The sequence below is a fragment of the Hemicordylus capensis genome, chromosome 6 (genome assembly GCF_027244095.1).
Source record: "Hemicordylus capensis ecotype Gifberg chromosome 6, rHemCap1.1.pri, whole genome shotgun sequence".
NCBI classification, from domain to species: domain Eukaryota; kingdom Metazoa; phylum Chordata; class Lepidosauria; order Squamata; family Cordylidae; genus Hemicordylus; species Hemicordylus capensis.
Genome location: NC_069662.1, coordinates 113005188 through 113497290, shown reverse-complemented (window position 1 = coordinate 113497290; position 492103 = coordinate 113005188). Strand labels below are relative to the sequence as shown.

Below are 492103 nucleotides of genomic sequence, written 5' to 3'. Positions count from 1 at the left end.
TGGGCTCGTAGAAGTTCAGTTAAGCCCAGGGTTAGTTGCCTACGGCTTTAATCCTGCTAACTGGGCAAAGAGGCACCTTGTAAAGTGGGTTAGCATCAGAGGAGAGCAACTGTCCCTAGTCAGGCAGCATAGCATCTCTGCAGTAACTCTTGCTGGAGCATCTTTTGGGTTGTTTTTTAAGACTGTGATTTGTTTTGGGAGAGGGTATGAATTTTTCATACCTTTTGCTATGTAAACTGCTTTAAGAACATTTCATTTACAATGACATTTAAATGTTAATAAAATAAAATATGATGATGATGATGATGATGATGATGATGATGCATAATTACCTGGGAGTAATTCTTTTTGAATATAGTGGGACATCTGAGTAAATATGCATTGGATTGAGCTGTAAGTATACAGATGAAAGTGAATGTATTAATGTTGATTGTGTGTGTGACTCTTTGAATACAAATAGCACACTTCAGGGCAATTTCCCAGCAAGTCTCAGTGTAATACACTCTTTTTCAAAATAGAATAATGCAGTTGACACAGAGTTGGCAACCAATTTAAGTCAAAATCAAATTAGAGTCCATTTAGCTTTAGGACAGCATGAACTACAAGTGGGTAGGCAGAAACTGCTCCCCCCCACAATTATATGTCATAACTAATACTGTTTATATTCCATAATGATGTAATTCAGGTAATCAGTCTCATGTACAATAAAAGGCCATTTATCTTTATTGTTTGCCAGGCATGGTGTACAACACATTCACAATTAATTCAAAACGTTTTAGAGACTAAAATCAAGAAATTAAAATAACCTTAGCAGTGTCCATTAGCACAATTAGATGCTCAAGTAGTCAAGTGGCAAAAGCCTGACTTCACTTTCCGTAGAGTTGCCATGAGGCTGGATTTTGCTTACTCAAATGTCATCTATTGATGACAGGGGTGCAGCTATAATTGAGTGGATGGGTTCAAAAAACCCTGAGGGCCCCAGCTCCTGAGAGCCCCCCCCCAACCACCCCTCCCTATTTTCTTCATCATCTCCCTCGCTCCAAGGGGCTGCTGGGAAGAGGGGCTAACACTGGCCCCCTCTCCCCTAGCTACACTCCTGGTTGATGATATAGCCATTCCACCCATTTTGCATTAAGGAAAAGATACAGTGGCCACATTCACATGTAATATGGAACTTGTTTCAAGGGGCAGAGGTTTGCTCACCTATTTGTGCAATGCTGGTTCTGCATGGCGACTGACTCGATGTTCTGTGTTTCTTTAAACTCCAGTCTGAACCCTCGGATTGTAGTGAGTTTTCTAGCTGCAACCCCAGATCAGATGCAGCCTGCGTTACCTCTGAATTTGGAACTGCAGGCTGTGTTTTCTTCAGGGAAGGGGAGGGAAGAAGCTGAGGGAAGAAGCTCCTCCCTTAACCTTGACTGTAATTGGTTGTGCAGGCTGTCCTTCATGCAAGAAGGAAGCCCGCACAGCCAGTCCCCCCCTCCTCTCTGCAGTTTTGCAATTCTGAATACATTCAGTCTCGCAAAACGTCCAAATTCAGACAGGATAGTGAGGGGAGGGGAGCGGAACTGTGGGTCTATTGGACCCGCGGTTCCACGTTACGTATGAATGCGTCCAGTGAGCTCTGTCCCTACAACTTAACTCTGATCAATTGCAATGTGGCTTTTCTCCTTCCAGTACTGTCTTCCACAGTGGTCATTTCACCTGGCTATTAGGTAAAAATGGGGACCTAAATTTGCTTATTTTCCTCTTCCTGCTTCATCCCCTCTCTTTTTTGTATCATGTCTATTAGAATAAAATTCAATCACCACCTAAGCGATAACTATTAGACCGCAAACTGCTATGACTACTATTATGATAAATATTTATATCCTGCTTTTCAACAAAGTTCCCAAAGTGGTTTACGTAGATATACATACATACATACATACAATAAAATGGCTCACTGTCCCCAAAGGGCTCACAATCTAAAAAAGAAACATGATAGGTACCAGCAACAGCTACTAGAGGGATGATATGCTGGGAGTGGAAAGGGCCATTTGCTTTCTCCCTGCTGAATATAATATAAGATAATCACTATTTTTAAAAGGTGCCTCTTTGCTCAGTTTGCAGGGGACCACTATTTTAAACTGTAAACTACCCTGAGTACTTTGGCAGAAAGACAGTATATAAATGTAGTATATAGCTAGAAATAGAGCATCTTCCTTACTTTATGTACTTTGTATCTGCCCTATACTTCAGACTATGAGTAGGTAAACATTTAAACAAACAAAAATGCAAAGTTAATAAAGCAAATAAAATATACCATTAAACAGATAAAATTATTTTTAATAAGGCAATCTTATATCGCTTCCAGAACATGTAAGCAAAACATTTTGAAAGCACAAATGATAGAAGCCAGGTCCAAATCCATTACAGCTCATGCCAGATACTGATGTATTTATTTAAAAACTTCTAGACCTTTTTAATATGGAAAATTCACAAAGCAGCAGCAATCATTTAAAAAACAAACAAGTTGCAATGCAATAAACCAGACTTTCCTGCACCCCCCCCTCTTTAATACCTGCTCAACCTGTCCCTTTGTAAACAGACTATTGCCAAAGACTCCATCAGACTCCAGAGGAAATATACTCTCTAAGGGCTGCCCTGCCCATTCCTCCCCCACCGCAACTGAACTGAAGGCAGTGGGAGTAGGAAACAGTCTCATGAGACAGATGCGACTCTTTTCCAGAAAGCAGCTCTTATCTCTTTTCAGTCAACAATGAGTCCACGTGGTTACAATAAAAGGCATCCCTCTGTTTGTTATGGAGCCCGCTGTGAAGAAGCACAAATGCTAACGCTGTACAATTAGGTGATAATATATATAGCCTTCAACTTTGTGCTTTCCTATTGGTATCCTGCTGATAGACTAAGAGCAAACAAAAGCTCATGTTCTATTAGCATTAATGCTGAAGTACAAATATGAACAAAAAGCCATTCTTCAAAAAGGAGCTGCTTGTATTTCCCATCTCTCATTCCAGGACAGCACTTCTGAGACTCAGATGATACATCACACACAGTGATGTGATTCTTTCCTCTGCCCTTTTTATTTGAACTTAAAGCAGCCTAAAGCAGACTGCATCTGAGCAGAAGGGGTGGGTGGGTGGGTGTAGAAAGGGTTGGCTTCAGCCTGGGGCGGGGTTCCAATTTGAACCACCAGGTGTTGTTGAATCACAGCTCCACTCATCCCCAGTCACAATAACCTTTGACCACTGTGGCTGAGGATGATGGGAGTTGTAGTCCAACATAATCTGGGGATCTGTTTTATAGCTGTTTCTCTCACAAACATAAAGTAAACTTATATAGATTTAAGAGTTTATTCTGAGACAACTCCATGTTCTCCTTCTCCCTTCCCTCCCTTTTCCTTTCTGACTCCAGTCTCCAACACTCTCTACATGATCCCTGCTGGGACAAACGTCTACACAACAAAACATAAACGAAACTGGCTAGAATACAACAGGATCCAAGTTTGAGAGTTCCTGGAGTCATCCCTTTTTCTACTGCCATGTTCAGCTATGGATTCTCCGGGTTTTTCTGCCACTGGTGAAAACGGAGCTTAGCAAGGGTTCTGTGGCACAGAAAAGCTACAAGAAAGTAAAGGGTTAAGTAGCTTCTCCCCACCTAACCTTCTTCAGACACAAGTCTGGCTCAGGAACTTCGCTGAATGTATCATTTCAGCTTTCATTACCTTACTATACAGGGCCGGATAGGTTTTGCTTCTCATCTACTCTTGCCCTATAGAGCCCTCCTCCCCCTGCCCCCGCCGCCTCTCTTTTTATAAGAAGACTATAAAATACAAAACATATGCATTGTAAAGGACAATATAAGTTAGGTTGTAAGTGCCGACCTTTTGAATGAATGAAAAAAACTGCTTAGAAAGATTTTTTACTTAATTTGACAGCTAAACCACGTCTTTGGCAGAGAGCATTGCCTAATAGTTTCTTCAGTTTCATCTTCCTTTTTCTACAAGAAAGAAAAGAGAACAAGAAACTTAACATGTTCAATAAGCAGATATTTCTCTAGAAAGGTTTCTCTCATCCTAATTAAAAGATCTGTTGGAAAGTATTTGAGGAGTTTAATTGTTATTCAAAAAGTGCACACTGCAGCTTACACACAGATCAATTTTCCCGTTACCCTAGCGGCTGGTTTGGCTGCTGCATCCTCTGGCCCCTGGAATCATGTGGGGGAAGGACCATGTACACTCAGCCTTTCCTCTCACCCATGTGCTGTCATTCCATTGCAGGGGCGTAGCAAGGTTGGAGGGGGCCCAGAGACAAGATTTTGATATAGGCCCCTCGCTGATATATATACACACAAACACACTTCACAATATATAGTGCACTCACACTCACATCCCCAATATGAATAGGGTGATTATCTAGTTCACAGGGAAATCCAGCAGGAAATTACAGGGGGTGCAACAAGAATTTCCCCCATAAAAGACTCCACTCCCATATAAATATTGGGGCTTGGATTTTCTCTCTCTTGCAAATGCACTATGCCAGCGGATGTCAAACTAAAATTTGGTGGTGAGCCAGATTAGATTCTGATGCACCTCTGGTGAGCCACACATTGCCTTATGCCCATCTCACACCACCTATCTTCCTCCTCCTCTCTGCTCTTTCTCTCATTCCTTTTCCTTTTCTCCCCCCTCCCCTTAAATTAGCTGAATTCACGACTTTTTACACTAAAATACACTCTGGGAAAGATTGTTTTTTTTAATTTTTAGAAGAAATTCAGAACATACCTGCTAATACCAGCTTTTTGCATGGAAAATCCAATCACTCTTCCTCTCTCCCTTACAAAGGTGTAGCTAGGTACTTAAAAGATCCAGGGGGTGCAACACAGGCGGGTGAGGAGTCATGTGATGTGCCTCTGGGGGGCCCCTTGAGGCAGTGGGGCCCCGAGACAACTGTCTCCCCTTGCCTAATGGTAGTTACACCCTTGTTCCATTGCATACCTCTGTGGGAACTGGCTTAAACTACTTTCAAGGCAGCTTCAATCGGGGGCAAGCACTCCCCCAGCCAGGGCATAGCAAGGTTGGAGTGGGCCCAGAGACAAGATTTTAAAATGGCCCCCCCTCACTGAAGCTCAGCTCATGAAGTAAAGAAATCTTAAATAAGGCTGAATAGTGGTAATAAAAAGCATAGTAAATCTATCTATCTATCTATCTATCTATCTATCTATCTATCTATCTATTTATCATCTCTATCTCTATCTCTATCTCTATCTCTATCTCTATCTCTATCTGAAAATATAGATAACCTATGTGCCACAACAGAACATCATCCTAAATTATTTTTTTAAAGGTTTTGTAAATTGTGGATGATGCAAGACATTTAATGGTACTAGAGAAAGACTTGCTCTTCTGGTAGCTCCAGGTCTTAACGCTAACATCAATTTCGGAGGATGAACACAACTGAAGGAAGCCCGGGCGGGTGCGCGGCTGGGGGAGTCAGTCATGTGACTTGCCTGTGGGGGGGCCCCCAAGGCAGTGGGCCCCCAGACAACTGTCTCCCCCTGCCCTATTATAGTTACGCCCCTGCCCCCAGCCTAGTAGTGTCCCCCCCCACATTTCATTTTCAGAAATCTAACATGAGGGACACAGCCCATACACCCATAAATGCAGTTTGCTCCTTCTGTGCCCTCCCTAATTTTTTAATGGTGCCACCACTGTTTAAAGTAATGTTTAAATTGCATGATGAAGGGTGATTCAGACATTCTCCCCCCACCCCCAGCCACAATTATGCAGTGTGTGTGGGGGGGAGACATACATGCTCACACCCCTCATTGTGCAGTTTGATGGGGCTGGCAGATGCTGTTGCCTGAACTGATCCATCCACATTTGCCCAACAACCAACTGAGCAGATCTCCCCAAATCCCCAACCATGGTGGCTGTTGCCCATTCTCTCTCCAGTTGGCAGCTAAAAATGAATGGCTAGGCTAAAAACATAACAGCATTTTTTTTTTTTTAACACCAGCAGAAATTAGGAACTTTGGCACTTCTGCAAAACTTAATATCTTAATGTCTCGTGAACTGTAGAGGTATAAACAAAAAGGTCTGTTCTGAACTCCCCTCTTCTTCAACATGTAAGAAATGCCAGAGCTGCCTTTTCACAGGGCCAGCTGCTTGTGTGGAGGAAGAACCAAAGGCTTAACTGCCCAATCCAGCCAGGGAGACTGGCACAGGAAAGCAACCTTTGATCACCACTGCTGCTGCAGGTGAAGACGCACATTCCTCTGATATCGCAATACTCATGTCAGCCTCGTGGAACTGGGTGGGTGAATGTTGTGGTGTACTGTGAAAGTGAAACACCTCCCTATCTCGGCCTGAGTTGTTTCCTGCCGCTAGAGCTGGATTGGGGCCAGGATGTTTTTCTAGTATCTATTTGTTATTTTGCAAGTTGAGCAGAGACATAGGTGTTGTAACTGAACTCCCAGTTCCCCTAACCTTCACAGCTACTTTTTTCAGAGATGAAGTTATCAGAGTTTATTTAATAGGCTAAAGAATTAGGTTTTATTTTTTCATGTTTACCTCATAGTAAACGGGTAAACTACCATGGTTTATTGCCATCAGTAGTTTTAGCCCTCACCCCGGCTGGTAGGTCCAAAGTGAAGCTACAATGTCTGACAGAATCTTCTCCAGGCTCTTTATTATAGGTAAAGTGCACCATCGAGTCAGTGTCAACTCCTGGTGACCACAGAGCCCTGTGGTTGTCTTTGGTAGCATACAGGAGGGGCTTACCATTGCATCCTCCCGCACAGTGTGAGATGATGCCTTTCAGCATCTTCCTATATCGCTGCTGCCCAATATAGGTGTTTCCCATAGTTTGGGAAACATACCAGCGGGGATTCGAACCAGCAACCTCTGGCTTCATAGTCAAGCCATTTCTCCACTGTGCCATTAGGTGGCTAGGCTGTTTATTACAGAGAGCCAAACTAGAGATTTGATTGCATTTTTGAATCTAATGCTTGGGGCTGGACCTTTTTTTTTTTTTTTTTAAAGGAGTCACAGAAATGGCAAGACATCTGGACTTGGACTGCAGCACCGGAGCAGGGTGTTAAAATCCTTTTTTCCAATTCTCCTCTGCTGAAAATCTCTCGCTCAGCTATTTGCCCTGGTTGTTAAAATTACGTTGTTTTTAAAAATGGAAAAATTATATAAAATGGTAGCTCAGAGAGGGCTTTTCTTCAGGAAAATGGTGTGGGAAGAAAAGGTCATCATCCTCTTGCAAACCATGGTCCCAACTCAATCCATGCCTCTGCCCTACATGGTTGCTTTACATAAATGAAGAGTCATGACCTGTTCCAAGGATGGGACTGAAAAATAAGACTAGTTTCACATTTAGCTTGGCCATTCAAAGTCATTATGAGGCATATGTATTGCTACTTCTTGGCTTTTCTTGGTCATGAACAACAAATGCTGATTGATGGACAATGGGGAGGACTCTGCTCCCAGCTTGATCACCAGAGTGGACATGTGGGAAGCCGAAGTGGGAGCGTGTTCCCCATCCCCGCTCCTATTGTGAGCTACACCTGGTTTCACACTCTGAATGTGCTCAGTGGGGAAGAGGCAAAGTCATATCATACATAAAACTGCATTAGTTCTTGGAGATGGTGACCATGTGGGATCTGGGTCCGCAAACAGAGACAGAGGCAGAAAGTTCAATGGGTTTATTATAGAAAGTTGCTCATCAGGATAAAATTCAAACAGGCCATCCAAATTAAACATGTTTCAAAGTGTAGTGCAGTGTGCCTAGCTACCAAATGTATGTGCAATCAGTAATTACAGCTGTCTAACAAATCCTAATAAAACATTTAGAGAGAAACAGAGAGAAGAAAGAAGGGAGGGCTTAGGAATGGGATGGCAGTGATTAGGGAGGACGGAAGGGGGAACAGGCTGAGCTGCTCACTGAATAGGCATCTCACCAGTTTCACGAAGAAGGCTTCAAAAGGATTTGTTCTTCGCTTAGGGCACGAGGCTTGGGAACGATGCAGGCTTCAGGCCGTCCAGCAAGCAAGTAGTAGATGCTCAGAGCAAGGCAGAGAGAGAGAGAGAGAGAGAGAGCCATGGCTGGGTAGTCTTGACTTCTCACTACGCGGCAGAAGTCACAGGCAGTCCCTATCCATGGACAGAATTATTGCTTTAGCCCGGCGACTTGAGCAGCTAACTCTGGGCAGGGGCATAACTACTATTAGGCAAGGGGAGGCGGCTGCCTGGGGGCCCCCACGCCTCAAGGGGCCCCCCAGAGGCAAGTCACCTGTGAAGTGTGTGTGTATCAGCAAGGGGCCCGTTTTAAAATGTTGTCTCTGTGTCCACTCCAGCCTTGCTACGCCCCTGACTCTGGGGTTCGCTCCTGAGCAAAGGTCTGTTGGTTAAGCAAAGCTTGCTAACTGGCCATGTCTGAGGTGGCCCCTTTTATACAAGCTGGTCCTTTTGATCTGTCATGAATCTCAAAAGGGTCAGCCATTCTTCTCTTGACAAAACTGTGGGGTTTTTTGGTTGTTGTTGTTGTTGGACTTCAGTTCCTCTGCATACTGTCTTTTTGTTGTCAGGAAGCAATTTGTTCCTGTTCTCAAAACATCTGCATTTCTTAAGCTGTTGGTCTGTCTTTGCTTAAGAGGCAGATGCTTGGCGCCTCTTGGTTAGATGTCAGAAAGGTGTGAGGAGGAAGAGATCTAAACTCTATGTGAGATAGAAGTTAAATTACTTGTCTCTGTAAATCTACCTAACATGTATCTGTAAAGGCATTCCACAGTGATAGCATTTGAATATATGTGAGACAGGAACTAAATCACTTCTTGTGTACATCTACCTAGTGTGTAATTCTAAAAACATTCCAAAGTAACAGCAAGAGGGCATATGTTTGAGACTAGTTAATCAATGCATTTGATTAAGGCAAAACAATATAGGTGCCATCGGCATGGTAAACCGTTCTGTCAGAGAAAGTATAGGATTAGCTTCCAGCTTGTCTCCTAGGTATTAATCATTTCATTCAGAGTTCAGAGATTCTTTGCAACAGGGAATCTCTCAGTGGAATTGCTGGCAGAGACACAGGCCTTAGCCTGACCCACTGGGCTATGAGTTCTGGTCCAGTATGAGTGACCAGGACCACCTATGTGTTAATTTGGAGGTCTGAATAAAGCCTACATGGATAAAGATTTTAAGTGCATGGACTTTTTCCACATAACTGGAAACTCTGCAAAGGCAGTGTCCAGTGCCATGCATAGTTGTACATATATAGCTCTCTGTTCAGATAAATATGTGGACATCAGGTACAAGGACAGACCAGAACCATCCTGATTTCCTTCCTCTCAACATTTTCACTGCATGCGCAAAATGGGCTCACATTTGCCCACTAAACAGCATTCATGATTAGTGACCAAGCCAATAAAGCAGAACCACATGAGGTTCATAACCACACCACACAGATTCCATATCAGGTTGAGTCTTCAGACTCTTTCTGACTGATAGAGCTTCAGGCTGGACTAATCATCACTCCAGAGAAATCTGTCTAGCCCTGCATGAGAAGGAACTGCTCTCTATAAAAAGACCCAGACATGAAAGGAACATTATTAGCACTCAACTACTTAAGCGTGCTTATATACAAATCACTAAAAACTCCCCCGTTCTACTGAAGATTTTCTGCCCTGTATGGTAAATATCACGGTACTTGGCTTTATTCATAAAAGAAAAGAAAACCATGAGTCTCTGACTTCTTGCAAAAGAGATGAGATTTTAAAATGCTGGAGTGGGCTTTGTCAGATACTGCTGAAAAGCTTTCCCCCTTATCTTCTCATGCCTTTCTTCTAACAAAGGGGGCTTGCAAGGCACTCCATGGGGTTCTCTCCTCTTTCTGTATCTTCAGCAGACGACAAAGCCTCGAGCGTTGGGGGAAAATATATTCTTCTTTGCAGGCTTGTGATCTAATGATGACCTAATGCCGGCAGTTATTATTATGGTACCCAATGGTCTCTGAACAATTTTTCTGACCTTTTGAAATGGTCATGACTCAGAGGCATTCTAGAAGCCAAATGATCAACCAGGACAATTGTGTCTTGGATAATGTACCTTTCCAGACCCATGTCTAGGCGCCGGAAGGCCACAATCACCAACAGGCTGAAATCCTACACATTTTCTTGGGAGATAAAAAGACATGTGGAAGGTGCAGAAAGTTCATTTAGGGGCTTTTAGTGCTGCTGAGGCATTGAGCTGAAAGCAATATTAAAACTATTGTGCCATGCAGCACTTAATATGATGCAATACTCCCCATACAACCTCACAATGCTTGTCCCAAGTACAGGGGCATAGCTATAATTGAGTGGATGGGTTCAAAGAACCCGGGCCCCTGAGGGCTCCCCAGCTCCACCCCTCCCGATTTTCTTCATTATTTCCCTCACTCTGAGAGGCTGCCGGAGAGAGGGGTGAACACGGGCACTTTCCCCCCAGCTATGCCTCTGCCCCAGTGGTAAGATTCTAAGTAGGTTTACTCAGAAGTAAGTCCCATTATTTAATGTTGGGGATTTCTAAATATTTATTTGTGCAATTGCACATTCATGAAAAGTGTAATATTTTAAAAACAGTAATTGTGTGCTTGTGCTTTAGCACAGAATCAAGCAGCGTTCCGACTATGGGGCAAGGGACCACATAGCAGGGCATGGTAACGGCAGTGCAACCAGGAAGTGTAAGAAAGACATGCAGAAAACTGAGGGAACACCAACCACATCAACAGTCCCCTCACAGCTTGCTCCACCCATCAGGAGCTGCAATTGTGCTTTGTCAGTCTACACTGGACAGGATAGCACTGGAATTTGGTTCAATGGCAGAAAGAAATGCCACAAAAACAGGTATTTAACAAGTTGGAAGGATACAGAAATCTCTAGAATGTAAGAACTGGGGTGGTGAAAATGGGACTTGTTTGGCAATTCCTTGGTCTGCATGTGAAATTCTCACACAGTTTTGGGTTTACTGCTGGTTGGTGGTGGCAGAAGTGGGTGCCTTCTTTTTTTTCTTTTCAAAAACATTTTTCACATCTCTGTGAGTGTTGGAATGAAAGTGACTCCCCCTGCCCCATCCTTATCAGAAGGTCCTTCAAAATGATGCTATGTAGTTATATAGCCTCACTGGGGCACTCTTGGGGGAAATGGCAGCCAGCAGGAACTGGTAGCCAAGAAGATCATTAGTGCCTCTGTAATGCTTCCACTAGAGCCCTTGCAAATGTGGCAGTAAAAATGCAGAGCAGCCTGTTTGGAACACCACTCCTTGTACAGTATAACATTGGGTTTAATATGCACAAGAAGACAATAATGAATCTGATTTGGTACACTTTGCACCTGCAATCCATTCTGGGAGTAAAATTCCTTGCAGACCACTGACACTTAAGTTGGAAGACCAGCTAGATCAGGGTGAGTTCCGGGAGCGACTGTTTTGTTGTTCTTTTCTTTTCTTTTCTTTTCTTTTCTTTTCGTCAGAGCCTTGAGACTTACCAGCATGAGTGGCTTGAGGAGGTGGAATCAGTCACAAAATGGCAGCTTGAAGAGGGTAAGCCAGTTACAAAATAGCAGTTTGTACCAAGATGGGTTTTTATTTTTATTTTTAAGGTATATCAACAGAATATGGAAATTTAATGTTACCCACCCACCCACCCACCGTCCCCGCCTGTATTTCCAAGAATTTTGCTGCAGGACAAGAGGGGAGCAAGAAAGGCTGCTTTGTAGAAGAAACTGGAGAGAAATTAATAGGAGAGAAAATAAAAGCAACATGATCCCTTGAAGAGTGAAATATTTAAAAATTGTGTGCAGAGGCGTAACTAGGGAAAACGGCGCCTGGGGCAAGCACTGAAATGGCACCCCCCCACACCGTGCCCCCCCCACTGCCCCCCCATACTACATTATACTTAGGTTTTTCCTCACAAGCGCCCACCGCCGCCGCCAAGCCAGGCCACTGACTGGCCGCCAGGCGCCAGCAAAGCAATGGGGGGACGGCAGGCGGTGTGGAAGGGACCGCTTGTAGGGAAGGGGGCACCGACGTGCTCCCTTGACTGCTGCAGCGCTGCTGCACTGAGTAGGAAACATTTGTATTAACAAAAAATTAATTTTTTTAAAAAAAAAATTTGGTCATGGCGGCGCCCCCCACATGACCAGAAAAGATGGCGCCCGGGGCACGTGCCCCCCCTGCCCCCCCTATAGTTACGCCTCTGATTGTGTGGCCAAGTTTCCACGCAACCAGCTGGATTTGCAGTAATGGCTGAAACGACAGGTGGTAGAAGCAAGCTCAAACACCTGGAGAGCTATTTCAGCTAGGCCGGGACTAGGGCCTGTTCAGGCCTTTGACTATGTCAGGCTTAAAAAGCCACATAGTAGTAGTAGTAGTTGTTGTTGTAGTTGTAGTAGTGTGTGTTTCTATCTATCTATCTATCTATCTATCTAGCTAGCTAGCTAGCTAGCTAGCTATCTCTCCTAACAAAAAGGACAACGAAAATTGAAATAATAAAGCTTTATCTAGCAAAAACAATTATCTTGCAAAAGGCCTATCCACATTAGAAATACCTTTAAATGAAGATACACAGGGGCGTAGCAAGGTTGTAGTGGGCCCAGAGACAAGATATAAAAATGCACCCCCTCAATGAGGCTCAGCTCATGAAGTAAAGAAATCTTAAATGAGGCTGAATAGTGGTAACAAAAAGCATAGTAAAATTTATATATATAAAAATTATTTTATATAATTATTTTTAAAAAGGTTTTGTAAATTGTGGATGATGCAAGTAATTTAATAGTACTAGAGAAAGACATGCTGTTCTGAATTCCTCTGGGTCTTAACACTGACATCAGTTTCGGAGGATGAATACAACTGAAGGAAGCCCGGGCGGGGTGCGCAGCTGGGGGAGTCAGTCATGTGACTTCCCTCTGGGGGCCCCCCAAGGCAGTGGGCCCCCAGACAACTGTCTCCCCTTGCCCTATTATAGTTACGCCCTTGAAAACACATTATGTAAAACTTGAAATTTAGTCTTTTTAAATTATTCAGAGGCCCTTCATACTGTGAGCCACTAAGCTGTAACTTGCTTAATTTGTTCCTAAATCGGGCACTACCCAGGAACTACCATTAGGTTGTGAGCTACCTAGTGCTCCCCACTAAACCAGATTACCTACATCAGGCCAGATGTCCCAATCTAGAAGAGTTACCAGTACAACCCCCACCATGCTAACAGGTGCCTCTGTACTTCTTTCTGTTAGTACTATAGCTTTAAATCACCAGAAGGAGAAACTGATGTCTGGACAAACGTCTCCAGTGTTCTTAGCTATTTTCTGTTTGAATACTTTGAGGCCAAGGAAGAGGTTGTCTCTCATTGGTTCACCAACAACAGAACTTTTCATTTCGAGTTTTACAAATGCTCTCGATAATTACTGCAATTACGCTAGCTGCTAAACAGCAAGAGGCATATATAAATACTCTTAACAATTCCAAGTGCCAGTTTGCTTATTGCTACCTCTGTTTGTTTTCATTAACAAAGATTTAGCTGCCTTGGTAACCAGCAATTCTGGCTATATTTGTAGTCTGACTGAGGTCAGGACAACATGTGAATATTTCTTTTCAGGGCTGAAACTCTGTGATTTGTGTCAAGCTCTTAATTCATTATTACGCATTGTCTGTCACTGTTGGACCAAAAAAGGGAAAGGGGGTGGGGGAGGATCGACCAGTTAGCCCTTAAAAAAAAAATTAGGAAAAATAATAGAAAATTCCAGCTTAAAATGTAACTGCTGCGGAACTAAAACAAATGAGAGGAGGGGATATTAAGAAAAACAAAGCTCTTGCTCAGCTGTAGAAACTTATTTTGAAAATGGTAAAGATACAAAACAAAGCATTCCAGCATTCCTTGTGTGGCGTTGGCACACAAATGGAGTTGGCGCATGCAGCGATGCCATTTGTGGGCAACTTACAGATGGGAGGGATGTCCTCATCTAAATGAGATAACAGTGAAGCACCCTTGAGAATACACAGAGAAAGTGGCACATCTCCCCAACCCATTCTGAATTAACAGATTTGCTGGCAAGGACTCAGTGGAGAGGCCCATAAAAACTATAGATGTGTAATCTTTTCCACACCTGGTCTTAAGATAGTCAACCAAGCACAGCTCTATTCACCACATATACTACATTTGCATAGTTTCTTCTTGTCCTTGTTGGGCAAGCTACTCTTAAAGTGATTAAGTTCAAGAGGGAGGCAATAGATTTCTTTTGTCTTTCGTGGAATCCGCCACCCTCTGGGTAAGCAGAATGGCTTGGAAACTGCCTCTGGGCACTTTTCAATTTATATCTACCTCCAGCCAAAGCACATGGCCTTGGAATCTGTTTGGATCACTATCCTACGGACTCTCATACCTGCAAGTTGTAGCCCTTCACTCCTTGCTTCTCTTCTTCACTTTCCTGCCTATTCCCTGAGATGAAGCCTCACTGCCAACATGCTACAAATGTACCAACTTACCTGGGACAGATAGACAAACTAACCTCTTGCCTTTCTAAGTCTCCTCACTACTTCTCTCCCTTATCTACTTCCTTCCCACTTCCCAAGAACCTTTCATGGCAAGCCTTAAGTCAGGCTCTGGTCTAAGAGCCTTAACCAACCTAATTTACTCTTAATTAGGATTAGTTAAATTCTTTCCAGTAAGACTCATAGTTATAATATCAGCCATGATTGATTGCATTGCCTAACTAAACTTTTGCCTTCCGTATCCCCATTTTACTCTTAATAAAGCCTTTGAACTATATTCCTGTCTCCTCATTTTTCCAATATGCCAAAACTTGCTCAATTTGATACTGGAACCGAACTGCTCCCCAAGCCAAACTAATTTTCCCAAGTCAAGCCAAAAGCATCATTAAGATGTCTAGACAGTACCTTGGGGCAGGGCAGTTCTGGTAACAGACCGGGGAGCTGAAGGATCACCTACATTAACCTGCCCACACACCTTGTCCATTTTCAGAGGCCCTCTTCTGGGTCTCCCCATTATTTAAATCAGATGGAAGGTGAATGGGACGGGGTGGTACTGGTAATCAGACGTGGTGCTTGATCTGGCGCAGATATTGGCCATGGTTTTTTACTTTTATTGTAAGCAATGGTAGATTTTCTAAAAAGTGGCATAAAGAGCTTTTAAATAAATAAAACTACTTCCTGCTTCTTCTGGTGGTATAGCAGCAAAACACTGCTGAATATAAGGTTAGCTTCTTTAGGAATTTAATAGTGGCAAAGAGGCAAAAGTCAACAGATTGGGAAAATTTTCATTTGTTCATTTCTAACTGTTATGAAATCTGCTTAACGTATTTCTGTAGAGAGAGAAAAGGTGCCCAACTTGCTTCTTCATACACAGGACACAGTCTGAGCCAAGGATGAGTCCTAAGCATGTGGGCTTTCTTCTTTGTCATCTTTAATACTAACCCTTCAAGCATGTCACACAGAAAATAACATGAATTTCAGAATACTCTGAATAACCATCATATGCGGCCCCACCCATCTGGAAATAGGGGCAGGACTTTCTTAGAAAAGCCTGCTGTTCAAGCCTGCTCTTTTTAGAAGTCAACCATTTATCCCTCCACCCCACTCCATTTATACTACTTAAGAACATAAGAACAGCCCTGCTGGATCAGGCCCAAAGCCCATCTAGTCCAGCATCCTGTTTCACACAGTGGCCCACCAGAAGCCGCTGGAAGCCTACAGGCAGGAGTTGAGGGCATGCCCTGCCTCCTGCTGTTACTCCCCTGCAACTGGTACTCAGAGGCATCCTGCCTTTGAGGCTGGAGGTGGCCTATAGCTCTCTGACTAGTAGTCATTGATAGACCTCTGCTCCATGAAGTCATCCAAACCCCTCTTAAAGCCATCCAGGTTGTTGGCTGTCATCACATCTTGTGGCAGAGAATTCCACAAGTTGATTATGCGTTATATGAAAAAGTAATTCTGTTTGTTGGTCCTACATTTCCTGGCAATCAATTTCATGGGATGACCCCAGGTTCTAGTATGTGAGATGGAGAAAAATTTCTCTCTATACACTTTCTCCACACCATGCATAATTTTATATACCTCTATCATGTCTCCTCACAGTCATCTTTTTTCTAAACTAAAAAGCCCCAGGTGTTGTAGCCTTGCCTCATATGGAAGGTGCTCTAGGCCCCTGATAATCTTTGTTGACCTCTTCTGCACCTTTTCCAGTTTTACAGTGTCCTTCTTTAGATGTGGTGACCAGAATTGTATGCGGTACTCCAAGTGTGGCTGCACCATACTTTTGTATAAGGGCATTATAATATTAGCAGTTTTATTTTCAACTCCCTTTCTAATTATCCTTAGCATGGAATTGGCCTTTTTCACAGCTGCCACACACTGAGTTGACACTTTCAACGAGCTGTCCCCCACGACCCCAAGATCCTTCTCCTGGTCAGTCACCGACAGCTCAGATCCCATCAGTGTATATGTGAATTTGGGTTTTTTTGTCCCAATGTGCATCACTTTACACTTGCCAAATCTTTCTGAATCACAGAGGGAAGCAAAGATTAAATATGAGCCTGCCAGGAATTTAAGCTCAGCAATAAATACCCTCCTTTCTGTCCTGTCAGTGTGTGTCATAATATGTCTGGGAACAAGAGACAGGACCTTTTCAGTGGTGGTTCAAGACTTTTTCATGACTTCCCTGGGGAGATCTGCCAGGCTCCCTTCGTTTGTATATTCTGGCATCTTTTAAAATTTAAAGTAAAGTAAATTTTAATCTTTAATGGAACTACTGTTTTAAGAAAATACAAAATCATAGATAGTTGTGTTGGTATATGGGAGCGGGAAGATCCACAAGCCAAAGTAGGGCAATACTTTAAAGAGTCACACAGCAATCAGCAATGAGTTTCCAAGTTCCCTTTCAAGCTTTTGAGTGCTGTTTTAAGGAAGCTGATGATCTCCTGAATGGTTGAATGGTTATTTCCATGCTGTAGTACATCCATTTAATGTCTTAATTTGTTTTTATTTTAATTTGATTACGTTTGGGATATGTGCAAGCTGCTTTGAATATTCTTATAGAGAAGAAAGATAAAAGTAAAACAACACACAAATACAAAAAAACAACAATATTAACTGGCCTTCCAGGAACCATCATGTATTACTGCTTTCAAAAGCAGAATAAAAAACCGGGGGAAGAGGAAAAGGAGAAAGAAAAGTGAGGTTGGACTAGGGTCAAAGCTGACGTCAGTGTTCCTAAAAGAGATCCCAGTAGGTTTCAAAATAAATTACAAACTCCAAGTTCAGTTTGGGTCAATAGCTACAGTTGAGGCATGGAGCACTTTGCTTTGGGCATGCTAAGGAATTAGCTCTGATCATCATGAACAGTAATTTGTTCAGGGGACTGTAAACAGCTCAGTCTCTCATGAGCAATTTGAGATGCACTAAACTCTCAGAACTTTGTTTCACCAAATACTGGCTGCTGTAAGAAGAAAATGAAATCAAACAAATGGCCCAATGCTTTGAGCAGACTAATGCAATGTCTTTGCTGCTGATTAACAAACTGATCTGTCTAAAAGATCACATGCAACACTGAATAGTTGAAGGACCACTCAGGCAATCTACTACAAATGAAAACCACCATGTAAAAATAGGAGCCCTAACCATGACACTGAAACTGTTATGGGCCAAACTAGGCATGAGACAGAATTCCATATCTCTTTCCCCCAGCTTAAAGAAAAGAAAAGAAAAACATGTGATCAGGAGCCAGTCCAGTTGAATATGCTACAATAGTGCCCTGTTGGTGCACCTCTTGCCAATGTGAGCACAGGTAGCATGAGGGGCATTGTGGAGAACAGAAGGTCCATGCTCATTTCTTATATCCTCATCCAGTCCTCCTTCCATGTGGCAGTCAAATTATTCAGACTCCAAGCCATGAGAAACTTGTGGAATGGGTCTGTGTGTCTAGAGAAACTTGTGGAATGGGTCTGTGTGTCTAGTGGAAATACAGGTATCAAGCACAGGTCTTCGATTCCTGAAATGCCCATTTCACATGCCTGTAAGATTGCGCTGTTTGAGGGATGAGGAAAACAAGGGTTCTGTTGAACCTCTTGGTTATCTTGCATTTTATGTGACTCGATAGGACATATTTATATGTATTATAATTCAGTATTTTGCATTTTGTTTCAAGCTAATTGTACAAACTATCCACAACATAGGCTAAATGTATTCATATAACTAATTCTTATTAGGGATGTGCAAGCCAACTTGCTTCGAGCTGGTCTTGACATCAAGCTGGCCCAGTTTGGGCAGTCCGTGTTCGAACTGGACCACCCTCGTTTGAAGAATCGGCTTGGAGGCCGGTTTGGGGGTAATACTTGTAAAGGGGGATATGGCTCAAATTCCCCTTTACAAGTAAAGGGTGTTCCCTAGCCTAATGGGGGCGGGCATGGTGAAAAGGAAATCTTTACTGTTAGTTTCCTGGCGGTGGGAATGGTGGAGGCAGAGGCGTATCTAGGGAAAATAGCGCCTAGGGCAAACACTGAAATTGCGCCCCCCTGTCCAAACATCTGACATCCATCTTTCAGATAACTTTACCATAATATCAGCTCAAAAATACAAGTCAAGCTCTTTAATCTTTTAATATTTCAAAAACTATTTAGCAGTGGACGTAGCCAGACAAAAAAATGCTGGAAAACCACAAATTCCAATATGCTGGGGCTCATGAAATACCCAAATACTAAAACTAAATGGAAGTGCCTGTCTAATTCTCTACTATGCATTGTAGCATCACTATTACATAAGTTTTAAAAATAATTGGAAAATTTGGCTTTTCCCAGATACTCTGAAAATAATTAAAGGATATGCAGAGTAAACTGTGTCACTGCTTGGAATATATTCTAGTATTTCAGAAAGCCAGTTAAAATAAGAGCAAGAGAAGAAACTCCCAGGGGCCTTAATACTAAGGATTTCACACTTATTCAAAGACAAACTCGCCATTAATAGCCATATTATTAAGAAATCACATTTAACACATTTAATTTATCACAAGAAGCAAAGTAAGAGCAATTGAATACAATCCTAGCTCATAAGCTTCAGCTCAGTATTCACAAGCCCTGATTCTCTGTACATAGTGCCAAACTGAATTTGTGTACAGTGACTTATATTAAATTTTTTAAAAATTACCTGTAGCCGGCCTCTTAATTCACTGTCGCAGCCCATCCTGGGCTGATTTTTGGGCCTGTTTGGGCCTGCAAAGATCAGCGTGGTGGCCATTTTGGAGGCTGCCCCGCATGCTCAAATGGCCTCTGCGAGGCCTGGCAAGGCCTAGGGCCTCGCAGGGACCATTTGAGCATGTGTGGTGGCCATTTTTAAAAATAGATATATTTTTTAAAATGGCTGCCAAAAACAAAATGGCCACCGCACATGCTCAAATGGCCTCTGTGAGGCCTGGCATGGCCTAGGGCCTTGCAGAGGCCATTTGAGCATGTTTGGTGGCCATTTTGTTTTTGGTGGCCATTTAAATTTTTTTTTTCATTTTTAATAATGGCGCCCCCTTCAAGTGGCCCCCCGGGGCACGTGCCCTGCCTGCCTCACCCTAGATACCACCCTGCGTGGAGGTGGCGGTGACAACATCGGAGACGGTGGCTCCTCCAACCCGCCCCCCCATCAGCCTCCCAAATGACAGGGTGGGCCAGCTATGGCCTAGTTTAGGCCCCTGCGCATGCAGAGTCCATTAGAGTGGCCTCTGTGCGTGCACTGAAGCCCAAACCAGGCTGCAGCCAGCCTGGCCTGTTATTTGGGATGCCAGGGGCGGGGGGGGGGGGGTTTGGAGGAACCTCCAGTGTTGCCACTGGCAGGAAACAAATGGTAAAGATCCCCTTTTTGCTGCTCTCCCCAGCCCCATTAGTTTGATGAAACAGTTTCTGAATGGAAAGAACATGGGTGCAATAGTTCATGTAAATCAAATAAAGTTGATTTTTCCTGTTGGGAAACAAGGTGAGAAGTTGTTTAGTAACAACTTTCCCAGCTCAGTATTTGTGCAACTGTTAGCAGTTCATCATAATTAGTCCTTTGTAGCTTTTGAGTCTGCTTTTTAGGATCAGGAGCTCTCGGGTTCAAACTTCCCTGTCTAGTGTTACCAGGTGGTCCTTCTGCTTGCTGAACACCATGGCCTGAAATTGCAACTGTAATCCCCCAGCCCACTTCAAACTGGGTATTCCTGTTTGAAGATTAGCTTATCATTACTGATGCTCATGCAAAGAATCCCAGAAAGGAGGCAAATGATACCTGCCAATATAAAACTGAAGTTCTTTCTACTCCTCCTAGATTCTGTCACCTCTTGGGTAGGCCACGTTTTGCCCAGAATTCTGGGCAAAGTTCAAGAACTCCACAGTGCACCTGCCTCATGGTAGTTCCCTGGGCCTTCTGCTCCTCCAACTCTCACCCATCTCCATTCCTTCTCTCTTGCTGCTCTTTAATGCAAGGAATTCCCCTCCCCTGACATGCTTTTGCTTGGTTCCCATCTTATTTTAAAAGCTTCTGAAAACATCACTCCTATATTTGCTTTCATGATTTCTTAAACCATATTTGACTATTATCCTGCTTTTAACTTCACACTTAGTTTGGAGTATTTTCTCTTTCTTTCTCTCAGGTGTTATCCATTTAGATGGTAGGCCTGAGGTACCCAGTCATTAGCTGGAACCTTGCACAGAGCTCAGCTTATAAACTGAACTAATGTGGATGGGAATCCACAATGGAGCCTAATGCTGTCAGAGAGGCAGCATGCCAAATTTGGAAGCACATTCAGATTTATCCGCAACACGGCAAACTACACCCAGTGTTTTCTCTCATAAGTTGGCATGACTGAAGATCTATGTAGCCGTATATATTTTTGTCAGGATTTGCAATAAAATCATTTACTATATGTAAATATGATATGCAGATCACCTAGGTACTATGGTGACAGTTGTTAGAGAAAACTCTTTAAAAAGGGTTTTATTTGTATTGCTACCAGGAGAGGAACATTTAATTTCCTGCTCCATAATTTCGCAGGATTTTTTCCAGTCAGCCCTTCCCACTATCCAGTGAATGGTATGTCAAATACACTATATGGAAGATTTGCCGAGGATTACATATTGATGGAACACCGTTCCCAGCAACTCAATATTGTATTATAGTATCGTATTACAGGAAGCCACCTTAAAGCACAGCAGGGAAGAAACTTGCCTAGGGAGCAAGAGGTTGCTGGTTTGAATCCCCACTGGAATGCTTTCCAGACTATGGGGAACACCTGCATTGAGCAGCAGTGATATAGGAAAATACTGAAAGGCACCATCTCATACTGTGCAGGAGGTGGCAATGGTAAAACCCTCCTGTATTTTACCAAAGAAAACCCACCTGGCTCTGTGGTTGCCAGGAATTGACACTGACTCGATGACACAACTTCATTATACTTTACTGTATTAAACAATCTATTACAATAGATTCTTGACTTCTTTTATCACAATTTATTTCACCTCTTCACCAAAAAGAGAGTCATTTTTAGATTGGGCAACTGCAGTGTAAGTGGTTGGAGCGTTGGCCTTAGTCTGGGACCTGGGTTCAAATGCTTGCTCAGCTGCAGGCTCACTGGATAACTCTGAGTCAGTCATTTGCAACAACTCTGTGGTATAGGTTAGGCTGAGAGCAGAGGGAATGGTATGTATGTATGCCACCATTATCTCAGGAAAGATAGGCTAATCATTTTATTTATTTATTTATTCATCACATTTACATATCATTCAAACTTTCGTCTCTGGGCAGTTAACATAAAACTCTCTGGGCGGTTAACATAAAACACAACATAACATAAATCATTTAATGGATAGATTTACCTCACAGATCAATGCAAACCTTATCCATGAAAATGCCTTACATTCTTTCATGTTTTGCAGCTCTGTTTATTTAATCACACAATCCCGTTTCTGTATGGATTGCTGCTACATTTATCCTACATCTCCTAGCAATTTCTTTTTCAAGTTAAGTCCTCTCCATGTACATGGGATGAAGTCTGAGAACATTTTTTTAAAAAAAATATCCAGGTCAGATTTGACTTCTGTCAATAGACTTGGACAGGTTGAGCTGTTCTCATGAATGGTTACAGCTGTGATCAAAGCCCCATCATAATTCAAGTCACTTTTATGATGAGTGTCACCTCAATATCATCTTACTATTTTGACTACAAATATTTATGTATCACTTTCCAACTTAAAACGTTCACAAAGCACTTTACATAGCAAAAAGTATTAGAACATGGATTGTTGTCTCAAAGGAGCGTAGACATAATCAATAACCACTGGAGGGGTGCTGGGCTGGAGTTGGATAGTGCCAATTACTCTCCTCATAATGAATAGCAAGCCACAACTTCAAATGCATCTTTGTCCACTTAGAATGGAAAATTTTATTTTATTATTTATATTATTTATTTAATGTATATACTGCCTGACTCCAGAGGCTACAGGTGGTTCACAAGAACAAAAACAAAGAACAGCTATTAAAACAAGAATTAAAAATCTAACACATTCAAAAATTACAGCAATTAAAAATCTAAACAACAATTAAAAACTAAAAACTCAGAAATGACTAAAAGCCTGGCTTTAAAAATGTGTCTTAAGGGCTCTTTTGAAGGCTGGTAAAGATGTTAAACTATGAATGTTTATAGGGAGCACATTCCACAGCCTAGGAGCGACTACAGAGAAGGCCCACTCCTAAATCACTGCCAGACGAGCTGGTGGTATATGGAGACAGAGCTCTCTCGATGATCTTAATGTGCAGTTGGGATCATGGAGAAGGAGGTGCTCTCCCAGTTAACCCGTTCCTAAGCTGTTTAGGCCTTTTAAAGTAGTTACCAGCACTTTGTATTTTGCCCAGAAATCTATTGGCAGCCAATGCAACTGCTTTAAAACAGGCATAATATGGTTTCTCTGAGACAACCTGGAGACCAGTCTAGCCACTGCATTTTGAACCAATGGAAGTTTCCGAACCACGTAGAGAGGCATCCCCACGTAGAATGAATTGCAGTAGTCACGCCTAGAGATTACCAGAGAGTGCACCAACAATTCTGAGATCATTATCCTCAAGGAACGGATGCAGCTGTTGTATCAACCAAAGCACTCTTTGGTATGCAACTGTCGTATCAACCAAAGCACACTTTGGTATCAACCAAAGCACTTCTGGCTATAGCTTCAACCGGAGTGAGACCTGGGTCCAGAAGCACTCCCAAGCTATGTATCTGTTTCTTGGGGGTGGGGGTGGTATTGAAGTGCATTCCCACCCAGAACAGGAAGATCTATCATGTCTCTCAAAGTATGACCCCTCACCATGAGTACCTCTGTCTTGCTTGGATTCAGCTTCAATTTATTATCCTTCATTCAGTCCATTACTGCCTGTAGGTAGGTATTTAGGGGTCTATGCCATTTCTTGATAATGATGTCATGGAGAAATAGATTTGGGTGTCATCAGCATATAGATAACATCCAGCTCCAAATCGCCTGATGATCTTGCTCATCAGTTTAATGTAGATGTTAAAAAGCACTGGAGACAGGATGCAGCCCTGAGGAATGCCATACAATAGCTCTCGTTTCAGAGAGCAGCTATCTCCGAGCGACACCATCTGAAATCTACCAGAGAGACAGGAACAGAACCACTGCAAAGCAGTGCCACCTATTTCCAAATCTCCCAAGCGATTCAGAAGGATACCATGGTTGATAATATTGCAAGCCGCAAAAAGGTCTAAAAGAACCAACAGGGTCACACTCCCTCTGTCCATTCCTTGGTAGAGATCATGCATCAGGCCGACCAAGGCTGTCTCCATCCCATAGCTTGCCCTAAAGCCAGTTTGAAATGGATCTAGAAAATAAGTATCATCAAAAACTGCCTGGAGTTGATCAGCCACCATCCTCTCAATTACCTTGCCCACTCAAAAGAGGTTGGTGACTAGCCTATAATTATCTATTAATGATGGCTCTAGGACAGGCTTCTTAAGTAAAGGTCTCACAATTGCCTCTGGAGGCATCCTGCCCTCCCTCAGTGAGGCATTTATGATGTCAACTAGGCCATCTCTAACGAGCTCCCTGCTAGATGTTATAAGCCAGTTAGCAATTCCAACACCAACTCCACAACAAGCTCAGTTAGGGACTCCATTGGGCAACAGGGTGCTCAGTACACCAATCTATCCCGAGTCCCCAGGCCAAAATACACATTCATTTGTCTCACAGGGATTCTGGTAAGGGAGATGTTATTCAATGGATCACAGTCACTCCACCCCCACCCCCTTCCCCATACCTGCTCCATCAGTGAGTACCCAGTAGGGAGGAGCTGAGCCCATACTGGGCCACTAGCCTCCCCCAACCAGGTCTCATCATACAAGCCAACTCGGCTCCCTCATCCATGATCAAATCATGGATGATTTCGATCTTATTTTGGACTGACCTGGCATTACAAAGGAGCAAGGTCACGCTCTGAGGGTGGATGGAACTGAGCTGACAGGACAACTGGAAGCAGAAACAACTATTAAATTTCTATTTTCCCTTCCCCGGTAACAATCTGCTGACCTGCCAATGCCAAATTTTCGATTCCCCACCACTAATGTAAATAGCCGCTCCAGAACTCCCAGAAGCGACCCAATTATCTCATCTATACCAGAGCCCTGACACATAGCTGCAAATAGCCAGACAGTACAGAGAAGCTGGCACTATAAGGAAGGAGTCCAACAGGGTAAATTAATAGGCCTCAGCCCCACCCCCAAAGGCTGGACCCTTTGGCGGCTGGCTTCTGTGGCCTGCACCAGTGGCTGCACCACAAGGACATCCTTCCTTTTTTTTAAAGGCCCAAGAGAAAAGCCCCATCAGCTGTCTCACTCAGCCAACAGGGACAGATTGGTCCACCTGCTCGGTGTTAGAGCAATTAGGAAGGACCAGCAACCGAGGAGCAAGATGGTGAGGCCCTGGCAGAGCCAAGTTCTAGCCTGCTCACCCACCCAACATGAAATATGTAATCACTATACATATATCTACATGTACCAAATGGTTGTGAAAAGGTACAGCTCAGTTCATGCTCCCCATCTAACTGTGCCCCAGGAGCAGATATGTTAACCCCCCAGCATTTGAGCACATAGTGGTGATGATTGTATGAACCAATATCTCCCCATAGTCCTCACAATTCATTTGATCAGAGTGGCAATATATAGGTCCATCTGGAGGCACCAGTTCTTTCAATCAGCACCTCCATGTGATCTCTGCGAGTTTGTGGGCCTGAGGACTACTTCCTCCCTGACCATTGGTGCTATGGTTGAGACCACACGCTGTCAGGCTGAGTATGAGATTGCAAGCCTTTACCCCTCTTATAGGAGCAGCACCCTGGACACAGGTTCTATACTGAAACACCCAAACAGCAAAATAATGTGTTTTACACGGAGCTATCAAGTAACAGTTACTAATCATGAAATGCCAATAGGCACTCAGAAACCCTTTGATTTTGATCCACCTTTGGCAGCACCATCACTTTGGCACAGACCACCATACCTGCTGAGAGAAGCATGTGATCTCTAGTTCGGCTGCTGCCCACAGTAGGTGGAAGCAGGAGGCATCTTTGCTTTTTTTTTGTTTGCATGAGGATCAAGGCTTAGTGTGTAACTATCATGTTACAGCTGGAGCCACTGCAAGTATATTACACATACCAGGCAGTCTGGTATGGACAAATCCTAAAAATACTGCTTGAAGGGCAGTATAAAAATACAAATAATAAATAAAACAAACTTCTATGCCCTGATCAGTGCAGGAAATTGCTACAGCATCCCTGACAGATCCCAACCTTTGCCTGAAAACCTTCAGAGAATGAGATCTCATCACTGCACAAAGCAGACTGTTTCAGACAGCTCTTGCAGTTAGGTGATGCCTCCTAATGTCTCACCTAAATCTACGTCTTTGTAATTTCAACTCATTGGTTTTAGTTAGGGACGTGCACAAAACCGGTTTGCCTGGTTCGGCTCAAATCTGAACTGGATTCGAACTGGCCTGGGCATGTTCGGTTTTCCCCGCCAACCAGATGACATTAAATTTAGTTTTTTAAAAGTTAGACTTACCACCATTGAGGGCTTCAGCAGCCTTGAGGGTGCTGCTGTGGCAGGGTCTCTGGTGGCTCCATCTCCACTGCTGGCTTTCCCTCGTGTCTCCAAGGGCCTGTTTCAGGGTGATTCCGCCTTTGTTTGCACGTGTGGTGGCCATTTCTGGGCTGCCGTGTATGCATGTGGTGGGCTATTTACATGACTCAGGTCATGATCTGGTCATGCAAATGTCCTGTGAGAATGCATGGCAGGCCAAAAATGGCCAACATGCAAACGCAGAGGGCCCAAATGCCCCCCAAATGGCCCTAACAGGACTTTGGAGACTCGTAGAGAGGCCAGCAGGCAGAGGGGGCACTGTAAGTGATGCTGCAGAAGCACCCCGAGGCCACCAAAGCCCTCAGCGGAGGTAAGTCTAATGGAGTAGAACAATCACTTCTTGTGATCTGGACACTATTCTTCTGTTAATGCAGCTTAAGGTTCTGTTAGCAGGGGCGTAACTATAATAGGGCAAGGAGAGACAGTTGTCTGGGGGCCCAGTGCCTTGGGGGCCCCCCCAGAGGCAAGTCACATGACTGACTCCCCTAGCTGCGCACCCACCCAGGCTTCCTTCAGTTGTATTCATCCTCAGAAGTTGATGTGAATGTTAAGACCTGGAGCTGCCACAACAGCATGCCTTTCTCTAGTACCATTAAATGACTTGCATCATCCACAATTTACAAAACCTTGTAAAAAATAATTTAGGATGATGTTCTATTGTGGCACATAGGTGTTTCACACACACACATATTTTTGCTATGCTTTTTGTTACCACTATACAGCCTCATTTAAGATTTCTTTACTTCATGAGCTGAGCTTCAGTGAACGGGGGGGGGGGGGCGCATTTTAAAATCTTGTCTCTGGGCCCATTCCAACCTTGCTACGCCCCTGGCTGTTAGCTAGTTTAATAGCTGTGCCACATTTTTTGTTCATGTTCCACTTGTTGTCCACTAGGTCCCTTTCACATACGCTGCTCTAAGTCAGGTCTCCCCTTTCCTGTATTTGTACCTTTAATTTTTCTTACTCCAATGCAGGACATTTGTCTCTGCTGAGCCTCTGAGTCTCTGCTGAGCTTGAATATTGTGGCCCAATATTCAAGCCTGTCCAAATCAGATTGAATCTCAGTTCTGTCTACTGCCCTGCCAGTTTCCCAGTCAAAATAATCTCCTGGCTCCTGTTTACCTTGAATGGGAAAATACAGATATTTGTGAAGGAAACAGCAACCAGGGGAAATGATTTTGATCAGGAAAGAGGGGATAGGTTCAACACTCCTCTTCTCCCATCACTGTTCTAAAAAACCCAATGGCTGTTCACAGCTGCATTTCAGGTTATTTTTTTTAAAAGACAATGCAATCCATTTAGTGATACGTGGAGTTTAGGCCTAATTTTAGCTAGCAAGAACAATAAGAGCGTTAACAGTGCTGATGATTTTCCTCTGGAGAACAGCATACTGAGCAGGCAGGATGATTACTATCCTGCTCTGAGACAGGTTTGGTTTACCAAATTACACCTTGTATGTTTAATCACTGTCATAGGTATACACTTGAGACTCCCACATGGAACAAGAACAGTGGAAGAAGCATTAAACATTCAACCGGCAAAAGCCACGAAACTGACCAACATTTTGGCAGCCCCACAGTTGTTTAGGAGAGACAATTTTTTAAAACCAATAGCTATTTGTACCAAAAGTTGAAAGTAGCTCCTGAAAAGAGAAGCTTAAATGGAAATGCGATTTAGGCTTCAACTTTGAAGTTATTCAAAAGCTTTAACTCTGAGTTCATATGTTGAATGCTAGTTCAAGTAGTTTGTGATGTGCAATGCCAAGCATGTTACATCACATTCTGGCATTCTCCATTAATCAATCTGGACAGATTAGAATCTGTTCTTCACCCATATGCTTGCATAGATGAGATCTCTAAGAGGATCCCTTCCAAGGCTGGTACAGAGATAATGTCCTCTGTCTCCCAACTGTGTTTAGCAGATTGAAAATATGCTGTGGGAATACAGTCCCACCCCTCCCTTCCCTCTGTCAACCACACTCCCCATGTCTTACTTGCATCTGCTTTAACCATTGGGTGGGTTCTCACAATCACAGGAATCATGGGTGAATGCTGGTTACCCACACTGGCTTGATTGTGTGAACCTGCACCACACTGGAAATCTCTGTCTCTATCTCTTCCTGAAAACCAGCATCGGTCATCTAGGATCTGAAGTAGGGTGGCTGATTAACTAATCTAACCCGCTGTAGGTCCTTGCCTAGTAGTGAAGCCAGAGTGACCTTTCTTAGTTCCCTGGATCCTACTTTTTGAAGGCTGAGATGATATTAGTCCATTTACAGTCTTGTGGTACCTTACTGGTTTTCCAGAGGTAATAGACAGAGGTTCTGAGAGTACACCAGCTAGTTCTTTTAGTACTCTAGGATGCAATTTATTTGGCCTGAAGACTTGAATTTATTTAAAGTAGGTATTTCCTGACCAGCTCCTTATTCATCTTGAATGCAGTCCTGATCCCTCACCATTTGTACTGCTTTTGTGAAGTTTTACACAGTTGCCTTTTAGGGAGAAGATGGAGGCCAAATAGGAGTCAACAGTTCTGACTTCTCTTTGTCACTTATTAACAGTTCACATTCCTGACATTATTTCAGTCACAGCCCACTGGAACCAATGAAAGTCTTCTTACAGCCCACCACAGTTCCCATCGAGTCCACCTACATGTGGCATGCATAAAAGAAAAAAGCAAGCACACTAGAGTTGATGATGTGATTAGTCACATCTCACCTCTAGTTTGGTCCAAAGAAAAGTCAATTCTATATCATATGTATCCCAGAGTAAGGTTACTCCCATTAGGAAGAGAGCAGTTGCTCCTTCTCAGTATTTGACTAATGGCAAAACTGTTATGGTTGGTTCTGCTAGCTGCATTCCCTAGTTTCCTGTCTTGGAGATATTATTACTTGGTTACATATTTGCTTCAAATATGCCTTTGTTTGCTAGCTTGCATATAATATTTTTTCCTTCTTTGCTGCCCTTATGAGAAAATGCTAAATCTAATTTTTCTGATCCTTCAAAACAACACCTTGAGGATTCACATTTGATCCACAGTGTGAGCTCAGAGGTGTTGTATTTTTTTATCCCACTTTATTGTACATGGGTATTTGTATAATGTTCTTTTTATGTGACACAAATCTATACAAATTGCTGATTCAGAAGAACTCTGTTTTATAGCTGCTTTTCTCACAAACACAAATTTTTATAGATTTAACAAAGAGTTTATTCAGAAACAACTCCATTTTCTCCTTCTCCTTTCTGACTCCACCCCCAAACACTCTCTACTGGATCCCCAATGGGATAAACATCTAAACAACAAAACATAAAATATACTAGATAGAATACACAAACTCATTATACACTGCTTTCCTGGGGTGCCATAATTACTACCTCACATCTTGTTCAAATTTAATTTTCCCACCTTTCCCCAATTTTCTCAGGACCAAATTCTGAGGAAGTGGGGAAGGGGGAAGAATTGCATAGGATGAGAGGAATATAGAATAATTTTCATTTTTGCAAGAAAACACACAATGGACAACTCAAACAGTTTGCATGTTAATTCTTTCTTTAATAAAGTAGGCTAGATATTCTTCTAGAGGAAAGATACAAATTTCCACAGTTAAATCAATACACCCAGTCAATATATGGTAATCACCATTCTGCAGTAACGTGATTGACATTACATGCAAAAGCCTTGGAACAGTCATATGGTAAAGATGCAAGCAAATCAGTTGAGTCTGTAATACGCTGAAAAAAGGTTCTAGAGTCTTGCATGTTAGCCCTAATCAGAGATGTATACCACATATTATTTTCTATAAGAGTACCCTTATCTATGAACAATATGAGCAGGTTATCTTTAAAAGGCTGAATAATCTGGTGTTTTAAAGTGGGAATTGCGCTCTTAGAATAAATGTAATGTAAGGCAATATGGGATTATTGTGACCGAACATGCTAATCTTTTGGGGTTAATGTGTATACAAAAACCAAATACTTCCAGCATTATCAAACAGTAGAGTCCATTATATAATTGAGATACACTGGGACATGATATTACCAGTTAGCTCCCTTAATGGAGTTAGTTTCTCAGGTTTCATCTGTCTCTATCAGTTTAGCCCTGTTTATTTTCCGAAATCAAAGATTATTGCAGGCATGAAGGAACTAAAGATATACTAACTAAAGCAAACGTGTTAAAAAAAAATCACACACACAAAAATCAGCTGTATTGCAAAATAACGGTTTCATGGCACTGAGACTGCTTTGACAACAAAACACGATCCCTGAAATCAGTAGACAGCAAATGTAGAGTCAATAATTTAAAAAGTTACAAAACACTCAGGCTTCCCCCCACATGGTGACATATGATCTATCATTCTCCAGTTTCCCTCTTGCTAGGTTTCCCACTCTTAAATAGCAGTTCACTCGTAATGGCACTTGCCCCGTGTCATAACAGCTACACATCTAGGCAGAAAGGAGTAGGTTAGTGATGTTTAGAGGACTAAAATTAATCACCAGCAATGTAATCCTCTCTTGGCATCCTTACATATCCAAGGAAATGAAATAAACCTGTACGCAGACCATAAGGCTGAGTCTTGAGGTGGCTTACTGTGAATGTTTAAATGAAAAGGAGTGCTAATTTAAGCCGGCACAGACGCCTTGCATAACCACAAGATGCTTTTCAATCATTCATCCAGATTAGCAGTCACTGGACTGTTCTGTACATCACCCTGCAACTGTACATACTGTTATGCTTTGTGCACAGCCTCTCGGGATTACTTCCACATTTACAAGGCACAGGGACCTCTTTTTGCGAAGAATTTATTGATTGTTTTGGAATATATAGTTGTGATCAGGCCACCATGTAACAGTGGTCACATGCTAATGTTTGCCTTTTGCGAAAGACACTAATAGACACAAAAGTGTACTATTGCATTGCAAACCCAACTGAATTCTGGGAGAGTCGAGTGGATTCTTGGAGATCCAACTTACTGAACAAATCACTCCACTCACTTCTGGCCAAGGTGTTGTGAATATTCCTTTGCCCAAGACCCCAAATGTCAATTTGATCGGCACTGACCACAGAGTGACTGAACTAAAGTTATCACGAGAACTATATGTGGCAAGATATTCTGAGGCCCTGGGGTCAGACTGAGGTTTGGTTCAGCACGACTGGTTCTGTGGATGAGGAGAAGTATTCTTAATGAGAGTTACAACGGCTTTTAATCATTAACATCTTCATGACCTATCACTGTGGCATGGTTGTGGTCATTCTGTGAATGTCTAGTAAAAATGAAGTGCAGGAGCACTGCAATTTACTTGTTAACACAGCTTTGGAAAATATCCTTTACAAGCATCATCCTACAAAACGGGGGAAACGTAGACTGCGTACATATAAGCAACTTGTTTTTGATACCAGCAAAGGACCTAGAGATAATGAAGTGAAAAATCCTTAATAAAAACATGATCCTTCCTAATGGTTAAACTTTTAATGGGTAAGATATTTTCATTTCCTAGTGTAGCAGCAAACCGTGTGTGTGTGTGAGAGAGAGAGAATTAGATATTTTTTAGAGCTGATACCATTGAACTATTGCCCCCTCTCATCGAACCAGTGCCCCTAGAGAAATCTCATCATGGCATATTTCCACACAAAAATGCATGGGTGGGTATAGCTGGACACCAAAGTGTTTCTTGGTTAGATGCGCCCACTGTAGATTTACAGTGTTCAAAGTAATAGCTAGAAACTGTTTTAAGTTTAAATCTGTCCAACCCTAATGCCAGGATAAGGTGAAAGATCCCTAACAGGTCAATGACTTGCACCTATTAGTCTCATTATGTCCAAATTCTTCCATTGGGGGAGTGAAATTAGTCAGTGTAATCTAGGGCAATGCTGTATACACAGTTTAGCCTGGCTACCTGTGAAGAGAAAGCTATTTAAAAGTGAGGATGTCTCAGTAAGGCCTAGATTTTCAGCTCTACCATGAAGTTACCATCTGCTTATTCTCACATTGACAGTGTTGGTGAGATTCAGAGCAAGAACTACTTTGAATTTAGACTCTAGAAGCTAGAAAGCAACATTAGCACTAATCCATTAGCATTATTCACTGTGAATTAGTTCTAGGCACTGAAATATTAATTCTTCTTTGCATTCTTCTTTTATTGTGCTAACAGCTTAAGCTGCTTCCAGACATACTTCAGCCTCCTCCAATATTGTGAGAGAAATTTGCTCTTCAGTGAAACATGACATCACTGGGATTAAAAGAACCAGGAATCTTATTGCCCTTTATGGAAACAGTGTTATGAAGTAGACTGTGTGCATTCAAAATAAGAAAAAGAACAACAGGGAACTGTTTCAGCAAGGAATTCTGCGGCATTATGACCCTCAATGGGCTTTGTTCCTGGGCCTGAGGAGATTGTGGAGGTCCTGAAATAGCTATAAAAATACATTCCAGACAATACTGTACAATACAACTTGAGGAGTTTTTGTTAAGGAACATGTTTGAGACTTAAAGCTTCAGTGTATCCAAGAGTCAAATTTGTAATACCTTACAATGTTTTTCTCATTTTACATGATAGGAACTGTAGTCGTTTCTGTCATGTGTAAATCCATCGTACTTAAAAAAAAAAAAATCAGAGAGATGTTTAGGAGGCCAGCCATTGTCCCTGTGCCTGACAGATGGCCAGAATATAACCCTTAATCTTTTTATTTTTAACATTTATTTCTCTTATTTTCTAGCTGCCATATTTTAGAAGGCATGTCCTACTTTTCCCCTGGTCCAAATAATCTTTCAGGATCTGAATTGGTAAAATATAGATTTGCTTTCCCCACATTTGGGCAGGATGCTTTCCTCTTAATCCTTTAGACTATAAATTGTGTGTTGTTCTACATGACTACAAGTTACTATTTCAATATACAAGCAGCAGCTAACAAAGTAAATCTACATGTACCTTTCATCATACATTAGATTTGATATTAACATGTGCATGTCGAAAGGCAATCATTACACATTTGCTATTTTTATTTTCATGTGAAATGCTGACATGGATTGCCTTTGCTACACCTGTGCTCTGACTGAATATTTAGGCTTTATTACTTCCCCTCACAATCAAAGAGATCCCCAGTCCCATGGGGCACCAGAACACATGCAGATGTGCAATACCCAGCCTCACAGCATACTTTCTGAACAGTGTACTTAGATCTCCAAGGGGCTAACGATAGTAAAGTCAGAATCCTTGCTGTTGTTGCTACTGTCATCATCAGGGCTGGAACTGAGGTTACTAGAAGAGGCAGACATGGAACCCATTAGTGGGTCAGAAAAGACTAAAGAAGAGTGGCACGTGGCGTCATTCTTTGTGGTCAGCTCCTTGCACGTTGGCATAGTCTGCCCATGTTCCAGGGCAGCACTAACATTTCCTTCCTCTTCTTTGGAAACTAGGATAAAGTCACTGGTGTGTTTGATGTCAGAAGTTCCACTTGTATCATCAACAGCCTAGGAAACAAAAAGAACATCAAAGCGTTTAGAATAAGCAAGAAAGTCAGGAACCCCATTGGTTGTATCAGGTCTTTTGCATCCATCATCACAGCTGGCACATACCTCTACAGGTGTGGTTGCCGCGGTCTCCACAATCGCTCCCATGTAAAGGTATAGGCCAGTAAAGGTACATATAAAGGGGATCCTAGTTGGGAACTCTTTAAGCAGGGCCTCTCCTATAGATCATAAAGGATGAGTGGGTTTATATGCTTGGAGGTGTTCCCTAATATAAAGACAAACAGGACTTAAGCTGTGTAGGGCATTTCTAATTTCCCCTTCTCCCCAGCATCCTGAGTACTGCCTTTCCAGCATCTGAAAATTTGCACATTGTATCCTTTCCCCCTACATGGAAACTATTTCTGTGTAGGAAAAATGTCATATGTGAAGCAGCCTCAGTGACTTATAATGAGAAAAACGTTAATGAAGTTTGATGCTAACCCTAGCATCGCAAAGGATATATTTTAAAATAACCCATTTTCACAGTTTAAATAAGAAATCGAAGTTTATATGTAATCATTTTCCCAATCCATTTTCATATAAAATATAAGCTCTCCTTGGAAAATCCTAAGCTTTTTCTGATGATGATATTTCCAGCGGTGAAACATCCCACTCTTTTCTCTGCCAGTTTCTGTTTAGCAAAACTCATACTGACATGAAGCATGTTTTATCCCATCTGCCACCACGACTGAATAAATGGAAAATGACAGAATTACACTTCCAGTAGCTTTGAAAGTTAACAACCTTACACCCAGTACCATATGGCTCCTTGGAACATTTTTCCTGATGAGTATGTGCAAGTAGGGTGTTACTTATTTGTATCACCTACAGAAAAGTAAGCTACCCTCCTCAAAAGAACGTGTGCTAAATAGGACTGCAGCCTTGACGGACAGATGGCTCTGTGTCCTTTTCGCCATTCACGGAAGTGTGAGAGGTGAAGCAGCTGGGAGGCATTGGTGCTACATCTAGGGAGCAGTAGAGCAGCTCCATTTCCACCTCTGTTTTGTTTTTATTTTAAGAAGGAAAAAAGTCTATGCCCAGAGAGAGGGGAAGAATCCAAAGAGGATTCACTTGTACTCTTAACTAACTTGCAATGCAAGTGGGAGAAGAGGGATGCTGGTGCTACTGTTGAAAAGTGGTGGTCATGAGGGGGGAGGAAGAGTCCCTTTAATCAAGTTAATGAAAAGATAAAGTAGCTACCCTTATCTCAATTTGAAGAGCAGCGGTACTCTTCCCCTTTGCATCCAACTCCGCCTCTTCCATACACATGTCATAGAAGAGATAATTCCACTAATAAGTGCACCTTTTCCCGCTACTGTACTGCTATGATTGCAAAAGCCACATCGGATGTCATTACCAATACATACATACAGTACATGCATTGATAGATTGATAATAAAACCCAGTGGTGGCCCAGCAGCCACCAGAATCACTGCAGCCATGAAACAAAACACTGTGGGTGGAAAAGAACTAAGGGCAAATTTTGGGAGAGCCCCCCCCCACATTTCAAGCCAAAAATTCTTTTATGAAAACGTTTAGTTTGGCCCCTAGCCAAAATGAATGTATGTGCACAGCAGGCATGACACAAAGCGGTGAGGGAACTTCTGGGTAAAAAAAAAAAAGAAGACGCTGCCAGCAGATGCTGGGCAGAATGGTGTCCAGAGTGGTAAGTTTGCTGGCTTATGCACCCCCGAGAATTCAGTCTTAGGTTTCACACGATAATGTGCATTTGGAAGCCATGATGCACAGTGGTTTCCAAACATATGCAATCATGGCAAACCAAACAATATGGATGAAACAACCTAAGTTAAATTGTAAAAAAGAAAAGGAAAGGAAAGAAGATGAGACACTGGAGAAGACAACATAATTTCTATAGAGTAGAGAAAACAGACTATATTTTGGTGATAATACAGGACAGAAACTTAATCACTATGATGTTCCAACGAATTAATGACAAGATTTTAAAATCTTATGCTGCACTCAGGGTATGCTTCTAGCCTGACCTAAAGACATCACTGTACTACACTTTATCTCATTTAAACTAAAAGATTGCTCTGCTCTGCTCTTCTTTTCTTTTTTTTTTGTGTGTGTGGGGGAATTAATAATTGCATTGCATAGGCTATTTAAAGTAGCAATTTTTAATCTTCCAAAATTTCATTATGAAGGGTCAAAGTTTCAAGTTTCTTTTTATATCGTACATTAATGCTAAACTTAGCAAGACAAGACATGAAAAACAAACATAAAGGAATTATAACTTTCACTTCTAGGAGCCAATTTACAGGATTATTTTTTAAAGTGGCTACAATCGCTTTCTAGGTATAAATCCCACTAAGATAATGAAAGGGGGTTGGGTGAGGAACACCCAAGCAAGCACCCACAGGCTTTTCTTTAGGATAGCCAGTCCTGGTCTGAGGGGAAAGGTTTATTAGGAGAGGTAAGCCTAAGCCTCAGCCTGTCTGCTCAGAATATCTGCTCAGGATACCATCAAGATATCTGCTCAACTGCTGAATCTTTTCTAATCCTGATTATACAAGCTTACCATGGACCCTGATAGGAGAAGGAGGCAGGACTTAAAGATTATCTCTCTGCTTTATCATCTAGAAAGTATTCTAGGTAAATCTGAGCCACTGTCTATTGAATTATTTTCTTTTAATGTGAGGAAGAATATAAATTATTTCTCTGTGGCAGACATCAACCAATCAAGTTAAAGAAAAACAAAGTACTACTAATGCACCATATTTTCAAGCTTAGCTGGACATTCTATTCTTAAAACTTATAAGATCTAGAGGAGTAGATTTACCACTGAATAAGCCTGTTGCATAATTAGGTTTGGGGCTGGAGCCTGCTTCTAGCCCCAAATGTGGTTTCAGCAACATTCAATGGCTGGACAGCTCCAAGCAGAAAATGTAGGCCATGCATACAAATCTTGAGTTTTATAGACAAACTAAAGTGGGTTGATGTGCAGAATCAGGGGGACAATACAGGATCCCTTGGGGGGAATCAGCCAATCCTTCAAGTTTTTTTCTGACTGGTTAACTCTCTTAGGTGTGCTAAGCATCTGACCAATTATTTGAAGTGCTCCCTAGGGTAACTTTGCTGAATTAAGATGCATACTCAAGGGGAAAGTGAGAAAGTTGTTTCAGGGTATTGAAAAAGGAATTTTCTCTAAACTAGGTAGCTAAGAAATTTCATACTTGCCCCCCCCACTCCCAAATCACTGATAGATCAAAGAAAGGGTTTTTAAAAGGCTCAGAGTCTTTAATTAGAATGTCCTGGTGCATCATACTCAGCCATGTTTAATGCCTATAACTGAGAAACAGACAGAAATAGATAATTCTGATGCACAGCAACACAAAACTGATATAAAAATGCCATACAATTTAGGGGCCCCTTTATCACATGTACAGTCTATTGGAAACTTCTATTGTTCTAGACTTGAAATGACTGGGAGATGCTCAGAGAACACAGCTATGCCACAGATTTCCCAAGATAATTGGTACAAATATTATTGCTGGTATTTGGCAGATATACTGCTGTCTACTCTAAAGCAGAATTACCTGCAATATATTTGTACCAGTGGCTATAGTGAAGCCACACAGAGTTATTTCTCTTCATAATGGCACACAAACTTTTATTTTAAAAAGGAGGTCACGATATTGATTTGATGAGAAAGCACAGGCAGCCAAAAAGGAGAGGTTCAAAGATTCTGGCAGCTGAGGATGGAGACAGTGGTGCAATGTGGTCTGACTAGGTATAAGGCAGCTTCCTAAGTCCCTAATATAGACAATCAATTGCTATCATGTAATGATATCCTAGAGGATGGCCAAGGGTCTCCTTCATGGAGGAGCGCTGGAGGAGAACTGATCCATGGGAGGAGAGCGGGTAGCAAGCATGAATTATCCCCCTTGCTAAGCAGAGTCTGCCTGGTTTGCATTTGAATGGGAGACATGTGTGAGCACTGGGGCCGCCCTGGGAAGAGCATCTGCATGCTTGCATGCAGAAGGTTCCAAGTTCTCTCTCTGGCAGCATCTCCAAGATAGGGCTGAGAGAGAGTCCTGCCTCCAGCCTTGAAGAAGTCACAGCCAGTCTTTGTAGACAGTACTGAGATACATGGACCAAGGGTCTGAACACGGTATAAGGTAGCTTCCTTTGTTCCTCTGGAAGAAAGAGGAAACAAAGGAAACAATCTTCAAAGGAAACAATCCTAGAGGACCAGCCATAGCTCAGTGGTAGAGCATGTGCCTTGTATGCAGAAAATCTCAGGTTCAATAGCCAGCATCAGCAGCTAAAGCAGTGATCTTCATTATTTTTCAAGTGGGGATTACTTTGGCAAAAAACCTTCAGTGTGAGAACCATGCCTCACTATGTTGACCTCTGCCCAGTACTGCACTTTTCTCAGTGTGGGAGGACTCCTTAAGAGAGATGGAGCCCTCACTTAAGAGCTCTAAAGGGAAAGCACTGGGAAGGGCTATACTTCCCAGCATTCTGTGCAGGCCTTCCAAGAGAGTGCACGGGCTCAAGAGGACTGTTTTCCTTCAAGAAGCCTGCTAGTGCTGGTCAAAGTGCAGCCCTGCAGAGTGGGACTGGCTGTCTCCACATGGTCCCAGCGGGCATGTGCAGAGTATTCAGCTTTGGCTGGTGTTTCACGCAGGCCCAGTAAACAGTTAGCCAGGGAGTTGATGCTACTGGCCTCAGGCCTTACAATGAAGAACACCAAGAGGATCCTATGACAACTGGTGGGCAAGACCAGGGCTGGTCTTAAGCTTGGGTGAGCTGGGTAGTTGCCCAGTGTGCCTACTTGAAGGGGGTGCCAAGGTGAGCTGGGTGACTTGTTGCTTCTTGAGTGTTCTGTCTGCAATGAGCCGGGCAGAAAACGAGCAGAACCAGGTAAGAGCTTTCCTGGCCTAATTTCTTTCTTATGTGTGTGAGAGAGGAAGGATTGAGAGAAAGACCTGGAGTGAGGGAAGACGACCCAAGAAACAGCAGCAGAAGGCCTGTTAAACTCCAGGGTGATTCCTAAACTGGAGCAAGAGAACCAGCAACTTATGGAGAGGTAGCCTGGGCCCTTTTTGTGGGCACTGCTGGGAACAGGAGGGTTCCTCCTTACAGTACTAGGGTTTTGTAGTCCTGCAAAGCCACACAACTTGGCAACACTGATTAGCCGTTGGAAGGCTGGCACTTCTCGCCCAGGGCACTATTTATCCCATGGCAAGACTACTGGGCTAGATGGTCTGACTGAGCATAAGGCAGCTTCACAGTTTCAGTAGCATATTTACTTCTCTGGAATATCAAAATGTTCAAGTTTCAACACACATTGTATAGTCATGAAAACTTGGAAGCAACACAGATATCCATTTCATTTCAAAGTCCATGGATTCTTTTGCAGTTAGAATAGGGTTGCTGGGTCAGATACAACCCAAAGATACTAGCCCAAAAAATGGCTTAATGAGGGACGTGAAACTTTAAGAGCTCTGAGGAAGATTTGCCAGAGAGAGAGACTTAAGTTGTATTGGCAGCTTTAATTCCACCCGCCCCAGCAAATATATATTGATTAGAAAATCATTCTAAGGTGGCAATCCATTGCAAAATTACATGGTCACACTGAATGCTATGGAGGTTGCTTGCAAGGAAACATGCACAGGTTGTCCCTTATGCTCTCTTTTGAGCTCTGATACCACAAAACCCTTGAGGACCTTCTCTGCAATGCCTTCACTTTACCTGCTGCGTTGGAGGGAAGTGCTGCTCTGTGACTGAAGGCCCTTTGGTGGTCTCACTAGCTCCCTTGCTCTGATTGTTGGAACAGTAGTGATCATCTTCTATTGTGATTTGCTCATTCTCCTCTGCCTCTAACTGGCTCTGATTGAAACGGAGGGAACCTTTCAGAATATCTTTGATCTGTTTGACAGGCAAAAAATGAAAACAAAACCAAAAAAGAACGTTAGCTGCATTTTAACACTTGCCAGTTAAAAGGCAAGCCCTCTTCACAATCTTCTTACAGACGGATTGCCTGAATTGTTCAAGAAGTTTACCAAAATGAAAGCTGTGCTTCTAGATAAAAACATTAGAACATCGTGGAACCTTCTAGCAAACATAATGATGTGTATGGAATGTGTTTTAAAGTACAAAGGTACACCAAATTCCCCATATGCAGTCAAAACACTGACACATGCCACTGTGTACTGATAAAAGCCTCTGCAAGGGCCAGTTCTATACAGTACTGAAAAACTGTAAGAGAACAGACATAGCTGAAAACTGAAACTCTAACTTCAAGCATTCACAGCACATGATTTTCCAGCTACAGATGGATTTGATTACCAGGGAGAAAGGTGATGTGTATTTAGAAGACCCTCCTTCCATCCTTCAGTGGCAGGATGTGGAGTAGGTTGCCTCACAGTGGGGAAAAGGAGGCTCAGTTGCCCCAAACTCTACAATAAATTGCAAAGTTTGGGGCTTGCCATGGCTCAGGGAAAAGGTAGTGATATCTGAGACCCTGCAGGATCCTACAAGCTCAGAGTTCAAGGGAGGTTATATAACCCAACTTCAACCCTACCGTCTGGTTTGCAATCCATCCACCTGTTCTGCTGAAACCATAGATATTTGCCCTTATCTGGAGGAACAGAATGGAATTTTCATACGCCAACAGGATTGTCTGTGGGCTGATGCAATTTTTTTTTGCAATTTCCTGAGTGCCTGAAGGCACAATTAGGTCTGATTAAGCTTTTTTTGGTTACACTTCAGTTCAGTTCATTACGATCTTTGATCAGATAATTTTGGTTACAGGAAAACCTTGGTATTCACGAGGGTTCAGTTCTCGACTAGTACCATGGATACCGGTACCACAGATACTGCGGCACTGAGGCAATGGGAATCCATTGAGACAAAGGGGTTAAGTTCCAAAGGGCAGGGAAATGGCTAAAAAGGGGCAAATACACGCAAAATGCCAAATAAAGTGCCCTACTGTGTTCAGCGGATCCCTCACATTCCAGCAATGCACTCCACCATTTTTTGGCAGAAAATCATGATTTTTCAAGCTGTGTTTCCCCCCCAAAAAATGGCTCCTGCGGTCAAAATGGCAGCTGGAAATGACCTCAGACATCATTGCCAGCCACCCTCGATCTGCGGATACGCGGATTTACCACCCCCCCCCCCCGATTTTTTTTCTCATATATACCGAGATCGAGTGCTTATTACCTGACCGCAGATACGCAAAACCACAGATGCCGGATCCGTGAGTAACGATATCCTCCTGTATTGCTAATTTGGAGTGAAGTACCTAGTGAAGGGTTTTGTTTTTTAAAAAAATCTTTTGGTTCATTTGAATGCTTTTAATCTTATTTGGCATAACTTTGATGGAATGGCCAGTACTAGCCCTCCAGTGGCTATTGCTGGTGTCTGCCTTATGTTTCTTTTTATAGTGTGAGCCCTTTGGGGACAGGGAACAATCTTGCTTATTTGATTTTTCTGTGTGAACCATTTTGAGAACTTCTGCTGAAAAGTGGTACCTAAGAAGCAGTAGTAGTTGTCGTAGCAGCAGTAGTAGTATATACTTGGAATAACATCATATGTATGGGAGTACTGTTGGCAAAAATAGCACTCAGGAAGGATATCTTATTGGAGATGGCAGAACTATCACATTTGTGACAAGGTCAAGATGGTATTGCTGAACCTGGTTATGAGACATGGGGGGAACCAACATGATTGCTGGTATCTCACTGGACTCCCCATATTATGTGAAAAAATAGGAGGGTTTCTTTGCAGCCAGGACCTTTCCCTGGGGTTCAACTGGGGTTCTATGGGCAGATCCATGGAGAGGTAGATTTAGAGATTTTTCTTTGTGCTAACCATAGACAGCTAAGTTTGGTTTCCATTCTTCAAGGAGTTGTGGCCTTCTAAATCTCAGTTTTTGTTCTGCCTCTTACTTTACATCATATCAGCAAGAAAGCCAGATCTGTTTAATTCCAACACATTCTAACAGTGAATGAGCAATTCTAGTTTGGATTAATGCAAAGTTAAAATAAAAGTGCTCCTGAAATAAAAGGTCTATAAAACAAGGAAATTCAAAACCAGCTCATCAGTGAATGAGCTAGGATCATCACCTTATGCCAACTCTGCAATCTCAGATACAAAAAATGCATAATAACTCTACAATAACCCCCAAACACTTTCTAAAAATCAGGAAGTTTTCAATGGTGTTCCATCTTAATATTGCATACTTTTCTATTTTCATACCTGTCCTACAAGGCAGAATTAAAACTATTCATTTGTTTAGGGTTTTAGTCTAGACTCTTTCCCATGTCTCATGCCAGATTACAGGATTACACAGACGCTTGTATATGTAGAACACATATACAAACCAAGCTGACAGAGCCAGCGTGGTGTAGTGGTCAGAGTGCTGGACTAGGACCAGGGAGACCCAAGTTCAAATCCCCATTCAGCAATGAGACTTGCTGGGTGACTCTGGGCCAGTCGCTTCTCACTCAGCCTAACCTACTTCACAGGGTTGTTGTGAGGAGAAACCTAAGTATGTAGTACACCGCTCTGGGCTCCTTGGCGGAAGAGCCGGATATAAAATGTAATAAAATAAAATAAAATAAAAATAAACATACTATTTAAAAGGAGATACATTTTCCTTTCTCTCAATTGGCTGTTAGATCTCTTGGGAAACTAAGCCAAGCTAAACAGAAGGGTCCAGCACCACTTTCAAAGGTAATTGCACTCTGATAAAATCTCCAGTGGGAAGGACTTCCACAGTTGTAGGAGTGTCACTAAGGAGGCCTTTATGCACTCCCTTTCTTGTCACATGGAGCTGGCACAGTAACAAAATGGGTACTAAAGTTGATGTTGACGATAAAGTTGATGTTGATGATAAAGTACCAGTTTCTTAAGGTAAACAGAAACTATGCTGACAACTTTAAATCAGAGGCTAGCTAATCTTTGCATTTTCTCAGCTCCCAGTGTTTGGTTTGAGGAGTATCTTTGCCTTAACTGTGATTATGATTTTGAGCCATTTATTTGTTTTAGCTGCAAGTTATGTTTTGGAAGACGCCAGAATGAGGTCCAGGATTCCTTTTTCCAACCTTCAGGCATAAAATTAGAGAGAATACCAGATCGCTTCCATAGCTTTAGGATGGAGAAAGAGATACTGAATGACATATTAAAACATTATTTGATTGGCAATTTAAATTAACAAAAATGGGACAAAAATACAATCCTTAGAATGTTACTATTAGATAAATCATCTTCATTTTGCTCAACACCATACCTGCTTCAACCCAGCCAAAGAAACCAGAATTTCATCTTCTTTCTCCAAGTGCTCCTGCAGGATGACTTCTTGAATGTTTCCTGAAACATCAAATGCAATATTTTGTAAAAGACCACCAGGTTAACCTTACTTTCAAAATGATGATCATGTAGACGAACTCTTAAACTTTGCCATGTTTATTAAATCTAGCTTAAAAATGAGGAGCCTGAAAGTCATGATGCGTCATGAGAAGCTTTGGAAGGTTCCAGAATGATCAACTGTGCATACATTAGGATCTGATGGTGAAGAGAAGAGAAAATGTCACTCCTTATTTTGTGTAGAACAAGTCCTGAGTCACAGGAACTTGTTGAAACTACTACTCTGGGGGTACCAGTGACATGCAGTGCACATCTTTCTAACCCTAGTCCTCATTCACAATTGAAGCCTTTCACAGAGGCAGAATGTGAAAAAAGCTTCTGCTTTGGCCCAAAGGAAATTTTTTTCCATGCCCCTGATCCTTTAAACATGCTTCACTTTTCAGACCCATGGTTTCACAAGGCAGCTTACAACCAGGGAAAATTTTTTTTACAATGATAAAAGATAGTACAAAAGGTCTAAAAAAGCAATAAAGAACAAGCCAAAACAGCATCGGACATGGGACTAGACAAAAGCAAATAAATCAATGCCTTATGGAGGAAATTGTTAATGCCTTCTTAAATATCTTTAAATCTTGAATCTCTCCAGGGATAGTGTGCCACAATTGTGATGACACCACAGAAAATGCATGTATCTGTCCCTGGTCGCCACCAATGAAGATAGCAGTAAGCCATAGAACAGGGCTTGTGAGGCAGATCTTAAAACCAGGTAGGTTCATATGGGCATAGGAGGCAAGGAATGCGCAGGACATTTAAACGGTGGAACGTTTTGACTTGAAACAGGCCATTTCAAGTGTTTTGAGCTCCAAACAAAACATCCTTTAAATAAAGGGCCTGTTTCAAGCTCGGAGCAAAACAACCCTGTTTCGATTGAAATGTTTCAATGTTTCGAGCGCTATTTTGGAGGCCTGTTTTTCTCTTGCTGATTGGTTTTCTGACACTGGGTTCTGATTGGCTTTTGATCTCCTTGCTTCTTGGTTGGCTTGTTATCATACATATCAAGTGTTGTTATGGGCAACTGTGCCCTCTTTGGCTGGGGTGAGGGAGGAGGGGATATACTTTTGGAGGGAATTTCAAAAGGTATTCAAAGGGACTGGAAGGCAGAGAGAGCCCTTATAGTGTGCCTCTCTTGAAGAAGAGGATAAGAACATAAGAACAGCCCTGCTGGATCAGGCCCAAGGCCCATCTAGTCCAGCATGCTGTTTTGCACAGTGGCCCACCAGATGCCACTGGAAGCCACAGACAGGAGTTGAGGGCATGCCCTCTCACCTGCCATTACTCCCCTGCAACTGGTACTCAGAGGCATCCTGCCTTTGAGGCTGGAGGTGGCCCACAGCCCTCCGACTAGTAGCCATTGATAGACCTCTCCTCCATGAAGTCATCCAAACCCCTCTTAAAGCCATCCAGGTTGTTGGCTGTCACCACATCCTGTGGCAGAGATTTCCACAAGTGGATCATGCGTTGTGTGAAAAAGTACTTACGTTTGTTGGTCCTAGACCTCCTGGCAATCAATTTCATGGAGTGACCCCTGGTTCTAGTGTTGTGTGAGAGGGAAAAGAATTTGGGAGGGACAAATTTCCTTTTACTATGTACTTCTGCAGTGTTTTTCAAGGTAGGATTGTAAAACATATTGCAATTTTCAATGCAAAACTTGTGTGCCCTCTGTGAGTGCAGCTTGTTCCAGTCATAGGGAACAATGGGGAAACTCCAAACACCCCATTGATCTCCATGGGTAGCTCCTAGGAACAGCAATGTGGGCTGTGTGGTAGGGTTATGTGATTGCATAATGGGTGCAATCTATCACTTAACCCACAAAAGGAATGGGCAAGCGGGCAATTTTAAGCAAATTCTTAACCCTTTCCCCAGATCATAGGGGGTTTGGGGGAAAGTTTAAAAATTTGTTAAAAATCATCCACGTGCCCATTTCTTTTGTGGATTTGGTGGTTAGTAGCACCCATCATGTCCTACAACACAACCCACTTTGGTGTCCCTAGGAGCTACCCAGGGGAACAATGGGGGTATTTTGAGTTTCCCCATTGTTCCCCATGGCTGAAACACTTCAAATGTTCCAAGTTTGTTCTGTTGAAACAACCTGTCGGTTGGACAGGTTATTTCAATAAACCATTTTGGCCATTTGCGTTCTGTTTCAAGCTCGGACAGAATGCAAAATCTGTTTCATACACATCCCTACAGGAGGCCCCCATTTCAAACTCAGACCAAATAATCAGTGATGATCATGTTTGTTTTGGAATTTGATGGAATGCACATGTTTGTTTGTAGCACATGAGCCAAAAACTCTCTCTCTCTACAGCTTAAAAAAAAAAATGACCACAGCTGCTGCTGCTGCTACTACTACTACTACTACTACAGATTTTTATATACCGCTTTTCAACAGAAGTTCTCAAAGTGGTTTACATAGAAAAATAAGCAATACATAAATAAGATGGTCCTCTGTCCCCAAAGGGCTCATAATCTAAAGGAAAGTAAGGTAGACACCAGCAACAGCCACTGGAGGGATGCTGTGCTGGGGTCGGATAGGAACAGTTGCTCTCCCCCTGCTAAACAGAAGAGAACCACCATTTAAAAGGTGCCTCTTTGCTCAGTTAGCAGGCTTGTCCTGAGCTCAGGGGTGATATGGGTTACTCTTCTCTCTGAATTCTGCATCAAACTTCCTTAGATACACTAGTTCACATTAACTTATGTCTCCATTTAAAGAGGAAGACCATAACACTTTCTTATCCAAGTGCTTGACAATATTGTGCCGATTATGCCTGAATAAATGCAGGTTATTGCATTTGCAATCAAGTTTCCTTACCACTTGAGTTAATTAAACATATGAGTGAATGGCAAGAACCAATTTTGTCCAATTAAATCATGGAGGCATAAAAACCCTGAACACCTGGAGCAGCAGCAGATGGAACGTTTAAATTCAGCAATGCAGGCAAGAATTGTATTGTTTTGTCCTAGTTTGAGGCTGTATTTGTATTGAAAAGCTTGTTATTACATATATGACAAAATGCCCATCTGGTAACATTTTTGCTTTGACGCATTCATCCAACTGGATGTTGCTGTTATCCAAATGTAATACTTGAAATATATATCTTTGAAACAGTAAAACTTTCATGAACTACACTAAAACAGAGAGATGTATTGAAACATCTTTTCTCGAATGATGAACACTGATATCCCACAACTGAATTATGAAAATAACTAAATAAATATTTGCAAGGAAAACAAAATCTATTTCTGTACTCAAACTGCTGTCTTGATTTATAGCTCATGTAGTTGAAAAGTAGATGAAACCTATGAATCTTTCAGGAAATCTGCAATTAATATACACTCTTCAGAATTTGTCAGCTTTTATAAAAGCTGGCTTTGTGTCCAATAAATGCCTAGCAATTGATGATATATGCCAAGTAATTCTTTGTACACAGGTTAGGATTTAATCACAGACACTGGCTGTAAAAATGAATGACATCAACAATTCAAAAAGCATTTCAAGGAGACGATGCAATTTAAAGCCCACGCTGTTCAGCAAATAGTAATGATGTGAGCCTCATTCACAATGGAGAGGTTTAACTTCCAGGGACAGAGAACCATATTAGTTTATTATGTAACAAACAAAATAAGCAGCCTACTAAATGAAAAAGCTAAGCAGAAATGGTGTAGTTCAGGGAAGCAACTAATTTGACACAAAAAAGTACTGTGGGGGCGCGTGGGGGGGAGATGAGGTTGAAGAACTATGGCAAATCTGAACATAATTAGCAGAATTTGTACTAATGAATATTGTGGAAACAAGACACTGAAATAGAAAAATATCCTTGCCATCATCTGATTCTTCTACCTACTCCATAGCTAAGAAATACTACCCCCCACAAATTCAAAAGCACATTTAGGTCCTTTTAATTATGATACAGACTTGAAATCTTGAGCTTTTACAATGGTTAACCATGCACCCACATGCTAGGAAAATGTGTCCCCACTACTGAGAGCTTCCAGAGCTCCACAGTGTTTATCACATGCACTGTCTCTGTGTGTGTGTGTGTACACGTAAACGGTGGGATTTTTGTAGTTCTCTCCTTCCCCCAGAAGTGCTTTGCATCATCCAGAAATATGTCCCTGAAGGTTGTATTGCCCTCAAATGTATTTTCAGGTGGTGCAGGGCACATCTGGGGGAAGAATAAATTGGCAAAAATTGTCCCCTTCTTGACGGTTAACTTCTTTAGAGCTCCAGAAGCTATCTGCAGCAGGGGCATGGTTAGTGAGGATGTCATCCAATTTGTCTTTCACATGTTATTAAATAAACAAACACATCACCAAATCCAAGCTAGGATGAAAGCTGTGATTTTCCAAGGTGACATGTGAGCCTATGGGCAATTTAAAGATTCTCCAAAGAATAATTTAGTGTAGGGACCATCTCTTTACCTCCCCTGGATCAAGTAAATTAATTTCAGAATCAAAATGAATTATAGCACTCTCCCTCCACCAGGACTTATAGACAGTAGCACATGCACACACATATAGTGATATATTTCTTGACAGAATTTCAAAGATTTCAATATCTAGCCCAGTTTCTGATGGGAAGATGAAATCTCTATGTCCATATCGGCATTGTCCCATTGTTTAAGACTGTTTAAGACCTATTGTTTAAGACAGATTCAAGAGAACCAGGAAATCTACATATATAATCTTTTGTGTTTACAATCCAAATTTACACATCAAATTTACAGCACATGGGAGGGGGTATCAGGGGACCTCAACAGGATTATTTATTTCCCTACCTATCATCTTATTTCACTTAAGAGTATAAGCACTACTCCTTTAGAACTCAGGTGTTGACAGTCTGATACAAATCTAATTCACAAAATATGAGAGAGGGGTTTGATAGGGTTATTTTTGTCCATCCACTATCATGTTTCAAGATGGCAGTCAAAGTTGATTATATGCAACAACCCTTTAGAACTCATGTGTTGACAGTTGGAATATTCACAGCACATGGAAGAGAGTCCTGGGGCCTGTTGATGGGGTCCATCATCTTGGAACAAGATTGTGGCCAATCAAAATATAAGCAATGACTCTCAAGAACTCATGTGTTGACAGTCCAATACAAACCAAATTCATAGCATATAGGTGAAGGGCCTAAGGTATTCTATCAGGAATCTTTTGGGGACAATTCATCATCTTGAAAACAGGTTGCGCTTATGTACATTATAAGCACCTCCCCTTTAAAACTGTATTCAAAAACAAGTTGCTCTGGTAAGAAGTAATCTGCCAACTTTCTTTTCACTATAATCTTAATTGATAATTACCAACTTCACAAATTAGCCCACTTCTGCCTGAAACATTCACATCTCCACCATTTTGAACTGGGGTCAATGACATCATCACAAACTATGCCATTGAGGTGTGCCTGTGTGTCACTGTCATGGCTCAGACCTCTGAGTCAGAAGTGTCAGAGGAGGAACGGGAGGACTTGGTTGGGAGAACAGGCTCAGAAGCACTGCAGGAGGATTTGGCTGTGAGAACAAACACTGAAGTTGGCAACAGACAGGGGAATCTGGACAGCTGACAGAGATGAGGGCTGAGGAGTCTGATCAGGAGGAAGCTGGAATTTCACCTAAGAAGACATCTCAAGAGAAAGGCTCAGTGGGAGACACGCAGGCGCAAGATCTCACAGGAGAGGCAATAGAAATGCTGAGTCAGGAAAGCCTTATCTCGAGCCCTATATCAAGCCGATGCGGTTTCTAAGTCAGCATTGTCAGCAACTCTGCCTTTTTTTGCAGACAGTGTTCTTGTATTTTTACTTTCTCAATCTTCCCTGTTTCAGCCTGTCCTTGTTCTGTTCTTCCTTGCTCCGTTATTTCAGTTATTACTCATTTATTGTACAGCGGGGTACCTAGTTTAGTTTCAAGGGACTTTCTTTTGTTTATAATACTTTATCTTGAGAGTCATTCTTTGCTTTCGTTCGTGCAGCTAAGCTGCTTCTCTTAGCCACAGAACTTTGTTTTGACTCACACAAATAGAGCTGAAGGGATCGTAAATCCTGTCGGGTCAGCCATGCCAACAGATTTACAACAGTCACTCACTACAACTGTAGCAAATTTGGTTCAAATCAGTTAGGCAGTTCAAAAATTAGCCCACTTGTGTCTCAAATGTCCATGTGTCCACCATCTTGAATTAGGGTGGATTGCATTATCACAAACTATGTCTTTGAGGTGTCCCTATGTGTCACACGCTACAACTGCACCAAATTTGGTTCAAATTGGTTATGCAGTTCACAAATTAGCTCATTTGTGCCTCAAACATTTACACCATCTTGAACTGTGGTGGATGACATCATCACAAACTACACCGAGGTGTCCTTATGTGTTACTCACCTCAACTGTATCAAACTTGGTTCAAATTGGTTAGGTGGTCCACAAGTTAGCCCGTTTGTGCCTCAAATGTTCATGCCATCTTGAACTGGGGTGGAGGACATCATTACAAACTGTGTTGTTGAGGTGTCCCTATGTGTCCCTACAAATGTACCTAATTTATATTGGTTTATATTGGTTCAGGCACTGCGAAGTTGATAGTGGGACACACACACAGAGAGAATGCCGGGTGATATCATAAGCTTACTTTTCTTAAGGAAAATAGGCTAAAAAATATTGGACAAACTAGCCCAGATTCTAAGAATGGCAATCAAATACTTTCTAATGGATTTCACTTTAAACCCTTAATGTGACTTCTATGTTGAAAAAAGTTGAAGTTAGGTTCCAGTAGTTCTATGTAAAAGTACTTGTTTCTTCAAATAAACACTAAGTTCTAGAACTTAAACTGAAGTCATTTCTTCCTTTGCAGCAGCCAGATTCAAGGGGAAAACAACCAGCAGGTTACAGGAGGAAGATTTGAAAAGTCTCTTTGATCACATCACAGGATGACGTACTAAGATAATATATTGATACAGAATTCCCTACACAGAGACTTCTAAGATAAATGCTTTGGGTATAAAACATGGGAAATGATGGCATAGTCAGGCTTGATTAATCTGAACATCCTTCTGAAGTTCTGATATGCCTGAATTAACACACACATTTCACCATCCAGGTTAAGTTCTACCTTTACCAAAAAAGAGTTGATGGGAGAAAGAAGAGAAGCCACTATGCAATGTATTGTTTAAAGATAGATTTCAAGAGAATCAGGAAATCCACATATGTAATCTTTATGCTAGAAAATTAAATACTTCCCCAAGTCAAGGATAAGTAACCTAAACCATGTATACTGAATGGACATTTTTGACTGTTTGTGCTCTAAGATTCTATTGGATACCCATAAAGGAGCAGCATCCTTATGGGCATCAGTGAATTGAAGCGGACTGGAATAGGACACTTTCAGTCAGAAAATTAATTTTTAATTGTAAACCACCCAGAGATGCAGGTTTTGGTCGGTACTGAAATTTTTAAAACTAGCTGGGATGGGTGCAGAGCATCTGCACCTCTAGTTTGGCCCAGCCGTTTTCCCCCACTCACCGCTGCCACTGTTGTTTTCTCACTGGCCGCCTGCCGGCACCTAACTTCCCACCCGCCTGCCTGCCAGCCGCCTCCAGCCAGCCCGCCACCACCTCCTGCAGTCGGCAGGCTGCCTCCTCGGCACTTCCCGCTGGCCTGCTTCCTCCTCCCGCCAGCGCGGCTTTGCCCACCAGTGCAGCTCCACTGGCGCAGCTTTGCCCGCCAGCGCGGCTTCACCGGCCAGCTGCCTCCTCTGTCAGCCACCATGGCTGTTTTCTCCCCCCATCCCCGTCGCTTATCCTCCGGCAGCTGCTCGCAAACTCTCACGAGATCTGCTACGCATGGGATTAGCGATGGGTACATTTAAGAGAATTATATATAAAGAAGATAAATAAATAAAGAAATGATAAATAAAATCATACTGTCTACTATTCAGGATAGGAAAAATAAAGAAGGAAAGGTGTTGCTTTCCTAGTCAGGGAGGATATAACAATGACAGTACTTGGGTACAATGAGGTAGTGACCGACTAATCTCAATTAGATTTTGTGGGCAACCCTTTAACATGACAGTTCTTCAAGTCAATGCCCCAACAACTGATGCAGAAGAGGAAGTTGATGAGTTTTATGCTCATGTTCAGTCTGAAATTGACAGATCATGCAAGCAAGATGTGCTGGTAGTGGTTGGAGGCTGGAATGCCAAAGTTGGAAATGGTAAGGAGGAAAACACCGTCAGACTGATTGGCCTAGGAAACAGAAATGAAGCAGGAGAATGACTTATTAGTTTCTGCCAAGCGAATGGTCTCCTTATTGCTAATATATTCTTCATCCAACCAAAGCGGTGCCTATACACATGGACTTCACCAGATGGAGTACACAGAAATCAAATTGATTATGTTATTGGTGAAAGGAGGTGGAAGAGCTCAGTTATAACAGCAAAAACATGGCCGCGGGACGATTGTGGAACAGATCGCGAACTGCTCATGTGCAAGATCCAAGTTAAGTTAAAGCAGAAAAACAAAGCTATCCAGCTTCTACGATACGTTCTTGAGAATGTTCCCACCATTTTCAAGGAGAACATCAGGAACTGCTTTGAAGTTCTGAACCTCATTGATAGGGAACCAGAGGAACTGTGGAATGAAATCAAAGAAGTTGTTAAGGATGAATGTGAAAAGAGACTGCCAAAGACCAAGAAACAGAAGAAAGCAAAATGCTCCATTGAGGTCATCCGGATAGATCCGTCTCCAGTTGCTGCTCGGCTGGGCTGGTGGCCACACGGGGTCAGGCTTTCTCGGTTGCTGCCCCGAGACTGTGGAATGCGCTCCCTACTGACAGGCTCGAGAGTGAACCCGGTGGCTTCATGGCAGCAAGCCCACTTGTGTAGCCACCCTCTTAAACGATTTAGATGCCGTGACATGCCTATACCTACAATGATCAGAATATTTCAGACAATGGTTTTCCCTGTGAGACTCTATGGATGCGAAAGCTGGACTTTGAAGAAGCAAAATAGAAAAAGTATTGACGCTTTTGAACTTTGGTGCTGGAGAAGACTTTTGAAGATACCATAGACAGCCAGGAAACAAACAAATGGATCATAGAACAAATCAATCCAGGATTTTAACTCGAGGCACAAGTGACCAGGCTGCAAGCAGCCGCGGCAGACACATGACCAAAAAACCGAGCACTCGCTCCATTAACCTTGTTTAAGAAGGTGGCTACACAATTGGGCTTGCCGCCGGGGAGCCACTGGGCTCACTCTCGAGCCTGTTGGTTCTCACGAGCTGCAGAAACTGGGCTTGGCTCCCTTAGCATGGCTTCTTCTGGTCATGAGAATAGTTTCATTATGTTGCATGAGTGCACAGATGTCTGTATCTGCATTCATTTTAGAAGTGAAACTGGGTACTGGCCCTTTGAATGCATGGTACACAGACATTAAGTGTACTGCTATTCCTGTGTTCAACATATTGTCTGAATAAGGCTATGGTCTGATGAAGTGCGTTAATGAATTTGAAGTGAACACAAGAATCCCAAAGTAAATTTTAACTACTATCCATTCTTCAGGTCGGAGAGATGCACACTTAGATTGTGCTTCACAAGTAGCACAGAGGAGTGCCTCCGCTATTATATCCTACTATCATACTAAAGGAGGGTAATATTTCCCTGAGGTCTTGAAATTATTTGAGGCAAAAGTAGTGGCGCAGCTACTATACGGGGCACAGTTGGGCCCTTACTTTAACCTTGCCTGGATAGAGACAGTACAATCTAAGTGGTGTCGTGGTTAGAGTGCTGGACTAGGACCAGGGAGACCCGAGTTCAAATCCCCATTCAGCCATGATACTAGCTGGGTGACTCTGGGCCAGTCACTTCTGTCTCAGCCTAACCTACTTCACAGGGTTGTTGTGAGGAGAAACTTAAGTATGTAGTACACTGCTCTGGGCTCCTTGGAGGAGGAGTGGGATATAAAATGTAAAATAAAATAATAATAATAATAATAATAATGCAAGCCCCTAAATGCGTCTCTAATACAGCATTAAGATTGGAATTGGGAGTCATGCGAGTGGAAACTTAAGTGTGGATTACTATCCTTAACTATTGGCTAAAGGTGGAATTCTCACCAATGAGTCTGGCCCCACTGATGCTTGAAGATAGTTTCCAATCATGTCAGTTGTTAAAGAAAAGCTCACTTTTTATGGCTTTTCCCTTGAAGTGCTGCAATCCATGGGTTACGAACAAGCAAAAAAGGCTGCAAAGCAACAAATATTGGATATGGAATGGCAACAGGAGATAAGTAAGGCCCCAAAATGATTTAAATCATGGAGACATGCTTTTAGCACCAAGCCAGCTGATTATTGTCAAGCCCTAATTAACTCCCAAATATTGTAGAGCAGGGTTTTTCGTAACCTTGGGCCCCCAGATGTTGTTGGATTACAACTCCCATCATCCCCAGACATGGCCTTTGTGGCTGAGGATGATGGGAATTGTAGTCCAACAACATCTGGGGGCCCAAAGTTAAGAAACCTTGTCGTAGAACATATGCGCTGGCCCGCTTTGACGTATTGCCTTCAGCAGTTTTATATGGTAGATATAGCGGGATTTCTTATTCTGAACGTTACTATCCATGTAGTACACAGGCCACAGAGGATGTGGGTCATGTTTTTATACTGTAATTTTTATAGGGATTTGCATGAATCATTAATTTTACCCCTGATAAAGGACCTACCAGGCAGAGGAGATGAAACATGGCTAGGTTTTGTGTAATAGCAATGAATATATGATGGCATCTAATGAGTAACCTAATGAAGTAATCTACTATACTACTGTATATCTGTAAAGTTATTGTTGTATGGATCTAATTTTGTGCTCTCCCAACCCTTCTTGCTTCTGTACTGGTCAAAGACTGTAATAAAGTTTATCTACCTACCTACCTACTATGGTGGCTCCTTAAATTTAGAGAGCTGTTAAGGAATCTCAGACTTCAAAGCAGTTTCAAAAAGTATTCATTTTCCTCCTAGTTACTTTTGTAAAAAGAAAATAAAGGCTACTTTTTCTTCTGACTACTGAAACTAAGCTTTTCCATCGCAAGACTACACAAAGAAATTGGGTGGGGGGGGGGAGAGTACCAAAATTTGATTTTTAAAAAATGCTCTGAAAATTGCATTAATTCTGTACTGGTGTTAAAAACAGAAAGCCAGGAATTTCTAATTGTTCGATATTGCAATATTTTTGCATTAGATGTGTAACACTCCCCATGTCCTCCTAACCATAATACATATTTTATAATATTAACTTAATATATTTCTGTCCGGTTCTAGGAATACTAGGTAGCTAAACACATTTAACCACTCCCCACCAGAAATCTTATGTTTTTTAAAGCCATGAGCATAATATATTGGTGCTGTATGCTCTCTAGTAATCTTTAATGTTTTGTTATTTTAGAAGTTTGTCCCAGGGGAGATCCTTTAGAGAGTGTGGGAGGTAGATTCAGAAAGAAAAGGGGAGGAAAGGAGAAGGAGAACATGGAGTTGTTTTTGAATAAGATACTTCATGTTTACAAGGAAGCAGCTATAAAACAATTGGTTAAACGGAAACCAAGTGGAAGATTTGTTTTGGTGCTGTAATTAAAAATAAATTACAATGCCATAAAATAGCTTTTTAAAGTCTCTTTGGAATTTCATCACATGAATAGATAGATCTATGAATACATTTTATCAGCATAAATTAGGCTATATAATGCAATTTATACACATAATATATGACATATTGCTTTACACCAGTGAATACAACACAATCTCAATAACATGTAATTTGTACCAGCAATTCAGTATAGTTTCACACATAATTCTGAGTTCTTTTGCACAGATACATTTATGAAGTATTTGACTTACTAGTTGTTGCCATATTGTCAATCTAACTGATATGTTGGGCAACCATTTTCCAGCATTTCAGTGAATATTTTAGCAGTTTCCAGCCTTGTGTCCTCAGATGTGAGACTTCCATCACCACTAGCCACAATGGCCTTTGGCCTTTATTTGATGCACCCGAAATCTTCCACATCTAAGAGGAGTTTCCATTGTCTCTTTCCTGTCTATTCCTGCCTTCTCCTCTCTCCTATCTCACTCACTAACTCCAGCAATACTTGGATTTGTGCTGTACTATAATCGCATTCTAAACTTATAAAGTTTAACCCCTTTGCTCCTTATTTGGGTTTTTATGTGGATCCTTTGCTTTTTAACCATTAAAACATGTTTGCCATTTCTTAACTCTCTCGAAACTAAAGACAAATTCTGAAATATGAAATGGACAAATTCTAATGACAAATTCTGAAATATGAATAGAAATTTGGGAATTACACACAAGTGCACGCACGTGCACGCACGCACACACACACACACACAGAAAATGGTAGAAGCCACAAGTAAAGCACATACCAGCAACAAAAGGCTGCTTCTGTGGAGAATACATGCATTCTGAAGTCATCAGGGCAGCTCTGTCTGCCTGAGTATGTAAAAAATGATTACTACTACTAACAAATAAAAACAAGAAAGAACTCTGAGCCAGAGTGGTACAATGGTTAGTGTGCTGGACTAGACTGGGGAGATTCAAGTTCAAATTCCCTTTCAGCCATGAAACTCACTGGGTGTCTCTGGGACAGTCACTTATCTTTCAGCATAACTTTCCTAATAAGGCTGTTGGGAGGATATATGTAACCATATGCACCACTCCAGGCTTCTTGGAGGAAGCACAGGCTATACATGTAAAAGCAACAGAATCTATATAAGCCACAGGTAAAGCAGAGACCAGCAACAAAAGTGGAGAATAAATCTGTTCTGAAGTTACAAGGGCAGCTCTGCCTGCCTGCCTGCTGATTTCAAAAATGCATATATAGATAATAGAAAAATCACAGGTTTTTCAATGATGCTTGCTGCAGCTATGAACCATCTCTTGTTACTTAGAGGACACCACGGGAAGCAAAGATGCACGGGGATACCCTCTCTCTACTCCACACCTACTGAAGAGCTGGGTGCCACCCTCTGCCTGCCTTGGGTGTCCACCACTGAGCCTGGGTGTCCATCCTAGCAAGCAACAAGCTTTTTAAATATAGAGATCACTTCCTTAATCCTTGCCCAATGAACCATAACCACCAATGGACATATTAATGTTACAGATGCTACAGAACGTGATGTACTGCCAAATACAGGATCATACTGGCTAACAGGGGAGGTGAAATCTGACAAGGCTAGGCTGTAACTCTTGAACTATTCCCAGTGATGTCTTGCTGAACTTACAAGTATAAATTTAGAAGATGCCATGAGAGTCTTCAGGTGCTTCTCTCAGGACTGAAATGGCCCTATTAATATAGGGAAAGAAACAGCACTGATGAGGCATCATGAACTACTGTTAACAACTTTTGTTAACAACTGACTCATAAGATCTGAAACATGCACTGTATAGATTAGGGATACAATGGGAGTGTTGGCAACTCACGTGTCCATTGTGTGTATGGTGCTGTCGATGTAAGATAATTTTAAAACTGCATTTAAAAAAAAAAGTGATATAGTACCATGAAGACCATACCATCCTCTCATGAGAACTCAGAAGAAAGACAAAAAGACTATGGGTAGAAGAACAATACAGACTAAAACCTTTTAACCAACTATGTTAACACAATAAGTGTAATTGCTCTAGTCTTCAGTCTGTTTGCTTCTATGACTTCTAGGGCTCAATGTGGCATCCTTATTATAATCACTCAAGTGGCACAATGCCCTCGTGTTATACTGAATATTTACAAAAATAAACAGAGTCCAGAAGCTACTATTTGACATAATTCTGCTGGAAAAGATCCTTCTTGCAGACCAGTATACAGCAATTAGTTGGGGTAGCAAGATTCTGTGCCACAGCATGCAAATTGAGATGGGAGTAGTTGATTACCGTATTTTACGGACTATAAGACGCTACGGACTATAAGACGCACCTTAATTTTAATCAAGTTTTTCAGAGTTTTAACATAGTAAACTGTTAAAACATATAAGACGCTCCTGAATTTTGGCGGATATTTTTCGAGGAAAAAAGTGAGTCTTATAGTCCATAAAATACGGTAGTTGTAATTGAGACCTCGGTATGTATATGTTTTGATACTCTATTCCCAGTCCTGTTTTTGATTTTATTTTACTTTAATTTTATTTTCCATTTTATTTTTTGATTGCTGGTCACTGACTGTAATAATAAATTCATGCATATTAATCTATTGTCCTGGAATACAGCCAACATAGCAAGCACAACATCATCAATCTGCCAATGCAGCATCTTATTCTATCTTTACCCCACTTCTTTTCTTGGTTTTGCTCTGAACATCTAATCTGGATAAGAGCTCAGTGAGTGATCAAAAGTTTGCTTCCAAACTTAAAATGCAGTTGTTTAACACATGTTTCTTGTTATGTGGGACCAATATGGTTACTAAAGGTAAATTTAAGCAACAGTTTACTAATTGGTACTTGCCACAGTACGAGTATCTCATCATTCCATAAGTCAGTTGATTGAACTATACAGATAACCAATTACCCCGGGTGAGCTCTCATTCACCCAAGGGTCACTTAGTAGTCTCTCTCTTCCTTCTGGGTGGCTTCACATGACACATGACAATTGTGTTTGCCATAAACTGCCAGTTCCCAGCGAGTGCACAAGTCCCACCCTAGCATACTCTGGTCCCGGCATAGCCACACTTCCCTCCACCACCCAGCTTCTGTAACTAAGATTTGAAGTTGGTTAGTGAATGGCAAGTGGCAGAGGGAAGGGCAGTTTGGCAACCCATCACTGGTGGGTTCTCATGACATGCTGAGGCTGAACTTGTTCCTTGTGCTGGGAGTGTGTGCTCACCAGGAACTGGCTGTTCACAACAGCCATACTTGCTGTGTGTTGTGTGAAGCTGCCCATCCTGCCAAATGGTGTTGAAAACTTCCAGAGAAGCATACATCTGCAGGTGAAGGAGGAAGAATACAATTATCCTATCCACTTCGCGGGACAATACAGATAACCAGCTGTACACTATTGTAAGTTATCACTTGCTGACGGGTAGCATATATTAACTAAAAGTCATGTGAACTTATGAAGTTGTTTTATACTGAATCAGACCATTGGTCCATCTAGGTCAGTATTGTCTACAGTGATTGGGGTCTTTCCTCAGCCCCACCTGGAGATGCCAGGGATTGAACCTGCATGCAAAATATGTACTCTACTGTGTTACAGCAGCTCCTCACTCAATTCTTGCACTTAATACTGAAATGAAGTCTTCAAAGTCCCTGAGGCTATTCACATGTGCAAGCAAAACCGGGCTAAGAGATCCCAGCCCGGTTTTGGATGCACGTGTGAACCACAGGGATTGGCTGATACTGGCGGCAAAACGGCGGCAAATCTGTCTAAGTAGCCACACTTTAAAATGAGGTTAAGGGAGTAGGAACTCCCTTAATTATTATTTTTTTGCTTCAGCTGTGGGCTGGCTGCTTGCAGCCGTGGCTGGCATACTTGGGGAGGAGAGGGGGCATTCCCATAATGCATCATCGGAGCTCTGGGGGGCAGGCGACACGTGGCAGTGTGTCCCGGCACTCTGTCCCTTGGAGCTGCTGGGAGAAGCCACTGCTCATCTGACTGGGTGATCCAGCTGCCCAGGGAAGGGGAGACGATTGTCTGCGGGGGAACTAGGTTTAACCCACCTTCCCCGCAGCCCACCCACAAGCCCTTCTCACTGCTTGTGAGAAGAGGCTTCCTATGTTTTAATCAAAGCTTGACGTTTGATCTGAGTCATTAGATCTGCTCAGCAGGTAGAGAAGTCATCCTCTGTTGAAGAGTTAATAGGCAATAAAGTACCTCCAATATTACACTGAATAAATGTGGTCTCCAAGTTTTTTGCTCCTAACATAATCGATTCACAACAAAATCTAAAATCTATTCCCATTTATCAATCTTCACCACAAGGACCAATTTATCATTCTTAAACATGCTGTATTTATATTATTCAAGGGAAAGCATTCATTTCCATAGTAACATAAGAGGCAGGCCCAAATATATAATTATGTTGTCATTGTGTGGTGCAGCAAAAGAAGTGGATGAACGCTTAATGAGAAAGCTTTTGTATAAACACACAAACAAAAATTACCACTCTAACTCATCTTTTCCTCCTTCACATTCCAGGGAATACAATTACAATTTTGGCAGCTTCTGGGTCAAACCCATGGCAACAAATTGGCATATTTGAGTAGAAGTATGACGATATCACCATACAGAGATATGGGGAAAATGTGCATATGCATTTTTAACAAATTACTTTTCTAACTGTGGGAGATTATCTAGAAGAAAAATACATCTGAAGCTTGGATAATTATGATGAAGTTATTGAACTTGAGATTGGAAAAGAGAGTTCCAGCTGCTTAACAACCTTGAGAAGTTTGTGCCAGCTTTGAATTACAATTTAAATATATTCAGCATCATTACTTAACAGTCCATATAACTTATTATAGCTGCCATATAACCCAAATAGCTGCCAGATTTATACACTGTTTCAATGTTAGTTCCAAGAAACACTCTACAATTTATTTATTACGTTTATAGTCTGTCTAGCTTCAGTAGATTTCAAGGTAGTGTCTATTAGCTTAATAATTAGGAGACTTCCCTCCAGGCACTGACCAGACTTGCTTAGCTTCAGCAAAGTTACTGCACAGATGCCTTCAGACTGAACTGTCCAGTTGAAAATAGGAATGTAGAAACATAGGAGTCTGCCTTATACTGAGTCAGTCCATCAAGCTCACTACACTGACTGGCGGTAGCTCTCCAAGGTTTCTGGCAGGAGTCTCTCTCCACCCAACCTGGAGATGCCAGGGAGTGAACCTGGGACCTTCTGCATGAAAGCATGCAGATGCTCTTCCACTGAGTTATGACCCCATCCTGTAAGGGCAGAACAAGCAACGACATGTAGTCAGCACTAGCACTCATGTCACTGGGTTGTATCCAAAGGTTCTTCTCTATGGAGGAGGACTCATTGCTTCGGAGGAGGGTGGCCTTTCAGTGCATCCCATTGTAACATTTGACTCCTGTCCATCTGATGTGATTAAACGACAAGACAATTGGTCTGAATGGTGAAAGTGGTGCAGTGGTGTAAGCAGTACACAACACAATCCTCCAAGTAGTGCCTAATGCATTTCCTAAATTCTGCTCTAGGTCACAAAAATATCACCCCAAGCTTTCTGCTTATTAGTAGCCTAAGAGCATGTTTGCATGAAAAAGCCATTAGAAATACCCGAATATATAGTGCAAAGCAATATTGATCCAAAGTCCAAGAGCTGATAAAAGCTCTCACACCAAGTAAATCAGCACAACTCTCAAATAGTTTCAGCTGTTTTCTGGATATAAAATCTTCACAGAGCTTTCAGTGGCAAAAAGTTCTGAATAGGTGTGAAGACAGAACATTGCAAGGACTAAAACATCATACTGTGTTTTTAAACACAAATGCTGTTTTTTTATTTATTCTTGAGTATTCTGCCTTCTTGAGTGGATAGGACAACCATTAAGATACCTAAAATATAAAACTGATGAGCTGGTATGATAATTCTGAATAGCTAAACCTGGAGCACATTTTGACATTAAATAATGTATTATAATTCTCTAATTATAAAGCGCTTCTTCCACTTAAATAACAACCTCAGTCCATGGTGCGTAATACATTGAGATATACATTTTAGGGGGGAGAAAGGGAGGTCTTTTTACAAGTAATGTCTGCTTCACAGAGCCACTTCTTTCTTTGACTTTCAGCTGTACAATTGGAGCAATTGCTTCACCTCTTCCCATCAAGCTACAGCCTGTTTCTTCTGTTCTGTAATGGGGGTGTATTATAATCATTACCTAGTGTTTACATGGGCAGGGATGCATTCAGCAACTAAGTGATCAGCAAATTAATTGATTAATTAAGGTGAGGTGACTGATGGCAGGTGAGGCAATTGAGGATTATTTGCAATAAAGAATTTTTACAAGCAATAATTCTAGAATAGAATTCAGAAAGCAATAAAAACAGCACTCCCAACAGTTTTCACAGTATTTTCTTCTGTGATCAATTCCACATTTCTGCCCCTCTAAATTCCATTCGGATTTAGCAGTTACAATTAATTTTGTTCTGATTGTGCAGTCATTCTTCTGGTATGCATTTCCAGAATCTGTAGAGACTGCTGTAATGGAAGTATGCATGCATGGTTTAATTATTTAAAAACCAAACCAAACCTCCTCACTTCAAAATTCAAATGAATTTGCATATGAAAAGTGCTTTTTCTGAAAATGTGTTGCAGAAACTTTTAGAAATTAAAACTGAAGTATTGCATCCATGGTCTTTTGAACAAAAAATGCCCTTTATCTTCGTCTGACTGTGGAAGGGAGGTGAGTAACTTACATAGGAAGCTGCCTTCCTATGCTATCTGTAGTCAGACCATTCAGCCATCTAGCTCACTATTGTCTACACAAACTGGGTTTGCCAAGGTTACAGGCAAGAGTCTCTCTCAGCCCTACCTGGAAAGGCCAGGGAAGGAACTTGGAACCCACCTGCATACAGATGCTCTTCCCAGGGCAGCCCACAGTGCTCACATGTAGTCTCCCATTTGAACGCAAAGCAGGGCAGACCCTGCTTAGCAAAGGGGACAATTCATGCTTGCCACCACAAGACCAGCTCTCCTTCCTGTCTGCTTGCCTGGATAATTGGGTTTCCTCTAGTGAAACTGACAAGAGACGAAAAGTTTGGGTGGTATACAAGTTACATAAATAAATAAGTTTGGGAAAGCCTTGGCAGTTTCACTGTTGTGGTTCTTCCCTCCTCCAACTAATGTATTACTACGTGCACCAATTCTGCTGTGAAGAAGGGGAGAAAAAGCCTGGAGCTGACCAAATAGTTAGATGACTGAGGTCTTCCTGAGAGTGAGAGTCATCCCCCACTGTGCTGAACTCAAGCGCTGGGCTTTCTCAGCACTAGGTGGTGGTGGGTGGAACTTCAAGAGAAAGAGAACCTAGGTGAAAGAGAACGTAGGTGTGGGCTGTGGTGCCATCAATATGCTGATGACACCCAGCTCTATCTATCTTTTAAGTCAGCAGACATCAAGGAGGCAGTGGATGCTCTGAACCGGGGCTTGGAGGCTGTTCTGGACTGGACGGGGGCAAACAAGCTGAAACTCAATCCAGATAACACGGAAGTGCTCTGGGTTGGTAGAACTGATCATCCAAGTAATGAGGTAAATCTGGTCTTGGAAAGGGTCATGCTCCCTCTGAAAGACAAAGTCCATAGCTTGGGGGTGCTTCTGAACCCAACACTGTCCTTGGAGGCACAGGTGGCGGAGGTTTGCAGAAGCTAAGGCTGGTATGCCAGCTGCGACCCTACTTGGAGAAGTCGGACCTGACCTCAGTCATGCATGCATTGGTAATATCCAGATTGGACTACTGCAATGCGCTCTATGTGGGGCTGCCTTGTTCAGAAGCTTCAGCTGGTTCAGAATGCTGCCGTAAGGATGCTCGTGGGTGCAAGGTACTGGTATTGACCTTTAAAGCCCTACACGCCTTGGGGCAGGGAACCTGTCGGACCGCATTTGTCCATATGACTCTTCCAGGGCCCTCCGCTCATCTTCTCAGGCCCTGCTCATGACCCTGCCACTATCAGAGATCCAGTTGGTGGGGACTAGACAGAGGGCCTTTTCGGTCGTGGTTCCTTGGCTTTGGAACGCCCTCCCTGAAGAACTTCACCATGCTCCCTCCCTCAATGTTTTTAAAAAGCATCTTTAAACACCCCCTTTTTAAAGAGGCTTTATAATGCTCCATTATTATTATTTTTGGCATATCTGGTAGGTTATTTAGCTTCTTTAGCTTTTTAATTTGAACCTAATGATTGTGGTTTTTAATCTGACAACTTTCTTCTTTTTTCTGTTTAATTTAGTTAATTTTATTACTTTTATTGTATCTTCTGTCTATCTTATTGTTGTGAGCTGCCCCGAGCAGTAGTGCACTGGAGGGGTGGGGTATAAATATTTCAAATAAATAAATAAATAAATAAATAAATAAATAAATAAATAAATAAATAACCCTGACCAGCCCCAGCAGCATCTTTGAAGGTGTGCATGGACCTTCTCAGTGCTCTATGGAAAAGAATTACACTCCCCAGCGCTCCATGTGCAAGTTCCAAGGTAGTGCTGAGGCTTGAGAGGGCTCTGCTTTCCTTAAAGCAGGTCTGCACAGCTTCAGCCCTCCAACGGTCTTTGGTCTACAGCTTCCATAAATCCCAACCGCAGTGGCTAGTATTCAGGGATGATGGGAGTTGTAGTCCAATATTTGTAGGAGGGCTGGAGTGGTGCAACCTCACCAGTGCTGGGGAAAGTGCAGCACTGTGTGGTGGGCATGGTTTCCTCTGCACAGAGCTAGGAAGCTGTGCAGAGTATTTGGCTTCAGCTGAAGCTTTGCACAGGCCTAATCGACAATGTCAGGGAGTTGTACTTTGGGTTGACAGGAGCTACCACTGGCTCCCAGACCTTGCAGTGAAGAACACCGATACATGTGGACTCTTGTTTTTGCACTGGTGTGCACACGTGTTTTTTGAAAAAAGAAGAAATCCTCTATCACAGGCTTAGGGAGAGTTGAGTGCTTCTCTTCTTCTTCACCATGTCTCTCTTTGTATGTACTCTGAATAATATCAAGTAAAGCGTCATGCCAAGGAGACAGGACAATTGTCTCAAGGTCAGGTACACTTTCCATTTCAATGGAGCAGGGAGGAAGCCTGACTCTCCATAACGTTATAAAATGCAGCAGCACTCCTTTCATATGCTTGAATTTGCAAAGGCCGTAACACTGTGCTAAATGCACAACTTTAGATGCAGTGACCAGTATGTAAACATGGGAAGCATTAGCCAGAAGGTGTACAACATACTAAATAAAGTCTCGAGGATTAAAATCCCCTTACCAAGATGTGTATTCATCATCTTTGCACAGTATTTGCACATGGCTTCCAGCTCATTCAGTTGTCCTTGGAGAAATGAAATTTGAGCTTCTAGTTCTTCTTCCTAGAATTAAAGAAGCAAACATTTTAAAACCTCACTAAACAATACGATTGTTACAACCTCACAAGGGTTTCTTTATTTATTGCATTTATATTCACAGAGTTCCTGACAGCATTCATGCACCTCCTAATAAAGCTGTGTTTATAACAACTCTTCTAAAATTATTCCATATAAAGCAGAGCAAGACACAAATCTTAAACAATACAAGCTAGTTTAGAGTGCTTCTGTCTTACATAGAACCAGACCAACTACTCTTAATTCAGTTTTCTTTTACCCATTTAGACCTTTGTATTCAACTTAAGCCCAATTAATTCTACTGTGACGTAGACCAGATACTTATAAATATTAGTTTCCACAATAATTTTAACATTTACAGTCTGACTTTACATGACATCACTTGCATTGATCATTACAGTCAATCCAAACATGTATACAGACAGACAACTAGTTGGGGGTTCATGCCTATATAGTTTCTCCTTCTTTCACATTACTTAAAGATAATTGTCATCTTCTAGTTTGATGGAAGCATACAGTTTTCATCAGAAAAGTTCAAGAATTTCCACCAGATCTCTATACTGCTTTCCTCCCCCAACCCCAATCGCCTTAGCTAACAAGAAAGACAGTTTCTCTAAAGCAATGCCTCCCAGAATGTCTGAAACCATTAACTGATCTAATCACAATAACTTTCCTGTAGCTCACGCATAGGCAATCCTGGCTTTCCAACTACAACTCCCATCATTCCCATCCATAATAAATAAATAAATAGATAGATAGATAGATAAATTTATTTATTTATTTACATTTATATCCTGATCTTCCTCCAAGGAGCCCAGTGTACATGGTTATGTTTATCCTCACAACAACCCTGTGAGGTAGGTTAGAGTGAGCGATATGTGACTGGCCCAGAGTCACCCACTGAGCTTCATGGCTGAATGGGGATTTGAACTTGGGTCTTCCCAGTCCTCTAACCACTATGTCATGCTGGCTGGAGAGCCAAGGTTGCCCACCCCTGTTCTAGCGTCTCATAACCCCCACAGGAGCATAGAAAGCTGCCATATACTGAGTCAGACCCTTGGTCTATCTAGCTCAGTATTGTCTACACAGACTGGCAGTAGTTTCTCCAAGGTTGCAGGCAGCAGCCTCTCTTAGCCCTAGGTTAGTAAACCTGTATTTCATTTATGCAATGCTCCTGCACAGGAACAGGGAGGGAAGACGTGACCAAGAGGTAAATGTGTATAAGACAGTAAATTTCTTCTGGAAAAGACTGTATGGTTATGTGCAGAAATACAAGTGTCTCTTTTCTAAACAGCAATGGGACAAATTGTGGAAATGGACATTGGACGTAAATCCCCCGATTACCTGAGGTGCCTTGAAATTCCACCCCCCCTCCTGCGAGTTACAGTATACTTTATAACCTTGTTGGTTATACAGATACAGGATATTAATTATTAATTTGTTACAGTTTTATATCCACCTTTTAAGGAAGGCTTGCCTGGAACATTTTCAATAGCATGCTTTGGGGGGGTTTCTGCAGCCCTTTTAAGAGGTATGATACATGTTAGCTTACAGATTCTCATTTTGAGATGTCCACAAGGCTGCCCCACCATTAGGCAGGTTACGATGACCCATCTGAAGTGATAGCTTCAGATACCATTAAAGAGCAGCAAATGGTACATTATTTAGTTTATTATTATTTTTACTAGCATAGAAGATGCTATTTTGATTTTCTGCCTCAGGCACCAAAATATCTTCTGCTGCCTCTGAGGATCTGCATTCATTTCATACACCAAACTATAAGGTCATCGCATATTTATTTCAGTCTATTATGATTATACTCTTTGTCTGATTAGTCAAACAATGCAACTGTGCTTTGTTACAGTGTACGGATGGGGTAGATTGCAAAATATGTTATATTTGGTAGCCATGATACAGAGGCATTAAATTAACTGCAGCTTTCTTAGCTACATACCTCTAATGCCATTCTAGTGGTCTCACAAAATTCTTCATGTGTAAATAGAGCAGAAGAATATTTGCGGTACATTTCAGACATGCTTTCATAGCCAGACTTTTAGAAGAATAAAACAATCAAACTTCAGATAGGTTCACGTGGAATCCTAAATTTAGATGGGCCCAAAAACATGGAAAGAAGATTCTGGTTTCTAACCTCAGTAGAAAGAAGTGGAAAGTAAAAGGGCCTTTCTTAATAGCAGCTGCCCTATGCTATACTGGAAGCTGTTTTTGAAATCCATAAGGTGACCAGACCTGCTTCCATTCTGGTAAAGGGAGCTTCTGTTGAGAAAAGAATGCTACAAGCAATTCTTAAACCACTATTTGGGGGCCGCAATTTGAGGGAGCCAATTGTTGAGGACTATTTGTCACAACCTCAGTAGATCTGTAGTGTAGGAATGATTCTTGATTGAGTTACTAGATAGATCAGCAGTAGCAGCTGCAACAAAAAGGTACTTCGTAACAGCTGGATTCTTTTATGGAGATCAGGGATCTGGCAGCAATCATAGCAAGGGAACCAATGAGGGCGATTATGAATTCAGAAAAATTATGATAGTCATTAAACTGCTGAAAACACAGAACGTTCCAAGGTCTCTCCCAGCCCTGGTATCTCCAAGACTGGGCTAAGAGAAACTCCTGCCTGCAACCTTGGAGCAGCTGCTGCCAGTCTGTGTAGACAATACTGAGCTAGATGGACTAACGGTCTGCTCAGTATATGGCAGCTTCCTGTGTTCCCATTTGGAATCTAAGTGAGTCAGTATCACCTGGGCAAAACTGATCAGCTGCAAGTTTAACAAAAACAATTTAACTATTGAATAGCTACTACACAGGGACCTAAGCATTGCACTTCTGCTGCAGCTAGCATTACTGTTCAGTAATGCTAGCAGAAGAAAGTAATACCACGAGTGAAAAAAGTTGTTCCACTTTGAAAGCAACTAAAAACGAGCAAATTCAATCATGAGAACTTTCTACCGAGGAAAAAAACTGTCATCAGTTCTGGGAAGTTCATTTCTAGGAAACTGCAGCAAGGGCCTCCCACACATTTACAGCTCTAGACCACTATAATCTAAAGATGTTCTGCAACCCCTTGAATTAAATCCCAAAGCAAGCTACACACTGTACTTCAGAGACAGTAATAAGCAAAACTATCTCTTTAAGAGCATAATTTGAGATGCATTTCTACTCATTACAGACTATGTCCATTTGTATTTTTACTATGATCACATACCATGCTACTTACAATTGTACTTTTAAGACAGACAATACATTTTTCATATCTTTTGCTATGTTAACCTCTTCGAGAACATTTTTTTGGTTGAAAACCTGTTCATGTGTGTATTCTAAAAAAATAAATAAAATCTAAAAATAGAGTTGCTTGCTTATGTTAGAAAGTGTGGCAAAAAAATCTATATTCATGTATACAGAGTTGTATTCAGAGAAAGTTAGTCATGATGAAGTCCCACTGAAATGAATGGGACTTAACTTAGTCACAACTCAGTTGTCTCATTGATTTCGACATATAAAGCTCATATCATTTACTTTGCTATTAAATATAAAAAAGCTTTAAGTTTAAAATGAGAGTTAAGATGCTTAGAATTTTCACTTGTGTTCTAAAAATGTGTGAAAATTACAAGTTTGGTGGTTATCTTAGCTTCTGTGCCATTTAAGCAGTAAGACTTTGAACGGTCTCTATATAAGCTGGCCTTATAAATTAGGGTTCATGTACCTACATGTTGCCCTGGTTTTCAGCTCACCATTGGGCTAGAGAAGAACATGACCAGGCAGAAATTCAGCATGCCTAAATTCTCCCTATATTCCTTCTCTCAGAAGGAAAAACAGATTAGCAATTCAAATGTACAGTTATTATGCAAAGAGACACAGAATTCTTGCTGCTTTTATATAGGAATGATGAATTCTACAGTCAGGGCCAGCTCCAGGTTTCTGGGGGCCCTTGGTAAGCAACCCTCTTTGGTCCCCTCCTGCCTTTGTGGGTCCAACTCCTCCTGTACCACCACATGAATGCAATGGGGACAGAAGAGGTTGTAGGGATAATCAGGGGGCCCTTCTGAAGGCTCTGGGCAGCTCCTCAGTGATGCTTGCCTGCCTTTAATGCTAGCCCTGTCTATTGCAATATTTTTAACTGCACAAATACAATAGAGTTGCTCAACTTGGAAAGCATATTTCCTATTAATGTCTTTGAAAAATAGTGTTGTCATATTCGTTCAATTTAGTCCTCTTATAACCTGCCAAAATGGAAGGACACAGAATGGGTTCAACCATTTCAGAAATCACATACAGCGTACATCTTCCCATAGTTAGCAGCAATTACTAGACAACATTGTTATAAGCTGTCAAATGCATAGAAGACTGGTGAATACGTCATGCTAATTTCCCCCTCTCACATCATTCCAGACCTATTATGGGTAAGAATGTGGTGTCTAATATTTCCATTCTTTTGCAATATTGTGTTCTGGCACCATGATAATTTCATAATGTCATTTAAGAAATTTTTATGTCCTCTGTGGCAGTAGCATCTTCACTCATTACATATGCTGCTTTAAATGTAACAAATGCTGACATATATAATTAAAAATATTGCACGAGTTATTGGACTAGCACACACACTCTGCCAAAGTACACATTTGTACTCTAGGAATAGACACATGATCATTTATATCTTGTTTAACTTAAAGTTCAAAACATACATAAAATGTATATGTGGGGAAAATAAGTGCAGAATCTGAGGGACTGGTAGAGATGATGGAAGATCTGTGACCGAGTCTCCCATGATTTTTTTAAAAAATGGCAAATGTAGGTGTGGGCCCTAGGGAAGTGCATGCATCCACGGAGGTGCGGTCCGCCGCCAGCGGGAGTCTCCCTTTAAGGGTGGGGGTGTTTGCACTTACCCCTGCCGTCGCTCCCCCCGCCCTGCCGGTGCTCTGTTTTAGCAAAATGTTTTTGGGGCAGCAGCATTCCCCCTCCCCCTCTGGAAGTAACAAGTGTGCGTGTGCCCGCCGCTGTGCGCCTGCCGCACACATCAAACACTGCGTGTGGGTGCACGCGACTCGTTACTTCTGGTATTTCCAGACAATAATGGGGGCAGAGGCGGCAGGGAGGAACACTGCCACCCTGAAAACTTTTCGCTAAAACAGAGTGCCAGCAGGGGGAAAGTGGCGGGAAGGGTAAATGCACCCCCCCTTAAAGGGAGACACATCCCCCCTGCCACCGGACTGGCCCAAGTTCGAACAGGTTTGGAGGCCTCTATAAATGGCCTCTGGGCCGGTCCGTGCACATCCCTAGTGGACCCCTTAGCTCTCAAATGGGGAGAGGGGCTTTTCTGCTGTGCTCTTTTCCCAGTTGAAGTCTCTCTCTCTCTCTCTCACACACACACACTCTGCCCAAAGCTACTATTTTTCCTGCAGCAGCATTTGCCACTTAAATAAAGCCACTGGCAATCCAGTCATGGATCTGAATCATTTTAGTACATTGGTTCACCTTCAGAGCCCCTGGTGGCGCAGTGGTAAAACTGCTGCCCTGTAACCAGAAGGTTACAAGTTCGATCCTGACCAGGGGCTCAAGGTTGACTCAGCCTTCCATCCTTCCGAGGTCGGTAAAATGAGTACCCAGAATGTTGGGGGGCAATATGCTAAATCATTGTAAACCGCTTAGAGAGCTTCCAGCTATAGAGCGGTATATAAATGTAAGTGCTATTGCTATTACTATTACTATTCACATGTTACTGAAGCGGCACACAAGCTGCTTACCCGTTGTTCCTTCTCATGTGGCTATAACACTATTTAGAATCCAGAATCACATGTATTGCTTGCTCCACACTACAATTTCAGGGCAAAAACTGGCAATTGGCTTCTGAAACCTCTACTGGGACCACTACTGCTCAATTTCACACCTATACCTTTTTGCAGTTTGTCTCTACATTAGGCTTGCCACATTCATCTGAGAGGATTCCTGGGTGCAAGTGTCAAAACAGGGGTGTCTGTTTTACTTATTACCTACTTATTTTTTTTACTGAGTTGGAAAGAGGATTCAAGAGTGGAGCTTGGCAGCTATTTTGCACATTTCCTCCTCTAGTGTTCTTTGCAAAGGAGAAAGTTACGAGCTTTTCACCTCAATAAACACAATCAAATATGAAAAAGAAATATAATTGCAGTAATATAAATGCAGAAGGGAAATTAAAGAAACCTCTATTAAGTGTTTTTACTTTATTTACTCACAGTTTATAAAATGGCAGTTTAAACATGGTTGGACTTGGAACGTTTTGATTTTTTAATTCTTTACTTGGTGTCCCCTATTCTGCCTTCAGCAGATCTTTTGATGCATGGCCTCCTAGAAAGACAGCAAATTCTGAACATGTAACTGAAGGCCAGTCTTTCTGACTTGGCCAAATCTACAGTTATTCTGCTCTTTCCTTCAACCATAAGCATCAGGCAATGAGTGTTTTAGAGAAAAGTGGAAAAAGGAGACTCTCTCTACCCATATAATTCACAGCTAAAACCAGAGGCCTCTACCATCCTGGCTGACCATAGATGATCCAATAAGGAGGGGAAGGCTTACTAGCCAACCCAGCTAGTCAGCAGCACTGGTGCCAATGAAAGGGTAAGAATATGGGGCTTTTAAACATTGTCACCATGTCGTTACAATGTCTAGAGAAAAGCACCAGAAAAATTGGGCTATTAAAGCATATCTTCCAGCTCAAATACCTGGACATTTCAGATCCAGGGTGACACCTTCCCTAAATCCTGGACAGGACGTCCAATTCCTGGACTGGATGTCCAATTCCTGCACTGTCCAGCAGGGACGTTCACAGAACTGGGCGGGCCTGTTCAAAGGTGGGGGTGTCTGCCTTTAAGGGCGGGGGAGGGTGTACTTACCCCTCCATCTGTTTCCCCCCCTCTGGTGCTCGGTTTTCTCAAAGTCCCTTGGGGTGGCGGCTTACCTCCATGCCACCCCGTCACCCCCTTCACCAGAAGTACCCGGAAGTACTCAATGTGTGTCGAATACTTCCGGTTACTTCCAGTAAAGGGGACAACGGGGTGGCAGGGAGGTAAGCCGCTGTCCCAATGGACTTTGAGAAAATCGAGCGTCGGCGGGAGGAAAGAGGAAGGAGGGCTAAGTGCACCCTCCCCTGCCTTTGAACTGGCCCATGTTTGAACCTGTTCGGAGGCCCGTAAAAGGTTGTATATCCCTACTGTCCAGATCAGTCCTGGACATGTGGCAGCCCAAGTAACTGGCTTTGCAGAAATCAGCAGCAAAATTATGAGATTTTGCCAAGCTGAAAGGAATAGGTTTTTTGCTTAACAGTCACCTCAATATACAGTATTTGTATTCAAATAAGGCCTAAGCTTGGAAATAATGTCATGATGTCATGCGGTTCCTGCTTTTCATATAACTGACATTGTGCCACTGAGAAGGCTGGTGCAATACTATGGACACTGGTAGAGATACAGAAATTGTGTAAACAGGACTGCGACTTTACATGACACATCTGTCATGTACCTGATACCTCAAAAATGTCTGTTTTTGAAATGTCTGAATTAGCAACTTCCAAGCTATGTTTATCAGCACTGCACATTGGCCGTTTGTTCATTGATAATGGATTTCTGTTGGTGAGAAGCTGGCAGTGCTATACATACTAGACTAGATAAGCTCCATTAAAAGGGAATTGGGGATAATGTGAAAAAGATTCATATGTGAAATTAAGCCTATCTAAAGCCACAAAAGTTGCCTTTTCTCAGCCACCATAAGATGTTTCAAATTTGTATATCATTAAATTTCAGTTTGTGATGGAGCATATGAAGATAATATCTGCTGTCATGGAGTTTATAGGACTGGGTTTTCACCTAAGGTTTTCTTAAGAGCTATAATTAATATGTTCAGAACTTAGAAGAAATACATGTATAGTAATTATGTGTAGGGAAATGTTTACAAATAATAGCACTGCTATTAAGATGTTTGGGGAAAAAATAGTGCTCTTTTGTTTGCTTTGGAGGAAAATAATAGAACCTTCCCATTGTAGGGCTGGTCACAGGATTAATTTTACCAAGGCATTCCATGATGATCTAACTTATTTGTGTTTCCCATTTATACCTTCATGGCTTTGGGGTGGGGGCGGGTTAAATGATTTTAAATGATTTTTGAAGTTTACGAGTTTTTAAGCTTTTCCCCATAGGGCATAATGGGGATTATAACAGCAGCCTTAGTTATAACTCCCTGGGGTGGGGGTGGTTGGCACCAGGATGGCCCAGAGCAGGTTGTGGTGGGTGATAGTGCCCAATGGGTGCAAGGAAGCTACCACTCAGTTTCCAAAGGAATTGGACAAAGGGGTGATTTTTAAATGATCTTTGAAGTTGGCATGTCTTTGGGGCACATTTGGGGCAGAAAGGGAGTTTTGGGGGCAGAAGAGTATGTCAGCTGGTAGATCCTCAATGAGTGCCTGCTACCATCCAGATTTCAAATAAATTGGTGAAAGGGGTGATTTTTAAAGAATTTCTGAATTTTGCGCGTCTTTAAGTTTTGTTGTTTCTGAGGTGTGCTGATGGGTTCAATACCTTTGGAGCCTTGACCTAAAGGACTTTGGAGGCCGCCCCCTGCAAGTTAAGCATCATTCCCCCCCCACCACACACACACACTCTGTGACACAGGTAGTATTTACTTCAACCAAAACTTGAGTCATGTGAAAACTGTCCAATTTTTTTAAAGGTGCTGCTTGCTCCTAGCTCACTGATATAATCTGCTCTGTTATTTTATTTATTTATTTATTTATTTATTTACTTACTTACTCAATTTCTATACCACCCTTCCAAAAATAACTCAGGGTGGTTTACACAGAGAAATAATAAATACATAAGATGGATCCTTGTCCCGAAAGGGCTGACAATATAAAAAGAAACATAAGATAGACACCAGCAACAGTCATTGGAAGTACTGTGCTGGGGGTGGATAGGGCCAGTTACTCTCCCCCTGCTAAATAAAGAGAATCACCACGGTAAAAGGTGCCTCTTTGCCCAGTTAGCAGGGTGTTACTATACAGAGGGAGAGTAATGTGTAGCAATATGTTATGTTCAGTACATAGATTCCAACAGAGTAAATTAGCTGAGTTATCTTTTTAGCTGGAAAAGCCGAATACTAACTGTAAATATCTCTAATGCCTTTCCAGCAATCTCACCAATATGCTCTCTGAGGAAACACAGTACATAAATGATAGTGTGTGACCTGCACTTGCACTCATCTTCAGTATGTTTTGAGCTATAGCTCTTAAAATATATGGCAGATCAGCTTATGGAAGCTGTTAGGGTTAGAGACAAATCTATCTGACAGTTTCCCCTACAGATATTTTGTGTAGATTGACAACAGATTAAATAGTTGCTTCCCAATATTTCCTGTAACAAGAAAAACAATGTGTTTCTTCATTCTATTAACTGATGGCGGTGAGAGACAATGGAGTAATTTGCTGCTTTTCAAAGGGGGGGCTTCTTCCTCACAAAGGGGGCCTCGATTGCAGGGAATCTTACAGCTGTGTACTTTTTAAAAAAGTAATATGCCGTAGGGATGTGCACGGACTGGTTCAGCGTTCCTTTCTGGACCACCGAAATGGTTTGGAGGTCCGGAGTTCAGACCGGTTCAGCGGCAAGGGGTAGTGGGGGTTGTTAACTTTATGGAACAAAGAGGGTGCTCATCCCCTCCGCTGCGTTTCCCCTTCCGGCGCTGTCTCAAAAACTGCTGGCACGGGGCGACAGCGTACCTCCTTGCTGCCCCAATCAATGTCGGACTGGAAGTGGCTGGTGCATGTGCGCATGTCACGCACATGCACCGGCCACTTACAGTCCAACGCTGACTGGGGTGGCAAGGAAGTATGTTGCTGCCCTGAGCCAGTGGTTTTTGAGACAGCGCCAGTGGGGGGAAATGCGGCAGGGGGGATAAGCAACCTCCCTGCTCCTTAAAGGTAACCCCACTGCCGCCGAACCAGCCAAGTGCCAGTTCATGCACATCCCTAATACCCCCTAGCCCTCTAAACCTTAGCAAGAGTGAGGTCTAAAACCAATTCATCATTATTTCTATGTAGTTACATGGAGAAGTCTTAGTGCATCTCTCTCTTAACATGGGAATATCCTGGACTGGAACTGAAGTGAGGTTCCATTAATTGCTCAACCAAGAACTCTCATTTTGGCCATGGGCAAGTTGTGCTTTGTCAGAAAATATTAACAAACAGTCCCATGGAGTTTTGCTGCATGCTAAGAAGTGCCACAAAATGCTTAGCACACAACAAATAGCATGCGAAAGGCTTGCTTTAACAAGTGTGAGAACATCTGGTTCCAGTCATTTGATACTGATGAAAAATTCTTTGCTTGATTAGAATTCATAAACATTCCATTTTAATACAATGACAGGGCTGTTATTTAAAAGGATGTGTAATGGATATGAACTGTACAATTGTTGTTCACATATTCCCCCCCTTCCAAAAAATGCCTCAAGTGCTCTCTGATCACCTAAGTTCCGATGTTTCCTTTGTCCATGAAAACATGTGTTCTAGAAGGCCAGGATTGCCCCTCCGTGAAAAAGACAAATTGTACAAAATAGTCGTATCTGACTGATTTCAATGGGATCTAACCACGTAACTAGATAAAGACTGTAGTTATCCATGTCCTACATCCTCTGAATTGGATTATTGTAACATTTTCTATGTGGGTTGCCCTGGAAGACCCTTTGGAAACTTCAGTTGGTCCTGAATGTAATGGCCACATTCTTACCGGGGGCAAGGCTCTTGGAAGAACTGGTACCTCTAAGACTACCACCTCCAATGTTAATCTGCCCACTCCATATGATCATGTAGAGAGGGCTTCTTGTTGTAATGCCTCTGTGGTGGCCTCTTTCCCTCTGGAACTCCCTCATCTAGGTCTCTGGGACCCAGGCCCCTCCCTATTTTGTTTCCAATAGTTCTTAAAACACATATGTTTGGGGCTACCTGACCTCAGTATGTGTGAAGCTTTTTTCTCTTCTCTTATCACATTCTGTTTTAGTAACTGTTATTTACAATGGTTTTTATCTTCATCTGTTTGCTTTCTCTGGTTGGCTCCTAAGAGCACGAGACATTGGGGTAGGTTTTTATTTTAAAATAACTAAATTTTAAAAAAATACAACCCCCAATGTAATTTTGATCGGCTCTCTCTCTCTCCCCCCACCCCCAGAAACAGGACTTAAACATTACAGTTTGTTACCACCACTCCTCTCTCCCTTCTCCTAAAAAAATCCCCAAAGCATTTGTGCTGGAAAAATATAAGAAGTTGGCTTATTTAAAAATGAAACAACTCAAAAATAATTACTTAGAAAATGTATTATAGGATTGTCAAGGAATCTAAGTGTGAGTGATATCACCGAATTACAGAAAACTCTTATACTTCCTAATATTACAGGATAAGAGAAGTATTAGACTTAAACTCTAGTTACACAAAAGAGATTATGGATCATATCCATGTAAAAGCAGAGTATTATTTGGCTCATAAGTTACTTTTAGTGAGGAAAGCTGATTGATTTCTTTGTAAAAGATGAAATATGTTTATTTCCACTGGTGGTCTGGCGTACTTTATAAAGGAATTTTTCAAGGTCATTTATTTAAGCGACTTTCTTCATTTAAGCAACACATTTCCCCCACACATTTAAGCAACACATTTTAATAGACATTACTGACCACAATTTTTTCTCTTTAGATCATGGGAAACAGTGCATGCCTCAGTCTCCATGGAGCAAGTGGGAGGTACAACCCGTGAGATGATACCCTCTTCCACTGTGTGGGAACTAATTCCTCCCCTGTCCCTGCCCCCCCACTTGCAGAACACATAAGCACCACACAAGCACAATTAATTGGGATCAAATTAGAAACCAGGAGTGGAATCAGACCTGCCCTGCCCTTATACTTCCACACATGCTTCTTCCTCCTCATCAATGCCTACTGCCAAGCCATGTAAAAGAGAGTCTTAACTCACTTTAAGAACCTGGTTACCGTTCCATAAAACAAACGTTTCAGAAAAATGTCAACTTTTGTTACAAGAAGTTGAATACTAATTCCATTTTTATTACACAAATTCAGGTCTGAAATGCACTGAAGAAACAAGGTGCATCTCTCATGAAAAAGAGACTTCGATAATAATACCACCACCATCACCACCACTACCACCAGGATTGAGATAACAGGGGAAATTCTCCTCTCTAAAACTGATGGGCAAATTTCTCCTATGTTTCTGTTTCATCAAGAGACGCATTCCTGAGTAGGTATATCAGTATGTGAATGACAAAAAAGAACCAGTGCAAATATTCTATTATGTGGTAAATTTGAATTTATCCCTAACACGTAGCAGTAGTGATACTTACAGACTCTTTTTTGTTTACACTTCTGCTGTGAGAGCGAGAATGAGAAATACTACTGAAAAAGGATTCTTTCTTGCTTGCAGACAAAGGTGGAGACCCTGTGTATTCACGCCCTCCAGACAAACTTTCAATGCTTGGAGAAGAGCTGACATTTTTTGGACTCTGCCCTGTAAAGCAAACAGAAGGGAGCAAAACCTGTAAGTGGAAAACATGACTATCAAAGAGCTCCCTATCTGAAGTGTCACTCAGCAGCTTTCATAAACAAATCAACACAGAGTGATATTTTGTTACATCAAAGCACATCTATGCACACACACATCAGGAGATATGAAGTGCTACTGTAAGACAGACCTGTATGGAGCCAGAGTATGCAGTGCATACTCTGCTCCAAAGAATCACAGCATCAAACACACAAATTCTATGCAAGACAGCTTTCTGCACTATGAAAAACTTATACTCAGTTCTTGATTTATTAACAGCACTGTTAAAAACAAATCAATATGTTTTGTTTTCACATCAAGAGTTTTCATGTTTGCTGGATTAGGGATTTGGAGGCAAGAAGTGAAGTACTGGAAGGAACAATATTTGTAGAGTAAAGAGCAAAGTAGATCAATACGGGCACAGCTGGCCCTGGTTATCTGCGATTTTGGCACTCGTGGTTTTGCATATCTGTGATTGGGCAATATATACCCGGCCTCGTTATCTGCGGCATGCGGCTTCGCATATCTGCAGCTTTTGGCAGAGCATTTTAGTCCTTACATGGTTGTGATCTTGCTGCACGTGCTCATGGGTTGTGAGAGGAATTTGGAGGAGGAGAGTGGAGTACTTTGGCTGGGTACTTCCTTTAACTTCCAGTCGAGGAGGACACCAGGGCAGTGGGGAAATACACTGCCACCCTGACGGGGGCTTATTCAATGGAGCATCGGCGGGGGAAATGCAGCGGGAGGAGTAAGGGCACTTTCTTCTGCCCTTAAAGGTATGCCCTCTGCCTTCAAACCACCCCCGCTGGTTCCGTGCACATCCCTAGAAGAAGTACCTGCCAGATCCTCCTGCCTCAAATGAGGCAATATGTAACAGTCATACAACAAAAGGAACATAGGAAGCTGCCATATACTGAGTCAGACCATAGGTCCATCTCGCACAATATTGTCTACCCAGATTGGCAGTGGCTTCTCCAAGGTTGCAGACAGGAATCTCTCTCAGCCCTATCTTGGAGATGCCAGGGAGGGAACTTGGATCCTATATGTTCTTCCCAGAGTGGCTCTGACCCCTAAGGGGAATATCTTACAGTACTCACACATCAAGTCAGCCATTCATATGCAACCAGGGCAGACCCTGCTTAGCTAAGGGGACAGTTCATGCTTGCAACCACAAGAGCAGCTCTCTTCTCCCAAGGGGACTTGACCGAGGTGTATCTAAAAGGGAAGGGACAGAGGCAAAGGGAGGGAAGAAAGCTCAGCCTCCCCCTTCTGCCTCACTCTCACCACTAACTATGAGTATTTGTGGGGTTCCCATTATACTTAATGTGTTACTGGTAAAAATATTACAAACAGATGATGTGCCCCCTCAACCTATTGTAACAAAATGACTTTCATTTGTCCGATTAAAAGATGGAAAATTTAATCCATTTTTTCTCCTGCATCCTTTTATTCTGCTACAGATTACAGTCCACATGTCCAGAAATTTAATAACTGTATCCTGCAATTCCATTGTTTCAATCTTATGACACAGCAGTATATGAGTATGAATCCTTACTCTTGAATCGGCACTCTTTGGCAATAGAGTGCTGGATCGTAGAATCAGGCCATAAACGTAACAGCTTGTTGCAGACTTTATTGAACTATAAATGTCGTGGTTCTCCATAGCCAGGAGGTTTATCATCAAGTTTATTGTTGACATAAGAATTTTTAATTTACATTTCCCAGGGCTGGCTCCAGGATTGCTTTTTAGCAGGAGACATTCAAGGGGCCCACTTCCAAGTGGAGGAAGCAATGACAGTGGTGTCAGAGAGTGACTCGCTCACGTCCTCTCGGCCCTGTGAGCACCAGCCTTCTCAAAAGCCATTCAAATGGGCTATAAAAGAGGAACCTTCCTGTATCTTACACGTAGAAGTGTTTTATTCTGGTAGGCCAATGAAATGGCATGCCTGGCATTAGCAAGCAGCATGTTTGGGCACTTCCTAAGGCAGAGCCCTTGGGGCAATTGCTATTCCTTGAATGGGGAGATGCCCAGTGGCAGAGTGGAGAGCAAAGCACGATGCTTTTACATTCCTTTTGGCCCCACCAGCTTCAAAGGAACATAGGAAGCTGCCATATACCAAGTCAGAGCATTGGTCCATCTAGATCAGTATTGTCTACACAGACTGGCAGCGGCTTCTCCAAGGTTACAGGCAGGAGTCTCTCTCAGCCCTATCTTGGAGATGCCAGGGAGGGAACATGGAACCTTCTGCATACAAGCATGCAGATGCTCTTCCCAGAGCACCCCCCCATCCCATAAGGGGAATATCTTACAGTGCTCACAGATGTAGTCTCACATTCAAATGCAAACCAGAGTGGACCTTGCTCAGCAAAGGGGTCAATTTATGCTTTCTACCTTAAGACCACTTCTCCTCCCATCAAGGTAGGAGGCAAAAAGGTGTATGGCTTAGTTGAGTGACATTTGTGGACATGTTTATATTTTTTAAGTATTTCCTGGGTTCTTGTAACCTGTTGTAACGTAGCAAAATATTATAGGTAGCATGGAACAGGAGATAAAAAGTAACACTTGACTCTAGGAAATCCAGGTTCAAATCCCCATTCATCTATGAAACTCAGGGGTTGACCTTGACCCAGTCTCAGACTCTCATCTTAACCTACCTCACAGGTCAATTGTTATCAAATAAAAATGTTGGTGATGGGGTAAACTGGCTTAAGCTCCGTGGAAAAAGAATGGGATGGAATTGGTATTAAAAATAATATCTTGAGAAGAAGCATATCTGCTAGCTGTGCAAAATCTATACAATCTTTAATTGCACATACACTAATTTAACAAGGCAGGAAGCAAACTCATCTACACTGCTGCACATTTGCACAATGACCTTCAACAGTATAAAATACAGTAAGTGCTGATCTCTGTAGTGCCTAACACCTGCTTTCCAAGTAGAACTGCAAACTTGCACAGTTGGTTGTTTCTACATTTAGTTTTTCAAGCTTGGTAAAATAATATCTGTAAGTATATCACAATGTATTATTAGGTCTTTTGGTCAATTGTTAGGTTAGTTCCATTTAATGGAACATTTAGCTGCTACTTCGGAACAGTGTTTTGAGTCTAACGAGTATGAACATTTGCAATATTGACACAATGAACTTAAGTATTTTATTAAGTCCACACCATTTTGTACATTAAACCACCCCCACAAAGGTGGTGGTGGGGAATAAAGGCAGAAAATGCCTCTGAGTACCAGTTGCAGGGCGAGTAACAGCAGGAAAGATGGCATGCCCTCAACTCATCCCTGAAGGCTTCCAGCGGCATCTGGTGGGCCACTGTGTGAAATAGGATGCTGGACTAGATGGGCCTTGAGCCTGATCCAGAAGGTTTGTTCTTATGTTCTTAAATTGCATAGGAAGGGGTGGTTTTTGGCAATGAGAAGCAGCATGACATGGTAACGGATCAAGCGTGGGATGAAAACAGAGAGAAACCCCTAAGTTTAAAACATTATGCCTTACCCCCACAATTGTTAATGGCTTAATCTAGAAGCCATTTTTATGGTTTTTAATTTTTAAAAGTTTTTTTCAGACTCAGTGTTACCCAACAAGTATATTTTTGGAGTTTCAAAATATGGTTGGATTTAACATACAAATTGGAAAAACTAGGGAAAAGGTGAGTAAATCAATATATGCTCTAAGCTCACTCCAGTAGGCAAAGTATATGAGTTTGTGCCTGTGGGGAGAAAATCAGTCTGTATGGGAAGAGCAAAACAGCTCTCCACTCTCCTATAACTCCACTGAACTTGGAACTTTCATCATGCCGAACAGCCATTGATAGAGTTATTCTCCATACATTTACTTAATCTTTTTGAAAGTATTAGTGCTTAGGGAATTTGTGCAGAGAATAAAAGTATTACAGAAGTACTCAACTTCTGGCTGAAAATTCATCATATGGAAGAACCATCATATCATTTATAAACGATAGAACAAAATATCTATTTAAAGGATCTTAGTAGTGCAGAACAAAATCCTTAATAATGAAAATTAGTCTATCCCAAACAAGTTTAATAACAGGAAGTCAACTGGCAGCTAAAGAGCTAATTAAACAGGGACTGAAGATATTTCACTTTTACACAAATATTTCAGACAACATAGACAGGTATACTGGATGGACGTTTTCAAATTGTTTGCATATATATTTGCAAGTCAAATATGGATCTTTCCTTTGATATTATATGCAGAACTGCACTTAAACACTGCTTGATAGGGTTACCTTCTAGTCAATTTTTCACAATCTGGCTCTTAAACTTTGGGATAAATTATTTCAAGGTTTGTTGTGTTATTTGCCTAGCTGTTTAAAAACTGTAGCAGCAAGATTATCTGTAAAAAGTTTGAATGTCCTGCCCTTGGAGAATATCTATATGTTTGAAGAATATCTACTGTATATGTTTGTGTGTTGTATTCTATTTAGCAAATGTTTTGTTAATTAGAAGTATGTCCCCTGTGGGGATCCTGTAGAGTGTGTGTGGGGGTGGGGGTGGGGGGGTGGAGTCAGAAAGGAAAGAGAGGGAAAGGAGAAGGAGAAAAATGGAGTTGTTTCTGAATAAAGCTTAGTTAAACATAAGATTGCTTTGTGTTTGCAAGGAAAGCAGCTATAACACATTGTGCAATTACGTCTGCATGATCTTTATGTTGCGAAGGCCAACGGCTAGTGCAAATCTACATATATATAAAACATGGCAAAGTGGTCTATCATGCATTTCTCCCCAAAGCAAGGCAGACCGGCAGACAGAATAAAAACAAAATCTGAAAAACAATTCAGATCAGCTCTAAATTTTCACCTTTACTTAAAGCATAAAAAACCCTGAAAACTGCACAATCAATAAAACTTGCTTGCCTTTGCCACTGCTCTAAGTGGACAAATCTGTGCCCAGATTCTGGTTCTGCGCTCATGGAAACAAAGAACTGAGTCATATATTCAGCAAAGTCACAAAATATCCCTTCTCCAAATAAAACTCCCTATGTTTATAAAGCTAGCATACCAGTAAGCTGGCTCTCTGGTTCAGAAATGCTGGTTTACTACATGGGAATTTGTGACATGCAGGAAATTATTTTACGTGGAGGTGCATCCAATAATTTAATTTCCCACTTACAGTCTCAAATGGTACACATTACAAGGTCTTTGACACACATTTTGCTACAAATGCAGTTGTCTTAAACCCCTACTTAAACAGGGAGTTAGCCAAGCAGAAGAAGTAAAGAGGTGAAGTGAACAATACATTCATGTATTCTGTTATTATTAGCATTATAGGGTGGGTTGAGAACTGTAGAATGCCCCAAAAGGTTGGACAGGATCCAGATTAGCTAGCTAGTCATGATTAAGCACCACTGAAATAAATGAGACAAGTTAGTCATGATTAACTTAAGTCCCATTAATTGCAATGGGACTTCATTATGATAACTTAGTCTCGATCCTGTCCATTGTCACTGAACACTAACAGTGTGGTCAGCATTGTCCAATGTCAAGAATAAAAGAAATAAGATAGTTTTAAAAAGAGAGTGGAGACATACTGTAGGTTGCATGTTGATGCGCAGGTGATTTCATGGCTAGCAGCTAAAAAGATAACTCAGCTAATTTACTCTGTTGGAATCTATGTACTGAACATAACATATTGCTACACATTACTCTCCCTCTGCATAGTAACACCCTGCTAACTTGGCAAAGAGGCACCTTTTACCATGGTGATTCTCTTTATTTAGCAGGGGGAGAGTAACTGGCCCTGTCCACCCCCAGCACAGTACCTCCAGTGACTGTTGCTGGTGTCTATCTTGTGTTTCATTTTAGATTGTGAGCCCTTTGGGGACAGGGAGCCATCTTATTTGTTTTATTTCTCTTTGTAAACCGCCCTGAGCCATTTTTGGAAGGGCGGTATAGAAATTGAATTAATAATAATAATAATAATAAATAATATTACCAATCGCATGGCTGGGGAGAAAGTTCATAGAGATTACATGAAGGAGCTTGGGTTTTGGGGGGAGTTTCCCCCTAGTGAGACTGTACATGCTCAGGAACTTTTCCAGGTTCCACATATGCCATGTGGTAGCCCACAGTTAGTGGTTGGGGACTTCAGAGTTGTATGCATACTTCAAAACCAGGCTTTAGTAATTTGTCTACTTTGTCCATGTCTTGGGTGAAAACCAGATATGGAGGCAGTCCAAAGGACAGTGACAACAATGGAACTGGTTTTCAAAGTAATAAAAACCATAATGAAACTAAAAGGTCTTTCAGTTTTGCTGTAATAAGTTAAAAGCTGATCACCTGAAGAAATGCTGTTGTGTTACAGAAAAAAGACATCACATACGCAGAGAATATGATGAAAGAATGATCTGCGGAATAGTATTGATTTTGCTAAATAGAATTAACTGGAACCATCAACTGACATTCACTGCTTCAGGCAAAGATGTGTTTTTAAAAAATGCATTCTGGGCTAGTCAGAGAAGATATCCTGTCCAGAAATCCTAAAGCAAGATTCCTACAGCGTACCTGAATGGTTGACTAAATGAAGCAACTAAATACTACATACAGGAGGAAAATAATAAAAAAGTATTACACTGTTTTCTATTTTAGTAGTGAAGAAAGCTGGGACACAAGTATAAGAACCAAAGTGAGCATGTCTCAGATGAAGTGAAATAACATTTCTTTTTTCTAAACAACAGTGCCACTTAGTGGATAAATGATGTATGACAAGCACTGAAAAGGAGAACACCACATATGAAACCACTGTGTGTCTGGGATCCCCAATGACAAAGTTATAGGCAAAAACATACCATGAGTTGCTGTAGCAACTGTACCTTGGAGGGCACTTAAATTCTGGACAGGAACCGAAACTTGAGTATCACTGCCTGTAATTACATCTCCTAGTAAATCAAATTAAAAACAAAACAAAACAAAAGTGTTTACAGTAACATAAATAAAGCCATATCTTCCAACTTTTGTAACACACACAGAACATGAACAATCAAACAATGATTGAAGATTGTGAATGGTCTCTTTGGTAAGAAAAGGGCAATACCTTACTATTAGGAAGCATTCAAGCAATTTTACAGAACAAGCTGATTTAGTCTTCAGTACTTGAAAATTTGATTTAGCTACTAATTTGTAGGGACACCCAATTCTATTTGCACATGAATGGATTCACGCCAAAATTGGGGGCAATTTGCAAGTTCGACCATGAATCAAATCACCCTTTAAATGAAGGGACTGATTCGAAATCAAATCGAACCAGCCCCAATTTGGCACAAATCGATTTCCGCAATTCAAGTGGCCATTTTGGCAGGGTTTCCTGCCTTGCTGATTGGTTTTCTGTCACCGGCTTCTATAAATCAAGTGTTGGCATGGGCAACTGTGCCTCCATTGGCTGGGGGGAAGGAGAAGAGAACACGTTTGGAGGGAATTTCAAAATGTATATTCAAAGGGATTGGGAGGCAGAGAAAGAGCCCTTATAAAGAAGAGGATACATTTTGTGGTTTTCTTTCCTCAGAACTGAGTTTGTTTGTTTGTTTGTTTATTTAATACATTTCTATACCGCCCAAAACACAAGTTCTTTGGGTGGTTTTACAAAACAATAAAAGATTAAAACATTTCAACAATTAAAATTAAAAAGTTAAAAATATTAACACACAATTACAACAATTAAAAAAGTATCTAATTAAAAGCCTGTGTGAACAAATGTGTCTTGACTGCCCTTTTAAAAGTTGTAAGAGATGGGGAGGCTCTTATTTCAGCAGGAAGTGTGTTTCAAAGCATCGGGGTAGCAATGGAGTAGGCCCATCCCTGAGTAGCCACCAGACGAGCCAGTGGCAACTGCAGACGAACCTCTCCAGATGATCTCAATAGGTGGTGTGGTTCATAGTGAAGAAGACGTTCTCTTAAATACCCAGGGCCCAGGCTGTTTAGGGCTTTATAGGTTATAACCAACACATAGTATTTTGCCCAGAAACATATTGGCAGCCAGTGTAGCTCCTTCAGTACAGGAGTTATATGGTCTCTCCGAGATGACCCAGAGACAAACCTGGCTGCCACATTCTGGACCAACTGTAGTTTCTGGACTACATACAAGGGTAGCCCCACATAGAGCGCATTGCAGTAATCCAGTCTGGAGGTTACCAGCAGATGTACCACAGTTTTGAGGTCATTCACCTCAAGAAACGGACACAGCTGTCTTATCAGCCGAAGCTGATAGAAGGCACTTCCGGCCACTGCCTCAACCTGGGAGACCAGGGAGAGGCTTGGACCCAGAAGCACCCTTAGACTGCGTACCTGTTCCTTCTGGGGAAGTGTGACCCCATCCAGAACAGGCAGATCAAAATAATCTCCCGAGTTCCAACCTCTCACAATAAGTACCTCTGTCTTATCTGGATTCAGTCTCAGCTTGTTACCTCTCATCCAGCCCATCACTGCCTCCAGGCAGGCATTTAGGGAGGCTATGCCTTCTCCTGATGACACTGACATGGGGAAATAGATTTGGGTGTCATCAGCATACTGATAGCACCCTGCACCAAATCTCCTGATGATCTCTCCTAGCGGTTTCATGCAGATGTTAAACAACATCGGAGACAATATGGAGCCTTGAGGGACACCATACCAAAGTTCAGTTTTTAAAGAACAACAGTCCCCGAGAGACACCATCTGGAATCTGCTTGAGAGGTAAGAGTGGAACCATCACAAAGCAGTGCCTCCCACCCCCAATCTCCTCAGACGCTCCAGAAGGATACTATGGTCGATAGTATCAAAAGCTGCCGAGAGGTCCAAAAGGACCAACAGAGTCACACTTCCTCTGTCAATTCCCAATTGGAGATCATCCATCAGGCCGACCAAGGCAGTCTCCACCCCATAACCCCATATGCCGTGCTATTGCTGCTATAACTGTTTTGCTGGATCTCAGATTGTCATAGGGGGAATAAAAAAAAGGAGGGAATTTCAAAATGTATTCAAAGGGACTGGGAAGCAGAGAGAGCCCTTACTTATATCAGGAGAGGAGGAAAAAATCAAGGAAGGTTTGATTCTGTGGTTTTCTTTTCTCAGCACTGAGTATAATGCTGTGTTATTTCTTGCTGCTAGAACTATCTGGTTTTGCTGGATCTCAGACAAAGGCAGAACTAGGGCACCTGCCTTCCTTGAGTTGTGGTTTTGGTTTGGTCTGTTTGTAAGATGGTGTTCTGGTGAGAAATGGATAGTAGCAGCTCAGCTCTCTGTATGTGTAATATTTCTTGGTGACTGCTGTGATGAACTCCATGTCTGGCTTTGGACTAACTTATGCTTCACTTACTGCTCTGTAATCTGCATTGTAAGGTGTACTCAGTCAAAATGTGGCTGAAGACGTTGCTGTAGTTTATGTAGTTTATGGCTATGCTTGCTGGCTGCTAAGGGTGCTGCTGAGCTATGGCAGTGGTTGCAAGTGAGGATGGGCTCATAATTGGGTGTGAGAGAGCAACTTGTGCCAGTGCTGTTACTGCAGCACAGCCACTGTGGCTGGCAGTGGATTCTGGGTCAGTGATTCTTTTTTGACCATCTTTGGACTGTGTGTTTGGCAGAATGTGGTGTTTTGTGTTAGGAGGGACTGTGTGTGCTTCTGTTCTGCAGTGTTGTTTTTTTGCAAGGCAGGCTTGCAAAATGTGTATACTCTGTTTTGCCCATAATGAACAATGGAGAACTTGAATCACCCCATTGTTCCCCATGGGTAGGTTTTAGGGACACCAAAGTGGGTTAGGTGTTAGGACATGACCCAACCTCCCTACCATCCAACCAATCCACAAAATGATTAGGCAATCAGGCAATTTTAAATAATTTTTAAAATTATCATCTGAGTTAATAGGTCAATGAATTGGGGACAAAATTTGTGCACAACTCTACTAATTTGGGATTCTATGGTGAATGGTTGACTTTATGTACTCTGTTCCGATGCTGGAACACATGGTACAGCCAAATATTTTTGCGAACATTTCTGTTCAAACTTTATTTCGAATTACCCATCTAATGATACTAGTCTGGCTTAAAATAAAATAATCTACCTTTGTCTTTTAATTTTACCAAATATTTTGAATACTTATTTCTTGTTTTCATTTTCTGCAGTATACTTTTCCTAGTGTTCTTTATCTAGTGGTACCTTTTATTTTTCTTATGTTTTTGTACTTTTTATTCATTAAAGTTCTCACATAAAAGACCTAGATTGTGAAAGTGGTACAAGAATCTAGCCCCATGAATGCTTCCTCCTGAAGGAAATGCCCTTATAAATTCAACAAGACTGGGGACTTGTTCTGTTGTCTCTAATTGTGGCTGTTTGTTATACAATCTTATTATAGCCCTGCTTTCCAATGTGATAAGCTGAAAGAAAGTCAAAGCCTGAATACCCATCTAGTAATTACCTACATATAAAAGTGCCTAGCATGCCATTGTCATAGAATGGGCCTATAATTGCCTTGATAACTAAGGTCTGGCCAGCTTCCATTTTATAAAACGTCATTTTTATGTCAGCAAGCTAGCCAACCCAGTTCAAGCTAGTTACATGTGTTATGCTCCATTACTTTCTCTGAAATCCTGTTTCTTGCACCTTCTCCCATTATACCTTTCTCTATACCTATGTCAGGAAGTATTTTGTAGCATTTGCTTGCCTGCTTTCCTTTCACAAATTCCTTGATCTGAAGTGCTTTTTTCTAAAGATGGGAGTCAGGAGATTCAAGAAAGATTTTCAAGTCCAAATTTGGGGTAAACTTGTGCCTGGTTTTTTTTTGGGGGGGGGGTATTCTCTTTAAAAACATGTAATGGTACCAAATGGGGATGGCCAGTCTTCTAGGTCCTGACTATGGCTTTCGAAAATGGACTTGCACACCTAGAAACCTGCAACTATGCAAATATAAGCCTAGAAACTTGCAACTATGCATTTATCAACCCAAGACATAGGAAATCTGATTCTTAGCCAGATCTTGAGTCCTTTCACACAACTGAGGAGAAAGGTTGCTTGCACTTACCTCTCCGCAGCTGACCAAGCAGGCTGTCACAGGGGCAGCCCTGGAGCTGCAGGGAGCAGGCCAGACAGATCCAGGGTGGGGACATTGTTCTGGACTCCAGGCATCCCACAATGCAATGCACGGCACACATGTTGCACTGGGGATTCCCCCTACAGACAGGTGCTCTATGCACCTGTCTCTGTGTCTCCTCAGGCTGAATTCAGCCCAAGAAGATATATGATGCCTAGTAGCCGGGGGAAGGGTGCGAGTGCACCCTTAGCCTTGGCTAACAGCCAGGATAGTTAAGAGGGTTAGACTGGCGATTCGCGAGGATACCACCACTTCTCATGACCCGCCTAACCCTGCCAGGGTTCATCATCATCAATTTTATTACAGCCACTGGCCAGCAAGAATAGAGCTAGCAAATACGTCCACCCTGCCTGGGTTGCTTCAGGCAGGGCGAGTCTGGCTGTGAGAACAGCCTCTTAGTATGTCAAAATATTTTATACCATCTTTTTACCTAAAGTAGCTGCTAACTAAATAAAAATAATACAATAAAATAACTAACACAAAATAAAACAATAGACAGTAGAAATAAAAACAACAGAGTCTAAGCTACCAGTCAAATCAGCAAACAGAGTGGGGCCCCACCTCAACAACCCCCAAAGCCAATAAAAGAGCCACGTTTTGAATGGATATCTGGAGGACAATAGGCTCATAGGTTATACAGGCCTCAAAGGGGATGTGGGTGGGAATTCTAAGGAGTTAGGACTACCACTGAATAGGCCCTACTCCTGGTGAATAGCTGCATCAATTCAAAAAGCAAAGGCAATGGAGCAGGGAGTCAGAGATCAGAGTGTGCACACATATGGGTGATGGTGGTCCAAGAGATACCAGACCCTAAATTGTTTAGGGCTTGAAATGCTTTATTTTTCCTTATGTGAAAATGCCTTTTGATTTCCATAAAATGTCTCATTTTATGTTACTACATTACTGTGCCTCTGAATTTAATCCCCCTATGGCCAACCACATTCAAATGCTATGTTGTGCTTGTTACTGCCGAACAATACAATATGGATTCTCTCTCTCTCTCTCTCTCTCCCGCAGCTGAATACTGTATTTACCTGAACGGAAGTCAACCCTGAGTTTAAAATGACCCCCTTAAAAACGGGGGTGGAGTTAAATATAGTTTATACTATTTATCCAAAAGGAAAGTGATCCTGAATTTAAGATGACTTCCCAAATTCTAACATCAAAAAACCTGGGGGGAAAGTAGTATTGGATTTAGGTAAATACAGTATTAATTTTTGTAAGCTTTTGGATTTTTATGGGAACAGGCTAATGGTGGAAGATGAGGTCTTTTAGGTCTTTCACAAGACCAACAATATGTTAGAATGAAACCAAAGCGAAGTCCAAGTATGTTTTGCAGTGAATCAATTTGCTTTTAAAAGTTGAAGTTATTTTTAAAAGTCAAGGTATTAAAAATACCTTGTTTTTAAAACAAACAAACAAACAAACAAACAAACAAACAAACAAACGGATGTATGCTTGATGGCAAACACTTTAAAGCCTTGGTCAAAAAGTCTGTTGCAAAGACATGAAGAATTAGTGTTAGCGTCTTAATTATATTTGTTGTACTAATACAGAACTCCAAGTTATAGACCACCCCACCCCCGCAAATCAGGAAACCAACATTTTTCAAGCTCACTGGAAAAAGAGTAAGTTTGATTGTGCTAAAATATATTTTCATCTTGGCAGAAGCTGTGAAGAAAACAAATTTAACACAACATCTATAAATTGCAAACAGAACCTAAACAAAATTATATGAACATAATTTGTATTGCACTCCATTAGTGAGCAGAAAATAAAGTTGCTTTCCTCCAAAGCTAATATAGAGAAGGCAATACAGCCTAAAATGCAAGTGTAATACAAAGTTTCTTCTTAAAGAAACTTTCCAATTTCTTCTTAAATTTTAGTGTGATTACTCTAATTCTCTCCTACTGGACCTCAGGGGTGTAGCAGGTTTCCTGGCGACTGGGGGACAAAGTTTAGCCAGGGGGTCTCCATTGCATGCCCAAAGCAAGCGCACACCCCAGAGCCCCAAGCCATGCCCCCTGCGTCTGATGTCAGACACAAGGGGGCAGGGCAACCTAATCTCCTTAAGCCTTCTCCTCCCCATTTTTTGAGCTCACCATTTGGTGAGCCTTTCAATGCAGGAGGGTGGCTGCCACCATGGCCAGCAGCAGCACCAGCTCAACAGTGCAGAGCCGGGCTGGGCGCTGGGCAGTTGAGGGCCGTTGTCCTTTGGTGGGGGTGGTGGCGGATCAGGGATGGGCATCCACTCCTATGGTGGCTCCTGCATGGCAGCCAAGGGGTGGAACAGCAGTGAGAGGTGGTCTGCTGGGAGGAGGACGGAGGAAGCATGGTGGGAGGAGAAAGGAAGCCCCAGTGTGCTTCTTGACATCACTCGGGTGCAAAGTGCCGCGCACCCCAGCTGCAGGGCACCAGCTGCCGGCATGGAAAGGGCGGCGGCAGGGCACACCCCAAGCCTTGTGGGGCCCCTTACCCTCCAGGACTGGGGACATTTGTCCCCCCTTGTCCAATGGACGCTAAGTCCATGCTGGCCCTGTTGATTACACAAAAAATATGGTATTATCATGGACATTAGGAATAAAATCCCTATCTATCTATCTATCTATCTATCTAATTCTCTAAGGCATAGCCATGGCTAATTTTGTGTGTGGCAGCTCTCGTGAGAGTTCACAAGCAGAAGCACAGTGATTGGGCAGTGGAGATTCCATATGCAGATAGGGAGGAGGAGTCTGTGATGGTTAAGGTCAGTGTTGGAATGCAACAGTTACTGGCCAGAAGATGTTCTAGATTGTAGAGGAGAGGAATATATATATATATATATATATATAGATAGATAGATAGATAGATAGAGAGAGAGAGAGAGAGAGAGAGAGAGAGAGAGAGAGAGATGGTGGGCAGGGGTCTGCAAAGAGAGGGGTCATGAGGGAGGAAAGAGCCCCTTCAGGAGATGGAGGTTGTCGTTGTGTGAATTAGATGAAGAGACAAGATGAACAAGATCTGTTAACTCAGGGAGGAAGCGAGAGAGAGGAAGAGAAAGAGAGAGAAGGAAAAAAAGAAGGGAAGGAAAGAAAGAGGGGAAGAGCGAGTGGAGGAAAGAGAAAGAGAGAAAAAGAGGGGGGAAGATGAGAGAAAGAAGCAAAGGTGATGGACTGGCCTGAGCTTGTCAGCGGCCTGAGGGGAATGAGCGGTTGTGGTGGCAGTGACAGCAAGGAAGGGCCCAGTTACCCACTGCTGCTGCTTTTGTGGGAAGGAGCAGGAGTGGGGCTTGGGTGGGGAGGTCTCTGGGAATAGGAGGTTGCAGCTTGGCCAATAGGTGCCAGCAACGCTGCAGCCGCAACCAAGAGGGGTGAGGGAGATGGAGTAAAGAGATAGAGGAGTGACAAAGAGGGGTGAGTGGGGTGGAAGCAACTGGATGGAGAAGGAGGAGCAGGAGTGAGGCTCAGGTGAGGGTGGAGACATCTCTGAGGTGAGGGGGGCTGTGGCAGGGAGTGAGGAGAGCAATCAAGTACTAGCATGCAGATGCTCTACATGGGGTAAAATAGTTTTAAATAAAAGCTCATTTTATTTTATTATATTCAGGTTGGTCTAGAGATGACGACATGCCTGTAACCTTTGTACCTATAATGTTTGCTCCTGAGTTTGCTCAGTTGTGTTTCAGGATGTGTTTTTAGGACCTATCTAAATTTGTTCTTGCTTCCCAAACATAAGGATTAGAGAACAGGTTAATCATATACTTCAGTTAAAGGAACAATACATCATAGAAGAAGCAGTAAATTTGTATGTGACAATAAGTTTTCTATTAAGAGAGAACTAGAATGTTGATGTATTTCACTAAGTTATAGTTTTGAATAGACATGGAAAATTTTAGGATTAAAAAAAAGAGGCATCCCAATCCAGATTAGGGTTGCCTTCCAGCTTTCTCACTTGACTCTTGCTTTACTTTACAGTTTGTAAGAGAGTACAATGCCCCTTGAAACTATCTTTCATGTGGTCATGTGGTCTTAAGCTTTGAATGTATTTGTGCCAATCTATGCTGTACTAGAAGTGGTATCAGTAAACTAGTATTTTTACAAAAACTTTCTATTTCAAGTTCTTATGTCATATTATTGCCATTACAATACCCACGTGAGCATGAACGCACATGTGGTGAAATTTCTGGATTGCAGCCTTGCCCACAACTATTTCCCAATAGACCTTTACAGCTAATCTAAATACAAAGATGTGAGAAGTAATATACCAAAGGCAATCCGCTACATTATATTCACACATTCAAACTAGTTAGTCATGTCAAAGCACCACTGAAATCAATTAGACATGTTAGTTATGACTAACGCAAGCCCCATTAACTTCAGTGGGGCTAACCTAGTCCAAATATTGTCCAACAATGCTACAAAATTATTATTATTATTATTACATTTATATCCCACTCTTCCTCCAAGGAGCCCAGAGCGGTGTACTACATACTTGAGTTTCTCTTTCACAACAACCCTGTGAAGTAGGTTAGGCTGAAAGAGAAGTGACTGGCCCAGAGTCACCCAGCTAGTTTCATGGCTGAATGGGGATTTGAACTCGTGTCTCCCCAGACCTAGTCCAGCACTCTAACCACTACACCACACTGGCTCTCAAATCCAAATTACATTTGGCAGTGCTGCAATATTTTTTTCACTTGAAAGTATGTAGGATACTTTCAAATAGGACAGACAAAATAAATGAATATAGATAAAATACCCCTTTGCAATCCTATATTTTAATATAGAGAATCTATATTACAGTGTGCTATGGGATTTTGCTGGGAAAATGCTGGGAAAAGTTGAAGAAGAGAAGAAGAAGACAACCAGCAGCTAGGTGGATGGACTCGATTATGACAGCAATGAGTGCACCACTGAGAGACCTTAAAAGCCAAGTTGAAGACAGATCATCCTGGACAGCATCTATCTATGTGGTCGCTAAGAGTCAATACGGACTTGACTGCACTTAATAAGTCAATCAATCAATGGGATGATGTGGAGGTTGTGATAAAGCATTTGGCAGTGATTGGTTGTTTCCTCAGGTCACAAAACACATTTGCACGTATCCTAGGCATCAACAGAGTAGGCAAAAGGCAAGGAAGAAAGAAGGAGGCAGAGGGTATAAGACAGCAAAGGAAGCCAGCAAGCAGGCTGGGAGTAAACCCAGGTAATGAGGGAAGTCAGAGGCAGAAATAGAGAGGGGAAGCAAAAGTGAAGAAGGAATTAGTTTAGAAGAGAGATGTACATGACCAGGAGCTGCTGCTGCTGCTAACTTATTATTAAGAATACCTATATACAACTTTTCATCAAAAAAAGTTCTCAATGCAGTTTATATAGAAAAAAGAATAAGAGAGTCACACTTGGGTTTGAAATAATCACTCAAATATTTGTCAGAGGACTTTTCAGATGTGTTTACCGCAAGATTCAATATCAGAAACGAGCTACTCAGAAGTCTCAGAAATGTGTAACCTGTCTGTGTACTGAGGTCTTAATTGGAAACCCTCTTCCAGGTGCCCCCACCATCTGAAAGGAGGTGGGTGGGGAATGGGAAAAAGTCTTTTGTTGTTGTTGTTGTGTCCTGGCTGTGGAATTCTCTGAAGGGACTCACCTGTTGCCTATAGCCCTGTTCATGTGATATGACAGTGCAAACACTGTCCACGGTTACAGCACTCCTGAGAGTGCATCAAGAAGCCCCAACCCTGTCATGAGACATGCTAAAAGCCTGCCCTTCCTTCTCTTCATAATTATAGCATATGCCTGAACGGATAAACACTGTGCTCATGGAGAGATTCTTCCTGTGATTAGAATGCTAGTATTTGAACCAAGGGGGGGGATCTTTGCATGAGTACAGCATTTAAGCCCTCAGACAAATGCTGCAATTGTTTGTCGGGGGAGAGCTGGATGGCCTTAAAGTGTGGATCTGTATGGGGGCTGTCTTACCAATGCAATCTTGTGGACACTGCATACAGGTACAGCATCCATGAATAGAAGAACGCATGAACATGGATTAAGTAGCTGTCTTTTTGGGACCAGGAAAAGATCTTTTTATTTCCCCAGGCTTTTGAAGTTGCTTTAACTGCTATTTTTAACAGCCTTTTAAATCATTGTTTTGAATTGTATCATAAAAATATCATAAAATGATGTTTCATTTTATTGGGTTTTTTTTAATGTCCTGTTTTATAAACCACTCTGAAAACAATGAAGGTAAAAACCTTATAAGCAGCATATCAAAAATTATATATAAATGTTATAAATCAGCAAATCAAATATCCTATATTTACCTTTGCTTAGTTGAACAGGCATACTTTCAGATTTCATCATTCTTTGTTGTTGTTGTTGTTGCTGCTGCTGCTGCTGAGGAAGCTCCACTGTGCTCCTAATGGGCACTGCAGAAGAAGAAAAGCTACCGCTGCTACCTACAACAGGCCCAGAGGCACTGCCTGAAGTTATAGCTGGGGAAATTAGCTTTCGGCCAAAGTTCAATAAGCTATTGGAAACTTTATTGATGTTCAGTGGAGCAACCTTAGCACTGACACTGCAAAATAAAACAAAACACACAGAATAGCCATTATTGCCATTAATAATTTATATAACGTATCAAAAAATGCCAGTACTAAGAGAGAGAGAGAGAGAGAGAGAGAGTATGTATGTATAGGTGTGTGTATATCTATACACACACACACACACACACACACACACACACACACGATGTTGTGAATATATAAGAACACAATAGGATCAAGCATGTTTTCCCTGCACATTCTAATTGCCAATGGGCCTGGTCAAGAGCTGTGCTCAGTAGATTGTGTGCTGCATTTTGTACATGGTCACAATGCCCTCAGAGATCACAGTTTAAGAATAATGTGGAGTATCCCAGCATTACTCTGTAGCAAACTCTATGAGAACCCAGAGTTTCCCATTCTGGTTGGTGAAGTGCCTTTACCCCTTACAAATTCTTTTCCTTCTTCCCCACTTGGTGTACCCTTATTTGTATGTACATGTTGCCAAATGTATATCCATCAATCTGTTAAGGATTGGTAAAATAAATATTGCACACTTTTCAGAAACATTGATATAGTTATGGATAACAAAACATCAAAGAAAAAGGAAGGATGTAGGGTACTGTTCAGATTAGTTGGTCATGACTAAGCACTGTTGAAGTAAGGGAGAGATGTTAGTCATGATTAACTAAAGTCTCATTAATTTCAATGAGACTGAGTCATGACTAACTTAGGCTGTCCACTCAATATATCGGAGAACAGAAAGCTGCCTAATACCAAGTCAGACCACTGGTCCATCTAGTTCAGTATTGTCTTCACGGACTGGCAGCAACCTCTCCAGGGTTTCAGGCAGGAGTCTCTTCTCGCCCTTCTCAGAGATGCTAGGGAGTGAACCTAGAACCTTCCCACACGCAAGCAGATGCTCTACCACTGACCTACAGCCCCAACCTCTAAGGGGAATGTTTTACAGCAGTCAGTGCTCACATGTAGTCAACCATCCAGATGCAAACCACAACAGACCCTGCTTATCAAAGGGGACAATTCATGCTTGCGCCCTCAAGACCAGCTCTTCTCCCCATATATTTTTATGTAAATAAGTAAGATAGGTTCATAAATGGTCCCTGGCTCTTTTTATGAACGGAATGTGCACTAGCAATGATCTACAGTAAAGTGAAAATATGAGCCCTACCCCACTCTTTCCTAAACAATAATGTTGGTACTATATTAGCTTTTCAGTACACATACATTCCCCCTGCAATGTCCTTGACATATACAACGACCTTCTTAAGTTTCAGTTATTGCAACCAAGGATAGAACATGAAGCTAGATCTAGAGGAGATAGACAAATTAAGCCTTGTATATATCTCTGCAAGCTCTGAACATTTTGATATATGGATGCAAGAGATGATTACAGCCATCAAACCAGGATCAATATCTACGTCTTCACCATCAAGATGTACAAAAATGAACAACAATCACCAGAAAAATGAGGATTGATTATGTTACAGAGTCATTAAGAGATACATTTAAAAGCGAGGTATTAGTTTAAAAACATGAATGTCAAGGAGATGTGAATCTAGTCTCTGGGGAAACAATTTTGCTTCATCACAATAAGCATCATTGACCTTGGATATCAATGGTATATTTTTAAAACAAGCTGTGCAATAATTCAGTCTCTGCAGTTTTTGCAAAGATGAAAATTCTTTGTTTAAGAAAGCTGATTCAAAGACATTTCTTCTCATTATGTAGCCACTGGGAAAGCAAAATTGCTATAAATACTGCACATTTATGTGTTGGTTTAAAAAAAAACCTGCTACACACATTTTTGAAAACCTATAAAGTTTAAATTTGAACCACATGAATAAAATATGTTAGTTCCTCTTTGTGTTCAATTTCTCTTCACAGGATCATTTCCTGTGGTAGACAGCCTAGTAACTTGTTCTGTTAAATGATTAGTCCATAATCTAGAAAGGCCAGGCACATCATATATATGCCTCTCAGCTTACCTGAGAAATTCAAACTCCGCAGCTGCTACACAGAACCATGAACTCCCTCTCTTAATTTACACTTACTGTTAGCCTTTTACCACATATGCTCTCACTCTAGTCTTGGGACTCACCTGCTCTGCCTCAAAGAGGCATGCTAATATTTTGGGCTTGCCCACAATTTTTTTAAAAAAGTCAGCTATCTAGATTAGTGGGAAACTTGTAGCCTTTTTTACACCATGGGGGCAGGTTTTGCCCTTAACTCTTAATTTAATGCTTAATTAATTTAATGTATTAAATCAACACACCCATCTCTGATTTTAATGCACATTAACTTAATTCCCGAACCAAGTCAGTGTACCCTGCTGTTATGTACATATGCCTCTTTTAAAACTGATTACTGTTAACAGACATCTTTCCTTCAGGTTGATTTTTCCTTCAGAAAAAAAAATTGGTTTGCCATTCCTACCTCCACTGCTATTACTGGAATGGCATATACTGAAAAGTTTCCCTCAACATTGACTTGTACAGGAAGAGGACCTTGGTTGTCACTGATAACTAGCGTTATCAGGATTCCTATTTTGAATTAAGCAATGGCTGAAAGAGGGAAACACTACATATGTCACTCTGAGCTAACTGGAGGATACAAATGTTAAACAAACATTGACGCCCCACTCACTTCTGTGTGAGCAGTCAGGTGTCCCATTTACTTCACTATCAGTAAAAGCTCTGTATGTTCCACTGAGGTGCATAAGCAATTCTTTTCTCAACTCTGTCCCTACACACACACACACACACACACACACACACACACACACATGACATTAAGCCCGTTACATTAACAGGCACTAGAAGAGTTGTGTAGAAATGTTTGCAGGTTTAACGGGTTGCTACGCGGACCTACGACGCAGAGATGGTAACTACGTGCGCACGCAGTTGTGTGCGTAGTTTCCATTGCTGCGTCTGCGCGCGCCACGCATGCGCAGAACACCTGCCAGAGACACGGACGCAGGTACCTTAGGGTTTTATTATATAGGATAATACACACACACACACACGCACTCTCTCTCTCTCTCTCTCTCTCTCTACTATCTTTATATATAATTATCTTAAACATACCCATTGCTAATCCCATGTGTGGCAGCTCTCATGAGAGTTTGTGAGCAGCTGCCAGGGGGTTAGCGACAGGGATGGGGGAGATAACAGTGATGTTGGCTGATGGCAAGCTCACCAGCTGACCAGAGAGAAAAAACACAGCTGGCTGGCAGGAGGAAGCGGTGGGACCACCAGCTGGATGGCGAAAGAAAGAGCAGCCGGGTGGGTGAGAAGACACGGCCGCCGGTGGGTGGTGCTGGGCCAGCCAGCCAGTGGAGGTAGCGGGTTGGCGAACTGAAGTGACCGGGTGGCTGGTTGGCCAGCCGTCAGGAAAATAAGCGGGGGTGGAGGAGAGAAAATGGGTACGGCAACTATAGGCGCAGATGCTCTGCGCCCGGCCCAGCTAGTTCATATTAATGTTTTACAGGAGCATACTGCCCAGAATGGAAGATAAGCTACGCAATGGTGTAGAAAGGACAAGGGTGGCCCGTGCTCTCATGGGCAGCACAGGCTCCCTATCCCAGTGGTGGCTTCCTCCCTGCGGTGATGATGGCAATTGTGGCGGTGGCCTCCCCTCATCTCCCAGTCATGGTGGAGGCATGTTCCTATTGCCCATATTTTAACCAGCATCTCACATTTAGTTCTATTCTTCAAGATACATTTTATACTCCAGCTGGCTGACCCTGAGGCAGCTAGGAATGAAGACTGTGTGTGAGCCGTCATTCCCAGCCAATCAGAACCTCAAGTGGCTGGGAAACAGCAGCAGGTTGCAGGAGTGTGGCATGTTGCCTGGGATGAGCAGCATGCTGCAACGTGGGGAGGAGGAAGGCAGCAACGGGAGTGGCAGGCAGGCTGGCCAGCGGGGCAAGTGGTGTTAAGTGAGGTGGCCCCTGAGGCAAGGTGAGGAAGCCCTGGAGGCAGGAAGGGGCTTGTTCTTTGGATGTGTCTTGCCAATTATAGCTCCACCCTTGAATCTATGAGTCATATAAGATATGTATGTCAAAAGGCATTAAGTAGGTTACGGACTAGTTAAAGTGGCCCACAAAACACAACTTAGTATGGCATCTTCATAATTTTGTATTTTGGTTATCAGCCTTCCAAGAGGAGTAGGAACTGTTCTGGTAAGCATGTCTCTAAGAAGGATATTTGTAGAATTGGAAATGTTATTGAAAGAAGATGCATGCAACCCTTTTGCAGAGGGGGAAATCTGCCAGCTGAAATTCCCTTTACAAAGGAACATAGGAAGTTGCCATATACTGAGTCAGATCATAGGTCCCTCCAGCTCAGTATTGTCTACACAAACTGGCAGCGACTTCTACAACGTTGCAGGCAGGGATCTGTCTCAGCCCTATCTTGGAGAAGCCAGAGGGGCAACTTGAAACCTTCTGCTCTTCCCACAGCAGCTCCATCCCCTGAGGGGAAGATCTTACAGGGCTCACATGTAGTCTCCCATTCAAATGCAACCAGGGTGGACCCTGCTTAGCTAGGGGGACAAGTCAAGCTTGCTGCCACAAGACCAGCTCTGACACTTATGTGGATGGGAAATGTCAAGGTATTTTTGTGGGCAGCCAGTGATTTTCCCTGCAAAATACACAGAAGAATAATGGACTGAATGACAGTTGTCATGTCATTCTCTGGTAAGAAGGAATGGGGGCTCCTCGTGAAAGTAATTAGTTCTTGGCCATTCTTGAACACCTCACAGGACTTGAATAGACATCAGATATATTATTTGGTGGAAACTGGGTCATTACTAAAATCTGTAATCTGCAGTTGGTTCAGAGGTTTGACTTGCAGTGATTATGAAGAGGCCAATAGGAACGATTAACTATAGGGTGAGACAGTTACTGAACTGAGATGGAGAGGAGAAAAGTAAGGGTTGTTCAGGCAATATTAAGGCTAGATGGTAAAGTAATATGCAAGATTCATGGTCTGTTAAATAAATATATTTTGTTCAAAAGTATAGTGAACAAACGTGAAGGGTTTGTCATAGTATGTTCAAGCATATGAAATAGTTTCCAGGTGAGCAGCTGTCAAAAATATCATCACCTTTTAGAACACAGAAAGGATCCCAAGTCAACCATGTGGCCAATTTTTTTCTGGGGTCAGAGAATGTTCTCTGCTAACACTGCTTCACATGTTGGGCATTACTCAACATTGAACAGAGCAGGACAGACTACAGAGCCAGCGAGTAGACAATTCCATACAGGCATCAAAGATTTGCACTTCTAGATTGAGTCAATTATGTTTAAGGAAGAGGTAAAAATTAGTGTTAACAATATTTTGGACATAAACTGGTATGGTTGCATGAGCTTTTGTGGGCTTTGTGATTCTAGGCAATTCTGCTAAGGAGCAAGCCTCTGAAATCCATGGAACTTGTTTCCAAGTGTGTGTAGGAATTATTCTACATAGGTTTCTGTACTGTATTTTTGGGTAAAATATAAAAAAGGCTTACCGTGTTTTATTCATCAAGTCTGCTCCACGTGCTTTGTAATAATCTAAATTTTGTTGAAACTGGTAAGTCACAGGTCTTGGATTTCTCTACACAAAAAGAATGGTAACAGTGTATAAGTACACGTGTTTCAAAATGAAGATAACTAGCTGTATTAAATGAAATTTTAAGTTAGATTTAAATTGTTTACAAGAGATTACAGTAAACTTTAATCCTTTACAGGGAGACATAAGGCCTAGATTTCATATTATTCAGTTAAGAGTAACAAATCCATACTCCAGCATACTGGAGGAAAATATGACAAAGTTTCTGTTTAATTATTTTCCTGATTGAATCTCATACAGCCACTAGATGGAGCATACAACCTTCTCTCCAACTATTAAAAAAACCTATAAAACTGTAAAAAATACAGGATAGAATGTTAGCCCTGAATTAAAAAAAAAAAAAAATAGAGAAGAAGCTACAATTCTGCTACAAACTAGTAAGGTAGCTTTTCCTTCAAAAAAATATTCTCCCTTTTTTCCCCAAAGGCAAAAAAATATATTGTAATATACAACTTTAAATTATATTACACATTACTTTGAATTAAATAGATTGGGTGTAATGGTACATACATTACACCACAGGACTTACAAGGAAAATATGTGGACAGCATAATGCAGAAATGAAACAATATAGGTGACATTAAAAATTATCTGATATTTTAACCAGCATCTTACATTCAGCTCTATTCTTCAAGATACATTTTATTTTAAACATGCGGAAGACTGAGAAACAAGAAGACTGAGAAACATGCAAGTTTGCAGGAGCTGCATCTCTTCCTGAAATTCACTTGAACTGTTCAACAGAAAGGGGAAATGTAGCCCTTGCCTGACTGAAATCCAAGAGGCATAAACCTCTGTAGGTTCTTTGAAGAGCAGGACTGTTACTCGGTACTTAAAAGAACTGTTACGAGGTACTTAAAAGCCCAGGCCCACAGGGGAGGAGTGCCTTTCCTCCCGTTTTCTCCTCCATTCCCAGAGAAGAGGAGGAAATGGGGAGAAGGTGCTTCATCTGTCCTTTCCCCCGTTTCATTACAGCATGGACTTGGAGGGTGGATAGGACATGGATGCAGAGGTGTACCTAGGTAATTTTGGAGCCTGGACCTAAAGGCCTTTGGAGGCCCATCCACCCCACCCCCCTGCTGGAAGTTAAGCATCGTTTTTTAACACATAAATTATTGAAGGCATACACCACACCACCCAGGACAGACTAAAGATGATTTGGGGGACCCCTTGGGGTGTGGAGGCTGTGGACTTCAGACCCAAAGTCCAAGGGTAAGAGCGCCTCTGCATGAATGTAGAAGGTGTTGACAGGGGATTTCCTGCTTTCCCCAGGCATCACTGCCTCCATACTCAAAACAAAGTCTGAGGAGTTGGTGGGGGTGTTGGAGAGCCAAGGCATCCAGAAAAAACATTTGGGGCATCTGCCCCAGAGGCCCAAGACCAACAAAGCTCATTCTGAAGAGTTCAAAACAAGCAGAGGGAGGAACCTAGGCCCATTTGACACAAATAGAAGCAAACACGGGTTTGAAACTAAGAGACCACTCACCAGGCAGACACAGTGATTCATAGCTCATTCTTACATGTGCACACTTTCAATGCAAAATGCTGATCAACACATGGCGGTAAAGCCAGTAGGTGTGATGCCATCGTTTACCATCCATGAATTTATTATCTCCACATTCAGTGATCTTCACAGGACTTAGGTGTATATCCAAAACTATGTAATAAGTACCCCCTAGAATCCACTGTATTTTCATTACTTACAATTCAGTAATTAATACAGTGCAATAACCACAAAATGATACTTCCTAGTGCAGTTTGATTTCCTGGAACTAGGGAAATCCTAGAACCTAGTATTTTCCTAGTATTACTACTAGGAAGTGGTAATTTCCTAGCATTACTATACTAGGTCCTAGTATTCTCCTAGGACCTAGGCAGCACCAGGAGAGAGGGCAAGCACCCAGACAAGTAGCTTGTCTGGGTTTGGGGTGCTTATAAGGACGGAGGGAACGCCGGCAGTAGGTGGCTGACCTGTAGGAGGCTGCCAAAGCCGGCCACCAAAGGGGGCCAGCCTTTGGTGCCGGGCCTTCGGTGTGGGACTGGGGTTTAGTGGGGAAGTTATATTAAGGTGGGGTTGGAGGTCTGGGTTGAACATTGTTAGTCCTCCTTTTATTGGGTTGTGCCAGGCCTTTTGTTATAATGTGTTTGGGTTCTCTTAGGCAGGGTGAAGCGGAGGGTGCGTACAGCAGCTGTGGGGCAGCTATTTCTGTTGCGGTGGGGAATAGAAGAACTGGCACTGGCAAAGCAGGTGGCTGTTACAGGGGTAGGGAAACCAGTAATTTAGTAACCAGGAAATTACCACTTCTGGCTTCCCTGGCAGCTCTCTGGCTTCAGGAAGCAGTTCCACTACCCACAGAACCTAGCCTTGCTCCTCTGCTATGTCAGGTCAATTCAGAATAAGACCAAAATCATCCCTGACTTGATCATGGATGAGGGAGCCAAACTGGCTTGTATAACTGAGACCTGGATGGGGGAGGCTAGCGGCACAGTTTGGGTCTATCTTCTCCAACCAGGCTACTCTGCTGTGGAGCAGGCAAGGGAAATTGGGCAGGGGTGTGTGTGGAGTGGCTGTGGTCCATAAGAATATAATTTCCCTTACAAGAGTCCCTGTGCGACAGCTGTCTTATACTTATTTATTTATTTTTTATTTTACATATTTTTATACTGCCCAAAACTTACGGCTCTGGGCAGTTTAAAAGAATATATAAAAACATTAAAACATTAGTTAAAAACAAAAACAAGAAATTTAACACAACTTCTTCAATAAATGAGTAATATGGTCTCTCCTAGATGACCCAGAGGCCAGCCTGGCTGCTGCATTCTGAACCAACTGTAGTTTCCGGACTACATACAAGGGCAGCCCCACATAGAGCGCCTTATAGTAATCCAGTCTGGAGGTTACTAGCAAATGTACCACTGTTTTGAGGTCATCTATCTCAAGAAACAGTCACAGCTAGCATATCAGCCAAAGCTGACAGAAGGCTCCTCTGGTCACTGCCTCAACCTGGGACACCACAGAGAGACTTGGATCCAGAAGCAGCCCCAGACTGCATACCTGTTCCTTTTGGGGAAGTGTGACCCCATCCAGAACAGGCAGATCAAAATCGTCTCCCAAGTTTCAACCCACACAATGAGTACCTGTCTTATCTGGATCCAGTCTCAGTTTGTTATCCCTCATCCAGCCCCTTACCGAATCCACAATACAAAAGGGAGAACACGTGAAATAAAGAAATCTCAATCAGAATACCATGTTAATGGAACACACAAATGCAGTGGAAAAATAAATACTAAATAAATGGTATAATCAATCCATATATTCATATATTGCTGTCAAACATAATGTGCACAAAGGAGGAGCCAAGCTCCTATATGGACCCAGAGAATATAGTTTCTAATGTTTCTTTGATGTATCCTTAATGTCTTTGATAATAAACCTCATGGGTCACTGTAGTTACTCAGCTCTGAGGGATCCAAGGTAGGCTTCTTCAGAAGCAGTCTAATAATTGCCTCCTTAAGACTAGGAGACATCCTACCTTCCCTCAGAAACGCATTTATAATCTCTACCAGGCCTTCAACAACAACCGCCCTGCCAGACAGTATAAGCCATGTCGGGCAAGGGTCAAGAGGACAGGTGGTGGGCCACACTGTTCCAATCAGCTTGTCCACATCCTCAGGAGTCACAAACTGGAACTGATCCAACCTAACCACACAAGAGGAGTCGCTGGATACCTCCACATCAGACACTGAAGTAATTATTGAGTGTATATTAAGTTTATATTCCTGAGTTTGGCAACTAGAGATAGATGGAGGATTCTGTTGGTGTACCATCCACCCCAACAGGAGAGGAGAGCTGGTCTTGTGGTAGCAAGCATAACTTGTCCCTTTAGCTAAGCAGGGTCTGCCCTGGTTGCATTTGAATGGGAGACTACCTGTGAGCACTGTAAGATATTCCCCTTAGGGGTCAGAGCCGCTCTGGGAAGAACATATAGGTTCCAAGTTCCCTCCCTGGCATCTCCAAGATAGGGCTGAGAGAGACTCCTGCCTGCAACCTTGGGGAAGCCACTGCCAGTCTGTGTAGACAATATTGAGCTAGATGGACCAATGGTCTGACTTGGTATAAGACAGCTTCCTATGTTCCTAAAAGCATGCCCAATGTGTATGTCTGATGAAAAAAGATCTTTATTTTAAAGTGAACATTTGATTTTCAGTGTTGGGGGAACACCCAACACCCATATATGGCAGCTGCCTAAGTTCCTATGTTCCACCCTAGTGCCCAACTAACTCCCTAACTGAGCTGGTCTCGGAGTTGGTGTTGAAGTCACCCAGACTTTTAGTGCTGGAGACTTCAATATCCATTGAAAGGCTGACTTGTCTGGTGCGGCTCCGGAGTCCAGAGCAGCCATGACAACTATGGGCCTATCCCAACTAGTTTTAGGACCAACTCATGTTGCTGGCCACACACTTGATTTGGTCTTTTGTTCAGATCAGTGGGATGTTCCATGGGTGGGGGATCCTGTGGTTTCCCCATTGTCATGGATGGACCACTACCTGGTAAAGGTTGGTTTCACAGCCACAACCCAGCCCTGCAGGGGTGGGGGGCCTGAGACGGCTGCTGGACCCCGTAGGATTCCAAAAAGCCTTGGAAAATTTTTATGTTGGTTATGCCAGTGATTCTGTCAATGCCCTGGTGTGAACCTGGAATAGGTTCACACCATCAGGGCAGTAGACATGATCGCTCCTAAGATTCTGACCTCCTTTAAAAGTGGCCCCTTGGTATACAGAGGAGTTGCAGGGTCTGAAGCAGCAAGGTAGGTGACTGGAGCACAAGTGGAGAAGAACTCAGCTTGAAATTGACAGGACACAACATACAGCCCATTGGAAGGTTTATGTGGAAGTGGTCCACACAATTCTGGTCTGCACAAATTGCTTCTGCAGGTTTATGTTCAGCAGAGATGTCCCAGGTTGTGAGGAGTTTGATTCAGGTGCCTTCCATTTCAAACCAGTCCCTGGAGACTTTATTCTGCCGTGATGCTTTTAATGGGTACTTTTGCAGACCAAATCTCTTGTATTCAAGTCAACCTGGACTCCACTGTTTTTGCAGAGTCTATTAAGGTGGTGTCCAGCAATCACTCTTGCAGTATTAGATTGGATCAGTTTCAATCTGGACAAGCTGCTTGGGCTGTGTGGCCTACCACTTGTTCTCTGGATCCTTGCCTGACTTGGCTGCTTCTATCTAGCAGGGAAATTGTTGGAGATGGCCTAGTTAATATCATTAACTCATTGCTGAGGGAGGGTAGGGTGCTTCCTTGTTTGAAGGAGGCAATGATTAGACCACTTCTTAAAAAGTCTTTCCTAGATCCCTCAGTGATGGATAGTTATAGGGCAGTCTCTGGTTGGGCAAGGACAAGGTGATTGAGAGACTGGTGGCTAACCAGCTCCAGACGGTTTTGGAGGAAACTGATTATCTAGACCAATTTCAAACTGCCTTTAGAGCCAGGCTATGGGATTGAGTCTGCCTTGGTTGGCCTGATGGATGACCTTTACCAGGGAATCGACAGAGTGAGTGTGACTCTGCTGTTTCTTTTGGATCTCTTGGCAGCGTTTGATACCATCGACCATGGTATCCTTCTTGATCACCTGGGGGAGCTGGGGATAGGAGGCACTACTTTGCAATGGTTCTGCTCCTATCTCTCAGGCAGATTCCACATGGTGGAGCTTTGTGACGGTTGCTCTTCAAAACAGGAGCTATTATATGGACTCCCTCAGGCTCCATTTTGTCACCAATGCTTTTTAGCATCTACAGGAAACCGCTGGGTGAGGTCATCAGGGGAGTTGGTGCAGGGTGTTATTTGTATGCTGATGACACCCAAATCTATTTATCAATCATCATCATCATCATCAAATGGCATTCACTCCCTAAATGCCTGCCTACGGGAAGTAATGGACTGGATGAGGGATAACAAATCTAAGCTGAACAAGCAAGATGGCCATATTATGCCTGTTTTGAAACAGTTGCTGGCTCCCAATATGTTTCTGGGCAAAACTGGTTATTACCTTTAAAGCCCTGAACAACTTGGGTCTGGGCTACCTTAGAGAGTGCCTTCTTCTGTATGATCCCCATCATATGTTGAGGTCACCTGAAGAGGTCAGTTACCACCCGTACATTTGGTGGCGACTCAGAACCAGGCCTTCTCTGTAGCTGCTCCTGGCCTATGGAATGCACTCCCTGCAGATATCCACAGTTTAGGCTCACTGCTGGCCTTTAAGGGAGCCCTGAAAACTTACTTGTTTGGCCTGGCCTTCCAAGGTTTTTATATTGTTTGGGGAAATTTTAATTGGTTTTAAATGGTTTCAAACTGTTTTAACATTGTTTTTATATTGATTTAAGCAATGTGTTTTAGATAGGGTTTGTTTTATGTCTTTTAAAACTTGTGTACTGTCCAGAGTCTTTGGATGGGTCTTTGGATAACATACAAATGTTACTAACTAACCAGGGGCACAACAAGGTTGGAGTGGGCCCAGGGACAAGATTTTAAAATGGGCCCCTCGCTGATATATGCAAATACACTTCACAATATATAGTGCACTCACACTCACATCCACATTATGAATAAGGTGTATATCTAGTTCACAATGAATCTAGTTCACAGGGGCTGATCCAGCAGGAAATTACAGGGGGTGCAAAAAGATTTCCCCCCATATAAATATTGGGGCTTGGATTTTCTCTCTTGCAAATGCACTATGCCAAGAGGTGTGAAACTAAAATTTGGTGGTGGGCTAGATTAGATTCTGATGCACCTCTGGTGAGCCACACATACATAGCCTTGAGCCCACCTCACACCACCTCCTTCCTTCTGCTCTTTCTCTCATTCCTTTTCTCCCCCCCCCCCCCGCTTAAATTAGCTGAATTCACTACTTTTTACACTAAAATGTACTCAGGGAAAGATTGATTTTTTTGTTTTTAGAAGAAATTCAGAACATATCTGCTAATACCAGCTTTTGCATGGAAAATCCTTTCATTCTTCCTCTCTCCCTTACAAAGCTGTTGCTAGGTACTTAAAAGATCCAGGGCTTGGGCTCACAGCCTCCCCACATTTTGATAATGAAACCCTTTCATGCTCTCTTAAAGGTATTCATTAAAGGTACTCTCCTCCCCACTAGCTTGTTTCACAGTTAAAAATGAATCTCCCTTTTCTCCTGTATCCTACGCACACAGCTGAGAACCAGTGTGGTGTAGTGATTAGAGTGCCAAGACTACGACTGGGGGGCTTGTGTCCCCGTTCAGTCATGAAACTCACTGTGGGACTTTAGCTGAGACACTCTCTCTCACCTCCAAACCTGCCTCACAGGATTGTTGTGAAGATAAAAGTGGGGAGGAAGAACATGCACACGACCCTGACCTCTTTGGAGGAAGAGCAGGATGTGTGTCATTCGTATATATATTACTTTTAGCCACATGGACTCCAATCCTGAGTGTGTACTCAGAAGCAATTCAAATAGCATTTTTTACACCAATCACAGCAGCATGCAATTCAGTTTGATCTTTTATTTGGTACATTTCATTTAAGCAAGAAAATCATAAGCAACTATAGTGTTTGTCTATATACCACACTATATATACACACAATGTATAGTGTGTCTATACACTATAGAAAGAAAAGCCACCATTTTGATTTCAAATAGGACAGCAGAATGTCATATATGGAGTTACCCCAATTTTGCAGAATTTAAAGATAACCAATCATTTCATGTGCAATTTAAAAAAGAGTTTCTTGTGAACTGATTTGCAAAGCCTTATTTTGATTGGTGTACACAGTACAAAAATAGACTTTTGGTGGGGGAGCATGCTACAAGCACAAAGCAAAATAAAATAAAATAGTAATATTTAAAAGGGGAAACATGTTAAGAGAACCATTTTCTCATATATTGTAATTTAAGCCACTGTGAGAACTCTGTTGCTAAAAAAGCAGCATATAAATATTTTTAATACGGGAGAGAAAGCAACACACAGAGAGACCAGATTAGAGCTATAAGCAGTGTAACTTCAGGAATAAAAAAACAAAAACAAAAACATCCATTATGTCAGAGCATCCCCCTGCCCATTCTTTTCAAAGCTTTTAATACTTTTGCACGAACTAATTTCCTCCTCACAACAAGGTATACTATTAGGATGGGGAAGGTTTTTCTTACAAGTTTGCACTAGAATAGTTCTGGCATACTTTGAAAATGTTTTTTTATTTTTAAAAAGCTTAAGTATTCTCTCTCTCTCTCTCTCTCTCTCTCACACACACACACACTCACACACACACTCACACACACACAGTGGGACTTCTCTCACATGTACAACACACACACACACACACACACACACACACACACACACACACGGTTCATGGGGGTAGGGGGAGAGAGAGTGAGCAACATGGTAGCTTGACCAAGGGGGACAAACCACACACAAACCAACTAAACAAACAAACAAACAGCAAAGGGTTGATTTTTACAAAAAGTCTTCTTACTTTCGTTCTTGGAGATAGACCAACAAGCCAACAGCCACAGCTTCCTGGGCTCTGCAGTTCCATACAAATGCCAAGAGGGGGAGGAGCACAAGACTCCAGGAGAACCAATAGGACTGGGAGAAAATTTAACCCTTTCTTGACTCTCTGCAACTGCCGAAGTGCTGATCTCCAAGAAACTCAATATTAATTCATAGGGGGTGTAAAAGGGGTGGGTGGGGAGTCATGTGACGTGCCTCTGGGGGGCCCTTGAGGAAGTGGGGGCCCCCAGACAACGGTCTCCCCTTGTTTAATGCTAGCGACGCCTCTGTAACTAACTAACTAAATATAAGGATTGGAATAAGACAGGAAGAACGACACCAGCATAGCAACAGCCTGAAGGTATGGCCAGCGGCACCATAAGACTGAATGCTGATTTAGATTGATAAGCATATCAGTTCCGACTGTCACCAGAGCAAAAAACTCCACCCAATTCAGTAATGTGTGAGAATCACTGTTCATTAGTAACAAAAATAACACAAATCAGTATGCCTATCTTTTGTCCCCCCAAGCACCTCAATAGAGAAAGGGGAGCATTTGCGAGTGCCAAACCAATCAAGTCTTTGTGTTTGAGTCATTTAGGGTAGTTCCCAGCATGGATACCTATCTAACCCTTCCCTGAGGGTGGAATCATCTATAAGAAGGGCTCCCTGCTTTTCTCCCCAGTGTGCATGAATCCCATGTGTATGCTCAAACCCTGCCTGTGATCCTTGTGAGCTCAGGTGTGCTTTCCCACCCCCTTTGAATTCCTTCATGCTCCTCAGGTTTTAGCAGGCTCTGTTCAAAGCAGCCTTTCCACCTGCAGCAGAAGCCTTGCTGACTTGTTGGTCCCTCCCAATAATACTATCGCTGAGGCTCTTCTGAAGTGGGCCTGTATGAGTTTACACATGCGCCTCTGGACTGCCCAGACCTCCCAGCCCCTTCTATAACCTGAAGGAAAAGCCTATCTTTCCACCCAGAGAAGGATGACAACCTTACAATCCACACCCACCAGCTGCACAGACAACTGGGAAAGGTCTATTGAATGTGATGCTATTCTCTTTGATTTATCCATTTATTTATTTATTTATTTATTTATACATACATTTATATCCTGCTTTTCCTCCGAGGAGCTCAGAGCGGTATACATGGTTATGTTTATCCTCACAACAACCCTGTAAGGTAAGTTAGGCTGAGAGATACATGACTGGCCCAGAGTCACCCAGTGAGGTTCATGGTTGAATGGGGATTCGAACTTGGGTCTTCCCGGTTCTAGTCCAACACTCTAACCACTATGCTATGCTGGCTCTCCTTAATCTCCTCCCACCCCTTTGCCATCTCTCTCTGCTAAGATCCTCTCTAGCTTACGCTAGTCAGAAAATAGATGCTCTGCCTAAGCTTTAGCATCTTGTAGTCAGCCACCTCTGCCCGGTTCACTGAGAGGTTGCCATCTACTGTTTTAATCTTGTGTGCTTCTGTTCTTGTCATTTCTTCTATTTTTCAAAGAAACCTATCTTGATTCCAATACTCCCCTTGAGTACTCTAACTCTGACCCAGCCTTTACCTGTGACTAGCTTTCCAGCTACCTTACAAAACAACATTATTGTATGTACGTTTGCATCTAATTTGAGCTAAATTCCCCCCACATAACCAGAACTAGGCACAGAATGTGACAACCACCACATATCTGAGCAAATGTGGTAACATTTACCATAAAGAGGATTGCAATTTAAGCAGTCAGCCATGATATAAACTGCTTGTGTGAACTGGAGCTTTGACTCAGGGCTCTAGTTGGCATTGGCAATGGAATTTTGAGGAGTTAAATTATAGGGTATCATCAGGGTGAAATAACTGATATTACACACTCACTTGTACCTATACCAGGTACTGAGCATTACAGAAATAGTTGTCCAGGGCATCAGGTTCAATCTTTGTGGAACAACATTTACTTATTATATGGATTTCTGTTTGCTTGGTGCTACAACTGTGATGCACTTAATAGAATTATTCAGGTCCAATTTTTCCAGTGATTGGCAATTACAGTTCAGTTGCATTTGATAGTGCTGTGTGGTCAAAGTCAGATGCAAACAGATGTGGAAAATCCTTGGATGTACCCTTCTTTTTAGATTAAGAAGTCTCTTATTAGTAGGACTGCCTGTATGTTTTGGAAGATGTAAAGGAAAATTTACATCTACATTACATGTAAAGGATAATTTATAAAACAATTGTCTTCTTACCAAACAAATACAGAATGTCTAATATTACATGTTTATTGCTGAAAACAAGGTGCAAGTGATATTAGGAAATGTGCACAAGAACATGTATGTTTTCTTCTACATTTCAATTTAAGATTTGAAGAGACAAACACTTTCAGAAGAAAAAACAGCATTGTAAAAGGAGGTAGCAAGCATGAATTGTCCCCTTTGCTAAGCAGAGTCCACCCTGGTTTGCAGTTGAATGGGAAACTACATGTGAACACTTTAAGAAATTCCCCTAAGGGGATGGGGCCGCATTGGGAAGAGCACCGGCATGCTTGCATGCCAAAGGTTCCAAGTTCCCTCCCTGGCATCTCCAAGATAGGGCTGAGAGAGACTCCTGCCTGCAACCTTGGGGAAGCCACTGCCAGTCTGTGTAGACAATATTGAGCTAGATGGACCAATGGTCTGACTTGGTATAAGACAGCTTCCTATGTTCCTAAAAGCATGCCCAATGTGCATGTCTGATGAAAAAAGATCTTTATTTTAAAGTGAACATTTGATTTTCAGTGTTGGGGGAACACCCATCATCAAAGAAATACATTGATAAGCGGTTTCTCATATGGAGAAACCTCTAAAGGGATTCTTCCAGGTCCCAAAGACAATGCATTACAGGGTTATACAAACATATGCTGCAAGTGTCTCAAGAGAGACAGGGGAACAGTCTTTAACAATGCAAAGCATTGAGCTTCATAAAATGTAACTGAAGCCAGATAACCTTTATTCAATTTTAAAAAGAAATGTGGCATCACAGTGTTCAGTATATGCAAGGATGGTGTAACTATTTCACTCAGATCATAACACATATTTTCACCCACTAAATGATTTTACAGAAAATCAATTGAAATATTATACACTTAACAAATATTTGTTGTGGTGATGGTAGTATTTTCACCTTAGTTAACAAGACAACATTAATAACAGTCTAAAGTCTAACACATTTCTATGTTAGGACATTTTTCATTTAGTTAGCTAGGATTCTGTATTCATTGCTGTATAGAGACCAAGAGTCTATTCCATCTTGAACTTTCTGGTTAGAAATCAATATTTTAAAAAAGCAACAGTGAATTGGAAAAATATTGAGACTATCAACTGTAACGTGCAGAGGTGCACCTAGGTAATTTTGGAGCCTGGACCTAAAGGCCTTTGGAGGCCACTCCCACCCCCCATCATTTTTTAACACATTGGTTCTTTGAGAGCACACAATTAGGAATGTGCATAGTTCGGTCTGGAGGCCATTGACAAGGCCTCCGGACCGGTCCGGAATCCCTGCGGTTCAGTTCAGAAGGGCGGGGGGGAGTTTATCTTTAAGGGGGGGTAGTACTTACCCCCCCGCCACTCTTCCCCCCCGGCGCTGGCGGTTTCCAAAACGTTCTTGTGGCGGCAGAGTTCCTCCCTGCCGCTCCTGCCCCCATCGTTGTCCTTGCTAGCATAAAAGTAGACAGAGCTGGTGGCGCGCATGTGCCCTTTGCGGCGTATGTGCTCGTCCCCGCCACTGGCGCGCGTGCGCTGCATACGTTTCTGCTAGCAAGGACAACGACGGGGGCAGGGGCGACAGGGAGGAACTCTGCCGCCCCAAGAACATTTTGGAAACTGCCAGCGCTGGAGGGAGAAGAGTGGCGGGGAGGTAAGTACTACCACCACCCCTTAAAGAGAAACTCCCCCCCATGCCGGACCGCGGGCACACCCCTACACACAATACACCACCCAGGACAGACTAAAGAGGATTTGGGGGTCCCCAGGAGGTGTGGAGGCCCTGGACATTGGCCTCAAAGTCCAGGGGTAAGAGTGCCTCTGGTAAGATGAAATACAAAATAAAGTTTTCAGTTTTGCAGTTGCAAGTTTTCCTAATGTATACCAATAATTATGTTTATCTATATTACTGACAAAGATCTTGGAAGGGAAGAATAACCCTTTTTTGCCTACATCACCCATTTAGGAAGCTTTCATTTCACTGTATAACTAGACGGGAGGGGGGGAAACACACCAATGTAACATTTTAAATGTATTTTTGGTCACAATGTATTACTGTATTTTCCTGAATCCAAGACTAGGTCCCCTCCGCCACCCAGTTCTTTAGTGTAGAAACTGGGGAGATCATCTTAAATACAGAGTCCTCTTACTTTTGGGTAAATACAGATATAATCTGGATTTAAGCTGTATTTTTTAAAGAGGTCATCAAATTTGAATTGAATGAATCTAATCGAATGAATGAATGAAATTCATAGTCTTCTTCTATTTGTGTAAATACAGTAGTAGGCTTCAGATAGAATGACGGTCAGGTTCCTTTAATACTAGTGATTTATAAACAGCAGGTTCTTCTGGTTCTTCTTCGACTATGTATGCAATTTTAGACTCTGGCTCTAGCCATTAGGTAGCTGAGTTGGACACTAAACTCTGGTATGTCTAAGCATTAAACTTTCACAGGAACAGAGGCAGCTGCCTTATGCTGACCATCGGTCAAGCCCTTGGTCCATCTTGCTCACTACTGTCTACATTGACTGGCAGCAGCTCTCCAAGGTATGGTCTTATTCATTCAATTTCCTTATTCATTCAAGTCCTATCTTGAGATGTCAGGGACTGAACCTGCATGCAAGCAGATGCTCTAGCTGTGGCTTCATCTCCTATAAGAATAGGTACATAGGAAGCTGCCTAATACTAAGACAGACCAGTGGTCAATCTAGCTCAGTATTGTATACACTGGCTGGCAGTGTAGGATTTCAGATAGGAATCTTTCTCAGCCCTACCTAGAGATGCCAGGGATTGAACCTGGGACCTTCTGCATGCAAAGCAGATGCTCTACAGTCCCATTCCCAAAAGGCAAATCTCAATTTCTTTCTGTGCCACTTTCCTGCCCTTCAACCATACAAACATACTTATTCTCTGCCAAAATTGTACTTCCTAAACTACAATTAAATATAATCCACTTAGTTCAACTAGTCAATCATTTGAAAATTACTTGTTTCTTTCTATTCTGAACTACTTAGACAAATAAATTAAATTAAAGCAGTTGGTTTTAAGAGAGACACCCTATTTATTACAAACCTTTCAACATAAATGCATAATATTATACAGGTACAAAAAAAATCAAAATTCTATGTCTGTTGCACAGGGGTAGCACCAGAAAAAGGGGTGGGGCACAGAAGGGAAAATGTGCATTTATGGGTAGGAGATCTGTGTTCCACATATTAGATTTCTGAAAAAGAAAGGGAGGGGCAGTGGGGGGGGGAACAAGTTTTAAGTGGGGGGCACTTGCCACCCCTCTGAAGACAACCTTGCTTGTTGCATACTCAAATACAAATGAATCAGCTATCCTAAATGAATAAGAATAAAAAAGTAGAAAGCAAAATTACTTATGAAATCAACCCAGACCAATTCAGAAGACGGCCATAGCAAGTTAGCTCACTTTCAGAGGCTCTTCCAAACCAGATGGTGCTATTTTTCAACTTCAGAACAAATTACAATAAACAAAATGAGAAAGCCACACAACGTACAGGGACATCACATAATATTCTTAGCACCATCACATAATACTCTTAGCACCATCACATAATACTCTTAGCACCATCACACAATATTCTTAGCACCATCGTAATCCATGAGTAAACTGTTCTATTTTTACCCGATATAACGCAGTTTATTCACGGATTGCCACAGAGTGCCAGCAGGTGGTGCTAAGAATATTATGTGACATCCTTGTATGTTGTATGGATTTCTTGTTTTATCGTAATTTGCCCTGAAGTTAGAATATATGATAGTATGGGATAAAAATGTGACAGCAAACAATGTATATGCTATTATTTTAGAATTTCAATCAAATATCTGCTTGCAAGTATCCAGTATCATGAAGAAGACTATAACTATCCAAATATAACAGCCAATCTTCGCATGGCTCTGATACAAAGATGGAGTGGAGCTCTAATGGTTATCCAGATCTGCCACATGTTCAGCCTATGCCTTCATTCCAATGTCAGAAATGGTTCTGTAGACACAGAGTGATGTGTCTGCAGATCACAAACACGCTCAACCAACATGGAATGAATGGGGGAAACCTGGTGGGCATAGGGCACTCACAGACACTGATGCACTGACTCAGATTGAATGGTTGGATACACAAGATTGCTTATTTTTATCGTGTTATTCACTCATTAATGAAAAATACTGCGATCCGATCCTACTTAGTGTAAATGTAACACTCCCAGTGTCTTAACTGCAACTGGAGTTCCTTGGGCTGGGATCCAAAGAACCCTGTGTGTGTGCGCACCAAAGCGACTTTGTCATTTAAAAACAACAACTGAATTTGGGTGCCACTATAGGGGTTGGGGAGGTTCAAGGAACTTCCATGTAAGAGGACTCTGCAGAAACATCCTAGTGGCATTGATGTTGGCACAGTTCTTTGTATCTTGGCACTTTTCCCCCTGAAATTCTACCCCAATGTCCTTAAAACTATAATGGCTTCAGAATAATTGGGAGAGACTAAAACTTTTTGTTCTTCTTTATGATAATTTCACGTGTTGTTTCTTCTGAGGCTCAGTGTTAGTATTGAAATAAACTGCCTTATTTCTAGATCACTTTATCTACATTACCATCACGGCTAGAAGATTCGTTTAAGTTTGTTTTTTTTTTGGCAGAAATACTTGGGACAAATACTGTAAGCTCTCAAAGAAAAGATAGTTGGCAAGTTCTTTGTACATCATCTAAAATGGTAATGTTCTATATAACAGTTTAGCTTCATAATAAGTCATAGTGATAAGGTTAGCATAACCACATACAAATAAGAACACCCAAAGATGAAAATTACTTTGCTTATGTTGCTGTATTAGAATTTTATTTGCTATAGGGTAAAACAGATTTGCAAAATTCACAGTTAACTTAAAACAATAGTTTAAAACCTTTTATTCCTAGGCTTGACTGCCTTCAGGAAGAAAAGAACATCTGGTTATTTAAGGAACACAATATGCTCACTTTTTCTATGACTTTTGTTTCTAATTGAGTTTTTAATTTTTCTTTATTTGAACAACTCTAGTTAGAACTGTTTTTTAATCGCTTTATATTTTTGAGATTGCCATCCCCTATGTATCTATTTTCCATCTGAAAGCGTCTGCTTTGAAAATTAACGGCACTTCTCATTGGTGGTTATACAGGAAAAAAGTTAGATAACTGCAGGATATTAAAACGACACCAAACACCTACACTAGGTGCTTTTGGAAATTTTTCAGTTCCAGTCTCACAAAATGCATGCATGCATTCAGCACACCGTTCTTCCTAAGATAATTTGAAGAGGTATATTTTCATTCTAAAGAAGGGTGGTATTTAGTAAGTGCATTTGAAACATATTTCTGTTAAGTGGCTGAAAATTTGGGGACTGCCTTCCTGCCTTAATTTGTTGTATAATCTTCTACAGCAAGTTTATACTAATAAGAGCACAGAGGCCAGAATAGTTTGGGGAAACCTCAACATGGCTCTTCCAGTATGTCTATTACTAAGGTACTTTTGAAACGTTGCAAATGAAAATAATGGGTTTGTCACACATTTTAGAAGATCAAAAAGGATGTCAAGTTATGCAGAGGAGCTTTACTAAAATTATTGGATTAAGTCAGAAAATATAGAACAATCAAATGAGACATTTTGCAACTGATATATTTGAGACACCCACCCACGCACACCATCACAGAAGGAAAGTCCAATTCTGTGATTTATTTACATAGTTTATATTCCAGGGTTCAAAGTTTATCTATTTCACTTATACTCTGCTGCTCCATGAGGAATCAAGGTAATTTACATATGACTTCCAGATGGTCTCCCACCCAGGGTTTTATAGCTGTACTTTTAAAAAAAGTCATTTTTAGAAAAAAATACAAATTATTCATAGAAAATGGAAAAAACCATGCAAATCTGCATAGTGGCAACTATGGATTTGACAACAATGCTGATGTGACCAATACTCTGATAGGCATAGCTACGCTAAGACTTATTGGCCAACATCCTTACTAACAAAACACAGACAGACCAAGGCTGTGTTGGTACAGAATGTGTGGGGGGAATGATCTCCCCTTCTTTCTGCAGCTGCCTATGCCAGCCTAAAGTATATCCCTCCCCCCCCCAACCCTAGGGATACTTTGACAACATTTCTAAGAATATACTAAGGCAGTTTACTCCAGAAAGCATAGTTTTGGTTCAGTTGTAATAACAAGAAAAACATGATTATTTTCCAAATATTTATTGATTCTAGCAAACAATTTTTTAATTGCATGAGTGATCGTTCAGATATAAACTATATAAACTGTTATGTGAACTATATAAATTGTCCATAAATTGACCCGGGGGATCGGGTCCGCCTTTCACCTGACTGCCAGCAGGGGATTGGCTCTGTGGAAGCCAGGTGAGTGGCAGAGCCGATCCCCCACCACAGGGAGTGCTGGGTGGTGCACTGCAGCTCAGAGCAGCTTGCAGGTGAGGCCGGAGCGGAGGTAAGCACCTTCTAATTCATGCTTAAAGGTGCTTCTTGCCGACACCTGCACTGACGGCTATTGTTTTGTAGTAGTGTCTGTCTCCTTTTGTCCTCAATCATATGATTAGATTATGGACTGAAATTCCTGTACTAAACACTGAGCAAATTACTGCTTTAAATACAGGATGAGAAATCTCTTGAAGAACACTTCTGAGGTGGAAAATGGGTGGAGTGTATCATTTAGTTAAAAAGTGCAGACTAATCATATTTATTTATTTATATACTGCCCTTTCAAAAATGGGTCAGGGAGGTTTACATTCATAAAATAAAAGAAATTTAGAGTTTCTTAGGTAGCATATTATTTCTTTTCTTGTCCAGCCTCTACAGGTAATGAGGCTCACACAATGGGCAAAGGAAGGAAAATCAGCCCTTATTTCACAGAATGCGTAGCCATAAAACCAGTGCACAAACCTTTTTCTCTAAAGAATAATATCCTATTCCTAAAATGTATCATCCTGAATGGTTTATGCTTTAGTGCATGCAGTGCAAAACCTGCATATCTTTAAGAGACCAAAATACCTTCAGTTTCAGGGAGAAGATGGATATTGCTTCTCACCAAAAAAGAAACTTTAATGCAGAAGAAGAATGAGAAGCTGTTAGTGTAAACAGTTGTAGTGAAAACCAATATTAAAGATAAGGAAAAGAAACCCCAATAAATAACAACTGTACATATTTAATGAAATTTTTGCACAGGATAATCACTAACCAAGAATATTGTAGACAGTACACATTCTAAAGATGTAAGAATAAGCATTTGAAGTATACACTGATTGTTGATTCACTAATGTTAAACAATTGTAAAATGCCTAGGGCCAGTGTGCGATGCTTGCTGCCCACCTCACATATTTGAACATATAAGCCATCTTCTAACGTTTATTTTATGACAAAACTTCAATGAGTCACAACTGGTGTCACAACTTTGTTTGTGTTTGGCTTCAATTTGTATGACATGAGGACAAGAGCAGTTTTTTAAGGAAGAGGTTTTTTTATTCTGGATTTGGCTGTCAGAGTTTATTTATCTATCCTATTTACACAATCCGGGGTGATCAATTTTGTTCCCAAGACAAAGAGCATCCTGCGGTCATTGGGACTTTGCAAGATGGGATTAGTGATCACCACCTTTTGGAAGGTCTTTTCTCTGTCCTGACCTTGCCAGTTTTGTGTTTGTGCCTCACTCTCTGGGGAGGAGAACTATCACTTGGTTTCTTCATCCACCTCCCTGGCCTTTTATTCATCATGCCTAGGGATGCACCTGAATTGTTTTGGTGCCTGATTAGCAAGGCACCGAAATGGTTCGGGTGGCTCCCTCCAAAACGTTTCAGTGGGGGGCACGTGGGGGGAGAACGGTAGCTTTAAGAATGAGGCACACAGGTCTCTGCTGTCTTGCCGCCATTCCAGCCAGTGGATAGCACCATGGCCGGAACAGTGGTGGGTTAGCGGAGGAGGAAGAGGTAAGGACCTGCATGCTTAAACCTCATTACCATTCTCATTCTTAAAGCTACCACTCTCCCTGTCCCCACGGCAGCTGCCCAAAATGATTTGTGCACATTCCTGTGCCGCTGGAAAGGTTCACGGAAGTCCTCCCTGGCCCCTACCCTGTTGGCTTAAATAGCTACTGGTAGGCCCTGAGGCTGTTCTGCTCTTAAATCTGATGTGGATCCTGGACATCCTTTCAAATATATCACATTCAAACATACTAGAGTCAAAGTCTAAAACACTAGCAGAGTTGTTAACAGTTGTCTAAAGAAAAGCAATTTTGAGACTGAAGTTATGCAAATCTAGTTATGCCAATCTATTTGTGTTTGCTTCTAGGCTTCTTAATACTTGACCAATCTGTAAATTTGTACAAAAGAACACCATACATCTCCAATGTTTTATTCTCCAAAAGAAAACAGACTGTACAAGGCTATCCTAAACTTTCAAAAGCTTTATTAAAAAAATGTTATTCAAATTCTCCTATTCTGCATCCCAGTCAAATATTCTTGAGGAAGCTAACTGCATATTTTAAAACAGTGGCTGACATCCTGACTAACAAAACTTTTGTATTACTAGCACAGTTGTGCTAGTGCAAGAAGATCATATAGTTGCACTGAAAAAAAATCCTAGGATTTGTACAACTGTGCAATAATTCCATCTAAAAAAATGAAATGTGGCACAGTTGTATGCTGTTGTGCAAGCGTACATGTTTGCAGAAGCGCAATACTAGTTCAGATTTTGTGCAAGTAGCTTGCGCAACAGTTTTGCAAGAGCGTCCTTCTGCAAGAGCTGTGTTAGGGTGTCAGCCAATCACTCTAGTAGAAACAACATACAAGTTTAACATATTAAAAGACATTTAACACTTAAGGACAGGGGTTCCCAATCTGTGGTATTCCCCAGATGTTGCTGAAACTACAACTTCTATTATCCCCAGCTACAATAAATTGTAACTGGGGATGATGGGAGTTGTAGTTCAGCACTATTTGGAGTACTGCAGGTTGGGAACCCCTGTTTTAGGACACGGAACATATTGTTTATTATTTATTTATTTATTCGATTTCTATACCACCCTTCCAAAAATGGCTCAGGGTGGTTTATACAGAGAAATAATAAATAAATAAGATGGATCCCGGTCTCCAAAGGGCTCACAATCTAAAAAGAAACATAAGATAGACACCAGCAACAGTCACTGGAGGTACTGTGCTGGGGGTGGATAGGGTCAATTACTCTCCTCCTGCTAAATAAAGAGAATCTCCATGTTAAAAGGTTCCTCTTTGCCAAGTTAGCAGGGGTAAGTTTATTGTTGCTGTCACAGGAAAGTGGTGCTGTTGAGGTTTCATCTGATTTTGTTTTACTCTTTTAAAAAAATGTTGGAAACACACACTGGAACATATGCCTCCAAATTAAAAGACAAACAGCAATAAATAAGAGAAAGTTTCCTCTGTTTCCCAGGCATCCAAAATTATACAGCTTGGTGGAAGCTGACTAGCAACATATGAGGGAGTGATGTTACCTGCTGCAAGCCAATAAGGGACCTGTGCAAAGCCCACAGAGGACGGCTGTGCTTTACAAACTCACCACTTCCTTTCCCCAACAACTTCAGTAAGTGCTGCTGAGAATTATTGACTTGTTAGTAACGGCAATGGCAACAAAGTATGTCATGTTAGAGATTAGAAACAGTTATGCACCCATCCGTCACAGCGTTTGGAAAGGCTCTGAGCAATCTACACCCACCACTACTGCCCACATCTCGGAAGTACAGGGTTCCAGGTTTAAAGGTACAACTCCTAGGCAAGCCTGAACCATGACACCTCTTACTGCAGAAATGTAAGCACTAGCACACTTTATACTTAAATGACAATTTCTCCCATTATTGACTTTATTATTTTCTCCCATTATTGACTCCCATCCTGACTCTCATCCATTAATGAGAAATATGACAGTCCATTCCTTTTTAAAGAGATGTTGATATTTTCCACCATTACAAAGATTTCCAAGTCTGACATTTGACAAAATTTAGCATGCCTTACCTTTGGATCTCTAAGAAAAAGAGCTCTCAAGATCAGTGAATGGACATCTCCAATAGGTGGATAATGCATCAGAAGTCCCAAACAGGTCTGATAATTACTTGAGATCACTAAAATAATAAAAAATATTATTGATATTTCTTCACTTGCCAGTTAAACATCAAAGTAATATTTCTGTCTATGAAAGCATTTTACTTGTGCTGCTCTTGAAATACAATTATCATCACCAGATGATAGTATTTTTCTAGAGCTCATTTTCAAGAGCTAACAGATTGTTTTAAAAAGTGAATGCATCTTCTGACGTCCCTGAGTTTTGAGTTGAAAACTTCATGCAATACAAAACCTAATATAACTCAGAAACTGGCTAGGGTTTATTTACAAATCTTTTTTCCTTTTTCCTCTACATGAATCTTAAAAATAGCAACAGATACATGGAAGATTCATGCTGTACTTCTCTAAAGCTCAATACAGATTTTAATAGACTGTCTTAGATTCCTATTCTCTAACCTCAGTCTAGTTAGTGTATGACTGTCCTTTTGGAAAAAAACCACAAACCTAATTATGAGTGAAATTAAACACATCTTTTCAGGCAGGACTATGTAAACTACTTCATTTCTTTAGCATCATCAAAATCCTGGCAATCCATCTGCCAGAGCTGTCAAAGCAGTGCTTATTAATTATTCTTATACTATTCACCATACAGACACTGTCTACATTGGTACTAATTGTAAATACATTTTAGAATAACTTTACTGTTTTGAGAACTTCAGTTTTAGAAATATAATCTTTTGATTAATTAAAAGTCTCTGTGAGAAATGTCCTTGGAGCACATACAAACATCATTCTGATTAAATGAAACCCCAAATATATGGACTCTTTTATGGCCTTAGAGACTTACTAGACTGATTTCCCCCTCCTTTCATGTGAGTCAACCTCATCTTCTTCGGTACCTTCCCATCTCTCCCCGCAGAGGTTTATGAGGAAAAGATGCAGGACTGGGCAAAATGAATAATTATAATCTGTGTAGGGAGCCACTTTATCATCTTCATTTCCGTTGCTGATCCGACAGCTTGTAATTTTATACATCTGCTTTCATTTGTAAAGCACTCACTTATCCTACTCATTCTTTATCGGTTCTGCCTGTTTCTTTTTCTTTCCTTTTGGTTTTTTTTGTTCATGTTCAGATACCTGCTTTTTTCCCTTTTACTTGAAGTTAGCATAATGAACGCAATACAATGGGCTCAGTCAAGAGTTCTTTCTGTCGACTATAATAAATGGGCCACACATTATATAGAACCAATCAAATCAAATGTAACATACTAAGGCAGTTATTATTATACCTTTATACTTCCTTTTAAAAAACCCAAAACCAACCATGCTGAAAGTAGTTGGTGAGTATTAAATGGATTTTGTGAAATCACATTTGATATATTTACTTCAGACATGTCTTTATCTTTCTGACTGAAACCAGATGTTACTTATTTTTTTCATTCTTGGAAATAAAATAGTGAACTATATGCTTCTTAAGGTAACTTTGGTGAGCTCAATTGATTTGACGATTAAAGCATTTCAAATGAAGATTAAACTATTAATAGGTATTTCTAATTACAAATGTTATTTATTGATAAAAATGCAGTAAGGGAGCACCATGCACATTTTCTGTCATGTGACCAAAAATAAATGATACATTTAAAGGGGCAGGGGGATGGCAGCTGACATCCTGACTAAATTACTTGACAGAAGTGCTACTGAAATTAAGTAGTTCTTTAGAGTAACTCCTGAGTAGTACAATTGAATAAGTTCGTCTAGATGGCAGCCAGTATTTTATCATTAGCAAATGTGGTAATTGTGGAATGCAAATATTAATAAAAAGTATTAGGATCAAGGATATTCTGTACCTTACACCACATAACTTACGCCACAATCTTATACACTTTTACTTGGAAATAAGTTTCACTTGTTCACTGGCATTTAACCCTAGGTAAGTGTGCATAGGACTGTAAGCTTAAAAGAGGATTAGTTCAATAAAGTGAATTCATACAGCAATTAACATTCAAAGAGTAATATGAACAAATTATATAAGGTCCATATCTTAGTTGTTTAGTGAAGTAGTGCAGCAAGCAGCAACAGTAAAACTCTTTGATCACATGATCAAAAATCCAGTAAAACAAAAATGGAAAACTGGCAAAACATAGAATGCCTTAGCTAAAAAACAGAAAATGTTATTGGAATGGTAATGAATATTACTCCTGATATTTTGTGTCTGGATTAAGCAATAAGGTCAGGTATATACAGTTTGCATCTAATTTATAGCAATTTAGGTCCTAATATTAGTTTATTTCTATAAAGTTATGTCTAAGTGTTTGTGAAAAAGCTAAATTTCCATTGGAAATTTGAAAGGCCTGTAGTTTTCAGTTTTTAGATACTACTTACCAGTGATATTTCAAAGCTCATACTGCATAGAGTATGCAATAAAATGAGCAAATCTTCCAGAAAAGAAATAATGCAACTAAAAATAATGCATATAAATAATGCATATAATGCATATAATAATGCATATAATAATGCAATATAAGCACTGTTTGCTAGATTCCCTAGCAGAGACTAACAGGCACGAACATGTCCTTGATATACATGGGAAGTGGGAACCTTGTTGCAAGTATTTACGACCAGAAACAACTGGTTCCTTCCTCATCAGAATCCTGAGTTGTTGTTCTGATGATAAGCAGGTGGCATACACTTACTCAGGAGAGCCGTATAATACCAAAGCTACACATGTGCATGCAAGACTTATCTGTCTGTCTATCGATCTATCTATCTATTTGATTTATATACCGCCCTTCCAAAAATGGCTCAGGGCAGTTTACACAGAGAAACAACAAACAAATAAGATGGATCCCTGTCCCCAAAGGGCTCACAATCTAAAAAGAAACTTAAGAAAGACACCAGAAACAATTACTGGAGGCACTGTGCTGGGGGCGGATAGGGCCAGTTACTCTCCCCCTGCTAAATAAAGAGAATCACCACTTTAAGAGGTGCCTCTTTGCCAAGTTAGCAGGGGTTCCCCTTTCACAGGGGTTCTCTGTGAAAAGAAAAATCAAAAGTTGGGATAACAAGTGGTGGTCCTTCATGGGTTTGTCACTCTGGCATGACGTTGCTCACATATAGATTATCTGCATGATCTCAAGTCAGCTTAGCTACAGGTGTATTGTTGGAATCAACCCTGATTACCAATAGAAAGATACCTCTCAAAAGGAGGAACTGATTGTACCTTAAAGCCAAACTAGATGTGGAAGTGGCAGACCCATATCGGGTCAGCTGCCAAACTTCTTAAAACAGAAGAGTGGGTGATTTAAAAGCATTGCATGGGTGGCTGGGAATTAACCCTCTCCCTTTACCTGAACTTGTCCCTGGAACAGCTATTTAGCAGTTTTTTTCCTGGTGGAGGTTTATAATTCTTTTTTTGTTATTTGCATTTCAGTGCTGTCCTTTGTTCTAAGATCTTAGAGTGGTGAACAAGAAGTTAAAAACAATCATTAAACAGAAACCTCCTCAAAATAAAACAGAAACAGCTGCAACCACTAGACGGAGATCTCAGGGCTACTCATTGGCCAAAAGTCAGGCAGTCTTCAATCTCCTCTTAAGGACTGGGAGAGAGGGTGCCGTGCAAATCTCAACTAAAAGAGTTCCATAGACTGGAAGCAATCGCTGAGAAGATTCTGTCTTGTCCACGCAACAAACTAGCTTCAGCAGATGTTGGCACACATAACAGCCTTCCCAGCTGACCTAATTAGGTTGGTTCTGTGACCATAGGCCAACATGGAAAAACTATGGGGAGAGATCAGCTCAATCCCATACCCACTGCTTTATTAAAAACCTAAGTTGCACCTTCAGACCATTTTGACTGTAAATCATTCTAGGACATAGTATGAAGGAGGAAATTATTTAGAAATATGTATGAAGGTAAAGGAAGGGAGATTGAAATGACAAGAAAGGCAGCTTTTGGCCACTTGCCATGAACTTGTACAGGCCGAGCTCGTTAGTTGCGGCACTGCTATTCATGTTTCCGTGTATCCGCGGTCACCTAATTGCCACCCAACCTCAATACCTGCAGATACAGAATGGTTAAAACCCACATATCCATGCTTTTGGGATGGCTAGAAATGACCTCTGAGGTAATTTCAGGTCGCCATTTTGTGAAAAGGAGCCATTTTGTAACTGATTTTGTAAAAAACAAACAGGAATGTGATGGGGGATAGGAGGCTGCTAAGCACCACTGCTGCTGCCATTTTTTGAGTTGTGCAAAACATAGCCAAAGTCCCCCTGCCCCGACTATCAATATATCTCCCATACAATATCCTCCTACCAACACCCCCTGCACCCTGCTCCAGCGGTGTATCTAGGGTAGGGCAGGCAGGGCACATGCCCTGGGCGCCACTAGAAGGGGGGTGCCATTTCTAAAAATAAAAAAATGGATGACTGCTGAAAACAAAATGGCCACCATGCATGCTCAAATGGCCTCTGTGAGGCTCTAGACCATTCCAGGCCTCGCAGAGGCCATTTGAGCATGTGCGGCAGCCATTTTGTTTTCAGTGGCCATTAAAAAAAAAAAATATATGGCCACTGCACATGCTCAAATGGTCCCTGTGAGGCCCTAGGCCATGCCAGGCCATGCAGAGGCCATTTGAGCATGTGTGGTGGCCTCCAAAATGGCCACCATGCCAATCTTTGCAGGTCCAAACAGGCCCAGAAATCAGCCTAGAACGGGATGTGGCAGTGAATTAAGAGGCTGGCGGGGGGAGGGGGAACCATTTGCAGGGCCCCCCCAGCCTTTTGGAAGCCCCCCAAAGGGGCTACAGGTAATTTTTTTTAATGAGCCCCAGCATACTGAAATTTGTAATTTTCCAGCATTTTTGGGTCTGGCTACATCCACTGCTAAATAGTTTTTTAAATATTAAAAGATTAAAGAACTTGAATTGTATTTTTGAGCTGATGATATGGTAAAATTATCTGAAAGATGGGTGTCATATGTTTGGACAGGGGGCGCAATTTCAGTGCTTGCCCTAGGTGCTATTTTCCCTAGATACGCCTCTGCCCTGCTCTCTCTCTCCCATCTCCTTCCACCTCCTGTATCCTGCTCTCTCCCAACCCACAGCCCACCAAATAATCTCCATATGTATGTGCGCACACACACCCCATTCCATCCTGTTGCATCCCTGCTTATCTCACCCAGTAGTGTGTGAGCTGGAGCTGCCCTTACTTTTCTCTGCCTTCCTCCTTTGCTCTTGGCCTGAGTTTTGAAAAGCCACGGAAGGGAATGGAAGGATGGAGTGTTTTGAGACAGAAAGTTCAGTGCTGGCCTAGACCGTGTCCATGGAGATGGAATGCATGGATTCTATTGCCCCAGTAAACTACCTACTGTTCCCTTCACTGTCTTCTGCCTTCCTGCAGAGCAGGAAAAGAGGAGGAGGGCATATTCCTTTGCCAAGTGGTGTGGCACCGCTCAGCAATTCAATTCAATTCCTTTATTACCATCACAGACCAGCACAATTTACAAACAGAAGCCCAACAACAACAACAAAACCTACATAACCTACAGGTCACACGGTAGTTAAGCACATAGTTAAAGATCAATTAACAATGATTCTTAATAAACTCCTGGCAGATTTTACTGGCTATTAAACAGAACTTAGCCACATTATAAGATCTCATCATTCAGGTCAGTTAAAAAATAATCAAGATTAAAAAAAATCTGTACAGCCTGGATGGAAGCTAATAAAAAGGGTTATATGTTTACGCTGTATATCTCGGTAAAACTGACAATAAAGGAGCACATGAGCCGTTGTTTCAATATCTCCCAATCTGCAGAGACAGGTATGTTCTTTGTAGGGGATTTTTTAATATTTCCCTTTCAGGACTGCTGATTGCAAAGCATTGCATGTCAGAGCTCTGCGATATTTTGGCACGGTTATCTGGTTTAGGTATCTGGCAGGGTTGAAACTCAGAACTTGGTTGCCCAAATGGACACCAACAGGAAAATAGCCCTGATTAATATCCTATCATATATTCTTTGTCTGAGTTTGACCCTCACATTTTCATACCCCAGGGTTATCACTGCAAAAGGGGACAAACCATAATGATGTAGCCCTTCCTCCAGCTCTGTTTTCCATCTGGAGTGATAGATATCCTTTAGCACAAGTGGAGCTAGACCTGCAGGGTTGAAAACCAGCTTCAGCCAGAATTCGAAGATATTAATCCATGCTCTGGCCTCTACTTTAAGCAGTCCTGCTTTCAGACGAAGGACAGCACTGGGCACACACCAGGATACCTGAAACATGTTCCTCAGGAACTTAGATTGCATGTCTTCTACCTTAGAGAAGTTAGAGTACATGCCAAATTGTGCTCCATACAGGAGCTGTGTTTGTACTCTAGCCGAGAAGAGTTTTATTGTGGAAGGGATAAATTGGGCATCCTTGGAGTGATGGAAAGATTGAATTGCTTGTGTACTCTTGCGTGCATTCTGCCTTACATATTTTCTGTGTGCACCCCTTCTGCCTGAAGACTGGAATATTACGCCATGGTATTTGACTTAATACTTAATTTGTTCTAATTTGTGCCCATTTAGTGACCTGTTCCAAATCTTTGGTCTCTTCACAAACACCAGGATCTTAGTTTTGTTATAATTAATTTCTAAAAGCTGTCCTTTGAAATAGGTAGCAAGAGAGCGCAAAGCTATTCTTAGACCTGTTGGAGTTTGCGAGAGAATGACAGCATCATCTGCATATAGAAGTATCGCAAGATGTCTGTCTGCTAATTTTGATGGATGATGGTCTAGATTATCTAAATGGGAGACAAGAGAGTTAATATAAAAGTTAAATAGCAGCGGAGCCAAAATACATCCCTGTCTGACTCTCCTGAATGTTGGTATTTCCTTGGTGAGGTGTCCCTGAGCACTGCAACACACCTTACAGATGAGTTTTTGTATAACTTGAACTTCAAAAGAAGTAAATGGCAGTCCACTGATGATCTCAGTAGCTTACACCAAAGTTTCTTTCTGGGGATCAGGTCAAAAGCAGATCTAAAGTCAACAAATCTTTCATATAGAGCAGAGTTGGATTTGGAAGTATATTTTTCTACTAGGTGTTGTAGTATTAGAGCAGGGTCCATAACGGAACAGTCTGCGTGAACTGCTCAGCAAAGAACTGTTCATGGCAGTGGAAGGTTTTGTGAACAATGGAGAGCATTTTGACATCTTGGGCACTCCAAAGATCTGCTGCTATAGCGAGTTTCTTCATTTTGTCAATTCCTGTTGTTTTTATCTATGAGTTCTTAGCAACTGAATGCCTTCTCTAGATAATATTTGTTCTATAAATGAATTAGCCAGAACACCACATTCTGGAGGGTAGCTGTATAATATTATTTAGAATGAAATAGTGTGCAATCATCCACTTTAAATAGAAAATTGTAGTTTTCATTTGCCAAATTTGGCAACTGCAAAATATCTTTTGATCTGTTCATGAAAAAAACATTTTGTCTATCTTACAACATTTCAAGGCATACTGCAAATACAAGTCTATTTCTTCTAAAAGAACAAAACATGAGCTACAGTCTGTATTATAAAGACTAAACAAGCACAGAAGGAACTGTTCTTTCACCAATCAATCTTTTATCACCATATCTTAAGGAAATTGTAGAACTAGAAAAGGCAGAGGCGTATCTAGGGAAAATAGTTCCTAGCATTGAAAATAGCACTGAAATTGTGCCCCCTGTCCAAACATCTGACATTCATCTTTCAGATAACTCTACCATAACATCAGCTGAAAAATACAAGTCTGAAGGTCACATACAAGTCACATATCTAAATATGTGTACAATGACATATTATATTAATTTTTAAAAAAAATTACCGGTAGCCCCTTCGGGGGGCTTCCTAAAGGCTGTGGGGGGGTGTCTGCAGAGGTTCCCCCTCCCCCTGCTGGCCTGTAGAGCCTCACAGGGACCATTTGAGCATGTGTGGTGGCCATTTCTTAAAATATATATATTTTTAAAATGGCAGCTGAAAACAAAATGGCCACCACACATGCTCAAATGGCCTCTGTGAGGCCTGGTATGGCCTAGGGCAGGGGAACCTTGGTCCTCCAGCTGTTTTTGAACTACAACTCCCACCATCTCCAGCCACAATAACTGGGGATGATGGGAGTTGTAGTTCAAAAACAGCTGGAGGGCCAAGGTTCCACACCCCTGGCCTAGGGCCTCACAGAGGCCATTTGAGCATGTGTGGTGGCCATTTTGTTTTTGGAAGCCTTTTTAATTTTTTTTATTTTAAGAAGTGGTGCCCCCCTTCAAGTGGCTCTCGGGGCACGTGCCCTGCCTGCCCCACCCTAGATACGCCCCTGAGAAAAGGTGCAGAAGAGGCAACCAAGATGATCAGGGTCCAGGACCACATTCTTTATGAGGCAAAGCTATAGCATCTGGGGCTTTTTAGTTTGGAAAAGAGGCAACTACGGGAAGACATGATAGAGGTGTATAAAATTATGCACAGGGTAGAAAGAGTGGACAGAGAGAAATTTTTCTCCCTCTCTCACAACACTAGAACCAGGGGTCATTCAATGAAACTGAAGGGCAGGAAATTTAGGACCAACAAAAGGAAGTACTTTTTCACATCGAGCATAATCAATCTATGGAATTCTCTGCCATGGGATGTGGTGATGGCCAATAGCTTGGATGGCTTTAAAAGGGAGTTAGACAAATTCATGGAGTACAGGCCTATCAATGGCTACTAGTCTGGTGGCTATAGGTCACCTCCAGCCCCAGGGGCAAGATACTTCTAAATGCCAGTTGCAGGGGAGCAACAGCAAGAGAGAGGGCATGCCCTTAGCTTTTGCCTGTGGGCTTCTTAGAGGCATCTGGTGGGCCACTGTGTGAAACAGGATGCTGAACTAGATAGGCCTTGGGCCAATCCAATCCAATATCTGAAAAGAAAGCAAAAAGAGAAGACTGCCATGTGATGTTAAGCCTTCTTTTGGGATTAAAAAACAAACAATTGGTAATATTAAAGCTTCAGAGATGGTTTTTGTTGAGTGGTTTATAGCTTCTGGAAATCCCCTTCCCCAGAGAACACAGTAGTTTGTAGTCTCTGTCTTTATGAAAACTCCCCCCACCTTTTGAATGACAGCAATTTTCCTCACGAAGATGAAGACCATTCACATCTTTATATAGCACCTTGTTCTATTTCTATCTCACCTTGAAGGTGAGAAAAGGGAACCTTCATGAATTCAAATTGGTAGATATGTTGTGTTTGTAATATCAGAATAAATAGAAGTTGAAAAATCAAGATAGAAGAGTCATTTCCAATTTATAGAAGTTCTTTTAAATAAATATAGGCAAATGTTACCCATAATGGACTTTTTTTTTTTTAAAAAAAGCCCTGTCTACATATCTGAAGAACTCTATGTCTGAGGAGAAAAAGACACCTAGACCATGAGGTATCTATTACATTTTCTGACAATCCAAAATGTCCTGACAGAAGTAGTGGCAGGGAAATAGAGATTATCTATATATTTAATTCTCTTACAGCTGACCCGGTAGAGAACTCCGTGGGGATGTTGAGACGCGTCTGGATGCCTGCTGAAACTCTTGCGAGGTCCTGCGAGAGTTCCAACCATTGCCTTGAGAAGGAACAGGAAGGAGCAGGAACATTGCTTGGGGCAGAGCGTAAAGAGTGGCAAGGCGCCCGTTGAAGGCCGGGTCAGGAATGGAGAGCTGCGTGCCCACTTTGGTAGCCTTTGCTACCATATGTGCCTAATGGGCAGATTTTGGGGTTCCTCCCTTCCCCTCAGATTGCCCTGTAATTGGTAGAAATATGTCCATGATGGCCATTCAACTCTCATGAAAACACTTCTCTGTGTTGTGGAGCATTTCCAGGGGAAGGAGTGATGAGGGGGTTGAATATTACCATTCACTCTTTCACTTAGAAGCACTCTGTTACATACAAAAGTATGTCCTTGAGGGCTGCAGGAAACTCAGGGACATATTTCAACCAGTTGTAGGGCAATCTGAGGGGAAGGTAGGAACCCTGAAATTAGGAGTGTGCATGGATCCGGGAGCTGCGGTTCGACACTGGGGTGAGGGGGTTCCATTAAGGGTGGGGGGGCTTTACTTACCCCTCCCGCACTTTCCACCTTTTGAACCGTAAATATTGAAGAAATCCGGGCGGCAGGATCCCTCGCCGCCCGCTTCAATTCAAGACGATGGCGCCTCCCTGTTAAAGAAATCGGGCAGCAGAATACTTCCCTGCCACCCCCTTGAAGCCCCCTGCTGCTGCCGCCCCCTTTCGCCCCCTTAAATCTCGCCCGGACCCGACCGCGCTCTCTACAAACGGGCGGGCGGCAGCGGGATGTACTCCCGCTTGCCCGCCCCCTTCCCTGCTGTCTGCGGAAGTGTTTAGGAAGCTTTCTGCGTGTTTATGCACAGAAGGCTTCCCGGAGACTTGCAGGATGGACGCCAGACAAGGAGAAGGGGGTGGGCGAGCGGGAGTACATCCCACTGCCGCCCGCCCATTTGTAGAGAGCGCGGTTGGGTCCAGGCGAGATTTAAGGGGGCGAAAGGGGAAGTATCCTGCCGCCCGATTTCTTTAACAGGGAGGCGCCATCATCTTGAATTGAAGCGGGCGGCGAGGGATCCTGCTGCTCGGATTTCTTCAATATTTACAGTTCAAAAGGTGGAAAGCGCGGGAGGGGTAAGTAAATCCCCCACCACCACCCTTAATGGAACCCCCTCACCCCAGTGCCGAACCAAAACCACCCCATGTCCGGACCGGTTCGGAGGCCAGTAGAATGGCCTCCGAACTGGTCCGTGCACATTCCTACCTGAAATTTGCCCTTCTCACCATGTGCTGGTTGCGACACAACTAGTTCTAGTCTTCCGAAGTGGGCATGCAGCTCACATTATGGATCCGCTTTAGTAGTCCAGATCTCAGCCACACTAAAAACAATATAAATGCATCCAGGGTTGGGTGTACCATGAAGCAGAGTGAAGCAGGCTGCTTCAGTTGGCAGATCCTGGGCCAGTTCTCAGAGGAAGTGCAACAGCCCACTCAATACCCTTCACCTGGATGACCGGCAGAGGAAGGAAGGCAAAACGGTGCCATGCTGCTTTCCTCATCTGCTTCCTTCTTTTTCTATAAAGAAGGGGGAGATATTTAAAAGAAAGGAAATAATTTGGATGTATGTGATTTCAACAAGAAAAAAGAGAAAGGGGAGGCGAGAGGATGATCGTTTAGGGCTTGGAGCATATTTTCCCCTGTGGAAAAAGGCACCTGGCTCTTCGCAGTAAGAAAGGCAGTCCACCGAGACCCAGAGCTACTGACACCACAATATCTGCTTTTCCTTTCCCCAAAGTAAGGTTCTTGAAGGCCCTGAGATATAGAAAACAGGAGTGGTGGTGGACGTTTGTTCAAATCAGTATGCTCAAATCCAATCCTTGATATCTTTTTGGGGTGAACAAAGGGGTGTATGTGCATCCCTTCTGAAAATCCCTGTAGAAGCTGCTATTTGATCCCAAGGGGAAATGTACAGGTATGAATTGCATCTTTGGAGATGCAAAAATAGCAACTTTGGAACTGAAACTGCTTTGGTCACCCTAGGGGATAACCTATGCCGCAAAGTGGGTGGAAGAGTATATTCCTGTTGTTTCTGCTGGACCTTTCAGCAATGTTTGTTACTATTGACCATGGCATCTTCTGAGTCTCCTTTCAGGGCTAGGATTAGGAAGTACAGTTTTTGACAGGTTCTGATTCTACTTTGGAGAAGGATCCACAAGCTTTTGCTTCGAGGGCTTCTGCTCAGCTCCTTGGCCTCTGGGGTCAAGGTTAAATTCTGTCTTCCCACTTCCCACATTCAAAGGTCTCAAGAACCTTACCTACATTCAAAGGTCTCAAGAACCTTACCTACATTCAAAGCTCTCAAGAAACCTACCTTGGGGGAAAGGGAAGGCAAAGATTGTGGTGAATGCCAGGAGCTCTAGACCTTGGTGGAGTGTTTTTTCTAGTGACTGTTGCTAGTGTCTATCCAGTGTAGACTCCAGTGACTGTTGCTGATGTCTATCTTGTGTTTCCTTTTAGATTGTGAGCCCTTTGGGAACAGGGATCCATCTTATTTTTGTTTATTATTTTTCTGTGTAAACTGCCCTGAGCCATTTTTGGAAAGGCAGTATAGAAATCAAATAAATAAATAAATAAATAAATACATACATACATACATACATACTGGACCTTGATGTAGTAGGGCAGTTCACACGATGATTACTGGGGTAGGAGATGCTTTCTATCCTGATGCAGGAGCTGTGCACCCTCCCAATATGTGATATTCTGGAAGGACGCATAACGTCCACTGAGTCCACCCATTGTGATATCCTCCACAGACATCCCGATGCACACCCAGTGTGACCCTTTATTGCACTGGGGACTGCTCATCTGAATGCCCAGTCTACATGTGCTACAAAACGTGCACAGTTCTAGTTTGATGTTTTCCCTGTCTTTTAAACAGCCTTTACTTATTTCTTGTTTTAATTGTTTTGATGGCATGGTCTGCAAATTCTAAAACAGCATCCTACTGGCAGGTTGGGAACAATCCTGCAACTTTGTACTACTTTCTTTTAAATACTCCCAAACTCCCTTGCAATAACGATCTGTTAACATTAATGTTTCAGTACTGCTGAGGAAGGGGAGAAAGAAATATGTATATCAAGCAGTATATTAAAGGCTGCAATTATGTTATCCTTACATTTTTCTTATATCTGCCAGTCAGTCAATCTTTATTACAGTCTCGGACCAGCACAAGGTAAAAGGAGCATGTAACAGGTGATATTAAAAGCAATTAAAAGCAGATAAAAGAGTCTGTGCCTCAGTAATTGTGATGGAAACCTGGGTAATAAATACTTAATAAACATTAGATAGATAGATAGATAGATAGATAGATAGATAGATAGATAGATAGATAGATATTCAGATGGGCTTTACATGCTACTACAAAGAACTTCCATTGTCCTCCCTGCCCTTCACGAAGTCCTTTGTACATTGCAACTGCCCAACATGCTGGATCAGACCCAGGGCCAATCTAGTTCAGGATCCTGTTTCACACAGTGGCCCACCAGATGACTCTGGGAAGCCTACAGGGAAGAGGTGAGCGCATGCCCTCTCTCCTGCTGTTGCTCCCCTGAATCTGGTACTCAGAGGCATCCTGCCTTTGAGGCTGGTGTTGGCCTATAGCCCTCAGACTAGTAGCCATTGATAGACCTGCCCTCCATGAATTTATCTAAACTTCTCTTAAAGCCATCCAGGTTGACAATTCCATAGGTTAATTATGCTTTGTGTGAAAAAGTACTTCCTTTTGTTAGTCCTGAACTTCTTAGCAATCAGCTTCATGGGATGACTCCTGGTTCTGGAGTTATGTGAGAGGGAAATTTTTTCTCTCTCTATCAACTTTCTCCACACCATGCATGATTTTATAGACTTCTATCATGTTTCCGCTCAGTCGTCTTTTTTCTAAGCTAAGAAGCCCCAGATGTTGTAGCCTTGCCTCTTCTGCACCTTTTCCAGTTCTACAATGTACTTCTTAAGAAATGGTGACTAGAACTGTACGCAGTACTCCAAATGTGGCCGCATCATCATTTTGTTTAAGGCCATTAATATTAGCAGATTTATTTCCAATCCCCTTCCTAATGATTCCAAGCATGGAATTGGCCTTTTCCCACAAATACCGCACATTGAGTTGACACTTTCAAGGACCCCAAGATCTCTTTCTTGGTGAGTCACTGACAGCTCAGACCCATAAACATATATGTAAAGTTGGCGTGTTTTTGGCCCAATATGCATCACTTTACACTTGCTAACACTGAACTGCATCTGCCATTTTGTTGCCCATTTCCCCAGTTTGTAGAGATCCTTTTGGAGGTCCTCACAATATCTTTTGGATTTCACTATCCTAAATAGTTTGGTGTCATCTGCAAATCTGGCCACCTCGCTGCTTACTCTAACGTTTAGTTCATTTATGAATAAATTAAAAAGCACCAGTCCCACTACAGATCCCTGCAGGACCCCACTTCTTACTTCCCTCCATTGTGAAAACTCTCCATTTATCCCTACCCTCTGTTTCCTGTCCTTCAACCAGTTATTAATCCACACATGAACCTGTCCCTTATCCCATGACTACTAAGTTTTCTCGAGAGTCTTTGATGAGGAACTTTGTCTTAAGCTTTTTGGAAGTCCAAGTATACTGTGTAATTTTTGCAAATGATGGATGCCATTAGCCCAGTGCATGTGTGTAGGGGGAGATAAGGGTCAGTTTCCAAATACTTCTTCTAATAATAGTGATTAGACCTTATCACCAGATCCTATGCTTTGCTGCTGTTCTGGAGGGAAGTATAGGTCTGGGCTGTAAAAGGAGGGGGGCGGGGAAGCAAGTTTCTAAACTCAGCTATCTTAGAAAAATTAGCATCAATTCAGTATGTTTTAGAAATAACAATAAAACAAAAGAACAAACTGGAAAAATCCCATTTTTAAATGGTCTTATGAATTTTAGTCCAAATGTGCTTTTGGAACCAGCTTCAAGGTTTTTGAGTATTGGGAACAGAGCATCTGAGGCAACTGAGTCTATCAAAAAATCAAGTGTGAATAATTGTTTGCAAGATTTGGCTCTGAAAGAGCATCCACAGGTGTGCTGGATACTATTGTATCCAGCAATTCAGCTAATGCACAGAAATTCTGTACAGACAGATCCACACACATATGTTACCAGATTAAAAGATATTGCCAAAAAAAAAGGGCTGATTTTAAAATACTGGAATGACTAGTTAATAAAATCACTTATTTTATCTCCTTGTGCCTTTCAACATGTCTTTCAACTAATTACCATAAATTAGAAGTATTTTAAAAATGTATACATTCATCTCAGTTACTCTTTACTTTCCCAGGTATGATCTTTAATAAAGCTTTTTCTGTAGGGCAATTCTCCACACAGTGTACTATATAGATTAAAAATCAAAGTTAATCCAAATACCATGAACTGATGTGTTTAATCTGCAGTTTTTGGGCCTCTAATAAGTATCTACATTCTACAGTGTGAATGTTCATGACACATTCTAGGAGGTAAATAGTTTAATAAATATCATAGAAAGAAATTTATTTTCTTAAAAGGATTATTTTTAAAATGTTTTCTCAATATTTCAAAAGTCCACAAAATACAATAGTGAATGTATAGTTGTACTCAGTACTCCATCTCTGACAGAAGGTGGAGCTCTATACTTGTCTTGGTCTCTTTGCCTTATGTAAAGCAATTTACAATTCTGTGCATCAAAAGAGGCATACTAGGAGTAAGAAGTTCCATAAAAACCCCAAATTATGGGTTTAAGTATTAATGCTACTTATTTCTTATATGTTGCAAATAGGTTACTACCTACCACACCTATCAACCCATCTTTTAATATATTTCAATTAGAATGTAATGCACATTTTTAAAACTCTGATCACCTGCATTTCTTAAGGATAATGGATACTCACAGGCATCTCTAATGTATAGCAACATAGCTAAGAAAACGTAGTCGACTAAATTGAGAGTAATGCTGTCAGCAAATAAAGCATCCCAGACAACAAGAAGGTCCTGGAGTGGAAATTCTCGTCCAAACAGAAGTCTTACCCATCGCCTAAAGAAAGAAGGAAAGAAATAACAGTTTAGAAGTCACAGCAAACAGATCAAGGACCAACAGTACATATATACAGGATCACGTAAGAGGAATTAATATATTTTTTGCTAATATATTTATCTGAGGAAATGCTACATTACATCTTAACCTGGTTGCAGAAGGAAAGGTATTAAGGTATTTAAAAGCTTCAATTCTTTAGACAGGCTTTATTAGAAAGGTTGAATTTTCAAACATTTATATATCCTTTAATCTACTTATAACATGTATCTAAAGAAACAGCTGCAATGAGCTCAAACACCGATAACAAATTTCAGTGGTATTGACCAGACGTTTACAAGCACTAACCCAACCAAGTGGGCATGTAGCTTGTAAATGTTCTTTTACGAACTTGGGTTATAACTTCAGTTTTTATGAACATTACATCAAAATTATATATGGAATTTCACTATTTTTTCCTGCTTCCTATAAATATATACTTACAAAATTTGAAGACATGTTTTAACAAAAGGGATGCATGTATGCGCGTACACACAGACAAAAATGTATGTGTTTGTATGCAGAGCAAAACTAATTTTGTGCAATTAAATCTGACGTTCTACACAAGGTGTTTTACCCAGTACTGGAAAGCTCCTAAGAGTCTAGCCTACAGGAAACGATTACTTTTCAGTGTCGCAAACATTGCTCAGACTTTGCTGGAAGCTCTCACGTTATGTAGCAGTTGCTCTCACCCTTAAAACCACCCACCTTTCAATGTTTTACAAATAGTTAGGAGTCAGGGCTCAGCAGCACTCAAAGCATTTGAGCTTACTTTGTTCGCAACTTCCTAATGCAATTCAGGAGGATGGATAAAACTAATACACTTAAAGGGAAAATTACACCATGGCATAATGGGATTTGTTATTAGTCTTTTTATCAGAAATTTCCTTTTCTTCTTTACCACTTCATTATGCAACGTTAATAGTTTGTAGATGTAGGTTTATTCTGCTTAAGCCAAAAGCCAGCCCCACCTCCCCCTTCTTCTTCTGCTTTTAGATTCTCTCTTGGGAATATTAACTCTTACTCCCTAGAGGTATTGTGTTTCACAGATGTAGCGAGCTGAAGAACCGGACTGCTTTAGTAACCATAATGCTATCATTAATGATCTGAACCTCTCGTCTCAATGGGTGTAAGCAATTCACACAATTGTAAATGGATATATATACTAACTGCTCCCTGTTCTTTTTCAGCAGCATTTTCCTTGTAGCATCCATAAACCAAGGACCCTATTGTCTTTGAACTATGTTACCATATGGCTTGACTTCAGCAACTTTTGCCTCCATAAAAAGAGATGGTTTAAGGAATTAAGTTTTAAGTTGGAGTGTGTTAACTTCCTAATTAACACATTTTTATTGCTTTTTCAAATATTCAGAGACAGTCTAAGTTCCTTTTAACAATACCATTGGACAAGAAGAGTCCCTTTCTTTTCAGATGGCTGTCTATAGTTTAATTACAGCTTTGTCCCGTTAATTTTGGCTTCACATCTGCCACACCTGCAGACTACAGTACTTAGAATAGTGTACCCTTTTATCATATTTGGTAACACAATAATTCATAGTTTTACCACACCAACATAGCAATTGCAACCAACCAAAAATACAGAAGGTAAATTTAAAAGCAATAACAAACCATAAAAAAAGGTACTATAGTCTCCTTGCTGAAATGCATACCCCTATGTTTTACACTTGATTTCTATGTAATTAAACCATAATCCCCAAACAATCCATAATTACTACCCACAGACACTGGTTTAATAATGACCTGCAACAGAATGAAACTAATGCTCTGGAAACTTCAAATGACAAGAATGAGGTCTTTTTAAACCAAATTAAATTTTTTAAAAAGACAACCTTTTTTTAATTAAGGATTACGGGAAAAGACTTCCCAAAATCTCAGAGAGCTGCTTCCAGTCAGAATAGAAAATATTGGGCTACATGGGCCAGTGATCTGACTCATTATAAAGAGATTATTGTCTCCAAATATAAATATTTTTGGTTTTGGCAGCCTTCTGGATTTTGTCTATACCACTTCTACCCAGACTGAGCATAGTGAAGATTTCATGAACAGATAACATTTTAATTATGGTAGTACAGGATAACCTCGTTATTTGCAGTTCTGCATATCCATGAGGTGTCTTATTGACACCTGTTTCCAGTATCAGTGGATACTAATGTGTTAAAATCCATGTATCCATGGTTCCTAGAGGGCGAGAAGTGACTGTGGAGGTCACTTCCGACTGCCATTTTGTCTCTTGGAATTCAGGAAGAGACAGGAGGAACCATTTTGTGGTTCATTTCCATCATGATTTTTCACAGTTTTGGGGGGCATTCCGTCCTTTGGAGGGGAATTCCTGGGCACATAGGAGGCCCGTGGAACACACCAGAGTAAATTCTGGCCCATTTGGGGGCTTTAATGTTTTTCCCCTCCACCCTGGAACCAACCCCCTTTTCCCTATAGACCTAATGCCTCATTACTCGTAGTTCAGTTACTTGTGGTAGTAGGCGAGGAACAGAACCCCTGTGAGCAATGAGATTCTCCTGTAATGGAGTTCAGAATGATAAGACAAGCACACACGAGGATAACCATTGCATAAAAGCATTTTCCTTTGTATTTTCCAGAACACAATGGGCAATTTTCAGACAAGGTTAGTAATAGGGATGTGCGAATCGATTCGGGTAAAAATCAACTGGTACCTGAATCTAGCTGATTTGGGTGATTTGGAGACAGAACAAATCACCCCTGTGGTCCACTGGCTAGATTCGGGTCCAAATCTAATAGCGTCAGATTCAACTCAAATTGATTTGAAATTTGGATTCCTCCTATGAATTTCCCCAGATTCCCAGCTTTCATTTAAAAAAAAAAAAGCTAAGCTCTAGCCCTTGTAGAAATGGGGTTATGAAGCAAAATGTATCGTCACTATTTTTCAAGTGTTTGGATTCTTTGGTGTGTAATAACTTTTCCTCAATGAATCCCAAAGGGATTCATTACACACCTTAATATCTTCTATTACTAACTAGGAATGTGCATGATTTGGTTTTTTTATTTGATTAGTGCCCAAATCGAATCACTCCTGATTCTTTTTGTGTACAAATCTGTCCCCCTGAATCACCCCAGGTTCGATTTGGATTCAATTCAGATTTGGCTTGATTTGAACCACTTATAAGGGTTCTAGGGGCACCAAATTTGAATGGTGGGTAGGTCCCCATGGGTGCCATTTACCATCCAAATTTCAAGGTAGTGGGGCATTTGGTTGATTTTTAATGAATTCTTTAGTTTTTACTGATTTTGTATATTTCTGCCATAGGAAATAACGGAGATTCGAAGTTGCCCATTCCTAACCATAACATGGACCCCAAACTTTATTATTTTTTAAAAGCTAAGCTCTAGCCCTTGTAGAAGTGGAGTTATGGAGCAAAATGTGTGGTCACTATTTTTCAAGTGTTTGGATTCTTTGGTGTATAATAACATTTCCTCATAATGAATCCCTATGAGGATTCATTGCACACCTTCATTTCTTCTGTTCATTTTGACAGTTATTGGACAGTGCCAACTGTCAACTGCCATGTGCCAACTACACCCACCTCCCACCCACAAGGCAGTAGGATACGTTTCAGTTTATGTTTTAGGAATTTTTTTCAAGTGTTTAGACTCTTTGGTGTATAATAACATTTCCTCATGATGAATCCTTATGAAGATTCATTACACACCAGAGTCTAAACACTTCAAAAATTCCTAAAATATAAACTGAATACCCAGTGGCTTGCGGGTTGCTTGAGGGTAGTTGGCACATGGGATGCCACTAATTCTCCACCCCCACATGCAAAGCAGTGGGGTCAAAATGAACAGAAGAAATGAAGGTGTGTAATGAAGACACCAAAGAATCTAAATACTTCAAAAATTCCTAAAAAAAATAATAAACTGAGTACCCGTGTGTGTGTGTGTGTGTGTGTGTGTGTGTGTGTGTAGGCAGGTGTGTGTGTGTTGTAGTTTGCACAAGGCAGTTGACACTGTCCAATGACTGTCAAAATGAACAGAAGAAATGAAGGTGTGCAATGAATCATCATAGGGATTCATTGTGAGGAATGAATTTAATTATTATTATTTTAATTAAGCTGGGGTCCACATTAGGGTTAGGAATAGGCAACTTCGAATCCCCACTATTTCCTATGGCAGAAATATACAAAATCAGTAAAAGCTAAAAAAATTCATTAAAAATCAACCAAATGCCCTACTGCCTTGAAATTTAGGTGGTAGGTGGCACTCATGCGGACCGACCTACAACCCAAATCTGGTGCCCCTGGGACCCTCATAAGTGGTCCAAATCAAGCCAAATCTGAATCAAATCAAATCAAAATCGAATCTGGGGTGATTCAGGGGGACAGATTTGTACACAAAACAAATCGGGGTGATTTGATTTGAGTACAAATCAAATTAAAAAACCGATTCATGCCCATTCCTAGTTAGTAATGACTACGTCCCACTGAAATTAATGAGACTTAATTAAAATGACTACTGCGTCACATTACAACTTACTTGCTTCATTGGTATCAATGTTACTTAATCATGACTAACTAGTCTAGATGCAGTGCAATGAATTAAGAGATATAGAAGATTTCAAGTGATATCATTTGTGAAAGCAGAAACTATAAACCATTTTGAGAATGCTGAGAATGCTGACTAGGCATATGGACATTATTTGCATGTGGGTCAATTTATGTACAGTCTTCAAGAGGTTCCTAAATTTGATGGAAAAGAACATTTTGGGGATTTTATTGGCATACTGATGACACCTCAGTCCAGATGATTAGAAGATCTCTCCTAACAGCTGCACATAAATATTAAACAGGTGTGAGGGCAAGATGCAAACATGCAGTGTCCCTAAGTTAATTCCAATTCCCAGGAGCTAACACAGCAGCCTTCCAAAACAGTCTTCTAAAACCATTGTTCAGATAGAAGCAGAAACACTTCTTATGCTATTTCTGCAGAATTTAACAGAATTGGAGTCCCAGGCGATTCATCTGGTCAAGATATATACATTACTGATTCAATTAATATAGTATGCTCTTGCCTCTTTATTTCCTGAACAGAATACTCAGGATACTCAGGCATTACATTTGGACATGCATGGCTTTATCTACTTTCTGAACGACTACAGAGTTGGGCGATGGTTGACCTATACTCTGAAGGAATTTGCACAAACACCCTCCCATATACGAAACACAAACCTTTTGAAGTAATCAGGGAGGCCCTCATAACTAAAGGGATCTTGGCTCCAGGGGACTAAACTAAAAGACAGTGGATCTAGGAATTGGCAATCAAAAGAGGAGTTCCATCCTACAAATAGATCACTGAGGTAATGGGGAGACAAAACAGTTGCATTCTGGAGAGAAAACAGTTATTTGTCTGAGGTGATTCTGCAGTTAATTCTGAGAGAGCGCTTGGCTTTTCTGAGAGAAACCAGCAGTGTCTGGGAGGAGCCTTAAGTCTGTTACATTAGTGTTGGTCTTTAACTATAATCCCTGCTGTGTGAAAGAGACGCAGGCCGCATTCACGCGTGAAATGAAACCTGAGGTAAATGGGGCAGAGATTGGAACTCCATTATGACCAAATGCATGCAACCACATTTTCACAGCAAAAGTGACCTGTGGTTTGCCTCACCAAACTCCAATTTGAACTTTTGGTTTGTAGTGAGTTTTGTCTCTATAACCTGAGGTTTTTCGGCAGCAGTGTTATGTCCAAACACAGATGGCGCTATAACTGTGGTTTCATTCACTTTCTGGAGGCATAATCATAGAGATGGCGGTGGAGATCCACCGGGGATTGCTCCCACTCCATGCCTGCAGCTCTTCTCTTCGGCTGCCTCTCCAAGTACTCACTAAGTACTAAGGTTTATTGTTTGTACAATGATGTTGGGGAATGGGGGCCCAGCCCCTTCCCCTTGGGTGTATCTGTATGGTCCCTAGGCTTACTTATGAGAAGGGCTGGGCAGCAGGATCAGCATTGTCCCAGTGGGAGGAACAATTCTTCATATGTGATGAGAAGGGATGCTGTTCCTGAGCGGACTGCTCACTCATGCGAGTATAAGGCCATGGGGATACCCCTTCACAACTCATGAAAAGAACTGTGAGGACAGGGGTGTCAGGCAGAATCACTAATAAGGTGTGATGACAATCCATACTACCATGGACTGCTCTCTCACAAGATTGCCAGGACATGGGGGCCAGATGGCAGATGTTGCCTGGCCAGGTTGCTCTATACAAGCAAGCCACAGGAACAGGTACCCCAGCAACAGCTCTCCCTGTCTTAATTGCTGTGAAAAAGCAGTCAAAGTGTGCCCTTTGCCAGCCTGTCTACCCATTTGAACACGTCCATCTGTGTTTTTGCCCAGAATATCAAAGCCACTCTCCTGGGGTTGCTGGAAATCATGGCTTCTCTCTCCTGCAATCTGCATATGGTGCAATGCTGGTTGGAACCCAGGAAATCTGAATGAGTGTAAAGATCCGTCCCTGGTGTTTCCCCAGTCTGCCCACCCAGCTATGCCTAGACACATGGAGTGTCAAAATCTCCTTTGGGTGCATGAAAGGCTTCCCTGGAGAGGAGGGGGTCACTGTGCAAAAGATCTATCATTAGCCAGAGTGGGGACCCCATACAAGCAGGGGGCCCTTTGTTGGGTGAACTCAACTCATGAGCATGCAGTCCAATTGAAGACCAAAGGTTTTTGTGAGCCTAAGCTCCTCCCCAGTAGACTCGCCCTCTCATGAGTGCTAGCCCTCTGGTGGAAAGCCACTACAAGGACACAAGTGTGGTTTGGTCTCCATGGACTGTTTTGCTGGAGTGAGCCCTCGCAAGAGCATCCTTGGTGACAGCAGGCCAGACCCTCCTAGGAAGTCATCGTGTTCCCTTACCTTTCCTGAGTAACATGAAAATAGTGCCACACAAGATCTCCCCCCCCCCCCCGAAATTGTCCTAGTGTGAGACAGTTTTGTTTCAGGGTTCTTATGAGGGCAGAGGTGCAAGCCTTGTCAGAAGAAGGATTTGCATGGAATGGCATTTAAAGGGATTTAAATGCCCTTTCCCTGCCGAGGGCACAATCACATTCAGCACGCCTGCTTCAAGATCGTGGCCAATGGCTGCCGCTCTTGTAACATGCTGATGCCTTGCCCACAGTCTGGCGGTGTGGGTGCTACAGAGCTTGTTGGGATGTGGCCTCGGCAGACCAGGAAGCAGGAGGGGCTCCCCTGTCCTGAAAACAGAGGTTGCTGGACCATGGATAGACGAATGTCTGCGATGCAATTCATAGTTTGAAAAATTAACCGTGGGTCTGGTAATTTCCCTTTTCACATTACGCGTGAATGAGGCTTCTGAGTTAGGTTATAAATGAAAGTTAAGTTTGTTGGGTTGGTCTGCTCTTTATGGTCATAAGTATTCTTCTTTACTTTACCTTGTAACCTTTCAGTTTCTGAATAAACTCAGGGCCTTCACTGATGATCTTAAAAGAAGTATGCATGTTTCACAGATCAGGAAGTATTCCTTTAGATATGCTGGATTCAGGCCATGTAGGACTTGAAAGCTATCTGAAATTGTACTTGGAAGTTGACCAGAAACCAGAATTTAAAATAATTGCCATCTCCTTTCTTCTACTCTAAGCTAACTCTTTTCTAGTCTAGAAAATGACATCTGGAAAGCCACTCTCTCCTTCTACAGCTAACATGCTTTCCTTTTGCCCTCCCCCAGTTTCTACATTTGTAGTTCCCCTTCATGGGGTCTAAAAAAAGGCTGCTATTTTTGTCAAACAGTGGGGATAGGCAGTAACCAAAGGGCAAGTCCAGGGGCAGTCCTTTTATGAGGCAGCAAAGTCACTGCCTCAGCAGGCAGGTATTGCCATCCTTTCCCCAAAGGTTCCACTTCTACAGCCTGCCCCTACCTACTGCCCTCCCATCCCCTTGCCTCCTGACCAATTGTAGCTTTTCTCTCTTCCATCCACCTACTGGGGTGTGCTCCATGCAGGCACTACTCACTGGCTCCAGAAGCTCCTTCATTTTCACTCTCTCACCTCTGACTTTTAGAAAAAGGAGAGTTGAGCTGAGGGTTACAGCAACAGCAGTGGACAGACACTTCTTCCTGCCTCAGGTCTTGATCCTAGTGCTGCACACAAGCAGCCATACCCAGGAAGGGCAGCCCTAACTTGGGTAGGGCTCCTCGTGTGCTGGTTTGACACACTCCTCAGAATGTGGCTGGTTTGACAGAGAAGCTAGAATTTGACAAAAGTTTGACAAAGAAGTTTTGCCATTCCTCTGACATCAGGAGGGGCAGCCAGCTAGTAGATTCTATTGCATGACGAAATGCCTATTCCTTTAGTGATGGAAAGTGAACACTCAGAGAAGCAGGGGCCGGGAAAGCGGGGAAAGTCAGGTGGTTTGTTAGCAGCACTGTTGGGTGGGGAAATGGTGGTTTGTGTGTGTGGGGTATATGGAAAGATTTTGAAAATGCACCCAAACTCACACAGAAACACAAACACACGCACAAACACATACAAATAGAAAAGCAAACAGACATACGTAGAACACAACACCAACATGTGAGCAGACATGCAACACAAGCACACAACACAAAAAATGTGCAAACACTCGCACAAATGCATGCAACAGAAATGCATGCACACACAAGCACAACACATAAACATGCAAAAGCACAGATAAATGTCCCCAAACTCGCACAAATGCACAAGCACACATATGCAACACAAATGCACAAAAGCATGGACACAACACACCCAGAATGTACAAATGCATAAAACATAAACAGGCATTCAATGCAAAATATGCATGCCATATAAATGCACGCATGCAAAACACAAAATACACACAACACATGCACAGAAAACAAACACACAAATGAATGCATACAACACACTCAATGCACACAGCAAAACTAATGTACATGACAAACACAACAATATACATGACAAACAACACAGAAATACAATCATATGCACACAAGGACACACAAGCTTAGAACAACATATACGCCACATAAACAAAAACACTTGTATGCAACATAGAAACATGCACACATGCACAACACAAACACATGAAAAACATTCTATAGGAGATTATAGAATGTAAGCAAACACACAAGCACACAAACATATGCAACACACACAAATGTTAAACATACATAAATGTGCTAAACATGCAACACATACAATCATAACAACATGCAAGACACAAATAAGCATGCAATACAAACAGATGCACACAAACATGTGGATATGCAACAAGAACAAGGAAGGAAGCACTTCCATTGACAAGAACAGGTTACACAGAAATGCAAACACACAGAAATTTCCTTTTCACAAACCATGAAAATTCAATGGTCAAAAAACTTGCCCATTTAAGACCACAGTTAAGGCTATCTTAATCTGTCTCAAGAACCACAAAGCCAGGAAATTGGAACCTAAGGCTGATGCCTTAACAGACGTGACACATGATCAGTTAGGATGTTGTGCAATGGCACAAACTGTGCTCGCTTACAACCCTTCATGCACTGACACTTTCCCTTGGTCTCTGAGGACCAAATCAAGATGGGGAGGATGGAGTGCCTGGCGCACCAGCACACATGCCCCTTGTTGGCCTGCTCCTGTACTGCCTTATGAAGCATCCGTATTGCTAGAGGAATTTTTGTGTGAGTTGAACCATAACTGTTTGCTGTTTACAACCTTAGCTTGCAGGATGGATTCAGCTATTGGAAGGGAGCCCCCCATCATCATCCTTATTCTGACTCAATAGAAAGGGGTTTTTATGGTACACTTCAGCAAAGGCTGGATGACAGCAACATCCTAAGCTTGTCCCAAGCTCAGGGAGAAAGAAGATCATTTGATAACCCATCACTGACGCCTCTCTTCTGTTGGGGACAATAGACTTAGAAGAAGCTAAAAATTGTAGCATTGTCTATAGTCTTTGGTCCCAAAGACTATACAAGATGCTAGAGTTATGAATAAATTCTATGACCCCTTCTGTTTTTAAAGCAAGCACAGTTTGTGACATTGCACAGAATCATTACTGATCATGTGGCATGCCTATTAAGGCATCATCTTTAGGTTCCAATTGCCCAGCTTTGTGGTGCTTCAGAAAGATTGAGCTAGCCTTAACTCTGATTTTAAACTGGCAGGTTTTCCTGCCAGTTTATATCCATTGAACAACATAGGAATCTAAATGTGGCCGCAAGTTAGCCACTTGCTGCCCCTCTAGGCAGCGCGGCTTGTTTGCACCAGCCCCCACCTAGGAGGAGCACGTGACACCAGGAGCCAGCTCCCATTGGCTGCTGCGTACCACCGGGGCAGGCGAGCCGGCAGCGTGCCTGCGCTGGTTCAGTCTGTCTCTCAACAGTGCACCCTCCCTCCCACCCCTCAGATATAGACTGGGCTTGGGTGGTCGCATACTGGGGCTGGGCAGGCATTTTTTGGGTCCACACCTAATTGGCAGTTGGTGTGCAACTTTTTTCACCTGCCTCAGGCTATATCTGTTTTCCCATTAGTTAACTTGCAAGGTAATTTTGTGGTCACTTTGGTCATGGGTTTGGCAGGTACAGTGTGGTGGTAAACAGCTGAAAATCGGTGCAGCACCTTAGGTAAGCCTCCTCCAAGGAGGAGGGGCAGATCCCTTGAGGCTTGACAGATTGGGGATGAGGCTCAATTCCTACATCTCAGCAAACAACATCCTTCCGTATGGCTAGACAGCATCGGAGGGGTGGCGTTGATGCCAGAGACCTGACCTGAAGTCGGTGAAGAAGGGCACCCCCGCTTTATAGCGGTGGAGCTGCCTGGAGCCAAGGTGCTAGTGCCACGGGCATGTAGGCCAGGGCGGCCACGGTCTTGGCCGACCTGCTAGGGACCGCACTGTGGTGGGTGGAGCGCCAATCCCAGCTGAGTGCCTTGCAGGCACAGTACGAATTAAAGCTCAATAAAAGTGGCCAATTTCACCGAAGTACCATGTGTCCATGTCTCCTTGGAGCTGGACGCAAAGGACACAACTGATTTCCAAAAACTAGATGGAAGACACAATTTAGGGGCACACTTGCTTTTTTGAAAACATCTATACGTTCAGACAGGAAACCTTAAACCTATTATTACATTCAACATTAAAGGCAAGAAACATGCAGAAAAAACATTCTTGTGTGTCAAATATTTAAATTGTTCCAATGCAGCCATCTTTTACCTGATATCATATGGATGGACAGCTCTCTGTGTTTCCATCCTGTACAAGTGAGTACATTGAGTTCCAGTTTACTCTTTCACTAAAAATCCCCAGATTATTTCTATCTTTGGGGGAGGGGGAGTTTTAGATGTAATTTTTTAAAAAATTCTATCAAATGCAACAAGTGTAAACACATGTTTTAAGGCAGACATATGGAAAGCACAGAATCTGTAGACATGTATTATAAAATTGAATCTGAAATTTGGAAGGCTTAGACATCCAAGATAACTTACACATCAGATTTTAAAAATATGTGAAATTTCATCATCCTTCTTCAGGTATATAAATGAATGTGTGAAGAGGAGAGATGACAGAGATGGCTATTGTCACTGAGGGGCTATTTTCAGTCCAGCATTTTATTCAAGTACTAACTCTAATTTAAAATATACTTTTATAAATGAACAGTTGATGAACTTCAATCAAAACTAGGTTGTGACTTTGGTAGCTCAGGCCAATTTGTAATGGACTGTAGAACATTTCAGAATATATTCATTCTGCAAGTTCTCAATCAAGGAAAAGCTAACTTGTAAAAAAGAAGAAACAGGAAAGATTTATGCCATCACAGTATTTCATCTTATGTCTATTGTAAGCTCTAAAACTAAATTAAGCCACCCTTCAAAGGCCATAGACAGCAGTCCATTTCAATCCATTAGTTTGGCTAAATGCCTTCATACATTCATGAAGAGAATCATTATCATCAATCTTCCAGTTATACCGACCAGTTGACTAATTGTTTATGCATGTACCCAGGAAATACTGGTGTTTCCTCACTGAGAACACAGGTCCTAAGAGAGCCCAGTAAACAACTAGTCCAGTTGGAAATGCACAAAGATGATGATTTAGCTACTCAGCTAAGGAAAAGTGCTAAATTGCTGCTTTATTTACATCCTTAGTTCAGAGGTAAAGTATAATTTTGGACTACTTGAGATATCATAGTACAAAACCTCTTTGATAGGTTGCATTTTGGAACTCTAAAAATATATTCAGTGTAAAGATTTTAAATTTCATTAGCAAGGAATGGTTTTTTCCTTTAATGCTTTGCATGTGTTACTACACGAATTCAAATGTAGGTTTAGAGTGTGCTAATTTAACTGCACAATTTGGTATGTCTGCAGTTGTTTCTATTTTATTTGTAAAATGGCAAAGAATGATTGAACCATAAAGCACTTTTATTCTATTTTGCATAAAAACAAGTTTTACAAACTAACACACAAAGGCAAGTATGCCTAACTTTTCAAAAGTATTGCCTATAAATGGCAGAGATTGGTGCAACGTAGTTTGGAAATTAGCCTCTTCGGGCAAAAAAGGATGATCACATTTAGTTACTTACATACATTTTGCACAGAAATTCTGTTGGCAATGGAAGGCTCAGGTGATAAACAGCTAATTCATTAATTAACTACCGTATTTGCTTGAAAACATGCACTAAATAATGCAATACAGAAATTGTGGATCTTCCAGGTCCCCGTCTGCAGTGTGTACGATTGTGTGTGTAGCACAGAGGCAAGCAATGCCTATGCTGCTTCTAATTATTCCAATTATCATGGCACACTATGAAAACTTGATTAATAACACTGAAGATATTGTTGTGGCAATTAGCCATATGGTTGTGGGACTTTATTCTGTCACGATTTAGCCATTAGCATCTACTTATGTTTGTCAGAACAGTGCATCCGTGACAAGTTGAAGTTCCGCTCACCTTGCTGATTCCCTTGTGAGCAACACTAGAGAACTGTTTATTCCTGGGAGCCCTTTCCCAGAGTAAATTTTTCATGTGGCATCCGGTCTGACTGGGGACAAATGTCAAGTAGCTTATGCGACGACCCATCAAGCCAGGCTCTTTCTGCAAAGGTACTTAAATTGCTTGTCAGGCAGACTGCTTTCAAAAAATGATTTGACCAGGAAAATTAGTGTCAAGTGTCTTGTACTGAATGTTTCGAATGGTTAGTAATTCAAACAATATGCACCTTCCATTATTTAGTCATGACGAAATGTACCATTATGATTTTATACAACTGTGTGGCATGCATTACAGTACACATGAAATGTATACCTACAAGCCCTGGGACTCTGGGCCACTGCTATCATGATTCTCTGACCAGTGCAATTTGCACATGGGCTTTACCTGACTTTGCTATCCAAGTCAGCAGTGCTACAGTGAGCTCTCTCTCTCTCACACACACTCACACACACACACACACACACACACACACACACTCACTCACTCACTCCCCTTTGACAAGTCGTGTGTGCAAGACTGTGCTGTGTGCATAGGAAAATCAGGAGACTCAGAAAAGTAGTCTACTAAATTACAAGAACTTATTGCGCCCAGTCCACTAGGACAGCATTTCCCAATCAAGGCCAGCGATTGTGGCTGGGGATGATGGAGTTTTAGTCCAACAACAACTGGGGACCCAAGGCTGGAAAACCCTGCGCACCAGTACACTGCTTCCAGAAGCATCATGTGATCAGGCTGTGGAAGTGGCTGGGTGGGGGACAAGGCTATGTATAATTGCTATGTAAGAAGAAGTTCTTCTGTAAAAATAGTCTTCAGCCAGGGAGAATTTCTTGCTCTAGTTACAAAGGGCTGATGTCTTAGTTTAATGCATCAGAGAAGACAACAGCTTATTATCTAGCTCAGACCTGCTGAACTTTGGCCTCCCAGCTGCTGAACTTTGGCCCCCTACAGCTCCCATAATCGCCAGCTACAGTGGCCAATAGCCAGGGATTATGGGAGTTGCAGGCCAACATCTTCAGGAGGGCCTGATCTAGCTCCTGGTGGTTCCAGCTGAAGTGCCTCCTCCTCCAATTACTTAATAACTTGAGAGAAGGAAAAGAAGACGGAACAGCTGTAGGTAACTCAAATGAAGAATACCTGCAAGTACTGTCAGTCACCTGCAAGAAGCATGGAAGGCAGCTACTGCAAACAAAATGTATGCAGGCTTGTATGTATGTAAGAGGGATGCCAGTGTGGTGACCAGATTCCCAATCCAGTGCAACCCAGTTATCAAAAAGAGAGAGACAGAAAATCTTTTGGATAAGTATCATACCATCTTGGCTACTTTTACTAGACTTCCTTAATTAATCAAAACAAACCTTCAAAAAAACTAGTAGGGTTGGTAAACTAAAACCACTTGCAGGGCATTTAGTTTACCAACCCTACTAGTTTTTTTGAAGGTTTGTTTTGATTAATTAAGGAAGTCTAGTAAAAGTAGCCAAGATGGTATGATACTTATCCAAAAGATTTTCTGTCTCTCTCTTTTTGATAACTGGGAAGCACTGGATTGGGAATCTGGTCACCACACTGGCATCCCTCTTACATACATACAAGCCTACAAACATTTTGTTTGCAGTAGCTGCCTTCCATGCTTCTTGCAGGTGACTGACAGTACTTGCAGGTACTCTTCATTTGAGCTGTTAGATAGGCGTTTGGCCTGTCACAAGAACATATGAACATAAGAAGAGCCCTGCTGGATCAGGCCAAACGCCTATCTAATCCAGCATCCTGTTACACACAGTGGCCCCACCAGATACCTTTGAGAAGCCCACAACCAAGAGGTGAGGGCATGCCCTCTCTCCTGTTGTTGCTTCCCTGCAATAAGTATTCAGAGGCAACTTGCCTCAGAGGCTGGAGGTGACCTATAGCCACCAGAATAGTAGCCATTGATAGACTGGTGCTCCATGAATTTGTCTAAGCCCCCTTTAAAGCCATCCAAGCTAGTGGCCATCACCACATCCCGTGGCACATAATTCCATAGATTATTTATGCACAGTGTGAAAAAGTCCTTCCTTTTGTCAGTCCTAAATTTCCTGTGCAGTTTCATGGGACAACCCCTGGTTCTAGTGTTGTAAGAGAGGGAGAAAAATTTCTCTTTGTTCACTCTCTCTACTTCATGCATAATTTTATAGACTTCTCTATCATGTCTCCCTGTAGTTGCCTCTTTTCCAAACTAAGAAGCCCTGGTTTAGTGCCATCAGCAAATATGGCCACTTTGCTGCTTACCCCAACTTCTAGAAAATTTATGAAGTTAAAAAGCACTGATCCCAGTACAGATCCCTGGGGGACCCCACTACTTACTTCCCTGCATTGTGAAAACTGTCCATTTATTCCTACCTTCCATTTTCTGTCCTTCAGCTAGTTACCAATCCATACATGAACTTGCCCCCTTATTCCATAACTGCTAAGTTTGCTCAAGAGCCTTTAGTGGGTAACTCTGTCAAAGCTTTTTGGAAGTCGAAATATACTATATCAACCAGATCACCTTTATCCACATGCCTGGACACCCTCAAAGAACTCCGAAAGGTTAGTAAGGCAAGACTTGTTCTTGCAGAAGCCATGCTGGTTCTCTTTCAGCAAAGCCTGTTCTCCTATAAGTTTAATAATTTTGTCCTTAAGTATGCTTTCCATCAATTCACCAGCACATAAGTTAAGCTAACCAGCCTGTAGTTTCCCGGATCCCCCCTGGATCCCTTTTTGAAAATATTAACTACTTTCCAGTCCTCTGGTACAGAGCCTGATTGTAGGAACAAGTTACATATTTTTGCTAGGAGATCAGCAATTTCACATTTGAAATTGGGCGGATGCCATTTGTTTGTTAATTTGTATTTTGTTAATTTGTTACAAATTAACTATTTGTTAATTTGTAGTTTTAAAGATAGTTTAGAATATTTTCTCTCATCAACTCAAATTGGCCCAGTTTTTCAGCCTCCAAGACTGAGAAGCTCAGTTCCGGAGCGGGTATATGGTCAGTATCCTCCACCGTAAGACGGATGCAAAGACGGATGCAAAGACGGATGCAAAGAACTCATTCAGCTTCTTTGCAATCTTATCCTCCTTAACGATCCCTTTCACACCCTTATCATCTATCCACCTCCCTGTTAGGTTCTCTGCTTCTGATATATTTAAAGAAGTTTTTGTTATTCTCCTTGACACTTCTAATTAAATGCTCCTCGAACTCTCTTTTTGCATCCCTTATTGTTTCTCTGCATTTCTTTTGCCAGAGTTGATCTTCCCTGACTCTACTTATTAGCCATGCTGATGTCCTCCTGAACTTGGTGGTACCTTTCCTCTTCTTGGTATACATTTCAATTGAGCTTCTATTATTGTGATTTTAGCCACTGTTTTAGCTTCTTGCTTTAGTGCTTTTCATCTGTTGCAGCTAATTTTGTTGTAATCTTAACTATTATGTGTTTACTGTATACTACTTTGAACATTTTTGTAAAATAAAAAGTGAACTAAATACATTTTTATATATATTATATTTTACTATTTTTAATAGTAGTGTATTCTTCTATATTGCATTCAGAGGAATAGCTTACACACTTTGTTAAAAATAAAATGAAAAATATCAAGTCAAAAGGCAAAGCACAGTACCGATACGTCAAAAAGAACCATTGTCAGTGCAGCTGAATATCGTCTAAATCAGAATTTCATAAATTGGAGAGGAGACCTGGTAGACCATGTAGTCTAATCTCCTGCTTAGCGCAATTGGTTGTCCAGACACAATTTAAAGACCTCCCATTGAGGGAGAGTCCCAGCCCCAGCTAATTGGTTCCATTGCCAAACTTCAGAAATTCCTCCAAATGCGTAACTAAAATCTACCTTCCTATAATTCAAGCCTATTAGATTTTGTCTTACCCTCTGGAGCAGCGGAGAATAAGTCTTAGTCCTCTGTATGTGACCATCTTTCAGGTATTTGAAGATAATTAGAAGGTTGCCCCCCACCCCAGTCTTCTCTGCTCAAGGCTAACATACGCAGTTCCTTCAAAGTTTCTTCATAGGCCTCCCCCACCCCGACCCCTGACCATCTCATAAGAACATAAGAACAGCCCTGCTGGATCAAACCCAAGGCCCATCTAGTCCAGCATCCCGTTTCGCATAGTGGCCCACCAGATGCTGCTGGAAGCCACAGGCAGGAGTTGAGGGCATGCCCTCTCTCCTGCTGTTAATCCTCTGCAACTGGTACTCAGAGGCACCCCGCCCCCGAGGCTGGAGGTGGCCTACAGCCCTCCGACTAGTAACCATCAATAGACCTCTCCTCCATGAAGTTATCCAAACCCCTCTTAAAGCCATCCAGGTTGCTGGCTGTCACGACATCTTGTGGCAGAGAATTCCACAAGTTGATTATGCGTTGTGTGAAAAAGTACTTCCGTTTGCTGGTCCTAGATTTCCTGGCAATCAATTTCATGGGATGACCCCTGGTTCTAGTGTTATGGGAGAGGGAGAAGAATTTCTCTCTATCCACTTTCTCCACACCACACATGATTTTATAGACCTCTATCATGTCTCCTCGCAGTCGACTTTTTTCTAAACTAAATAGCCCCAGGTGTTGTAGCCTAGCCTCATAAGGAATGTGCTCTAGGCACTTAATCATCTTGGTTGCCCTCTTCTGCACCTTTTCCATTTCTACAATGTCCTTTTTTAGATGTGGCGACCAGAATTGTACGCAGTACTCCAGGTGTGGCCGCACCATAGTTTTGTATAAGGGCATTATAATATTATCAGTTTTATTTTCAATCCCCTTCCTAATGATCCCTAGCATGGAATTGGCCTTTTTCACAGCTGCCACACATTGAGTCAACACTTTCAATGAGCTGTCCACCACGACCCCAAGATCCCTCTCCTGGTCATTCACCAACAGCTGAGATCCCATCAGCATATACTTGAAGTTGGGGTTCTTCGTCCCAATGTGCATCACTTTACATTTGCCAACATTGAACCGCATTTGCCACTTTGTTGCCCACTCACCCAGTCTGGAGAGATCCTTTTGGAGCTCTTCACAATCCGTTTTGGATTTCACTACCCGAAAGAGTTTGGTATCATCTGCAAATTTGGCCACATCGCTGCTTACCCCTGCTTCTAGATCATTTATGAATAAATTAAAAAGCACCGGTCCCAGTACAGATCCCTGGGGGACCCCACTTCTTACTTCTCAATTATCTCAATTTTCCTCTTCTGAATCAGTTCCAATTTGTGTACACCCTTCTTAAAGGGTAGTAGCCACAACTTGACACAGTACTCCAGATGAGGTCTGGCTGTGGTTAGAGCGTTTGACTAGGACTGGAGAGACCAAATCCCCATTCATCCATGATATTGAGTGACTCTGTCACTCAACACTTCTCTGTCAGCCTAACCTAACTCACAGTGTTGTAAAGAGAACATAACTATGTATACTGTTCTGGACTCTTTGGAGGAAGAGTGGGATATATATGTTAAAAGAAGATAATCACTGCATTGTCATAAAAATGCTTTCAAATAGCCTGTTGTATAATCTCCTCTAGTATCATCCCTGGTACTGAAGTCAGAATGACCAATGTGTAGTTTCCTGGATCCTCCTCCTTCCCCACTTTTGATGACTGGGACAACATTAAACAAATAAAAATTGGAGAATGAAATATTATTAGTAAAAGGAAACAAAAGGTCATCGTGTTATGGCTCTTTTCCTTCTTCAGTACATATTTAACATGATATGTATAACCTGTAAGTAATAGGATTCAGAATTTCCCACTGGAGATATTACAATGCTTAGCCTATTTCTTTCATTTCAGTTCTTACTGAAATATTTTCATTTCAGCAAATTACAAGAGATGAAAAAAAATCAATAATTGTGAAAGAAAACAATAAGGACAAAGATTCTCCTACAGGTGGGTACTGTGAATAGATATTAGCTCTGCCTATTATAGTTTTATATTATTTTTCATCTCAGTTAGTTGCATTGTCTTGTGGAAACTTGTTATCAGATAGAACAAGAATAAGGTATGCCATCAAGGGCCAATAAGTGGTCTGCAGGTAATTTTAGCACTTGAAAATACTATATTTGGCTCCTGGATTGTCTAAAAATTTTAACCGAGTGGTGAAAAGTTTGTTAACTTTTCAGTACTGGCGGAAAAGATGTCTAGAGATTTCAGTGTTTGGATCCTTTTGTGCTTAGGTCAACTTTAGATAAACTCTGGGAAAGGCTTAGCTAAAAAGCAAAAATTGTAATTAAAAGTATGTTGCAACTATATAAAATGCAGAGCAAATATTGTGACATATTCAGTATCCACAAATAAGATATTTTGTGTTAAAACATGGATAGGCTTGGACTTGAAATTAAATTTGAGCAATTAAATGATATGGGTTAGATTGGATTTGAAGCCTACTTTGGGAAGGGCACAAGCAGCTTCAGGAGATAGAGAGATATTTTATTTACAGCCAATGGCCAAAACAAAACAACACCACAAACAATAGACATTATTCCAGCACTCAGCATTAACTTAATCATTAACTTCAGCATCAATCAATGAACTACAAATTCTATTTGCGATGTAACAAAATTTTGCTACAACATGAGAGATGCATAGTGCATTATCTTCAAGTAAAAATTTCAGGAGGTGAGCAAGCTTTTCTAAACAGAACATCAAGCCTTTTCCCCTTTCAAACTAACTATTAGGAGGAGGGGATATTTTGAGGGGCTGGTTTCTCTTTAAGGGATAAGTCCTAGTGTGGTGGGCACCCTGGGATTGGGACTACCAGCAGCTCTTCAGGCCCCAAAGGCAAAACTCAGGCCTATGTCTAAAATTGCTGGTCTGCAGGAAACTAGGATGTGAGCTTTTGATTTTGCCAAACTATGGTAACCGAATGGAATTGTTTATTCTGTAGTCAAGGCCTGAGGAGAAGGGAAATTTACCCCGTCCTGCCTTGGAGTTGTTTTTGCATTGTGCTGTGCTAATGTCAATCATGAGGACCAGCTTGAAACTTGCTATGGTAATCATATTCAGAAGGTCTTAGAAAACCACATTTTAGGTATCAGTACATATATGCATTTGGAATTCATACTTTCACACAGTAACTGCTGAATTGCTTTTATAAGATATCTCCTGATAACATTTCTTATATGCTGATTCCTAATAACAATTCTTTGCATGCCATCTCTAAACAACATTTCTTGGAATTGAAGGTGTCAATGAAACTTGGAGAGCTGACCACAGACTGGTCCAGCTAGGCATAAACAGGATTGTTGCCATCTAAATTCAGTAAACATGTTAGACGGACCCCGACTGAGGGAAGGGTGGGAGACCAAATAATGGTTACTTTAGAATGGTGACACTTGTTGATGTGACTGCCTTTGATGGGAGCTATGACAAACAGGAGGCTGAGGAGAGTTTATAAAAGGGACATACACACCCCTCCCAGAGGCAAGTGGAAACAGCAGGGGAACAAGCAGGGAAGGGAAGCAACTCAGGACCCCAGGGAGGCACATCCTCTGGCCCCTGGGCTAATATGTGAGCCTTAGCTTGTGAAGGCAAATCTGTGCCTCGCAGATTGCCATAGCATTTGGCTTCCTAAGCTGCCTGGACAGTTTCCAGCCCTTCCGGCGTTTTTGCCCATGGCATCCTGAAGGTACAGACGGCTTGGAGCGGTAAATATTATCAACAACAATGCCTTCCTTACAAGACTAACTTACCTCTCTCATCTTATTTCCCCTCCATGCAATCTTTCTGCTTCCCATAGCCTCTGTTAGCTGGGCTAACAGACTTCCTTCCTGGCTTCCTATCTGCGTCACCATTTCTTCCTCCCCCTTCATTTCCTCAGCCTCTCATTCCCTTGCTTTCGGCTCATCGAATATGTAACCAGTCTTTCTCCCACTCCCATCTCTCAGTTCTGTCCATCACACTCTATAGATGATAAGCTGGGCTCTGGCTCTCTCTCCTTCTTCCCTCTTCCTGTGCTTATTCTGTGAACCAGCAGGAATGTTTTCATTGTTTGGGAACAAATAACAAACAGTCTGGTTAAGAAGACAAGCCTTTCTTTAACTGGCTTGAATGAGTAGAACTTGCTTTTAAAACTAATCAGCATCTGGTAGAGTGCCTGCCTAAAACGTTAGAAGGGATGCCTTCTCACAGTTAAGATTTGGAATTGACTTGCATTATATTCTTAGTAAGACGAAATCATTGTATTAGTTAAGGGAATGTTTTGCTGCAACTAGAGATGTGGGGATTGTTTTGATTTGTTGCTAAACAGTAGTAGAGATAAGGTGGAGCTGGCTGCTAGCTAGCCCAGACTAGATGTTTACAATATACTCAGAGCAGGACTGTCTTTCAGCTATTAACTGTTTCCAGTGAGGCTGAATGATTTTAATGCTGTTGAGAACTTACATTGCAATGAATAAGTAATTTGTTTAAATGTTCGAGTGCTGACTTGCTGTATGTAATCATAGTTTCAATAAAGCCCTTTTAGATTATAGTCTGTTTGGGATGCTTTTTACCTCCCTTTCCCCCCAGTGCATGTTATCTCATGGGTAAAGAATCTGAGGCAGTCTGATTGGCTGCAGTGTGTCTGTGACAGCCAGGCTGTTCACAACACTAGCTTGTTTGTTTGTTATTTGCCAGGGCTAGCAAACTCCTGTGGTATCCAGATTTTTGTTTGTCCCTGCCTGGAGGGAGTGGAGTCAGCTAGGGCTGTGGGAGGCCCCACATTCCTTTGAGCTACATCCTGTGTCTCAGTTTGAAGCCTACTCTCTACATAAGAGGTGAAGGCCCAAGAGCATAGCCAACAGAGACAGCAAACAGGGCATTGGAGTTTTGTGGGAGTTTAGCAGGAAGTGTGCGGGGGAGCCTGGAACAAGTCCCTGTGATCACAAGGAGACCGGCAGAGAAGAGAAGGTAAGTACAAATCATTTCCTCATATAAGTACTGATCCCTCCCTCATATTTCTGAGAAAGGCTGTTTGGACAGTTAAATAGCTGACTAATACAGCCGAGACATATCCTTCTAATAGACGATCTCTAAATACTGTAAACAGCTAACAAAACCAGATAGGAAGACAGAAAGTTATTGCACAGAGTGTCACATGTATGACTATTTGCTCCATGGGCAGAAGTCATGAGTGTGTGCTTGGTGCAAGGAACTCCTGGCTCTCAGCGAACAAGTTCATGCCCTCAAGACCAAGATGGCGGATCTGGAGAAGCTCAGAGAGACAGAGAGGCATGCGGACGAGACCTTCAGGGACGTTGTAGAAGCATCCCACTCCAGGGCTGATAGCTCCTCTGCTGACAGGGAGAATGAAGGTCTCGGGGAAGGAGGACATCGGTCTGAGGAAGAGGAAATGCTCCTCTAGAAGGGACCCCTTCTGTGGAAGATGAGCCCATATCCTCTCGCACAGGGGATACTCTTCTGTGACCTGCGTGTTGACCGCATGGTGATTTGCCAGCCTGGTGCGAACGTTGTGGACATCACACAGGCAGTGCTGAGGAGAAGACAGGTGTTGTGGTGCACGTCGGCACCAATGGTGTGGAGAAATGTAGTCAGGAGGTCCTGAATGCCAGATTTCGGCAGATAGGTAGCGCATTGAAGTCCAGGACCACCAAGGTAGCATTCTCAGAAATGCTACCTGTTCCATGTGCAGATACAGTGAGAGCTGAGGGGTTTCAATGTGTGGATGAGACACTGGTGCTGGGAGCAGGGGTTTAGATTTGTTAGCCACTGGGATACATTCTGGGGCAAGCAAGGCCTGTACAAAAGGGATGGGCTGCACTTGAATCAAGATGGAACCAGACTGCTGGCACTTAAAATAAAGAAAGGTTGCAGAGCAGCTTTTAAAATGACACCTGGACAACAGGAGCTGGGCAGTATCCAGTTCAGCAAATGCAATCCTTTAAAGTGTGAGGGTGCAAAGGATTAAGATAAAACAGAAGGGGACATAGCAGAACCACATAAAGAGCACACAGAAGGCTGTGCCAGCTGGTCAAAGAGTCAAAAGAAAGATAGCATAGACCAGGTAAGAGATTCAGCGTATAGGTGCATATATGCCAATGCCAGAAGCCTCTGAGCCAAGATGGGCGAGCTAGAGTGCTTGGTTGCTAACACAGAAATAGATATAGTGGGCATAACAGAAACATGGTGGAACAGTGAGAACTAGTGGGACACTGTTATCCCTGGATATAAACTCTATAGAAAGAACAGGGTGGGGCGTCTTGGAGGTGGAGTAGCACTGTATGTTAAAGTGCACTGAATCTAATCAGGCAGAAAACGTAGGAGAACAGGAGTCCTCCACAGAAACCCTGTGGGTGACAATACAAGGCCTGAAAGGAAATGTGCTACTGGGGAGATGCTATCGCCTCCAGATCAAAACGCTGATAGTGACTGGGAGTTGCAGGAGGAAAGCAGGAAGGCGTCAAGGACAGGCAGGGCAGTAATAATGGGTGACTTCAATTACCCACAGATAGACTAGGTAAATTCACAGTCAGGTAATGACAGAGGTCAAATTTCTAGGTATGCTAAATGACTGTGCCCTAGAACAGTTGGTCTTGGAACCAACCAGAGAGAAGGCGACCTTGGACTTGATCCTGAGTGGCACTCAGGACCTGGTGTGTGATGATGATGATAATAAAATTAATAATAATAATAATAATAATAATAATAATAATAATAATTCGATTTCTATACCGTCCTTCCAAAAATGGCTCAGGGCGGTTTACAAAGAGAAATAACAAATAAGATGGCTCCCTGTCCCCAAAAGGCTCACATTCTAAAAAGAAACATAAGACACACACCAGCAACAGTCACTGGAAGTACTGTGCTGGGGGTGGATAGGGCCAGTTACTCTCCCCCTGCTAAATAAAGAGAATCACCACAGTAAAAGGTGCCTCTTTGCCCAGTTAGCAGGTGATGTCAGTGTCATCGACCCTTAGGGAACAGTGACCATAATGCGATCAAATTCAGCATACATGCAGGGAGAGAATCACCAAGGAAGTCTAACACAGACATATTGAATTTCAGAAGAGGAAACTTCTCCAAAATGAGGAGCATGGTTAAAAGAAAGCTGAAAGGGAAATTCAGGAGAGTCACTTCACTCCAGAATGCATGGTTTACTCAAAACCACAATACTAGAAGCCCAATTTGATTGTATACCCCAAAGGAGAAAAGGTACCACTAAGCCCAGGAGGATGCCAGCATGGCTAACAGGTAACGTCAAGGAAGCCATAAAAGGGAAGAAGATTTCCTTCCGAAATTGGAAGGCCTGCCCAAATGAAGAGAACAGAAAGGAACACAAACTCTAGCAAAAGAAATGCAAGGTGACAATAAGGGAGGCGAAAAGAGAATTTGAGGAACATTTAGCTAAAAGCATCAAGGGGAAAAACAAAAACTTCTTTAAATACATCAGATGCAGGAAACCTGCCAGGGAGGCGATTGGACCATTAGACAATGAGGGAATGAAAGGGATTATTATGGAGGTTGCAGAGAAGCTAAATGATTTCGTTGTGTCCATCTTCACGGCAGAGGATACTGAGCATATATCTGTTCCTGAACGAGGCTTTTTAGGGATGGAGGCTAAAGAACTGAGTCAGAGAGAAGTGACAAGAGATGATGTTCTAAACTTTCTGGAAAAACTGAAAACTAGCAAATCGCCAGGGCTGGATGGCATCCATCCAAGAGTCCTCAAAGAACTCAAATGTGAAATTGCTGACCTCCTTGCTAAAATATATAATTTATCCCTGCAATCAGGCTCTGTACCAGAGGATTGGAAAGTAGCCAATGTAACACCGATTTTCAAAAAGGGATCTGGGGTTATCTGGGAAATTACAGGCTGGTTAGCTTAATGTCCGTTCCATGCAAATTGATGGAAAGCATCTTCAAGGATAAAACTGTAAAGCACATAGAAGAGGCCCTGTTGAGAGAGAACCAGCATGGCTTCCGCAAAGGTAAATCTTGCCTCACCAACCTTTTGGAGTTCTTTGAGAGTGTCAACAAGTGTGTGGATCAAGGTGATCCAGTTGACATAGTATACCTGGACTTCCAAAAAGCTTTTGACAAAGTTCCTCAAAGTTCCTGAGAAAACATAGCAGTCATGAGATAAGGGGACAAGTACATGTGGGAATTCGTAACTAGTTGAAAAACAGGAAACAGAGGGTAGGTATAAATGGAGTTTTCACAATGGAGAGAAGTAAGAAGTGGGATCTCTCAGGAATCTGTAGTGGGACTGGTGCTTTTTAATTTATTCATAAATGATCTAGAAGTAGGGATAAGCAGCGAGGTGGCCAAATTTGCAGATGATACCAAACTCTTTTGGGTAATGAAATCCATAACTGATTGTGCGGAGCACCAAAAGGATCTCTCCAAAGTGGGAGAGTCGGCAACAAAATGGCAAAAGCAGTTCAGTGTTGGCAAGTGTAAAGTGATGCACACTGGGATAAAAAACACCAACTTCAAGTATACGCTGATGGGAACTGAGCTGTTGGTGACTGACCAGGAGAGGGATCTTGGGGTCGTGGTGGACAGCTCATTGAAAGTGTTGACTCAATGTGTGGCAGCTGTGAAAAAGGCCAATTCCATGCTAGGGATCATTAGGAAGGGGATTGAAAATAAAACTGATAATATTATAATGCCCTTATACAAAACTATGGTGCGGCCTCACCTGGAGTACTGCGTACAATTCTGGTCGCCACATCTAAAAAAGGACATTGTAGAACTGGAAAAAAATTGCAGAGTTAATCACTTGTACCTTACTCGGCTGAGCAAGAACACTCAGACACAGGTATATTTCAAACTGAAGATTATATTGAAGTAGAGGTAAAACTTACATGATATAGCAGCTCAGTAAGTCCTTTTACACGCAGGCATACATATACATCAGGCACAAGGATATAGCATAGACATAGCAGCCAGGTGGACCACAGTGGTGCAGCCTTTACCACTGTGGACAGTTAGCTATTCTTTGAGCCTTGTTCTTATACTGGCTTTGGCCAATCACTCTAGGTCAGTACTTGAGCCCTCATCACCTGTCGATTTCCTTATGAGGCTAGGCTACAACACCTGGGGCTATTTAGTTTAGAAAAAAGACGGCTGCGGGGAGACATGATAGAGGTCTATAAAATAATGCGTGGTGTGGAGAAAGTGGATAGAGAGAAATTATTCTCCCTCTCCCATAACACTAGAACCAGGGGTCATCCCATGAAATTGATTGCCAGGAAATCTAGGACCAGCAAACAGAAGTACTTTTTCACACAAAGCATAATCAACTTGTGGAATTCTCTGCCACAAGATGTCGTGACAGCCAGCAACCTAGATGGCTTTAAGAGGGGTTTGGATAACTTCATGGAGGAGAGGTCTATTGATGGTTACTAGTCGGAGGGCTGTAGGCCATCTCCAGCCTCGGGGGCGGGGTGCCTCTGAGTACCAGTTGCAGAGGATTAACAGCAGGAGAGAGGGCATGCCCTCAACTCCTGCCTGTGGCTTCCAGCAGCATCTGGTGGGCCACTAAGTGAAATGGGATGCTGGACTAGATGGGCCTTGGGCTTGATCCAGCAGGGCTGTTCTTATGTTCTTATGAGATGGTCAGGGGTCGGGGAGGCCTATGAAGAAACTTTGAAGGACTGTTCTTATGTTCTTATTTTCAGCAGATTTGTTTAAAAAACTATAACATTCTAATCATATGCATGTTTAATTGGAAGCAAGTTTTGTTGAAAATGTATTGGACCATGTTCTTACTTAAATAAAAGTGGCCAACTGAAGTGTCTTTCTCAGAGCCCATTATGAACTGAACTCAAATGACACTAACTTTGGGGTTCAGTCTGTAATGGGCTTAATTGGCACATTCCGTCCATCTCTCCCTGAGCTTCAGTCATCCCCTTCTCACTCAAACTTACTTGACAGTAAAATCTCCATTAGGCCATCAGTGCTGCTGCAACACTGCCCTGGGCATAAGGAACCATGGGAACTGTAATTCTCATGGCTCCAGACATCTTACTAAGGATGTCAGAATCCACGGGAAATATACTTCCCATATTTCCTAATGTTTATGATAACCGATGTGCATGCTTGCAATAGCATGAACTTCTGTATCTCTCTAGATGCTCACCATCATTGCTTCTTCTTCTAGCTGAATGGATTAAAAAGTGGGGAAAGGAGCCTGTGGACCTCCTTACATTCTTGTTGATATTATTGTGTAAAAGGGCTCAAATATAATAATGGTTTTGGGGGGAAATACTTTTTTTTTTTTTAAAGAAGACTTCCCCCATTTGTTTTACCCTGAGCCCATTCTAAACCCGGGGAGGCGGGGGGGGGGAGCACTTGCCCATCACTAGAAAAAAGCAGTGCACGGAAGTACTAAGTATTGTGGCATCTCCAAATCTTGAGCAGTTTAGCCTCTTCTTGTTGAAAATTAACTATTATTATTTACATAATATGCTACTTTTCAACTATACAATTCCTGAAACAAGTGTACAACAGAATTAAAATAAGATGGCACCAACATGAATAGTGGAGCTTATTACTCAATTCTTCTGGCACAACAATAATAAACCAGGAGATAGAGCATGCTGTGTTTTTGCACATGATCAACAGTAACAATAAATTGGAGATACAATATAGCAGGGAGCTGCAAAACATTTCGAGCTTGAAACTTGTGCTTTCAAATGTTTTGAGCTTGAAACAAAATGCTCTTCAAATAAAGGGCCTGTTTCAAGCTCAAAATGGAACAACCCCATTTTGACTCGACATGCTTCAGGTGTTTCGAGCACCATTTTGGCGGACTGTTTTTGCCTTGCTGACTGGTTTTCTGGCACTGGCTTCCGACTGATTTGTGGTCTCTTTTCTACTTGGTTGGCTTGTTAGCATCCAAATCAAGTTTTGTCATGGGTAACTGCCCCCATTTGGAGGGAGGGAGGAACACTTTTGGAGGGAAATTAAAAATTGATTCAAAGGGACTGGGAGGCAGAGAGAGAGCAAGAGAGAGAGAGAGCGAGCGAGCGCCCTTATGCCTCTCTTGAAGAAGGAAGGAACAGGACAGGAAGAAGGAAAGTTTGATTTTCTGGTTTTCTTTTCTCAGCACTGAGTATAATATGCTTGCCGTGCTATTGCTGCTATAACTATCTGGTTTTGTTGGGTCTCAGATTGACAAAGGCAGAACCTGGATGCCTATCTGCCCTTCTTGAGTTGTGGTTTGTTCTTTTGCTTATGAGATAGTGTTGTGATGAGAAATTGACAGAGTGTGTGTTAGTGAGATATTTCTTGGTGACTGATGTGATGAGCACTATGTCTGGCTTTGAGACTAACTTGTGCTTCACTTACTGCTCTGGCCTGCTCTGTAATCTGCACTGCAAGGTGTACTCAATCAAAATACTCAGTCAAAACATGTTAATAAATTTTAAACCTTTCCCCATAGGATCCTATGGGGGTTTGGGGAAAAGGATAAAACTTTGTTTGAAATCACCCGCTTGGCCATTTCTTTTGTGGGTTGGGTAGTATGTGGCACTCATCATGCCCTACCACCCAACCCAAGTTAGTGTCCCTAGGAGCTACCCATGAGGAACAATGGGGTGTTTTGAGTTTTATGGCCCAAACACTTGAAATGTTTTCACTCTGTTTCATTGAAACAGCCAGCTCAGCTACTGTTTTGACAAACCGTTTGAACATCTTGCATTTTGTTTCGAGCTCAAAACAAAATGCAAAATCTGTTTCGTACACATCCCTATATATTTAACATGAATTTTGAAATTATTTATTTTGTATACATTTATATCCCACTCTTTATCCAAGGGGGCCAGAGCAGGATACATGGTTATTTTTATCGTCACAACAACCCTGTGAGATAGGTTAGGTTGAGAATTAAGTGACTGCCTCAGAGTCACCCAGTGAGTTCCACAGCTGAATGGGGATTTGAACTCAGGTCTTCCCGTTCCTAATCCAGCACTCAAGCAAAATGAGCCCTGAAAGTGTCAGAGTTCAATGAGGCTGGGACTCTGCTTACTACTGTCCCTTGTGGTGACTTACTTTACTGCAGCAATATTTGAGTCCTCAGGCCCTATGCTGACCCTGCCCTGTGAGGCCTGTTATTGGCTTCCCTTCAGGAAAGAAAAGTAGAAGAGGCTTTCTGTTTGACAATGCTTCCGTTTCAAAGTCTCTTTATTTGTTCTTCCTTGCTCTGTCTGCTTGTTTTAACCTCTGGTGTTTTCCCAGTTCTTGACTACTGGGTTGATCTTCTGGCTCCTGACCGTCTGCTTGGTGTGACTTCTGGTGTACTCCTGACCCCTAATTATTAGTTTGACCCACTGGCTCTTGACTGTCTACTCGCCATGACCGCTAGTCTTTTGGCCCCTGTTTTGACTCCTTGGCTACCAGCTTGAATCCTGCTGCCTGGCTCTCCCAGTCCTGGCCCTGGACAGGATAACTATATCTGACACTGGTTTTTAGCATGACTCCTTTCCACACTTCCATAAGATGCTGGACCTGGCTGTCCAGCAAGATTCTACTTTTATAATGGATGTTTGTGTAATGCTGGCTGGTTAACTAATCAGGAGCAGGCAGCGTGTAATGACCCCCACCTTGGGTAGTGACAGAGTCTGACCCTGAGTTAGGAGGACCAGCACTAGATTCAGTTCCAGGCCCTAACACCAGTTCAGTGTTTCGAGCCCTCACTTAAAAAGCAGCCGCTGAGTCTACGCCCACAAAATGGCATCCTTTGAATTCAAGCCCCTTGAAGAGCTGGCCACTCCCATTGTAACATTTTACACACCTTATCTACATGCTAGCACTGGAAACAGGTTAGGCAGAAACAGATAGAGAAAAGGCTGCCCCTTTGATGTTTCCACTCTCCAAGCAGGGAAGTGAAGGCTGTGTCAGTCTATGTCTCACTAAGTCTATTTCTCACTATTGTCTACTATTGGAGCAACTTGTCTCTTGGGGCTATCTATGGTGTTGCAACTCTACTTACCTTGCCAGCTTCCAGTCCTCGCTGACTCTTTCCTGTGGGATGGGAAAGGGCATACAGGATCATACTTCCCTGCTGCTACCCTTCCTTTCATTCTAGACTGCAAATTTCTGCCATGCAGAAAGTGGTTAATATTAGTCAACATTAACTATGATTAAGGCTAAGCAGGATCTTCACTTTACAAGGACACAAAACCAATTTCAAATTCTGGTTTAAAATTTAGGTTAAGCAGGAACTATTGTAGCCTTAGCTATTGCTAATGTCAGTGGTAGTGTAAACTTGACAGGGGAAGGGGCGTTTGTAGTCCGAGTCAAGGAAGTTGGGAGCAGGGAAAGGTGCATGAAATCCTACGGTTCACTTCCAGTTGCTTACCATGAATATTTTCAGAAGCTGGTGATCAGCTGAACATGTGTTCGCTACTCTGAGTCCTCTGGGCCTCTGGAATGTAGGCATATCCATTTTATCCTTACTGCTAGAGTCTAGCAGTCATTCTAGGACTAACAAAATGCCCAGATATTTGCAACTTGCTGAGACCACATTAGACCTGGGCAAGGGTAGCCACTGCTATAGTTCAGAGTCTGAAGTTGGGATCAGGAGGGCCGAGCAGACAAACCAGTCTTTACTTTAAGGGCAGAATTGTTGAAAGTATGAGAGTTCAGGTAAGGCTGTTGCAATTCAGTGGTCAACCACACAGGGCAGCTGTATAAAGATTCTATAGCTCTCAGCCTCAATCCAGGCAGCTTGTGACAACTGCCTTGTACAGATCATTTGTTTTTCAGTAGTAAAACCCAAGAATGCCTTCAGTACAGTACAGTACAGTACAGTACAGTACAGTACAGTACAGTACAGTAGACATGGTATCCAGGAACTATATAAACTCAAGTAAAAACCTTCCTGGCTGAAAGCCCAGTCTCCGGGATGGTATTCACACCATATGAGGCGGCCATTCGGATGTCATAATCATTACTGCTGACTCCCCAAAGGTAAAAAGTTCTTACTGTAAAGCTCTTTGGCAAATGCATAATATGTATCTGACAGGACTTGAATAAAATGTCTATCTTATCCTACATTCAAGTAATGGTTATTTTTTGGCTGGAGGCAGGAGAAATCCTTTGCCCACCTTAGCTTGGAGGTTCTGAAAACCTGGATGCTTCCAGGGATATTCAAGAATTGTATTCTATTTGAGTGTAGTTCTTGAGACTGAGCACTACTAGGATCTTAGAGACTGAGTACAGCTAGGAAATTAGCTGAAGCTTTCCATGCACTGACTGCAGGAACGGTGGAGAATGGAAACCCTCACTACGCACAATGACTTTCCCTCTGACATGGAACCATAGGAAGGGAAAGAGTTGTGCCTTGTAGGGTGCCCTTGAGGCTTGCTCTTGAACTATGCCTTGGCACCTGACTCTTGACTATGAGAACTGTTTCCTTTCCTTCCTATTTGGCTTATGAGTTTCATGTTGACAAGGCTAAAGAGGACAGAACGAAATAGCAAGCTGAGAAATGCTCCATAATGAAAATAATTACTTTGTCCTTTCCAGAAATTTCTTAATGCCTTCAGCTGCAGAATGCTGATCCCTGGCATTTCCCGGGTTCTCTTGTGAGGTTCATTGTGACTTTATGAGTTAATCACGTCAGGAATAGTCATTTTAGCTTGCATGCCTTTAGGAGTAATTACACATTTAAATGATTAAACAAATCAGGAAAAAATATCTACTGCCTAACGAAAGCAGTTAGCGCTGAAATCCTTTTTTTATATATTAGTATCACAAGTCGTTTGTAAATAACATGTTCATTTTAGAGATGTAAAGAGTTCTGTCATGCCCTATGAAATAAATTATATTTTATTGGTGCCCGGGTGTTTCATAATTTCTATTTATTTGCTGCAAGAGTGGAGAATTAAGATAGAGTAGTTTATTTCACCAAAAGACTGACAAATGGCTCATTAGATACTTATGGAACTGAAGCTAATTGTATGATTTTTTTTTTATTATTAATTGTCACTGCCTGCTTAACTAACTAATGCTGGTCACAATTATCCTGCCCTCACCCTGCACTCTCATTCAGGTTAAAAGACTTTTCATGTTAAAAGAAAAAGGACAATATTTTTTGCTAATATAAACCAAAACACTACTATTTGGATTGGAAGAGCATGTGGGAGGAGTAACAGAGGATTAATGGTTCCCATTGGAGACACCAATGACAGCCACATACAAATTGCAGTCACCTCACATCATATAACAGCTTGAATCACAGATATTCCAAGATTCTCCTTCTCCCCCTCCAACTACAAATTAAATATAATTTACATTACTTAGGGGTTTTTTTTTTATTTCATCGGAGACATAAGGTCAGAATTGATTGAATATGTACTACCTGCATATAATGATTTCCAGTTTTTTACAATCATGTGCTAATGCTCCACAGTAATGGCCTATGGATGAAGAGACAGATGTACTACCAGTCATTCGCTACACATTTGCATTAACAAATCATCATTTAATTGAAGCCCATCCAACAAGTTTATGCTACTTAAATAAAGTTCCTTTCAATAAAAGATGCCACGATGACACATGGTGGCTAACAGCAATGAAAGTTGGGGAGGGAGGTGTTAAAGATTTATTTTGAGATCATAGATGTAGATGTATATTAAAACATTATTTATTAATTTGTATTTTGCTGAGAAATAAAGCACCTGACATCTAACACAGTGTTCCAAGCGAGTTCCAGTCTGAAATGAGATCATTTACTCTTCAAAATAATTATTTTGTAACACTACAATTTCATGCCTTGCAGATTTTATTTCCTACACAAATATATAATAGGGCATAGCTTATATAAAAGCTATACATGAATTGTGTGCTAATATTTTAGGCAAGCTCTAATAACAAGACTCATACCCTGCTGTTACCAACATGAGCTATTTTTTCCCCCCTTTAGAAGTCTCATTGTAAGCAACCAACATTGGCATCACAGTTAGAAATCTAGTTGCCTTTCTGACAATCTGATATTACTGTTTGTTTTTAAAATATGGTCTGGGGAAACAATTCAGGCAGCTTTTCATGGTCCTGTGTATTTCAGATACAGCAAAGCACTAGCTGTTCATTTCTTTACAACATATTGTGAAAAAGAATAAATATGTGAAGAAAGCATAATCCACAACAGTTGTGAAACTAAGTTGTGGATCTTGTAAAGAAGGGCTTAATTTAGTGTATTCAAGAGATTTTTTTATCTTGAATATTACCAAGTGCCTATTAAATTTACTATTTAGGAAAAGGAAGCAAAATTATAATTTAATTTTTGGTTCAATCTATATGATCTAAATACTAGCAAGGTTTCAGAATTCATTGCCTGGAATCCAGCACACATTTAGGTTGCTTAAACCTGGTTCACTCAATCAGATTTAAGTAGTCAAACTATAGTACTCCAGCATCATTGTCCACAGTTAGTGTGTTAAAAATTATAGTTTTATATCCTAAATAAGTTGATGTAGCTTAAATCTAAAGTTATGCATCCTTTTAAACAACAAAACAATGAATGGTTGCTGTTGATAAAATATAGATAAAAATGTTATGATTAAAGAATTTTCTGAATATAAAATTAATCTTCAAAAAGCAGTATGTACAAAACTTAACAGTGAGTTTAAAAGGTTTTGGGGTCTCCCTCCTCCAAGAATTGCACCTTTCAATTAAATTTTCCTCTCCTTATTTGTAATTAACTTAGAATTCTCAAGTTTGATTTTTACTTGTTGATTCAAGGAAAAAAATCACCTTTCTATACGAATCAAGCTACACTTTGAAATTCCAGAATACAGAATGAATGTGTGTGTGTGTGTGTGTGTGTGTGTGTGTGTGTGTATATATATATATATATATATATATATATATATATATACACACATACACACACACACACACACTCACTGTGATGCTTAGAAATATAGCAACACAAGAATTTTTTTCTGATTGTAGACAAGTGAATACATGTAACACAATAACACACATACAAAATACCCTACTGTGCCTTGTCTGTATATTCTCCATGCTCTTTTTATATGCTAACTCAGAACAGTAATTACAGATCTTGTAAGTTGACTTCTGTTTTCTAGAACTATGAATTGTACATAAAACATGCCTTTTCATCACAACAATTACCATTAATCAAAACACTGAGAGCTAATACCACTCAAGTCCAACCTACCGCTGTGCCTAGCAATATATCAAACTGTCTGTTGTCAAACACTCTATACAAACTTAAACAGTCTATCACTGCAAATAACAAAAAAGATGCTTGCTAAGTAATTTTTTTTACTCAAACTGCAGTCTCAGTAGTCCATTCTGTCACTGGATTTAATATTAAGTATACCGTCCTAGACATAGCTACATACATTCATAACTCCTATTTTGTTTTTGACGGGGGATGGGTGGGTGGGGACGGGGCGGGGGGGGAATAACCATCACTGATAAATGATAATACCTGTACACTTACTAGGTTTAACACAAATATTGGCAATATCTATCCCATTTATGTTTTTAATTATGAAGTATCAGTTGGGAAACCATCTATATCAATGCATGAAATACACAGAGTAGCATTATGGGTTCTTGTTATCAGATATACCCCTAAACAACCAATACTGCTCAGGGGTTGTAATTTGATTTAAATTGTGTCTGGCATTCTTCTAAGAACTCATTATGGAATTGATGTTATAAGAAAACTGCACATATTCAAATAGAAAATAAGTTCAGAAAAATACTTTAACACAGTAAAATCTGTACTAAAGCATAAACTTCATTTGATGTGACATGTAGGGCAATAAGCTAATACTTATAAGAGTTTGGTTACATGTCTTGCTTTCCCCGCCTAGTAAATCATGCTGTTTTTCTTATAAAGAGTTCATCATCTGGATCTGACTTTGGGAAAGCACATTGTGCTAGACTTAATTAGCCCTTTTTAGCAATCAGCAGGCAATGAGAAAACTCAAGATTTGTACGAAGAAAGAGATACAAGTTAGGTAAGACACAGCAGAATTTAACAAACAGATCAGGGCTTTATTACCAGCAAGCTCTATTATGGATTTGTGAGCTTTGTAAGCCAAGCTCCCCCAAGTATAATTAAATTTTTATTTATGTGTTTGTGACTGTTAACTTCATGTTGCCTCTGCCTGTTCCCCACCATGCAGACACACACCCCAGTATGAAATGGCATTCAGTGTTGCAGAGTACACAATGTGACATTTATTTCTAAATAGAATTAAAAATAATGAACAAAACATGAATATACAGTATCTACCAAAAGTCTTTGCACACAGCTAAGCCTAAATATGATTTTTTTGGGGAGGGGAGTATAGAGGTATATGGTAGTCAAAAGGGCAACATATACTAAACGGACATGTTTTCCACTAGCTAGAAAACAATTTATTACATGCTTATATTATGCAGCCAAAAAAGCTTCAGCAACTGAGAAAGATGTAGCTCTACCGTGTATAATACAGCTTCTATTGAAATCTATTAATGTAAATCTAGCAGGAAAGGGTTTGCACCTTCAACAAGACATTTTTAAAAAAAATCCTTTCTGTAAAAAACATTATCTAAAAACCACCCCTATATCTTGCATTGTTTGTATTAACCCTTCTTGCACTAAGTCAGGTAACCTTTATATACTCAATACCTTTTTGGAAAACCTTAATTTAAGTAACCGTAGGGGGATCTCTTCTCCCCTTGAAAAACTGCAAATAAAGATGTCAGCTATTGAGTATATTTGTGGCGTCTCCAGCAGCTGCTGTTAAATACCAGCTGGTCTAGCTGATTAAAATTACCTCCGAGTTGGTATTATAAAGATGCCTGGGCAGCATTGCTGTATTAATGGATTATTGAATGAGCGATGAAAACCTTGGCCAGCTGATGCGTTTTATTACAGATAGGCTTTATGATGTGTAATCACTGTAATTTTTACAACTGGAGAAAATAGGAAGGGGGAAAAGATGAGAAAACTCACAGAAACCAGTTTGACTAAATATTTTTGCTATTCTGCTACCTAGCTGTTGAGTTGTTATTTCCCTTCTTAAAAACAAAATTCTGTAGATTTGAGAATTTAACACACATGAATGAATACAGTGAAATCCCATATTATTCCTGATGTACATGGAGAGAGAGAGTAACCTAACTGTGCATGGCTTTCAATCTTGTGTTACTAGAGTCCAACTGGCTGCTTTTCAGTCATGTGATAACTGAATTTCCTTTTATTATTCATGAGCTGGGATACATAAAAAAAGCAAACAAATATACCCCTTACTCATCCAAGCCGGCTGCATTTTTTAAGCCAAGATGTATGGCCTCTTATCTCTCTCTCTCCTTTCCTCTTTCCATTTCCATCTGCATCGCTGCCCTGCAGTTTGTTTGTAGTGATAATTATACAGTCGAAAAAAACCTGTTGACTTTTGCAATGTATGAACATGGGGGTTAAGCAGTGTAGTAAAAATGTGGCTTACCCTGGACACAGCATGTTAGCCAGGAGATTGTGAGAGACTCAATCTTATAAATGTCAGCTTGGTATGAATATTTACACTGGACCCACAGGAGTTGTTTACACACATGTAAGGGACTCATGTATGTAAGCTTTTTTCACTATTCTTTTGCTGCCAATAGGGTGCCAATAGGCCAAGCCTCTTTTAAAATAATGTGCTTGGCTTGCCCACTGTGGCACCTGCAATTGCACAAAAATGGCTGGAAAAAGCCAACTGCATATGCAGTTTCCTTGCATGTTCTTTGGATCACAATCCTAAATACAAGGTGTTTGAAAAACTTAATTGATACTTCCAAACTGGACAAATTCCAAAGCATATAAAATGTTGTCTGAGACTGCAACCTTACTTGGGAATAAGTCCATTGAACTAAATGGAATTTACTTCTGAGTAAGATTGCACTATTATCAGGGTTTTAAATTAGTTTTAATTGTTTTAATGTTAACCTGGTTTTCAGGGTTTTAATTGTTTTGATAGTTTAATTGTTTTTAAAGATGTTTTTAAATGGGTGTTTATATTTGTATTTCTGTTTTAATTGTTTTTAATGATTTCTGTTTTTTAATTGTAAACCGCCCTGAGCCAGCTCGGAAGGGCGGTATAAAAATTGAATAAAATAAAATAAAATAATAAATAAATAAATAAATATTACACTCATCTTTTAGTCCATTGTAATACAAATGTTATATTTCTGAGGCTTAGGATTTCTTATAAAGTTTGATCGTGATGGGTAACTTTAATAAATAGTTCCAGGCACATTTCTTTTTCAGAAAGGAGAACTGCAGAACTCAGTGTATTAGACATATATATAGAAAGAAGAGAAAAATTAATCAGATGATCAACCTATGTTGTTGCCTCTCGTTAAGCTGTACTGCTGCTCTACATAATTGCTTCTAGCAGTACAGTCTTTATAGACAATGAAATAAAAATAAGGAACACCTAATCAGAAATGTGATACATCATTGCACCTAGTCTAATCTTATGCACTGGGCAAACCCACCAGCAACAACTTATGTTGTCTTCTAGCAACAGAAGAAATCTTGCTGGGTACCACTTACAAAATACTCTGTACCTTAAAAACTTCACTTTTTTCTGAAGTTGTGAATAGGAACAAATTCTGTGCAGGGGGCTTTGAGGAATGAAGCCCTTTGGGTAAAGGGCTTTTATGCTTGTTATGCACTTCTGTATTTAATTATTTCAAAACAATCTTTGCTAAATGGGCCTTTATGAAAAGTCAGCATGCTTTGTATGGCTCTACTAGGAAGCAGAGTTACCCTTGAGAGGGAAGCCATACCACAGACATTTGCTGCATTATATTTGATAACACTCTCATATGAATGAATGATACACAGCCAGAGAGGGATCACACAGCAGGGGGCAATCTGACTAACCTGTGGGGGGCTACAAAGAAGTTGACATGTAGTGGTATCTCAGTGACTCAGTCATTGTTGGAAGTGAAGGACAGACAATGGAGGACAGACTAGTGAGTCAGAGGGCTAGAGGGTCAAGACACTGGTCATCCCTTCTCTACTCCTCTAACACTATCCTTTTGGAATGTAGATTGCTACTCTCAGGGACTAAATTCCTTCCTTCCTGCTTTGCACTTCCTCTCCCCCTTCTCTTCCTGTTCCTTCTACCTTGCAACATGCAAGCTCCTCTCCCTGCAAAATGTGTGCAGAGATGCAGCATCCATCTGCATCCAGCTAGCTAGCTAGATTAGAGATCCTAACTCTTCACTTTCCTGTCTAGAATGGAGTTCTCTAATTAATACAATTTATATTGATTTGAAACTATGAACTGCCTCCAAGCTACTTTACTCTTAGCATACATGCATGCCTAACTAAATTCTGCTGTGTTGTGCCTCTGTGCACTCTGCTATAATGAAAAAGGGTTTCTCCTACCAGAGAGAATTCCCAACAGTCATGAACTCCGAATCTGACACGGAAGAGACCCAGGATGAAGGAATCATGACCCCTGAGCTGGACACCAGGAACTCTTGAGATGAAGTGGTTGTGATCCCTGAGCGTGACTCTGACTGAGAGGACTCACAGGATGAGGCATGTTTGAGAGACCCTCACCTCTACCAATGGAAATGCCAGCACTTGCTGACCTTCTCAACACACCCTTGCCTGTGTCCTATGAGTTGGAGGATGAACCAGAAGCACCCCAGTCCCCACCAGCAGCCACCCAGCTATGCTGCAGCCAGCACTTAAGAAATAGGGCACAACCCCTTTAAGACATTCCAGGCTGGGGTGGGCCTGCAGTGCTGGCTCTGTATTTAAGGTCTCAGTTTGTTTCCATTTGGTGATGCAGCTTTGTTGTGGACGTGTCCTAACTTGATCCTGCTCCTGCTTCCTGTTCTTGGTTTCCCTGGCTTCTTACCCTTTGCTTGTTTTTGGACTTTGACCCTGTCTGCTTTTAATGGATTGATCTTTGGCTCCGGACCTCCTGCTTGTTTGACTTTGCCTTGCCTGCTCCCACAGTGTACTTCCTGCGACAGCCGACTCAGGGCACAGGAGAATGTGACTAAAAAGTAAATACAATAGGCTAGAACCTGAAACTGTAAATACAATAGGCTAGAACCTGAACCTGAAAAAGTAAATACAATAGGCTAGAACCTGAAACTAGAACCTGAAACAATATAATAAAGTTTAGTGGAGAACAATGTGAATAAGAATGAGTTAGCAACTAGATCAATTAATAACATTCCACTTCCATACATACAATAAAACCCTCTTGTAAAAAACAGCCACAAGAGCTTGGGGCACCAAACTTACCCTTCAGTGAAAACATCTGGTAAACACTTTCTGTGTTCCCAGCCTCAACGAGTCACAATATCAAGGCCCCACGTTCTAGAACCAACTCTCGGTTGTGCTACACATGTATAGCAGCATTCCTGGTTCCTGCACATCCTGTTTCAGAGCTCTTCCTCGGTAGCTGGTCAAGCCACACCATATCTTCTAGCTTTCCACTTCCCCATCTCCCCGTTTGGCCACGTAGAAGCTGCTGTTTCACTAGTTCGTGTAGGTGCCTCCTTACACAATTGCAGGTCTGCCCCGCACCCCACCCCGCAATCTATTTTGTTGGTTCTCGTATCTGCTTAATAGGAAAACCTCAACTCCTGTCATTTGTCAGCCAATTTTTGGTTCACTCTTTTATAGTGACAGAGGTTGAATACTGTCGGTGTTAATGATTTGAAAGTTCCTGGGAGCCATGAGGGGCTTGGTAATCCTGTTTAAAATCTTGTGCTAGTATCCTATACATATGATACATATATTACAATGTATGTTGTGCTATACATCAAGAAGAAAGTGGCAGAAATTTGAACTATTACATTCAGAATAAAGAATCTAAAAGCCCATGTTTGGATCAAATGGATTGGAAATGTCATAAATACCTATGCTGTATTTTATAGTGCATTAAATACATGATTTTAAAACAACATTCAGTAACAATTTACAATTAAAATGTATTGGAAAACTGGGAATACTGCCATTTGTTTTTGTTTCTTCTGATGTGTATAGTGCCTGTTACTCAAACTGTATGGTTGTTACCTAGGAAACTGCCTGGAAGCAATATAATTGGATGAGTTTTCAGAATGATTGTCAGAATTGTGGGCAGAGTTTCAGGTGGAAGATACATGGTGGTATCATGGCCTGAGTTCAAATTTGTCCTGTAAAAAATTACAGCATTAAAATCTCTCTCTAAGCGGCTTCGATGAGAGGCTTTGGAAAAGTCACTAAGTAGGCAGGAATTTGCTTATTTATATACTGTAGTGGAAGGTTACTAAAATATCCATTAAGAAAATCTTGCAATGTGTGTAAAATGAACCATTTGTGGTTAAAAGGAAATGCTATATTAATTGCATTTTAAAGGTATAAATGTGTATACACCCATTTGTGACTTGCTCATTCCATTCACCTTGATACCAAAAATATTTAATTGCATTTCCTTTACATACTTTCTTTCTTTTCATGTAAAAACTGTCTTTATAATATTGGTGTTTGCACACTTACAGCAACAACAGTCCCTATTTATTCATATTTCTTGAAATTATCCAGATTTAGTAAAATACCACCATCACCTCAGCTGCACATTCCACCGAATGTCGGGCTGAATAAAGTTCCTGTTTTGCCACCTGAATGGCCTCACAGAAAAATGCTTTTGCCAGATCTCTCTTGTCCTGTGGAAGTAGCTCCAGAAAGGGACCCATCTTTCCCCACAAAAAGTGGTTATATCGGGTGTCACAAGCCTGATAATTGGCTACACTTAAAGGGAGGGCCAAGGCCGAATAAAGCCTCCTCTCGAAGGAGTCCAAGTTCCTGTCTTCTTTGTCGATCGGTGCCAACTGGCTGTGGCCTCTGGTCCTTTGCAAGGATGCCTCCACGATAACAGAATTTGGTGTGGGATGATTTTTCAAAAAGGTTGTATCATCCTGTAGTTGCACCCGGTAGAAATTCTCCAAATGCCTGTTTGGCTGAGAAAGCATCGCTGGCTTCTTCCAGTGATCCCGCATTACCTTTAAAAATGCTGAGTTCAGGGGCAAAGAGGCCAGTACCTTGGCCTCCGAATCGATAAGGCTGAACAACAGGCCCAGTTCTCCCTTCTGCTGGTTACCAAGGCTCACGCCCAAGGCCGAAGCCATCTGGGATACATAAGCAGTATATAGCTTGAGGTCCTCCGATGGGGAGACAGGTTTTGAGTCAGACTGTATGTCAAGCAGGGACGAGCCCAGGGAAATGACTTCAGAGTCCTGGGAGCTAGCATCACTCTCATATTCGGGCTCCTGGGGAACCAAAGAGTCTTGAGTCAAGGGCGTCGAACCCGAAGGGCAGCCTGGTTTACTGCCCGGATTGTCCCGTATTGAAACAGACATTTCTTGGACAGGCATAGTAGCCTGATGTACCACTGGAACCACAATTCGCGATGCTCGTATCAAGCCCTAGAGGAGCGTTGCAGCGAATCAGAATGGGGCCTCCCTTCCGAGTGTGAGGGGGTTTCACACCAACCCCTTATCATTATGGGTTTTCCATATGTGGGACCGTCTGAGAAATTGGACTCATAGAGGGGTTGAGCATATTCTGAATAATCAGACCAATAGTCCACTCAGTACCGATCGCACGATCCAGAGTCCCAGCGGCACGCGCCGTAAGAAGGCTCAATGTCAACCTAGGGAGAGCGATATTCCACCACCTGGTATCGATCTGGATACAATTGATCATGACAGTCCCAGGACCGATCCTGTCCTTAAGTCGAAGATTCTCCCGAGCCCAAACGGGCACTACAGTCTCTAAGAGGGACACTCTCTTGGTGCTTTTGAGGGGGTGACCTGCGCCTAGGCTGCCACGATGCATCTTCTGTGGGCTTGGTTGGAGAATAGGCCTCTTCTTCTGATGAAGCATAACCCAGTTCATTTGATGCCACCAAAATTTCAATACTCAATCTAACTCAATCATGGGCCAAGTCCAATGACTCAGCAGCCACAGGCGAAATATGCCTTGTTGACACCGACGACTTCTATACAGGACTATCCGAGGCCACTTTAGTCTTCTTGGCCACAGGGGCCTCTGACACGGGAGCCTCCGCTCTCCCCTTCTTCTTGGGTATAGGAGGGAGGTGTTGACCTGGCAGCAAGTCCCGATGCAACTTCAGCTTCTTTTTTATCTTCAGTACTGAGCCTGAAGAATTCAGGGAGGTACCATGGGCTCCTGATGTTGAGGGAGGTCTTCTGAGCACACCGGCTCACTCAACGCCATCGAAGGCTGAGTGGTAGAGGACGCCGATACTGGTACCGGGGTCAGGTTTTCGGCCTTCACAGGAACAGACAGCACACACTCCGACTGTATTGATGAAGCCATTTTTATGGACCGCTTCAGTGATAAGGCTTCCGAGGAACGGAGAGCCAGGTCCCATAGGGCTGCGTGCAGGTGAGAAGCCCTATTTTTGTGAGCCTGCTTCGTGAACTTCTGGCAGTGAAGACAGGTCTTGACAATGTGGGATTCCCCCAAGCACAAGAGACACTCGGTATGAGTATCGGGGGAAGAGATCTTAGATCTGCATCGAATACAATTTTTAAAGTTTGTCGTGCCCGGCATAAAAGACCGAAGGCCAGTCGGCCTCCACACTCCATCCTGGCCGGGATCGGAGCTCCGAGAAAGGGAAAAAACCCGCAAGAAACAAAACACCAAGGGAAAATGCTACTACGCGAAAGAAATAAAGAAATAAAGGAAGAAACCGAATTTTGTAAAGAAGCAGGGAGAAAACAACAAGGGGACAACAAGATCCTACTCGTTGCCAAGCTGTAGACTCCACAATGTTTACTGAAGCGTGGACAAAGAAAGACTGAGGGGATGAGGAGTGGCGCAGCCACATACAGCGGCTGGGGGCAGGGTTCCTGCCCAAAGCAGGAGAATTGAGCTTGTTAGGTTCCGACAAGGTCTCTGTGCAGGCACATAGCTCATTTGCGTAGAAGGCAGAGATCATGTCGAAGAAGTACTTTTACAGATGGGCAAAGGTTCTAGGTGTAATTATGTTAGTCAGAACAGACTAAACATGAGTCAGAACATATAACAATCAGATGATTTCGAAACATCTGCGACAGCTTTCTGGTTCTTTACACTACAGAATTGTCACAACCAATCAAAACACATTTAAAAAATTTAAGACAGACATAGAATGGTAAGTACCACATCTCGGAGATGTGAGATTTGGGCGGTATACAAATATGCTAATAACATTAAAAAAATATTACAGGTGCACAAATGCACACAAGTCAATGAGGTTAGACAGACACAAACACTTTTACTCATGGTTTTCTATCTGAAAATTTTGCTTTTTAAGTGAAAAATATAGTTAATGGCTGATATTCATGGCACCCTAATGCAGGTGGCTCTGAACTGACTGTACAGCTGACGTGTCTAAAACAATACACGCTGTGTTGCAGAACAGGGCTGTTTTGCTGCTACTTAAACTATCTCAGTTGTGTGACACCATATCCATTGGAAATAATGGACATAACATCGTGCAACTGCAACTGCACAAGTCCAAGTAGTAGCAGAACAACCCTGTTCTACAACATCATGGGCATTATTGTAGACACCAGCAGCACATGGGAAGTTCAGAACCGCCCATGTTAGCCTACACTGAATGTCAGTCATTAAGTTTTGTGTTTTTAGAGACAATGCTTTTGCTTTTAATGAATGGGATATACACTAAATAAAACAAAGATATTAACCATTGCAAGCAATATCAGCAATTTAAAGAAATGATTCATTTTAAAATAATTATGCTTTAATTGTTAGCATTAAGTCATTTTTCACTAAATATTTCAATCATTATATTGATGGCCTGTATTTTCTTCCCATAGTGTATCTCAAGTAAATATTTTCTTACATACTGTTAAATTAGTTGCACATTGTACGCATCAGAGTTGAAAGATAATGCAGACGGTTAAGTTTTGCAAAGTTTATTTATTGATCTGTGAGAACAATCCCAGTTAAATTACCATAAACCTCAACATCACAACAACTGCTAATCCAGCTAATAGGAATTAAGGGACATAGAAGATACATAATAAGCATCTGGGGGATATAGAATGTATCCCATGAGTGCAGTAAAGGAATAATAATTTAAGTGTGCTGAAGCCCTAGTGCATCATGAAGGTCTTTCCTCACAAGTGACATTAATTGCATAGCCCACAGATGCTTATGATGCATTCTATTTCACTGCAAAGAAAAATATTCATTTAAAATGTAAAGGTTTAGTGCTATTTTAAGTATAGTGTAACACAGCTGCTTGGTGATGTCACAGGCAAGGCTGAATCTCACATTTCTGAGGCACAATTCATAAGCTCACCATAGACACAAAAGGTATATAAAAACACACCTCAGATGTTTAGCAGTACGTCAAGTCTATCTTCATGGGAAGATTGCCACTATGGTGATCCCAGCATGCCTCAATTGCACTCACTGGCCCAGTAGATTAACCACAATGGATAGGCCATGCTATTACACAAAACTAAAAACAGCTTTATTAATTTTAGCATTCAGATTGTATTCCAGTGATACCTGTATGTAATGTATATTTTTAGAAACTCACAATACAGTATATTATATATGCAACGCTTCCACTGGTAGGTTTCAGAAAGAAATCATAGCCTAACAGATTGCTTTAACCACACCTTGCACTGATGTACCTTGAACGATATTGGATCAAATCATTGGTCCAATGATTAGGGCTACTGCAGAATTCCTATGTGCTGAATACTGTCAGCAACTTGAGTATGCAGGTTTTCTGATGTAGATAGGGTGGAGAGGAGACACAGTACTTTATGGTTTTATTTATTTGTTGCATCTATATACCACCCTATATAAAATCTCAAGGTGGTTTACAATCTAATCAAACAACCAAAATCTAAAAGTCATATAAACAGATTACAATTACCACAACTAAAACTTTAAAATATCATAAACTAAAAGCTTGATAAAACAAGTGTGTTTTCAAAAGTCGTTTTAAAACGAACAGAGATGGGTAGATTCTAATTTCATTTAGGAATGTGTTCCAGAGACTCAGGGCAACCCTGGAGAAGGCCCAGTTTGGGGTTGCAATGAAGTGAGGCAGAGGCAACTGCAATCAGGCCTCCCTCGATGATCGTAACAGGTGGCATGAGTCATGAAGAAGGCATTCTCTTAAATACCATGGGCTCAAGCTGTTCAGGCTTTATAGGTAATAACCAGCACTTTGTATATGGTCTGGAAACTAATTAGCAGTCACTGTAGTTGTTTTAAAATAGGAGTAATGTGGTCTCTATGGGTGGCCCCAGAGACCAACTGGGCTGCTGCATTCTGCACCAGTTATAATTTCTGAACTACATATAAAGGCAGCCAGCATTCCTGGCCATTGCCTCAACCTGAGATATCAGGGAGAGGTTTGGATCCAGAAGTACTCCCAATCTACGTACCTGATCTTTCAGGGCGAGTGTAACCCTAGCCAGAACAGGTAATTCTAAACCACTTCCTAAATTCTGGCCTCCCACAGTGAGTACCTCCATCTTCTTTGGATTCAACTTCAGTTTGTTCTCCCTCATCCAGTCCATTATAAATTCCAAGCAAATATTTAGAGAGATTAAGCCATCTCCTGACAAAGCTGATATGGAGAAATAGATCTGAGGGTCATAACACCCAGCACCAAATTTCCCGATGGTCTCTCCCAGTGGTTTTATGTAGATGTTAAAGAACATTGGAGAAAGAATGGAGCCCTGTGGAACTTCATGCAGTTGCTCTCACTTGGAAGAGCAACAATTTCCAAGTGACACCATCTGAATCTACCTGAGTTAGGAATGTAACCATTGTAAAGCAGTGCCTCCCACCCCCAACCCATCAGGCGGTCCAGAAGGAGACCATGGTCAATAGTATCGAAAGCTGCCGAGAGATCCAAGAGGACCAACAGGGTCACACTCCCCCAGTCGCAAGGTTGGAGTGGGCCCAGAGACTGGTAGCTCCAGGTCTTAACACTCACATCAATTTTGGAGGATGGATACAACTGAAGGAAGCTCGGGTGGGTGCGCAGTTGGGGAAGTCAGTCATGTGACTTGCCTCTGCCCCCCCCAGGCAGTTGGCCCCCAGACAACTGTCTCCCCTTGCCCTATTATAGTTACGCCCCTGCCCAGTCAATTCCTAACTGGAGATCATCCATCAGACCAACTAAGGCAGTCTCAACTCCCGAAAACCAGTTTGAAATGCATCCAGATAATCTGCTTCTTCCAACTGGAGTTGAGAAGCCACCATCTTCTCAATCACCTTGCCCAACCATGGAAGATTTGAGACAGGCCTATAATTGCCTAGCTCTGAGGGATTCAATGCAGGTTTCTTCAAAAGTAGTCTAATTGCCTCCTTAAGATGAGGCATCTTCCCTTCCTCAGAGAGGCACTGATGATACTAAAGACCTTCTCCAATAATTTCCCTGCTAGATTGTATGAGCCATGCAGGGCAAGGGTCAAGAGAACAGGTGGTAAGGCAAACTTCTCCGAACAGTCATAGACTAAAACTGATTCAACCTAACCATACAAGAGGAGTTGCTGGAGAGGAGAGATGGTCTAGTGGTAGCAAGCATGACTTGTCCCCTTAGCTAAGCAGGGTCTACCCTGGTTGCATATGAATGGGAGACTAGAAGTATGAGCACTGTAAGATATTCCCCTCAGGGGATGGAGCCACTCTGGGAAGAGCAAAGGGTTCCAAGTTATCTCTCTGGCTTCTCCAAGATAGGGCTGAGAGAGATTCCCACCTGCAACCTTGGAGAAGCTGCTGCCAGTTTGTGTAGACAATATTGAGCAATATAGACCAATGGTCTGGCTCAGTATATGGCAGCTTCCTATGTCCCTAAGTCCTATGTCCCACCTCCACAATAGAGGTGTTTTCTGTCAGAATGATCATATTAATTCAGCTAAATCATCAAAATTTAATCACTAAATAACAGTGATAAAAACATGAAAAGATTTCAATCTGTCTACTTATAAATCAGACATAATCATGTCAACACACTCCAAAGTTGCTGACATATCTGCATCTGATTCCATAGGAGACATGGGTACATTTCCTTCCCACATGCAATTTTTGTAGGGTTTTTGTGTGGTTTTTTTTGGAGGGGTTGGGTTTTGCTGAAATGGTTTTGTTTCTTGCTACTTATCTCACCTAAACCAGGTAGCACATAAGTTTATGTTAGGGTTATTTGATGGTCATAGGCTGGTGTTTTCAACTGATAATACCTTCCCACATACAGCCAATAGCAGTCGTTACAACATACAGTTGCATGTCCTGCATGTCAATGAAGATGGAAGGATTCCTAGTCATCCCCAAATTGACTCAAACTAATTTGGAAACCAAGGCTTGTGTACACTTATAGCAGGCCCTTGAACTTGCCAGCTGGTCGGAAATACAGCTTATTTTCCATTCAAGATAATGCCATGGCTATACTTACACAACACCTTCCCATAACAGCAAATTCCATTATGACTTGTCCTACTACTTCTTTGGGCTAGATGCAGGGGTTGGTACTCTTGGTAACTGGCTAGGTTTCCTGTTTGTGCAGTATTGGTCTTAAATAAGTCTTGATCTAACACAAAGGAGATAGTTAATGGAACAGTGCTAGCAACAAGTTACTGGAGGTGTAAATACTTTAGCTCTTAGTTTGACTAAAGCAGGCTTCTCATTAAAGTTTCTATCATTCTGACAGATGTGGAAAAGGGATCCCCCAGCAAGATTAATGAAAACCATTGTGTAACTCACCCATTCTAAATGGTAGCACAATTTACGATACTGCTTTCACAGAGCAGGGTTTTTTCCATTACATATGTTCTTTGTTTACACTGACGTGTGATTATTCAAACCCAACAATACATGCTGCAAAAAATGAACTGACGACAATCGTACAGATCTCCATTCCTAATTCTATAAAAGGACTGGAATGTATTTCCCAGTTTATAAACCTTAAAATTATTATCTTATTTACTTCATAAACACAATTTTAAATAAGAGTAAACGTATGTATAAAATTGCTATTCTTTATTAGCACTCATTTTATACATCATTCACATTCTAAATGTGAACTCCTTCTACTATACATCTCACTGTGTTTTACCAAGCTTATTCTTAAATGAGGAAAATGACAAGGTTGCAGTATTTTTCCTTGGAGACTAACTATTGTAAATCCTTATAAACCTTTCATCTGGGAAATGTATGCTTGCTGATTTTAACTTTATAAAATAATTGTGGATGGAAATCTAGCTCATGTGGAAGCTGATGGTGTAACTCATAACTGATTTATAAGGTGTGTTCCCCCTGCTCGACCAGATTCCTTCAGTTTACGGAAGTGTATAGACAAACCTCTGTGTCCTAGATTGTGAAGAGAAACCAGGCTGTATGCTAGACACCTTGAGGTGCCGAGCAGCTATTTCCATGAATATGACAGATAAACATTGCCTCCATGTAGTCTATTTTGTGTGGAAGCTTTGTCATACAATCCCATATATGGGAGCAATTCGGGGTGTGTGTGTGTGTGTGTGTGTGTACATATACATATACAAATGTGTGACTGTTCTGTACATGTGAAGTGACACTCAGATTATATGATTCCAGACCTGAAGACTGAAATGCTTCACTCCCCTCCCCTTCAGGGTGCTAAATTCACAGTGCCAAACAATACAGTATCCTAATCACATTCTCCCACTTTCTTTGTACATAGTGCAGTTAAGGTAATGGCCCTATTAAGTGTGCAATTACTTTTTTCATTTCCCAAGATCCTTCTAATTCATTGTTCCTACACATTGCAGAATATATTGCTATTTATCAGAATATCCTTAGCACCGCTCATCTGAACGTGCACTCAGGAGCAGGATCTCCTGGCCCTGCCTCAGTTCCCATGTGCATTAGGTACAAAGTCTACATACAGACTATATATCCACAAGCTCTTTTTGCACAGTCTCCTATTCAAGGGTCAAAGGCTGTGCAGATAGTTTGAGTGTTCATAGGTTTTTACAGACATTCTGCCAAATGTGTGTTAGGATTGGGCCAGGAGGCATGAGGTGGTGTGCTTTTACTACTGTCTTTAAGGAGACAGGAGCAGATGTTCAGACAAACATCTGAATACGTACTCTTCTGGTACGTTAAACCAGGTCCCCTATCGATCTGCCCCTTAGACTGGGTTAAAAGAAAAGAAAAACAAATGGAGCTTACTTAGCTTTAACTGTAGCTTATCTAGGCTGGTCCATTTCCCCCCCATATAATGTGTTCAGTTTGAGCTTACCCAGTTACCAAACTGCACACTGATCACTAGCTATTTAAACAAGCCTAAGAATATGTTTCTGAAATCTTTTAAACATATGCCGTTGCCAGAATTAACTGCCTAAACAGCTTAGCTTCTCTTGTGGCTTGAAGGTTTGACAGAACTGAAGCTTCTTCAACTTTGTGAAGATTGGGAGAAACATTCACTCAATCATCCTATCTGTATGCATAACATTTAAGTACAGTATTCTTGTACTTTGGAATGTGTAAAGCACCTAACAGTAAGTGTTAATATGGTTGTGGCAAACATCTTAACTAAATCATACCATTATGGCTTACAGATCTGAATGATATGAAAGTTTAGATTAATATAAGCCTATTTTTTTTCTGCTTCCAAAACAGAACTAAGTGTTGGCTGATAAGGTTTTTAACCAGAGAATTCAATGTAACTGGATTAAAGTAGTATGTTTTAAGGAACATACTGCCTTATTTGCCCCTTTGTGTACTATGTCCCACAAATCTCATGGAACTCCTTTGTGGTCCATCTGTTTTGTTACTTTAAAAATACAAGATTGACTCTTTTCTTATATTGTAATACCAGTAGTCATACAACTTTAATCCTGGGCAGCTTAGTGATAGGATCCATTCGTTTTATCAACAGTACTGGTAAATTATCATGGAACCTTTTCCAATTGTTTGCACAATAATAATTCAAACAATAACAAAAGTGGCCCTCAGGGGTAGAGCCATCATTGAGTGAATGGGTTCAAAGAACCCAGGCTGCCAATGAAAAGAGCCGCTGGAGCCCCTGTTGTGCGTGATGTCATGTGTAAAGGGGGCGTGGCCCAAATGCCAGATGGCCCACCCCAATCCTCCCCCTCTCATTTCTAGGCAGCATTTGTTGCCTGACAGTGTTTATTTCCCTTCCTCTCCCTCCAGGGAAGGGAAATATATGCTGTCAGGCAGAAAATCCTGCCTGAAATGAGAGGGGCATCACACACAAAGGGGGTGTGGCCTGGGGTTGGGATAGCTCAAGCAAGCTCTCTCCCTCTCATTTCAGGCAGCAAATGGTGCCTGAAATGAGAGGGGGAAAGCTTGCTCAGGGCTCTCTGGTGCTGAACCATGCCCCCGTGTGCGTCACGTGCACAGGCAGTCACTGGCAGTCACTGGAAGGGTGGAACATTGGTTCCACTACTGGTGGCCCTCAAACTATCTTCGAATGTATTCCTAGAATTACATGAATTATGAATGTATTCATTAAACAAACCCATGTTGCAACAAGTTATTAATCCAGCTCAGATGTACACTTCAATTTCTGGTTTAGTAAGGTTTCAGGTGGTAGTTCTTTTCAGGACATTTTAACAAGGGTGACATCAACTTTTTCCTGCAACGCATCTACCTTGACTATATATTACTCCCAGCACTTGAGATTGAAAGCACTTGCATCTAGGAATAACATGACAGATCTGTATTGTACCCTCACAGCTACTCAGTTCTACTCATTAACATCTCAGCACATAATTAAGTGGCAAGAGAATAGAACTCGAATGGATACTTTCCATTTCTCAACCAATCTTTCATCCTACTTCTATTCCAATCTCTTTTGACATCATATACACATGATAGCAAATTCTTGAACAAAGTCTAAATCTATATTTAAGCTCAAGTGGAACAAAAATATCAATTACGCTACTCCTTTTTATCAACAGCAACCCCCCCAAAAAAGAGTAGGGAAGTGTTAGAATTTTTTCTAGAGGGTGTTACAATCACCTGGAAAGCATTATCTTATCAATATAAATCTTCTGAGAAAGTGTTTTAATTGCTTGAATTTATTTAACAGCAGCTTAATGGAACCTCCACATCCAGAGGCAATTCAAGATTTTGGGCACAAACAGGGGAGGACTGTTAACTTCATTCGCTGCTTGTACATTTCCCAGAAGCATCTGGCTAGTCACTGTTAGAAGCATTGGTCTAGAATTCCCTTTCCAGCAGGAGTCTTCTTAATGTTTCTTCACAAATAGATCATGGATATCTTTTAGGAACATAGGAAGCTGCCCTATACCGTGTCAGACCATTGGTCCATCTAGCTCAGTATTGTCTACATGGATTGGCAGTTGTACCACAAGGCCATGGACTGACATTAAATGAAGCAGTGCAAGTACAATGCTGCAACTGAAGTGCCCCAAAGTCCTGGATGCTAGGCAGAGCATGCTTCTTGGGAAACCCATATCCTTGCTTCTTATTTCCTACATCTCATAGAAAAAAGGAAGCTGCCTTATACCAAGTCAGACCTCTGGTCCATCTCTCTCAGTATTGTCATCTATAGTGACTGGCAGTGGCCTCTCCAAGGGTCCAGGCAGGAATCTTTTCCCAGCCCTACCTGGAGATGCCAGGGACTGAACCTGGGACCTTGACCTTCTGCATGCAAAGCAGATGCTCTATCACTGAGCGATGGTCCCATCTTCCTCAGCTCTGCCCTGGTCTGTTGATTACATGGGAGAAACCTCTTCACCACAAAAAAAAATTTAGTATTGTCTCATTTCTTCTGTTCTGCCTGAAAGGTTATTGGACTTTGCATGGTCTCAAAGGCAGCTGCTGCACCAACATGAAAGGTCAATTTGTCTGTGTGAACCAGTGATTGCTTACTGAATTAGGCAAGCCACCTCAATGCAGGTTTCCCAGTGGGATGAGTATTCATTCCCATTGTACCTCCTTGGAAAAGATAAGAGGCCTGAAAGGGAACTGGCTTTTTCTCTCTGGCTCATTTCTAGTGTGCTCACTTTCCTCACTCATCTGAGGAAAGAATAGGCTTGACACTCAGAAACAACAAGCAAAATTATATAGGGGATCTATGGAGCAGTTCACTTAACATTTTCCCAGTATAAAGTGAACTTTTATTCTGTATGATCCCCACTGCATGTCCATCAGGTCATCTGGAGAGGCCTGTCTCCAGCTGCCACCAGTATGTCTCGTGGCAACTTGGGACCGGACTTTCTGTGTAGCTGGCTCCTGGGTTGTGGAATGCACTCCCCGCAGAAATCCATGGTTTAGAAACATTACTGGCCTTTAAAAGAACTTTTTTGTTTGGTCTGGTCTTCCAGGGCTTTAAAATTGTTTGAACTATTTTAAATGGTTTAAATTTTATGGTTTTAAGTTTGATTTTTGAATGATATTTTTCTTCTTTTAGTTTTGTAAACCTCCCAGAGTTGTTGGATGGGGAGGTATAGAAATGTAATTAATTAATTAATTTAATTAATTGAATGAATGAATGAAAAAAATGTCATGAATGTGGCCATGCTGCAGCACACTACCACCAGGGCTTCATTGGATGCGTGCAGCTGCCAACTGGAAATGCGCATCACGTCCAGCGGTGAGCAAAGGACACAATGACTTGCTGCTGTTCCAGGAATTCTTGTTCAAGCGTTTCCAAAAGACCTTCTTCAAGTGCAGAGTCACAATGGATCATGGTTGCATTACAGTACGAAAAACATGGTGAACAACAAAAACAGCCTGTGTGGTGTAGTGGTTAGAGTGCTGGACTAGGACCGGGGAGACCCGAGTACAAATCCTCAATCAGCCATGATACTTGCTGGGTGACTCTGGGCCAGTCACTTCTCTCTCATCCTAACCTATTTCACAGGGGTGTTGTGAGGAGAAGCTTATGTAGTACACAGCTCTGGGCTCCTTGGAGGAAGAGCGGGATATAAAATGTAAAATAAATAAATAAATAAATAAATAAATAAATAAATAAATAAATAAAAATAAAAAATACAGTGTGTCGCATATAAATGGTACAGCAGGAATCTCCAAGCTTAGTTCCCCAGATGTTGCTGGACTACAACTCCCATCACTCCCAGCCACAATGACTTTAGAGGCACATAAAAAAAGTTTGAAAAGAGTTTAAGCAAAGTCTTATACAACAGCTTGTGCAAAATCTGAAGAATGCTTGTGGATTTGGGGTCATTTTACTCACAAAACACTCTTCCACTAAGTTAGAAAAAGACCTTCCAAAAACAGAGACTTTCCACTAGTAGGAGATTACCTTGGGATTCAAACTACTATTGCACTCAGTTCTTAAATTAACAAATTAAACTCTATGAAGCATACAATAGCATCACACAAATACCATAATCTGATACGCTTAGTAGTGCTCTTCAAACTTTTCTTGAAACAATGGACAATAGCTGCTCTTAAGTTTGCTCCAGTACAAGGAGCAAAGGGACTTGCAATAATGATTTTGCACTATAATGTATTAGATTTAAGGGTCAGAAAAATTAACACTTAAATACTATTTAATCTAGGACATTAATCATTGTTAGCCTGTACAACTGTACAATCACATTGAATATTCAATCTATCAACATTTTATAAGATTTACTATTTTAATTGAGATCTTTAAGAAAATTAGTGGATATTTTATTGTCTGGAAATATGATATCTTACTGTCAAACTAATTCATTTTATACATAATATTTTACAAACACAAAGAGAGCAAAATGGAATGCTAACAAAATGGTTTCACAAATATTGTAATTATAATAAGTCTGGCATCTTCTACCTACCTACCTACCATCTTCAGTTGTCGTCTTGTTCTGCATGCACCCACCATCTGATGTTAGGTGAATAGAAAAGGGGATTTTCAACCACTGCACCTACCCTATTTTGGAGCACTATGCTGGAGGTGACCAGATGCTCACCTCCTGGTCCCTCACTTCTGCCAACAACTTTCTATTGTTGTTTCAGATAATTTTTGGGGATAGGATTACTTGAAAGGTTTTGCTCCTTGCATAGTCTGCTGAATTTATTTTTATTTTCCTCTTTTGTTTAATTATTCTTTTATGATAGCTTTTATTAGCTTGGAATGAAAGACACCTTTCTATTAGATGCAAATCTCTTCCACTTGTGAAAACTCCATGTCTGACTTAGTATGAGAATATCACATAGGGAACGTGACCCCAGATCTAGAAAAGTTCTTGTTCTTCCACAAGGCTGTATACAAGTTTTCTTTTAGCATGCTAGTTTATATACTGCAGCCTATATCTTATTTACCAGATTTTTTGTACTGAATTTCAATCCCTAACACTGTGGCTCTGCAGTGTGAAACATCTTCCACAAGAATGGCATTAATATTGTTTTGTGCTTCTGTTCATAGATATTTGGATCTAAAGACATTTGGTTGGTTTTTATGTGTATTGATATTTATTCCACTTAGCATATTGCTGAAACAAATGCATAATCAGTGTTTTAGAAATAAATAGGCTGTTGTATTAATTCAGCACCCTAATACCCAACCACCTGTTTTAACCAAAGTGGATGGCTAGAGCCCCAGCAATCCTCACAGCTTCTTTTGGCCAATAACCTTCCCCGCTAACTGAGCAAAGAGGCAATTTTTTAAAGTGGCGATTCTCTATATTTAGCAGGGGAGAGCAACTGGCCCTATCCATCTCCAGCACAGGATCCCTCCAGTGGCTGTTGCTGGTGTCTATCTTATGTTTCTTTTTTAGATTGTGAATCCTTTGGAGACAAGGACATTTTATTCATTCATATCTATGTAAACTGTTTCGGGAACTTTTGTTGAAAAGTGGTATATAAACATTTGTCGTATTTGTATTTATCAGCCTTGGCACAATGAAGGATACCCAAGAGTCTGGTAGCCTGCATTTCCAACCATACCACTCCAGTTTTCTTGTACTTCCTCCCTCATATGGTAGATCTGCAGGGATGCCTTTGTTTGCATTGGTCATCAATGGTAGGGAAGTGGAATTCCTGCACAAGTGTTGGCCAAAGTAAATGACAAGTAAACTAGTAAGAGCAGTTTGCCAATGGAACTATTTAGCTATAGGGGTGAGAAGTCTGCTTGGAATTGTTTTGAATCTGCTTTGAACAGATTCAGGCAGAGGCTGTTTGAATCTGTTCAAAGATTCAAGTGTCTGTTGTAGATCTTCTAGCTCTGGATTTCCAGCACTGAGCAGAGGGTTGGATATAAATACAAACATTTATATATCACTTCTTAATAAGAAGTTCTTTGAGAACTTCTAGTAAAAGAAAATAGAACATGGTTCCCTGTCCCAAAGGGGCTCACAGTCTTAAAACAATTGCTTTTCTCTTGCTATATATAAGAGAACCATCACTTAAAAGTGACTCTTTGCCCAGTTATCAGGTAAATATATGGCCTATGAGGCTCCCTTCAGTCCTATGATTCTATTATTCAAAATGCCATAGCAGCAAAGCTCTATTCTGACATTATGTTGTATGATTGTACAGATGTCTTAACACTCGTACATATTTTGTTGTACCAGCGTTCAACATAATATGTGAATAACTATACCTAGGTGCACTGTATACTCCCATTTGTCTGCATGTACCCATCTGTAGGTTGGATATGGTTGGTGAAAGGAAAGCTGGGCTTAAGGGCAAACAGGTGCCTGCCCCCTCAATATGTTTGTGGCATAGTACCATGATTTTCATTACACTATACTATAACAACAGAAGCAATCTTTAGGCCATATGGCCTTTATAAGAAGACACCCATCTGTCAACATTATTAATTTAAAAACAGCCTAAAAGGGTAGAGACTGCAAAAGTTATTCATTGTGGATTGATAAGCCTGTAATATACTGAGTGAACACTTTCATATTAAATCTATTTCAGCAATTTGATAGGAAGGGAACGAGACTCGTAGCAGAAACCTTATCTTCTCAAGGTTAGGAGTGTATGTGTCACTACTGAAACAACATTACATTGTGAAATGCTAATAGGCCAACCAGAGTTATAGACACATTTGGTCAAATCTAATCTCAAGTAGCAAACTTCACAGAAACTCTACATCACTGAATGTATTTGGAAAGAAAGGAAAATGGATCAGAGGTTTTATTGCCAGCCTGTGCAAATATTTGGCTCTGAATAACTGAAGCCAAATAATGGGCACAGTTGCACTGGCAAACATTCCCAACATGCATTTCTGCACTTGCATGCACATGCATCTTCCTACCAGTTCTGTGGGATCTTAAGGAGAATGGAGTCCTGCTCCATCCCAGCAACATCTTGGAATGCGCATGAGTACTGGGATGTTCTTTCCAATGCATTCCCCATTTGGAAAGGACTCCACTTTCCAGTATTCTTCATGTGACTTTCAAGATGGCCCTTGGAACTAGTAGGAAGTCTGTTAGGAATCTGGATGTCACATGGAGGCCTGTGTTGGGAATGTTTGCCTCCATGTGATGCAGTGGAGCTGTGCTCATTATTAGGCTTCAGGTATTTGAAGCTAAATACAGGTGAATCTCATTATCCACGGATGGAAAAAAAGACACCTGACCTCGACATATGCGGGGGGGGGGGGGGAGACATGCCGACCTTGTGTATCCATGGGTCGGAGGTGGCTGGAAATGACTGCAAAGATAATTACTGACTGCAATTTTCTTCAACACAGCCACAAAATGGTTCCCATCTTTGTTAAAAATAGGGGTGGAAACATTGGTTTTTGGCCAACCTGGTGGCACAGCACGACTCAGGGGGAGCTGCAGAGAACAGTAAGACGCTCCCTCCCATGAAAATTGTCTGGTTTTTGGCCATTTTGACCAACTGGGAACCTAACCCCCACAATCCCATCACCTCCAATAACTCAATCACCACGAATACTGAGGTTCTCCTCTATTTGCACAGGCCTAATAACTTGCAGTCCTCCAACTAAGCAACATAATTACTTCAGGGAATCCTGAGAATGTCAATCCTGAGATCACAAACCATGAAGGACTACAGAAGAAGCTGTCAGAATCAATTGAATACAGTTTCCCATACTGCCAAAAGTTTCACACCTAAAAGAAAAAGCAGGCAGGGAAGGTTGGAACTTTCCTACGCTGTAGTTTTGCCAAGCATGACATTTAAAGCAAATGACTATCTGAAAAGATCTAACTATTATTTCAAAAAAGTGTTGTAAGCCTCTCTGAGCATGCAGGATAAAAATCAAATAAATAAATTAAAAATGTGATGCAGTAGCACAAGTGGCCATTTCTATTCTTCTGTTATATTAACAGAAGTGTCTTATCATACCCACAACACTGGGAGCTCCAGTCCTGTTCTTGCCAGCACTGGTCAAGACAATTTTTGGAGTAATGATTTCCACCAATGAAGATGCGTGTTCAGAGATTAGAAAAGATACATATGAGAGCAGGAATGCCATTATGAGGAAGGGCTGAAGGAGCAGAGTAGCCTAGATAAAACAAGTAGGCAGAGGAAAATACATTTTATCAAATTTAAATGGATGGCAGAAAGAGAAGGATGTCAATTGGTCACCTTATTACTAAGGATAAGACATAAAGGTATACATGTGTTTGAGATCAGGAAATTTTATTTAACATTCAGCTCAGAGATCAATATAACTTGAGAGATGGATCAGTATAGCTGTATCCAGGCATTAGTCCTCTGCAAAGGTCCAACAGGTGGAAAGGGCAAATGGAAGCACATGGGCAGCTGCACTCCCACATTAATGAACTCTCTGTCTATACCCCCACATTCAGTACTTGTCTGTGGAAACAGGGACTGAACATGAAAAGAACTCTCCCCACATTTTAGTGCTTGACCCACACAGCTGAATGTGGAGAAGTCCCAGGGTGTGGACAGAAAGTGCCTTAATATGGGGGAGTGTGGTAAGCCAGCACACTTGTTTGTTCTCTCTATGCATTATTTCTTCATAGAGGACTAATTTTATTTATCATATTTATATACCATCTAGCATGTGCATCTTTAGATGGTATACACAATTTAAAACACAACAAATTGCCACCTCCAGCTTCAGAAGCAAGATATCTCTCAATACCAGTTGCAAGGGAGCAACAGCAGGAGAGAGGGCATGCCCTCAGCAATTGCCTGTTGGCTTCCCAGAGGCATCTGGTGGGCCACTATGTGAAACAGGATGCTGGACTAGATAGGTCTTGGGCCTGATCCAGCAGGGCTGTTCTTATGTTCTTAAATATAAAACAGAGTCAAAACAATTATAGCAATGTCACAAAATAAAAAAGTTAAAACAATTCCATGGAATTAAAACAATTAAACAATTGAAGATTACAATGCCTGAACAGGACTTATGCATGATTTGTATGTTGGATATTCTGTGCCAAGTTGATTTAGATTAAATAATCATAGTGACTGGATCCTTTTAAATGCTAGGAAAATGTTTGATTCCACACCCTACTCTATGATTTCTATTCCAATTGAATACAGAAGTATGAAGCCCTTCAAAACAAAATCTTCCTCCTTTAATCTTTAAGAGGAGATGTCCCAGGTGATTAGCAATTTTCCCCCCTTAGACTGAATCAAACTGAGGTATCTTTCTTCATGAGCATTATTAAGGAGGATAACACAAGGCACTCAACCTACTTGCTACTGCTAATCTTCATTCAAGAAAGATTGCCAACAGCATTAGAGGCAGCATTAGAGGCAAAAATCATTACAAAATGCTGACTTTAGAAATCCTCTTCTTTCAGATTCTAGCACATAGCCAGATATTAGGAACAGAAACAAAACAAAAGACCTAGACAACCTATTAATACCGATGTCATGAGAACTGATATATAATGTATTATGAAATATCTCTGTTTTACCAAACTAGTAATTACTAGTAAGCTGTTCCAAATGCAAAGGAACAGAAGCTGTTAAGGAAATTAATCTCAAGTAAATGAGTGATTTTTCAGTTCTTAAATTTTTCAGTTCTTTGCACAGCCCCCTGTTACCTGGAGATAACTGTCTCCACTGCACAATGCTGTTTTGCTCAGCTTTGGCTCAGTGCCAGATGGGCTCCTTTAAGAGAAACTGAACCCTCTTGAGCCCCAGCGCCACCCTAGAAGGTGCACATGGAGCACTGGGCAGTGTAGCCCTTGGGAACACTTTCCTCACAGAGGTCTGTGGGGACCAAGAGGCTTGTTCCAGGATTTTCCAGGATTAGATCTGAATTGAGTTTACATGTTGTGCATTTAGTTTATCAAACTGTGACAATTTGCCAGTACTCGTGTTCATATGATGAGCATTCTACCTTAGCCTAAATACTCTGGCACAAATAGTTTCCACTCTGTATATCTGGAGCACTACACAATTGCCAGAAAGTTTGAATCAGATAGGTTATAATACCTCCAGCAACTTATTCAACATTGCCAAGGTTGTGTTTGCTATAGAATGTCCTTTCCCTGAATCTTATTGCTACTAAATTCCCTCTGTACAGAAAAGCTGCTGCACACTGTTTATAGTATTTACAATACGATATTTTACTTTTAAATAACACGATAAAACTCTGATATTTGTGAGAAAAATACATTATTTTATACTAAACAAGATAAACATTACTAGCCATTAACCACTCATAAGGGATGCAATCTATGTTCATTTATATTTGTTAGGGTGCTTTATTTGCAAAATTTTGAATATGAACACTATCTAATAGTTAATGCAGCCATCTGTACTCCTTTGCCGGGGGATAGGCAATGAGCAAGGTGAATTTGTATGCTTCAAAGAACACAGCTGGCTTATGTTAGAATTCCTTCCCTATACCCTACCAGCAATTTCCTCCCCCACTTAAGAAATAATAACTAAGGAGAATACCCCAAAAATGTTTCACAGACTTAAGACCAATAAGTATAAATTTTGGGAAAACATCTTGTGACCCGCTTGGTTCAAAACAATCTTTTTAATGATGTTGCTGAATCATTAGTGCCTATTGGACCTTTTTGTAATAGATCATCTTATTTAGATATTTTCACATTTTTAAATTATTCTAATTATAACAACCCAAGTTCATGCAATAAAATATATATTCTTATCTACAAAGAACCTGTTAAACAGTCAGAACTGCTTCTATAGTCACCTATCACTTGTTTCACCATAGTTCTATCAAGAATCACATGTTGCTTACCATAATTGAAAAGCCTGTTCAAGTGCTGATTCATACAAGAAAAACAGAAAAGTCAATGCAAGGGTGACTCTGCTTCTGTTCCCCTGCTTCTGATGTACTGTCAGAAGTGGTCTCGTTGACCTCTCTTGTGAGCAGATTCATGAACTCCAGAAAACATCCAGAAATCTCACAAAAGGAGAGGATCCACAAATAGCAAGATCCTCCATTTTGTGGTAGAAGCAGAAGTCACTTGTGCTTCTTGTCTCATTGCTTCTTTGTAGAACATGAAGTAGTTCTAAGAAGCATGCAGTATTGTATAAGCGAAGCGGCAGGGGTCATTATTTTATTATTTGTTATTATTATTTAATTAGCTCATTTATATACCACCCTATATAAAATCTCATGGCAGTCTACAATCTAAACAAACAGCAGCTAAAACCCACAAATCATATAAAACAGATTAAAATAACTGAAAATAAAACTTTAAAACTTCATAAACTAAAAGCCTGATGAAACAGGTGTGTTTTCAAAAGCCATTTAAAAACAACCAGAGATGGGAAGATTCTACTGTCATTTGGGAGTGTGTTCCAGAGCCTTGGGGCAACTCTAGAGAAGGCCCGGTTTTGGGTCGCCACCAAGTGAGCCGGTGGCAACCGCAACTGGATCTCCCTTGATAATCTTAATAGGCGGCAAGCTTCATGAAAAAGAAGGCACTCTCCTAAATACCCTGGGCCCAAGCTGTTCAGGGCTTTATAGATAATAAATAACTAGCACTTTGTATTTTGCCTGGAAACAAATTGGCAGCCGGTGTAGTTCTTTTAAAATATGAGTAATGTAGTCTCTACGGATGACTCCGGAGACCAACCTGGCTGCTGCATTCTGCACCAGTTGTAGTTTCTGAACTACATACAAAGGCAGCCCAATGTAGAACACATTGCAGTAGTCATACCTGGATGTTACAAGCATATGCACCACTGTTTGAAGTTTGTTTGTCTCGAGAAATGGATGTAGCTGGTGTATCAGCTGAAGCTGATAAAAAGCATTCCTGGCCATTCCTCAATCTGAGATATAAAGGAGAGGTTTGGGTCCAGAAATATTCCCAAGCTACGTACCTGATCTTACAAGGGAAGTGTAACCCCAGCCAGAAGAGGCAGATCTAAACCACTTCCTGCCTCCCACAGTGAGTACCTCCATCTTATTGGGATTCAACTTCAGTTGGTTATCTCTCATCCAGCCCATTGCCAATTCCAAGCAGGCATTTAGAGAGGTTAAGCCTGATGAAGTTGATATGGAGAAACAGATTTGGGTGTCATCAGCATATTGATAGCAACTAGCACCAAATCTCATGATGTTTTCTTCCAGTGGTTTCATGTAGATGTTAAAAAGCATTAGAGATAAAATGGATCCCTGTGGGACTCCATGTAATAGCTTTTGTTTTAAGGAGCAACAATCCCCATTGGGAATCGACCCGAGTGTAATTACAGCAAGGCAGTACCTTCCACCACCAACCTCCTCAGGCTATGGTATCCAGAAGGATACCATGGTTGATGGTACTGAAAGCTCCTGAGGGATCCAAGAGGACTAACAGAGTCATACTCCCTCTGTTGTTTCCTAATTGGAGATCCAGTATCCACCCCATAGCCTGCCCGAAAGCCAGTTTGAAATGGTCCAAATAATCTGCTTCTTCCTAACTAACTGGGGTTGAGAAGCCACCACTTTCTCACACCTTGCCCAACCATGGAAGATTGGAGACAGGCCTATAATTGCCTAGCCCTGAGGGATTCAATGCAGGTTTCTTCAAAAATTGTCTAACAATTGCCTCCTTGAGAAAAGGAATCATCCTGCCCTCCCTCAGAGAGGCATTGATGATACTAACAAGACCCTCTCCAATAATTTCCCTGCTTGATTGTATGAGACACATAGGGAAAGAGTCAAGAGAACAGGTGGTAAGGCAAACCTCCAAGCAGCTTGTTCTCATCCTCACAGTCACAAGCTGAAACTGATCCTAGCTAACCATACAAAAGAAGTTCGACACCTCTATAATAGACTCTAAAATAACCACGGAATCCAGTTTGGTTAAAATCTGAGAGATTTTATCCACAAAAAAACCAATAAAAGTGTCACAGCGAAACATCAATGGCTCTAAATTCTTATTCAGGCGAGGAGGGGCATGTACCAACCCCCTCACAATCCTAGAATACTCTGCTGGCCGTGAGCTTGAGGATGCATTGCGTGCAGAAAAGAACGGTTTCTTTGCTGGATGTATTTGCCTGAACACTCTTCATATGTGCTCTGTGCTAACAAAAATAAATAAATGAAAGCTTGAGAATTTCTCAGATTTGAGTCAAGTCTTTCTCCACTTGAGCTCTAACTGCCTGCCTTGCCATTTCAGCTCCTGTAATTCTTCTGCATATCAAGGGGCTAGTTTAGAAGCACCTTTAGTTTAGAAGGGAGGGGCACAAGAGCAATCGTGTCTACCGCCCTAGCTAGTTCATTATTCCAAGTCTGAGAACCAGGGCATCAACATGGCATATGTATGCATACAATGGTAGCTGTTGCCGTATTCTGTCTCTCTCTATATGAATTAATTTCCAGTATTTAAAAATTAAATTCAGCACTTACAGTCCATAAATCTGCGGAGCAATCTCTAGCCTGTTCAAATGCATGTAGAGTTCAATATCATGTTTCTTTAGCAAATGATCTTGAATTTGGTTTACTTTTGCTACAATAGCAATTGATGGACCTAAATCTTGTGGTCGTGCAAAAGGGATAGGCGTCATCATTGCATCTTTTTCCTAAAGTCAGGACAAAACATAAAACAAAAAACAAACCCAGAAATGTATAATTGAAGAAAATATTGCAATATAGATACCCGCTAAAGGTAATAATGTCTAATTACTGAAGTGTAAATATTATTATAATAATTATTATATGCTGCAAACATGTTATGAGATGCCACAATATCCAGTTTCCAAGCTACAATAAGATAAGGTAGGCAAGAAGAACACACAACCTATTGCAGGCTTAACTGCAGCTTATGCAAACACCACCAGTGTATTTGCACCATCCCTCTGATTCTTTTGCTATGAAAGGCTAACTTGGCTACTGTTCTGGTATGATATAATATGATAAATAGTAGTAATAGTTATAGTAGCCAGCAGGGCTGTGGAACTATTCAGTTCTGAAGTGCCAAAGCCGAATCATTTGCACATTGACATGGCTCTGCAGAAAGGTGGTGTTCCAGCATCAACTTGAGTGGATGCGTCCCCTGAGACTATGCAACTACACCCTTGGCATCATTGCCAGGGGTGATGCTAGTCTCACCTGCCTTGTGGACAGAAATGTGGGCTGCTTGACTTTCTGGGCAGTTGGTTGTTGTTGTTGTTATTATTATTCTATACCGCCCTTCCAAAAATGGCTCAGGGCGGTTTACAAAGAGAAATAATAAATAAATAAGATGGATCCCTGTGCCCAAAGGGCTCACATTCTGGTTGTTAAAACTGCAACATGCAAGATGCCCATGCTCCCTGCTCCAGGGTGGTGGGGTCATTGCCTCATTAATGAGCCACCCCTGGGTGACTCCCAGTGCTCACCTCTGGACAAAGTGGTGCTGTGTGTAGCCCCACAGAGGGCCTTCAAAGGTATTTGGAGATGTGAAAATCCTGTGACACCTTGGAAGATGTGCAAGTGACGTAATATAAAGCTTTATGAGTTCCAATGGCTCTGAATCCCTCTAATGTCCCTCCCTGGTGTAGCGGACAGGATCATTTTGCCTGGAGATAAGTGCTAAGAGCCACCACCTCCCCGCAGTGTCAGGGGCTGATGACTTGGCCTTGATGCTTCAAAGCCAAATCTTCGCAGAGCCACGAAAAAACTGTAAAGTAAAACGAATTATGACTGAAACATTGTGCTATTCACACAGTTCAACTTGACAGGTTTTAAGGTTGAAGTGAGGGTGAACCTTCAAAGAGTTTGCTTAAACTTTAGAACTAAGGACCAGTATCCAGACTAAGTAAGTCACAAGTAAGCCCCATTTAAATTAATAGTTATTGGTCTTATTGATTTCCAATGGTGCTTAGTCATGACTAAATAGTCTGGACGTTCCCAATTAACTCAAACCTCACTTCTTATTAAATAACTATTTAATAAACATAATTAATTAAAAATACAGTGAGGCTGTTCAAACAAGTATCACTACTCAGAATTGGGCAGCCCTAACTGGTTAGGGCTGCTCGAGTGAAGTGTTGGGATCCAAGCCGATTCCAGCACTGCCTCCTTAGGCAGCATGGAAATTTTCCCCAGGGTTTTATCTGGGTAAAAGAACGCAAGCAGGCCCTTTGATCCAGGTCCGGGATCATATGTGTGCTCCAGATGCAGGCAGTTTGAGCAGACACATAACCGGGCGCCTACAGCACCTGGTTTGAGGGGAAATCCCTCTATGTACTGCATACTGCATGGGAGATGGCAATGGTAAACCTCTCCTGTATTCTACCAAAGACAATCACAGGGCTCTGTGGCTGCCAGAACTTTATCTTTACCTCACTTTACCTTTACTGCACTCCTCGCACAGTGCATTTAGGGATATCTGGAAGCCAAACTTCATTTTCCCGGGCTCCATATCTCCATGCTACTAAGAGCAGCGTGGATCGTGCAGGTGTGCAAGCCACACAGAAGACTAATGATCATCTTGGGGGTAAGGTAGGTTCGACCTTGCCTCTTCCCCTGCCCTCCCTCCCACTAACAGTAGTGTAAACGATCTTAGTATGTTAATGGATTTCATCAGCACTTACCTTTTGACTGTCATGCTCACAGGTTGAAAACCAGTGTTCAGCTGTTTTCATAAGATGGGTGAACATTGCACTAAAGAGAAATAAAGTTTTATAAGAACAATGCTGCTGTTGCTATTAGCAGAAAATATAAGAAGAAAAGAAAGCCATTGAAACTTACTAGGCATCATGTTCCAGGTATTCAGGATTCAATAGAACTTTCATTTCCTCACTGTTTTAAAATAAAATGAAAGTTTATTTCCAGTAAATTTCTTATGTACACTTTGTATAGAAGTTAGCTAAGTAAAACTAGCCTTTTATAATTAAAAAGAGTAACTCCAGCGAAGACAGATGAAGTCCTTACTCTTTCTAAAGATCAAAAACAAATTAGCTGCCTTGACTGCACTACAATGAAGTAACCATCTAATTATTCCAAATAACAAATTACTGAATGCCACAATGTATTATTTGAATAAGCTTGATCCAGAATAATTGATCACTCCACAATCTATCACTGTTTGCTGAAAACAAAAAATATGGTTATTGGTCAAATACACAGTATCAAAACAGTAATTTATTTTAATAGAATCTATTTTTATAGCATTTTAGCAGCAATTAATCAGTGACAACACCTCTTACCCATTTCTTCTCTGGCTAGAGCTCTAGTGGAAAAGAAGAGGGATAATTATGTACGTGTGTTTACTTGGAGATATCTGACACTTTCTTCTTAATATATATCCCAGCTTGACTGACTGGGTTCAAAATAAATGAATATGGGATGCCATACCATCGTTTTTCAAAGAGGAAGCAGGGTTTGAAGGTCCTTACCTTCATGCCCTACTTCCTCTTTGAAAAACAATTAATGAAGCCTGATGGAACCTCTGGAGAGTGGCATGTGATGCAGGGAGAGCGGATGAGATATAGCAATATACTAGATGTATTTGGGAGCATCTTCTGCTTGGGCAAGGAGTTGTTTGGATCCCAAATATTACCATGTTTTCAAATAGATATGGCCCAGAGAACGTTTCATGCAGCAACAACCTACCGATCCTAGCCATGAGGATCTTCCCCTTTCTGATCGCAGAATAAGTGATTGATAACATCAGTAATGATCCTGTTGTTTACAACAGGGGGAGAAAGGGGGTTGCCCGGATTCATTCTTTCTAATACCAAGTGGTGTTCATCACTGTCAAAACTGATAGGACCAATCATCTATTTGGCAGTATAGGGTATCTGCCGGTCCCCAATTATTCCTCATAAGGCTCTTACTCAAAAAAAGAAAAGAAAAAGATTTAATTCTGAACATAAATGCAGATGTGGATTATTCTAGCTATATAAATGCTATTGCATAAGAATGTAGCCGTATTTCATTTGTACAACTAAAGTACTGAAGAATATTATTAAGATAAATCATGGAGCAATCAAATGAGATAGTAATGCTTCTATGAGCTAAGAGTGAATTTAACTGGACTAGTACAGAACTAGCACTGGTCGTGGAGTAGAAGGAAGCTCCCAACTTGTTTCTAGACAAGGCCGATCATTTATATCCCTCCCAGTCTGCTTTCAACCTGGATTCAGGATGGAGACTGCTTTGTTCCCCTGGTAGATGACCATCATTGGGAGGCAAACAAAGAGAGCATGAGCATGTTGGCTCTTCTGGACCTTTCAGTACCATCAACCATGGCATCCTTCTTGCCTGTCTTGCGTGGATGGGACTAAAAGACACTGTGTTATGGTGGCTCTGGTTCTTCTTTGTGGGGCGGTCTCCCAAAGTGGTGCTCAGGGATTCATGCCCTTGACCAATGGCCTATGGGGTTCTTCAGGGATCCATTCATATAGATTGTAAAGATCCCCATGATCTTTAACATCTACATGATACCCGGGGAGACCTGAGTTCAAATCCCCATTCAGCCATGATACTTACTAGGTGACTCTGAGCCAGTCACTTCTCTCTCAGCCTAACCTACTTCACAGGGTTGTTGTGAGCAGAAACCTAAGTATGTAGTACACTGCTCTTGGCTCCTTGGAAGAGCGGGATAGAAAATGTAATAAATAAATAATAAATATTTATGTTTTTTTATTATTCTTTCCAACAACCTGTCGGAAATTCTGATACAGTGTTTGGAGGACGTTCTGGGACAGATGAAAGCCAACAAGCTGAAATTTAATCCAGATAAGATAAGAGATGCTGTTGGTGGGAAATCCTACCTTGTTAGATGGAAGTATTTGACCTGCCTAGAAGGAAAGGCCTGGGGGCGCTCCTTGATTCAGCATTGTCCCTGAATGCTGAGGCAACTGCTGTGACTAGGAGCATATTTACCATCTATACCTGGTACAGCAACTGTGATCCTATCTAGAGAGTGCAGTCGTGACCTCAAGTCATCCATGCAGGAAGATTCAGCCCTCTCTCTTTAACCATCTTTAGAAAGAAGTTGGACATTCTTTATTCCAGGATGCACTGGGGTCTGTGGTGATAATGTGAGTTTATTGTATTTATCTGTCGCTATTTTTATTACTGTGATTTTAATTTGTTGTTTATGGTATTCATGGGGATTTCTCTCTCTCTTGTAAGTCACTTTGTAGTTGAACTAAAATATTCAAATAAAATAAAGTAAAAACATGCTGAGCAAAAAAACCATCTGATTTCAATTCAAAATAAAATTAAATGTTATTTGCAGAATAATAAGTACATTTAAATGCAATGTACATCTAAACATTTATTGGCATATTTAAGTAGTCATTATTTGTGATAAATGAAAGATCTATGCTTTGGACATACGATTTATATTATCAGACACATTCAGCAATCAAATTATAGCTGCATAATGTGCAGCTGAACAGCAATATTGTCTTCAGATGCCATATGAATGAGTTGTATTTTATTACTCAGCATGTGAGCAGAGTTGGTGCTGCCAAGATAATCTGGTCCCTCCCCTGCAAGAAGAACTGTGTCCTCAGCCATTTGCACCAAGTTATAGGAGGACTCCAGTGGTCATTCATGCATTCGTTGATGGCCCTGGGCCTTCGGCTAGTGCCTAAATTGGCTGACCTCTGATGCTGGCCCTGAGTCACTATCATAGTACACGGACCATTTTGTATGGTTCGGTCTGAATTCGAACCATATTTGGACAGAAATGCAGGCCCGTGAACCGGTTCAGTCGAATCAACCGACTGGACTGATCCATTCGATCAAACCAGCTCAAACCAGTTCAGTGGTTCATGCTTTAAAGGGCTTGCTGCATGGGGTATGTGTGCAATGAGAGGCACCTGTAAAAGTAAATGCTAAGGTGCTTACCGGTAGCAGTAGTGAGCAGTGGCGCTCCTCCCAGCCAGCAGCCCACACAGCTCTGCATTCACCTGGCTTCCACACATTCATGGCCACGCAAATACCCTCCACACATGTGTGGAGGCTAGGTGAGTGCAGAGCCGTGTTACTGCATGGGCTGCTGGCTGGGGCGAGCTCTGCTCCTTGGCACCGCTGCCATTAGGCACCTTAGCATTTACTGTTACAGGTGCCTCTTGATGCCCACCCCACCTCCCCCATGTCACCCTAACTGGCAAGTCCTTTTAAAAGAATTCCCCTTTACAAGCAAAGGGGAATCCTCACTGGATTCCCCTTAACATAGCTGCATGAACTGCCCAACTGGTTAACCTCAAACTGGGCTTGATTAGGTCTGATCATGGAACAGCCCCCTTTCCTGAAGGCCGGTCCGGTTTATGATCAGGCCAATCAAAACAGCCAGTTTATGCTGAACCAGTTTGCTTCGAACTGCTCATGCACACCCCTACACTACCAGTCTGATTGGGGTCTCAGATCAGAGCAATGATGGGAACAAGGCAGGGTTTAATCCAATCCCCCATCATATCCCAATCAATGAGAGACACTTCTCCAGCTCCCAATTACCCCAGAAAAAAACTCAAATGTTGCTAATCTGCAGGAGCATCATCTTGGGGTTGTGGTGGACAGCTCATTGAAAGTGTCATCTCAGTGCATGGCAGCTGTGAAACAGGCTAATTCCATGCTAGGAATCATTAGGAAGGGGATTGGAAATAAAAATTCTAAAATGATAATGCCTATATACAAATCTATGGTGTGGCCAGATCTTGAGTATTGTGTACAGCTTTAAGAACATAAGAACATAAGAACAGCCCTGCTGGATCAGGCCCAAGGCCCATCTAGTCCAGCAGCCTGTTTCGCACAGTGCCCACCAGATGCCGCTGGAAGCCACAGACAGGAGTTGAGGGCGTGCCCTCTCTCCTGCCATTGCTCTCCTGCAACTGGTACTCAGAGGCACACCCTTGAGGCTGGAGGTGGCCCACAGCCCTCCGACTAGTAGCCATGGATAGACCTCTCCTCCATGAAGTCATCCAACCCCCTCTTAAAGCCATCCAGGTTGTTGGCTCTCACCACATCCTGTGGCAGAGAGTTCCACAAGTGGATCACTCATTGTGTGAAAAAGTACTTCCGTTTGTTGGTCCTAGACCTCCTGGCAATCAATTTCATGGAGTGACCCCTGGTTCTAGTGTTGTATGAGAGGGAAAAGAATTTCTCTCTCTCCACTTTCTCCACACCATGCATGATTTTATAGACCTCTATCATGTCACCCTGCAGTCGTCTTTTTTTCTAAACTAAAAAGCCCCAGGTGATGTAGTCTTGCCTCATAAGAAAGGTGCTCTAGGCCCCTGATCATCTTGGTTGCCCTCTTCTGTACCTTCTCCAGTTCTACAATGTCCTTTATAAGATGTGGTGACCAGAATTGTACGTAGTACTCCAAGTGTGGTCGCACCATAGTTTTGTATAAGGGCATTATAATGTTAGCCGTTTTATTTTCAATCCCCTTTCTAATGATCCCTAGCATGGAATTGCCCTTTTTCACAGCTGCCGCACATTGAGTCGACACTTTCAACAAGCTGTCCACCACAACCCCAAGATCCCTCTCCTGGTCCGTCACCGACAGCTCGGATCCCATCAGCATATACTTGAAGTTGGGGGTTTTCATCTCAATGTGCATCACTTTACACTTGCTAACATTGAACCGCATTTGCCATTTTGTCGCCCACTCCCCCAGTTTGGAGAGATCCTTTTGGAGCTGCTCACAATCCGTTTTGGATTTCACTACCCGGAAGAGTTTGGTATCATATGCAAATTTGGCCACATTGCTGCTTACCCCTGCTTCTAGATCATTTATGAATAAATTAAAAAGCACCAGTCCCAGTACAGATCCCTGGGGGACCGCACTTCTTACTTCCCTCCATTGTGAAAACTCTCCATTGATACCTACCCTCTGTTCCCTGTCTTTCAACCAGTTAGCAATCCACACATGCACTTGTCCCTTTATCCCATGACAGCTAAGTTTCCTCAGGAGTCTTTGATGAGGAACTGTGTCAAAAGCTTTTTGGAAGTCCAGGTAGACTATGTCAACTGGATCACCTTGAGTCACACACTCGTTGACACTCTCAAAGAAGTCCAAAAGGTTGGTGAGGCAAGATTTACCTTTGCGGAAGCCATGCTGGCTCACTCCCAGCAGGGCCTGTTCTTCTAGGTGCTCTACAATTTTATCCTTGAGGATGCTTTCCATCAATTTGCCTGGAACGGACGTTAGGCTAACCGGCCTGTAATTTCCCGGATTGCCCCTGGATCCCTTTTTGAAAATCGGTGTTACATTGGCTACTCTCCAGTCCTCTGGTACAGAGCCCGATTTCAGGGATAAGTTAAATATTTTAGCAAGGAGGTCAGCAATTTCACATTTGAGTTCTTTGAGGACTCTTGGATGGATGCCATCCAGCCCTGGTGATTTGTTAGTTTTCAGTTTTTCCAGACAGTTTAGAACATCATCCCTTGTCACTTCTATCTGACTCAGCTCTCTAGCCTCCATCCCTAAAAAGCCTGGTTCAGGAACAGGTATATGCTCAGTATCCTCTGCCGTGAAGACAGATGCAAAGAACTCATTCAGCTTCTCTGCAACTTCCATATCCTCCTTAATAATCCCTTTCACTCCCTCATTGTCTAATGGTCCAACTGCCTCCCTGGCAGGTTTCCTGCTTCTGATGTACTTAAAGAAGTTTTTGTCATTCCCTTTGATACTTTTGGCTAAATGTTCCTCAAATTCTCTTTTTGCCTCCCTTATTGTCACCTTGCATTTCTTTTGCCAGAGTTTGTGTTCCTTTATGTTCTCTTCATTTGGGCAGGCCTTCCAATTTCGGAAGGTAGTCTTCTTCCCTTTTATGGCTTTCTTGACGGTACCCGTTAGCCATGCTGGCATCCTCCTGGACTTAGTGGTACCTTTCCTCCTTTTGGGTATACAATCTAACTGGGCTTCTAGTATTGTGGTTTTGAGTAAACTCCATGCACTCTGGAGCGAAGTGACTCTCCTGATTTCCCCCCTCAGCTTTCTTTTCACCATACTCCTCATTTTGGAGAAGTTTCCTCTTCTGAAATTCAAAATGTCTGTGTTAGACATCCTTGGTGATTCTCTCCCCGCATGTATGCTGAATTTGATGGCACTGTGGTCACTGTTCCCTAAAGGGTCGATGACACTGACATCACGCACCAGGTCCTGGGTGTCACTCAGAATTAGATCCAAGGTTGCCTTCTCTCTGGTTGGTTCCATGACCAACTGTTCTAGGGCACAGTCATTTAGCGTATCTAGAAATCTGACCTCTTTGTCCTGACTTGAATGTGAATTTACTCAGTATATGTGTGGGTAGTTGAAATCACCCATAATTACAGCCCTGCCTCTCCTTGATGCCTCCCTGATTTCCTCCTGCAACTCCCAGTCACTGTCGGCATTTTGATCCAGAGGGCGATAGCACTTCCCCAGTAGCACGTTCCCTTTCCAGCCTTGTATAGTCACCCACAGGGTTTCTGTGGAGGAATCCAGTCCACCTAGGTTTTCTAGCTTTGGTCACTGTATCTTAAGAAGGATATTGTAGAACTGAAAAAGGTGCAGAAGAGGGCAACCAAAACGATCAGAGGCCTGGAGCATCTTCCTTATGAGAATAGGCTACAGCATCTGGGGTTCTTTACCTTGGAAAAGAGGCGACTAAGGGGAGACATGATCAAAGTGTATAAAATTATGCATGGAGTGGAGAGGGTGGACAGAGAGAAATTTCTCTCTCTCACATACAACACTAGAACCAGGGGTTCACCCCAGGAAACTGAAGGTTGGGAAATTTAGGACCAACAAGTGGAAGTATGTTTTCATACAGTACTTGATTAATCTGTGGAATTCTTTGCCATGGGATGTGGTGATGGCCACCAGCTTGGATGGCTTTAAAAGGGGCTTAGACAGATTCATGGAGGACAGGTCTATCAATGGCTACCAGTCTGGTGGCTTGGGCCATCTCCAGCCTCAGTGGCACGAAGCCTCAATACCAGTTGCAAGGAGCAACAGCAGGAGAGAGGGCATGCACATACCTCTTGCCTGTGGGCTCCCCATAGGCATCTGGTGGGCCACTATGTGAAACAGAATGCTGGACTCGATGGCCTTGTGCCTGATCTAGCAGGGCTGTTCTTATGTACTCTGGATTAGGACTGTAGATTAGGACGTTAGGGTTAAAGCCCCATGACCATCTCACAACCTGGATGGTACTGATGAAAGAAACACTAGCCCACTAGGGCTAATAACACTTTCAATGCCACTTGTAGTTTGGCAGTGACAGTAGGGATGGAAATGTACAGTGCAAGGGCTGAAAGGTCTCAGGGACTTGTAAACAATCCTTACATTTGAATCAGTTGCAATATCATTATGTCATTGTGACTATGACACTCTGAATGTACAACAGTCACTACATGAGCCATTAGTTGATGCACAAATTGCTTTTAGATCTTTACTCTAGTTTATACTGTGTGAAGAAATAAAAGGCACCTACCTTGGTTGTGCAGCTTCACTTGCATGCAGAAAAGCTTGGTGGTCACAATGCAAAATAAACACAATAGGTGCTAAGAGTTCGTGCATTCCCTACAATTTTAGAAAGACACAACAAGATTTTATTTAATGTGCCAGGAATTTCCCACCTCTGCACTTAATGAGCCAGTAAAAGTCATTGTAGCATAAAAATGATGAATATCCAATGGTTTTACTGTAAATTACAGTACTCTGCTATGAAGTATAGACAGGAAATTAATCCCATTTTTTAAATAGAAAGATGTCAATAGATCACAAATCACCACTCAGCAGTTATGCCAAGATCTATATAAAGAATTATGTTATAAGAATTGCACTTATGAGCCATCGTGTAAAGACATGCATAAAGGACAAGTAAGAAGTATAGCCAGCTAAAAAGTTATCTCATTGGTTTTCCAAAAAGGAAATATCTGTAAATTGATATTAAGTGAAGAGTTATTTATATAATTCTAGAACATAGGGTTGGGAGGAACTTGAAAGGCATCTAGCCTAATTCACTCTGCTAAGATGAGAATTACACCTCTACCACTCTTATCAGATGTTCTCCTCTTATCCAATTTATATTTGGGCCACAAGAAAGAGCAGATTTTGCTATGTCAGATACAGCTGTATGATTCATTTAGTGAAATCCATTTTTAAAATGTGATTTAATAGGAAAGTAGGGCCCTGTAGCAAGTTAGGGTCCAACTCCTTCTGGCCCCAATTAGGCTGATCAACTAAATATCAAGCAAACCACTTAAAAATCTGATCAACTAAATATCAAGCAAAACCACTTAAAAACCACTTAAAAATGATCAACTAAATATCAAGCAAACCACTTAAAAATCTAAAAATGAAGAAAATCCTTCATTTTCTACAGGTTCAGCCACACAATATCACACTTTTAGTTCTGACCTTCTACAATGCTTCAAAGGATAAGTTTGTGACTGCTCTGTACACACAAATGTACGATGTCTATTCTATTGTATGCTAAACATGATCAAGTGTTTTAGAAAGGGCTTTGTACAATCTCTTCTTTCCTTCCTGATTTTGTATTACTTTTGATATTTATCCTAGATCATACACATGGGGGAAACTGACTCCTGTCTTCAATATAAAAGAATTGGCTAGCAACAAAGTAGTTCAATTTCTTGCCATTTTAAACTGTCACTGGTGTGTTGTTTTAAATGCTTTCTTTTGAGTACAACACAGTAGTTTAAACCTTCCCCAAATATTGCTCATGCTTGTAACTTGCAGGCTCAGTCATAAAACAATGCCTTGAGGTCATATTGGAAAGACTTCTTACAAACAGATACGCTGAGTATGTCGGATAAGACTTCCAAAAGAAAATCAATAACTATTGGCCATCTAGCTCCTATAATCCCCTTGAGAATCCCTGTGCTGTTAATAAAACAGATCTTAAAGTCTGCAGAAACTGATGGGGCACCATTCACTACTGGTTTACTCAAACAAATGGGGAGACTTTCAGCTTTGATTACTATTCACTCAAAATCCTTCATGACTATTTTGCTACATAGAACACGTAGGAAATAAATTATCTTCCATAAACAGCACAAATTCTTTGCTAATTCTGGCATATAATATTTATTTTTGTGTGCCAACAAAAGGATATACGACCACATAGGCTCAGAATGATCCTGCCTGAACATAATGATCCATGAATAATCCTGCTACTACTCGAATTCCAAGTAGGGGGCAATGTGTGGCATGTCTGTATCCTCTGATTCAGAGCATGTGCAGAAAATTATCTGCCACCATGCCATGCTACGCCTGGCTTACAGGGATGATCCTTCACTTGGGCATCCAGTAACCGAAGCCTTCAGGCACAGGCTACTTCTATTGTGGCTCTTATTAATCCAGAGAGTGTGTGGGGCGGACATGGGTTGGTAGACGAAGGCAATAGACCAGCAGTGACCCCAGCCACTAGGCATTGTTTGTAAGGGCCTCCATCCTGACATCTGTCTATCACATTCTAAATAGAGGAACACATTATTGCCTGGGGATTTTTATTTTATTTTATTTTATTTTTACATTTTTATACCACCTTTCGTTAAAAGAAAACCCCAAGGCGGTTTACAAAAATTAAAAACATACAGTAAAAAGCAGTAAAAACATCAAGCTAAAAACAGGCATTAAAACAAGACAACAAACAAAAACACACAAGAACAGCAGTAAAAGACAATTATGTAAAAGCCTGGGTAAAAAGCCAAGTCTTTAAAAGCTTTCTAAAAGCTGTGATGGGGTCCGAGGAACGAATGGCCACCGGGAGAGCATTCCAGAGTCTAGGGGCAGCAACAGAGAAGGCCCTGTCCCGAGTGCACGACAGCCGGGCCTCCCTCATTGTCGGCACCCGGAGCAGGGCCCCCCCAGATGTCCTAGTCAAGCGGGCAGCAACCCTTGGGAGCAGGCGGTCCCTCAAATACCCCGGGCCCAAACTGTTTAGGGCTTTAAAGGTCAAAACCAGCACCTTGAATTGGACCCGGAAACAAACCGGCAGCCAGTGCAGCTCTTTCAAAATGGGGGTGATATGTTCCCAACGGGCAGCTCCGGATAGAACCCTCGCTGCCGCGTTTTGCACTAGCTGTAGTTTCCGGATATTCTTCAAGGGCAGCCCCACGTAGAGCGCGTTACAGTAATCCAGCCACGACGTGACTAAGGCGTGGGTAACCGTGGCCAGATCTGCCTTCTCGAGAAAGGGACGCAACTGGCGCACCAGCCAAAGCCGTGCAAAGGCACCCCTGGCCACCGCCTCCACCTGAGCCTCCAAAAGCAGAGCCGGGTCCAGTAGTACCCCCAAGCTGTGTACTTGCTCCTTCAAGGGGAGTGCAACCCCATCCAGAACCTGTAAAATCTCCTCATCCCGATTGGCTCTCCTACTGACCAACAGTACCTCCGTCTTATCCGGATTCAATTTCAGTCTGTTAGCCCACATCCAACCTATCACGGCCTCCAGCCCCCGATTCAGGACATCCACCACCTCCCTAGGATCAGATGACAAGGAGAGATAGAGCTCTCATCCGCATATTGCTGACAACTCAGTCCAGATCCCCGGATGACCTCTCCCAGCGGCTTCATGTAGATGTTAAACAGCATGGGGGACAAGACCGAACCCTGCGGGACCCCACAGGCCAACGGCCACGGGGCCGAGCAGTAGTCCTCCAGCACCACCTTCTGGACCCTCCCCTCAAGAAAGGACTGGAACCACTGCAACGCAGTGCCTCCGATTCCCATACTCGAGAGGCGGCCCAGAAGGATACCATGGTCGATGGTATCGAACGCCGCCGAGAGGTCCAGCAGAACCAACAGGGACGCACTCCCCCTGTCTAGTTCCCGGCGTAGGTCATCCACTAGAGCGACCAAGGCAGTCTCAGTCCCATACCCGGGGCGGAAGCCAGATTGAAAAGGGTCCAGATAATCCGTATCATCCAAGACCCTCTGCAGCTGGGACGCCACCACACGCTCCATCACCTTGCCCAAGAAGGGAAGGTTAGACACAGGTCTATAATTGTCCAGGTTGGAGGGATCAAGGGAGGGCTTTTTTAATAGAGGTCTTACCACCGCCTCCTTAAGGCACGATGGCATCCTGCCCTCCCTTAACGAAGCATTAACGATTACCTCCAGCCATCTGCCTGTCCCCTCCCTGGCAGCTTTTATTAGCCATGAAGGGCAAGGGTCAAGAGCGCACGAAGTCGCCCGCACACTGCCCAGGATCTTGTCCACATCCTCAGGCCACACCAACTGAAAAGAATCCAAAACAACGGGACCAGATGGTACCAGAGGCACGTCTGCCGGAACTGCCAAAACTCTGGAGTCCAGGTCAGCACGGATGCAAGCGACTTTATCTGCAAAGCGACAGGCAAACCGATCACAAAGAGCCGTAGATGACTCCTCTCCCATTGTCCGGGGGGATGTGTGGAGCAATGTTTTCACCACACGAAACAGCTCTGTTTGCCTGCACTGAGCAGACGCAATGGAGGCGGAGAAAAAGCATTTCTTCGCCGCCCCCACCGCCACGGCGTACTCCCTAAAATGGGCTCTAGCCCGTGTTCGATCGGATTCGTGACGACTCTTCCTACAGTGTCGCTCCAGCCGTCGTCCGAGTTGCTTCATCACCCTAAGCTCCGAGGAAAACCAAGGAGCAGAACGGGCTCCACCAAGCCGGAGAGGGCGCTTGGGGGCAACCGTGTCAACAGCCCGGGCCATCTCTCCATTCCAGAGATCAACCAAGGCCTCGACAGGGTCACCAGCTCTGGACACTGGAAACTCCCCGAGGGCCGTCTGAAATCCAAGCGGATCCATAAGCCTCCGGGGGCGGACCATCTTAATCGGCCCACCACCCCTGCAGAGGGCAGACGGAGCAGTCGAACTAAACCCCACCAGGTGATGATCTGTCCATGACAAGGGAGTGATCTCAAATTCCACCACCTCAAGATCATTTATTTCCCGGTCGGCAAAAACCAGATCCAGAGTGTGTCCCGCCACGTGGGTAGGGCCCGATACCAATTGAGATAGGCCCATGGTTGCCATGGAGGCCATGAAATCCTGAGCTGCACCCACTAGGGGGGCCTCGGCGTGGACATTGAAATCCCCCAAAACAATAAGCCTGGGGGAACCCAAAGCCACCTCCGAGACCACCCCCGCCAGCTCAGGTAGGGAGACTGAAGTGCAGCGGGGTGGTCGGTACACCAGCAGAATCCCCAGCCTATCTCGGAGGCCCACCCTCAAGGACAAACACTCGAAATTCTGAGATTGCCTGACTGGGCACCTGGAAACGGGGAGGGTCTCTCGAAAGATGACTGCAACGCCTCCTCCCCGGCCCTTGAGGCGGGGCTGCTGCATGATCTGGAAACCTGGAGGACAAAGCTGAGAGAGACCAACCCCGCCCAGCGCATCCAACCAGGTCTCCGTCACGCATACCAGGTCAGCATGCTCATCCACAATCAGATCGTGGATGAGAGATAAGAACATAAGAACATAAGAACAGCCCTGCTGGATCAGGCCCAAGGCCCATCTAGTTCAGCATCCTGTTTCACACAGTGGCCCACCAGATGCCATTGGGAGCCTACAGTCAGGAGTTGAGGGCATGCCCTCTCACCTGCCATTACGCCCCTGCAACTGGTACTCAGAGGCACCCTGCCCTTGAGGCAGGAGGTGGCCTACAGCCCTCCGACTAGTAGCCATTGATAGACCTCTGCTCCATGAAGTCATCCAAACCCCTCTTAAAGCCATCCAGGTTGTTGGCTGTCACCACATCCTGAGGCAGAGCGTTCCACAAGTGGATCACAGTGGATGTTTTTGCGTTAACTGACCTGGCATTCAGCAGCAGCACCCTAATCCTCGAAGGAGTGTTCTCAGAGCTCCCTAGGGTCAGTGGGTTGGGAGAGGGGCCGGAAAAAGGAACAGGCCTCAATTGCCTGGGATGTGAGATTTCAGCGGCTGGCATAAAAGCCAGAGATGGACTGAAAAAGTGTGCCATGATACTACCTGCTGGAGTGCACCCAGCTCCCACAATTGTTACTTATTACTGCTTTTATCATCACAACAATCTTGTGAGGTAGGGTGGGAGAGAAAATGGCTGGCCCAAGCTTATTCAGTACAACGACAACTTCTGCTTTTGCTAACCAATAAGATTCATGGCTGTGTGAGGGTTTGCACCTGGGTCTCAGATGACCAATACTGGTCGTTAAGCAATAGTGGTCATTCTTGAGGGTAGTCATTTTGCTGCAGTGTCAAATATGTTGAGGTAGGTGAGCTTATTTAATAATACGTAGGCAGAACATTCTGGATGCCAAGAGAGGGCAATTAAACTGAACTCACTAGCACTTAGCATCATTAATAATTGCATAAAGAATGCTGAGTATTAGGTAGAAATGCTGCTCCATTAGTCTTCCTGCAGGATACACGTACAAGCTGGGAATACAGATGCTTTGGAATAAGCATCAACAGGCATTCCAGAAGCCTGACGGTATTACCAGCACACTAGTTATAAGGTATTTCTTGAAGCAGGAAGTTATTATTAGAACTAATTAAGAATATCAATCTATATAAAACAATATATAAACAATGTGTATTCACAAATAAAGACAATGCAGTTAACATCCCTGGTATCTCCAGGCTGGACTGAAAAAACTCAGTATGAAAGCCTGGAGAGCCACTGCCAGCCAGTGTTGACAATACTGAGCTAGATGGACCAATGGTCTGACTCAGTATAATGGAGTATCATACATTCATATATTCAACTGTGGGGACTGTAGTTGATATGGATAAAATAGTAGTATAAAATATAAAAATTGAGTTCATGTTAAAACAATTCATCACCACTCTGTAAATCCTTGCTATTGAAAGTAAATATTCATCAGTTATCAAATATAAATATTCAGTCACTGAAATGTCTCATATTTTCTTCGGCCTTTTTAGCTCCAGATCAACCATCTTCTAAATCACTGCACTGTGGAAATGCTACTGTTCAAAAACAGAGGTGAAAAGGTTTTCTTTGTTAATAGCCTGTAGGCTCACAAAATTGAACCTGTTCTTTTATCTGCCTATGTTCATTTAGCCCACCAAGCAGTCTTTATTAAAGCAGAGGCACCAGGCAGTCAAAGTTCATTAATACCATTTATATAATCTCTGCAGTTTCAATTAACTCAGCAAGACATTCTACTACATGATAACAGTCTCATTAATTCAATAAAATCCCATAACTATTAACAATATGGTCTATGTTAAACGGGGTGTCACCTAGTACAAAATAATAGCTTTAACAGCTTGTGAAGAAACTCAAAAGTTGTTTTTTTAAAAACTTGATCTGTCTAAATACTCAGTCCTTATGCATTAAGGTATTATTTCCTCATAAGGAATCTATAAGATTTTCTGTATAAACGGGATAGTTAAGCTACAGCAAAGATAAAAATATTACTTGCTAGTTAAATAAATCCCCCAGACTGCTATTCTTCTTATAATCTGTCTGTTCCTTTCAACACAGGTATAGGGCTGTGAAAACCTCCAGGGGTATTCAAGTTTGGCCTACTTCAATCCCTTTTGACTTGAAGCCAAGCATTGTCTGGGGGCTGAAGTGCAGTTGAAATTTTTTATTTGTAAAACCAAACTGGGCTGAGCCCTCTGACCTTTCACTTTGACCCTCCCACACACCTCTAACTACTTACCTGGACTGGCAGGGGTAAGGAGAAATGGCTCTAGTCTTTCTCCTTGCTCCCTGCCACAAGAGCACAAGTATCTGCATTCTGTCAGTTGACTTTTAGAGAGACACTTTTTTAAAAAAACACCTTTCCCATTAAGTAGCAGAACTTAATGGAATAGCAGAAGCACTCCTGGGCTTTGTAATAGTTTCTGAGGCTGAAGCAATGGCCACAGCCTCAGAAAAGATTACAGATAACAAGAACACTGTGCCATTTCCTTGGACTCCATGGAAAAAAGTTTATTTAACCACCCCCCCAAAGCCCCCACAAACCCTCAAGCTGCGGGACACAGGTGCTTGCGTTCTTGTGGCAGGGAGCAAAGAGAATGTTTCGAGCCTTTTCTCCTTACCCCTGCTCATCCTCTAGCCTGCCCTGCCTCTGCTGCCCTCATGCAATCAAGCACGTGATGCGCCTAGTCATCGGGACATGCTGAGGCCCTGTCCCCAGGCAAACATGGCTGCCACCTCTGAACTGAACTGAAGCAGGTGCGAGGTTGGCGAGTGGCAAGGCAGGCTGCTCACTGCTCACTTGGTGTACGCCGCCACTGGCTGCCACCACAGGGCCCGTCCAGGCACGGGGCACAGGGTGATGGCCCCAGCTGCCACGCCCTAAGGATGGGCCTGCTCCTGCCATTCCTGGATCCCTGATTTATATTGCTAACCAGACATGGCAAAATGGCCATTATGCCTGGACTGAAAACTATTCTTTGCACAGTATTCCTTGTTCCTGGGATCTAGTTTAAGTTCTTCAGTGCATTCCGGAGCTTAGAGGCCACATCTATTTTCTCACCTTGGGGCTGGTAAGTTCTATCAGCAGCACTGACTTCCACTGTCACTGGGATATCAGTGTCCCTGATTATTACAGTGCTTGTCCCTTCCTCCTGCAGCCAGTCTGCTGCTGTGCTTTGCTGTGCTGTACTGTGCTGCGATGACTCCTCCTGCCTGTGCATAGGAAATACCAGTAGAAACTCTGGGATATCACAATACTCTCCATCTCTTTCACTACAAGTCCTATATCTTCCTGTTCAAGCATAAGTTCATTATCTCTCCCTCCCCATTCTAGAGGTAGTCTTCCATTGGTAGTTCATTGTTCAGAACATTGCTTGTTTATAACACTGCTTCTAATTAGCGACAGCAAATTTCATATTACAGAATCTGGACACCCCATAAAGATACAGGGAAATAGATGTGCACAGATATTCTTAATCTTAATCTACAATCACTTCAATTTTCCCTTCATAATAATGGGCGTGCAGCCCAGATGAGATCCCCCAGTCCTCTGGGCCTGGGGAAAGCATAAACTCTGGACATTACTGGTGTTTGCCTTTAATTACCATATACCATATATTCCTGCGCAGAAACCAGTGCACAGCCTACAAATTGAAGGCTGGCTACTGCACAGGAGATAATTATTTAAAAAGATAGACTTTTCTAAGAGTAAAACAATGTGGAATGTTTTACTTTATGCATGATACAGAGGAACTACCAAAAAGACACCCACATGATGAGTGCTTCACCACCTCCCCACTCCAGTAATATGCAGGATCACTTAAGCAATGCCATGACATAATCAAGTTGTGTGTTTTTCTGATCTCACTCCACATCATTTATTGCTACTAGTTGTGATAATACACAGCTATTGTATTAACTTTTGTAAACCACCTTGAGATGTATTATGAAAAGCGGTATAAAAATTGAGCAATAAATAAAAATAAAATAAAATAAAATAGGGTAGGTGTTATTATTATGATCATTTATACAGGCAAACCTCTTTACTCACAAATTTTTTTATCTGTGGTTTTGCTTATCTGCAGTTGGGAAAATGACACCCAACCTCAGCATACGCAGGGGGAAAAAGGGGGGAGGATATCCTGACCTTGCATATCCGTGGGATGGGAGTGGCCAGAAATGACAGGGGAGGTCATTTCTGGCTGCCATTTTAGGGATCAGAGCCACAAAATGGCTCCTGGAAAAACAAACACACAAACAAACCCCATGATTTTCGGCTGTTTTGGGGGCACAAGCAGCAGCACAAGGTAAGAAGCTCCCCCAATGAAAATCTGCCATATTTTGGCTTTTGGGGGGCTTTTTTCTGCAAATATCAAGGTCTACCTTTATACCACTTTTCAACTTGAAAAGGTCTCAAAGTGGTTTACATAGAAAAAAGAATAATAAAGAGAAGATGGATCCTTCTTCTCAAAGGGCTTACAGTCCAAAAAGAAACACAAGGTAAACACCAGCATTGAATGCTGTGTTGGAGTCGTAAAGCACCTGTTTCTCCCTCTGCTTAACCCCGTAACCACCACAGTAAAGCCACAATGCCAGCCCTGCATAACAAATAGTTTTTTCTACATAAAAACATGTAAAACATAGGTAGGTTGTGAAGAATGTACCTGAGTATCGTAGAATGGCTGCTAACAGATATGCTACCTTTATGCATTTCAAGCAAAATGACTTTTGTTGATAAACCATTCTACTCCCTGTACTGTTTGTCTTTATCAATGAATATAATTTTCTTTGTTTGTCATAAAATTATCTATTACTAGATAAATTCAGACACAGACTTTTCAAGCAACTTCTTTTGGAAGCAGCACCTCAAGGCTGATTACATTCCCCTTGAGTGGATGCATGGCTTGAACACTTCTATAAATTCAGCAATATAAGATACTTTAATAAGAAGTATCATTTATTTTTGTATCTTTGCAGACATCACATACACACCACTGAAAAGCCCTTTTTTCTTTTTTACTAGTGGGTTTCAATATAATTCTGTAAGGACATGGCACTCATAATGGTATATCTATTGATAAAATTATTTAACTGGCTTGCACCATTTTGCACTGTGTTGTCTTGCTACAAGTACAGATAAAATGCCATTAATTACTGTTTCACTTGGTTTGATTACCAAAGACTAGGTAAATAACATATTTGCACTATTCCCACACAATAAATATTTGTTTATTTGGTACAAATATTTGCAATTTATGAAGAAGAACACAAAAATATTTCATTAGTTTTAAGTAGTAATACAAAGTTTTTTTTTAACTTGCTAAGAAGTTAGAAAATAAGATTTAGCAGAACTAAAGAAAACAATTTGTGGAAAAGTCTTATCTTGAGTGGGTAGCATATGTGCCTGAATAGCTTTCTTTCTTTACCACAGAGCTAACAAGCAGTTCTTTGATTGCCTAAGCCTTAGCATACAACTTTGGAGATAATAAAAACCTACGTTATTGTTCAATCAATTGTCAAACGTGGAAGAAAAAAATAGCAAGGCAATAGATACCACCTGTACGATAGTTTCATTACCTGTTTATAAAGTAACTGCTCATTTTCCCGAGCATAACAGAAAAGAACATCTGTAAGAATCTTTCTCACATTTTCTCCCTGGAAATACTGCATTTCAGGAAACCTGAAAAGAAAAGAAAAATCATTGATGTAGACCACAAAGCTCTCAGATTTGGCTTTGGTTTCTTGATTTATGATTTACAAATAGGCTTCTCTAGCAATGAAGCTGATATTTCCATGTATTCCTTCTTCCTTCACACATTACTGCGGCATTATTGGTGCTATATTTATCTTTCAAACACAGTGCTAATAACTGCATTATTTAGAATACTCTGCCATCTAAGGCGCAGTTCACATAAGAACATTTCTGAGCCTGATATCACCTGGGTAGGAAAACCACATCATTTGATTTGCATGAGATAAAAGTAAGCAGTAGTAATAAAGAAGAAATGTTAGGTTAGGCATTCCGCTTTCTAAGAATTTGCTTAAACTTAGATAGAAGTCTATTAAGATTTATACAGAAGTTCAACTGAAATTAATGATATTCGCTAGCAGGTAAACTCTTTTTAGAACGGGGGTATTGCAGAAGGTACAGATTCCATAGCACCACACATACACAGCAGGTTTGAGGGAAGAAATTACTCTACAAGTTCCTTCATTTATGTCCATAAAACTAATCACAGTCACAGATAATGAACTCTGTGGTGTGTGGTCAACATGTTGCACAGTATTATGGTGGTGGAAACCAGGAATTTGTACAAACGTAACAATATTGTAGCTGTGTCATGTCCAAATGTGCAAGCAGCACAATTGCACAATGTAACGGGCGTGAGCACAATCTAGACTGCTAAATGCTCTTGCACGAGCTCACAGGTTGCACAGCATGTTAGCACTGGCTTAGGTCTTAGCTATCACAATTGCATATGTGGAAACACTAGTCAGCAACACAAGCTCCTGATGCAGTGAATCTCTCTTGTGTATGAATACTGCATTTTCACAACACCCTTCCATGACCATAATGTTGCGCAACAAGTAGGCCAATGTTTTCTTTAGTAATGACATGGTGAATGCTAGGAGGAGAGCAGTCAAAGACTTCAAAAGGGAACTGAAGACTGTTAATACATCAGTTCCCTTTTGGATTTCCTACTGGATTTTAGTTACCACAAATTGGAGAGCTACAGAAAGCACAATGCTAAATAGAAACACAAACGTATAACTGCTGAAACTAGTCAATCATTTTAGAAAGCTGTACATGAGAATTTTCTATTTACTAACACTAATTAAAAAAGAGGAACACACACATCCTAAATGTCTCTTTTCTATAAATTTTCTATTTACTAACACTAATTAAAAAAGAGGAACACACACATCCTAAATGTCTCTTTCCTTTGCCCAAGTGCAAGCTGCTTGAAGTCTACATTCTTTTTACAATGAATCCATAAGTGGCGTAACTATCACTATCCAAAGTTTAATTCCTCAATTATGACTTAGATATTTATATAATCTTAAACATCCTGAACTGTTCCCATTTAAAAACAAAAAATACCATCTGTGAGAATTTACATGAAAGCATACTCAGATTTTAATTATACATCTAACAGCATAAATGCATTTGAACATACATCTAGGGCAGAGGCATACAAAATAAAGTAATAAGGGGTGTCAATATTTCCTGCGCATTGTTTTGTTCTTTGCATATCAATTCTCTAACTAGAAAAGGTATTTGATTGAACTCTGAATTTAAAATCCATGAGATTCAATTTCTTCATTTCAAATTTCAGTGCTATCCACAGAGTAGTAACAAGTAATTGAGTTTAATTGGAGTTACTCAGTGCAATCAGTGTTCTAACTCTGACAAAATATTTTCCGGAACTAAGTTCTAGCTTTGATAAGTTCCTTAACAGGAATGACCTAAGGGCTAAAGAGATGAAAGAATATTCACAACGATAAGAAGGAAAAAAAATAATCAGGCATCTCTGACAGTAGGAGAGTAATACACAAAAATAGAAATGCTAAATTCCTCTAGATGAATGACATTTCTCACTAATTACACATCACTTTTTATTGATTAAGTGTTAAGAATTACAGAAAATCATCTGTTCAATCTTGTATTATAAACATAATTTAGTCACAAGATCTGTCAGTTCCTCTTCTTCTTTTTTCTTTTACTGAAACTGTGTTTTTAATAAAATCATAATGTAAGATCTCAACATATTAGTTTACAATAAACCTCACTTCAATCATTCAGATTTAAACCAAGAAAGACAACTTAAAACCTCCTTCATAAATCTTGATCGTTGTGCGTTATGACCCTATTAAAAAATCACTTCTAATTATTGGGCCAGCATCATGCCCATACTCTACTATACTCAGGACTTTCAATACCTTGAAGGCCTGATTTGTGCAAGGGGTAGGTTAAAAAACTAAAAATAAGTAAATGTACGGCCCTGTGTGCTATATCTGGTTCCCTATAGCAATGCTCTGCAACAGATGTGCTAATTCATATTTGGCTGTTATGGGGGTGAGTGGGGGGGGGAGGAACAAAGCACAAGGCTGTGGTGGGCTGGTTGCGACCTCTGGGCCAAAAGTTGCCTGTCCCTAAAGTAGAACAACTAGTTTCTGGAATTTTATAAAAGTTTTAAAGATACATACGTTCTTGTCACATCTTGTTCAATCATTCCACGAAGTTCTTTGTCCTGAAAAAATTTATTCCAAAGACTCTGAAAAGGACAGAAAATTATGTAAAACATGAGATAATATTGATGATTTGCAAGCATTTGGCTGCTTAAAAGTAGGCTTTATCCATGAAGATCAGGTGTGGAGAAGGTTAGACTTAACTTACAAGATTTGAACAAAAAGGGTAGTACTGAATAGTGTTCATGTATTAGGCTTAGGCTGCAATCCAGAGAGCATCAAGTGTACTTAACTTACAGGTTTTGAAGAAAAAAGGGTAAAACTGAATAGTGTTCAAGTATTACCTGTAGGCTGCAATCCAGAGAGTACCAAGTGTACTAAGTTCCATTGAAAGAAGAAGGAATTCACTTTCTGGGGCATATCTTTCTTTGAACTGAACCCAGTGTCTACCAACTTACAAATGAACCAACATGCCTTACAAATAGGATATTCAATGATGAGATAAAAACATAATTGAAGATTTTTGCAGTGCATTAATGTTATGAGGTTTGGAAATAGCCACTGAACAATGGAATATTCCATGGGAACAGTAGCTAATTGTAAAAAGAATTGGGTAATTTTTGATTTCATGATATAAGGCATAGCAGTTTATCTTGCACAGTCTCGGAAACTAAGCATACTTAATGTAGCAAGATAAGTAGGTAATATATTATAATATCTTGACATACTGTGTTTGATTTACTGTACTTCCTGTGCACTGTGTTCCTGTTCTTGACCTCTCTTCTTCCTGCTCAGAGACATCTCATATTTTGATGCTGTGTGGGCCTTAAAACTGTGGTTTTAATCCTATTTTAAAATCTATTGTTGAGGGTTAACCCTAGGTCATGATCTTGAGACTAGACTCAGTCAACTGGACCCTAATACTATTGTAGCTAGCTCCTTTTCTTTCTGTTTCTAGCTTGCATAATGCACAGTAAAGCTTATTTTTATCTCTTTTTTAATTTCTATACTGCTCTTTATCCAAAGACTTCAGCACTAAGGGTGTGCATGGAACTGGTTTGGCCAGTATAGTTCAAATTTGGGCTGAATTCAAACTGACCTGGTTCCAGCCAAACCGGGATCACTCCTGCCTGGCCACTGAACCAGACCGAACCAGTTTGTGGGCTGGTTTGGGGATATACTTGTAAAAGGGAATCTGGCAAGGATTCCCCTTTATATGTACAGAGGGGCTGGTGTACGTAAGTAAGGCTGGTGGGGTGGGGAAGAGAGAAAATATACTTTGTACTTTATATGTGGTGGTGGAGACATTGGAGGTGGCAGTTGGAGATGGCAGGGGCTCCTCCAAACCCATTGCCAGTCTCCTAAAGGACAGCAGGGGCTCTTCCAAACTCATTGCCAGTCACCTGAAGGACAGCCCAGGCCAGCTGCAGCCTGGTTTGGACTTCCGCACCAGTTTGGGCCTCCAGCAGTCCGGGCTGTCCTTCAGAAGACCAACTGTGGAGGGTGAAGGAGCCCCTGCTGCCAACCTCCAACGCCTCAGATGTCTGTGCCACAACAGATATGAAGTATCTCTGGGTCATTTCAGAGAGACCACATCACTCCTTTGCTGATGGAGTTACACTGGCTGCCGATAGGTTTCCGGGCAAAATACAAAGCTCTAGTTATAACTTATAAAGCGCTAAACAGCTTAGGTCCTAGGTATTTAAGAGAGCATCTTCTTCACTATGAACCCCACTGCCCATTGAGGTCATCTGAAGAGGTCCGTCTCCAGTTACAACCAACTCATTTGGTGGTCACACAGAGATGGGCCTTCTTGTTTGCTGCCCTGAGATTGTGGAATGCGCTCCCTGGTGAGTTACGATCCCCCCCATCTCTGTCAATTTTTAAAAAACATTTGAAAACCCATTTTTTAACCCAAGCTTTCTCAGGTTTTAAAAAAATAAATACTGTTTGTTTAGTTTTATGGTTTTTAAATTATTGTTTTAACTTTTATATGTGTTGTTATATGTTGAACTGTTTTAACTTTTATTTGTATTTTAATTGTTGTTAGCCACTCAGAGACGTAAGTTTGGGTGGGGTATAAATTTGATAAATAATAAATAAGTAGCCTTTCTCTTCCTCCTACTCACTCCTGGCCTTACTATAGGGACTTCCCCTTCTTTACTTTTAAAGGGGAATCCTTGCCAGATTCCCCTTTACAAGTATATCCCCAAACTTTAGAACGGAGGCTGGTCAATTCAAACTTAGACCGGCCGAACTGAGATGGTTTGATTTGAACCATGGTTTGAATTGAGCCAGCTCACACATCCCTTCTCAGGACAAAGTTGTAATGATTTTTTTAAAAAAATGTGTTCAGTTCTGAACCAATTATCCACTTATGAATATGGTGGAATGGGGGGGGGGGGCTCAAGAAATTGTGGTACCTGAGCAAGGTGCCACATGCTGCCTTGCTCCATGACCCTGGCGGGGCCCAGCTCCCTTTCAAAGCCAACTCTGCAAGCTTTTAAAGTGGCACAGAGGAAGGTAGGTTGCCAGCAGTATCCTTTTCTCTCCATGTTTCTTGCAAGGATGATGATGGGAGGTGCTCCTTGAAAGGTTGAAAGGGTCAGGTTGGTCATGAAGAATTGCTCTGATTGTATTAATGTGGGGTGTGTGTGTGGGGGTGGATCTCACTGCCCTGCTGGTGCCCCAATAATCTGCAGCCTGAAGTGACCACCTCACCTTGCCTCATGAAAGGGCTCCTTAGGCTAGAACTTTATGGAATGTGTTGCTGCTGCCAGAACTAGCAAAACTGTGTCTCCTTTTCCTCTTTCCCTTAGTAACACTTAGTAATACAGTATTTTTAATGAGGCCTCACCATGCTCCAACTCCCCCCACTCCCCATTTCAATCTACTGGCTGTTTGTGAGGTGGGGAAATGTACAATGTGGTGACGTCACATACCACATTCTGTATTCCTAGACATTATTAGGGAAGAGAGGAAGAGGAGATGCAAGGCTGATGCACATCTCCAACGTCTAATTCCAGCCAAACTGTTATGATAAATCTACAACAAAACATTTACAGAACCGCTCAATAACCTCATTGTCCAATTAAAGCCAACAGCTAGTCCTGAGATATTTTTACAATTCTACAGCTGCAGACATTTGCAGGAGCCCCTGATCAGTATGCATACAAAGCTCAAACAACATGGTTTGGTTCACTGGAAAGTAACAGAAAACAAGAATCTTCCCAAAATGTTTCTGAGTACGAGGTCACTAGACAGTCCAATATTTCCCCTAAGCACTGTATATTGCTTCAAAATAATAAGCCATATTAGTTCAGCAGGCAATATATCAACAATATTGGTTCCACTTGATATTCACTGGAAGAATTAATCATGGTATATTCAGCTGTTTTTAAAATTGCAGAAATGCTTAAGTAAAAGAGCTGATGACTAACATTTATTTTAAATGAATAAGAACAGGTGGCAACTCTCTGAGAGAATGAAACCAAGTCCCAGCTCTGATCTCTGCTCATCAAGATGGCATCAGCTGAGAGTGATAAATGCACAGCATGCTCCACTTCTGGAAAAGAGCATCTTCAACCCATTTTGTCAGTTTAGAGAAGATGCATCAAGTGAAATATTCTCATGGCTACTTGAATACTGGACCTCAAGGTGAATCTGAACCAAAAAACCACAACCACTCACCCACGAGATGCAAGTCAGAGTATTTATAGTTTGTATAAAACTTGGCCCTGACAAAATGCTGACTTGGGAATGATGGAGAGTACAGCACCAGGCACAAAGCTCACAGCAACAGTGTCCCCCTATCAGTGTTCCCTCTAAGGCGTGCTAAATGTTTTGTTTTTTTAATGTTGCTCAATAAATTTTAGATCCCACTCAGGTTGAATCAGGAAGGCCCCATTCTGAATACATGTGTGCACACACTGCCTTGATACTGCCGCCCAGAACAAAATTCATTCCGCACACAGATGCAAAAAATGAGAGAGAACACTGATCCCTATGCAGCTACTGGGTAATCATGCAAGATATTCCCCTCAGGGGACGAAGCCGTTCTGGGAAGAGCAGAAGGTTTCAAGTTCCCTCCCTGGCTTCTCCAAGATAGGGCTGAGAGAGATTCCTGCCTGCAACCTTGGAGAAGCCGCTACCAGTCTGTGAAGACAATACTGAGCTAGATAGACCAATGGTCTGACTCAGTATATGGCAGCTTCCTATGTTCCTATGTAACAAGAGACCATCAAAGATAAATATGTCTCTGTCTGTCTGTCTCTCTTTTACACACACACACACACACACACACACACACACACACACACACACACACACACACACACAAACACTCTCTCTCTCTCTCTCTCTCTCTCTCTCTCTCAAACTTTGATTGTATTGTCTGATACCAGTACATTGGGCTAGGTAGGCAACCTTAACTGGGGTCTCAGAAAATCTGTTAGGGATGTTGTGAAAATGGTTCATGGAGGTTGAATTTCTTACTGTTACTAATGGAATATATGCTGCTATTTAAGTTATGAGGTTTAAAAAAAAAATCCCATTCTAGTTTTTCTAATGTTTAAGTTATATATTTTAATTGTTAATTTTCTCACTTTTTTAGATATTCTAATGTATTTTGTAAAGTCTTGTAATTGCCCAGGGAGTTCAAAGGATAGAAAATAAGAATATATTTAATTTATAATAAAATGAATTTTGTATGAGGAGAGAAAACAAAAGAAAAATATGTTTATTTTCATTAAAATCATGTGAATTATATTCACTCCGCAAACCACCCACTGTTTCAGGTTACTGACTAGCCAAGGTATGTAAGACCATAAGAACAGCTCTGCTGGCTCAGGCCCAAGGCACATCTAAGTCCAGCTTCCTGTTTCACACAGTGGCTCACCAGATGCCGTTTGAAGCCTACAGGCAGGAGTTGAGGGCATGTCCTCTCTCCTGCTGTTACTTCCTGGCAACTGGTATTCAGAGGCATTCTGCCTCTGAGGCTGGAGGTGGCCTATAGCCCTCAGACTAGATGCTGGACTTGGCTTATTAAGACCAAGGTTCAAATGTTAGGTGAGCTATAAACTCACTGGAATAAGTGACTCTCACTCAAACTTAATTGCTCATCTGTAAAATAGTAATGGATATCTTTCACAAATATCCATTATGAGGATTATTTATATATGCAGTGATTGTTTCCTCCCATATGTGCCTGCCCAGTGACTGAGATTTTCTGGGAGGTACTTGCTTGGAGTCCCACCCCTCTCTGAGGTGACTCAATGTGACCTCAGACAGGGGCTTCTTAGTGATGGCACCTATACTTTTGAATCCCCTGCCCTTTAGATTCACCAGGCCTCCTTTCTCAGACAAGTTAAGATTTTGCTATTCCGTCTAGCATTTTTTGATCTGTGGTCTTGGACCTCTTGTCTGCTGGGAGTATTTTCTGTTGTAGTTGTTCAGTGTATTGGTTTTAAATGGTTGGTTATGTTTATTGTATTTTATTGCCATTTGCTATTTTAAACTGTGTGTGTGTGTACACACACACACACACACACATATACTGTACTGCCTTATAGTTCTAATTTGTTGAAGAAAGGCAGTATCTAAATATAAAATAAAATAAAATTAAAAAATAAAACATTTCTGCAGAAACATATTCATATTTAAGTAATAACTATCCTATCAGCATGCATACTTACTTATTTTCTATTGGTGCTAATCTTGTGATCTTGAAAACCCACCAATATGCACCTTTGGTTATAGAATTTAGAACAAATATGTGAGGGATGACATGTATGCTGATGAACAGCTATGTCCAGAGATAATTGTTGGGGAAGCCCATATCTTCCCAAGGCCTGCTTAAGTATTGTGTGCCAGGAAGAAAGGAGCCAAAACCAGAGGTGTTCATATTATGAGCTCCTGAAGAGACCAGTTCTGACCTGAGACATGCCAACTCTATCTGTTATGCTTTGTAACATTTATTGTGCTGTTGTTTAAGTACGTAAATAATTCTAAACCACCTTGATCACTTGGCAAGTTGGTGGTATATAAATGCAACGACCCCCGCCCCAAGTGCCATGATCTATTGCCTGTTGATGGACACAGAAAAATCATTTTCTAGTGGGTCACAATAGCTTTATGATATTCCTTGTTGTAACGGTCCTATTGGACAAGAGATTCCTTGTCAACCTGTTGAATCTGCACAGCTTGCACATCTAGTTGCACATCCTGTTTTGACTAAGTTTTTTCAGCCAGCTGCAGGATGTACACGCTTTACCCTACAATGCAGTGCAAACAAGGAATCATTACTATGGGTAGCTCCACAATGAAGGCAGGGTTTTTTCTTTAGCAGTGGATTCAACAGGGTTCCATAGTCCTGGCATATGTTGTATTTTATGCATCCATCTGCCAATGCCGCTTCCCAAAACATCAAAAATATAAGTTTTCACATGTGCAACCTAACTTGCTAGAAGAGAGACTATTTAAAAAGTCTTCTTTCCAACTACCCACTTCCCATCAAGTCGTACTTGGCGACAGTTTGCAACATTTTCTGTGTGAAAGCATATTTAACTGCAATCCCAGGCAAGTCTCCTCAGCAATAAGCTGAGTTCACTGAGTTCAATGAGGCTTACTCCCAGGTAAATGGGTATAGGACTGCAGCGTTAATCTCATTTTGATAAGACATACACAAGCATATTTTTGTACTCGCCACGTGATTTAAGAGTAAAGATTATAAAATAATGTTGTATAAACAAGGTCAATACAGGATAAAAAGGAGGTTATAATTACCCCTTCATCTTGTGAGAGTGGGTTGTTGATCATCAAGTCTTGCTGTCCAGCTTTCCTAGGGTTTGTAATATGCTGTGGAAAGGAATAAGACCTTCAATTTTAGACTCTCTCATATTAGGCATATGGAAACATGGAGTCAGAATATTTGTTCTAAATTCAACTTACTATTTCTTTAATCTTGTCATATAATGTTCTTAACTTTGTTGTTTTATTGATCCATTGACTTCTGTCAGCAGGGAGAACATTCAGGAACAGCTATAAATTAATTGAAACGTTGATTGGTTAGTAATTTGTATGCTGCATCCACTAAGGACTAAACCACACATTATGACGTGATTGCTATTTGGGGCGGGGGGAGGAGGTTGTGAGGGCCAGCCACGAAGGGTGGGTGGTGGAATCCAGATTAGGACTGCACGGGGGTGGGTGGGGGCTTTGCCTTTACCAGGGTCTTGATCTGGACTACCCCCATGGAGCTGAGAGGGGCAAAATAAGCATGCAAGGGTCAAATATATATTCCTGTCATAATTTGTGATCTGGCCCATGGACACAGTTTTTAACCAGTTAATATATTGAAGATAGTTACCAGTTAAATTGGTTTTTAGCTATGCAATACAGAAAATTGACATGATCATTTTCTGCAAGATGTTATGAGTTGCTTCAGTAGCATCTGTCAAAGCCAGCAAAAAGCATCCTGCTTAGGTGCCTTGCAGTTACACTATACCTTTAATTCACATTGCACAGGAACACTGCCAAGCTCTTCACAGTGTACCACTGTGCTTCCTCTTTGTAACTCATGTAGTAATCTTGACAGACTTACCTTAGACTTCATTTGCTTAACTTACTGCTTGTCTTTGGCTCTCCTTCCCAGTTTGCTTAACTCAATCCTACAAGGGACAAAGCTTTCCCTGAATTGCGTACAGTTCCACCTAATACAATAAAGCCCTGTACAATGTATTTTTAAACCACTAGGAAATCCTGAACTACTGTTTCTGGGAAGGAATTATATAAATATTTGGCTGTAGTGAGCATATCCAATATTTACGCACATACTGTGAACACACAAGCAAATTGTTAGATTCTCCCATCTATACAGACAAAAGATAAAGGGAACCTCTTTAAAAGAGAGGAGTTTTTTTGAAAGTCTCAAAAGGCAGTTGCAGTGTTCAGGGTAAAAATACTGATTTGACTGAATATTTCACTATGAAGCAAGGGTGTTTCACAGGATTCCTTCAACATGATCAGGAATTCAACGATAAGATATGTCAAGTTAGTAATTGTCATCTGAATGAAAAAAGAGTTAGAGGAACACTGGGGTGAAATCTCTTGGAAAATTCAAGGATACTTTACAACAGCAATCTTCAAGTGCATCAGGTAATGTGTTGATATATTACAACTACAAGCTGTAAATAAATATTTTCCTCTTACCTTCCAGCAAACACTACGGAACCTGCTGCTTCTCAGCTGCCCATTAATCCCCTTCAGTCGTATTGTTGCCAAGTAATTGTTGTTTACAAATAATTCTTCCCATTCTTTACTACATGGAACAAACAAGAAAAAAGAACTTTAAAAATTATTATTAAAGACTTAGCTGACTGCAAAGCAATATAACATGAAGTAATTTTGGGTAAACAAAAAGAAAGGAAGTTTTAAATGTATATATTTAGCAGTGTGCTATTTCTAAACGCATGGTTGTCTTTTTGGACACATTTCTTCCCTGGATTTAATGAATATGTAGATCACTATAATTATGCCAGCTACTGAAATTCATAATGTCTGTGGAGGCTATTCCATTTCCTCTAGAATGTTGGTACTGCAGTTCAGTGAATAAACAAGAAAAATGAATATTAATATAAGCACATTTGGGTTTCATCCATAGATAAAACAGTACCTATTTAAAAGAATACCTAATTTCAAAATATGAACAAGGAAGTATCGTGTTGACTATTACTTCTTCACATGACACATTCACTTAAAATGAAGGTTCTTTTCTTCATAACATCAAGCTGGGCAGTTAAGCATAATAGAAGATGACTTCCGTTAACTTTTAGTGCTATTTACTATTGCAATCTCTTCCAATTCTTTCTACATGATCAGTTTTAAAATTTTAACAGGTGCTAGCAATTTTTTTAAAAAATTAAAAACTCACTGTATAAACTGTTAAAGGCAAGCTTGAGTACCTTGCAGAACCTACGGCTGACTAGATAAACAACCTAAATATGCCTCCTAGGCACAGAGACACCAGGGGCCTAACACCTGTGCTTCATTAATGTACAAGTAAATCTACTCTTCTGGGAAACAATTGGAAATTAATTGTCCCAAACCATTTAGTGAATCTGAATACAAGAATTAAACTATATATTTCCTCTATTTCCACTGAATTGAATCTCTAGAACACTACCACCCACTCACCTGAGGTTCTAAAGTGAAATAGCCCAAAGACTCTTAGTCACAGGAATGTCAACATTAATTCCAGTAAAAAATAAAAACCTTTCAACTAGTGCACTTCTCAGAGGAGTAAGATGCAAAACATAGGGTCTGGGGAGGTTTGAGGTTATGAAGTAAAACTGTGATAGCGGGCCAGCATCTCTTCTTAGCTAGTCAGTAAGTATGACACAAAATGTTTGTCTAGTGCCATGATTACCACTCGTAGTGAATGTTCTTTCATTTGATAAAGCTGTTTCTCCCTATCCTACAACCGGATAAACATTCCCAGAAGGGAGGAATAGATACTTCATCTCCTTACTTCCCAAGACTTCTGCATGCTAATTACAATTCCCTGTGGATGGGAGTACTTCAAAAGAATGCTCCACTTTTGTATGTGATTCCAGATCTGAATGCTTAAAGTTCCCAGAGGTGGGGAGAGGAGAAGGAAGAACCACTTGGAACTGACCTAAGTTAGACAGGGTCTATAAGTTATTTGGATATGTATGGATATGTAAAGGTATGTTCTACACAGATGTCATCTTCAGTTTTAAATAGCTGAAATATTTTATTTATTTATTTAAAAGTTCTTATATACCACCTCCTCCAAAGACTCTAGGGGGTGGACAACAACAATACCAATACCAATAAAAAATAAAAATAAAATAAAATAAAGGGCAAACACCTGGCAAAACAGGTAGGTATTAAGAAGGGCCTTAGAAGCAGCTAAGGAGGAGGCTGAATAAATCTGGAGGGGGAAAGAGTATCCCAAAGAAGAGGGGCAGCACAGAGAAAGCCCTCCTATGGGCTCAGGGACCGCACACTACACCAGGGCCCAGGACACTAAGGAGGGCCAGCTGAGAAGACCTCATGGGATGGGATACAATCGGCCAAGAGAGGCAATCTTGGAGATATACAGGTGTTAAGCCCATACGGATTTTGTAGGTGAGAACCAGCACTTTATATTTATTTATTTATTTATTTGATTTTTATACCGCCCTTCCAAGCTGGCTCAGGGCAGTTTACAATTAAATAACAGAAATCATTAAAAACAATTAAAACAGAATTATAAATATAAACACCAATTTAAAAACATCTTAAAAAACAAACTATCAAAACAATTAAAACCCTAAAAACCAGGATAACATTAAAACAATTAAAACTAATTAAATACCCTGAAAGGCCAGGCCAAACTTTGAATTGGACCCAAAAGCGAACAGGCAACCAGTGCAGAGAGCATAAAAATGGTGTGACACTATCAAATCTACATCCACCCATGAGAAGCCGGGCTGCTGCATTCTGAACTAGTTGAAGCTTCCAAAGGCAAACCTAGGTAGAGCGCATTACAATAATCCAAACGAGAGGTAACAAATGCATGAGATACTGTTGCCAGTGCCTGCTGGTTGAGAAAAGGCTGTAACTGGCAAACCAGCTGAAGCTGGGCAAAGGCATCCCTGGCCACTGCCTTCACCTGCTGTTCAAGCAGGAGCTATGAGTCCAGAAGGACCCCCAGATCATGAACCATATCTCTCTAGGGAAGCACAACCCCGTCAAGAGATAAACTCACAAATGGCAATTGGCCAGATTGCAAACTGAACAAGAGCAACTCGGTCTTGGAGGGATTAAGCCTGAGCATGTTTTGGCCCATTCAGGTCCTGGCAGCCTCTAGTCACTGAGCCAGCACATGGACAGCATCACCTGTTTGGCCAGGGGTAGAGATATAAAGTTGAGTATCATCAGCATATTGATGAAAACTTACCCCAAACCAATGGATATGCAGGCCCAGTGGCTTCATGTAGACGTTAAAAAGGATGGGAGCAAGGACCGAGCCTTGTGGAACCTCACAAGAAAGGAGCCAGGCCAAGGTGTAGAACCCACGATCAACACCGACTGGAATTGCCCAGTGAGATAGGACCGAAACCACTGAAGAACAATGCCCCCAAGGCCCAGCCCACTTAAGCACTCCAGAAGGATAGCATGGCCGATGGTATCAAAGGCCGCTGAGAGATCAAGGAGGACTAAGAGAGGTGAGCTTCCCACGTCAAGCTTCCCACGTTACGATACAGGTCATCCAACAGGGCGACCAATGCCGTTTCATCGCTGTGCTGTGGCCTAAAACCTGACTGGCAAGGATCCAGGTAATCAGTTTCCTCCAGGACTCTCATCAACTGAGCACACATCACCTTCTCCAAAATCTTACCAAGAAAAGGAAGATCGGAGATCGGACAATAGATATCCAGATTATCAGGATCGAGAGAATGCTTATTCAGAAGAGGGTAGACCACCGCCTCTTTAAGGGCGGATGGAACAAACCACGCACAAAGAGAGGAATTAACCATCTTCCAAAGACCCGAGACCTTGAGAACCAGCAATCCAGTCACCTGGTCCCAGGGAAGAGGAAGGAAGGTCAGAAACAGAAACCTGACACAAATTGCAGGGATTGCTACCCCTAAGCTGGCTAACCAGTTTCCTCACACCATACCTCCTGAATCCTGACACTGTGGGAATAGGCGCCTCAAATCTCCCACCTCAGATAATATCTAGCTGGGTTTTCTATCTGGAATCATTAAATGACCATAACGGCTAAACTTAGGGCTAAACACTGTAGTTTGGCTAAACATAGCTCAGGTATTGATCCTATTTTACAAGAGGAAGAATGCTTATGAAATCATATAGTCTGTGTCCCTATTACCTACTCAAATAACTTTTGTGCTTATAGTCCTGTGCAAACCAAATTCATAGCACATGGGGTGGTCCCAGGGGACCCAAACAGGTCCCCCCCCAATCCACCATTTTATCTCAAGATGGCAGCCACTTAAAGTATAGACAACACTCTTTTGTAATCAACTGTGCTGACAGTTGGGTATAAACCAGATTAACATAAAAAGGGAAGAGGTCTTAAGAGTCACCATGTTAAAAGAACTGGAAAGTAGCCTCCATTAGCTCTGCTCAGAACTGTTTGTTTGATTGATTGATTGAGTGAATAAATGAACTTGCACTTCTGAGGAAATGGTAACATGGCCTTGCATTCTGCTAAGCATCTTGCTCTGTTTAGCTAAGTCAGAGTTTAGTTAGCCGATTATGAATTTTACACTGATTTTATTTCCAAACATTTGGCTTGGTATTTGTCACACTGCTATAACGTTAATAAATAATCTGAGGGAGAGGTGAACAAGTGCAGAGATTACACCAAATTTTTCAGAATGTCAAATACTAAATCTAGTTTTGAAGAGCTCCAAAAGTTTCTTTTCAAATTAAACTGCGGGAATGGACATCAGAATAGGAAGAATAAAATTATACACACTGAGGCAATAAATCCTAATTTCACAGGAGATATGAACCAGTAATGATGGCGATATGAAACACTAATAAGTAACTGGGTGAGAGATGTTCATGTCATGGTGGACAGTTCTATGAAAACATCAACTTAGTATGGAGCTGCCAACAACAGTGAAAAAGGTAAACCACATACGAATATGACAAATATTTACATATAGCTTTTCAACAAAAGTTCGCATGCTAAGTATTACTAGGAAAAGGATTGAAAGTACTACATGGCTTGGGGTTAGGGATATCTGTCCACCACCTCCTCATATGAACCTGCCAGGGCCCTCTTTTTGTCATCCCAGGCCCTACCCATGGCCCTGCCAGTAACAGAGATCTGACTGGCGGGACTAGAGACAGGACCTTTTCAGTTGTGGCCCCTTGGACACCCTCTCAGAAGAGCTTTGCCATGCTCCCTCCCTCAGGGTCTTTGAGAAATTGCTGAAGACCCATCTTTTCAGAGAGGAGTTTTAACGTTTTAGCTGTAATTATATCTGAAGGGTGTTTCACTTATTAACTTTTAACATTTTACTTCTAATTTTAAATTTTTGTTTTAACTGAGAGTTGTCTTTAGTTTCTATTTTATCAGTTTTATATCCTTATAGTGTATTGGTTTTACTCTGAGCAATAGTGTATACATATTTTAAGGTATAAACATTTTAAACAAACAAACAAACAAATCGGACAGTGTCCTAATTCTTTCATACAGATCTGGTTGAGTTCACACAAGCACAAGGTTTCTGATTAAAAAGTTAATCAGGACAGCAAGCCCTGTGAAGCTGATTATGAGAATCCAGAATTTCAAGGCAATCTTAGTCAAACCACTCTGGTTAACCAGCATTTAAGCAGGACTGAATTCTGTTTATGTGAATTATCCTGGTTAAATGCTGGTTAACCAGAGAGATATGTCATCTTTATGAAGTTTTATAAAATTATGATGGTGTAAAAAAAGTGAATTTCCCCCATCCTCTCATAACATCAAAAATCAGTGTCTTCCTTAATTAATACTAGCCGATCCGGCGCAGAGCATCTGAGCCCTTAGTCCCCCAACATTGCCACTTTTTTGCTTGCAGCCCCCACCGCATTCTTCCTAGCCACCCTTCTTCTTCTCCCCTGCCCGCAGCCACTGTGTCTGCCTGCCTGGCGGCCCACTTGACATTCATGGCCGCTTCAGCCAGCCGCTCGCCATTTGCCGCTCTGGCTGCCCACCCACCGATCCGGCTGCCCACCCGCCAGTTGCAGCCACCCGCTATTCATGGCCACTCGTCTACTGGGCTTGCTCGTTGGTCGCTGCAGCCACTTTGGCCAGCTTCCTGCCGGTCGCAGCCACCTGCCTGCCAGGCCCTCTCGCCATTCACGGCCACCCGTCTGCGGGGCCCACTCGCCGGTCGCAACTGCTCCAGCCAGCCACCTGCTGGGGCTGCTCACCTGTCTGTCAGCCACCTGCCTTCTCCCTGCTCCCTCTGGCATCCGACCATTCATTGGGCCGCTGCTTCTCCCTCCACCCCATGGTCCCCCGTTGCTAATTGGCAGCTGTCTCGCGAGAGCTGCCATGCATGGGATTAGCGATGAGTGTGCCTAAGAGAATTAAATATATAGATAATTCTCTATTGCATTTGTGGATTAAGAGCAGAACTACATGCACATTTAAAGCATTATTAGCCCAGAGTGTCTTAGTTATTCCTTAGGCAATAGCAGCCAGATTGCCACCCTCCAGCCCACTGTATTGGGACTTTAAGGGATAGATGGGGACTGTAACCTTATTCTCCACCTTAGCCTTAATTACTGGGGACCCTGATCCAGTTATGCCCCAGCCTCCATCTTTTTCTTCAGAGGAGCACAACAAGGAGAACAAATAGGAAGCTGTCACCCAGCTGGTGGCACACACCCTGGGGCCTGGGCATTTGCCCTCCCTTTGTTCAACTATAGCCACACCCCTGGTTCCTAAGAACTCTGGGAACTGCACTTGCTGGGGAACTAAGTAAAGGAACAGGTTGCTTTTCTAGGCTTAGTCCTGCTCTTGTCTGGCACATGCAGCCAGTCTTCTCACCATGTGCAGAGGCCACCTTTGTAGTCACATGAAGGAGGAGTAGGCAGAACTTCAGATCTGGACCAGCTTAATCCATGTAACTATTGAGGAAGGATAGGCCATCGCTGGCCATGATCGCTTGCACCTCAAATGTTTGGTACAACAGTACCAGATTTGTTTCAAACCAGTTAGACAGTCCTCAAGAAACTTGCACCTCAAAAATTCACATGTCCACCATCTTGGATTGCGGTGGATGAATCATCACAAACTACACCATTGGGGCATCCGTATGTGCCCATACAGCTGTATCAAATATGGTTCAAATCAGTTAGACTGTCCACAAGTTAGTGCACTTGCGCCTCAAAAGTTTAGATGCCCACCATCTTGATTTGGGTTGGATGACATCATCACAATCTACACCATTGAGGTGTCCCCTGTGTATTCCTACAGCTGTAGCAAATTTGGTTGAAATCAGTTAAGTAGTTCACAAGTTGGCCCACTTGGATCTCCAAAGTTTATGTGTCCGCCATCTTGAATTGCTGTGGATGACATCATCACAAACTATGCCATTCAGGTGTCCCTGTGTGTCACTAACTGCAACTGTACCTAATTTAGTTCAAATGGGTTAGACAGTCCACAAATTCGTGCACTACCACCTCCATGGTTCATGCAACCACTATCTTGGATTGGGGTAGATGACATCATCATAATCTATGTCATTGAGGTGTCCCTATGTGTCCCTACAGCTGTACCAAATTTTGTTCAAATTGGTTAAGCGGTTCACAAGTTAGCCCACTTGCACCTCAAAAGTTTACCCGTCTGCCATCTTGATTCGGTGTGGATGACATCATCACAAACTATGCCACTGAGGTGTCCCTATGTGTCCCTACAGATGTAGCAAATTTAGTTAAAATTGGTTGGGCAGTTGACAGGTTAGCCCACTTGTGTCTCAAAAGTTCACGTGTCTGCCATCTTGGATGGCATCATCTCAAGCTATGATGCCATTGAGGTGTCCCTATGTGTCCCTACAACTGCAATCAATTTGGTTCATATTGGTCAAGGTGTTGTGAAGTTGATGTTGTGAAGTATACACACATGGACGAACACACACATATATGTACACACAGAGAGAATGCCAGGTGATCTCACAAGCCTACTGGAAAGCAGGCTAAAAAGATTGCTGCACAGCCAGGCAGCAAAAACCATTTCCCAGTGCCTTTGCACATTGTCCTCCCAATGTGCAAATGGTCTTGCTTCACACTTGAAACTAATGTCTCAGTTTGAAAATGCTTCTCCAATTCAATTGCCTGCCCTTTTCTAGGGAATAATTGCCCTTCTTGCAAAGAATTGCCCGTTTCCCCACTCCTAAGCTAGTTGATAAGTGGAGGCTGGGGTTGAAGGCACCTGACAATTACATTTCTGAGGGAGCCAGTTCTATGGTTTCTATTAGGGATGCGCATGAATCAATTTTTCCAATTTGATTTGTGCCCGAATTGAATCACCCTGATATGTTTTGTAACTGAATCTGTCCCCGGCAAATCACCTCAGATTCAATTTGGATTTGATTCAATTTGATTTGGATTTATTCAGACCACTTATAAAAGTCCTAGGGGCACCAGATTTGGGTGTTGAGTAGGTCCCCATGGGTGCCACCTACCACCCAGATTTCAAGGCAATGGGGCACTTGGTTGGTTTTTAATGTTTTTATTTTGTTTTTACTGATTTTGTATATTTCTGCCATAGGAAATAATGGTGATTTGAAGTCGGCATATCCTAACCCTAACATGGATCCCCAGCTTCATTAAAAGAAAAAGAAAAAAGAAAAAAGCTAAGCTCTAGTCCTTGTAGAAGTGGAGTTATGGAGCAAAATGTGTGGTCACTATTTTTCAAGTGTTTTGATTCTTTGGTGTATAATAACGTTTCATCATAATGAAACCCTATGAGGATTCATTCCATACCTTCATTTGTTCTGTTCATTTTGACTGTCACTGGATAGTGCCAACTCTCAACTGCCATGTGTCAACTACAACCCCCACCCCTCAACACACACACACACACACACACACACACACACACACACACACGGGTACTCAGTTTATTTTTAAGGAATTTTGGTAGTGTTTAGATTCTTTGGTGTCTTCATTACACACCTTTGGTGTCTTCATTACACACCTTCATCTTCTGTTCATTTTGACCCTACTGCTTTGCGGGTGAGGGTGGGGAATTAGTGGCATCCCATGTGCCAACTAGGCCCCAACCTGCAAGCCACTGGGTACTCAGTTTATATTTTAGGGATTTTTGAGGTTTTAGACTATGGTGTGTAATGCATCCTCATAGGGATTCATTATGAGAAAATGCTATTAGATATCAAAGAGTCTAAACACTTGAAAAAATTCCTAGAACATAAACAAGTAGCACCCCAGTGCGTTGCGGGTGGGAGTAGGGTGTAATTGGTACATGGCAGTTGTGCCTGTGAAGGTGTATGAAATGAAATGAAGGTGTATGAATCCAAACACTTGAAAAATAGTGGCCACACATTTTACTCCATAACTCCACTTCTACAAGGGCTAGAGTTTAGCTTTGTTTTTTAAATGAAAGCTGGCAATCTGTGGAAATAAATAGGAGGGATCTGAATCTCGACTCAATTTGAATAGAAACGGACACAATTTGATTTGGACCCAAATCTAGCCAATGGACCACGGAGTGATTTGTTCTGTCTCCAAATCATCTGATTCAGATAGATTTGGGTACAAATCTATTTGTACCCTAATCGATATCCAAATAATTACCACCCAATTAGTCTCTTTAGCATTGTCAGCAAGTTATATGCCAGGCATCTTTTGAGGAAATTTCAGGATTGATTGGATGATCAGTGTATCCTAATGGCTGAAAAAGCGAGGTTTCGAGAAGGTTCCTCTACAACTCATCTAATATTTGCCTTGCAATTTTTGGCTGAAAAATATTCCTCTAGATCTAAATTGTCCTTGTTTACTGCTTTTATAGACTTCAAAGCAGCGTTTGATTCCTTATCTAGGGACAAACTCTGGTTGAAGTTAAAGGAATCATCTACAGGCCGCCGTTTACTTTTATTAATTTACAATTTCCAACATAATACCCCTCTCAGAGTACAATATTCTAGAAAAAGACACCTTTCGACTGAGATTTTTACTTATAAAGGAGTTCTGCAAGGATGCATCCTTGCCCCAGTTTTGTTTAATTTTTACATAAATTCAATAGTTTCACATTTTAATGATCTGGATTTGCACCCCCGCCCTACCCAAACTAATCAGCAGACATGTTATATTATTGCTTTACGCGGATGATATTGCCCTCTTATCTCAAACCAGGATAGGTCTCAGTTATGTTTTGGCCTCCTTAGGCAAGTATACTGAGAAGGAGGCTTTAGAGATCAATTATTCTAAGACCAAGATAATGGTGTTTTCAGAGCACCCGAATTTTTAAATGGAAAATAAACAGTATTGAACAGGTTAAGGTCTTTAAGTATTTGGGGGTGGTATTCCACCAAACTGGAACACGTAAAGCCCATCTTGATTATATTTCCCAAGGTGTTCAATAGACAGCAAATGTGATTGAGTCCTTTTATTACTCCAGGGGTGCCTTTTTCGTGCCAGCGGCTATAAAGTTGTTGAAGGCCAAGATACATCCACAAATTATTTATGGGGCGTAGATTGGTCCTCTAGAACATTTCTCTCCACTCGAAACAGTACAAACTAAATTCCTGAGGGTATTTTTCAAGTACCCAAGGGTACAGCAAATGCCGTCCTTCGTAGGGAAGCAGGGGTCACCACTCTGAAAGCGAAAGCATAGTTTTGCATAATTAAATTTTGGTTAAACCTGGTCTTCTTTCCGGCTGGTCTTGCCCCTTTAGTGTTATCAGACAGTTTCATTTCCAAATGGAAATCAGCTCTGAAATTAAAATTGCAGCACTTGGGCACATCTCAAGAAGCTCTTATTGGGTGAGGATTTGAGCAGGCGCTTTGCTTTGTGAAGCAACGGCTCAGAGATATAGATTTGCAGGAGGAGTCCGCACGGCTGCCCAAGGGAATATATGTAGGTTTTCAAATTTTTAAATATAAACCAGCTGAATATTTAGACCAAATTTTGGTACCAAAATTTAGTAGATTTCTGACCCTCGCACGATTGAACACTCTCCCTTCGGCAGTACTTGATGGTAAATTCAAACGATTTCCTTACGATCAGCACTGTTGCCCCTGTGGCTCAGGGTGTATAGAGTCTCTCACCCATGTTATTCTTTATTGACAATTTTATAGAGACACTTGCACCAAATTTATTGTATCCATTTTAACCATTTATCCTGGTCATACAGACCTTTAAAAAAAATTATGCTGTCAAATTCCAAACCTGTAATTTCAGATAATTTGGCAAAGTTTTGTTTTGTGGCATCAAAGCTCTGTAAAGACTGTATTAGTTATTTGAACACTTTGTAATTTTTAAATTTTGAATTTTCTTGAATTTTGTTATTAATGTTATTAATTGTTATCAATTGTTAATAATAATAATAATAATAATAATAATAATAATAATAATAATAATTCGATTTCTATACCGCCCTTCCAAAAATGGCTCAGGGCGGTTTACATAAAGAAATAATAAATAAATAAGATGGATCCCTGTCCCCAAAGGGCTCACAATCTAAAAGAAACATACCAGCAACAGTCACTGGAAGTACTGTGCTGGGGGGTGGACAGGGCCAGTTACTCTCCCCCTGCTAAATAACGAGAATCACCACGGTAAAAGGTGCCTCTTTGCCAAGTTAGCAGGGTCTGTGACTGTAATAAACTTTTTTACCCAAATCGATTCGCACATCCCTTGTTTCTATGTCTGAATTATGCAGTGAGTATGACAGTTCAGAGCCTGTCAAAGTGCTGGAATGCTGGGAACTAGGTCAACTGTTGGCAACCCTTCAGAAATTGGCATCGATCTCCAGATCAGTACTGAAACCAATCCCAAAGATTTTAAATGACTTGATCTTGGGAAAAAGATCTCTAGAAATCTAGAGTTGGCAACCCTACCTAGCTATATGGGACTAGTTCTTCTCATTGAGTTGGTAAATTGGTGTCCATCCTGTATGTGCAGACATAAATGAAGCTCCTCCATACAAAACCATTCTCTTTGCATAGAAAATTAGCATGTCAGGAGAAGTGCGTCTAGAACCCCTCTTGCCCTTAATTTTCTATTTGGGGTTGTGTGTGTGTGTGTGTGTGTGTGTGTGTGTGTGTGTGTTGGAGAATCTAGTCATGTGAGTCTTATCTCACCAACAGTTCTCAACTTAAGCATGGCAGGGGAGGCCTAGTAATTTTCCCTATTGTTTTTTAAAGATTGCAGGGAGACACAGGGGCACAGCAAGGTTGGAGTGAGCCCTGGGGCAAAAATGTAAAGATGGGCCCCCACCTGCTTCTTCAAGTTCAAGTTCAAGAGCAAAGAACAAGCTATAATCCAGCAGGCAGCTCCCCACTCCAAGACCCAGGGACATTTGTTCCCTCTTATTCAATTGCAGCTACACCCCTGGGAGACATGATCCGGCTCAAATCAGAAACAGCCAGGGGCTTCAGCTTGTGGATTTCACCTTGCTTTCCTTCCCTGTAGTTCAAGCACTTACAGGCAGCTTTGAGAAGCAGAAGATACTGATTTGCTCCTGACTACTGACATATTTGCCCACTGTACAGTTTGTATAATGGATTTTGCCCTGTCAATTAGTTCTGGATCTGATCAAGCAAACACTACACTGGACTCTAAACAGCTATGGAGAAAATCAGAGGAAAAGGGCAACATGCCCTATAAAACTATTCTGCTCTGGTATAGGGCAGATAGGAAGGAAGGAAGGAAACTTGAAAATCTTGTGATCACATTCAGCTATTTGCTGTAAAGAAAGAAGCAAAATCTAATACAAATTAATGTTTCACAAAGTCCACTATCTAGAAAATTGGCTTTTGCAAAACATGGTATTTGAAACGTATACAGGAAATCTGACAGAAATATAAGACGCGTAGATTACTAATGGCAGTTACATACGTTAAAACCTGGTCTCAGAAACAGGAAGAGCTTCAGCATTAGGACTGCAGGTGCCAAGATCAACCAGATAAACACTGTTATCTATAATTACTTCATTTTTAGCTTAAATCACAGGTAATGAGGGAACTCAGTCTCGAAAAGGCAATTAAGAACTGTACACAGTCTTTCTGTATAAAGAAAAATATTTTTAAAATTGTTAAAGAATTCATTTATTTTTGTTCTTCACAAGGATGTGGATATACAGATGTTATCACACAACATTTTTTAACAGAACCAAAAGTTTGATAAATGGATGCGAGAGTGATATTTTCTACTAACATTGATAAAAATAATCAGCTAGCAAGGGCTACTGGTAGTGAAGTTTGGGGGTAAGGCGGCTGGGACCTGAATTTGGATTTGAATTGGCAGATTATTTCCTACTTTGGAGACACAAACACAGACACAAAATGGATCCCTGTCCCCAAAGGGCTCACAATCTTAAAAAAGAAACATAAGACAGACACCAGCAACAGCCACTGGAGGGATGCTGTTCTGGGGATGGATAAGGCCGATTGCTCTCACCCTGCTAAATAGCTCTGCTTACTTCCAGTCTCAATGGACATGAGTTTGGGGTAGGGGTGGGGCATATGAGGAGAGCTGATCTATGGGAGGAGTAGCAGGCATATATTGTCCCCTTTGCTAAAGAGGGTCCACCCTGGTTTGCATTTGAGTGGGAGAGATGTATGAGCACTGTAAGATATTCTCCTCAGAGGATGGGGCTGCTCTGGGAAAAGCATCTGCGTGCTTGCATGCAGAAGGTTCCAAGTTCCCTCCCTGGCTTCTCCAAGATAGAGCTGAGAGTGACTGCTGCCTGCAACCTTGGAGTAGCCGCTGCCAGTCTGTGTAGAGACAATACTGGCCTAGATAAACTAATGGTCTGACTCAGTATAAGGCAGCTTTCTATGCTCCTATCTAAACCTAACATTTAAAAGATCTGTATGTATACATTATGCAACAACAAACTATGCTGTTCAAAAATAAATAAATCATTGTTTTAAAAAAAGGTTGTCAAAGCTCCTTCTGAAGCCAAGGGAGGAGTGGGGAGTTGACTGGGGTGAATCCTTGACTGTAAGGGATTCACAGCAAGCTGCCATCATCCATTTTATTTTAATGTGGGTCAAGCCAGTCTCTCCATATACGATTCCTGGCGGGTGGGAGTGGGTTAAAAATGACAAGACCCTCCTTAGAAGGGTCTGAGCATCCCTAGGCATCCAGAGGCATGTGACTAAGGCAGACCCTAAAAGAAGGGTAGCACACTTAACCAACAAGAGTTTATTATTACATTAAAAGAAAAACAAGAGTATGCTGTATGAACAATGTTCTCTTCATAAAGCAGAATGTAAGAGACAGAAGCTTTCATTAACCAGGCAACTCAGATTCAAACAACACAATAAAGGAAAATAAACTTCCTTCACCCATCTAACCAAACTAGTCCCTATATTATAACTCACAGGCAGGGGTCTTCCTGCGCTCTCCAGCCTCCAAGCTGTGGCCTCACATTTCCCCAGTAGGTTCTCAGCCAACTGCTTCCTCAGGGCACTCTTGCAATAGAACCACCCCCCCCCCGAAAAAAGAAAAGCTTTCTCTTCTTCTGTAGGTGGCTGTGAATGTATTGCCCAGTCCTCATGATTGGTCCAACAGTTTTGATATTGGGGGCTTTTCCTCTTATTAGGAAAGGCCCATACTCCCAAAAGTTGCTTTAAGTGAGGCCTAGGCCTCCTCCCCAAGTCTGCTATGCTGCCTCATCGTAGCCGGTGTGTGTGTGTGTTCCTGGGAGGAATGAGTGGATTACGCTGGGAGGTATATTCCCAGTAGGGTCACCCAAAGCACAAAGTTCATCCCAGCTGCCCAGCAAAAGCAAGCAGGCACCTATATTTGGCAACAGCAATATAGGAAGGTGCTGGAGGCAGATGTCACTTCAGTGACAACAACAAAGGCATCATACTGTGTGGAAGAAGTTACAGTGCTGGATGATGGGTCCCTCAGGTAGTGTAGTAGTGCCAGATGATGGGGCCCTCAGGTCGGATGCTACACAACATGCTACTGAGGAAGAGCTGAGGATCTCGTAGAGTACCGATGATGTTTATGACGCGGTTAGACTAAAGCCTTTTGGACGTCTAGCAGCTGATGTTGCCATGAGGGAAAAGAAAATGTGAAACTGCTAGGACAGAATTACAATGGGAACGTGGAGCGTAAGACGCATGAATATGGGAAAGCTTGACACAGTGAAAGATGAAATGAATCAACTACAGATTGACATCTTGGGCATCAGTGAATTAAAATGGACTGGAATGGGACACTCTCAGTCAGAAAATCATACCGTTTACTACTCAAGATACGGAAACCAAAGGAGGAACGGTGTTGTTTTCATAGTCAGGAAGGATATATGAATGACATTAGTCATTGGTAATGACTCTGGTCATTAACAAGTTGGAAGGCTACAGGAATTGATGGAATAGCTATAGAAACATGGCAGGCAACAAAAGAAGAATCAGTAAAGCCTCTAACCAAACTATGCCAGCAAATTTGCTGATGCACGCTGGATAATTAAGAAAGCCAAAGAATACCAGAAAGAAGTCAATATGTGCTTTATTGACTACAGAAAAGCCTTTGATTGCATCGACCGTGTCAAGTTGTGGAATATGCTTAGGTAAATGAGTGTCCCAGAACATCTCATTGTTCTCATGAGAAACCTATACACAGGGCAGGAAGTGACAGTCCAGACAGAACACAGTGAAACAGACTGGTTCCAGATTGACAAAGGAGTAAGACAAAGCTGTATACTTTCTCCTTCTTTATTCAATTTATATGCTGAACATATCCCAAGAGAAGCTGGATTCGACAAAGATGAGCGTGGTTTTAAAGTAGAAGGAAGAAACATCAATAACCAGCACTATGCTAATGACACCACCCTGATAGCTGAGAATGTGGATGGTCTGCAAGCTCTAGTGATGAAAGTCAAGGAGCACAGTGAAAAAATGGGACTACAATTACATGTAAAGAAGACTGAACTAATGACAACGGGTACAGCAACCAGCCTCAGAATTGACAATGAAGACACTGAAGTGGTGGATAGCTTCTGCCTTTTAGGATCAACTGTCAACGGTAAAGGATCCAGCAGTCAATAAATATGGCGCAGGCTAGCACTTGGTAGGGTTGCAATGAAGACCTTGGAAAGGATATTTAGATGCCGTGACATGCCTATACCTACAAAGATTAGAACAGTTCGGACAATGGTTTTTCCTGTGACATTGTATGGATGCAAAAGATGGACTCTGAAGAAGCAAGATGGAATAAGCATTGACGCTTTTGAACTTTGGTGATGGAGAAGACCTTTGAGGATACCATGGAAAGCCAGGAAAACAAACAAATGGATCATAGAACAAATCAATCCAGAATTTTCAGTCGAGGCACAAATGACCAGGCTCAATCTATCATACTTTGGACACATTGTGCGAAGACCCAGCTCCCTTGAGAAGTCTATAATTCTGGGGAAAGTTGAAGGAAAGAGAAGAAGAGGACAACCAGGAGCAATGTGGATGGACTCGATTACGACAGCCATGAATGCACCACTGAGAGACCTTAAAGGCCAAGTTGAACATAGATCATCCTGGAGAGGATCTTTCTCTGTGGTTGCTAAGAGTCGACACCGACTTAACAGAACTTAATCAATCAATCAATCAATCAATCAGTCCTCCCTCATATCCTTCCCATCACTCTAGAAGGCTTGGCAGATAAGTTTTAAATAACCCAATAATCTCATCAAAACAAAACAAAAAACATATCTCTAGCTCTTGTTGTGCACAATGATGTAAATATCCAAAGGCCAAAGTGGCTTTAAAATAGCAGTTCCCCTTTTTCTGGCTGGCAGGAAAGGGGCTTTGGGGTGATAAAGCATCTGATAGTTTTTATCTTAATTAGAGTATGTCATCTGATTGGCAGAGATAGGACATTTCTTTCTAAACCAGACAGATGATGGGGGCTAATAGCTAAAAGTAGGATAGCTGACAAAAAGCCATAAATGAACCAAATTGGGAGAACAGCTTTGCCTCATTGACACAAACTACCAATGCATAAAAACAGAACTGATATTGAATCAATGATTCCGAACTGAGAGTATCACTAACCATGATGCACAACCTAGACTGCGTGTTATACTGTAACCCCTTCAATGGACAATATATTGGTGGACTTCTAAAGCATGAATACATTAAATAATTGTATCTCAAAGAGAACATATCTATATAAAGTGTTCTTTTCAGTTATATAGTTATCTATTTTTAATATGCTAAGATTTTGCGTGGCAAGCCTTGCCCCTGCTGAAGCCGCAACCAAAGCCCTGCCCCTGCTGCAGCCGCGACTTGTTGTTGCCCATCCTCTCCGCTACCATGGGGCGGCTTAAGGCGGGGTGGGGAGGTGGGACAGAGGACTGAGTGGGGGCAAGCTACGGGCAAGTGGGGGGAACAAAGTCCGAGTGGCGGGGACGGCCCTGGGTGAACAGGGGAGATCAACTGCCGAGTGGCAAGTGGTGTGGGCATGGGCAAACAGCGAGCGGGGGGAGGGAAAAGGCTGAGCAGGGGGGAGGAACAATGGGTGAGTGGGCGGGGGAAAGCAACTGCCGAGAGGGGAGCGGGGAGAAGCAAAGAGCAAGCAGCGAGAGGAACAGACAAGCAGCGGGAGGGGGAACAGCTGTCAAACGGCGAGCAAAGGGCAAATGGGGGGAAGAACGGCCAAAGTCTGGTGGGGAGGCCAAGCTGGTGGGGAAAGGCCAAGTGAGGGGGCCTTCTGCCACCTCACCAAGTCTCTGGGGTGGGGAAGGCTGACTGAGGGGGTGGGAAAGCCGAGTGCACTAGCGCACAGATGCTCTGTGTGGGTTCAGCTTGTTTAATATATTAAGTTTTCAACGCTTCACAGCAACTTTCAAAATTAAAACGAATGGAAAACAACATGACTGGTCACTACCATATCCTGGCTACAGTGGTCCACTGGCAGAACAAAACCTATTTCTTTATATGGTAGGTATGTTGCCTTTCTTCCAACTCTTCATTCTGTCTTCAGATGATTTATGATCAGGTCTTCTCACCTGCAGCTTTTACCAGAGCAGCAATCAGGACTGGGCATTAAAGTCCCAGCACTGGTGCAAAGATATAACTGGTGCTCTTGCATCATGTCAGGGCCCTCCTTAAACAGCAACTGACTTTTACACTTGCCACACAATAGATGTACTATGCAAAGGCAACTGCAAGGCAGTAATAAAGCTGGAAAGGAACACTTAAAGTCTCCTAATTTATCATCCCATGGAACTTTCTGGCCCAAAGAAAAAGATTTCCACTATTAAATGTGGAAATTGCCTCATCCTCACTTGTCAGGCTTTGAGGGCTTTACCTGCCTTGCACTGTGGGGCTGAGGCCATAGTTCCATGACAGAGCACCTGCTCTATAAATCCCAGGTTCAATGCTTAGCATATTTAGGTAGGGTTGGGAACGACTCCTGTTTGAATCTCTGGAGAACTACTGGAGTCAGGGTAGACAATGCTGAATTTGATGGACCAATGGTCCAACTCAGAATAAGACAGTTTCCTATGTAAACAGCCAATTTATAGGATTTGTCAGCCTGGCAGTGGCCAAATGCTAACTTCAAGAGGTCTGATTTAGTACCCATGGAAATGTATAAAGGTGAGATGTGGAAGGTGAGGTGGAGAAAGCTTATTTATAAGATCTATAAAATATCAAAATGTGCTTGAATAGTGTCATATGGTGCACAAGTGGAGACTTTTTTTGGGATAAAATATAAATAACTTACATATTATCCACAGAACTGCTGTAATCTGAAAGTCTAAAAAGATCTGGCACTGTTGAGTACTACAGGATTCTTCTAGCTAAAATTCTACCATTTGCAATGACACCTAGTGTGGAAAAACCAACAAATAATCTGCAGACTCTCAAACTGCTAAACTTGGCCGACAACGTGCTCATGGTTCTGTGGCAGATGTTCTTGCTTTTAGGTCACTACGAACCTTATGGACTACTTTCTCTCTCTAAGGAGCAAGTGCCAGTATGATTAAGATCTGAAAATGTGCAACTCAACACCAGGAGAAGCATGATGCCATTTATCTGTCAATTTCAGTCACACTGGCACAAAGATGATTTGCGCTTAAGTGAATCTGGATACTGTAAATTCACTGTACTACTTAAACCTGCTGCGCTTAAGGACTTTTAATAAATGTTTTAATTCACACTTACTTTAGCAATGAGCAGTTGCTAGAATCTGTATTTGAGAGAGTACTGGTTAAAACTTTTAAAACCCATAATGAAGACATTAATATAGAGTACGTAAGATATTAAAGGAGTTCTGGAATTTATCGGAATAAATGAAAGCTTTTTGAAATAATGGCCATAGAACAAAAATCACTCCAAACTAAACATGTTACATTCCTATTTTTGCTTCTTGATAAAATTTTAATGACGTTCTTTTAGAAAGTGATGCTTCCATTCAAACTAGCTGTGGGAATAAGATTTGATGGGACAGCTGTTCACTCCCTGCATAAGTCTCCTGCCCCCTTCCCCAATGCCTGTACTGCTTCCAGAGGCACCCAGGTCCAAAGCAAGCAGATCTGTCTTTTTGTACATGCTTCTTCATGCAGAGTGAACAGAGCAGGCATAGGGACCAATTCTCTCCCCTTACCTCTTGCCCTAGAATCAGGGGGTTCCTTGGATCACAGTAATCAAAAGGTAGTGATAGCTCCTCATGAGTTTACACAGAGGCCGATTCCTTCTCTTTGTCCCCAGAGCTCTCACATCCAAAAAAGCAGAAGCAATCGCTCCCTAATATGTGCCGTGATCACAGTAGCGAGCGGACAAAGGGGATACCTATCAAGATATATATGCTAGCATCATGTGGGCTGTATATACACTGCCCTCCATCTCTGGCTTCAGTTTGTTCCACCTTTAAAGAATGACCATCCTTTAAGGCAGTAAAAGACAGACACACACAGGCAGTGCACTTTATTTCTAGGTCTGCCATTCTCACGTGTGTGCTTCTAGTCATAATTTATAGAAGAATGGTTCTGGTTACCATATCTTAAGAAGGACATTTGTAGAACTGGAAAATGTGCATAATAGGGCAACCAAGATGATCAGGGGCCTGTAGCACCTTATTTATGAGCCAGGCTACAGCATCTGGGGCTCTTTAGTTTGGAAAAAAAGGTGACTATGGGGAGACATGATAGAGGTGCATAAAATGATCTATAGAGTGGAGAGAGTGGAGAGAGAGAAAAATTTCCTCCCTCTCTCTCAACACTAGAACCAGGGTCATCCCATGAAACTCAAGCTCAGGAAATTTAGGACTGACAAAAAGAAGTACTTCTTCACACAGCTCATAGTTGATTTATGGAATTATCTGCCACAGGATGTGGTGATGGCCACTAGCTTGGATGGCTTTAAAAGGGACTTAGACAAAGTCATGGAGGACAGGTCTATTAATGGCTACAGGCCACCTCCAGCCTCAGAAGCCACTAAATACCAGTTGCAGGGATCAATGGCAGGGGAGAGAGCAAGCCCTCAACCCCTGTCTGTGGGCTTCTCATCTGGTGTTGCCACTGTGTGAAATAGGATGCTGGACTAGATGGGCCTTGAACCTGATCCCGCAGGTCAGTTCTTAATGCACTCGAATAATTTATATCAGAATACACTGAACAGTCAGTGTCCTCTAGTCCTTATGATTTAGTACTTTGATCCAGATTTGATCTCAAATCTCCACTTAGTAATGAAGATCACTGGGTGAACTTCTCATTGGGCGATGAACTCTCTCTCTCAGCCTAGCCCAGCTCTTATCATTTTGTGAAGATAAAAAGCTCATATGATTGTGAGCTCTTATAATTTTGTCCTCAGAGCTCCTTTTAGTAAGGGTGGAATAAAAATAAATAAATTATTGACAAAGAAGCCCTTCCAAAGACTATGTAGTTGTTAGCTATATTTTCTGTGATAACATTTATATCCCATTTTCTTCCAATACTCTCAACAGGTATATCATAAAAACACAGCCATTAGCACAAGAGCTAGCTGGGATGGTCAGTACCATCTGGGTGAATGAGTGCTCATTGTAATTTTGGACAAGGCCTGCACCCCATGAGATATAGATAGGTGATATTATTGCAAAACCTTCAGATTTCAGTGTGTTATCATACTTTTATTGTCCTAACCACTGGGCCAGGAAAATTTTCTTCCAGCTATGTATTGCAAGTCCTATGTATTGCAAGCCAACCCCCCCCCCCCACCGTCCTACTATGCTGCCTCATCGTGGCGGTGGGGTGTGTGTGTGTTCCTGGGAGGGATGACCGAAGTATGCCGGGAGGTATACTCCCAGTAGGGTCACCAAAAAGCGTGAAGGTCATACCAGCTGCCCAGATAAAGCAAGCAGGAATCTATATTGGGCAGCAGCGATATAGGAAGGTGCTGAAGGCAGATGATCACTTCAGTGACAACAACAAAGGCATCATTTCATACTGCACGGGAGAAGGCAATGATAAACCACTCCTGTATTTTACCAAGAAAACCACATGGATAGACAAAATGGAATGATTGCCGATGTAGTGCCAGATGATGGGGCCCTCAGGTCGGATGCTACTCAACATACTACTGAGGAAGAGCTGAAGATCTCTCAGAGTACCGATGGTGTTTGTGACGTGGTTAGAGTAAAGCTTTTTGGACATCTAGCAGCTGATGTTGCCATGAGGGAAAAGAAAATCCGAAGCTGCAAAGACAGAATTACAATGGGAACGTGGAATGTAAGAAGCATGAATATGGGAAAGCTCGACACAGTGAAAGATGAAATGAATCAACTACAGATTGACATCTTGGGCATCAGTGAATTAAAATGGACTGCAATGGGACACTCTCAGTCAGAAAATCATACCGTTTACTATTCAAGACACAAAAACCAAAGAAGACACATTGTAGCTTTCATAGTCAGGAAGGATATAGCAATGACAGTACTTGGGTACAATGCAGTCAGTGACTGACTAATATCAATTAGATTTCATGGACAACCCTTTAACATGACAGTTCTTTAAGTCTATGCCCCAACAACTGATGCAGAAGAAGAGGAAGTAGACGAGTTTTATGCTCAAGTTCAGTCTGAAATTGACAGAACATGCAAGCAAGATGTAATGCTGGTGGTTGGAGACTGGAATGCCAAAGTTGGAAAAGGTAATGGGGAAAACACAGTTGGCCTATATGGCCTTGGAAACAGAAATGAAGCAGGAAAACGACTTATTAGTTTCTGCCAAGCCAATGATCTCTGCATTACTAACACATTCTTCAGATAACCTAAGTGGCGCCTGTACATATGGACATTGCCAGATGAAATACACAGAAATCAATTTGATTACATTATTGGCGCAACGAGGTGGAAGAGCTCAGTTATAACAGCAAAGACATGGCCGAGGACTGACTGTGGAACTGATCACGAAATGTTCATGTGCAAGTTCCAAGCCAAGCTAAAGGAGAAAAACAAAGCTATCCAGCTTCCACGATATGATCTTGAGAATGTATCCACCATTTTCAAGGAGAACATCAGGAACCACTTTGAAGTTCTGAACCTCATTGATAGGGAACCAGAGGAACTGTGGAATGAAATCAAAGAAGTTGTTAAGGATGAATGTGAAAAGAGACTGCCAAGACCAAGAAACAGAAGAAAGCAAAAGGGATGTCAGAACAGACGGTGGAAATTGCCCAGAAGAGGAGAGAAGCCAAGGTCAAGAAAGATAAAGACCCCAGGAAGGAACTTAATAGGGAATTTCAGAAAGCTGTTAGAAGAGACAAGGAACAAAACTACAATGACATCTGTAAAGACCTTGAGGATGGAAATAGACACGGAAAAACAAGGCAAGTTTTCCAAAAGATCTCTGAACTCAGAGGGAGGTTCCAACCTTGAATTGGTATGTTAAGGGATGCCAAAGGACAGATAGTAACTGATTCAAAGAAGATCAAACAGAGAAGGAAGGAGTATACTGAAAATCTGTAAAGCAGGGACATCAATGTCCAAGATAATCTAGAAGATATTCCCTACTTGCAGGAACCTCTAGTACAGGAAGATGAAGTTAGATCAGCACTCCGGTCATTATTAAGTTGGAAGGCTACAGGAATTGTTAGAATAGCTACAGAAAAATGGCAGGCAACAGAAGAAGAATCAGTCAAGGCTCTAACCAAACTATGCCAGCAAATTTGGAGACCACCACAGTGGCCAACAGATTGGAAGAGGTCAGTCTACATACGCATATCAAAGAAAAGTGACTTAACACATTGCACTAACCATCACACAATATACTTAATTTCACATGCTAGTAAAATAATGCTCAAGATCATCCAAAGCAGATTAGAACCCTATGTGGAAAGGGAAAGGCCAGATGTTCAAGCTGGTTTCAGAAAAGGCCAGGGAACAAGAGACATCATTGCTGAGGCATGCTGGATAATTGAGAAAGCCAAAGAATACCAGAAAGAAGTCAATATGTGATTTATTGACTACAGAGAAGTCTTCGATTGCGTCGACCATGTCAAGTTGTGGAATATGCTTAGGAAAATGGGCATCCCAGAGCATGTCATTGTTCTCATGAGAAACCTATACACAGGGCAGGAAGCCACAATCCAGACAGAACATGGTTAAACAGACTGGTTCCAGATCGGCAGAGGAGTAAGACAAGGCTGTATACTTTCTCCTTCTTTATTCAATTTATATGCTGAACATATATATACTGAGAGAAGCTTGATTGGAAGAAGATGAGCCCAGTTTTAAAGCAGAAGGAAGAAACATCAATAACCTGCACTATGCTGATGACACCACCCTGATAGCGGAGAATGCGGATGATCTGCAAGATCTAGTAATGAGTCAAGTGAAAAAATGGGACAGTGAAAAAAATGGGACTACAACTAATGACAACGGGTACATCAACCAGCCTCAGAATTGACAATAAAGACATTGAAGTGGTGGATAGCTTCTGCCTTTTAGGATCGACCGTCAACAGTAAAGGATGCAGCAGTCAAGAAATACGCCACAGACTAACACTTGGTAGGGTTGCAATGAAGGCTTTGGAAAGGATATTTATTTATTTTATTATTTATTTATTTATTTAGCACATTTTTATACCGTGCTAACCCAAGGTTTCAGGGTGGTTCACAACAAACAAATACTAAAAACAATTTAAAACAAATAATAAACAATCAAAAAGTTAAGTTAAAAAGCTAAAAAGCTTGGGTAAAAAGAAGATGTCTTTAGACTCCTTTTAAAAGCCACTAGAGATGGGGAGACTCTTATTCCCACGGAAAGTGCGTTCCAAAGTCTCGGGGCGACAACAGAGAAGGCCCGTTCCCTGGGTGGCCACCAAACAACATGAAGGTAGCCACAGATGAGCCTCCCTTGATGAACGTAGTGGACAATGGGGATCATGCAGAAGAAGACACTCTCTTAAGTACCGTGGGCCTAAGCTGTTTAGGGCTTTATAGGTTATAAACAGCACTTTGTATTTTGCCCGGAAACTTATCGGCAGCCAGTGCAACTCCTGTAATATAGGAGTAATATGTTCTCTTTGAGATGACCCGGAGACCAACCTGGATGCCGCATTTTGTACTAATTGTAGTTTCCGGACTACGTACAAAGGCAGCCCCACATAGAACGCATTGCAGTAATCAAGTCTGGAGGTTACCGGCAAGTGTACTACTGTTTTGTGATAATGAACTTCAAGAAACGGACGCAGCTGGCATATCAACCGAAGCTGATAGAAAGCGCTTCTGGCCATTGCCTCAACCTGGGAAACCAGGGAGAGGTGTGGATCTAGAAGCACTCCCAGACTGCGTACCTGTTCCTTCTGAGGAAGTGTTACCCCATCTAGAACAGGTAGATCAGTATCGCTTCCCGAGTGACGACCGCGCACAATAAGTACCTCCGTCTTGTCTGGATTCAGTCTCAGTTTGTTATCCCTCATCCATCCCATTACTGCTTCCAAGCAGGCATTCAGGGAGGATATGCTTTCTCCTGATGATGTTGACATGGAGAAATAGATTTGGGTGTCATCAGCATACTGATAACACCCAGCACCAAATATCCGGATGATCTCTTCCAACGGTTTCATGTAGATATTAAAAAGCATTGGAGACAGTATGGAGCCCTGAGGGACCCCATATAAAAGCTCAGATTTTGAAGAGCAGCAGTCTCCAAGAGACACCATCTGGAATCTGCCAGAAAGGTAGGAGCGGAACCACTGCAAAGCAGTGCCTCCCACCCCCAACACTCTCAGACGTTCCAGAAGGATACTATGGTTGATAGTATCGAAAGCCGCCGAGATATCCAAAATGACCAACAGAGTTACACTTCCTCTGTCCATTCCCAATTGGAGATCATCCATCAGGCCGACCAAGGCAGTCTCCACCTCACAGCCCGCCCGAAAATCAGTTTGAAATGGGTCTAGATAATCAGTTTCCTCCAAGACCGCCTGGAGCTGGGAGGCCACCACTCTCTCAATCACCTTGCCCAACCATGGGAGGTTGGAGACTGGCCTGTAGCTATTAAACACCGAGGGGTCCAAGGCAGGCTTCTTAAGAATAAGTCTAATAATTGCCTCCTTTAAACAAGGAGGCATCCTGCCCTCCCTCAGAGAGGTATTTATAATTGCCACCAGGCTCTCCACAACAACCCCCTTGCCAGATAGTATAAGCCACGTTGGGCAAGAATCAAGCAGACAGGTGGTAGGAGCTGTTCCGAGCAGCTTGTCCACATCCTTAGGAGTCACAAACTGAAATTGATCCAGTCTAACCACACAAGAGTAGTTGCTGGATACCTCTGCATCTGACACTGTGATAACTGTGGAGTCTAAATCTAGATCGACCCGAATACGAGAGACTTGTCCACAAAAAAAGGATTTCAGAGTTCTGACCTGCTTCTATTGGCCCGCCCTGTTCTCTAAGGGTGATTAATCACCTGGTGTTCCAGTCTGCCATGCTTTGTGTAATAGTTAACAAAGTTGTGGCCCTTTTCTTCTATACTAAGTCTACGTGTTTTCTTGAGCTGGGGTCTGAGGACAATGTTTAATTTTTGTTTTAAAATGTTTTTAAATTGTTAGTTGTTTTATTGTTTTTAATTTGTTTTAGCTTTTCATTGTTTTATAAGTTGTTTTAATTGTAAACCGCCCTGAGCCATTTTGGAAGGGCAGTATATAAATCAAATAAATAAATAAATAAATAAATATTTTAAAAAACTCATTAAAAGCATCACAGCGGGCAACTGATGGTTCCAAATTCAGATTCAGGGGAGTAGGGGGCCCTACTAGCCCCCTCACAACCCTGAATAGCTCCGCTGGACGAGAGCCTGCAGAAGCAATACGGGCAGAAAAGAAACATTTCTTTGCTGAACATATAGCCAGAGCATAGATCTTTAAATGTGCTCTATGTCATAATCTGTTGGATTCGAGTCGAGTCTTCCTCCACTTGCATTCCAGTCGTCTACCTTACCGCTTCAGCTCCCGTAGATCTTCCATATACCAAGGAGCAATTCACAATCTACATGATAGATGTTGGTACTATGGTATATTGCCACTATATAAATGAACAATATTAAGCTATCACCTGTTCTCAAGGAAATCAAGAAATATAATTTGGAAACCTAAGTATGTAAAATATGGTGATGTCAACAGTTACTACGGAATGATCCAAAATAATGCCATAAATCACATTTTGATAAGAAAAGTGAGTTTAACTTCAATATTTATAAATACAGTACATAATGAATAGTAATTGGAAAAATTCTTAAAGAAAACAATTTAGTTCTCAAATCAATTCCATATAGTAAAAATTGAGGCCTAACTTGATTCACCTCCTTAAGAAAAATGCATAGTTAAGCCATTTGTATTTATTTAGGAAAATAGCTGTAAAACCAAAAGTTAAAATCCTCACCTTCACTTTTATTTCATAGGTCACTGTTATATCATCTAATAAGATAATTAAAAACATGCAAGCAGCTGGTACTGCGGCTAAACAGATTAATGTAATAGTCTGTAGTCATATGTGCTGGCAAGAGGTTCACCTCTTTGGCGAGGAGAAGGTCAGTTGCCCTTGGGAAGGAGAGAAAGGCAGTGTTTCTACTTTTGATGGCATTTCATTGCAAATATTGAGGATGGGGTCCATGGTTTGCTGGCCAAGAAGATTACCACACCCCAATAAGCTTCAAGAACAAAATCTCATCAAAAGGAGATTTAATCTTCCCAAATTATCAATTGTGCTTTGGTAATCGCAAAAACCCCCACCTAGAGTAATTATTTTATCAGTGAATCAGAAAACATCAACTATGATAGCTTGTGAAACAAGATATTATTACAAGTCAAGAATCTAGTCACTCAGCTAGCTGCTCAAAACCTGAAAATATCAGCAGAATAATTTCAAGTGATATAGAAGTAGAATAAGGTTGGCATTTGCTAAAGTTGGCCAAGTTTCTTAACCTCAGAAACATTAAGAGAGACCCACACAACCAATAACATTCATCTGATATGATGCATATAATTTTGCATCTTTGTCAGCACTTTGCCAGGCTTAGTTTTTTAAAAAAGTGCAAGTTCTGTGATGCATCTTACACACTGAAAAATGACAACCAGACAACTCAATTTATCCAAGCCCAATTTTCTCAGAGGGACAGGAGGAAGGAGAGTGTTTAGCATATTAGGATGAACATAATGCGAGTACTGGGGTGGGCAACATAATAAAGAATATTGGATATATGCAAATAATGCAACGGCCAGTGTGTAGTGCAGACTTACAGGGGCAGAACAAGAGCCCTGTCATCATTGCAAGAAAACAGTAAAGTAATTGCAAGTGAGGCTCGCTCATAGCATGCAGAGAAGAGGGGAAACAATTTTCACTTCCCTCTCCTCCCCGCAAAATCCCTTTTTGTGTCCAGGAATATGTCCATGAGGGTCACACAGCCCTCATGGGCATATTCCTGGACACAAAAAAGACTTTTGAGTGGAAGGAAGTGATGGGGGTTCTTCCCCCCCATCCCATGCATGCACTGTGAAGCAAGCCCCATATTCAGTTAGTTTACTGGCTCCTTGTGATGAAAGAGATCTTGCTCCACAATGGTAAGGCTGTGAGGCATGTCAGCAAATGTATTTATGTTATTAGTGCTTATAAAAGTAAGATTTAAAAACTTGCCTAAATTAGTTGAGAAACTAATACAGGATTAATCTATCCTGGGGCATGGAATTGGATATTGTAACTCTCCAGAAATGTACAACAGACAACACTGGTGCTAGTACAGTACTGCAGGAATTATAAATACAAGCAAACACACAACCAAACATTCAGGGTGAATGCAAAGCAGTCCTAAGGTATAGCAAAAGGGAGACACAAATCAAGAAGAGAGATTTTGAAAGGTTGGTGCAAGAATGCATCTACATTACAGCATTACATCTACATTAATGCACCTACATAGCAGCATCTGTATTCTCTACAGATACAGGTTGCATCTATTGTGCAACATACTGCTCATATTGCAACAGCAAGAGTTAGCTGTACATTTTTAAAATATAAGGTATGTTTTCTTTCTTTTTTCTTATTTTGGAATGGGATAAATAAATAAATAATAAAAACTTCGTCAGTCTCCCCATGACAAATCTGTTTTCTGATAAATGCACTTTCAGTAGCTCTAGTGCACACATGGGAGGTCTGCGATACATGTATCTGGAACACTGAATCTGCAAGCACTTTCCCCATCTTTTATGAGTTGGAAAAATTTGGTCATCAGGTTATTCTGGAATTTGCCCACAAATGCATATCCAGAGCACATGCCAGCACAAAATGGAATCAGAAGCCCTTGCACATGAAGCTAATCCAATCATGTCTAACTTCTTCAGTTGCAAAGATTCATTTGACTTTATTGCAACAAAGCCTTAAGAATTAGAAATGCTGTGAAATGAGAAACAGGAGCTGCGAACACATCAAATTAAATTTGCATTCCTGCGTAGAGTTGCGCGTTTGTAAATCCCATTGAAATAAATGGAATTCAAATGTACATAATTGCACAGGACTGTAGCCATACCTTATTCCCAGTTTCACTTCATTAAACTGAAAACATTCAGAATATATTTTCCAAGGTTCTTTTGATGACATTATTATGGATTACTGACCAACTGCTTTTTCCCATTTTAAAGTTGTATACAATTACTTTATTTTAGTTTAATGTTCATGCATATTTGCTCTTCAAGCTATTGTCTGTTTTTTGCAACGCAACTTGTATCTTAGACCCAGCAAATTTAAAGCTAGTCTCATTATATGTTTGGAGTTACTTGTTACTGAGCATAAAATATTCATTTCACACCTTAAATGCTGTAATACCACTTAATAGCAGTGTCGGGTCTGCCAACTATTAAAAGCCAAGCCTTTTCTTCTTCTTTAATATACTGTATGACCTAGCTCCATCATTTTCACTTTATAATTGTATCAATAAATTAATATGGCGGCACTGCAATAAAAGCAGACTGTTTTTTTTAATGGTTCAGTGTTGTTTTTAGCAGAGTTGTTCTTTACCACTTACTTTTAAAGCACAATTACTATTCAGTGATCTTGTAATAAAGATACTCTCCTAAGAACACTTAGGGCAATAACACCTGACTTTGTGACAATCAGCAGAAAAGGGGAAAGGTGGGGAAATGAAAAGAAAGAAAAGCAAAGTAAAGCCAAGTCTGTGTTTTCTGATTCCCTGGAGACTCATGTCCAATTTGACATTAATTATACATATCAAGTGCTATAAGACTACTGACAGGAAGAAGCTACATATGGCATTAAACACTTCTTTGGAAGAAGAAAGTGATTGGTTTTTATATTTTTTTGGAGGCTACAAACTGCTTTGAGGTTGATGGACAAATGGTATACTGGCTCACATTTCCAATATGTGATGGTGCCAGACCTGTCTGCACCACTACAGGGCTCTAAAAAGATGCAGCCATGCTGCTGTGCAAGAGGGTAGTATCCGCACTGCTATCTCTTGCCTGATTGCATGTCTTGTGGGATTTCATTATTGCCAATGGAAGTCTAGCATGACATGTGATCACGTAAGAGGTAGTAGTCCCAATATTGGAATCCCGCAGTGGTGTGGGCGGAACCAGAGTGGTCCCTTTATCTTTAAAAATAAGCCAGACAGGGCCCTACTCTCAGTTGAAGTTGTGTCATCAGATTAGTATTTTCCCTCTGCACACCCCCCCTCAAATTGGGAGCAAATTTCATGTATTATTTGGTCCTTATTTAAACAAAATGCAATAAGCATCTGATTACCTTTGTTATACAGTATTTACATCAATGGTGCAGGAAAAGTGCAGTGTAAGCTTCAGTTTAGACCAGCTAAGTGCTTCTAGGTGGGAGAACATCCATCATTTAAAACATATTTAGTCTGATATTCTACCACTGCCAAAGTCATACTTACAACCAATCTAGAATCTACTGTATTTACCCAAATCCAAGACTAGGTTTCCCCCCAAGTTCTTTAATGTTAGAAATTGGGAGGGAGGATCATATTAAATTTAGAGTGCTGTTGCTTTGGGGTAAATACAGATATAACCTGTGTTTAACCTCTATTTTTTAAGGGGGGGGCATCTTAAATTCAAAAATTATTCTATTTGGGTAAATATGGTACTGCATTCTACTGCCTCCTATTTCTGTCTCTGCCTGCTTGACCACCCTGGTCCTTATAGCAATAGCACTTACATTTATATACCGCTCTATAGCCGGAGCTCTCTAAGCGGTTTACAATGATTTAGCATATTGCCCCCAACATTCTGGGTACTCATTTTACCGACCTCAGAAGGATGGAAGGCTGAGTCAACCTTGAGCCCCTGGTCAGGATTGAACTTGTAACCTTCTGGTTACAGGGCGGCAGTTTTACCACTGCGCCACCAGGGGCTCCTTATGCTTTGTAATTTTACTACACATGCATTCCATGAGTAAGCAAACACAGAAGCACCAATAATATTATACAATATAAACTGCTGGAGCTGCAAGGTGGGGAAGGGCAAGAAAAGGAAGAGAGTGTAAAGCACACCAAACTGGTGGTGGCTGGAGAGGGAGATCCGATTCAAAAGTACAAAAGATACACTAGATAGACCCGAGCTTTCCTGTCTCTCTTTCCCCCTGAAGGTCCTCAAGTAGATTCTGACAGTATGGAATGTGGCGTTGGGGGGGGGGGGGCTGCTGAGGGAGGGGGATGTGAGAGAAACCGCATATCTCCTCTTCTTTGTAAGGAGAAGAGTATTTTACTTGCAGGAGGGTTCTTCTGAACTCAACTCAATATTCCTTCTGTTCTAATAATGTAAACTAAAAGAAGCCACCCAGTTACAAAACACGAGCAACTCTCACCTATAAGAAAGAAATGTTCCATCAGAATCGGAGGTATGATGCATTCTTCCATTCTCATTTGACACATCTAGGAAGATAAACGTAACAGTATACAGGATGTTAGTTGAGAGTAGCATGAATATGAGGCACACAGAAGTACTAGACCTTTGCACAGTAACCTTGTGCAAAGTATACAGAAATTACTCTTAACCAGTGAATGAAATTTGTGCCTAGAAATGTATAATCTTTCAGTGTGAAAAGTCTGCTGTAGGTGGTGGTGGTGGGGGAGACCACACATTCTGCAAGCTACAAACGTGTGTAGTGTACCTTACAGACCATTAGTATGTGCTGCAAAGATTGTGTACCGGAAGTTGTAGAACCATACACTCTGAAATAACCTTCTGGTGCTCCTGTAGTTCTCTGGATTGGGCCCATTTATAGTTAGAACCAGTGTACCCTCTAACAAGGATTCCCAAATGTTGTTCACTGCAACTCCCAGCATTCCCAGCTGCAATGGCTTTTGGCTGGGGATTCTGGGAGTTTTAGTCAACAACATCTGGGAATAACTGTTAGAGGGAACACTGGTTAGAACACTTTATTTCTGAATCTGAATCTTAACCTTTCTCTTGGTTCCAGAAAGGCTCTGATTTTTCCATAGTCCAATTTTCCTGCTAAAATTAAACAAAACTGAGGTCTATTGTGATATTCTAGATTTAAATTAAAGATAAATACTGGTTTATCCTGGATATTGAAGGGTGTAAGTGCTGGGTTTACACATCATTTCTTCACCTGCTGACTGAAATGATGTAATTTGCATGTAATCTGCAAAGTAACACCACTGATTGTACTCTTTATTTCCCACAACCACCTCATATACAAAGCTTTTCAATGGAATCAAGTCACAAAGGGGCATAGCAAGGATGGAATGGGCCTGGGACAAAAAGTGAAGATGGGCTCCTTGTGCCTCTGCCTTCTACTTCACTCCCCCTACCTCATGTCTTTGCTTCAGAAAAATGATATTATAAATTATTATTATTTTACATTTTATATCCCACTCTTCCTCCAAGAAGCCCAGAGCAGTGTACTACATACTTAAGTTTCTCCTCACAACCACCCTGTGAAGTAGGTTAGGCTGAGAGAGAAGTGACTGGCCCAGAGTCACCCAGCAAGTATCATGGCTGAATGGGGATTTGAACTTAGGTCTCCCCAGTCCTAGTCCAGCACTCTAACCACTACACCACGCTGGCTCACCATGACCATGACATGGACATGGTGAAAAACAAAACATTCTTGGCATGCCCTTTCTCTCACATCACTCTTATGGAAATCATATCATATATATGCCACACTCCAATCAGTAGCCAGTTGCAAAAGAGCAGACTGTTTCCCAGTCAGTGGGCTCCCTCCTTCGTGGGCTCAGGGACATTTGGCCCATGCCCCATATAATTATAGCTATATTCCTGAGTTCACATGTTAGCTTCAGGTTACCAAGATCTGCATGTGTGAATGACCACAAATCTCTTGGGTATCCAAGGCAAGCCTTTCACTGTGATACAAATATCCTGCTATTTAAGTGACACCCAGGACCTTTATGCACTTGGACAAAAAAGCTATGTTCTAAAACTGCAACTTAAACTGTTTATTTTATCTCTGTGTCATGGTCTTCCTTGATATGAGTTTAACAAGCATTTTCTGTCAAGAATACAAGGGCTAGTTCACACTTGCATGACTAGAGCCAGCGTGGTGTAGTGGTTAGAGTGCTGGACTAGGACTGGGGAGACCTAAGTTCAAATCCCCATTCAGCCATGAGACTTGCTGGGTGACTCTGGGCCAGTCACGTCTCTCTCAGCCTAACCTACTTCACAAGATTGTTGTGACGAGAAACTTAAGTATGTAGTACACCGCTCTGGGATCCTTGGAGGAAGAGAGGATATAAAATGTAAATAAATAAATAAAATAAATAGTGAAACATTGTTCAGAAATTTAGTCTAGCATGATACTATTTCCAATGGCCTACTTATTCCATCCTTACTTTGGACATAGGATATACTAGTATACTATGATGCAGGAAGGAAAACTATGTTCTTGGTTTGACTACTCTTAGGTCTGTTTCTGGCTGGTACCTGAGCATGAGACTGCTTATCCCATATATGCTGCTCTGAATGCCAACTGATAGAGCAAAAAGAGGCCTTTTGCCCCACACAAATCATAGCCCTATGGGTACAGTTTTGCATGAGTAACATACACATGCGTATGTTTAACAGTGGTATGTGTTCACTTTACAATGGCTTCTTCAGTCAAGGAGGCAGTGGCTTAGAAGTGCTGCAATCACAAAAATTGCCAGTACCACTGGTGAACACAATAAAATTCTCAATACAATCCTATGGTTACGGAGGAAGAAGTGATATTCATTTACACATCACCCAAACATTTGTATGAAACATAAAAGCATAATAAAAATGAGACAGCACCATTATTTTTAAACCCTATACACTGGGTGGCAGATCCTACCTGTACATACTGATAAGAGAGAAAGGATTTCACTTAGAAGCATAATATATTTTATAGTTTAAACTTCTAATCCCACAAACAAAAGTCATATTACTGTTAACAAATGACAACTGTCATTTGTTTTTCATGGTTTGGTTATGTTTGGCAATGATCACAACTAGTTTCAGCTCTAAAGGAATTAAATCATATACTGTACCTTTGTTTTTTTAAAAAGTGGATAATTTGTGATCAGAGCAGAAACATGTAAGAGACCAATTCACTTACATTATGAAGTTGTGCATTATGATAGCATATTTCTAAAATACTACATACATTTTATTTTAGCATATTTAAAGCTTAATAATTTAATGATTTATTCAGTTTTAATTTATACCTTCAAAACACTCTGAAATGCCACTGGAGATCATAACAGTGGTCCTGGTTAAGTCAAATAATAATTAGAGCTTTCACTTTAAAGATGAGATTATTTTTAATTATTGAGTGAAGTACTTGAGGTACCATACTTATATAATTACACTACTCATTAAATGGTTATTGAAAGCTGAAATGTAATTTTAATGACAGCTACCTATTTTTCTTTGCACACTTTGTAGATGACAGATCAGTCAAGAATACTGGTTTGCTCAACATTTCTTGCAGCTGCACTTGAGCTTTCAGGTGTAGAACAATTAGGCTGTGCTTATTTTAAAACTTTTTTTAAAAAATGCTCTCTCAATTAAGCGGTATTTTTATAAAGTGCAGAAATAGCGAAGAAAAATAAATTGGCATCCAAGATGGTAAAGAAGATTTTGATAAGTGGATATTTTTCCTCATCATTTCCCTCTCTGTGGTGACAGTAGACAAAAATATTCAAATGTGGTTGCTAATATATACTGCACTTCAATTTTGGCCTCTAGAAGAAACCTGCTAGGGTCATAAGGCAGGGTATAGGTTTTAATTAACAACAATCTGAAGAAGAGAATAAACCATATTTATTAGAATAAAGCATATTAGTTTACTTTAGAAACCAGCAATAATGATAGCAACAGAGACAGATTTTAGTCAAAATATATTTCCCAAATAAAAATAACATTACAAATAAATAAATATACTGATGCCAAATATAAAAAGCACGAACATACAACAGTATTCCGCAAACTGCAATATGTTATATGATTTAAACTCCTTACAGAATATTAAGATCAAAACTAAAAAAAGAGACCCTTGTCAGAATGAGAGTTTCACTGTTCAAAAGACACAAACTCATTGATGGTTCATAATTTCCTTTTGACTGTATGCTCTTCAAATTTCTTGCCACTGTCTCAAAGGGAAGAATACAATACAATTTACACTTTTCTTTATTTGGAAACCAAACCCAAAAGTACATTTATTTCGTTAACAGTATTAAAGAAAAGATTTCTGAGTTTGCTGCATAGGGAAAAGGCATTAAAGTTTGGAGGAGGGAGCAACTGCTTTGTTCTTCGAATCCCCTAGTTGAAATTAATTATAGCAAATGTTTATGAAAACATCTGTTCCATACAGTTATAAATTCTTAATTTTAGCATAGATGATTTCAGGTTCCTCCTATTTTGAAGCAACACAGCCTAACAACTGCAGGGTTTACAGAGGCTAGACAGTTTGTAGTTCTGCACATTACATTTGTGAATTCTGCAATATTTTGAGTACCTCTGTAAAACAAAACCAAATGAATCTCTCTTCTTTAATAAAAAAAAAAAAGGCTCCAGCAATTCAAAGGATCTCCATTTGATGGAAGTACTGTACTAATATAGGAACATGGCATAAAGGTGAAAAATAAAAGAAAGCAGAAAAACTTTAATAAATAAACCAATTTAGCTTTTGATAAATTATGCAGACTACAAAATTCATATTTGAAAGATCTACATCTAACGTCCTTTGATAAATTTGATGGATATCCAGTTCTTAAACAAGATAATACACTTGATGTTGCCTGTACATGACAACAGAGGGTGCCAGAGAGTTTAAGATCAATAAGAGTCTGTGCCATAAGCACTCCTTTTGGACTTTTTACATAACACCCTTGCAACTATAGTGTTAAATCCAATTTACACCAACTAAGCTTTTAAAATGATTAAATGGAGCAAACTTGAAGCAGTGTACAGAAACTGAATATAATGCCTTCAGCTAAAGAATTAAGCGCAGTGCACTTCTGATATTTATAAAATAATTATTAGGCTACAAAAATGGAAGTACATTACACTCTGAGGAAGTTGCTGAAGTTTCCCAGAGTGAAAAAAGGAAAATATATCAAACTTTTTAAAGCGGGGTGGGAAACATCATCTACATTATTCTAGTGGGGAAGTCTGTAAGGTAAAGATTTTGTTGCGGATGTTTCTCTCATTTTTAAATCTTGTGTGCAAATATGAAAATCATAATTTATTTAACATATTTATATACTGCCCCAAACTTATGTCTCTGGCTGGTTGCCATCTCATATGGCCAATGATAATAGAGATCCTTTAAGTCATCAACTTTTGAAGTCATGAAAAGGTTGGAATATTTCATGAAATAAACATACATGGCAATCAAGAATTATCTATAATGTTTAAATTATACAAGCTAAGTCAAAAGCTGTTCCAGAGTTTGTACCTGGTTCAAAATGGCCTTGATGCTTGATGCCACAGCTGCAGTCACTCCTTCACTTTCCCACTGAAACATACCTGGCAGCAAAGAGGATTGGAACCAGGCCCTCCATTATTCCCAAGAATGCTGCCAAACAATCACCCCAGGAACCAAGACCCTGGGAAACAAAGTTTTAACCTTAACCTAGTGCCCAGTAATTGTGTAGAGGTATTCTTGGGTAGAATAGAGGCCCTAACCTCTATGCTCCTCATAGGAGCATAGGATGCTGCCATATACCAAGTCAGACCATTGGTCCATCTAGATCAGCATTTTTTACACAGACTGGCAGCAGCTTCTCCAAGGAGTCTCTTTCAGCCCCATCTTGGAGATGCCAGGGAGGGAACTTTGTAACTTCTGCATGCAAGCATGCAGATGTTCTTCCCAAAGTGACCTTATCTCCTAAGGGGAATATCTTACAGTGCTCACACTTCTAGTCTCCCATTCATATGCAACCAGAGCAGACCCTGCTTAGCAAAAGGGACAAATCATGCTTACTACCACAAGACCAGATCTCCAAACTATTGTCCCAATATGGAGGGAGGAAAGAGCTTGGGTTCAGTCACACGCAAATGATAACATTAGCCAAGTCCATTCTAAATTGAAATGGGGAGTTTTACTCACTCATCTTTTAATCTTTTGGGAACAGTTCCCACACAATAGCTGCCAATATGAAATGAGAGCCAGCATGGTGTTATGGTTAGAGTGTTGCACTAGGACTAGGGAGACCCGAGTTCAACTCCACATTCACCTATGAAATTCACTGGATGACTTTGGGCCAGTCACTTGCTTCTCAGGGTTGTTCTGAGAAAGCCGCTCCCCACACATTTTGCTGCATTAGTGGCAATATGGGATAGGTGGGGAGTGGAGTTGTGGACCCGGCCCAAGAGACGGGCATGTGGGCTGCCATCTTAGTTCTCCAGCACATGACACCAATGGACCAATCACTAGTAAAGAGCAGCTGCATAAGCAGTTGGCTTCTTTGCTCTGTCTTTCAGTTGCTCTATGGGCAGGCACACACACACACACACCCTGGACTCAGTGAGGGATATTCCAGTCACCATCATGCCAAGTAGGAATTTTTTTGGTCTTGATTGGCTAATGTTGGGGTCTTTTTTTCACCTACTTCTCATTTATTTTGTTGAGGCAGTCCCTGGTCACTTTGCGTTTGAGAGTGTGGGTCAGGATAGGTTAATTTACATTGGTATTGGTCTGGAGGACCATTATGGTGAGTGGGAATATGGAGGAAGGCTTGGTGATCTCACGACTCCCAGGCTGGATCTGCTCCCACTCAGATGCATGCCAGCAAACACCGCTCAGTGCCTTGTGACCTGGGTTGAGGTGGGCTAGCATGCATCTCCTCAACGGGGGTAACGTTGTTGTAGAGAAGAGGTTCGGACTGGGTACCGAGCCAAATTAAAGCCTTTGCCCTCCTGTGGGCATGAGTAATTAAAATGTGTCGTCAAGTCAATTTCGACTCCTGGCACCCAGATAGCCCTGTGGTAGAATACAGGAAGGGTTTACTATTGCCTCCTCCCATGCAGTATGAGATGATGCCTTTCAGCATCTTCCTACATTGCTGCTGCCTGATATAGTAGCAGTGGGGATTCGAACCAGCAACCTTCTTCTTCTTAGTCAAGCATTTCCCCGCTGCACCACTTAAGGGGACATCTCCTATGAAACTGACCCACATAGGGGATACCCACACTTTAGTTAAGATTTCTCATTGCAGATTTTGTAAATATTCAATAAATTAGCCCTATTTTTTCCAACTATGCATATTCTGTTGCTATTTGGGCCTGGGTTTGCAATAAACATAACCATGATTTACTTGGAAGAAGAATGGTATATAAACATAAAAATAATTTTTTTTTAAAATAAAAGTTTTCTAACTGTTCTGTAAGCTCCTACAAAGCTCAAATAGTAAGACAGGGATTTCACATGAGGACAGTTTAAAGTAAGGCTGAGCTAAAACACAATATGATTTTTGTGACTTTGCTCACCTAACACAAGAAGAGAGTGGGCATGTTTATGCCTTCACACCCCATTGCTTCCAGCATGGCTTTGCAATAATAATGTATCATCATTACTTTTTCCCAGGGTGGGGTGGGGGATGACATATTATAAGGTCCCTACTTAAAATATGTGGGGCCAGAGCAGTTTGCTTTCCATATTGGGACAACAGGTAAAAATTTGGGTTCAGGTTAACTTCTAGTCTTTTCCATTAATAAAGGTGACCCTGAACCCTTCCATGTCTGGTTCTCTAGTCAGATGTGCGAGATTCCCTTGACATTCTCTTGAGATCTTCTACTAAACTTCAAATGTAGAATTACAAGTGGATGGAGAATCTCAGGAGAATATCAGGGGAACCTTGGGAATCCAGTGTGGGAAGTGGACTTGGGTGGGTTCAGATGTCATGCCAACTTGGAATGCGCACTGCCAATTTCTGACATGTCCTCGGCTTACTGACTTACAGCGGATCTTGTGAACCTGCCCTACATTTACACAATTTAACTAAAGCATGTTCTCATTGAACACTATGGTGATAAAACAACATGAAGCTGAAAACCCTGGAGCTTTATGAGACTTAGATTACTAAGCATGCTAACTAGGGTTCACCAGACTTCATAGTGAAAAGGAACATATCTTGGTCAGTCTTTCAGTAGGAACTCTGTGGCCCCCATAGCAGCAACTTTTGCACAGAAATGAAACATTATGAAAATTAAGTGCAACATTAGCTTAAAAGGAAAAATCAACAAGAACAGGGTCAGCATGTTCAAAGTTGCAGTTTTTATTCTTTAAAATGAACATACACACAAAAGAGTTAATCCCTAACCAACAAATCTGAAGTGTTTGCTTAGAACTTAGGGTCCAAATTAAAAAAAAAAGTTTGCAAAGTACTAATACAAGATTATGTCAATAAAACAAAAATTGAATATAAAAAGTTGCAAATATTACATCTATAATTAATCATGTTTACAATGAGAGCAACATTATTCAAATAGTTTCAAAATTTTAAATTGCTGAATATGTGCCAACTATATAGCCCTTTTGGTTGGCTTGGTAGTACATTAATCTTAAAAGCATTTTATAACTTCAGACACAGTTTAGATTTCTAATACAGAAATGCCTAAACTGTCAGAGATTAGGCATTTCTGTATTAGAAATTCACCTCCAATTAATTGAAATTAAAAAACACATATTTCTTACAGAGTTGCTATAACAGATTCTATTTTAAAATCCCTACAAATAAAGGCTCTCAGCATGCACTAAAGTGTAAAACATGGTGTTGTCCAAAATATCTGCAAATTGGCAAAATCCTTTTTTTTTTTAAAGCAAACTTGGGGAGGCATCATTTCATTCCTTATACAACAGACTCTCAGCTTGACAGGGCATTTTTCCCCCACCAGGCAAATATGGAGATGACTGCCTTAAACACAGTTCCAGCTCAGAAATACATATTACTCTATTTAATAGTAAAATAGTTTTAACATAGCTTTTAACAATAAAACATCTTTATTGAAACATTGCTGGATAGCTTTTCTGCAAAACAATGTATGACTTCCAAAGTTTCAAGGTTGGTCTGAAAAGCATTCAAAACAAACAGAAGAGGTTAGAACTAACATGTGATTTATATTAGTCATTCATTAGGGCACATTTATTTATTTATTCGAAAAAATTTAACCCTCCTTTCCATTTTCAAAAGAAATGTTAGAGGGATACTTATATAACTAAAACCAAATTAAACAATAAAATACACAAAAGAAGCAAGACTCAATGATTATCAAAACTGTTGCTCACAGAAACAATAAAAATAAATGCTGTTCATAGAAAACAATAAACAACCAATAAGCACACAAAATCATTACTAAGCAGAAGATAAATTAAAACCTACAAAGATTAGAATGGTTCAGACAATGGTTTTCCCCGTGACACTCTATGGATGTGAAAGTTGGACTTTGAAGAAGCAAGATAGAAAAAGTATTGATGCTTTTGAGGACTTTTGAGGATACCATGGCCAGCCAAGAAAACAAACAAATGGATCATAGAACAAATCAATCTAGAATTTTCACTCAAGGCACAAATGACCAGGCTCAAACTATCAAACTTCGGACACATTATGCGAAAACCCAGCTCCCTTGAGAAGTCCATAATGCTGGGAAAAGTTGAAGGCAAGAGAAGAAGAGAATGACCAGCAGCAAGGTGGATGAACTCGATCACAACAGCAATGAGTATACCACTGAGAGACCTTAAAGGCCAAGTTGAAGACAGATCCTGGAGAGAATCTATCTATTTGGTTGCTAAGAGTCGACACTGACTTGACGGTACTTCATCAAGCAAGCACGCATGCACAGTTTTCAGTCAATGGGAAAATCCTAGCAAAGGAGGAGTCAAACAAGAGTCCTTTGGCAGGAACAGTGTTTCATGTTCTGGGAGCAAAAGGCTCTTTCCTATGCCTCACTCAGCCAACCAAACTACTGAAGGTAGCTAGACATACAAAAATACCTAAGCAGATGATATTGTATGGGCAGATACATATGTAGGAGATGGTACTTTAGATATTGTATTCCTAAACTATTTGGGAGTCTAAAGGTACTAATCATTAATCAGCATATTAAATTGCATCAGGAAATGGACCAGCAACATTCTTTGTTCTGACCATTTCATTAGGTTTAGGCAGTACTCTTGTGGATGATTTCCTCCCATTCAAGTTCTATGTAGAGTTAGCAATGGGCAAACTTTCCTTGGGTTGAATTGGGCTTTTCAAACCAAGCTATTTTCTACTGTTAGTGCTCTATGATCAGGTGAGTTGGGAGAAGGGAAAGGACAGTGACAGAGGGGGGAAATCCCAATATAAGGCAATATAATTTGGACCATTGATATGGTCTGAGATGAAGAATTCTGAATTCCAAATTCAAAGGAGAATTCTGAAAAATTCAGAACTCTTATCAATTCAAAATTCACCTCCTTTCCATTCCTCTTTCTATAAATTCCTCATTTTCCTCCATGAGTTGACCACTTTTGAATATAGAATAAACTTGCTTTACAAAACTCAAGTCAAACCAACATGACCATGAATTAAAGGAAATACTTTAACTAAAAAAAAGATGAAGTACATCACTTTAAGAAAAAGCAGATAAAAGCAACAAATACAATTTCATATCTGAGGATTAGCCAATACCTTTGCTGAAGAGGACTATATGGTCACTGTGTAATTACATTGGTATACTGCCGGTCCTTTTATAGACAGGACTGAATTCTAAGTGTAATATTAGTAGCAGTATTTTCATACTGAATTTTGATTTTATTGATACTTTAAAAATAAAATAAATCTTACATATTAGTGTGCTCGCTCTCGCTCTCTCTTTTTTGGACCCCACTACAAACATTGCAGTTTCCCTTTGAACAGCCCTTGGGTCTAATCTCCAAAATGCTTTTTGAACTCAGTGGAGTTTAAATGGCCACATACAGGAACTGAAGGGGCAGCTCAATAAAATTCATCAAAAGTTGGGTGCGCCTGCAGACGGTATTGTGTGCCCCTCTGGGTCACAGCCGAAATGTTCAGCAGCTGAAGCTAGAAGAACTGCTAAGTGGGAAAGGAAAATTGACATATAGAAGGAAAGAATGACAGCTTGTTTGACAGGAGGAAAAAAATCAAACTGAAAAGCTGCTGAGACTTCACACAGTTAGAAGAGCACACATACTACAAGGGCAAACCTACACAAATTTCTACAAACGTTCGCACTCATCAGTGGGTATTACTGTGACATACTAAAATCCTGAATTACTTCTGGATTGATAATTTGTTAAGGATTATTTTTACTATGCCCTGGAGTTCATAAATGCAAACAAGCAGGAATATATGGAAAAGGTTATTTGAAGAAGCTTCCCATGCAAAGTCCCATGAACACAACTACACTAAATTTAACAAAGATGCTTAATTTTCCAAGATTTATAACTTCCAGGTTGTTGTTTTTAAAAACATTTTTTCTTCTCAAGGTCATAGAAAAGTAATTTTTTTAATTGAATGCACTATTTCTTCCAAATGCTTAGAATCAATAGCAATAACAATAGCACTTACATTTATATACCGCTTTATAGCCGGAGCTCTCTAAGCGGTTTACAATGATTTAGCATATTGCCCCCAACATTCTGGGTACTCATTTTACCGACCTCGGAAGGATGGAAGGCTGAGTCAACTTTGAGCCCCTGGTCAGGATTGAACTTGTAACCTCTGGTTACAGGGCGGCAGTTTTACCACTGTGCCACCAGGGGCTCTTCAATCAGGGACTATTAAAGTTGGAAGAAGTTCTCTGCCCAGTGCAGGAATCCATTACCCTATCCCAAGGACATCCAGCCTCTGCCTGGGGAAAAAGTATTGAGAAAAGACGTGCGGTTGGGATCACCATCCTCTCCGCTATACACACAAACGGGACCTAATCTGAATTTTGCTGTTTTCCTTCTAATGGGCTGAATCGAGTGGGCCAAGAGGTAAGCACAGGTGATGCAATGTTGGGTTGGCAGACCAGTCTAGAGCTCCATAGCCCTCTCCTCCCTCATCAGCAATGGCAGTATTTATTTATTTATTCAATTTATATACTGCCCTTCCAAAAAATGCTCAGGGCGGTTTACATCAAGAAGTGGTTCTGGATAGGTTCTGGGATATGCACAAAAACCTTGCTCTGTGCACAGGTTTCAATACTATCCGGTTCATGGTTCTGTGAACTGGTTCGGTTGTTCAAGGGCAGCACTGGAGAGGCGGGCAGGAGGTAGCAAGCGGCACCTTTAAAAGTGAGTAGAGCAGCTCCATGCCTGTGTGTCACCACTACATGCAGTTTCATGCTGCTGCAGAGCTCCTCCCAACACCCTGTGTGGCAGTGGTGCAGCAGCATGCACATGGCCTCTGCACTTGCATGAAAGCAGAGGCGCTCTTACCCCTGGACTTCGGGGCCAAAGTCCAGAGCCTCCACAGTCCCTGGGGGCCTCCAAATCCTCTTTAGTCTGTCCTGGGCGGTGTAGTCACCCAGCAGAGCATAATGCTGCTTAATTTGCAGTGGAGAGTGGGTCTCGAAAGGCCTTTAGGTCCAGGTTCCAAAATTACCTAGGCGCAACTTTGCATGGAGGTCATGTGCCTGGTCAACATGGTGTTGCTGACCACACAAATGGTTTCCACACATGCGTTGAGGCCATGTGTGTGCTGCACCACCACACGTGGGCTGCTGGGGGAATGCTGCAGCAGCAGGAAGAGGCACGTAGTGGCAACACACATAAGGACCTTCTCTACTCACATGTAAAGGTACCATTTGCCACCCCCACCCCGGCACTGGCCTCAAACCACCAAAATGGTTCATGTTTGGACCAAACCGGCACAAACCAGTTTGCAGAATCACAAACCAGTTCGTATTCGAACCTGTACACAGACCAAGGTTCATACACATCCCTAGTTCTGGACTGGCAAAAGTATTGCCACTATCTGCCCAAGAGTAACTAGCTTTACATGCTTTAGAGAAGCAAATAGGACTGAAAACATGGCTGACTTTTTTTTAAAAGTCTGTCAGCATCATGCCATGCCCTCTGCTTCTCAATGGCTGCCTGGGTATTGTGCCAGATTCTTGCTCTGCAGAAAGGCAATAGCCAACAGATCTTTGCTCTGCATAAAAGCAATAATCATATGAGCATGTCTGAGTATGTGCAAAGGATGAGCAGGGATGTCAATGCCCATTGGCCTTTCAGCATCTCTGCTCAATGGCAGGTTCCTTGCTGTCTGCAGGCTTTGGCAGCTGCTCAGTCCAAACAACTTCTGACACTGGCTGCACCCCTCAGGGCACAAGATTCACAAGATTCATTTCTGTGCAACTAGTGTGCCCCATTGTTTTAGACTTTTAAAAAAGAGAGAGAGAGAAGAGAAATGCTTATTTTTTCTGTGTTTATAAGCCACTTTGTATACCTAGTTCAGTTGATGACAGCCTAGAAAGAAAGAAAAAAGAATGAATCTTTGTTCTTTGTCAAATTAACTATACTACAATCAATCCTGGTGTCACTGGTCTAATCAAGATGTACACAGAAATACATCCTGCACCAAATCTACCTATGTGTATATTACCCAATCCAATTAATTGTTTGAATGAAACAGACACTCAGGCCAACACACTGCAGATGTATAACTGGGATCCAAACTGATCAGGCATCACATTATTTAGTGGTGAGATTGTTTAGATGATATATCCAGTACATAGTGCTTTTGTACCCATTTATTTTGATTCAGTATTCACCTGCACAAAACTACTAAAGGACTTCCGCACCAAAAACTAATAGGGCTCCAACTTGCATTGGGATACAACGCTGCCTATCAATTAAATATATTAGGAACTCGCTCATGCTGAGAATCTGTTTGCACACATACAGAAGTGTCTGTTACCACTGCTCAAAATATATCTCAACTCAAATGCTTTATTTATTTATTTATTTAAATTTTTATTTCACTGCTCTTTGAGGCTGTATTTCAAGCAGCCAAAATAGATATTCAAGCATTAAAACACAATAACTGAGGCCAAGCAGCTTGCACAGCGGAGTGCTGGGGTGAAGAGTACAGCTGGATTTTACTCTTACAGTGACAACAGATTTCCTATTGTAAATATTGACCTTACAGTACCTTGCAGTGTTACGATGCTATATGCCCACAGAGCCATGGACCACAGTGGAATTAGTGCTCTGCTGGATCTCATCAAGCTCCCCCCTCATAAGAACATAAGAACAGCCCTGCTGGATCAGGCCCAAGGCCCATCTAGTCCAGCATCCTGTTTCGCACAGTGCACCAGATGCCGCTAGAATCCACAGGCAGGAGTTGAGGGCGTGCCTTCGATCCTGCCATTACTTCCCTGCAACTGGTACTCAAGAGGCATCCTGCCTTTGAGGCTGGAGGTGGCCGACAGCCCTCCGACTAGTAGCCATTGATAGACCTCTCCTCCATGAAGTCATCCAAACCCCTCTTAAAACCATCCAGGTTGTTAGCTCTCACCACATCCTGCTGTGGCAGAGAGTTCCACAAGTGGATCACGCATTGTATGAAAAAGTACTTCCGTTTGTTGGTCCTAGACCTCCTGGCAATCAATTTCATGGAGTGACCACTGGTTCTAGTGTTGTGTGAGAGGGAAAAGAATATCTCTCTCTCCACTTTCTCCACACCATGCATGATTTTATAGACCTCTATCATGTCACCCCGCAGTCGTCTTTTTTCTAAACTAAAAAGCCCCAGGTGATGTAGTCTTGCCTCATAAGAGAGGTGCTCTAGGCCCCTGATCATCTTGGTTGCCCTCTTCTGTACCTTCTCCAGTTCTACAATGTCCTTTTTAAGATGTGGTGACCAGAATTGTACGCAGTACTCCAAGTGTGGTCGCACCATAGTTTTGTATAAGGGCATTATAATGTTAGCTGTTTTATTTTCAATCCCCTTTCTAATGATCCCTAGCATGGAATTGGCCTTTTTCACAGCTGCCGCACATTGAGTCGACACTTTCAACAAGCTGTCCACCACAACCCCAAGATCCCTCTCCTGGTCTGTCACCGACAGCTCGGATCCCATCAGCATATACTTGAAGTTGGGGGTTTTCGTCTCAATGTGCATCACTTTACACCTGCTAACATTGAACCGCATTTGCCATTTTGTTGCCCACTCCCCCAGTTTGGAGAGATCCTTTTGGAGCTGCTCACAATCCGTTTTGGATTTCACTACCCGGAAGAGTTTGGTATCATCTGCAAATTTGGCCACATCGCTGCTTACTAAATCATTTATGAATAAATTAAAAAGCACCAATCCCAGTACAGATCCCTGGGGGACCCCACTTCTTACTTCCCTCCATTGTGAAAACTCTCCATTTATACCTACCCTCTGTTCCCTGTCTTTCAACCAGTTAGCAATCCACACATGTACTTGTCCCTTTATCCCATGACAGCTAAGTTTCCTCAGGAGTCTTTGATGAGGAACTTTGTCAAAAGCTTTTTGGAAGTCCAGGTAGACTATGTCAACTGGATCACCTTGAGCCACTCACTCGTTGACACTCTCAAAGAAGTCCAAAAGGTTGGTGAGGCAAGATTTACCTTAGCGGAAGCCATGCTGGCTCACTCCCAGCAGGGCCTGTTCTTCTAGGTGCTTTACAATTTTATCCTTGGGGATGCTTTCCATCAATTTGCCTGGAACGGATGTTAGGCTAACCGGCCTGTAATTTCCCGGATTGCCCCTGGATCCTTTTTTGAAAATCGGTGTTACATTTGCTACTCTCCAGTCCTCTGGTACAGAGCCCAATTTCAGGGATAAGTTAAATATTTTAGCAAGGAGGTCGGCAATTTCACATTTGAGTTCTTTGAGGACTCTTGGATGGATGCCATCCGTCCCTGGTGATTTGTTAGCTTTCAGTTTTTCCAGACAGTTTAGAACATCATCCCTTGTCACTTCTATCTGACTCAGCTCTCTAGCCTCCATCCCTAAAAAGCCTGGTTCAGGAACAGGTATATGCTCAGTATCCTCTGCCATGAAGACAGACGCAAAGAACTCATTCAGCTTCTCTGCAACCTCCAAATCCTCCTTAATAATCCCTTTCACTCCCTCATTGTCTAATGGTCCAACTTCTCACCTGGCAGGTTTCTTGCTTCTGATGTACTTAAAGAATTTTTTGTTATTCCCCTTGATACTTTTGGCTAAATGTTCCTCAAACTCTCTTTTTGCCTCCTTCAGGTACCCTCTTGCGTACCTGAGCAATATGTACATATGAACATAATAACAGCCCTCTGGATCAGGCCCAAGGCCTATCTAGTCCATTATCCTTTTTCACACAGTGGCCCACCAGATGCCTCTGGGAAGCCCACAGGCAAGATGTGAGGGAACACGCTCCCTCCTGCTGTTGCTCTCCACTACTAGCATTGAGAGGCATCTTGCCTCTTTAAAACATACATACATAAGTGTGTGTGTGTCTAAGGGGGATGAATCATGCTGTACATTTACAATGTTCTAGGCAGATTCAAGTGCTCCAAAGATTCACTGTGTTGGTTTCATAGCAGCATGCTCAGAAGAAACTAACATGGTAAAAAGTTGTGCTGCCTGGCTTGTTGGAACCCTAATTGCTCTGTGGTGGTAGTCTGAAGGCTAAACACTCAATTGAATATTACCATCCAACTGTTTTCTTAATTACAAACCATTACTCTGACAAAATTTTGTAGTTTAGAAGGAAAATCTATTTTAACACAACCCCCTCCCAAATTACTAAATGATTATACTACATTAAATATAAGAGGCGCAGGAATTCTGAAATTGTTCAATATAGCAGCATGGCTAGGACAGAAAGTGGCACAATACTTATACAACCATAGAGCAATTGCAAATGCTGTCATCTCCATCACAGCATCGGTCTTGTAATATCTAAGCCAATATATTTTGGGCACATTACAACTGCATATGCTAAACACATAGATTACATCTCTTCCAATGTACGTACTGCAGATGGTTGTGGGGTCAGTGTTAAAACATCTATTTGCATGCAGAAGGTCCCAGATTCAATCCCTAGTATCTCCAAGTAGGGCTAGGAAAGATTCCTGCCTGAAGATTTAGAGAGCCACTAAAAGTACTGGATCAATGGTATGTCTTGGTATAAGACAGCTTCTGATGGACATATGGATCTGAACTCACAGCAAACCACATATTTAAGCTTTTCAGATAATTCTACTTATATTGAAATCCAGGACCAATTGTGTGACTGAAAGAGTGTGCATTCATTCGTGGTGGGCAAAAGAAATTATTCATTGTCACACATTTAACGATACACTGTGCTAATGAAGGTAGAGAAATATTTTGTGCAATATTATTTGATTGAGATGCCTAGGAAGGAGGAATACAGGAAGCACAGTAGATAAAACAAAAACATTTTGACATCTTAAGGTCCAGCTATGTGTTATATGAATATCCATGATGGCACACCTCATTTATTTACTTACTACCTATTTCTGAAATGGAGGGACAAGATTGTCAATTTGTTTAGGCAGTGATGGAAGAAAGGTTTGTTGAATGTTTTTCCTTTGCTGTTTTCCTAACAATTGCTTGGCCCCTCCCCAAAATTTGGGAGGATGGTTTTGATCAGGAAAATCATGAAAGATCTCTACACCTACCTCTGCTCCAAATAAACTGCCCACAACTGCATGGCAGTAAAAAAGTCAGACCGAAACCAAGATTGGAAGATCCGGTACCCTTTTGGCCTTCAGTTTAAGAAGCCAAGTAAATTTAGTGTTTATTTAGAATCTTGGTGATTCTTCTTCTTCAGAGAATTATATTTGAGCTCTTCAAAGTATTTTGAAACAATTGCCAATTTCTCTGACTGAACTTGCTAGGAGCCCATTAAAACATCTTTCCTGCCATAGTTGTTGCTTAGAAAATGTGCACTAACTTTATAACAGAAATTCTCTGAAATTCCTTCAGAGCTTTCTTTGAAAACTGGATAATACAGTATATCACTGTATGTCATAGGACATCATTAGCAAGTCAGAATGCACTATAATTTCCCTTTAAGTGGAAAGATAGTGAAAAAATGCCAGTAAAGTAAATCCAGATACACATAACATAACATAACCATACCAGAAAGTAATGTATCTTATACCTGCACAGATATCAGATAGTAATGTGTAATAATGGCCTAAAGTGTTGTAATGGCAAGACTTCTAAGAAATGTTTAGGAGTTACAGAGGCAATAAATGGAGTCAACAACCTGAAATTTTAGCTCAAAAGCTCCAATGCCATAAAATCCCCAGGACTTAGGAACATGAAGGAACCACCTTGAGATTGTTTTAACGAAAGGCACTATAAAAATCTAATAAACAAACAAATAAAGCCGCTTCTGACTTTCTAAAGAAGATGACAGAAAGTACAAGCAAGTTCATTTCCTCCCCTCATTCTGGTTTAGAACCTCCAAAAGGAGAGCCCACTTCTGCAAAAGAAAAATATATGTCACGTTTGCACATTTGCTGGAACACACAGATTCCCCATAAAAGAAGATGCTCAGAGGCAAATAGTCTGTTGCATTATTACAGAACATCATTATTCTGCTCTACACACAAGGTGTTGGGACAGCATATATGATGCCCACTTTTTCTCACAACAATAACCCAACAGCTTTTTAACGAGAATTGTGGTTTTTTACTTTTTCAATGTTGTAATTCCTGTTTTACTTTGTTTTATGTATGTTGTAAACCACCGAGAGACTTGAAATTGGGGTGGTGCTAAAATAGATAGATAGATAGATAGATAGATAGATAGATAGACAGATAGATAGACAGATAGATAGACAGATAGATAAAATGGGACTATTTCTCAAAGCAGATTACACAGAAAAATAGATAATTAATAAATATGAAGCTTCATTGGCTCATTTTTTAAAAATACACACCAGCAACAATCACTGAGGAAGTGCTGTGCTGGGACTGGATAGGGACAGTTGCTCTCCCCCTGCTAAATATAAGAGAATCACCATTTTATAAGGGGCCACTCTGTTTAGTTTCCAGAGGTAATCCTGTGAAGCATATTAGTCAGAGAAACAGCGCCTATTGTAAGCTCACCCAGTCAGCTGGCTAAATGAGGGGTTTGAACCCAAGATTCCCTGGTCCTAGTCCAACACTCTAATTACTGTACCACACTGGAGGAGAGCTGGTCCAAGGGAGGAGAGCTGGTCTTGTGATAAAGTAAAAGTAAAGTGTGCTGTCAAGTCAATTTCGACTCCTGGCACCCACAGATCCCTGTGGTTTTCTTTGGTAGAATACAGGAGGGATTCACCATTGCCTCCTCCCACGCAGTATTTGATGATGCGTTTCAGCATCTTCCTATATCGCTGCTGCCCAATATAGGTGTTTCCCATAGTATGAGAAACATACCAGCGGGAATTCGAACTGGCAACTTTCTGCTTGTTAGTCAAGCATTTCCCTGCTGTGCCACTTGAGGTGGTCTGGTCTTGTGATAGCAAGCATGAATTGTCTCCTTTGCTATGCAGGGTCTACCCTGGTTGCATTTGAATGGGAGACTACATGTGAGCACTGTAAGATATTCCCCTTAGGGGATGTGGCCGCTCTGAAAAGAGCACCTGTTTGCTTGCATGCAGAAGGTTCCAAGTTCCCTCCCCTGGCATCTCCAAGATAGGGCTGAAAGAGATTCCTGCCTGCAACCTTGGAGAAGCCACTGCCAGTCTGTGTAGACAACACTGAGCTAGATGGACCAATAGTCTGATTCAGTAGAAGGCAGCTTCCTATGTCCATATGTTCTTCAAAGCAGAATTGAAAGAGATCACAACTCACTTCTTCCCCTCCACCATCTCTTTTAACAGTTCCAGAGGTCATCTAAGGAAATTAAGGCCGGCCCTATGCCAGTCTAGTAACATGAGAAAGTACGGGTTATCACTGTAAGTGACACGAGAGGACCCCAACTGGAAGTAATCCAGATGGAAAAAGCTCACAACTCACTTTGCCTTCTCCGACTCCCATTCCTTTAAAAGTTCCAGAGCTCCTCTAAGGGTATGTTCTTAGCAGGATGGGAGTTAGTCCCATGCCAGTATGGTAACATGTGGAAGGGCAGAACAACAGGCTTGCTTTCAACACCACTGGGAGTGACATGAGGGTGGCCCAATTGGAAGTAGCTCATTTGCCAAAAATTCAGCAAGAGTTGGCTATGAACAGAGGTGGGGTGTATACATTCTTTTCACACAGCCTAAGGAAAATGCTGATGTTAGTAAGGATAAATTGAACTATAAAGGAGGGAAGATAAATGCTTCAGAGGATAGAAAGAAGAAAGTTTCTATACTTTAACTACATAAAAGGAAATTTAAAAAGAATGTTTGTTGCTGCAAGACATGCACAAAAACAGAAAAATGATATGATGAGACCAGTGTGTCACCTTTGTATATAGGGACTAAATATAACTAGCTGTAAATAAATTAATATATGTAATAACATGAACTTGACAAAACAAACATTTAATAACATTGTTTTAGTCCAATGATATACCTGCATTTTACATGGCACCTATGCATCTGAAGAACAATTTATTTTATAGGGGCCAATTTAGAAAACCAATTTCCTAACAAAAATATTTATACTAATCATACATAGTCTATATGCCACCAAAATGTACTCTACACAGAACTAAGCTCCCCCAGGCATTCTTTCGTGCCAATGTTAATTTCTATCTGTGAGAAAGTTCCCTTAAGCTTCTTCTAACATCCAGTGGACATGGCCTCATAAAATTTAATGCTGTTCATTAACCCCAAGCACTTAACTTTGCACAGCAATGTCAGGCATCTGACTTTTCAGTGCATGAGAAATTCAACTGGGAACTGTTTGAGAGATATAAATTACAAATTATCTATTTAGCGTAAAGTAAGGCAGGAGAATCAATGGATAAATCAACATTATTTTAATGGGGGAGAAGTAAAATTTGGACACTTGCAATCTAAACAAGCATTTCCAAACGAAGTTGTGATTAAGCGATATTAATTACCTAGTTAGTTATTGTAATTTTAAAAATCAGAGTTACAATAGTGCTTCTGAGTCTAGCATCTGAAATACTGAGGTTTAGTAAAAAAATTTTAAAAGGTTTTGTAAGGGAGAGTGAGCAGCATTGTTTTATATTAACATCATACGGCTATGACAGTGCTGCATATGCGAGGCATTTTGAAGGCAAAAAACTCTTCAAATTTGAACAAGTTTTCCTTAACATGGGGTAGATACTGTGGAACACTAAACCTGCTTATCTCAAAGAACAACAATCACAACAGCACTGTAGCAATACCAGGTGAAAAAAGGCAGTCACTAGAGTCCTATTCATATGTTGTGTTTCATGCTTGGACAATGTGTATAGAGCATACAGGTAGAGATCTGCTAGCCAGTACAGTTATTCACATGTTATGTTGAACACAGGTGCAGCAGTATACTTCCTATCTTATTTATTTATCATATTTATATACTGCCTGGTGTGTATCTCTAAGCAGTGTACACAATTTAAAAAAACAGAGTAAAAACAATTAAAACAACTTTACAGAATAACAAAGTTAAAAACAATGTCATGGGATAAAAATAAACTGTTTAAAAATAATTTCAGTTAAAAGCAGTTAAAAGTAAACAGGTGTGTCTCGAGGGTCTTCCTAAAAGCAATCAAAGTTTGAGATCCTCTTATTTTGACAGGGAGATGCTCTTATTTTGATGGGGCTGTACCCATAATTCACTGTTATATCTTGCCTGTGAACATCATCTTCAGAATTTACCTAAAATACTAGGTATATTCTTGAATTGTTTGACTAAATATGTACATATAAGAAAAAAGTTAGATTTAAAGCAAATGTTTGTATACTAAAGGTTTCTAAAATTCAGTTTGCTGCCATTATATTTGAGAAGGGTACATATATAAGAACATCCCTGCTGAATCAGGCCCAAGGCCTATCTAGTCCAGCATCCTATTTCACACAGTAGCCCACCAGATACCTCTGAGAAGCCCACAGGCAAGATGTGAGGGCACACACTCTCTCCTGAAGTTGCTCCCCTAGAATTGGTATTCAGAGGCATCTTGCCTTTGAGACTGGAGGTGACCTATAACCACCAGACTAGTAGCCACTGATAGACAATACATGTCTGTGTGCGCGCGCTCTCTCTCTCTCACACACACATACACACACAGAAGAGTACACATGTTTGCATACACACAAACTTGATACCAACCATTTCTTTATCACTATTAATTTATGAACTGTCTACTTATATGGGATGATTTTTAAGGATTTTAATGGTGCTATATTATTGTGGCAAGAACTTCTAAGCAATTTGTTACAAAACATTTTAACTTAAGGCGGGTTAATCATATACTTAACCCACCAATTTAAATGGGGAAAGGTCTAAAGGATGCACACAAAGGGGTATATACTATGATAATAAAATACATGGAAACAAGGGCAAAATATATTTCTGTCTCACTTAAACATGTAGAAACAATTCTCTTACAAAGCTCTGCACTTCTGTTTATAAGAGAAGGCCATCTTCCTTTTAGACAGTTCAATTCATCTTACAAGTGACAGTCATACATACACAGATGTGGAGTAAAGATTTACAAAGTTATTGAAACTTTTTAACAAGTAAAGTGCATCTTTACTTAGCTACACCAGAATGAGGAATAAAGGGGTTTACATATGTTCCAATTCTAAACCTATCAATCAAACCCATGTTATTCCTTTGGGAGCTTATTTACATGCATATTTATCAGCCTCACATGCTAATTCCCTGCTGTTTTATGCCTGCGAGGCATGTTTATGAGTCATAATTGTTGATCTCATTTGATGTATTTCACTGAAGTAAGACATTATTCAGTTATGTGGCCTAATGTCAATGAATTACGATGACCTGATCTTCCAAATGCAACTTGCTCTTTAATTTTTATTAGAGCATAACTTATGCAGAAGAATAAAATGCATTAAGATGGAGGATCAAATGAACTTGCAGTTGCATTAGTTAAGCATCTTATATTTGGTATACTTCTTTCCTTGTGCTTTTGACACCTTCTGTGTCAGAAGCTAAAGGCTATCACCCTTAAGTCCCCCCTCCCATAAATAAAAATATAAATGTAATTGTTATTTTACACCATCTCTAATATGGAATCTGAAACCAGATCCCCCCCCTCTCTATATATATATTTATGTATTTACTTATTTACTGTTTATAAATAATCTTTCATATAATCTTGAGCCCCTGGTGGCACAGTGGTAAAACTGCTGCCCTGTAACCAGAAGGTTACAAGTTCGATCCTGACCAGGGGCTCAAGGTTGACTCAGCCTTCCATCCTTCCGAGGTCGGTAAAATGAGTACCCAGAATGTTGGGGGCAATATGCTAAATCATTGTAAACCGCTTAGAGAGCTCCGGCTATAGAGCGGTATATAAATGTAAGTGCTATTGCTATATATACAAAAATCTTAACTGTGATTTTTGCAAAGGTTTCATTGTACACAAAGCATATTTTTAGAAACTCTCCAATGAGTTTTTAATATCTTATGTTAGCAGCAGCACAGGAGTACCTGTGGTCTTTTTTACGTTGTATGTTCAGTACAGGTGGTTTAATTTATTCATTTCTAAACTGAATAAACCACTTCTTGGCCCAAGGTTCCTCAAGCTTGTCACCACACACCTGAAATGTTTCTCTAGCCAACTGTTGGGAAATCCTTCTACAAATCTGTAGATTATTCTACAAATCTTAAATTACTCTTGCTGTGTGGGAGGCAAGGCACCCCCTTCCTACGCCTCAGGTAATGTGAAAAGCCTAAACCATATGGGAGGAGATTACACTACAGATCCCATTCATGCAAACACTGCTCCAGCTTCTAGAAGTTGATTTCCAGAGGGAAGCAGTCTCATTGTGGGCTCTTCCTACCTGTGGTTGTCAGAAGTAGAGGTCCAGGACCTTTAAAGCTACTGCAGCACAGGAAGAAGAAGTGGTTTAGTGGCTCCAAGGCTGTAGGAACAACATAAACACTCACTATGGTCTAATTCAGGCTGAAGGTGTGCTAAGCTAATTTTCTATGTGCAGTGAGGTTTCTACTCCCTGCCTCCCCACAGGGGATTATTTTAAACATGTGGTCTTAACTAGTATTGTTTGTTTTTATGCTGCATAGTCATGACCAGCCCTCTGCTATGCAGAATGAGGTTACAGAACTCTGGACTGTACCTCTTCAAACTATAGATAAAAGTAAAGTGTGCCATCGAGTTGATGTCGACTCCTGGCGACCACAGAGTCCTGTGGTTGTCTTTGGTAGAATACAGGAGGAGTTTACCATTGCCATCTCCTGCGCAGTATGAGATGATGTCTTTCAACATCTTCCTAGATCGCTGCTGCCTGATATAGGTGTTTGCCATAGTCTGGGAAACATACCAGCGGGGATTCGGACCGGCAATCTTGGGCTTGCTATTCAAGTCATTTCCCCACTGTGATTGCATTTTTAATAGTCCCTCATATAAACATTCCCTGCATGTAGAAAGCTAGCACATTTTGGAAAAATGTTTAGCAGAAGCAATCTCAGATGTGCTAGTTTATTACACACGGGATGGTATTTAAAACTACAGCCCTACCACATGCAATCTATTCCAGAATTTTACCATCTCATTCAGCATAACTTGCAAATCATTCATTCATTCATTCATTCATTCATTCATTCATTCAATTTCTACACCGCCCTTCCAAAAATGGCTCAGGGTGGTTTACACAAAGATATAACAAACAAATAAGATGGAACTCTGTGCCCGAAGGGCTCCCAATCTAAAAAGAAACATAAGATAGACACCAGCAACAGTCACTGGAGGTACTGTGCTGGGGGTGGATAGGGTCAATTACTCTCCTCCTGCTAAATAAAGAGAATCACCACGTTAAAAGGTGCCTCTTTGCCAATCAGTCTAGTGGACATGGAACATGAGAGGAGAGCTGTTCTTGTGGTAGCAAGCATGACTTGTCCCCATAGCTAAGCAGGGTCTGCCCTGGTTGCATATGAATGGGAGACTTGATGTGTGAGCACTGCAAGATATTCCCCTCAGGGGATGAAGCTGCTCTGGGAAGAGGAGAAGGTTTCAAGTTCCCTCCCTGGCTTCTCCAAGATAGGACAAGATTTTTATAGGACAAGATTTTTTTATTGAACCAACAAACTACCAAAGCATAGAGTACTGAGAGATTCCTGCCTGTAACATAGGAGAAGCTGCTGCCTGTCTGTGTAGAGATGATTGAGCTAGATGGACCTATGGTCTGACTCAGTATATGGCTGCTTCCTATGTTCCTAAAAGGTGAGCTTCCTTCCTGTTCACTGAAAGTTCCTAAACTGCTGTGGATGATAAAATGGTATCTACTACTTTAGGTGCTTACATTAACAGTTTCAGTTACAACTAATTAATCAGTTTTAAGTACACTCACACAACAGGACTACTCAACTATTTAAAGAGTGGAGTTGTAATGCTTCTTCAGTCCTTGTACATATTTGAAAAGAAGCAGAACCTCTGAATACAATTTTACTGAATGTTATTACTGTTTTTAGCATAGTGAAATTTTACTATTTTACATGAATGATAAGACACTTACAGTATTGTACGAACATGTTGCACATTCTTATCCTGCATAGACAGTGAAGTTCTCAGTGCTTGGAGTATCGAGTATCGGAGTATGGTTAGCAGTATATAGGTGATAGGGGGGCAGAAGGTTGTAGAATCCGAAGGGAAAGTTGTGGTATGCAAGGACAAGGGGCAGTAGTGTGGAATCAGGAATATTAATAGTTTAATGAAACAGATATTATGTACAGAGAGTCAAGTGCAGACTGCTTGCTTTTCAGTGTTCTTGCTGCTGGCTGCTTGTTAGCCCCACCTCCACTCCAGGACTGGAATACAAGTACAACTAACTAAAGCCCCATTCAAAAGCTGACCTGAATCAAGGGTGATGGTTCCCAATGAGGCACTGCCTTATAATAAAGGGAAGTGGGCATATAAATATATACACAGTACAGATCTGAATTATGAATGAAAGTGAATGTTTTGCATTATCAAGGATTTACTGGCCTTGCTCTAAATTCACCTGTGCCCAGAGTTCCGTTCCACAGATGGCCAGTCACCTGTTGGACGAGGGTGAGTCCCTAGTCCCGCCTCCCCACTCCAAACAGGTTATCAGTGTTGCCAAAGTTAACACCAACTGGTTTTCTGCCTGCAGATTTTCGATCCGGCAACAAAACTAGCACATGCAGGCCTCATTAGATGGGAGGATGGAGTTATATATATATACACACCTTAGTAATGTTTATGCAAAATGAACCAATGCCACAATTACCACACAGTCTGTGCAGAACACAGACATTAATCTAGCAAGAAGAATGTTTTGATTTCCTCATTTTATTAGAGAATAATAATAGAAAAGAAAATGTTTCTAAAATATGAGGGGGAAAACAAAAGCAGAGTAAAATGTTTGGAATTAATTATGTAGACATAAAATAGTATAATTATTAGTCCACTATAATTCATTATGGAATAATAAGATACACCAGAATATTCAGTTCACATGCATAAAATCAATACCCCACCCCCAGCTAAAGTCTTTTGCTATTTTACTAATACTACTTTTCTTTCACAGTTTGTTTTTTAATGAAGGATTTTAGAAAAAAAATACTCATATGCTTGCCACTTCATTTCTTTTATCAACATTCTATAGTTATTTTTGTTTACTTTTTAATTCAAAAATTTAAGAGCTTTGTTAAGAAGGGGGAGGAATCATAAATCTGTCCATTAGCAGGCATTTCTACCTTGCGCTCAGATGAATTCTCATCAAATTTGATTTGCTGACTGGTGGCCAGAACAGATGTTATCTTAATGGAAGAGAGAAGAAAATTAAGTGTGTTGAGCCACTGAGCCACCTCTGAATTTCTATGGCTCAGTTTGTAGTTCTTCTAAGGTGGAGAATATTAGCATATTCTTTACACAATTATCTATTAAATTCACCACTTCTATTGTAACATTTTTTCCTGATATCTATATTAACATTTTATTTAGAAGACATTGTCCTTAAACAAATGACTTAGAAACTGAACAGGACCCTACTTAGGGTCTAACTTATATCCAACACTGGCAGACATGTGTTTCAGAGTATGAGTCACAGCCAAACAGATATTAAAGCGGTAGTGGGGAGAGAAGGGTGCCTATTGTATGTGGGGAAGGGACAGGTGTAAAGTGAATGCTGAATACCTCCCCTACCTGCTCTTCACCTTCAAAGCCTGTTATGGCCAATTCCGCTCTATTTTACATAATCAACATTATAAGCAATAGGTTTAGCTAATATGTATATACTTGTATAGAGTTCTGTTTGCAGCTTTAAAATTCGCTATCTATTTATTGTTTATTTATTGTTACATTTATATACCACCTTTCATTAAAACAATCCCAAGGCAGTTTACACAGAATTTAAAAACAAGATTGTAAAAATGACACAATTAAAATATTAGGCTAAAAATAAAACAAATCTATAAACACAAACACACAGATTTAGAAAGCTTATTCAGTCAATATATAACAGTAACATTTAAGATATGTGTGCGTATGTATGTATATATATGTGTATATGTGTGTGTGTGTACACACACACACACACACACACACACACACACTTACTTCTGAGGGCTCATCTCCTGTAGTTTCACCCATTCGTTAGGGATATGCATGAACCGTTCATGTACCTGCCAGCAGGGCAGGGAGTGGTTCTCTTAAAAAGCCGGCATAGAGGTCCTTACCTGCTTGTCCCTGCCCCACCGCTTTTCTGCTGGTGGTACCTGCTCTCCAAACGGCCGTGCAGGGATGTGGGGATGTTCCCTGTTGATGCCATGCAGAGGCTGCAGGGAACAGTTCCGCAGCCCCATGCAGCCATTTGGAGAGCGGATATCACCGGCAGAAGCAGCAGGGCAGGGACAAGTAGATAAGGATCTCCTTACCTGCTTTTTAAGAGAACCGCTCCCTGCCCCATCGAGCTGGTTCGAATGCCGGCTCCCAAGCCAGTTCGGCACTTCCCAGAGGAGGCGCCAAACTGGCTCGTGTACATCCCTACCATTCGTAGACAACTTCCTTGAAGGCCATTTTCATGATGGGAGGGATAGTTTCTCTTATTCATAGGGTTTTCCACTTGGGAAATCCCCTTAACTACCCTCTAACTAAATTGGTCTACCTGGAGCACCCTGCACAGGCTCCTCCAGGAAGAGCAATGCACAGTCTGCTCCAGGAGGTTTAAAGTGTGAATATACAATCTTGTGCCACTTCTCAGCTTAGGGTACTGGGTAGGATATTTAAACTTTAAGCCTTCAGATGCAGCCTGAGTGCCTCTTAGTTGGCAGGCAGGCTGCTCTGGGAGGTTTAAAGATTAAATATCCAATTTTGTGCACTTCTCAGCTGGTACACGGACTTGAATATTTAAACTTCCGGAGAAGCCTGTATGCCAACTGAGAAATGTGCAGGTTGCTCTGGGGGTTTAAAGTTTAAATATCCAACCCCATGAATATATATTTATTTACACAACCCCCCCAGTAGCAGCTGATGCACAATTTCTCAGAAACCTAAATCCATTTTGGCGGTTAGGTTGGGGATTTCTTGTTCACAGAACTTTCCTGGAACACTACCATCACATATTCAAGGGTTTCCTGTAGCCTGATCATCCAAAAACATATGTAACGTGTGTGTGTGTGTGTGTGTGTGTGTATCCTCAAGGAAAGTCTTGAGGGTCTTCCTGAAAACAAACAGAGAAGGAGATGCTCTTATTTCAGCAGGGAGCTGGGGGGGCGGGGCACCTAAAACTATCTATCTATCTATCTATCTATCTATCTATCTATCTATCTATCTATCTACATATACACATATACATATATTTATTTTCCCAGCAGATGCTCCCTGCTGAAATAAGAGCAACACCTTCTCTGTTTATTTTCACGAAGACTTTTCTGTTCACACAAGCTTTTAATTAGAATTTTAGTAATTGTAATAATTTGTTTTATATTTTTTTAATCATGTTTTATGTATTTTAACCTGTGATTTTAATGTTGGGATTTGTACTCCGCCTAGAGATTTATATATCAGGTGGTATAAAAATATGATAAATTAAGATTACAATGACTATATATATTCAGTTGTGGAATTCAGGTTTACATTGTTAATAGTTCCTGAAATATAACTTAGTACCCATTTCCAGTAAATCAATGGATTGTGTTGCCATTATGTCTAACTAGATTGGAAGTTCTCCCACCTACTGCTGCCTGTTCCCTCCCTCCCGCTACAGAGCATGCAGGTGCACGCTGCAGGTACATCCCTGCCATGCAAGTGTGCGTGCACTGGCTGTGCTCCTTGCCCCTGTGTCCTCATAGTTGGAAGGAAAGCATGGCATCCACCTTGCCCTCTTCAGCTTGCAAAGCGCTTGTTTTGAGCTAGATTAAAGGAAGCATTTCACAGGCTGGAGTGAGTGGGAGAACTGCTGCGTCCTCCCTTCCCACCGTGTACCAAGCCTCCGCAGCAGAGATGGTGGAACAAGGTGACAGCAAAGTGGCAGCATGGAGGGGAGAGAGATGCCGATGCAACTGCAGCAGCACAGAGAGGAGAGAAATGAGGGCAATGTTGCAAGGGGTTGCATTGGTGGTCCCTACTGGTACAGCAGCCCAAGGACGTCTCCTTGCTCCATTGTCCCTATGTGTCTGCCCTTATTTCTGTCTTCTCACAACATCCCGATTGTTGATCAAGTTCCCAAATGTGAGAATGCAATTAGTATAATTAATTTGGCATTCCTGGCACCTTAAATATAAAAACAATTACAATGGATAAACAAGGACTATGCCAATGTAACAGGGGTCAAAAGGCATGGACAGGCACATAATAAATCTGAAAACTGATATAAGTTGATAAGCATATCAATACTGGAGAGTACTAAGAGTAACTTCTCTGCTCAGGATAGTTCCCGAGTCTGAAAGAATGAGAGTTTTAGGGAGCAATTGAGGTCAATACAAACCCTCCTTTTTCACAGAAGCTTAACACATAACCCTTGGGTAATGTGTGAGAATCACTGTCCAGTAATAACAAAACAAGAAGGTGTCTGCCTATTGTCTTTTGGGAACACACAGAGTGAAAGAAGCATCATCAGCTTCAATCTAATCAAGTCTTTGTCTCTGGGCTATTAAGGGTTGCATACACTGTTCCCTCTAAGGCGCCCTGCCTTTATCTATGATCAGTTTTCCAGCTAGCTTACAAAATACTGCTGCATGCATGTTTGCACCCAATTCAAGCTAACTCCCCCACATGTCAAAAGCATAACGACAGGACACGGACCAATTGGAAGAACTAAGGCCACTTTATTGATTAAATTTACAAATAACCTGCAAGAAGGAATATACTAAATGGAATGCAGGTACCCTCCTCACCACTTGAGAGTCAGCCTCATAAGGAGGACTGCCAAGAACAGGGCGAAGGACTGGGTATTGATTCAACCCGGCTCCAGGTCCGGACATCACCACAACCACAAGGTTTATCCCCACTGAGGGGAGACCAGCCTGCCCCACCTGACCCACACCACAAAACACTGAGTGATGGGCGCAGCCAGCCTCCGAGTATGGGCAGATCCCAGCCCAAGGGTCGCAAAACTTGTAAGGCCTGTTCCTTGGCTTCCAACTCACCTTAATCGATCCTCCAGTCAAAGACCAATAAGGAACAAGCTAGCCCAACCTGCACTCTTCATCAAAGTGACCAAACGTCCTAAACAATTAAACTCTACCAAGAGAATCAGGAAAAAAAAAAGTAGGCAAAAAAAGGCCACCCCCAAAGCCAAACGAATGTGACCCCCCAAATTCCTACTTGGCCCCCCAAAAGGGCAACTGGAAAACCTTCACTGAAGCAGGATGGGTGTGTGTGCATCTTGCCCAAGAGCAACTGAGAATGAGCGAAGAGAGCCAACTGCTTATGCAGCTGCTCCCCCACTTCCACTGGATGGCCAAGTAGTGGTTGCCCCAAGGTGACCGGACTTCCCTCACTGGAATGGGTGGGAGGGAGGCCTGCTCAGTCCAGGAAACTGAGAACGAGCGCAGTGGAGCCGGCTTGTTAAATTGCTGCTTCTGATTTCCTATTGGCTGGCCCATATCATGTGACAGGTTTTCAACATGGCAGCCTCTGTGTCTGCCTCAAGGGGCCGAAAACACCCCCCCCCACCCCCCATAGATGCATAAAAGTGGTGGGAGAGGCATATCATGATGTGCGGCAGCGGGGAGCGTTTTAACCACCATGCATGTGAGTAAACACGGTAGCAAGTACTTCACACGAGCAAGGCCTTCCCCATTCACTTCAATATTGGGAGAAGTTTTACTTTTGTTCTGGAGTCTTCCCTGTCACTCATGTGAACTGGTAGCCCACTGTTTCTGTGGAGCATCATTTGACCTAGAACTTTGGTATATCACACATCGTCAGAGGCCTTCATAGAGCACATATATTTGGGAACACACACACACACACACACACACACACACACACACACACTGCAAACACCTTCAGAATGGTGTGTGTGTGCGCGCGCACACGAACACACGCACGGACATCCATCTATCTGTTTTACAGTTAGATGGATGCACACACACATACAAATATAGAGACATTTTTTCAATGGGGAATTGGAGGTTAGGTTCCTGGTTGCTGGAAAAATGCAAAAAAATTGCTGAAATTTGGGAGGGAAATGCAGGGGGGGCACGTGGGGGAAGCTGCTTACCATGCTTTGCTGCTCCCTCCCACATCATGCTGTGCCCCCACAATGCCCAACAGGCTGAAAAGGTGTTTTGGTTTTTAAAATGGGAGCCATTTTGTGGCTACCTCTGACCTGAAGATAAGCAAAGTAAGCATGTTCCCACCCCACCCTGCATATGCTGAGGTCGGGTGTCTTTTAACTGACTGCAGATATGCATATCTGTGGATAATGAATCCACGGATAGCGAGGTTTCCCTGTAATGTTGAGAACTTAACTACTAATCTTTCTACTCAGTTCCTCCCTCTGCTTTGCCCCACCTATTCAATCTGCCATTTCACATCTCAGTCTTCTCACTTCCCTTAAGGCTCTGCCCTCAACAATATTGTTCAGACACACTTGCTCACATCACTTACTGGCTTCTATTTTGTTTCTGGCACAAACAAGCCGCAAACAGTGATCTTTAAGGCTTTCTACTGCCTTGCTCACATCTTCCTAGCTTCATAATCCTGCTGTATCTCCAAACCTAACACCCTTCAGTTACCTACTACTACTACTACTACTACTACTACTACAATGACTATTTATATACCACTTTTCAGCAAAAGTTCCCAAAGTGGGGGAGAGAGAGAGAGAGAGAGAGAGAGAAGAGAAAGACGGACCTGAAAGTCTCCTGCTGTCTTTAAAGAATCCATTTACTCTTCTTTCCTACTCAGGGGGTGTGACCTCCCTTCCAGAACACCTATGTGGCACCAGTTCTTTTTTCTTCAGATTCTCCTTAAAGCAATGACAGAGACATGTTTCATGAAACCTTTGGCTTAATCTGTCAGTGCTTCACACTGAAGGAAGAACCAACCGCACACTAAAACACAGACACACATTTCAACCTGAAAAATATATAGAGTCTGTGAACAAGTCTAGAGAGCCTTGGTTGGTCTACTTTGCTAAAAATCAACTGAATAATGGTCCAAAGCCCAGAAAACAGGCGTCCAGTTCTCTGTCTGCTGTACTTTGTTATTTACCAACCAATTTGTATGCATTCATGAATCTTAAATTAAACAGAAAGTGTTAAGCTCTGAATGTATAAGCAGCACATTGTGGTTGCTGCTGCACAAGAGCAGTATATAAATGTCCCACAAAACTAATAACAACAACTACTACTACTGCCAAGGTATTCTAACACAACAACAACAACTGCCCAGGTACTCTAGCACTTGACGTGACCCTTGCCAAGATAGATGACCCGTGCGACAACCAAACAACTAAATACAAGGATCTTCAGATTGAAACTGAACAGCTCTGGAAAAAGAAAACAGTGGTGCCAAAAATTGTTGGTGCCCTTGGTGCAGTACCAAAAGAACTTGAACACCATATTGACACCCTTGGCATCGATAAAATTACAATACATCAACTACAGAAGGCCACACTACTCAGGACAGTACGAATACCACCACGCTATCTTGGAAAGGGCCCGATAATTAAAGTACCAAATCCAGTCAATAACATCTAGTAGACTGCATGTAAATAGCATGATAACAACAATATGACATGAATTTCAAAATTATATTGTGATAGTCTGTCGTTCAATTTTCCTTTTAAAATATTCCACTGAGGAAACTCAAGACCTAAAACACCTCTTTGGATCCTGCCCTAGAGCTCTGGTGGCTATGAATGAGCTGTGCTGGGCATTTCCTAGTTTCCAATCTCATTTAGAATGAACTCACTATAGCTTTTAGACAAGCAACGCTCTTTCAGCCCCTACTGGAGATAATAATACTGACCTTGCAGTATTGTAAAGACTGCTGGGACAGTGTGTTTTAAAAAGTGCTTTGATACAATAAAGTGCCATATACAAACTAAGAAGGCTATTTTACCAGGTGAATTGACTTTTAATTTTAAAAAATCATTTTTTAAAAATAGTCATTTTAAAAAAGTTCCCACTAAATGAAGATTCTTGTTTTTAAAATAACCTGGTTTATGAAAACTGGCCTTAATGGTAACATATTTCTTAAAATTATGACTAACTCACTTATTAACATTGTAACATATAGTGTGACTTGATACTGAGAGCCAGGAACTGTCAAGTCAACACAGCTGTACTCCAATGATCCATTGCTTGATACTGAGAGAGAGAGAGAGATGGACAGACAGACAGATATTGAGGCAATGGTTTCGGTTCAGATTTTTAGAGCATGGCAATACTACAACACTGATAGCCAAAAACTGAATTAATTATGTACCATAATCCTGTCAATATTATTTGAATTAATTTCTTAAAACCAGCAATGAATTCTGATGCAGTTACAGGAATAACAGCAGAGGGAAATTTTATATCTAAACTTTTCTTATGGCTTAAGTGTATGGAAATGAAAAATAAAACTATGGCTTTTGTCTTGATAAACAGATCATCCTTTTTAAAAAAAATCACATATTGTACCAATGACAATAAGACATTTTAGAGGCCATTACAAAGTAAATCTAATCTCATCTGCTACACATTCTTCTTTGCCATTTGCACTATATTTTCAGACAATACAGCTATATGATTACAGCTTCAGAGATATGAGCAGATCAGACAATCAGTGCAATGTTTAAATGAAATGCATATCAATGACTACTTGGAATGCAGTTTGTTTAAAGTACTCTTTATTATTTTAAACTGCTGGTAAAATGTATATGTGTGTGCACATATGTGTATTTATATACTAGCATCTTCAAGGAGTAAGTGTGGGAGAAAACAGGACATTTGGAATTTTTTCCAATTCATTTGAAAATATTAATATATATACGCATTTCCCAAATATTGGGGCATCCCATACAATTAATCACTTTTGAAAACCTCTGGGTTAAGGACCACCACAATTACAGAAGTTTCTTTTCCTTAAATGCCTATTCTGTTGCTTTCTTTCAGTGAAACCTTTGAAACTGTTATTAATGGGGACTGAATTTTTTTCTCAATATAGAATGCCAAAGAACAAAACTGGATTAAAATAATTGGACTGATTATGCATTATAAGGATTACATATGAAAAGGTGAACTGTGAAAGCATTGTATTTTTAAAAAAAGAAAATTAAAATAATCCAAATACATTTATTGTGCAAAAGGTTGTAAAAGAATAAAATGTTGGCTCACTTTAAGATTTTTTGTTGTCATTAATATATTCCAATTTTCATAGCTGAATTGCTATAGTTTAAAAAGATGTCTCATGAAAATACATCATGACATTCGACATGTAAATAAGATTACAAAGACCCAAATGTGTTGATGTGTCCAGAAAATATTTTCTTCTAAAAAGACATTCTGGACTAGGTTCACAGTATATTATTCCTTTACTCTCTGTTTGCAAACATCAGTTAATGAGGTTTTGTTAAACATGTGTATTTCTTTTTGGAGATGAAAGAGTCCATTAGAAGAATATAATCCAAAGTAGAGGTGAAAACTATTCAGTGTGGCTATTTCACTTCATTACCAGCCATGTTGTTCAAATTGATACAAATGGTCTCCTTCTGTTTCTGACTGTCGGCTTGTCTGATTAGTACAACTAATTGTTCGGGCTGGGAAGATCTTCTATATCTAAATAGAAGATGTGCAGTTTGTAACCTGCTTAATTTGCCTTATGTCCTGCATGGCCCTCAGTATGGTGTTCATTAAAGTATCAGCTGTTTTGTTTGTAGAAGAGGCGGTATAAGCACAGGGATATTTTTCTTTGTTAAAAAAGGCCCAGTTGTCCATACATAATACACACCTTGTTCAAAATGGCAAGAAACCATCAGATACTTATGATGATTATTTAAATTTCTCCATGTCATGCTTCTTTAAAGAACATGAAAGCAAAGATATTAGAAGACAGAGGCTTAGGGAGGAATTAGGCCAACTGGTCCAAAGCCTAGAGTTTGGCATTTGTATTGCAACTGAAAGACGAATAAGGGTTGTAAATCAAAAAGAGGAAGCCACCTAATGGCGCAGTGGGAAAATGACTTGACTAGCAAGCCAGAGGTTGCTGGTTCGAATCCCCGCTGGTAGGTTTCCCAGACTATGGAAACACCTATAGGGCAGCAGCAATATAGAAAGATGCTGGAAGGCATCATCTCATACTGCACAAGAGATGGCAATGGTAAACCCCTCCTGTATTCTACCAAAGACAATACATGGCTCTGTGGTCACCAGGAGTCGACACCGACTCTAAGGCAAACTTTACTTTACTTTAAATCCCAAAGAGCTGAGTGCTCACAAACTTCATTGCTTTTCCTGGACTGGTTTCCATTGTCAAAGTAGATTGGCAATATCGTTTTAGGAAAGAACATGTGGTAAACAACGAATGCATGAGTATGTGCACAAAATTCTCTCTCTCTCTCTCTCACTCACACACACACACACACACACACACACACACACACCCCTCATCCCTTCCGTATTGTAGCCAAGCTGTACAATTCAAAGTAACAAACTCTATAAACCAAAGCAACATTTCTGAAATGATTGGTCCCAAGACAATTATGACAGTTTCCTGAATTTCACCGTAATTTAACACCACAGTTTCTTTAGAACTGAAACAAATTATGCAAACTTGGAAGCAAAACAAATATTAAATTGTTAATATTTCAGTATTTTACAGGTTTAATTAGAATTGTACAGGGCAAGCCCATACAGGATAGCAAATAAGAAATCTAAAATTATGAAATGCAAAATTTGATAGGTAAAATGTCTTCATCCTATTCAGATATTATGTCACCATTTTTAGATCATATATCTATTCTATCCTGTTTTAGTGTGTCAGTTTAACAGATATATTTAAACTGATGTAAAATAAATACACAGGTTGAGAGCCAAAGGCTGGCAATGTGATCTTTCTATTTCTTTACTATTGGTTCTTTCTTCAAGTATATGTCTATTTTAAAGGTGATTTCTAAACAATCTGCTATTGAGGGCTCCAAAATGGATTGATACAGCACACCGTTCATGATGACACTATCTCTGTGTAAACCGCCCTGAGCCATTTTTGGAAGGGCAGTATAGAAATTGAATTAACAACAACAACAACAACAACAACAACGGCTTAAGAATGGTTATTTGAAGAAAGAAACAGAGGGTTTAATACTGGCTGCGCAAGAACAGGCACTAAGAACAAATGCAATAAGAGCAAAAGTTGAAAAATCCACAACAAACAGCAAGTGCCACCTTTGTAAAGAAGCAGATGAAACAGTGGACCACCTAATCAGCTGTTGTAAAAAGATCGCACAGACTGACTACAAACAAAGGCATGACAAGGTAACAGGGATGGTACACTGGAACATCTGCAAAAAATACAAGCTACCTGTAGCCAAAAATTGGTGGGACCATAAAATTGAAAAAGTGGTAGAAAATGAAGATGTAAAAATATTATGGGACTTCTGACTACAAACAGACAAACATCTGCCACACAATACACCAGATATAACTGTAGTTGAGAAGCAAGAAAAACAAGTTAAAATAATCGACATAGCAATACCAGGGGATAGCAGAATAGAAGAAAAAGAAATAGAAAAAATCACCAAATACAAAGATCTACAAATTGAAATTGAAAGGCTGTGGCAGAAAAAGACTCAAATAATCCCAGTGGTAATTGGTGCCCTGGGTGCAGTTCCAAAAGACCTTGAAGAGCACCTCAACAACATAGGGGCCACATAAATCACCATCAGCCAATTACAAAAAGCAGCTTTACTGGAAACAGCCTATATTCTGTGACGATATCTATAACAACTGACAATAAAATTCTAGCATCCCAGGTCCTTGGGAAGGACTCGATGTCTGGATAAAACAAACCAGTCAATAACAGCTGTCTGACTGTGTAAACAAGAAATAATAATAATAATAATAATAATAATAATAAGAAGAAGAAGAAGAAGAAGAAGAAGAAGAAGAAGAAGAAGAAAATATTAGAAAAGCGCTTTAGCATTTTTAACATGAAAGTTAACTTTTCATGTATGTATAGATCACTAAACAGCTCCAGTAGACAGCACTTTCTATTAGCCTAATGTTCTGCTATTACAGCTAACATACATTAAAGAGTGACCTGAAGTGGTCTGAAAACTCCTTATAATCAAAAGCAGAATATTCCAAATGGGGACTCAAGCTCTTCAACTGAGTTCAGAGGCTCTTTTCAAGACAATGACTGTGGTCTCAGGGTATGACCTAATGCAGGTGACATAGGAACACAGGGCTGCTGAAATTTTTGAAATAAATTTAAATGCATTATTCAAGTGATGGTGTTAATTCTTAGAAACAAATGCTACTAATTGTGCTTAATGATCTATCCAAAAAGAACAGTGCACACAAAAATATTAAAGTGGTTTCAAGACAAGAAGAGAATACTATTTAAGAAGCAAGTGACAGACCCAATTATTACAAGACGTAAGTGGAGAAGTGATATACCAATGGCCTTTGTCACTACAGATCTGTAGTTGTTCAAGTAAGTGCAAACTACACAGAAGCTATTATTAATAAATGACTATTAAAAGCTTGCTAAGTAAGCATCTGGTGTTGGAAGAAGCAGAAGAAAGCTTTCCTTCTATTTAGAGAGGATAAAATATGGCAGACTGGATGTTTCAGCAATGAATGTTCTACTCAAGCCTTAATTGAACATAAGCATCCAATTCAAAATGATATTTTGAATCATATCCTAAATATCTGCCAAATCATTAGTATATTTTATATTATAAGAATTTTGCTTAACATCTACTTACATAGTTGGTACTATCATTTGAGCAACTTGTTACATTTGTTACCACCAAACTTATGACATATCTCAGCTTAGGAGTACTCCTGGACCCAGGCCTCACCCTGGTTTCTCAGGTGGAGGCCATGGCCAGGAGTGCTTTCTATCAGCTTCGGCTGATTCAACAGCTGCGTCCATTCCTTTGAGGAGGATGACCTCAAAACAGTGGTGCACCAGCTGGTAACCTCCCGGCTTGACTATTGCAATGCGCTCTACGTGGGGCTGCCTTTGTACATAGTTCGGAAACTTCAATTAGTTCAGAATGCAGCAGCCAGATTGGTCGCTGGGGTAACCCGGAGAGACCATATTACGCCTATTTTGAAACAATTGCACTGGCTGCCGATATGTTTCCGGGCAAAATACAAAGTGCTGGTGATTACCTTTAAAGCCCTGAACGGCTTAAGCCCGAGTTACCTTAGAGAGCGCCTTCTTCTGCGTGTTCCCCACCGCACATTAAGGTGATCTGAGGAGGTTTGTCTCCAGTTACCACCAGCTCGTCTGGTGGCAACTCGGAGGCAGGCCTTCTCTATAGCTGCTCCGGGGCTTTGGAATGAGCTCCCTGCGGAAATCCGTAATTTGAATTCTTTATTAGCCTTCAGGAGAGCCCTTAAAACGTATTTGTTTGGCCTGGCTTTCCAGGGTTTTTAAATTCTAACCCGATTTTGGGGCTTTTAATTACTGGAATTGTTTAATTGCTGTTTTAAAATGTTTTTAAATTGTTAATCGTTGTTATATTGTTTTTAATTTGTTTTAGCTTTTTATTGTTTTAGTGGTTTGTTTTAATTGTAAACCACCCTGAGCCATTTTGGAAGGGCGGTATATAAATCAAATAAATAAATAAAATAAAATAAATATATTGACACCTGCAGCACTGAAGTAATTTATCTGGACATCCAACTTCTGCACAGTACACTTGTTCTAAGGCTATCTAAAAAGAACAGTGCACATGAAAACATTAACGTATTACAAGACAGAAGAAGATTGTTTCAAGAGCAAGAGACAGCACAATTATTAGAAAATACAAGTGGAGAACTATTACACCAATGATGTTTTATTACGAAAAGGAAGTACATTTTCTTAATGAAGACTTCCTGAACTTTCAGTTTACTCCTAAGATGACATGGTGAAAGCATGAGAAGTTTCTGTGGGACTCACCTAGAGGGTCTCAACTCTGAATCACTGAATGCTCCATTGAATGCTCCTGAACAAGAATAAGGTTCTGGGATACTCTTAAACAATACAGGCAGAATACTATTCATCACACACACACACACACACACACACACACACACACACACACACACACACACACCCCTCCTCCTCCAAGGCATCCAGAGAGCTATACACTGTAATGTTTATTATTGCCTGAAATCTATGGGAACTTAGCCATGAGAACTAATGGTCATTACTGCATCCATATTGTTCTATGCAGCACAGACAGTAGATGCAATTTGGCCCTTTGTTGTGTGGACCTAAGTCCCACATTTCTTTCTGAGATCAATTCAAGGTGCTGCTTATGATCTTTAAAGCTTTAAACAGTTCGGGACCTAGATATGCAACCTAGCATCTTCATATGTAACCTAGCATCTTCATATATATGCTCCAGTCATCACCTGAGGCCTTGCTCTGGGTGGCTGTGCCCTCTGAGGTAAACATCCACTAGAAACAGGGTTTTTTAAGAGGTGGCACTGACTCTATGGAATTCCTTTTCTCAGAGATCCAGTTATATCTATATCTCTTCAGGTGCTGTGTTAAAACCTGCCCTTTGTATTTTGCTTTTGTGGCAGGATTAAGTTATCTGATGGTTTGGGAGGCTGATTGGCTATGGATTGTGTTAATTCTAACTGTCATTTATTATTAACAGTATTGTTATACTGCTTTGTTCTGTTTATATAATAAATGCCTCCAACTTCTGCTACTATATGCCATTTAAAAATAATGGTCAAGTTAAAAAAATCATTTTGACTTTTGCTTCACATGTGCAAATATTTATCACCAGTTGTGCTAGATTTTGTGTGCTGTAAGCCAGATCCCATCCACAAACTGACTACTAGCAATCTCATACTTATCATCACACTCTGGAGTTGTGTTTTTTTTAAAACGCCTTTTGTCTCCAAGACAATCATTTATCCAATAATAGCTACAATATTCTTACTTGAGCTGATATTTAATCCCAGTTCTGTCATATTGAAATCCAAGATGTTATCTACTTGACCTCAAGGTTCTACATTTTTCAAGTTATACACAGTTATACAAAAAATGCAAGCTAGTACTTAAGTACTTATAGCATAAACAATGAAGGGCTCCATGGAACAGATGATGTTAATACATATAATCTGATGATCTCTTTGTTATAGAGCAGTTGCTTCCTCCCGATACTGAATTCCTGAGTCGTAGCATTTGGGCTAGGAAAATTACATGCTTAAGTCCACCCCCACTCCCAATATCCAGAGCATACCTTATTTTAAATAATAGCATAAAACTGAGAGATGATGAATCTTGGATGCATATGGTACCAAATTAAAATGCAGTCTGTGTTTCACTGTAAAAAAGCTATGAAGATGAAATGGATGCTTTATATAAAATATTTACATATAGAACGTAAAAAATGTACTATGGTTGGTAACCTTTATGACTTTGGGGAGCCATGTATTTACATATCTCTATCTTTGCATGTGCGTATCTGTGTGTTGTGTATATATTTTTAACAGTTGACAGCTGTTTTAGAGCATACAGAGATGCCAAGCTGAATGAGGGTCTTGATTACTTCAAGATTAGCTATCTTAAGTTTCTATTCATTTTAAGTGTTGTTAGTGAGAAGAGTCATTAGTCACTTCCTTGTCTCATAGAACATCAGCATACATTTACATTGTTAATGAACATTTGGGGTAAATGAATTAATGGCACTTTTAAACATCAATTCAATACTAATAACTTTCTATGTCGCAGCAATGTTAAGGTTCAGATTTTTAAAAAGTTTTCCCCCTAGGTAACTAATTGCTCCTGGGCACAAAAATAGAGTACAATTACACTATTTCTGAAAACGGTTAAAAATCATAGAGCAGGGCTGAATGGTGCAACAGATATTAATTTTTCTATTCAAAACAATAAACTTTCAGTCTCTGGTTAATGCTGACCAAAAAAGTTAACTTCCCATGTTAAAATAAAAATATTTTATTAAAATAGCATATGCCTAGTATTTCCATATTTTAAAAAACAAATGTTAACAAAATGATTGATTCTTGGGAACATAATTTACATAGAGTTCACTTTGGAAGACACTGTAAATTCTAAAGACTGCTCATTTTGCATAACCCAAATTATTAACACACCGTTTGATTTAACACCCAAATTTGTTTCTGTATTTGTGCCTCTAGGGGAAAAAATGTATAATCAAAATAGGCTAATTGTAGCATACTTTCTAAATACAGAAAATGCCTCTCTTATAAACATAGCACACTTTAAAAATACTGATAAATCAGTGAATATAAAGCTTGTTTCTCACACACTGGGTGTTTTTTTTTTTTTTTTAATAAAGTGACACCACCAAGCAAACTATCTCACCTTAGTCATGTTTTGTTACTACTATGTAGTGTATAGTATTTCTTTTAAATTCACATTCCTGACACATTTATTCATTCAGGTAATAAAGATGTCTTTTGATAAGGAAGTATTTGCAAAATGTTCTTATGGGATAGGGATAAAGTTGTAAACATCTTGTTACGTTCTACTTTCAATGTAATCAATGGCCTGGATCCAAAGAACCACGAGTGGAAGGAGAACACCAAATACTGCTATTTCATGTACTCTCACTCAAGCACTAGCAGAAGACTTTTTGCAGTGCAGTGCCACAATATATCAGGCTTACTATATGTTAAAGTACAAGAAACATGGCAAATAATGGACCCACACTGTAACACTTAAACCCTAATGGGCCAAAGAAAGTTCTTGAAAAGACTTATATGAATTCTTATTCAGTAACTTATGCAAACTGTGGAACTCTGGATTTGGGGTCACTTTTCTCATGCAATGCTCTTTTGCTATGACAGAAATCACCCTTCTATGACTGACTTTCCTCTAGCAAAGTAGAGGAACTGGATCCAAGCCGGTAATATCTAACACATGCACATGCTTGCATTATTCCAGATTATTTCTTTTCATTGCATTCTGAATACACCTGTCTGTTACATTTCACTTTTAACTCTAAGTATTAGTGGCCTGAAGAAGTAGTATTGGCAATAAACACTTAGGATGTAGTACATCTTCAAAGGTGCCAATCACGGTTCCCTCTAAGGCATGCTCATGTGCATGCGCTAACACATTTTATGATGTCCACTGAATTAATTTTGGATCCTGCTCAGATTGAATCAGGAAGGCCCCACTCTGAATGCATGTACATATGCAATGCCTTGATACTGCTGCCCAGAACAAAACACATTCCTCACACAGATGAAAAAATTTAGAGAGAACATTGGTACCAATGCAACAACACAGATCAAGGTGTTGCACGGGTTCTGTAGACCAGGGATCCTCAACGTTGGGCCCCCAGATGTTCTTGGATTTCAACTCCCATAATCCCCAGGCCCAGTGGCCTTTGGCTGGGGATTATGGGAGTTGAAATCCAAGAACATCTGGGGGCCCAACGTTGAGGATCCCTGCTGTAGACAATACAAAATAATAAAGCAACAACTTTTTAGGACAGCAATGCCAATCTCAACTTGAAACTGTAAGTAAAGAAGATGAAAAACCGCTGCCTGGATTGCATCAGTAATACTCAAAATAAAATGCTGAATTTTCATTTGACAGGAAATTGATGAAGAAATCATTTCCATTAAACTAATTACATAAGCACCAAACCCACATAAAACAATAGACAATCAAGAAAGCAATGCAAAGTTGTCTAAGGAGCTCACCTTTGCATGACAGGCAAAGGCCATATTGATTTTCAATCTTCTGATGGCAAAATCATGGTTTGGCTTTTGATTAAAAAGGATGGCAGTGAATTAAATGTCTGGCTAGTGTTTCTGTAGGTAATTGTAAGCTGACGTTCAAGGTTTTTCACTAGAGGGCTCTACACACAGAGAGAAATATTCTTAAAGAGTTATCTTGTTAAGCTACTTCAAAAAAGAAAAAACAATTAAACATAAAAAACGGAGTCATCCTTAGACTCACAGAGGATTTCTAAATTATAAGTGGAGAAATGGGAAACTCACCTTCTTCAGGCTTGTTCACAAAGCTCTGCAAGGGATCAATGCCTATTTCCTGTTCTTCTGTTTGTAAAGGATGACTAGTTTCAGTAATGGAATGATACATATTGGCACTTGGAACTTTCAATAAGTGCTAATTACCTGGAAGGAAAAAGCCAAAAAGCCAAATTATTAATCATAACTGTCTACAAATTTTGTAGAGTAGAACATTCAACACCATTGGTTTACATGCAGCATGGCCTCTCAGCTCTGACATTGTTAGTAAGGTTAGTAGGAATGAGAATGATCAGAAATCACCCATATTGTGCTTCATGGTGCAAAGAGTATCCTTTCATCTCTTGATTTGTATCATTAAAAAGCTTTATTCAATGGGAGTCAGGAAACATTGCTGGTACTCCAATTTCATTGATGAAAATAGGAACATAGCTGTGAAAGTATAGGGATAAGGCCAATAAACCTGGAATGTGTGGTGTACAATATGTAGGGGGTGCAGCCAGGCAATTTGGGAACTGTGGGGCACGATTCTGACTACAAGTATGCCATGGGAAGCAGGCAATAAAGTGCATGAAGAGCACATTATTCCAAATGACCAAAGCCAAGCCCATACTCTCAAACACTTCACCGATGAAAATAGGCATACACTTGTAACAACCATTCTCACACCCAGGGATTACTGCCCAAGCCTTTCACCCATTGTTACACATTACTGAAGACTGGATTCCACCAGTGCACTGCAGGTGCACTAGAGATATGATGCATTCACTTCAAAATTTTGTTTCTAGAGACTCTGGGGAGGCAATTGGATCCTGAAGAATAACAACTCTTCACATGAAAAAAAATTATCAAGGCACCCCCAAAAGGCAAAAATAGGGGGAAAACAGGATCAAACAGGAACAGATTCTAGAAAACTGCCCCTGGCAAATAGGGACCGTTGGACCCTATGTACTACTGCTTTGTGACATAATCATGTAACCAGATCTGATTCAGCACAATGACATGTTATCATCCCTTGCCTGCCTGCCTCCCTCTGACAATGGCCTCAGTAGCCCCAAACAGCAGCAGTGGTTGCCTGGACCCTTCCTTGCTGCCAATGCCGGCATGGCCACTCATTCCCATCAGGCTGCTGACAGGCTCAGGCCTGTCCCTTGCCCTTCCTTCTGTCTCTCTTCCCCCTCCATTCTTTTTCTCTTTCTCTCTCCTCCACTCACTCTTCTCCACTCTTTCTTCCTCCTCCCTTCATGTTTTTTCTCCCTCCCTCCCTGAGTCAACAGATTTTGTTCATTTACACAACAGCATCCTCCTTCTCCTGAAGGGGCTCTTCCCTCACTCACGACCAGAACATCTTCCAACCAGAAACAGCTGCATTCCAACTGACCTTAACCATCACAGGTCCCTCCTCCTTATCTGCATAGGGGAGCCCCACTGCCCAATCACCATGGTGCTTCTGCTCTCACAGGCTCCTTCTCCCTATCTGCATATGGAATTCCCACTGCACAGTCAGGTGCTTCTGCTTGCAAACTCAGCCAATTGCCTCCTTCCCACCACGTCACCATGCATGGCCCGTCTTGGAGAAATAATAATATAGATACTACTTTAACATGGCAGCTGCAGACTGAGGAAAGAAGCAACTGCAAATAGGCTTTGAACAACTAGGAAATCTAGTGATCATGAAGTGTTAGTGTGGATTGTTCCAGAGTTCATGCTCACCGTAAAGAGTAGGTTTATCTTTAGCCTTTAAAGGAGGACATTGTTTATGAAGAACTCATATGAAACTTGCAAAACAACTATCAGAGTGGAATAAATGGTCCACAGAACAGAAAATGCTCTGACTCCAGTAATTGTATAGGAGACCCAATAATCACAGGAGAAAACAAAGGGAAGCTCTTCTGAGGAATTAGAAATACCTAGGGAATGCTGTCCCTGGCAAATCTATAAGCCTCGTTTATAGATCCAACTCATAAACTATGCACCCCACTGTTTATTAGGGACATGCACAAACCTGTTCAGAGCTGGGGGCCCTTTTACAGGTAGAGAACAGATTTGATAATTTGGTGCCGTGGGCACTAAAAATGTATTGATATCCACAGCAGTTCTGGTGTGTGTGTGTGTGTGTGTGTGTGTGTGTGTGTGTGTGAGAGAGAGAGAGAGAGAGAGAGAGAGAGAGAGAGAGATGGAAAATTTAGAAACAGGAGCTTTCTTGGGTAAGAAAGCACTATGGACACATCCAAGGGGCAACAGTGCAGTCTCTGAGCCTATCATTAAAAGCCAGGCTCTGGGGGAAAAACCACGCCTCAAATATAAGACAGCTACACAGAAGTTCCCTGACCTCAGATATAAAGGAACTGTGAAGTCTATAAGCCTAGTTTATAGAGTCGGCTCATACACTACGAAGGCTACAGCTTCGCAGAGATCTTTGCAAAAGACACTTCTGGTAAGCGTCTTTGCCTTCTGCTTCTCTTGCTTGCTTGCTTGCTTGCTTGCTTGCTTGTCCTTCCTCCTTGTATCCAATTGTGGTTTGTCTTGTATTCCTGATTTATTGACTGATCTCCCTATTGCTGAGAGCTGGATTCATTCCCATTACATTGTTTGCCTGAACATCCTCACTTCGTTTGGATTAGAGTTCCTAGATATAATTTTTGCAAAGTTTTCTGAATCAATTTTAGAAATGAATTTGTATTTAGGTTTTACTTTTAGCTACATACATCTGCCTGGCGACACTGATTCATCAATGAATGAAATTCAGTGGAGAAACATTTCCATTTTTGTAGAATTGCATTCTCTACGTTTTATACTGATGGTAGCGTGCATGTTCCAAAGCCCTTATATGTAACAATTAACTGACTGTTAATTTTTTTACTTTTGAACTGTATTTTTAAAGAAGCCTGCCACCTTGTAAAAGAGTGCCACTTTCTCCAATTTGGTATTGTAATTTACTATACAAATTAAGATTTAGTATTCAGTTCATTTGCGATTATTGGCCCATGTGCCAAGTAGCAGCAGATTGGTAAAAGAAGGGCTGCAAGCTTGCAGGGAGCCTTCATCACACCTGTGGTGAGGGCTCTTCTTGATCCCTCAGGGACATATTCCTGCAAGTGGAAAGGTATTTTACAGAAAGGGGAGAGAAGTGAAAATCGCCCCCTACTCCCCATGCATGCTTGGCTTCAACCACAGGTACGCTGAAAGTTCCTTGATCTTGCACATATGCAGCGCTTCTTATGGCCACATACTGCTTCTGCATAGATGTGGGCCTTTGTTTCGAAAAAGATCACTATACAAGGTTAGCAGTTACCAGTAGAGACAAAATCAATATGTAAAATAGCTGCCACCATTCTCTCTAAAAAGAACAGAAATACACACATACACTCAAAATTCTATGCAAAGTATCAATTCAACATATCAATTCAGAGACCACAAAGGCTACCAGAAAATTGCTTTAAGATCAGAAATTCTGAATAAAACCTGCTGCTAAAAAAGGGAGGGGAAATCAATGAACAATACCTATTAGCCTAACCATTCTGAATACCAAGTAATCCTTTTGATAGTTTTAGTGTTTTAATTTTTAAACAACAGCAAAGAAAATTAAACCATTATGATTACTCATGGGACATTTCTTACAGAACAATTAATACTTTACAGATTTGCTGGCTTTATAATGGCCTACAAAATATTGTTCATCTTGCATGAAATGCAATTTAACAAAAATCATTACACTTATTTCTTTTTAAAGAAAACATGTAGAACCTATTGATATGCAATTCAATATGCATATCAAGAACCACTGTAAATCTAAGTTTTGTTGATTCAGCTTGACCTAAAGCGATTCTGGCAATTAACAATTTTACCTTTAAAGATAAAGGAAGCTGAGACTGGATTCTTGCATATATATATATATATATATATATATATATATATATATATATATATATACACACACATACACATACACACACACACACACACATATACACACACTGTATTTAGTGGCATGGCAGCCACAACAACTCAGTTCTCTCTGTCTCTGTGGTTATGTGAAAAACTAGGTAGTAGAGGAGCTTCAGCATGGGCTCTTCTCCCACATAGTTTGAAGCATTACAAAATGGCAGCTCTCCTCAAAAAGAATCTGAAAACTACAACTGATGCAAAACATTACAGCCAGAATGTTAGTAGAGGGCTCCAAACTGGAACATATTCTAGAGAACTGAGGACTGTCCTAGTGGTGTGAATGCACAATGTGGCATGAGGACTGTGCAATGTGGTGTGCATGGCACGAGTGCAACTGTGCACCCATCTGAGTGAACAGCTCCGATTCACATGCCCCATGTGTCATGTAGGGGAACTCTGGATCCAAATCATTAAAAATTATACAGATCTCTTTGCAATTTGGATGACTAACAGTTAATAACTAGCATACTAACAGTAATGGTGCCGTAAAAGCTAGCACATTACCTGGCTATAGCAAACCAACGACATATATGGTGAAAAGCAGAAAACAAATCATCATCATCATCATCCACAGCAACAAACAAGGAATACTAACAGTGCAAATGTAAGAATGTTCACTCAGAAGTAAGTCCTACTAAGATGAGTAGAGCTTACTTCCAAGTAAGAGTGTTTAAGATTATCATATGAGACTCTCAGTCATCACTGTGAGAACTGGGATCAGTCTGCAGTTTTCCTTCAAAACATATGACCGTGTTAATTTGCTTCACCTAAATTTGTTAGAAGTGATGCAGACCATCACTACTACTTTCTTCTTAGATTTAAAAAAGGATAAAATTTCACAAAGTGTTGCTGTGAACATAAGGTGTTCAGCAGAACTCAGTTAGTTAGGTTTATTTAAACAATGCACTAGTCACAATGGAGACACATACATCCTTTCAAAGATCACAAGGTGACCTCAATTAAATATTGCATTTACACTACTTGACATATATTAAGAAACCTTTTAAAAATAGTTCTATTGGTGTGAGTAAAGAATTCTAATTATCAAAATTGTATTTTATTCAAATATTTGTAGTCTGCCTTTTGACTAAAAGTCTTCAAACATCACATTGCAAGCTAATATTAAATATCACATGCATCGATTTTTTTTCAACACAACTATATAAATACTACCATTCCCACACACCCCCACCCCCAGCACTAGTATAAATACTCAAGATAGAAAAAGCATTGACGCTTTTGAACTTTGTTGTTGTTGTTTACATTTATATCCCGCACTTCCTCCGAGGAGCTCAGAGCAGTGTATGTGGTTATTTTTATCCTCACAACAACCCTGTGGGGTAGGTTAGGCTGAGAGCTACATGACTGGCCCAGAGTCACCCAGCGGATTTCATGGTTGAATGGGGACTTTGGTGCTGGAGAAGACTTTTGAGGGTACCATGGACAGCCAGGAAAATAAGCAAATGGATCATAGAACAAATCAATCCAGAATTTTCACTTGGGGCACAAATGACCAGGCTCAAACTATCATACTTCAGACACATTACGTGAAGACCCAGCTCCCTTGAGAAGTCTATAATGCTGGGGAAAGTTGAAGGAAAGAGAAGAGGATGACCAGCAGCAAGGTGGATGGACTTGATTACGACAGCAATGAATGCACCACTGAGAGAACTTAAAGGCCAAGTTGAAGACAGATTATCCTGGAGAGAATCTATCTAAGTGGTTGCTAAGAGTTGACACTGACTTGACAGCACTCAATCAATCAATCAATACTAGTTAGCAGCAACACAGCAGGAACAAGAAAAGGAGGGCAATTCACAAGGCCTCCACAAGAGGGCCAACTTGGCTTGACATCTCAAAACTTATAAGGAAGCGGCAAGGTGAACTCCTCTGGGAGGGGGTTTCACACAATGTTGCTACCAGTCATACTTCAGACTGGGAAGTGGTGCACACAGCAGAGCCTCCAAGAAAGATCTCAGTATATGAGTAGGTCCATATGAGTGGGTGATTGTTAAATATCCTGGACCCAGACTCTTAGGATTTAGAGATTACAATCAACATTCTAAATTGGGTCTAGAAACCCAACTGGGAGCCAATCAAGTTGTTGTAGGACTGGAGTTACATGAGCCATGTGACTGACATTAGTCAACATCCTAGTAGCTACATGTTGAATCAGTTGCCATCTTTGTACACTTTTCAAAGGCATTCCAATGCAGAATGCATTGCAGTAGTCTAATGTAGATGTGACAAAAAAAATGAAAAATCAGAAATGTCATTTTAGTATTTGAAATCAGTTCTGAACCAGAGCTAATGTTTAATTCAGATTAGTTCAGATGCTGTTTCTAAATAAAATTATTTGCAAACTTTGGAACAGAGTAATCCAATGAAACTGATTAGTAATAAACAGAATGAAACTAAGCTAATAGCTCAGATGGCTTCAAAAGGGGATTAGACAAATTCACAGAGGACAACCCTATCAAAGGCTACTAGTCACAATGCCTTCATATCCTGCTCAGGAAATGTTAACTCTTGGTTCAGATGCCTCTGAATACCTGTTGGGAAAAGAGATTTTGCCTTCATATCCTGCTTGGGAAATTTGGAATTGAATCAGACTGGAAAACATGATGCTGGCCGTAAGAGTACCTGTATAAGAGCAGCCTTGCCAGATTGAGCCCAAGGCCTCTCTAGTCCAGCACCTTGCTTCTCACAGTAGCCCAACAGATGCCCACAACCATGAGATAAAGGCATACCCTTCTCCTGCCACCCTGCAACAGGTATCCAGAGGCATAGTGCATATTGCCTCTGAACCTGGGAGATGGCAACCTGATCCAGGAGGAGCATTCTTATTGTCTTATACTTTAGCATTTCCTACCCTCAATCTCTTAGTGTGAGCCTATCAGCTAATTCCAAGTTTCAGAGTGAGTTCCTATGCTTGTCAAAGTAAAGTTTACCTTTTAAACTTCACATATTTCTTTTTAAAACATATTTTGGCACATGCCCCAAAATTTCCTCCCCACTCCCATTGCCTATGAACTTCTTCCAGACATATCCCTTAGCTCTGTCCTTAGGAACATAGGAAGCTGCCTCACACTGAGTCAGACCATTGGTCTATCTAGCTCAGTACTGTCTACACACTGGCAGCAGGTTGTAGGCAGGGGTCTCTACCAGCCCTATCTTGGAGATGCCAGGGAGGGAACTTGGGACCTTCTGCATGCAAGCATGCAGGTGCTCTTCCCAGAGCAGCCCCATTCACTAATGGGAATACCTTACAGTAGTCACATGTAGTCTCCCATTCAAATACAAAACACAGTGAACCCTGCTTAGCAAAGGGGATAATTCACGCTCACTATAACAAGAACAGCTCTTAATGAAGAAGCCTGACGCTTCTCAAAGAACTCCTCCCAAGTTGTCTGGTTCAGGTCTTCTTGACCCTACTCAGCATTCTATTGCTAGAGGAAGCTGATTTCCATTGGCTGGGGTTGCAGAACTTTCCCATTCTGCTATAACCATAACTTTCTCCCTCTTGTACAGAACACCCTGCTAGAATTACAAAACTACACTCTGATGTCTGAACAGGCCAGGAAAAGCCTGTAGAGATGACAGAAACTGATAAGTCCCCTACACAGAAGAATGCTAAATAAAGGGAGATAAAATTGCTCTTGCGAAACCTAATGAAGTGTTTTTGAAGTGAAGAGAACAACAACAACAAAGATTCTCCACGTGAATATTCTTTTGAAGTGTTTGTCTGTATCCTCTAAACAAGGAAGTTCTTATGCAGGGCAAACAAATGGATATACATGAGTGTTCCATATTTCATTGCTTTTTAAATTTGCCACTGCACAAACCCTCCTTGAAAACTGGCTTGCCACTAGTACCTTCCACATGGATTTGACGGTCATTAGCTCTCTGAGTTACCATTACATGCCACAAGAAAAGTAATCAAGAACTGAGTTTCTTTCTTAATTCTCCTACCAAGCTTCTTTCATAATTCACTACCAACCATCTGTCATTGAGGAAGTGTTTCCTTTAGATATAAAAAAGAATTGCACAATTTGACACATTTTAGATAGCGCAAAGCAAGCATGTTTTCTTTCATAAACTGTATCAGATTATAGATCATTAAAATGGAATGATGCAAATAAAAAACTGCCTAATGCTATGAAGTTGATCAGCTGGATTCCAAAATGAAGAGCACTAGCTCATGTCACTGAATGACTTGTCGCTAGTAACTAAGAAATCTAGTGATCATGAAGTGCAGTTAATTTTCTTTCCATTTAGTCAAAATTCTGGACTTTAAAGTATTATCAGTCTGATCTTTAATACAAAACAGAGTTACATTGGACTTTAAGTAAGTTAATTAAGTATTAAAATCAATCATGTGAAAGTCTTAATATTTAATATTGTTAGATTGTGTATCAAAGTGGTTTTATTATTTATTTACTCCAAACCTTTCCAGAATACTTCATTTTGCATCAGGGGGTCTGTATCTCACAAGATAAATGCATTTACAATGCCAAATAAATTATATATAAAAGCATTTGTCTTAATACATGTCATTCAATATTAAATATCACCCATTGGTACCACCCTGAAACCTTAATCCATTTTTACCAACCACACATTTGTATTATTCAAATGTTGTCTATTGAATAGTCGTCTCTAGAGCAACACTGCAGAAATACATATCTAAGAACAGTCATCATGGGGGTTTAAAAACACTGTCTGCAGATTTAACCCTGTATTATTTTGTGTCTTACCAGCACTTAACACAAAGGGCATAAAACTCTGTAGATGACAGGCATGAAAGACTAAATGAATCACCTGAAATAAATAGGAAAATATATATCTAGGAGCTCATGGGTGGACTTTAAATTTTCAGCAGAAGGAAGCAATCTACACAAAAATAATTTATATTTTAAAAACTTTTATAACATCTCAGCCTGAGGTTCAACATATTGTAACAGCACTACGGGTTAGCTAAAAAGCCTGAGCCCTGCTGGCTAAAGCAGATCCTTCAGCATCACCTCACTGTGCAGTGAGGTGATCTAGGACTTCTCTTCCAGGTTCTGCTCAGGACCTCAAAATCATTTTATCCGCCATCCCATAACAACTGGGCACCGCAGTTTCACTTGCTAGATGCTTTGTCCTTCCTGCTGAATCTACCACATTCTGAAAAACCTGAGAAGAGGGGACATCTCCTACTTTCCCAGGCTTATACTTGTTAAAGACTGCTTTGTGTAAAAGTATACACCAGCCAGTATGGTTTAGTGGTTAGACTGCTGGACTAGGACCGGGGAGACCCGAGTTCAAATCCCCATTCAGCCATGAGACTAGCTGGGTGACTCTGGGCCAGTCACTTCTCTCTCAGCCTAACCTACTTCACAGGGTTGTTGTGAGGAGAAACTTAAGTATGTAGTACACTGCTCTGGGCTCCTTGGAGGAAGAGCAGGATGTAAAATGTAAAAAAAAAACAAATTAAGAAAGGTTTACATAGAGTAATAGGTGCAGCAAAAGTTAAAAAACAGTGCTTAAAATCAATTCAGTCTGTTTTCTTTCTGACACAAAAAGGTGGTCCAGTTGTCTACTATATTTAGCATATATGTCATGGTGCATTCCTGCTTCCTAAATTTTATCATCTAAAGTATTTTCAAATAAAGCCAAGATGTTGAGGTAGCATAATATTGGAAGCCAATGACATGTTTAACTTAACACTCCCCCCATATCAGTCTGTTGGGAAATGCAATGATGGTAGATTTGATAAGGTCCAAAGACTCAAAGATTCTAAATACAGGATATTCAGAATCAACTAACTAAATTATCATATACCTGAAACTCCAACCTCCTCACTGGACAACTTTTAAAAATGAAAATAAGGATCACATACTTAATATAACAACACTATGGGTTAGCTGAAAAACCTGAGACCTGCTGACTTCTTATGGATTGTTGCAGTTGATACATTCAATATTATAATGAATGAAGTGGTGTAGTTGGTGCAGTTTTTAGAAAGGCTTTTTGCCTATAATTTTTGGTAGCAAATTTGTGTGTTAAAAAAGAAACATAACTTGTATTATGCATTAAAAAGAGAAAACAATTAATATAATATATAACAACAACAGGTTATATCCAAAGAAAGTTATTCATGACTAAAGACCCCTGAAATCAATGAGACAATTTACTTGTGACTAATATAAATAACTTTCTTTGGCTGCACCTCAAAGTTTTTGTGCTAGTCATCCCACATTTGTCATTGTTATTGAAGATTTTATTTAACAAGAAACACATAGCATGGAAGGCATGGTCCATACAGAAATTTGCAAGGGTGTTATAGAAATTGATCTTTCAAAAAAAATTATTGTTAAAAAGATAACAATAATCTCATGGATAGTTCATAATCAAAATGAAAAAGAAAAAAAATTAGTTATTTGTGTAATATATAAGTATAGTTAATTTTAATATTTCTCTAAACCACAAACAGTTCATTACAATTAGACCAGATTGCTAAAAATGGCTGCTCTTTGCCATTCTGTCAAAAGAGAACTAGTTTAAGTGCCCAGAGAGAAGACATATCAGTTACTAAAAGTTGGAGGTCAAGAATAGATTCATTCTTAATCCCATTCTCTTTATTTTGTCTAGAATCATATTTGCTTCCCTCACAATTGCAGAAAGGAGATGTAAAAGTACTACTATTATTTCTGAAGCATACATTTGGATTTACCTGTTTGTTCTTTTCTAGAGCAGGAGAAAATCACCAGGCAGTGTGCATTTTTGGCAAGTGGCTTTTGGGGACTCTTGACTACCCAATGAGAGAACTTTAAGATGTGTGTCTGCAGCTTGTGCATTGATGTTTAAGGCACGGATCTGGGAATCAATGATACAGAGCAGGCATATCTCTCTCTCATTCAGATACTGAACAGCTCTCCATAGCTACTAATGCGGTTACAGAATAGACTCTTTAGTACTGATTTTCATGGAAGCTTTACTTTGTTATTTGTATGCAGCAAATTCAAGACAGAAATTTAATGTTTTCACTGAACATTAAGAGGAGTTTAAGTAGTACACCAGAACAACATCTGGCATTATATTTTATATAAATCTTGTAGCACCTTGTGACTAATCTTTTAAGCCCATTTTATTAAAAAAAATACAAGAGATGTAAACAAGCAATAGTCGTAAATCTCCTTGATTAATTTTTTTCTTTTGTTTTTAAGAAAGCTATTGTAGTCTCTCCCCCCCACACACACACTAATTTGGAATGCCAGTTCATTCTGGAAACCACTAAAGTATCAAAATGTAAGGTTCCTAAATAATGCCTCAATAGGATTTCAGATTCTTGGTTAAACCAATTGGCAAAATTCAAAGTTTGCTCAGAGGTACAGCATGATTTAAAAGTTGTGGCTAGTACTTTTATAGCCAGATTTGAACTTATTCTATCTCTCAGGCAAAAGAAGCAGAACTTATAAGTAAAGACAGTGGTAGCAGTAGTTCCCAGTATAAGCATTAAGCACACATTAAATTGTATACTTTAAATCCATATTATGCCCTTCATTTTAAATTGTCTATGACCACTAGGCTAGACTAGGCCAGGGAGATATGCAGAAGTGAAAGCCAATTCCTGGCTTGTGTGTGTGTGTGTGTGTGTATGTATATATATATGTGCATACACATGCACACACACACATATATATTATACACACATATGCATATATATACACACACACACACACATAGATAGTGTGTGTATGTGTATATATGCATACACGTGCACACACACATATTATATATACACACACTATATCTATCTGTGTGTATAATATGTGTGTGTGTGTGTGTACGTGTATGCACACACACACGCACACACCACACACACACACACATAGATAGTGTGTGTATGTGTGTATATGCATACACGTGCACACACACATATTATATATACACACACTATATCTGTGTGTATAATATGTGTGTGTGTGTGTGTACGTGTATGCACACACACACCACACACACACACACACACAGACTCTTTCTATCTATCTACCCACCTTTGTGTTTACAGTCCAATACAAACCAAACCAAACGCAAAGCACATGGGACGGGATCCTAGGGAAGCCCAATAGGTGTATTTTTTGTTGCTGAACCATTATCTTATTTTAAGATGGAAGCCACTCAAAGTACAGGTAACAACTCTTTGTATCTCTTGTATTGACAGCTGGATACAAAAATACACAGCACATACAAGTCACCATGTTGACAGAATAAGAAAGTAGGGCTACTTAGTTCTAAGACAGGCACACTACTTTAGATGAAGAAAATCATGAATGTGCAGCCATCATGACCAAGAATACCTCATATTAGATTGAATAAACAGGCTGCCCTGAGGTTCCTAAACTCTGGATGTTATATCTGGTTGGGTACATGATTACATAGTGAATGAGGTTGCTTGAATTGGCTACTACAGAGAAAGAGCCACAATTTGCAGGTGGAAAGACTGTGTGATGTTCGAACCTTGGTCAGGCAGGCAACTAGGCAGCTGAAAGCACAAACTCTTAAAAGGAGCTCTGGAACTAGCAACGAGCAGGCGATGACCAAGCTTCTTTATGGCTAGCAGAGACCCCACACCTTCCTAAACTCCTAGGGCAGCCCTCTTCCTGAAGAGAGCCTCAGGTTTGTTTCCTCCCTCCTCCTGAAGAGACACAACAGGAAGGAGTCAAGTGCCTCTAGAGATGGAACTTGGTTTGGGAAGGGAAGGTCCTGCAGACCCAGGTGTCATGGGCATGCTGGAAGACTCCAAGGAGGAGTTGGAGGAGGGGACAGAGCTGACAGCAGAGGAGGAAGGGCAAGGACCAGAAGCTGCAAAGGAGAGTGGATCCAACGCACAGGGAGTCGAAGATGAATTAGAGCCAGGCGAAGCAACTCTTGTGGAGGAGGCGTGACTGGTCTCAGCTGTGTAGAGACAGCAAGAGTTAAGGAGCCGCATGTGTAGAACAACAGACAAAGCTGCTGACTCAGGAACTCTTGATTAACAGCACCAGGGGTCAGCCTATTTAAGACGACTACACTACAGCTACCCTGCAACGTCACTTTCCTGTGAGCTAATTGCCTGTGTTCATGTATTGCCTTGACTGTGTTGACCTTGCCTGTGGGTTTCGCTTTGGACTCTGTTGGATTGACTCAGACTGGCCCTGCTTTGGAGAATTCCTTTCTGTAAGACTTTGCTGTTATACTTCTACCTGCCTGTTTTACGTTCCGTCTGGCTAGCCTGACAGATTTATGACATCAGGGCAATGGAGGTGGTCTAGGGCAAGGGCCAGAACCACATGAGGGATAGCCTCAGTCCTCTTCCAATGCCATGGCTGGCTCTGGCTGCTCCAGTTAAGATGGTTTCAGTGAATTATTGTCAGAGGCAGGGACTCGGACTGGCTGGGGAGGAACTCCTCCTCTTCCTCCGAATCCTCCCTCGAGGTTGGTCTGGGTGAACCTTGACATGTGACTGGTATGAAGCTCTGTCAGTGACAAACAGGTGTCTCTGCTCCTGCTGTCACAGTTGCTCTGTGGTGAGGAAAAGGACACTCTGGTCCCTGTAACCAGACAAAGGACCAAAGGTTGCTGTGAGGCTGCAACCTGAGCTCTCTGGAAAAACAGCTCAGCCAGGGAAGACCTGCTTGCCCCCAACCACTGGCTAGAGTGAACAGCTTCAAAAAACAGGCTTTCCCCCATCTCTGTCAGGAAGAACTCTGCTGAAGCTATCAGACACCTTATGACAGCAGAAGAAAAGGGAAAGTTACTCTGGCCTTTGTCACTAGTCAGAGGTCTACAGTCTACTGGGCAATTGTGCCACTTCCATCCCAGTAAGAAACGAATATCAGCCTGAATGTAAACACAGCTGAACAACTGGCTTGTTAGTTCTGGCATTGTCAAACACATTTCCTCAATTTACCTATTTCCCTTGCTTGTCTTTTCTCTTAGATTATAAACCTGAGGGAGAGCAGTGTATTCTTTTACATACACATATACACAATCTAGCTAAACAAGGGACTCTTGAAAAATAATTATTGTAAAGAATTATAAAGTTTGCTTTCTTACACAGGACTGTAGATTGTGTCCTAACTGCCACTCTCTTTCCAGGATGCTCACCTAATCACACATGAGCTCTTTCCTGCCCTTATACAAGCATGGCATTTTCTAGTGCTCCAATGTTCTCTGTGAAACATAAATGCTGGTTACATATTAATCTGGGAAAATCTGAGCAATAACTGAAAGGTCATAAGAAGCATAGGAACATAGTTCTTATATTGAGTCAGACTACTGGTCCATCTAGCTTAGTACTGTCTACACCAACTGGCAGTGGCTCTCTGAGGTTTCAGGCTCCTGCCTGTCTTTCCTAGCTCTATCTGAAGATGCCAGGGATTGAACCTGGGGCCTTCTGCATGCAGAGCAGATGTTCTACCACTGAGCTAGGGCCTCATCCCTAAAGGTCCCAGTACTCTGGGAGGCAGGGCTTAAACCTTAAACTTAAAAGTTGAAGCTTAAACTTCAAGGATACAAGCTATTTTGCAAGATAAACAATGCAACTCAGACTCATGAAAGTAGGGCTAGAAATAGGGCTGTAGGGTCAAATCAATCCAGTGTTAGAGAGTCCTTGGACCCGGAAACAAGCTTCAGAGATTTGTAATTCTTGCCTCAAAGGAGGGGTGATCACAAAAATCTTTAAAATTCTTCTCCTGTTTGGATTAATTCCTCTGAGCCAAAGAGGAATCTCTGGCTTACCTGCCCTAGTCGCCACGAACAAATTCACTGACAAATATTCTATACACAAAATTCCAAACACGCATGAACATGCTTTACTGGGGCTTCATGCACAAACCAAATCTGGCTCTTTGGTTTGGTTAACACATCTTGAGTAGAAAATTCTTTCTAAATGTCAACCCTCAACATTACAAAATTACACAGAAGGAGCAGGAAACAGGGCTTACAGTGCATATAAATATGATAGTGTATTAGCCTGCATTTAATTACCCGTTCAAACAACAACCTGGTCTAACCTTTGACAAGTAAAATAAATGTTCTGAATAATTTAACCAAAGCAAACATTTGCTGTTAATGCTGGCTAATTATAGTAAGGGTTGGATGTTGGGGGGGGGGGTTGGGAGGTAGGAAATGAGTGAAAGTATAATTTATATACTCGTGCTGCAGTTGTCACAACTATTTCTTGAAGCTCTTGGATTTTTTGCTTCCCTTGTGATGTTTGTATTAAACAACAATTTGGAAATATAGTTTTATTTCTTTTCTGTACAGAGTATAAGGATATCCTCTTGTATATATAGCTGAATTGTATAAATAGCTGAGAAACAGGAGAGTAGATTAGATGTGCAGTATTGCTTCCTAGAAAGCTTATTTTCTTAGGTAATTAAGGAGTGAACTCTAATCCTCACTTTGCCATGTTTTAGTGGTAAAAGATTCTTTAATTTGTGACTATGGAATATTTGTCCAATAACTTATGGAAACTAAAGCCTTCCCCCTTCCATTTCCATAGCTTAATACAATTTATTTGCTGGAAATATTTTTGCCTTGTTACTCAGAACACTGTGGCAGCAAGTTCTAGTCTCAAGACTATTTTGTTATATTCAGCCCAGAACATTCTCTTCACATGAACATATGAAGCTGCCTTATACAGAGTGAGACCATCGGTCCATCTCTAGTCCACTACTGACTGACATTTTCTTCTAAGTACAGAGTACACAACCTAACAAAGGAATACAACACAGTTTTCAGACTGGAATTCGGGGGAAATTAAATTTGAATGTACTCCCATGAAACTCACATACTTCTGCAGCATTCATTCGCTTTAATCTAGACCAAAGGAAAGCAGAAGTGACACCAAAGAAAGCTGAACTTCCCAAAGTCCATGTTATTTCTTCCCCTTCGCCTCAGATTGGCCAGATAACTAGTACTCGCTGGGCGTGACCAGATCCCAGGCCTGGATGTCTGAAGGGCTGAAAGTAACTTGTATTTGTCTCCCATCTGCACTTTCTTGACTCTGCTACTTCTGCATCTAGTGTCAGTGTGCCCTTTACTGCGCCTTCCAGTCTCCCCTCATTACTAACCTCTGGCCACCTTCATGATCAGTGGTATTTATGCACTTCTGTGACATTCACCAGCCTCAGGGACCACAGGAACATAGGAAGCTGCCTTATACCAAGTCAGGCTATTGGTCCATCTAGCTCAATATTGTCTAAACAGACTGGCAGTGGCTTCTGCAAGGTTGCAGGCAGGAGTCTCTCTCAGCCCTATCTTGGAGCTGCCAGGGAAGTAACTTGGAACCTTCTGCATGGAAGCATGCAGATGCTCTTACCAGAGTGGCCCCATCCAACTAAGGGGAATATCTTACTGTGCTCACATGCAGTCTCCCATTCAAATGCAAACCAGAGCAGAGCCTGCTTAGCAAAGAGGACAATTCATGCTTGCTACCACAATACCAGCTCTCCTCCCTCACTCGATCAAGACAATATTTACTTGATCCATACTTCAGCCCCTCCTTTCAGGCTTCCAGTGTTTGAAGGGCTACAAGGGCTGCAGCAGCACTGGCCCCTCTAGCTTTTGTGCTTGCTTCCATAACTACTGCTTCTAGAAGGCTACACTAGGAGCATGATATGGCTGCAAATGGGAGGAGTGTAAGGGGGTGGGGTCTATGGGTTTAATTAAGGTCTCCACCTTTTCTCCCCGTATTTGAGCACAGTGTGATAAATTAAAGGAATGATTTGGCTGAGTTATCCTACCAGGCTTATGATAAAAGTCTGATAGAAATAAGAAGAGGAGGGATAAAACTTCATTTTACTTACACACACACACGCGCGCGCGTTTTCCAGAGGTGAGCACTGTGTTGCGGTTCTCTTTTCCAACTTTGCTAATCTCAAGAAAAGCCATGGTGGTCAGATCTCCATTCATGAGGCAATACCAGAGCCAGACAAGTTTTATAAAAATGCATTGTTAGGTGTTTGAAATCCATTCATATGTACACATACCAAATCTATTAATACCCACACTTACAAAGCTGTGTAATGAACAATTTAGGAATAACTTACACCTATCAATTCAAGGACTATTCTATCTGAAAGAAAGCAAATTGACAGGAGATATAGATAGATAGATAGATAGATAGATAGATAGATAGATAGATAGATAGATACACACACACACATACACACACACAAACATAGCTAAAAGGATAAACGTTATGAAGTTACTGGAATTACTGTTGCAATAATAACATTATTAGTTCTGATTACATAGTAACTTTAAATATGATCAGAGGATTTCCTATTAGAAAACAGGAGAAAATGTATACATAGAATCATATGGAAATAGTTTCTAGACCTTTGACAATGGGAGGTTTGAGACACCCCCACCCCCGCCAAACCAAGTTGTTAATTTGAAAAGCCAAAAGCAACATATTAAGTAAGTTTTTCTGAGTCTATCTAGATATCATGCAAACTAGTTTCAATACTCTAACATTAATTTATGTACATATATATTAATGAAGCGGACATGTTAATCCCCTAATGTCTATGTCTGTGAGGCATCTTAGCTCTTACTTCCTTCACTGTCACTCTTGTGTAAGTAACACACTGTGGCAACATATGAATAGTTCATAGCTCCAGCAATGAATGATGTCTTAAACCCTGAGTAGCAATTAGGGTTCTGTTTCCTTACTGATCAGTTGCTGCATAGTTAGGGCAAAACAAGCACTTTTCCTGACATGCATACTTGTCAGTTAACTGAAACTGGGGTGGAAAAATACTTCAGCCAAAAATCTACAAGATCCATTTCATGTTAAATATGGTGACCTTTATTTCACTTAAGAAACACATTACAGGCCAAAGACATGGAGATGATGAGGGAGGGGTGGGTGCAGCTTAAGCAAATGACATTCTGTAGAAGGAATCAAAACATTTCCAGTTGTTCTCGTTCAAAACCAAGGGCCTAACACATGTAAATACCATAAGCAGGGCCAGTGCTACCATTAGGCCAACTAGGCAGCTGCCTAGGGTGCAGACCTCAGAGAGGCGCAGAGTGTAGAGTGCCAATGTGGTAAGAATGCCCTTCTAGTTCAAAATGATTTGTGTGCCAAAATATTTTCTTTTGTATTTGAGAAAGATAATCAAAAATTGATCTATTACCTATTCTTGCAGTTTAAAATAAATTTAGCAGTTTCAAGTTTTGTGCTTTTCATTTTTCCCCACAAAACATCTGTTTTTGAAAATCGAAGTTGAAATTTGGCGGGGGGGGGTGCAAGTACTTAGCCTTGCCTAGGGCTCAAAATAGTCTGGCACCAGCCCTGACGATAAGGCAGACAAACAAGTTGTTTTTGCTTCCTATGACTTGAGTGAAAGTAGATTGGTCTCTGGGGAAATTACGATAACCTCAGTTAAGTAAAAAAAAAAACTTTTTCTCATGTACTTCTTCAGCTTTTTCTGGATTTCTCTTATATAAAAACAAAGAGATCACTCTAAAGAATGATCTAGGGTAGACCTTGACAATGCTACATTAGAAATACTTCTAGACTGAGGAATAAAACACCTTGTGCTGAAAAAGATACAGAACAATTTCTTGTAACTATCATTTCAATACAACCAGGGTTAGGGTTAGGGTTAGGGTTAACCAGGGTTAACTCACTTGATAAGAGCAGCACACTTTTAGGGACCTAAGCAAGCAAATTACTGGCACTTTTCAAGCTTTGCATACACACTGTATATTCACTGACTAGTCTCCAGCAAAATTGGATGAATATTCACCTCCCTTGACAGCACTGCTGCAAGGCCATTTCTGCTCTAGGCACAATTGGGAAGGCTAGAAGGGGCTCTGTCTCACTAAGGTATTGCATAGACTGGCAGAAATAATTCCTCCACACTTGCTTATGCTAGGACAGGAGAACAGACATGCACAAAAACAGGTTGGGTTTTTTGAAGCATTAATAAATATACGTAAGTTTGTAAAATTTTATTCCACCTACAGAATATTACAAAGCACAATTAAAATAAAATCTTACCCCCACCTTCTGATATCAAGGTCTATCTTTACAACTTCCAGCACTGTTTTCTAAATTTGTAAACCTCAAGCAGTATCACTTCGGGATAATGTAGGGATATCATGTTCCCCTACACATGATACTGCTTACACACACAGACACACACACACACCTACCTCAAAATGCTGTTAGAATAACATGTTTGACTTATAACAAGTTATGCTTCATTACAGCATTTTACTAAGGTAAAATAAAATGTAGGGGAAAATGAAAACAATCACTTCAGGAAAATTGTTTTAATTAGTAATAAGTTAAATAGTTTTCTATGAAGTGAAACCTTACTATGATGATTAGGAAAGAAAGGTTCTATTAAGCATCACTATTAGCTATACGTCTATGGTCCAAGTATCAGCACTCTCAACAATCCAATACCAAATAGATTCATCTCCTTGATAGTTGTGGATTGCCAGAAAATTAATCCAAATTCTAGATTAGGTCTAAAATGGATTTCTAGACCCTGCTGTCTAATAATAACATGATCTTCCAATTAATAGAGTCAAGCCAGCTGCCTGGTTTGTGGGGAGCTGAGAGCAATGAAACAACTGAACAACTAATGTCTAGAAATTGTTGGCAGAAAACTCACAACAAATCTGACCAACACGGACTAGAGACAATTTTAAGGCCCACTCCATGGCAGTAGTGGCAGCGGAGATTAGCTTCTCTGCTACCATTTTTTTTATTCAGAGTTGTCCAGTGGAGCTTTTCCAGTTGGTCATGTAGCACAGTAATATCATCACCTAATAGCAAAGCCCTTAACCAGGAGTCCAATCCAGATCCCTTCCAAATCAGGTACAGATCCTTGGGTGGTCTAGAATGTAGTCAGAAATTAGTATTCAGCTATAAAATGCAGTTATCCCGCAAGTCTGAGGACCAATGTCTTGGATTTCACTAAGTACCACAAGCTGTCAAGGCAGTTTATATCCTCAAGATGTTTACTATGAAGCAATTCACAGATGTTCCAGGTTAATTCTTTACACTTGTTGCTTCCTGATATACCAACAGTTATATATTTTAATATCTTATTAAAATAAATTGCGTGGTATCTACAGCTTGAACCTTCTGGCTTAACCTGGATCTTTTCCCCATAACCTTCTGAAGATCACTTCGAAACTTCAACTGGCCTAGAATGATTTCCCAATAGTCTTGATTGGATTATGACTGACAGATATTACATCAATTCTTCACAAGCTTTTTGAAAAGCTTTGAAAAGGTTGCCTTTTTGTTTTGTACCACAAATCTGGTACAATAAAACTGGACAGTGATTACCTCCCATGTGTGCTACTGTCTGAGGTTCATCTGGGTATGGCCTTCTTTGCATTGGCCTCCTTTCTGTGGAGCTGCCTTCCCTGGGAGATTTGAAAGACTTCCTCTCTCCTACTGAAAACATTCTTGTTTAGATAACCATTTCCCACCAAATGCTAGTTTATATGGATTTCATAGTAGTTTCTCTCTCAAATTGTTATTGCCCATTTTGCCATAAAACCATATTAGTGGTTTTAGTGGTTATCATTTAATGTACTGTATTGTGCTTTTTAAAATATAAGCCACTCTGAGACTATAGTAAAGGGTCAGTTAGAAAGCCTCAAAATAAATAATCAATCTGATCCTTTACCTGGATACTGAACTTCACTGGTTTTCAAGCCCCCATCCCACTGAATACCTCCCGTTCCATGACATTCTCCCCTCATCCCACATGCAGTCATATTGTAGCTAGACAATATGAAGGGACTCCTGTGCATTTGTACATGACCGCTGTGATTATTTCCCAGCTCCATTACTTTTTGTCATGGGAAGCACAACGGCAGCCAATGCATGGGATGCAATATAAAGTTATTACTGGGTTGTGGCAGTTGCTGCTGCCTGTGTTCCCCTGGCCTATATGGTTGTGAAACAGAAGAAAAGATCTGATAAAGTGGATTTTTAAAGTTCACTTTCTTTTTCATTTTGTGCACTTATGCTTGCTTTAATTGCCTCAGTTGTTGAGTTCTGAGGCAGGGCAATAATTGGGCCATGTATTATTGCTTAGAGGTGTGCATGAAACATCAGCCAAAGCCAGATGTTTCGACAAATCAACCTTGAAAAACTCAAAATGTTTCAAGCTCTCATTTCAGTTGCCATGTTGAGGCCTGTTTTTCTGGGGAGAGCTGGTCTACCAATTGGAATCATTGGGTAGAACCAGAGCCAACATGCTAAGTCCAGGGTGAAGGCCTGGCCTACCCACCTCACACAGCAGTTAGACCAGCCTGCTGTCCTGGATTCTGCATGTCAGCCCACCTCGGTGGACTGATCTACTGGGTAGACCAGTTGTCTGAGGTGGGCCCACCTCCACAGTCTGGAACTGCCGGCCTACCCACCAACCCCAAACAGTAGACCAGCTCTCCCCAGAAAAACAAGCCTCAGAATGGTGCTGGAAACACTCAAAACATTTTGAGTCAACATGTTTCATTTTGAGCTTGAAATAGGCCCTTTATTTTAAGGTTTTGTTTCGAGCTCAAAATGCTTGAAACTGCCTGTTTCGAGTTCAAATCTATTCAAACTTGAATCAATTTGCACATCCCTATTATTGCTCTGCATTCTATGCTGCTTCCTGGTTCATCATTTATGTGTAAAATGCACACAAATAATGCTCCTTTGTCCGTGGTCCAGGATATTGCATTAATGTATCATTCCTAATAATTTTAGAAATGCAGGCGCATAGAATATGTCACAAAGCTACATAAAATCTCATAAGTGAAAATATCCATACTGTATAAATTCACTATAACTTTAACACTGAACATGATGTTAGAGTTTAATGTTCAAGCAATGTATGTCTCAATTTGCAGAATGAATGTTTACAAAAAGTATTAAAAGTTTACAAATGTTCAGCACGGCAGAACATATCAGAAAGCTACTTTAAATCAATATGGCAGCATGGTGTAAAGTCACACAATAATTCCAGATATATCCATTGAACAATACACAGGTTGCACCTTCATGCACTAGTGTTCTCAAATATGACTTTGGTTTAGAATCAAAGCATTGGAATCTGAATAATGACAAGACACAGAAGAACAACAAACAGGCAAGAAAGGATCAAAGAGCCGACATGATAGTGTAGACCTGGAATTCCTCCATCTTCTTCTGCAAGTCTTAAGAACAGTGAATTTTGTGAACAGTGTAGACAACATTTTTTCACCTGTTTCTGTAAATCTGTACTTTCAAGATTTCAATCACAATTATGCTCAAAGTGTTTGAAAAATTTATCTGTATATGTCATGCTTCTGCCAATACTCTTTCTGCCCAGAGCTGAAAGTTTGGGACATTGTACAGATTTGATAAATAAATAAATAAACAAGTAAACAAACAAACAAACACCAATTTAAAAAATGCACAATTGTATCCAGGATGCAAATCATATCCGGTGTGCATTTTCTTCTCGAAACACTGTCCCTTTTAGTGCTCTCTTTCAACTGTTCTCAGAAGCAGTATTCAGATTTTTCAATTAAAAAAAGAAAGAAACTTGCACCTGATGTGCCATATTAAGCTTGAAAGCACCAGATTCACACCTACAAAAATATGGAGGCAATGGGAATTTTCATGGACATTTTACACATTTATTAATATCATCAGTTCCATCATGTTCCAGGGAAAACATCTTATTAGTGCTACAATTAAATGATTCAGCAACCATCCACACTATCTTTGCCTTTTAACAGTTCCAATCAGTAGCAGATCTAGGTGTAATCAACAGCAGCAGGGGGTTTTAAGAAGCAAAACAAAACAAAAACAGTAGGGTTCTTTACTAGTATACTGAAAGTGATAACAAGGAGACATATTTTATTCTACCTTACTTCCAAACAGAACTTTGCAAGTCTTGTAATATAGTTAACAAAAAGCATTTTAATTTCTTAGCAGCAAGACAAAGTATCAAATTGCAAAGTGCCAACATTTTTAAAAAATGTAAAAGCTTTCCTTCTGTTACATATGTAGCCTGTTACATTGTCCCACCCATATTTTAGAAGACAATTATGAAGCTGCCCCACCCACAATTATGACAGGACCACTGTTCACTCTAAGGCATGTGCATGTGCACATGACCACAAGTTTTCTGATGTCTGCTCAGTTAATTTCAGATCCCGCCCAGGTTGAATTAGGAAAGCCTCACTCTGAATGCATGTGCGCACACAGTGCCTTGATTAGGCTTCCCAGAACAAAATTCATTCTGCACAGAGATGAAAAAAATTAGAAGGACCACTGGACATGACTTGTTCACAGGGGGATAAGTAGGCTAGTCAAAAGTACCACTAGCAGACCATTTTCAGCTGCTGTGGGAAAGACTTAAAAATAAGGATAGCAGAGTGCAACTGTAAGCTTAATGAAACGGAATATTGAAGAAACTGGTTGGCCAATAGAAGATTTCAGTTCATCTAGCAAGGAAGTAAAGTTATCCATTACTTTCTGGGACCAATTTTATACACCAAGCTAAATAAGATCTAAACATATTAATGTAGTTGATTACATGATTTAGTTACAAAAAGAGGCTTTTTAAACATTAAGCACAACCCATTCCGACCAGTTCCAGTTCTTTGCCAGTAAGCTGAGGAAACTAATTCTCATAGAGTTACTGCTTTTTAAAATTAACCAAATCGATCAATTTAAAATTAATTATCAGTACTCTTCCAAGAAAAGGGCACAGCCTGCGTGTTAGATAAGGATAATTTTAAATGTGCAAGAAAGAAATTGTTAATTTTTCTTCTTCTTTTGGAAGAGAAGGTACTTAAAATCTGGTATGTGAATTGTTAGTGCACTAAGCAACAGGTTTCTCTGATTACAAAACCATTAATATTGTACCAGAGGAAGGACAATTCAAACTTCTGTTAGTGGAGAAGGAAGCATCACTCTTTCCCTAGGATAACAGGGTTCTTTCTCTGTAGACTGAGTGAGATGAAAAAGACATCTCACTTGCCAATTTTATTTGACGCCTGAAGCCAGCAGAGACCCATTCCCATATTCGATCTACTTCACTCAGTACTGAAATTTCCTTAGTATGATTAGTTATGCCAAGATGACAGAAAAGACAGAAAAACAAGCTTCAGAAGTCAAGAGCTCTTTTCTATGTTTAAAATCACTTCAGCTACAGATCAGCCCATTGATCATTGTAAACAGATCTCTACAGACATACTACAGGGGCAAGTGCGGGTTTTTTTTTTTGCTGTGGGACAAGTTCTGTTCCCCCACGCCTTCACTCATGTAACAGCACCATACAGAGTGCTGTATTTTTCCTCACTCCTCACACTCCAGGCAGGATATCAGCTTTGTGGTGTTTGTTCTCAAGTTACTTTTATGTCTTTGTGTTCAAAACCTTTTTCAACGCTCAAAAAAGTGCCCCCCCCACATTTTAACAGCTACTCTAAGAAAGGGGGGCACTGGCTATAGCTGGCACTTGTCTGGGCAGCAGTCAACATTGTCCAAGGCCCTACTTTCAAGGACAGGAGAAGCCTTTTGCACGCACGCTTAGAAGCCATTTGCAGCCAAGACGGCAAAGGGGCGGCAGGGAGCTCTCCTGCCGCCCGTTTGCAATGGAGGCACTGGGGAGAAGGGGGCAGCAGGGGGCTTGGGGGCGGCAGGGGGCTTGAAGGGGGCGGTTGCCAGCCGAGCGGGGTTTTGAAGGGGACAGCAGGGAGGTATCCTGCCGCCCGATTCTGAATACTTAATGAGGAGCCACAGTCAAGCGGGGAATGAAGCGGGCGGCAGGGAGGTATCCTGCCGCCCGATTACTCCAGAAAATACGGTGCGGTTGTTGGGAGGGGTAAGTAAACCCCCCCTGTCCATATTGGAACCCCCCACTCCATCTTCCCGAACCGAACCACCCCGTGTCCGGACCGGTCTGGAGGCCTTTAGAATGGCCTCCGAACCGGTCAGTGCACATCCCTAGTAGCCACCAGGAGAGCTGGTAGCAACTGTAGGCAAACCTCTCTGGATTATCTCACTGGGCGATGGGGCTCATAGTAAAGAAGAGTATCTCTTAAATACCCTGGGCCTAAGCTGTTTAGGGCTTTATGGGTTATAACTAGCAACCTGTATTATTGATTTATTTGTTTATTTCATTTATAGACCGCCCCATCCAAAGGTTCTGGGCAGTGCACAACAAGTTTTAAAAGACATAAAAACAAACAGAATTTAAAACACACAGCTTAAAACAATGTAAAACAATTTTAAAACAAATTAAAACCATTTAAAACCAATTAAAATACCTTAAAACAATTGAAAAACCTTGGAAGGCCAGGCCAAATTAGTACATTTTTAGGGCTCTTTTAAAGACCAACAGCAAACCTAAACTGCAGACAGAAGTTTAGTGTATTCCATAGGCCAAGAGCAGCTACAGAGAAGGCCTAGTTCCGAGTCGCCACCAGATGTACAGGTGGTAACTGGAGACGCACTCTCCAGATGACCTCAACATGCGATGGGAATCATAGAGAAGAAGTCGCTCTCTAAGGTAGCCCATTCAGGGCTTTAAAGGTAATAACCAGCACTTTGTATTTTGCCCTGAAACATTTTGGCAACCAGTGCAACTGTTTTAAAACAGGTATAATATGGTCTCTCTGGGTTACCCCAGAGACCAGTCTGACTGCCGCATTTTGAACTAACTGAAGTTTCCAAACTATGGACAAAGGCAGCCCCACATAGAGCTCATTGGGTCAAGACTGGAGGTTACCACTGTTTTGATATAGTTCTCTTCAAAGAATGGACGCAAGCCTAAATTGATGGAAAGTGCTCCTGGCCATAGCCTCCACCTGAGCTACTAGGGTGAGGCCTGGATCCAAGAGCACTCCCAAGCTGCGTACCTGTTCCTTCTGGGGGAATGTAACCTCATCCAGCAGAGGAAGATCTAACTCATCCCTCAAATTCCGATCCCCCACAATGAACACCTTCCTTGGATTCAGTTTCAATTTGTTATCTCTCATCCAGCCCATTACTGCCCATAGGCAGGCACTTAGGGATTGAATGCCATTTCCAGATTGTGAAGAAAGGAGAAATGGATTTGGGTGTCATCAGAATACTGATAATACACTACACCAAATCTCCTGATGACCTCACCAAGCAGTTTCATGTAGATGATAAAAAGCATTGGTGACAGAATGACCAGAAACTTATTGGTAGCCTGTGTAGTTCTTTTAATATAGGAGTGATATGGTCTCTTCGTGATGACCTGGAGACCAACCAGGCTGCCGCATTGTGTACCAAGTGTCCAACTACAGTTTCTGGACTATGTACAAAGGCAGCCCCACAAAGCACATTGCAGTAGTCAAGTCTGGAGGTTACCAGTATACTGTATGTACCACTGTTCTGAGGTCGTTTATCTCAAGAAGCGGATGCAGCTGGCGTATCAGTCAAAGCTAACAGAAAGCACCTCTGGCCACTGCCTCAACCTGAGACACCAGGGAGAGGTTTGGATCCAGAAGCACTCCCAAACTACATACCTGTTCCTTCTGGGAAAATGTTACCCCATCCAGAACTGGCAGATCAAAATTGTCTCCTGAGTACTGACCCTCAAAAAAGGGACATCCAACTTCTTTAGATTCAGTCTCAATTTGTTATCCCTCATCCAGCTGATCACTGCCTCCAAGCAGGCATTAAGGGAGATTATGCCTTCTCCTGATGATGATGACATGGAGAAATAGACTTGGGTGTCATCAGCATACTGATAATACCCTGCACCAAATCGCCTGATGATCTCTCCCAGCATCCTGCCCTCCCTTAGAGAAGCATGTATAATATCTACTAGGCCTTCTACAACAACCCTTCTTCCAATATATGCTCTCAGCACTTTCACTGTGGCCTTACAATTAAAATGATTTATATCTCAGGACACCCTAAGATTCAAGCCTTACAGGTCAAGAGGCCCTTACAGATGTGAAAAAGGAGTATAACAAATCTGCATAAGGAAATCTGCATAAGGGGACTGTGCGGTAGCAAGTCTCATTCTACATGCATTATTTGCGTGTCAGAAAAGAGCCTATGCATATAAAATATGTCAGTATGTTGTGACAAGTGATTGTCCCAACACAAGTTTTTGATGTCTAGGGACACTAAAACCATAAATTTGATTCTCATTCTATTTAGCCTTCAGGACAATCCACAGTAACCACATTTTGAAAACAGACATTACATAGGTCCCCAGAAAAAGAAAATCTAGTTAAATGATTCTTATTCCTTCCACAAACTTCGACTAAAAAATATACATGTAGAAGCCAGAGGTTGCCAGTTCAAATCCCCGCTGGTATGTTTCCCAGACTACGGGAAACACCTATATTGGGCAGCAGCAATATAGGAAGATGCTGAAAGGCATTATCTCATACTACGCAGGAGATAGCAATGGTAAACCCCATCTGTATTCTACCAAAGAGAACCACAGGCCTCTGTGGTCGCCAGGAGTCTATACTGACTTGACGGCACACTTTACCTTTAGAACCTCATTGTATCAATCTGAGACACTTATTGATTTCTTATATGTACCAATTTGAAAGTTTGCTCTCTAATCCTAACAATAATTCCTACCCCACACATACTTATGGTAATTGGTTAGTAAATTGATTGCTGCCCTGCTGAATCAAAGTTGTTATCCTTCATACTGGAAACAGGAGTGCCAAATTGATTTTAAAAAACACATGATTCAAAATAGATAAAATGATCTCTTATCTAAGGTCTATTTAGGTTGCGGCAACCCTATGTAAGAAGTTTAGACTCCTAGAACTCTTCCTTAGGCAGAAAGTAAATAAGTAATTCCAGAATGAGGTAGTAGTGAGTGATACGTATTTGAATCTACCATATCTTTGTTCCACAACAGAAGCAGATGAGAGAGAATGCAGTTATCATATAAGATTAATTGCAACATTGACATTTTAGGATCAAACATTCATATTTGCAACTTGTACCTTGCATGGGGAAGATAGATTCTGTTAATATTTGAAGAATGGGATAAAGCAAAATCAGGTGGGATATGTATTCCATTTGTACAGGCCTAGAAGCTTTACCAAGATCAAATGAACACATAAGAGCTTTACAGTTCTCTTTTTTTGTTCCTATTCATTTCAGAAATGTGTGTGGAATCACAGTGGCTATAAGGAAGACTGGGTGTGTATTACACGACCGCTACAACGATTTCCAAATTATTTCTATGGGTCTAGAAGCTTTGCTAAAATGAAACGAAAAAGAAGTATCTTTTTAATATTCGAAATATGCCAAAGCAGAGCTTGGAAAATATTGTCCTACATTTGTCTGCTATTTTGCTGAATTAGTTATACAAATGCCCTTCACTGGCAAAAATCCATAAGCACAGTGCACAGAGCACATGTGTTGCTGCACATCTTCCCTTCACTTCACAGGAGCCCCACATAAGCCCTCTCTCAATTAAAGATTGAACAGCGTGATTACTTGGTGAATTGCGTCCTGTACATACAGTGGAAAAGGCTTCCACACACAGCTAATGCTAATGGTTGCTAATGCACAACTAACCACAGACTAGCATCCTACAGCCCTGAGCAAAAATAATATTGATGTTTAAGAGTTACAGTGATAGTAAATTCTCCTTTTCAGTTTTACTACTAGCTTGTCATATAGTATTATCAGAGTATCCAACTTTGTTTAAATACCCACATTTTTAGTATTCCATGCCTTATCTTTGAAACATTTCCAAAGTTTTTAAAAAACGTAATGGCTGAACTGAACTTTTAATGTATTTGAGCAATTTCAACTTCATTTCCTATAACAACAAATGAGGATTAAATACAACAGAAAGGAAGAGACATGCCCACGCACACACGCACAATACCTACAAAAAGATTTCCTCCCCTGGCTATACCATTGCTTTGCAGACAACAAGCTAATTTGAGTTCCTATCATGCATCTGATCGGTCATACAGCAATACAAAACAGAAATAAGTAAAGACGACCATCTGCTTGTTAGCTGAAACTATAAAAGTACATCTTTTTAATAAACAATAAAATTAGTTTGACAGGGCAGAGACCACCTGAATAGAAAATCAAATATTTCATGTTATTTAAGGTGTATGTCTGCTGGCTATTAAAATACTCCTCTTTAATTTATTACAGCAACACACACAATACTCATGTCATCCTCATTTTCTAAATCAATAATCAGCACAGCATGCTTCATTAACAGTGACCAATCACGAATGAGCTGGGGATCTCATTTTACAACATGAGCATCCCTAAGACATAAACCATCTGCTACTTGTAGTAACAGAAAAATCAAATTAATCCATTCTTATCATGCATTCAGATTTTAAAGCAATTAAAGATGCTCTTAGTGTAATCGCAGCCACAGAAGTAGTTCTGTAATGAGGAAAGCAAACTCTTCACTGAACTTTCTGTCATTCTCAATACATTTGAAAACTTTACAAGCTTTCTGCACTCCAGTGGGCCATTGTTCTCTGAACACAGATGCTGAAAACAAGCAATTTTTATTAAACATTTAATCTTTGCACATTTGACGGAGTTTAAATACTGAACAGTGATCAAAAATGGAACATAACCACAAAAAATAACCTTCCAGCAAAATAATGCAGAGTCTAACTTAAATGTATTATGCTAGGATCACTGAGAAAAAGGATTTTGCAACATATCTTTATACTTTTCCTTTGCTGAAACATATAATACATAAGATTCCATATACATCTACAGATTTCCTGGATTTTTAAAAATATATATTTATTTGGCTCATTAATATTCCTTGCCAGTTAGTCTTCCATAAGCATAGCCACTGTGCAGGAACAAACTCAATGCACATTTTCCTGAAAAAGGTATAACAACAATCCATTACTGTCATCAGCAAACTATAGGCAGATCCAGAAAATATTCTCTGGGTGAATAATTCAGGATAATTACAGCAAGGACAATGGTGAGTAATGGCTGAAGAATATGTGCTAAACTTAGCTGACTATAGATTGGAAACGTAGTAGATATCTTCAAGTAGACCAACATAAGAACATAAGAACAGCCCTGCTGGATCAGGCACAAGGCCCATCTAGTCCAGCATCCTGTTTCACACAGTGGCCCACCAGATGCCTCTGGGGAGCCCACAGGCATGAGGTATGTGCATGCCCTCTCTCCTGCTGTTGCTCCCCTGAAATTGTTATTGAGAAGCATCATGTCTCTGAGGGTGGAGATGGCCCACAGCCACAAGACTAGCAGCCATTGATAGACCTGTCCTCCATGAATCTGTCTAAGCCCCTTTTAAAGCCATCCAAGCTGGTGGCCATCACCACTCCCATGGCAAGGAATTTCAGATTAATTATGCACTGTGCGAAAAAGTACTTCCCTCTTGTCGATCCTAAATTTCCCGACCTTCAGTTTCATGGGGTGACCCCTGATTCTAGTGTTGTGAGAGAGTTAGAAAAATTTCATTCTGTCCACCCTCCCCACTCCATGCATAATTTTATACACCTCTATCACGTCTCCCCTTAGTCGCCTCTTTTCCAAGGTAAAGCGCCCCAGATGCTATAGCCTATTCTTATAAGGAAGGTGCTCCAGTCCCCTGATCATTTTGGTTGCCTTCTTCTGCAGCTTTTCCAGTTATAAAATATCCTTCTTAAGATACAGTGACCAAAGCTGTACTCAGTACTCCAGATGTGGCCTGAATTATTCACCCAGATATATTCCAAACATGGTTTGGAATAAAGGGGAACTGGACAAGAAAGCTAAGAACAACAAGCAACAGGGAGTTCTCTGCATTTAAATGATACTTGATAGGCAGAAATCAGGAAGGGAAACCTTTTCTTCTTCTGGATATCCAAGGATGGAAACAGCTTTACCAGATGTTATCAACAAGGAAGTTGTTAAAGTCCTTCAAAGAGAGCTTGGTTTATACTTCATATTTACACATCGTTTGAAGCTGAAGCCTAGGTTCTCAGACGAAGCCCTGCTTGATACTCAGAATTAGAGTTCACGATGGAGGAGCAGCCTCAGTTTGGCCAAAAGCTCCAACCTGTTCAACTGCCCAGAGTTGCACCTGCCATCCATGGCATGCCATGTGTTCCATCCTTCTCTGGATAGCGTGATTAAAGGAGCTCCAAACTTCCTCTCCATCACAGAGTTGGGGAGGAGAGATGTTATCATCCCTGCAGTTGCACCAAACTGCACCTCAGCGATAGGAAAGACTCTTGTCCCCTTTTCCTGCTCCAAACTGGTGAGAAAGGTTGATGTAGTTGCTTTGTTGCTCAGCTACCAACTAGACAGACCTACACTAAAACAATTCCCAGCTCCCATTTCCAGTTCCAAGTCAGTACCGGATTTCCACATCTGCAGGGGCAATTCCTACTTCTCTTGAAGCAGGAGAGAGAAGTAGAGGATTGTCTACGACCTTGCACAGAGACGCAATATGAGTTCAGGGGCAAAGGGAGAAACTGGAACTTCCACAAGTTTTTTCCAAATTCACAAGTTTTGGCTTGTCAAAGCCACTCAAAATTAGCCTGCCAAAGCCTCGCAAAATTTGTGGACCCCTGGAAATAACAACTATTCTTCCAAGATTCATGTATACATTGCCATGTATACATTGCCATGCCATGTATACATTGACTGGATTCATCTCAGTGAACATTAGAAAGGTTAATTTTGTTCTTCTAAATACTGTTGCTAGCTTTTTGGATGGGACACTTAAGCCTTTAACAGTTATGTAACAGACAGAAATGGTAATGCTGTTCCCATCAATGGGAGTCCAGAAGAAGAAGAAAATTGCCTCCTGCTTTTTGCCTATTGTGTATCATCAGCAACTGACGCCATATCTTTGAAATAGGTTCTGCCCAAATACTTTCTAAAGCTCAGTTTTCTCTTCCTGAAAAATTACGAGAGCATCATAAGTGACAGGTCCTGACAATCCTATGGAGCAGTCTTAGGAATTCCCAATTGAAAAATAAATCTGATATATGATGTAGATTCTGGGCTGCTCAACTTTGACCCTCCTGCAGATATTTGACTACAATTCCCATCATCCCTCACTTCTGGCCATTGTGGCTGGGGATGATGGAAGCTGTTGTCCAAAAGCAGCTGGAGGGCTGAAATTGAGCAGCCCTGATGTGGATAATCATCAGTGCCCAAGGCTATTGAATTGGAAGGATCTACTGCTTAGGAACAAACTACATGCTTTGCCTTTTAAAAGTCCCAAGCACCGCCTTCCTAAAGGAGCTCAAGTGGCGATGCTGCTGTAAATTTCTGCCTGGGAAGTATGTTCCAGTCAGAAACATATAGTTCTGGGCTAATGGACTATTGGATTGACTGAGCATAAGGCAGTTTCATGTATCTATTTGAACTTGAACATATTGCCTTCTAAGGATCTAGAAGTATTCTGCTACTTTATAACATAAGAGATCAGAACAGAATGTCAGAATTTCACTAAGTAGAGATTTGGAATGTCCTTTGCCTTATTTGTTGATATGTTGTTATTAATATATAGGAAAATGATATGGCATATGCTTTCCACTGGCTGAAGTAACTTCAGTTGAAACATATTCTTAAAGTTCCTTGAATCGGAATGATACACATTGGAAGATGTTGGTATGAGAAATATTGGCTATCTGCAACTTTAAATACGTTGGGTGACAAACTGTACAATGCAATGCAAGTGGTAGGAGCCCCACCCATGTTGCAGCATCAGCACAAACATCATTGATGCAGTTGCACACCAGGGCAGCTCCACTCTGGCATAAAGTTGCACAAAAATGGTTGTGCCCATTAGCAATAATGGGTGTCCCACTATACAACTGTGTTTTCACAGGGGGAGGACAGCTGCCCAGGTGTGCAACTGCAGCAATGGTGTTTACACTGATGGAGCAGGGCAGGTGGGGTTCCTACCATCCATGTTGCATTGTGCAGTATGTCAGCCAGTGTTTTCTTGTACAGGACACCTGTCAGTGCTGCTGAAGTCATTTTACATTTGAAATGAAATCCATAGAGTTTGTGACCCAAACCTACTATTCTACCCATTACATCTAACTAAAACAGCAGTTTATAGACTTGTGACGGGAGAAATTCTCTTCCCAACATGACATGCAGGTGGATGTGGAAGTCAGATTTTTCCCTTAAGTTAAGATTTTTGTACTGGAATTGTTTAATTTTTTTTTAAGCAGAAGACTTAATTAATGGAAGTGGTTAATAATGTGATCTGCATTCACAGAAAGTTGGCCCTACACCATCTGCATGGTGAGAATAAGTCAGGAGGTAAAAGTGTTTTTAACAAGGTGAAATTCACCTAGTCCTCCTAAACCCTTTGACACAATCTAAGGAATTCAGAGATCAGAATATTATACTAATAATTAATAGCTGCAGCAAATTTGCTTTATGGAAATATGCATAATATTTTGCTCCTGGAGGAATAGATGGTGGCCATCGCCAGGATTACCTTTGCGATTTTAGCTTGTGTGTATCAGCTGTGGCCCTTTCTGGAGAAAGCAGATCTGGCTATACAATACACACAAACCCCTAGGTAACATCCAGAGAACGACTGCAAATACACTTTATGTGGGACTGTCCTTGAAGAGTGTATGGAAGCTACAACTTGTGCAGAATAGCATTGCTAGGCTGATGCGAATTGTACCATTCCACTTTTTAGTTCCGAATCTGCTTCCCTGAGCTAATTCAAGTTGCTGCGTTTAACTTTCAAAGCCCTAAATTATTTGGGGCAGGGATTCCTGAAGGACAACCTGGCTCCACATGAAACAGCCTGCCCTTTAAGATCTTCTGGGGAGATCACGCTCAAGGTTCTGTTGCCAGTGGAGATGAAGCTAATGGGAAATGGGACAGAGCCTTCACTGTGTGGCTATGGAATTCTCTCCCCGCTGAGGCCCACCTGCTCTCCTCCTCCAATACTTTTCAGAGGATTATTGTGAAAATAACTCTTTCACTGGGCTTACAACTCTGGGGTAAAAGTCTGGAAAATTTGCTCCTGCTTTATTTAGTCACTACTAAGTTCTGTGGTTATTTTTTTGGAATATTTATCTTTTGTTGTGATTGATTGACTGATTGATTAAGTGCAGTCAAGTTGGTGTCGACTCTTAGCGACCACCCAGATAGATTCTCTCCAGGATAATCTGTCTTCAACTTGGCCTTTAAACTCTCTCAGTGGTGCATTCACTGTTGTCATAATCGAGTCCATCCACCTTACTGGAGGTCATCCTCTTCTTTCATTTCCTCCAACTTTTCCCTACATTATAGACTTCTCATGGGAGCTGGGTCTTGGCATAATCTGTCCAAAATATGATAGTTCGAACCTGGTCATTTGTGACTGCCCCAATTGAAAAGGCAGGAGGACACTAAAATAGTATTTACTATTTTAGTAAATACAACTAGACAAATTTTTAAAGAGCTCTTTCTGTACTGTACACATGAGCCTTTTGTGTAGGAACACACGCCCATAAGGACAATGTTGTTCAGTGAAATTTCAGAGAGTATGAGAACATGAGTATGAGAACATGAGTATATTATATATGTAAACACTTATCTAATAGCAGCTACTATTTTTGAACTTCTTTTTGAAAAGGTATTATAGAACTCTACATACTAACAATGAAGCATTCTACCTGTAGCTGGTGGTTGGATAAGCTTATAGGGATCTTCATGTTGTTGTGATACAATTTACTTGACATATTTAATACTGTCTAAACATTCATCTCAAGACAATTTACAAAAATTAATATTCAACGACAGTCTACCATTTCTTAAACTGCTAGCAAAAATGGTCTAGGAACAGCAAAAACCAGTGTTGATGAAAAGGCAAATGCTTCAAGGACAGACCTGATTTTCTTTTTTGCCCTGCCAGGGGTACCTCATTCCTGTGGAAAAGTCCCAGATGTTCCTCATTTGAATTTTTTTTATTTAATGTATGTATGTATGTATGTATGTATGTATGTATTTATTTTTTTAAAGCTGTCCCAAGCCACATTGTGGGGAAGGAGCTACAAGAGGAGGAAGCAGGAGGCATGACAAGTCCACTTGGACTTTGCCTAGTATCAGATACTACCATGAGTGTAAAGGATATGTTTGGCTCAGTAAGTCACTTGCTTCATTCCAACTTTTCAGTCTATCCTAGCTGCAAGAGAAGGGCCCGTGTAACAGCATGGGCTGGCTGTGAGGAGGCAGAAAACCTGGTGCCTACCCAGGCTTACAGTCTCTTTTAGGTTCTCTCTCCCCTACATGAGCAACAGAAAGGGCAGTACCGGGTAAACTAAGCCAGGCAAGAGGGAGAGAGCACGGAATATGTGTGTATGTTTGAGTGTGATACTGGTTGTGCATGTTCAGTGCTGAAGTGTGCATGCAACTGTGCATGAAAATAAATAAATAAATTTGAGCACCAGCCCTGAAGTGGTTAGCTGTGAGCGTTGGCCTGGTAGTGGCTGTGTATGAGATTTGGTGTGTCAGTTTTAATGTGCATAAGGTTATCTGTCTCTCAAACTCTGAGAAAGCATTTTCACTGACCTTGGAATAGGAGCTATTTGCTATTGTGCACCAGAGCTGAGTCCCAGTACTAAAAAACCTAAACCTACTGATCCTGACAAATTAAATCTTGCCTCAATACCTACTGCCATAAAAAGCCTTTATATGCAATTTCAGGTGGTTAGAATTCAGTACAATTACTCACAAATAAAACCCAATTCTGCAGTATCAATGTTATCAATTGTAGAGATCAGCCAAAATGAATTTATTGAATTTTCAGGCCTCAGGGATTTCCATCCATAAAATGGGACTAACTGCAAAGGAGGAACAGTGGTGCCTAACAATTTCCTTACTGACTTTGTACATATAACGTATTTCTGAGGCTGCAAATAAGTGCCCAATGTCTTTATCACAAGGAAGGAACAAATAAACTGTGTGCATGTCTTTGAAACTGGGAGGTATCTGTATAGAGAGATTCCTTGCTGAAGGACTTTCTGGCCTGGATGCAATAGCTGACTTGGGCAAACATTCTGTGCTGCAGGGATCCCCAAGAGTAGAGGAGTTGTAAATTATCTTCTAAGGTGCATGGCTATGTGCTTGCGCACAAAACTCTAGACCATCGGTTCCACCCTACACTATGATGGCTGCTGCTTGTGCCTCCCACCTCCCCTCTGCATTGGCTCTTGCCCAGCCAGAGTGGGGAAATTGGCACTCTCGTGCAAGTGGCAGAACCAATTCTCCCACTCTGGCCAAGGCAAGACTCTTACTAAAAATGGAGACAGGCGCTCATTAGGGATCTGCACGGACTGTGGAGTCGTGGTCCAATGCCAGGGGTGTGTGTGTTGCTTTAAGGGCGGGGGGGTTGTACTTACTCCTCCCGCAGCTTTTCCCCCTCCGGCACTCCAGTTTTAAGCAAAATCTTTGGGGTGGCAGCAGTCCTTCTTGGAGCCCCCGAGCATGCGCCTGCCACCAGTGCACACGCACGTCACAGTGACGTACGTGACGCACATGGCGGTGGGCACATGCACGGAAGTTAATTCCGCATTTCGCAGACAACAAGGGGGCAGGGGCGGCAGGGAGGACAACTGCTGCCCTGAAGAATTTTGCTTAAAACTGGAGTGCCGGAGGGGGAAAAGCAGCGGGAGGGTAAGTACAACACCAACCCCCGCCCTTAAAGCAACACACACACACACACACCGGCAATGGTCCATCAGACCGCCAGACCAGCGAACCGGTTCACAGGCCTCCAACATGGCCTGCAAACCGGTTCATGCACATCTCTAGTGCTCATATGCCTTGATAATTTTTTTAATAGGGGCATTATAATATTGGCAGTTTTATTTTTATTTATTTATGGTAGCAAGCACGAATTGTCTCCTTTGCTATGAGAGATCTGCCTTGGTTTGCATTTGAATGCAAATTTAAAAGGCAATTAAGCACTATGTTCAGTGACTTAATACTTAAAATGTGAAGTGAAAGAAAGTAAAAACTCAATTTTATAAATAAAATCGAATTGTAAAATACATTTTTTGTCTTCCATATTTATGGTGTGTCTGTGCATGTGCATGTGTGTGTGCATGTGCGTTGTACCTATAGTGACACATAACAATACACATGTGCACACACTGCCTTGATGCTGCCACCCAGAATAAAACATTTTTCACTCAGTGAAAAAAATTAGAGGGAAACTTGGTTATAGTATAAAGGTTTTTCTTCTGTGGATTAACTGATTGGCCTTGATCAAGCCAGCTGTGGCTGTACTTGCAGAACTGTGTTCCTCAATTGTGAACTGGGACAAATGTCTTCCAGAGAGGTCTGTCTGTGGTGTAAATGCTTAATTTACTATGATGTATTTGCTAACCTTGTCATCTGAGGCTTGACCTGCCTTGTTTTTGTCATCTGCACTTCTTTCTCTACGTGCACTTTATTTTGTAGTCTGGACAGTGTTATTTCCACCTCCTGATACACCGTTTTGTCTGCAAGCCCCCAGGACAGCTCCCCTCAACTACTAGACCTCACAACTGCCACATGCAGGTTTTTGTGCACAGGAAGCACTGAAGGGTATGTGATAGCATGAGAGTGGAGAAGGCAGAACTATTAAATAATAATAATAATATTAGAAATGTGATCAATTATTAGGCTTAGTGAGTGAAGGATGTGTGAGGGATTTGTTTGTGAATGGTGTAGGCAGTGGTGGCTGGTAGTTCCTGGGATGGGGGGCTAGGAAGGACAGGTGATGGGTGGAACCATAGGTAGTGAGGGGTGGAGCCAATTTTGGGCAGCTGCAAAGGTGGAGCCAGGACGAAGCGGGTGCGTTATGTTGCCAGCACTGCCGTTCTGAGGGCTCGCAGAAGACTCTGCTTATGTTTGCAAGTACAGGCTTGTAGCTCCCACTCTTAACATGCTCATGAGCCCTTGTGGGACAGTGGGCTCCCTGTTTATTGGTATAAGGGACAGGTCACTTAGGCAGTGGGACACTCGCCTCCAGGTTCAACAGCCAAGTGAATTGAAAGGAGATTCACCTTGTGCCTTTCCCTATATTATTATTTATTTATTTAGAACACTTCTATACCGCCCAAAACTTGCATCTCTGGGAGGTTTACAATTAAAATCATTTAAAACATTAAATCAATTAACAATTAAAATCATTTAAAAGATTAAAAACATTTAAAACCTAGTATTAAAATTATTTAAAACTATAAATCTAATTAAAAGCCTAGGTGAACAAATGTAACTTCAGTGCCTTTTAAAAGGTTGCCAGAGATGTGGAGGCTCTTATTTCAACAGGGAGCGCATTGCAAAGTCCAGGGGCTGCAATGGAGATGGCCCATTCCCAAGTAGCCACCAGAGGATTTGGCGGCAGCCGCAGGCGAACCTCCAGATGATCTTAGCAGGTGGTGGGGCTCATGGCAAAGAAGACATTATCTTAAACACCCAGGGCTTAAGAGATTTAGGGCTTTATAGGTAATAACCAACACCTTATATTTTGCCCGGAAACATATCAGCAGCCTATGAACTCCTGAGCTGTCCCGGACAATATGAGGGAATGTCTAAGCAGACCCAAGTTAGCTTTTGAGTTAGCTCCACTTTCAAGTTTCCTCTGTCCAAAAATTGGCCCTTTACTTCACCCTGTGCTGTGGTTGTCAAAAAAGCTAAAACTAATCACCTCAGCAGGAAAGCCAGATAAGGCACTGTGAACACAACTCCCTTCCCCATCACAAAAGAGCTAATGGGCAATAGGAACTCAAGAGGTGCACCCATTAAAATTACTGATTGGTTTACTGGGTCCTTCTAAACTGACAGATACTGTCCTTGCATGTTCATTCAGTCTATTTACATGCAGGTTGTTCTTGACCATTCATGCCATTGTTTTTTTTTACTCAGGCACAGCAAACAAAGACAATGGATCCTTTTGAGATCTACCTAGACTTGGGAAAACCAAGTTCAAATCTCCATTCAGCCATGAAACTCACTGGGTGACTCTGGGACAATCACTTACCTTCCTCATAGGTCTTTTGGGATAAATACAGCCATGTGCACCACTCTGGGCTTCTTGGAGAAGGTGCGGGCTATACATGTACAAGTAATAGCAATAGCAATAGCAATAGCACTTACATTTATATACCGCTCTATAGCTGGAAGCTCTCTAAGCGGTTTACAATGATTTTGCATATTGCCCCCCAACATTCTGGGTACTCATTTTACTGACCTCGGAAGGATGGAAGGCTGAGTCAACCTTGAGCCCCTTGGTCAGGATCGAACTTGTAACCTTCTGGTTACAGGGTGGCAGTTTTACCACTGCGCCACCAGGGGCTCTATAAAAAGTAAATCTATAAAAGCCACAGGCTTTTAAGTAAATCTATAAAAGCCACAGGTAAAGCAGAGACCAGCTACAAAAGTGGATAACAAATGCATTCTGAAGTTACAATGGCAGCTCTCCCGCCGATTTCAAAAATGCATGCATAAATGATAGAAAAATCACAGGTTTTTCAATGATGCTTGCTTGCAGCAGCAGCTATAAACCATCTCCTGTAACTTAAAGGACACCATGGGAAGCAAAGATGCATAGGGATACCCTCTCCCTACTTCATACCTGCTGAACAGCTGGATGGTGCTCTCCTGGGTGCCTACCACTTAGCTTGGGTGTCCATTCTAGCAAGCAACAAATGTTCTTTTATAGAGATCACTTCCTTAATCCTTGCCCAATGAATCATAATCCCCAGTGGACGTATTAATGTTACAGATACTGGCCACAATCCAGAGAAAAACCTGGTTAGCTCTCTGCATAGCAAATGGATTTTAAAAATCATTTTTCTTCCAAAAGAATCAATTCCTTCTCTACAGACACCACACCCACATGGAAAGCCATTTCTGCAATAATCTGAAAAGCAGTTTGGAATCACAAATCCATGCATATGGCCTAAAAGAACTTTCTGAATTCTCATGCCAGTTTCTAATCTAATTGGTCCAGTCTTACAGTTTGCTGTTCCTTCCAATGTTTGATGGCATGTCATTTTGGGAATGGGCCACAATGCTTTGGCCCAGATCAGATCAGCAAGCAAGGGAGAGAAAGCAGAGGTTGCATCTTTCCCCTCCAAACAAATCCAAAGAAGCTAGAAAAAGATCAGACTTACTAACAGCTAGTCATCCTGCCTGCTCTCTAACCAAATGGTGATTGAATTCTTCTGAGCAGCTAAAAGAAAAAGACTTCACCACACTTTGGCCACTCTAATTGACTGCCTAAGAAGTCAATCAGACTAGCCCCTCTCTGATTGGTTTATAGGGTAGTCCTAGAACCGCCCACTTTGTAAAATAAAAAATGAGCATGCTTATTGGCTCCTACACTATTATGTTAAAAGATCTGGGGCTTTTCGTTTGTTCTGTGCTACCGTCACCAACCTCACTATTCTTAAAGCAGCTGCAGGCAAGAGCAGCAGGAAACAGCAGAGGGAGGCAGTAGGCACACAAAATCGAGGCAGAGACAACATGGCTGACTGGGAAATGTAAGGTGAGTGCCATCCACTTTGACCATAGACATACACACAAATTCACAGACAGCTTTGCTTGCTTGTCAATGTACCATACTTCTGAGAGAAAATACCTTACCAAAAATATAAGAATTCTTGGAGTCTCAATTTCTTCACAGATGAATGGTGGCCAAACACCTACATGAAAATTCCAAAAGGTGTCATTAAGTTGCCTCTCTCAGCAAACCTTGGTGACAATTTCTGCAAATTGTGCATTATTTAACTTTCCTCTTAATAGCAAACTGAACAAAACAAAATGTGCATTGTGAATTCTTTTGAAAAATGAAAGGGCCCCTCTATTCACACACCCAAATTAAACAATTTTTTAAATCTCTGGTGAGCACACATTAGGAAAAGACTGGGCAACAGTTATGCAATGTTTTGCAGTTGATCTAAATGCATGATTTCAGTGCTGTCAACCTTTTTACATGTAGGTGGTGACAAAATGATCTTTGGCTCAGAAAACCTTCCAAGACATACACACACACACCTTTTTTTATTTTTTTTGCTTGTCAACAAGTCTGCTCAACAATGCAGCCTAAAGTAACATGTGTCCTTAGAGAGGTAATGTTAATAAAGAGAGAAGTCACTGTAAACACATTAGGTGTATACAACCAAAGTTACAGGGTCTGGGGGGGGGGGATGGAGAGAAGTGAACTAGTATCTCCATCAAGCATCTGTTGCTGTAGTATATGTATAAAATGTATAAAATCAGTGCCAGAACAAGAAGGCAATTTCATAGATCAACTGTTTGTCGAGTCGCCCACTAAACAAAGTCTTGAAATTGCAGCATTCAATGTGACCATCTGTTTATTTTCACTAACAAAACTCTGACCGTATCTTCAAGAGAAAAACTGTCAATATTTTTAAACACTAATATTGCTACTGATCACTCCTTCATGTTTCTTCCCTAATTTAGAAAAAGGGCTGCATAACATGAACCTAACCAACCTCAAAAATAAACGATTTCTCCAAATAAAAGAATGTATACGTTGGCAACAGACACCCGTTTGAGAGTATAGTTGTTGTACAGTAGAAAGTTTCTTGTCCACCATGATGGTAGAAGGCTTGTATAGAGGAGTTGTTTCTCATCAGGATTTATTTACAAGGGATTCCCAACCTTTTTAAAAGCAAGTTTACCCCTTCTGTAGCAAAACCGCAAGTCAGGTGAGAGAAGGGGGGGAGGGAGAGGGAGGGAACACACAAACAGCTTGCAATTTGAAAGCATATGAATGTCTAATTTCTCTGTGACTCTAATCTTTTTCTGTCTCTTTGAGATACCATTACTAATGTGAGACGTTTTCCAGATTTTCTGGGACATTAATGAATTTTTCCAGGATTTTGGATTGTTTTAGTAGTCTGGGTAACATCTAGAACCTATCTGTTAAAACAGCATGTTTTTTTTTCCCTTTTTCTTTTGTGGTTTGGTCTGGGAGTTTCATGTCAGTGAGTGAGTGAGTCTGTGAGACCCAAGCAACTTTATATTACTTACTTACACACACACACACACACACACACACACACACACACACACACACGAAATTAAATGTTTCGGTTATGAGAAAGGCTACTTCAGTCACTGGCTTGCATCCAGACTAAGATACTCATGAGCACTCTCACTGAAATTAATGGGACAAGCTGGCTTGTAAGCAGTACTGATTTTCAGAAGCCTGTCAGTCAGGCTGATGAGAAGAGTATCTGAGCTTCAGGACACAGCCATCCAATTAGGAACAGAGGAGAAGGAGGGTCTTCACCTCCTCCCTCCCCTTCTACAGTGGACACATTCCTGAAGATGTGTTGGCTTCAAGCCAGCAATCCTTAAATGGGGAATAATGTCACTGCAGCATGGGGCACACGGGTTCTGAGTAACCCTGGGAAACCATCAAATACCGCAAGGGGTAACCCCTGTAATCTAACTAGTGACAAATAAGCACTATATCAGAGCTTATTTTCTGCCATTTTCTCCACTCCCCTGGATCATCAATTTGCATGAAATATGCCATTTGTGAGCTCATAATCTCAACCACAGCAAGATTTTGATCTGTGAAGCTCCTTAATGCCTATTAGAAATCACAGAAGTTGCTGTAACAAAGATTCATGGTCTTCTGGCTGACACATGACACTGTTCACATGTCTAGAGTCTTCCTATGAATAAAGCATCCAAAGCATCTGAACCTGTGTTGGAAAGTACATCTGATCCTGTTTTAAGATTTTAAGAACCCTGTGAACTTCATGGCTGATTGTTATTGTAACCCTACCCAAGTCACATGCAAACCCAATACTCTATATTCACAGCATATTACTTTAGAAATCATGGAGACCAAATCACTGTGTTATATGAAAGAAACAAGTCCAGAAAAAAGAATGCCCTGACTTTGAAAACTAATACCCATTGCCTCATTTACTTGGATGAAAGTGTCACTGTTTTCTACAAACCTGTTTTAAGTACTTACATAAGAAGACAATATTTCCACCATGGAAATATTGAAGACAATATTTCCCTGGACCCTATAAAAGAATTATCAACACGTGTGCTATGTTCAAAGTTCTTATTCAGGAGAATAACCTGACTAAAGCAGACCACACACTAATAAAGTGCAACTTAATAAATCATGTGAAATCTTATTTTGTTCAAACCCTTACTAACTCCTAGCACCATCTGTTACCATCAAAACTATATGACAAGATATGATATATAATTAATAGGTAAACAACAATCTAATTAAAATGGACAAATACTCCATGTTCCTGCCATTTGGGAACTCTAATTACAGACTAAATTTTAAGCTTGAATTAAATATTTAAGCTGGAAAATTAACTTTCCTTCTCGAGCCTTGAATACATTAATACAGATATGTGAAGCGACTTCCTGATGGGAACTTAAACATGTAATTTAGTTTCATCAAAGCAGTTACTAATTGTTAAGCAGCAGTACCTTACCATATGTACACAATAGCTATTTAGAGCTGAAAAGGTGGTTTTAAAGCACCCCTCTGCAACCCTTTTCTGACATAAATATAAAATGTATATACAGCACAGCAGTTTACACTCACACTGAAAATAAATTACATGGAAACCTCAGAGTTCTATGCTCTTAGGTATTCATATGCACAAATAGATACACAGAAACCAGCATACTTTTTCCAATCAACCTAGAAGTGGTCAGGCAACATTTTAATGTATTTTTAACATATAATCTCAATCAGATTATTAGAGCACTAATTAAAACATATTTCAACACTGAAACCCCCTCCATGTGAAATTCAGACACACTAGACTGGTTCTCACTCAAATCACTCAAAAGTTATTTTTATTAAATAGTATTTTCAAAGTGACCCTTTGAATGCTGATAGGGGCAAAAATGGGCAAAAAGTAATCAGCCACCAAAGGAGATTCCTGAAGTACTTCCTGAGATTCCTGCTGGGATTCCTGAGATTCCTGGTGGGGAAAGAACTTATTTAAATATAGATGTCTGAATCTCTCTATCACTTGCCAAGCAGCAACATCCATGGTGGATCACTAATAGACCTAACTGCAGTTTTTGAACAATCTTTGTTAGCAAATTTCCAATGTACGCATTAGCACAGTTTTCTTACAATGAACTGGGGCACTGGTAAATTAAGCAACTCCCATACACCACAACCAATCCACCCAGAAACTCTCGCAGGGACTGAAATATATGACAACACTAATTTAATCCATACCCCCAAAATGCGGGCTAAAAGCAGCAACATCTCTATAAGAAAACTTACGCGTTCTAGTATAGAAGACATACAGCATTCCACAATGCCTCTCTAGGCCAGTGTTTCTGTTGATTTTTATTGGTCAAGAATTGGAATGTAGATACATGCCTTAACAATTATTGATGTAGTTAGGTGGAACTCCAGGTATTTTAGGCCGACAACTTGTTGCTCCAGGATTAACCACCCACTATATTATTACTCATGGTCTCTATTCTTCTTCCAGCCACATCTGATTAGCTACAGGTTACTCATTTTCATTTTTTTTATGCCAGCCTTCCTCCAGGGAACTCAAGGCAGTGTATATTGTTATCCCCTTCTGATTTATCCTCACCTCCTGTGAGATATGTTAAACTGAGATACAGTGAATTGTTTATAATCACACATTGAGTAGGGGTGTGCACGGAACTGGCTGGCCCAGTTTGGTATGAGTCCGAACCGGACCTGAACCAGACTGGGCACGTTCGGTCCAGCACCCCCTTGAACTCCACTCCCACCCTGTTCAGTCCAGGGGGGGACTTAAACTTTTTTTAAAATTGTTTTTTTAAAAAAATTAAACTTGCCTCCTCTAAAGGGGTTTTCCGAGGTGGGGGGGCAGGGCGGTCCACGGAGATTCACCTCCCCCCAATGGCCTCCTTTCCTTCCAAAATTGGCCCATTCAACAATTCTTCAGCCCGTTCAGGCCTTCCCCACAGCACAGCGGTCATTTTGGAGGCTGTCGTGCCTGTGCAATAGGCCACTGTGTGGCCTAGGTCATGCTGAACAGGCCGGTGTGGGAAGGAAGGGAGGCTGGTAGGGGGAGTGGGAACCTCTGCGTACCCCCACCCCACTGCTTCGGAGAACCCCCCCCCCCGAGGGGGTAAGTTAAAACAATAGTTTAAAAAAAAAACATGCTCGCAAACCTCCCTGGACGGGCTTGTGGGGGGGGGGGGTTAGTCCAGGGTCGGACCGAATGGAGTGGTTCGGTTCAACCCTAAACTGTCAAATCGGATGTGTTTGCACATCCCTAACATTGAGCTTCATGGTTGAGAAAGGATTTGAACCTCGGTCTCCCTAGTCCAAGTCCAGTGCTCTAATCATAATTCTGTTCTGGCTCTCAATGCTCTCACTGCCAGCGAGAACTCAAACTCTCAGTTTAATATAAACCAAGTAAGTTGTCACTTGAGACATGTTGAACATGGGAAATGGAGAACTGGCATAGTTCTTTATCAGAAGAGGTGTAGGGAAGATCTACTAGGCTATTGCCATTCAACCACAAAGATACATTGGGGATAACAGATATCAGGAATTTGGCTATGCAAGACTATTGAGTAGTTAATCAATAAATTGGTAATCAAACATTCCAACACATGGCAGCAACAGTAATCCCCACTGAAGACTTGTTTGGGGATGATCTGGGCCCATAGGGACTATGGTTCCTACAAGGCCCAGTGGGGTTTACAGGCATACCAGCCAGTGCCCATTAAGGACATGGCGGCCCAGATTTCTAGCTTTGTTTTGAAAAGCTAGAACATTGGTTGTGTAGCACCATGGCATGATCTTGCTCCACTACATGATCTGTGGTAAGATCACACAGCAAGGGAGGTGACCAAAGATGTGTGGAAGAACAAAAGAGAGTAAGATCATCATGGTTGTGACGTTTACAAGAACAGTTACAAAAGCATCAAATTAAAGGTATAGCTTTCTCCTGGAGGCGGCACATTTCGTACAGCACAAACCCTCCATTTTGCCTGGAATGTTCCTGTGGCTGATCCTTCCCTGAGCTTAAGGACAAAGGTGGTATAAGGACAAAGGTGGTATAAAATATTTAAAAATAAGTCAGTGCTAAATATTGCAATGTCCACTCACAACACAGAACACTCTTTCACCTCAATAGCAGAAATCTTTCCAGCTTATATTTTTATTATGACTCATCATTGCTGTATACGGATAATGCCAAAACCCATATCCAATCAGGTCGTTCACACACCCCTGTAAGTGGGCAGGAGAGGGCTGAAAGGAAGGGAAAGGCTGCAGGATTGCACCTACCTCCCCCCGACTTGTTCCCTTGGCCATGCAGCTTGCGTACCCACACAAGCAGTGCTGCTGGGACCCATGAGGATATCTGGAGGTCAGGGAAATGCAGCCCAGCCACCAGAAATCCCACAGTGCACCACACAAGGAGCGAGGACATAGGGGGATTTCCCTGCTGCCAGGCACTCTAGTTGCCTGGCTCTGTGGTACAACAACTGGGTAATGGGGTAGGAGGACACATTCGCGCCATTCTATCTCAGTAAAAGGCCATGTACAAAACTCTGGCTACCCAGTGTGGCCGTTCTGGGATCAGGAACGATACTGGCATTCTACACGATCAACCCTATCTAGGTAGGGCTGTGCAAGCCCAGGTAAGGCTGCTCATGTGAATGTCCTCTGTATATATTAATGGGGTTTTTGTGTTTTGACTTCTGTGTGGTGACACTACTTGGCGTTTAATCAAACAACCTACAAATTTTGGGCTGTGGTTCAATTTGGAATTATTACTATGTACATTTCACAGGAGCATTTTACTAGATTTCAATATCACAGTATCCTTGTGTAGTAATTACGATTACTTCCATGTTGTACATGAAGTCAACAATCATGACTGGGCAAAGATTTCAGGGTGGATAGAGATGGCTTTTGAACTCTTCACTTGGCTCAGAAATATTTACTTATTCTCATGATGATCTTATTTATTTAAAATACTTATATCTTCTATTTACTGGTGTTCTGTATATGTTTTCACTGGATATTACCACTAACAAGCTGCACCAGAAATCTGCAGCCAAAGCTTGTTAATTCAAATCAATATGTGAATTTATTTAGCATATTTATATGCTGTCCAAAACTCATGTCTCTGGACAATTTGCAATACAATTTCAAACCTACTGTAGGGTGAGTTCAGACATCAAGTGGAACCATGGTTTATTTTGTCTAACTGTGGCTAGCTTGTGTGTCTGAAAACAAAGCAGTCAACAAACAAAAGTTTATTTCAAGGATTCAAAACACAGTTTGAAAACCATGGTCTCATGTGATGTCTGAATCCCAAATAATGGCTTAACCTTGGTTTGTTTCAGTAGCTCAACCTCTGCAATGCTCTCACACAGAGAAGAAAATATAGATCAAGGAAGGAAAGAGACAGGGTGGGATCAAAACTAACCATGATATGGCAAAACAAACCAAGATTTTGTGAGCTCCTGTGGCACTTTGTTTGTTAAATGAACTTTGTTTAAAGTTAACCATGGTTCTGTGTGATGTCTGAACCCAAAGACTCTACTTCCACCCACAATTCCCATCACTCGAAACCCTCACTGTTCTATTAGAGTTGCTAGGTTACAATAATGTAGAGACAGTAGGAGTGATCTGACAATTTTAATCATGCTCTGGAATTGGAGGAAGGGCTCCTTGGTTCCCACTCTTCGCAATAGTCCACAGCCTTTCCCATCTCTAGGTCATATTGTTTTGCCACAGTGCTACTTTTTTTTTTCTTGGCTCCTTCTTTCTTCAGATCCATATGTCAACGACCCATTGCTTTCTCAACATTCCTGCTTTTTAAGCCACTGCCTATTTTGATCCATTTCTTTCCATTACCCTTTCTCTTTTACCAACTTCTCTAGCACTTCCCTTTCTCACATTCAATAGCACACAACTCCACCTCTGATGTACTGTTAAGTTTGTTTTTTTTTTTAAAAAAAACTATCTCTTTGATTCACCAGCTTACCCTTTGTGCCTCATTGTCCCTACCTCTTGAGTCATCTTTCTTGTAATGGGGCCCTATCATGTGAGATTTTAATCCCAACCAAACTGACAACTTACCTTTTCCTCACAGAATGGTTTATGTTTATGTTCTCTAAGCACTAGCTACATCAATTAACAGCAGAGTCTTCACTGCCACAAGAACAATACTATATAGATATTTAGTAACTGCAAACTGGGGTCAGAGCAGGGAGCATACTGCAGAAAGATTCAGCAGCCAGCACTGCTTTTTGTGTAATGACTGGCATGATAGGCCTCATCTGTATGGCAGTTCTGTGTTCACTTTCAAACTGCTGGCTGAGATAAAATCTCTATTCCAATTATGGAAGCTAGATTCTAGGAGCTTAACCGCAATACTAAGCACACTTGCTTGGGAATAAGTTCATAGCAACCAACGGAAATCAATGGAACTTATTTCCAAGTACGTGAACACAAGGCTGCACATAGAAAATGGCTATGTGTCATTTTCTTTCTATTCACGTCTAAATTCTACAAGCAAAGAGTGTTTTATTTTAGTATACATTTCCCTTTTTCCAAGGAAGACTTGGAAAAAGAACAGCAGGGCCCCCTTGTCCTTGGAACTTCTATTTTCACTTTAGTTGGCGAGTAGATTGTGGAATCCTATACTGTTAGAACAGCAAAAGTAGGACTAGGACGACACAGAAACGAGTCACATGTCCTGGCAACCAGTTTTGCTATGCTTTCAGAGAAGACAGGCATATGAGAGGGACCACTTTTCGGGCATGAGCAACTACCAGTTGCCAGAAGCAGACCCCCAAAAAGTGCTAGAAAATGCCCAACTGTGTTTGACTTGCATAATTAAAACAAAATATGCACAATATGCTAATTAGACTGTCTGGTTTGAGCACCTGGAATACGGCATCCCTATGTGAGCTTCTTCTGTGCTGTGGTGCCCTGAATAACCACCCTGGTTAGCAGTTACTCAGCTGCTAGAATCTGATTATTATTCACAACCTGGTATAATATAGAAAATATCCTTGCTGCTCTCTTACTTTGACAATTTACAATTTCTGGTTGTACCGATAAGGTTGACTAAACAGGAAGACTGTAAAACTGTGATGTCATGAAGACAGAAGTGAGTTAGACAGATGCTCTGTCTAGGGCAAATTCAAGATCCGGTTTTCTTCTGTTTTATCCCATGGGGCCTTACTATATGATACCATAGCTAAACTTAAGTAAATGAAATAACTGCATCTGCTTCCCTGGTGTATCCTTGTTTCCACTTCCCCTCCTATTCTCTGTTGTTTCCCTTGTGCCAGTTTTAGATGATGTCCCAACTAGGATAAGGACCCAAGTAATGAATAATGGAAAATTATCTTACTTATTTAACATACATAACTTTCAAGTGTGTGCTATGGCTTGGTCACTCACACTCTAAAACCCATACTTCCCCCTCACAGTCGGGAACATTTAAGGGTTTAGAGAACTCAGAACTCGTGTGGAAAGTCAGCACCGCAAACCTTCAATTAAATTTAACTACCTTCAATGGCGCAGCGGGGAAACGACTTGACTAGCAAGCCAGAGGTTGCTGGTTCGAATCCCTGCTGGTATGTTTCCCAGACTATGGCAAATACCTAAATCGGGCAGCAGTGATATACGATGATGCTGAATTGCATCATCTCATTGAAAAAGAAGGCAATGATAAACCCCTCCTGTATGAAAATCACAGGGCTCTGTGGGCACCAGGAGTCGAAATCAACTTGATGGCACACTTTACCTTTACATCTGATTAATTCCAAATGGACTTAGTCGTGACTATCTTAGTCAGTATTTGCTTCCTAAGTTACCTTTTTTATTTCAAGTCCTGCCAATTAGTTTGCTCTCATCCACTTTATGGGGCTGACAAAAATATTTACATCTTATATAAATGCTAATTAAAAAATCAAGACTTCAAAATAGCATCCTTTATACAAAATCAGGAGGGCTGGGAATCCCAAATATATCTATGTACGATGAAGCTTTTCATCTTTTCATGGCTGATGACCGATTTAGAAATTAAATCATGGGTCAAGATGGAAGGTCTTGAATGCTATCTTCTAAGAATGAAAAGTTTGCCTTTATTGCCAGAATTAATTAAAAGAATTAAACCAGTGGACAACCCTTTTTTGAGTGACACATTTAAAGTATGGGCAAAATGGTCTAAGACTCTAGTCCCTCCATTCTGAGGGACTCTAGTCCCTCTTATTCTGATTTTTAGTCATCCTAATTTTGGTGATTTTTAAAATATCTTCTCAAGTGCTAGAAGCTTTGGATCTGGTAGAAATTAGCTTGAAGGATTTTTACCATCTTGGTAAACCTGTTGATTTAATAGTTACAAGAGAAAAACTGAATATTCCACATTGCTCTTGGCTACATCTATTTCAATGCAGTAGCATTTTAATTCCAAAATTTAGACGAGCTCTAACACTTGCCCGTGTAAATGCTCTCCCAACAGCTGTGCTCCATGGGAGATTCCAGGGTATACCATACACATCAAGATTATGCCCTTGTGGATCTGGTAACGTTGAAACAACTGCTCATGTTTTACTGCATTGTGAATATTACAGAGACATAAGACGCCAACAAATTGCCCCACTTTTGATAAATTTTCCGGGTCGTGGAGAGGATTTCTATTTAAACTATTTGCTCACTAATCCTAATCCGGATGTTATTCATATTGTGGCCAAATATTGTTATATAATATGCCAAATGCGTATAAATGTAGTCTGATTTTATATTATCATCTTATTATTGTTATTATCATTATTATTTTAATATTGTTGTATTGCTGGTCTACGACCGAAATAAAGTTTTACAAGGTTATTTCAATGTAAATCTTTTATCTCTAATTCAGAAATAATATCCCAAGCTAATAGAAAATTGGCAAAGTTTTAAATGATGGTATTTAAAGATCCAGGCTGTTTTACAGGTCTGGTTTCTAAATTGTAACAATTGGTTATAAGTCAAATATTTAATCCTTTTAATTAGTCTTAAAATATGCTGGGAAAATGATTTTCAACAAGAAATTTAAGATCAAGCGTTGAATAGAATTTGGAAATGTAAGACAGTAGCATCTTTTTCAGCCCAAGTTAAAGATAATTTTTTAAGTGTTTCAAATTATATTGACTTCTTCTATACAAGGTCACATTAATAAAGACCGTTCTCCCTTTTGTTGGAGTGGTAATGGGAACTTATTATCATTTATGGTGGACTTATCCTAGAATTTCATCTTTTTGGGTAGGAGTATTTACAGAGATGAGCAAGATCTCAAAACAGAAGATTGGCTTCTGTCCACAGTTGGCACTATTAAATATATTTTCTGGGGCAAGTGTGGATTTCTTTATTTATTTAACATATTTTTATACCGCCCAAAACTTGCATTTCAGCAGGGAGTTATTCGCACATGACTTCATGCAGGGTAAACGTTGAGCGAAGCCACTTCGAATCACACTCACGGCATTGAGGCAAGCAGCCCCTCCCCCTCTGATCTCGGGTTTTGTTTTGACACAGGTTAACATGGCATGCCTCCGTGTTTTCCTTCTAGCCAATGTAGGGGGGAAAGCTTTCTAAAGAGCTATATCTGCATTTCTAAAGAGAGTATCCCTCTTGTCATGCTAAAGATTCTACATCAGTACCACTGTTCCCTCTAAGGCATGCGCATATGCGCGCACTCACAAGTTTTCTGATGTCCGCTCAGTTAATTTTAGATCCCGTTCAGGTTGAATTAGACTCCCACTCTTAATGCACACAGTGTCTTGATACTGCCGGCGAAATTCCACCCAGAACAAAATTCATTCCACACAGAGATGAAAAAAATTAGAGGGACCACTGATCAGTGCCTCTCTCTATTTGCTCCGGCATTTTCAGGAAAAGTCACTTAAAACCAGCAATTTTAAAACCCAGAAATACACCGAGATAAGCTAGAATTCACAAGACAAAGCCCGAATTGTGTGTGGAATGGGTCCAAGGATCTCAAAGGGACTTCAGGGTAAGTTTGGCTGGTGTGTGAACGGACATACTCTCTTCCAAAGGAGATTCAGAGTAAAAGACCTGTCTGTAAAGCCTCCAGGGAATGCATTCCAAAGTTTCAGGACAGCAGTGGAGAATATGTATTCATCACATAAAGAACTAATTGTATTTATGCTAACTGCTGCTACAATATCTATAGCCAGATATGGGGAAAATAAAGATATGACTTTAGATAATTGGTATAAGAAACTATGACACGTGATTTCAGAAAAGTTGACTCCTACTATCTGGTTTTGTTCAAATCAGGTTAAAAATAACACCTTTTAGGCCATATGGACTTCTACAGTCCCTGGCTACTGGTAACTGTGGCTGGGGATGGTGTAATTCACAACAGCTGGAGGGCCAAAGTTGTGCAGCCCTGCATTGTGCTATGCCTGAGCTCTGTAACCAATAAAAGCTGTGGCTTGTTTTAACTCTATCAGTGATGCCAGTGTCCTGTGGCAAAGTTCCCAGCTTCAAACAGAAAGTTAATTCTGCATGAACAGCAGTGTGAAAATTTGAAACTTGCATTTTCTTGCAAATAAACATTGAAGGAGCTTAGAATTGGCCTCTTATATTTATTTATTATATTAATATTATGCTACCAAGTCAAGATCTTGTAACATTAAAGTATTAATGGATTTGTATGGAAAGTTAACCAGACCAGACCAATTTACCATGTAGTTTACATAACTGAAAACAATAATGGCACCTCCACAACTTATAGGGTACAGTGCCCTATAAAGATCAGTGAAATGACTTCTTTCATCTAATTTAGAAACCTGATTTTAAAATTTAAAAAGTAAGTTTTAATAAATGTTCTTGTAGGGACAGGAGAACTCTTTAATATCTGGTGGCAAATTCAGAGTGGAGTTATTTTGCAATATTTTCCTCTCAAAGCTGATGGATAGCTTTGCTGAAGACGTGACATGGAAACCATTCATTATCTATTCCTGAATCTAACTGTAACATCCTGAAGTCTCTTCTCACCCTTCTAGGAACTGAGAACTTGCTAAGATGCATAATGAGGGCAGTATCTGAACTCAAAAGTAAAATGACTGATATTTTGCCACTTTCCTTAACACATTAATTTGACATCACAGTGACATGGTGAGCTGGATGACATAAACCTTTTATTGAACTTGTTTTGTGCTGATCATCCAATCTTCTTTAAGAAGACATAGTATATTAATTATTATTACTTTTATTATTATTTTATTATTATTATTCTGAGTCTATGTGAGCACTCTAGTAGCAGCACTGTTGTTCACATTTATTTTTTCTATGTTGATCCTTTTGAAGCTATTTACAGAAGTTAAAGACAAATACATCCAATAGATAGTAGGCCATAGGCCATTTTTGCCTTAAGCAGAATTAACACTGCTCAAAAATGTAAAACCATCATGCTTCATTGTAGAAAGTATTCCTCCTTAGCACTTGCATCAAGAATAGACTCTGAAACCAGTATATATGGGGAAATGGCAAAGAACGCCTGAACACAACTTTCTTTAAAGCAACAATGTATATGTGATCAGGTTTTGGACATGTAACTGGATGGAACAAGCTCCATCTAATGCCTGCCCCAATGGAAATGGGCTAGAACAGGGGTGGGCAAACTTGGCCCTCCAGCTGCTGTTGAACTACAACTCCCATCATCCCAGCCACAATAAATTGTGGCTGATGATAATGGGAGTTGTAGTTCAACAAAAGCTTGGAGGGCCAGGTTTGCCCACCCTTAGCTCCCTGCCAAATGTTGTTCCCTGTGCCCTAGATCTAGGCTAAAGGTCCCCAGTCCAGAACTACAATGAAGGGCATTACAGTGAAATGACCAAGACAAACTGTGGCCACCTGACTACAGTTTGCCCCAAGCAAATAGGTACCCAGCTTGTAGTTGCCCAAATGTCAAGCCACCCCTATTCAATCAACCACTGTTTTCTCGGAGAATTCCTGAGCGCCACCCCACAGCCCACCAGCCTTATATACTTGAGATAATCCAGCTAACCCACCAGAAGCAGGAATGTCAAACTAAACTTGTATTCTGTCCTGCCATGAAGCTGCCACCTGTGCAAGCTGTGTAGCCCCATTATCCAGGTTCAGCTGACAACCTTTAAGGGATAAATGGATCATAGGAAAATCTTTCTATCAGCTTCGGCTGATACGCCAGCTGCACCCATTTCTCGAGATCAATGATCTCAAAACAGTGGTACATTTGTTGGTAACCTCCAGATTTTACTTTTGTAATGCGCTCTATGTGGGGCTGCCTTTGTACGTAGTCCGTAAACTGCAGGTGGTTTAGAATGCAGCAGCCAGGTTGGTCTCTGGGTCATCTCGGAGAGACCACATTACTCCTCTGCTGATGGAGCTTCATTGGCTGCCAATTGGTTTCCAGGCAAAATACAAAGTGCTAGTTGTAAATAGTTATAATAAAGTCCTAAATGGCTTAGGCCCTGAGTATCTAAGAGAGCGTCTTCTTCACTATGAGCCACACTGCTCATTGAGGTCATCAGAGGAGGTCCGTCTCCAGCTACCGCCAGCTCATTTGGTGGCTACACAGAGACGGGCCTTCTTGGTTGCTGCCCCGAGATTGTGGAATGCACTCCCTGCTGAAATACGATCCTCCCCATCTCTGGCAATTTTTTAAAAACACCTGAAAACCCATCTTTTCACCCAAGCTTTCCCAGCTTTTAAAAACTGTCTGTTTTCAATTTTATGGCTGTTTTAAAATTGTTGCATTGTTTTAACTTTTATATGTATTTTAATTGTTTTTATGTTAACTGCCCAGAGACGAATGTTTGGGCGGTACAGAAGTTAAATAAATAAATAAATAAAATTGGAAGCTTCCATATACTGAGTCGGACAATTGGTCCATCTAGCTTAGTAATGTCTACACAGACTGGCAGAGGCTTCTCCAAGGTTGCAGGCAGGAGTTCCTCTCAGCCCTATCTTGGAAATGCCAGGGAGGGAACGTGGAACCTTCTGCTTTTCCCAGAGTGGCCCCATCCCCTAAGGGGAATATCTTACGGTGCTCACAAGTAGTCTCCCATTCAAATGCAACCTGGGCAGACCCTTCTTAGCTAAGGGGACAAGTCATGCTTGCTACCACAAGACCAGCTCTCTTCTCCTGCCATCTCTATACAAAGGCAACATTGAGGCAACACACTCACCTCCTTGCCACCCAAAGATGTTGGCTCTCTCTTTAATGGACTTCCCCCTTGCTCTTTCAGGAGCAGGAGAATACAAGTAAGCATCTTGAGCCAATAAACCAAATAAATTGATTGATTGAAAATATTTATAATCCACCCCTCCAGTACACTACTGATCTGGGTGGCTCACAACGTTAATAAAAGAGAGAATGTAAAATAAATGATTAATAAAGTTAAACAAGTTAAAAGACCAGGCTAAAGCCACATTTAAAATTACAATTTTTTACAAAAATTCAAATTAAAAGTTATTAATAAAAAGCTAACAACAAAGTAAAACTGTGTTTTCATCTCAAGTAAAGGTAAAGTGTGCTGTCAAGTCAATTTCGACTCCTGACTCCCACAGAGCCCTGCGGTTTTCTTTTGGTGGTATACAGGAGGGGTTTACCATTGCCTCCTCCCGCGCAGAATGAGATTATGCCTTTCAGCATCTTCCTACATCGCGGCTGCCCAATGTAGGTGTTTCCTATAGTCTGGGAAGCATACCAGTGGGGATTTTGAACCGGCAACCTTCAGCTTGTTAACCAAGCATTTCCCCACTGCGCCACTTAAGGTGACTCTTTCATCTCAGGCAGTTCCCTAACAACTTAAGTACTTAGCTCAGGGCCCATCCAATTACCCAAATCATTCTCCCCCCCAGACGGAAGACCAGGGCACTCCGCTTCTTTGCCAAATCAAGGCTGCAGAGCATTCATTCAGACCAACACATCATCTGCTTACAGAACCAACAGTCACCTCTCACACACAAGTCCAACATCCTGATCCTGACAGACTGACTCAGCATAAAAGGGGGATGCAATCAGGGCTCTTAATGACCTAAACATATCCTCTGGCAATGTGAAGTCCCTCAGCACTGTGTTCAGTACAATCCCCCCCAAATCAGGCATGCAGACAACCCCTCAGTCTTCTCTGGTGGAAAAGGCATCCCCAGAGAAGGCTGCAGCATATCCAAACAAAGGCTCAAAAGCTAAAAGCACCCAAGGCTGCGCAGCAGATGGAGCATCTCATTGGCAGGGCCTTAAAACCAAGTATCCTGAAAGCATCTACACCAGAGATGGGCAAACCTGGCCCTCCAGCTGATGTTGAACTACAACTCCCGTCATTCCCAGCCAAAATAAATTGTGGCTGGGAATGATGTAGTTCAACAACAGCTGGAGGGCCAAGTTTGTCCACCCCTGGTCTACAACTTAGGCATATACCTTTATATGAATTTTGAAATGTTTTAACAAATACAGGAACTTCAACTAACATTTGAATGGATCAAGCAACTAGGCAATATATCCTTAACTTCTAACATTTGGGAGAATAAACTATCAACAAATTATTCACACCACATATAATATGAACTGCTTTCTGTCGTATGGTATCTCATTTTCCCAATTAAAACACAGTTGATGGCATCCTAATGAAATAAATAATACATGGTATATAGCTTGGTGTGCTTTCGTATCTTGGAACAGTAAAAAAAATTAAGAAAAATTAAGCATGTAGCATGCATGTCCACAATGTAAAAGCAACACTTTGATAATAAACTGAGGGCATTCTGTGCCTTCAATCAAACCATTGCAATTAATATGAAATTCTAAATACAGAATATAATGCCACATAAATACTATAACAGCCAAGTCCTGTCTAAGAAGCCATATGTTTTTTCCCATTGTTCAAAAAAAGGAGATGACTTCCCGTCACTTATGTTTCTGATTAGCAAGGTGATTTATGCCACAATCACTAAAAATGCCAGCAAGTGAATGAGAAAATGCATAGTGACTGCACCAGATGTGCACAATAAACAGGAATCCCATTGTAATCTCTGGTACTTAGTTTATATGAAGGTAATGTAAGAAACACTCTTGGATATGGCAAAGTCACTTTTTTTTTACATTTGACTATAAATGATATGAAATAAATTGTGTGTTTTATACTTTATGGCATGCATACATTGATAAATTAGGTACAGTTTTGTATCCCGACTTATCTTCAAGACAAACCTGGCTAAGATCATGGGGATTAATTGCTTCAGAAGTGTGAAATGCAGCTTTTCCATTCTTTTCTGCACACTCAGTGAAGAAACAATGATTAATCACTGTTTAACTATTCTCTTGAGGATCTACAAGATTGCCAAAGCAGGACTTATCCTCATAAATCCAAAAAACAGAGGTTTAGATTTGTTGCCAGCAACTGAACGAACATGAACTTAAAGCCATTCGTTATCAGATTAAAACCATGTCAAGGCTTTAGAACCCTACAAGCACAAAATTCTCTTTAATCTTCAACTAAACAATGGGAATTGGATTATCAAATCAGATTAAATATTTTAAAAATCCCAGGTATTTCCATATTTGAACATGTACCTTGAAAAATGCTTTTCTAAAAATGAGCATTACACCAAATATCCCAGTTTATTAAAGAAATGCAAAATACATAACAAAAATAATAAATTACTATTTTTAATATCAACATAAACACATCCTGGTGCAGCTGAAACCACATCCATTGCCACTGGTTTTGTTTGCAAATACCAATTCGCTTGTAACTTGAAAACATGAGCTTTCCACTATTTGAATACTAATGGTGCAAGAGAAAAATGAAAATCTATTTCAGAAGGTTAAGAACAAAGGATATATAATTTATACCTCTGAAATGGTTAACATTTCCCCACAATATTAAAAGGTGAATGGCACTATCAAATAGTACTTTTAACATATTTGCTTAGCGTTCAAAATCTCAGCCATGAGCAGATTTTAAAACTGACCAGGAAACAGGACTGGGAAAACCCCTACAACCCCTTGATTAAAGTGGGATCTCAGACAATGAACTTGTGGAGAAGGAGCAAACTTCCCTCCATGAGATGCAGAGGAAAATGGGTGAATGGTGACATTAGACCCTATTGTTTCCTTGACCATTTTAAAATTTTAATTTATCTCCTAAAGCTGCTAGGTTCAGTTCTTTCCTTAGTTTCTTAGGCATCCTCAGAATTGCTTGTCGGCTTTTAGGTTACAGGGGGGAAATGAAGCTGAAAAGGAGGGAAAATGGACAGCAGATTTAAGAGTGTGTGTGTGTGTGTGTGTGTGTGTGTGTGTGAGAGAGAGAGAGAGAGAGAGAGAGAGAGAGAGAGAGAGAGAGAGAGAGAGAGAGAGAGAGGCTTAATATAGCAGGGAGAGAGAAGAATAAGAGTTTACTTGAAGCACATTGTCTGTACATTCATTTCTTGGGATACTTTAAGCACCACCAAGGCCCCCAGTCTACTTTCGCTTCTATCAGGGACGTAGCTAGGGGAGAGTGGGCCCATGTTCACCCCTCTCTCCAGTGGCCCCTCGGAGTGAGGGAGATAATGAAGAAGATAGGGAAGAGTGGAGCGGCGGGGGGTGGGGGGGCGGCTCAGGTGCTGGAGGCCCTGGGTTCTTTGAACCCATCAGCTCAATTATAGCTACACCCCTGGCTTCTATTCAATAAAAAGTCAGTTGAAAACAAAATTTGAAAATAAGATCTGAGCGTATATGATACAGCTATCTGTTCCAAGCTGAGCAATCTAGGTTTATTTGGTGTCTGGATATTCACCTAGGTATGCCATATATGCCTGAGTTCCATAATGCAAGAAAGGAGGGATATAAATCTAACAAACACACACTTTAGAAAATAAACACTTTAGAAAATAAATAATATGACCACTGGCCTTTCCTGCATTATCAGGTTTGACTGATCAAGACAGATGGATCTATATTACAACCGCTGTTTCTGGCTGTGGCAGTCCCTGATGTCCCAGCAGAAGGAGCAAGCAATAGAAGACCATTGCACTGGATCAAGCAGCAATTTTTTACCTCACCATGACTGCCTTGACTATGGTAATCAGATCCAGAATATGAAAATTAACAGAATTACACCCCAGTCTCTTTCTTAATACCAGGAATACATCTGAAAAAATTGCCACTTCAGGGAGAAATCACTACTATTTTCAGCAAAACAAAAAAACAAAAACTGTACAAGGAGAAGCAGAAAGCTCCCCCACCCCCACAACTAAGGCAAGTCCTTGCATAGCTGTCTTTAGCACACACAGGCACACACACACAAAGCATTACTTCCAGTGAAAGCACTGGCATGCATGTCTAGTCTGATCTTTAGTCTGAAGTTTATTTTTCTTACATAGTTCCTATTTCTCTCCAGGCTGGGTATAAAGTTAGTTTTATAGTAAATTATTTCCTCTTCAAAACATAAATAAGGTATCTTAATTTTTCTTCCATAATTCATTTTCACATAGCACCATATTCTCCATACATTTAATATTGTGTAATGTGTCTGCTAGATCATCAATTGAATATTCTGAACACAATTTTGAAATCAACTCCAGTGCTAATGACTTGCTAGAAATATTATGATCCCTCCCCTCATCCTGAATTCATGTTCTGTCTCTGCATATACTGTAGTTTGTAAGAAAACTGCAGAAAATATAATTAAATTGATTCTTACAATTTTGTATTTAACTATGTTGGTAAGCTGCATGATATGTGGTTGGCACAGTTGACTCTGCTTTGATGCAATCATCAGCAAACATTCTCGGGCAGCGGGTGGGGGGTCCCTGGAGGGAGATTGCCTAAGAGCTCATAGAAACCATGAAAGGGACCAGGAATCACTCTGCCCTTACAATTTAGGCGCTCCCTAAGTTACAAATATGACTTACAGGTACCTGTACTTACAAACAGATAGTGCCGTAACATATATTAATTTCCCATGAAATTGATTGCCAGGAAATTTAGGACCAGCAAATGGAAGTATTTTTTCACACAATGCATAATCAACTTGTGGAATTCTCTGCCAAAAATTTGGGGACAGCCAACATCCGGAAGGCTTTAAGAGACGTATGGATAACTTCATAGGGGATAGGTTTATCAATGGCTATTAGTCGGAGGACTATAGGCCATCCCCAGCCTCAAAGGGAGGATACCTCTGAGTACCAGTTGCAGGAGAGTAACAGCAGGAGAGAGGGCACACCCTCAACTCCTGCCCATAGGCTTCCAGTGGCATTTGGTGGCCCACTGTGTGAAACAGGATGGTGGACTACATGGGCCTTAGGCCTGATCCAGCAGGGCTGTTCTTATGTTCTTATATTACATTAAGGAAGTCCCCATCTTACAAATGCCAACCTGTGCATACAAACAAGTCATCACTTTGGGGAACTATATGTGTTCTGAGTTGTGAACATCCAACTTACAAACTAACTTTTGGAGCACAAGCCGTTTGTAAGTTCATGATTTCCTGCATTGCCATCCTTCACACCTATCAAGCAGTATAGCTGTCCTTTGACCTATTTCAAAAATAAATTAAATTCTTAAACAGGGGAATGAACAACATTCCATGTCCTTAAATTTTTTATTGTGTGAGCAAATAGGCATATCATTTTAATAAATTAATATTATATTAATGCTGATCACAACTGAGTTCAGTAGGACATCAACACACCTTTCTTCCTAACTGAAGACACTTATTATCCATTTGATTTTATGTATTTGTATGCTGCCTTTCAGGCCAAGGCCTCTCAAAGCAATTTAGATACTGGCCCACATGTTGAACAGGCTTACACCATTGTTTCCAATTGGCTGATAGGTGTTTTGTGCTCTGTGGCATCTAAGGAAGTGCTGATGGTCCTGCAGAAGTGCGCAAATATAATAGTTGCAAATGAAATTTCAAGAGTGCAGCTTTCATTGTTCCCAAGATATTGCAAGGATTATTGAGATAAGTATGTAAAATGAGGACCTTAGGTGCTGCTCTTAAATAATGAAAAGAGTTTTACCTCACCTTTAAAGACACAAGACCTTACAAAGTGGATTACAATATTTTTAAAAATGCAATTTAATCCTCAGAAAAGATCACAAGAAGAAAAAGCCCACTATAAACTTCAGCTTTAAAAACACTCTTAAAAGAGCAGCACAGAACGAACTCAGCAACATCCAGCTAACAATCGTCAGCAAAGGTCTGGCAAAATAATAATATAAAAAGTTTTACAGCTGTCTTAAAACATGCCAAAAGGGGACATTACACCTTGTGGGGGGGAGGGCGTTTCCCATAGTTGTGGTGCCACCAAAAAAAAAAGCCCTGTCCCCAGCCAAACAAGTGACACAACGGTGGGCCATACAGCAGGTTCTGTGAGGCTGATCTCAAAGCCTGGGTAGGTTCATCACCACATAAACATGCATTATCATCATCATCATCAAGTAAATAGTTATCAATAAAATACTCTATCCAGCACAGGAAGAGACCATGTATGACAACAGAAGACAATCCTTTACAGAGAACCATAATGTTTATACACATACTTCAGCTCAACTTTCTTCATATGCCAATATTGCAAGCAGTGCCTATTATGATTAATGGAGGTATTAGCATGAAATATTTTTCAATGAAAGACAAAATTAAGGATTAAAGATTAAAGGAGAACAGTCTTTAGCAGTAAGATTTATTTTTTCAAAGTTATGTTTCAACTGTAATAGCTGTATATTACATTAGACAACGGTATAATGGAGTTAAGTATATTTAATTTCTAACAAAAACCAAACAACTTGCAGCTTTAAATTGCATATGAGTTGTCATAAGCAGAGGAAACATCTTAAAACAGTCATAAAAATTCTGTTAGCATAGCCTGATGCAAACCTCTATTTAACACCTATCAGAACTATAGTAATGGCGTTTAGGCTATAACAAGTACTATCCTAAACACTCGCTGTAACTTAGTGAAACACTTCTTTTCCTGGTAAAGCAACAAGTGTCGTGGATTTCTTAGCAAAAGAGAATCAGTTTTCTATTTTTCATATTTAATATTTTATTCAGGTAAAAAACCCATATTTCCTCACATTTGATTGACATAAAAAGCATTATATTGATGCAAGGACTAGAAAGAGGTAAACAGTATTGTTTCAGATAGGCATGCAAATTGCTCTGGCTGGCAGGATTCTTTTTTAAAAAACTGTCACAAACAAGGAATTCCTCACTATTAGGACCCATGATGACCCGTGAACACCAATATATACAGGATCAGATGTATCTATTGCAACTATCTGCTGCCTCACTCTTCCCATGTTGGGTCAGCACAACAATGGTAAGAAGGTTACAGAAATCATTGCCTTCTTGTGAAGTACCACTAGCAGAAATGGTTTGGGAGGAGAAACAAATGAAGAAATCGAAAGAGAGCACTGGCAAAACATCTTTCTCTCCCCAACAGCAGAAATGTGAAAAGACTCTCCTTCCACTACAAGTTACTAAAAATAATTCCTGTGCAACCTTCCTGCCTTTTATAGGGTATGCATGGGTCCCTCCCCCCACCCCCACCCCCCAGAAAATTTCCCCATATTTTATTTATCTTTGAGAAAATCTCCATTTCTAAAATTTCTATATGGCTACTTAAAAAATTTTTGTGATACAGTGAGTGGAAATTAATATATTTTATTATAAATTATAAATAGGTCAAACAACATGCTAAATCAGATCACAATCTATTATGGCATCATGGAAACTTGTACAGATTTTCTGAGGAAACAATGAAAATGTTATGCAAATAAGGTGAAAATTTGTATGGAATTTTTTTCCAGAAAGCTCACTTCTCTGATCCAAACTGAACATCAAAAGGAACATGGGTGGATATACTGAATGCTGCTCATGCCCATCATTTTAACTCCCTGCAGACCAAATACTTTTGCCCAGTTAAATGTACTTATAGTGCTGGAGCTTGACTGAAGATAAAAGTGCGGAGGGAACAAGAAACATGCTGTGCAAGTGGAAAGATTGAAGGATTCTGTCTTCCTAACCCTGATGCTGTTAAAATGGGATACCTCCACACATACTCTCCCCTATTTGTAAACCGCCCAGAGACGTAAGTTTTGGACGGTATAAAAATGTTTTCATAAATAATATTTAAAAACACTTTTCTTCACCCAGGCTTTTAATTAATGTTGTTTTAATAGTTTTAATGGGTTTAATGCTGTTTTAAAATATTATTTTAAAATTTCTAAATTGTTGTAATGTGTGTGTGTCCCACCCCGCTATTCTTGTCTTAACGAATGTTTTACTTTGTTTTTATTCTGTTGTAAAACACACAGAGACGTAAGTTTTGGGCGGTATAAAAATGTTTTAATAAATAAATAAATAAAATTTAAATAATTTAAAATATTTCTATGTGGCAATTCCACTTCCACCATCACTTCTAATTTGGCCTAATAATTCCCACTTAACTTGGAATTTAGAACCAATTTAATAGTCTGTAGTGTTAGGTGAGCACTAGCTCCTAGACTGGAGAAAAAACTAAACAAGTAAATCAGCACCAATTAGGGTTTTTATATGATCTTTACAACATTTGAAATGCAGTGTAGGAATCTGACACAGGAAATGTGTAAAAGGAAACCATTATCAGTGCCTGCATTCTATTTCCCCAAGTCACCATTTAACCAGCTCCCATGCCAAAAAACTTAGCAGAGTGGTATCTAGATCTTTGGTGCATTGGCACAGTATCGTTGGAAGATTCTTCCGTGAACAGAAGAAAGGTTCTACTCACACAATGGCTCCTTGTATGAGAAAAACTCTCTTTCCATTCACAAAAGGCACTTCCACTGATGGTGTCTATCTACACCAAAGGACTGGATACCATTCATAAAAAATGAGTTTAATTCTTACAAGCTGCTCTGGCAGAAATTCGCGGGGGGGGGGGGGGGGCGGATTCAGTTGCATACCTCTGCTTAAGCCTTAAATCATATGTAGATCTTGAACCTTGAAATAACAGGCAACATTCTGTGCACATTTCAAGAGAAGGTTAAATAAGAACCTCTTATAGAAACTGGGAAGTTCTATGAACTGTTCTAGTCACCCACTTAGAATGAAGACAAAAAATCAGTATAGGATGCGTAAGTTATGCATTTCAATACCTATCATATTCTATTAGGATTCAAACTTCTTTTACCGAGTTTAGATTAGCAATTATAGCTATTTTCATATGCTTCTGAATGCATATTCATTCTTCTACAAGTAATATAACAATAATTTATCTGTATCTTTTTCAATACTCTGGTGCAGATGTCCGTTATAGAATTTGTGTCTTTCCTTGTGTTATTCTCCGCTGCTGCTCAATAGGCTTGTTCAGTTGAGACAGAAGAGGATCTTTTCTGAAGTCACACCCAGAACCTAGATCTCCCTCCCTAAGGAAGATTGCTCTTCCTCCACTTTATGGACTTTTGGCCACACTGTTAAAAAGATTTTGTGGTTCCGACAAGCTTTTAATATTCAGGTTAGCTTAGTGGCGCAGCGGTAAAATGCTTGACTATCAAGCAGAAGATTGCCGGTTCGAATCCCCGCTGGTGCTATATCGGGCAGCGGTGATATAGGAAGATGCTAAAAGGCATCATCTCATACTGTGCAGGAGGAGGCAATGGTAAACCCCTCCTGTATTCTGCCAAAGAAAACCACAGGGCTCTGTGGGAGCCAGGAGTCAAAATTGACTTGACAGCACACTTTACTTTACCTTAGCTTAGTGTTATAAGCAATAACAGCACTGTTATAAGTGCAGGTTGTTGTTTTTTTCCATGTTAACTGCTGTTTTTTTGTTTTGTTTTGATATTATATTGTGTTTTGTTTTAAGTGTAGTCAGTCACCTATAGCTTTATATTAGAATGTAAAGAAAGAATGTAATGTCTTATAACAAATAAATAACTTCATATACAACTCAAAAATTTGATGTTTGTTTATTTAAAATGATTTGTTAATCTTATTTTTAGATTGTGTGCTCTTTGGGACAGAGAACTACCTTATTTATGTTTCTATGTAAAACACTTTAAGAACTACTACTACACGTTGAGAACTAGTAGTAGTATGTCAGCTTTACCTACAAAAAGACGTCTGCATTGGATCCTTCAGAGTTAAGCAACTATAGGCTTGTCTCCAACCTTCAATTGCTAGGCTAGGTAATTGACAAAAGTGATGACCTCTCAGCTCCAGACAGCATTGAAGGCAATTGACTAGCCATACTGGTTTTCAGGAGGGCTATGGCGTGGAGATTGCCTTGGTCAGCCTGATGGATGATCTCCAACAGAGAATTGACAGTGGTAGTAATCCTGTTGGTTCTTTGGATCTCTCCGTAACTTTCAATACTATCAACAATAGTATCCTTCTGGATTGTCTGAGAAGGTTGGGAGTGGGGGGCACTGTTTTGCAGTGGTTCTGCTCCTACCTCTCAGCAAATGCCAGATGATATTGATTGGAGTCTGTTGTTTTTCAAAACATAGTTTTATATGGTGTCCTCCAGGGTTCCATAACATCTCAAAGGTTTTTTAACATTTATGTGAAACCTCAGGGAAAGATCATCATGAAATTTGGAGCTGGGTGTTACCAGTATGCTGATGACACCCAAATCTATTTCTTTCTCCATGTCAGAGTCATCAGGAAAAGGAATAACCTTCCTAAATCCCTGACTGGAAGCAGTGATGGGCTGGATGATGGGTAACTAACTGAGACTGAATCCAAATAAAACGAAGGTACTTATTGTGTGGGATCAGAACCCAGGAAACAAATTTGATCTAGCAGTTCTGGATGGGGCCAAACTCCCCACAGAAGAAGCAAGTACACAGTTTGGGACTGCTGCTGAATCTAAACCTCTCCCTGGTGTCTCCGGCTGTAGCAGACGGCAGAGGTGCTTTCTGTCAGCTTTAACTGATTTGCCAGCCACGTCCAATATACAGTAGTATATATGTTGAGAGCAGGCTATGGTGCCCCTCCCTGTAAGAGAGAGAGGGAGCACACAGCCCCTCCCAACATAGCCAACAGAGGCTACCGCTGGTTCGGTTCTGAGCTCATGGAGCAATCAGGAGTGAGGAAGAGAAGAGACGTCACAACAACTGTAGTTTAATAAGTTTTATTAAGGAAAATTGTTACATCTCAGCAAGTAAGCATGCAAGCAAATTCAATCAATTGGTTTTATTCCCCAGCGTTGTATAGTGCTGTCTTCTCAATAAAAGCTAAAACCATTTTCTTTCTGCTAGAAATGAATAGCAGTAGAAAGCATTTCCTCTCTCACTAGCAGTGACCCTGTGTGTATATGTGTGTTATCTGCAGCTGTTCCTTAGCTAAGAAACAACATTAGGCCGTTTCAGTTTAAGCAGAGAGACGTGGGGATGAGAGCCAAGAATCCAAGCATGAGAAAGAGGAGGGGGAAGTGGGGGAAGAATGGATGAGAAGGAAGGAGCAGGGGAGGGAAGAGGCGCCCATTCTGGCCTCAGGCCAGTGGTCCAGAGCAACTGAGCTGAGATGGAGGAAGGGAGAGGGATGGCATGGAGAACAGACTCCTGAGGATGTGGACAAGCTGTTTGGATCGGTGAGGCCTACCACTTGTTCTCTTGACCCTTGTCCAACATGGCTTGTTCGATCTAGCAGGGAGGTTGTAGTAAACAGCCTGGTGGATATCATAAATGCTTCTCTGAGGGAGGGGAGGATGCCTCGTCTTAAGGAGGCAATCATTAGACCTCTTCTAAAGAAGCCTGCATTAGATCCCTCGGAATTGAGCAATTATAGGCCTGTTTCCAACCTCCCATGGCTGGGCAAGGTAATTGAGAGGGTAGTGGCCTCTCAGCTCCAGGCGGTCTTGGAGGAAACTGATTATCTAGACCCATTTCAAACTGGTTTTCGGGCAGACTATGGGGTGGAGACTGCCTTGGTCGGCTTGATGGATGATCTCCAATTGGCAATTGACAGAGGAAGTGTGACTCTGTTGGTCCTTTTGGATCTCTCGGCAGCTTTTGATACTATTGACCATAGTATCCTTCTGGAACGTATGAGGGTGTTGGGGGTGGGAGGCACTGTTTTACAGCGGTTCCGCTCCTACATCTCGGATAGATTCCAGATGGTGTCGATTGGAGACTGTTGCTCTTCAAAATCTGAGCTTAAGTATGGTATCCCTCAAGGCTCCATACTTTCGCCAATGCTTTTTAACATCTACATGAAACCTCTGGGAGAGATCATCAGGGGATTTGGAGCTGGGTGTTACCAGTACGCTGATGACACCCATATCTACTTCTCCATGTCAACTTCTTCAGGAGCTGGCATATCCTCCCTAAATGCCTGCCTGGAAGCAGGTTTCAACCTTGAGGAAAGTTTTGAAGTATTATCTTCAGGTAAGAGCTGGCTTTATACCATGGGAGTATGGAATTTATTGTTAATTAGGCACCATGTTATCGTGCATTCTAAAGATATTGCAGCATGATATTTATCCACATTGTAGCAGACTGTTGTGCTTTTATTTTCATAGTCCTTCGTGAGGAAGCTATGGCGGAAAAAACTGGTACCTAGGCAGTTTTCAAGGACTACTCTTATGCATTTTGGAACTCTGGAAATCTGAACATATCCACCTCAGTCAGCTGCTCAAGGCTTTGAACTTGGAATTCATCTATCTTAGTCAGCTGCTCTGCTTCCTGGATCTGGAATGTGTGCACCCATAACTCTTCATTTCTTCAGTGACCCATGAGGTTTATTATCAAAGACATTAAGGATACATTAAAGGAACATTAGAAACTATACTCTCTGGGTCCATATAGGAGCTTGGCTCCTCCTTTGTGCACATTATATTTGACAGCAATATATGAATATATGAATTGTTTATACCATTTATTTAGTACTTATTTTTCCACTGCATTTGTGTGTTCCATTAACACGGTATTCTGATTGAGATATCTTGGAAGCAGTAATGGGCTGGATGAGGGAGAATAAACTGAAGCTGAATCCAGATAAGACGGAGGTACTTATTTTGCGGGGTCAGAACTCCAGAGACAATTTTGATCTGCCTGTTCTAGATGGGGTCACACTTCCCCAAAAGGAACAGGTTCGCAGTCTGGGAGTACTTCTGGATTCACACCTCTCCCTGGTTTCTCAGGTTGAGGCGGTGGCCAGGGGTGCTTTTTATCAGCTTCGGCTGATACGCCAGCTGCACCCGTTTCTTGAGATCAATGACCTCAAAACTGTAGTACATCTGCTGGTAACCTCCAGACTTGACTTTTTGTAATGTGCTCTACGTGGGGCTGCCTTTGTACGTAGTCCAGAAACTTCAGTTGGTTCAGAACGCGGCAGCCAGGTTGGTCTCTGGGTCATCTCGGAGAGACCATGTTACTCCTTTACTGATGGAGTTACACTGGCTGCCAATAGGTTTCCGGACAAAATACAAAGTGCTAGTTATAACTTACAAAGCCCTAAATGGCTTAGGCCCTGGGTACCTAAGAGAGCGTCTTCTTCGTTATGAGCCCCACCGCCCACTGAGGTCATCCGAGGAGGTCCGTCTCCAGTTACCGCCAACTCGTTTGGTGGCTACATAGAGACAGGCCTTCTCGGTCACTGCCCCAAGATTGTGGAATGCGCTCCCTGCTGAGATACGATCCTCCCCATCTCTGCCAATTTTCACCAAAAAAACCCACCTGAAAACCCATCTTTTCACCCAAGCTTTCTCAGCTTCCTAAATTGTGGGGGGTTTAATTTCTGGTTTATTTTAAAATTCAAAACCTGATTTTGGGGTTTTTAATCACTGTAATTGTTTAATTGTTGTTTTAAAATGTTTTTAAATTGTTAATTTTTATGTTGTTTTTAAATTTGTTTTAGCTCTTCACTGTTTTAGTGGTGTGTTTTAATGTAAACCACCCTTAGCCAATTTGGAAGGGCGGTATACAGATCAAATAAATACATAAATAAATAAATAATTAAAATAAATAAGAAGCTGACAGGTTAAGGAAGAGACAGAGACTTTTCTGTGAACGAAGAGAGGGATGGAAAGAGATCCATAGGAAAGGGAGGGAGGGGAATTGGGCAGGGGTGTTAGTTTAGAAGATGCTAGACTGAAAGCACATCTGCAGGTATAATTACCAGGTCTCGTAGCCCTGCGTCGACTGTGGAACTCAGGGATTAAGATCCTGAGGGCTCAGGGAAGCAGTTACCTGTTCAGATGTCTTGGCACGGTGGTCAAGTATGCAGGAATGGATATCCCTCCGATCTTAGAGACCGGAGCAATTCCAGCAAATTGCTAGGCCCGAGTTGTCTTCACAGGATAGGGGCTACATGCTACCCCTCTAACGGAGAGAGAGCATGCCTTCCCCTTCCCTTGTTTGGGGGTGTCCCCCTCTTTATACTTTCTTCCCGGCCTGTTATCCATATCTCATATCTGAAACAGTCATATCCTCTCTCTGTGTCTCCTGTCTGATGTAAACACCCTGGTTCCCCCTCTCAGACTCTCTTACCATATTTGGTCAAGGAGTCTACCAATCTTGAGGTGCATATCTAGCATTTGTTTACAGACTCAGATGGAACTGTTTCCCTTTTGATGTTCTCAAAACATTCCTATTTCTGTCCAGATTGACAGGCTTGTGGTCACTTCAGAGCAGAGTTGGCGCCTTTCAGTCCAGATAAATGGGCTAATAGACAGCATGCAAAGAGGTTCAGCAGCTAACTGTGTGAATATAGTGTACCCCTAAAATATGTAGGTAGCTGATATCTATGTGTGTTTTCCTAAGACCTTCTAAATATGATTACTCTTAGCAAATTTCAAACTAGTTCTCATAATTTCCCCTTAGCATAGCACAATGCACAAACAAGCTTCAAATTGCAAGAGAAGAAAAACCAATCTAAGTGTTGCATGGATTGACTACAAGAAAGCTTTCGATTCATTGCCTCACACATGGATACTCAAATGTTTAGAAACAACTGGTGTCAGCAAAAACATTCAGATATTTCTAAAAAACTTAACAATCAATGGTGAGACACTTGAACAGGTTAGCATTAGAAGAGGCATTTTCCAAGGGGACTCACTATCCCCTCTGTTGTTTGTAATCACTGTGACTCCACTTTCACAAATACTAAACAAAACAGGCCGGATACCAAACATCTAAAACATCAAGTCAAATCAACCATCTGCTGTACATGGACGATCTGAAGTTGTATGGAAAGTCCCAGTCAGAAATCGAATCACTGCTAAACACTGTCCGTATATTCAGTAGCAATATAGCAATGGAGTTTGGCCTAGACAAGTGTGCTGCATTAATAATAAACAGAGGGAAAATAACAAAAACAGAAGGAGTAGAACTGCCCAATGGAAGCAACATCAGGAACCTGGAAGAGAAAGAACATTACAAATACTTGGGCATACTCCAGGCTGATAACATTGCACATACTGAAGTGAAAAGAAAAACTGGAAGTGAATAAATCAGGAGAGTTAGAAAAATCCTCAAGTCCAAACTCAATGGCGGGAACACCATACGAGCCATAAACACCTGGGCTATACCTGTTATCAGATACACTGCAGAAATAATAGACTGGATCCAGACAGAGCTACAGACACTAGATCATAAGACTAGGAAAATAATGACCATCAATCATGCTCTGCACCCCCACAGTGATGTAGATAGGCTGTACTTCCCTCGGAGCTCAGGTGGAAGAGGAATGCTGCAAGTCCATCAAACAGTAGAGGAGGAGAAAAGAGGCCTTGAAGAATATATCAAGGACAGTGAAGAAAATGCACTTCAAATGGTCAATAATGCAAAACTATTCAACACCAATGAAAGAAAGCAGGCCGACAAGAAAGAACAAGTCAAGAACCAAGCAGAAAAATGGAAAAATAAGCCCCTGCGTGGTCAATATTTGCACAATATAAATGGAAAATCAGACATCACCAAGACCTGGCAATGGCTTAAGAACGGCAACTTGAAGAAAGAAACAGAGGGTTTAATACTGGCTGCACAAGAACAGGCACTAAGAACAAATGCAATAAGAGCCAAAGTAGAAAAATCAACCACAAACAGCAAGTGCCGCCTTTGTAAAGAAGCAGATGAAACAGTGAACCACCTAATCAGCTGTTGTAAAAAGATCGCACAGACTGACTACAAACAAAGGCATGACAAGGTAGCAGGGATGAGACACTGGAACATCTGCAAAAAATACAAGCTACCTGTAGCCAAAAAATGGTGGGACCATAAAATTGAAAAAGTTGTAGAAAACAAAGATGCAAAAATATTATGGGACTTCTGACTACAAACAGACAAACATCTGCCACACAATACACCAGATATAACTGTAGTCGAGAAGAAAGAAAAACAAGTTAAAATAATCGACATAGCAATACCAGGGGATAGCAGAATACAGGTGAAACTCGGAAAATTAGAATATCGTGCAAAAGTCCATTAATTTCAGTAATGCAAATTAAAAGGTGAAACTGATATATGAGACAGACGCATTACATGCATAGCGAGATAAGTCAAGCCTTAATTTGTTATAATTGTGATGATCATGGCGTACAGCTCATGAAAACCCCAAATCCACAATCTCAGAAAATTAGAATATTACATGGAACCAAGAAGACAAGGATTGAAGAATAGAACAATATCAGACCTCTGAAAAGTATAAGCATGCATATGTATTCAGTACTTGGTTTGGGCCCCTTTTGCAGCAATTACTGCCTCAATGCGGCGTGGCATGGATGCTATCAGCCTGTGGCACTGATGAGGTATTATGGAAGACCAGGATGCTTCATTAGCAGCCTTCAGCAATTCTGCATTGTTTGGTCTCATGTCTCTCATCCTTCTCTTGGCAATGCCCCATGGATTCTCTATGGGGTCAGGTCAGGCGAGTTTGCTGGCCAATCAAGCACAGTACACTGTATACTTTTCAGAGGTCCGATAATAAAATCCAGCCATCCCAGGTCTTTGGGAAGGACTCGATGTCTGGATAAAACAAACCAGTCAATAACACCTTTCTGACTGTGTAAATAAATAATAATAATAATGGTGTTGTGGTGTTCTTTCAAGTTGTTAGGTGCAATTCCAAAATAGAAGAAGTATTGACGCTTTTGAACTTGGTGCTGGAGAAGACTCTTGAGGATAACATGGACAGCAAAGAAAACCAATGGATCATAGAACAGGTCAATCCAGAATTCTCGGGGCCCATAGGGGCCACAGAAATCACCATCAGCCAATTACAAAAAGCAACTTTACTGGGAACAGCCTATATTGTGTGCCGATATCTATAATAACTGCAACAACACTGATAATAAAATTCAGCCATCCCAGGTCCTTGGGAAGGACTCAATGTCTGGATAAAACAAACCAGTCAATAACTCCTGTCTGACTGTGTCAACAAGAAATAATAAATTAAAAGAACTACACTAGCTACCAATACATTTCCAGACAGAACACAAGGTGCTAGTTATAACCTATAAAGCCCTAAACAGCTTAGGTCCAGAGTATTTAAGAGAGAGTCTTCATCACTACAAGCCTCATCATTCATTGAGATCATCTGGAGAGATCTGTCCGCAGTTGCCACCAGTTCATCTTGTGACTACTCAGAGATGGGGCTTCCCTGTGACTTTGGAATGTGCTCCCTACTGAAGTAAGAGCCTCCCCATCTCTAACAACTTTTTAAAAACTTTTAAAACTTTTAGAGACTTTTAAAAAGTCTCTAAGGACACATGGGGTGGTGTACAAATATAATAATTAAAAAGTTGATGAAAACATTTATTTAAAATTTAATAGATAAAATGAATGTATAGAATTCAATAAACTTAATGTAGATTTTTACATTCAACAAGTTAGTGAACTAAGATACTTTCTAAATTTTAGACTACAAGCATAGAAAACAACAAAAGTTTCCATATTAAGTTCAATTTTTGTATCCTCTAACATGCACCAACTTATACAAAGTCTTTAGAAAGAGTTATAAACTGGGCTTAAACACTGATATTTTTCACACCAGGCACCAGAAAAATTTTCTTAGTATGAGAACCACAACATTCTAAAATATGTTAGGCCCTTCATTGCAAGTATTACTACAATGCTATGAATATTATGATTCCAATTTTTTCACATAATAATGATATTTATATTTTAACCAAAGTATTAGCTTATGTAGCATGTACCAAAAATATGCAAATACACATATTTTGCTACATGTCCTCATCAAAGATTGTGAAAATCAGTTTACTGTGGCCATTTTATTCTAAGATGAAATAAACATTACAATTTGGAGGATGTTTCTGACCCTCACAAAAAGCCAAGGTGCAAGCGCTTAAGTGTCAAAGAGCATTATGAAAGGAGTCTACTTCATTGAGGAACAGAAAAATAGTTCAGAGTGTGTTGCAATAGTCTTTTGCTTGTTTTTTTAAATAAGTAATTTTATGGTATTTGTGTCACAATGAAGGACAAAGATAACCCAACTGTTTAGATTCGTCTCCTTTATGTTATGGCTTTGATCACTAACAATGCTGCGTGAACAGCCAACAGAAGGCTGACATTTCATAAAATATGCAGTGATAAAAACTAATACTGTAGCATCTGGGAACGATATATAAAATGCAGAAATACACCTAATAACTGTGATCTTAAATTACAAGTTACGAAAAGCTAAGTTAGAAGCATAAGCATCAGAAAGACTAAGATTTTTTGTAGCTTACACACCTAAAAATGCTTAAAATATTGATCTCAAAATGTAATTAATAATTTGTCACAATTCCTCAGGTGCTCTTCAGAAGCCTAGTCAAAAGTAGACTTCTAAGAAAAATACTTCTATAAATTTAGATCTCAGCTAGAACTAACTATTTAGCTCTTATAAAAATGTCTTAACCTTTTTTCAGAAGTTTCCTGGCTCTAAAATTTCGTATCTCACAATTTTTCCTTCACATGATAAATTTGTTTTCTACAGCAGAGCATAGAAAATTATTCTAATTATTGATTTACATTTAGTATGTCCAAGGAATGTCCACAGTGCAGTAACAGTTCAAAGACACATTCTATTTTCTGCATATGGAGAGCAAAGTGTGGCCATGATACTCCAGGGCAAAGCCTGGATGAGAGACAAGAATGGGAATGGAAATAAGTTGCACTAGGTCAGTCTACTGTCCCATTGTCCTTGCCCATCTCTTTACCAAAATTAATTGTGGGAGTTAAGTTGATGGTTTGAGTACTCCTTTTTCTACTGTTCTAGTCACGTTGGATTGTTTGGTATTCTTTGTATGTATCTCGTGACTCCTGTTGATTTAGAAACAACTTTTTACCATCGGCAGTGCAAAACCTCGTCACAAGTCTCCTCTTCCCCTACCCACAAAACATGTGCAGCAAAACCCATTTATGGAGAACTTCAATTCCTGATCGGAGCTAGAATGAAGGTCTTGGAACATGAAGTGGTCTAACAGGAGAAGAAAAGGACTAAGCAGTGGCCTAGAGTTTTGCTTGTGAGGGTGGGGCGGTGTGCATGGATACCAATGTTCCCTCTAAGGCTTGCACACGTGAGCATGCTCACAAGTTTCTTGATGTCCACTCAGTTAATTTTAGATCCCACTCCGGTTGAATCAGGTAGGCCCCACTCTGAATACACATGCACACACACTGCCTTGATATTGCCTAGAACAAAACTCATTCCGCACACAGATGAAAAAAATTAGAGAGAACACTGCTGGGTACCACAAGAAACCTCTGCACTCTTCTTAATATGGATCAGCTTTTCATGGGAGATGGACTTTGCAATCTTATTACAATTGTTAATGTTGAAATAAGGTATTTCTTGTTTTAATTCCCTAGTGCCCAATCCACGGACATTTAAGTGAGTTAGCTATATTAAATGGGACACACACACACTCTCTCTCTCTCTCTCTCCGTTCAGTCGTGTCCGACTCTTGATCACTCTATGGATCACTGCACTCCATGCCGTCCTATCTCGGACAGCTTCCTTTAAGTCCGCCATGGTCATTCCAGTGTCATTTTTTATAATATCCAGCCACTGAGTACAAGGCCGTCCCCATCTCCTTCTCCTGCTGATCATTCCCAGCATAATTGTCTTTTCGAGTGAGTCAGCTCGCATGACATGACAAAAATATGTCAGTCTGTGTTTGGTAATCTTAGCTTCTAACGATATTATTGGTTTAACTCGATCTAAAAATTCCTTATTTGTAATTCTCGCTGTTCATGGGATACGCAACAATCGCCTCCAGCACCACATCTCAAAAGCCTCTATCCTTCTCCTATCTGCTTTCTTCAAAGTCCAAGTTTCACAGCCATATGGGGCTACTGGAAATATTATTGCATTAACCAATCTGCATTTGGTTAGGAAACTAATATCTTTGCTCTTCCAAATTTTACTCATGCTGATCATTGTGGTTCTTCCAAATGTTATACGCCTCCTGATCTCAGTAGGCGTATAGCATAAATGGGACTACACCATTTCAAATCCAAATTGAAACCTTCAAAAATATTTAAAGGCTTTTACTTATTTCACTTAACTTCCTCTCAAGGAATTAAAATCAACATACTGAACAAAAAACGCTTTTGAATTTTCCCCTCACCCAAAGGATACAGAATTAATTAGACCTTTATATGCAATGTGATCCTAGGCATACAGTATTTACTCAGAAAAAAGTCCTATTGAGCTGGATGGAACTTGCTCCCAGGTAAATGTGAATAGGATTTCAGCTTTAGAAGTCCAATTTATTTGGATTTATACTTCAACAAAGAATTTGTTTAGGGCTATAAACAATTTTTTTAAAATGTTTTCCAATGAAAAACCACTAAGTATACATATAGACCCTTAATATAGTCTCAGGACATTATACAGTAATGTTTCTTCTTGGAGTCAAAATCAACAGTCACAGTAAAATAAAATAAAATAGATATAACAATAATTGAGTAAAATCTTTCTTAGAAATTTCCCATTTACTAAGCATCAGGAACAAATATGGATGCCAGACAAAAGCCTCAATTGATATGTGAACAACTCTTATTATCTGTCAGAAAAAAATCAATAGTTAAGTATGTGGGAGGCAATTGTCCTTGTTTTGATAATTAGCACCCCAATTTAGGGATTTCAGTGCTTAATCTACACCCACCTACCTGTTATTCTTACTATATGTTTATGTCACTTAATGCAGACACACACTTTTTGTATCTCATATTCACATCAATGCTTAAAAAAACTGTTAACAGTTCCCCCCACCGCAAAAAAATAACAGTCCCCCCCACAAAACAAAAAACAATGCAGTAGCAACATCACTCTCCATCTCCCACTGGACAAGGTATGACATCACAAAGAGAATAAAGACAAATGTATTCACATAATGGTCTCATTATACCATTTTATGTAAATTATGATTTTATATTTGCAAACAACTATATACAATTTCTTTGTCTACTATATTAGTTTTCTCATCATTATCACTCTCTGTAAATCTCTAACATTTTGTGGAAACATCACTGGGTGAGGGAGGGTGGTGAGGAGAGAAAGATGCATAGAGTAAACGTTCTGGATCTAGATTTCTGTTGCCTGGAGTATATTCCAGACTATGGTTCCAGACCGGCATAATGGATCTTCAGTTAAACTTTAGTGACCATAATCCACATTCTAAAATGCAACATTCTAAAATGTTGCAATTTTTAAACAGTATACATTTTTATAATGGTACATAAAAATGAAACTAATTGCATAACTTCATACAAGAGATTTTAAACATCCAATTTTTCTCCATGGAGTCAAATGCGTAGGCAAGTTATACACTACATTTGTACCAGTGCAGCTTGAAGAATAAAGGGGGAAATAACTGTATGCAACTCCGGTTTCATAGTTTTAAATGTCTGCCATACTATTGTGGCTGGCTCACTTCCTGGAGTGATCTATTCTGCATTTATTTTGAGACCTTTGCCATGGATTCACTGAATTTTGAGACCTTTACCATGGATTCACTGGACTAAGGAAACTACAGTGCTTCCAGTCTATACCATGGGTGTTTCTAGAAGTTATTTTAAATGTTTAACTTATTAACAGTACACTGTATACATGGATCTGATGTACAGTCTATAACTGGGCTATGTTTTTTTAAAGTCTTTTTAAAGCCTTTGACACAATTCTAATCTGGACTCTGCGAGGCTGATCTGAGGGAGCGATTCAGGATTGAATGGTCTTGCCCTGTGACAGGAAGCATGTTGGCACATGCAATAATTGTACGTTTTAGATAAACAGAGATTTTCCGGATATGCAACAAATCAGCAGGAAAGCTGCACCTGCTGAATGTCTTGCATGATGCATATTGCTAAAGGTGGAAAACTGAATCTATTTATGGCTATATAATGATTTAGCTACAAGTATGATCTGTGGCGCAGCATGGAAGTAACTTGCCTAGGAAGCAAGAGGTTGCTGGTTCAAATCCTCGCTGGTATATTTCCTAGACTATGGGAAACACCTATTTCGGGCAAAAGCAATACAGGAAAATGCTGAAAGGCATCATCTCATACTGTGCAGGAGATGGCAATGGTAAACCCCTCCTGTATTCTACCAAAGAAAACCACAGGGCTCTGTGGTCGCCAGGAGTCAATACCGACTCAACAGCACAACTTTACCTTTACCTTATGATCTGTGGACAAGGTCTCATTTCTCTCTGCATACAAGAGAGGAATTTCCCCTTCTGAGTGGCCAGAGAGTCATTGGGAATAGAAGCTACACATGCACCCTGTGTCTGCATCAGGATTCATATGTTCCCTCTATTTCCAGCTCTCCTGGCACTCAGAAGGGGGAATGTCCTGCCCCTGTTTGTAGAGACAAATGGGGCCTTTTGCATTTCTGAGCAGCCTGGAGAGCTCCTGGCAAACACACGTCAGGGCCACAAGCGCGGTGGTAGGGGCTGCAGCAGGCAGGCAGGAGGGGTAGGCAAGCGAGACAGTCCCCAGAGCCCCAGTTCTTGGTAAACTCCCTGATAGTTCTAGCCCCAATCAGCCCATAGTTTTAGGGCTGACACCAAGGCATATACGGCTGCATGTTGGTGTGATAACCAACATCTTGCTATTACAACAGAAAAAGCACCTTTTCTTCCTCCAAACTGAACTGGTAAAAGGACAGTGCTTTAAAAAAAAAAAATATATATATATATATATATATTTCTCTGGCACTTTTAGATTTGAGAATGGCCACAAATACAAAAACATTGTGCCAAAGGAATTTGGCATAGTTTGAAATCTTAAGGCCATAAATGCCTGATGCAGTTTATGAGAAGTTATGTTACCCAAGTTAACTGGATTTCTGTTGGGCAGTTTTTAGCTTGCCATATCCGAGTAGCTGTAACAGATGTCCTATCTACCCCATCAGCAGAATTGCTGTGTGGCTAATACCTGTCTATAATCATCAGAAAGCTTATAGGAGGATAGTAAACATATCGTTATATACTCTGAACACATTAAAGTACTGTATGCTACAAATGCTAAGTATTACAGAGTTTGGGTGATTAAGTTTTGCCACCAGAACTCCAAAAGACACAGAGTAATTAAATGACTTTAGCTGTACTATTTTTTAAAAAATAAGGAAAACTCTAGGATCAATCTCCCCTCAGTTTAAAGTAAGTGTTAACAATACAATACTGTATTGTTGATGTATCCAAAAAAACATTAAAAATCTAAGCTAAGGTTCCTGCCTTTACTGTTAATATGGAGTGAAAGTCAACATGTCCAACAGTCTCATATGTTGTGCTCTACACAACATTTTCTCTTGTTGCTCTTTAAATCCCAATCTTCTTCCTCTGTGGATTGGGAGTAATACTGAGGCTGGGGACGGTGGTACATGTTTAGTGTATTATGACAATGTATTGTTTAGTGTATTATTACAATTGTAGTACTAATTCTGAAAACTTCTTACAAAGCTTAGTAAATATTTACTCACTTCCTCCTTTCTTTTGCTGGCTTGTGTGTTGCCTCATGAAAAAGCTGACACTTGCCTGTTACCATGCTTGCTCAACCATGTCCATGCTTACGTGTACCCAACATACTTGAGCAATCATATTTTGAATTTGCAATGGTTCCCAACCCGGGTTAAGAACATAAGAACAGCCCTGCTGGATCAGGCCTAAGGCCCATCTAGTCCACCATCCTGTTTCACACAGTGGGCCACCAAATGCCGATGGAAGCCTATGGGCAGGTGTTGAGGATATGCCCTCTCTCCTGCTGTTACTCCCCTGCAACTGGTACTCAGAGGCATCCTGCCTTTGAGGCTGGAGGCAGCCTATAGCCCTCTGACTAGTAGCCGTTGACCTCGCCTCCATGAAGTTATCCAAACCCCTCTTAAAGCCATCCAGGTTGTTGGCTTGTCACATCTTGTGGCAGAGAATTCCACAAGTTGATTATACCTTGTGTGAAAAAGTACCTCTGTTTGTTGGTCCTAACATTCCTCCATATGTTGTTGAATTACAACTCCCAGCATCCCCAGCCACAATAAATTATAGCTGGGGATGATGGGAGTTGTAGTTCAGCAACATCTGGAGGAACCCTGGTTGGGAACCACTGGTTTGAAGCTAGGGGAAATAACTCAGGATATAGGTAATCCATTTCCCTACTGCAACCAACTCTACCAGCCAGAAAAGCAGGCAGCTATCTGCCCAATGGTGAGAGCCCAGAATTCCTAGCACCCAAACCTACAGGCATCAATAACTGTGGAATAGGTTCAGATAGTACAGTGTTGCTCCATAAGGGCAAAGTCAGCAACAAGACTTTTAAAAAGAGAAGAGAAAGGAAGTTTATTTTGTATAAACAGGATCCAAGATCGAGCAACTTGATAGTAAATGTAACAATGGGAATGAAGAAAGTTCCCAGAAGAGGAGAGCCAAGGTGAAAGAGGGACAGAGAAAGGTAACAGCCTATAGAGCCTCACAACTAGCTATAAAAGGAAAAGTGGAAGGAGAAGGGAAATAGAGACTAAGAGAGCAAGTTATTTGATACTTTTTCTTATGCCCGCTGTCTTGAAAAAAGATGCCAAGGGGGTGTAACTCATTGGAGAGATCCAAAGGATCCTACCTGCAGTGGTGAATACCAAAGTGGAATGCAAGAAGGCAGCAGAATGCCAGGATGGCACAGAGTTTCAGTGGCTGAGGCAGAGTGAGTACCTGAAACCAAGTTCTGGAAATGAGAAGGCGCTAGCACAATGCTTCTAGTTCCATTCAGGTTGATACACATCACATGCAAGTGCAATTCCAAATGTGGGGAGAATGGACCATTGTAGCACTCCTAACCCCAATGATTCAGCTTAAGATCGAAGGAGATTCAAGGCAGTCTTGTAGAGGGTGACCCACAAGCAAGTCCACACAAGGAGGCATCCTGAACAGTGAAGGTTAGGGGAAGCACAATTGGGTTCAACTCAGGGGAGAGGTTGTAACTTTTGGCACTCAGCCAGGCAACACTTCAGTGTAGCAAATAGAAGACCAAGCCATTGGAAACTCATGTCCAAAGTCAGGGTTGTAGCTATAATTGATGGGTTCAAAGAACACCCCCTCCAGCTCCTGAGGGCCCCCCCCCAGCTCCACCCCTCCCTATTTTCTTCATTATTTCTCTCACCTACAGGACGCCTCTCTCCTTGCTACACCCCTGTCCAAAGTCACATACATTTCTACAAACAGGAACTATTTAAAGAATTTTTGGATCAAAATGAGTTCAAAATTTGCCAAGCCATGAAAAGCTGGAGAGGAATTTCCACTACAGGAAAATGTGGCAATCCGAAATCTTTATTGAGAAGTCTGGGGGTGAGGGTGGGAATGCATGGGTAGGGAAGTTGCTATTCAGGTGGAAGAACCATAACCAAACTACTCCATTATGCCAAATTTAACTAACTCTTTGGAAGCTTGGTCTGACTGCATTTTAGAGTGTGATTTATCAGTCTCTTGGGTCATGATTTTTGTTCCCAAACTCATTGACTCCAAATGGAAATTTAGCTTCATTTAGAATGCAGACTTCAGATACAGTCTATGCCTTCCCAGGCACCTTGTACAGACTCTTCATTGTAAGACTTCCCTGGACTTAAAATGGAGCCTTAGCATTGGGCTGGTTCTCTACAACACAGGGGTAGCCGAAGGTAGTGCAGCGCTTGAGGGGAGGCACCAGATGCTGCCTTCCCCACAACCTTGATGAGAGTCAGCTGCCTTTCAAAAACCAATCTTTGCAAACTTTGGAAGCGGCATGAAGAAAGGACGTTTGCCAGCTGCTCCTGTTCTCTCCTTGGTTTGCAAGGATTATGGAGGGGAGGTGCGTCTTGCAAAGCTTGCAAGGATTAGATCGGCCCAAGGAGCTATGCTAATGATGAATGAGCAGAAAGCATCTCATTGACCTGCTGGCAGCCCAGTCTGCAGCCTGAGGCAATTGCCTCCCGAAAGGGTCATCTCTGCAGCAGCTCTCAGTGAATGTTAAATTCCAGAACTGAGTGGGCTAACATGCCTCAATTCCGAGCTTCCCCAAAACTTGTGTTCTCATTTACATCCTACTTCTGCTAATCTTGTACTCTCCATACACATCCTTTTACACTACTACTATGTGCCATTCTGTCCAACCCAGATGAAAGAATACATAAAATGCAGGCTAGGTAGCTACTCTCCCCATGGTACACTGAGCTTCAAGCTGCAGAGGAAGGACACTGAGGAAGAAAGAACAAGGGGAAACAGGGGCATATGATGCATAGATTGTAAGTGTGTATAATATAGGAGACCACAGAACATCTTTTCTGCGTACATGGTACAAAAGTTAAGGCTGGTCCCTTAACTTACAATCCATTATGTTTGGCAAATATATTCTTATAATACATATGCATACATGAATTTGTCAAAACCCTAATTTTTCCTTTAAACCAAAAGTGTTGTTTTTTTTAAAAAAATAGTTTAAATATCTGATTTGCATTTACAATAAAAAACTGAAACAGCTAATACTGTATGTTTTAATGCACATATCATTGCATACCAAACACACACGCTATATAGATAATATACCTACTTTAAATGTCTGTTCAGAGAGTAAGGCTTTATGTTATAACAAGTTTTCTCAAATACACCATAATCAAAGAACACCCGAATTATCAGTATCATTTAATCTTTACTGTTGCAGATATTGCTTGGTGTTCAAGCATGCTTCCCAGTAGTGGTTCGGTTAAATAAAAGGCCAATGCAAGTGATGAACCACTGTCTTTATACATGAGAACTTGGTAAATTCCTCCATTGTTTGACTTTTCTGTAGCAAGCAATAAGAATGCATTGATTATGCAAATAAAACATTTTAAAGAGCTTGATGATCTCAATTAAAACTTTAAATGCCCATTGTGAACAAGAAGAGGCTAGCTTCAGATAATCAAGATAATGTCCTCCATGTATACAAAGAAAATAATTGCCAAGGTGTATGTATTTTAGAAATTTCATATCAAAGAGATTTAAAACATTGAAGAAATCTGGAATTGAGAAGGAGCCCAATCTAATGTTTAAGTAGGGAAGCCAAACCATACTGTTGAAGAGCAATATAACAGATGCTTGCCTTTTAATTTTTGAACCCTTGTCAGAACAATCTATAATCAATTTATGTGCAGATCAGGAAATGCTATAACCCACTTCCTAGCCCTGTCAAATTACCTTTTGATACTGAAATAAATTAGCAAGAAATTACTGTTTTCTTAATGAACCTTTTTTTTCTGCTCAAGATATAGAACAGAGATTAGTGTCTTCACAGTACACTGCTTTTAAAACAGAAAGTAAACCACTGCAAGTTTTGAAAACTATTTATATTCTTAAAGTTTACATTTGGTTAACATTGTGATACTGGAGGGTGGGGAAATTGGTGGTCCAATTTAGAGGTGTGTTAATGAACAGTCCTCCATATTATGGGGTTGTGAGGGGGCGGGGATGTGTGCAAAGACAGTCCCAACATTAACTAAATATGTTTGCATGCACATGTGCATCTGAGTTATCACTCAGTAGTCTCTGATCTGTAATGAGTACATTGTAGTGGGTCACCTTACTCTTGGCAAATAAAAATCTTAGTCGGTCAACTTGACAATATATGCTGTCTTTTTCTTCTGCTGTCATAGCTTAGGTCTAGATTTCACTTAATATTGATGTGGAGTATCATATCCACAATGAAATCAACCAAGAAACAGACTTTGGACTTCCAGTGAAGAGACTTCCATCTGTAATAATTCCATAGCCTAAGCCAGGGGTTCTCAGACTTTGCCCCCCCCCCGTTGTTGTTGTTCAACCACAGCCACAATGGGAGTTGTAGTCCAATAACATGTGGCGATCCGTTGGAAAACCCCTGGTCTAAGCATTATTATTTGTTTGAATTTCTTACCTACTTTATCCCTAAATTTCAAAGTGGACAGTCTAGAGTTTTGTTTTGTTTTGTTTGGGGGCGGGGTTGCTTTTGCATGTACAATTACAATAGCATTTTAAATATTTTAAACATGGGAAGCAGTGTATATTACTTCTGAAAGATCCCACAGCAAGTATTTAGAAGGAATAAGTCCTTAAGTATGCCTATTCACGTGGCTACATTCTTCAGATTTAATGCAGCATCAAAGACTTGCTTTGGCTAATTACAGTCCTGAAGATAATGCATGTATAAATAGGTTTCCTCTCAACATATATATCCAGAACTGAATAATGTGTTATGAGGAGTCTAGAGTATGGAGAGCAATGTTCACTTTTCATTTTGAATATGCTGTCCTTTTCTTTCTTTCTTTCTTTTTGAAGATGGATTTTTAAAAATATGTAATTAAACTAAGCGAAAGCTCTGTTAGCTTCATGCATGTTATTGGCACAAGTAGAGATTTCCCTGTGTTATCCATTAAACAATTGCTCTAGATTGATATAAAACCCAGGATATTAGTTTTAAAACCAAATAACAAATGCCAAAGAAAGATTTTTCTTTCTCTTACTAAGGGTGCACAAAGATTTGCCTTTGAAACATCAAAGCCAATTCACCTGGAGGTGGTGGCTTCCAATGCTCTATGAGGAACGTGATGGGAAGGACTACATTTCCCATATACCTCCCATTCATCTTCCATGACATCACTGGGCCTCCTCACAGCTCCAAACACCTGTAATGGTTCTCCCTGATGTTTTGCACAGGACTGGACAGTGGAGAGGTAAGTGCTGGGAGCAGTCGCCTCCTTGCAGGATCACGGTAATGTGCAGATCATTTGGATTCAGTGACAAATCTCTGTACAGCCCTACATCCTACTATTCAAGAACGAGGAAAATAAATATTTGATTTTTCTCATATTACCTCACTTTTTATTTTTAAAACATGTCCCTTATACCATGTATGCCATTCAGTTAAGAACACTGCATTTTCTAGCATGCTTGCAATGAGAAATGTTTTTTGAGATTACCTGCTGTAAAACAATACTGGATAATACATATGCTTATGTAAAAGAATAAAACACCAAACAAGTCAGTTTTTCAGCTTGCTTTTTGACAGTTCCAAAACCAAGGCTTGAATCCAGAACAACTTTCTGCCCCATGTCTGGTCAGTAAAGAAATTGAGGTTAACCTTTAATTTTTAATGTCACCTGCAGCCAGTGATTGCTTTTTCTAATGCAAGTGACAGATAAACAGAAAAACACTCCCAAGATGATACACAAAGCACCACACACCATAAGTGCATTTTTATTTTTATACCAACTCAATTTCTCAAATGGATAACCAATGTTCCTACTAATTTACATTAGGAATTGAGTGAGGCATGAAAATTGTTCTGATGTATAGACACACTTTAATTCACTGTATAGGATGTAGAATTCGTATTGCTCCAGTAAGTCTAGTAACTCAAAATAAATTTAAAAGTCAAGAGCTCCCATCATTCATTTACCACCACACATTAGTAGTAGTTGTTGTGCAAGTTAGAGAGAACCTTAAAAGGTAGCAAAGGATAGAATATTCCTTGAGAGCAGCCCCAAATTGTTTCCTTGTTAAATTTGTTTGATGGGCTCAAGTTAACTAACTTGGTGCTAACTTTCAGATGAAAATTTGGAATGTTTGAAAGAAGATTGGGAACCATTTTTACTTTACTTAAAGGACTATTTTTCTAATGTGGACCTTTCAGCAGGGTTTGAAATATAGTAATAACAGCAGGTTGGGTAGGGTAAAATAGAGCAGCAATGTGAAGTATATATGTTTTGAATTATTACAGCAATGGTTTATATGTATAGCTAATATGAACCACGCAGACTGGTAAGCAGGAAGTCAATATTTACTTAATTAAATGTAATTGGATTGTTAAGATATTGTAAAAACCAATAAAATTTTAAAATGCGAACTTGGTGCTAACATTAAAAGAACCAACCAGCATCCAATTATTTAAGTACCATTTTCCTCCTACTTTAAAAGCATTACAGTGGCTGCCCTAAATGGCTTGGGTCCAGGGCAGTGTTCCCTCTAACTTTTTTTCATCAGTGTGCAGAATGAGTTCTGTTTTAGGGAGTGTTAATTAAGGTAGTGTGTGTACATGTGCATTATCATGTGCCATTGTAGACACACACACCGTAAATATGGAAGGAAGGAAGAATTGTATTTCACAATTTTATTTTATGTATTTAACGTTTTTGCACCACAATACATGCAGCAAAAGCATTACTTTACTACCCCCATTTGCACACATTTGTGGGGAAACAGAATTAGAAACTGCCTCGGTTCTTATAAAACTACTTATTTAACTCGGATGCTACCAAAAGTTGTCTGCTTATGGGGCAGCATTTAGCAATGCCAGACAGCAAAATGGTTAGTAATGGGTTTCTGGCTGGCAAATAATAATCGTACTAGCCATCACAAGGAAAAGCAAGTTTCCCATGACACAAAATACAATGCAACACAGGTTCAGTTTCAGCCCAAATACCAAATACAGTTTATCCTCCCAGGAAGCACAACAAGATGCCCATTTCACAGAAGGAAAACTGAGGAGGCAAGTCAAATGGATGAGTTCCTTTAAAATTAGTGTTTTCATCCACCATTTTCCCAGAGATAACACATATTTGAGTGGACTTTTTTTTTTTTTTTTGGCTTCCTCTAAGGTAAGAGAAGCCAGTGATTATTCATGCACCAGCAATGCATTTTTCAGAATAGATGTTTTTAAAACCTGAAACAAAGCATTTATTATTTGCTTTTTCCAAGCACTATTAAAAACACAAAGACTGCATCCATTTTTTTGCATTTGGGTTGACCTGACTAGCTCCTCTTGAAAAGTTACACAATAGGCTGATGTTCCACAGATAAAGCATTTAAATCACTCTGCCAGCCAAGGACTCAGAAGGGAAGGAGGAAGAAAATATCTACTACATTAGGCAATAAAATGAAAGAGTAGATACTTGAATTGATTGTTCTCTTCTCGGCCCCATCTTTCCTCCTTTATATAATTGGACCTTAAGATTATCATAAGCCATGACTGGACAATATGTGGCCCTCCAGATTTATTTAATAACTTTTGAAATTAATTGATAACTGCCCTAGTTCCACATAAAACCCATACAATAACAAAACTTTCAAAATGGTTGCAACAATATTTTCCCAGGAAGCAGCAACAGTTCCCACATAAAATGTCCTCTTTTGGTGTATCCTCTACTCTCCCACTAAACTCTGGATTCTTCCAGATAAAAATTGCCTGTCCTCTAATCCCACTCCAAGGTCAGAGCCAATAAGAGTTAACATCTGAGCCTGACTTTATCATATTTGCCAGTTTTTGGCCAGCTCCTTGTCCATAAGGTAACTCAGAAAAACTTCTACCTTCTGATCAGCTGCTTTGTTCCTCTCAGTTACCCATCAGGCATAAGAGAAACGCAAAGTACAGTACATATAATAAACCATACTAGCTTAACCCATGCAGAGCATCTATGTGCTAGTACCGGATTGCTCCCCTCACCCCCTGCCACAGCCTCCCTCACCTCAGAGATATCCCCACCCTTACCTGAGCTCCACTCCTGCTCATCCTCCTCGATCCCATTGCTTCCATCCCCCTCACCCCTCTTGGTTGCGGCTGCAGCATTGCTGGAGCCTATTGGCCAAGCTGCAGCCCCCTATCCCCAGAGACCTCCCCACGCTCACCCAAGCCCCGGTCCTGCTCTTCCCTACAGGAGAAGCAGCAGTTCTGGGCCTTTCCTTGCTGTCGCCATGGCCATGGCTGCTCATGCCCCTCAGGCTGCTGAAGACACAGGCCTGTCCCTTGCCTGCCTGCCTTCCCTCCGCCGCCAAAGGCCTTGGTAACCCCAAACAGCAGCAGTGGTTGGCTGGGCCCTTCCTTGCTGCCACCATCATGGCCACTCATTCCCCTTAGGCTGCTGACAGGCTCAGGCCCGTCTCTCGCCCTCCCTTCTTTCTCTCTCTTTCTCTCTCCTCCACTCGCTCTTCCCCTCTGTCTTTCCTCCCTTCCCTTCTCTCTCTCTCTCTCTCTCTCTCTCCCCCTTCCTGAATTAATAGATCTTGTTCATCTTGTTTCCTCATCTAATTCACACAATGGCCACCTCCTTCTCCTGAAGGGGCTCTTTCCTCCCTCACAACCCATCTCTTCGCAGACCCCTGTACACTATCCTTTTAGATAGATAGATAGATAGATAGATAGATAGATAGATAGATAGATAGATAGATAGATAGATAGAGATTCCTCTCCTCTACAATCAAGAACATCTTCCAGCCAGTAACAGTTGCATTCCAACTGACCTTAACCATCACAGGCTCCTCCATATCTGCATATGGAATCCCCACTGTCCAATCACCATGGTGCTTCTGCTCACAGGCTCCTCCTCCCTATCTGCATATGGAATCCCCACTGCCCAATCAGGTGCTTCTGCTCATGAACTCTTGTGAGACCTGCCACACATGGGATTAGCCACAGGTATGCCTTAAAGAATTATATATAGAGACTAGTGGGCCCTGAGGCAGAGCATCTGTGCCTCTAGTTGGGCCATGCCATCTGACTGCCCGCCCACCTCCTCGCTGCCACCATTATTTCTCCCCACCATCGCCACCTCCTGTCCCACCCCGCTGCCTCCCACCTCCTTCTCCCAAACGGTGGGGCTTCGCCTACCATCCGCCTACCTTCTCGCCGCTGCCATTATTTCCCTCCCGACGGTGGGTGTGGCAGGCAGGCACTAACAATGGCCTCCCTGCTGCCCAACCACTTTCTGCAGCACTCTCGTGTCAGCCTCAAGCTCCTTGGCACGTTTTGAGGTGGCGAATCGCCACCCACCCCCTTCCACAGAATTCCCTGGTGCTTTATGTAGCAGACCACCACAACCCCAGCCGGCAAGCTCCCTCCCAACGGCGGGTGTGGTGGGTGGGCAGTAACGGCCTCCCTACCCCCACTCCGCTTTCCACAGCACCTTTGTGCAGCCGACCCCAGCTGGCAAACTCCCTCCCGATGATGGGTGTGGCAGGTGGGCACTAACAATGGCCTCCCTGCCGCCTAACCACTTTCTGTAGCGCTCTCAAGCTCCATGGCACATTTTGAGGCAGCCTGCGGCAAACCACCACCCGCCCGCTTCTGCCGAATTCCTTGGCACTTTATGTTGCAGCCTTCCACAAACTCCATCTCCAGTCACCAAATTCCCTGCTTCACGACCCCAGCCAGCAAACTCCCTGGCTTTCCAAAGCGGCCGCCCGCACTCCTCTCCGGCTGCTGCCTTCTCGCTTTTTGAACTCTCGCGTGCTGTCAGCCAATCGCCTCCTCCCCCTCTATCAGCCAATCGCCTCCTTTCTGCCACGTCCCCATGCATGGCCCATCTTAGAGAAATAAGTATATAGAAAGATATTTAAAATTATGTCTGTAAGCAAAAGATAGGGCAACTAGCTTTCATTGTAGCAATCCTAGTAATATCAAACACAGGAAAACGCTTCTTCCCATGTGTGTAATTTATGTATGGAATTCACAGACACAGGCTGTGGTGATGACCGCTAGCCTAGATAGCTTTAAAAGGGGGTTACATTCATTCATGGAGAACAAGTCTATTAAGGCTACTAATCATGATGGTCGGACGGAACCTCCAAGTTCAGAGGCAGCATGTATCACACAATCCTATTTTTAAGCTTACAACAACCCGTTGAGATACACTTGGGTGAGAAACAACTTGCTCAGGCCTGGCAGGGCTGATTGGGCCATTTGTGTGGTTGCATGGGGATACAGTGACCTGGTTTTGCACTCTGTGTAAGATGTATATGGACTGGGGATGGGGACATGCAAACCATGTGGGGGTTAAGGAACGTCCATAAACTCTGCCAGTGCCAGGAGCAGGTGCTGCACTATTTTGGCAGCATCACCACAGGCAGCCCCAGAAGGATCTGCAAGACACCCATGAGAGCAGGGCTGTCCTTAAGGGAGTGCACTGTAGGGCCCCTAAGAGAAGCAGCTGCAGGGCCTGGAAGCTCCCTTGGTAAGGTGGGGATGCAGTAAGCGTGGTGGGGTGGGGTAGGAGCCCCCACCCCTTGGGGCAGCACCAGTCACTGCCAGCTGCCAGCCAGCAGGACAAGTGGGAAGAAGCGGAAAGAGCAATTATTTTTGCATTGAATTATTTTTATATAAACCAACCTCCATTTCCAGTTTTGCATGGCTCTTTCCCCCTTCTAACTCCAAAGAGGCTAGATCCTAGTAGGGAATATGTTGGAAGTTGCAATGGTGGGGGGATTATTTCTAGCCAGAAAGTAAAGGGTTAAAGTGATGCATTCGGGGTGGGGGTGTCCCCATGTGAAAATTTATTCTCTACATACCTGTTTTTGTGTCAGGTAGGCACAGAGACACAGACAAGGCCAAAAACAGACACAGACTTATCTCTCCATCCAAACCAGGCATGTGTAGCTCAGCTACAGCTTTCCTAAATTTTATGTAAAGTTCCTTACAGTTATGAATTATGGTTCTGAGTGGTTTCTTTAGAAGCAAACTCCGCTAATAGACTATAGTTGCCCTTAGCAGTTACACAGCCTTCAGAACCCCACAGTCACTGACTACACTGTTGTTGCAGAGTAATTACTTATCCTCGATATATAACTGAACAAAAGGCCACTGAGAAATAAGAATTGGATATATATTACTAATGAAACATAGGTTAATAAAACAATAAACAGTCTAACAGTCTCTTATGCAGAGAGGGAGAGAACCTCTCAGTTTGAATTCAAGGCAACAAGTAAGAAGGAGACAAACACTGTGACCCCACCCCCAAGCAAGTACATAGATAGATTCAAACAGAGAGGCATGGCACATACAAAGAACGTCTATGGAAAAATCCCAATAGTGAACACCAAGAAAAACAATTATGCCCTCCAGTTGCCAGGGTGCCCCTTCTCCACTTTGCCAAACCAACCAACAACCAGCTCCCAGCAGCAATGGAAGCAGAAGCAGCTGCTCTGCCGGATCATGCCCCACCTGCCCCGATCTACAGTAGCTGTGCCCAGCAGCCTCCCCTCTCTCCCTTCACGTCCTTGCACAGGGAGGTGAGGGGCGCCACAGGTGGTGTTGCTGCTGCTGCTGCTGCTACCACTACCACTGCCAGGCTGCTTCCTCCTCCTCCTCAGCCACCCAGTGCAATTTGGATCTTTCAAAAGTGAAGAGGTAGCTAGGTGGAGAGGAGGGAACTAAGGAGCCAGGAGCCCGAGACAGAAGTAGTTCAACTTGCTGAATGCAAGGCTGGCCAATGACAGCATTGGTGAGCAAATGGAAGAGAAAGAGGAGCTGTGCACAGAGACTGAAACAAAACTGGTGAGTGGCCACTCATGCACACACCTTAGAGGGGAAACAGGCCCAGGGCACTGAGCACCTTATCCTTCAGGACCCCTATCGCTTATTAAGACCTTTTAGAGAGGTCTGCCTGCAGCTGCCCTCAACTCGGCTGGTGGTGACTCAGGGCCGGACCTTTTATATAGCTGCCCCAAGGCTTTGTAACAAGCTCCCTGTTGCTTTAAGAGTTTCCCCATCTCTAGCAGGTTTTAAAAGAGCCTCAAAACATGAAACCTTTGACTAGTTGTAAGTTGGTTTTCATTGTTGTTCTGCTGTTTTAAACTAAATTAAAAAATTTCTAACTGTTTTCGTTTGGTTTTAATTCTGGTTTTATTGTTTGCTTTGTAAACTGCCACAAGATGTTGATATGTGGTGGTATAGAAATGTAACAAACAAACCCTTTTGGCCCTCCAGCTGTTGTTGGACTATATCTCCCATCAACCCTGACTATTGACTGCTGTGGGAGTTGTAGTCCAACAACAGCTGGAGGACCAAAGTTATGCACCTCTGATCTATATGAACAACTTGAATCTGAAAGAGAAGTTCTAAATTCTAGAGCATAACTAAAAATACTGTGAAGGATGGCACCTGGAGAAGCTTCCATTATTTTTTTGTTGTCATTGCATTATGATAGCACTGTTTGAGAATCCCCTTACTACATAGGAAGCTGCCATATACTGAGTCAGACCATTGGTCCATCTAGCTCAGTATTGTCTTCACAGCTGGCAGCAGCTTCTCCAAGGCTGCAGGCAGGAATCTCTCTCAGCCCTATCTTGGAGACGCCAGGGAGGGAACTTGGAACCTAGGTGCTCTTCCCAGAGCGGCTCCATCCCCTGAGGGGAATATCATATCTTACAGTGCTCACACTTCTAGACTCCCTTTCATATGCAACCAGGGCAGACCCTGCTTAGCTAAGGGGACAAGTCATGCGTGCTACCACAAGACCAGCTCTCCTCTCCCTAAAATAAAATTTAAACTAAAATAAAATTTATGTGCATTGGAAATATAAAATTTCATGCTGTCATCTGCACAGCAGGGAAGAAAGAATTATATTGACCTCATTGATGCTGTTGCATGAACATCAAGTGTATGCCCACTCAGGGGTGAAGGACTACTGTTGGACAACCCATTCCGAACTAGCCTTCTTCACTAAATGAGAGAGGAAAATTATAAGTCCAGCTGCTTTCATTCTGTGCAGTGGTAGAATGAAAATAGGTGCCTCCATGGTTCATCTTTGTGCACTGAGCCACTAGTGAATTTTTCATGATTTAGACCCTGGAGCTTTTACACCCCTTTTAAATGCCCTGTTTTATATTCGTTTCCTCTGTTACTAGTGCTGGTTATATGCAACCTGTATGGGTGGCTAACATAACATCTGTATTTGGATGTCCCTGAAGACCTGATGGGACATAGTCATGAGTAACCTTTGGATACAAGCCAGAAAGAGCTTTTCAGTTGAAAATCAACAAACACTACTTTATTCCTTTATTATTCTCAAAATGTTAAGAAGTCACAGTCAATATAGTAAACATGGATAATCCCTCTGGAAAGGCGAAGACAGCTTGATTACAGTTTCCTGACACCAGGCTCCTGAAATATTAATTTCTGAAATCACCAAAACACAGAAATACATTCCACAACAGATTGTTGAACTTATTTTAAAATGAGTTATACAATAAGAGCAATCATACAGCAACCTGCAAACTTCCCATGAGATGTGATCAATGACAAGATTCGTGATCTAATGGCCACACATTTTATACAGCGTGATTTGGAGTGATATACTGATCCCAACGAAATCAATAGTAGACACCAATAGCCAAAGAAATTAAAAGGAATAGATCAAGAAGCATTAAAGTTTCCTCATAAAATTTGGTAGGAAGAAGGGAAACAGACATCAATTACTAAAAAGTTAATACTACAAAGATAATATTCTGCACTTGGATTACTAATCATCTATCATTTTAGAAGAGGGGAGAAAGCTATGTAGTGACTGCCAAGATGCCTAGTATCACCAGTTACCAAGGAAGTTCTATGCTTTTCTCATACAATTTTGGCATGATAAAACTGTTATAAGATATCACACACACACAGTATCTTATTCCTTGATCAGGACCTGTCACAATCATACATGTTCTTTAAACTTCTTGAATTGGCTATTGTCATGCATTCTACATACATCTGATCTGGAAAAGAGTCCAAGGCAGGATAGCCCAGCAGACAGCTGCCCTGTTTTCGCTTAAGTTGTTTTACTGAGGTTGTATTTTTAATTTAATTTATTGTTTGCTCATCCAACATGCACCACTCCATATCTTTGGAAGATGGGTAGTTTAAAAGTATTGACCAATATCATAATGAAACAGTGGCAGTTCGCACACACTGCTAACTTCCAGACTAAGGAAACACAGGAGATGGGATTGTCACTGATCTCCCCTGCTCTCGGAAACACCTCCTGTGTCTTGCAAGTGGGACCCCAAGCATTGCATAGCCCTCGGACCTACTTCTGGCTCTCAGGGAGTACTTCTGGGCATGGGATTGATTAAAATTGCCTACCCGCACAATCACTCAAGTGCTACTAGTCTTCAGTACAGAAGGGCACTGCTAAACCTATTCTTTGTTCTTGAAAAATCTTGTCTTGATTCAAGTTTATTCCCCCCACACAGATCAAAAGCACAGTAACAGGGCATGACAGCAACCATGCACCTGAGCAAACATAGTAACAAAAAAACTCAACAATTTTTATCCTTTATTATCCTTATGAGAAACCCAATTCCTTTATGACTTCACAATTCCAACCGGCTATTATAAGATGGAAGAAAGAAAGAACTATATTTTTTCCACTGAAGATATATGTGAAAGCTGTATATGCCGGAACTTTAGCTTTTGAACAGTCTATTATTTATATGACAGAATGAAGATCTGAAAACATGAAATATACCCTTAAATTATTCACTTATTCTTTTTAAAAAAGAAAATATGTCAATCTAACACTAAGAGACTTCAAGAAGATTTCTAAAGGTTTCAAGAAAATTGCCTTATTTATCAAAACTTTATTCCCCACGTCAGTTCATTAAATACTGAAACTGTGCATTAAGGTCAAACAGTGGCAACCAATTATTGTTGTGGAAAAAGTTCTACTTCCTTAATACTCAAAACAAACAAGGTAGACATTAAATTATGTTAATAGGCTGGCTGAACACAGTTTTTCCAATGTATATTTCAACTATGAAAGTGTTTTCAGGGTTTTAGCAAGAATCACTTATAATGCTGTTTTATCAAAGCAGCATTAAACATGACTTTTATTTGTCTATTTAAATGCCAGGAGAACAATCAACTATATCTAAGTCAGCATATTCAGCTGTATTATCTTCTCTTTCCATTCTTATTGCCAAAATGCAACAAATACTAAGGGACCTAGAAATAGAGAGATTAAAAAGGAATTTTAATAATTTTGTATCTTCCTAATGGAACAGTATACTAATATTGTGACTGCTAATACAATTAAATATGTAAATAGGAATAAAGGAGAGAAGGATGTACATTTGACCAAGTTAACATTTCCTATATATTTGCTGAATCTGATTTTATCTTTTCTAGGACTCATAGAACATAACGCTAATAATTCAGAAATAAACAGGAAAGGGAAGTTCTTACAGTTTTCAAGCCACTGTGATGTACAGAATAGAGCAGAGCTAAACAACTTTGGCCTTCCTGCAACTGCTGGACTACAGCTCCCATCATACTTGACTACTGGCCACTGTGGCTGGGGATTATAGGAGTTGTAGTGAAAAAACAGCTGGAGGGCCAGAGTTGTGCAGCCCTGGAAAATGCTGGACTTCAGCTGGGGAGACTATAGTTCAAATTCTTAGTCAATCAGGACACTCACGGGTGGCCTTGGTCATATTACCAACCTAAGCTATGTTACAGGGATAGTTAAAGAGAATGGAACATAGACTATCTTGAGTTTCTTAGAGAAAGGGTTGATAATATGACCAAGTATTATATTAAATAGATAAATAAATACAATAAGTTCATCATCTCCTTTTATCTTCACCTAGAGCTGTCATTAGATTTTATGTGCTGTTAAATTAAATCGTTGTGAGTTCAACTCCCCACTCCAGAAATTAATACTGTACTGCTCTCCATGGAGATGCACAAATAGCTCTATTACATAAAGGTATAAAAAGGAGACTCAAGTGACATCAGGCTGGAGAACACACATTTACAGCTTCTCTGGAAGCAACAGATCTAAAGAGTGCCACCTCTCCTGAATAAAACTATGGCCCCATATAAGGCAAACTAAACTATTTCCTTTTTGACAGCTTGGGTATTGGTGAAAAACCTCAGGCTTCTTATAGCCTATCATTTTTTATTACTAAATACTGGAGCTTTAAATCGTCTTAAAATTCTAGGCACCTACATCAACCACAGCCACCTAATGGCACAGCAGGAAAATAAATTGACTAGCAAGCCAGAGGTTGCTGGTTCGAATCTCCGCTGGTATGTTTCCCAGACTATGGGAAACACCTACAGGTGAAACTCGAAAAATTAGAATATCGTGCAAAAGTCCATTAATTTCAGTAATGCAAATTAAAAGGTGAAACTGATATATGAGACAGACGCATTACATGCAAAGCGAGATAAGTCAAGCCTTAATTTGTTATAATTGTGATGATCATGGCGTACAGCTCATGAAAACCCCAAATCCACAATCTCAGAAAATTAGAATATTACATGGAACCAAGAAGACAAGGATTGAAGAATAGAACAATATCGGACCTCTGGCCTGCCAACCAGATGATTGGTAAGGATGTGCATGGAACTGCGCAGGCGCGGTCCAGCACCAGCAGCGGTCTCCCTTTAAGGGCGGGAGGGGTTGCACTTACCCCTCCCGCTGCTTTTCCCCCACCGGCGCTCCATTTTTTGCAAATGTTTTTGGGGCAGCAGCATTCCTCCCTGCTGCCCCTGCCCCCATTGTTGGCCAGAAATACCAGAAGTAGCGATCGCGCACATGCAATGTGTGTGGTGGTTGCACGCGCGATCACTACATCCGGTATTTCCGGCCAAAAACGGGGGAAGGGGCAGCAGGGAGGAACGCTGCCGCCCCCAAAACTTTTTTTAAATGGAGCACTGGGGGGGGGGAGTGGCAGGAGAGGTAAGTTTAACCCCCCCACCCTTAAAGAACCACCCCCACCCAGCGCCAGACTACTGGACCGGGCCAGGTTCGAATCAGTTTGGAGGCCTCTATAATGGCCTCTGGACCGGTTCGTGCACATCCCTACTGATTGGCAGGGAGCAGCCTGGCTGTATGCCCAAGACAGAGCTTGTGATTGGGGGTGAACTGAGAGGACAACTCTGGAGGCAGAGGAGAGTAGGAACGAGGAATAGCCACAGGCCACCAGGAGTTCAACATGGCTGAGTACCCCTAGGGATCTCTTTAAGTACCACTATGGTACATGTACCCCCAGTTAGGAAGTTCTAGGAACCCCCGCCTTAGAAGAAAGAAATAAGAGTCAAAACAATATTGATAGTCTCAAACTCTAGGACAAAACAAACAAGATGAAGTCCAACAGAGATAAATAGTGGTGTAGTGTTTAGAGTACTGGACTAGGACCATGGAGACCCAGGTTCAAATCCCCATTTAGTCAAGAAGTTCATTGGATTACTTTGGGCCAATCTTTTAGCCCAGCCTACCTCACAAGAATGTTCTGAGGATGAAGATAGACATACCACCTTGAACTTCTTGGAGTAAACATGAAACAGCCATAACTTAAGTAAAAAAAAAAGCACAAGTCTAAAATAGAGGGCAATATAATATTTAAATGATTTAGGTATATTAGTGGGCCAAACGTTGAATATGTGCCAGAAGTGCGACGCAGCTACTAAAAAAAAAATTACAGTGTTAAGCTGCATTAACATAGGCTTAGTTTGCAGATCATAAGTAGTAATATTTTGATCCTATTAGGAGCTTGTCATACCTCACTTGGAATACTGTGTCCATTTCTGGGCATCACATTTTATGGAGAACACTGATTAACTGGAAACGGTTTGGATGACAGCAACAACAATGGTAAGGAAGAGTCTGGAAACCAAGTTCTACGAGGAGCAGTTCAAGGATGTATTTAGCTTACAGCAGAGATTGAGGAGAGATATGATAGCCGTTCAAATATCTAAAGGGCTATCACACAGAAGAAGGGACGTTCTCCCCACCCCACCTCCCCGGTGTTCCTCTAGGAAGGAACAGAACCAAAAAACTGAAACTGAAGGATTTCCTAACTGTAATTGCTGTTAGATGGTGGAACAAGTCTGCCTTGCACAGTGAAAATCTCTTTCACTGGAGATTTAAAAACAGAAGCTGGATGGCTACACGTCAGAGACACTGCAGCAAATTCTGAACTGAGCAGAGTTTGGACTTGAGGGCCTCCAAGGTCCCTTTCAATTAAATGTCTGTGATTCTATTACTGTGAATATGCAATGTGATAAGTAACAACATGATGAAGTAATAAATGATGAAAAAATGGCAAAGTGTAGAATAATTTATCACTGGTTTATTTTTCCTGCAAATTTTATGAGCCGTTATGTTATTTCCCGCCTACTAGCATAAATTATGAAAGCTGTTCTTCCTATTAAGAGTACACCTATCTGTATTATTTCAATATTTGATTACTACTTCTAATTTAGTTGAAAACGTGGATCATTGAAAATATGGGGAAATGAGGATAACATTCCCATTCTTCCCATAAAGAGAAGAATATCTACTTTATCTAGACCACTCAACCCCAGTGGATAGATTTATCTTGTAGAAAGAGATATCGAGGTGGGTACTAAGATAAGGAACATGCTAGAGGCAAGTAAAGCTGTTATAATTGTAGCTGGGAACACAATTTGTTAAGGGAAGTGTACTATATAATTACATTTGAAATTTTAGCAAGATGCCCAAAGGCTGTCTTACAGCTGTCAGGAACTGGTAATGCTCATGTGTTCTTCTCATGAGGCAGCTACAATAGCAGTTCAAAACACCTTTCCTGTAGTCAACCTTTGAATAAGGAAAATAAAGAAGACAACTGAGCCCGTTTAGATTATCTAATACCCGAAATTGTACCTCTCTTATCATTTGATTAGATTAATAAATTATCTGTGAGAGTTGAAACCATGGAATTTTTAAAGAAAGATATATAACATGCTAACTGAATTGAAGCTTAATATGGAATTTCATGGACCTCACTTATAACAATGAATAACCATAGGTGGAATTTCAGGGAATATCATTCTGATGCAGTACTCCTGTGCGGGGGAAATGGTTCATCACGTGGTTTTCCCTGAGACTAAAGGGTAGAAACAGTACCTTTTTCTTTATATGCAACACTTTGAAAGCCTTTGAAGTTCTTTTTCTCTTTTTACACTTTGTATGTTGTTTATGCTGAGCAGAAAATGAGAGCACCATTTTTAAATTAGTTGCACATTCTAGTAAATTTGGTTCTTGTTTTACAGAATGTAAAGATACAAAGGGCCCTTTTGTATCTATGTGCGAACATCCTCAGTCATATATGGAACAGGAACCAGATAAAGATGCTCAATGCAATCATAGCAATGCAAGATCTTAGAATCATTGTGATTTACTGTCATCACAGTCTGGTTCAGCCACCTTGTATGGAAAATTTTTGACAAATAAAAGTAAGTCTAGTGAAAATGATAGATTTGTTATATTGATAATATAAATACGTGTTTAAAAACAAAATAGGGATCAAAACTGACTATCAGCCTATAGCACACGTTAGGTTGACAGTATTGAAATTAACAGCAACTTATCACTATAGTCCTTTTTGCTGAAGAGGTCATGCAAAACATACAACATTCAGGCAAAAAGATACAAAAATATATTTAATTGGCCATTGTCAAGCCAGTAATACACTTGTATGGAATCTTTGCACCATATGCCTTTTTAACAAAAAATGCATTTTACCATTTCTGGATATTGAAATCAATTCCGGTACATAGGAAGCTATATATGTGATCCTTATATATTATATGAAAAAATAGTTGTATAAAAGCTTTATTCTGAAACATAGAATAAAGTTATCTTGGCTGCATGATACAACTTAATGTATAAAAGATATATTAAACCTGCATGCATGATATTTGACATTTGGAAAACTAACTTTGAAAAGTTAACATGGACATTCTTTTACAGTGCTGCAAATCTCTCCACAAACTCACACACCACATAGAATTAGTTCATTCCAGAAGAATGCCAGAAAATGTACTATGTATGCAATGCAGTAATAGGTAGCAAGAATCTTACTTGCATATGACATCCACTATGTTATTATCATAATAAATGGGAAAAGAAGGTGAGATTCTGTCAACAGCAAGGTCTGTGAGAAAACATATTCATTAGAATGACAAATAAGTCATTCTTAAACAAAAACAGGTCATGCTGACATTCAAAATCTACAAGTTAATATTTTTCCTTCTGTTCATTTGTCCTTTAAAAAAAACTGCACTTATGTTCACAACATTTTTCTTTATTTATAAAATGTGTGTACTTGATTATTTTTTCAGTGAAAAGAGTGTCAATATTCAATGTCCTAAATAAAATGAAAATTTTGCATTTTTCACTTTTGTCAACTTATTAACAGTACAGATACAAACACTAGGGACACTTTCCAAATTTGATGGAAAAGCAGAATATAAATATTCATAGTAGTAGGGCTGTACTTATGTCCATTAACTGGGTAGGACAAGCGTCCTGCTCAGTGTCACGCCCTCGATCTCAGACAGCGAGGCGGAAGGGGAAGCTGTCAACTTTTCATCCGATGCCGGGGTGTCTGAGGGTTAGAGGCCGGCTGTCAGTTTCCAAGAAACAGCTGAGGCAGATGATTCAGAGCAGGCACATCAACCTGAGACAGCAGAAATCATAACGGACCAATCAGAAGAGGAGCTATGCAAGCAACCTCCACTGACTCCACAACAGAGGCGTATTACAAGGTGAAGAACTCAGCTTGAAACTATCAGGAGGAGTAAACGCCTCTTGCAGAGGGCTGATAAGCCTTGAATTCCTGCCAGCTGGGAGCTCTCGGCTTGTACTATAAATTACGTCACCAGCTTTCTATTCACTCCTGGAAAGCAACATTTGTCAACTTTCGTGTCAACAGCTTGCAGCCAAGCCCGATAAAGAAGAATTGTGTCCGAGCCATATCTTGTTTCTGCAGCTCCGTTTGATACTGTGAATTTCCCTGCCAGGTGGCCAGATACTGACACTCAGCTTCAAGAGCTGTGCACGTTTCCTCCTACCTTGATCATATGCTAGGTAAAAGTGCGGGGTGGGACGCAACCATTGGAACCTGCTCCTGCCTCCCACATGATCACTTTCCTCTCCTTCAACCAAGCTTTTAACTCAAATGAGACCAAATATTAGGAGTGTGTCTTACGAGGAGCCAGTGCATTGGGCCTCCTGGACAGCTGCCCCGCTGCACCTTTCACATGATGTCTGGCATGGAGGACCTGTATTTTGAAGTCCAGGAAAGATGTGTATATGTGCTAGCAAGGAAGAGATCAGAAAAGTCACATATGCAAAGAGCCTGGTCAAAAGTCTAGCATAGAGAACCTGAAATTGACTTTCTATATTAAAATTTCCAAACCCCCTGTGAGACAGACGGATCAGAATCCCCATATCCTGTCTCTATTTGCTCAGTAACACATTTTAATTGCATTCCTTCCTGCCTTCCTCCAAGAGCCCTCTAAAGGCTACCCAACTTGGATCTCTTGAGATTGCTCAATCCTTAGCAAACAGGAGGAGCATGTTCCAATCCACCTGGTTGATTGTCCTAGCAGCATAAGTCCATCTCCTGTCTGGCACCAAAGTTGACACATTTACTTATCAGGAGTCACACAGAACCAAGGGGTTATCCCATAAAACTGAAGACCAGGAGATTTAGGACCAACAAAAGGAAGTACGTTTTCACACAGCACATAATTAACCTATGGAAACCTCTGCCACAAAATGTGCTGATGGCCACTAGCTTGGATGGCTTTAAAAGGAGCTTAGACAATTTCATGGAGGTCTATCAATGGTTACTAGTCTGGTGACTATAGGCCATCTCCAGCCTCAGAGGGGAAATGCCTCTAAAAACCAGTTGCAGGGGAGCAACAGCAAGAGAGCATGCCTCACCTCCTGCTGTGGGCTTCTCAGAGGCATCTGGTGGGCCACTGTTTGAAACAGAATGCTTGGTTAGATAGGCCCGATCCATCAGGGCTGTTCTTATGTTCTTAATGCCAATGCTAACAGAATGACCTAGTCCAACATGAGTACAGTGTATGCACATGGAGGAATTCTATAGCCCATTTCCCCATCAATAAGTAACTTGTATAGAGCAAAGGAAGACAGATGGGTTTGTGGAAAGTAGGGATGTAAATAGTGTTTAATATACGGTGGTATCAGTTAAAACCATTTCAATTTGATTGTTTACCCATTACCCACATTAGATTGTTTACCTAATATGCATGTTAAAAATTGTGTGTGTCAGGATACCCTACCATGGAAGTGGGCTCAGTAAAAACACAGCCCCCCTTGACTTCTTAGCCAGTTTTGAGGAAACCAGGGGAAGGCAAGGAATGCATTAGCCCTGTTTCTATAATGATGAGGAAGCTGATGGAGCAAGCTGAAGCTCTGAGAGAGGCCGAAAGCCATGTGAGAGGAGAACACCCTCTTATTAGGTTGCAAAGAATTAGTAGAACAATTTGAAAAGAAGGAGATGAAGCCAAAGATGAGAGAGCAGTAGAGACAACAGATTGCTCTGATTCCCAGGAAAGGGATGGGCTAAGGACTTTCCAGCCATAAACCTATTTTCCAAATTCTTTAAAATTATTTAAACAACTGCAACAATTTCTTACCAATAAGATTAATCTTAACGGTTAAGCCATTTAGTATTTTACATCCCAAATAGGAAGAATGCTTATTTATCCCTAATAATCCCTTTTGATGTTAACATATGCACCCATATATACATGTGAGGAAAGAGAGGAAATCAGAGTTCTATTTCGACTGAGCCTCTAGTGGATATATCTGCTGGGTTCACACAATCACAAGGATCCTGGTTAAAAAGTTAATAAGGATTAGTTAACCCAGTGGAGCTGACGGTGCAAACACAAACGTAGAGGACGATTATGGTCAAACCACTCCAGTTAACCAGCATTTAACCAGGGTAGATTTAACTAGAATAGTTAATTAGAATACAATCCTTGTGATTTCATGAACCCAGCCACCTGAATATATTTTAGAATGTTTTAACATTTTTTCTAGTGTGTGTGTGTGTGTGTGTGTGTGTGTGTATATATATATATATATATATATATATATATATATATATATATAAAAAATAAATTAAAAGTACTGGTAGTTATGTTAAATTTTGAAAGATTTCATATGCAACAAACTAGCACTACTGTTAATTTTACTATATATTCATATACAGTAGTAGAATGCTATCCAAACTGGTCCCAAAAGTTATTCTGTTATTTTATTGCAATCACTTAATATCCCACATTTCAGTAAACCCAATGATTATTAGAAATTGATATGTCAGTAACAAAAATGTAGCCTGGAAAAACACTGTATGAATAACATTGATAGTTAGTCTTTCAATTTTTTAGACTGGTGTAATTGGGTGTTGACTTGGCTCTCTAGGTGCATGGGATTGGGGGATTCTTCAGACTGACATTTCATGAGGGGTTGTTTGCCACTGGTGAAAAAATGGTAGTGGGGTATAGAAAATGAGGGAAAGGGTCTGAAAGACAAAGACTGTAATAAGAAACAGGAAACAGAAAGATAGGTGACAGACAGCTGGAATCAGGGAAGACAAATTGGGGGTGGCGTTAAGCCATCCAGCTATAGCCCAGCTTCTTTGCTTCCCCTCCCCAAACTAGTTCTCACTATTTGATCAGCATCTCACGAGGCTGTTCTCATGCGCAGCCTAACCTGGGCTAGGGATGCACATCCTGGGTTAGGATGCACATGAGAACTGCTGGGATCAGGCCTGATCCCAGCAGGCCACCACCGCCTAGCCCAGCTTTTAAGCCCAGCTGTTAGCCAAGGTTAAGGGAGTGAGCACGCCCCGACCACCGGCTATCTGCTCGTGTGTGAGCACGGGCCGCTTCCAGCCCAGCCACACACAGAAGTGGCACTTAGAACGCCCATCTCTTGGGGGAATCCCCCAATGCAGCGTGCATGTTGTTTGCTGCATTATGGGCTTTACAGAGGCCGGGAAAACAAAACCTGGCCTCAGATCAATCCACCCTACTCTGTGCTGCATGGAGAAGGGCTTATAATGTGGAACACACTCCCACTGAGCAACAAAGGATCATCTATGGGGAAGGCATGGTTTGGGAAGCCTTCCGCCTGACTGGTAGGTTGTATGAACAACCATATGTAACTCTATTTCAGTACATCCCTCAATTTGGTTAATTCTTTTTTAAAACAACATGCAGCATATAATTCAAACATAAACAGTACAGTTCATAACTGCTGTCCCATTTTTTCCTAAACGACTTCCCACCCATTACACCTTGTTCAAATACTTAAATCTAACAAACCTTACAGCAATATTTTAGTTCATAAATCCGAAACTGAGAGAGGTTCCACCAGAGTGATCAGCCAGATAAATAATAGATTTAGACAAATTTTATTTAATGAATAAATTGGCAACAATGAAGTTGCCAACAATACATTTATCATTAAGAGAAGTTCTCTTAATTTATCATTAAGAGAAGTTCTCTTAAGAGAAGTTGTCTGGAGGGTGTCTTAATTAGGTGAAAATTTAGAATAATGCCATACATTTCCAAAACAGATGCTAAGAGACTCTAGGAGGACACTCAGTTCAATCAAATATTGTACCAGAGACTTATGAGATGGTGTGGACGAGCTACTATATCACTCTTCAGCAGCCTCTAGTGATGTCTGCCATAGCTCACTGCATATAAACTAAGAAAGCAGCAGGCATGTTAGGGCACATCCTCACATGCAAGGAAATCCAACAACAGTCCAACAATTCTCCTTCCACACAACTAATAAAGTGTGGGGAGAAAATATACCTTAATTTCTTTTGCTTAGAAAGAATGAACTATACAGCCTCTTCAAAGTACAAATATAACACATATTTGTGTACATTAATTCAGAATTAAACAATTGAAAAAACAGCATGTGGATAAATATTGCCCTGTACATTAATTAGGGATGTACCTGAACTGCAGTTTGAAGAGTGGTTCGAGCACTTTTAGGGAAATGGTACCGGGAACTTTAAGAAAAAGGAGAGCAGGTCCTTACCTGATCTCCGCCGCACCATGCAGCTTCCTGATTATTGGGCACATCCCAATAACCACCCTCCCCGTGTGGCACCAGGGCACACATGGCATCCGCGCATGTTCAGGCACCATTTGCGTGGTCAGCATGGTGTTACTGACCATGCAAATGGTACCCACGCATGCGCGGATGCCATGCACATCCTGGTGCCATGCAGGGGGGTATTGAGATGCGCACCACCCCAGCAGAAAGCTTCATGGGGTGGTGTAGAGCAGATAAAGAGCTGCTCTCCTTTTTCTTAGTTTCCAGTACAATTTCCTTTAAAGTGCTTAAACTGCGGTTTGGGAACATCCCTAACTTTAATGTTCCAAAATGAAAGAAACAAAAACTATTAAGGCACAAACCTCTCCACTGTGTCATTGTATTTTTGTAAAATCATTTTTGGAGGATTGTATCTATGTTGCCATAAATACATCCTCCAAACATGATTTCACCAATCTAATGTGGATGGTGGATTTGGTTTTTTTTTTTGAAGATGATATACACACCCTAACAGTAGTCAAAAGTCGGGAAAATAACACTAAGTCATCTTTAAACTTTAAACTTTTCTATCTCCTTCACATATCAAAAAATCACTAGTTCAAGGCTGTACATCAGATTTATTAACAGCAATTACTTTTTTAAAAAAATTAGTAATCAAAGGGCGTGACCAAAAAATGTGCAATACATTCATTTCCATTTACTTCACTCGAGTCAGGACTAAAATATTTTTCTATGGAAACCATATAATGTTTAGTAATGTTTTTTGTTAATGGTATTAAATAAATATTTATAAAATAAAAATAAGCAGAAGCAGTACACAAGATTGTAACAACATGCTACTGGTTCTGATGTCCTGCAGGCTTACACATACTATACTACATGGTAAAAGATGTGCCACAGTCTGTATCACTGAAAGACTAAAAAAGTACCTGAGTGGGTTCAACCAGGGGTGTAGCTATAATTGAGCGGATGGGTTCAAAGAACCGGGGCCTGAGCTCCTGAGGTCCCCCCAGCTCCACTCCTTCCTATTTTCGTCATTATTTCCCTCACTCCGAGGGGCTGCCAGGGAGAGGAGAGAACACAGGCCCCCTCTCCCCTAGCCATAGCTCAACCCTTGGGTTCAACCTAATACACAAGAACCCAAAAGAACCCACCACCATCTAACAACCTGGATACTTATGTATTTAGAAAGTATGCATGGATAATACAAAAGCAACTGAAGTTATAAATAGTAGAAATATATTTATTTATTTATTAGATTTATATACCGCCCTTCCAAAAATGGCTCAGGGCAGTTTACACAGAGAAATAATAAATAAATAAGATGGATCCCAGCATATATAGTACTTCTAAAAACATGGGATGGAAAAAATAGTATAGAAAAACATTTAATAGACACTCTCTTATAGCACATAAATGTAGACAGTATGTATAAAATAGTAAAAGCACATAAGTAACATAAATATAAAACAACAGATTTATAGGATAAAAATTTACAATCAGTCTTGCTGCCAAGATCCCCAAAACAGATATGCAAGGAATATTATGACTTGCAGGTCAGTCTTCCATGAGTCAAACTTCCCAGTGGCTGGAAATCCAGTATAAGTTGAGAGGAAGTCCAATTGTCCTTAAATCAGATGCTCATATGAAATTCAAATCCTATATGAGACACTGAAATCTGTCGCAAGCCACATATGGGGGATATCTTTCTTTTTTTTTCTCCAAACGCGTTTCGGCAGTCTGTGACACACCATACATGCTTCCTATCTTTCATGTGAAGAGTATGGGCTGTTTCTAGCCTTCTATCCATCTTATTTACAAATTATTTATTTCTCTATGTAAACCACTTTGGGAACTTTTGTTGAAAAGTGGTATATAAATATTTGTCATAGTAGTATGAAAAATGACTACATATTACAACTTCTCTGATATTACTATTTTTCTGTAAAGAATAGCTAGGTGATAGCTGTCAAAATGAACAGCACTGACAACAGTACACAGAACCCCCAGCGTTGAACTAGAACCCAGATTGTGTCATAGGCCTGTTACTATACTTTGTTTTCTAAGAAACCATGCTTTCTACATAGTATAGATTGAAGTGTCATCTGGCAGACATTAGTGGTCATTACACAATCAGCAAACAGTAATATATATTTAAAACAAAATCATGATGTGAAAGATGTGAAATCTGTACATTAGAGAGTTAAACTTAATTTACATTAGCAAGACTTTATTCCTCTATATTTTGCACAGAGGAAATTCTAAGGTTGTTTTTAATGTATTGTACAAAAATAAACCAAGTGATTAGCTACCAGGAAAAATATACATTCAAAATATATCAACATTCACACAATTAAGGAGTACTGAACGAATGGCTGCAAACTGAAGTTTATTCACCATATGGTTTGGCAAAAAATGTGCCTCTTTCAAGAAACACCCACCAATGGATTAAAATTGTATTCGGACAAAAACACTCAGCATTACATAGATGGGACACTTAATTACAATGTTAAGCATTACAGTGGTCCCTCGACTTATGTAAATAATCCATTCCGAACGCACGTTCAGAGGTCGAAATTTTCGTAAGTCAAGGAGCGCACCACGGAAGTCTCAAAACATTCGTAATTCGAGGAAGCCGCATCTAAACATTCGTAGGTCGAGTAAGCTGAATCTAAACCGGCAACTACCGTACTTCCGGTCTTTTTTGTCACTCGTAACTCGAAAACAACGTACGTCGAGTAGTTCGTAGGTCGAGGGATTACTGTATTTGAAATGTTCCCACTTCCACTGCTTCAGGTATAATGGTTCTAGTACTCACAGGCGAGTCTTGTCCCTAACTGTCACAACTGTCCTATCCAAGAATAGCATTCTTCCAGTGGTTGCTTCTGCTGTCTATCTTATGTTTCTTTTTAGACTGTGACCCCTTTTGGAACAGGAAGCCATCTTTATTTATTATTATTTTTCTGTGTAAACTGCTTTGAGAAAATTTCTTGAAAAGCAATATATAAATATCCATAGTGGTCATTGTTGGGAGTGAAATGGCCTCCTGACCTCAATGTAATGTCTATGCAACATTTATAAAGTTTAACGGTTTCCACAAGTAACCCAGATTGCAGTAATCAAGGAACTGTCTAAAAAGATGCTCCTGGATGAGAAGGTTAGACAATTCTCTTCTGAATAGGTCTACAGAGAACTTTAGATCAATAGCTAAGAGCATGCTGAGCTGTACAGTATAGTGACAATGAAACATTCTCTCCCACATATGACATATGCTCCAAGAAGAATCTTCACAAATAAAGGGAGGGAGGGAGGAATAGCAATTCTCACTCTAACCTGTAGAAAGTTTAGATAAACTTGCCTTTGATAATCGACTGAACAAGCTGCACTGCAAGCAACAAAGGATGGTGGAGGGATATCTAGCAGGTGCTGCAGTTTATCACAAAACCGTCTAAAATAATTGGAAGTGACAACCAGCACTACCACAAATGATTTATTAGTCTTTCACTCAGCTTTTCAGCTTCCTCGGGGCCAGAATAAATAATTTACCAACTCTGTATCTTCCAATCATTAATTCTTCCCTGTGCTTCCAAACTACATTTAAGTCTGCTGGGTTCAGTGGAATTAAAAAACACAATATGAAGACAGTTCCCCTACCCACGCACCTAGAGTGGTATTATTTGACTGCATCTAAAAGTAAAAATGTCAACTGAAAAAAAATCCAGTGTTAGGACAGAATTCAGCATATCTACTTAGTAAGTAGTGCATCCTTTCAGAAAATCTACAGAATTTAAAGGGGGGGGGGTATTTGAAGTATCTAAAATATTCTTACATTGCAAGAGCAAAGTGATTAGCACCCTCCCTTCTGATTCCTGAGAATGCAACACTTGATAAGCTCTCTTGAATGTACATGCAAACAGATCCTCCACCCCAAATGGCATAGGTTAGCAAAGCAGCAAAATGCTTAAAGTGAACAAAATGGAGTGATTAAGTTGAATTTCCACTGAACACCTTCAATACTTTTATGATTGATTGTCCTACGATTTCTAAAAATGAATTATCTCTTTTCAGCACAAAAGGAACAAACAGAATATTCTACCAAGCAGAACTACAGCTAAGAAGAAAGTACTGTACTATGCATAGTACATTATTCAATTTAGAGCACGAGGTACCATATTTCCATTATGTAGTGAAAACACACAGAAGACTAAATCACACCCTAAATCCATTTTTGATGTAAGCTGGTTGTGCGTCTCATTAAATCAGCATCTATGATTAAAACAGAGATCATTTTTGGTACATAATGTATTGCATTGTTAAAGCAGCATCTGTTTATAGAACAGTATAACATATTTTTCAGATTTACAAAAAAAAAAATACTGATATGCAGAAGCAATCTAGACTTTGATGATATAAAAACTATTTTTGCTTCCAAATGTACTAAAGGGGTTAATAACATTAATGTACTAATATTTTGCATTCTTCTAAGAAGCTTCAAGCTGTTGCAAACATTCAGAAGAAGAATTTCACAATACTAACAGCTTTCTTTTAAATCCTATGGGATTGAGACAACTCGAACTTTAAGTGCTTAGAAGAAAAGCTCTGTAAAGCTATGAAGGCTAATCAATAGGGCTTTCACCAAATGATAATACAGTCTGAAATGAAATAAATTATCCATAACAAAAATGCGTTACCCCTTTTCTTCTCATTAATATCAATACAGCAGGAGTAAAAGATATATACTATGAATTAGAAAAAGTTTTTTTTAAAAACCCACTATAATATACAAATCACAACACTCAAAATTCTAATCATGAACACACTTCCATGTGGAGCCTTTGAGATTCTAGGTAAAATTGGGGAGAACAAAAAGAAATTTCACATAATTTGAGTATTACGTTATTATTCCTATTGTTATTTGTCCCACATCTACAGGACAGAGTGGGATACAAATAAAACACATATTTGAGAAGCCTATATCCAACTTTCCAGGATATTCTAGCATGATCAAGAAAAAGAGGCTAGAACAGGATATGCAGATTAGCTGTGCTTCACTTTCCTTAGTTCCTTCATGGACTGATGACAACCCATTTTCTCTCCATCAATCCACTAATTTTCTCTGAAAATTTATATAATGAATTTCAAAATTTGCACATTTGTAGTTCCTTAAATTTATTTTAAATTTCCTCGCCTGCAACCAATCTTTGCAGGTAAATAATGCACATCCGATCTTCTGCTCATTTAACACTCTACATTTCTCAGCTGGGAATTTTCAAGACCAGTGAAAGACATTTAAATTCATCTGGTATGATTTCAATTAAACTACAAGAAATGTTCTAATGTGCACTATGACTTATCTGCAAGGCAAACATTGACACACATGAATGGCAGGGCAGAGTTGTATGTGCAATTTCTTCTTGCCACAACAAATATACAATGTCTAAAATGTAAATTAAAATAATGGAGGAAAACGACTCAAAAACTCAGAACCCCAAAATCTGGGATAAATGCAGAAGTCCAGAACTTTTGAAGTATTCCAGATGGAAACAGCAGGAGTTTTGATTCTTTTTAGTTGAAGTTCCCGAAAGGGGGAAGATTTGTCCCACACCCATAGAGGTATTCAACTTCATCCCTTTAAAAGTCAAATCAAAGACTGACGTTGACAGCATAACAAGTAAAAGAATTCAGTGTAATACAGATTATGACTTACCTAAAAAACATGTAATCAAGACAGACATAATAATTTGGCCTTTCAGTAGAGGTGGCCCTCATTACCCACGTCCCAGCACCCGCAGTTTCACGTATCTGTGGATGGGTCTTAGAGACCGGTTTCTTTATCCACAGAACAAATATAGGCTCAAATTCACCTATTTGAGCCTATAAAAGACACACAGACTTTTTTTTGGCGAACGTTCGCCAAAAATCCAATGCATTTTGCAGGTTTTCAGAGGCATTTCTGGAGCCACAGAGAGCAAGGTATTGTTCATTTCTATTCTTATTTCTCTCCCCTTCCCACTTTTTTGGCTTTTTTATGTGTGTAGGAACCTAACTCCTAGATTCCCACAGGGGTAGGTTCCTTTATTCATGGTTTCTGTACTCATGTTTATAGGCAAGAACAGAACCTCCACGAATAACATGAGCTACCTGTAGTAATATTGGGCTGGCTATCTTTCTAAAATTATTAGCATCAAAATCACAGCATTTTTCATGTACATTCCATTTAAAATACATATATAACAAAGCACCCCTAGTGCTTTGATATTCAACACATTCCACATTGAAGCATGAGCCTCAAATATTGTTATCTAAAATCCCGTAAGATATACATTTTCTCCTACAACTTGCCACATGGAAAACTACCTGTTTCACTTGCTGCTGTTAGCACCAGGATCTGTGGTCAATGGCAAAAAGACTTGAAAAAGTTCAATGAGATGCTTTGGAATCCTCATGTCAGCAAGTATCCTCTAAAGACAGCCATGTCAGATGGTATAAATGTTTTTTGCATAGTCAATGAAGCACATGATCAATGAATGACTCGAGTCCTAAATTTTTCAATGATGTGACAGATGCTCATGATTTGATCATATGTGCTTGTCCCTCTTTGAAATGGTCAGGATGTGGTGGGATTTCTGCTATCATTTGCTTCACACTATGTTAGAGCCATTATGAAATTGCAAGTGACAGATGAGGTATATGAGACCCCTTGTAAAATAATGTGACCAGCCATATACAAGTAAGCAAGTATTATTATGCAGTTCAACAATAAGAACAAATGATGCAATAGATTTAGCAGAGGAGTAAATTTCTAGAAGATCTAGGGGGAAATGAAATATGTAAAATAGAAATCAATGTTTTATTTGCAAAATCTTTTTCAAGTTCACTGACCACCTTGATATGATATGAACCCAGATGATCCATGGGTCTATAACTAATTTTTATTAACTAATTTTTCTCGAGAAATGTGTGTGTTTGATTGCATTTCCGACTCTCATATAATGGATTCTAGACACCGGCTTACATGTTGCACAGTGTTCTACAGGCAGTTCAGAACCATCCATGCCACTGACTGTGTCTAAAACATCACTTGTGCTGTAGCAGAACAGCCCTGTTCCCCCTACTACTTAAAATTGTGCAATCACAACTGCATGATGCTGCATCCATATGAAATAATGGGTGTAACTTCACTCAACTGAAATTGCAGAATTTTTAATAGTAGCAGAACAGGGCTGTTCCACAATAGCACGTGGCATGGACGGTTCTGAACCGCCTACGTAACATATACAATATATCAGCCATTGTACCTAATGAAATTAGCAATATTCATCAGGACACTGTTTCTCACTTGCTAAAGAAAAAGCAACATAAGATGCTAGGTGGGGATGACTGTGGGTACAAAAATGTGAGTGAAAGAAACATGTAGCAAATGTAGCTGGTATCTGAAACTCCAGAGTCTCTGAACACCTAACAGTATATCACTGATACATTTTAGGAACAAATCTAATTATTTAGAAAAGAGTCTGCTGTGACTAAACTTATCAATGGCCCAGTTAAAATATCTAAGGGAGCTAAAGTTTTGTGCGTTCTCACTTTTCTTCTCCTCATGTACAAGGGAACAAAATGAATGCGTACATTTTCACTTTAAGAACAAACCGCAGCGCTCTCCTACATAAAAACTCAAGGAACTGTGGTTTGTTAACTGACTATAGATACAGCATGCTAGGATCAACTCATGATTTGGTATCCCTGGTTTTTTCTAACTAGTTAGTTAGCCAACCACAGTAGGGGCTAATACATTAACACAGAATTTTGATTAGTTTTAAGGCAAAAGTACAATATTTTGCTTTCCTGCTCTAACACACAAGAGAAGGATAGGGGAGAGCCCATGAGACCACAGCTCCCTTAGGCTAGTTCACAAAGTGCTAAACCACAATTTAGCATGACAATGTAATGCAGCCAGGCTAGAGTCAAACTACATATTAACGACTAGTTCTTTATACGTGTCATCTTTTATTGGACCATGACAACAAGATTTTTTATGTAGTTGCCAAGTTCTGTCTAATTGCGAGTAGAATTTGTAAGACCATGGTATGTAGTTGAATAGTCTGATACTACTATCTACTGAAGATAGTTGGTATAATCTGAGGGTTTTTTTCTTTTTCCTTTTTCTTTTTAATATCTTTAGGAATTTTATGTATCTGTATTTTTCTGGTCAGTGACCGAAAATAAACTACTAATACAATTATTAAGAGTAGTTCTGTGATTGTTTCCCCCATCAGAGTTAAATGCAAAGCAGCCACAGGTGGCTTTATCTTTCCTCTGCGGTAAGGAAAGGAGCTGAATGGTCAAGCTGAGCAATCAATGACTTACAGGAAAAGAAGTCCATCCTCTTGCTGATCCTTTGCTCAACCTCATCAGACATGGCTGCTTCTCATTTTTTAAAAATATTTGGGGTGGGGGGAAAGACAGAACTATATTGCATGACATGAAATATGCATGTCAGTAAGAGCTGTGTGCAGGGAATGCTGCTGTATGTGCATGGATGAGAGAGGCAATTTACAGCTATAACCTTGCGGCCGTCAGTGCCTCCCAAAAATATGTCCCTGCAAGCAGTAGGGCCTAGCAGTTCAGCAGCTGCAGAGGGAAGAGAAGATGGCCCAAAACAGTACATATACCCTCTTAGGAGTGTGCGCAGAAGCATTTCCTGAACCAAACTCTTATGCAGTATGTTAGGCAATATGTAATTTGGTACTTTCTATATACTCATTTATTTAATAATCTTCTACCCTGTGTTTCATATAACTCAATGCAATGTGAAATTCAAATAATTAAAATGTCATAGTAAACAATATAATAAAATCTAACACTGCAATAAAATCACATGTCCAACAAGCCATAAAACAGTAAGCATAATCAAAGAGAAGAATGCCTTTGAAAAAGAAGGGCATTTTAAAAGCCACAAAAGAGGGGGCCATTTAGATATCTCTCTAAGAAAGGACTTCCATAATTGCGGGGCCATCTCCACAATACCCACTAAATGAACCTCAGCTAATGATGGGTCAAATAGCCAGGCCTCAGTGGCAAATCTCAAAAGGCTGGACAGGTTGGTATGGGAGTAGGAGGCCCTTTAGGTAACTATGCCTCAGGCCATATAGGTCTTTAAAGGCCAATACTTTTTAATGGGGCCTAGAAGCAAATTGGCAGCCAATGTACATCTTGGGGCAAGATGTGTGTTATATGCTCCCATCAACTCTTCCCTTTGAGTAATAATCTGGCAATGGCATTTTGAACAACAGAAGCTTCCAAACGCAGTCTCATATACAGTCCATTACAGCAGTCTACTCAGCATTTCTCCAGTGCATGGGTGACAAGTTCAGATTTCTCTAGACAGGGAAACAAATGATACACCAGTTGAAGTTGGTGAAAAGGTGCCTTGACCATGGCAGTCATCTGGGCATCCAGCCCAGAAGCTAAGCCCAGAAGCGCCCCCAGCTACATACTGGGTCTTTCAGGCAGAGGGCACTATATGAGAGCTAATCTACAGAAATACCCCAATATATAAAGACTGTATATATTAAACAGGTTTTAGGTTATACATATCAAAAATACCTATTTAATATTACATTAACAACTGCATTTTTAATATATCTATTGCATATCTAATAAGAGCTGTAAAAATCTTCAGTACACAGCAATTATGCTACAAAGTGCAGAATATGACCCCCTAACACATAGTCTAGTTGTCCAAAGTGGTCTTTTAAAAAGGACAAGTTTCTACTCTTCACGGTTTGAAAGTAGAATGAAAGTGTTCTCATCCAAAGCTTATGCCCTACTCTATGCTATGTAACTTTTTTTAATAGTGTGACATACCCTGTACACAACAAAGAAGTTACATAGCCCTTGCCCTAAAGGCATTTATGTATATAATACACAACTTATCTGTAACAGGCATGTTCTGACAGCAGCATCAGCTTGACAGTACATCTAAACTGCCTAAAGTTTTGATTTCACTGTAGTCAAGCTGTACAACTGGATTAGCTATTTACAATAGCCTTACTCATACATTATATTCAACCACATACAATCTGTGTATAGTGTGTGCACATACAGTTTGACAAATTTGACAAATGAATAAATACAGTTACTGATATTATCTTCTATACATGTCCAATAGTACATTTCCTATCTGTACCCGTATCTGAGAGGCATGTATCTAGGTGCACTTTTAAAATGAATGTCATGCACAGTCATTCACACAAAAGCATATATAGCTGTACACACACAATGTCTGAAATGGGTCTTTATTAATTATCAACTTGCTGTATTGTAATATAAAACTGAGCTGTTGCAAACATAATCTTAGTTAAACCATCTATAGCTGACTTAGGTAAGCAAACCTGCTACTTGACAGAAGTCTATGACTGAGGAATTGTGAACTGAATTCTCTGGGTCTGCACATACTATGCAAGGTAACCTCAGGTCTTGGTGGTGATATACACTTTGTTGCCTATAGGTCAAAAGACAGATTCTACACATTTTATTCACCATGAAGCAAATATCTAGGTAACTTGAAAAGTGGACTTGTGGGATTTTGTGGTGTTATGGGATACATCTAAGAAATGGCGATCTTTCCTTAATTTTTATATTCTCTGAATTCAGCAAACCAAGTGTTATTTGTAACATCTACAGTCTCTGGCTGCATTCAGACATAACAGCTAACCAAAGTTAAACCCGGCCGAAGTTGTAACTCCGTTATGCCCAAATGCACGGAACTGTGGTTACGGCCCAAAAGCTAACTCTGGTTAACCTCGCCAACTCCAATTTGAACCATTGGTTATTTCTAAGGTTTGCCGCCAACAACTGAGGTTTTGCCACCAAGGTATTACAGCCGACTCCTTGCACAGCTATAACCACAGTTTCTCGCCAATTTCCAAACCCCAGTCAGAGGTGGCGGCACAGACTAGAACAAGGATGTGGCCGCTCCATGTTTGCAGCACTTCTCACTGGAAGCCTCTCAGAAAATCAGCCACGCCCCTCCTACAACAGATATGCAACTATAGGGTTGCCAGGTTACAGGGACAATGCCACGCCTCATCCTGGACGGGCCAGCTTGTCAAGTCACGCAGTTGCTCAGGGGCAGCCCCAATTCCCACTCTGTCCCTTGCTCCCCCCACCTGGCAAGCAGGGAGGAAAGGGGACGGGATGGCAGGATGGGCACTAAGTGCTTTGCTCCCTGAGAAGGGATCAACACTCACATATTTATTTATTTTATTTATTTATTATTAAAAAATTTATACTGCCCTTCCAAAAGGCTCAGGGCAGTTTACATTAGTTTTGATTTCACTGCTCACAAGCACAAACACTCCAAGTGGCAACATGAGCAGAGCACCCCATCACAGTGCCTGGAGGGGAGCAAATGGAGGTGGGGGGAGGGATCTCCAGGATTTGGTAGAAAAGCAGAGCAGAGTTCTACTTTTCGCACATATAAGTTGGAGAAGGAGTGACCAGCCCCTTCCCTGGGTAGGGAGGATCTAAGTAATCAAATTCATCTGGGGCTGCCTGGAGCCAAGGCAAGCTCTCCAACACCTTGCTCTCCAATACCTTGCCCAAGAAGGGGAAGTTACACACTGGTCAAAAGTTATTTAAATCATCTGGGTTCAATGAGGGCTTTGGGGGGGAAAAGGCCTAATGACTTCCTCTTTCAGTTGAGGGGGCATCACCTCCTGCTTCAGAAAGACATTCGCCATCCCCACCATCCATGGACCCGGGCCCTACCTACTAGCCTTCACCAACTATGAAAAGCAAAGTTCAAGCACCTACGTGGTAGGCCTCAGCCTGTCCACCTCCTCAGGCAACAGTTTGAAAGCCATCCAATATAATAAAACCAGATGGTATATTGGTAACATTCTGGTTGGTGCTGCAAAAACCTTAGCACCCAAGTCAGAACAGATATGAGCGATTTTATCCACAAAATGTAATGCAAATTGATCACAGTGAATTGCCAAGGGTTCTGTTTGATGGCTTTTGGTGCCCTCACATAGGAGGCCCCAAACCATTAAAAAAAAGCTCCACTGGACGACATTGAGCAAACGTGACAGTGGAGGGAAAGTAGGATTTCTTCGCTGCCATCACCACCATAGAACAGGCCCTAATATGGGCTCTAGCCTATGTTCAGTCACCTTCATTCTGAGTTTTCAGCCAACAATGCTCAAGCTGTCAACCGGCCTGCTTCATTGTCCACGACTCACCTGTATACCAGGGAGTCACTTGGATGCAGCAGGTTAGGAGCGGACACCTAGGCGCAACCATGTCAATCACCCAATCCATCTCCTCATACCAGAGGGAGGCCAGGTCATCAACAGGATCATCCACTCTCTCAGCAGAAAAATCACCTAGAGCCATCAGGAACCCATTAGGATCCATAAGCCTCCAAGGGTGGACCATCCTAACTGTTCTCCCACCCATGCAGAGGTGTATTGGGAACAACCTCAGTCCATTCTTCACAAGATAATGATCCATCCATGACAACAGATAATGATCCATACATGTCAACTAAGGCCTCCTGGACTATCCATGGAGCATCACTGTCTACTGTTGACCCAAAGACCAAATCGAGCATATGGCCTGCCACATGTGTGAGACCAGAAATCAGTTGAGACAAGCCTGTGGTCATCATGGAGGACATGAAGTACCAATCTGCACCAAACAAGGTGGACTCAGCATGGACAAAGTCCCCCCAAAACTATGTCCAGAAGTCTGTACCATGACAGTCGTGCTTATTCTACTTCCTCTTGACTAGACATGTTTCCACAATATGCTTCTCCTGGGAGAAGCACAAGAACAGATGTTTACCCTTCTTTTAATTAAACACACACACACACACACACACACACACACACACACACACACACACACACACAGTGTCAGATTTGGTCCAAGCAGAGATCAGGAGAATTCCCCACCACCCCTTCTAAAAACAACTCCTCTATTCTTTTTTTTCTTGGTTACTCCAACAAATACATACAATGCATTTCTTGTAACTAGGTATTCCATATATGCTCATGAAGCAGATACTAAAAGTAGCAGATACTAAACGAGCTCCACCTCATTTCGAGTAGCATATACTAAAAGAGCTCCACTTCACTTGATTCTAATACAAAAAATGCACCTTTCAATTCTTAATGCATCACCTTGCCATGACTGCAAGTGCAAACATTTGTTGATTGAAAAACCCTGGTGTATTCTCTTGTAAATGAGCAGAACCATCTATTTTAACTTTCATCCCACAAATCCTATGCCCTATTTATTCAGCAATACAGTATTCACATTGTTTTTCTGGCATATCCTCCAGCATTATGTATTTTAATATACATGTGAAGTTTAGTTTGAATGGAAACTGGGGACAAGTACCCTGCCAAAGACAACTGGCTCATTAGGAAAATAAAGACAAATTTCAGAACAGCAAGAAGATATATTGTCTTGTGCCAAACACACTCTCTTATTTACAAAGCAAATGATAAAGATTCAGGATGCAGCCAAATTCTACATTAGCCAGACTAAGAATCATAGATATTATAGCAGGGAGGGACTTTTGAGGTTTTCTAGTCCAACCCCCTTCATCTGCAGCTTTGCAGTTTTCCGTAGCAGGACCACACTGAATCAGACTAGGGAACTCATTGAAACTGGAAGGCTCCTTGGTTACTACTAGCCACTCTATTAAGAAAGATAGGCCTCCTGCAATAATATTGTACACTGACCACTTTCTACCACATTTACGCTGCAGTTCTTGAGCTTGAAAAGCCTACAATGTCTTTTTTAGCCTACTTGCCAGCAGACTTATGAGATCACCCGGCATTCTGTGTCCGTCCATCCATGTGTGTCCCCCACTATCAACTTCGCAATGCCTGGACCAATATGAACCAAATCAGGTACAGCTGCAGAGACACATAGGGACACATCAATGGCGTGGTTTGTGATGATGTTATCCGCCCCAATTCAAGATGGTGGATGCCGGAATGTTTTAGGCGCAAGATGGCTAACGTGGACTGCCTAACCAATTTGAACCAAATTTGGTACAGCTGTATGGACACATAAGGATGTCCTAATGGTGTGGTGTGTGGTGATGTCATCCACCCTAATTCAAGATGGACACATCTGAAGCACAATTGGGCTAACTTGTGAACCATCTAACCAATTTGAACCAAATTTGCTACTGGTGTAGGGACACACAGGGACGGCTCAAGAGCATAGTTTGTAATTGTGTCATCCACCCTGATGCAAGATGGTGGACATGTGAATTTGAGGTGCAAGTGAGAACCGATCTGGACCAAATCTGGTACTGTCGTAGGGACACCTCAGGACACCTCAAACACATAGTTTGTGATGATGTAATCCACCTCAATTCAAGACTACGGCAGAAACATGAATGTTTGAGGCACAAGTGGGGTAACTTATGAACTGCCTAACCAATTTGTACTAAATTTAGTCCAGTTGTAGAGATTGTGAAAGGAAAGTAAGCAAATTAGTTCTGTTTAGAACAATCCATTTTCCTTGGATCTCTATCTTGCTTTTTGACACTGCCAATTACATTATTGTTCCTTCTGTGTTTTTCTGGTTTGTTCTTTACTGATTCCTGTAAAATCTTCCTGCTGTGTATCTACTATCAGTTGTCTCTCTTCTTTGTCTCTTAGTGTTCTTAAAGATTCTGTCTTGGGTTCCTTTCTTTTGAATGTATATATTCTCTCTCTCTAGGCTATTAATTCATTCTTTTGACCTCAGATAAATCTAAGCAGATCACTTTCAGCCTACGGTCTTTGTCAGCATCTTCCTTAGCAAAGATTTCAGATGTTTAATCTGCTGTTTCTTGCTGGATTACTTCTCATTTCTTAGAAACAAACACTGCTAAAACTTAGCTTTTACTTTCCCCCTTTCTCTCTTCTCTTTCTACTACATAATTTCATAGTTTCATACATTCCTCAAATTTATAAAGTTGATCTATCCGATTACTTTCCACCTCTATTAACTGTTACTTTAATGGTGAGTGATTAACCCACTATATGTTTGAACAATTAAGTGTTGGACAATAACCAAGATGACCTGGAGTGAAATCCCTATTCAGTCATGCAGAAGCTTATTGGATGCCATTTGGTCAATCACTCTCTCCCAACCTCACAGGGTTGTTGTAAAAAGGTGGGAAAACATGTACACTGCCCTGAGCACCTTGGAGGAAGGACAGGATAATAATGTTTCTCCTCTTTTCTGTTCTCTAAATTGGTTACACTTTGCTCTAATGTTTCCTACACTTCTATTGACTTCAAGTGTTTTTATTCCCAGACTTCTGTTGGAATACCTACGGAAAAATCTTTGTCTAAGCTTAGGGCTCCCAAATGGAATTTATTAGGGTTTAAACTTCATGGAAACAGACATAGACACAGGTAAACATACTGACAAGTAGCTGCAACTGTGCGTTAAGGAGGGTTACTGAGAGGACATTCTTATGGAAGAAGTGCATGAGAAACCAAATGTCAGAAAGGTACATGACTTTATGAGCATCTGCTTCTCATCTGCAAACATTGATGGTCCTCCTCCTTTGGGCACTGCCTATCCAAGAGGCTCATGTTACAGAAAGCCATGTGTACAACTCATGATTAACTAAAGATTTATATCATGACATAAATTTAACTGAAAATTAACTGAAAATCTTCTCTTTCTCTGAAATAATCTCTCAACCACCAATTTTGCTGAATTGCTGAGCCTTTTCAGTTATGTAACCTTTGTATATAATTCAGAAATATAACATTAATCCAGATAAACATCTCATTTATCTGCTTTTCAGAAACCACTCTCTTCACCCCTCTTGTACCCATCTTATCTTCAAACCAGAAATTAAAAACTCGATTCCCTGTCTACATCCTTTTTTCTGTTGCTATTCCCAACAGTGGGATTTTCACCATGTTTAAAATTGAAACACTTGTTCAAAACTCAACATTTCACTCTGCCACATTCAGATTGATCCACCTTCTCTACCTTTTCCTCTTCTCTCTGGTATCCCTAAATGTTCTCATTGAGAACATGAGCCATGTCTTTTCTTTACAGAGCCTAATTATGGAAGGTGCTTTAGAAATAAGAATAGCAGCAGCAGCAGAAAGGCAAACTTCCAGAGACACCAAAACTCACCAGAACTCAAAGAGTCCCTGTACCTTTCATAGTGGGTGGAATATTCATGGTGGAGAAAACTGAAATCACTGTTCCCTCTAAGAGGGATTCCCAGATTTTGTTGACTACAACTCCCAGAATCCCCACCTGCAGTGGCTTTTGCTTGGGGATTATGTGAGTTGTAGTCAACATCTGGGCATCTCTCTTAGAGGGAACATTGATTGAAACCTATATGAAAATACCAGAAAAACCTTTACTGGGGGTAAGACCATGCAGTTGTGCCCATCTCTAATGAAGCAACCTAAAGAGGATGCATACTGAAATAAAATTTCTTGGAGACAGCGAATGTCAGGTGGAATCAGATACAAGACATTTAGGAGTGAATTACTTCCTGGACCACTGAGATTTCAATTTGCTTTGCACTGGAGTCACAGTTGTAATGAAACTGTACAAAATATAAAGAGCAACTGTCATCAAGCACCACCATCTGAACTCTACCTGAGAGATAGGAGCGGTGCCTCCTATCCCCAAATCCTTCAGGTGGTCCAGAAGGGTACCACGGTCCATGGTATTAAAAGCCACTGAGAAATCCAAAACAACCAAAAGAGTCACACTCCCTCTGTCAATTCCCTGGTAAAGGTCATCAATCAGGTTGACAAGGCTGTGTCAACCTCATAGACTGCCCTAAAGCCAATTTGAAATGGATCTAGATAATCTGTTTCATCCAAGACCACTTGAAGCTTGTTAGCCACCACCCTCTCGATCACCTTACCCAACCACAGGAGTTTGGAGACTGGCCTATAATTATGAAGAGGTCTAACCACTGCCTCCTTCAAACAAGGAGGCCTCCTGCCCCCTCAGTGAAGCATTAATGATATCATCTAAGCCAACTTAAATAACATCCCTGCAAGATGAAATCAGTCATGTTGGGCAAGGGCCCAAAGAACAAGCGGTAGGTCATACTGCTCCAAGAAGCTTGTCCACATCCTCAGGAGTCACAGATTGAAACTAATCCAATCTAATCCTACAAGAAGGATTGCTGGACACTCCATAACGGTTTGGGCCCGGGATACCTGAGGGACCGCCTGCTCCCAAGGGTTGCTGCCCGCTTGACAAGGTCATCTGAGGGTGCTCTGTTCCGGGTGCCAACAATGAGGGAGGCTCAGTTGTCGTGCACGCAGGACAGGGCCTTCTCTGTTGCTGCCCCCAGACTCTGGAATGCTCTCCTGATGGCTATTCGCTCCTCAGTTTCCATCACAGCTTCTAGAAAAAAGGTAAAATCTTGGCTTTTTGCCCAGGCATTTATTTGATTCTCTGCTGCTGCTCCTTATCATCTTTATTGCTTTTATGCTTTTTGTTTTAAAATTTTTAATCAGATTTGTTTAATATTTTCCCCCACTTAATATTTTAATTGTGTCTTTTTTACAATCTTGTGTTAATATTTTTTTTGCTGTAAACCGCCTTGAGATTGCTTTAATGAAAAGCGGTATATAAATTTAACAATAAATAAATAAATAAAAATAACTGACCTTGCAGGAACACTGGCGTCCAAGTTAGCCCATATGAGAGATTTTATCTGCATAAAACTAATTAAAAGTGTCACAGTAAGACATTGTTTCCGGGTACATTGAAACAGAGGGGGCCTGAATTAGACTCCTCACAACCCAGAATAGTCCTGCTAAATGTGAACTTGTAGATGCAATACGGGCAGAATAAAATAGCTTATTTGCTGCACATATTGCTACAGCATAGGCTTTCAAATGGGCCCTATGCTGTGTCTCATCTAATTTGAGATGAATCTTCCTCCACTTGCACTCCAGTCGTATACCCTGCCATGGGGCCAATTTCAAAGCCAGTTGGAGAGGACACCTGGAGTGATCATGTCTACTATCCTGGAGAATTTCCTATTCCAGGTATCAACCAGGGCATCCACAGAATCAACGGTAGAACCAACTATAAAGCACTCTGAGGCTTCTTGAAATCCTATTGTATCCAGCAGCCTTCTTGGGTAAACTGTTATAATAGGTCCACCACCCCTACAGGGGGTGGGTCATGACTGTGAGACTAACATTAACCAGGAAGTGGTCCATCCATGAGCCTAGGGAAACTATAGGAAACACCAACCACAGAACACCACCCTGATCTGAGCAAAAGACCAAATCTAATGTGTGACCAGCAGCATGAATTGGACCAAGGGCTAATGGGGATAGGCCTATAGTTGTAATGGCCACTATGAACTCCTCAGTTGCACCAGACAAGCCAGTCCTGATATGGACACTGAAATCACCCTCCACCAAAAGCCTGGGCAATTCCAACAACAACCTCCACAATCAGCTCCAAACCATGTTCTCTCTAACAGGGATTCCCAGATGTTGTTGACGACAACTCCCAGAATCCCAAGCTGCAATAGCTTTTGCTTGAGGATTATGAGTTGTAGTCCATAACATCTGGGAATCCCTGTTAGAGGGAACACTGGCTCCGAACCTAGCACACCATTTTGCCATTTTCATATGCCATATTCATCAGCAACAAAAAATCACAACCAAGAACCATATACCTATCAATCAGGAATAAAATGAAAGATTAAAACACACAGATGTTTTATCTTTTAACACAGTTGATAAACAGTATCCTTTAGGTTCCTGAACTGTCAAGCACAGCAGCTTATAAAATTATAGTTTACATAGTAACTACAGGAAAGAACACACATAATTATTATGTTAAAGGAACTACTGTTGTCCAGTAGTTGACCTGTTCTTTTTTCCAAATATCGGCTGAATGATATTGAAGACATTGAGCCTCTCTGCATTCCACTTCCCACATGAATAGTTTTGGGTGCAGAGAGCGCCTCATGGGTGCATTGCATTGCATAAATTGGATAGGCTCTCCTGTATAATTGTAAGAAAGATTATTTACTGTAGAAACATGCATCAGTGGGGTTTTGTCAGTGAGGTGTTGTTTTCTTGTGGGGTTTTGTTTTCTTTGCAAATAGCAACCTTGATTCCCTCAATCCCTGATACTGCACTGCAAGATGCTAGCTAAACTCAGGAGTGTTTAATCGGGGGAGTGGGGGTGCACAATGCAATGCTGCTTAGAAAAATAAGTTCCATTGCGCAAACCAGAGGCATTGCAAGGTACTTAAAAGATCCAAGGTCTAGGCCCAAAGGGCTTGGCTCATGTCATGCCACAACCAGTATCCCCCTGCCCACACCGCCATTTTTATCATTTTCATGCTCTCTAAAGGAATTCAAAACTCCCCCATTTTTGAAGCCATTAATCACCAGGACATCCTTGTTATAGCTGGCATGTTCGGCCCACAGCACTTGCTTTATTTTCAGATTTCCCTCCCTTTTGCAATCAGTTCTTACAGCAGCCTTGCCACAACATGAAATTTGAGAGGTAGGGGATTACTGTGCATTAGCATCCCATACCTCAACCTTAATTTTTTTATTTCTTTGCATTGGTTTAAAATAGAGGGCTACCCCATCCCCTTTATAATAGAGGAAGGGGATAAGCATTGCCACTGGGCATGAAGGCCAGCCCCCATCCCCTCCTCCAACCTTTCACCATACTCAACTGCTGGGTTGTTGCTAGATTTGAGGGCCATCCTCTGCCCCTTCATCATGCTTCACAGCTGGGTTGCAGCTGTGCATGGGTCTCTCACTGGCCTTCCAAGCCCAGCAGCTAGGTTGCTGTGGGAGGAGGGGGAGCACCTGCCTCTCCCTCCACCTTTCCTGATAGCTGGGTTGCCACTGGGAATAAGAGCCACCCACCACCCTCTGCACTGTCCCCAACAGCTGGGTTGCCACTGGGAGTGAGGGCTGCCTGCTGCCCCCTCCAATGTGCCCTGCATCTGGGTTGCCACAAGGGATACCCTCTCTTCCACCCTCTCCATTGTCCCTTCCTCTTCACCAAGTCCCAGCAACTGGGTTGTTACATAAAGGAGAGGGACAGAAACAACAAATGCAGGAGAGGTGCTCTGCTCCATCTCTCCCCTATACCCCCCTTTCCATTACAATCACACAGAAGGACAGAGGCTCCATGACAGTCTCATGTGACAGTAATGGGGAATGCCTGAAATGTTCCAGAGAATGCCCCTCCCTACTGTCTCCTGCTTCTACCAAACAAGTTCAAGGGTAGGAAGGGGGGCAAAGAGCCAAAAGGTCCAGGGCTTCTGGTGAAAACAGTGGGGGCTTGTGCCTACCGGGCCAATGCTAATGGTGTAAACCTGTGCATGCAGATGGGTTTTTTAAAATGGAATTAAAATTTGCTTGAATAATACTGTAGCATTCATTATTCATATTTTTAAAAAATTCTAATATCCAAAGTTCACATACCATTAAAGAAATAAGAGGGTATCTGAAACGAGTATTTTCTTTCCTAAAACCTATATAGTTTAGGATCCAACTAGTTAGTATCATAAATTAGCTGTGTAAAATAAGTCTCTTGTGTTCATGTGACCTTTGGCTGTGCTTTCACTTGTCATAATTATAAAGTGTCTATTAGCAGAGCCAAAACGTAAGCTGCTCTATATTATACATGTGTAACTATCATTATACATAGGGAGCACTTAATGACAGGACACGGTAGTGAGAGAACATACTATCAGCATTTAGTATCAAAAACCTATTGGCCTTTTTCAATGATTTTTTAAAAAATATTGCACAGAGAAATTAGAATTTCTGCTTCTGATTAAGGTTTAAATAAATCAAAAGCTACAAACAGAAGATATGTATTACTCTGGATATACTCTGACTTAGAAATTAGAAAATACAACTCATAAATGCTGCAGCATATCTGACCTTTTTAAGTATGTGTTCTAAAAATGACTACTGGAAGGCCAAATGATGTAAAATGTAACAAAGGTGTTCAACAAAAGTGTCACAACAGCATGGTTTACCCAACTTCCCTAAATCTATTTTTTTTAAGCTATCATTGTCTAAAGCTGTTCATCAAATGCAGGAGAGAAAAGCCATTGATACATACTGTATACAAGTTTTTATCCATGTATATAAATCAAAGGAAACAGCTTCCTTTAAGGCAAGCATATGAAGATACTAAAGCAAGATACCAATTAAATATTCATACATTCAATATTTCAAAATAAGAAATTTGGATATACACATGCATAATTTAGGTTCTGTAGTGCAACCTATCTACAGAGGCTATTTCTACTGTATTTCAACAACATCCAAACTTGAAATATACAATACATTCTTTCTCATGCCGTGTTAAACTTTAAATTCTATAGTAATTCATTCCAAACGCTAAACACAGAATAAAGGCCACGCTCTGCACACAGCACATTTAAAGGAAAACTACAGTTGTGCCCTCATCATTACTCATTACATGAAAGAGATTGCCACATTGCCTACAAAGAAAAGTAAGATAAGAAAATAAGACTTACTAAATTGAAAAGTATTACAATTTAAAAATTAACTGCAAAAGTTTACTACTGCTGCAGCTAATGTTGCTTGTGTGTGCAACTCCAAACTACTTATTAATACTTAAGCAGGGCCTGAGGGCGGCAGGCAATTGCTCCAGACTCCCCACATAGGGGGCCCCCACTCAAAGTATTGTTCAGTATTTGAAGTGATCAGACAGATACTTTTCAAAGCAGTAAAACTAATCAGTTAATATATAACTCCAGAATGAAGAGTTATTTCAGTATTTTGGGTTATTACATTGACACAGGATGCAGTAGCTGACATATTGCACAAAATTACCCACATGGTGGGTGGACCATGACACTTGCACCGACGCATATAGAGCACTGTTGTGCAAGTACACAATTGTGCAAATGGAGTTGTGTGCCATTTTTGCATTTGTGAAACAGCGCTCTTACACAACTGCTCAAACATTATGTTCCACACTGAGCAGTATGTCAGTCAGTGAAAAGTGGGCAAGGGGCTCCAATGAACATTCTGCCCCAGTCCTCTGAGTCTTAAAAAGGCTTAAGGTATGAATGGCAATTAATTTTGTTGTTATTTCTTCCTCAAGAAACCCATATACATGTGATGACTGCAAAATTATTTACTTATCCTTCGGAGCACAAAGCACAAGTAAAACTCAGCTCACACAAAGAGGCTTTGCCACACACTCCTCTTCAATATATCCCTCCCCATGCACTCAGATATTCCCCATAATCCCTGGCAGCAGCAGTGGTGGCGGGAGTCACAGCAGACAGAGGAAACTGGTAAAAATGGCAGGAAATTGTACCTGTTTTCATGTGAAATACCCATCACCTCATGCAGGGCACCTTTAGATCCAAGTCTTGGAATATATGTACATCCACCTCTTTGCTGAATTTCCATTCTCCAATCAATTCAAAACACCTTATATGTCATCAGTCATCTCTCTCCCCTGTGACCAAGATCATCTGTGACCAAGATCTCTCCCCTGTGACCAAGATCAGATTGAGTACACTCAGCTTTAGTGTTGTCTTTCTTTGCTTCCTTTATTTTATCTCTGCTACATCCAAGTTTAGTAGCCACCTACTAGTGCAGTGGGGAAATGGCTGGACTAGCAAGCCAGAGGTTGCCAGTTCAAATCTCCACTGGTATGTTTCCCTATATCGGGTTGCAGTGATATATGAAGATGCTGAAAGGCATCATCTCATACTGTGCATGAGATGGCAATGGTAAACCCCTCCTATATTCTACCAAAGACAACCACAGGGCTCTGTGGTCACCAGGAGTTGACACCAACTCGATGGCATACTTTACCTTTACATCCAAGTTTATCTCCTATTGTGCCAACATGTTTTCTTCCATCCCACTCTTTGACTGCTTTATGTACCCCAATATAGCTTCCCACAGAAGACTGCACACCCTTGTAGCACATCTATCCTACTACGCAGAAGATTGCCACTGGGTGGCCCTTCTGGACAGTTCAAGGAATAGCAACTTGTGTATGAGGGCAAGCATGTCATATGACAACTGAATGCCCTATCATTAAAGATGAGGAGCTGGCCAGTATTGCATTACAGCCTGATGTGTATCTATGTACTTAGCATAGTTGAGATAAACCAGAAATGGGTGCTCCGGAGGCATATTTCCCCTAAGGGCTGGAGTAGCTGCTCGAGGCATTGAGCAGTCACTTCTAAGTACTCAAAAGGTTTCTATACCATACCCTTTGTACACAGAGGTCAGAGGTTTGATTGTATCTGAAAGTCAGGAATTTATTATATTATTACTATAATGCAGGGAGATGAACATTTTAGAAATAAGCAATAAGGGTGATGGAAGAAAGGGGCACAGCTATAATCAAACAGGGAGGTGAGGAAAAATGCCCCTGAGGGAGATGAGGCCTGACTGACAGCTTGCACTTTGCTTTCCTTCTCCCACCTTGAGGTGGGAAGATGTGTTGGGAGGGGCCCATCTTCACTTTTTGTCTGAGGCTCACTCTAACCTTGCTACACCCCTGTTGGAAAGGTCTACATTTGGAGTGATACTGCAGTCAACCTTTGGTGGAATGATGCTACAGTTGGAATCCTCTGTAGAATAGATTAGCATATGTGAGGTATTTTACAATATACAATGGCAATTGCAAAGGGGAGCCGACAACATTTTGATCAGATTTAGAAAAGTTTCCATTAATTTTTTTAGTAGCAGATATAAGTTCAGGAAACTAGTTTAAAGCTTCAGGAAAAACTAGCTTCAATTACTGAATGCCAGTGCAACAACTGTCTATAAAAATAATAAGAATATCTACAGAAACGTACATGATTTGTGCATATTTTAAAAGATTGTTTAATTTACTTTCTCTCTACAGGTTAACCATTTAGCTTTATGGAACATTATCAGTAAAAGTGTGAACAGGTAAGTACACAGTCACAAGTTACAAACAGCTATGTAAAATGTGTACCTACAAGGCAAAATACTTCATATGCGGGGGTGGGGGAGGAATCTATCGGCCTTGCAATGAATATAAACTTGCCTCAAAGCTAATACTTTAATTTTCAAGAACCAAGTAGGGGACAAAAAAAAAAAAAAAACTAGTCAGTAACAATGCAGCGTCGAAAAGCAATAAAATCAAAATTAAGTTATAAATAATTTAAAGCTTGTCATGAAGATGTATTAATAATTCATCAGATAAATAATTTACTAAATAATCAAATAAATAAATAATGAAATACATAAATAAATCAGCAAATAAATAATTCTGCAAAATAACCTAAACAATAAGTCACTAAAACAAATGACAACCCTACAAAACTATAATGATTTTCTAAATTCTGATAGTTTTAAATAAACAAATGTATATAAAGTAGATCAATCTTTGTTATATAAAAGAAATATTTTCAAGATATTGGTGAATTCCTGATCACACTGCAAAGGATACCCTTTAAATTTCCACAGGAATGGAGCAATATTCAAAAATTAACAAGACCACTACCACATAGCTTGCCTCTTACATTCTACGCAATCCCTTCACATAACTAATTTTTCATCAAATATATATGGGCACTCTTTTTATAACATTCTTAATTCACATTCTCTTTTCAGTGCAGTACTTACAACAATACTTCTTTAGTCCTCCTTCGTAGTTTTCTTACTTTCTTCTCCAAACCTTCAGAAGTTTTGCTGCAGGGAAAAACAAGTGGAGTAACCTTAATTATTACAGATGGTATCTCATTCATTAGTGGATGACAACATTTTATTTGAAAGCACAAGAAAAGCTGTTTTATAATTCTACAAAGCTACTTAATGTGAAACAACCATTACTGTTTGCCGACTACCTAAAGTTTTTAGAAGTCTTTGGTGGAATGATTTCAAGCATACTGATGCCTGTTTGTTGTATTTAAACTGACACACAATCTGTGCAAACTGGCACTCATTCAGATATGAAGACAAAATGTGAGAAGGACAAAATGCTTGGCTGACTTCTAAATCCTATCCTCAATGTTGAAAGCTCATAGTCCTTGGAAACATACAGGTTACCAAGCTTCTGCCGTCTCTATGTAAAATTAGAACAATGCAGTCCATATCCTTCAACAGTAGCACCAACCAGGGCCAACCACTGAACAATATAAATTATGCCTTAATTGTGATTTATTTTAATACATTAGAATGACATTCCAGAGCATTACCCCAACACTCAGAATATGGAAGATGCTGCCCTGTAATTGAGTGGTCTATGCCAATTATAGGTGGACTTGGCCTACAGGTTTTGCTTTCCTTCCATAACACCTGGTTCTTCTTGTATCCTAAAAGAGTTATCTAGTTTATAGAAATGCCTGGAAATGTAGTTATTAAAAGATACAAATAATACACAAACTCCATAGAGGGTATATCTAGCCCAACCTTCCAACAAAAACCAACCCACAAGGAAAACTTGTACAACTTCAAAGTGCATAGCCATTTCTAAAGCACCTGGATTTCTTCCACAGATCTAGTTGAAAGTTGTTAAGAGATTGTGATAGATATAGATTATATACTAAATTTTGTCAGCATCTAAACTAAGTTAGTCATGACTAAGCCCCACTAAAAGCAATGGGTGGTAGTCATTCATTTCTAATGTCTGAATGTTTGATATAGCATATTTATCGATGTTTACTCATGACCAACTAAACTGGATGCTGCCCTATATTATTTATTACAAACAACTATCTCCCACATTTCTAAGGGTGGCTCACAATTTATAAAACAAAATCAAGTACACTTTGCATCTTTTAATTTGTGTTTGCACAAACCAGAGGCATTGCTAGGAACTCTGTGTTCCATCCACTTCCTTTCCAACTTTTTGTTCCATTTTCAGCAGAAGTCAGAATTTCTTAATACTGTGGTTAAAAAGTTTTTTAAAGTGGAGATTCTCTTATATTTAGCAGGGGGAGAGCAACTGGCCCTATCCAGTCCCAGCACAGCATTCCTCCAATGGCTGTTGCTGATATCTGCTTTATGCTTATTTTTAGATTGTGAGCTGTTCGGGGACAGGGGACCTATTCTATTTAAACTGCTTTGAGAACGTTGGTTGAAGAGCGGTATATAAATATTCGTCATCGTAGTAGTAGTATGAGATTGTAACTCAACAGTTTGCATGCAAAAGGTTCCTGGTTCAGTTTCCAGCATCTCCAAACAGGCCTGGGAAGGACTCCTATTTGAAAAACCTGAAGAGTTGCTGTCAGTCTATGTAAACTGTATCAACCTCGATGGACTAAATGTTCCATCTCAGTATAAAATACATGTTCATTTTAGCATACCCTAATACTTAGTTACACCACCTTAAGCAGTGCAGCGAGCAAATGCTTGACTAATAAGCAGAAGGTTGCTGGTTTGAATCCTCAATAGTCTGTTACTATGAGAAACTCCTATAGCGGGCAGCAGCAATATAGGAAGATGCTGAAAGGCATCAACTCATACAGCACGGGAGGAGGCAGTGGTAAACCCCTCCTGTATTCTACCAAAGAAAACCACAGGGCTCTGTGGGAGCCAGGAGTCGAAATCGACTTGACGGCACACTTTACTTACTTTAATACTTAGTTGGCTAATGAAGACAATGTGGTATAGTAGTTTGACTGTCATACTAAAATGACAGGTTTCAAATTTCCATGCAGCCAGATTTCACTGGATGACCTTGGACCTGTCACCATCTCTCAAATTAACCTACATCATGGGGTTGTTCTGAAGGTGAAATGGAGGAGAAGATACCATGTACAACTGCCTTCAGCTCCTTGAACAAAGGTTGGTATAAAAATGAACAAATATCTCTCCTTCAACAGATCGCCATTTCTTGACAAGAACAATCAACAATGGAAGTAGCATGTGTTCTGTTGCATGGTCATTCAAAAAAGTACATTGAAGTAAACATGCTGCAGTTCCGCTGATAATGTCACACTTTCATGGTCTCATTTCTAGTTGTTTTTTTAAAAGGAATACTCCATCTGACTTTAAATACAGTAATCATGAAAAACACACCTTCTTAGCGAGCTAATATTATTACATCCATGGCACTGCAGGATGCAAAGTATTTTAGGAACAGGGGCAAAAAGAAAAACTTTTCTGAATATAAAAAAATCCCTAACCTAAATATAATTTCTTCTGGTAGTATACTTCCAGTTGAAATTGAATATTCTCTTTCTGAAAGGTATCAGACGATTAGCAGAAGATGCAATATACATAATGGCCTTCCTTGAGCAGTCCCCATAAACTGTTGAAAGTACAACACAGCACCTTATAACTGGGTGAAAATACGCTGATCTAGACTTCAAAATGTGACCATGACACACTGATTTTAATTAGCGCTAGAATTACAATAGTAAAACAGTAAGAGATTAAATATAGCATAATCCAGAGCTTTACACTAGAACGACCAATTCCTGAATGTCTAACTGAAAATAATAATAAAAAAATTTTAAATGACCTTAACAGGTTCTTCTCCAAGTGGACCTGTTTTTTGAGGTGAGGCACGTGGCAACCAGGAAAAGAGTCTTTTCAATTGTTGTACCTCATCTCTGGAACAATCCGTTCAGTGAGGTCCATCTGGTGCTGCACCTTGTAGCCAATCAGTGTCATGTGAAGACCTTGCTATATTCCTAGGTATTTTAATTTATTGGATTGTGATATCATGTGGTTTCTGCAGTCTGTTGTCTTTATTGTACTTCCCTACTTTGTATTTTTAACTGTTTTACTGTATATAGTGTTTGAACAGCCCCTGCTAACTGGATAAAAGGGCACCTTTCAATGTGGTGAATCTTTTCTATTCAGCGGGGGAGAGCAACTATCCTTCTAGTGACTGTTGATGGTCTTTGTGTGTATTTTTAGACTGTGAACCCTTTGGGGACAGGTAACCATCTTCCCCCCCCACCCTTTGCAAACTGCTTTGAGAATTTTTTTTGTTGAAAAGAAGTATATAAATAATAGCAACATTCCAACCCCACAAGTTCATACTAAAGAATGGATATAAAATATTTCAAATAAATATATGCTTAGAATTTATAATTAGCAGTAAAGAAAAGCCTCAAACAACCTGTTATACTGCCAAAGAGATAGGATGATCCTAAAATATCTGCCCCCCCCTTCTAAATAAAAGAACTGAATTGCACATTCAGAAATATCACATGGAACACCAGTGATATTAAAGAGTGGTTTTGCCAAGTTAAACTGGAGGTTGGTTAAACTGGAGATAGGGAACTGCATACCTAAGACATAAGTTTTGGGCAGTATAGAAATTTGTTAAATAAATAAATAAATGCTCTTACACACAATCATTCCTTGTTCTTAGAAATTAGCATGTCATGGAAAAGACAAATATAGAAGTCTTCTCTCTACAATCCTAGATTTTCACAAAGAGGAGTTTTTGATATGGGGGAGCATTCAAACATTCAACCCCCTAACAGACATTCCACAATTCTACTGGTACATTCCAGAAGGAGTATATAATGAAGTACTGAACTGTGTTCAGCGCAGAGCAGTTCAGTTTTCTTACATAAATTTGAGGGGGGGGGAGGAATTGAGCAATTTGGCAGAGTTTGATTAGGACAAAGAGAGGGAAAGCAGACAACTGAAAATGGACAAAGTAGGTAAAGGTAAAGGTAAAGGGTGCTGTTGAGCAGGTATCTACTCCTGGTGATCACAGAGCCCTGTGGTTTTATTTGGTAGGAGGGGTTACCATTGCCATCTCCCGTGCAGTATGAGATGATGCCTTTCAGTATCTTCCTATGTCGCTGCTGCCCAATATAGGTGTTTCCCATAGTCTGGGGAACATACCAGCGGGGATTCAAACCGGCAGCCTCTGGCTTGCTAGTCAAGTCATTTCCCCACTGCAGAAGCAACTGAAACTGTACACCAATATTTACAAACTATAAGTAAAAGTTTACAATCACAGTATGAAAGACAAATTTTAATGCATGTTATACAAACTACGTTGAACTGAAATGACCTTGATTGCTACAAAACATCAGGACCAGTAAAACAGAGGAAATAATAGGAAGACACATGAGAAAAGTCCCATGGTAACAAATGGCCTGTGGTAACACATGGATATTGCAACAAATTATTGTTTGAAAAAATCATTTCAGAATTGCAGAATCTGTACTTTGTTTTTTAGAGGGAAGTATTCAGATTGTTTCAATAGTTTCTCCGTTACCAACTGTTACTACTTCGACATTATATTTCAGTTTAATTTATAAAATGACCAGATTTCAGTAAATTTAACATTTTGCACAACAAGGTTACACCAATTTAAATAATTTTCCTTTAAGATAAAGAGAGAACTTTTCGGAATAAAGAACAATGATGCAACAATTCTATTCTAAGACATGACCAACTTTTTTCAAAAATAGCATCTAGATCCAGAAACTTGATTTATTTCTGAAAAATGTAAGATAAGGTGTCAATCGCATTACAACTCTTCTCCTATTGGCAGTATATCTAATTTAAATGGATTTTTGTTTATTTCTTGCATATAGTAGAATTAATGACACTAGAACAGCTTACCCTTCTTGAAGCATTTAGGTATATACAATTATCCCTTGGTCTCTTCCTCTTTGATTTAGTATACCTTTTAAGATTATTTATTAATGTTTGGATATCTCATCCATCATCCATTATTATTGGTGTCGTAAATTAGAGGAATGGAACAAAGCACTGGACTATTCACTTTTTCCATATTCATCAATAAAACAATTGCCTCTTCTGGCACATAGTGAAAGAAATAAGTTGGTTCTAGCTGTCAGAGTGGAAGAACTATCTCCACATAAACAACTTCTAGGGATTTCCAAATGCTGGCACAATCAGATAGAAGCCCCTTGTCATCGTCCTAGAGCACAGGACGGATTAAGCAAGCACAAGGAATAGAGTTGGAGAGAAACAGAGGAAGTATCGGGCTGCACAAGCGTTGGGATAATAGGAGAAATTTGGGACAAAAGGGCTGTGCATTGGAACTGGCCTGAATGATAGCTAAGCGGCTGGAGCATGCAAACTTGAGATCTAGCTGGTGTGTGGCTAAAAGACTAGAGCTTCAGTCATATGACCTTTGCACACTTACTTGGGAGTACGTCTCATTTTATCCAGTGATATTTACATCTAGGTTAACCAGGGCAGGATAAATCCAAGGTAACAGCACCATGGTGCCTAGAAATTGAACCAGTTATTATTCCACAGCAATTCCACTTTCTGGACTAGACCAATTCCCTTTTTGTATGGAGCAGCAGAATGCAAGAGGAACAGCTGCAGTTTGATGTAGAAGGAGGGCTGGAAGGTGGGAAGGTCACATTGACTGCTGCAACTTTGGAATAGGAAGAGAGCGTGCACTTGCTGGCTAAGATGGAACAAGGAGGCAGGCCACACAAACAGCTAGGTTTCCTGCAACAGAGTGGAGAGGAAAGAGTTCTGGGCTGCGTGTCTCTCCCCTGCCAAAATACAGCCATCACCACTTTAAAAGGTGAGATTGTACAGGTCTGTCAACTACAGTGGCAGCAACAGGGATGAAAGAGAAGGAATTCAGGATACAAAAATATTAAGTGGAAATTGGCTGGTATAAACTAGCTATGAACATACACACCAAATAAATAATTTGCAGAAACTGGAAATAATACAGGAAACAAATATCCTATAGACACTGGGCAATATAATCCAGTCCCAATGTTGGGGCCAGTATAGATTGGGACTTTAGGAGCTCTCCCCCACATCTAGCTGCAGCAGATTTATCACACTAGGTAGCACTCATGGAAGCAGTGAGGGGAGAGACTCATTAGGCCCTAGACATTGCTGCAAGCATGAATGGTACTATCCAAGGACATAGAGGACCATGCAAGCAACATTTTCCATGGTTCCTGGTGGTTTTAGGCACTGACATGCTTGCTCACAGAAGCATCTAGAACAAGGATAGGCAAACTTGGCTCTCCAGTGTTGCTGAGTTAAAACTCCCATCATCTCTAGCCACAGTAAGTTGTGGCTGGGAATGATGGGAGTTGTAGTTCAACAGCAGCTGGAGAGCTGAAGTTGCCTCCCGTGATCTAGGGCAAACCTAACTCAAGCAATTGTTACATTCAGGTAGGTTTAAGAAAGGTGGCTGAGATAGTAGCAGTACAGTTCAAACTCTATTCATTTTATGTTTGTTTGGCACATTTCTATACTGCCCTATATACAAATCTCCATGTGGTTTACAGTCTTAATATATAACCATTGGGACGGAGCCACCATAGCACAAACGGGTTCAAAGAATCTGGGACACTGCACTCAGGAGCCATGTCTTGCGCCTCAGCCATGCCCCCTGTGCCTGACGTCAGACACAGGGAGCTTAGTTTTGCTCGCAAACATTTGCAGCATGGCTGGGAGCAGTTCTCCCTGCCTAAGGTGGGGAGAGCCGCACCCGGCCGTGCTGCGAACGCGTTTTGCTTGCAAACAGGGCCGCGTGTCCCATCTGCAAGCAAAACCACGCCCCCTGCATCAGATGTCCAGTGCTGATGTCTGATGTCAGATGCATTGGGCATGGCTAGGGGGGCTGGCCTCCCTTTGGGCCTCATGACCATTAAAACATTAAACACAATTAAAACTTAAAATATAGATAAAAACTCTAAAATTTAAAACTTTAAAACTATTATTTTTTATTTTGGCCCAAATTCCAGACAGGTGTCTGAACAAACACTCCTTTTCAGGCCCTGACCAATGCCTAACAAAAACACAGGCAAATGGACTTGGAGATTTTGGAAATAAAAACATACAGGCACTTGTATAAAAGGATTTGGGAACTAATGCTATAAATAACCTCATGTTGCAAATGGCATATTTAAACTTCACCAACGGCCTTACTTTTAATTAACATTTGAAGCACAATCCTATGCACATCTACTGAGAAATAAGTTCAGTTGGACTTACTACAAGGTAAGTATGCACAGAATTGTAGACTTCAGCAATTACTAAACCTGTTCTACAATATTTTTTAGAGGAGGAGTATTTTCGTGTGGGAGAATTAGTTGTTATACAACATTTTTCCAGTAAAGCACACCCCAAATCATTTACATATTGAGAATAATGGCAAATTTTGGCAAGAAAAATCTTTGCCTTCTTCCTATTCATCATCATTCATTATGGTCCACGACCAGCCAATAATTACAATAATCAACAGTTACAGGCAGTATAACTTAAAATACTCTTATACTAAATAATAATGAATACTACTGAATAATATTACCGACCTACCACCCAAACACCACATGTACCTTACATAACAAAAAGGTTAATAATTTGTTTCCTGGTATTACAATCAGTAGCACAAAATGTAACCAACACAGTAGGTAATCTCAGCATCAAAGTCAGAAAGAAGGAGATTTACATAAAAGTTGTCCGATCTGCTTGGATAGTGTAACAAATTTTGACCAATAAGAAGAGAAAGTATATCTCTATAAAATAAGTTCCTCTGACTCAGTCATGCCTGAGAGGCAGGAGCAGAGCCATTGGGAATATGGCAAAATCTTCCCTTCAAAACAGCTGAAGGAAACACATTTTAAAAAGCCAAAGTAAAGGCAAGGCAGAACGTAGGGAAAGTACGTTTATATAAGTAATTAACCAGAGATAGAATGTGTCTAGAACTTCCTACTATTACGCAATGTGTAATACGCACTCTGTTCTTTTGAAGCCAAATATCCCAAAGGCGCTGGTAAATTATTTGGCCTTAAAAAGCCTATAGGGGCCAGATTTAAAAACTGGAGGCCATAACACCAAAGTTGCTTTTCCACCGCATTTTCCCATCTGGAGGAGAGGCTATCCATTAAAGTGCAGGCAGCCAAACCAAAAGGGTTGTCAATTAATTTAAGCAAGTAGCAGGGTGGATTTGATTTAAATCAAACTGATTTAAATCACTATTTAAATCACTAGCAGGGTGGATAAAAATCAATGATTTATTTTTTTTTAAAAAAGTGATTTAAATCCAAAAAATGCGATTTAAATTTTTTTTTATTTTTTTAATCATTGATTTTTATCCACCCTGCTAGTGATTTAAATCGTGATTTAAATCAGTTTGATTTAAATCAAATCCACCCTGGCAAGTAGTTTAAAATAAGTAACCAAATGTGGTCTTCAGTTGGAATTAACTTGGTTTAAATGATCAGCAAAGCATTTAGTACACAGCATGGGACACAAAGAATAGATCTAAGAAACTTGGACTATACTGCCTCCAGAAAATGAGTTAGGATATATACAAATTTGGGCACCATACTTTTTTTTAAATTGAAACACTTCAACCTATATTCATTCCAATTCATTCAAATCAACAGTTCAATACAAATCAATATAACATACTTATAATATGAGCCAACAAAACTGTATAGATATTAGAAGACCACTATTAGAAGTTAAACTGCTTTTTTAAACAAATCAAAATGCTCATAGCTTCCATGCTTCATGAATAAAGTCAGAATTGCCTCAGTTACACCCTAAATAAACAATGAGCCGGGTCTCACTAGCAGTGAGACCCGGTTCGTAAGAGTGAGCAGGATCACGATCAGAGCGGGAGCCCTGGGCAGCCGGATCAGCTGCCCACATGATTGCTGGCTCTGTGATGGAGCTGGCGGGGGCTGGGGAGCTCGGGAGCCGAGCGGCCCCCGGAAGCTTCAGTATGCCCTGCGTGAGCGCGCAGGGCATACTGGGTAGACCCCCGGAGCCGGGAGGTGGCTTTTCGCCTCCCCTCCAGGGGTCTACTCATGAGTAACCACAGCACGGATCCACACCGCAGCTACTCACAATCTTTAAAACCAGGTTTGCGGAGCGCTCGCTCCGCAAACCTGGAGGGCAGGGGTAGTTAGGCGGGTTACCCGCCTAGTAACCACTGGGCTTGCAGCCGAGCCCGGTGGTTCACACGATGGGGCAAAATGGGGCTAGCCTCCGCTAGCCCCATTTCGCCCCATCGTGTGAATAGCCTCAATAATTTTTTTCCAGATGCGATAAAATTGTGATTATTTTTTCTGGTTTTTCATTATCTTTAGCCTATCTGCATTTTTTTCTAAAATTGCCCACGACCATACTTTATTGTACCATCTCTCCACATTTAGGTTGTCTAGTAGTTTCCATTGCTGTGTCACAATTGCTTTAGCAGCCAGGATTAGGAAAGTAACTAATTCTTTATCTTCAACTTTGGTATTATCTCCTGTAAAAATATGTTTAAAAGCCAAGACTGGAGAGTACTCTACTCGTGGGCACCATACATTAATTGAGATGTTACCTGAACCAGAAACGCTTTCACCATTGCAGGTATATGTTTACCTCCCCTGGAGAAACAGAATCTAGCCAGAGCAGTTGCACTTGTATGTGCACTTTGGGTGACATGAGCAATGTGAGCCTTCCAGGAACCATTTGATTTGAAAACCACCCCTAGATATCTGTAAATTTTAACCTGCTCTATTTCTTGTTCATTAATCTGCTATCCATGTTTGGAGTATTTCTTGGTAAACACCATTAGTGTTTACCTTAGGATCTTAGTTTTTTGATAGTTAATTTCTAATCTTTGCTCCAAACAATATGTAGCAAGTGACTTAAGAGCTCTTCGCAGACCTATTTCAGAAAAGGGTAATATTACTGTATTGTCCTCATTAAAAAGAACTGTACGAGAAACCACGGTTAGAGGGTAGAAATTAGAATTTTGTAATACTTCCATCAGGGAATTTATGTAATAGTTAAATAACAGGGGAGCTAAAATACAGCCCTGTTTTGCATCCCTCTGGACTGGAACTGGGCCTGATAAATGGCCCTGCAGATTGCACTTCACTTTCAGATAGCTATTTTGATGAAGCATGTGAGTAAGAGAGAGCAGTCTACAATCAATACAGGAAGTCTGAAACTTTACCCAAAGTCTTTCCCTGGAAATAGAATCAAAAGCTAATTTGAAATCAATGAATCCAGCAAACAGAATTCCATGGGGCCTAGAGCTGTACTTCTCTACCAAAACTAAACATTGTTATAAAACTAAACATTGATCTATCATGGATCGGCTGGTCCTGAAGCCTGCCTGTTCCTCAGCTAGAATGTTCTCACTGTCTAACCAGGACCAGAATTTCCAGCATAAATGTCTGGCATAAAGCTTCCCCACTACACAAAGTAAATTAATCCGCCAATAGTTTGCAGACTCAGATATCACTCCTTTTTTTTCTTTTCTTTTTTTACAGAGTGGGACTATTATCGCCAGGTCCCAGTCATTGGAAATCTGTAAAGCATGATCAAGCAGTGATCATTCCTACTCCTGTAACAGTCATGCTGATGGGGAAAGGTGTTAAAAGCCTAAAAACAAGGGTTTTTTAAAAATAATATTCCCCTTATTATAATAAGAATTAACAAAGAACAAGTGTCTTGGGATAATAGTTGCCACCAACTAGAAATGACCCATCTCAGATAGTTTTGGGATGACTAAGCTACAAGTTGCTGGGCAAGAAACTTGTAGCTTAGTCACAAATGGAGCAGTTTCCCCCATTTATTTATGTATTTCTCAATGCTTTAATTTTTTTTGTATATTTGCGCATTACACAATCATGAGCATTGGGCAAGGAGAAAAAGAAGTGTCTGCATGTATACAAGTGGACACATGCTCAACTATAGCCAGCAGTGTGATCAGCTGCTAGAAACGTTAATCAGCTTTAAGCTGCATTAACAGGAGCAAAGTGTGCAGATAATGAGAAGTAATCATTCCACTTTATTCTGTGGTAGTCAGACCTTACAGTATTTACCTGAATCACAGACTAGGTTTCCCCCAAAATTCTTTGCTGATAGACACTGGGGGATCGTCTTAAATTTAGAGTCCTCTTACTTTTGGGTAAATAGTATAACCTATATTTAACTCATATTTTAAGGGGGTCAGCTGAAATTCATGGCCATCTTCCATTCAGATAAATACAGTACTTGGAGTACTATGTGCAATCATGGGTGTCACATTTTAAGAGGAGAGCAACAAAGAGGGTGAGTGTCTGGAAACCAAGTCCCATGAGGAATGGTTGCTGGGTGTGTTAAGCTTGGAGAAGGGAAGACGAAGGGGAGATACAGTAGGTGTCTTCAAATATGTGAAGGGCTGCCACACAAAAGAAGGAGCGGACTCATTCTCTGTTGCTTCAGACCACAGGATTAAAACCATTACAAGGCAGCAAATTTAGTCTAGACAATAGGAAATACAGTATTTCCTAACTTTAAAAGCTGTTTGACAGTGGAACAGTCTGTCTCATGCAGTGATAGGCTCTCCTTCACTAGAGGATTTCAAACAAAACTCAGAAATGCCGTAGCAGTTTTCTGCACTAGAAGACCCCCAAGGCCCCTTCCTACTCTTAACATTCCGCGATTCTACTTGCCCTGCTATGTTAACTGGCTGTCATGCTTCCCTCCCTACACTCTTTGCTCAGCTTTACTATCTGAGAAGCACAGGTATCTATGCGGATACTCAAGGGAAATAAGCAAGGTAACAAGGAGTCCAGTATAATTCTAGCCAGGCCCAATCTGTCATGGCTCAGACTTCTGACTCAGAAGAGTCAGAGCAGGAGGATTCACCTGCTAGTGAGGGCTCAGAGGCACAGCAACAGGATTTGGCAGGGAGACCAGACTCTGGAGCTGAGGATTCGGAACAGCTGCCAGACATGATGTCTGATGAGGAGGAGCCTGGGATTTCACCTGTCTTGAGAAGACGTCTCAAGAGGCAAGCTCAGTGGGAGTCACACAGGCGCAGGAGATAACGAGAGGAAGCAGAAGTGCTGACTCAGGGAAGCCTGATTGGCTGCTGGTTCTCTTGAACCATATATATTTAGCAGCCTGTCAGTTGCTCAGATGCTGTTAGCAATGTTGCTGACCGCAGTCCGTGTGCTATTCTGAATTCCTAACTTTTCCAAATTCCAGTTTGCCCTTGTTTATGCTTTCCTGCTTTGTTCTGTTAATTCCTTGTTTCTGGTGTCCTTCGCTCTTTCATTCTTCGCTCTGTGTTTTCTTTTCAGTTATTACTCAGTTATTGTTAGAGGGGGGTACCTAGTTCAGTTCAGGGGGACTTAATTCATTTACTATTTTCTTTGTGAGCCTTGTATTTTCTTTCATGTAGCTTCGCTGCTACTTTCTGTTAACTCACAGGGGGAGTGCTGAAGGGGGTTGTAAATCCTGTTGGGTGAGCCAAGCTAACAGATTTATGACACAATCTCACCCTCTGCTCTTCCTTCTTTCTGTCCACAGACAGGCCACAATGGCTAGCTTTTGAAATTTTAAAGTCTTTTGATAAAATTCAGTAGATTCTATTTTGCAAAACGCTGCTAAATTTTTGAAATACCATTCTTTCTGTCACTACTTACTTTCATCTTATGCTCTCATATTTTGCCTATGATGAGAAAATAATGATGCACAGTCAACAGCTGCAAAGACTTCTGCAGCAACACATATTCCTCAACATTTATTCAATTCCCTTGGATAAACAGGGGAAATTTCTCAATTTCCTTTTTAGATTTTATAATTATACAAGGGAAAAGAAATCTACAGCTCCCTTGCTCTCCTCTGCCACCTCTCAGTTGTTCAGCAGTGGGTGGGGTTTCCAGAGAGGCCTCTGGAAACTCTTTATTGTTCAGGCTTTGAATATTTAGGGAATGGCTTGCCATGGGGCTTTGATATCGGACACATATGTAGGGCAGATTGGGAAGCTATGACTATTTAATTTGCCCAATCCACTTTAATTTGTTGATTTTTAATATTTTAAAATATATATTTAAACAAACATTTTAAAAAGCCCTATGAGTGGACTGTTTTATGGCAGAAAATTACAAAAAATGTCTGGAACTGAAATCCTCCCTTATACCATCATTCCACCCCCATATGGTGGAATCTGCCCTTTGCCTACATAGAAAAGGGCAAAACACCTCCCTTTCTGTCCCAGCCTTTAGATCACTTGGAATGACTTGTTATAGGGCTTTGGTATTGAGTACAGATGTAAGGTAGGGTAGAAGGGCTATGTATACAAAGTTGATTTGGTTTTTAATTTTTTTTTTAATTTTAAAAAAACCCATCAAAGTCCTATAAGTGGCTTGTTTCATGGCAGAAAGTTACAAAAACTTCTGGAACAAACAAAATATAATATATTTATAAATCCACTATGCACAAGTTGGTTTGCAATCCAGAAGGTCTTAATGAGAACTGTGAAGAATGTGTTATGCTTTTATTTTTATTCCCACCCCCCCTTTCAAATGCACTATATGTCCAAGCTGGTCGGACACGTCCAAAAAACTCACTCATTGACTCACATTTTTTACAAAATATGTCAGCAGTCAGTATGATTCTGTAATGATATGAATGTTAAGGAGGCCCCACACATGCTGATTCGCCCCCAGCCCCGCACCCCCTGCTCCCAGGTAAGTCAGTATAGGATTGCAAGCATTGCCCCTCTTTGCCCTGGAAAAAGTCCTGCCGATGTCCATGCTGGCTCAGTAACTTTAAAGTCTACTGCATTTGAAACAAGAAACCTTTGATCAAGTATGTAACATGAAAACATTACTGAAAACATTCTGTATTCAAGGCAACACCACCAAGTACCATGATGTTCTAATGTGATGCACACAATAGCTACATATTGAAGCCCCATTCAGATGTTTAAAACAAACAAACAAACCCCGCTCATGGTTACATTGCACAGATGAGGTAGGAAGTCCCATCCAGGTGCTGTCACTCACCCCCCTCTCTCTAACTGCTCCATGACTGGCAGTGTTTCTCAACCTTTTTGGAGTCAAGGACCGCTAAATCCTTCGTGCAGAGTTTCCTGGACCAGCAGTTAGTAAAGGGGTTTCAAGTTTAAGTTTATCTATCTATCTATCTATCTATCTATCTATCTATCTATCAGACTTCTATACTGCCCCAAACTTGCATCTCTGGGCAGTTTACAATTAAAATAATATAAGCACTAAAATAATTAAATCTGGAATCTTTTGCAAACATGGAATATTAGAGGTTCTCAACCTTGGGTCCCCAGATGTTGGTGGACTTAAACTCCCATAACCCCCAACCACAATGGCATTTGGCCATTATGGCTGGGGATTATTGGAGTTGAAGCCCACCAACATCTGGGGACCCAAGGTTGAGAACCCCTGAATCTAAAAGCCTGAGTGAACAAATATGTCTCCAGTATGTCTTCAGTATGTGCGGGGTGAGAATGCTTGTGATTACTCAATGGAGAGGGGATGTTGGGCCATTAGAAAAATTCAAAAGCTACATGGGGCCACCAAAAACAACACACAAGCAAGCTTTTGAATTCCCTCTCAGACTCTTCATCAGGCTGGATGTCAAGCAAAGCAAAAAGGAGGTGAGGAGAGGACAGGACAGCTGGGCAAGTTGTCAGTAGAGCCCGAAGTCTACAGTTTAACCCTCTCTTGATGGAGGTGGAGTTTTAGCAGAAGTTGCACAGGGCCGGATCCAGACAACATTAGTCAGGACCACCCACTGAAATTAATTTAGTCATCTTTCATTTGTGTCAATGCTGCTTGGTCATGATCACCTGGCTTGATCTTGATCCTGCTCTTAGATGTGCACTTTGTGAGGCGAACCTAATGAAACCCACGCAGCTCCTCCAAAACTCCATAAAAACGGTTATGTGGCAGTTGTTGGAAATGAGTTTTTTCTTTACGGTGAAAGAAAATGTGAAGAAGAGCTGTTGGGACCTGGTGTTAAAGAGAAGGGGGCGATTCTGAGATGGTGGGGGGCGCTGTAGTGGGGGGAGAGACGAGGCACTGTTCAGGGTGGGCAAGGCAATGGTGGACCGGACCGCACTTGGAAGGTCACCTGGGTCTAAGAGCTGCCGCCGCTGTGCTTAAACACCAGAGTGTAGCAGGTGTTCCCACATCCTCTCTCGCAGCGCGTACTTCTGCGCCCCCCTCCCAACTCCCCTGCATGCGCCAATCACACCAGCCTGCCTTTGCGGCCACACAACTCACATGGTCCCACATGCTGCCAGCGAGTTGCTGCGAGGTGAGCCAAGGCAGCCCTCCTCCCTCCTTCCACCACTTAGCCCTCACCGCGGCATCATCCTGGCCAGAGGTTGTCGTCCCCCGCCCAGCGAGGTCATAAAGGGGAACGCAGTCTTCCACCAGCGGTGCAGACCAGAGGGTTATAGGGGGCCGAGGAACCACAATGCTCCACCAATGAAAAACGGAAATGGCGTTCCCTCTCAAGGTGCCTTGGCCGCAACAGGCAGCTGGTTTTAAATCGGTTGGGATTGGACACAAACCGTGCTGAGCATCAAATCCTTAGGATAACTTCATTCTAGTGTCATTCATCCAATGACCCTTTTGCATGAATGCACAAAATGGTATTTTGCCTCTCCCCCACACCATGCCTCCTCCCTCTGCCACTTAGCCCTCCTTGGTACGCGTGCTTGCTCCCCCTCCCCCAAGGAAGGTCCACCTGCACTCCCTTTCTGCAAGTCAAGGCAGCCCTCCTCCCTCACCACGGCATGATCCCAGCCAGAGGTTCCACCCCCAGCGAGGTCACAAAGGGGACCACTATCTTCCACTGGTGGTGCAGAACACCTCAGAAACAACAGAACCCAGTACCCCATGGGTTAGCCACCCATGGGGGTGGTTGGCACCCTATGTGTTTTACACCACCACTCACTCTGGGCCACCACGGTGTCCCCCAAGTGCAGTTATGGGGTTGCTGAAACCTCCATCATTCCCTATGGGGAAGAACCTTAAAGACACGTAAACTCCATTAAATCTCTAAAAATCAGCCCTCTGCCCAATTCCTTTGAAATAATTCTGACAGCTTCCTTGCCCCCACAGGGCACTACCACCCACCCTACTCTGCACTGGGCCACCCCCTCCCCCCCCAACGTGAAGCTATACTTTTGCTGAAACCTCCATTCTTCCCTATGTGAAAAATCTTAAAAAATTAACCAAAATTCAGCCCTTTGCCCAATTCCTCTGAAATTTGGGTGGTAGCTTCCACCCATTGGGCTCTACCAACCCCACCCACTAGTTTTGGCCCAGGACCATTTTTTAAAATCCAAAACATTTCGGATTCATATTTTACAATTATGAACAAAATTGGGGTGTTTCGGATTGGCTGATTTCGAACAAATAACAAATTGGGGGTGTTTCAGATTTGGGCCAAAAAACAAAACAAAAAACAACAACACGCACAACCCTAATATCACCCATATTCCTAATGAGAGTATATTAGTTCACCAAAAACACACCTTAACTTTTTAAAAATGCAATTATGAATTATTAGCATATAAATCAAAAGCAAAATTGCATGAATACAAATATAATTTCATCAAGAATATACAAAAGCTAACTTTATGAAGAAAATCCCCTGCTTATGGGGGCACAGAGGAAAATCCTCTGTACCCCCACTGGACACAGTGGACATTACTTCCAAGTAAACATGCATAGGATCAGACGGTAAAATCAATCACTTTAATTTATTTTGGAATTCTCATAATACATACGTATGAGGATATTTTCCTTTCTGTTTTATTGCTAAACACACCCAAGACAACGTATAGCAGTAAAGTTACACAAGAATAATAAAATACTTATCTAAAAAGAACCATGATCCCTCACAGCCTAAGGGTCTGGGGACCTTCAGACTAGGAAAGAAAAGATCATCTCCTTACCCATTTCAAACTCAGGTGGGCATGCACCTTGAGGACAAAAGTTCAAAGAACAGAACCAGTGGATCCCTATTACTGCCCTCCAGTTGCTTTTGAACTACAAGTCCCATCATCCCCAGCTACAATGGTCAACAGTTAGGGATGATGGGACTTTTAATTAAACATCTGAAGGAGGGTCGAATTTGTGAAACCCTCCCCTATTGCAATATATTCATGAACTATTGCATATTCTGAATTTTTATCCAGTACCACAGCAGATATTTAGATGCCGTGCCATGACTAAACCTACAAAGATTAGAATCGTCTGGACAATGGTTTTTCCCGTGACACTCTATGGATGAGAAAGCTGTACTTTGAAGAAGCAAGATAGAAAAAGTATTGATGCTTTTGAACTTTGGTGCTGGAGAAGACTTTTGAGGATACCATGGACAGCCAGGAAAACAAACAATGGATCACAGAGCAAATCAATACAGAATTATCACTCGGGGCACAAATGACCAGGCTCATAGTTTGGACACATTATGCGAAACCTAGCTCCCTTGGGAAGCCCATAATGCTGGGGAAAGTTGAAGGGAAGAGAAGAAGAGAATGACCAGCAGCAAGGTGGATGGACTTGATTATGACAGCTATGAATGCACCACTGAGAAACCTCAAAGGCCAAATTGAAGACAGATCATCCTGGAGAGAATCTATCTATGTGGTCGCTAAGAGTCGACACCGACTTGATGGCACTTAAATCAATCAATCAATCAATCACTACAGCAGTAGCTGTTGGAGTCAAAGAGAACTATTAACCCCTCCCCTTTGTTCCCACTGCTCCCAGTAAAATTTAAATGCTTTTCTTTGCTTTTCCCAAAGCATTTGAGATGGTTTTCTGCCAACAATTTGTTCTCTACATCAAACTAGCTGGTAGTATGCTTTTCTGCCTTCATGTATTACACCTAGGTGCTTGTATTTCATTCAAAAAATGTGTAATGTGTGTAAAATGTGTACAGGTGGCCCTTGTTATTCACAGTCCCGGCACTCACAGTTTCGCATATCTGTGGTTGGGTCATAGGGGGACCCAACCATCTTTATCCACGGTTTTTAGAATAGGCAGAATTTATCTGTTCAACTTACGATGTCATTTGCAGCCACCATTTTGCAGCACGGAGCCATTTTGTGGCTCTCTCTTTTTTAAAATCCTCAATTGTTATTTGTGGGGTTTTTTTGTTTAAATCTCAAAAATCTGGAGGATTTGCAGGGTGGGAGGGGGGCTTTCTGGAGAGCTGGAGGCCTGGAAAACAAGGTACAATGCTTATTTCCTTTTATTTCTACTTTTTGGAACCTTTTTTAAGCTCAAGAAACCTAACCCCCCAATTCCCACTGACTCAAGGTTTTGTTATTCATGGTTTTTGTATTCACACCTATAGAAAAGAATGGAACCCACAAAAACAACAAGGGCCAACTTCATTCTCCCATATCTTCAATTTGGAATATTACAATTCAAATTGAAATGACTTAATTGAGAAATGTATCATAAGAACCGTCCATAAGATCAAGCATAACACTATAAGGAGGTATGACATATTTCTACTACGGTAGTATCTTACGCACAAACAAGTTAACAATCAAGAAAGTAAACATTAATACTGTATTGCTAAATAATCACCAATCAAAATACTTCCTATATTGCAATCACTCCCACAAAATATAAAGGGATTATATTGCTGCCTATTTGATGGCGTAAATCTTTATTGTTACGGTCATTCGACCAGCAAAACACAAAGTACAAAAGCTTTACGTAAAAGTGAGCTTTACATAAAAACGAACTTGGTCAAATAAAATAATAAACTGTTGAAACATAAAACAGAACCATAACACCCAAGTTCATCCATTACATAAAACAGAGGGCTCCATGCATTGTAATAATTTAAAATTTAAATCAATCCAACCCCATATCTCGCTTCTCAACATTTCTTATCCTAGTCTTATTAGCCAAAAAACAATACTTCACCACGTTGTAAGATACTACATCCCAACGGTCTGTCAAAAGTAATTCCAGATAGAACTGTTCAGAATAACTGGGGTATGCTGTTAAAAAAGGACTTATATATCTCTCCCGCAAAGTTTGATAAAACTGATAGTTCAAGATAACATGGGCCGTTGACTCCACTTCCCCAGAACCACAAGGGCAGACACGCTCCTTATAGGGGATCTATTTGATGGCATAAACTGCAGCCCTAATTGTAGCTCAGGGCCTCAACAGGCAATTTTACAATGAGAAGAACACCAGTTCAATTTAATTTCAGATGATTTGATTACTGATCTTAGAAACTGCCTGGTAAGGTGTGAACAACAAAAAAAGAATTGGTTAAAAACTAACAGGTCATTTCTATATTAATAACTAGATTCATAATTTTTGTACATAGCAAACCTAAAATCATTACAATACAATCACCATTTCCAATACTGACTCCAATATAAAACACACACTTAAGAATCCTATATCTGTGCAGTAAAATTGTGAGTACCAAATCAGATCACCATAACTAAGGCTATGGTCTCCTTTAGCATACACAATACACTGACTAGTTTCACAACCAAGTGTATCTTCCTTTCCTTCTCCCAGCCAAGACTGTAATAAGCAAACCTTAGTCATACAAACACATACTCTCTGTGTGTTAGCTATACCTAAGCCAATGAGTAGGGAAAATTCATTTTCAGTCAATTAAAGGCAGAACACCTGTAGCAAACAGCTATGAAGGTTTCAAAGACTGCAGCAAGCTTTCCTTGTAGAAGATCCCAGGTGTAAGCTCCGGCATATACAGGTAGAAGGGAAAGACTTCTGCCCAAGAACCCAGAGAGCATGTTGCCAGACGGAGTAGACAATACTGGATTAGAAGGACCAATGTCTTGCTCAGGATAAGACAGGTTTATACAGTTCTAAGAGATTATCAAGCAATATTTCTACATCCTTTCGTTACTACTACTACTTCCATACTGGCTCCACCTCAGATTTTGATCACTACAATTAACAACAACAAAAAATTTATATACTATACTATTTTTCAACAAGAGTTTCCAAAGCAGTCTACACAGAGAAATAATAAATTATAATAATAAATAAAAGGATCCCTGTCCCCAAAAGTCTCACGGTCTAAAAATAGACACCAGCAACAGTCACTGGAGGTACTGTGCTGGGGGTGGATAGGGCCAGTTACCTTGGAGAAAGAGAGGAATATAAATGTAAAAATTAAAATAAATAAATAAAGAGAATCACCATGTTAAAAGGGTGCCTCTGCCCAGCTAGCAGGGGTTACTAAAGTGAATTAATGCTTTTATTCCCATTTTCAGGGAGAGGCGTTGAATCACATCTACTTATTTGTGCAAGCCAAGATACCCAAATGTCCCTTGTAAGTAGTGACTCTTGAATTCCCACCCTGGTAGACGTGCCCCACACCATTATGAGCCTGTTTAATTAGTTTCCCTAATTCCACCCCCATGAGAAGATGCCTGCACATGGCAAAACCTTTTATTCCAATGGCAACAATTACCATAACATATACAGTGTTGTCATCTAAACTCTGTACAATCCTTTACTCAATGCCCCGGCACTATACAATCCTTTTCTGGACAAATGTTGAGATGACCTTGGTAATCTTCACCATTGGAACTAAAATCTTCCCACAGATCATTCTGCATTCATACCTCCCCGATCCAAAATGCAGATTGTATCATTGAGCTTTTAAAAATGCCACACTTTTAATATCTATTATATTAATTCTTCTGGGTGTGCCTTGGAATGTGCGTCTCAGCGCCCAGCTGATTGGCTGGGCGGCGAACGCACCTGATTGGCTGAGGTGCACCCAGGGAGATTGGTTGCCATGGCGGCGGCCCGGCCATGGAGGCCAGAGGTGGCGGGCCCGGCCATGGAGGCAAGGCCCAGGAGCAGGGAAAGAAAGCTGGGGGGGGAGGCAGAAGTGGCAGTGGGGAGGAGAGGTGGCTGGGCCCAGAAGCAGAGACTGTGGCAGAAGAGGGGGGAGAGGTAACCACCGGCCCCAAAGAGTGCACAGATGCTCTGTGCAGGGTCGGCTAGTAATTTTTATTTCTCCTTATTTAAATAAAATGGTTAAGAGTGTATCATTTTAATCAACAAAGGTTTTTTTAAAAATGATATAATGCATGTTTTCCCAGCACACCATGGCTTGCTCCTATGAAACACACGACCAGATCTTTTTAAATTCATATCTAGACAGATTTAAAACTTCTGCTGTACAAGTTCAACTAAGAGTCTATTTCATCATTCTTTCCAACATCTATTTGTGAATAAGCACCAGATTTAGATAATAATTTAGGGCACAACTTTAGTAAGATGTACTGTTTAAACACATTCTGCTATACACTGAAGACTGAATCAAGGGGTTAGGAAGCAGGGGTGTGCACGGAACTGCCAAACTGCGGTCCGGCACTGGGGTGGGGGGTTGCTTTAAGAGCGGGGGAAGGGTGTACTTACCCCTCCCGCCGCTTTCCTGCTCTGGCGCCCATAATTTTAGTAGTGATTGGGGCAGCAGGATACCTCCCAGCCACCCCTTCCCCCCTTTCACTATGAAAAGCTCCCAGGAGTCCTCTGCGCATGCACACATTGTGCACGTGCTTCATGTCTCTGTGACGTGTGTGTGCGCACAGAGGACTCCTGGGAGCTTTTCATAGCGAAAGGGGAAGGGGCGGCAGGGAGGTATCCTGCTGCCCCAATTACTACTAAAATTATGGACACCAGAACGGGAAAGCGGCGGGAGGCGAAAGTAAACCCTCCCCCCGTTCTTAAAGCAACCTCCCCACCCGAACCGAACCGCCCAGGTCTGGACCGGTCCAGAGGCCTTTAGAATGGCCTCCGGACCGGTCCGGGCACATCCCTATTAGGAAGAGCTCATTTTTTACTCAGCAGAAGGCACAGATTTTGCAGCCAATAGTTGCAGAGGTTTCAAAGAAAGACACTGGCTGAAAAAGCTCTGCCTTCCATTGACTGAAAATGAACTCTGCCTAGTCATTGACTTAACTGCTAATGCGCAACAGCAAGTTTATAAACATTCCAGTTGCTCAGAAGTTGGAAAAAACGATCAGCACACAAGACATATGGAGACACAGGGCTGTCTATAGCTAGTAAGGGATGCATAAGAGAAGAGACTAAACAACAAACTGAAGTGTTGGTCAACCACTAGACTGTAAATGAACATTGTAAATAGCATGTGAGTAATGCGAAAAAAGATTGAAACATACATCAAAGTCTCTGTTATAAGAGAGAGAAGTACAGGAACCATCTTTAAGGCACTTATCCCTTATTGCTATAGTTTGGGATCTAAAAGGATCAAACATCTCTCTCAGGGTGTTTGAAACATGCAACATTCTGTCATACTATACTTTATTTGTTGTTGTTAGAATTTATTCACTGCTTCTCAATTTTCAAATTTACACAGCAAAAGGAATGGGGAAAAATGTTTCCCTGTCCCCAAATGATTCACAGGCCTGGTTCACACAATCATTTAAATCTAGTTTAATATGGGTTACCAATATTGGCATGATTGTGTGAACCCACATCAAGGGAATCTCAGATTCAGCTCGGGCCATAAACAACCTTAGCATGGATACAGCTTGCATGGGTTCAGCACTGACAATGGGTTCATCACCCAAGGACATGCCAATGCTATTATGGCACATCCTTTAATCGCATACTAGATGGTTCCTATATTTCTCTGATGTAGAGAAATCACTTCTCATCATGCGCTAAAAAGCCCTATCAAATCACATGATCACGTCGGCACGCCCTTGAGTTACATCAGGTGAGTGCATTTGCACCAGTGGTTATCATGTGTAGGAACGGATGCAGGCTGAGGTTCATCTGAACAGGCCTAATCACTTTCATGTCAATAACCCACATTAAATCCAGATTCAAACAGTTGTGTGAACAAGGCCTCTGTCTAAAAAGAACCACAAAGGAGACAGCAGCAACAAACACTGGAGAACCATCACTGGGCTAAACAGGGACAACTGCTTATATCTCTGCCAAGAGAAATAAGAGAGAAATCACTTTAAATGGTGCCCCTTTGCTTAGTCAGCTGCAATTGCACAGTCTTGGCAGAAGAATATGCATATTCGAACAAAAAATCCACACATTCATGTGCGTAGCATCCATTGAACAAAAGGGTGCAAATGTTCCCAGGCCCGGAAAGTCAAGCAGCCCACAAAAGGCCCACCATTTCCCATCTCTTTACCTGTGGCGGCAGTGGTGGTGGCGGCGGACGGGCAGGCTTCTCCCCCACCCCGGCTGGTGCACAGGCCTCCCTATTCCCCAGCCGGCTTCTCTCACACCTGTGCAGTTGTAGTAGGGAGAGTGTCATGTGCCGTAACATCACAGCACATGACGCTCTCCCTACTCAAACTGTGCAGATGCAAGAAAAGCTGGTGCACAGAACAGGGAATGGGGAAGCCTGTGCACCAGCCGTGGGGAAGCCTGACTGCCTACCAGACCGCTCGAGAAGCCCGCCCACTAGCTGCCATCACGGGGCAGGGCTTGGAAGTAGTGGGCGTGGAAGTAGGGGGCATGGCTTCAGGACTGGGGCGCACTCATATAGACCATGTGTGAGAAAGCCCCCTAAATAACCTTGTCCCTGTGCCGCCGGGAGCCTCCCTATGCCACTGCACACTTTACAGAAAGATCAGTGTACTTCAGACTAGCATCTGAATTTACTCTCAAGTAAAGAGTAATATTAACTAAAGGAGGAAAAGGAGAACTGCAGAGAAACTGAATAGATTATTGCTGTCAGTCTTCACAGCAGAAGACATCAGACAGGTGCTCATGCCTCAATCTTTTTTTTTTTTTCAGGAGAATATCAGGAAGAACTGAATAAAATAAAAGTGATTAAACATGAAGTGTTAGAGCAAGTTGACAAATTAAAAATGAACAAGTCACCAGGTCTGTCTGGAATACATCTGAGAGTTCTAAAAGAATTAAAATTTGAGAGAAAGTCAATATAATGGTAATCTTTCAAAAAAAGATCAGGGAAATTACAGACCAGTTAACCTAACATCTGTCCAGGGTAAACTGGTAGAACCCTACAGAGAAAAAGCAGAAGTGCTCAATTCCCATTTTGTATCTGTCTTCCCCTAGAACATAAATGTGGCCCAACCTGGTAGCAACTGCACTAACAAAGAAAGGAAGGAATTATGCCTCAGGATACATAAAGCACTACCGTGTTTCCCCGAAAATAAGACATACCCATAAAATAAGCCATAGCAGGATTTCTAAGCAGTTGTGCAATATAAGCCATACCCCGAAAATAAGACATAGTGGTGATCTCTCCTGGCTCAGTAGCAGGCTGCTTGCTGAAGCTTTTCCCCTATTCCCCTGGTGTTTGTGTGGGGTGAGAGAGACCCACAGACAGGGGCGTAACAATACCGGTAGGGGTGGCAGGCTGCAAGCTGAGGCATACGGTAGAGGGAAGTACGGTAAAAATCTCCTCAGAAAATCTCCTCCTCAAAAATCTCCCCTCCTCCTGGCGGTGGCGGGGAGATTTTTGAGGAGGAGATTTTCTGAGGAGATTTTTACCGTACTTCCCTCTACCGTATGCCTCAGCTTGCAGCCTGCCACCCCTACCGGTATTGTTACGCCCCTGTCTGTGGGTCTCTCTCACCCCACATGCACACCAGTAAAGCTGCTGCTCCCCAACACTGACCAGCAACAGTCTGTGGGTCTCTCTCAACTATAATTGAATAAATGTAGATTGTTGTACCACACTTAATAAAAATAAGACATCCCCTGAAAATAAGCCATAGTGTGTCTCCTTGAGGAAAAATAAATATGACAGTGTCTTATTTTCGGGGAAACACGGTAAGAGAACACCTAGCTATTTTAAATGAGTTTAGTCTCCAGGGCCACATAAATTACATCCCAGTACTGAAGGAACTTGCAGAGGTGATCTCAGAACTTCTATCTGTATCTTTGAGAACTCCTTGAGGCTTTTCAGACAGCGGGTTTACCACGAGGCTTTACTGCGAATTCAGGGCATAACGGATACTCCGATGCAAAAAGAGGATTTTTTTTACCCCAGACATAAATCGTGCTAGGCTCCAATACAAAGGTAAAAACACAAATCATGTGTAAATTGTTCTCTGAAATATCGCACAGACTTTGAGATAAATCTGGTCGATATGTAAACACACACATACACCCTCCCAAAGTAAAGTTGCGGTAAAGCAGCCATCTGAAAAAGCTCCTGGAAAATGAGTGAAGTGCTAGAAGAAAGTAGATGAACAAACATCCCTCTGTCTTTGTCCCCTGCTAACTGAGCTGTCCCCTGCTAACTGAGCAAGAGGCACTTTTTCAAAGTGGCAATTCTTTTTATTTAGCAGGAAAAGAGCAACTGGCCCTATCCAAACTCAACACAGCATCCTTCCAGTAGCTGTTGCTGGTGTCTATCTTATGTTTCTTTTTTAGACTGTGAGCCCTTTGGGGACAGGAAGATATTTTATTTATAGATATAGATATGGTTAGTTAGTTATTTTATTGCAGCCATAGGCCAAACATAGATATATAAATAAAGTGTTCTAATTTTTTTCATCTGTGTGCAGAATGAGTTTTATTCTGGGCGGCAGTATCAAAGCAGTGTGCACGCACCTGCATTCAGAGTGGGGCCTTCCTGATTCAACCTGAGTGGGATGTAAAATTAATTGAGCGGACATCAAAAAAACTTGTGAGCGTGCACACGTGCGCACGCCTTAGAGGGAACACTGACTATAGATATAGATGCGCTTTGGGAATGCATTAGTCTCAGGTGAATTCAAAGCTGGTTGAACAACCATGCCCAATAAGAGCTCATGAATAAGTCTACATGAACGGGAAAGAGATATTGAAGGAAATGCCACTGGGCTCTATCCTGGATCCTTTGCTATCCTGGACATTTTTATACATGATATGGATAACAGAGCAGTGGGGATGCCCTTCTTTTGGGCCCAATGTACATATGACTACATTATACTTCCTTAAATGTTTTCCCCCACTAAAAGTCCTGCCCAACTAAATGCAAGCTACTGGTCTATCGTAATAAATGAATCAGTTATTAATGAAGACTTGCTACAGCGGTGTATTCACTTCTCTGGGCAATAAGTACCTTGCTCTGACAGTTTCCTAATTCTCCCCCCCCCCCTTAGTTCTGGCTAGTTTGTAGCTGCCTGCTTCATGAAAACTCTGTATTAGGGGCATGCAAAAACCGTTCAATCCCGAACCAGTTCCACAGTTCAATCACGAACTGATCTGTCACAGACCAAGCTTGGTTCAATCCTGAACTGGTTCGACAGTTTCAAAAAGGATTCAGTTTCGACAGGATTAAATCCTGAATCCCGCCTCCGGTCCAGTCTGTGATTGAACCAAGCCTGGTCTGTGGCAGACCAGTTTGAGATCGAGGGGCTATGCTTGTAAAGAGGAATCCGGTAAGGATGCCCCTTTACAAACAAAGGGGTGGGAGAATCCTTGAAAAGTCTTCTAAAGGGTGGCCATGAGAATGGTGAGAGAGCACTTTTAAAAGTAGATTAAGGTTCTTATTGACCTGCCGGTGGCCACCACCACTCCTTAAAGCCCCCCTGGTGCAGCCCAAGCACACATAGCTCCCTCTAACAACCTGCCCACATGGAAGCATGGTTCCAGTCTCCATGCATACAGGGAGGCCAGAACCATGCCACCATGCAGGCAGGATGCTGGGAGCGCATGGGGGGCTTCAAGGAGCCACCACTGCAGGGCCAGGAAGAACCTTAATCTGCTTTAAAAGGTGCCCTCTCACATCCGCCCCAGCTGCCCTTTAGAAAACTTTTCAAGGATTCTCATACCCCTTTGCTTACAAAGGGCATCCTCACCAGATTCCCCTTTACAAGTATAGCCCCTCAAACCACCAAACTGGTTTGGTGGAATGGATCAGATGGTCAGTTCAACTGAACTAATTCACGGACTATCAGTTCAATTTGAATTTGGTTCAAATTTGAAACGAACCACAATTTTTGGTTCATGCATACCTACTATGTATCAAAATTGTGGCTAATACCAGGGATGTACATGCACAAATCAATTTTTTTTAATTCGATTTGTACCTGAATCATATCACCCCCGATTTGTTTTGGGTCAAAATCTGGCCAGCTAGCACAGGGGTGATTTGTTTTGTCCACAAACCTCCCAAAACAGGTAGATTTAGGTACAAATCATTTTGTACCCAAATCGATTCACACAGCCAGGAGGCGCAGGCAGTGATTCTCTCAGCAGCAGGAAGGGGGTGATCAGGAAAGCAGGAATAAAACACAGTACTAAAAAAATTTTTTTCTTGCATTCAATGTAGGAGGGACACTTTCTCCTCATCTCCCTTTTCCTCCAGAGCTGCGTGCCTCCAAAAATATGTCCCACAACCTTCAGGGACATGTGTTGAAGAGCAATAGGCAGCTGCAGAGGGAAGAGTGGCAAAACTGTCTCTCTCTCTCACACACACATACACACACACACTCACTGCACATGAGGAACATTTTCAGGGCACACAATGTTAGACTAGATGTTACCACTAAACCATTTCTGGTACTAAATTGACTAATATACAGCGCATATACAATATGTGCAGTAACATTCTGAATGCAAGACAAAGGGTGAAGACAGACATGCTAAGGCTATAATCATATGCATACTTACCCAGGAGTAAGCTCCATTTAATAAAATAGGACTTACTTCTGAGTAAACGTTTGTATTGCCTGTATGGTGGAGGTAACTTGAACATACATTTTTTGACTTAAAAACAAATGCCTTGAAGTGCTGCATATGTTAATTCAAACCTCTTCTACCACCCAGGATGTGTCTGACTTAACCCTTAAGGTTTAAGCCACAAATATTATCATTATCCATTATAGTGTTTCCAAACAATTATATCTGGGATGGACTGGTAGACTTTTTATGAAGAAGGTATCTCTATATATTTAATTCTCATGGGTGTACCTTGGAATGTGAGTCCCAGCGCCAAGCTGATTGGCTGGGCGGCAATGGCGCCTGATTGGCTGAGGTGCACCCAGGAGGATTGGTCGCTGTGGCAGCTGCGGGCCCGGCCGCGGAGGTCAGAGGCAGTGGTGAGCCCGGCCATGGAGGCAGGCAAGTGGTGGCGGTGGGCTGGGCCGGCCGCGGAGGCAAGGCCCAGGAGGGAGGAAAGAAAGTGTGGGGGCAGAAGTGGCGGTGGGGAAGAGAGGCAGCTGGGCCCAGCATGGCTGGCCATGGTCAGGAAGCGGAGACTGGGGCAGAAGGCGGGGGAGAGATAACCGCCAGCCCCAAAGAGCGCACAGATGCTCTGTGCAGGGTCGGCTAGTAGATACTAATGTATTTGAGGAAATAAGTTTCATAGTAATAACTATTATGTTTTATTCATAAAGAAAATAAGAAAATACTTATTTTACAGGGATATTATTATTTTTGTAAATGTATTCTGGCATATAGTTCTTAATAAGGATAAAGGCCAACCTCCAAATAGATACTTTAGACATATCCAAGACCTTGGTCATGCCTAGTGGGATTTGTTTATTTTTACTTCTTTTTTTTTTTACCTTTAACAGCATACCTTCATGCCACATCAAACAGCATTTAACAGTCCCCCTATATTTTAGAAGTGTTTTGAAATATCACATGAAAGGTTTGTGCCTAAAAACAACATGCTCAAATAACTATTGTTGTACCGATCTTTTGATTCCAGCCTGCATAAATTAACACATCAACTTTTGGTCAACAAACTAGGGACACAGCAATGTACTGAGCAACACTAGTAGCTTGACAATAATCCCTGGCCTTGATACAGTCCTTCTCAACTCATAACATCTTTAAACTCTCTATAAAGGTATATTGCTCGATTGTGGCACCTTATATTTAGAGAAACTAAGCCACATAAAAAGAAAAAAGAAAGTTGGAAAACTTGGCAGAAGTGACAGCACGCCTGACCTTCAAATCTATCTACTGTAACAAGTTGTTTCTATAAAGAACAGGTTTATAACTGTTCACAAAAATGCAGTACTGAAGAAGCATCCAAATGTTTAACACACACAACAAAAATGATGACCAAACAGATGTCACAGAAATCTGCTTTGGATCTAGACACCAGAACAACAGCTGGAAACATAAAGAAGTGGAAAGTGGAAGTGGAAAAACTTAATGTCATAAAACGCCAGAACTGAAGTTTGGGGGAGGGGGTGGCAATGGGAGTAAGGAAGACAGAAAGCAGCTTGCTTCAGCCGTAAGAGGCAAGGAATGGCGGAAGGAAGGAGAAGGAAAACGATTTCTAGCTTCAGCTAGAAACAGGCTGGGAGAGGGCACGGTTAAGACACCGGCCGCATTAGTAGCTCATGTTCTCTGCCCTTTCTGAAAACCAGCGGGAGGTGGGGAATGAACATAGCCTGAGAACTCTCTGCTCTGAAGAGGAACCAGAGCAGCAGTACCAGGAAGCACCTCCCCCAGATCTGCTTCTGGAAACTGGAGAGCAGCAGGCAGCGGCTGGAAGAGGAGCTGCCTTGAGCGTTGCAGGCCCCACAACCACTTCCTTCGCTCTCTCGCCCTTGTTGACAGCTAGGGAAGCGAGCGAGGAGATGAGAGAGACATGGAACCCCGAGCGCGGAGGGAGGGAGCAGGAAAGTACGCGGCGCCTGGAGCAGGAGGCAGTCACTTGCTCTTGCGGGGAACGGGTGGTGGGTCACCGAGGGGCGATGCCCGGGGCTCAGTAGGTTTTTACCTGCTGCTGTTGGTGCAATGGCACTGAAGAGGGTGGCTCAGCCTCCCTCCTCCCCGCCAGCGTCCCGCCCTCGCTCAGAGAGTCCACTGGCCCACAAAGGGAAGCCGGGCTGCTGGGGAAAGAGGAAGAAGGGCTGCTTCCCGCCTCCCCCCCACCCCTCTCGCAGCGACGCTGGTTGCTCAGTTCGGCCGCCGCCGCCCCCTTGCCTCTCGCACGCAGGCGCCCGGGCTGCAAGCGAGAGCGGAGGCCGCCCACACGCGCGGCAGCGGCAGGAGCGACGAGGGCGCGCTTGCTCCGCTGAGTCGCGGCTCTGACGAGCGGCTCGGGCCGGGCTGCTTGTTCGGCCGCTGCCCCCTGAGTGAGGGGAGGAGGAGGGAAGGGGGCTGCAAAGGAAAGGAGGGAGGAATATGGGTAAATAAAGCGGTGGGGGGCGAGCATGGTTAAAGCCGGACGGAGATGCGGGTTGGCTTTTGCGCAGGTGGGTGGCGGGGGGGTCCCTGTCGCCTTCTCGGAATCGCCGCTCACAAGCGAAGGCTAAACTTGGCGGCCTGGAGCGCCGCACTTGGCTGGCCAGTAGTCTTACAAATGAATCAAGAAAGGGGCAGGAGCAGCTAAGAGCGTCCTGACTGAGGAGGAGATGGGCGTGTTCTTAAACGGGAGACCCTTCTCTGTTGTTGTTCCTTGGGACGCCCTGTCATTCTGGGAAGAAATCCCTCGGAACATTCAAAAACGTAGCCCCAGGACGTAGGGTGCAGACCTGCCTGCTCTTACATGCGAGCCCCGACTGCTGCAGACACCGAGAATTTTTTTTAAAAAAAATAGGGCCCAGCTGTGCACACTTACCTGGAAGTGGCAGCTCGAGCCTCTCCATGTTTATACCCAGAACGAAGTTCTACTGATTTCAGAGGCATTTCGGCAGATCTCATGCCTGTTTATCTGAAATCTGCAGAATGCGCACTTGGTTGGCAGTAAGTGGAACTTTCAGCCAAAGGAAAGCATAAGTTTGTGGCTGTACGACCCGTGTGGTTCTGCGGGACTTGCGTTCGACAGTCCTATGTAGAACGATTGTGTTTGTGACTGTGTAGTGGGAGTGACTGAGATTTAGGACTAAAATGTTTTGTCGATTGATTTAGAAACCTTTCCGTTCTCTGAAAGCTGCCTTAGGCTTCTGCACTCTTATTATTATTTTTATTTTACATTTTATATCCTGCTCTTTCTCCAAACAGCCCAGAGCGGTGTACTACATACTTTGGTTTCTCCTCACAACAACCCTGTGAAGTAGGTTAGGCTGAGAGAGAAGTGACTGGCCCAGAGTAACCCAGCTAGTATCATGGCTGAATGGGGATTTGAACTCCGGTCTCCCTGGTACTAGTCCAGCACTCTAACCACTACATATGCCTTCCATGCTCTGATTCACTTTCTTCTAGGGGTGGTAGCCCAAGGTCTTTGGGGGCCTGAGGTGCAGAGGTGCCAAATGTTGCCCGATCCCCTACTGGGGCACACACCAAACCCTTGCAAGCTTTAAGGTTTGTTTATATATATATAGAGAGAGAGAGAGAGAGAGAGAGAGAGCGCGCATGCTATAAGGGAATGGAGGGGAAGCTGCTGGCAGCCCCTTCTTCTCACCCCATGCCCACTTCAAAGTCTGAAACATTTGGATCAAGAGTTGCTGGCTCCCAACTTTATCCTTGCAGGCTTTAAAAGAAGGGAAGCTGTAGACAGCTGCTGCTTCTTGTCCCCTATCTTTTTCAAAGCCTGCAACAGTCAGATCAGGAGCTCCTAGTTGATCCTTGCAGGCTTTAAAGGGAGTGCAAGGGGAAAAGAAGTGGTTACAGACAGTCGCTCCTTCTCACCCCATGCCCCTTTCAAAGCCTGCTGCAATGGTCAAATCCACCTCTTTCAGGCTTTGGAAAGGGTCCAGGGTAGAAAGAAAAGGCTGTCGGCAATCTCCCCTTCACTCCAGCTGCAGTGGCCAGCTCCTTTCCTCTTTCTTCCAGAAGGAGGAGGAGAGAGAATGGAGATGGAGGACCTGCTACACCGGCAACAGCTGGCAGGCAGTGTCCAGTGATGTAATTGCACATTCAGAAGTGCAGGCCCCATAGTCACACCCACTATGACAGCCACACCCTTCACTTAGCTAGATGCAATAATTGTGAGGGTTCTGTTACAAGAAGCCAAGGATCATGTAGACTCTAGAGAATGTACTAGAATAAATTACAAAGAATTCCCACAGAAATACACTGGTTCCTTCCAAATGGCCATAGAAATAAGTGGAATTTCCGAATGGCAGTGCATTTCATTGGGCATGAATGTCCATGAACTAGGATGTCCTGATACTAGTCCACCATAGGATTTGCATGCTGATGCAAATCCTATGGTGAATCCAGGTTGAATTCCTAGCAGCATCTCCAGGAACAGCTGAGAAAGATTCATGCCTGAAACTATGGAGAGCTATTGCCTGTCAGGGTAGACAATATTGAGCTAGATGGAGCAATGGTCTGACTTAGTTCAGTGCAGCTTCCTATGTTCCTAAGACAGGAAGAATGATAATAAAGGGTTTGAACAGCAAGAGCAGCACATAATTTTTTCATAATTTCCAGTGTAGAAAGGCAAGGGCTGCTGAGACCCTGGAAGTCGGGGGAAGTACCAGGACTGTGTCCATGCCTGTCCCTGCAGCACTACACCACTGGCAGTGTCCACATCAAGTGTGATCCAAGAGGGAAGGAAAGTAGGGTGGGGAGGGGGAGATGCAGTGTGGTGAGAAGGCAAGAGGAAAGGAGAAGTAGTAGCCTAGACGGTCCATCTGAGGCAACTACCTTGTTGCCTCAGACTGGGCCCATTATTTCCTATTTATGCAAACTGTAGTTTACTGTTATAGCAAAGCAGGCAAACTATGGCTTGCAGTTCTCTTAATAGCAGAAGTGGAAATCGCAGGGTCCTATATGGCTTCCATGTTTGTTTTGGAAGCCGAATGTAAACCATAGACCTGGTTCACACAGTCATTTACATGTAGATTTAAATTCGAAAACCAGCATTAACATGATTGTGTGAACTTATGCCAGTATTGCCAGCCCCAAGATGAATCTGAGATTCCCACTTTGGCATGGGTTCAAGCAAATGTTGGTTACAAACTTTAAACCTGGATATGAATGATTATGTGAACCAGGCCCTAGATTGCCAGTTTGGATATCATCACAATGATTTGCAAGGAAGTCAGGTGAGGCAGGGTAGCATAGGAGCATGTGAGAGAAGGAGGGAAAGAGAATAGCAAGCATGAAAGCCAATGGCTAATTCATGTCGTGCCAAAGTATTATGTGCATTATGGAAATCAAATCACAGGTTCGGACCCAGACACTGACTCTAAACACTGAATGGATATTGACTCTAAATCCCTGAATGATACAATAGCATTCTGCTTGTTATCAGAACCATCAAACGGTTACATTAGGGAAATATTCAGTATATTGTTAATCATCAGACACTTTGCCATCAGCAGGGTATTAAAGAATCTGCATCTTTTGAAAGTGATCAAATGTCAGCTGTATACAGTATGTAAGCTTGTGATATTGTCTGTCTCCGGTGTAGATGATATCTCACGCTTTAAGGGGAGGGTGGATTTTGGAGACAATATTGTTTCTAGAACCATTTGCAAAACAGCAGCCCTATACAGCTCTAAATTCTTGTCTCCCCTCTCATCAGCCTATCACTGTTTTTGATTTCCTACCTTTCTGACATAAAAAATGAAATAGCTGTAGAAGGAAGACTGCTGACAGTGGTGTTTTACTGCAGCACAATTAAGCATCCTGCTCTAATATAAGCAGAGTAAAGTTTTAGACTTATTTCTGGTAACAGCAATTTAAAGTTGTTACCAACTGCTGAATATGCACAAGATATCCTCAGTATCTGAAAAGTTTAATTTCACTCAAATCAGTCTGTTTCCCTAAAGAAATAAGCCCTTCCCTTTGCAAAGTTTAACAGCACTTCCCAGTGTATTTGGGGAAACAAATGTCCATCTAATATTCAACTAGATATAAAATCACTACATAGGTAAGACATTAATTAATACAGTAGTCCCTCGACCTACGAACTACTCAACAACCAACGTTTTCGACTTACAAACGCCAAAAAAGACCGGAAGTAGTTGGCGGTTTAGATTTGGCTTCCTCGACTTACGAATTTTTAGATGCGGTTTCCTCGACTTACGAGTGTTTCCAGACCTCCGTGGGTGCGCTTTTCGACCTACGAAAATTTCGACTTACGAACGTCCGTTCGGAACGGATTAACTACGTAAGTCGATGGACCACTGTATTGTGGAATCCAATTCATACTTTAGTGGCCTTAAAATCATGCTTATTGGATTAAGTAGGGTAAAGATTCCATGCTGGTATGTGCACTAAAAATATGTATACCTGGGCATGATCAGGTATAAATCCAAAAGACATGACCTAGTAATACCTTTATTAGGACCAATCAAAGTGACACAACAAGGTCATTCACACAATCAAAAACCCAGGTTTGGGACAGGAACTGTGTGTGCTCCCAATTTTTGTTTGTGTGGAAGCAAGGTAGGAGGAAAATCTGGGTAGCTTTTCCTCCTACTTGCTTCCACACAATCACTGCTACCTAGGTTTTCCTCTTACCTTGCTTCCACACAACCAAAAATTGGGAGCACACAGAGCTCCCAACCCCATGTAGAACATAGTTTTTGATTATGTGAATAGCCTCAATATCTTGAATAGCAAACTTTCAAGTTCTCCAGAATTATTCATCAGGCTGGATGTTAAACAAAGGTAAAAGGGAAAGAAGAAAATTTGATATGTTTAAAGTGCTCAATGTCTGCAGTTTTAATAGTCTTCAGATGGAATGTAAGATGAGTTAAGCAGTCTCAGTTATATTAGCCTCACAAGATGTTCACTGCTATTTATTTTATTTAAGATATTTACACTCCACCCCTCCAGTACACTGCTGCTCGGGGCGGCTCACAACAGTAAAATAGATACAATATACAATAAAAGTAATAAAATTAATCAAATTAAGTAAAGAAGTTAAAAGTCGGGTTAAAAACTACAATCAGTATTAAGTTTCAAATTAAAAGTTACTTTAAATGCTAAAAATTGAGAATTATAAAAACTAAAGACTAATTTACTTTTAAAAATCCCTCTCCCAGAAACCTAGGGTACATTGATTTTAAAATGCACCCTAGGTTTCTGGGAGAGGGAACTGTAGAAGAAGTGTAGTTTCCCTTTTTTAGAAAATAGGATGTCCAGAAGTTACTCTGTTCCATCTTCAACACTGATCAAAGCAAACAAGCCATTTGAAAGGCAGAAAGCAATAGGTATAACAAAGTAACCCCCTATGACGTTTAATCTATAACCTAGTTTTCTAATGATATAAAACTAACCTTTCTATCAACTTTATAAGCAAACATGATGCAACATCCTTTTAAGCTTTTGATATTACTTCTCATATTGCATTTTTACATTACACTGTTCTACCCTCAACAATGGTTTTTTTAAAAAAACCCTCACCTTTGGTTGCACAGTCCTATTGACGATTGAACTCAAGTGCCTTTAGGATAATGGAGGTGCATAATTCTTGTTCTTCAAGAATGCTCATGTTTTGTGATGTCATGTAGAGTAGTGTCTAAGATATTGAGTCTCTAGTGAATGTGCTCAGTTTAAATTTCACCTCTGTCGTCAACTCAGTAGGTGGTCTTCTGCAACAGCAATCCACAATCCTTACCTGCAATATGAGAATAATACTGACCTAACTCACGGGGAGGCCATAAGGCTTATTGAAATAATGCATGTGAAGCCCTCTGAGCACTAAAGCCCTGGGTACATGCTACTAAATATTTAGCAAATGGAACTAAGCCTTTGTACTTTTAAGAATAAAGCTCTGGCCTGGTACTACATTGTATGTCCATTCATGTGTCTGTACAGATGTACATTTTTTGTATAAATGACTGTATGTAAGCTCATTTTAAAAGTGAACCTGGGTATAGGTCTCCCAAATGCATAGTTCAGATAGGAACTATAATGTTCATGTGTTCAGCATACTATGTGAATACTTCTATGTATTTACAGATCTGTATGGGCATGCACTGTACACAGATTGTAGTTGAGTTGAACATAACATGTAAATAGGGCTTAAGATACAAGGCAAAGGAAACTAGATACCTGCACGGCCACTAACTGCACGTGGGCTTCAGGACTGTCTTTTTATAACTTGTCCCTAGTAGTTATTTCTACGATAAGTTCCATATACTTGATTTTTAAATATTTTATTTTCCCTGTTTCAGACAAGGACACAACACTTTCTCACTTATACTACACATAAGTCATGTGTTGACAAGACTGCAGCTATTGTTAAAGAACTTGTCATTAACTGTCTGATGATTTACAAAATTTATGTGAAAATCTCAGTCACAACAATGCATTTATCAGTGTCATTTGATTGGTTTAATAAATTGCTCATCTATAACACAAAAAGTATTCCTATGAACATATGTGAAGGCTTCACTAATAAAAACATGTGATAATATATTTTAATTTGTCATTTGTCATTCCTGGGGTATTATTCAAAAGTACTTGGTACTCTTGTCCAATAACCCGTTCCGGCTAAGAAGTGTTTGGGGCAGGATATATCAAATGCTGTTCAACTACATCATCTCAAGCATCAAGTTACAGTGGGACTGCAAGGGCACTATTACAGTACTGCTGGAATATTTGCTGGTATATAGATTGAAGTTCAAAACTTACCTTTTAATAGGCCTTGTAATCATATATATGATCTAGTCTAAAGCAGCAATAATCCAATATGCAAATAATAACAATAATTAATACACTTTATTTGTTAGCTGCCCCATAACGAATTGTTCTCTGAGTGGCTTACCACTCAACATTAAAACATGAAATTAAAACACAACACATTAAATCATAACAGAACAAAAATTGGGGAAAAAGAAAATACACAATACAGTATCATATAATACAATTTTAAAGACATTTTTAAAATCAGATTAAAATTTTAAAGGTCTGAGTGATCAAAAAGGTCTTCACCTGGCATCTAAAAGAACAAAGTGATTGTCAGGCAAACCTCACTGGGGAAGCTGTTCCATAAAAAGTAAAGTAAATTGCCATAAGTCCTAGTTTAGATTTTAATGGATTCCAAGCACATATTGTACATACATAAACTCTGCCTTTCCCCCTACAACAATTGCATTGGTTGTAAGTATACATAAAAATTGTTGGTCTATTAAATTAAAACTAAAAGCTACAATCTCATAATACTTGTTTTAGGAACAACCAAAATGACACAACAGTGTGCAGCAAGCTTTTAAGTTTTCTAGAACTTTTCATTAGACTAGGTAATAAAGCAAAAGTTTGAAAATGATGTGGTGGATAGGGGAAGCTGAACATGAGATAGTCCCCAAAGTCTGCAGTTTCTAACAATCTTAAAAGATGGGGTCTAGGAATTGTTATACAGAAGTTTATTAGCCTTTCTAGGTTATTGACACCACAGGTTGCACTCATGGCTTCTGGCATGAAAAGGAGACAATCATGGTTCTTTCATCGCTAGGAAAATATAAAGGCCTTGTCCAGGAGTTCACAAGTGTGAACACTGGACCCGTCTTGCCACATTTGTCTAGGGAGACAAACACTGTACTTGGGGAGATCTCTTCCCCATAGTTGGGAATGATCGTACCCAGTGTTCTTAACCATGGGGAGGATCTTTCCCCAAGAACAGTGTTTGTTTTTTCAGGCACACACTCATGCATGGAGACTGGGCTTGGAGGACAGGGCAGGTTATCAAGTGAACCAACATGGAGTAGAGCTGGCCCGTGTGCCTTCATAGATACTGTACTTGGGTACAATTTCTACACTGTGTATACACTAGGAAGAAAAGTTAGTAGAAGCCAAGTTGGTAGTATGACTTAAAGCCCTTAGTTTATCACCTCCCCAGCCTCCAAGAGTTGTGAACTCAAAATCTAGCTTTCATAACAACTGGGCTGGCTTTGGAAAGTTGGCAGGAAAGCAGAATAGGAAATGAAAGGACAATAAAATACTAGAGACTCTCTATAGAATGTCTCCAGAACTCTCTGGAAAGGGCAGTAACCAGCCCACTGGCACATAAGGGAAGAAGCGGACAAGGGTGCATTTGCAAAAGGGGTGGCAGCATTTTGCATCCTGCCCCAGTTGCACAGAAATCTTGGGCCATCACTGCTTTGCATATATTTCAGTGAAGATTATGGTTTCAGTGAGCAGTATCTACATTAGACTTTCCCCATCCTGCAAGAGTTCACCTACCAAAAAAAAAAAAAGTGGGAGATGCACAGAACAATATATTGTTCTACAACAGTCTGAGTTTTTCCCTTCCTATCTTTAACTGCACTGGAGGAACAAAGATCGAATTTGCAGTTGGTTGTTGCATTCCTCCAAGGACACAAGCAGAGGGTGATACTAATAGGAAATGATCCATTCAAAATGGGATGACAAGAATGAACTGAATCCTGAGTTCAGACTTGCAGCTAGGCTAGCTATCCTTAGGGTGACCAGCCATTTTGCTGAAAAGGGAGGTAGCAAACAATTTATTGGTGGTTCCAGAGACAGCATGGATTTATAACACTGTGTTCATCACTCCAAGTCCTTTTAAAAGGATCTGTGCCACAAGTGGTTGGCTTGGGCACAAGTTGAACACTACTACATTTGCTTTGATTACCCTCTGGTTTATAAAGATTTACAGGGTCACTGCAATGTTAAGTGCAAGTTTTGCTGCAGGTGGACTTTACAATGTGAAATATTCAGGGTCTATTCATATTTAAAATGAACGTTCCAAGTATTACTACCTTGATATATGAAGCAGTGTCTGAACATAATTTCGATTCCACAAAAACACATCACAGCATACTAAATATAGGAGTACTAATTGGTATGTGATAACTTCATTTGTATAGGTTATAAGCAACAATATTTCAATATGTTTCTTATTAAAATAAATAAAGTCCAGGTTGTTACCGTAGTTACCCCTTCTCTATCTGCCACCATGTCCTGGTAACAGCATTATAAGTTCTTGTTTGAGGTTTTGCGTTTTTTTATTTTTAGACTACAGTTGAACTTTATAATATAAATACTTAATTAAATTGTTATTACTGTTCAGGTGAGAGGTGTTATGTGCACATAAGAAAAAGCAAGAGCACATATTCGATCTTTCCTGCACTGCTGGAGTTTCATTACAGTTATTTTCACTGCTAGTGCCAGGGGACAGAGTCAGCATCATTGGGTAGCTGCTAAGGGCCCAAGGCCCTTTAAAAGACCTACTGCTGATCCTGAAGATCACCTCTATGCCTATACAATGACCGGGCTAAGGGGGAGATCAAACAACGCATCATTGATGTAGGATTGCAAGAGGAAGCTGCTACCGTCTATCTCAGGGCTCTAATCTCAAGCCAGCAGGCTATCTGTATTCTATTATTATCCCCAAATTCAGACGTGCATTGACATTAGCCCGAATGGATTCCCTTCCATCTGCCATTTTAGAGGGCAGGTTCAAGGGCATCCCTTTCCCCGCCCTCCTCTGCCCTTGCAGTTCTGGCCAAGTGGAGACTAGTACACATTCAGTTTTACACTGTGATTTTTTTAAGGAAGCCCGCTTGAGATTAATCTCCCCCTTATTGTCTAAGTTTTTAGGACACTCTGATGATTTTTATTTGAAGTTTTTATTACTTAACCCAAATGAAAAAAAATATTAATATAGTGGCCAGGTTTTGTTTTATAATCTGTAAAACTCGATATGATCTTTAGCAATGCATTTTATAAGTAGTTTATACATTGTCCTCTTCTTTTTTAATTTTATTTACACAATGCATTGTTTGTATTTCTTGTATATTGGTCTATGACCATAATAAAGTTCTATTCTGTTCTGTTCTGTTCTATGCCCATAGCCTTCATGTGGTGGTAACAGAGGGGTTCTCTAGGGGCTCGCCCAGGTCACAGGAGGGCAGTATGCTCAGAGCCCCCTGAAACCAGCTGCTGTAGAGGTTGTTTTTCCTAAAGATGTATATTTTACCTTTCATGTTAAAAAACAAAATGCAAACACAAAGCATTAAAATAAAGTATAACAATAAAACCAATTTAAAAAAAAGTATAAGAGCAACAATAGCATAAAATAAGGCAAAAGCATAAAAGCAGTAGTGGAACAATTCAATTAATCTAATAAAAATACCTGACAAAAAGAGTTTTCAGCTGCTATTTAAAAACTGCAAGAAAGGGAGCACTTCCATCTAGGGAGACAGATATAGCACCACCACCTAAAAGGCCCTGCCTCTCTTTCTGGTACCTCTCAGTTACAGCTAGGATAGAGAAGAGGACATCTGAGGTCAATCTAAGGCAGGCCTGCTCAACTGTCTTTGGACTACAACTCCCATAATCCCCAGCCACAGTGGTGAATAGCCAGGAATCATGGGAGTTGTAGGTCAACATCTGCAGGAGGGCCGAAGTTGAGTAGCCCTGAGTAAGGGCTTGGGCAGGTTCAGTGGAAATACACAGTCCTTAAAGTAGCCCATATCATTTAGTACCAATGCTGGAACATTCCAATGCTGGAATTGAGCCAGAAAGCAAATTGACATCCAGTGGAGATGGTATAAAAGTGTAATATGGGTCACTCAGCTAGTTCCAGTCAGCATCCTAGCCATCCATCCCACACTTATTGCAGCTTCAAAACTATTTCCAAGTCCCACACTGAGTGCTTTGCAATTGTTAAGCTTGGATGTAACAAGAACCTGGATCACTGAGGCCAGGTCCACCAAGTCTAGATGAGGTCACAGTTGGTGCACCAGCCAAAGCTGGACAAAGGAGCTCCTGGCCATAGATGACAATGCTATCTGCACACCCAGTAATAACTGGAAATTGAGAAACCTCACCAAACTGCCCACTTGATCATTTAGGGGGAGTGGGACCTCATGCAAGATAGTGCAAATCCTTCAGCCAGGCTCATGGCATTCCCAACCAGCAAGACCTCCATGTTGTCAATATTAAATTGTTCACCCTCATTTAAAAAAAATAAAATCTAAACATTTCCAAACATTGATTTAGGAGAGAGGTATTTGTTATTGCCACAAAAACTCCTCAAGGCAATTGAGGAGGCAATAAAACAACTTTAAACTCCTCAAGGCAATAAAACAACTTTAAAAAACTATAAAACAACTATAAAATTGATAACATATCAGAAGTTAAAATTCAGTAGAAAGCCATGCACAGTCAGAAGGCCAAGTTAGACCCTCCTTAGTGCTCAAACACCTGCATTAAAAGGATGGTCTCCAAATGCCTACAAAAAACCAGGTGATAAAGCATCTCTTCCCAGGGAAGCAAATCCAAAGTCTGGGGGCAACCACCGAGAAGGCTCAATTGCACAAGTAAGTATGACAACCAAGACTTTGAAGGTGCCAGAACACAAAGAAAGGGCTCCCTAGCATAAATTTTAAAGTGGGTAGATTCACACAGGAGAAGGCAGTCCTTAAGCTATCCAAGCCAATGGCTTTAAAGGTGATAACCAGAAACTTGAATTGGACCTGGAAACAAACTGTCAGCCAGTGCTGCGTGTATAGGTTATATAGGACATAAAAACATAAAACAAAGTACACTGGTACATAGTACAAAATACAAAGAAGTATTATAACAAACTAGAAATAAAATAATGACAAACAAACATAATTCATATTTGGAAAGATTTCAGTCTGACAGTTCTGAGTAACAACAAAGCTTCATATACAATTCGTCAATGACTACGAAGAAAAAAGTCAAAAATATCTTTTTGAAAACAGGCAATTGATCTCTTTTGTTGTATTATCGGCATGCTGATGATTTTTTATTCCAAACCTTCAGACCTTTCCTGAGCAACTTCATTAGCATTAGTATAACATGAGGCCAATGAGTTTTCAGACTTTGCTTTCATGTCAAGGATCTAATAAATCCACAGAAGTGACACAAGATCTCTGATATAGAAACACACCTCAAGAAACTATGCCTAGAGATGTTTGGTTGGTTAGTTTTCTCTTCATTTGTACTGTATGACCAGGTTTACTAGCATGAGCAATCTAAACTGAACACACACACACACACACACACACACACACACACACACAAAAATACTTTGACTTGCCAACAGCCTAGGTATAGTACTTTGCTAATTTCTGCCCTCAATTGCCAGATGTTGAAATCTAGACAAGATGAATAAGTTGTTACATTTGAAAGGAGTCAATAATTAAAGGAGGTTGGAATAAATGTAAACTAGAATTCTGTACCAGCATTTATAATTGGTTAAACATGCTGATCATCTGACTTAGAAATTGATTACAAAAAACTCCAGATTTTTGTTCTCACTATGAAATTGCTATGTGGCCAGTTTCACCTATCAAAGAAAAATCCTGTAAGAATTACATCAAAAAATCTCCATTACAAAAATACTTAAAATTGTATAAAATATGTTACTTAAGTCAGTCTTCACGATATAACAAGCCCCTAAAGCCTGCCATCTAGTGATGGAAAAAGACAATGCTTTCGAATGGGATATAAGGCCTTCTGATCAGCATGGATGAGCTATGTTGTCCATTCAGGGGTCCACATGCAAGAATTCAGAAAATACAAGGAGCAGTCTGGTGTCATGTTAAGGTCAATTGTAATATAACCGTCATATCTTTATTTCAGCTTTCATGGAATAAGTGAGTCTATTGTGTTGGCACAGGTATCCTAGCCCTGCTGTCTTTCTATCCGTGTAATACTTCAATCCCACCCTTCTCTGGAGCTCAAGAATATTTACATGGGAGAGACAGTGAATCCAAACCCATCCAGTGGACTTCATTGTTGGTCTCCCAGTCCCAGCTCAAATACCAACTTGAGAAAGTCAGAATTGTAGGGATTTTTTTGTCAGTTTTGTTCTTTTTGATCCTGCTGGAAGTAGAATTGTTGAAGACTGTACAAAGACACTTCAGTAAAGAAGATGCTTTCTTTAAAGAACAGCGAATGCTATCCAGACACTAAGGTTGTGCACACGACCATTGTTGGCAGGAGGGGATGGCGCGAGCCGAAGGCAAGATCCAGCTTCCCTTCCCCCCAGATGAGCACGGTCCGCATGTGGGATGCATGGTTTGTGCGCCCACATGATCTCCGCTGCTGTGTTCTGGAGGCTGGGAAAATGAGTCCCGGCCTCCAGATATCCTACAATGCACTGTGCGACAAGCACAAGGTATTGGGGAATCCCATGTGTTGGGTGCTCTCAAGCCTGGTTAAAAGTCAGGCTTGTGGCACAGACTGTGCCTGAATTGGCCTCAATCCCGGAGCTGCACACAAGCAGCCCAAAACAGGTTGGGCTGCCCTAGCCTGAGTTGGGCTGCTCGTGTGCACAGCTTCATTATGGTGTATATGTGTACAGGTGTCTGACCATGCAGGTATTACATTGTTTTGGTGAATAACAGTACACTGAGTTCATTTTAAATATGAAACAACAACAGCAATAAATGACAATGGTTATCAGCCCCCCTCAAATGCAGGGTACAAATAGAAAGTGTGCTATAGTACATGTGCTGAACATATTGGGACTGTATACCCAAGCAACCAAACCCAGGCTAGGGCACCCCAGCCTGGGTTTGGCTGCCCATGTGTACCGCTGGGATTGATCCCGATCCCAGTGCTGCCCTCGTGGGGTGCCCAACTTTTTACCCTGACCTTTAGACAGAATTTAGGGGCATGAACACACCCTTAACCCCTGTGCCAGGGTGATGTGTATACTCAGGCTGTATGCAGCCCAAGCATACACATAGTCAGGTGCCTAGAATACCCAACTCCCAGAGTAATCCCCCAATGCACTGCCCTCATAGCACAGTATGTTGGGATTCCTGGAGGCTGGGGAAATCACTGCATGGAGCAGTGTGTCATTTAGGTGTGCAATGGCATGCCAAAGGGGAACTCCGTTCATCATCTGGGGGAAGTTAGGTGAAACCCTGCCTTCCTCCCTCCACCTCTCTTCCACCTGCCTTCCCCGCCCATTACTTGGTCATGTGCACAACCTTAATGTGTCAATAACTATAGTCTCATTCAGACATTATTAACAGAGGCTGTACTCTCACACAGTGCAGAAAAGTAAAGAATGTATTTGAGCACTTTACATAAAGTGCACCAGAAATCTGCCTGGCACTGGCACTCACTCAGTTCTTCATGCTTACAGAATTCATCTCCTCACATGAACTCTGTAAGTGTGAGAAACAATTGCCAGAGGATCTGAGTGAGTGACAGCACTGGGCGGGACTTCCTGTGCACTTTCTGAGGCTGTATGCCAGTACAGCCTCTATTAATAACGTCTGGATGGAGCTTATATATACATACAGATGAGTGCATGTTTACACTATACACAGATTGTGTGTGCTTTGAAAATATTATGTGAATTGTGCTGTTCTTTTTGTGTGACCTATATAGTGCTTGCTAAGGAGCTGCTTTTTGGTACACACAAGAAGTCGGTTGACTGACTGTGCTTGCTAAAGAGTTAATGACCACTTTGATGTTGGCCTCTCTTCCCCAGCACCTTGATAGCATGGACTTTTCTAGGGGAGGTGGTTGGTTCTGAGAACAAGTGAACTTTGTTAAGAAGAGTTTTATGTGTGCTAGATTGCCATCAGCTCCAGCAGAACAATAGCTTCCACCTGGGGTTGCCTTCATAAAATAGGCACTGGTCACACTTCCATAAGGATTTGAGTAAGGTAGAGAAACTGAAGACATTTGTGGTCTGCTCATAGTCCAAATACAGGCAGCAACTGCCATGAGATCACTTCCTGGAGTATGCAGAATGATAGCAGACTCATCACCTGTCTGGGATCACATGGAGTCACATGGAGTCAGCATCTGTGTGAAACAGCACCTCCCTCCACATGTATACTCAAAACATCATTAGTTTACCTTGTTTTGGCAGGATGATTGTGTCGGTGATGGGTGGGAGCTTCAGATTCTCTTGGATGGAATTGATTATGTGGATCTATCACAATCTGGCTTCAGACCTGATTTTGAGGCATGACCTTCTGTGGGGGACAGGCAAGGGGAGTGTAGCTACAGCTCTACTTCATGGAAGTTGTCTATATACTTCTATACTGTGTCCTTATGCTTTTATCATATATATAACCTGAGGTTCTCCAGCTATTGTTGGACTACAATTCTTATCATCCCCAACCATAATAAAATGAGGTTGGGGGTGATAGGAGTTATACCTAACAGCCAGGGAGCTGTAAGTTGGCTATCTCTGGTGTGTGTGTATGTAGATAGAGAGAGGGGGAGAGCTGCTGCTTGGTCCTCACTTGCTGATATGAAATTCCCAGACCAAACCATGAGAGCTAGAAACATGCTATTTTACAGGTAGGTTCCAGACCACACTACCAGAAAAATCAAAATTCCCAGAAAAAGTCATAAATTTCCCAGAAAATGAAGGAAAATTCTCCCATTGGAAAAGCATAGAGAATTCCAACAAACTCAGGTACTTTTACAGTCAGGTAGTGTGGACTTTCACAGAAAGATGAAGAAAACTATATTGTTTCAGTTCACTGAATTTCTATCCGTGTCAAATTTTCACAAAACTTGCACAAGAAATTTTTTTTTAATGCACAAGATATCTTCGTTCATCTACCTCATTCAGTCTCCCCAAATTTATCTTTTTAGGGGTTCTTGGCAGCAACACTATTACATCCTCAAAACAAAGCAGCTCTTCTGGTCACCAACTAGCAAGGAGTGATGAGAGAGTGTGTGGTCATTCCATGCTACAGCAAGAATGCTTGCAAACTGCAAACCCTTTTACTGGTATAGGATAAAAGCTTAAGGAACCCACTGTGAAAGGACACCCAGCAGTTTGGGTCTCAGTATTTATGGTGTGCTGAGGATATCAATTTATTTATAATCTAATTCTAGTAAGACAGTCAAATAAATCCTTGTTTAGAGACAAAGCTTGGCTTAGGGCCAATAAACCACATTTCAATCCGGATGCACCACCATCCAGATGTAATATCTATTCCTTCCTTGAGAGACTCCTCCTATCTAGAAGGTCTATAGAAGCATATGTATAGTGCATTGTAATGTAGCCCTGTTTACTTAAATTGTACATGTGTCATATCTGGCAGCAGCAATACAGGAAGATGCTGAAAGGCATCATCTCATACTGCATGGGAGGAGGCAATGCTAACCCCCTCCTGTATTCTACCAAGGACAACCACAGGGCTCTGTGGTGGCCAGGAGTCGAAACTGACTCGACGGCACACTTTACCTTTACATGTGTCATATACTCGAGAATTGGTAGGAATGTGCAAAACGTTTCGGATACAAAATGTTTTGTACCCAAAACAGCCTGTTTCGGGTGTTTTGTAGACAAAACAAAACACCCATTTTCCAGATCCAAAAGTTTTGTATACAAAACAAAACGTCCCTGTTTCGGCTACAAAACGTTTTGTTGTTTCGGACCTCACTTTTGTAGTGATCTCTGAGTCAGTCTCCATTTTGTGTTTGACATCTCTTTGAATTTCCCACCCTTCCAGCCTTCTGATCGGTGACCTAAATGATGGGCTGACCTGCTGACAATTCCCTCCTTGTTCCCCATTGGCTCTTTTGCTTCTTGCCACTCTTTACTGACCCCACATTGGCCAGGGGAAGGGTTGCTAACCCATGGGGTGCTGGTTTCTGTTGTTTCTGTGGTGTTCTGAGTGTAGATTCTCTGGTAGCATATGAGAGTGGATTCTTGTTTTTCACTGAAAATCTCATATGCTACCAGAGAATCTACAATGAACACCTCAGAAACACAAAACCCAGTACCCCAAGGGCTTGTGGGTATGGAGGTGGTTGGCACCCTATGTGCACTACACAACCCCTCGCTCTGGGAAACCCCAGTGCCCCCCAAGTGGAATTATGGGGCTGCTGAAACCTCCATTATTCCCTATGGGAGAAATCTTAAAAGACACGTAAACTTCAACAATTCACAAAAGATCAGCCCTTTGCCCAATGGAGAGGAGAACTGGTCTTGTGGCTGAGCATGACTTGTCTCCATAGCTAAGCAGGATCTGCCCTGGTTGCATATGAATGGGAGACTTGATGTGTGAGCACTGCAAGATATTCTCCTCAGGGGATGAAGCCGCTCTGGGAAGAGCAGAAGGTTTCAAGTTCCCTCCCTGGCTTCTCCAAGATAGGGCTGAGAGAGATTCCTGCCTGCAACCTTGGAGAAGCCGCTGCCAGTCTGTGAAGACAATACTGAGCTAGATAGACCAATGGTCTGATTCAGTATATGACAGTTTTCTATGTTCCTAATTCTTTTGAGATAATTCTGGAAGCTTCCTTGCCCCCATTGGGCACTACCACCCACCACACTCCACTCTGGGTCATCCCTTTCCCCTTGATTTGAAGCGATACATTTGCTGGAATCCCCATTATTCCCTATGGGAAAATTCTTAAAGATGTGTAAAATTAAAAAATTCACAAAAAAATCAGCCCTTTGCCTAATTCCTTTGAAATTTGGGTAGTAGCTTCCACCCATTGGACACTACCACCACCACCCACTCTTTTTGCCCTGGGACCCTTTTTAAAAATCCAAATCGATTCGGATTTGGATTTGGAAAATTTGGCTACAAAACAAAACAGGGTCGATTCGGATTCAGAAAATTTGGGTACAAAACAAAACAGGGGTGTTTCGATTCAGATACAAATCAAAACAAGAAAATTCCAAAATGCACACCCCTAAGAATTGGTACAAGGGCTTCTCAGACTTCTAGATGTATTAAAGTAAAGTGTGCCATTTCGTTGATGTCGACTCCTGGCCACCACAGAGCCCTCCGATTGTCTTTGGTATTACTGAATGTAAATCTACAGATCGCAGCAGTCACTAGGAATGCTTTTTACATGTTACATGCCAAACTACATGTTATATTAACTGCTTAGTTTGGATCTTGTGTGCTTGTTTCTTAAAATCAGCCTAGATCGGGATCAGTCTGGATCGGGATCTGTCAGGGTTCACCAGGTTCCCAACCCTGAAGAGAGCAAGTCTGAGGAAGAAGGGTGGTCCGCCCCAACCTGGATCCCCACACCTGACAACAGGGTCCTGAAACCATCAGAAGTAGAGCTGCCAGAGCCAACCACTCCCTCAAAGATGTCTTGGTGCTCTGGGGTCCTGTCACCCTCATTGGGGTTCTGGCCCTTTCCTGTGAGTCCTCACCATTGCCCTGGGTTCCCAGAAACAGAGGTGCTGACAGACCTGGACTGAGTTCCATCTCCATCACTGGGCTGCTCAGGACCTTTCTTCCAATGGGTCACCTCAAGAGGAGGGGGAACCAGCTGAGGGGGCCTTCCCTAGAAGTCCATGAAGGGGCAAGGCTCATGTTAGTCATTAAACTTTTCAGTTATTACCTGCTTCTTACTGATTCAACAGCTCTCCTTAAGAGCTCATTTCTCTGCCAAATTGCCTGCCTTGCTGGGCTGCCTGCCTAGTCTGCCATGCCCAATCCAGGTTCAGCTGTCACACAGGGAGTGGAATGCTTTACTCATTTCCCTTCATCAGAGAGATTCAGATCACCCTACCGTGTGGATGCTATTTTCCCCAGGAGGGAAGCTCCCATTGACGCAGGGGCATAGCAAGTTTGAAGTGGGCCCTGGGGGAAAGAGTGAAGATAGGCCCCTGCTCCTCCATCTTCTTTTTCAGAAAGGCATGAGGGGGATTGCAAAAAGCAAGCTGTCACCCAGCCCCTGCTTTGGGCTCAGAGACACCTGCCCCCCAGTTCAATTGTAGCTATGGCTCTGCATCAACACCAGTAAGAACCTTCCTCTGGACAAAATTGCACTGAGCCCCTAGACCATGGTGGAAGCCAGGAAAGAGTTAAACCCTCCTTCCAGTTCCACCATGGTCCCGATTTGGACCCCATGGATGATTTTTAGCAATTCACACCCCACAGCACATGAAGGTGAAATTACACATCATTCCTACACTTGCAAGCATGAGACTGGTCCATTGCAATGCACTCTTGTGAGGCTGCCTGCTGCTGAAAATGCAGCACATCTAGAGATCCTTCAAAGTTTGAGCGTGGCTATACAGAGGATGGCAGGCTGATATCTCTTTTATATTGAAGTGTTTTAAAGTTTGTGCACTCACCCTGAGCCTCTGATAGAGGAATGAAAGTGCTAAATATACGAAGTAATTAATTATACTTGAAGCCTGCATGAAAACCCTAGTTATAGCTTGAGCGTTTTATGCTAGCTGTTGCTCTGTTATGCTAGGCACAAGAAAAATGGAAGAGTTTTTAATCTTTAGTTCCAAAATTATAATAAGATGGACACTGATGAACTCTTAAACCCACACAAAGTTTCAGTGATGTCAGTAGGATTAACAAGTTGCAGAAGGTCTTCTATCAGAGAAAGACATAATAGGTAAATTTAGGGTATGGGGGTGAGAGAAGATAAGAGTGACAGTATTAGGAACACAAGTTTGCATATATTAAACAAGCATACCATCTGGAGGCTTTATATAGTATTTTTGGGTTTAATATGATTGATTTGGCCTTTAAAATCTTTAATATATCTTTTCAAGATACATGAATAAATATGGGTTGTTTCTACTAAAGGCATTTCTTCTTCTTCTCAGTATTGTTTGTAATGCACACAAAGTAGTGGGGAAAATTCAATAAATGAAGAACCAAGAACTGTGGCTTCCAGTTCAGCCAGGGAATTCTCCCATGACCCTGAACATGTTTGTCCCAACCCAACAACTACATGGCATTTGCCTTATATAATCTCATTTATGTGCATGAATATGTTGTAGTGTATGACCTAAATATGTTTTCCTGCTCTATATTATCTTTGACTGGTGCTTCTACACAAATCCCTAGTGAAGGTTTTTGAGTGAAACCTATAGTATCAAGAACCTCATTTATTCCATTTGATAGGAATATCCTTACGTAGTAAGTAGATCAGATGTTCAGATGTGTGCCACCCATCTGGAGCAGCACTGAACCAATTAGGATGGTTTATCCTCGGACACGGAATCCCATGAGTTTTCAGAACTCTGTAGGAGATTTTCCCATTGATTTCAGCAGTTGCTGCATTGATAATCTGATGAACTCTTAAATGGAAGATTCAAAATCTCCTCCAGTGTTACTTCTGTGCTGCCTCCTGTTCTTCTCAAGAGTTAGGATGTTAAAACAGGAAGGGAGATGGAGTTTAGAAAAAAGGTGACTAAGATGAAAGAGGTTTATACAATTATGCTTGAAGTGGAGAGCAGGGAAGTAGCTAGGGGAGAAGGGGCCTGTGCTCACCCCTCTCCCCAATAGCCCCTCAGAGTGAGGGAGAGACTGAAGAAATAGGGAGGGACAGAGCTGGGGGGCCTCAGGTGCTGGAGGCCCCGGGTTCTTTGAACCCATTTATTCAATTATAGCTACACCCCTGGTGGAGAGAGTGAATAAAGAGAAGGTCCCCCTCCCCCTCAGAACACAACACTAGAACCAGAGGATATCCAATGAAACTGGTTGGTGAGAAATTTAGGGCAGACAACAGAAGGGAGTACTCAAGGGCATATCTAGGGTGGGGCAGGCAGGGCATGTGCCCCGGGCGCCACTTGAAGTGGGGCGCCATTTTTAAAAATGATTTTTTAAAAAAAATGGCTGCCAAAAACAAAATGTCCACTGCACATGCTCAAATGGCCTCTGCGAGGCCCTAAGCCATGCCAGGCCTCACAGAGGCCATTTGAGCATTTGCGGCAGACATTTTGTTTTTGGTGGCCAATTTTTAAAAAGTATTTTTAAAAATGGCCACCACACATGCTTCAACAGTTCCTGCGAGGCCCTAGGCCTTGCCAGGCCTTGCAGAAGCCATTTGAGCATGCATGGTGGCCTCCAAAATGGCCACCACACCGATCTTTGCAGGCCCAAACAGGCCCCCAATTCAGCCCAGGATGGCTGCAGCAGTGAATTAAAAGGCCGGCAGGGGGAGGGGGGTCCTTTGCAGCCCCCCCCAGCCTTTAGGAAGCCCCCTGAAGGGGCTACAGATATATATTTTTAATTTAATATAATATAAGTCACTGTACACATATTCAGTATGGCACTATGTACAGGGCTTGTGAATACTGAGCTGAAGCTTATAAGCTAGGATTGTATTCATTTGCTCTTATTTTGCTTCTTGTGATGAGTTAAATGTAATGTTTCAATAATATGGCTATTAATGGTGCATTTGTCTTTTAATCAGTGTGAAATCCTTAGTATTAAGGCCCACTGGGAGTTTCTTGCTCTTTTCTCTCATTTTAATTGTCTTTCTGAAAACTAGAATATATTCCAAGCAGTGACACAGTTTACTCTGCATATCCTTTAATTATTTTCAGAGTATCTGGGAAAGGCAAATTCTCCATTTTTTTAAACTTATGTAATAGTGATGCTACAATGCATAGTAGAGAATTAGACAGGCACTTCTGTTTAGTTTTCCAAGTACACCTCCACATAGTATTTGGGTATTTCATGAGCCCCAGCATACTGAAATTTGTAGTTTTCCAGCATTTTTTTCTCTGGCTATGTCCACTGCTAAATAGTTTTTGAAATATTAAAAGATTAAAGAGCTTGACTTGTATTTTTGAGCTGATATTATGGTAAAGTTATCTGAAAGATGGGTGTCAGATGTTTGCACAGGGGGTGCAATTTCATTGCTTGCCCTAGGCGCTATTTTCCCTAGATACGCCTCTAGGAGTACTTCACACAGGCATAATTAGCCTATAGAATTTGTTGTCACAGCATGTGTAATGGCCATCAGCTTGGATGGCTTCAAAAGGAGATTAGACAGATTCATCAAGGACAATGCCCTCTAGATCTGATGGCGATATGCTGCCTCCAGATTCAGAGCCAACATGCCTCTGAATACCAGTTTCAGATGAGCAATGGTGGGAGAGGAGGTATGCCTTCCTCTCTTGTTTTTTGGCTTCCCAGAGGGGGATGGGTCACTTATGGGTCACTGTGGGAATCCAGAAGCTGGACTAGATACAGTAAGCCATGGGCTTGATCCAGCAAGTCTCTTCTGATGAGCTACCTCAAGTGAAGTAAAAACTCTTAATGAACGACCAAACAAAGCTTAGAAACCCATCTTCAGGATGATGTGATGGTGGTGATGATGGCAGAACAATATTGTTTTCTGCCAATATTTCAGATTCTATATAAAATGTTGAAAATATATTGATATAGCATCACCCCACAGTTACGTGTTTGCAAGGTATTTCACTGATAATATTGCCCAAATAGTCTCAATTTTTAGTGGCCTCCACTTATGCGCAGAGGCCCAAACTGGGTCAAACCTGCCTTTCCTGCTCCAGTGGAGGTGGGAGGGGGAGCCACTGCTGAAGCCAAAGCTGCCACCTGTGGCACTTTTAAAGGTAAAAATTCACTCCCTTCCTGCCCCAACTCATTTTAACGAAGCCCCCTTCTCCCACCTTTACTTGTAAAAACAGAATCCTTACCGGATTTCCCTTTACCAGGAATTTCCAACCCTTCAATTCAAACCGGTTCGAATTTGAGCCTGACTCAAGTTGAACTGGTTCACACACCCCTGGCAATCATATGAACACACTTAGACTGCTTTTTTTCAGTGCTCTCATTAGTTAGCTAGCTAGCTAGCTAGCTAGTTAGTTAGTCGACTAGTTGTATGCCTTCCGTTTTTCAACTCCTAGGGTGACTGAAAACAATAGTATAATACAATAATTAAAGCAAGATTTGGAGCCTCCTTGCTAAGGTTATTCTACATGTGGTGCACCAGATTTGAAAACGGTCCTCTCTGTGCTAATTGTCAGCCTACAGAAGGTGAGGGTACTCAGAGAAGAGCATCTGGTTATGTTCTTAGCATGGCACTCATGCGGGCACTCATGAGGGAGAGGGTGGTTCTTCAGATACCCAGGTCCCAAACTGTTTAAATCTTTACAAGAAAACATCAGCATGGTGAGTAGTTCTCAGAAATGAACTGTCAGTCGGTACAGGTGTGTAAAGATGGATGTTCAAGATGCATGTTCACAGATCATAGATAACTTGGTCAAACTCTCTTGGCCTGAGAGGGATTGCAGATAAAGAATCAGCCACAGATTTATGTCCTGGATGCCAATGATCTATCAGGAACCCCAAATTGTGAGCCTGGTCCTTTAGGGGGAAATGCAAACCCATCCAGAATATGTTTAACTGTTCCAGCCAGACAACCCACCCATCAGTCAGACAACCCACCCATCAACAGTACCTCCATCTAAAGTTCAAGAATTGAACTTTAGTTAACTCCTCTCATGACCTCACTCACCTCACTACTGCTTTGTTGAAAAGCAGTATAGAAATATTCATCATATTCATTGTAACTTTATCCATTTCATTACAGATCCCAGACATCAATTTAGCTGTTCTATAGCCTTACCGGACTCAGAGAAAAAAGAGAAATCCAGGTGGTATTGTGGGGCTGGACAGTGCTCGCCTCATGGCAAGGACTCAGTGGGGGAGCTAGGCATAAACTGAGGTCCCAAGCCAAGGTCAGGAGCCAGTTTTATGAAAGCATAGGTGCAGGGCTGTCCTTAGAGAGCCCTGGCTGAGTGCAGGGTCCATGGCAAATCAGCCAGTGTGGGAGCCCCTTCCAGGTAATTCTAATGGGGGTTAAAAGAGTGGGGCCTGGGGTGGTGGCCCTGCTTGCCATCCCTGCGTAAGTGAGGTCATTACAAACCAAAGTCAAAAGCCGAGCAGTCAAGTCCTTGTGGGGGCAAAGTAAGTCAAGTTTAGTCACAAGCCAAGGTCAGAAGCCAAGAAGTCAGGTCTACACAGTAACAAGATAAGAGCAAGGGTTAGACTAGGAGCTTTTGCAATGATGTTGCTTCAGCAAGATGCTGCAGCAGACTGAGTTCTTTTGAAAGGGAAGTGGAACCTGGTTGCACCCTCTGATCTGGAATGCTGGAAGGTTTAATGGGTCTGCATCTACCTAGTTAGGTAGTCACTGACTGCAGTGTAGCTGAAGAACTGATGATGGAGTTGATGTGTCTTTGGTCTCATCTTCTGAACTGGAGGAGAAAAGAGAGAGCAAGGGGGCATCCTTGGGTCAAATTGGGGTTCAGGAGATACAGGATCCTCACATCCTGCTTCTTTCTTGGAATCCTTGGGTCAAAGTGGAGGTTCAAGAGATAAAGGAAACCCTCAGTACTAGGGTGGGGGGACCTCACATTCCATTTCTTCCTCAGTCCTCAGGGTCTGTCTCAGATGAGGACAGGTCTGGCTCAGGGATCATGACTGGTGGGTGTCATCAGTATGTTAATAGCACCTCACTCTCAAATCCTCAGATGACCTTTCCCGGCATATTCTTGTTGATGTTAAACAGCATGGGAGACAATATGGAACAACAAGGTACCCCACAGCATAAATGCTATGTGACTGAGCAGCAGCCTTCCAGCATCATCTCCTGAAATTGCCCATTTTGGTAGGTGTGAAGCCCCTGATTCACAACCTGGACAGAATCTCCAGAAAGATACCATGGTCAATGCTGAAAACAATGGGGAACCATCATGGTCATGGTTCCTATTTCCTTCTCATGGTGTAGGTAGTCCATCAAGGTGACCAAGGCTTTTTCAGTGCTGAATCGTGGTCTGAAGTCAGATTGAAATGGACTGAGATAATCAGTCTTAACCAAGAGTGTCTAGAGTTGTAGGGCAATAGTGTTTTATTAATGTACACATTACACTGATAATGTACAAGGGGAAAAGGACATGAATGAACTGAAGAACATAAAAGATGTATTAGACCAACGCAGAATTCCTAATGTGTTGGTTCCACTTGGGAAACAATTTGTGTAATCTGATAACTCCAAAACCTGGGGAGAAGTTCAGAAGGATTTTAGGAGCACCCTTGCTCTTAATATTTGAATGCTGTGCATCAAAATGTAGTTGACACCTTCAGTAACTCATTTTGGATTTATGTAGCTCACACAGTATTCTTTAGAGGCACTGCTTATCTCCTTCTCATAGTTCATTATCATTCCTTATTTTGAATAAATTGTTGTTATGTTGAAATTCTTCTTCTACTTTTATTAAGGCTGTTAACCATTTACCAGTTTTATTTGAATTATCACAGAAAAATTTATTTGCTCCATAAAATAATTGGCTCCTTTAACAGCAATATTATTCAATAGTGCTTTAATCTATAACACTTCTACATAAGCTTTTTACTGTAGAATTTTGATGTTCTAATTTTTTTATTGTTAGCTTTGTTAATAGCTCCAATTTTTCTCGCCCTTGGCATTTCCTAAAAATTCAGCTTCTGAGAGTCTATAAAAGCTCCCAATATAGTATGATATGATACAAAGCTGAAATTAAAATTTATATGCTTCTTGGTTTTCATTGTAATGGCTATTAGAAATTCTTTATCCTTAAGTAATAGAGCATTGAATCTCCACTGCAAACCTCTCTTATTTCCTTCTTTCCCTCTCACCATATTATCTCTATTATTCCTTTGGTATACGGGCAAAAAAATATATAAAAATCTCTCAGCACTTTAAAATGTGGATGGAAGGAGTACTTTCATCTGTTTTAGTGCAATGTATATCACACAAATGCACATATGGAAAAATGTGATCTCAATGTCCACTGGCAATGAAGCATACATTCTTAGTGATAATTCAATAGCCCCATGGTGAGCTTTCTCCTCCAGGGAGTTTCCCATTGGAGAATCCCATTGATGTGAATAGCTAAATGGCCCCAATTCATTTTCAGCTTGTTTTTAATTCTATCACTGGGAGATGGGAAACTTACCAGAGTGATACTGATTAAAGATGTGCCAAAACACCATCAGGCTGTTTGAATTGCAGGCACCTCCCTTTAAAATCGAGGTCTTACACAGTCACTTTAAAGTGGAGGAGAGCAGGTCTGTACCTGCTCCTCCTCTACTCACCACCATTGCTGCCATCCTGGTGTGGGACCTGCTCTCCTCCACTTTAATGGGGCTGTGTATGCCCTTGGTTTTAGAGGGAGGTGCCCACGATTTGGACAGCTGAATCATGTTTTGGCACTTCCTTAATTCTTATCTCCTAGAGTGCTACCTGAGGTTGTGTACCTTTTTCATGCAACAAAATAAAACAGCCTCTCCCATGTTCCCTTAATGCAATTGTTTAAGCAGGAGCCACTTTGGCAAAAAAAAAAAACGTACATGTGAGAACCATTTCCTATGGGTTGACCCTGGTACAGTACTGCTCTTTTCTCAGTGCTGGGAGAGCCCTTTAAGAGAGATGGAGCCCTCTCTTAAGCACTCTATGAGGAAAGCACTGGGAGAGACTGCACTTCCCAGCACTCTGTGCATAGCTTCTAAGATGGTGCAGGGGCTATGTTTCTCTTAAAGAAGCACACACACACACCCCCACTGCTAGGCAAAGAACAGCACTGCACGGTGAGAGAGGTTATCTGCGCATTGTGCCAGAGGCTCTCTACAGAATATTCAGCTTCAGCCAAAGCTTCACACAGGCCAAATAAACAGTTAGTCAGGAAGCCACAGAGTTGACAGGGGCCACCATATATATAAAAATTTGGGCCTATGTACTTGTTCATGAATCACTATGCACCAAAAATAATGTTATATGTTATCAGCTTGCCTCCTAATATGTTTTCATTCAGTGAGTAAGCGTGTAATGTAATGTGGGACAATAATAAATACTATTTGAAAGGATATCAGCACTCTTAGTCTGCCCAAACCTTAAGTGATATTTTCCCTTGTCAGTATCATTCTTGCTGTCTCTAGTTTTATTTAAACTGATGCCTCTGTTGATGAGTGAAGGGTAGGATGCTTTAATATCCTTTCAAGATCTATTTGCCATGATGATGAGTGCTTCTGTGATATTATCTTCACAATCTCTCTGTCTGCATAGGAGGATTACTGCAACAGCAGTGCTCTTAGGTTTTCAATATATTCTCTATTCTGTAGAAGAGCCCTAATCCATTAAAGAATCTTTAGACATCACCAGATATTGAGCATAATAACTCCAGACCTTAAAAATATATGGTATTCCTTCATCTCTCTCTCTCTCTCTCTCTCTCTCTCTCTCTCTCTATATATATATATATATATCTTAAATGTACCAGTCGCTAATCCCATGTGTAGCAGCTCTCGCAAGAGTTGCTGGATAGCGGTGGACAGCTGCTGGATAGCGGTGTGGACAGATGGCGGCCAGGCTGGCTGGTGGACAGGGAGGGAAAGAGGTGGCCAGGCTGGCCGGCGGGTGGAGAGGGAAAGACGCGGCCAGGCCAGCTGATCAGCCAGCAGGCAGTGAGGGAAAGCGCAGCCGGAGAGTGGTGAGAGAAAGCGGACTGGGAAGGGGAGAACGGATTGAGGCTGAAGGGAGCAGGGAGAACGGATTGGGGCTGAAGACAGAATGAAGATGGGGGGAGAGACAGAGAGAACTAGGGGCACAGATGCTCTGTGCTGGATCAGCTAGTTACCTTTAAAACCCTTGATTGATTGATTGATTGATTGATTGATTGATTGATTTGATTTGATTTCTATACCGCCCTTCCAAAAATGGTTCAGGGTGGTTTACACAGAGAAATAATAAATAAATAACTTGTAACTTGGAGACCTGAAGGATATCTGAAGGACCACCTGCTTCCGACCAGGCCAACAGGGTCCTTGTAGGGGTCTTTGCTCCATGTGCTGACACTGTGGAAGGCTCAGTTGTCATGCATGTAGGACAGGGTGGTCTTTGTTATTGCTTCCAGGATTTGGAATGCTCTCCTGGCAGCTGTCCATTCCCTAGCTCCCTTGACTGCCTTTGAAAAGCAACTAAATACCTTATTGTTTGTTCAGGCCTTTGCCTCTTAGGGTCTATTGGCTTCTCTGTTCTCTTGTTGCTCTGTCACTGTATTTTATGGCTGCTGCTCTGTCTGTATTTTTATAGTTTATATTATTGTTATTTATGTTATTTTTAATATGATTTTTATTGTATTGTATTGTATTTTTAACATTTGTAAACCACCTTGGGATAAATTCTATGAAAGGAATTCTAAGAAAGGCAGTCTAGAAATCTAACTTTAAATAAAATAACTATCTTATCTTGGACTATGGGAGCTTCACACTTTTGTGTCCGGGGCCTTTATTAAAATAATAGGTTGCAAAGCTATATTCAGTCTCTCACATTTATGGGGAAAGTGTGTCGCTCTAAACTCTGAGTTCCATCTACTTCCTTCCCTATTTTTTGTTCAGTTTTCAGCAAAACTCAGAATTTCTTAATACTGCGGTTAACAAAAAAGCAGAAATCTTCATATTTACTTTGGAGTGGAAGATGAGAAAGATTCAAATGGGGCAATCAGAAAAAACTGAGACAGGCAAAGTAATGGTGGTAATAACATTACCAAAGCATGACTGGAAAGGCAAGACCCAGTAGTCTTGAAACAAAGCATATTAGCTGATCTATCAAAAAGGATATTTGGGTGGCATATCCATTTCATATCACACTACCTTAGATGTGTATGAATCTGTTTCTGCTCCTCCCTCTTCTGGTTCTCAGTACTATCCAGAAGCAGGAGTTAACTGTCCTAGGTTTCATAGCACCCCTGACTGGTACTTGTTGATAGAACTGATAGGACAAGATATTTTGGTTGCTAGTAGAAAGTCCAAATGATGTCCCATGGTGGTAAAAATAGAATAATTAATGAAATAATTGACTATTTGCCGGGCAGAACTTAAATTAGGCCACAGAAAATGCTCCGCAGTGATGTGAGTGGCTAGCAAAGGTCCATACACATATAGATAAA

At 41.1% G+C, this 492103-nt stretch overlaps 1 protein-coding gene, 1 long non-coding RNA gene and 1 other non-coding gene across 12 annotated transcripts; 1 reads left to right on the top strand and 2 right to left on the bottom strand.

Moving 5' to 3' along the window:
* Positions 1 to 29735: 29735 nt before the first annotated feature.
* Positions 29736 to 463541, bottom strand: TBC1D5 (TBC1 domain family member 5). 10 transcript variants are annotated; one of them, XM_053261516.1, is made up of 24 exons: positions 463322 to 463528; positions 433529 to 433594; positions 431229 to 431408; positions 304817 to 304951; positions 261452 to 261518; positions 230624 to 230732; positions 229364 to 229453; positions 229199 to 229270; positions 222434 to 222501; positions 219803 to 219905; positions 209267 to 209355; positions 201576 to 201626; positions 201419 to 201488; positions 199251 to 199423; positions 136332 to 136474; positions 120779 to 120885; positions 99875 to 99960; positions 94124 to 94377; positions 83563 to 83652; positions 76553 to 76716; positions 64066 to 64165; positions 42977 to 43056; positions 39433 to 39609; positions 29736 to 33675 (listed from the first exon to the last, which is right to left on the bottom strand). In XM_053261516.1, the coding sequence occupies exons 4-24, from the start codon at positions 304914 to 304916 to the stop codon at positions 33379 to 33381; spliced, it is 2490 nt and encodes an 829-aa protein (XP_053117491.1). In that variant the 5' UTR covers positions 304917 to 304951; positions 431229 to 431408; positions 433529 to 433594; positions 463322 to 463528; the 3' UTR covers positions 29736 to 33378. The 10 variants fall into 10 exon arrangements, with proteins under 10 accessions (XP_053117491.1, XP_053117490.1, XP_053117494.1 ...); XM_053261515.1 differs by lacking the exon at positions 431229 to 431408 and adding an exon at positions 345372 to 345430; XM_053261522.1 differs by lacking the exon at positions 431229 to 431408 and adding an exon at positions 33781 to 33893 and having other exon boundaries at positions 33539 to 33675; positions 463322 to 463541.
* On the top strand, positions 108681 to 124668 carry LOC128329801 (uncharacterized). Its single transcript, XR_008309796.1, has 3 exons — positions 108681 to 108869; positions 120201 to 120350; positions 124257 to 124668. It is a non-coding gene; the product is annotated as an uncharacterized LOC128329801 (long non-coding RNA).
* LOC128332244 (U7 small nuclear RNA) lies at positions 339151 to 339207 on the bottom strand. The gene has a single exon (XR_008310644.1). It is a non-coding gene; the product is annotated as a U7 small nuclear RNA (small nuclear RNA).
* Positions 463542 to 492103: the final 28562 nt, after the last annotated feature.

Coding starts and splice junctions, on each gene's coding strand:
- TBC1D5 (XM_053261516.1), bottom strand. CDS start 304,916: ATGTATCATTCCATTACTGAAACTAGTCATCCTTTACAAACAGAAGAA. Junction 199,424..201,418: donor GTGAGCATGACAGTCAAAAG/GTAAGTGCTGAT, acceptor TCCTGACTTTAG/GAAAAAGATGCAATGATGAC. Junction 33,676..39,432: donor ACTTCCCTCCAACGCAGCAG/GTAAAGTGAAGG, acceptor TTTGTTTCCTAG/GCTGTTGATGATACAAGTGG.